We start from the raw sequence: 429,043 nt of genomic DNA, 5'->3' as shown, positions 1-429,043 counted from the left end.
CTGCCTCCCAACCTCACCCCCTTTAGCCTCTGGCAACCCCAGTCTGTTCTCCATTGCTGTAAATTTTCATTTCAAGAATGTTGTATAACATGGACGCACACAATGTAACCTTTTAGGATTGGCCTTTTTCACTTAGCGATTCATCCAGGTTATTGTGTATCAATAGTTCCTTTTTGCTGCTAAGTAGTATTGATGGCGTGGATGAACCTGTTTGTTTAACCATTCACTTAAGGACATCTAAGTAGTGTCCAGTTTTTGTTAACAATAGAGCTGCTATAAACATTTATGTATGGGTCTTTGTGTGAACAGATAATCTTCATTTCTCTGGGATAAAAAAGGTCCAAGAGTGCTTGAGGAGAATTTTTAAGAACAATTTTGCACATGCTCTCCTTTCTCCCCGTCACCCCCACCTTTATGTCATTTTTACTGTATGTACAATGTCTGAGCAAATAGTTCTGACTTTGCTCTCTCCCTCTTAACCCTCAGTTAGCCTTAGTTCTACAAATAAGTGTTTATCTAATGCTCACCACCAGTCCATATGCGGGTGTCTCCTAGTCATTTTGGTTGTCAGAAACTCACTGCCTTGGTGGTGGTGGTGCTGTTTGTGTGTGTGTATATATGTTTTAAAATTAGTTTCTTCTTGCCATCCCTAAACTGCACACCTTAACTTTTAGCCAGTTCTCTGGGTTGAGTACTTCAAGTGAAGTGCTCTTTTGTTGCTTTCAGGACTGAATGAAAATTTCCCAAGGGAGAAATAAAGGTGAGCTTCAAAGATGTTCAAGGTTTAGATTCAACTTGAAGAATGCATGCTGCCCCTGGAAAAATGAGTTTTTCAAGTTTTATATATATGTATATAAAAGGCTGTGAGAAAGAATGTTATATCCTGTTTAGAGCTTTGTGTTTTTTGTAAAACAACCTCCTGAAAGGGATTCAGGAAGTGGAATTGGAAAGACCTCCTCTCTCCCTTTAAATTAAGGGTCAGGATGTGTGAGAACCTGATGCTTCTCTTTCACGCTGTTCAGGGTATTTTCACTCAAATTGAGGAAGAGCCATCAATCCCTGAGACTTCCGTGAACTGGGCTGATTTGGGAGTGAGTGATAGTGGGTAGAATTATTTGGTAGAATTCAAGAGCCTCATTTTGGCTTTCCTCTGGGGGGAGCTTGGAAGACACACTTCCTCAGGAATGTCCAGGTTTCCTAGGTACCCCTTGGTTGTCAGCATTCCCTTCATACCTCACATCAGCTGTCAGTGTGTTTTTCTTAAGGTCAGGTCAGCGTCACAGTACAAAGAAGACACCTGGACTCAAGAGAAGCTGGAAGGAACTCTCTTGGCTCCCCTGCTCTCTCTGTTCCCACAAGGCCTGTGTCTGCTGCAGGGGGATTCTGTTCTCTCTTTTCCTGCCCCAGAACACAACGTCCTGAAGGGCTGCCCCTGCAGGGGTGTGTGGGCTTGCGCAAGTTTCCATTTGGCCTTCACTTGTCCCTTCAGATATTTATCACACTTTAGGGACCCATTGTGTCTGGCAGTGGGAATGGAGGAGGCGGGACATCAGTGTAGTTTCCTGAAACTGATTCTTTAGAGGGAAAGGGAATTTTGTCTTACATAAGCCCAAAGGGACTTTCTCCACAGGGTGGGGCATCCTGCATTCCAGAGTCTGGGCGAGAACCTGGGAGCTTTCTCGGCTGAGGCAAGCCTTGGCTTACAGCGTTTTCCCTGGAGAATCGGCTCAGTTTTCAGTCACCATTTTTGTTTCTCTATCACAGTGAGTTATTTCCAATGTTGCTGTTTTTCAAGCTTTGATTTGGTGAGGGAAGCAGTCTCTCAAGGTTTTAACCTCCATCTTACGAAGTGGTCCCACAGCCTTAGTTAAGATGGCCAGAAAGCGTTTGAACTGGTGTTTGCTGGTATACCGGCCAGCTCTTGTGCTGCTGCCATCTGTTACATGTCTGTCACATTTCTACTTGTCTTTCCTGGGTACATGTGATTTGAATACTTCATCCGGTTTACTCAGCCTCTGCTTTTCTAGGGAAAGAGCCTGGGCTCTGAGCCCAGACTGGTTGGAATCATGGCTCCTTCATCAGCCAGCCAAATAAGTATTCCTTCATCATCTTAGCAAAGAACCTACCAAGGGCCGGCCACTCTGAGAGCAGCCCTGTGGAGCTGTGACTGTGCTATGCTCCTTACATCTGCTTCATCTGAGCCTGGGCCTAATTATCTTAGAAAGCGGATTGAAGAAAGGAGGTGACAAACACTGCACTCCCTAAATCGATTCCTTCTCTCCCGCTGCCAGCAGGAGGCTCTCTGTGTGTTTTTTTTCCAAAGATGATTTTATTAGAGCACTTCACAGGTCAAGAACAGAAAATCTACATCCAAATGGTATAAATAACAGAATTTGTCAGCTCACACAACTAAAACATCTTGAGGTAGGACAAGATGAAGGGTTGATCTGCTTCAGAAATTCTCAGTGGTATCAGGCCTGCAGGTGCTGCATCTGTCTTCTCTCCACCCTGCCCTTTGGCGTCAGGGTGGCTTCCCTCCTGGTTCCATGGCTGCTGGGACCTCCAGGGTCATGTGTTTCCTTCTCTAGGAGGAGGGAGAGGGCTCCTCCCAAGCAGAAACAAAGCCCTGAGTTTCTCTGAATAGATGGGTTTAGGTTTTGTATCCATCCTTGAACCACACCTACTACATGAGAGACCACCTCAGGTAAACAGGGTGCCCTGGTCTATCCAAACCATAGGCCCTTACATAGGAGATGTGGGTGAGATGGGTCCCCAGTGTCCATCACAGCATAAGACCCACAAAACCACGTCAAAGAATAACATCAAGGGCTGGCTTGTGTGAGGGGAGGTTGATGGAGATTACGTGTGAGAGTGGGGGTGCTAAAGCCCCCACCTCCTCTACGGCCCTCAAAGGCTACAAATCTGACATGAAAGTGCTGGCCCAAATGAGGGTTGGGGTTTGAGAATTAGCGGAGGGCGGCTTTTCTGAAACAGCCCCTTTTCCTTTGGAAAGGCAGAAATGGTGGTTCTAGAAGGACCTCCTCTGGGAGTCAGGCTTGAAGCTCTTGGCATGTTGAAGTACATTTGCTAATATGTTCAGGTTGCCCCCGACTGCACGTGCTGATACTGCTCCTAGTTTCCCTCCAGGGTGCTTGTTTGGATGCTCCTGACAAACGGCCAGAGGTGCCCATGTGACTGGGCGGGGGTGCTGAGGCAGGGTCCTGGGGAAGAAGCACGTCGCTTGGGGGAAGAGGGTGCCCCTCTTTAGAAAAGGAGAGCAGGCAGAATGTCTGGCATTCCTCAGTTAGGAGGGGAAAGGATTTAAATTCCATGGCAGACCAGTTTGCAAAGATGAACCTGTCCTTATGTTATCTTTTTAGTTGTGGCATTCGGCATTTACGTCATTTCGCTTTCACAGTTGCCTCTCAGGGAAGCAGCCCAGCGTGGGAATATACCCAGATGGTTCCCCTCGTGACTCAGATCCACCGGAGCTGGGACCAGGGGACGGCCTGTGTTCCACTCCACGGCTGTCCTTAGAGCCCTCGGGGCCCGGCCCAACCATGAGGAGTGCCATTTCTGCACGGGCTGTGACTGGTAGCTGGCATTTGGGGAACTCTTACTGTATGCATCAGATGCCACCGTTAGCACTTAGCGCGGAACTCACCTAACCTCACAATGACCCTGTGAGGTAGACACTTGTGACCAGGGTATTGTTATAGCTGAGACCAGAAATGTCACTGCAGGAAACAGAAGACAGTGAGCCACGCGGGAGCTGTCAGAACCAAGACCACAGCACCTTAGCGTTCGGAAGCTTTGACAAGGTCTGGCGGGCCCCCTAACTGACCTGCCCCCCGTGTCATCCCCATTCAGCTGCATTGTCTTCAGCTGATAACAAGGGTATTTGCCCAAGATCCCACTGGCATCCTGCCTCTATGTAAGTGGGTGTGTGTGTGAACATACCCCGTAGGAAAAGGGAAAGGACCTTTGCTGAGAAAGAAGGAGCACAAGCTGGATCTGAACACGCCAGAACGATTGGTTGGAAAGCCCCAGCCCGTGATTTAGGTATGGGACTCTGAACAACTGGCTTTACCTGTTTTCACCCTTTGTTCTTCTCCAAATGGAATGACTTTACCTTGGTAATCACTACAGCTAATATTGACTATAACTATTGTGCCAGGCAGTGTGCTAAGCACTTGAGTTGTGCTATCTCACCAAATCCTCATAGTAACTCTATGAGGTGATGTTGATTGTCTTTATTGTACAAGGGAGGAAACTAAGGCTGAGAGAGTTAAGCACTTGTGTAAACAACAGCCGGGGATTCGAATTCTGACAGATCTTTCCAGAGGCCACATTCTCAAACTAAACAGTCCACTTGATATCCGGTACCTAGATTCTTTTCCGGCACTTCTCTGTGGCTGAGAAACAATTGTGGAACCAGTGCCAGCCAGCCTGTGCATAAACCATCCCCCGAAGGTGGGCTTTTAGGGGAAGTACTACCGTGACCAATGCCACATGCACTCTATGGCCACACACACCTGGGATCTCCAAGTCACAGCTCTTCACTGACTCCTTGGCCCCATGTTACTCTAGATGTGCAAGCCGCAAGTTTTGCTCTTAAAGGCACGTGCAATGTAATTGGAGGGTGGCCGGTGCCTGACTCAGCCCTACAAATCTAAGCTGCCCAGATCTGGACTTGCCTATGTGCTGAAGTCCTTTTGGGGTCAAATTTAAGATCACAGAGAGCACATGGGACACAATACATATTTGGAAAGAAAGAAGAGAGGAAGGAGGGAGGGAAGGGTGGAAGGATCCACCAAAGAGCTGAGTACTGTAGCTTCAGAAAGGTGGCAAAAGAAATCATAGCTTAGCATAAACCTCATGTCCATGTTAATATAACATAACTAATGTCTGTTTATATAACTTATGAGGTGATCACCTTGATGAATCTAGATATTACCATATTATCGACTATATTCCCTATGTTGTTCTTTACATCCCCATGATTATTTTGTAACTACCAATTTGTATTTCTTAATCCCTTCCCTTTTTTCACCCAGCCCCCTTACCCCTCCTATCTAACACCTTTCTTAAATCTCCTTCATAGCCAAAGGTTGTAAAGAAAAGCTATTGGAACTAATGACCTCCAGCCGGGGTGGGTCAGATTTTCATTGAATCTTCCTGAACTGGCCACTGGGCCCCTTTGTTCTCTGACTTCTGTCCTTTCTTGGCTGATATCTGACTCTCTCCATTGTCGTTCATCTTACTAGTTGGCTGTCCTTCCCACATGCGTAAAATCCTTCCCAGCTGAACACGATTCATGCTTATTTTGTACAGTATTTTCAGTTAAATTTACATCATAAATATTTTGCCATGTAGCTATAGACTTTGTGGTTTTTAAGGGCTATATATCATTTTCCACAGGTTGATGCACCATCAGTTATTAAAACATTCCCCAAATGCTAGGTATTTAGCAATAAGATCACTCCCCAAGTAGGCTTGCGTTCCTAAAATGACAGCTCTGATTTTGGTCCTTCCCAAGGGTAATTCTCTGGGGGCATAAACTCCCTCCAGGTAGGGCCGCCTCACAGACCCTATTCCTTTAATCCCTCACCTAGATTCCCTCCGTGCAGGGTACACACCTGGAAACCACCTCTTTCCACCTTTGTGGAAATGTCCTCTCAGGCAATTCTCAGCCACCCTGCCAGCTTCAGTAACTTTACGTTTCAGGAAACTAGCAATGGGTCTTTAATTCTTTGCTCCCTATCATCTTCCGGGGTCCCAATACAAATTTTGTCATCCCCAGTCCAACAAATTTTAAGGCCATTTCAATCACTTCTTTCTCATACAAACACACAAATAATTAAGTTTCATCTTACACACATCTTGCCACATTTTCTTGGGAATCGCTAAGAACATGTTTACGGACTTTGCTTCATGTTCCTATTACTGCTTTTCAAACAGTCTATCCACTTAGTTACCAGTTGTAAACAACGGTAACAGTCTTCACACACACACACACACACACACACACACACACACACACACACACACCGAATTGCTGTTATTTTCAGTAAGTGTAATAGGGCATTGCAAGCCTGCTTCGGGTTTCTTTGACTACTAGCTAGGGTAGACTTTCTCTCCTGTGTTTGACATTTTTTTCCTTTTGAGAAAATTATTCATACCCGGTTCACCAAGACTTCTGAATCGCAATCCACAAAAACCAACTTTGGCTAATTTAGCAGAAAAGGAACTTACTCAAGCTCCCAGAATTTCCAGGAGGGCCAGAGCACTAGGCTTAGGGATTTTACAGCCGGGATCGGTGCCCAAAGTCCTGCTCCCAGGATGGGCACCTCGAATTCACCACTGGGCATAGACCCCGCAAGCTCCCACTGTCACACCTGACCCTGCCTCGTGTAGGCCCTGCCCTGCTGCCTGGGATAACAGCAGATCCCACACAGGCTCTCCTCCTTCAGGCCATCACCTGGCATTCAAAGTTGTGCAGGTGCGTAAAATTAGGGCTTCAATGGACCCATGCCCTCACTGCAAGGGAGGCTGGAATACGTCATCCTAATTGTCTATAGAGGGAGGGTGCAACCTCAAGAGGTGGTGAATTTTGCAAACATAGGAATGGGTTTAAAAAGCTGGGTGGCTGTATACGATTCCCTTTGGTGCCTTAACACGTTACCAGGGGCTTATGGTTGAAAGCAATACAATTTTATTGTCTTAGAGTTCTGTAAATGAGAAGACGGACATGAGTCTCAGCGGGCTAACATCAAGGCGTCAGCTGGGTGCCTTACTTTATGGAGGCTTTAGGGGAAAATCTGTTTCCCTGCCTTTTCCAGCTTCTAGTGGCAACTGCAGTCCTTGGCTTGTGGATTTCTTCTTCCAACTTCAAAGCCAGCAGCAATGGTGGACGCAAGTCCTCACAGCACATCACTCCAAACATCTGCATCTGCTCCATTTCTAAGGACCCGTGGGATTACATTGCATCTACCTGCATAATCCAGGACAATCATCCTCTTTTAAGGTCAGTTGATTAGCGACCTTAATTCTTCTTTCCATGTAATGTAACATATTCCTAGATATGGGCATTAGGGCCTGGATATTTTGGCACGGGAGGCATTCTGTCCATTACAGTTGTCACAAAAAAAAAAAAAAAAAAAAAGGCAGATATCCACCACAACTTCTTTAGCCCACTTATTTATTGAAGTCTTTATGATTTGGTTATTAATTCAAACATTTTCTCTCGATTTTTACCCTTTATCAGTTCTACAGAATCAAAATATTTCCCCAGTCTGCTCTTTTGGTATGAATTTAAAAATGTTTAAATATTAAGATCCATTCATGTTTTTCCCTTTGTGACTTTATTACTTCAACAGTGAGGACATTCATCTTTCATAATTCTATGAACTTGTTATTTTGTGTTTTTTACACGATGTTTACACTTCAATATATTCTTCTGAAATTTATTTTGATGTTCTTTATAAGGACTGTCTCTAACTTCATTGCTTTCCCTGATTTCTAGCCAGTTATCTCAGAACTACTTAGTAAACATCTTCATGTCCTCTTCCCAATATTAGAATTTTAATGTCTGATTTTTATTGAGCATCTAATATTTAATGAAATGCTAGATACAGTTACCATTAGTTTTCTCTCTTAGCAAAAACACAAGGTGACACCTCCGACCCATGTCTGTTTTGCTAATATTGAATTCCCTGTGTTTGCTAGGTCAGCACATATGGGGAACCCCAAAGACTGCTTGATTAGTTCTTAATTTCATGTTTAGTCAATGTCATCTAGCCCACAGAGAGTCTGCAGAATGGTGGAAGTTGGGGAGTAGATCTTGTGTCCTGTTAAACTTATTTGCAATTTCTATTCACAGCATACGTTACACTTTGGTCTTCAGTATAAATTGCATTTCTTAGAAACTGTAATAAAAATAGTTTACTTTTTCAATTTTTACATTTACCTTAATTTACTTTTTTGATGAAAATATATTCAAATTTTGTATAATTTCAACACAATTATTTTTATTTTCAATCACTTAGATCATTACTCTCAAGAAATTATATGAAAATTTTGATTCTAACATCAAAATTAGGAATTTTACTAAAACACAGGTGAGAAAAATATATTCTGTGGAACAAATACATACCTTATGAGTTATTTATGTTTTAACTTTGTTATTCATATAGCTAGTATGTTAAAAGGCTGTCCAGATATGCAGAATAATACTTAAATTTAGTCATCTGTGATATTTTTGCATGTTTTTGATATTACAAAAAACTAAGGCTTTGTGCATATTTAAAAATGTTTGTCCTTTGGAGCTGTATTTATAAAGGTAGGAGGATAAAGCATATTTTATCTATCAGTTTTCTATGTTGATTTATAACTTTAAAAGTCATTTATACAATATGTGGGCCTCTGATTGTACTCTTGTGTCAAGCCCTGCAAGTGTTAGGGACAGAAATCTTTGTACTGATTAAGATTCACATGTTTTTTTTCCTCCTTAATTTGGTTGAAAATGAATTGGTTCAGTAATAATGTTATTTAGCCAAACTTGCATTCCTAAGTCAAACTAATCATGATGTATTATTTTGTTTGTTTTTACATTGCTAGATTTGGTTTAGAATTTTTGTAGTCATGTTCATGATTGAAACTGGAGTAATTTTCCTTTTTTATGCTGTCCCTTTGTGTTTGTGGTATCAAAGTTTTGGGATAGCTTCATAAAATAAGTCGGGGAGCATTCTATCAGTTTTGCTTTATGCTCTTTCAAACTTCATTATTAAGTCTATATACATTTAGAATTTCTATGTCTTTCTGATGAATAAAAGTTTCTAAATATTATTTATTCACCTTTCTAAAAATGATTTTGCCTTAAACTTTGTTTTGTCTGACATTATATTTATTTCATTTGTCTAGTATAGAAATTTTATTTGGCTAATATTTGCCTTATGTATATTTTTCCATTTCCCCCCAGTCTATTGATTTATGTTTCAGGTGTATCTCTGATAAATATCATATAGCTGGATTCTTAGAAATTTAGACTGATGATCTCTGTTCTTTAATTGAAGAATTTAATCACTTGATGTTTGTTGTAGCTTCTCATATATTGGATTTATTCTTACCATCTTATTGTTTTAGGAAAAAAAAAAAAACTCTCTGTGACTGTATTAGTCTGCTCAGGATGCCATAACAAAATACTACAGACTCAGTGGCTTGAACAATAGAAATTTATTTTCTCAAAGCTCTAGAGGCTAGAAGTCTCAGATCAAGGTGCTGGCAGATTCATTTTCTAGTAAGGACTCTCTTCCTGGTTTGTAAAAGGCCACCATCTCACTGTGTGCTCACATGACCTCTTTGTGTAGGCTAGGGGGGCAGAGAGGTGGAGTACCTCTCTGGGGTTTCTTGTTATAAGGACACTCATTCCATTGGATCAGGACTCCACCTTTAATTAGTTGCACAGAGGCCTCCAAATACAGCCACACTGGGGGTTAGGGCTTCAACGTATGTATTTGGGGATGGTGGGCTAATTCATGCCATAAGTGGCATTCTAGGCTATTTCTCTATGTTCCAAATTTCTAATTCTCTTTTTGGGTGTATGCTCTGTCCTGTGAGTTCTTACATTCTGGTGGAGAAACACAGAAAATTAGTGAGATTTTAAGTAGCATATATAATTATAGCTGATAAATGCTGACACAAAATTAAAGAGGTATATATATTTCGGGGGTGGGTTGCAATATAAATTAGGGGGTCCAGCTATAGGATGACTGAAAATGATGTTTGAGTAAATCTCAAAGATGGTAAAGAAATGAGTCATGCAGATAAGTGGGAGCAATTTTCCAGGAAGAATGTATGTATAGACAGAGCAAAGGCCTTGAGGATGAAATGTGCTTAGTGTGTTTGAGCAACAAAATAAAACCAGTGTGGCTGGAGAGAAGTGAGCAAGGGGCAGGGGAGCAGGAGGTTAGAGAGGTAACAAGCAGCTAGACCACGGGCAAGATAAAATCAGTCTAATCCATCCTTTCCTAATCCAAATCGTGTTTTTTTTATTTCAATAGGCAGTGGTCAGGACTTTGACTTTTACACTGAGGGAGATGGGGAATCTTAAGAGGGTTTTGAACAGAGAAGTAATTTCGTTTTGTTTCACAGCACCGTTTTGGCTGCTAGGTTAGAATATCAACTTGGGAGGAGAGAAGACTGAGAAATGGATCCTGGGGAGTACTAGCATTTTAGTGAGGAGAGTCAAGACAAGCGTTGGCTTTTTTTCTCTTAATCTAGAAGACAGTTCAGTATGTTGATAGGCTGAGAGAGTCATCAGCAGAGAGGCTGCTTAGCTGCCTTAAAGGAGAAATGGAAGGGATGGCTTTTGGAAGGTCAAGGTCTCTGAGGGGTACAATAAATTTAACCTCTTCCCAACTCTGTTGCAAACCACCTGAGAAATAAAACAAGAGATATGAGGAGAAAGACCAAAATATCAACTTTATTACTGAGTCATGGCTAGGTTGGAGGAGGTGGCTTTGTGTTAGGGCAAATGGGTTTCTCGTTGAATCTGAGCATTAGACAGATGTACCTGTCCAATTACAGAAGGTGCTGGACCATCTCGGGCCGCCTCAAGCAAAGGCAGGGCATTTGTTGTTAAGCCTACCGGTTGGCCAGGATCAGGGTGCATGCACTCCATGCAGGCAGGCTGAATTTCCAAGAGGGAAAAGGGGAGGGGCTGAGCCGATCTTAAATTCGGACAGAGAACAAAAACTGCACTAACTTAGCTCCAAGAAGAAGTGGGTGCGTTTCCTCTTAACATTGTCCAACTTTTCATTCTGTTGACCTCTCAGGTTTACCCACTGTTATGCACTCTATAATTTAAGTGTTTCAGCATAGGCTCTGTGTGCTTGCTTTAATCTACACTCAGCTAGAGGGGTCTCAAGGCCTCTGTAGAGTTGAGGCCCTTGTTACAGCTTTGGCTTGGCCATCTCTTCCAGGAATGGAGGTGGTTCCCGAAAGCACTGAACTTGGTTCCCACCAAATTGAGAAAATGAATGAATCTCTAGCCTGGGATCAATTTCTTAGGGGAAAGAAACTATGTTTTTAATGTTGCCAGAGACCACAGAAACTTCCTATCTAAAGCAAGAAAGGTGGAAGAACAAAGTCCCTTCTTCCTCTGCAGTGGACTTCATGTTTGAAACAATGTTCTGAAGGACACGAGGTCCTGGGGAGCAACAGGACCTGGAAAATATAGTATGGCACATGCCCTCATCAGTACATTTACTGTGTGTGCTGGTGCCGTGCTTTGGGAGACAGTGGGGAGCAGGGTAAGCAAAGTCCTATCCTGGGTAGATGGGGCTCGCATCCCCAACTGCAAAGTGATCAGAGTTTCTCATAGTTTGGAAGAAGAACAGATTTGCCAGGACAGGAGTTTGATTTGAATTCATTACTCCCCAAGTACTGGGGAGTGATAGTTTACCCTAATTTTATACCAGAGCAAACCACAAAGACAGCTGCCATGCAGGAGCACCGAAGGAGAGAGCCGTTGGGTCAGAATGCACAAATAGAGAAGCAAGGCAATCAAATACTTGTTTCCTCTTACCTTCCAGACGCTGAGCTGTGTTGGCCTGGGGGAGCTTCTCCTCAGAGAGGTGTCCCACTGTGCACCCTGACTCTGATTTTCAGGGCAGGGGTCTTTGATTGCAGATCTGATCCCACTTTAGTTTTACTTTACTATTGTAAAAAAAAAAAAAAAGAAAAAAAGACCTTTTTCTGTCATCCTCCTGTTGCTTCTCAGGGCACAAGTCATTTTTTCTTAGCTCTTTACTAGCGGTACTGTATCGCTGTGAAATTCCTAGCATTTTCCTGGCATTGCTCAGTGGAACATGTCCCTGCTAATGAGTGTGTACCTCTTGAACATTCGTCCTCTGCTAAATTGCTACTCCATCTTCACTTTTTACTCACCTGTCTTGACTGAGAAATGGGAGTTTCAAATAAATACAGCTGGTCACTTGTTATGGTCCTGTCTCTTCACTTTTGCCTGGAGGGTGGAGATTCCACATTAGGAAATTCCTCCTCAGCTGGAAGGCAGGAAGTTGCAGCCATTATGAGGAATTATCAGACTTTTACATGCTGGAGCAATACCGTGTTTCCCCGAAAATAAGACCTACCTGGACAATCAGCTCTAATGCGTCTTTTGGAGCAAAAATTAATATAAGATCCGGTCTTATATTATATTATATAAGACCTTATTATGTAAGACTCGGTCTTATAGTAAAATAAGATTGGGTCTTATATTAATTTTTGCTCCAAAAGACGCATTAGAGCTGATTGTCCGGCTAGGTCTTATTTTCGGGGAAACACGGTACACAGAGTACAGAGGATGGATTATAACTGTTCTTTATTTTACCCATAAGACACCTGTCAGTCCAAACCAAGACTTTTTCCATTTCTCTCCCTCTTCTCCCCCCTCCTAATAGTCCTCTCAGTGTTTTTATCCCCTGACCTTCCTGCAGGTCTTTGTCATTGGAGTAGAATGCCCTCCTCCTATCTCCCTTCATCCTTACCCTTGAGGGCTTGGGCAAGGTGGTTTCTCCCATCAGAGGCAGCACCGCTGGCCCTATTGGCTCCTGGGTAAAACCAAGAGAACCGGAGCCCATTGCCATGTGTATCTAGAGGAGACTTGCAATGAGGAGGACAAAGAAAAACCTCATTTCTGGGCTGAGATCAGAGGAGGGCAATATGGGTATCTCTGTAGCAGCACTAAGTGATAACTCTCCATGAAGCAAATATCTTTTCAATTCTCTTAGGAATCTTTATCTGTACAAAGGTGGGAAGGTAGAACAAATTATACATGGAATGGACTCAGACACCTGGGCAGATAATTAATTAACCAGCCACTGAGCCCGTCATTCACTGGTTTCTCCAATGTCCTTTCCATTTTAGGATTCTCATTTCTGACCTGTGACTGTCAAAACAAGTGAGAGCTAGCTAGGTGCACTGTTCATATCTAAATCAAGAACTGTTGCTGTGCTTATAATTCATCAGCCTATGTTCAGATTTCTATTTTTACAAGGTTCCATGGTAACATCCCTAAAATACAGGTTGTGTCCACAGAACAGTAAAATAGATGGAAAGTAAACATTCAAATCAACCAGTTGATTGACCATTGTGATATCATTAATGATTTTTTTTCTCCCTGAATTAACAGAATTCCAGGCCAATTTAAGTTTCACAACAAATTGTATTCCCAGAAAACCTAAACTCTAAATCATTTTCCAGTATGATAATAGAGCCATCAAAAAGGCCAGATTCAAAAATATATATACAATCTATCGTATTCTTCAATGTAAGGAATAACTAATTAGAAAAAATAATAAAAAGGGACCCCATTCACAATTGAAATGAAACCTATGAAGTACAAAGGAATACCTTTACTGTGAAATATGTATGACCTGTGAGAAGAAAACCAACCAAATAAACAAACAAACAAACAAACAAAAGTGATGATGAGCTACAAGAAGTCTCGACTAAATGGAAACAAGAACCATGCTCCTTTTGGAAGCAAGAATATTTTAAAGAAACAATTTCTACTCAAATTAATTTATAGGTTTGACAACTTTCCAATTAAAAACATGGAATATTTTTGAAAGATAAAATTATTTGTCTGAAATTGATGAATAACATCAAAGAGATAGCATCAAAGAATATAATAGAAAGTATGATACTGATGTAAATCAGTGGAACATAGTAGCTATTATAGAAATGGACACTATTATACATAAGAACCAAAAATAGTGTAAGGAAGGCCACATGATCAATGGGAAAAGGAAAAATTATTCAATAAATGGTATTAAGGAATTTAAATAACCTTAAAAATATCTATTCAAATCCTCTTTTAACATTGCACAAGGAAATTAATTCTGAATAAATCAAAGAACTATTTTTTGAAAAAAAAATCAAAATGTTTCCATGAGAAGAAAATAGAAGGGAGTCTTTATTAGACCTCTGATGGAAGGGAGCAGTGTCAATCTATTAGATTTTTATGTATGCATATTTATCATAACACTCTAAAATGAAATAAAGCAAAATGCAGAAGAAAGAAGAGAAATATTTCCAAGAAAAGGACAGACAAGATCTAACACTTGCTAATAACTAAAATGTATTTTTTAAAAACCAAAGCAAAATGTCTAAGATCTCAATATGAGCAAAGGACTTGGAAAAAAAAAAAGATTTTGAAGAAGGAATTAAACCGATTAATACAAAAATAGAAAAATGTTTATTAGTTGCAGAAAATGTATAAAGAAAAGTGTAAAGAGATTCAAATTTGGTCTATTAGCAAAGATTTTTTAAAATACCGGTCAATGCTAGTGATAGTTTAATGAACCTAGAATTCTCATAAATTTCTATTGGCAACAATCCTTTTGGAAAACATTTTGACAGTATATATCAGGTTTCTGAAAATGTTTATACCCTTTAAAGAAAAATTTCACTTTTGAGGATCTATCCTACAGATTAAAAAAAATAGTAAAAACAGATTTATTGAATCATATTTATGAAAGGGTACGATAAAAAATACCAACGTGTTCAGCTATAGGGAAATGGTTATGTGAACCATTGGTATATTCAGGTAAAGGATACCAGATTGTATATATTTGTGACTACAAAGCTTGTTCATAGAAAAATAATAATGATAGTTGGATTGAATGGTGGGACTATCAATGGATTTTTTCTTCTTTATTCAATAATTTTTAAATATTGCTTTGTAAATTACATGAAGTTTTTGCAGAAAAAATAGGAAATACAAATGAACAAAAAGAAAAAAATATATGAAATTCTACCCCCTAGAGGCAATCACTGTGAATATTTGAGTTCATTTCTTCCCAAACTTAAACAACTTACTTTATATTTTGTATAGGTAGTGCATTCACATAGTTTAAGAAACAGAAAGTATAAGAAGGTGTATAGTGAAAAGTCTCCTTGTATTGATACCCCAGGTTTTTCAGTTTCCCAACTCTTGTTCTTAGATTTTTAAATATATTACACATACATGCAAATGCTAATATAAATTTCTTGCCCTTTTAACCCAAAGTTTAGCTACCATACACATTGCTCTGAAATTTGCTTTTTTTATTTAATACAGAGGGTGCCAAAAAAATGTATACCCATTTTAAGAAAGGAAAACTGTGTTAAAATTGTAATACTCAATATATACCAATAACAAAAGATGAATACAAGTCACATTTGACTTCTGCAATTACAAGAGGTGCTCAAAGTGGTTACAGTCAACATCCAGACACTTCTGATTACAGTGAACTACTGCTTGAGCAACGTTGACCAAGGTGTTTACTTGTATACATTTTTTTGGCACCCTTTCACCCCACCCCCCGGTATATCCTGGAGCACTTTCTATATCAGTACATAGAGAGTTTGCTCATTTTTTAAATAATTACTCCATTGTGTGGAAATGGTGTTTATTAACTAGTCCACTGTTAATGTTCATTCTTTTTCTATCGATAAACATTTTCTTTATAATTTCATAATTACCTTTAATAAGTTTGCATTTTAATGACAAAGGAAACTATTAAAATTATTAATAAGCTACTAAAACTGCATCAAAATTTGCAGATATTAATTATAATTCAGAGGTATTGAATTTCCAATTTCAAGGATTCGACATAAACATAGAATCATAGACGTGTAATAAGATAAAACGAATCCCTGCAGAAAGCTGCTACCATGAAGGCAACTCAAGATTCAGTGACACAGCATATGACAATATTCTGTAAATCAATCTGTCAGCATTTTTAGAAATAAGACATGCAATGCCTGGGGCGCCAGCCAGCCGGGCTCCATGGTAGAGATGTCACTGAGGACAGACCAGCACTGGGTGACATATGTTTCTAAATAGCTCAGAGGGCAAAGCACACTGCTTGGCGTCAGGCATCCTTTCAACATTTCAGTTAGATGTAAATTTAGAGCTGAATCCTTATCAAAATGAAATGTGTACACAGTAATACTTCCTAAGAGGAGACCTAGGGTAAACACCATGTGTAATTACGTAGATAACTTATTACCATGTGTTTCAGCTATCTATTGCTGTGTAACAAACCACCCCAAAATGAGGTAGCTAAACAACAATGTGTTATTTCTCATGATTCAGTGGGTTGACTCAGCTCGGAAGAGCTTCTGCTCCTTGTTGTGTACCTGAGATCACTCACGCTGTTGCATTCTGTTGGCAGCGTGGTTGAAGCTGGAATGTCCAAATGGCCCCCAGGGTCTCTTTCCACTTGGCCTTTCATTCTTCAGAGGTGTAGCTCCAAGATTAAGCATTCCAAGAGGCCAAGCCCCCGTGGGCAAGTGCTTATTAAGCCTCTGCTTGCACCACACTTGCTAATGTCCCATTGGTCAAAGCAAATCCCACGGTCAAGGCCAGAGTCAAGACATGAATACCAGGAAGTGTGTTTCATTGGGGGCGCCAAAGTAGCAGACTGACACACCATGTTTTTCTCCAGTGTTTTGTTTAAAAGGATGGACTTCCCTCTGACAAAGTCTAGTAGTAAGCAAGCAAAACACTGAAATTGTGCCAGAGATCACACAGGTAAAATTTCTCTAGCTTCAAAAAAAAAAAAATCTCAAAAAGTCTTAGAGTACAATTGAGTAACATTGATTACAAAGGTAAAATGTAGCATAATTTTAGAAAGTATCAGCTTATCCAGCTAATGGAAGACGAGCTTTACTATATTGATGGGTCCTTTTTACTGTCCTTGCCCAGGGTTCTTAGGAGGATCTGTTCTGTGGCCCCAGATTTCTCTTCAATTCCTGCCATCTGACTGAAACAGGAGGACATGAGTGTGGATAGATGGTATGGAACCAACCATCATTGCTACCAAAGGATTTGAGTCTCACTGATATTATGTTGGTGCACAAGCAATCGCAGTTTAAAAGGTTAAAAAAAAATGGCAAAAACTTCAACTATTTTTGCACCAATCTAATAGTAAGTAGACTGAAATGAGAAATGATTCCATCAAAAGCAAAGCATTCAAATTCAAAAGACAACTCTGTGTAGAGGATAAATAATTCATTAGCTAAGGGATGCTAGCAAGAAAATTGGGATTTTGTAGATAAATTGAACTGTTTAGAAGGGAAACAAAACAGACCAACCAAATCAACAAACTGACTCTCAGTCAGTTGGGAGCAGGCACATTGGTTGTTAATATGGAAAATTATTCTGACAATTTCAGAACATTAATGACAGTGGAAAGGATGAATGTTGAAAGAACTGCTTCAACTCTAAGATAATTAACAATATCAAGAAGGAAAGGCAACCGAGGACAGTATTAAAATAAAACAAACATCTGCAAATACAAGCAAATTGAACTTGCTTTTCAAGGTCATGTAATTTGGGAAGTGGTGTTTATTTTTATTGTCTTTCTTCCCCTAATAATTAGAGTAAATGCTGAAATAGAAACATGGATTGGGTTATGTAAAAAATCTATTTCAAAGAAGAAATAGGTTGGCAAAAATGTGGCCCTCTGCATAAATTTGCTTTATGTAATTTTTTAGTTGAAGCAAAAACTAGAAAGATTCTAAATAGCAATTAGAATAGAATGATTCATCAATCAAATTATTTGATTGCATCAAAACAGAAAAAAAAAACCTGAACAATTTGACATTTTAAGCAATGAGTCAAAGATTTTCAAATTATATTATACTGTTTAGCCCTAAAAATATTTTTTCATCTTGCCTGGGATGGCTAATATCAAAGAACCAGGTTTCTTTGGAAAATATAGTGAAGGAAATATTTTGATGAGTCTTCCTAGATGGTGTAGACAAGGCCATTGTGGTGGTTTGATGGTGATTTGTGATTTATTGTTTATTGAATGCGTAGTTGTGCCAGGCACTGTGCTCAATGCTTTACATACTTATTCTCAGTTAATCATCATCTTGACGTTAACAGATGGGGAAACTGAGGCACAGAGATAGGTGTTAAATCACTTGTTGAGATGCACATGTTTAGTAAATGGTGGAGATAGGATTTGAACCCAGCAATCTGATTGCTGCTCCAATATCCCACTGATTTTGGAGCTATATTAAAACAAAGGCTGGGATAAATAAACTTGGGAGTTACCATAGCAACCAAAGAAAGGAACCTGAAGAGTTGTTGACATACTGAATATATAATCTGCTACCCCAATTTTCTTGTTTCTACTCAAATCCTTTTTTTCTATTTGTACTTTTACAAACCAAACAAGCTATCCAAACAGTCCACCCTTTAAACTAACAGGGGACTAGAAAAATCTAGTCCTGTAGATATCATTTATTTACACTTTTCTTTTCCTTATAGATTTAATAAGGAAATAAATTCTGTATTTTCCATTTAATTCAAATAGCACAGGTTGGTCTCACCGGGAACAAGTGAGAGCCCTGCTTTAAAGACACAGTCCTATGTCGCCATCTTGAGGAAGAAACATAAACATCTCCTTTGTCTTATACTTAAGACCATCAATTTTCAGCATCCTCATGATTCAGCCAAAGACTATTATGTATGAAGAGCTAAACACAGAATTAAAAAACAAATTAAAAACGAATTCTGTAGGGCACTTTGTAGTAGCCTACTATTTCAAGAAGATCTAAAATCTAGACTACAGTTTAGGGAAAGAAGAGTAGGTATTATGAAAAGTTGATTCTTATCTTTTTAAGGAAAATTGGGATCTTCATCAAGTTCTTAATGTATTGAATTATTTGTGTGTGTGTATGTGTGTGTGTGTGTTTGTGTAAAATACACCTTTAAGTACAGTTCTTGCTTTCTAAATGTTTGTGTTCAAGGAGGAAAGGACAAACCGCATCTCTTTCTAAGGTTATCTCTGTTGGTGTGGAGCCTCTTTCTGTTCCTTTAGAACATCCTTGGCTCTCTGCTGGCAGGACCTTAGATCTTTCTCAGTCTCTATCCTCAGCAGGCAGCAAGGTTTCTGTCCCATCATAGGCATTCAGTAAACACCTGTCAAGTGAATGTTTTCCTTCTGGTGTTCCATGACTCAACCTTTGCTGTATAACTATGAAATAACCTAAAATAAATCAAAAATTCTTGTCAGGCCTAGACAGCTTGTTTTACCGGTGAGTGAAATTTCTCCAAGGCAAGTCAGCCTCCAGGATTAAAAAAAATAAATGCTCCTTGAGTTTCACAGGGCCTAAAATTCCATTATGAACAACTCACCTTTTTGAGTGTTACCCTTTAAAAAGGTCCTATTAAAATGTTTACATTTCATAGGAAAGTTAACATCTTAAGTGCTGTTAAGCTTGAAGTTTCGCTGGGTCTAGGGCAGCTTTAACCCCTGGGTACTACAGAGATTGAGAAAGGTGATTGATCGATTGAGGTACGGAAAGAAAATATTAGAATTTCTGTTTATGGCATCTTTAAAATGTCTTTGTTTTGTATGCATTATAAGGTACATAATGCATACAGTAGTATGTGTATATATCATTATATGTTTACGCATACATCAGAATATTCACTCAAAATTTTTACTATTAATAAATATGAAGACCACTGGTGAAAACTTGGCTTTGGAGTCAGGCCTAGGCAGGAAGTCCAGCTCTGTCATTTACAGGCTGTGAGAACTTAGACAAATTATTCAACCTCTTTAAGTCTTTATTTCCTCTTTCAAAAAATGGGGATTTTCATATTACTTTTGCAAGGGTATGATGAAAATTGAATGAGTTGTCTACAAAGTGTTCTGCCGTGGGCCCAGAAAATCTTAATAGTTCCATAAATACAGCTGACTTCATGCGTGTGTGACCTGTGCAGTCACACAGGGCCCCACCCTCAGGTGTGGTTTAACGCTGTGCTGTCACTGTCTTGAAATTCTTAACAATTTTTGAACAAGGGCCTTGCCTTTTCCTTTTCTCCTTGGCCTGCAAATTATGGAAGGTAATTCTCGCTGTTGGTCTAGCTAAATTTGCCATCCAAGTTTTCTTAGTTCAGTTATAGAGTTTCATACTCTGGTCCATATCACTGTTGAAGCTTCTTTAGGCCACTGAAGAGAGAAGGAGCAATCTTTCGTTTTTGTTTTTGATTTTTTTTCCCCTTGAGATATCATTTCCATAGCATAAAACTTAACATTTGAAAGTGTACAGTTCCGAGGTGAGGCGTGCCATGAGGGCTCTGGTGTCTCTGCTGCCAACCTTGAGTGAGCTGATGGCGCTCGGGTGGCCTGGCACGGAGCTCCAACTGTAGCTGTGCCCGTGTGTTAGGATGCCGGAGCGTACCGACCTGCCCAGCGGAATCCCCAGTAGTAAAGCGAAATCTCAAGGCCCTCCAGCTCCGTTGACCTTCAGTTTAAGAAAAGCCCTCCTAAGATCCCGTATACTAAGACCATCGGGCTTGCTACAGTGCTGTGTTTGATTGGCGCCTTTCTCATTATCCTATGCTCCCTCCTGCTGGCGGGCTGTATCAGCAAAGGTGGGGTGGCGGCGCACTCCCGGCCGTGCCTGTCCTGGAGTTCCTGCCAGGAGTTTACTACGTGCGCACTGCCTACTATGCATCCAAAGGATCCCCAGGGTTCCTCCTATGATGGCATTCCAGACTTTGAGGACTAGCACCCACCTCAGCCCTGAGAAGAGTCAGGAGGGAGGGATTGAGCCCAACTTTATGACACTGAAACGGAAACTATAGTTAAGGGTTAAGGAATTCAGCAGTTTGCAGATTTTTAATGAAACAATGATCAGGTTCTATGGATCCATCCAAAGATGGTTGGGTGAGCTTACAATTAGCTAATTAGGACACGCTCTGTTTCTCAGCTCCTGGCTCTGGCAAAAGCTCCTGACAGGTTTTTCCATGAACCTGTATCGGGGAAGAATGGCAACGTTAATTAACTGTATGGAAAAGTGGGAAGTGGGAAGTGTTGCTACCATCACCCTTTTTAGAGTTGAGTTTCTTTGAAATAGAAAGAAACTCTTTGAAATAGTTTTCATTGTCAGTTTATTCTTGTGACACATGGAAGAATGCAGTATGTCAAATTTCTTATTACTAAGCAATTTGTTTTGAAAATATCTAAGTATCTTATCCCTTATACTCATTTCTAATTTCATGTGCTAGTGGAAGAGCTTGGCAAAATCAAATATCAGTGTGGGTACATCTGTAATTTTTTCACTTGCTTTCTTATTAATAGCAAGCAGGAATTTTTTAAACCTCAGAGCAAGTTTTCAAAATGTAAACACTTTCTCTGTTCACCAGTCCTTGGCCAGCTGTGATATGGTTCACCAATAGGTTGGCCAACATGTAATTTAGGTCAAGATGTTCTGTACATCATGCCTTTAAGGACTGGACTTTGGGCTGTTTCCTAAGGAAAAATGTAGATAAGTGGTTGTTATTTAGAGTTTATAAGCCTGTTGTTGGCACCTTGTATTATGTCATTCTGCTGAAGATGGTGAGACGTGGCCTGCATCCCTACAGGACTAGACTGCCTTACTTTGATTCTGTTTCCTAGCTTGCAAAACGTGACTTTTGTTCAAAAAAATTAAAATGTCGAAATCTAAAAAAAAAAAGAACTGTACAATTCCATTGTTTTAAGTCTTCCCTCCAGTTTTACTGAGATGTGGTTGACAACATTGTTTTGAGGCTACTCACAAGGTTAGCCCAGTTGTTTTAAAGAGCACTCGGTTGGCATGAAAGGCGCTGATTCTACCTTATTTTCACCACTCTTTCAAGTAGCATCTCCATGAGCTGTGTGGTTGCATTGTACTACTTCCCTGAAATACATATTCCCAGAAAGACACTCGTGCTGTTAATTAACCATAACATTTTAGAGGTGGGCGAGATCCTACAGATTGTTCAGTCTAATCCTTTCATTGTACAGTTGAGTAAAAAAACCAAGCCCTGAAGGGACGGAGTGCCTTGTTCAAATCCACGCAGAGTGATTAGGGCTAGAACCCAGGTCTCGTTTTCATTCCCTATGCCCTTGGCTCGATAATTCTGTCTTCCTCTATTCAGATTGTTCACCTTTCCTCAATGGAATCAAAAACCTCAAGAGTAGGTATTTGTGGGTACCAGCAGTGACATATTAATTTTATTCTTTTTGTCCCCTGGTATATCCTCGGGAATATACTATTGGTCTTCCATGTTTTAAAATCAGTGTAATTTTAATTTGCATTTCTTTTATTTTCAGCATTTCTTTTTTCATATGATTAAGGGCCAATTTTATTTCTTCTTATGTGAACTGTCTGTCCATATTTTTCCGTAAAGTTAGTGGTCTTATTTTTACCAAAAGAAGCTGTATATTAGGGATATTTATCCTTTGTGATATCGATTACAAGCATTTTCCCCAGTTAATCGTTTTCTTTTCACTTTCTCATGCTATTCTCTTCCATGAAAAAGATTTGTGATGTTTTTTGTAATTGAATATATTGATTTTTGCCCATATTCTTACTTTTGTTTGCATCATAGTTATAAATATTTTTTCCAGGTTGTAGGTGAATTAATTCATGTTTCTCTTTCAGTACTCAATGATTTTATTTTTACATTTATATTTTTGACCTGTTTGAAATTTATCCACGTGTCATATGTAAGGAATGAATCAAATTCTTCCTTCTTCAGAGCAGGTTTTAAAATTCAGGACTTTATAAAACAACCAAGAGATCTGTTCAGAACGTCTGGACCCACATTCTGTGGTGGAATCAAAGTAGAATACTGAAAGACAGTAGTGGGGTTCTGCTCTCCACTTCCAGCTGGTCCTTAGAAAGAACTGGTGCTAACACCAGCCCCCAAGGCCATGAGAATAATCCAGGCTCTGGTCCACTCAGGTGTGGCTTCCTCTTCTCCCTGATTTCTGGTCACTCTTTTGTCCTAAGGGCTCTTACCCTCTGCAACTCTGTGCTGGGTGTGTGGCTTCTTTGTTGCAGACTTTCCTGGGGCATTCTTATTCTTCATATTTACAAATGCTGATGCTGAGTTCATGTTTAGTATGGAATCTCTGTCAATTGATCTTTGCTTACCTCCCTGTTATACTCATTCACCTGAAAAGTGGTCTGTCACTTGTGCCTTTAGAAGTCTCTAATCTGAGTGCTTGTTCATCAGTGTTCTCTCTTGACAGGCTGTGTTCTCTCTGGTCAGTGAGGGAAAGGAAAGGTTTTATTTTGCTACCTTTTATGAGAAGAGTCATGTTCTTACAGTAATAACAACAATGGTAGTGGTTAAAATGTATTGAATTCTTACTATGTGCAAGGCTTACCCGGTCACACTCATGGGGACCAGAGAAGAATACTAAAGGAGGCTATTCCATATGTCCACGTATTTAAAAGTTAGATATTGAGGAAATTATCTACTAAATATGTTCTTTCCTCTTACCTTGTCAAATATGCCTTCATAAAAACCTGGCAGGACAGATTCAAATGCAGAGTTTTTAGATTTTCTTGAGTTCCATGTCAGAATGTCACAGTGTGAAGTGAAGTGGCCCCTGCCTCCAGTCTGCCTCCCTTCTCATTCCACCTCTTACTCTCTCCATACTGAGAAGGGCCTTGCACACAAGTTTATGGGCACTCAGCCTGTCCATCCAAGCTCCAGGAACATGCTCTCCCACTCCACAAGTAGCTGTCCCTTCAGGTCATCATATGACCTAGGAGAGTACACCCCAGCAGAGCAGTCTAGAAAGACAACCCTGTAAGTAGGCTCAGGGTCACTTGTGCAGGTAATTCCAGGGTTTCAAGTACCTGGAGTATGGCCTAGAAAGGGAGGTACGGGGATGAGTTCTGGTTGGGTATGTCTCCTTGACCCTGCAAAATCTTTGCTCTATAAGAAAAAGGAAAGTCCATATGGGGCCTTGGGTTTCTTTATATGTATTTAACTCATTCAATGCTTACAACCGTCCTATGAGATAGGTACCATTTGACAGATGAGGAAGCTGAGGCTTAGAGAGATTTAGTAACATGCCCAAGGCCAAAAGACTACTAGATGGCAGAGTTGGATTACAATTTGGGCAGTCTGGCTTCAGAACTTGTGTTCTGAACTGAAAGAATCTCCCACGTTCCATGAGGGCTTTCTGTGCAGCATTATTAACCCCACCTCAGAACAGAACTCAGGAATTTTCTGTTTGACTGTACAAGCACTCAATAAGTTGTTGTTACAGACTTTCTTTATTCTTGGCCATCTCCTGAGCCTCCTTTAGTACTAACATTGAGGTATCTGTAGGATACTTTCCAGCTCTAGAATCCTGTAATTCTTAGGTGGAGATGATTACAATTTCCTAAGTTTGAACAATGTTCTAGAAATTATACCTGAAGGTAACACAATACTGTTACTGGGCATGACGATTTTCCTCCGTTTTTGTCTTCTTGAGAGAAAGAACTCAGTCAAAAGACTAGAGTGAAGCAAGCAGCAGCCAGCAAAGTTTATTTGTAAAGGAAGTACACGACTCCGAGCATGGAGCAAGCTGAACTGAGGGTGGGTAGCAGCCCAGCGTCTCTAGGATCGTGGCCTTTTTTCCTACAGATCTGTTAACCTCCTCTTCCCATTTCCTGGTTTTCTCCTCATTCTGCTTGTCTCCTTCACCCTAGTGTGTCTGTACTAGCCCAAGTCTTTGTTCTGGCTACTGGCTTCAGTGGGTCTGTGACAGGATTTTGAAGACGCCACTGTGTTACCTGTGGGGACCTCCTGGTTCCTCCTTTTCCTGCTCACGTCCACCTTCTTACCTACTCTATCAATATTACTAATAATTAATAGTAACAATTAGTAATAATAATTATTGTTATTATTATCTAGGAAACTACCTACCAGTGAGATTGTTGCACATCTTTAGAGTTCTGAAACACAAATTAGCATCTTCTATGGGAACCTCTCATTGCTCTTATTAGGAAACACTGCAAACATTTTAGAGAGGACACATTAATTTTCCTATAGCGTCCACTTATGTAATGATGTTGGATTGCAGTGATCCAGATCTAACAACTAGATGTTACCCTATTATAATTGACATAAAACATTTAAAATATACTAAAAGTAAAGCATATGTTATTAGCTGTACCACTAATTTTTCATGTTCTCTCTTTGATATTAGAGACCTCATTCAAGTGTTCTAATAGAGGCTTGATTAGAAAGGAGCACCGCGACAGAATTATTACCAGGATCAGAAAAAAAGAATTATCACCAGAGCCAATATTTAGATTAAGAAATATCAGTTGAAGTGCTGATGTTGAAGATGTCCGTACATTGCAAGCTGGTCATCAGGTAAAGTAGACTTTAGAAAGAGTCATAGCCAGTTACATTTGGAAGACAGACTCTCTGTGGGCGTTTAGGAATGCCATTTAAAATGAGTCCTTTTCAAACATGAGTTAAAGAGACCTTTTCTTACTTATCTGACCTGGTTCTTTTATGTTATCTTTATTGAATAGAGAATATAGAGGAACTCTATCTTCAATAAAAAAATCATGGAAACTTTTCATTGATTTGATCTTCTCGTAGACTGTACTGTCTATTACAGCTCAATAGACAGGACCCCTTTAGCTTTTGTTAAAAATGTTTCAAAAGAAATGGGGAGAAAAAGTTTTTTTCTCCACAAATGACTGATAATTGCCCATTTCCTTTAGCCCTAGCACTTTCTATTTTCTAATGTGACTGGTATAGTTTACCCAAAACATGTAACAGTCCTATAAAAACATTAAACTTAGGATGACTTCTGGATGGTAGATTAAAACCATGAAATTTAATTTGAAAATCAATCTTTTCCTTTATGAAGAAGAAATAATTTCTGCTCTAAAATTACTGGCATGTAAAGAATCAAATAGAGAGAAATCATTCGTATGTACAAAATACAGGAAGTCAACATGCAACAGCTAAGTAAAATAAGTCAAACTTTGTTTTTATTTTTAATAGCTTTATTGAGGTACAATTTACATACCTCAGATTCACCCATTTTAAAGCATACAATTCAATGGTTTTTAGCATATTTAGAGTTGTGCAACCATAGTCTAATTTTAGAACATTTTTTTCACTCCCTCCCCCCAAAATCTCATATCCAATAGTAGTAATCCATTTCCCCCATCTAATCATCCTCCACTCTAGAAATCCACTAGTCTACTTTCCGTCTGTATAGTTTTCCTCTTCTGAACATTCTATGTGGAAATGGAATTATATAATATGTGGTCTTTTGTGACTGGCTTCTTTCATCTAGAATAATATTTTCAGGGTTCTATTATAGCTTGTATCAGTACTTCATTTCATATTCCATTATATGGATATACATATTTATTCATCAATTGATGGACATTTGAATTATTTTCACTTTTTGGCTATTATGAGTAATGCAATGAACATTTACATACAAGTTTTTGTGTGGATGTATGTTATTTCTCTTGAGTATGTATCTAGAAGTGGAATTTCTGAGTCACATGGGAACTCTAAGCTTAACTTTTTGAGGGAACTGCCAGATTGTTTTCCAAAGCAGGATGCACTTTACATCCTCACCAGCAATGTACGAGGGTTCCAATTTCACCACATTCTCTCTAATGCTTGTAATTGTCGTTCTGATTATAGCCATTCCATCCTGTGTGAACTGATATCTCATTGTGGTTTTGATTTGCATTTCCATGGTGGCTAATAATGTTGAGCCTCTTTTCATATACTATTTGTAAGTCTTTTACTTGGTAAAAAATGTGGGCTCTAATACCATTTGTTGATAATTTGTGAAATGTCAATTTTTAGTAGTGAGGTGGTGTCTAAGGTGTGACGCTGATGAGAACAAGGCCACAAGGTCTATCTCTAAATAAATTGGTTAGTGTGTATAGAGAAAACAATGGTTAAACAGTTGCACTCATATGCCTAACTGTTCAATGGCTCTTGATCTTGCCTGTTACAGGATGTGGATGGATCAACCAAAGGTATGTCCTAATGACACCAAATATCATTTCAATAAAAATACAATTTATCACCAACAGGTATTTTTTAAGAGCAATGACTTATTGTTTTAATAAAATGCCCATTTCAAACATATTTGAACCATCAGAAAGATACAAATAAGAAAGCAACAAATGGTTCTAAATTTCACTTTTCTAGAAATAACCAGGTTAGATTTTGTTGAACTGTATTACAACATCTCTATGCAGATACAGTTAGATGCACAGACAGATAGATGGTTGAATGAATAGAAGTAATGTCATGAGAGTGGGATCATATTGTACTCACTTTTTAAAAATAAGAAGGTTTCAACTAATTTTACTTGTGTTAATAAAAAAAGGGAAAAAAATACTTAAGTGAAACTGAAGAATGAATAGAGAGAACAGTTTCCTGTTTAATTGATGTAATGCTCACTCCCTTCTTTTTCTTACCATGACTTCTCCGTTTCTGATTCTTTTGTTTATTTCTTGGGTGGCTGAATGTCATTGTCAGGTAGTTTTTCAAAAAGGACTCGAGTATGGTAGCAGAAAGTTCTGGTGAATGCCAATATTACTTTTCCCTTTCTTTCTTAGTAAAATATTTCTGATTTTAAATGTACAAACTGCCCCAAGAAAATATTTCACTTGGCAGTGTTTTAATGCCAAAAAGCTTATTTATACACTAAATGGATGCTTCCACAACATTGCTGAGGTTACAAAAGGCTGGCAGCTGCTGGACCACAAAATCCAACCAGCCAACCCGCAGAATGACCAACATCTGGTAGCGGATGGCCAGGACTGACTAAACACCATTGGATGAAGTCATTGTAGGTATCCTCCTAAAATTATAGAGGGACATATTTTGATTCTTAGTCTTGTCCTCTTATCTTTGGACCAGACACATTTTTTTCCCCAGCCCTTGTTAGCTTCTTGTGTGACCAGCAAGGTGTGGTCCAGATCCTGTTCACAGGGAATCCCTTTGAGCCTTCCGCAGGTGAGGAAGTTGTCCATGATATGGGAGCTTCAGAACACAGGGAAAAATAATTTGCTGAGGATGGACTACAACTGACAGAGACCGTATTTGTACCTTCCACACTTGTGTGTTCATCGGTGTAGGACAACTTCTATCACATTTTCAGAATATTGCCACTTGGGCTCTAAGTTTGCCTTTCATAATAAAATAAATGGTTAAGTGGTATAATGTTAGTGGTCTTAATTTCTCCCTGGAAAGAATGATTTAAAAGACTCGTTCCCCCTCCCCCGCTTTGAGTATTGTGCTTATTCCAGAGCTTTTTTTCTTTGTGAGACCTAAATTTGAAAAATTTATTAAAAACTTAACAGTTGCAGATACAGTGAGATATAATTTTTTAAAAATCTTGTTCATTGTGTGCTTGTTGCCTTTGCACTTAAACAATTTAGCTGGGTGTAATTCTGATGTTACACTTTTCTTCTCTAGCAGAACTTGTAGATACTGTTCCATTTTTTTCTGGCATTGGAGATTGCAGTGCAGAAGGCTGACGCCAGCCTGATTTCCACACCCACCTCCATTTGTAGGCTAGCGTTCTTAGGGAAATAGCTTCCCTTCATCAACTGAGGATAAACTTCAGTTCCTCCAAGAAGACAGAGTAAATGCTTAAATGTTTCCCTTTCATTACTAGTTGATAGAGATGGTGTAATAGTCCTCTCTAAAATTGGCAAATGATTTTGAAATATTTATTCATGAAGTTGATTTTGCTAGGATGTACCTCTATGGAGACTATATGGACACTGGTATACAGTGTACCCCTTTAATCTGCAGATTGAGTTCTTTAATATAGTCCTCTATTTTATTTCTGAATATTTTTTTCTGCTCCCTTTGTTGGCTTCTCTAATTTAGGAATACCAGTGAGCTGTATGTTGGGTTAGCTTTGCTCTCTCAGGTATATCTCTAATGATTTTAATCTTCTTGTCTTTTTCCTCTAATTTCTTGTGATAATTTCCAGTATTTCCTCCATACTGATAATTTGATTTTCCAGTATGTTTTCTATTGTTTCAAATGTACTCATTGGCTCTGAAACTGTTTATATTTGATTATTTCTTTAGCTTGCCTTTTATTTTTAGCTTTAAGTTCTTGATATTTTGAATTCATATTGTAACTAAGTTCTTCTTTGGTAGAGAATCTGCTTCTTTGACATAAATTTTTTTCCAGATGGGGTTCTTTGTCTATCTTTTGCATATAATGTACCTTTCTTTCAGAACTTTGGTTTGCTTTTACTATGCCCTTAATTTTCTTGTTCCTTATGTTTGATGGGACAGCTCTTTTCAAATCATTTATTCTGATACATTATGTATGAATTCTTCCCACCTTACCTGGGAATGAGTTGATCTTCTCAGAGCTGTAATTTGGTGGCTGGGCATTGCTTTTATCTACTTTTATACAGCCTAATAGTGGAAAAGGGAAGAGTAGGGGAAAGGGACTGAGTATAGCCTCTGTCAGGGGACAGAACTTTTCTCTTTCTTGAGATCCTATGACATATATATTCCCAGAGACCATTCCATGCAGCCAAAAGAGTATTTCACTCCTATGTATTTTGGCTCATTGCCTTGACTCTGCACAGTGCTCTGATGATGTCAGGTCCTGGTGAAATTTTCTATTTCCGATGAAGACCCAAGGTAATACAGAGGGTCTTCTTCTCTAAAACCACCCCCTCCCTCACCCCAAAACTATACATTTACCCTCTCATGTCACTTTTATAAATTGAAGTATTTTAGTGAGAATTTTCATGTGTTCAACTTACCTTATATCCTTAACTACTGTTTCTTGAGACCATTTCCCCAGCCTCATTGTCTAAGAAACTTGAGGAGAGAAAAATTATATAATTATGTGTTACTTTGCTGTATTTTCTCATTAATTGTTTAATGATAGATTTAAGTCTTGGTTTGGAAGGTGTATGGGGTAATGGTTAATAATACTAGCTCTGTAGTTGGACAGATCTGTGTTCGAGTTCTGGTTTTGCCATTTATTGTGTAATCTTGATTACATTACTTATTTTCTCTGGGTTTCAATGTCCTCACATTAAAATGGAGATATCTACAATGGGGCCGTTGAAAGGATTAAAAGAGATAAGGAATGTTAAGTGCTCTTTCTCCTTTTCCTGTAGTATAAGAATCTCCTATTTTAACATGCTTGCCCAGAATAAAGACTACTTCCTAGATTTCTTTGCAGCTAGCGATGGCCAGTAACTAAGTTCAAACTAATAGGATATAAACAGAAAAGACTAGGGGGTAGCTTTTCAAAACTTTCTTTTTAAAGGCAGACAATATGTACCTTGTGGCTCTTCTTCTATGAAATGTACTTGGAATGTGCAGATGATGGTTGGCATTGCAGCTTGAACCATGACATCTAGGGACAACAGAGCAAAATGTCGGCATCCTGGCAGGAGCTTGAGTATTCAAGGGTTTCTTTAAGCAGAACCATCATACTAGGCCTGCACTACCTTCAGGTTTTTATAAACAATAAAATTTTTATCAAGTTTAAGTCGCTGCTATTTTGGGTTTATCATTCACAAGCGAACTTAACCTATCATCTAACCAATTTATTTCATAATTCTTAGTGGTTAAGAACAGACTCTGCAGCTAGATTCCCTAAGTTCAAGTGCAGGCTTTGTCACTACTATTGTGTATCCTTGGGAAGTTACTTAAACTTTCTTTACTTTGGTATCCTCATCTCTAGGATGAGGAAATAATAGTATCTACTTCATGGGATAATTATTGGATAAAGAATCTGTTGTTTATTACATGTAAAATACCATTTACAGTTCCTGGAACACAGTAAGTGTTACTTACCGTATTAACATGTTGTTGTGAGTTTTACTCTTGCTTGTCTAGATTTCTTAATCTTCAAAGGGTATTGTCAAGCTTTATTTCACACTTTCTTCCAATAGAAGTTAATATATACTGCCATTTGGTAATAATAATTAACATTTATGTAATGCTTTACAAATTAATTCTTTGAACATGTATATTATTTTGTTTCATTTTCCTAACTATCCTGGTGAGGACTGTTATACATGTACTTTATTATGTGAGTAGACTAAAGATTAGAAGATACAGTGATTTGCCTAAGGTAACACTATAAGTGGCAGACCCAGAACTTATTCCTCCAACTCATTTAACTAACAGTACAGTCTGGTATAGTTATATTAAAGATAACTGAAGAAATGAACATGTTATGTTACATCTATTTCTATTTGTTTATGAAACTCCTTTCAGCATACTTTTGCATTTCCTCAGGAAGATGTCCCTTCCTTTCTGGACCATCGTCACTACCTCTAATGTAGTACCTCAAGCACTACCGCAAGCTTCTAATACCTCATGCTTTGATTACTACTGTTTTTGTTATTCTTCTCTTTAAAAAAAAAACACATTTAAATGGCTCTTTCAATTTATCATTGCTTGTTATATCTACATTTCTTATTTCCTCCATGAAGTCTTTCCTGACATTATAGCTGGTAAAGCTCTTCACTGCTGAATTCTTATACAGAATTTATCGTCTCTATATAACTCATTAGCACTGTTTTACGGTATGGCATTATTGGTCATCTATATTTTTGCTTAGGTCTCAAATCTTTTCCAGGCCATGTTATTTATTTTTAAATTTATTTTTGGTAGTGCCCTTATTGTCTAGCACAGTAACACCTCACATATATGTAGATTCCTGTTTCCTTAAAAAGAACGATGAAACCAGTTAACATCCTCTTCATTGCTGCTGACAGCAATTGCTCATCCATACTCTGGCACTTCTAATCTTCCTGAGGCTTTCCTACCATTCAGAAGGCTGTATTAAAGCTTGAGGTAGTTAAAGAACTGAGTAAATGATTACACTGAAAGAAAGGAAAGGAAAGGGAAACAGAAAAGGAAAAGGAAAAGACATGCTCCTAATGTCCCTTCTTTCATCCTTTTGGCAGCCTTTTCATCACCGGGTTTTTGAAATCTCTTTCCACAGGTCATCTGTGGCCACAATTTGAAAACAGCGTACTTCAGAACACAATGCAATTCACTAACTTTTGGTAGGAGAAACGCCACCGACTTTTGCATCTTAGGGCCAACGATCATTGTTCATGGCTCGAACATGTTTCTATTTCCAAAATCTAGTTTATCCTTAAATATCCAAGTCCTTTAACTTACGATGAGGCTTATATAAGGGAAGGCAGTGGTTTTTAGATAGGGCAAAGTGAGATAAAATCCACAGCATTTTTCTTAAACTTGGCATTCGTGCACTTTAACAGATTAAAATCCATCTGACTAAAAAAGGAAAACTGGAATATGAAACAGATTTGGACTTGAGTCAGCTACAGTAACTTTCACAGACTAGGGCAGAAAAAAACTCTCTAGGTGGGCAAATCCATCGCTCATCTCCATAGATACACACTCAGGCCGGCCTGCGGCCTCTGTCAGTAGGGAACGAAGGGCGCTGGCAAGAAGTCGCCCCGTGTGCGCTTTCTTCTGTTCAGCTGGAGAACTGCAGGCACCGCGGATGCTGGTAGCTGTCACTTGGCGGCCCCCTCTGTGTGTATGGAATCCTGGGACTTGTGGACTGGCTCTGTCTGCTCCCCGCCTGAGCTGGCGTTGAGAGGACTACATTTCCCAGGATGCTTCAGGGGAAGGGGCAACCTAAGCCGGGAAAAAGGAGGGGGCATCCCCAGAGCCCTGGGGCGTAGCCGTTTCTAAGTGCACTGAGTGATCTCGCCTAGTAACCACCCGCCGTTCCCGAAAGCTGCGTTGTGGCCCCGCCCCTTGAGCCCAGGCTGGAGGGAGAACCTGTCTCCGCGCACCCCAGTGACGAAGCCAATCCCTGGGTGCGGGAGGCGGGGAGGGGAAAGCAGGCAGAGGATTTTGTTCACCCGTGACAGATCCGGGACGTGCTGGCGGCTCCCACTCCGAGCAGAGAGGTTAGAGATAGAGAGAGTGGGGATGATCCACGGGCGAGGCTGGATCGGGTGTCCAGGACACCACCACCGCGGCAGTTAGCGCTGGTCAGGGTGTCCCTGGGGGCCGGCATCCCTTGGACCCGCAGCAGTCGGGGTGTGTGTGTGTGTGGGGTGTGTGTGTGGTGTGTGTGTGTGTGTGTGTGTGTGTGTGTGTGTGTGTGGTGGAGGGGCTCACGGTCCTCAGTGGTTGGTTCTGCGGACATCCCTGCCCCACGGCAGGCTAGAGGCGGGACCCTTGAGCCCGCAGGACCCAGTAGCTAGCGCAGACCTGCCTGGGGAGAGGTACACGATTTTTGCCACCTGTTAATTATTTAATTTCTTGTTGACCATGAGCGTCTGTAGGTAACGCTTGCCTGCCTCCAACTGCACTAGTGTCTCATTTCCTCCGATTCAGAAAAATCTTTTATGACGCTTGCAATTGGAGTTGGTGATTAGTGAGAACTGCCAAGTTCTTTATGGTTTTCTCAGCCAAGACTGGGTTCATGGAAGATACGAATTTTAAACACATACACGATAACTAATCGAAACATCTAAAAAAATGACCATTGCATGTTCACCCTGGCTTAATGGGGAAATAGCCAATGTTCTTTCAAATCATATCAGCAACCACCAGTCAGCAGCATTTAGGGCATATTTCATATCCTTAAGGAGGTGGGTCTGGAGGGAGAAAAGGGGAGTAGTTGACAACTGGGAAAAAAAAAAAAGAAAAAAAACTTGGTTTAGTTTGGGGATCATTTTCTTGGACTGGGTGACTTATGCAAAAAATCTGTTTCTTTCTTCCTTGCTCTTGCATCCTGGATATAGACTGTCAGTTTCGGATCCAAGGATGGTGATGGCAAAGCTTAGCCGGGTTCCCTGTCAAATCAAAGCTGTCACAGAATAAACCTCGCTGCCTGCTGCGAAGCCTCCGCGCACTGCAAACTTCAGTGAGCAAACTGGGTAATCAGTGTTTGGATATGCAGATCCCTGATTTAAAAGGCGGGGTGACCCCCACAAGAACCTCTCCCGGGGGCCAAAGCCCGCAGGTGCAGTGAGGCGTGCGCGCAGGTGCTGGCACCCCCGAAGACGCCTGGCCCGCGGAGAGGGAGTCGGGGCACCCGGCGGGATCCGGCGGCCGCGCACCGGCGGCTTGTTCTCCCGTGGCGGCGGCGGCGGCGGATGATGGTGGCGACCGGCGCCCTGGGCTGTGTCTGTGCGTCGCCGCGGAAATCAGCGCCCGGTGCTGCACACTGAGCCCTTGCAGGTCCTCCGCAGCCCGAGCCTTCGCGAGGACAGACCCGGCGCCAAGGGGCAGCGCGGGGGGGCCGGGGGGGCGACTGGGGTAGGTTTATCATGGCGGATCGGACAGCTCCCAGCTGCCAGCTGCGGCTGGAGTGGGTGTACGGGTACCGGGGTCACCAGTGCCGCAACAACCTGTACTACACAGCTGGCAAGGAGGTGGTCTACTTCGTGGCTGGGGTCGGGGTGGTTTACAACACCCGCGAGCACAGCCAGAAATTCTTCTTGGGACACAACGACGACATTATCAGGTAAGGAAGTGGCCTGGGGCGGTGGGGAGGGGTTGAGTGTGGAGGTTGGAAGGCAGAGAATTGGGGGAGAAGGATGGCCAACCAAGCTTTCCTGGGGTCAGATGTGGGAGCCCCACAGAATAAAGGATTCTCTCTGGAGCCGCATGGAATACAGAAGGGCTACTGATTCTGAAGCTAGGGCAGATACAGGGTTGGGGTGCAGGTGGGGAGGGAGAGATTCTCTGTATTCCCCCCGGAAAGCTTTTGAATCTCTAAGGAGTTGAATGTCCTGATGCTTTTTTGGTGTTTATTTCTGTTACAAGTGGAAGGATCCTGGGTAACTATCAAACACTTCTTCCTTCCCTAACTAGGTAAATGTAGGACCAGTAACCTGAACTGTGGGTATCATCTTTGGGAGGCTTCACAGTAGATTCCTCAGCAAGCAAGAGGATTAAAAAAAAAAAATTAAAAAAAAATTTGCTACAGGTAATTTGGAATCTTCATCCCAGTTGCTTTGAAACTGGGAAATTTCTTCTGCAGTGGGTGGGGAGTTTGTTCTCTAATATTTCACTTGGCAGTGTTTTAATGCCAAAAAGCTTATTTATACACTAAATGGATGCTTCCACAACATTGCTGAGGTTACAAAAGGCTGGCAGCTGCTGGACCACAAAATCCAACCAGCCAACCCGCAGAATGACCAACATCTGGTAGCGGATGGCCAGGACTGACTAGAACACCATTGGATGAAGTCATTGTAGGTATCCTCCTAAAATTATAGAGGGACATATTTTGATTCTTAGCCTTGTCCTCTTATCTTTGGACCAGACACATTTTTTTCCCTCAGCCCTTGTTAGCTTCTTGTGTGACCAGCAAGGTGTGGTCCAGATCCTGTTCACAGGGAATCCCTTTGAGCCTTCCGCAGGTGAGGAAGTTGTCCATGATATGGGAGCTTCAGAACACAGGGAAAATTAATTTGCTGAGGATGGACTACAACTGACAGAGTCCATATTTGTACCTTCCACACTTGTGTGTTCATCGGTGTAGGACAACTTCTATCACATTTTCAGAATATTGCCACTTGGGCTCTAAGTTTGCCTTTCATAATAAAATAAATGGTTAAGTGGTATAATGTTAGTGGTCTTAATTTCTCCCTGGGAAGAATGATTTAAAAGACTCGTTCCCCTTCCCTGCCTTTGAGTATTGTGCTTATTCCAGAGCTTTTTTTCTTCGTGAGACCTAAATTTGAAAAATTTAGTAAAAACTTAACAGTTGCAAATACAATGAGATATAATTTTTTAAAATCTTGACTTTTTGAAGATGAAGATTTTGAGTACTAGGAGCTCTACTGTTCTCAAGATTTGGTGGAACTGACATGTAAAACTTTTTTCATGTCGCATGTGACAAAATAGTTCTTCTCTCCCTGATACGGCAATGGTTGTGAATGGAGCATCCTTACCTACTTCTGTCCTGCGATTTTGCTTCTCTCATTGCCTGGCTGATTATTAAAGTCACAGGAGCAAGTGATTAACAGTGAGTTGTGAAAAGGTTAGATATTTAAAGATTTAAACCCATTATGTTTTTGCTCTTTCTTAATGCAGTGCTTTCCATTATACCATGAAAATAAGATCTAGTCCTTTAGGAGAAGAGAGAGAGTGGCGATTCAACAGAAAATTCCCTGGGGGTAAATAATGTTTCTGTGACTGTTCACTTACCTACTCTGAGGATTTGAACTCCTAATCTTAATTTTTTCTCTAATAGGAAAAAAAAATGACATGCACTATTGAAACTGAAGGTGAGAAGAGGGTGGAGTTGCAGTAAACTGCTGTTATGACTGGCGCTGGGCTAGTGGGGATGTGATGATATCTGGCTTAAAGAAACACTCAGATTTGAGGAAAAGATGAAGTGATTTGTATACCTGGGTTTGCAGGGAACCTCACTTGAAAAGCAAAACAAAGACAATTTAGCTTCTGGTCTATTTATTGTGGTTGTTACATATTTACACTGAAAGGTGACATAATAGTAAGCCTGCCACAGAGAAAGAACTTTATTGCTAAATTTTCCATATTTGGTTGGGTCTGAGTATGCATAGGTGAGCAGAGTTCTTTAGTATCCATGTATGTCTTTGCACATAGGAATAAATTAAGTCCAAGAGAATAAAAAAATACAAACCACAGATCATTATGTAATTAGAGCTGTAAAATTAGAATGTTTATACTGTTATTTTGCTTTATCTTATTTTGTAAATATTTTTCCTGGTGAAGGCCATGCACAAACCGTAATTGTTTTTATTCTTAGTATGCGGGACTCTTATGTGTCATTTCTTTCATAATTTTAATCCCAGAAACATTAAATGTTTGAAATTAATATTGTAAAGTGTTGGGAATATTTATGTATTAACTGTGTATAGGAAAATTGTACTCCTTTACCTTTATGAACTTCCAGTCATTTCTGTGTATTGCAGTTTTAGACTACTGATTTTTCACTTAAAATATTGAATTTGTCATTAAAAGAGAAGGACTGTAGCTAAGGTTTTAGTGCAAAAATGTTTTGTTTTCTTGGGGAATCATTACATGCGTATAAAACTTCTAACCCTGACTCCATCAAATGAGATAACGTAAGTAATTGTCCAGTTAGCTTTTGTGTTAGTTTGAAAGATATGTTCACGATGCATACATTTCCTACTGCTTTACTAATTGTGCCACTTTCCCTAGAGTATTAACTAGAAAGCAGCCCAACAAATATTGATATCGCACTCCATTTTAGAAAACCATGTGGTCTCTGAGATCAGGATGAAACTTAATAATAATGTAGGATTAGGCAGAGCTCATTAGAGCTCAGCCTATGTGTCCTCTTGATTTGACAGACTATGTGTTTAGGTCAGATTTTTTTAAAAAAAATGTTGCTATGTGAAGCATAATGTGGTTGATTGGATGTGGAGGCTTAATTTTATTTTCTTGACTGATTACTCTTCAACACAGATAATAGATTTGAGGATGATGCCCTGTTTTAGCCCTGATAACATTGCAACATGACAAGTAAACACCTAAAGCAGTGTTTGCTATTGGGTGAACAACAGGACTCAAATCAGGGTTGGACGGCAAGGACACAGAGATTGGTATAATTGCTAACTTGGTTTCTACTTCAAGTAGCAGAACATGACAGAGAAAAGGAGTAAATAAAAGAAAAGGTCATGAACACATTTGCTGTCTGTCACCTCCCTTCCATTTTCACTGTGACTTAGTTGTGGCGTTCATCTTATTACTCCAGATCCCTATATTGCTTCTGACTAGTTCCCTGGCTCCATTTTCTTTCCTCTCATTTTTCAGCTCTGTTACAGGGAGGTTTTTCTGCAATACTGTTTCAGGGGAAAGGGCACTGACTTTGACCTCACACACACTTAGTATGAACCCCACTCTGCCTTTTACTGAAGGTACCTTCAGTGAGTGGCTTGACCTCTCAGTGCCTTGTTTATTTGTGAAATGGGGGTAACGATTCCTAAGTTGCAGAATTGTAACTATTAGAAATAAGGTATGCAAATGTTTAGCATGGAGCCTGGCCCTTCGTTGAAGCTCAGTAAATGTTCTTAATGTTAGTCGTAGTATTTAATTAAACACACACACATATATAAAAAACAAAACAATGATTCTTTGTTGCCCACAGGCTGAAGTTCAAACACCTTAACTTTCTATTCTTTCTGGCCCTAACCAGCCTTTCTACCCTTCTTTTTCTTTTTCTTTTTTTTTTTAAAAATCATAAATTGTTTGCTTTCCACTTGCCATATAGTAAGATCACTCTGTTCTTTCCTACCTCATTCTAGAATGATTTATTTCACTCTTCTCCCCCTGGTCCCCCTCCTCCCCAATGGTATAGTGGTGGGAGCAAGGGCTTTGGTGTTAGAGAGTCCTGAGTTTGAACCTAGATTTGCCACCAGTTGGGTGACTCAGGCAACTTGCTGAAACTCTGTGAGTCTCAGCTATCATCAGTGCAACAGCGAATCATCTATAAAATGGGTGTTTTAAAGGTCTTGAGCTTGTGGAGACTACATACAAGGTGCCCCACAGTGTTTGCCAAATAGTAAGTGCCCACCACAGGGGGCCTGTTTTATCCATATCCTGCATGGCCCCTTCTGCTTCAGTCTCACCTCTCCCGTGAGACCTTTTGCTCTCCTTAGATGAAGGGGTGCCTCATGCTCCTAAAGTTTTGCATCTTTCATGACCAATGCTGCTCACTTAATGGGTATCACTTAGTACCATTCTTTCATTCTGAATATTTTCAGTTTGTAAGTGTATATAAGATTCTTGAGACTGAGAATGAATTTAATACCCGGAGCCAATTTCCTGCGTGCAGACTCAGTGCTAAATGTGTACACAGATTTATCTCATCCATCCTCTCAACAACCCCATGACATGGTACTATTATTAGCCCCTGTTTACTGGTGAGGAAACCAAGGCACAGGGAGGTTAAGGATCCTGCCCACGGTCTCTATTTAGCAGACTATAGAATGGGAATTGGAACCCAAGTGGGTCAGGTTCCAAATCCCAAAGTCACTCCTTCACTGCTTTACAGACTCTTTCATTTTTCTCAGTCACTGTAGCTCTACCACTGTGCTTGTTTCTAACCAGAACTTAGTAAGCTACTTGCTCCTTGGAACTCTGTTTATCAACTCCATGCTTTAATCAAGAGTATTTGAAGTAGATTGCTAGAACTCAGTCTAGAAATGGAACCGTGTTCAAGTTCACTTGAGAATCACCATTGGCTTTGAAACAATGATCTCCTAGACATGTTTAAAATAAAACTTTTAAATCTCGTTGTGACATGGCTAAAATAATCCGGTGCTGCAAATGAAATTGAACATTTTACGAGAGGATCTCACAGCTATCGTTGGACCAGGAGTATTGGGCAAACAGGTTCACGAGAAGGCCTGGAGATGTGCTGTCATCTTCTTTAGTCCCTTGATGAGTTTGAAATTGTGAAACATGGGGGTAACTATAAGGCGTGAAACCCATATTGAGTTGAGTGCCTGCTTTGTATCAGATGTTATATATCCCGGGGGTGCCAAAAACGTGTCCACAAGCGGACACTTTGGTCAACGTTGCTCAAGCAGCAGTTCACCGTAATCAGAAGTGTCTGGATGCTGATGGTAACCACTTTGAGCACCTCTTGTAATTGCAGAAGTCAAAGGTGACTTGTATTCGTCTTTTGTTATCGGGATATATTGAGTATTACAATTTTAATACAGTTTTCCTTTCTTAAAATGTGTATACATTATTTTGGCACCCTCTGTATATATATTCTTTCTCATTTGCTTATTCGTCAAAAACTCATTTCACGTCTAGAATGTACCAGGTGCAGGGGGTACATCAGGAACATGACTAAGTTCTGCCTTCATTCTGGTGGGGGAGGCCAACAATAAATGAACAAGAACAAAAGGTGAGTATAGATTATGATAAATACTGAGAAGGGAATGGTCATAAAGAGGAACTGGATGAGGTGGGAGTGTGGGAGTGACCTTAGATAAGGTTTCCAGAGCAGCTCTCTAGGGAGATGGCATTTAAGCTGAGACCTAAAGGATGAGAAGGGGAAGATAACTGAAGATGCAATGACAGAGGAGAGGTTACATGCAAATGCACCAGGCTGGGAAAGAGCTTGGTGTGCCCAGAATTCTGTATAGATACCGAGAGAAAGGTCATCGTAATTCTTATCCAGGTCATTAATGCCTCATGGGTTTGGGCACCATATGTCCTAGATTTCCCAGGACAGCCATAAATATTCCATGTAGTTATTGTTATGGGTACTCTTGTTCTGGTCATATCATGGACCTCTATTTTAAATTCAGAATATATGACCATGTTTTTATTTTTAAAATATGGTTACTATAATGGGTTGTACCAAAGCTTGAAAAACACTGCACTGGACATACAATCTTACAAAGAACGATACTAGCTCTACCGCCAACAGTCAGTTTGAGCATAGATTATATTGTGGTAAGTGAAACACTGTTCCATGGCAGCATCTTGAAGCAGGGCTGTCCTAGGGCCTCCCCTACTGACAAGGAGGTGGAACTGAACGCCTCCGCAATGTAGGTGACATGTTTGCCACCAGAAACGAAAAAGGAAGCAGCTGGGAAGGCTGATTTGCTGGCTTTGCTTCCGGAGCTGACTCTTCCTCACTGGAGTGGAGTCACTCAGAAAGCCATCCCTTACCTAGAGGACTACACGTCTTCAGAAGTCAGGCTCCTCTTATAGGCTTAACTGGAGTTTGTCATGTGTGGATTGGTCTTAAATGTAACTAAAGTGCTTAAGAGAAAACAGTTCTTCTCATAATGTCACTGTGAATGGAAGTCAGTAAGGCAGCTGTGAGTCCTGATATTGTGCATTTCTAACCAGCTCCTAAGGGGTGCTGACACTGCTGGTCCCCACGCCACTCTACACAGCAAGAATGTAGGTATGTTTCAGAGCTCAGTAGACCAGTATTTTTTTTTTCAACCCAAAAGATGTTGCCAGCTAGTGAAATAGACTTTTCATTTTAAAGCAGGCACTGGTTGGAACAAGTTAGGGAAATGGTGAGCCTGTCCATGTGATCAGTGGAAGAGCACGTCCGCGGCCTCTGTCGAGACATAATCTCTTGAGTGTATACCCAGGAGTGGAGCTGCTGAATCATATGGTAACTGTAGGTTTAACTTTTTGACGTATTGCCACATTTTTTTCCAAAGCAGCTACACCATTTAACAATCTCATCAGCATTGTATGAGAGTTACAATTCCTGCACATCTATACAAACACTTGTTAGTGTCTGTCTCTTTGAAAGTTATAGCCATCTTACTGGGTATGCGGTGGTATCTCATTGTGGTTTTTATTTGCATTTCCCTAACAACTATTGATCACTTTTCATAAATTTATTAGCCATTTGTATATCTTCTTTGGAGAAAATGTCCTCTCAGATCCTTTGCCCGTTTTAAATTGGTTTATTTGTCTTCTTGAGTTGTAAGAGCTCTTTATGTGTTGTGAATATAAGAACCTTATCTGATATACTATTTGCAAATATTTTCTCCTATTCACTGCGTTGTCTTTTCACTTTCTTGATGGTGTTCTTGGAAGCACAAAAGTTTTAAATTTTTGATGATGTCAATTTATTTTTTTTTCTTTTGTTGCTTATCCTTTTGGTGTTATATCTAAGAAACCATCACCTAATCCAAGGTCATAAAGATTTATTCCTATGTTTTCTTCTAAAGTTTTTATAGTTTCAGCTCTAACATTTAGGCAGATGATCTATTTTGAGTTCTTTATATATTGTTTGAGGTAGGGGGTCCAGCCTCATTCTTTTGCATGTGAATATCCAATTGTCTCAACCCCATTTGTTTAAAAAACTATTCTTTTCCATTGAATTATCTCGGATGTCTGCAGTCTTTGAATTCCCTAGCAGGGGACCCATTCCTCTCACACAGAAGACACTGAACATATGGGGACTCAGGAATAGAAACAATCATTAAAAAGATTAACCTAAAAGGAATAGAAGTGCAAAGCTTTGGTTGCTAGCCCATATTTGTAAAGATGCTGTTAGGTCCTATGAAGGATATATAGATTTTTGTATATTTTAAGAATATAACCATTTATACTTTGAGGAGCGAGTGCAGTATTTAGTAACTGCTGGTTTGAGGGACAGTCTAGATATTGGCTTTATTTACTTCCAAAGATTCTTGTTTTTTAAAAATGAATTTACAGCCTTCAGCCTTGCTGCTGGAGACAGATCTATTGAGGCAGCTGAGGCAGTGAGGCGGTATTGAAAGCCGGGGGAATGATCAGAGAGGGTGTCCCTTGACCTCTACTCCTTTATCAGTTCATTTCTGGATGGCCTCAACCCAGGAGTTGAAGGAATCCAGGATGGCCCACTGGTTCTCTGCAATTCCCTTTTCCTTCAGCACGAAGGAAGGGAATGACACGCCAGCTCTACCTCCCAGAAGAAAGAAGCTTTCTCTGGATTGGTCAGAGATATTAGACTGAAATAGAAATAGGCTGGTCAAAGAATTAGTCTAAGTTATTGAGAATTATTTTAAGGCATGAGGATCATAAGGTGAAGAGAATCTTTTGGAACTCAATTATAGGGAGTATGGCTGGCCTCTCAGGCGCTGCAACATACACAGGCAGCTAGTCCTTTTCTATTTATTTTTCTTGCAAGGACTTACATCTCTATTTCTCTCTGGATAATATATGTTTTGTTTTTCTTTGATTGGAGACTGGCTTCTTAACTTAATGATCCATTTTGCATTATCGTCACCAAAAAAAAAAAAAAAAAAAGTCTGTCTCAGCCCCTCAGCACACATGGCTATGTGGCTTGGTCCTACAAAGCCAACCAAATCAATGTTTTGAGTCTTAATTCCAAATGGATCATTAAGTTAAGAAGTCACAAGCATTTCTTGAGTGTCTGCTATGTGTCATAACACTGTGCTAAGCACTGGGGACCCAACAGTGAACAATATGCATCTCCTGTCCGGGAGCTTACAATCATGAGTGCAATATTCATAAATAAATGAGCAGCTGGATGTGGGGTGTGCAGTTCTATCATAGTTAGCCCAAGGTATTTGAGAGCCCCAGGGCATACAGCTAATGCATTTATGGGAGGCGGGGGTGGTCAGAGAAGGCTTTCTGGAGGAAGGAACATCATTAGATTTAGGCTCTGGGCTGCTCGCCCTGACCGCAGGGTGGATCATGGAGTGTTGGAGAGAAAGTCTGGAGATGCTTGAAGTAATCCACATGTGGATTATGGTAAGCAATGCAAATATTCTGGAGATTCTAGATTCCTGGTGATTGGGTGGATATAGGTGATGGGTAGAAGGAAGGTATACGGTAATGATCAAGTTTCTGGCATAGTCAATGGTGGTCATCATTCACAGAAATAGAATTAGCAATAGGTTCAAGGTCAAAGGGTGATGAGTTCAGCTTTGAACATAGTTAGATTGAGGTGTCTGAGGGACATCCAAGAGATGATTATACACATATATGGCTCTTCTTGCTCAAGAGAGAACTGTGGGAGTTGCAGTGAGTGTGTAAGTGTAAGTGAGATAACCCAGAGAGCATATGCAGCAAAGAGAAGAGGCCAGGGTTAGCGTTTTGAAGAAGACGGACTTTTATGAGATCAGCAGAGAAAGAGGTGCTTGTGAAAGATGGACAAGTCACAGGGGGGTGAAGAAAACCAGAAGAGCTGAGTGCCCCAGAGCAGAGAGTGTTAAGGAGACCCTCAACAGTAAGTCTGGAAAAGGGCCCCGTGGATTTAGCGATGCGAAGGTCACTGATGTGTTGCTTTTACTACATAGACACTGGGAATGATTATTTTTGTCTGGGTTGTACTTTTATCTGGGTTTTAAACTTTCTGTTACAGCAGTTAGAATTCCAAGGGTCATTTCCTCTTAGCTTTACGTTTCTTCTTACAACTCCTTTATATATTTTGCTCATGCTCCAGTGAGTTTTATGCTGCAGTGATAGCAAGCAGTCATCTCAGCTTAATGACTTTTATCCCTAGCAGACTGGAGCTCTTTTTTTTTTTTGGACAATAGGAGACATTGTTATAGAGGTTGCTTCCAGAGGTAAAAAGCCTTCCAGGCCTATTATTCTGCATGCACAGTAGACAGGAACACAATCACTTTGCCCAGACCATGTTTATCTATGTGAGAGCCTGCCCTGCTGCTGACAATGAATTGACAAGCCATCCTTCTTGCCTTGAGGGACATTCAGTTTTTAGTTTATATGATAAAATGAGGAGGAGGTATACATTCTTGAATGCTTCATCTTTATTTTCTTCCCAGAATGTCACTTGGATTTTTATATAATCTATAGGAGAAATGTGAGAAGATGTTCAATGAAATAAACACGTGTCCAGTGCTTACTATGTAAACGACGGCGTGCAGGCAGGCCAGAGTGATGACAGTTATCCAAGAGGAAACCCTGAGAGCCTGTCATGCCTTCCCTCTTGCATCTCCATCACCCAGTCCTTCCCAAGTACCATTGATCATGTCCTCGCTCTCTTGCTGCTCCCTCCCTAGTTTTTTCCTAGGCACCTGTGCTTTGGAGATTAAGCACCCTCGAGATGCCATCTGTTTTCAGTAGGGAGTACTGAATGAAGGTGCAAGTTGAGCAGCTGCTTCTCCTACTCTCACTCAAAGCTATCCTTAATCAAGAGGCATATCTAATGTAGCAACAAATCAGAGGTTTGAAAATCCACTTATTGTGTTCCTAAGGACAGATTTGTGGTTTCAGGTTTTATAATGATTTATTATTTCTTTTCAAGACTAGCACAACATTCTGTTTAAGTGCCTTGGGGGGTGGGGAACAACAGAACAGGAAAAAGAAAGGATAGCGGGTATATTTTTTGTTTGTTAATCTTTATAGACTGTCACACTGCAAAGATTAAATTATAGGCTCAAATTTCTCATAATTCAGAGCTTAGTTTTTTTCTGAGCTAGAGCAGATTTTCTCTTTAAGTGATAATTGTTTTGTTGTTATTTCATAGATGGAAAATGATTATGTGTATATCGGCATCTTTAATTCCGTATGTGTCCCAGTTTCATCTAAGTCTCTCTCGAGTCTCAGAAGCTAATTCAGCAGCTAGTTTTTTCCTTCTGGATGCCACAAAAAGTGGAAATTATATTTCCAGCGATAAATCAGTGAAAGTATTGAGCAGTAGCCTGCCACGAGTGATCATGCAGTGGTGCTATATCAAGGAGGCAATCACTCAGAAGACATTCTAGAAGTGGTTACAGGCTGTTAGTTACTAGATGTCTAAGTTACTTTTCTCCTGTTCCATATGCCTTCAAAGAGACTGTGCATTTTCTACGGTGTATGCTCATTTGAAGTGAATACAAATCCTTGACCTTTTCCCTTAAGCATTCTTAGGAATTTTTTTTTTAATTTATTGGGGTGACAATTGTTAGTAAAATTACATAGATTTCAGGTGTGCAATTCTGTATTACATCATCTATAAATCCCACTGTGTGTTCACCACCCAGAGTCAGTTCTCCTTCCATCACCATATATTTGATCCCCCTTACCCTCATCTCCCACCCCCCACCCCCCTTACCCTCTGGTAACCATGAAACTATTGTCTGTGTCTATGAGTTCTTGTTTCTCATTTGTTTGTCTTGTTCTAGGAGTTTTAAGTATAGGATTCTAAAAAGAGATTTTATTAAATATCAAAGAGATATACAACATTTTGGCAAATATGGGTAAAGTATAAATAATAATTAAAAAGATTGTATTAAATAGCAAAGAGATATACAACATTCTGGGAAATATGGGTAAAGTATAAATAATAATAATTTTAGAATTTTGCCAAATATTTCCACTATGTTGATGGATAAAATGCTTGATTTCTTTTCTTCTTTTTTTTTTTATTAAAATTTATTGGGGTGACCATGGTCAACAAAACTATATAGGTTTCAAGTGTACAATTCTGTATTACATCATCTATATGTTGCATTATGTGTTCACCACCCAGAGTCAGTTCTCCTTCCATCACCATATATTTGACCCCAACTTATTTTCATAATTAGACCACCCTATGCAGTGACTTGAGAATCTAAAGTCTTCACATATTCAAAGCAGGCCATTTCACCTTTCTTAACCCCAAAAGAAACACATCTAGCAAAGGACACCCTTCTTTTCACACCAGGTATGATTTCTGGGTAATAAGGTAAAAGTTCTGTTAGATTGATATTTGGGTGGTAGCAAATGAAAATAGGCAGCTAGGAAAAACAAGACAAGATCCCAGAAATTCAGAACAGTGGAAGTTAATGATGAGATTTTCAAACTGTCTCTATATTTTTAAATTTAGATTAGCCTTGTTTTGGGCTTTCAAAAACCCTCAGATAGGAATTAAATAAATATGTGTGAAATGACAGGAAACAAAATTGTTACCTCTCTATACATTTCTGGTGTAACCTCTCATGTCACTATACGGTGAGAAAACTAGCATGTACGTATGTCTGAAGCCCACATAACAAATGAACTTAATTCTCTCACTTAAGACTAAAATGGCAATAAAAAAAATGGTACTTGTAAGAGGGATTAGAACTTAGTAAATTTATTTCAGGCTCTTTGTTTTGTTTAGGCCCTAAGCAAAAATACTATGTTAATTAGCATAATTGATTTGGTGGATGTTATTTATCCTTGAAATATGTGAAATTATGAAAAAAATGGAAGCATATGTGGAAGACTGTTGAACAGTTCTTGTTTCTATTAGTATCTTGTTTTAATCTTGTTTATTCATAGCTACATTATAGAAATTTATCTAGGATTACTACTTTATATTAATACTTATATTACAGAACTGAACCATTATTATTCATTCTAATTTTGTGTGTGGTTATATGTTTTTATAATTTGTAGGTTAAGAAAATTTCACTTTAATATGTGCAAGGTGTTCCAGTAATTATAGAGGAAACTAATTCCTTTTAGTGCAGTTTATTACAAAAATAAGGGTAAAATTATTTATTGACTTTTGGCAAGCCACCAAGAAGAAATTATAGTTATTTGACAGAAAACTCGAGAAATCAACAGTAAGATGATATAAGAAATTATCAAAACTGTGATTATATGGTGCCAAAGACAAGTTCAATACATTTATTTGCTTTTCATACAAAAGTTTGCCCCAGTGCTTTTGGTGAGCATAATTTTTAAGTGACGCTCAGTTGAAGTTGGTTCTGCTTAAAGCAAAGGCAACAATCTTTTCTCTTGTCTCTTGAGTAAGGCATGTGGTGGGCTCCAGGACTGCCCATGGCTCACTGAGCACCACATCCCCTTAGCCTGGCTGCCCCTCCTGAGACCTTGGTTTAGCTTTAGGATGTGGCCTAGAGAGAACTCAGGTGACGTGCAGATTGATAATCCTCAGCTCCTGGGACTAAATTAACTTTTTAGACCTGGCGTGATGGCTTAGGGAAACATACCATTCAGAGAAGCTCCATGGCCATTTATTCACTAGTCAGTCCATACTCTGAGGTAATTGTTCCTCTGGCAAGCCGTAAGAAACTCGTGAGAGAAGCTGGTGATTGGCATCACCACCGCTGCAGGTTTTTGGTCTTTTAAGACTTTGCTTTCAAGGTAACAGAACCCAACTTAAATTGGCCAGAGGAAACAAAGGAATTCAGTAGTTTATGTCACTGGATAGTTCCAGATTGGTGTTAACCTCAGCGCCTGCAAGGACTCAAATGACTGTCAGTATTCTCTTAGCTTCTCTCTGTTTCCACCACTTGGCTGTGTTTCTCTCTGGTCATTGCTCTTATTCTCTCCTTTTGCAGACAGGTTTCTTTTAAGCTATGGGGGTGGGCATTATAATGAAGCCATGACTATGGATGTATTCAGGTTTCCAACCTCTCAACTAGAGACCTCAGAGGAAAAAGGAAGCTTTCTCAGCACCAGATTATAAAATCACAAGGAAGCACATTCTGATTGGCCTTGCATGGGTCATGTGCTCATTCTTTGGACTTATCACTGCAGCCAAGAATTGGGTATCATGGTTATGAAGCCAATGCAAGGAATTGTGATTGGCAGTCCTCCCAGAGCCACATGGGATGGGGAAAGATTAGTTCCTACAGCAAGGGAGAATTGTTATTACCAGAAGGAGAAAGAAATGTCAGGCTTACTGACATTTCTTTGGAATATTTGGATATTTGGAAAGCCTGACAAATGATAGGGCATTGAGCTTGAAATATCATTTGGAAAATAGTTGAGTCCAGCAAGCAACAGATCCTTTTGAATGGGGTGGTCACCTCCCCATTATCTTCTGTAGGTTGAGACTCAGAGCCATTTTTATGGTGACAAAGATAATTTACTTGGGCCAAAAGCAGAATGACATGTGACATGTTAAATAGCAAATGTGAAACCTACTACTGTGTGGAGGACAGAGATCACTTCCTTGGTTTAATCCTGAGAAACATACAAAGGTATAAGGAGGTTTGGGCATGATCTTGTTCTTAGCTTGGGGGTCTCCAATGGGAGTATAGATAAAATGTAAGATTCTAAACAGGAGATTCCCTTTAGAATACTGACTAGAAGGCTCAGAAGAAACTTTAGTTATTCAAAACACAAGGGAACAGAGAGAATTAAATTAAAGATTCTACTTCTAGAAAAAGAAAAAAAATAGGATTATATTTAAAGAAGGAGAAATTTACAAAACGAAGGGCAAATACTCCGCAACACACAGTAACACCCCCTGCCTCATCTCCCATATTTTTATTAAACTTTAGATTCATTTTTTAAAAAAATCACTGAAGTTATTTTGTGGGCTTATATTTAAATTTATTTTGCAGTTCAGAAAGACTATGTTATTATATGTTATTCTATTTCTAGCCTAAAAATTTTTCTTGTTGATCCTGCAAGGTTTGTTATGCAGCATCTATTGTGCCATTTATTATTACTTTTTGGCGTGTAAGTGCCTTCAATTTACTTCCTGAAAACTAAGGCAGTAAGAGAGTATCAAAAAAAGGATGAAAATTTTGTAATCAAGTTTCAAGAAAAAAGGGCAGTAGAATTTTGGGTTCATAATAATACCTGAAATGCTTTAGAATTTTGTATTGTACATGGTTAACATTTTGAAGGTAAACTTTACCATCCTCTATTTGTAACTTAGGCTTCCAAAACTTTTTTTTTTTCCCCCCACCCTAAGGATGAGTTCATTCCAGGTCAGCATTTTCAGCACGTCTAGCAACCCAATGTTTTTTCAGTTACACTGTGTTTAAATTACACACTGTACTTAGATCTGTTGTGAACCTCACAGAATCTCAGTTCTGCTATTTTTTAAAAGTTGCTCCCCCCACTATAATATGTATATATGCTTATTAAACAAAATTTTGAAAATAAGACTGGAAAGAAAAAATTCTCCATAAGTGAATACCAACTATACATTTTCGTAAGCTTTTAAATTCAAGTATACATATACAAAAAAGCGCACAAATGATCAGTATTCACCTTGATGAAATTTAGCAAGGTGAATACACTTATATAAATACTACATAGATCAAGAAATATAGTATTACTGCTATAGTATTCTATTGTGTGAACAAAATTTACTCTGTTTACCATTGGACATTTGGGCTCCTATAAATAATGCTTCTCTGAACATGCTTATACATGTATTTTGGCAGATGACTGTGTACTTTTATTTTGATATGTACCTAGGTCATAGGGAATACACACGTTTAGCTTTAATAGATATACTACTAAACAGTTTCCCCAAGCGGTTGTACTAATTTATGTACTGGCAATGTTTGAGAGTTCTAGTTCCTACATGGTCTCAACAAAACGGTATTGTCTGTCCTGTTCAGTTTTAGCCATCCTCATAGGTAGTAGAACATTGTATTTTTATTTTTAGTTTTTTCTGATGATCAATAAAATTGAGCATGCTGTAGACAGAATAATGTCCCTCCAAAGATGCCCATGTCCTAATCCCTGGGATCTGTGAATATGTGACCTTAACATAAGAAAAGGGACTTTATAGATGTGATTAAGTTAAGGATCTTAAATGGGAAGATTGTCCTGAATTATCCCAGCAGGCCCTCTGTAATCGTAAAGGTCTTTATAAGTAGAAGGAGGGGGCAGGAGAGTTAGAGAACGAGATGTTATGATGGAAGCGCTGATACAGCGTGAGACTCAACTGGATTAAATTAGAGCTTCTTCCAACCTGGCTTTGAAGATGGAAGGGGCCCAGTAGCCGAAGAATGTGGTGGAGAGCCTCTAGAAGGTGGAAAAAACGAGGGGACAGGTTATCCCCTAGAGCCTTCAGAAAGAACACAGTCCTGCGGATATCTCAGTTTTCGCCCATTGAGATCCATTTTGAACTTCCAGAACTGTAACATAATAAATTTGTGTTGTTTTAAGCCATCGAGTCTGTGGTATTTTTCCTATTACAGCAGCAATAGGAAATTAATACAAGCACCTTTTCATAGGCTTACTCACTATTTGGATCCCTCTCTTGTGAAGTGCCTTTCGACCATTTAAAATAACTGAGTTGTCTTTTTCTTATTGATATATAGGAATTACTTGTATAGTCCGAATTATTTGTATATTATGAGTCCTTTGTCAAATCTATATTGCAAATATCTTCTTTCACCCTGTAGCTTGCATTTTTACTCTTAACGGTGCCTTTTGATGATCAGAAGTTCATGATTTAATGAAGTCCAATTTATCAATCTTGTACTTCATAGTTAATGCTTTCTGTGACCTCTTTCTACAGGTTTGGGTCCTGGTTTTATATTGTTGTATGCAACATAGTGTCCTTAATCATTTCCCTTATAGGTGGACATTATTTTTCTTTTCATAAATGATGCTCTGATGAGCATTTTTATACCAAAATCCTCGTCTGGATTTGGGTTATTTTCTTATAAAGTGGAATTACTCATTTATTTCGGTTGTTGTTATCTGACGCTTCCAAGAACTTCTCTTTATTCCTGGCATTTTGCATTTTAACAATAATGCTGTTGAGCCTCTTCCATTCATTGTTCTAGCCTCTTTTGGGACCTTTCAGTCTGCAAACCCATGAGCCTCAAGTGCTGGAATGTTTTCTTGCATTGTTGCTGTGGTGATGTCTTTCTCTCCATTCCCTCTGCTCTCTGTTTTTCAAAGCCCTTTTAGGAGTTTTGGGGCCTCCTGGGTTGATCTGTAATTATAATCATATTTTCTGTATCATTATTATGTTTCCTTTTTTTCTGATAGATTTTTAAAAATTTCATCTTCTCAACTCTCTATTGAATTTTTTTCTATTATTATATTTTCGATTTGAACAACTCTTAAATTTACTTAATGTCTCTTTTTTATAGCTTCTTGTTCTTGTTTCAATATATTACAATATTTTATCTTATTTCTCTGAGACTATTGTTATTTGTTTTTTCAAATTTTTTTTTTATCCCCTTCTTGTCTCTATTACCTCAGCATTCCTTTTGCCCCCACATATATTTGTACTGGTATTTACCTTTCAGGTTCAAGGCTTTCATCTAATGTTGGGCATTTTGCTTTTAAGAGCAAGACTCTGAAAAGTTGATTAGAAGCTCTGTGTCAGAGGGCAGGGAGTGCTGAGTGGCTTCACAATCTGGTGCTAAGGTGGTGAGCCAGCTTTTTCATTGAAGGATGATAAAATGTCAGAACTGAGAGGTATTATCTCTTGTCTTGGCCACTTTCCCTAAAAAGAAATCCCCGAATCTCTTGCCTGGGGTTGAAATAGGTAGACTCTAAGCCAGGTTTCCAGTAGCCAAGTGGGGAGAGTTTCCATGGTTAAACCGACTCCTGCTTCCCACCCTGAAAAGGCCTCAACTCTCTCAGCTGGGCCGCCTTCCTAGAAAATCAACCTGCAGACTTCCTCTAGGGTGGGAGGAAGATATCTGGGGGACTAACTACTCCTTTATACAAACTCTCAACTAGTCCTTCTACGTCGCCCCACCCTGCACTCCTGCCTTCAGAGCTGTGTCACAGCTAAGCCCTGAGCCTTTCCAGGTTTCTGGCTGTGGCTACGAATGGGTGCTTCTTTCTGCTTGCCCCTCCCCCCTCCCACTCCCACTTAGATGTCAGCTTTCTTGCGGCTCTAAAATCAGTTACCACTTAATCATTTGCTTTCCAGATTCTTTTTGTTTTTCTCTTGCATATTTTTTCCCTTTGTTGTTCTCTTTAAAAGTTTGTCTTTTAAAATACCTCCCTATCATTTGAGTTTGGTTTTGGGGAGAAGCATAGATAAATGCTGTAAAACTAGAAGTCTTGCATTGAATTTTGAATGTCGATGACTATATTTTTTTCTTTTCTACAAATTCTATTTGATTTTCAGTTTTCTTTTGTTTTCTCCTGTATTCTTGCCATGTGATATCTATATCTTCTTTTATTTTTTATTGACTTTAAATATATTTTGAATGTTTCAAATTGTATTGTTTCCAAATCTTTGGCATGTGTGTTTGTGTGTGTGTGTGTGTGTGTGTGTGTGTGTAAGTGTGGGCACTCATTCTCTTGTTTTTGTGTTTCCTGACTCTTCCTTATGGTGGTTTGTTTTCCTTTGTAACAAAACAATATGCAATATTGGTTTTGGTGGGAGTCCTGCCTGCCCTGATTATGGAGACATCCTTACAGAGTAGGCTTAGCCTTTGTGTCTGCTTGGCCTGAATGTGCCTTTACGGTCTCTCTTATTTCTGAGCCTCTATACATGTGGTTTCTGGAATGTTCTCTCATCTCATCTTTGCTTGGCTCTTACTCATCTCTTAGGTCTCAGTTTAGATGTGATTTTCCTGGGACACTTTTCCTGATCTCCCACTCCCTTTATTCTCTCACAGTACCCTATACTTCCTTTATCATGGAATCGATTACTCTGTTATACAGTCATGCACTTACCTCTCTCTCTCTCTCCCTGTTTCCTGTATAACTGGGCTAAATTCTGAGAGGTCAAGATCAGGTTGTCTTATTCACCATTAGGAACTCAGTTTTTACTAACATATCTGTCTGAAACCAAGTGTCAGTAAATACTATTTCTTAAATGAATATGATGCTGTATCTTATTTTAAGAGGTTTTGAAGGGTTGGATTACTGCTTGGTCTGAGAGCACTCTTCTCTGTGCTGGTTTTGCTGCATTCCAGGTGACGCTCCTTCATAGAGCAGTGTAGGGCGGGTTCTGCGGTCCAAGCATAAAATGTGGATTGTTCCTAAGTTGCCTTTTGGAGCTATAGAGGATCTTCCTCTTATCATCTCTTCCACGTACAATATGTAAACAGATTGCATGCTTGGAAACAAAAATTGTCATGGGATGCTTTGCACTCAGCATATGGCACAGCTTCCTATGTGGCTCCCTCTTATACACAATGAAGCAGCTTCCATTAAGTGAGTGTTTTCCATTCCATTTTTATTTGTGAAATGGTAGAACAGCTGTGTAACAATCTGTTGCTTTATCGATAGTGGCCTCTTTTCAGGTAGTAAGAAATGACAAGTTCATATTGGGTAAATAATAAGATGTATATCTGATAATTAGGCCTATGGTTTACAGTGGCTTTGACTGGTATTTCTTATATACCCTCAAACCTTGAGTTTAAAAATACTGTCCAAAGTTTTCGTGTTTTCTTTTCTTTTCTTTTTTTTTTATAGCTATATGAATCTGTGACTTTGGTTTTCTGGAATATTTCTTATGGTAATACTGAAATGAAGAATAATGGTGGTAACTTGTAAAATTGTGGGGAAATGCTGAAAGGATTCACTTATTTTGAAAATAGCAATAATAAAATTCACTAATGTTTATGGAGTGATTGTCATGTGCCAGGCAGTCTTCTAAAAGCTTTACATGTGCCACCTCATTTAAATCCAAAGAAAAGTTGGATTTACATCAGTAAATATTCATCATCAAGCTATTGTGAGATGCTCAGGAGGGAGCCTTCATGAGCCATTTGGAACTGAATACATTTTAATTAGAGCCAAATGTTAGGTTGTGTTAAGGTGATAACTACTGCTATAATTCTTAGACTATTTTTGAATAAACTTACCGTTAAGTTTCCAGTAATACCTAGTAATGACAAACTGTGTAATTTGGGCTCGTGCTCCCAATGAAGACGACTAAAAAAGTTAGATGAAATTTAAAAATAAAATCTTTTAAAAAGCATTAAAAAAGATAGTAATTACTGGGGCTGAGATTTTACAGAAGCTGAGACTGTAGAGAAAGGAGCCATTTTTTCTCTGGGGGTGTTTCTAGGGGAGGCTGAGAACCTGGGGTTTTGGAGGCCTTAAGGGGTTAAGGTGACAAAAATTGGACTCTGTTATGAATCCATGAATCCTGGTATATTCATCCTCTGCTTTGAGCTGCACCCTAGGAATAAAGATGAACTGGGAGCAAAGTTCTCTCATACAGCTTGAGTCCTGTATTCCTGTCATTTACGTAACTGAGGGAAATGTAAGTGAGGAACTTGGCTTGAAAGGGAATCTGGAAGAAGCAAGTAAAAATGCTTTGTGGAGAATAATAGCATCCACGCTTCAAGTTACTTCTACAGATAATTTTTCAAATACAATGTCCAGTGACAGAGTTGACCAGGCATATGAGTAGACAAGACAAAAGGGGAAAAAATCAGCAGAAATATTTAACACATAATCATTTAGTGATTCAAAAGAACAGGAAGAAAGAGAGAGAATGGGGGTGGAAGCAATATTTAAGGATATAATTGCTGAAAATTTTCCAGAACTTATGGAAGCCATCAACCCTTATACTTAAGAGGCCGAAAGACTTCTAATCAGGATAAATGAAAAGATAGTCCCACCTAGACATACAATAGTGAAACTGCAGATAACCAAAAGTGAAGAGAAAATCAGAAGTCTCCAGAGAAAGAAGATAGACTACTTTCACAGGAAAATAGTTGGACTGATAACTCTCTTTTCAAAAGGATAATGGAAGGTAAATGGGAAATAAAGACATTTTCAGACTAAAATCCCTGACAAGATTTCCACCAGCAGCCCTACACTAAAAGAAGAATATTCTTTAGAATTTCTTTTAGTGTGGATCTGTTGGTGGCAAATCCTCTGTTTTAATTCTTTTTTTTTTTTTTTTTAAGGAGGGCAGGCCTCATGGCGGCCCATGTGAGGATCTGAACCGGCAACCTTGGTGCCTGCCAGCACCACGCTCTAACCAACTGAGCTAACCAGCCACCCCTGTTTTAATTCTAAAGGGTGTTTTTTAGGTAGAAGGAAAATGATCCCAGTTGGAAAGTCAGAGATGACAGAAGGACTAATGACAAATATGTGGATAAATGAACACTGAGTATATGAAACAATAGTAATAATAACTTGTTAAGTTTTAAAAATGTGTGTAATATTTAAAAAATGCATAACAACAGCAGCATTTAAGTTGAAAGAGGCTAAATGGAATTAAAGTGTTCCAAATTCTTTCTGGAAAGAGGGTAAAGGTATGGATTAACATTAAGCTTGTAGAGGTCAAGGGTACATGTTGTAATTTCTGGGGTAACCACCAGAAGAATTTACAAACTAATATATGAAATAAATGTAATAATAAACCTCTCACTTTCTATAGAAGATATAAAATTTGCCATCATAGCTAGCCCTCTTGTCTCCTCCTAGAGCTACTTTTAAAAAAATTTTTTGCATTTAAGGAAATAAATTTATACATGTAAGAGAACAGTTTTAAGTTTTACTAATTAGGTTCAGAGCAAGATGCAAGTTAATATGTCTCTCTTCTATCAATGGAAATCATTGAAAAGAAGTGGATGCCTTATCTTGCTAACTGCCTACATGTCCTAAATGTATTTCCCTAGACTTTGGGAGTTGTTTTCATACCCTCTGTTGAAAAAGAGTTGATATTTTCAGCTGTCTAGAGTCTAGCATCCTCAAGGGCTCTGTGGTAGAATATTCTCCTCCCTCCTTGTTTTGTTGTTGTATTTTAAATCAAAGGTTTTCGAGAGAATATTCTGTTGGTATTTCTCTCCCCACCACTCAAATCTTATACATGATTCAAGATTGATGACAAATAAAATTAGATGTAATACTTGGGGAAACTTCCCTTCTTCTCTCCTTTCCTCCCTTTTCTCCAATGGGTTTCTTAAAAATTTTAAGTAGGTTTAAGGAAATATGATAGTTAATTCTATTTAGAAATCAGTAGGATTTATTACATGTAATAAGATCAAGATTCAGATATGATTGTGGGCCATTGTTCTGATGTTAAAAATGTTGGTAATTCAAACTTAGCCTAATTATCAGTATTTCTCAGTTTCTATCATTTTATAAATTGATGTCCGTCTTAAATTTACTTAGTGTTTAACTTGATCTGTTTTTTTACCTTTGAAAATTAATTTTAATTACTTAAGTAATACATGAGTACATGTATTACTTATGAACCTTTAAACTTTAGAACCTTCCCAGTCTCTTTCCATAATATCCAGAGGTTAATCACTATGAGTTTTTAGATCTACCTAAGAATTTGCACAATATTCTTTGTGCATGTGTTTCTTCTCTTCCTAAATAAATTCCCCTGCTGATAGACATTTAGGTTCTGTTGCTTTCCAAACAGTGTTTTGGTAAATACTTGACTATATTTCCTATGCTGTACATTATATCCTCATGACTTATTTGTTTTATACCTGGAAATCTGAACCTCTTATTCTCCTTCACCTTTTTCCCACCCTTTAAAATTTTTCAGTTAGCGTTAACATGCAATATTATGTTAATTTCAGGCGTAGAACATAGTGGTTAGACATTTATATAATTTAAGAAGTTATCCTCTGACTAGTCTAGTGTTTATGTGGCACTATACATAGTTATTACCATATTATTGACTATATTCCCTATGCTTCGCTATACATCCCCATGACTATTTTGTAATTACCAAGTTGTACTTCTTAATCCCTTCATCTTTTCCACTTTGCTCCCCAATCCCCCTCCCATCTATCACCATGATAAATCTAGTACCCATCTGACACCATACATAGTTATTGCAATATCATTGACTGTAGTCGTTATGCTATACCCTACATCCCGATAACTACTTACTTGTACTTCTTAATCCTTTCCCCCTTTACAACCATCTCCCCAATCCCCTCCCATCAAAATGTTCTGTGTATCTATGTTTGTTTCTGTTTCTTTGTTTATTTTGTGCTTTAGAGTCCACATATAAGCGAAATCACATTGCACCTGTCTTTCTCTGTCTCACATTCTCCACTCAGCACAATACTCTCTAGGTCTTTCCATGCTGCCACAGATGGCAAGAACACATTTCCTTCCATAGCTGAGCAATATTCCATTGCATATATGTACCACCTACTCTATTAATTTATCCATCCAGGGACAAGCAGGTTGCCTTCATATCTTGGCCACTGTTAACAATGCTGCAATGAACATATGGATGCACACGTCCCCTCAAAGTAGCATTTTTGGTTTCTTTGGGTAAATACCCAGAAGTGGAATTACTGGGTCCTTCTTTGTCTCTTGTTCTAGCCTTTGTGTTAAAGTCTATTTTGTCCGATATAAGTATTGCTATGACAGCTTTTTGTTTGTTTGCTTACTTCCATTTTCATGAAATAGCTCTTTCATCCCTTTACTTTCTCTTTGTGTGTATCTTTCGATCTGAAGTGAGTCTCTTGTATGTACTATATGTGTCTTGTTTTCTTATTGATTCAGCCATGCTATGTCTTTTGATTGGATCATTTAATGCATTTATATTTAAGTAATATTTAAGTAATTATTGATAAATATGTACTTATTGTCATCTTATTATTCACATTTTTTATCTTTTTTTTTTCTTTTTCTTAAAGAAGTCCCTTTAACATTCTTTGTAACACTGGTTTGGTGGTGATGAAATCCTTTAGCTTTTTCTTGTCTGGGAAGCTGTTTATCTGTCCTTCAATTCTAAATAATAGCTTTCCTGGGTAGAGTAGTTTTGATTGTAGATCCTTGCTTTTCATCACTTTGAATATTTCCTGCCAATCCCTTCTGGTCTGCAAAGTTTCTGTCGAGAAATCAGTTGACAGTTTTATAGGAGCTCCCTTGTAAGTCACTATTTGTCTTTTTCTTGCTGCTTTTAAGATTCTTTCTTTGTCTTTAACCTTTGGCATTTTAATTATTATGTGTTTTGGGTTGAGTCTTTTTGGGTTTATCTTGTTTGGGACTCTGTACTTCCTGGGCTTGTATGCCTATTTCCTTTGCCACGTTCGGGAAGTTTTCTGTCATTATTTCTTCAAATAGGTTTGCAATTCCTTGCTCTCTCTTCTCCTTCTGGTACCCCTATGACACAAATGTTGGTACGCTTGATATTGACCCAGAGGCCCCTTAAACTATCCTAATTTTTTTGGATTCTTTTTTCTTTTTGCTGTTCTGATTGAGTGTTTTAAACTACCTTATCTTCTAAATCACAGATTCAATCCTCTGCCTCTTCTAATCTACTGTTTATTCTCTTTAATGTATTCTTCATTTCAGTTACTGTATTCTTTATTTCTGACTGGTTCAATTTTATGTTTTCTATCTCCATTTTTATGTTTCCTAGCTCTTTGTTGAAGTCCTTCCTGAGGTCATTGAGCATTCGTATAACCAGTGTTTTGAATTCTGCATCTGGTAGATTGCTTGTCTCCATTTTGTTTAGTTCTTTTTCTGCAGCTTTGTTCTGTTCTTTTATTTGGGACATGTTTCTTTGTCTCCCCATTTTGGCTCCTCCCTGTGTTTGTTTCTATGTATTAGGTGGGGATGCTATGCCTCCTGATCTTAGTAGAGGGGCCTTATGTAGTAGGTGTCCTGTGTGGCCCAGTGGCACAGTTTCCCTGATCACCTAAGCCAGGTTCTGTAGGTTGTATGTCCCTCCCACTGCAGTTGAGCCTTGGCTGCTGTTTGCGCATTAATGGGAGGGATGATTCTCAGGCTGATTGGTTGAACCTCCATAGTCAAGATAGCCCTCTAGATTTTTAATGGTCGTACATGGGTGTGGGACCAGTCTGCTCTGCACTTCTGCCCCTCCTACCAGTCTCAAGGTGGCTTTTTCTATATGTCCTTAGAAGTAGGACTTTGGTTCAGCTAGGCCTCAGGCGATTCTCAATGTGGTTGCTGTGTAGGTTAATTTTGATGTGATCGTCAAAATGCTGTGAGGCAAGCACAGCATTTGCCTACTCCACCATCTTGACTGGAAATCTTCCCATTTACTCTTACTACTAAAACTTGTAACTTTACTAATAAGGATATTCTCTTACATAACCATAGTGCAATTATTAAATTAGAAAATGTAATATTGACTAATAATACTATTATCTATCTATAAATACTATAAATTAGTCTGTATTCTAATTTCGTCAACTGTCCCAATAATTGCCTTTAGGGCAATTTTTCTCCTGTACAGGTTTCAATCTAGCTCATGTATTAAACTCAGTTGTCATGTCTCTTTAATCTTCTTTCATCTGGAAAAGTGTTTCAGCCTTTGTTGTGTGTGTGTCTTTTAGGACATAGATATTTTTTAATAATTCAGGTCAGTTATTTTACAGAATGTCCTTCAAGTTACGTTTGTCTGATGTTTCCTCATGATTAGATTCCGGGTATGCATTTTTGGCTGAAGTACCTCAAGAGTGATAGTGTATCCTCCTCAGGGCTTCATATCCAGAGGTACATGATGTCTATTTGCTCAATATTGGTAATGTTAAATTTGATCATGTTAAAGTTGATCATTAAAGGGGCAGCTGGTTAGCTCAGTTGGTTAGAGCACGATGCTCATAACACCAGGGTTACTGGTTCGATCCCCACATGGGCCAGTGTGAGCTGCACCATCCACAACTAGATCGAAACAACTACTTGACTTGTCACTGATGGGTCCTGGAAAAACACACTTAAAATAAATAAAAGTTTTAAAAAAAATTTATCATTAAAGTGTTATCCATTTTCTCCACTGCATAGTTACTATTTTTCCTTTTGCAATTAATAAGTAATTTGTGGGGAAACACCTTAAGACTATATAAATATCTTATTCCTCATCAAACTTCTCCCACCCTCAAATTTAATAACTATTGCTTCCAATGTATGTCTGAATTTATGATTTTTCAAACTATCATTCTTTTTATATTTATCAATCAGCATTCTGCTATAATGAAGTGCTTCCTGCTCTTACTTATTTTGATGCTCAAATTATCCCCAGAGCCAGTAGGAGACTCTTTAAGCTATTTCCTGCATCTTTTTGACATGCTCTTATAATTTTTTGAAACACTTTATTACCTTTTGGAATAATTAGCTGTTCCAGGTCTATCTTGTTCTTTCCCCGCTCCAGCACTGGCATCAACCATTTCTTCAAGAAGCACTGGTTCTTTTAGTGGGGACTGGTGTTTAAAACCCAAGATCTGTGATCATTGCTGTACTAGAATGTCATTGCTTGTCGACCTTTTCAGCAGACAGAGCTTGGAAATAGACATACCTACTTACACCTTTTCATAAATACAGCTAAAAAGATGGAGATATATTTAAAAATCCTGAGTTTATACTGATACTTCCAATTCCAACATAGCACCCCCACCCCAAGTTCTTCCTTGCCTTCCTCCATTCTTTAGTTGAACCTCCCTTCTTCCACAGTGAGAAGCCTGGCTCACAAAAAGTATTAATACATTTAGCCATTTGATCAGCCCTGCAATACACATAAAATAGTTTCAGGATTGCTATAAGCAATGACTGAAACGTGAACCTACTAAGAAGAGTTCAAAATTATTTGCAGTTCTTTTATTTTTCTTTACATTGGGAGTAGGTAAAGTTTTGTGTTCTGAAGTTACTTGGGTTAGTTCTGTTTTGAAAAATTCAGTGTGTTAATGTTATTCACTGGTAAGTATAGTTGGGTTCATTTATTTTCATTTGTATTGCATTTTAGAACCCCCTCATCTTTGTTGATTTAATTTTATTTATGAATATGTAAAACATGATTCGAAAAGTCAGGACTATAAAAACAAAATATACTTAGAACTTCTTTTATTTTTAAGTTAGTAATCTGCTATTAAAGATTATTGATATTTTGAACTCAAACATAGAGTATACCTGGATGTGTCTGTTGTTTTTTGATGGATAAGTGGGTAGAGGATATTGGTGTGGTGACTGTTCTCGAAGGCATAGAAAAAATGTAGAAGTGAGACACCAGGAGCCTAAAAGAGTGAAAGTAGTTTAAAATAACTAAGGTACAGATTAGGAAGAACATTAATTCGTTGGAAAAAGGACTCAGCAGGCTTGGGGGAGCTCAGAAAGGCCATAGTACTGTCCCTACATGACACTAGGGGTGGCTTCAGGCCTCCTCTGCTAGGTGGAGGCTAGTATGTGAGGTTCAAGATCCGCAGCCCTTGGAGGCCTCCCAAGATTATCTTGATGGTTCTGGGCCATCTCTTAGTGTTGTGATCCAGGAATGAGGTAGAAGTTGAGAGATAGGGGCATTCTCAGGCTTCTGGTCTTCTCCAATTTGGTCTTCTTGCCTTTTCAGTCAATGTTTTGTTTTCTTTAGGTTGGCAGAAATGGCTAAGACTTAAGTAATCTATCCAAGGTCATAATTCAATCCCCAGGCTAATTCTTTTCATTGTGTTCTTTAAGAAATGTTGTCAAGAGCAACCGTGTATACTGTGTGTCTGCCTGTAAAATAACATCCAGTCCGTATAATTTCCTAATACAAAACAAACAGGCACAAAGTGGACATGGTGGAAATACTATTAGTCACACATGATGCAATCAGAATATTTAAATGAGAGCCAGTTAAAGTCAATATGGAATTAATGAGATTAGACCAAGAGGAAAAAAGCTGAACTGATAATTAACTCAACATCTGATCCTCCAAAGTAATCATAAATAAATCAAAAATAAATAAACTCATTGTCCCTAGTATTCCTTGTGAAACCTTGGGTCTCTCTACTTGTACAAAGAATCTGAGGTACATTAACTTTAAATTGCATTTGTTTGCCTCTTGTGGCTGGTGTAGGCTTGTTTGCATGCTTACGTTAATGCTTAGTTATTCAATGGCTTAAGTGATATTCTCTGGCTTTAACTTTGGTAGAAACAAAATTAAATTGTGCCAGTTGTGCCCTCATCAGAAAATACAAGAATGAGCTGAAAGGTGAACTTGATTTTTAAGAACATCACTTATCTGTCAGTGACTAGTTAAATAATATTTTGTCCAGGGCAGAATCAAACCCACATTGGGGAAATGGGGCAGCAAAAAAGCTTTTTCAGCTTAACTTCTATTCAGTGTATGAGTATAGGATATACCAGATTCTTCTGTTTAACCTCTTCTGTTTACAAAACTGCTTATGCTAAAATTTATCCATGAGAGCTTTTATTAAAGCTTTTAGTGGATTTTCTTCATCTGAGGTTGTTGACATTTGACTAGTGGGAAATGTGTAAGTCCCATTTATGAATAGTTAGCTGGCAAAATATATGTTTGTTTCTATTTCTCTTTAACTTTTTTCTTTCTCTCTTTTACCATCATTAGAATATTTTCTCTATTTTCTACTTTATTATAATACTTTCTGGATATCTTACTTTGAGTGGAAAAATTACCTGCATTTCAAATCCAAGTGATTGGAGAAGTTTTAAAAATAGCAAATATTTTATTATATTCAGCCTCTAAATTCTGGTGTGTAATTACATACACACATAAGCATATCTACTCTTTTGAACTGTTCTCTGATTACTTTATTAAACCTCTTTCTTCTATAAGTTTAAGGGCAAAACATTTCATACATTCTTCTTACTTTAGTCCCTACAGCCTAGCACTCTCTATCACATAATAGGTACTTAATAGTCAGTTATTATTTTCTTAGTAAATACTTTAACCATTCTTTATGTACATACATTCTACTTTCTTTTTTAGCGTGCTTTTATTTTAAAATAATTTCAGACTTGTAGGAAAGTTGCAAGGATCATACAAAGGATACCTATACACTCTTCACCCAGATTCCCCAAATGTTAATATTTTGCTACATTTGACTTAATAGTCTCTAACTCTCTCCCTTTCACCATCTCCTTTTACCTTTTGCTCCCTTTCCTTTGTTTGTCTCTCTGTTATCTATCTATCTATCTATCTATCTATCTATCTATCTATCTATCTATCTACCTACCTACCTAACCTATCATCTATCCATCCATAATACACACACACACACACACACACACACCACACACACACACATATGCATATACATGTATACAAACATGTATATGTAGATGAGATGTATTTTTTTTCTTGAACCATTTAGAATAAGCTGCAGACTCGATTGATGGCTCTTTCCCCCTGAATACTACACTGTGTAGCTCCTAAAAACCAAGGACACTTTTGTATTACCACAGTACAATTCTCAAAATCACTGACTTAACATTTAAACAATATTATAATATTATCTGATCTACAAATTTGATTACTATTTTGGCAATTGTTCCAATAATGTCCTTTAGAGCAAAAGAAAATCCCAGACCACGTGTTATATTTATATACCAAGTTTCTTTAGTCTTCTTTAATTCAGAACATTTGCTATCTTTTATGACCTTGATGTTTTTGAAGAGTTCAGGCCAGTTATTTTGTAAAATGTCTCTCAATTTGAGTTTGTCTGATTTTCCTTATGATTTTGGTTGTACATTTTTGGCAGACATATCATAGAAGTGATGTTGTGTTTTCCTCTACATATTTTCAAGAAGTACATCATGCTGATTTGTACTATTACTGGTGGTGTTAACTTTGGTCACTTGGCTTTGGTGGCATCTGCCAAATTTCTGTACTGTAAAGTCACTATTTTTCCTTTGTAATTTGTAAATATCTTGTGGGAAGATACTTTGAGACTATGTAAATATATGTTTCTCATCAAACTTTCAACCAGAGGTTTTAGCATCAAATATGATTCATGCTCTAGTCAATCATTACTATGGTGGTCATCAAATGGTGATTTTCTAATTGGATTCTGTTTTCTACTTTGAATATAAATATCCTTTGTTTAGCTTCAGAATTTTCTCAGAGTTCTCTTAGCACTATGCCTGATCGTATTTGTGTAGTACCTGGCGGTTACCACAAATAAATAACTTTATAACCAGTACTTTTTATGATAGTAGGATCATCTGTTCCCCTTTACTTGCAATTACAGCTGAAAGTAGTGCCTAATATATGAAATCTCTAGCAGAATAGCCTGCTTTCACATCATTTTGTCAAAATTACTCTCCTTTAGTAAAGTAATAAAGGTGGTTTGTGAAGAGCATCTGTTTACTGTTGCTCTTTCTTTGAAGCATCTTGAATCCTCTTCTAATACTGTTGTGACAAAGCATGAACTGGTGCAGCACAAACACACTTTACCTCAGTGTTAACGTGACAGCTCAATAATCCCTAATCTGTTCAGGATGCAGTATTAATAAAGAAGAATCAAGAGCTAGAAAGAAGTATAGATCCTCATGGATCAACGCAGAGATAGTTTTGTGATTTTATTATATGGTGATAAAGGAGAGTCTGGATAAAAGTAAATAACATGTATGTAGGTATTTTTATCAAGACTGGGAAGCATATTTTATCTAAAAAAAATCCAAGCTTATACTTTAGTCTGTAATCTAAAAAGACATTTCACATAGAAATTATTTGATTTCTATTGTTTGTATTTCAATTCAGTTGTGTGTAATGCACATTTATTGAGTAGCCTGCCTGGGCCTGTGGAGTAATTAGGTAACGTGAAAATAAGAATACACACACACACACACACACACACACACACGATTGTAATAGCTTTAACTTGGGGGAAAAAAACATGGGAAGAAATACTTTTGATTATATTTTAAGTTCTGCTTACAAACATCTGCACATGATTGCTTTCTGGATAAAGATTCGTAGGCCTTGTAGAGATTGCGGAAATGTGTTCTAGGTAAGTTTTTTACGTTCGTTCAGGAGTAGACCTCTAGAAAGGTAATGTTGTGGATGAGATAATATTCAAAGGCCTCTTTTTGACTGGCGACAACCAGTTTCAGTTCTCATGATAGTTCCTAAACAGGTGAAAAAAAAAAACACAATTTCTTGATGATTCATTGGTCTTGAAGAACAATGAAAACATTTTGTTTAGCTTTTGCTGATCTTAGAGATGCCACTCATTTAGATACTCTTTTTTTGTTACTATAAAGTGTTCGGCAGCTGTCAGAAGAATCAAATTAGTTTAGCAGTGTTGTGGCTTCTTATTGCTAGAGCCTCCTAGGTACTAAGAGACATAGCATCTCAAGGACCTTTTTAAGTTTGTCCCACTGCTATTCTTCCCAATGGCATTCTGAATTGACTGTTTTTTTATTTTATTTTATTTTATTTTTTTTATTATAGCACCTTTATTCATTTTCTATAGTTGCTGTAACAAAGTACTACAAATTAGAAAGCTTAAAGAGCAGAAACTTATTGTCTCACAGTTCTGAAGGCCAGAAGTCCAAGATCAACATATTAGAAAAGATGATTTCTTCTGAGTGCTCTGAGAAAGAATCTGTTCCATTCCTCGGCTTCTGATGGTTTGGTAGCAATCTTCTGTGCTCCTTGGCTGTAGAAACATCACTCCCATCTCTGCCTTCATCTTCATGTGCTATTCTCCCTGCGTGTCTGTCTGTGTCTAAATTTCCTCTTTTATAAGAATATCAGTCATATTGGATTAGGGCCCATCCTAATAACCTAATCTTAACTAATTACATTTGTAATGACCTTATTTCCAAAGAAGGTCACATTCTAAAATACTAGGGGTTAGGACTTCAACATACAAATTGGGGTGGCAGAGGCACAATTCTACCCATAACAGCATCCATAGGAAACTATATACAATATATTGCCTAAAATGTTCCGTTTTCAACAAAAATTATGAGACATGAAAAGAAACATAAAGTGTGACCCTTACACAGGAAATAAATTGGACAACAGAAACTGTTATGGAAAGGTTTCAGTGGTTGGACTTGCAGAGAAAGTTTTCAATGCACCTAGTTTAAATATGTTTTTAAAAACTAAAGGAAATCATGTTTAAAGAAGAATGTATGTTGACAGCATCTTATCAAGTAGAGAATATACACAAAGAGGTAGAAATCGTTTTTGAAAGGAACAAAATGGAAGTTCTGGAGTTGGAAAGTATAATAACCAAAATGAAAAATTCACTGAAGAGGCTCAATTGTAGATCTGAGCTCCCAGAATAAGGACTCAGTGAACTTGAAGGCAGATCTACAAAGATTACGCAATCTGTAAAACAGAGAGAAAAAGGAATGACGAAAAATGAACACAGACATAGGGACATATGGGACATCGTTTAGAAAACCAACAAATACGTAATGGTAGTACCAGAAGGGAAGGAGACAGAAAGTAACAGAAATAAATATTTGAAGAAATAATGGCTGAGAACTAACTCAAATTGACAAAAAGCAATCTACTCATTTCAGAAGCTCAATAAGTCTACATGGGATAAATTCAAACACATTCACACTCAGACACATAGTAAAAATGTTGAAAGATAAACAGAAAATCTTGAAAGCAAAACAGAAAAACAAATCTTTACATACAAGGTAATTCTAATAAAATTAAAACTGAGTTCTCAACAAAAAACAATGGACCCAGACTATTCGAAGGAAAACAAAAAGAAAAAATACCATCAATGAGAAATCCTATACTTGACAAAAGCATCTTTGAAAACTTGAGGTAATAAAAGACATTCCCAGATAAATACACACTGAGAGAATTTATTGCTCTCAGATCTGCTTTACAAGAAATAATAAAGGAAGTTCTTTGGCTAAAAGCAAATGACCCCAGACAGTAATCAGCATCCTCACTCACACACAAAAGTACATCATTAGAGGTAATTATTTACTTTAGGTAATTATAAAAATACAGTGTAATTGCACATTTATTCTCCTTTCTTCTCTTAACTGAATTAAACAGCAATTATATAAAATGATTTGTATGTAATTGTATTGTTGGGCCTATTACATATAGAAATGTAATATATTTGACAATAAAAGTGCGAAGGTAGTTGCAAAACTGTATTGGAACAAAGAAATCACATCAGATGGTAATTTCAATCCACAGGAATTAATGAAGAGAACCAGAAATGGTACATAAGAAGGTTAATACAACAAATCCCATAAATACATACTTCTTTTCATATTTTTCTCTCATCTTCTTAAAAGACATGAAGTTATAAAGATATAAAGTAATAATTATAACAATAAATTTGTGGTTTATAACATATATAGATGTAATATGAATAAGAATTATAGCACAAAAAGGACGAAGAGGAAATAGAACTCCACAGGAGTAACTTTTCTATATGTCACAGCAATTAAGTTAGTAAAATTTTAAAGTACATACTAATAAGTTAAGATGCATATCATAAGCCATAAAGTAACCACTAAGAAAATCACTGGGAAATATAGTGAAAAATAATGAAAAGACTTAAAATATTACACTAAAAAATACTCACTTGATGCTAAAGGAAATAGTAAAGGACGAACAAAGGAACAAAAAAGACATGAGACATATAGAAAACAAAACTAAAATGACAAACATAAATCCAACTATATCAATAATAGCATTAAATATAAATGGATTAAACAATTCAATCAAAAAGCAGTGATTATCAAATTGTTTTAAAAACTGATATGCAATTATATACTATCTACAGGATACACCCTTTTATTTTGAAATAATTTTAGACTCACATAGAAGTTGCAAAAACATTGCAGAATTCTCTTGTACATTTCACCCAATTTTCTGCAATGATAACATCTACGATCCAGTGATCACAGTATGATCAATTCAAACAAAATTTGGTGAAAACCAAAAGGATGGAAAAAGATATCATGCAAACAGCAAACATGACACAGCTGGAGCTGCTATAATACTATTAGACTTTAGAGCAAAAAATGTTACTAGAGATAAAGAAGGATTTTATGATAATAAAAGTCCAATCCATCAGAAAGATATAACAGTTATAAACATTATGTACCTAACAAGAGAGGTAATTATTTAGGTAATTATAAAATACAGTGTAATTGCATTATTTACTCTCCTTTCGTCTCCTAACTGAATTAAAGAGCAATTATATAAAATGATTTTACATGTATTTTGGTAAATACATGAAGCAAAAACGGACAGAATTGAAGGGAGAAATAGATAATCAACGATTATAGTTGGAGACTTCAATATCTCACTTTCAATAATAGAACAAGTAGGCAGAATATCAACAAGGAAACATAAAAGTTGAACATTATAAACCAAGTGGACCTAGCAGACATCCATCCTATAGCAACAGGATACACATTCTTCTCAAGCATGAAAGGAACATTCTCCAGGATAGACCATATCCTAGGATATAAAACAAACTTTGAGAACACCAATGGGACTTAGTTGAATGGAATATACATTTTAAAGTTTTTCCAGAGATTTGTCAATATATAAACATTCAGCAATTTTTGTTTGTTTGCTGTGCTGCTCTAGTAGTATGGGATATAAGGATCTGCAGTTGTCCTGGGACATATTCTGGTGAGGCTGACCTGAAAATCGTTGAGACACCCACTAAGCTGGATGATTGTGTAATCACATCTTTATTGGAGTAATTTTTCTGTTCTTTTTATTCCTTTCACCTTTAACTCTTTTGGAGTCCAGCATATTGTGGCTTAAATATTTATATTAGTTCTGTCCTCTTATCAGCTACTTTGCTAGTTCCAAGTGAGAGGTTTATAGTGCAGGAAGAGGAGTAGACTGAGAAGGAAAGATAAAGACCAAAGTCTCCAACCTGTAAGGCCCCAAAGTATCTGTGGTTGAAACCCTACTGATGTGGGTTAGGAATATTAAGCTGTGTAAAGGCTGTGTGATGATTTTGTGATGTGATTGTGTTTGGAGGAGGAGCTGAACCCAGCTGAGGGTTTGTGTACAGGCTGCAGGTGCCTGGGGAACACTGTGGCTCCACAGCACAGAAATAAACGGCTGAGTCTGTGGTCGGGGAAGAGGAAATATGCAATGAGCTGTTGCGTTCTTTAGGGTCTGTTTTAGCGGTTAATCTTCCATTCACCTTTGTCCCTGAAGTAATGTAAAACAGGTTGATGAGAACGCCCCCAGGATTTTGGCGAAACCACTGCACATAGGTCACAGAGGTGGAAAATTTGCACCGCAGCGTAGAACTGGCTCCCTCCTGGAGACTCAGGGCTGTGGGACTCTGCTCCACCGGCGCCCCTCTCACACAGCAAATCGGGGTGCACAAAAGCGCCAGCACAGTGCCCAGCAGCCTCTTCATGATGCGTCGCTTTGCTGCTCGGGGCATTTTCACCCTCAGGTATATTTAACTATACCCTGCGGTGGTGAGTGGCAGGACTGGGCTCTGGAACTGTTCCTGCTCCTGCGACCCTGAATTGACTGTTTTGAAAAGTTTTCAGGGCGGCAGGCGACACAGTAATGAGAACACTTGTAAACAGTTTATTTACATTAAGTAGATTCTATTTTATCATTCTAGAGTCAACTTGCATAAATCTCTCTGTGGAGTGTTCATGAGAGTTTACTTTGTTTGTGGCAAGGTACATGGTGGAGATGCTGAGTTAGGAGACTCAGATTCTAGTCCAATATCTGCTGTTAACTTTCTGTGTGATCTTGGACATGCCATTATTATCTCCTCTGAATCTGTTTTCTCATTTGTAGAAAGGAAAAAAAAATAGATTAGATCATCTCTAAGGACTCTTACAGCTCTAAAATTTTTCTAGTTCAGTAAGTATTTGTATGTAATTGGTTCTACTCAAAATTATCTCTTTTTTTCCCCCCCAGAAAATGAATGGGATTTTGGCTTCTACACAGATGAAAAGTCACACAAAAAATTCTGAATCCTAATATGTGATTTACTTGTTCCAATTGAAATACTTCATGTTTATATCTACATAATGCCAACACATTCGTGGATATGATAACTTAGAATTTTAGTATGAGTTGGAAAATTATGGGATGGTTTCTGTTGTAAATAGGCTCATGTAGCTGCCCTGGAACTCTGTGCTTCTGCATTGCAGAGCTGGAGTTGGGGCAAACTGATGAGTTCGCGAGAGCTTCAGGGGCTTTGTCTGCCTCAGATATTGGCTATGTGGTTCTTAGCTTTCAGCGAAAAGCTGGGCAGCTATGAATCACTCTAGCCAAGAAGCTGGGAAATGGACTCATTTTAATTAATCAAAATGCAATATACAGATGAACTGGTTGACACACCAGAATCGGATGGGACTTTGTAAATAAACTGTCAAAGGTGCATATGAGCCAGTCTGGCTGCAGTGTACACCTGGTGGGTTGTCAGGAGGCTTTGGTGAATTAGTGGTATTGTCAGGAGACTTCACCATAATTCTATGCTTGAATATTTCTGTAGAGGATGCTGCAGAGGACATCTGGTTTCATTTCAATTTATCTGTCAAAGCCAACAGCGTTGGGGACTAGGGGACCAGGCCTGGAGACAAGGATTTTAATACCGCACACCTTAACCAACATGGATTCTTATTTTTCAGAAATTGTTAGGTGTCGGTTTAAATAAATTCGAGAAATTTAAATTCCAAAAGTCATACATGTTCACTGTAAAAATAAAACGTTGAAAACTACTAAAGTGTATAAAATGAAAAGTAAGTGTTAATACCCGCATCCACCCAAACTCTTACTCCCCCTGGGCAGCCACTATAAACAATTTGACGTGGGTCTTTCTAAGCCTTTTTCTAAGCGTACTACCATTTTTTAAATATACTGCAATTTATAATTTATAATATACTGTTACATTATGTTATTGCAATGTAGTATTCGGTACTTGGCAATATAGATACTTTTACATTCTATGACATGGTATGATGAAACCTTTAATATTTCCCAAGTAAATTGATAGTCTACTGATATACTCAGATATTTGCCCTTGGCTTCTTGCCTGGCACCAGTCTTGGGCAGTTTTCTAACTTAAATAGTGATCTTGCCTTCACCTACGTGAGAGGGCTTGTCCAATGTTGGGAAAGGAGATAGTGAATTATAAATAAGGTAATGATATAGTTTATCATCCAAACCAGGACACCTTGAGAGTTGTTAATAATTACCCTGGGACAATAGGTGTAAACTGGGACTGTCCAGACACATGGTTACTGTAAGGGTGGACGTCAGTGTACTTGGAACCACTGCTCTCCTGTTCTGTTCCATGGTTCCTCGTTCCTGGTGAGTGACATGGCTGTGACCTCCCCTGCATCAGAGCATTAACCCTAAATGAACTGATAATGGATTCCTTTCTTGTCCTTTGGTTTTTCTAATAGGGAATCTGCAGTAATTTTTAGGGGAACCTGTTGGCACTCAGAGCTCAGACTGTAGACTTCTTAATTCTTAATGAGAGAAGAGTCTAGCATCTCACTTCTCACTTCCTGTTTTCAGTCAGCTCCAGCTGGGCTTCTCTGAGCACCGCTCCATCAACCCTGCCTTTGTTAACCTCATGTTCACAAATTCAGGGTAGTCATAGCGCTGTTCTTATTCGATACATTTGATTCTTCCTTCGCTCTTAGAACATGCTCTGCCCCTTATTTCTGTGACCCACACTCTTCTGGCTTCTCCCCTCTTTCCACTGTCATGATCTTAGTATCTTAGGCTAGATGTGTCTCTGCTTGACTCCTAATCTTTGGGCTCTTCCCTACCCACAGTCTCAGTTTTGTTGCAATTATTACTTTCATGTTGATGCCCAGATGGATATCTTTAGTCCTGATCTTTCGAAGAGCTCAAGACTCATGTATCTAACTGCCCACTTGACATCTTCATCTGGAGATATAAACCTGATGTGGTCCAAACAGAGCCTTTGATCCCCTCCCACCTGACCTCACCTTAAATCTAATCCCCTTCTAGTCTTTCCATCTCAGTACATGGCAACTACCATTCACCCACTTGCTCAGACCCAAAAGCCAGGAATCATCTTTGATTCTTTGCCTTCCCACCCTTCCTTTCTTCCCAGCAGGTCCTGTCAACTCTATCTCTAATATCGCTCACTCCATTGCCACCCCTCTAGTGCAAGCCACCGTTATCAGTGGCCTGAACTTTGTCAGTGACCTCCTAACAAATCTCCCGGCATCCTCTTTTCCTGCCCTGCATCCCATTTCCTGCATAATGGCCAGAAATGTTTTTAAAAGTTACTGTCCTGCCCAAAGTCTGCTTATGGCATCATATAGCAGATAGAAAAAAATCCGAACTCCTTATATGACTGTCTGGCTTTCTGCTTAGGCTCTTCTTGTGCTATTCTCTGATTTGCTGGGCGCTGGCAACTCACTGGCTTTGTTGGTCCACAGAACCACCAAGCTCACCCTATGTCATGGCCTTTCCACCTTCTGTTCCTTCTACTTGGGTCTTTGCATGACTGATTCTTCTCGTTTAGGTTTCAGCCCAATTTTATATCCTCAGAGAGACCTTTCCTGACTTTACATAGTAGCAGTTGTCCCCCTCCAAAATTACTGTTTATGCCACTCCTTTATATACTTGCTTTTTAGAGTGTGTATCTATTGTCCTCTCCCTCCTCCTTTGCCTGCTAGAGTATAAACTTCTTACCAGCAGAAATCGTGTCTGTTTCATTTACCTTCATGTCTCAGCACATAGAACGGTGCCTGCTACATGGTAGGCACTCGATGCTTGTTGAATGAGTAGCTAGTGGTCACCACAATCCAGAATAATTTGTGTCTCTGGCAGCTCTTGAACATCATGAGTCACCCGTTTTTATTTCAAACCAACACTGTTTATTGCTCTCTCTCTTCTGTCTCTGGTTCAGCTCCTGCTTCAGACCTTCATAAACTTTGCACATGCTTTTAATTGTTACCAAATCATTACTTTCTCCATGATGTCTACGTGGAGACCACTTGTCAAGAGACCATTCTATGCTGTTTGATAGATTAATCTAAGCATCCAAGTAGTCACTTTGAAAACTGGTATCTTAACTACCCTTACCTGTTCCTAAAGACATCACTTAACTCAGCACTTTGTGGAGATATGAAAGAATTAGTCAAGAAGAACTGAGTCCTGTCACCCAACCTATGTAATTCACTGTGCAGCTAGTCTCGATGGTATGCCACAGACTTTTGCAGTTATAATTACAACGTGAGTTCACCACCTTCTCACCACATCATCCCTAAGGCATTTAACCAAGACTGACTAGGTTAAGTGTCCTTCTGGGTTCTGGTATCCAGCTCTTTCTCACCATGCCCATTCTCTGTCATCCTCTGAGTCACCGTGTCACCTGTAGTGCCCCAAGCAACCATTTCTTACTCATAGCGGAGCAGATGCATTAATTGTAGATATCCCACACCTCATCTGCAGTTATTCAAAAGCCAGTCTTTGAATTATATAGCATTTCTGCCTCAACTAATCTTCATCAACTGTTTATCAGCTGCATTTCTATTGCTAATTGCATATATAAATGCAAATGCACATAATTCTGGATGCAGGATGCCATCTGTGAAAATGAATTCTGTTAATGCCATTTTCAGAATGTCTCTTACAAAATGCCTTCTTTGGAATAGTAGCTATCACATACATGTACGTATATGTGTGCTTGCACATACATAGGCATATACGTAGTTGGGTTGAGGCTGTTTTTTACAGTTGACCAACAATCTGTTGACTGATACAGAGTCCACACAGTTTCCTTGATGTATAAAATGACTGCACACAGGGCAGCAAAACTGCAGCCTATTTTTCTACTCTGATAGTTTCATTTGTGTTACCTCTTCAAGACGAGGATTTAAATTAAATTGACTAGGCAAGCAAAGCTGAAAATTGAATTAATTTCAGATTTGTAATGAAAAATGGGATCTCGCCTACTCAGTGTTAACTAGGACCCTATGGGCTATACAAACTAACTTGACACTCTCTCATTAAAATGATATTTTCTCCAGTGAAATGTACTGGCACTAAATAGTCTCTGAAATGCTTTATGCTCCAAGATCACAGCTGCCATCAGGATTATGGAACTGACATTAGTTTTCATGAAACCTATAGAATCCACGGCACTTAGTAAATTCGGTGCAATTTTGCCACGTGTTTATGGCATTCCTACTCTGTGCCAGGCACTGTGCCAGGCAATTGGGATTAAGGATGAATAGCTCCTGATTCTTGTCATCAAAAGGCTTCCAATGTAATAGAAGAAACAGCTATACATAAAACCAAACTTCAGTGCCTTGGTTAGTGACCTGAGAGAAGCCCTGTGGAAATGTGAATGAAAGAGGAGTGATTCTACCTGGGTGGCCTGGACAAAAGGAAATAGGTGATAGTAGATGCGAACTTTGATGCATTTCACCCGGCACAGGGTAGTCATCCAGGACTGTGGAAATTACAAAATATTTCCTATAAAGTTAAATACTATAGGACCAATTCACTTTTAATATTTACTATGTTGTTTACCTTTAAGGAGATTTGATAACTTCATTCCAAGATACACTTTTCCCTGAACTGAGGCTACTTTTTGTTCATGAGAATGGCAAACATTCATTGACTACCCACCATGTGCTGGATGCCTTATGCATATTCCCTGATAATACTCAACAGCAGCTCTGCAGTGAAGGTGACATTATCAATGTAATTTAGATGGGAGAGGTCAGGAGACTGGCCCATGGTTACACATCTGGGAGGTGGCAGAGCTGGGCTACACACCCAGGTGTGTTCGACTTCAGAGGCCATGCTTTCCCCCCACAAAATACTGTCTCTTTTACACACATCTGTTAACACTATGACTGCTGGTTGATGAAGGTGATGACATCAGCAGAGTCCATGTATTATTATGGATTAATTTAATCAAATATTGCCTTTAGGCAAGTCTTGGAACCAGGTGCTTTCCAATATTTTGTTGGCTCTGAGAGCTCAGGTACTAATGGTTAGGCCCAGAACAGGACAATGCTGGCCTGTTCCACTGTCCTCTTGTCAGAGGGTAACTGATTCATGGAGGATGAGGCCCACGTGCTTAAGAGAGTAAAGATCCTCTCCATGATCTCAGACGTGCTGCCTCAGGAAGAGGGGTCAGCATGTGAGTGACCTTGGTGAGCTAACTGTTCAGCTTGAGGCTGTGGCTCTCTCCTGAGGTACTGACTCTGCAAGCCTCTGGCTATGCTAAGAGAAATCCTTTCTCTCGGGAGGAACCAGAGCGACAGTAAATGACCACAGTCCTCAAGGATCAGAAGGTACCACTTAGCAATGAGGCCCAGTGTGTAGCCCAAAGCTGGGAGTACAAGACCCTTCAGACATGCTTCAGAACTGCTTTCCCTCGCGCTTCTTGTGTGCCCACCTCTCTCTGTTAGCGTTCTCAGCCAGGCTGTCAGGTTGCTTAGCCTAGATCCATGCCCGAGCCTGTCTTCCCCGCCTGGGCCAACAGTTTGGCCGGTATAGCTGGGGATGACCAGTACTCTTCCTTCCCCCAGCCCAGCAGATCATGCCTGAAGGAGTGAGCTTTCTTCCATCCCTCATTACTGCATTACTCATATTTCGAAAGGAATGGCTGGCCTAGAATGAGATTTACGAGCTGATATCTATATCTCTAGGCAAAGTATCACTGGATAATCACTTCCCATTTACATTGTCTAATCTCTCAGATCTCTGTGGAAGGAGCCATATTTCTCTGTTTTCCCTTTAATCTCCTACAATATTTACAACTGGGAACTTCTTTCCTGCAGCTAACTTAAAGTTTTTATTTGAACATCCATCTGTCTTTATTCTGTGCTCAGAAGAGATGGATAATAAAAATCTGCACTTCGAAGCAAAACCATCACTATATTTTCTCCCAGAGGCAGTTCAGTACGGTATAAGAGCATAAACTTTGGAGCTAGATCTGGATTCAAATCTAGTTCTGCTGCGTACCGTCAGTTTGCCTTTGGGCACACTTTTGAACTCTGAGTCTGTTTCTTCATTTGTAAGCTGAGGCAATAGGACCTCCCTCACAGGATTAAGTATAAAATGCCCCGCTGCTGATGACCAACACAGAACCGCCTTTTATCTTGTTGCTCATCTAGCCCCAAGAAGATGGCTGTTCCCACTCCAGCCATCTTGCTTCTTATCTGCATTTCGGACATCAGGAAGGAGAAAGAGGGCACAGGGAAGGGCCTTCTCTCATTCAGAACACTTCCTGGAAATTGCACTATTTCCACGTTCATCCTATAGGCCACAGGTTGTGTGCGTGGCCACACCTGGTTCCAAGGGGAGCTAGGAAGTGTAGTCTTTACTCTTGGCTTTTATTCATGTGCCCCGCTGACGTTTGGATGTTCTATTTCTGAAAAGGAAGGGCAATGTTGTAGGTTGAATTCCCCAGGAAACAGACCCTAAGACAAAGTTTAGCTTGCAAGATATTTATTAAGTGAGCAATAGTGTTGGAAGAAAGGACAGAAAGAAACGTCAAGCTACAATGCAGGCCCAATGATAGCGTCTGCAGACTCCCACAGGTCGTCCGGAAGCTAAGATGGCCAGGACTTTGTATTTCTGTATTGATTAGTCATTAGGTATGGGATGGCCTGGGAATAGGTGTGACCTTGGGCAAGGCAACTCTTGGCAATTGAAGTGACTCCTGAAGAGACCCACAGCTAGAGGCTGTCCGCCAACGGCACTACCAGCAACTCGGCCAACAAATCCTTCATGGAAAGGGATTCTGGGTAACTCATCTTGGCTTCCTTCACAGGGAGAAAGGGAGAGCTAGCATGTCTGTCACAACATCATAGAGTGGTTGGTAGGCTCAAATAATATAAAAATGTAGAGGGCTTTTGTGGAGGACCTGACTGTAGTAAGTACCCAATCAGTCATACGTAGTTGTGATTTTAACATTTCCCAAAGTTTTTTTAATAGGATATTTTTCTCTCAGAGCAACTTGTGGGACTAAAAGTGTTGGCCTTCCCTAGTCTAATGATCAAATTTAGGAAATAAAAGATTGTGTTGCAAAATCTTTAATATCTACTTCATGTTGCTTGATGTTTAGTCAAAGCCTCTTGTAATGAATTGTGTTAGAAGAGATAGTATTGACATTGCCTTTGACTTTGGTTTTCACCAAAGGGGAACTATAGAAAATGTCTAATCAAGCCTGACCAAGTTTTATCTACTTTTATTTCAAAAGCCACTTTTGATTTTATTAAGTCTACTTATTATTGTTGTTGTAGTTGTTTTATTCTCTGTTTCATTGGGGTTTCTTTTTATTCTACCACAGTTGTCAAAGTAAGGACATCTGTACTCTGGGACACAGCTTTGTTGCCTCACACTCTAATCTGCTTCTCCTTGACCTCAACACTTACAGAAGGGATGTCTCCTAGCACTAAAGGTGTTTCCTTTGGTGTATATCTTAAGGTTTAAATGCCCTTTCACTGTGAGCAAGTTATTTGGGGCTGGGGGTGGCAGTTGTGCTTCTGGGTGAAGAGGAGGAGCCTATAATTGTCCAGCTGTCCTGTAGGAGGTCATTTGAATGTCCTCATGACTTGAGACCACTCCTGCTTCTTTCATTTGTTTGACTCTGAGTTTGGACTTTTGTGTCCAATTTTAGGTTGCAGGTTTTTTACTTTGGGTTCCATGTAAATTTGAGCCCCTTGCTTTCTATATTTCAGGTATACATTGAAAGTTTTAGTCTGCTATTAGCACGCTTTCTCAGTATTTAATTTTTAGCAAAACAGGACTCTAGTGTCATCTTGACAGTGCAGGAAAAGCTCTGGAAACCGGAAACATAATAATTATTGTGTTTTGACCTTAATGGACCTCTTTTAACTTCTGTATGTTTTAATTACCCATTCGGGAGAGATGGAGTCATGAGTTCTATCCCTTACTGGAATCCTTTCCTCACCCTGCGAGTGACCACCTACCTAAGTGCAGTCATTCCAGTGACAAGAGGAGCCCTTTCCATGCTTGGACATTTGAAAATGGCATAAAATGTGACATTAACGAAAGTTTGCTTTAAGTACCCACATATTCGTTGATAAAGAAGTGATCCTAAATCTCAGTGAATTATTTTGTAATATGATTCATTTACAGATTTCTATTGCCTTCAAAGTAGACTTTCTGAAATGAATTTAATAAAATTATTGGGAAATATTTAGATGTGAACAAATGCTAGTGGTTCTATCTTTAAATCGAAGCTTGTAGAGAGAAAAAAGATAAAGAAAAATGTTTAAATCAAAAGAAAATCTAGACGTTTATCACCTAAACATTCAAAGATTGGAAATGTCAACTTGACTAGACTTTCTGTTCTCTCCCCATTGTTTGGAGTCTTTAGAAATGTTGGGGTGATAATTCTTCACTATTTCTATGTACCTCGGAATCTCTAAATGTTTGATTTAAGATTATGTCAGAGTGTGCAAATCCAGGGTTAATTCCCGAAGAAAATGAGATGAAATCAGTTTAAGATGACAGGTGAAGGATTTGTATTAGATGCTAACAAGTCTTATTAAGTGCTAAAATTTATTGCTAAAGAAGCCTCTGAACTTTGTGCTAAGTATAGAGAGAGGGAGAACAAGAAGAAGAGCGATGAGAGGGAGGAGAAAGAGAAAAGAGTTTTCTGTCTGTGATGATGAGAAAGTTCTCCACCCCTACCCAAATTGGGGCTGAACCATAATTCTGACACCTAAGAGCTGCTATAATTCCAAATAATGATTATAAGCGTGGTCCGTTTTATAATTCTGCTTGAGATGCTGCATCCATGAACTAAGTCAGGTCCCACACATATTTTTTTTTTTTATTGTGGTAAGATAGAAGACAAAGAACTAAAATATAACTATAAGGTTATTGTAAAGAGTACATTAGTATATATTAAATATATAAAAGGTCCAAATTCATACTCTTTGTGATAGTAAGAAAGGAATAATACTTTATATTTCACCTGAGATATGACAGAGCTTCAGAATTTGATTTCTTTAAGTACAGTTTTAATGAAATCTGAGTAGGTATTCGGAATGACAAAGCCATCAGGAGGGGAAAGCCATTTTAGTCACAGTCCCATGAACTTGTCAGTGGTAGAACTGCAGAAGAAAATCCAAGATTTTTGATATCTGTTTCTCTCGATCCTATCTGACATGGCACTAAATTGTTCTTTTAGAATCTTTACAAAAGTTGAAAAAATAAAATAAGATAGTTGTAAACCCTCCAAATAATAGAGAAATGTATAATGTAAAATGAGACTCCCCCATTCCCTCCATCTCCTCATCCTGCTTTCCAAAGGTCACTGCTGTTTGCAGGTGGGTGTACATCCTTACAGACATTTATCTACGTAGATGCCAACATATATGCAATTTAACCAATTGAGAGACAATTAGTTGTTTACAGTTTTTCACTATTCTAAATATTATACAACTAAGTGCCCTTTGACCTAAATAGTGTAATGTTTATTGAAATGTAACTGGAAATGAATAATTAATTAGATATGATAAATTTAAACAATATACTAGGCTAGATTGTTTAAAATGGTAGTTTTAAAGCTAGAGCTACTTACAAAACTCAAAACCCAGAGCGATTTAATATTTCTTAGCTTTTAGAATACATTGACAAAAATGGTATTTGTAGCTTTAGACTTGTACAAATACAGAGGGTGACAAAAAATGTACACACATTTTAAAAAAGGAAAAAACTGTATTAAAATTGTAATGCTATATACCGATAACAAAAGATGAATACAAGTCACGTTTGACTTCTGCAATTACAAGAGGTGCTCAAAGTGGTTACCATCAGCGTAATTTTAGTACAGTTTTTTCCTTTCTTAAAATGTGTATACATTTTTTTGGCACCCTCTGTAGATAGTTGACCGTCCAGGAAATAATTGACTTGCAAAGTAGAGATGTTCTTTGCATGTGGTTACTTTCCAAAAAGGACTGCACTGGAGTAAATGTTTTAAAAATGTTCTTATTTCTTCCAATATTCTCTATTTTTCCCAGCAATTAAGGAAATTATAATACTGGAAATCTGGAGGAGAATTCAAGGTTAAAAAACAAATACACAGTGATTATGTCATTCTCTAAGATGAGGCACAATAATTATAATTCTTTAGGGAAATTTAACCTTAAATATACTATATAATTTTCCAATGGAATAATTGCAGTGTGGCTGTAAAGATGGAATGGTGAACTGAACAAGGTATTTTTATAGTAATATGGTAAAAGGATGGTGCTTAAGTATAAACTGCGTTATCGCTTATGTGTCACTTGAATAATAATTTGAATTTTGTGAATGCTGGAATTGCTGCAGGAGTATGGTAGATGATTCATTCCTGCCAGTAAGCGTTTGACATGCTACTTAATTATAAAAGTTCAAATCCTATGCTTATTTATAATTTTTCTTTGGGCAGTAGGAAAGGAATTATTAGCTCTCTTATGGGTTTGTATGCAACATTTAAATAGATAATACTAGTATTTGGTTTTCTGTACATGAGGATATACTACTGAATACTAACAATAACAATTTACCTTTATTGAGTACTTACTACTGTGTTTCCCTGAAAATAAGACCTAGCCGGACAGTCAGCTCTAATGTGTGTTTTGGAGCAAAAATTAATATAAGACCTGGTCTTATTTTACTGTAATACAAAACCGGGTCTTTATAATATAATATAATATAATATAATACATGACATAATATAATACCGGTTCTTATTTTACTATAGTATAAGACCAGGTATAATATAATATAATATAATATAATGTAATGTAATGTAATGTAATGTAATGTAATGTAATGTAATGTAATATAATATAATATAATATAATATAATATAATATAATATAATATAATATAATATAATATAATATAAAAGACCTGGTCTTATATTAATTTCTGCTCAAAAAGACGCATTAACCCTGATCGTCCAGCTAGGTCTTATTTTCAGGGAAACACGGTATGTGCCTGCACTGCTCTGAGCCTTGAAACATTGGATGATCCCAATAATCCTACTAGATATACTTATTATTATCCCTACTTCATACATGAGACAGAGAAAGGGTAAGTATCATGCTCAAGGATACACAACTAGTGAGTGGCAGGGCTGGCCTAGGTGTTGAGAGATTTTTCTGGTAGTGATGATAGATTTGCATTCAGCCAGCTATTCATTCACATTTTTGACAGGACACTTCTGTGGCCAATGAATGACAGGAGATTTTGAAAACTGTGCTTTAGGTAAGAAGATGCAACTTGTGGCTGTAGGATGGGAAACATTTTTGCTTTCATATAATTGGCTCACACATAGAAATTAAAAAATTATCACCATGCTTAAACTAAACATCTGAGATACTTGCCCAAATTATGACAGTTTTCCTCTACTGGTGAAAATTTTGAAATATAATTGCATCTAGACAGTACTGATAAATTGCTGAAGTTAGAGAATCCTAAATGTATTTTAAAGCTTATATCTAATACTAAAAAACATACAAGTTGTTATAGTGAAGTACATGTTTAAATTTACAAATATATTTTTAAATTTTAAAAATTGCTACTTTTAATTATAGTATATGTAACAAAAATATTTAGGTATTTTGTGCCAACCAAATTGCATTCTATATTGTATAGAAATTAGGCATAAAATAACAAAACATTTTAAATAAGACTACACTTTCACCAAGTTATATTCTAAATTTCTGTACTACCTGACAAATATCTTTCTGTACTTGTATTAAATTTTACCTCAAATATTAAATTTTCCTTCATTGCTAATCCTACTTGGTGGTTAGGTCCTTTCCCTTGGTATTTCCCTAACAGTAAATAAAATCTATACAAATATTTACAAAATGTCATTTTATTTCATATGAAATATTATTTTGTGTTTTTAAAGTCAAATTTATATACTAGGAAGCATGACTGAAAATTAGATTTTAGAGTCATTGACATATTATTTTGAAATATAAGGAAGATTTCTCAGAGAAATTGAAAACAACAATGTTTTCCTAAATTGGGATTATTTTATTTTTCTTGATCAAATTGAAGGCTTTGCTTGAAGGCCTAGTTCTTCTTGCTTTTAGAGACCAACTAAGAGGTATGAAATGATTATTTGTTAATTACTTTGGTCTTCTGGATACCTTTTTGGCTTTTCAACTGTCTTTGTAACAAGTAAAATGAATGTATCTAATCAAATCATAAAGAGTTATAAATACCTCTACTGGATCAATTTGAATTTTCTTTTTTACAAAGTTCTACCTTCCTGTCCTATTGAATATGCTTCAGTGTTCCTACTTTCATTCATTGTTCATCCTCACCGCCATCTCCCTTTTGTAAACTCCTTACTTCTTGATTAAAGGCCATAACCTCCTCTATGGCCTTTATGGCCGAGAGTATTTACAGGGGATAGTAGGGTGTTCTGATTAATTGAACTTTTCAGTTAGTTGGTGGCTAATTAAAAACAAAATCTTATTGCAACCTATATTTGAAATTGTTCTACAAGACATTTTCACATTCCTCCCCTGGAAGTCTTTATACTGAATATAAGCATAAAAGTTAATAACTGTGGGGTCAGACAATACTGTATTTCAGACCACACCAACACCTGTCTATGGTGTGACCTATATGGTGAGTCCCAGGTATCTCATTAGTAAAGTGGAGATGAGGGTAGCACCTAACTTAGGGTTGTTGGGATGATTAAGTGAAATAATTCGTGCACAGGGTTTAGCATCCTGCCCAGTGCTAATAAAAGCTCAGTAAATTATAGATGTTTTATTGCTGTCAGTGACCATTAGCTTTGTCCCTGTGGATTATTCTACATGATAGGGTAGTTAATATATGTATGCATGCATGCATAATTATGTCAATCATTAAATAACAAGTAATAAAAGTCATATCATACTACATCACATCCTATGTGGAAAAAGTTTTATTACAATGCTTGGGAAAGTTTACTCACTGACCTCTTATCTTGTCTCATGAAACAGGAAATTATTCCTGTTCCGTGGCAATTGATGTATATGCATGTTTCTTTTTTATTGTTGTGGACGTTATGTAAGTATGTAATGAAACACTATGCAAGCAAAAGCCAAGCTTAAGTCTATATTGTTAATTTGTACTTAAAATTTTTCTCTTTGATTAGTTAATGTTTTAAATAATTCTCAGAACATCACAAATAGTTTTCTGTATTACTATATTGTCAGTTTGTACCTAGTGTGTCAAATTCTTTTCCACATCTGGAATAAAATTATATTGATTTTAGGAGTTTAACTAGTTAAGGTGGTAAAATAGAAATGTATACCACTTTTCAGTGTAATTTTTTAAATGTAGTTGAAGGTGGATATCTGGTGTTGCACAAAAGAAATATGCATAATGTTTGCTGCAGCTTATAATGAATTGAGTCTAGTTTGACCCAACTATGACAGAATTACATACCCTGAAAATTTCTGAAGCTTGATTTAAAAAAAAAAAAAAAGATTTTGGGGAGACAAAGGCTTTTAAATATGAGATTAAGATAACTCATTTTCCACTATTCTATAAAATTACTATTTTTCTTTTTGCATAATACTATCTGTAATGGTATATAATGTAGTTGTAATGACACTGTACATGCTGTTTTGTATTCTGCTGTTTTCATTTAATGCTAATTTAAATAAATTCACAGTACAGAATAATTATTACTTTAAATATCTGTGTTCTAATATATTATATTCATGTTCCATAATTTATTAAACTGTTTCCTTAATGTTTAATCTTTATGTAGTTGTAAACTTTCAAATCAATTAGCAAGCAATTCACTCTATTGTGTCTATCTCTTTTATGTTGAGTTAGGATATATACTTTTGAGTAGAATTACCAACTAAAAAAGTATAAATACTAAAAAAGCTTTTGCTACATATTGTCATATTTCTAAAAGTGTTGGGATGTTTTGTGTAGCCACCAATAGTGAATATGTATAAGGTCAGACAATTAAGTTCGCGAACTCATCCTAGAAAAAGTGTTACATATCTCATTGCTGAATATCACTACGGTCACCTTTGAACTCCCCTTGGGAAGCTATGCACTGATGCCAGCGCCTAGTCCACCCTTCAAAGCAATTTTGGAACTCTTTATCTGGATTGGCCATCGGAACTGTCATTGTATTACCCTTGATGTCCTGAATGTCATCAAAATGTCTTCCTTTCAATATTTGCTTTATCTTCAGGTAAAGAAAGAAGTCATTGGGGACCAGATCAGGTGAGTAGGGAGGGTGTTCCAATACAATGATTTGTTTACTGGCTAAAAACTCCCTCACAGACAGTGCCATGTGAGCTGGTGCATTATCATGATGCAAGAGCCATGAATTATCGGCAAAAAATTCAGGTCGTCTAACTTTTTCATGTGGCCTTTTCAGCACTTCCAAATAGTAACCTTGGTTAACTGTTTGTCAAATCCCTCTGATATCAAAAAAGTTTAGCAATATTATTGCAACAAGTTCGCGAACTTAATTGTTAGAACTTGTACAACCTGCTTTGCCAGGATTGGGTGTTATAGTTCTTTGCAATTTAGGAGTACAAAATGACCTTTAAAGATGCTCTAATTTTTTTGATAGAGAATAAAAATGTCTTCAGTTTTCTAACCTCCCTTTGGGTGAAGGTGAGTTTTTTATGCAGCAGCTCTGTCTCCTTCAGAGCTGTCATTTCCTGAGTCCTTTGTCCTGTGCTGGTGTCGTGCTAATGCTCACAGCAGCCCCATGAGCTAGCAGTTCTTATGTCCTCATTTTACATATGAAGAAACTGAGGCTTAAAGAGAAAAAGTACCTTGCTCAAAGTTATGCAGCTAGTAAGTATTCATTAGAGATTTGAAGTCAGGCCATAGCATTCCTGAGTTAAAACTCTAAAATCCTCCTCCATATAGTACATGTAATCAATGTCAAAATATGTACTATATGGAGGAGGAGTTTAGAGTTTTAATGCAAATATTTCCACCAGTCTTTGTCCTTTAAATTTCGATTTTATTCTTATTCTTCTATGTAAAAGTTTAAATGTGTTTAATTTTGAAACTGTGATCTTTTTCTTGGTGTCTGTTGCTTCAAAACTGGGAAAGTTATTCTTGTACATGTCTTATATGCCACATTTTTGCCAGTCTATAATTTAAATTATTGTATTTATTTAAGCTTTTGTGATTCCTTTGTAATTTATTTTGGTGAATAGGTGCTTTTTAACGCTTCACCCCCTGCCCCGCATAATATTTTAAACAATCCTTCCTTATTCTTTGTAGAAAAGTAAAACTTTATCAACGATTAATTTATATGTATATATCTCTAGCTCTATATTTAGGCTATTTCTCAGCTCTCTCTATTTTCCCCCTTGCTCTGAATTTGTCATTTATTTCTTGTTCTGGTGCTTGGTTGTGACTTGAACACATGTCAATTTACTACACAGTCATCATTGCTTTTGGAACTCTCCTGGTGAGTTAGAATCTTGGAGCTTTTGGTTATTTTAGCTCTACGATAGTATTTGTTGAGTCAAATGGAAGATGACAGGATGATTTAGCATCTCATAGACAAAAAATCTATTTCCTCCTTTCCATCAATGATTGCTGCGTTCCTCAACAGGGATGAGGGTTGAAAGACAGGGTAACTGTGACCTGGCACCTCTTACCACATTGTTTTTGCTTGTTCCAAGTAAGGACCAGAGAATAAGATGACACTTAACATGGTGGGCAGGGGGAGAGCTGACCTTTGGGAGAGTACTGCACCAGGGCTAACACACAGATGTTGGGCTTGGTGGAGAAGTTAGTTTGTCTGCAAAAACAATTTCAATTATTAAGTGCCTCATTTTTCATAAAGAGACATAAATGCCATATAATGTTATTTCAGTTCTGTTAAAAAAAGTAACATCATACAGGGATGAGGCATTATAAATTTTTAAGGGCATCTTCTGTGATTTTGTTTTGATTTTACCTCAATTTATGTATCTTGATTTCATTACAATTTAGATGACTAAATTTTTGTGTAGGATGATTGCACATTATTAATTGTGTCATTTGTAAAAAGAAGCTACTGGAGGTGTAAACTGAGAATAGTTGTTGGATGTGAAAACCTGCCTGTCTAAACCTCCTCCCTACTACCACCCTTCCAACACTAAAGCCAGTCTGGAGGCCTCGTAGTACAGTGTAAATCCTGGTTACAACTTTTCTTAAAGAGGTTGCACAGGGCTTGACACAGCATATCATTGAGCAAAATACCCTAAAATTCTAGTTCGTTCATCCATCTGCTCAAAGTCCTTCCCCAGCCTTGTCCCTCTTTGTTCACCATTCATGTTCATTGCTGTCACATTCGTTAATTTCCTCTCTCTCTCCCTCTCTCCCTGTCTCCCTCTCCCTCCCTAACTTCCTCTCTCCCTCCCTCCCTCCATTCCACCTTACTTTTCCCCATTTATTTCTTCTTCCTGGCAACTCTCTCCTGACTCATGAACTCCCTGCTGGTTGCAGCCCTGTGGGAAGTATAGCCTGGTTTCCAGCTTCATCTGCTTTGCTCTTAGGAGAAGCATAGCAAAAATGCTGGTTAATAATCCTCTGTCTCATTAGAAGAGGTAACAAAGAACAATAATGACTATTCAAAGAGTTTTGGCCTTATAAAACAATTAGCCCATGTAAGTCAGTTGCTCCCAGGAAGAGGCCAGGTGGTTTTGACCACGGGCACCAATAGGAGAGCAGAGCTGGTGGGCATGTGTGGCAGGCAGAGGAGAGCTGGGTGTGGTTAGGGGGTGCTGGGGTGCAGTGGCTGTCCTGGGTGCTGCAGTAAAGGAGTACACTGAGGGTATTCATTGTAGGCAGCCTTCTGTTGTCTCTGGTGTAATCAATTTGAGATGTCCCATGGTTGGCAATAGAGAAGATGAGATGGCTGGACTTGTGGCTCTTCAGCTTGTTCCCTGAGAGTCTCCTTTCCGTAGAAGATCTCTCTGCTCTGTCCTTAAGGAGAGCTGCTCCCTCTTCAAGTGTCTAGTTCTAGCTCTCCTTAGCTGCTCTTGTCTTAACCATCCTGGGCAGAAGACAATGCCCTGGGCTGAGGTCTCAGAGTTCTTGGTGGCAAATAGAATGTACTCTAGGTAGTAGAAGCGGAAAAGAAATTTATCCGAGGGTATTGGGATATTCATCTGATCTCTAGGAGAGCCAGAGAGCACACAGCTCAGGACAGTGCCCAGCCACACCAGGGGCTGTGCTCAGGTGTAGTGCTGTGTCCTCAGCGGACACATAGTTAGGGCGCAGGTCAACAGTTTGCACAAGATGAAACCTACAACACACCTCTCAGTCTCGGGATTCCTTTCTCTCCGTTATACTGAGGAGTTTCTGGCAAGCAGTGTAGGTCACCATTGAGTCCAGATTTCAATGACGAAATGGAGCAAACAATTAGAATTACTTCTAGTTGCTTGAGTTTCCATATTAAATCCTGAAACTCTTAAACAGCTGCTCTACAAAGAGTCAGTTGAAATCATGTTCCTCCCTTCTCTCAGAATCCATTCCTACACAAATTCCCTAAGTTTATAATGGCCAAGTGAAGCTTATTAAACTTCCATAAGTTGATAAATTGACAAAATATTACCATCCTTTTGGTGTGTAAATTTTTTTCTCTCAGGTTTGATTTTTTTCTTTGACCCCCAGGGCATCTGGTAGCTGATTCTGATTATGGGTCTGGAAACAATGGGGCAGACAGAGGTGGGGCATGAGAAGAGAGGTTCCTCTTGTAAGATAAGTGCCTTGTGATGAGCTCTTACCTTGTCTCCAGTGGAGGCTGGTACTGCCTAGGGAGACTCAGCAGAGCTCAAGGAGTCAGGGATTATGGATTGGGGAGAGAGGGCTTTGGAGGACACGGTTCAGGGGCTGGTAGTGCTCAAAGTGACTAAATGCTCTCATTTTCTCCTTAGTATACTAATTTTCATATAAAAACTTGGCTCTCCCATAGGCCACGTCAGTAAGAGAGATGCATGAGAGAAATGAAACTTTATTTGTGCCTAGATGTCAGGTTTTTATGAGAATTTCAAGAGTATTTATATTTTAAAAGGGAACCAGTTACCTTTGTGAATTTCCTCAATTCACAATTTCAAATTGAATTATGAAAAGACTTTGAAGTCATACAGGTCTGAATCTGAATCCTGGCTCTGCCACGTCCAGACTGTGTGATCTTGGGCTAGTTCCTTAACCTTTCTGAGTATCTATATACTTGTGTGATGAGGATACTTATCCCATTGGATTGTTCTTGAGGATTAAAAGAGATCATGTGTAAAGTACTCCTTGATCTATAAATAGAGGTAATAGTCATTCAATGATTAATAAATGCTTATGGAATTTAATGTAATCTTTAATAATAAAGTGGAGAGGCTTGCTAAGGGGGAACTTACAGTCATATATATGGAGATGTCTTTTGTCCTGGAGGGCTCTCTTGAGGTCCCCCAATTCAGATTTTATAGGAGAAGGTTTGCTTTATCTGTCTAAGGTAGCTTTTGTGTTTAAAAGGAATTTGTTCAAATGCCCTTGAAATTTAGTAAAATGATCAAACAACACTTTTCACTAAGATAACTGGTTATCTGGTTGGTTTTACTAGTTTGTAGAGTCTAATAGACTGGTGGATCAGTCATGATATTGGAGATTCCCAAAGGCGTTATTTCTGCTCTTATTTAGTTGTGAAGTGAGATGAACATTAATTGGCTTTTTTTTTAAAAAAAAAATAGGACCTAACTTTCTGAAAGATCTATTTCAGAAGGTGAAAATTTACTGAAGCTTTAATAGCCCTACCATTTTTAATATATATCTGTTAATCTCTGTTTTTCATGTAGCCAGTGAAAATGAAAGTCATTTCTGGCTGGCTGGAGTTCCACAGACTTAATGCTAAGTAACTATAACCATACGGTTAGTAATGAACATTGGCTTGCTCCCTCCTTTGCCACTTACCTACATTTTTAAATAAAACTTGGTGGGTTTCCTGTCTTTTTACTCTCTATTCTCCTTCTTATATTTATCATCTGTTATTTTTTCCCATTCATATTTTTCCCATTAATATGTTCCCTTTCTGCTTGATAACTTCAGCATTGTGATTATATTTCAGTAAATAGCTTTTGTAGGATGCTTGCTAAACACAATAGAGCCAAAAAATTCATTTTTAGCAGGTGTTAATGGTGGACTTCAGAATGTGTTTTCAAAATAGACATGAGCTAGCTGTAACTGTCTCTCCCAATATATCTTAATTGCTTGCATTGATTTTTCTTCTTTTACCCTATTATGTGCCAGAGACTGTCTTGGGTGCTTTGCAGGCTATTTCTTATTTAATTCTATCCTCACAACAACCTGAAGCATAGTTAGTATTATTCCCATTTTATAGATGAGCAAACTAACGGTCAGAGACATGGTCCTATAACAAGTAGGAGAGAAGGAATTTAAACCCAGCTATATTTGACTCTGATACACATGCTGTTTTCATTGCCAGAGCTGCTTCTACCTAGATGTTAGGTCAATAAGTACAAAGAGAGCTTTAGAACACAGAATAGCTATGAGTATCAGTTGATTTCTTTGGCTATTGGACACATAAGTTAAAACAAGCTACAGGATGTGTGTGTGTGTGTGTGTGTGTGTGCGTGTGTGTGTGTGTGTGTTTTGTGTGTGTGTGTTTCATCTCATTTTTGCAAAGCTATATACACACTTGTATTAATTTTAAATAATGAAAAATGTACAGGTGACCTGTACATTATTTGTTTGAGAAATAGCTTCCCAAGATACTGAATAGGTAATAATATTAATTCATATATCTTACAACTTGTTAACTGTAATCTTAAATAGTAAAGACTGAATACTGGGCAATTATTTCTAATGAGCCAGTTAAAAACAAATTGGATAATTTGGTGTGTGTACAATGGCAATTCACCCATTTTATAATGTTTTATCTCCCACTGTTTTCCCACACATTATGTATACATAGTTTTCATTGATATATTAGTGAGTTAATTAGGTTAAACATTTTATATTGTGCCCAAGAGAATGTTTTAGATAGTTAACTTCAGATTTGCTGTTGGGAGGAAAAAGCACCTTCACTGTGAGTTGTACTCTGAATAATAGAACAAATTTCCAACAATGCGTGGGAAAAATAAACAGTTATGAGCCATACACTGTATGCACTACTACATACGAAGGTTGGACAATTACATTCGCGGACTTTCGTGGACGTAACTGTCTGACCCCCATATGTTCTTCATTGCCACCACCCATTTCAAAGCTAGATGGTCTACTCTTAATTGTATCATGACATTCAGTTACGAACACCTGGGAGCCAAGGATATAAGTTCTAATAAACTTGGAAGGAAAATCAAATTGGTTACATTTCTAAAATGCCGAACACCAGGCTTTCCCATGGCTGATCAGTTACCTCCATGTCAATATCAGGACCCCATAATGTGTGATGGATGTTTGTAATTTAATTGTAAACTTTAACACATAAACATTAGCTCTAGGCCTAAGTTATAGCATTACCGTGAGCATTTCTTCTGAATAAAGGTTAGAAAAATAAAATAGGTGTAGGGATAAATTCAGAATGGGGTATACAGTTTTCAACTGTATTTCCTGCTTCTCCTGAGTTGTGTTTGGGAACACAGAGGATGTGATGAGTTAATGCCCAAGCAGGACGTGCTACAGACTGAACGGTTTTGTTCCCTGAAAATCCATAGGTTGCAACATAATCCCCAAAGTGTTGGTATTAGGTAGGTGGGGCCTTTGGGAGGTGATCAGGTCATGAGTACTGAGCCATCATGAGTGGGATTAGTGCTTTTATACGAGTCCTCAGACAGTTCCTTTGCCCCTTCCGCCATGTGAGGCCTTGGGAGAGAGAGCTGTCTCTGAATCAGGAAACAGGCCCTTTCCAGACACTGAATTTGCTCGTGCCCTGACCTTGACTTCCCAGCCTCCAGAACTGTAAGAAATAAATGACTGTTGTTCATAAGCTTCCCAGTCTGTGGTGTTCTGTTGTAGCAGCCTGAATAGACCAAGGCAAGACGTTACAGTCTCACCTATTGTCCCACTGGCATGCTCATTCAAGTTGTCTTTTTTTCATCTCCTTTCAAGATAGTTTATCGGGGAGGTACCCCCATTCTGTCCAGGTAGGGATTTCAACAAGATGAGAATAAGTCCTAACTTCTTTTTTTCTTTAACTGACGTCTATGCAATATCATCTCCAGCAATAATTAAAGAAATCCAGCAATATCCTCCCTTTTTGTACTTGTGATACGAGATTATTCATCATTAGTAGAGTTCACTAACAATATAAACCCTGCAGTTGATCAGTTTGTCCCCACTTCTAGTTCCAGTCAGTGCATTCTATAATTAGAAGGAAGAATTGCTGAGGTACTGTAATAAAATATTTACTTTAAACAAACAAAAGGCCACACAGGTATCCCTTTTGTTCCTCTCTATTTGTGTCCCTGGGTAAAGCACACATTATACCTGTGATGTTAGTCTGTGTGCTAGAGACATTAAGCATTGAAGAATTACATAATAGAATCATATTTGAGGTTCAGTAATATCCAGCTCTCTATTTGCTTTCTCTTTGTGAAGTCCAGCTCTGGATTCTACTACAAAGTAGTCTGTACCCTTGGGCAAGTCATTTCTCCTCTCTCGTTTTGGTTTTCTTCTGATCTGTGACTTGAGAAGGTGGGGTTAAATTATATTTGAGTTTCCTTTTAGTTCTGATTCTATGAAGGAGTAATATGTCTTGTTTGACTCAGAAAATCCCAACAGATTTCTTTAAGGTTTATCATAGCATTTATTACAGTGAGTTCTTCTTTAGAAGCTTCCACGTAAGCAGACATCAGAATGCACCAGGATCTGCCAACGTCATCCCTATTCTCTTCAACAATCTTTTTAAAGTTCAGAAGTGTGATTTGTAGGCGGAGTAATAGAAGGAAGTATAAATTACAGCCCCAATGGAAAAACACTTATCTGAAAACTACTGTATATTTGCTATTCCTTTTCAACATCTAATATTTCCTCTTATTTCTGTTGTGTTGGGCACAATGAAAAATAGATCTTGAGACATTCTGTCCCTTCACTTTTAGCCTACTTTGTTAGTGTCCCTCGGGCTGTCTCTTACAGTATTGGTGCCAGTTTCTCTTTTTAGTAAGTTATTATGCAGTTCTTTGGGGATGACTGTCAAAATGCTTAATAAAAACTTGATATCTAAGCTAACTCTTGATTTGGGCCTTTGAATAAGTACCTGGTGCCCCCAGCAATCCTGTTCCTACAGGTGTTTATGACTTAGGTTCACACCAAAACCTATATGCAAATGTTTATAGCAGCTATATCGGTAATTGCCAAATACAGGGGTAGAGGTTGACTAAAAGGGGGCACAGATAGGGCTGGGAGGGATGATGGAACTGTTGTATATCTTGATTGCAGTGGTGGTGGTGACAAGACCACAGGTGTTTGTCAGAACCCATAGAACTATACGCTAAAAAAGATGAATTTTCCTTTATGTAAATTATAGTTCAATTTTTTTAAAAAATGAAAAAAATTACTGTTAAAAGTATCTGGAAAGAAACGAATATTTCAAATATTTATTGAAGTGTTTTTTTATACTTAGTACTCTGCTGGGCATTTTGGGATAAAATAGAAATTTAGACTCAGAAGTATAAGACATTGTTTACAAGGAACTTATAGTTTATTTAAGGAGATCACAATTTAGGATATTTTTAAAAGACATGTTATTAAAACACAATGATTATTGGAAATAGTTATTTCTTTTGTTGCCAGACAACCAAAGTAAATATAGTAGTTGTAAACAGGGAAAAAAAAAATCACTCAAGATATAAACAATTTTTAAAGTGTGGCATCTGGATGTTTTTAAATGTTGGTTTAAATTTTTTTGTCTTTCAACATTTGGGGGACAGGAGAGAAGAGGAGAACCAAGTCATAAAACTAGTCCCGTGTTTCCCTGAAAATAAGACCCTGAAAATAAGAAAATAAATAGCATGAGTTTTCAGGATGCTCGTAATATAAAATAAGCCCTAATGTGTCTTTTGGAGCAAAAATTAATATAAGACCTAGTCTTATTTTCGGGGAAATATAGTAGGGTTTATTTTATATTACGAGCATCCTGAAAAATCATGTTATGGCTTATTTTCTGGTTAGGTCTTATGTTCGGGGAAACATGGTAACAAAACACAGATTAACCTTATTTTCCTGAAAAGGTCTATAGAATAAATATTTATGAATTGATTTTTGGTCCCAGCATAAAACAAAAACTACTTTTGACGATCCTCATTTCAAAGAACATTTCCATTATGAAAGCATATCTACGTAAATTTAATTTTCTTTGCAATTCAGGGGAGATAAATGATTACTGTGAATACTAAATCCTCTTGAAATTCGTCACACACACCCAACACAGGCAATTATCATTTCAAGGACTGTGGGAAAGACTGCAAGTTGTCTACCAAATATCTAATCTCCATTTCCTTAGCAACAGAATCCCGATTTTATTCAGGGCAGCAGCGTGTCACTAAAAAATGACATTTCCCAGCCTTCATTGGAGTCAGATGTGGTTGGGTGACTGCATAAGTCACCCAAGTGTTGCATAAGTGTTGTGTGGATTTCCAGGAAAGCACTTATGACAGGAGCTGGCTCAGCTATGGCGGTGGGGCAATGGGTGTGACCTCTGCCTCTGCCTCTCCCCTTCTGCTGCTGCCTGGAATACAGACATGATAGCTGGAAAGCCAGCCTAGATCTGGTTCTCGCTCCTCCTCAGCCCCCTCAGTCACCCCCCAGGACACAGTTCTACCTCTCCACTGAGAGAAAAGTCGATGGAGCAGGGCTCATCACTGGCTTCCCTTAAACGGCCCTTCGGTCAGCCCTCTTGATTTGCCTGATCCACTAAACATGAAAAAAGCTGACCTTTACTGAGCATTTTCCACTTTCCTGGCTGTGCATCAAGTACCTGCTGTATATCATCTCATAGAAATCGCACATCCCTAGGAAGGAAGTCCTGGTAGTGCCCCCATTTCACACATAAAGGAATGGAAAGGCTAGGATAGGTCACCTAGCTGGCACTACTGCTTGGTCGCACAGTGGAGGAGATGGGATTTTTGCTGAGGCCTCCAGGCTTCTAGACTGCCTTACCCTGTGCTGTGCGTTGTCTTCACACAAACCCTGTTACTATAGATGCATTAAAGGCACCAGGTCAGCATCATGGAGTCCTATCCATCACCCCTCTCTCTGTTCCTGAAGATCATTATCCTATATAATACAAGTTTTTCATAGCAAAAGTCTAAATTTGGCCACTTGCCGACCATGTGATTTCGTTATTAAGACATCAGTTCTCAATCCTCTTTTCTGGCAGGAAAATCTGGGAGTGTGTACTTAAGGAGTGGGAGGAGGGCAAGCGTAAACTCAGTTCCCCTTATTTCAGGCCCCTCCCATTACACCCCTCTGGGCTCCTTACACTGAATGGTCCAGATACCTCATTAAGGATTCTGTTTACCTAATATTTTCCTCATAAAAGCTTCTTAGTGTCCAACAGCCCCTGCGTCAAAGCCCCCTTTTCCTTTATGTAAAGTCTAGGTCATCTATAAATGTTTGGTCAGCCCAGGGATTAACTTTAATAGTAAAAAGGTTCTAAGCATTCTTACTGGACCTGTGTCATATTTGTCGTGTAAACACAAGTAAATGCCTGAAGGAGGGTCATTGGAGATGGATTTTGCAGCTTCATTAGGTTATGGCACGGGAACTGGCCCTGTTGGTAAGATAGCAACTAAACATTTTAGGATGCTGATTCATTTATTTCTTCTTTGACCACACCAGCTCCCACCAACCTACTCTTCTTTAAACCCCTTTCTCATTTATATACTTTACCCCGGAATTTTACCATGTCATTCTACTATTTGACGTTGTTTGTCAACTATTTATCTAGGTTAGTTTTCCTTCTCCAACTAGGTTATAAGCTTCTTACAGTTACAAGATTAGAATAGTGAGTCTCATCAAACACACATTTACCTAATTTTTCCTAGGGGGAGAGAGAGAGAAAGAGAATGGGAATGAAGAGATGAATGTTACTCATTTGGCTTCAGAGGAAGCTGCTTCTGTGGAATTTGCATAATTTCTATTTCATGGACATACTTATCAGCTGGTTACAATTGTTAACATTAAAAAGCCAGCTCCAAAATCTAGTGAGATGCTCTCATTATGCAAATTTATTAAAAACATTGAGTACGAGATAAAATTATATAAATAAATGAAACTATAATCTTTGTATGTGAGAAAGTTTAAGGAGATAAAGATTTGAAAAGATTCTGAAAAAGAAAATGCAAGGATGATACAAAACCCATTTAGTGTATAAATAGAATCTTTAGCGTATCACATATCTATATATGACATCACTATATCTCTATATCTCTAATTTTAACCAAAAGAAATCCCCTTGGGAATCAGTGTGATTAATGGATTCTAAAAAATGACTGATGAGAGGAAAAGTATCTCATCCTGAATTTCCCTATTCAGTCTTTCCTTATTACACTCAAAATAACACAATAGGAGCAGACAGAAGCCAAATGACCTAATTCTTTAGAGAATCTACTTCTTAAAGGACAAATGAAATATTCTCACTTGAGGTAGAATTCACATTTATGAAATTTGTGCCTTTTTGAAGAGCATTTAGTAAATTGAGTGTTTTGTTTTTTGGGGAGTAAATCAAATCCTATTTGAAATATACTTGGAGTGTCTATTTTAAAGGAAGCCTTAACCTTTTGTAATAAAAATTGAATATGTTACACATGTGCAGATACACACACATTTTAAGTGGCTACCATTGGTTTAACACCAAAAGACTTAGCATAATGGATTTCAGCATACTAGGCATCCAATAAAGGTTTTGGGGATCAACACAGGCCCTACTTGGAAGAAAATTTCAGTTCTGTTTGGTGACATGAAGTGACTGTGCAGAACAAACCACTTTAGAGCACTATCAGGCCATAAGTGATTGGGTACAGGCATAAGTGATTCAGACTAGTGCTTTTTGCCTGTAATGCTTCACATCCTCAAGCTTGAGTCACAGGGGCATGTTTTTATTTTATTTAATTTGTTTGTTTATTGATTGATTGCATTATGGAGGGGGGATCTTTTTAAAAGGTAAGCTCTGATCTTGTAGGTCTGAGGTGGGACCTGAGGCTTTGCATGTATGATAAGTCTCACCTATTGTGAATACTACTGGTCTGAGGTCCACAGTTTGAGAAGCAAGGGACTAGTGTAGGACAATAACAACAAAAGAAGTTCAACGAAGGAAGAATTAATGTGGTCTGGTGTAGAGAGTTCTCAGTAACCCTTTTTACCATTAGTGATATGAATAGTCATGTCTTAATTTTTCTGCTTAGGACACACACACACACACACACACACACACAAAACATGCACATTAACATTTTATGTATACATTAACCATGGGTGACAAAAAATGTGTACAAGTGGACACTATGGTCAACGTTGCTCAAGCAGTAGTTTGTGATAATCAGAAGTGTCTGGATGCTGATGGTAACCACTTTGAGCACCTCTTGTAATTGCAGAAGTGAAACATGACTTGTATTCATCTTTTGTTATCGGTATATATTGAATATTACAATTTCAATAGTTTTCCTTTCTTAAAATGCATATACATTTTTTTGGCACCCTCTGAATATGCATTGCATAGTCTCACTTTGTAGGATTTTCTACATAAATAAAAACATCTTTTGTGAATGGAGATAGTTTTACATCTTTTCCAATCTTTATGCCTTTTATTTCTTTATTCTTATTGCACTGATAGGACCTCCAGTCCAAAAAATGAATAGAGGTTATTAAAGACATCTTGCCTTATTCTTCATCTTAAAGGAATGCATTCAGTATTTCAACATTAAATATTTTCGCTAAGGGTGTTTGTAACCTTTTATCAGTTTGGGAATGTCCATTCTATCCTTAACTTGCTGAGAGATTTTTTTTTTTTTAAATCATGAATTGATATTAAATTCTTTTTCTATGTCTATTATATGTTTTTTTCTGCTTTATTTTGTTAATATGGAGATTTACACTGATTTTCAACTGTTAAAACATTGTACTTTTTAGACAAACCTACTTGGTTATACATTTCTGGATTCAATTTGCTAAATTTTTGTTAGGAAATTTTTGCATCTATGTTCATAAGAGATTAGTTTATAATTTTATTTTATTATTAAAAGCCGGCATTTTCTTTTCTCTCTCTCTTTTTTAAACTTTTATTTTATTTTTTAAGTGTATTTTTCCAGGACCCATCAGCTCCAAGTCAAGTAGTTGTTTCAATCTAGTTGTGGAGTGCACAGTTCACACTGGCCTATGCGGGGATCAAACCAACAACCCTGGTGTTAAGAGCATTGCAATCTAACCAACTGAGCTAACTGGCCACCGCTAGTTTATAATTTTATTGTCTTAGATTGTGTTTGTCAAGTTGTGGTGTCAGTTGTGCTGGCCTTATAAAATAAGTTCGTAAGCAATTCCCCCTCTGTTTTCCACAAGATTTTGTATAAGACTGGTATTATCTCAAGATTGTTTTGGCTACTCTATTATCTTTACATTTCCAAAGAAAAGTTTGAAACAGCTTCTTAATTCTATAAAATAGCTTTTTGGAATTTTGATTGGGATCACATTGAATTGGTCAATGTTGGTCAATGTTCACCAATGAAACCATCTGAGTTTAGAGTTTTCTTTGTAGTAAAGTTTTTTTATTATGAATTCAATTTAGTATAAAAAGGGCTATCAGATTTCTCTGTCTCTATTTTTGTCTCTGTCTCTGTCTCTGTCTCTCAGAATTATGGTAATTTGTGTCTTTCAAGAAATTCATCCATTTCATCTGTTATTAAATTTATTGGCATGATATTTTTTAAATATTCCCTTATTATTCTTTTTTTAAGTCTGTACGATCTGCAGTGATATTCCCTCTTTTTTTCTTAATATTAATAATTTCTGTTCTCTGTCTCTTAAGTCAGTATTTCTGGTAGCTTATCATTTTCATTAATCTTTTCAAAGGAACAACTCTTGGCCCTGGTAATTTGCTGTATCACTTTTCAGTTTTCTATTTCATTGATTTCTGCTCTTATCTTTGATACTTCCTTCGCACTTATTTTTGGTATAATTTCCAAAAGCCATTTTAAGGATAATGTATTTCTATATTTTCAATTATTTTTGCCTGCCAGCGTGTAATATTTAGCTAGTTCTGAAAATGTATAGCTTTTGAGAACTCTTTGGTTTTCTGATAGGTTTGTCTACTTCCTGGACACTGCTTAGATAAGAAAGAATAGGCCTTTTTTTTTTCTATTTAAATTAGCAATTCAGATAAAACCCAAGTGATTGAAAAATATTCTGTTTGATAATTATGTAGAACTCTTATTGTTTTTTTTTTTTTTTTTTTTTTTTTTGCAAACGGAATCATTAAAGAGAATGCAGCTTTGGAAGAAGTCCAGTGAATAAGAAACTTGGCCTAATATTAGACTTTACATGTCATGAAAATTCTATATGAATCAGTGTAATAAATGAGTAATCTTTGCCATTAACATTAAATTTTAGATTTAAGTTTAAAAGAATATCTTGTGTTCACTTCTAAATTGAGTTAACTTTAACCTCAATAGTTTAGAAACCATCCTTCTGTGAATTCCTGTCAACCCTTCTTTCCACCAGCCTCTGCAGTACCCATGGCACAGCCCACGTCTAAGTCCACTGCATTCTCTACCTGCAGAGAGGATGTTCTGGCTTAGGTCCTGAGACAACCCTAATGGAGGTAGTTGTAGCCCCTTCCTTGGCTCTCCGAGGCCCCTGTCTATGGGCTTGTGCATTGTTCCTCCACGTCTATGCATGTGAATTGAGGTTGTTACTGTGCACACATTCCATTTTTAAGTTCACTTAAGGCTTTCCAGGGTCTCTGGAGAACTGGGGTTTTGTCATGCTCTTATTAGTTACCTTCCCCAATGTCAGGGCCTTGTTCCTTGTTCCTGTGCCTCATCTAGTGCCTGGGGCCTTGCTCATCCTTCCTCAGCCCTGTCTGCTTGCCTTATTTCTAGAACATCGTGCCTGGCTGTTCTTTGTCTGTCTTTCCACCTGCCAGACCACAGATCCCAGGAAACCTGGGTTTCCTATCCTTTGCCTGTCGGCCTGTTTATCCCCCATCCCCCCAAACCCCACGTGCGCGTGCGCCCACGCACGCACCATGCGCCTCTGCAGCCACGTCTACCCAGCTCCTGGCCCATCCCGGTGAAATCCCAGGCGGGTCCACAGCTTTCTGCCCACAGCCTTCTTCACTTCAAGTAAGTGGCAGTGCTTTGCCACATCCCAAGAAATGATTGTTTCCAAACTGCACAACTTTAGAATTTTGAAGTCTAATAGCATTCTTTGATGGCAAAATTAAAATAATATGTCAAATATTTAAAATTATTTATACTGATTCTGTATAATCTTTTTGTGCACATTAGAACTCTGTGAATTTAATCGGGTGGATAAGCATCATCAGTCTGTTCCCAAAAGAAGTACTCAATAAATATTGTTTATTTTCGTTTTCTTTGTTATATGAGGTAGAAATGTCTCTTTGGGATTTGAAATGGATGATAAATCCCTTTTCAAAAAAAGTTATTTTATGTAGATTTCGTTAAAGTATAATAAAATACTTTCTCTAAGCATTGTCAAAAACTTATATTAGTCTTATCAAATCCACTATTTCAGTCAACACAAGCTCATAACATTTGAGGTAATAATAATATTGAGTTAATAAGAATTGATCAATCCATATATGTTCATTATTTGAGGAAAAAATATATCATTGTCATTTCACAACATATCGTGATCTTCCTAGCTTAATGAGAAAGGACCTGCTCTGGAGCTAGGATGCCTCAGTGTGTGGTGAAAGTGTATGGGTTGAAAGAACAGTGCCCTACCATCTCCTGCAATCAGGAGGAGAGTATTTGATATGGAATAACTCATGAGGATATTTTACCACAAAGGAAAGAAGCAAACCCAGGAATGCTGAGGTCACTGTGAGTGACTGAGTAATAAAAGCAGGTAAGGCCGATGAGAATGAAGACAATGCATGTCCTCAGTTTAACTTCTCTCCAGACACCAGACTGTCATTTACATCCTGTCGCTAGACATATGAAGCTGCCTAAAACTCAATATATCCAAGATGGAAGTATGCATTAATTGAACAGTTACTCGTCAGACCCCACTGTGACTCAGGCGCTGTGAACACAAGAGGCATGGTCCCTGCCCTCACTGAGCCTGTAGTTCACCTTATCTCCCTTTCTCAGTTCCTTTCCAGTCCCACCTGGGAGCTATTCCGCTGCCCCATCAACTCCTCTCGCTATATTGTCAGTTGGCTGATCCCATCTTCTTGGTTGACGTCCCTATTCATCCTCTCCTTTGCATCCCTTCTAACACTGCACTGGGTCAGTGGCTTCCTAATAGCTTTCTTTTGAGAGCATTGTGGTAACACTTAACATGAGATCTACTCCCTTCACAATTTTTTAGTGTACAATACATTATGCAGTTAACACTAGGCACAATGTTGTACAGCAGAACATCTCTAGAACTCATTCATCTGGTGTAACTGAAACTTTGTACCTGTTGAACAACAACTCTCCATATCCTAATAGCTTTCTGAATGGCCCCAGCGTCCCCTCTCTTGCTTCTCTACTCTCCCATGCTTACTATTCAATACATGCATCCCCAAACTCATTGTATTTGCTTGCTTCTCTATGCCCTAAGGACACTTGAAATCACATAAAATTATAGACTATCTTTTTCATCAATATATACCCAGCACCTACCACAGTGGCATTCAGTATATGTTTGTTGAATGAATGAATGAATGAATGAATGAATGAATAAAAAACCAGTCTGAGTCACTTTGAGTAATGTGGTTTAGTAAATATAGTATGAGATTTGAATTCAAGTCCCCATCTTCCCTGTTCAGTGACCTAGGCCTCAATTTCCTTATATTTATAGTGGGTATATCAACACTATACCTTGTAAGGGTTGGTGTGAGGCTTAAATGTAGATAACATCACTCAAAAAAATTATTGAGTTGTTATTAATGTGCAAAACATTTTTTCAGTGGCTGCCTGCTTTCTAAATTGAAATTTGTCAGTGTAGTGTTTATGCTCAGCTTCAGTGATTTTGACTGTTCAGCTTCCCCTTTGTCTTTCATTCCTTCTGGCCTTTCCGCACACTTCCTGGACATTCTGGACAGTCCCTGCAGGTACATGCCTCAGCAGCTTTGCTTACCTCGTTCCTCAGCCTAGATTGTCTTCCTACTGTACAGCCTTCACCAAGTACAAGCCTTCTAGGTGCAGCTCAGGTGCCACTGGCCTGCAAACCCCTGCGTCCCAGTCAGATTGAATCATCCTTTTATTCTCCAGCACCATCATCGTCTTGATTATTTTTCCTTTTATTATACAATAACTGGTTCTTGTGTTGTCACTAAGGTTATTCACAGATATGCTCGTGCTCTCTCCTGTGTGGCACGCAGTGGGCTTGCACCTCCCCACCCACTTAGAGTTCGGTGTGGCCATGTGGCTGGCATTAGCTAATGATATATGAGTACTAGAAGTAACACATGTTGTTTAAGTTTTAGAAGCCAGTGCATACTTCACCATGTTTTGTTTCCTCTGGCATGTTCAAAATAGTAACCCTTCTACCAGCCTGGGTCCCTAAGAAAGCCCACCTGTTGATTCACGATGGCCGTAAGCCACTGAGACTGTGAGGTTTTTGTTTCCTGCAGCATAACCTACCCTATCTTATACAGCTGTTTATATTCCAGTCTTCCTCACTGGATTATAAATGCCTTAATGGCACGTCCTGCATCTAACTCATTTTATAACCGCACTCACTTCTAACCTCCCTGCACCTAGTGGGAGCTCAAAATAATTGTACTTGAATCTTCCTGGAATACTGGAGAAAGGAGATTGATTTAGAGAGAGCCAGGAGTGAATAATATTTTAGATAGACTACGCAGGACATGTTGGAATAAATATCCTATTTGAAAATCCAAGAAGGAAAGAAATTTGGGGAAGAGAGAGGAAGAGCTACAGGGTGTAGCCATAGAGATAGGTTAACTGCCTTGGAATCATGTCACCTCATTGACACTGTCACTGGGGAATGTCAACTTTGTGCCTTTCAGCACTGGCAAACAAGGTCTAGAAAGAAACTTGAAGCTTCACCTTTATCCCCACATATTTTTTATTAAGTTATAAAATATACATACCATATTATATTCTCATGCTTTTTATTTCTAAGTACATTTTTCATTCATAACTCAATCAGTGATTTGCAGTGAGTTTTAAAGTCATTCGTATGAATTAATACAGCATTGTTGTACTGATATCTTTTTCTAGATTTATTAATGAGATGTCTGTTTTAACATTAATTTATAGAGGTAATTTTTTAAAAATAAAGACACGCAAAAGACCTGAGTGATTCTAATTAGATAAATGTACAGTTTTAATAGGGCTAATAGAACTATTTATTTTTCTGACTTGAAAAGAAGCCTGATGGTGTATAGCACTTGACTTTGTCAATCAGTCATAGCTATGATTCACTAATGTACCTTCTGAGCAGCTGAATTTGGGCCTCCATGGCACAGTTCTGTAAGTCCACTTTTCCAGAAGAGAAAATACTTTCAGGGAGAAAAATCTGTTGCCCAACTCCTGCCCCCAGCATTACTCTCCATAGGAATTCACTTAGAGCTTCTCACTCTCTCTCTCTCTCTCACTCTTTCTCTCTCTCTCACTCTCTCTCTCCCTCACTCCTTCCCTCCCTCCGTGAACTGTATGTACATGGATCATATCTGTGATTGATAACTCCCCAGAAGATATGTTCTGTTAAAAATAATTTGGACATTTATTTTTAAACATCAATAGATTCTTAATTAGGAATCCAATTTATATTTTTAGTTAGAAATCTATTGTCTTTATTTCATTTAATTTCACTCCTGTATAGTATTCCATATACCATAATGCCATTATCCATTCTCTTGTAGGTAGACATATTGTATTGTTTTCTTCCTTCCTTCCTTCCTTCCTTCCTTCCTTCCTTCCTTCCTTCCTTCCTTCCTTCCTTTCTTTCTTTCTTCTTTCTTTCTTTCTTTTTTGTTTTTTTCTGGTACAGCTACACCAATTGTGGATGCAATCTCATTATATAATGTTGAGTGAAAGAAAGCAAGTCTTAGAAGAATACATATAATAACACACCATTTAAATAAAGTTCAAACAGAAACCTGCATACATGCATAACAAAACTAAATATTAAAAAGACTAGGTAATGATAAACACAAAATTCAGCATAATGGTGTGTTCATGGGGCAGGAGAAAGAAGTGATTGGAGAGGCACATGCCAGAGCATCATTGTTTGGTAATGTGTTTCTTAAACTCGGTGATGAGCTTATGGGTGTTCATTTTATTTTCCTTATGCCATATCTATATCTATATCTATGTATCATATATATGTATGATATATATATAACATATAATATATATGATATATATATCATATGTATATATGAGTGTATATTTGTATATATATGTTTGAAACATTTTATAATAAAAGAAAAAAGTTATTTTCTTTTGTATGCCATGTGCTCAACATCAAAATCATGGATTTGGTGCTAAAATAATCCTTTGACAAACTAGATTTTTAAGAAGACTTCTTAATTGGCTGTTAGCATTTTGTAGATACCAAAGGAAGGATGGTACAACTCAGGTAGGCAAACAATAGCCCACCGGCCAAGTCCAGTTGACTGCATGTTTTTGTTTGACCCATGAGACAAGAATTGTTTTATATTTTAAAGTTCACTTTAAATGAAAAAAAAATACAAAGAAGTATAATATTTTATGACACATGGCAATTATATGATCTTCAAATTTCAGTGTCCATAAATAAAGTTTTACTGGAACACAGATGTGTTCGTTCATTTATGTATTCTCCATGGCTAGTTTCACACTACCATGGCAGAGTCAAGTAGTTGCAACAGAGATTCTGTGGCCTTCAAAGACTAAAATATTTACTATCTGACCCTTTACAGAAAAAGTTTTCTGATCCCTAGTATAATGGAAAAGAAACTGATGATTAATTAGCTCTAAATTTTCAGAATTAGGCAAACCTCAGTTTGAATCTTTGCTCAACTTCTTACTCAATGGGGCTCTCTGATCCTCAATTGATATAAAAGAATATAAAAGAATATAAAAGAATAGTGAATGTGAAAATGCCTAGCAAACCACTGGCACATGTTAGGGACTTCATTAATTAATTGTTTATTTCCTTTTGAAGTCAAAATTTTGGCTTACATTAGCCCAAAGGATCAGAGCAAGACTTCTCTTTATTCTTTGCAGTTTGTATTAGTCACCCTTGGATAACTTGCATCTATGGACTGAGCTTAGACATTCTGAGCCTCAGTTTCCCCATCTATAAAGTGAGGCTAATAAAAACTCTCTTCCAAGGTTATGCTGAGAATTAGCAGTAACAATCCTTGTTACTGTTACTTGCTCAGATCCCTTGCTCACATCTGGTTATTTATATGGTAACTTTCTCCAGAGAATGTGTTGCTTACTTGAAATCCAGCCTTTTTCAGGCCAGCAGCAGAGCTGATCTAGAGGTCAGAAGCCTGAGTTTTACTAGCTCTGCCACTCACTGGGAAAGTCTGGGCACTTAACTCTTAACTACTCTGTGCCACATTTTTTTCATATTTGAAGAAGGACTGGATAGCTCCCTAGAAGAATTAAATAGCTCAGGACTTAGGTGTTAAAGGTATTACCACTATTCCATTAAAATGAGTCATGGATTAAAGAGTATGCTTTAGCCAGATTTCTTTTTCTTTCTTTTTTCTTTTTTTTGAGTACTTGTTTTAAAAATATGAATATTTCTTTTTTTTTTTTTACATCAAATGTGTCCCAAAGTAATTACTGTTTTCAGAAACCCCCACCACGTGGGTACTTTCATTATTTTTCTTAAAACTAGCGTGAACTGACTTAGAGGCTGGCTCAAGGACATATCTCTGCCCTGCCAGATGGTAACTTCTCTCATGTGTCTCTTGGCTCTTGCCACAGACATGCATTCCTTGCACTCTCACTCCAACCCCTGATTTATTAGCTATTTGGGTTGGTGGATGGGTTGGATAGATGAACCACCATTCTGGACAGAGTACAATGCTTTTGGTCCCCAAGCAGGTTTTTGTTGTTGTTTTTTTTTCCTCAGTAGATGAAAACAGATATGGGGGATGAGAGAGGAAGAAGAGGGTGTTACTTACCTCTACATAGCAGAGGTGTAGGGTCCTCAGCCCCAGCCCAGCTAGACCCTCTTAGGAATTCAGTTTAATCACATATGCAAAGCCTCTAGAACAGGAGCTGGCAAAGAAAGGACTCCCATTGCATTAAAGGTTAAGAGCTGGAATAGTTATCCTTCTTGTACTCAATTTCCTTCAATTTACTGGATTTCTCTGAAAGTTTCTCATTAGAGTTGGAAATCATTTTCTATGACATGTCTGAGAATATGAAGTAATGCAAGTGGCCTAGGTCAGCCTGGGCACTGAAGTGCTACATACATGAATTCTCATCACCAGAGGAATACTGATTTTAAATACTGGGAATTTATTCATACTTGACTGCTCAGGGTGATGTCAGGATTGAAGAGGACCTGACTCCATCCCTCTGCTCTAAGGAAAGCATGCTTGTCTTTTTTGTTTTTGATGGAATAATAGACTATAGATAAAGCTCTTTTGCCCCATGAAACCATTTGTGCTGAACTAAAACACAAAAGAAAATCAGTGACCTTGAATTAGGCTTGTTTGCAATGTTCTTGGCTTTCAAAGACTCTTTGTTTATTTCTGTTTAATATTTTTGCTGTATAAACTATTGTAAGGGATCCAATATGCAGTTTTTAAAACAATATCACAACCATGATTATTTTCTTGTACCTAATTTAGTTAGAAATGTGTGAAGCCCTATGAATTAAAATATTATACCATCATTCTTAGAATGGCATTTCTCAAAATTGGATTTTTTTTTTATTGGGGAACAGTGTGTACTTCCAGGACTTTTTTTCAAGTCAAGTTGTTGTCCTTTCAGTCTTAGTTATGGAGGGCACAGCTCCGCTCCTGGTCCAGTTGCCATTGCTAGTTGCTAGTTGCAGGGGGTGCAGCCCACCATCCCTTGTGGGAGTTGAACCGGCAACCTTTTGACTGAGAAGACACGCTCCAACCAACTGAGCTATCTGGGAGCTCAGTGGCAGCTCAGCTCAAGGTGCCGTGTTCAATCAAGGGGTGGAACCCGCCATCCCTTGCAGGACTCAAGGAATTGAACTGGCAACTTCGTGGCTGAGAGCCCACTGGCCCATGTGGGAATCAAACTGGCAGCCTTCAGAGTTAGGAGCATGGAGCTCTAACCGCCTGAGCCACCGGGCCATCCCTGGAGAATTTTAAATATTTTGAGGGAACTGTCAATATTGAGTACAAATGGCATTATTCATGATCTTTCTTGTCTGCAGAGTTTGTGACAGGAATTATGTGCATGAAAGGTTCCTATATCCTTTCATGTATCCCTTCATCTATCTTACTCTTATTCAAATATTGGGAGCTACGTGTGTGTTTACTTATTTACTCATCCAACAAGTATTTATAAAGTATCCATTAGATGCCATGCACTGTGCAGTTTCAGTGACATTGATGAAAAACTATACTAAAATCCCTATCCTCTTGTAGCTAACATCCTTTAAAAATACTAGTAGAATTAGAACTAATGATCCCAGGAAGAGAAAGAATGAGAAAAAGATAATAATTTCAGTTTTTATTTTCCACATCTAAAAATCAAAGTAACTACCTTATTTGGTATTTACTGTTTTAAATTCAGGTCAGTTGGTAATGAGTAATTTTGGTTGTCATACTGAAGGACCTTGTCACTTATAGCTACTATTTATCGAGTTCTCACTATGTCCCAGATCCTGTGCTAAGTGTATACATTTACCCCATTTGGCAGATGATAAAATTGAGGTCCAGAGACATAACTTTTGACCTTCTTGCAGTCAGTAAATGGTAGAGATGAGATCACAACCAAGTGCAAGTCTATAGGACGCCAAAGTCAGAATTCTTATCCATCACACCTGTTCTCTCTAACCAGGATCACAAATCAGGAGCAGAAACCAGTGAAATTACAAAATGTACTCAGAACAAGATCCCAGATGATGGCCAAATCCAGAAATCACAGAGTTCTCAAAAACAATGATCTAGATATAAGTCAGGCATCAGAAATAAAAGATATGAAAATGAAATTTGATTCAACCAAGCCTGGATTGAGTGTTTCCTGTGCAAGGTGCAGAGCTACTATGCAGTATGTGTGTGGATGAGAGCATGTAAGCCTGTGTGTATGAGGGTAGGTGGATGACTGTGTGTGAAGGGTGAGTGTGCATGTGTAAGTGTCTGTGTGTGTGCTTCTGTGTGTGAGGTGGACGGTGGCATTGTGACATAATAATAAATCAGACTATTTGTTCTTGTAGTGCTCACAACATGAGAGATACATGTTCAAAACAGGCCTGATTATGATTCTAGGTCGTCTTTGATAAATGCAGTAAAGGATTACAGAGTGATTTCTAAACTCTAGGAAGGACCTAAGCCACAGCAGTGGTAGTGGGATTGCAAAGAAGGGACAAACTTCGTATTTTTAGTAGTGTGCAAGATCAGATGTCTTGAACCACTCTCCCCCTGAGAACAATTAAAAATGCTGAATAAAATATTTAAAATATATTTTAAAATTCATTTTTGAGCTGGTAAGTGAAGGAATGCTTAGAGGCCAAAGATGACGTGAAGGTTGAAACCCAGAAAGATTAGTCATGATGAAGATTGTCTTTGCTCTGGGGCATGTGCTGAATTCTGATGTCCTTGAGCTTCCATCTGGATGGCCTCATGGGATGTAGGGGACAGGAGACAAAACAGGGCATCTAATGGTAGATGCTGGTATACTTAGAACCCCCAAAACCTGGACCCACATTGCAATAGTGAACTATGAAAAACAAAACAACTCCCTTGCATACGGGGTTAGTGAGGAAGAGGGAAATAAAATTTCCTTGAAAATTCATGATCACAAGATGGAAAAAGAACTAATTAAATAAACAGCAGATTAATCACTATTGAAGAAAGATAGTGAAATGGAAGATATATCTGAATAAGTTGCCTGAAGCAAAAAGATTTAAGAATATGGACGATAGTGTGAGGAGGAATATTAGAATTTTGTATCTGGTGAGACTCTTTCAAGAACAGGGAAAAAAGGGAAATAAAATTTTTTTCAGACATCCACTAAACGAATGTAAGAGATATACTTCAGGTGATAGAAAAATGATCCCAGATGAAATGTCTGAGAGGCAAGAGAAATGTGAGCAGAGTAACTGGTGAATGTATAGCTAACTAATCTAAACACTGGCTACATGAATTAATAATAATGTCTAATTTGCATGTTTAAAAAAACCAACTAAAGTAATGGTAGCCTTATTGTGTGATCCAGGAAAGATATGAGTTAAAGTGATTTCAAGTTCTTACATAGTTAAGGAGGAAGGTACAGATAATTCTTAACTTCAGATTTTTGTAAGAATGCATATTAACATGTCTAGAGCAATCACTAAAAGAATAGAAAAAGAACCAACAACTTATAAACCAGTAGAATGGAAAAACTAGAATGAGAAAAAAAATCAAAAAAGATTTTTAAAAGGGAAGAACAACTAGAAAAGAACAAAAAGGATAAATAATGCATAAAATAAGTGGTAAAATAAATCCAAACAGTTCATGATTACACCAAATACAAATAGACTGAATGAACTCTCCAGTTAATAGATGCAGATTTTCACTTGGGATTTAAAAAATCTAGCTATATCCTTTTGCAAGAGACACTTCTAAAGGTTCAAAACACAGAAAGGTGGAAAGTAAAAATATAGGAAAGATACACTGGACAAATTCTAGCCAAAAGGAAGTTGCTATAACTCAATACCTCATAAAATAGGATTCAAAACAATCAAATACTAGAGATAAAGAGAGTAACTACATGATGATAAAGTTATTTAAGAGGAAAATAAGAAATTCTAAGCTTATATGTACCTAATAACATAGCCTAAAAAAAAGCAAAGCAAAACTCAGCAGAACCATTTGGCGGAATTGATGCATCTGCAATCAGTGGGAGATATTGGCACTTCTTTCTGTGGTAGATAGGTCAAGCAGTCAAAAAAAATCAGCAAAGGAAGGGACAGATAGCTCAAAAGACATTTCAGAGGTTGGATGTATTTTGAGAGCCCTGTCGTTGGGAAGGTGTTCTTTTCTGGTAGAGCAGAGTCCAAGCTGCAACTAGTTCTTGCCCTGAGAGCCAGGTTTGATAGCACCCTGAGCATCTGGTCTCCTAGGGCAGAGGTGCTGCGCACTTGCTCAGCACTTTCTTCTGGAAATCACCCCTTTCTCACCAGACCCACATGAAAAAGCCAGTCTGCTCCTCCTGGCCTTTTTTTGCCTGGGCCTCTGGGATCACAGAGTCAAGCTTTACTGTAGGACACAGGTGGTTTGAAGATGGATGATCCTGAACCCCATTTTGATCTTTCCAGCTGTTGTCCACAACTGCATAGAAGGTATCTGCAGTGATAAGAAGTAGTGGCTGGGGGCAGGGAGGGGGGATGGGGATCACTGTGCAAACGTCTCTACTTAGTGAAAACATAGCTGCTCTTACACATACGGCATCTTAAAAAGATTTTAATTAGTTATTTAGGCCAAGTTCACCATGGTCGTTCCAGAATGATAGATTCCCAACTGTTTAGAATTGAGGGTGGTGGTCAAGAGTAAAGCATTGACTTCCGGTTCTGGCAACATTTAGGATTGAGGTGACACAAACACCTGCCTTCCCACCCTCCTACCCCCAGTGTAAAGACAGAGAAAACCTTGAAAGGGAAGGAAAGAATGGAAGGAAGAGGAATACAATGAAAACAAAGGAAAGAGGAGGTGCTAGTAACCAAGAGCCAAATACAAAACCAAAGCTCTAAGTACAAGAGTTACTGCAGTGTGTTACCCCTAGTTCCCGGATGCTCGGGGGTTGATTTTGGAAGCAACAGTTTCATCAGTCTATCACAGTCTGACCATAGTCCACAAGTCAGTTCATTAGATATGCAAATCTGACCTTTATTAGGAAAGAGTGTGGCTTCAGCTCAACTTAATGATTACCCTTAGAATATACTTAAGGGGTTGGAGGTTGAGAGTGGCAATAAAATGTTAGGTTCTTTTCTAGGTTCTTTCTTTGCCTCATACCTTCATCAAGCCTCCCAGACCCTCCTTTTGCATCTCCAAGGCCCCAGTTACCATTTACCTTAGACACCAACTGGTGAAGTGATTGTATTAAAGTTGCAGTTGACAATGCTTTGGCGAATACCTTGAATTTTGACCCAGCTGGTTAGAGAATTGGTAAGTCAAAGATTAACTCTGCATAGTCAAAGAATCAAAATAATTTGAAGACTGTCATTTTAAGGCACTCTCACAAAACTGTGAACCTCTGTAATTAAAAAAAAAAATCAACACTGGCTACTTTTCCATTTAGGTGACCATCCCCATGGAGGAAGGACTTCCAGGGTTCTCATCTTGGAGTATTATAATCTCATGGCTGTGAAATATAGATGGTTACCTCTCCCTGTGTTTCTGTCTAGCCACAAATGGAGCACCATCTGAAATGTATGATGTAGAACATTCTGAGGAAACGGAAATGATGAAATCACTTTGAATTCAACAGCAGAGCAACAGGACTTGAAATCTTGTGGCTCAGTTGGCATGGTGTTGCATAATTGTTAGGCTTGGGTTCCATCTTTCAGATCCCTTGAAAACGTAAACTAGCAAACTAAGACTTGCCATGAAAATAATTGCATGCTATTCTACAACAGAGGTGGAATATTCCAAGAGCAGAACAGATAGAGGTAGCAACATTTTGCCATCTGGCAAAGTCACTAGACCAGATGGATTCACTAATGACTTCTCTAAAGTATTTAGTCAGACCTTACTGAAACACATGACTGGCATATTTAATTATCCTAAATTAATGGGACTTCTGCCAAATATAACCCTCAATGCTTGAGTCATGCTCCTTGCTTAAAGAGTAGAATAGAGATGAATAGCTTCAGAAAGCTGGGTTCCACATAGACCCCTTATTAATGAACCTTTTCATTAACAAATTATTGTGTTACAGTCTTCAAGCAGTATTTCTCCTTTTTCAAAGACTGGATTGTAAGAATAGCCATGCTGATTAAATTCATTTATCAGTAGCATTTATACTTAATGAGAACATCTGGGGGTTGATCAATCTGATACATATAGTCAGTTATTAGACATCCCTTCCTACATTCTTCCTATGGAAGACTCCTGAACCACCAGACACGGTCTTTTTGTTTTTGTTGTGTTTTTTTCCCCCTAGTTAATCAATTTTCATTTCTCTTTAACTATTTTTTTGTTTTAATTTTTATATTTGTATCAAAGCAATATTGACACACAAATCAAAAAATCAAATCAAAAATTATAATGAAAAACTGCCCCTGCTCCATCCTTTCCCACCCCCAATTTGCTTTCCAAAGGAACGCTTTTAATTATTATGATTGTTCTTTCTGGTGCTTACCTCCACATCTTGAAACATTATGATTAATTGCTATTTCTTGACTTATCTATTTTAGACATGATTGACTTTCTTTAAAGATACTCATACTTAAGAATGTAGCTTTGCAACTTACACATAACATTCTTACATCCCTTCCCTTTTCTTCCTCAAGGGGGTATTTCATTATTTTTAATTCCTCTAACATCTACCTTTGTAGCTTTACATTATACTTTTATACCTTTATTTTTTGGGTCAACTATAGACAGTGGCTCTTGGATCTCAACTTTCTATGATGAAGATATTAGTGACGTGAGTATTCTACTGAATCTCTTTCACTTACTATATTTTTGAGATTCATCCATGTTGTTGAGTGTATTAGTAATTCTTTCCATTTTATTGCTGAGAAAAATTCCATTGTATGAATATATAATAATTAGTGTATCCATTTATCTGTTGATGGACATTTAAATTATTTCCAGTTTTGGGCTATTATAAATAAAGCTGCTATGAACATTTGTTATAAGTCTTGTTTTAAACATATCCTTTTATTTCTCTTGGGTAAATATCTAGGAGTAGAATTGCTTGGTTATATAGTAGGTGTATGTTTAACTTTATAAGAAACTGCTGAACATCTTTCCATAGTGACTTATTGTTTTACATTCCCTTCAGCAATGTATGTGAATTCCAGTTGCTCCACATCTTCAGCAGCACGTGGTATTGTCAGTCTTTTAAATCTTAGATGTCTTTGACAATGTTAAAGTCTTTTAGCCACATTTTAAGTTGGGTTGTCTTCTTACTATTAAATTGTCAGCATTTAAAAATACATTCAGGGCCGGCCCGGCGGCTCAGGCGGTTAGAGCTCCATGCTCCTAACTCCGAAGGCTGCTGGTTCGATTCCCACACGGGCCAGTGGGCTCTCAACCACAAGGTTGCTGGTTCAACTCCCTGAGTCCCACCAAGGATGGTGGGCAGTGCCCCCTGCAACTAAGATTGAACGCAGCACCTTGAGCTGAGCTGCTGCTGAGCTCCCGGATGGCTCAGTTGGTTGGAGTGCGTCCTCTCAACCACAAGGTTGCCAGTTCTCTTCCTCGACTCCTGCGAGGGATGCTAGGCTGTGCCCCCTGCAACTAGAAAACAGCAACTGGACCTGGAGCTGAGCTGCACCCTCCACAACTAAGACTGAAAGGACAACAACTTGAAGCTGAACGGCACCCTCTACAACTAAGATTGAAAGGACAGCAAAACTTGACTTGGAAAAAAGACCTGGAAGTACACACTGTTCCCCAATAAAAGTCCTGTTACCCTTCCCCAATAAAAAAAAAAAAACTTAAACAAACAAACAAACAAACATTCAGGTACAAGTCCTTCGTGAATTTTTTTTACTAATCTATGGCTTGCTTCTTCATTTTCCTAATGGTGTCTTTGAAAGAGGAGTACTTTTAATTTTGAAGTCCAATTTATCAACTTTTTTTCTCTTATGGCTCATGCTTTTTGTTTCTTCTCTAAGAAACCATTGTCTTTCAAAGGTCACTGAGGTTTTCTCGTGTCATTTCTATCAGTATTTAGTTTTAGCTCTTACATTTAGCTCTCTAGTCATTTGAGATAATTTTTATAACTAAGAGATAAGTGTTGAGGTTCATTTCTTCCCATATGGATGTCCAGTTGTTCCAGCACTATTTGTTGAAAAAACTTTCCTTTCCTTTTGAGTTACCTTAACACCTTTGTTGGAAATCAGTTGACCATATAAATGTGCATCCATTTCTGGACTCAATTCTGTTCCATCAATATATATGTCTATCCTTATACCAATACTCTACTGTCTTAATTCTGACTCCTTTTTATAAAGGTTTCATGCAGAACTTTCCCTTCTATTAACATTTATTCTGATTGATTGATTTCAGTAGTTAACTCCAGATTCTCTCATTGTCAATCATGACGGGGTTAGATTTCCAATCTCTTGTTCTTGCATTGGATTCTTTCTCCTTAGGATGACTTCTTTAGATAACCAATCTCATTTATTTCGTGTGTGTGTGTGCGTGTGTGTGTGTGTGTTTTACCAGTTTAATTCTCAGATGATAGTCTTATTTTTTAATTTGGAGGTTAGTTCACAATAGCTCTTAATGTACATTAGCTTCATGTCAATTCTTTGGGGCGAGGGACAGATTTCACGTATGTTTTTTTGAGCAGATTCTATCACATGGCAATTAATAGATAATAACAATACCACCTATATAGTGTTCACTGTGTTTTAAGCACTATTATTTTAATCAATGCTTTAGAATTTATTAAATCCTGTATAATACCTACCTTCTTTCAGGTAGGTAGTGTTCTTATTCCTATTTTATGGATGAAAAACTGAGGCACACAGAGGTTGAATCATTTGCTAAAGGTGATTTGTGTGAAACTATTATACACCAGTAAGTAGAGGAGATATGCTTCAGTGATATAGTAACTATTTAACAACTAACTCTCCAAAAGGAAAAATGTAGACATATATTAGGTTGGCGGGAAAATACTTGCGGTTTAAAAGTTTAAAAATAATTGTAAAAACTGCAATTACCTTTGCACTAACATAACACATTTATAGTTTGTTACAGATTTTACTGACATAAATTATGTGTAGTACACAATTTACAAATAATAAATTATATAATACTCTTTATTGTAAATTCCACATAGCCAATCAGTTCTCCTAGAAAGCTTTCATTGATTTTTGCTGAACTCTTATATCTGTGGCCAACCTATGGTTGCAATTCAACCATGATTTGACAAAATGAGACGAGGAATGAGTGCTTGATTACTATCTAGTTCAGAAAAGACGTTCCTCACATCATTGATAAATGAGTGTAGTTCTGACATGAATGTTGGTTAATGTTTTCATTTGTATTAATAAGGCAAAAGTGAGACAACAAAGACATATGTCAGAACTGATCACATCACTGGTCAATGATGTGAGTGACTTTGCTGAACTGGATGATACTTTTTGAATACTTCTCAATTTGTTTGTTTTGTTTTCTTTCTTTCTTTCTTTCTTTCTTTCTTTCTTTCTTTCTTTCTTTCTTTCTTTCTTTCTTTCTTTCTTTCTTTCTTTCTTTCTTTCTTTTGTACTATTCACAAAGTAGCAGGTATAGACATGACACACTTTTAAGTTTATACTGCATTAACATTTTACTCTTCTATGTCTTAAGTCTAGACAATCAACAAAACAGTGAATCAAGCCCTGATTTGTAGCATTTGTTGATTTCCATGATGTTAATTCCGCCCCCCCATAGCTGATTTCAAACCAATAATGTGACATCATTGAAAACAGTTGGAAAGAGATGTGCAGTAGCACATCATTCTATAGCATTTCTGTCATACAGATAGGATAGCAATAAATAACCACAAGATGATAGATAATAGTAAAATGTAGTAAAATAATTAGGAAGTGATACATTTTAGTATATATTACCTTTGTTTTTAATATGCTTTATTTAGCTGTAAGTTTATGTAATTTAATTTTTAACCATGGCCATACTTAATAACTGATTCACAAAACTGCTAAAATGTAACAGTGCTTGCTGGTAGTCCAAGCTGGCTCTAGCATGCCATTGCATGCTTTGATCCCAGGCAGCCAAACCACTGTGCTCTTAACCAATCTATTATGTGGTATTAAGGTATTGTCAGAATATAGTTCTGTACCAATACAGGTATGGAAATACTCAGCATGCAAGATATGTTACATTTCTTTATTTTTCTAAATGCCGTTCATTCTCCTTAGATGTACCACTCATCAAGGTTGTTGATGAGGAGCCACTGTTCAGCCATGATTATACAGGTACTCTTGGACTTACACAGTCCAGGAACATGGCAATGGACTCTGGTGGCTGTGCACACGGCCATCACTTCCATACCTCCTGCCCAGGCCCACGTGGAAGGCAGGGCCCTCTTTATGGTGTCAGATGAGATCACAGTCCCCGTGAGGGTACTCCAGTGTCAAGTATAGCTCTGGGGACCAGGGCTGCAACACAGCTATGCCCATCTGAGGCTGCACTACCTCCAGGCCACTGTGTTCAAATAGAGTCTTCCTGTGTGTTTTCTTCCTCACAGGTGAACATCACTGAAGTTAAGCCATTCCCTCTCTAGTCCAGAAAGCAGCAGCCTCCCCCGCTGTCCTCAGACAGTCCAGCCTAATCACGTTGATGCACTTATGCCTCCAACACTGGAAAAGTTCTCTCAGGGTTATCTTCAGGGAAGGGAAGGAGAAGGCTTTCATACTTTCCTGGTATGGCTATTAAAAAAACAACAACAAACTAACAAAAGTTATTACCGAAAAAAGTCACTAAAGCAACCTGAGCAAAATTGAAATGAGGCTTTAAAACATAAAGTCAGAATCATGAACATTTTTTAAATGCTGCAGTTGGAACATGTACTCAAATATAATTTTTGCCTTCAGGAATCAAAAATGATAGTGCTGATTGTTTAACCTCATAAGCAAAGCTACCTCTTACCACGACCCTATGAATTCCCGTCTTCTCCCCACACAACATATTTGGAAATCTTCCTGATCTCATCTAACATCAGAAAGACATGGTTATGCCCTCCTGGCATCCTGGAGAAACAAATCAATTCCTTCTCCCAGACAGGGTGATGAAAGTCCTTTTCTGCAGTGCTTTCTATTGCTATGGTAACAGAAGATGGGATTTCTCCATGGAACTAGATTTTATATATACACAGAGAAAAGCAGTTCTTTAAAAGCTTGATCCCTTTTTTGTTGCCATGTGTACAATACAATCAATGCAATAAACTGAGCACCAAAAGAAAAACCGAATGATACCAAACCTTTATATGTAGGCATGGCATGAGACCTTGTACAGAGACCCTCAGTGAAAAGGAGTCAATTTTAAAAGTTTTATTATCATGACATTGCTGTTGTAACTCTCATAAATTCCAAAATTTGCCCAGTGTAAGTTTTCTTAGAAAAGCAAAGAAGAGATTTAGATTCATGGACTCTCAAATAGCAGATAGACTTGAAATATAAGTGAGAGGTATCAATACTTCCAGTCACAATACTGCCAACACTACGATGTGGGAAAGATGACAGGAAGCCCAGAGTAGAACAGATATTTTGTGTAATGGTGGTACTTCCCACTGTCATAATTTTCTTCAGGGAAGGACACAATAGTTGGTCATTTCTCTTGAAACCTCATCAGAAGCAATTCAAGGGGCATGATTCTTTCCATCATGGCCCCTTAATAAGATAAGGGGACCCATCCTCTTTTAATCTATTGGTTGATTTAAAGGCATTACTGTAGGGTAGCTTCTTAGGCTCAGGATGACTCTGTGAAAGGAGCAAAGAGTAGTTTTGAAGTATTGCAGTAGCAGGTGGATTTGGATTTATATGAAATATATATATATATAGATATATAGATACATATAGATATATATATCTGTCATTTAAATGCTTCTGAGCTAAAATTTCAAAGGATGTTTTGGGATTAGATGAAAGCAGATCTTGCTCAAAATGACTTTTTATGAAATTCTTCAATTCCTAAATGAAGAGATGTGGAGGGAAGGGAATAGATACTTAGATGGTAGCTTCAAACCTGCTTATTAAATAAATAAGTGCTTCTGCAGCTGCCTTATTACCGATCCCTTATATTATGCTCTTGCAAATCCAATGATTCAAGTCTCTACCCCCGCTTATGGGCTTTAAAAAGTGCTGTTGAAATGATCTGACATATTTACAATGAAAGTAAATGCTACTTGGCTATGCTATAGAAGACACACTGATGCTGTCATTCATTCTGTTACCAAGGTGAAAGCACTGAAGTTTCTGGAAAGCTGATGGGAAAGTAACAGTTGGCAAAGTGAATAAAAGGTGTCCTCTGTTTTCCCTATTCTTGACATGGACATGGATATATAGGAACATTGAGTCGTTTTAAGCAATCATGTTACATGCAAGCCAGAGACATGAAGTCAGAAACTCTTAGCTCATAAAAAGAAAAATAGATAATTTGGTTAATGTATTCAGATGGCAAAGGAGGAACCTGGATCAGTGGGGGAGCACGGGCTGGGAAGAGATGATTTAAAGAACAATATAAAGCAACTTCTGGCCAAAAAAAAAAGTCCAATGTGAACTTTTCAATAAATGTGATAAATACATAGACTTTAATATGAATGAAAAGAATAATAACTGGAGTAAAAATACTTCAAATCCTCGATGGGATATTTTTGGGTCACCCTGCTAATTGAGTAATTTAGATAAATTATTTTGAAATCCTCTTTAAGGATTTGTTGAAAATTGTCTATTTCACTTCCCCCCTTCCTTCAACGAACTGAGAAAAGTCAGGAATCATGAAATTATAGTAAGAACAATGGCTTGGAACAGCAATTGTTTTTTTGTGTGGGGTTTTTGTTGTTGTTGTTGGTTTTTTTTTTTTTTTTTTGTTTTTTAGTTTTGGGTGCTTCTGTATCCTAGAAATCTACTCAAGCACTTTTAAATAGAATCTGTGATCATAACAAAACAGGTTCATTATGTCTCTTGAAAGTGTCTCTGACCATCTAGGGGAAATATGCTCATTCCTCTTTATTTTCCAGTCCCTGCAGAGAACGTGTTACCTGTAATAGGGGTGAGAGGCAATATGGCGTCCAGGATTGTTGGCATCATTTGTTACCTCTTTAGGAAGCACCTTGTTAATGCTTCTTCTGCCATATGATGTACCAGGAACTGTGTACAGAGTGATGGAAATAGCCCCCGCCCCCCCTGGAGCATACAGTCTAGTCAAATCCTCTTCTCCATAGCTCTTAGGACTTCAGGCGTGATGCTAAACTGAAGACTCTCCTTGGTTTCCCCAATAAAACTTGGATGAAGTTAAGGCCATTTTCCCCCAGGATCAGGCTCGTAGGCTTCAAACTCTAATGTTGCCAAGCTCTGTGAGTTATAAATCCAGCTACCCAAGTAAAAATTTTCTGCTTTGACATGCTCAAGCTTTTCCTTAGCCTCAAACATCCTATACGTTTCTCTTTCTCTCTCCCTTAACTATCCCTGAACTCATCCTCTCCATCCTCTTTACTAATCTTACCTCACTATCTCTCACCTCGTCCCTAACTAGCCTCCCTGCCTCTTCTCCTAACACCCCTCATCCATTTGGCCTTCCCACTGTGCCTCACTGCTGCTAGGGTTCCCTTCCTAAAATATGAAAGTGCTCATGTTGTATCCTGCTAATAATTGTCATTGGTACCCTAACTTCTTGGCATTAGAAAAAGGTCTTTCGTGGCTGCCCCAGCCTGTTTGACCCATTTCATTTTCTGTAAGACTTTGGACATTGTCTTTTCCCAGGGATGCTCTTTGCACCTTGTCTTTCATATAAACTCATATTTTTTTCTTTTTAAAATATTGGTTTTTATTATTAAATATCAAGCATATCAAAATGTGTGAATGACCATCACTCAGCTTTCACGAACCCAAACCTTTTACAAATTACATTTGTAATTTTTTAATGGAGTAACACATTACAGATACAATTAAATCCTCCTCTGTGTACACCTCAACCTCATTTTCCTCCTACCTCTCAAGAGCTAAACAAGCCAGATTTTGGTTTATCATTCTCCTACATGCCTTTACACTTCTTGTATATGTGTATATATCAGTCTTTGTTTTGCATGTTCTAAAACTACTAACTCTTATCACATAGCATATATCACTTGGCCATTTTAACTCATTTTTGAGATGTAGTCAAGTTAATACACATTGTATTAATTCACTTTAATAGCCAATTAGTACAAATATACCACAATTTATCCATTTTCTAATGGACATCGGGTCCTGATTTTTACAATTAAAAGCAATATTGTAATGAACTTTCTGTACATATCTCCTTGAGTACACATGCCATTTCCTGTAGAATGTAATATTCAGAGACTGGGTTAGTGTATAAACATCTACAAGTAAATTAGTTGTTGCCAAATCGCTCTCCAAAGTATAACTTAAATTTACTGCCACCAGGGAAGGGAGCCCATTGCTCCAGACCCAGCAACATGTGGAAGTGTCAGGTTTTTTTGTTTAGTTTTATTTTGAGTTTTGCCCATCTGACGGCAGTGAAATGGTATCTCAATGTGGCTTTAATGTGTAATTCTTTGATTACTAGTGAGATTAAACATCTTTTCATGTGAATGATTACTCAGAGGTCCTCATCTGTGAATTGTCCATGCATATCCTTTGATCATTTTCTTGATTTATATGGAATCGTTTTCCAGTTACAGGGCATGCAACCATAGTTTGAGTTTTACTGTATACAAATTTATTAATCTTTGCTTTTTGTGCTTTTGTCTACTCCAATGTGATGTTCTTTGCTTTTCTATAGGTTTAAAGTTCTCTCTTTCATTTGTAGATCTTTAATCCACTCTTCCTAACATAAGGAGTCTGTATAAACTGGCAGCACGACTTGTGCTTCTACTTCACTTATCCTATTTCATTACAGGTTATTTTCATCTTTCAAAAATGATAGTTTTACTAGGCAGTTTGATTTTGATCTTGTTTAGATATTCTAAGTACCTATTATTAATAGTTATGAGTATTTATGTACCACATTTCTCTAGAGTTTCAGAGATAGTAATTTTCCCTCCCAGTATCTTTGAGTCTTAGATTGTTAGCATCATCTACTCTAAAACTAATTGAATAGAAGAATCTTAATCTAAATAGGTTTCATATTCTAACAGAAGTTATTATAGTTGCATACCATTTGGTGTAATTTTGGTATAAGCATGAGTATTAAATCTCATTCCAAAACACAGTGAAGTATACCAGACTTCAATATTTGGATATGTATTTAATACCCTTTGCAGGTTAAATATACCCTCATGAATGTAAGTACAATATATTGGGCAAAAATGTCCCTGTCGTTTAATGTAGCCAAAACAACTGAGAATATTTCAACATTAAATATAAAGCAGAAATAATGACATTTTTAATGTGCAATTTAAATCAATGGTAAATATCCAATAAGGTTACAAAATGTTCATAATAAAATATTTCCTATTAAAATCAGTAACCTTTTGTGTGTGGTATCTATTTCTCACATGCATAGGTTGTTTTCACACGCATTCTTTATTGCCTCTTAAAGACCAAGCATTACAATCAGATATTAAGAGTTTTAAGTAGATTCATTGGTATACTGATAGTTTAATGTACCTATATATACATTTGACATTAAAGTCAAAATTTAAGTCCCAGTTATTCCATGTAAATGTCTTGCTGAAATCCCATTAAAATGGTTGCCATTTTCCAGGGATTGAAAAAAAAAATCAATGGAGATTTTCATTCACTTCAAATATTTTTCATTATCTATTCTGGGCCAGGCATAAAAGATAAGGAAGTTATCCTGCTTTTATAGAGTTTACAATGTGGAATCTAAGAATGATAAAATATTTTACTCTTCCTTTTGCTGCCTCTTACATTTTTGCAAGTTGATTCTATAAACCATTTCTGGTGAGAAAAGACAGCTTTCATTTTTAATTTGAAGAACCATCTACCTTCATAAATAAAAGAAAAATGTTGTCATCATCTATTGTATGTCCAGGACTTACAGCACCCAAGAATTCCAAGGTTGGGAAAGAAGTTTCTAGAAAGAAACTCAGATCTGGTTTCAGTCTCCTGAAATTTCATTTCTCTTGTATCAGATGAATACAGCATCTATCTGGGAATGAAGTTCACCTACAGAATCTATCAACTACCTCGCGTTATCTCAGCCCACCACCAACCAGAGAGAGAGTGACCCTATATTTTCTCTAAAGTCCTGGGTAGCTGGTCACTCCATTCTCCATTGTGTATATATGTATGTGTATAGATAGATAGACATTTTGTTATTATTTGTTTACATGTCTACCCTTCCTCTTAAGGAAGTCTTCTTGAAAGAAAGGCAGTGTATTTTTTGTTTATATATCTACGGTGCTGTACCTATAGGTCCTTAAATAAGGGTTTGTTGAATGAATTAATGAATGAGCTGAAATATACCAGTTTGCCACAGAAGGTTTTCACGAGCTGCTTCCGTCCATTCACTTTAACGAAACCAATATCGCACTCCATAATCTACTTATAAATTTCTAGGACATCTAGATACCATCAAATACCAAAAGATTAACTCAGCAAAATTGAGATTGGGAGGGTCCTTTATACCTTAATGGTCATCTCTCACCAAGTCTGAATGTTAAAGTGTTCTACAACTGTAAAAAGTTCTAAAGCCTTTAACATTTACCTGTTGTGAAAAAGCTATGCCTATGTATATGTTACCTTTTTATATTACTCCTTATAAAGATTCCTGAGGATACATTTTCCAGCAAGCATGTGTTAGATGGCTCAGATCCGGAGCACCCTGGTGTTTTTCATCCCAGGACTCCTCTGCCGGCCCTTAGAACTCCTGAGATCCTGAGAGATGGGGCTTCTCCTGGAGAGTGGTCGTGGCAGCCGCACCTGGGGCCTGGCTCACCGTTCTTTGAGCCTCCCCTGATGCTCAGCGAATCCCAGCCTATCCTCTCCCGCCCCTCCATCTGGAGCTGCACCCACTTCCCCCTACACAGCTGAAGCCACAAAGCACCTTGTTTGCCTTCCTGGGAAACCCCACACTCCCCCACACGACCACTCCCTGCCAGGCCCATGTGTGTCCCTGATGGTGTTCACAAGAAGAGAACATTTCCTGATAGAAGGGCTTGGCGAAGAGGCCAGCTAATCCCACGGTGCAGGCAGTTGGACGTGGTCAGAAGGACAGAGGCTGTTCTTGAGGGGAAAGGAACAGGCAGCCATGGTCTCCGGGAACAAGTTCTAGGCACCTCATTGCTTGCTGCTGTTTGGAGGAACAACTGGCTCAGAGGATGTGCAATGAAATGTGCATTCAGGTTGCTGCAGCCTTGGGCCTGAGCAGATGTCCGATTGAGGCCCGTGTGGCAGAACCAGAGGCCCGCATTGCTATCCCAGCACCTTCATCCACCTGGAAGGTGATAGATTTGCAGCCCTAGTGCAGTTCACTCAGGGTTCTGGCCCCTGGCGGTCCCTCCCCTGCACAGCCTTTGGGCCAGAGCCGAGAGCCAGCTTCCCAACACCTAGCAGGCTGGTGGGGCAAAGTGCCCTGCGCTGTGATTCTGACTGGGAGGGGGTAAGACCAGGCATCGAGAAGGATTGGGGTTTGATTGACAGATGGCGTAAGCCAGACTCCTATTGACTAATCAAGGACAAGAGGCCTCTGGCAACTGGGACACCCAGATGTTTCTTAGCCCGGGCCTCCTCTGCTCACTCCTTTAGAACTCCCGAGATCCCATGAGGTGGTGCTTTCTCAGTGGGGCGTGACTGTTGCAGCAGCACCTGGGGCCTGATCCCGCATTCCTTATGACACCCATGATGCTCAGTGCATCCCAAGCCCAGCTTGTTTCTGCCCCTCCATCTGGACCCAAACTCACTAACCGCACACAGCCGAAACCACAAAGCACAACCTGCAGGCTCCAACTGCACCCTTTTGGTCTAAAAAGAAAAGGAAATCCAGTGCAGCACCCAGCATCGACTGGAGAATGCAAGTAGAGGGGACCTTCAGCTTTGGAGGCAGTACGTGGACTGAGGATCTGTGGAGTGGAGTGGGGGCATTGGGAATGCCAGGGAAGCCAAGCTGCGCTTCAGGCACCAGGGTACAAGGGCCTGGGAGGACCCCTTGGTGAGGAGCAGGGCCAGTACTCAGAGGCCCTCTGCAAAAGGTGGCACTAGGTTTGGTGTGAGGCCTAGGTACGGAGCACAGTGGGATGAGGGCCACTGTGAGGCTACTTGGCGTCTGCAGAACTGGGGGACCACATGTGGAGCCAGCAGAGAACCAGAAAGTAGTTTGTTTCTGAATGGCTCCCGGTATCCACAGAGGCATGCATATGTTGGTTGTATTTATCTGATGCCAGTTACACAAATGATGATGATAATGAAACTTGTATTGAACGCTTATTCTGTGCCAGGTCCTGTGCTAAATGCTCTATATTTATATTATCTACTTTTGTATAGTGTCTCCATTTTATAGATGAGGACTTGAGGCAAAAGAGATCAAGTAACACGTCCAAAAGATGAGAGATAGTAAGGGACAGCCAATGTGCAAATCCAGGGGTCTGATTCCAAAGCATATATTCTTATCAAAGTAATGCTGAAATTGGAAAGGAAATAAAAAACCTAGTTTTGCTACTGTATAAACACAGTCATCGGCTAGTTTTTCCATATAGATAATGTGCTCTTTTTGTTTTGTTTGAAATTCCCAATGCCTATTTTTAGAAAGGCAAAACTTCTTTACATAATGAATTTAAAACATTAGAATGATTTCTCTTCTAGGAATGATAACGATAACATTTCTCCGTCTTGACTGCGAAAGACTCCTTGAAATTCTAGTCAGTATTTGAGAAAGTTTTATCTTCATTGGACTACAGAGGAAAAATGCTACATAAATGACAAGCATAGTAACTTGTAGTTCTCTTGGTGTCACAGGGATTTCTGTAAAATAGAAAATTTCATTTAAAATACATAATCTATAGCAGCAGAAACAGCACTTGACTCTGGGACCCCTCCATGCTTTGAAATCTTAACAAGGATGGTAGTCAGAGCTTCTGCAAGCAGGTTTAATTAATTCTGAGCAGTGCACTTTCTCCTTGGAACAGCATTTTGCCTCCAAAAGCTAATTTGAAAGCTGAGTAATATTTTCAAAATCAGTAAGTAAATATCATGACATAAAGCAGTTATAAGATCATGTATAAGATTTTCTAATCATAGAATTATAATCATAATTGTGTCTCATTTTCAAGGTAACCAAGTGGATAAAATCAGATGAAATTGTTCAACAGTGCTAAGCCTCTCTTTGCCAAAGTTGAATGTTCATATTTAGACTAATTGCATAAGGGGGACAGTTCAGACACTTTCTCTTGAGATTATCTTGCTAGATGATTAAAATGAGAAACAAATATGGATAAAAGATGATCAATGTTTTTCTTAAGTTTTTTTTCAATAGGAGGATGTGAAAAGAGGCTTTTTTTCTTTTTCAGCCTTGCCTTACACCCAGATAAAACTCTTGTTGCAACTGGCCAAGTTGGGAAGGAGCCATATATATGTATATGGGATTCCTATAATGTTCAGACTGTGTCTATTCTTAAAGATGTCCATACACATGGAGTCGCCTGCCTGGCTTTCGACTCAGATGGACAGGTGTGTATCATTTTCCATTTCAATTTTCTTTAATAATGTCTCATAAATCACTTAGAATTATTATGCCCATAGCCTACAGACTTAGAAAGTCTATTAACTCTTGGTAGCCTCTTAGAATCTTCACCTGTTTGATCCTTTTCCAAGCTTGTGACACTGACACCCAGCTCTGGATAAGCCCGTTTTGGTTTCCCCAGTCTCACTATCTGGTTAAAACACCCCCAGGAAGGAAGTCATGAACTCATGCTGATCAAGGCTGTCATGACTCAGCAATTTCACTTTTTCTTCCATTGTTAGCCTCCTGTTTGGAATAAGAGTCGGAACAAAGCTTTTTCACTAACCTCAAATGTTGAGCATCACCTTGGTTCCTTTGCTTTTAGAAGATAACATCACCTCCTACTAATTCACTGAGAAGAGTCTCTTTGACCCCTTCTTTTGACCCCTTCTTTGACCCCTTCTCATTTCTAACAACTTGTTCTCCCTCCTTATTCCCCGCAATTAAAGCAGTCACTGATTCATATGTATTTAATAGTTTCTTTACTGTGACTCTGACAGTCATCCTCCCCTTCCCATTTTCTCTGCCACTATTCTTTAAGTTTCTAATTTATGTTATGCCTGACAATTTAAGTAACCTCTTAACTGGTCACAACACAGTAAATGACTTGCTAATATATTTCACCAACTGAAAAGAATGGTCAGAGCATTGTTTAAAAACAAGAAAAGCTTGGAGTACCCATTGAATGAAGTCCACATGTTGTAGCTGGGTATTCTAGGCTAACCAGCTTTTCTAGCCTTATCGTCACTATCCCCTTGGAGTCAAATTGGACAAGTCAAAGAGATTCCTCTGCCAGACCTTGCTCTTTCGCACCTTTAGACCCTTTCTCAGGTTGTCCTCTCTACCTCAAGTGCCCTACTCACCTTTTGGCCCCTTAAAATGACTCATTCTTCCAAGACACTTCAAAGGTCTTCATGAAGCCTTCCCAGTCCCGCCAATAAAGTTTCTCTTTCCTTTGACTTCCAGCAGCACCTGGCAGAAAAAGTTTGTTAGTATGTTATAGATGTCAAGTTTATTTCAATTTAAAAAATGTCATAGGAAAGAGAGTGGAAGCAGGGGATATCCCTGGCTCCCACTACCTTCACCTCTTCTCTGAGCTGTGCCTTCCCTCCCTGGATTTCTCCATGTTCCTCGGCCGCCCTTACTCCGTCTCTTTCACCCTCCATATTTATGCCAGTCAATTCCTTAAATCCAATTTTTGTCAAATTTGAGTGAACTCTGTAACTGTGCTGTGAAGAGACCTGTGAAATTATTTTTAGAGGCTTGACCACACTGAGAGTTTGCGGGAAGTTCAGTGGATTACAGGACTTGATCTGGTTTGAGCCACTGTTTAAACAATTAACATTTAGCCACCTTTTAAAACAATTGAGCCGCTTTCTAAACAATTAACAATAGCAGAATACTTGGTGTATTCTGCTATTTTGAGAAAGTAGTAATCATTCACTACTCATTTTGCTTTCTGGAACTAGATTTAATACAATATAGACCTCTGGTATATATTTTTGATTTTACTACTCTGTAATCTCGTCTAGTTTAGTCAGGATAATGCATACATTCCATTGTAAGTGTGTATCCATGTCTAAAGAAAAATAGATGGATAGTGACATTTGTTCACACTTGCAGTTATTGACTTCCTGACTAAATGAATGTGTCAGAATGCATATGCATGTACAAGTATAAATCTTTGCTTGGATGTGTACTTACATGCATATTCTCTAATCTGATTTTTTTTCCCCCCAAACATTATTTATCAAAATTTATTCTGAAGCATCACAAGAAAAATGTAATGTGACAGAAGGACATCTAGCTTTAACTTGTAATTCTTTGTCCATGTTATTTTGGGTTAGAATCCTAGCGACTCTCTTTTAGGTTCCATTTTGCCAGGTGGGGGTGGTGGGGCTCTACATGGTACGTCACTGTTAAGTTGAGAAAAATAACCTCCTATTTGCTTGGCATGATGGATTTCCTGGCTTATTGATGCTTATTGCTTCAGGTCTGTCTTATTCCCTAGACAGAGTTCACTGGAATCGAGTGGTATTTAGAAAACGACAAAGGGCCTATCACCTCTCAGGCAACAAAAGGCAATATCAGTGCTTCTCAGGTAGCTATGGGGCCTATCATTATAACTGAGCAAAAGAGATTTCTTTTGGCTTTTTCTCAATCAAGAAATGTGGGTTTTACTTTAGTGCCCATGTTTATGTTAACTACTTTTCCTAATTTTTTTTATTTTTTTAAAGAAAAAGAATAAGCTGAATGGAATTTACCCACTTGGAATTTTCTTATATGGATAAAAATACAACCATGTCTTAAAATAATTTCCATTGCTGGAATGCTCAGTAAAAATGATAGCAAAGATCCTTTTTCTTACGGGCACATTTTAAAACCTCCAACGACATATGCTTTATACTAAATATTCCTAATGGAAGCCATCTATAGTGAAGAAACCTGAGCAGTATCTGCCTAACAACACATGTATGCTTAGCCATATGTGGCTGTCTATCATTCCACACATATGCACGTGCATACACACACACACTCATACATACTGGATAAAATGCATAAGCTCAGATACACTTATACTTGGGTAATACTACATTATTAAAACCCTTTGACTTACATTATTTCACTGATTCACACAACAATCCTACTATGTAAACAGAACAAATATTTTACACTTATTTTACAGATAAGAAAACAGATTTAAGGAGGTTAATTAATTTTCCAAGGACTTATATCTAGCTACTCACAAAGTCAAAATAGGAGCCAAATATACTTACTCCCAATCCAGACCCCTATTACAAGGTGCTGTTTCCTTAGAAGTGGTATCCTGCTAGAACTTCTGATTTTGGTATCCCTAATACATGTTTGAATGCTTGATTTTGTATACACTCATGTGTTAAATGCTTTTCCCTTTGAGGACAAGTTCTGATCCAAACCCAAAGAATTTAGACTGGGAGATGAAGTACTGGTTACTTTTACTAAAATCATGTAACTTTCTTTAGTCAACTGAAATGTTTGTGGAAGTTATAAAAATTAAGAACAATGAAAATGTTCATTTATGGGATTTCTCTTGGTGTTTGTCAAACCCTTTAATGTTAACAGTTTGATGAAGCTTTTAGACTACAAAATCCTAGACTCTCTTAAATCTCACATTAAGATCTTAAATGAAAAAATTCAACTCTGACTTCAACTTCTGTTCCTATGATTTCCACTGATTAATCAGAAATTTCATGAATTTTTGCATACGTTTCCTATATCTAAGAAGGACAAATGGTTGTATTTTATAGGTTATTGAAATTTCAGTATATGCTAATAGAAGTAATCTATGATAGCTTTAGTTTTGGATTTCAGATGGACCTTGAAAAATGATTTTTTTCATAAGTTCAATACTCGGCCCATAGGGGGTAATCAGTAAGCATTTGTTGAAAGAAGGCATGGGTATTGGGAAATCTTGCCATCATTTTTAAGTATTGCATTATTGTTCTTATTCTTAGCGTTTAGCCTCTGTGGGATTGGATGCCAAAAACACAGTCTGTATTTGGGACTGGAGGAAGGGAAAACTTCTGGCCTCAGCCACCGGCCACTCCGACCGGGTAAGAACTTGTTGAATCAAATCATTCAGATCGTATAACTGCAGGGGAATTGTGATAGAGCTTCTCAGAGTCGTAATATTTTTAAAAGTGAATTTGCCACATGTAGATTCTTTCCTATATATTCAACTTAAAAACTTGCTGTTTTTAAAAATTAATTTATGACTAATAGCTATGTTGGCATGATCTCTTTTGGTGATTGGATGCTTTATTGAAGTTGCTACTTCTTTTCACAGGCAAACCAAATTTTTGAAACTGGCATTTAGCTTCTTCATAAAATCAAGATAGAATTGAATTTGAAATTATATGTAGAGTTTTAGATGTATTCATTTAGAAATGGAAATAGTTGTTGAAAATAATATTCACAAAATACATTTACAAGAGTATACATTTGAATTTCAGATGAATATAATGACAACTTTGTGATTCTTTGTTACATTTGAAAACCTTGAATGTAAATTGTGGCCTGCTTATCATTCATATTGAATTCAGAGTGATGAGAAATGATAATTCCATGTAGTTATGGCTGGCAAAGTAGGATATGAAGCAGGCATATGCATTAACTGGTAAGAAATCTATTTCTCCAGTGTATTGCATAATTAGAATAATTTGGCTAGTTTACTGTCTTGATTTTCTAATTAAAAAAGAATGGATTTGTATGACTATTTTATATTGAGTCCTAGTTTTGTAATTCCGCACAATATAAGTGTCCATGTAGAATGAGGCCTTAATTAAATATTAAATTCACTGTCTCTTGCTTAAGTGTGAAATCTAAAAATTTTTGTACGAATAGTATAGTCGCCTAGGGAGAATTGTGGTTTTACAGGGACTCCCTAGTTGTTGCTGCACATTTGGGTAAACTGTACTTGAGGATTAAGTCCTCAGAAAGTCCAGGAGTGACCATCAATGGAACTTTAGTGTTGGTAGAGGACGAACGCCCCTCTGGCCCAGTGGTTCACACCCGTGGTGACACATAAGAATCTCCTAGGAGGAAATAAATCCCCTAGGATGATTTTACGGCATAGTGACTCTTGGGTATTGATATTAATTTATTGGTATTTAATTGTTATTAACTTAGTATTTAATGAATAGGTTGAAAATATTTTCAATGCTTACATTTTGGATATTACTATTTCTGCTTATGTTGTGATCCCATCATGTAAAGTAAGTTGAATTGGACTGGACCAATATGTAAATTTCCTATTGCTTTATTAATGTTTTGTATACTTTCCAGTTAGAAGTAGACTGTAAAAAGTGCAATGCTACCCTAGCGAGAACTCTGTAATTTTAAGAGCCTGGAATGGTTTAATGAAATATTGTTCGTTTAGAACACTGTTCTCCCAGATCCCATAATTTGTATCATACATAGTTTTGCTCTTTGTTATTGATGTCGATATGAATTATATTGGCTGCTTAGGGGCAAGTGATTATCTTCAAGACTATTTTAGTGGCTAAAATACTTAATCCCTGGCACTCATTTGTGTGAGTGCTTTGTAGCCTGATTGTACGTACATTATCTTAATTGACTCATAACACAAGTGAAGTGGTGTCATTCATTTTAGAGAAGATGAGATTAAAGTTATAAATACTGAGACTAGCCTGAGCTATGCAGCTAAAGGGGGTCATTGGATCTCATTAGTATTTGGTACTTGGACCAAGTGCTCTTTCTTCAGTGCTCTTTCTGTGGTCCATAATTGCTCCTTTCTACCTACCTGAGGATTACATGTCCTCCTCCTTTCTCTGATGATTAGTCCATATCACTCTTTCCTATGTGATGAAAAGTTAGCAGTCTAAGTTCTTTCTCTGGTCTAGACTCTGGCCCTGACAACTGGTCCTTTTTTCTATTAGAGCTTCACAGAATGTGGTCCGTGGACCACCTGCATCAACATCTCCTGGAGTCTGTTTAAAAATTGCAGGTGCTTGGACCCAGTTTAAGACGCACTAAATCAGAACCCTCAGGTGGGCCAGGGGCATATACATGTTAAACAATTGCCACAGGTGATTTGACCCTCAAGGTTGACAGTGTTCATTGTTTCCAAAATGAAAATAGAATTACCTGCAAACTGTCTGATAGCTTTTCTTAAAAAATGATAAATTAGAGAATATGTTTTCAGTTCCTTGGAGAATGAAAATATAATAGTATTTTGGTTCAGATTAAAATGATGGCCTATTTTAGGTGGGCTAAGTTAGTGCCAATTAAATGCCTCTGTCTTACGTTCAGGAATATTAACTTCTATGATTACTAGAAACTGTTGGCTAGTTGACTATTAAACATTTTCCTTCTTAAAACGAAGCATTTTATAATTCTTTTATGTTTATTGTGAACCTATCTCGAAAGTTTTTTATTAGCATTGTGGAGAGCTGTAGAAAATTTTATCAACAAATTATCCTAAATCATCACAATTTGTTTACCCTGTGTGGACAAAGTTAAATATATGACACCAATTTGTTCTCAGTGATAGTGGTTACTTATTACCTCTCTATTCAGGCCTAAGGTAAGTAGACATTAGGCGATAAAACATGTGTTAGCTATTCCTGACTCATCTCTACAGCCAAAGCCTCCACTGTTCAATCTGTGCAGGTAACATTGTGTTCTAAGTGTTAGGGTAGAGTCTTGGCAATTGGACTGGTATCTGAAAAAGGCAAAAACACATAAATGACCAACATGGCAACTTTTAATATTTTTTTAAACAGATTTTTGATATTTCCTGGGATCCATATCAGCCAAACAGAGTGGTTAGCTGTGGAGTAAAACATATAAAGGTAAAGTAGTTATTTTAAAAAAAATTTTTGGTATCTTGCATGGAATTTCAGGTGTTTATATGTATATAATTTGGTGTCGAGAAACTGCTCAGCTTCATCTTTTTCCCTTAAATTTAGAGCCTTCTTAGCTGCTTCTCTGGTCTTGAAGCAAGCTATAGGCTGATGGGGCTCTCTCTCAGAAATGCAATGTAACCACAGTCAAGTGAAGTGTTCAGCAGGCAGCTGAAAAAGAAACTTTGTTAGTTAAATATAAGTTGAAAAGTCATAATAGTTCTAGAATTGCCTGTATTAAACCAGCTCTGATTTTAATTTTGTGAATTATTTTCACATTACGATTAATGTTCACACATGTTGCACGTCAAAACTTTTTGACATGTTGATATGTCCTCTTAAAAGAAAGGTGCCATGTGGTGTTGGACATAGACATAGAGAGATATACAGTAGACCTACCTGGGCCACTGGTTTTTAAATGCCTCTGTCTTCCTCTGGACTACACAGCCTGAAATTTACTAGTGGCCCAGGACTTGCCTTTGGTTATTTGCCTCTTTCTATTTTGTTGCACAAGTAGTAAAATTAATACCATCAGCATCCTTTGCTTTGATGTGTCAAAAATTCTCCTGGACCCTGGGATATGGCCCAGGATCTTTTTTTTTTTTTTTTTTGGGTGGATTTGTAGATAATGTAAGTTCAAGTCTATAAATGAGAGTGTAAGGATTACTTGCTTGAATAGAGCGTGCATGGATCTCTCCTGGTACCAAAATGGTGCTTTTCTGAATGAACAAAGTGGATATCCAGATTATCTTCCAACTATGTCTTTCTGTTTCCCAGTTCTTTTTTGCTTCTTTTAGTCTAGTTTTTCATGATCATTCCCATTATAACTACTTAATGGTTAGAAAGGGACAGATGACAGAATGCTCACAAATAAATATAACAAGAAACATACAAGACTTACTTAAAGAATATTATAAAACTACAGAGGACTATAAAAAGAAGACTTAAGCAAATGGAGAGACAACATTGATTCTTGAGATGAAATCTAAAAGTTATAAATGTATAATGTCTCTCAAAATTAATTTATATGTAGTACAAGTTCAGTTAATATCTCTGGAAGTTTTGTTGTTATTACTTGACAGCATTTCCCTTTGTATTATTATAAGTTAACATGGAAAAATAAAAGAATGAGAATAATCAAGAACTTTGTGATAAAAAAGAATAGTTAAGAGGAATCTGCATTACTATTGACCAAGCACATTATGAAGTTACAATAAATAGAATGGTGTAAGACAGGGATAAGGATAAATGAATAACAATAAAAAAAAGAAAACTGAGAAATAGGCTTTATTATGTATGACAATTTAGAATATAATAGTATCTCTGACCAGTGGGCACTAGAACAATTTATTTAGGGGGAAAAATTTACATATTATTACTTCATACCATACACTAAAATAATTCTTTATGAATTAAAGAGTTAAATGTTAAAAAAAACAACTGTAAAATAACTAGAGGAATCCATAAGTAAATGTTAAACTGGGCTCAAGTTGGAGAAAGGCCTTTCTAAATGTAAGAGCAAAGAAAGAAATCATAAAGGATAATATTATAGACTCAACTATATAGATATTGAAACATTCTGTCTACCTCCCCACCACCCACAAGAAACAAAAGAAGCAAACCACACATGAGTGAAGTATAAGCAACAAGCATGCATGGTAGATAGAAGGTTGGCTTGTTCTTGAAATGTAAAGACCCCTAGCAAATCCGTAAAGTGGACAGAGCAGAGCATAACACAATTGGCAAACATAGAAACATTGTTGGCTAATAGACATGAAAATGCTAAATCTCATTAATAATTAAAGAATAAAAATTTTAAAATAACAATGTTTTCAATCTATCAAAATTATGATTAAAATGTGCCCAGCAAAGACTTAGTGAATGAATATTCCCAAACCCTGCTGGTGGAGGGATAAATGAGTATGGTCTTTCAGTCCAGAAATTTAGCAATATGTGTCAGTAGCCTTAGACATTTTTTGAGCTAGTAAATTCATTCAAATTTTAATATATGAGCTGCTGAAGTGAACACAGACAATAATTTCATGTCTTGGAATGTATCCCACTGAAACTGTTAGGTGCATGAACCAAGCACTGGTTCATTGCTAAATTACTTAGCCATAGGAATTAAAACCAAACAAAAGAAGACTTAAAACCACCTAACTTCCCCCAGGTGTCTAAATAAAACACAGTATATCCATATGAGGAAATAAATACTGTATAATCATTGTAAGTCAAATTTTAGATAATTATTTAATGTTATTAGGAAATATTCAAGATTTATTTATAGTCTGTTTCTGGATGGAGTAAGCTTGTCACTTTGAATTTCTTTTTACTTTAAAAGTAAAGCATATTTTTCTGTAGGAAATAAAGTGGAAGGAAATAAGATGTTAAAACAGTTACCTCTGAGTCGTGAGTTGATAGATGATTTTTAAAATTTCCCTTTATTTTAAAATTATTTTACGATAACACACTACTTCCAAAATAAGGAAAAAGTAATGAAAAAACGGGACAAAAAGATAAGTCTATAGGTTCCACTGTCCAACACCTGAGGGCTTCATAAACATTTTGTCATCTTTGTGCAGAGACCTGATTTTAACCTGAGAATATTTTTGCTAAAATATAAGCACTTTTTGCTTCAGCAGGAGTTGGAGGATCCTTCTTTATGTTTTAGGCAGTCCACCCGAAAGATTAGAAAACTCATTACATTTGATAAACATTAGTTGAGTTTGTACCAGGTGAAGGAATGAAGACTGAGCAATTTGCTTGAAGCTGAGCAATGAAAACATTAGAACAGAACATTCTGTAAGAGAGGCAAAACTGAAATTCTCGAGGGATTAGGGAAAGTTCCCAACTGGTTAGAGGAATGGTAAGTGTCTCGGGAATGGGATGCTATTTGAGCTGAGCTTTAGTGGATAGGTGAGTTTGGTAGGGAGGGCTTGGCAGGAGCAGAACCCAGTGGAAGGGTTGCCTTCAGTCAGGAGTTAATAGGATGCATTTGGTCTCCCATTGAATCATGGAACTGGGGAGCAGAAACGTCCTTAGTCCTTAACATGTTCAAATAGTGTCAATGTTTTCGTCACTGAAGAACCATCACTGAAGAAAATTTTTTAAATTTTCTTTCCAAGTGAACCAATATTTTGAAAGATGTTGGCCACAAAATATACGTTAGCCATTAAATATTCCCTTAATGATTTTTTTTTATTAATCAAAGATATATATCTGCCAACATGAGTTCAGCCTAACCTGAAAGGTACTGAATGTTCTTTCAGCCACAAACAAATAAATACATGAGCTCATGATGAGCCTGACTTCCCTCAGATGGTGACAGCTCTCGGGGTGTCTGAGACCCTGACCCTGGAGCCATCATCCAACCTGCCTATTGTACAGTGAGGAACCCAAGAGCTAGGAGGTTATTTGACTTTGAATCTTGGATCTATCGCCTTCTACTTGACTCTGGGAAAGATATTTAATCTTCCAGGGATTGAATTTCTTCCTTTCTAGAGACACAACAACAACAACAACAACAACAACAGCAAAACAGGTTAGCGGGGGACACACTACCTCCTGAATTTATTAAGAGTTACGCTAAACAGTGTATGGAACCAGGAGGGGCACAATTATGTTAATTTATTTTCCCATTTCCTGGCACAGATAAGATTTAAATTCAGTCTCTGGCTCCCTGCGTAGGGCACTTCCCACTTAGAAATTACTTCTTTAATAATCTAAGTTGGCTAACTTTCCCCAAAAAAACAGGGTCTTAAAAAATAATAGATTAGCTGATTAATTAATAGAATTCTCCAGCTTACCTATCTTTTTCCATCCTAGGTTAACTCTAACCAGTTAATTCTAAAGGCAATAACATGCAGAACCCTGGGACTTCATTTCAAAACACGAAGAGCTGCTTATCCTGTTAAATCTATTAATTGTGTTTTAGCAGATTTAGGCGATTTTTTTCCTTAAGCAAAAACAAGCATTTTATTTTATCTTTTTACTTCAAATGAAAAAATCTGCAAATGCCCATCCAGTCATTCTTTATTAATTTTGCTTAGAAAGAAAACTACAGCCAATTTCAGCAGACTTCAACAAATTATTTTCACTCTGTATTTTCTCCATCCAATTCTAAGGTCCCCACTTTTACCCCCCAAAACTGCCTAACATCAAATGAATGATTCCAGTCACAAGATGAATGCAAAATCTTTGATGAACTCTGAGGAAATATTTTTAAGTGAAATGTTTGTAGCTAGGGTGAAATCCTTTCTGGTTTTACAAATGGCACACTACAATGATCTGAAATGAATGCTTGGAAAACAGTAGCAGTTGAGCATTGTCTGCTTGGTTGGTTTTATAGCAAATGAGCCTACCAGGTTTGTGGATATTCTTGATCCTTCTCCAGGCTCTAGTCATAGATAGAAGAGACCTTGGGGATTACCTAGGGCCAGATGAACTCCAGGTACTTTTCAGTTCTAACAAAATTTGCATTACAGTCTGTGAATGGAGATTGGAGAAGATAAAAAATATCTCTTCACTTGATATAGGTTTAATGATTGTTGCTACCCAGAATTGTCACTGTTTTCCAAAGAGGAAGTGCTTCTCAAGAAAAGACAACATATCATAGGTTTTCCATTTTCTGCAGAAAATCTCTTAGCTTGTTTCGCATTACATCTATACAGAGAGTGCCAACAAAATGTATACATATTTTAAGAAAGGAAAACTGTATTAAAATTGTAATACTCAATATATACCAATAACAAAAGATGAGTACAAGTCACATTTGACTTCTGCAATTACAAGAGGTGCTCAAAGTGGTTACCATCTGCGTCCAGATACTTATTATTACGGCGAACTACTGCTTGAGCAAAGCTCACCAAAGTGTCCACTTGTATACATTTTTTTGGCACCCCCAGTAGGTGCCTTTTTAGTAGGTGCATTTGATTACTTAGAATCTTATGTTGACATTATACCACTTGACTGGGTGATTTTTATTAGAAAACCTTTGTGTTTGAGGAAAATGGTCTCTATTTTTTGTCGTTGTCCATCTAGAAATATTTCAGTAACTCAGATCAAAGGTGTACATCCCAAGTTAAAGGGAGAATAATGCCAAAATTATTTCAAATAATTCCAAAATTACTCTCCTTTTAATCTTCACTCATGAGGAGATACAGTGAGAAAAAAAAAATGTCTGCCTTAAGTGTCATCACGAGGAGCAAGTTCTTTGGCATGTATATACAACTAGTAATTGTTTATGTCTAATAGTTTGTTCAGGTTCAAAGTTAATATTAAAATGTTAAACGTTTTCCCAAAGTTTATACCTATCTTTTCCCGAGATCTTTTTATTCTTTCCATGTATACTTTCATGTCTCATCATAAAAGTAAAAATACCCAAAGAAATGAATCACCAGAGCTGACACTCTCCTCCTTAATGAGAGAAGAATCCTGTATTGTCTCAAATGGTTGCATGTCTGCCTTTCACCCTCCCTGTGGTCCACCTCCTCCACAGCTGCCTGAGTCCCAGCTCTCCAGGTAGTACAAACATCCCAGAACTACTTCCTGAAATACCCAGCTATTCTGTGAGGGCCACAGTTTTTCTCACCTGCAGGCACAAAATATTAAGGGTTATCACTGATTTTTGCTCACACATTTCTTGTCACCAGAATTTGTCTAATCCTGTTCTCCTGAATCCCAATGCAATTTCTTCCTCACCACTAATCCAAATCCTATTCTTGCTCAGTCAAAGTAATTCATGATGGTTCTTTATCTTTGAATTCCCTTGCCACTTTCATGTAGTCTGAACATGCTGCCTTAAAATCATCTCTTGTTGTTTTATATGTATCTTCTTCATTAGATTTAAAGTTCGCAAGGCAGAGATCAAGATTTCAATATTTTCTCATATATAACCCCCTTTGAACCTTCGGCAAGCCACTTATGCTCTCTTTTCCTCACTTCCAAGTGGGGATAATAATATTTGCCTTAGCCTATTCTCAAGTGTATGGGGAAGATCAAATAACTGAACATATGTAAAGAGCCATTATAAACTATGAGGGGTGATATAGGTATACATGGCAGTAAAGTTGTACCAGTTCATACATTTAAAAACATGATGTCAAAGTGAAAAAATATTTGATTTCCATATAACCATGGGAGTCTCCCTGCTGCCTTCTGTAAAGTAGCTCCAACTTTATGTTAGTCAATTATTTGGCTATCTGGAAATATAGCTTATATTTAAACATATTTTTGAGTAACATTTTTATAGTGAAGATTTACAACATTTTTAGTTAGAAAGAAATTATTTCCAAATATAGTTATATATACCAAAATATGCCTAGAAGATATATCAATAGGTTAACAGGAGGTTGTGGATAATTTCAGTTTTCATCTTTGTACTTTTTTGTATTTCTAAACTTCTCTACAATGAACCTATAACTTGACATGAAATCAAGAATCTAATTCTATAACTTGACATGAAATCAAACAAAAACATGATTCAGCCACTTTATCCCAACTCTGAGAATATTGACTTTTTATATTAAGTTACCATTAAGCAATTAGCAAAGTTTTGGAATTTTGGAACTTTGAACATTTTGAAATATCGTTAAGTTTTTCTTATGCTGCTAGTTGGTTAAAATGTTTTGTGTTTTGCTGTGACAGCAGAGAACTTTTAACATAAGTTAAATTATATGTACCTAGCTCAGCTGTAAAAAAATTATGTAAAATATATTGAAACATAGGAAATAAATACGAATAATGTAATGCATTAGAACACTCTTTTTTTGGATCTGTTTTATCACTTACTTTCTAGTTTTGGACACTATGTGGAAATGCCTTGACTGCAAAAAGGGGGATATTTGGCAAAACAGGGGATCTTCAGACCATCCTTTGCCTTGCCTGTGCCAAAGAAGACATCACCTACTCTGGTGCTTTAAATGGTGACATCTATGTCTGGAAAGGGCTCAATTTAGTCCGCACGATTCAAGGGGCACATAGTGTAAGTATTCCCATGTGGAAATTTGGTTATGATTTATTAAATAAGGTCACAAATCTATTTTTTCCCCATTGCGTTAAGATCAGCTGACTCTGCTGAACACTCCCTAAACATTCATGAGAAGATTTCCGAAATTATTCTTGTTCATCTAAAAAGAAATACTACTTTGAAAGTGTAATAACTTAATTAGCCTTCAATTATTGATTGTTTGATGAGTGTTGTTATTCATCAATAGTAGCTTGACAGAAAATGACAACTATTTCGTCATCAGTTTCATCTTATAGGCCAACACTTCTCACACCTTAGCGTGTCTACAAGTCTCTTGGAGAACTTGTTAAAATGCAGATTTTAACTCAGTGGGTCGGGGATGATGTCACTGCTGCTGGCCTGTGGCCCATTTGTTGAAGGGTAAGGGTGGAGACAGCTATTATTTTTACATTGGTTAGTAAGGTATATTTTCCTCACTCTGAATGAGAGAGCATCACCTCAAAGTTAGCGTCACAAGCTCTTAAAATGCAAACAGAAACCATTGACAAACTCTCTTTTGATGGTCTGCTCTGTAAGAACAACGGCAAACTTTCCTTCGAAAGGTTGCTCAATTTTGACACATATTAAAATTGTTACATTGCTGTATCTACCAATGATAAAACGGGATTGTCCAGAAGAATTCAGGAGATGATGTGAAAGGTAAAGCCTGTCACATGTGATACATGGAAATGTGGTAAAATGTTAGTGGAAACTTGGAGGACCTTTAGTTTATTGCCTACAAATTGAGCCCTTATCACTCCTAGTAGGAAGAAAAGTTTAAGTAACTCTTAGCAAAAGAGCTATGAAATTTTAGATCTTTTATTGTCTTGTATGTTGAAGACCGGTGCTTGGCTTCACTAATTATGCAACAGCTCTTAAAACAATTAAGAGGTCAGTATTTGTCCTCATTCATAAAAGCAGCTGCCTTAGGAACCTAATTTCTCTTTACACTGGATCTTATGTCAACATTATACACTTGTAGCACTTTTAAACAGACCAAATAAAGTAGTTTCATATAGAAAATCATCTTTAAATTATGAAACCATTTCAGATGTGAAGCAGCATTTGCAAATGATGCTTAATAAACTAACCCAAATGTAATTGATGCTTTCCCTTACGCCCAGAGAGTGCCTTCTTGAGCTCATTGAGATGCGTTTCAGGCACCTTTGTACCTGTAGAAGTGTTTATGTTCCTAGCCTGCATATCTTTACTTGATTATTTGGGGCAGCAATTTATATGAAACAGCTCCATCATCATCATCTTACTTTTCTTTATAGCGATCACTTGTCACATAAAGAATGTATGATTTCCATATCTGCTTTAACCAAGGAATTCTGAATAATTTCTTTTATTACAACATGCCATCAGATTATTAATGGCAGAAGAGCACTTGAACTAATTTTCCTTTGATGGTTACTATGATTAATTTTTAATCTAGCTAAAATGAAGTATACTTGTCCTATTGTCAGGATTTCAGTGGAGAAGATTCTTTAATTTTTGTTTTGGTTTTTAATCATCAAAATCCAACTCTAATGACTATTTAGAATGATGGCAGCATTGAGTATTATCTACCTTAATTAACAGGCTGGAATCTTTAGCATGTATGCTTGCGAAGAAGGCTTTGCCACTGGTGGACGAGATGGTTGTATACGATTATGGGATACTGATTTCAAACCAATAACCAAAATTGATCTCAGGGAGACAGAACAAGGATATAAAGGTAACATATGTGTTAATACTTACCCATAACTCTAAGAGTGTTAAATACAAGGTGAAGTTCTGTATTTATTTTTGTTTCTCTGTATCCCATCTTATTCCATAAAGGATTTAAGGCAGTTTGCATAAATATATCAAATACAAGATTAAAAGAATGTTAAAAATAAATGGATACCCCTTTTTTCTAATTTGCATAAAGGTATCTATATGAACTAGCAGTGGTCCTGCTGCAAAGATAAATAACATAATGATGAAAGTACTGAGTGGTATCCCAGGAAATGGGATTTTCACTTACAAAAACGAGGTTCTGGATAAGTTGGTGACCCTAAGTGTGACTGCACCCAGCCTCTGAAAATAAATAAATAAATAAACAAATAAGCAAAATGAAATTATTTAAAAAATGATAGCTATCATAGTAATAGTAGTTAAGAGTATGAGCTCAGAGTCAGGGGGCCCGGGTTTAACTCCAAATTATATTTATGATAGATTTGAGACCTTTGTCAAATTTCTTCACATCTCTGGGCCTCAGTTTCTTTATCTATAAAATTGGAATAATACTAGCACCAACTTCACAGAATTGTATGAGGATTAAATATACTTGCAAAGTCTTAGGATAAGTGATGGTGCATAGTCAGCACTCGATAAATATTAGCTCTTATTATAGTATATTGAGTATTTGTACCAGAGAATACAAAGCAGTTTACACACATTTTTAAAAATTCTCATGATAGGCTTATTATTGCCTTTATGCAGATAAAGAATTTGGGGCTGGGAGAGAGGAAAGTGGCAAATGCAAATAGGAAAGATAAGCTGAAGTCACGTGTGATGTTAGTACACTAGCACACATGGGGAGCTCTGTTCATTTGCTGCAGGGGGGTCCCAGACCCGGCTCTTGGCTCCTGCAACCAGCACTGACGGAGGGGTGCTCAGTACCACGAATCATGGCATTCACGAGATGCAAACTTACTCGTTGTTCAGGTGAAGGGAAATTATTTCCAGTGCTGAGATGAAAGAAAAATTTCCTCAGAATCTTACTAGAGAGGATTTTGTGACATGAGACCCACAGTCCTCAAAAGGTCTGAAGTGAGCTATTATTACTCATCACGTTGTTTTTCCTGAAGCCCCACCCCCCATATGGGCTGATGGCAGAGTCGCCACAGAGGTTCTTCCATAGGCCAAATTGTGTGGCCAGGTTCAGAGCTCTCTGCTGGCCTGGGATAGCTTCCCGAGGTCTGAGAGAAGAATGCGCAGACTACCTGTGCTTCAGGCCATCTGCCTAAAATAATGTTGTTTGTAATCAAATCTTAAAAAATTGAGCAACAGGGAAGTAAGCTGGAAGTTGTACTTCCTGCATGTACTCAGAGTCCCACTGCTTTGAATATATCTGTGAAATACAAAAAGAAAAGTGTATTTATAGTCAGCTCATCTGGAGATTGGGTTGTTATTTTCTTATGGAAACTCAGGATCCTGGTGTGGATACATTTCTGAATATCAGTACAGGGGTCGACATAGAAAGTAGAATTTAGTGTCCACATCAGTGCATTGACAAGGAGATAAGCAAGTTCTCTGTCATAGAGTGTGGGCCAATGTAACTTTTTCCAGAAAAATATTTCAAGCAGATATAAGCAAGCAGGCATCCAGAGAACAATGTAAAAAAACAAAAATGTTAGTAAAGCTGTCAAAAATGGACTGTGAAAGTTCAGTGTAAACTGGAAGCCAAACATATACTGAGATAACTTATTAAATGGGATCTTTGACCATAAACTGGCTAGATTTTGGGGAGCATCAACCAGAAATGATTCCTTTTTGGCAGTCACTTTATCCAGGTCATCCAAAAATTGTATCACCTGAGCCTCCTTATGACCAGGGATTTGTATTGATTGCACGCAGCTAACCCCATGGCCAACTCCTGTCCCCAGGATCAAAAGAAGATAGGGACACCGTCCGTTTTGTATTAACAGACGTGTTAACAGATTCCTCCTCCTACTCCTTGCCAAGATCAGAGCAGATGGGGCAACGCACAGTAGACAGGCAAGCCTGCCTGCACCTCGTAGATGGGGCCTGTAGCACCTGGGCGTACAGTTTATTGGAGGAGGGCTTGGCATGCATTTTTAGATGGATACCAGTGGGACAATAGACTATATTTCAAGGGAATAATGGGTGCTTTTAAAGAATTGGATAGATCATGCTGCAGTTTGAGCCCAGGGGAGTTATGGGAAGGATCTCTGTTCTTCAAATGGCAGCTATTTTCTTGCCACCTTCTTAATTTTTGCAATCATTGCTCACTACCAACGTTCTTATTTCCTTAATGTTTTACTTTAAATTGATGTTAATACCTCTTTCTCTTTTTGCTTCTCCTAAGCAATACTATCTGTGAAATCATGGCTTTAATATGCCATATATATATGTATGATTCATTAAAGTAAGTTCTAACTATTGAAATAATACACTTTGTCCATGTAGCATCTCCCTATCAGTAGTGCCTTTGCCTATCATCCTTTTGGCAACACTGTAACAGAAGTCCATTATGTATTATCAAACTTCCAAAGAAATGTTGGCATTTGTGCCAGCCCTTATTGGAAAAACAGAATAAATGTCTAGAGTCAAAAGAGTGGAAGGCTTCTGGTTGAAGTAACAACCCAAAATTTCGGTAACAACCCAAAACCCGGCCAAAGTTTTTGAGCCTATGGGGCCAAGACCAGGCAGAGGAAACCTGCTGTGATGCTGAGTCACCCTCAGAGGTGCTCTTGTCCCCCAGTCAGGCTGCAAGGCCATCCTCACACTGGAGCAGGGAAGGAGTCCGTTGAGTTCAGAAGCTGCCTTGCACAGCTCAGAACAGTACGCCGTCTCAGACTGGGCCCTATCTGTGGTGGGTCTCTGAGGCCAGCTGCTGGGACCACCCTGTGATAGGAGTGCTCACGATGGGAGGAGTGAGGCCAGAGTGAGAAAGGAGACCCAGCACAAATATGGGGATAAAAATAGTAGAATTTGAGGAGAGGATTAAGTAGTTTTCAGGTCCAGCTTCCCCTTCAACCAGCCAATACCTTACCCTTGGTCCTCTGAGCATTTGCAGAGAGTATAGAGTAAAGAGACGTGAAGGAAAATGGAAGTAAAGTGGGTGGGGAAAGGCTAAAACAGGAGAAAGAAGGCAGAGTGGACAGAAGAAGTTTGGATGTACTTAATTCCACCCCATCCCACCCCCAACAGAAGTCTTGACTTTCTTTTCCACCTTCAGGCTCTTTGCCTCAAAAATGGAAACAGCATATTTGAAAGGAGCAGATTCAAGCAAAGCGATGTTAGGACTTCCTTGCTCTGGACTTGGACATGAATGTATATGTATGAATAGTTTTTTCTTGCAAGAATTTTTTGATATAAATGAGCCTTCTTCCATATTTTTGCTGTTTGTGTAACACTGACTCTTGAATTTATTTCCACGGAAATATAGTGATTTCTCATTTTAGTCAAACAGCAAAACACTTTTCTAAACAAATTTAGCAAGATAATTAATCATGGCCATGTTCCAATTCCATAATATAGCTGGTGCTCTGTGTTCCTTAAATTTAAATATATTAATTAAAATTCAGAAACTGCTACTTATTAGCATTTGGGAATCCAAATCTATTTATAAAGATCAAACTTAGGGGCATACCTTGCTTTATTGGGCTTTGCTTTATTCACAGATTTTTTGTTTTTCACAAATTGAAGGCAAACTCTACACCAGCAAGAAGATTATGACTCACTTTATTGCAATACTTGCTTTATTGTGGGGTTCTGGAACTGAACCCTTAATGTGTCCGAAGTATGTCTGTACTTCATATGCTACCTGTAGAGACCTCTATTGCCCTTCCTGTAGACTTCCAGAAGATCTACAAAATGAATCTGGTAGCTTCCACTTTGTTCATACAAACCTGATGAAGATTGCATCTCCTAATCACTATTTGCATCTTCTAACAACTATTAATTGTTAAACATTAAGACAGAAAACAGTTTTTAGATAAACTAAGATGAACACTAAGTTCAGAAAAAAAAAGGTATTCTAGTTTTATACTAGAAAGAAAGTACTAGTTCTCTTAGATCTTTGTAGTCAAGCTTGAGCTGATTAAGACATTTGACTTCCAGTGAAAACAATTCACCCTGCTTTAGACTGAGGCCAAACCAGTTTGGAGATGGGTCATGCCCACATCAACAAGAATCAGAGCTGATTTTGGGGGAATCAAGTCTCCTCCTCAAGTCTTAGTCAAAGAAAATGGCCTTCTTATGACAGGAGGACCATTCTTCAATGAAGGCAATATTTTATTTACACCACTGACTTGTACATCTTTTGTGAGTGACTAGATTTTTGCCGATTGGTAAGTCTGCAAACAAGTTTTTGCTAACAACACATGATATAAACCGACAACCTAATTTGTCCAGGATCCCTTATCTACAATTCTGAAAGCCAAAATACTCAGAATATCAAACTACTTTTTTTTTTAATGACAGTAACTAACTTTTTAAAATTTTGGTAAAATATACATAATGAAATTTACCATTTTAATCATTTTTAAGTGGACAGATCAGTGGCATTAATTAAGGACATTTACATTGTTGTGCAGCCATCACCAATATCCATTTTCAGAATATTTGTTATCTTCCCAAGTTGAAACTTCATACCCATTAAAAACTAACTCCCATTCTCCTCTTCTCCTGATCCCTGGAAGCCACCATTCTACTTTCTTTCTCTAGGAATTTGCCTATTCCAGGGACCTCATATAAGTGGAATTATACAGTATTTGCTCTTTAGTGATTGACATATTTCTCTTAACATAATGTCTTCAAGTTTCATTCATGTTGTAGCATGTGTTAGAATTTCCTTTGTTCTTAAGGTTGAATAATATACCATCATATATACCACATTTTGTTTATCCATTCATCTGTTGATGGGTATTGGGGTTGCTTCCACCTTTTGACTATTGCAAAAAATGCTGCAATAAATATGGGTGTACAAATATTTCTTTGAGACCCTGCTTTCAATTCCTTTAGATATATATCCAGTAGTGAAATTATTGAATCATTTGGCATTTCTAATTTTTTCAGAAATTGCCATACTGTTTTCCATAGCAGCTGCACCATCTTACATTCCTACTAGCAGTGTGTAAGGGTTGCAATTTCTTTACATGCTCGCCAACACTTTTGATAATAGTCATTCTGGTAGATGTGAAGTGTTACCTCATGGTGGTTGTGATTTGCGTTTCCCTAATGATTAGAGATGTTGAGCATTTTTCATAAGCTTGTTGGCCATTTGTATATCATCTTTGGAGAAATTTCTATTCGAGTCCTTTGCCCATTTTTAAATCAGGTTGTTTATCCTTTTGTTGTTGAGTTGTAACAGTTCTTAATATATTCTTATATATATTATTCTTATAATATATTCTTATATATCCTTATGAGAGATGTGATTTGCAAATATTTTCTCCCATTTCATAGGTTGTCCTCTCACTCTGTTGATGTATCCTGTGATGCAAAAAAAGCTTTAAATTTTGGCGTAGTACAATATATCTATGTATTTCTTTGGTTACCTCTACTTTTAGTATCACATACATGTTATTGTCAAATACAACATCATGAAGCTTTTCCCTGTATTTTCTTATAAGTGTTTCATAGTTTTAGCTCTAACATTTAGGTCCTTGATCCATTTTGAGTTAATTTTTGCAAGGTAAGGGTCCAACTTTATTCTTTTTTCAAAATATTTTTATAATTAATTTACTACAAAACCTGACCTGAACTAATATGAGGCTGTTTATTGTCATCATATGTGTGATTATTCATACACTTCCTTGCAGAACTATTTAACTTTGAGGTATTGCCCCAGACTCCATTGTACATATTACATGAATCCAAATCTAAAATTATCTGAATTCCAAAGAATTCACCTGATCCCAAAGAATTTCAGATATATGGGATGGTGGGCCTCCAATACATTTTTCAGTGAATATCAAATTTTGGAATTTTCAAGCTGGGAGAGACATTGGATGCCAGTATGTGGAGCTCTCTCACCTCTTGGATGAGTAGAATTAGGCACAGGATCATTGGCATCAAGCTAATTGTAGTATTAATCTCAAACCTCACACCAAAATTAATAAGAATGCATTTTTAGTCTGATCATTTTTAAAAACAAATTTATGATCTGGGTAAAATAATGAAGCTTAAATAACTTATAGTGGTGGCAAAAGAAGCCAAAAATAATTCTTAAAGCAAGGCAAGCAAAATGAATTACATCTATGGTGATAAAATACTTTGAATTAATGGCTGTAAATGATTATGTCTAAAGGATACAGTAATTAATCACACAGTATAAGATGTATTATTCATTTATTTATCCATTCCATATACATTTATTAAACATCTATGAAGTGTCCTAGGAGCTGAATAGGCTTTTCTAAAAAAGCATGCTTCGGGCATTTTATTGGAGTCTTTTGCATGTTTATTTTAATTTCCAACACATATTTGTTGAATTGCTGCTGCGTATAATGACTATAAGCTCCAAATCAGGTATCTTGCATTAGGTTAAGCAGCATTCCCACAGCACTGAGCAAGAGTTAGGAGGTCTCCAGGATACAAGATGCCTCTTAGATCTCTCACCATCCCTGCTGCCCACCTGCTGGTCTGAACCACCACTTTCACATAGATTACTGTGGTTGCTTCATAACTTGTGTCCCCGTTTCAACCATTATTCTCCGAATAACAGCTAGAGGGGCTGTTGGAAATTTACATGAGCCAGATCACATCATTCCTTTCCCCAAAGCCCTGCGATGATTCCCAATTTCCTCAGAAAGAGTCTGAGTCTTTAAGATGGTCTAGCAGCCCCTTCCCCTTGTATCAGCCTGTGTCAGCCTGGTTAGCCCCTTAGAACCAGCAATAGGAGTTCATAGAAAGGTTTAGGGAGGCGAGTGTCATGGTCAGATCTCCACCTTAGACAGATCTCTTTGTAGGTGAGAAACCTTGGTATAGAACATTCAAAAGAGCAATTCTCAAATCTGAGTACAGCCTTGTTTCTGATAGAAACGAACGAGCACATCAGATTGTTCTCCTGGTCTTTGGGGTGGCCTCATCACTCGCCTCTATTCCCATCTCCTCTATCACCTCTCTCCACGTCTGCCCACCATCTCCTTTGGGCCATGCCTCCTGCCTCACTGTTGTTCTGAGAAAGCAGGGGGTGGGGCCCGGGGGGCATCAGAAGAACATGTGTGGTGAGGTGTGCCTTGAGGGGATGTGTGTGGTGGTGTTTCTTCAGACTCGGTGGTGTGGAATGTGGGATGAGACAAGCAGAGGCTGACTGTCTGGTTCCTTCTGGTAGTAATTCCCCTGTGAACACTCTTCCCAGGCTGGCCTCATATAAAAGCTAGCCTGGGGGTTCCTGCCTCGGGGTGAGCTGCAATGGGTTTGGAGTTGTGTTTCTATCTTCTGAGGTCCTGTTAGACTGTGTGCTCCTTCAGGGTTCCTGTGACTGTAGCATTTTGGATCCTGTGGATTCTGAAATAGCCCAGGATGTTGTAAAGAATAACATTCTCTACAAGTCGTGGTACAAAATCTCAGGCAGAGAGTCCTTGTCATCAGCATCGCCGGGCCGGGGCCACTACGTGCTGCAGGTGACCTGTAGGCAAGTTTAGGACCAGCCCCTGCCCAGCTTGTGGAGGTGCCCTGGGACTCTCCCGGAGCAGCTCCCTGTACCCAATACCTGCTCTGTGGTGATCTTTGTGTTGAGCACTCTGCACACAGGTGCCCATTTAATCCTTAAACAGCCCTCGGGGTTACCCAGACAGGGCTGGCTTCTGGGGCAGGAGACCTGCGTGGCTGCACAGGGCCTTGCACATAGAAGGGCCCTGACCTTGGTTTAGGCCAGTCCTGTCGTCCAGTCATCTGTGCTCAGGAATCCCCAGGAAGATGCACATCTTCCCTCCCTCTTGTCTCCGTCAGGTTCCCAAACTCTGCCTTTAGCATTACTCTTAGGGCATCAGAACCAAAAGCAAGGTCAGGCGCCCCTGGCCTACCTCCAGAGTTCCTAGGTGGCCTCAGCCAACACCCTCATGAGGGGAGAGACGGGTCAGGGTTCAGGGGTCCCTGCAGTGTTTTTCCGCCCCCTCTGCCAACCTTCCCTCTTTGAGGGAAAACTTTCTTCCTCTCACTTTAAAAAAAAAACAAAAAAAGCCACTTTTATTACCTTTTAACTCTACCATGGTGCTCCTCAGTATTGCTTTTTAATAAAGTTAGGTTAAGAGGAGAAAGATACCACCTTATCTTGTTTACTCTTTGGTACCGTGTCCTGGGTGCACATCCACAGAGAAAGGAAAAAAACTTTGTGGGGAAGAGAGTTTGTTCTAGACTTGTACTGCCTGAATTCTCATTTTATCTCTCTCACTTGCTCACTGTGAGACTTTGGGCAAATAATCTAAACATTCTACGCTATAATTTCCTCGTTATGTGTTTTTGTGGCATTGAATCCGCTCCAGTTCCTGAGGACTCTATGAATGAGTGACGTCTACCATGTCCTGTCCTCACAGCCCTGCTCAGCTCCTGTAGACTCACGCGTTAGGCTTCTTTTATGGAGTCAGTCCACCTCGTACTTGGTCTTCCTCTTTTTCCGCTGCCTTCTATGTTCCCCAGCATTATTGTCTTTTCCAAAGAACTCTGCCTTCTCATGATGTGCCCAAAGTAGGACAGCTTCGGTTTTGTCATTTTTGCCTCCAGCGATGTTTCAGGCTTAATTTGCTCTAGGATCCATGTGTCCATCTTTCTGGTTGGGCAGGATATCCGTAGAGCTCTCCTCCAGCATCATATTTCAAGTGAATAATTTTTTTTCCCCTATCAGTCTTTTTCACTGTCCAACTTTTGCATCTGTACATACTAATTGGGAATGTGAGGGTGTGGATGATCTCAGCCTTGGTGTCTAATGACACATCATTGCTCTCGGTGATCTTTCCTAATTCTACTATTGCTGCCCTGCTGAGTCTCAGCCTTCTATTGATTTGCCGGCTGCCGTCTCCATCTGAATTGACGACTGAAACCACGGTAAGCAAAATCTTTAACAATTTCAGTGTCTTCATTGTCTATATTATTGCTGTATATTTCTTCTGTAGCCATGATTTTGGTCTTCTTGATATTCAAATGCAGTCCTGCTTTGACACTTTCTTCTTTCACTAGAAGTCATTTCAAATCATCGCTACTTTCTTTCAGTAAGATCATATTATCTGTGTATCTTAAGTTATTGATATTTCTTCCACCAATTTTTATGCCTCCTTCCTCTAAATATAGCCCAGTTTTTCATTTATGTCCAGCATAGAAATTAGGCAAATAATGAGACAAAATGCATCCATGTCTGACACCTTTACCTGTAAGAAACCATTTGATCTCTCCACATTTTGTTCTGACAGTAGCTTCCTGTTCACAGTACGGCCTATGCAACAAACAGCACAGTCAAGTGCTGGGGCACATACATTTGTGTGTATATGTTTAGAGCAACCACAGCTTTTCATGATCCAGGCAGCCAAAGGCTTTACTGTAGTCTGTAAAACATAGACTCACCTTCTGGAACTCTTTGGAGCGCTCCAGTGTCCAACAAATGCTCACTATTCGATCTCGAGTGCCTCTTCCTTTTCTGAATCCAGCTTGAACAGCCTGCCTTTTTTGTTCCATCGTCGTGGGCATCACTTTATTTGTGGGGGAAATTAGAGCAGGGGTCCTGTAGTTACTGTACTCATTAGCATCTCCTTTCTTTAAGAGTGGGATGGATAGTGAATGTTTCCAGTCTGCAGGCCATTGTTTTGTTTCCCATATTTGTTGACACATTCTTGTTAGGACTTTGACAGATTCAGTCTCCGTGGCTTGAAATTATTGGTAACCCCGCTACCTCTGGTGGTTTTTCTTCCCAATTCTTTCAGGGTGGCTTTCACTTCACTTTCTAGAATTATAGGCTCTTCCTCACAGGAATCTTCTTCAAAATATCTGTCATCCTTTTGTCTCTCATATAGATTTTTAGTATACTGTTTCCACTCTTGGACTTTGGACAAATAATGTAACTTTCTATGCTGTCATTTCCTCATTTATTCCGCAGATGTTTACTGGCCCCGTCTAGGGCCCTGCGCTGTCCGTGGGGCCTCCTGCGGAGTTGTTATTAGCATTCTTGGGCATATGTGTAAAGCTCTGGGCGCAGGGCTGAGTAATGTTGGTGAGGATGTGCCCGCCCATTTACAGGGCTCGCTTATTTGATCAGCATCAACTTCTCAAAGTTGCACATTCTTCTTGCCATCTGCTCATCAGCCCTTGGGCTTTCTAATCCACCAGGGTGGAGTTTTCCAATGTGTGGCTGAAGAATCACTGCATTAGAATCACCTGGTAGTGCAGCCTGGCAATCAGAGTTTTCAACAATCTGACTGAAATCTGAGAACACACTGCCTGGGAAACAGCTTGGTAGTGGTTTTCACCACGTGGTTCTCAGGCCTGGGGAGCCAAAAACAGCTATGCCTCGCCCTGCTCCAGACCCACTGAGAGGAATCTAGGAGCACTAGATTTAAGAACACTAATAAGTACCAACTGCCTCCCTGTGTCACCGGAGGCTCACAGGGATGTCCACAGAGAGGACTCAACCCAGAGTAGTGGTGACCAGGTGCTTGTCTCCACATGAGAAAGAATTCAAGAGTGAGACAGATGCAGGAAAGCACAGGGAAGTTTATTGAAAGGAAAGTACGCACTTGAGAGGGAAGTGTAGGTGAACTCAGAGAGTGACTCTCGCCCAGGAAGTCCTGGCCAGGAGTATTTCTCTCTCCTGTGGGTGGGAATTGGTAATGTCCCGCTGACGTGGTTCATTCATCTCTTCCCTCTGGGCAGGAATCTTGTTTCCCCATCTTTCTTCCTTATATGGCTTCTCCAGAACCATCATGTGGTCAGATGCATGCTGGGAGTCAGTAGTAACTGCAACGTAAATGAGATTATTATGACATTATTAATCGCTAAAGGTCAGGTCCCAGTCAAGGGGATTAGCCTTGTTGGATAAACTTGATCTTCTCCAACTGCAGGTGCCAGATACAGTCACTTGTGACTTGTGTAACCAGTGAGGTGCCTCACGTTGTATCCTGGAAGGGGATGTCAATTTCCTAGTCTACCTGTCCTGCCTCACCTGCTTCCAATCTTCCCATCTTGGGCCAAATAATTGGGAGCAGAGACCATTTCATTCCCAAAATATTAATAGTTTTTTCTCTCTTTGTCTGTTGGAGCATAGCCTTTCCTTCTGAGAGTCTGCAGTGCTAGTACCCCAAAATGATAACAAACAAGTAAATTGTAACACAAGGAAGGCACGTGGAGCAATTTCTTCATAGCTCCCGTGCTAACTCTTCCCGTTACCAGAATCTGACCACAGTTGTTTTCCATTGAGATGTGAACTTAATACAAGACTCCAACAAAGCACAAAAACCAAGCTGGTTAAAATAACAACAACTTATACTTATTGGTTAATTTCCTAAGTGCCCAATACTGGGTCAAGTTTTTGAATATACTATTACACTGAATCTTTATAACAGTGCTATGAAGTGTGAGTGCTAATATTCTCTCCAGTTTACAGATGAGGAAGCTGAAGATTTGAAAGATTAAATAGCATTCCATGTCACACAGGTGGGAGTGATGGGGCTGATATATAAATCCAGTCCATGTACTTAACCATTCAATGAACTAGTGGGAAAAAGCAATGTTCTTTACGTCTGTGTTAATATTCATGATATTCACGGACTAGATTTCCCCATGCCCAGGGTTCCGGGCTGTGACAGAGAGGAGTAGAAGAGTGCTTGCTAATGCCACTGACAGGTCTGAATGTAAAAACTGGGCAAAGGGCTGGTGACAATTTGGTCTCTGGATTTTTAAGTGGGTGGCTGCTCTCTGCTGCTCTCTGCTGGCAGTCTGGACCAAGCACAGGCCGGAGCCCCACATTTCTCATAGCGGAGTGGCAGAGAAGGCCACAGGGTCCAAAATGTGGATATCTCTCAAATTCAGCAAAATGCCTTTAGTTCAACCTGACAAAAATCTCTGAAACATGCGTTTTTCCAAAAGAAAAGAGGATTTTGGGCTTTTAAATCATTAGGATTGTTCTTCCTGTCTCTCTTTTCACTATTGGTGGATTTCTACCCATATTCCAATTGTTTTTTCTGACTCCCAGAGCAGAAGATAAAGACAGCTTAATTACTTCCCATTGCAATGGCCACCTCAGTCAGCCCGACTAGGAAACCATGATTACGTTACTATTGTCTGAATTTGTGTCAGGGAAGTTAAAACTAAGTCTGGATAGACAGGAGAAGGGGAACACTGTCAGAAGCCTGTCAGGGACGTGCCACTCATCAGGGTCTCTCCAGAGTGTGCCCAGAAGAGACAGTGCAGCTCTCTTCACTACTGTTGCATGCAGAATAGTAATTAGGTTCAGTAATGATGAAAACAGGATGTTTGATAACATCCTGATGGAAACTTGAATACAGTTCTCTACCCACTGAGGTGTCTTCAGGAAGTAATTTCTATTTTGAATGGTGATTTTGCAGTAAGAATGGCCCACTGTTCTATCTATCTTCATAGATAGACTCCTGGGGTTGACTTTTCTGATGTGACAAAATACAGTTTATCTGGTAGAAGAAATGAGTTTGTGAAGAGCCTGAGTTGGCCTCTGAGAGAAAATGTTCACAGTTCATTAAGTTTACCTTGTAAACAATGAAAATGTAATGACTTCTGTTGCATTATCTCTCCTTCTTTCACTCTCCATCCGTATTTAGCCAGAAATAAACCATATCAGTTTAACCTCACTGCCTTTGCCATATGTAAAGCTTCTGCCTTATGTTGTTCAGTGGAACCCTTTTCTCAAATGAAATCTATAAAACACAGATTATGAGGTGCTGAGGGAAACCAGGAGTGGGATCCTCAAACTCTACTTCTTGATTTTTCATTCCCTGGCCCGCCCTCTCCTTGCCAGACCCGTGAGTCTCTTCTGAGGAATGAAGAACTCCCTGGGCTGTCTGAAAACAGCTGGGTGCTGTGTCACTTGACTGGCTCATCAGTCTTGGCCGAATTGGAAGGTTCTTCTTTGTTCCTAAACCTTAAAGACAAAACAAATATTTGAAAAATGTTAACATTTGTCAATTGACTACTTCTATACCTTTCTCAAAACAAGAAGGTAAAAAACAATGAGGGTGGTGGGGAGAATAAATATTTGTACATTGGACCACATACAATGCCAGATCTTTGGGGAAATTTTGGTTTCAAAGACATTTAGCCTTATGTGACTGGACATACAGTGGGAGGCTATGGGAGAATCGGCGTGCTCGTACTCACAGTGGAGCCGTGGATGCCAGGCCGGCCTGGGAGGGGTCAGCGTCTTTAAGACAATCATTGGCACTATAAAGGGATTGTGGTTTGACATTTCTATAACAGTTAAAACATATGACACATTGCTGAGATATATAATGTGCATGTATATACGTGTGTATATGTCTTTTTTATAGATATAATTTTGAGATATAATTGACATATAACAAACATATTAGCTTCAGATGTACAACATGATGTTTTGTTATATGTATATATTACGGAATGGTCACCACAATAAGGCTAACTAACATCCATCACCAGGCATAGTTACAGATATTTTTTCTCACGATGAGAAGTTTTACGATCTACTCTTTTAGCAACTCTCAAATATACAATACAGTATTATTAATAGAGCTGCCGTACTGCACATTACATCCCCAGGACTTATTTATTTTATAACCATAAGTGTGTACCGTTGACCACCTTCACCCATTTTGCCCACCACTCATCCCCACCCCATGCCTCTGGCAACCACTAAACTGTTCTCTGTATCTATGAGTTTGGGTTTTTTATTTTATTTTTTTTAGATTCCACATATGTATATGTGAGATTATGATATTTGTCTTTCTCTATCTGATTTATTTCACTGAGCACAATACCCTCAGACACAATACTATGTTGTCCCAAATGGCAGGATTTCCTTCTTTTTATGTCAGAATAATATTCCACTGTGTGTAGGTATATATGTGTATATATGTATATATATGTATGTACATATACCACATTTTCTTTATCCATTCATCCATCAATGGACACTTAGGTTGTTTCCATGTCTTGACTATTATAAATAATGCTGCAGTGAATGTGGGGGTGCAGATGTCTTTTTGAGTTGGTGTTTCTGTTTTCTTTGGGTAAATATCCAGATGTGGAATTTCTGGATCATATGGTAGTTCTATTTTTAATTTTTGAAGGACCTTCATAGTGTTTTCCGTAGTGACTGCACTAATTTACACTCTCACCAACAGCACACAAGGGTTCCTTTTACTTCAATTCCTTATCAGCACTTGTTAGCTCTTATCTTTTTGGTAATAGCCACTGTAATAAGGGTGTTATCTCATTGTGGTTTTGATTTGCATTTCCCTGATGATTGGTGACATTGAGCACCTTTACCTGTACCTTTTGGTCATCTGTATGTCTTCTTTGGAAAAATGTCTATTCATAATCCTTTGCTCATTTTTCAGTCAGATTGTTCTTTTGCTATTTGGAGTTCTTCATGTATTTTGGATACTAATCTCTTATCAGATACACAATTTGCAAATACTCCCATTCAGTAGGTTGCCTTTTCATTTTGTTATTGGTTTCCTTTGCTGTGCAGAGCTTTTTAGTTTGAGGTAGTCCCATTGTTTACTTTTGTTGCCTTTGCTTTGGGTGTCAAATCAAAAAAAATCATCACCAAGACTGATGTCAAGGAACTTACCACTTATGTATTTTTCTAGTTTTATGTTTCTGGGTCTTAAAGTCTTTAATCTATTTTGAGTTAATTTTTTGTGTGTAGTATAAGATAGTGGTCCAATTTCATTCTTTTATATTTGTCCAGTTTTCCCAAATATTTATTGAAGAGTCTGTCCTTTCCCCATTGTATATTCTTGGCTCTTTTGTCATAAATTAATTGACCATATATGCATGGGTTTATTTCTGTGCTCTTTATTCTGTTCCACTGATCTTATAATATGTCATCTGCAAATAGAAACAATTTTGATTCTTGCATTCTTATTTGTATGCTTTTTATGTCTTTTTCTTGCCTAATTGCTTTGGCTAGGACTTCTGATACTATGTTGGATAAAAGTGGCAAGAATAGTTATTCTCGTCTTGATCCTGATCTTGGAAGAAAAGCTTTCAGCTTTTCACCATTGAGCATTATGTTAGGTGTGAGCTTGTCATATATCGCCTTTATTATGTTGAGGAACATTCCCTTTATATCCACTTTGTTGAGAGTTTCTATCATGAATGGACGTTGAATTTTGACAAATGCGTTTTCTGCATCTGAGATTATCATATGATTTTTATCCTGCATTTGGTTAATGTGGTATATCACATTGATTGATTTGCAAATGTTCAACCATCCTTACATACCTGCAATTAATGCCACTTGATCATGGTGTAAGATCCTTTTAATGTGTTGCTGAATTTGGTTTGCTAATATTTAGTTGAGGATTTTTGCATCTATGTTCATCAGGGATATTGGCCTGTAATTTTCTTTTCTGGTAGTGTCTTTGTCTGGTTTTGGTATCAAGGTAGTGGTAACCTCCTAAAATGAGTTTAGAAGTATCCCCTCCTCTGATATGTTTTGGAAGAGGCTCAGAAGGGTTGATACTAATTCTTCTTCAAATGTTTGGTAGAATTGATCCTGTAGTGGGCTTTTTTTGTTGGAAGGTTTTTGATTACTGATTCAATTTCCTTACTTGTTTTTGTCTGTTCTTATTTTTTATTTCTTTACAATTCAGTCTTGGAAGTTTGTGTGTTTCTAGGAATTTATCCATTTGTTCTAGGTTGTCTAATCTGTGGGTTATAATTGTTCATAGCAGTCTTTTATGATCTTTTGTATTTCTGTGATATTAGTTGTAGCGTCTCCTCTTTTGTTTCTGATGTTACTTATTTGAGTTCTCTCTTTTTTGTCGTTAGTTTAGCTAAAGTTTTGTCTATTTTGCTTACCTTTACAACAAACTGGTTCTTAGTTTCATTGATCTTTTCTATTGTCTCTATTTTAATTATTTATTTATTTGCTGATTTTTATTATTTCCTTCCTTCGTAACTTTGGCCTTAGTATGTTCTTTTTCTAGTTCTTTGAGGTATAAATTTATGTTGTTTATTTGAGATCTTTCTTGTTTGTTAATATAGGCTTTTATTGCTATGAACTTCCCTTGAATGTCTTTTGCTGTATCCCACAAATTTTGATATGTTATATTTCCATTTTTTATTTTTCTCAAGGTATTTTTTTCATTTCTCTTTTGGTTTCTTTTTGACTCATTTGTTGTTTGGTAACATGCTGTTTAATCTCCACATATATATGAATTTTCCAGTTTTCTTATTATAATTGATTTCTAGTTTCACACCATTGTGGTCGGAAAAGATGCCTGATATTTCAGTCTTCTTAAATTTACGGAGACTTGTTTTGTGGCCTAACATATGATCTACTCTGGAGAATGTTCCATATGTGCTTGAGAATAATGTGTATTCTGTTGCTTTTGAATGAACTGTACTGTAAATGTCTGTTAAGTCCATTTGGTATAATGTCTCTTTTAAGAACAATGTTTCCTTATTCATTTTCTGTGTGGATAAATCTATCCATTGATAGAAGTGGGGTTTAAAGTCCCCTCCTATATTGTGTGATGTCTATCTCTCCATTTAGGTCTGTTAATATTTGCTTTATATATTTAGGTGTTCCCATGTTAGGTGCATAAATATTTATAAATATTATATCCTCTTCTTGGATTGACCCTTTATCATTATATAATGACCTACTTTGTCTCTTATTACATTTTTTGTCTTAAAGCATATTTTGTCTGATACAGATATAGCTCCTCTGTTTTATTTTTCTGGTTTTCATTTACATGGAATATCTTTTATGTCCCTTTATTTTTAGTCTCTGTGCATCCTTACATCTGAAGTGAATCTGTTGTAGGCAGCATATAGATGGGCCTTGTGTTTTTGATCCATTAGCCACTGTCCTTTGACAGGAGAACTGAGTCCATTTACATCTAAGATAATTATTGATAGGGATGTACTTATTGACGTTGTAATTGTTTTCTGGCTATTTCTGGATGCCTTTGTTTCTTTTTCTGTTGTTCTCTTCCTTTGTGATTTGATGATTTTCTGTAGTGATACATTAGATTCTTTTTTTAAAAAATCTTTTCTATATCTACTTTATGTTTTTCCTTTGTGGTTACACTTACATAAAACAACTTATATTTGTAACAGACTATTTTAAGTTGATAACAACTTAACTTTGATTGCATTCTAAAGCTCTATATTTTTTCCTCCTCCCAATGTTTTTTGTATCTCTAATGTCAGAATTTAATATTGTTTTATCTTTTGTATCCATTAACAAATTATTATAGTTATTATTTTTACTACTTTTGTCTTTTAACCTTCATACTAGCTTTATAAGTAATTGACCATCGTCTACAGAATTAAATTATTCTGCATTTTACTAGACATTTATCTTTACCAATGAGATTAGCACTTTCCTTTTCATTTCAGCTTAAAGAATTCCCTGTAACACTTCTTGTGAGGCCAGTCTCATGGAGATGAACTCTTTTAGCTTTTGCTTGTCAAGAAAACTCTCTCATTCAATTCTGAAGGACAGCTTTTCTGGATAGAGCATTCTTGGATGGCAGTGATTTTCTTTAGCACTTAAAATATATTGTGCCACTCCCTTCTGGCCTGCAGAGTTTCTGCTGAAAAAAATCTGCTGACATTCTTATGGGAGTTCCTTAGTTCATAACAAATTGTTTTTCTCTTGCTGCTTTTAAGATTCTCTCCTTGTCTTTAACTTTTCATACATTAACTATAATGTGTCTTGGTGTGGGTTTTTTTGGGTAATCTTATTTGGACCTCTCTGGGCTTTCTGGATCTGGAAATCTGTCTCTTTCCTCAGGTTAGGGAAGTTGTCAGCCATTATTTTTTCAAATAAATTTTCTGCTACATTCTCTTTCTTCTTCTGTGATCCCTATAACATTACTGAAACTATCTTCATTTTTTTTTTCCTTTTTTAATTTTTATTGCTCTGATTGGTGAATTTGATTGCCTTGTATTTGAGTTTGCTGATCCTTTCTTCTGCTTCATCTAGTCTGCTATTGAAACTCTCTAGTGTATTACCATGTTCCCCTGAAAATAAGACCTAGTCGGACAATCAGCTCTAATGCGTCTTTTGGAGCAAAAATTAATATAAGACCCAGTCTTATATCATATTATATAAGACCAAGTATTGTATTATAGTAAAATAAGACTGGGTCTTATATTAATTTTTGCTCCAAAAGACGCATTAGAGCTGATTGTCCAGCTAGGTCTTATTTTCAGGGAAACACAGTATTCAGTTCAGTTAATGTGTTCTTCAGCTCTGTGATTTCTGTTTGCTACTTTCTTATATTTTTCGATCTCTTTGTTGAAATTCTCATTTTGTTCATGCGTTATTCTCCTGAGCTCAGTGAACATCTTTATGACCATTAGTTTGAACTCCTTATCAGGTAAATGATTTATTTCCATTTCATTGAGGTATTTTCCTGAGATTTTTTTTTATCTTATTCTTTCATTTGGAACATGTTCTTTTGTTTCTTCATTTTCCTTGACCCTCTTTGTTGGTTTCCATTCGTTAAATGAAACAAGTACCTCTCTCAGTCTTGAAGAGGTGGCCTTATGTAGGAGATGAACTTAATTGTTCAACCCTGCCCTAACTCTTGCTTGTCTCTCAAACCTTTATGATTGTCTAAGCAGCCTACTTTGTTCTTAATGGCTCCCAGTAGTTGAGGGTATGCAAAGAACTGTCTGTGTCCTGAAAGGAAGGATCTTTGTCAGCACCTAGATTCGGACTGATTGAAATCCAGACCCTCAAGCAGCAGCTTTTAAGGTTTGCAAATATACCCTTTTCAGGGGAAGACTGGGAGATGGGCATTTCTGTCTGGTCCCTCTGCACTGAGCCCTGGCATGAAAGCCAGTTAAGAACTGTTACTTTGTTTGCTACCATTGAACCTGTGAACACAAACCCCACAGGCCACCATAGCCAGGCTATCAAGAGGTGACCCCTGGGCAGTAGCGACGAAAACTGGGGTGCCACACATGTGCACAAGCTCCTTTATGAGAGATAGTGGTGAACTGAAGTGAGGCAGATGGAGAGTGCAAAGGTGGCACCCTCTGGCCTCGTCAGGCTTTGGAGAGTACTTCAGTTTGCCCCTAATTGTTAAATTAGATGCCTGCCCTTCAGGCCAAAGCTTTAAGTTAAGCAAATAGGCATTTTTTTACAGAAAGACTGGACATTTCAGTCAGCTGCTTCTGCATGGGGCCCTGGAATATAGCCATGGTGAGTCTGCACATGTGAGGCCTTTAAGAGCTATTTCTCAGTTTGCTATAGCCTCGTAAGGACACAAGCCCCATTGGCTTTCAAGGCTAGATGTTTTGGGGGGCTCATCTCTCAGGAACAGGTGTTAAAAGTTTGGGTGCCAGATGTGGGGTTCAAACTCTTTACTCAGGAAGATGCTCAGAGTTGTGGGTTCCCTCTTGATTGTGGGTTGAATTGCCAGGGGTGCAGTTTACAATTTATGGCGAGATTGTGTCTCAGCCTCGCCTAGGCTATTTTGATGTGGATTTTTTTTTTTTATTGTTCGCCCATTGTGTAGGAATTGGTAAGCTACTTTTGGGGTTTCTTTCAGAGGAAATTGTTCCATATGTAACTATGGATTAGGTGTGTCTACGGGAGGAGGTGAGTTCAGGATCCTCCTATGTTGCCATCTTGAACTGGAATCTCATATCATTTTAGTTGCTTTTCTTGCGTAGATGTCTGCTTATAAATGTCTGGTTTCTCCTTAGAATGTAAACACCATCAGAGCATGAGTCTGGCTTGTTCACTGAGCTCCAATCTTGGACAGGTTGTAGACGCTCAATCAAAATTTTTTGAATGAATGAATATGTCCCTATTTTTAAATGTTCTCATTGAGGATGAGTATGTTATTTTTTCTTGATATCTCCAAGGACTCAAGAAATGTTTGTTATTTTAATGTTTTATTTTATTCATTCAACAATTCTTATTGAGCCTCTGTTACATGCCAGACACAGTGCTGGGCGGTGAGGATGAAGCAATATATAAAACTGAGAAAACTCTTCTCTTCACAGACCTTACAGAGAGAAAATGGACAATAAATATAATAAACAAGTAAATTATTTGATTTTTTTGCTGATGTTGAAATATAATTAATATCCCTCTTTACTTCCTGTTTCCAAAGAATAAAGTGTTATACCCTTTCTGTAATAAAATTTAGGTGATGGAAATCCTGCTGGGGAGACAACAAATTCACTACCCCTCCCAGAGGAGACAATGTCAATTAGTGATTAGTAGCTAAACCTCTGAAAAGGAAAGAGAGAAGGACAAGAAAGGGACAGCAGCAAAAGGATTGTCGATACAAGGCACCGTTTCCTCCCCAGCTGAGCTGCCTACTCTTTCAGCCTGCCATTTTATCTGACTGCTTTCACCACACATCTGTCCTTCCCAACCTTGAAAGCCCATCATGATGTTTACAGTGGAGGATTTTGAGTGACTGACCCTGAACTAGCTGTTGCCAAGATATCCCACTTACCACTCACAGCAGGAATAATAAATCTGTCTGTGTGCTGTCTCCTTCCATTTCAAGACACATAACAATGAATTCAGAACAAGGAGTAAAGAGTTATCTCGTGTAAAAATAGTCTTATGTCTTAAAAATACTTTTTCTTAAATGCATTATCTCATTTGATCCTTTCAGGACCTCAGTTTGTGAGGATAAAGATTATAGTATCCACATACCCCAATTAATCCTTCTGTTGTCTCAGCATCTCATCTGATTTAAGATTTGTTCTGGATTTTTTTTTTTTTTTGGTAATAAACTTAGTGTTGTTAGAGCAGTTAGATTCACAGCAAAATTGAGTGGAATTTATAGATATTTCTCTTATATTCCCTACCTCATACACACAAAGCCTTTCTGACTATCAACATCCCCTACCAGAGTGACATCATTTGTTACAATGATGAACCTACATTTAAAATTTTTTTTTTTGCATAGATGAACCCACAACGACACATCATTGTCACTCAAAGCCTGTAGTTCACATTAGTGTCCATTTTTGGTGTTGTATATTCTATGGATTTTGTCACATGTATAATAGCGTATATCTACCATTGTAGTGTCCTACAGAATAGTTTCATAGCCCGAAAAATCCTGTGTGCTTTGTCTATTCATTCTTTGTCCTAGACTTTTTATTTTGTAATAAAGCCTTATTAGAATTTTTCATTCAAAAGTATTTTTTTTTGCATTTAAAATATTTTTGGTAGGACTATTTAATAGATCTTTTTAGCATTGTAAAACTACTTTATTGGTTACTAAATATTTTAAAAAGTTATGTAAATTTAATTTCAGAATCTCCTTTTGCTTTCAATGGATCCCAGTTTCAACGATAAATTACATGGTTTCCATAATTATAGTCTACATTTTATGGGGGGAAAAACTGGGCTCCCAGGGAAAGGGACTCTTCTTCCTGTGTGTGGCCAATCAGGTGTAGAGCAGGACTAAAGCCCAGGTGCCCTGACTTCTGGTGCTTTCTACGTCAAAGACACAAAGTTCACTGGCGAGGTAACTCAGCTCTTAAAGCTTATCACATCCTTACATTGTTTAAAGTAGTTATGGAAGTAGGATTGCTTCTATGTTTCTAAATCAGACATGAGAAAATTCACTGTGTAAGTAAATAAATAATGAACCCAGTAAGAAACAACAGACTGCAAGAAGTCTGAGAGATCAAAACTCAGGCAGGCAAGTGCCTAGAGAGGATTAAATACTACGGAGGTGGAAGTTAGGATTTAAAAGGAGTATTACGCTTTTAGAGAGGTTCCATAAATTATTTGATGTTTGATGGTATTTTGAGACTGAAATTAGAGTTTCATTTGCATATTTCTGGGACAAAGTCCATCTGTTTATCCAGTAGAATGGGTCTGGATTCTGATCAAATACATATTAATTTTCCCTAATATGATAATTAACCATTCTGTAGTATCCGCCACATATAATTTTAATGCAATGTTAACATCCTAAAGATTGACGTGATTATTAACGTTTCCATAGAAAATCAGAAGGGAATCATTTCAAAGAGGGTTAGATTTTCATAAAGACCAATTTCTCCTCTTATATTAATTTTAAAATGTATTTTTAAAATATATGTGGCTGTAAAACCAGATTGTTATCCTAAGTCAGGCAGAAAAGAGTGATTATTCTTTTGTACAATGAATTACAAGAGATTAGAGGAAACGACCAACACTAGTAAGGAAATGTTAAATAACACAAAATGGCATGTGGACTAGATCCTCCAGTCCCAGAAATTAATTAACTAATTAATTAATTAATTAATTAAATAATTAATTAAATTTACTGGAGTGACGTTGGTTAATAAAATTACATAGGTTTGAAGTGTGCAATTTTATAATTCATCATGTATTGCATTGTGTATTTACTATCCAAAGTCAAATCTCCTTCCATCACCATATATTTGACCCCCTTTAACCTTTTCTACCTATTCCCTCCCCCGTTTCCCTCTGGTAACCACTAAACTGTTGTCTGTGTCTACGAGTTTTTGTTTGTCTTGCTGGTTTGTTGCTTTCAGTTTTATATCCCACGTATGAGTGAAATCATATGTTTTTTTTAAAAAAATGTGTTGCATTAGATGCTATCCTGGTGAAAGGTATTTACTTTAGGTGTTTTATTTGTAAATGGTGTGAAGATATGCTTTTATTTTACTTATTTATTTTTGTCAGGCCTCTCTATCCGGAGTGTGTGCTGGAAAGCCGACCGCCTTCTAGCAGGGACCCAGGATAGTGAAATATTTGAAGTGATTGTGCGAGAACGAGACAAGCCAATGCTGATCCTTCAAGGCCACTGTGAGGGGGAGCTCTGGGCTCTGGCCCTGCACCCCAAGAAGCCACTGGCTGTGACAGGCAGCGACGACCGCTCTGTTAGGTGAGGCCCCAGCAGTGGCTGTTGTCACCCCACTGATTTCCTTGGGATAACAGATTTATTTTGCCCTAATTTGCTTACCTAAGAGAAGGATAAACCACAGTGCAGATCCACACAATTATCACATGGAATGTAAAGACATTTAGCTCAACAGCAGGTGGCTTCTTGGCATTTCATTGTTATCTTTCTTTGGCTCCATCTTAAGTCGTACAAATGATTTTAGAAGTGAAAATACATGCCTACTGGTCAGACTGGCTTCCAGTTCCACTTCTGAGAGCTAAGCATGCCGCTCGTCTGTGGTGAGAGCATATTTCCCGCTCGTACCTTCGGTACTTTGCAAGGGCTGCACTGCGATGTCACAGTATCCTCACAGACACTCGTTCATCACCATCAGAGCTTAAATTCCGATTTGCAAAGTTGTCTTCAGCATGTGAGTAAACAACTATTTCTTTGTAAATTCTCAGATGGAATTTTAAACATTGTCCTCAAATCAAAGGCAAGTTCTAGTTCCTGAGAAAATGGGTGATTTTCTTAGGGCATCAAGGGTTCTTGCTATGGCTCATTTGTTACCTCTGATAGTACAACATTGAGTGAAATCAGCAGTCTGAGTGTGCTTCCAGTATTCTTGTGACTGTTGAAGTTCTGAACATATGATTTAAAAGTGTGAGATGAAGACTAGTACACTGATTTCAGTATTTTTGTATTTATTACTTAGCTTTAATTGTGCTCGAAAACAAAACAGACTGGAAAGAGAGTGAATGACGGTGAGAGGAAGGGATTGATCAATTGATCAATTGATTACTGCTTCTGGGTTTTAATAGTTAAAATAGAACATTGTAAACTAAAGGTTCCTGTTTCCTGCCTGCCCTAATTCTGTATTTGTGTGAATCTAATCAATATACAATTGGTATACTCAATTAGTAAAGTATAAATCCAAAAATAAATCCATTTTTTAGTCTCTACCAAGCAGTAAGCAGCTCCAGTTGTCTTCTCGTATGACATAATTGTATATTTGGCTTGTCTTCACTTAATTCCTCTTCTTTTCCTTTTCCTTCCATTACTCTTAGCTTTCCCCAAACAGGCAAAACAATACCACCAAGTTATTCAAACACCTGTCAAACTCTATTCATACCCATGATCTCAAGAAAGTCTTTAGCTGTTGTATTTTGACAGCTGTCTTGAGTTTCAGAAATGCACGCATCCCCAAGTTGTCCTGACTGCCAGAATTTGTCTTATTCTCCTTAACCATTAATTTGGCTAAATGTAATTTTACACTGAGTGTGGAAATTTAGGAAGGGTGTAAGTCATAATTTCTTGAGAAAGATTAGCTGAGTGACTTTATAAGGATAGTACAATTGACTGAGGTGTGATGTTTTCTTCATGCTAGTAAAGCAAAGCTTGCAATGCTGAAAACAGCATGAGATTATGAATAATGGACAAGGCATTGAAAGACTACCATAAGCTTTAGGCTGAACAATGCAGTCTGACTAAAGGATCAGTGAACTAGTCACTGGGCAACTCTGCATTGTACCAGCGTGCACCCATCCCTTCTGATGGCAGAATGCATTAGAGAAACTGTACCACATGTGACTAATTCTTACCTCTATTGCAGAACTCTAGATTCTTGATCCCCTTAGCAGATATTGTGGCCTGTGTGTTAAGAGAAGACTGTCTTAAAAGCACTAACACAGAGAGGTCAGATTCCACAATTGCAACTCACATGTAAACCCGTATGTGTAGCTTCAGAGATCTCCTTCATGTTCACTCAGTTTGCGGTGCCTGGATTGGGTGTTCCCGGAGCTGCCGAAAACTGTGTGTTAGCAGCATTTGTCCCCCATTTCTCCAGCAGTAGCTGTGCTCATCAGGCAGGGGTACTGTGAAAATCTGCCTGGACCATGAGTGGACCTATGAGCAGGCGGACGCCCAGGGAGCTTATGAGGAATGATAGCATGTGACTATATACAGCTGACTTTGGAACCGTCTTGGGCAGGGGTATCATTCACTCTCCTCCATCTCAGATATGTTTTCTTTGTAAGGAGGCCAACAAATGGAATGTGTATTTCAGTCTATATGTACTTAAATGACACAGTTACTGCAAGGGTATATATATATATATTTTTTTTTTAATTTTTTAATTTTTTTTTTTTTTAGAAAACTAACCATAAAGCATCCAGTACTGCTTCTTATCTTGTGTTATTAACAACCATTGGTATAAGAACAATTTTAAATTTCCAAACAGAAAAATAAGATGTTGTGTGAAGATAGTGTATAAAATTTTCTTTTTCTGTGAATCTCAAAATTTTTGGAAATGTTATCTCATTTTATATTCCTTGCTGGATATTTCACATGGTAAAAATGACCTAACGTTAGACTAAACACCATCCCAGATTCCCCGACATGCCGTGAGGAAGGACACTAGTGTGAAGTTACTGTGTCCTTTCTTGTTGTTATCACAGTGTGGTGAGCAGGCCTTCTTGCCTTGGGTCGGCTGACTATGAGAAGTTGGTTTGGTTTTGTTTTTTCCTTTGTTCTTGTGCTTAGGCTGTGGAGCCTGGCTGACCATGCCTTGATTGCCCGCTGTAACATGGAGGAAGCAGTTCGCAGTGTTGCTTTCAGCCCGGATGGATCCCAGTTGGCCCTGGGCATGAAGGATGGCTCTTTCATTGTTCTCCGAGTCAGGCATGTATTGACATTGAAAATGATATTAAATATTCTCTTTTGTTAAGATTATCCTGATCGTAATGTATGCCAGGACCTTAGGAAAAAACACACTTACTCTTTCACAATCCCTTATCTGTAATTCCAAAACCCGAACACTCTGAATATCCAAAATTCTTCTGTGACTTATTTGGCAGCACAGCCTGACCCAGTGAACTGATTTGAGACTGTTTATAATCTATTAATCTCTTAATAGGAATAATCATGTATCCCGTGATTTGCTGCAAAAATATTAATGTATTAATACAGCATGATGCCCCAGCCCCTACTGGTGATATTACATAATAAATTGTATGCGACTCTTTTAAAAATCTAGCGAATAATGAATTCTCAAGCTCGTCTGGTCCCATGGGTTTTAGATAAGGGATTATGTGCTTGTCGTAAGCCAAGAAAAGAGGAAGACACAATAAAGCTGTCCCCAGTAGCACCATATTTTTAGAGATGAGCTTGAGTGAAAGATATCTTCCACCCACATTTGACAATAAAATAGAATATTTCATACTTATGAACATCCTATAGTATTTTTACAGGATAAAAATTATGGATCTACCCTGTAATTCCTCTGAACGAATTGGTTGTCCTTTTGGCGCATATATTTTGTGATTACAGAAAGGAAATGCAGCCATCAATTAGATATGGCATGTTTTGCACAGAGACAATTCTATATAGCTTTGAAAAATGCGTTTGGCACAGTTTATTACACTAAATTCTCATTACCAGCCACATGTAACTTATTACCAGATTGGTGGGCAGCATTTTCTTTCTCTCCTTAGCGATATGTGACAAGATGGCTAATTACCAGATTTTCTTTTCTTTTTGATGGATTTCCGAAGGAAAAAAAAAATCCCCCCACACCTATTTTATGACATTGTAGTACACTGTAGTGCTATTAATAAATGATAGCAGGTGTGAGGAATTATTATGTGGAAGCAAATATTTGGCATTACTTATGCACTCAATTTGTTTTGGAGTCGATGAAGGCATCATTACTGACTCAGGGAACCTGTCAGTCAGAATCCTATCACATAGTTGTAGAAAAACGCTCAGTGAGCTTCCAAATAAAGGCAGACTTACCAGCATCTGATGAGAAAGGATACAGAATATTCCAGTGATTCAATGTATGCATTATTGAACTTTTTATCCTGAAAGTTAAATAATTACACAACAATAAAAAAGTTATTTTCCTTTTCTGCTTTTTTGGACTTGCTCTTTTTACAGCAATAAGCATTAAGCTTAACAATCATTGGTTTCTTGTTCTTAAAATATAAAAAGGTGGCACATTTTTATGCTAACCTTGATATATGTGCAGTTTTCCAATGACATATTTTAAAACAGTTTTACAAACCCCAATTTTTTTAACAAGAAATTTTAGAGAAAGATAATGTATGATTGAACATGAAAGCAAATATGCACTTTATTAATTTTCTTGGTTTTTACTTTGGCAGACTAAAATATGATTTAAAATGTTTATTATTAAATTTGTTAAATTGGCCATAAACTTTAAATAATATTATATATATTTCCTTAAAAGTTAATTTTTTATTTCCTATAGTTGTTTTTTTCCTTTCAAAACAATTTTTTTCTCTGGCACGTTTTCTTTAAAACGTGACTTGGAGTTCCTATTTGCTCTTTACCACTTTGCTTTTTATTCTTATAGAGATATGACAGAAGTGGTTCATATCAAAGATCGAAAAGAAGTCATTCATGAAATGAAATTTTCTCCAGATGGTTCTTATCTCGCAGTGGGATCCAATGACGGCCCAGTAGACGTCTACGCTGTTGCCCAGAGGTATAAGAAAATTGGAGAATGCAACAAGTCCCTTAGTTTCATTACGCACATTGACTGGTCTTTGGATAGTAAATACTTGCAAACTAATGATGGCGCAGGAGAACGACTGTTCTACAAAATGCCATGTAAGTCATGCAGGCGCTGAATGCTTGTGGAAAGCAAAACTTTGAACTACATGAAGAAAATATGAGAATGTTGTTATGACCTCAGGGCACGGAATGTTTTCTGAAACAAGACCCTCAAATCACAAACTGCCAACGAAAAGATTAATACATTGGCACACATTAAAATTAAAAAATTGCTGAACAAGAGACCTTGAATAAAATGAAAAGACAAGACATCGACTGGGCATAAGTACTTGCATTTGTTATAATGAACAAAGGATATATATAAAGAATACTTAAAGATAAGTGAAAGAAAAAAATCCTAGAAAAAGTACTAAAAATACTAAAGATTTGAGGATCATAGTGTTTATTTACTGTGATTGCTTTAGTCTCAAATCTGTGCTCTTCATAAATGGAAGTCATTGTTTGATTATTTGATAAAGCGTGCTAATTGGGATTTGAAAAACACAATTTCTATTTGTATCGGCACCTCCCACTGTCACTTTCAGAAGAGATTCATCTGACTTATAATACTTAGTTGGTAACATTTAGTTTGTAATACTAAAATGTCATAAATAAAAGATAAATTTATTATAATCTTTGATTATGACTTTTTAATGTAAGAGGAAAAATTTAATATTTGACATAACTGTTGATCTCAAATAATATTTTATCTTAAAATTTTTATTGAAAAATTAATCTTTATCATAAAATGAGTAACATATAAGTTCAACTTTTTAAAGAATCTCTGCCCTATCAGATTCGTCAATGCACTATTACTAGGTGCGTATTTCTTGTCTACTTTATTTGTTTCATGTTTTCTCATATATATTTTTCATATGTGAAAAAGTATGGAACACAAGTTTGCCATTTGCAGAAACAAAATTACATCCTGCTCAGTGATAATATCATAATTTGCTTTCTCATTCTCCTGTTATTGAACAGTTGGGCTTATTTCTACTTTCTTTGCTGGTATAGACATTGCAGCTCCAAATAACTTTGTACAGTTGGGATTTTCTCTTCTGAGTTACTTTCTTGAACTATATTCTTCAAAGCAGGAACCTGGGCCAGAGACTATGTTCCAACTATAAACTCTCTTATTCTATGGTCTTTATAATGAACTTTTATGTAATGCTATGATAGAGTTCAGGATTTCTGGGTACCAACTTGATAGGACGCCAGTAATGTACGAGAGCATCTATTCTCACAGATTCTTAATTTGAAAACATTTGTTTATTTTTGAGGGGGAAAGTATGAGATAATATACTTCATTGTCTTGATTTTGAATTTTAAAATTGTGTATGCCTAAACATTTTCTCAAACACTTCTTTATCCATGTGCTTCTTCCTTTGTGTGTTCCTTGGGGGCATCCCTCACCAGCTGCTGCTGGAAACTGGGTATCGTGGCATACATTTAAGAACATACCTAGCACTATTGCCAAGACTATTTTCCCCAACCAATTACTTTTTTTTTTTTATATCCAGGATTTTTTAAAATTAAGTGATATAAAGCAAAGAAAACAAAATACAAAACCCCACTTTGGGACCTAATCTATTTCAGCTTTCAGTCACAGAAAGCTCCATTTCTCAGTCTTTTATCCTATACTCTCCTTTTTATTTTAATTTTATATTTTTTTACTAGTTTCAGGTGTACAAAACAATGTAATAGTTAGACATTTACACTCCTCACAAAGTGATAACTCTGCTCCCCCAATCTACTACCCCTCTGACATCTTCTATAGCTGTTACAATTCCATTGACTCTATTCCCTATGCTGTACTCCATATCCCATGATGTTATATATATATTAAATTATAGTTGACATTCAGTATTATTCAGCTTTAGCTTCAGGTGTACAGCGCAGTGGTCAGGTATCTACACCGTCCATGAAGTGGTCTCTCTAATAAGACAAATGCCCATCTGATACCCCACAAAATCTTTACATTATTGATTGATTATATTCCCCAAACTATCTTTCATATCCTGATGGCAATATTGTGGCTACCAATTTGTACTTTCTAATACCCTCACCTTCTCCCTCATCCCCATCCCCCTCCCATCTAGCAACCATCAGTTTTTCCTCTGTATCTCTGGGACTATTTCTGTTTAGTTTGCTCATTTATTCTGTTCTTTAGATTCCACATATAAGTGAGATCATATGGTATTTGTCTTTCTTTGACTTATTTCACTTAGCATAATGTTCTCTAGGTGCATCCATATCGTTGCAAATGGTAAGATTTCGTTTTTCTATATGGCTGAGTAATACTCCATTGTATAAATGTACCACAGTTTCTTAATCCAGTTGTCTACTGATGGGCATTTCAGTTGTTTCTATGTCTTGGCTATTGTGAATAGCGCTGCAATAAACATAGGGGTGCATATACTTTTTCAAATTAGTGTTTTGGATTTCTCTGGATAGATACCTAAGAGTAGAATTGCGGGGTCATAAGGTAGTTCCATTTCCAGTTTTTTGAGATACCGCCATGCTGTTTTCCATAGTGGCTGCACCAATCTGCAATCCCACCAACAGTGCATAAGGGTTCCCTTTTCTCCACATCCTCGCCAGCACTTGTAGTTTGTTGATTTATTGATGATAGCCATTTTGGCTGGGTTGAGGTGGTATCTCATTGTGGTTTTTATTTGTATTTCTCTAATGATTAGCGAGGCCAACCAATTACATTTATTTCATTAAAATTTGGTGGGTTTTTTATTGTCTCGCACTTTTAAATTTAAATCATAAAATCCATTAATGGTTTTCATTAATTTATTGAGCCTGAATTTTAAAAAATCACTTCTTTCGTTCCTTGAATTAAGAAAAGTAGAAGTTAAGAATAAACTTTTTAGAAACCTGGCAAAATATTAGTGACTAAATATGATAATGTATAATTTAATAAAAGTAATTTCATCCATAATATGAAGCATACTATCACCAGTATCTATAAAATTAAGGCCAAGTGAATATTAGTAGTTTGAGACATTACAGTTAGTACAATGATCATTTTCTTTCTTCTTATGTCTGAGTTTTGACCATTTGCTTCCTTTAAACCTTCCTGCAAAAAAACAACAACAAAAATATCGCTTGGTTAAAGAGATCAGACTCTATAGTTTTCTTGTTTTATAGAACTTTAAAGGAAAAAGTTTTAAACCTGTGTAAAAGAAGAAAAATGAATAAAGTAAATTAGAATATGCTTTTTGTTTAGCTGTAACTTATTAATATTGATTTTTTTTCAGCTGGCAAGCCTTTAACAAGTAAAGAAGAAGAAATCAAAGGGATTCCCTGGGCCTCCTGGACCTGTGTGAAAGGCCCTGAAGTGAGTGGAATTTGGCCAAAATACACTGACATCACTGACATCAACTCAGTGGATGCAAATTACAACAGCTCAGTGCTGGTGTCTGGAGATGATTTTGGACTGGTTAAATTGTTTAAATTTCCTTGTCTCAAGAAAGGTAAGTGCCAAAGAGATATTTCATTTACATTTATTCTAGAATGTATATGCCATATAAGTAAGGCTTATTTTCTTGGTGTCTATTCCTGGAGATTATTCATTTTATCTTTGTATACAAATTACTCTTCAACACTTTTAAATACAATGTGTTGTTGATGTCATTTACTTTTAACATTCTAAAATATGGGGTTTTGCAAATTTAAGTCAGAATTTGTTAACAAGAGTTTTTACTCAGCATTTTGTGATTCATAAGCCTCATCTTTACATTGTAAACAAGTTATTTATATTTATGTAAATAAACACTCCTAATTTAATTGTGTGTTACTTTAAAATGTAAAATTTGTAATGAATTTTTTTATGCTTCATAGCTAATTGTACTTGTTCATGGCAAAGCAAAGCAAATCCTCTTAGACATATTTAAATAAAATTTGAAAGTTATTGTTCTTTCAGATAATACAATTTACGGACCCCTTGTCATAGCAGTAATTTTGCAAACCAGATTTACATAACTTGTGAGATTTTTGAGAGAGAAACAAGTAGATTCAAAACAACTTTCTCTGCCCTCACATTCTATTGTTTTTTTCCTTCTATTGTTAAAATCTTGTTGCATAACTTTTTGTGGCATTTGCAAGCTTTGTAGAATGTGACTGAATTAACCATGTAATGACTTCATCCTCTTATTTCTTTGCAAGTTTAGGCAAAGTCCATACACAGGTTTGTCTGAGACTCCCTGACTGCTTGTTGAAAACCTTAGGGACATGCTGCTGCTTGCAAACTCTTTCACTTGAACAATTTTTAGATTAAGCAAGGAAAGGGATTGAAAAATGTCATTAGGAAGTCATTTTGCACTAACTGGCAGTTTTAAAGCAATGACAGTTACAATACAGAATTGGATATAAAATACACAGCAAAACCACCATGACTTACACTTGACAAAATGACCATCAGTTAAAGTACTCGAGGCACAAATTTACCTCAATGGGCCAAATTCAAACTTCTCTCTCTCTCTCTAATGGGTCTTTTGAGTAATAGGGCATATCTTGTTAGAGTAACATACTTACAGAAGGTAAATTAGGCAACCAGAAGGCATCTGGGGATTCAGAAGAAATGCCAGTGGGATCAGAAGCAATACTATTGCAAGTGTCAGGATTTGGGAATAGTTAACTCTGCGAATTGGTATCTTCTTTGTATCACCAAACCTTGCAGGGTGAACGTGGGTCAGAAAAATAGCAATGGAAACGTAGATCTTGCGTTAGTTTATGAGAATGGGAGGGTCAGGGTAGGCTAGGGTGAGGTTGTGAGTAGTGCTGTCTGTCAAAATGAGATACCTTTATATATAAACAACCTTGGGGATGATGGCACATGGGGGATGTCTGAATGAATGAGGAGAAGTGGACAGCCAGAGTGATAGAACGGTGAGAGTAATAAGATTCACCTCAGTAATCTGCAGAAGTTTCCATGGCCTCATAGCAAATTGAATTGTTCTACTTTTCATGATTCATGGTTTATAAATCTTGCAATTTGCCTCAGGGACATTTAGGCTTTTGTAGACTTTTTGTGCTAAAACTACTGGCAGGCAAGTTTCTAAAAGACTGTTGTTGAGGGGAATAGTAACAGTTGTTAGGATTTGTCTCCCTATAACCCAGGGTTCCAGTGACAACTCTTCCCCTCAACTTGTGAACCTGTAAGCAGCCAAACATGAGCAGAGGCTGATGACAATGAGACAGTGTGGAGACTGAGCAAACAGGATAGTTTTCTGTTGTGCAGTGCAGGAACAGACAGGTGGGAGTGGCTACAGCGTGGTGAATGAGGGGAGAGTTGTGTAGTGTGAGGGTCGTGGGGACCATGTCATGAAGGGCCTTGTGGCTACTGTTAGAAATTTGGGTCTCAGTCTAAGTGCAATGGAAAATTATTGAGGGTTTAAAATGGAGGAACGACATGATCGATTTGAGTTTTTAAAAGACCGCTTCGATATTGTGTGAGATGGGTTAGGGTTGGGCAGGCTTCAACCAGAGAGATTACTGCAAGAGTCCAGGTGAGAAATGATGTGGCTTGGACGAAGATTTGAGGAACATATGCAAGAAGAGGTAGTTGGAATTAGGAAACAGTTTCAAGGTAGAGCTGAAGATCTTGCCAGTGGATTGGATATGGGGATAGAGGGAAAGAGAGGAATCGAGCATGACTCCTAAGTTGGGGTGGATGGTGGCACCATTCATAGAGATGGGAAAATGAGAAAGGAAGAAGTTTTGTCTGTGTGTATGTTTTATGGGGGTAAAACGGTAGGAGAGGAAAGGGAAGGGGACCTCATCAGTCTGTTTTATCTGTGATAAGTTTGAGGCATCCAAGTAGACACGGCATATGGGCTGTCAGAACTCCAGGGAGAGTTCAGGGCTGGAGAGGAACATTTGACAGTTGTGAGCACATGGACAGTATTTAAAGCCATGGGAGAAAGGTCAACAGAGTGTTGATTGAGAGCTGAGACCTGAGCCACCTTGTGGTTCACAGGAAAAAGAAAGGCCTGGTAAAGTCAGTGTCCTATGGAAGGACGTAGAAGAGGTGGGTGTGGCCTTCATGTATTCAATAAATATTTGTTAAGTGGTGTTCTAGAGGCTGGAGATACATTAGTGAATAAAACCAGCACAAATCCCTGCCCTCATGGAGCTTGTTGTTCTCTTGAGAGGACATAGTCAATAAACAAGAAAAGATAAATATGTCTGATGGTGAGACATGCTATGAAGAAAATAAAGCAAGCAGTGGGAGTAGAGTTCCCAGGTAGGGTCGCATAGTGTTGCTACTTTAAATAGGGTGGTCAAACAAGGATCACTGATAAGGTTTCATTTGACTATAAACCTGAAGGAGATGAGGGAACCAGCCATTCAGATATTCAGGGAAAGAGCATCCCAGGTAGAGGGAACAGCAAATGCAAAGGCCGAAGGCAGAAGAACGCCTGGCAGGCCTGAGGAGTGACCAAGAAGGGTAGGGAAGAAAGGAGGGGGACACAGAGAGAGAAAGAGAGAAGATGCAGGAAAAAAGATCAGAGAGAGGCCTAAATATTAATGACACCTATGCCTTTGCAGGTTCTAGTTCTAGACTACCAAGTGTATATTTGTTATCTATTGTTGCATAAAAACTTCCTCTCTCCACCAAATTTAGCAGCTTAAGTCAACAAACACTTATTATCTTACAGTTTCTGGGGGTGAGGGATTTAGGAGCAGCTTAGCTGGATGATTCCAGCTCAAGGCCTCCTCATGAGGTTGCAGTCGTCTGAAGTTAGACTGAGGCCCGGGGGTCCTCTTCCAAGATGGCTCACTCACGTGGCTCTTAGCAGGAGGCCTCAGATCCTTGCTGTGCAGGCCTCTGTGTAGGCTGCTTGAGTGCTCTTACCACGTGGTATCTAGAGATCCAAGAAAGAGAGCAAGGGGGACTCTGCCTTGCCTTTTATAACCTCCTCTTGGGTGTCACACACCTTCACTTTTACCATGTTCTATTCATTTTGATTTATATCAAAGAATTTGTGGATGCATTTTTTCTTTTTTCTAGCTTTTTTGAGATATAATTGCAAATAACATTGTGCAAGTTTAGGGTGTACAATGATTTCATATACAAATACATTATGAAATGATTACTACTTTAATATTAGTTAACATATCTATCACCTCACTTAGCTACCTTTTCTTTGTGTGTATGCTAAGAACATTTAAGATCTACTCTCTTAGCAACTCTCAAGTATACAACACGGTATTGTTAACTGTAGTCACCATGTTGTACATTAGATTCCCAAAATGTATTCATCTTATAACTGAAAGTGTACCTTTTGACCAACAGCTCTCCATTCCTCCCAATTCCCTAGTAACCACAAATTTGTGTGTTTCTATGAGTTTGACTTTTTCAGAATTGTGGGCATATTTTTAAATCACTGCAAACAGACAGGTTAAATGATCTTTGAGGAGGATGTAAAGGTCCGGGCAGCAAAGGACAGCCCAAGAAGATTTATAGAGATATAAGAAGAATATACTTTACTTCCCAATTATTGACTTAACATCAGCCTGTATTTCCAACTGATCTTAGTTGGAATCTGTTTGAGTTTATTAAATTACCAAAACTGATTTAGGCAACTCTTTGCAAAAGGCAAGGTTGCTTTTGAGACCCAGGGCCTCCCTTCCCCTCTGTGGCATTATTCCCCTAGACTTTTTTGGAGGTTCTAATGTAATAGGACCTCACCTGATCAGAACACGCTCTCAGGAAAAGGGAGGCCTTTATATAAACAATTACCTCTCTAGTAGGAATTTAAATTTTAAACATGTGATAGTTGAATAGATGGCCTTTTAACCCAAAGAGATTTCATTTAGAGGGACTGTAAAAGGTAGAAATGTTTTTGAAGGAGAGACGGGGTGCTGATTGGCCCCCTGAAATCTCCCATAGTCTTTGGAGTACTAGGTCCCCACATGATAAGGTGGACTCTGCTTATTTCCATGAGTATCTTTATGCTACTGTCTACTGATCATACACTGGAGATTTTCTTGCAGTAGTTCAGCCACAAGTATAAGTTCAAATAGTTTTTCTATTGCATTCACTACTTGGGAATGGCGTTTACTGGGTAAAGTCATCAATTTAAGAGAAAATAATTTCATTCTCCCAACCCTACATCTACATGACCCCAAACAATTTGACTTTTATCCCTTGACAGAATTATTTTATTTCCCAATTGCAAAAGACTATCTATTTTATCTTGTATTTAAATAAGAATGTGTGAGATATTCATTTTTTAGAATTTATTTTCAGAATCAGTGAAGTGGTAGGCATTATTTAGAACAGGTAGGTTCGGATGTGTCTTTAGCTACAGGGCTTAAATTGTAAGATCCATTTTTAGCTTAGTCCATGCTGGAATAATTGAGGTACCTTTTGGAGCATTTGTTTATTTGTTATGTAATACTGAAAATCATTTTGTAATATGTTTAAAGACTTTACTTCTGAACATGAATAGCAATGTAATTTTCTAACCAATAATTCTATTTTTTGCATAACTAATCTTCTCAAAAATATCTTTAGGAGCCAAGTTTAGAAAGTATGTGGGCCATTCTGCACATGTCACAAACGTCCGCTGGTCTCATGACTTTCAGTGGGTACTAAGCACAGGAGGGGCTGACCACTCGGTTTTCCAGTGGAGATTTATTCCAGAAGGTGTCAGCAACGGCCTGCTGGAAACTGCACCCCAGGGTAAAACCAGTAATAATTTTTTTCAACATCTGTTTTTTTCAATAAAGTTTCAAAGAATGTTCTAACATCTCTTCTGGAGGTAAAGAGTTAAAACAATTTTGAAAAATTCATTCCTATAGTAAATTTTGAAATTAAAGAAGACCAGAAAAAAACCGTTTGAAACAAATATGGGTCATTTGAATAATTTCCTTCAGTGGATTTTGCTTATACCAAATGCAAGGTGAAGGTCTAAGGTTTACATGAAGAATTAACCTTTGAAGACAACATGAATGCAAATGTTTCAACCTCCTCAGGCCAATTGGAATTGGCGGTGGGTCTGTTCAGTCAGGTTACGGGATGACAGGGTAAACTTTGTAATAGTAGTTGCCTCCAGAATGGGGTTCAAAGGATGGTCTACAATCTGGGCCTATGTGTTCAATGGATGTATAGTCTTTGTATTTATTTTGATGTCGGCAGGAATGATCAGGTAATAAAATGAAAACCTATATGAGGAAGTTTTTATCGGGAGGGCTTCTTCAGTGATTTTTGGCCATGGCAATTACTGGCACTTGGGTATATTAACAGGCTAAAGAGGATTTTTACTCAACTACATGGCTGGATTCCTCAGCCTTCTCCTTGGTAAAACCTACCTTTTCTTTCTTTCTTTCTTTCTTTCTTTCTTTCTTTCTTTCTTTCTTCTTTCTTTCTTTCTTTCTTTCTTTCTTTCTTTCTTTCTTTCTTTCTTTCTTCTCTCTCTCTCTCTCTCTCTCTCTCTCTCTCTCTCTCTCTCTCTCTCTCTCTCTCTTTATCTCATTCTCTCTCTCTCTCTCCCTCCCTCCCTCCCTCCCTCCCTCTCTCCCTCCCTCCCTCCCTCCCTTTCTTCCTTCCTTTCTTCCTTTCTTCACCTTTTCAAAGCAAGATTTAAAACTCAAAGGTCTATGATCTAATAGAAGTGGGGGTTAAGTTGTCCTGGTCCTATCAGAGCTTCTGAAAGGGGAAGAGGGGTGTGCTGAACTTAACCAAAAGATAAAAAATAGAAATGTTTTAAGAATTTAGATTAAATAAAAACTATAGTGTATTTATTTTTATTTGCTTTGATAAGATAGAAGAAAGAAAATATTTTAAATAAAACTTTTAACTATTTAGAGTCTCAGGATTTTTGCTTGTTTCTTATGGGTTGCGTTTCTGCAGAAGGTGGCACAGATTCCTACAGTGAAGAATCCGATTCTGATTTATCCGATGTGCCGGAGTTGGACTCTGATATTGAGCAAGAAACTCAAATCAATTATGATCGCCAGGTCAGTAAGCAGTTAGCCTCTCAAATCCCTTGTCGCCCTGAATCTCCATCTCATTGGATTTGGACATTGACTGTAAATGGCTGGTACTTAGGCAGAAGAGAATCAAGACAAAAATAAGGAAAATTATCTACTTCTTGTCTTTAAATAAAGGTTAAAAATAAGGTATTTACCTGGTCATATCCTTAAATAAATTTTTTAAGTGGAAGGTAGTAGCAAAGTTTCAAAACTGAATGACAGTTGGGGTTTTCTGCCTATTATCACCTAAAATTTTTAAATATTTTTTGCAGGAAAAAAATGTGCAAGTAAGCTACCTGATTTTATATTAAAGCATGTATTTTCTTTACAGAATAAGTAGGCTTGGAGACATGGTAGTTTGCAAGTGAGCTGTTATCTTGGTTTCTCTCTTAACTTATTGAGACTATTATCCATTTAATTAAAGTAAAAGCCTAAATACAATGTACATTATCTCTCTAATCGGAAATCATCTCTAGTAGAAAAGTTGGGCAATTATATCCAAATTGGGTGCTAATTTTTTGAAAGTAGACATTATATCCTAGCACTAAACTGAGTATTAAACAGAGCAATCCTTCAGAGGAATCTGGACACATTGTTGTGGTGATAACTGTAGCGATTCTATTTTCTTGTCATTTGACAAAGGTATGTGAAGCAGATTCTGTACACGAACATGGAGTGAATAAAATTTCAGGTTTCAGGCACAGCAACTGTCAGTATTGACCATGGAGACTTACCATATAGGTCTGTCATACAGACCTACGGCAGCTGCCATGCATGTATCAAGTGTCTCTGTGGGACCAGATCCTATGCTTTATATGCACCAAATCCAACCCCACACTGACCTTGAGAGGTTAAATAATTTGTCTACATCCACATCGCCTGTAATATTAGGGTAAGAATGCAGATCTGGGCTTCTCTCCAAAGCACACATTCCATGTACTACTTCACTTTGCCTCTACATAAACACTGAATTTACTGCTTTTCAGATGATATTTTTTTTTCCAGCCCATAATCATCATTCATCATCATTCATTGATTCAGTGTTTGAAAAATTTTATCAGTAGAAACGAAGTGCAACTTGGGTCAATTTCATGACTAAATCAGTTTGACTGTGTATTGATACAATGTATTATACAGTAAAACTACTAAGGTTAAGGATTTGAAAGAAAATTATTAATGTGGAAATATACAAACACTAAACAATATTATACCTTGATATCAAGGGGAAATAGAATTCAAGCAAAGTGAACATAAAATCTAGGAAGAAAAGGAATTTTCTTTAGTTGGAAAATTTTTATTTCATAAAAAGATGCCAGTAAAAGAATCAAAAGACATGACTGTATTGAAATCCATGCCTAGGATTTGTAAATTCTACCTGACTTCTTACTTTCTAAAGCTTTCACCTATATTATTTAATTTGCATTCACAATATTCTTGAGTTATTCCTGATCAGGGATTTTTATCCTTTTCGACAGATGGGAATTTGAGGCCCACAGAGGTTATGAGACTTCAAATAAGCAATAGAAATGCCAAAGGCTCTAAATTAGTTGATGAGCTGATGAAAGCATCATGAATTCAGATGAATAATTAGATTTTAAATGCTTAGTTCATTGCATCTGTAATAGGCAAAACAGTAATGAGGTATCATATGATTTCCTTTCTTTTTAAAAAGAAAAAGGGTTTTGGACAAATCCTAAACAGAGATTTTATTATAATAATATTTCATGATTTTTTTTTTAGTAATGTAGTTTGATCAAATGGAAACTTTCCTTTATAAAGACGAGAAATTATTAATAAATTGTATTTTCCTTTCAATGTGTTAATTGATATCTCTTGGTAGTAGGGCATAAATATATGGTAGACAAGATTGATTTTTGTGTACATTTAAATAAAATTGTAAGACATGTTCTCTTAGCAGCACATTTTAGGTTCTAAGTTAGACCAAGAGCTTTGCTCTATAGCTCAGAGTGTGATCTGTCCGGATGCATGAGGCCATGGAAGGAAAATAATTCTAAACAGTGATCACCATGATTCATGAGGTACACATTTTGCAAATGTCAGAATCAAGAAATTTCTTGCTTTAGAAGAAATTATAACAGAATACTTTATATTTTATTGATAACTTTAATAATTTCCTTTTTTATTTATTAGAAAATTAATATCATATTTTGTGGATATAAATTACTTAAACATAATAGCAAATCAAGAAAAAAAAGATTCATTTTAAATCCCAATGTTAGTTTGGCTCATTAGAAGAAAGTAAAATTTGATATCATGTCTTATGTTCTCAATTTTATCTTTCAAAGAACCAACTCTTAGTTTTGTTTATTTTTCCTATTATTTTCCTAGTCTCTATTTCATTTATTTCTGCTCTAATTATTATTTCCTTCCTTCTACTAACTTTGCGCTAAGTTTGTTCTTATTCTTCTAGTTCCTTGAGGTATAATGTTAGGTTGTTTATTTGAGATCGTTTCCCTTTTTTTAACGTATACGTTTGTAGCTACAAACTTTCTTTCCTCTTAGGACTGATTTTGCAGCATCCCATAAGTTTTGGTATGTTATGTTTCCATTTTTATTTGTCTCAAGATATTTTTTTTTATTTCCCTTTTGATTTTTTCTTTGCTCCATTGATCGTTCAGCAGTTTGTTGTTTAATTTCCACTTATTTGTGCATTTTCCAGCTTTCCTCCTGTTACAGATTCATAGTTTCATACCATGGTGGTCGGAAATGGCACTTGATATAATTTACATCTTCTTGAATTTGTTGAGACTTGTTTTGTTCCCTAACATAAGATCTATCCTGGAAAATGTTTCGGGTGCACTTGAGAAAAATGTATATTCTACTGCTGTTGTATGGAATGTTCTATATATGTCTGTTAGGTCATTTGATCTATGGTATTCCAATTTCCTGTTTCCTTATTGATTCTCTGTCTGGATGATCTATCCATTGTTGAAAATGGGGTATGACAGCCCCAACTCTTATTGTATTGACGTTTATTTCTCCTTTTAGTTCTATTAGTATGTGCTTTATATATTTAGGTACTTTGATGTTCAGTGCATACATATTTACAATTGTTTTCTTGTAGAATTGTCCCCTTTATCAATATCTAGTGACATTCTTTGTCTCTTGTGACCATTTTTAGCCTCATGTCCTCAAAAACACGATTTCCTGCAATTATAGATTTCCTGAGAATGTGAAGACATTAATGTTTTTGAAACCTGAAGAAAAGAGTTCCAACTAAATGTATTTGTTATGCTTCAAGGTTTACAAAGAAGATCTACCTCAGCTAAAGCAACAAAGTAAAGAGAAAAACCACGCAGTGCCCTTCCTCAAACGAGAAAAGGCTCCTGAGGACAGCTTGAAACTGCAGTTCATACATGGGTGGGTGGCCTGTCACCAGCCTTATCACCAGGCTAAAGAGGTCCCCTTTTCTCTGTACTTTCCCACTTCAGACTGGCTCTTTTTTCCAGTTTGCACTTACCTGTGATTATTCTCTGTCCAGTTTTCTCAGTCGATATACTGTGGCCATCACAGTGTGTCTAGATTTTTCGTACTTCATATACTTCCATGATGCATACTTTTCTGTGGCTCATTTTTATTTCACTTTATTCTTTCCACCATCTCTGTTTCCTTTATTCCCATAACTCCTGCTCTATTTTGCTTGGCTCCAACTAGGACAATATTTTCTTCAAATATTTTTGCTCACATAAGTCCAAAATCATTTTGAATTTTGAAAATTATATACAACCTTTCATGCTTTAAGTTGACATCTAAAACTTTTCAGCAAAAGTATAAACGGTTGTGAAGAACATAATATCTAGTGTTTTATAAATATATCACTCATTTAAATGGAGCCAAGGGAACCTAAATGGCATAGATATTTGATTCCCAATATCATCAATTTAAAAAATATGTGAACAAGTGCTTCTATAAAAGTAGGAAATTTTACATCATTCATATTTCTCCTTGAAGTCATATTTTCATTCTACTTCTCCCACAGAATTTTACTCTAGCATAATGTTTTTATGCTTGAAAGTCTTTTACTGATTACCCAGTCATACCTGCTATTTGTTCAAAAATGTCTGTAGGTTCAATTTAAATTTAATTTCCTTTGACCATTAGAGTCTAACTCTCTGCTGTCCAGTGTGGTGTCCACTTATAGCCACTGAGTACTTGAAATGTGGCTAGTCAGAATTGAGATGTGCTGTATGTGTAAAATGCACACCAGATTTCAAAGATTTAGCATGAAGAAAGAATGTAATATGTCTCATTAAAATATTTTATATAGATTACATGTTGACATGATAATATTTTAGACATATTAGGTTAAATGTTCTTAAAATATGTTTTGTTTTAATTTTTTTAACATGACCATTAGAAAATTTTAAATTGCCTGTGTATCTTACATAATATTTCTATTACCCAGTGCTGCTTTAAATGTTAACAGTTTTTCTAGATGTAATTATTGTTATAACATCAGCAGTACACAGCTGACCAAATCAATCTAAATATAGTACAAATTCTGATACAGTTATTTAAAAAAATTATTTCAATGAGTTCAGATATAGGTATATATATGCATACTTACTATTAGTGTGACAGAATTTAGCATTGAGTCTATTCCCATTTTTCATTTTTTAGTCTATGTAAGCATTGAGAAAGCTTATTCACATAAATCAGTCAGTGAGAATGGAAGTAGTTTTATCATAGCAACATTATTCAATTCTTTAAAATCCTCTTGAGTTATAGGTCAAAAATAACGGGGGTGCCAAAAAAAATGTGTACAAGTGGACACTTTGGTCAATGTTGCTTAAGCATTATGTTCACCATAATCAGAAGTGTCTGGTATCTGGACACTAATGGTAACCACTTTGAGCACCTATTGTAATTACAGAAGTCAAACATGACTTGTATTCATCTTTTGTTACCAGTATATATTGATTATTACAATTTTAATACAGTTTTCTTTTCTTAAAATGTGTATACATTTTTTTGGCACCCTCTGTATATATTGTGATTTTGATATATCACACAAAATGTAGTCTAATGATCTATCAGTTGACAATTCAATTAAATCGCTCTTTAATTTTGTTAATAGCAAAAAATTTGAAATCACTTGACTTGCAAAAGGAATTCTTACCCACTTGTTGGAGTTGTTCACTTTCTAAATCCACACTTGGATTTCGTCCCTTTGTTTTGGTGTCCCTGGAAGTTTCGACATTGCAGGGTAATACACCATAGTAACATTCCAGATGGATGAGAAGAACGATTTCCTAAAGTGGGAAGAAAGCAATTGTGAATGGGGGTGGTAAGAAAGGAAAACCTGCACCTCGCTGCAGGTGTGTTCTCAGGCTGGTTAGTTTTAAGAAAGAGCATATACAATAGCTGAGGATATGAAAACAGATGCCGTTAAAATTATCAGTGCCCATTTACCCCTTCAAAAGTGTCATCACATGCCCTCAGAAGTCCTCATTCCTCCATTGAAGTTAAGCAACTATGAAGACACCTGGGTTTATACTTGTGCATGTCCGTATGTTAGCTTTCCCTTCTGACAACTCCTGCTCTGCTCATTCACTGTTCAAATACTGTGCATTTCTTGGACCTGTGCTTCAGTTATAGAGGCTACGACTGTAGAAACAATCTGTTCTACACACAAGCTGGAGAAGTGGTCTACCACATCGCTGCAGTCGCTGTCGTGTACAACAGGCAGCAGCACTCGCAGAGGTTGTACCTGGGGCATGACGATGACATTCTCAGCCTAACTATCCATCCAGTGAAGGACTACGTGGCCACTGGGCAGGTATATCTTTCCTCTCTGTTGGAGGCCTAGCCAAAGAGACAGAGGATTTAATTTTGAATTCAATTTACATAATCGAAATTCAAGTAATACTTGGTAGTGATAAACCTGAGGCAGGAAGCCGAAGATTCAGTGAATGCTGGATCATTTCATGATGGTAGGAGAATCAACTAGTAGCCTCTGAGAGAGTCTCATCCTAACATGATGTGATTTATGAATAGAACAAACAATGCAAGTTCCATGAATGCACAGTCTTAATATACTTTGCTCATCGCTCTATACCTAGTACTTATTATATCCTAGGTACTCAAAAATGTTTGAATGAATCGACGTTTCATACTAGCATAACATCTGGTGTTAATTTTTTTTTTAAACTTAAATCATATGAATTTTGGCTAATTTATTATTTTCTATTTTTAGCCTTTCAAAAAAACTAAATTTTATCTGAACCATTTTGGAATGCTTAAGTTTTTTATTGAGTCTATAATTGAAAAGCTACTCAAAACAGAGCCCTGTGTTCCATCATTTTGTGTAGGGAAAGGAAAGGAATCGAGTTAACTTAGTGAAGAAAGAATCTGTTAAACTCAGATTTATTACCTTGCTGGTAAAGCAGTAATATTGTCAATAGTATTTTCAATTTTGTCCTCTTTTCTTCCAATGTGTTCAATTTTATCCTGGGTTTTTAAAAATATATTATTCTCCGATAGAGGACATATCAAATATTAAACTGGTAAGAACAGATGCTACACTTGATCTTAGCCAAAAGGCCAAGAAGCAGTATTATCATGGCTTTTTAACGGCAGGTCAACTGATTCTCAACAGTTTCCAAGTGGAAAGCTCCAAGAAAAAATCTTAACATGAGACAACTAATTATTTTTGAGACTTGACATGCAGGTGGTAGAAGTCTTTGAACAGGGTTCATAGGCTGGAATATATGAGATCCATGGATGAAAGAGGCCATGAAGGGAGTCAACCCCAGAAATATGAATTTGGGGAGAAGAATTCATAGTTTTTATTTTATTTGTGGAAGGACTACAATTTTCCAAAAGGAAAGAGACATTAATTGACACACTGGTTTGCTGCCCCTCCAACTGCAAACTAGACCATCTATTATCTATTATACATTGGCTGACATTATTAAGTTTTACAAGTCATTGATCACTACTTTGCCTTTTCACTCACCCCCACCCCCCTTTTTTCTTTCTCATAGACAGATAATTCTTAGTTCATGGTTATTCAATAACCTTCCTTTGAAAGAAAAAACAGATGGGTTCTTTACATAAACCCCTGAGGAAATACTATACGCTGTCATGGGTGGAAGGCCATGTATGACAAACCAGTATGCCAATAGCCCCTCCAGGAGTAACTGGGCCTCCATAGACCAGTGTAGGAGTTGGCAGTATTCTGGTCAGTTATACACGTGGCTTTATGTCCCACTTTTTTCTTCTTTTAGAGTCATCATACCCAAAAGGTTATTTTTTCCTATGTATTGTAAGTGAGAAAAACTACTTTACTGTAATGATTTTCTACATTATTCGGAATTAGTGTGATAGAAGCTTGTATCCCCTCAAGGAGAATCCACCTTAGTGACAGAGTTAAACCATGAAACTGTCATTTCCAGGGGAGAAGCATAGCCAGGCTAGTTGAGGTGGGTAAAGTAATTGACATGGGTTAAGGAACTCTGATGGTAGCACCATGACAACATACACCTGACTCCCTTGACCAAGAAGTGGAATCTTGTGTGGAGCTGAGAAGGTAGGGAAGGGAAAGGTAGAACTAAGTGACAAAAACAAATCACAGTGGACATTGGAATTAGAGTTTTAAAAGTCCCTTAACTTGGAGCCACGTATCAGGTTAGGCTCTGCTGGCACCCAACTTGATGCCAGAACAATCTCCTTAGACTCTTCATGACTCTGTTGCCTCATCTGGAAAATAATGGAGTTGGACCAGATGATTCCTGAGGGTCTTCCTATTTTCCAAATGTGTGTTTTTATTTTTGTTTAATTTCTGAGCAACTTGACTTGAGTCAAGTTTTAGACTTGAGTCTAAAGAACAAAATAATTATTTAATTGATAAGCAGTTAATAACACTCATTCTGTTATTTAAGGTTGGAAGAGATGCTGCTGTTCACGTGTGGGACACACAGACTCTAAAATGTTTGTCGCTATTGAAAGGACAACATCAGAGAGGAGTGTGTGCGCTTGATTTTTCAGGTAAGCCCGTTTTCCACTAGAGTCATTGACAGACGGTTCTACATTTAGGTCAGTTATTTTTTTCTTTCTTTCTTTTTCTAACATCCTCCTATTTAGTTGAGTTCTGTTTGTAACAAGGTGAGCCCTTTGTATGTCAGATACCCAATCTTCGACTGGAAATCAGATATGTTAATATGTACCTCATAAAGAAATGTGGCCTTTAGTTTACACGTCTTTTCCTCATCTTATTTCCTCTCCCCCAAGTCGTCACCCAGAGCTCATACTGTGTTCTGCATTTACTTGAGCGATTTGAAATCCAGAGCAGCTGTTGCTGTTGAAAGACTTAGTTGCAGATGTCTGGCAGTGACTCAGAACATCAATTTCATCTCTCCAAATAAGTGGGAGCACAGCACCTGTGATTTAAAATATAAAGAACTAGAGGAATGGCTGCAAGTTTTCTGCAAAGGGCCACTTTACAACACTGTAAACACTGGTGTTTTGGAAATAAATTTCATATTGCAAAAACAGAATTGAAGGTTTCATCTTCTTAATTTAAAAATGGAACATGGTACTATAAAAATACTAACTGATGGATATAATTTTCTTTAGAGTAAGGCTGTTTCCTTAAGCTAGAATTGGAGACCAAGGACCTATCACAAAAGGTGTTTTTACCTAGAAATTTTCAGTAATCTCAATTGTAGAAATTAGATCAGCAGAAAAAAATTCTTCACTTTTCTACAGAAAACTGATTCTATAATTTCCTTCTTCGAAATTCCATTAAATGTTTAATATGTGCAATATGTATAATATTAGTCATTAAGTTCCATGACTACACAACCCCAAGCTCTCTCATATGTCCCTTACTCTCTTTCTCCTTGTTCAAACTCACTCTTTCTCATCTGTGCCATGGTAGTAATGCTGGTCTCTGATTCTATCTACACTTCCTCCAGTCCATCCTACACACTTCTGGAGTCTTCTGAAGCACAGGTATATTGCCACCACATGGACTCCCGTTTGTTGTCTGACTCAGGGCTGATCACTTGGTTGGACATTCACGGCTTTCTATGATCTGGTCAACCTTCCTTTGCAGTGTTTTCACCCACTAATCCATTCATGCTGCTTTATATCTACCTAACTGTAGAACCTAAATGCACTCCTATCCTTTTTTTTTTTTTGCCTTTGTTCATGCTGCCATTTGTCAGTTCAAGTCCTACCATCCTTTAAGACCAAGTTGAAAGTTTTCTCCATCCTTACAGGGAGAAATAATGTGTTCCTTCTTCTTCATCCATTAGCCCATTTTTGTCATTGATCTGTGGTACCTGTTAGAGTCCACTTGGTACTGTGGCTATTTGTGTCAATATCTCCTGTGCCTATAAACTGCTTGGGCAACAGAACTCATCTTTCTGTTCTCCACTGCACATGTTGTACTGCTATACACACAGAAGCTACTCAAAAAATGTGAATAAATGAATGAACAAATAAGGTATTGCTCAATGCACTTTGTCTTGACATTCACTATTACTATTAGAACTTCGCATTTTCACCATGTTTGGGTGAAAGTTATTTTTATTCTCTAACAACATGGTGCAGTTTTTTGTGGGTTTTTTTGTGACATGCACCTTCTTACATCCTGCAAACTACTGTAAAAATCTGAGTTGTTCAATCATTATTACAAGTTATTCGATACTTTCTGTGGGCATTGAATTAGTTAGAAACGAAGCTAAGCGTTTAATACTATACAATAGTGGGCGTGTGAGGTAGAGAAGGCGTGAGTATCGATGGAGAGAGAACTGGTCGGCATACCACCTGCCAGCTGAAAGTCCAGATAACACACCAAATAACCGTGAATACAAAGTCCCAAACTTCCACAAGTTTGATGGACTTGCAATTTTATAGTAGATGTGCCATGTGGCCTTGATAAAATGGTAAAATCTAAAAGGAAACCATAATTTGAGTTCAACTATGGGTCTAGTCCAAAAATGTGAATAAATTTCTTCTATATTTTTTTCATAGTTCCACTCCTCAATGGCCAAACTGACCTTTTCCTAAAATTAATTTGCTAGCAGATGCATATGTGTATACTTAATATAAAAATTATATTAATAAGTATGCTCTAGAATAGTGGTAAGACACCTTTTAAAGTAACAAAAATAAAAAATAATAAGACCTAAATGTGTATGGTTATAAAGAATCTAATACATTCATGTTTTGGCAGCATTGAAAATTGACTCAATAATTCTAGCAAACAATTTCACAGCATGTAATAAAAGCTATAATTCAAAATGACAAGTATGTGCACTATGTGTATTTCATACACATCTCTATGTCAAGTTACGTAAGAAAAACTAGAGCTCAAAATAGCATCTATTTACTGATTTCATCTAAAAATGTGTGTATGTGTATTAGCATATAAACAGTGGCAGGAAATTTAGAATAATATAAATAGAATTTAATAATCATTAGATTATTTTTCCATAGACTTGATTAATTTTTTTAATTTAGAAGAATCAAAGGAACTAACTCATGTTACTTAAATACCTATATAGAAAAAGGGATTAGAGGAATGTTGATCCAAGGCATTAATTACGAGACGAGTTAATGAGCTGGTACCCAGTAACTTGGTCTCTGAATTTCGGAGAGCTCACATCTCTTCTTCGCTTAGTAGTTTTGTAGAAGAAAGATCAAGAAAGTAAGTGAACTTGGAAATCTGTCCCTTGTAAGGCAGCTGTTCAGATCATTATTGGGGTAGAGAAACGATAGGAAGAGGTTTCCTGTGGTTTCTTAAAGAAACCAACCTCTAGGATGAGTCTGAGAAGCTGATTCTGTCACTGCTTCTAATTCTTATCTTGGGAAAATAAAGAAATCCCTAGATATGAAATATATTCTTCATAAAAAGTGTATTTCAGTTTTAACAATACATTCCCTATTCCTCAGATAACAATCACCGGGGGAGAGCCCAATCATTCAGCAAATGTGTTATTTTTGATTGTGGAAAATTACATTTTTGTCTCCAAGTTAAAGTACAATATTTACGTATAAATGGCAGAAAGGAAGCTAGTTGATAGTTTTAGAATGCGCTGATATTAAGGACTACTAAGAAAGAACTTTCACTAGTATCTCTTGTGTTCGATCCATCACCTTGAATAATTGCATGCAGATGAATTGTGGTGGTTGATTGATCTTTGTGGTGTCTAGGGCACCTCCTGAAGGTGTGAGCCAAGGCCCCTTTGGTTTAATATTTATTGCTAGTATTTTGTGTTATAATGATATAACTTCAGTGTTAAACAGACCCTGCCCCACTTTTCAGGCCACAATAGGAGGCAGAGAGTTTGATGGGATGGCCTGGGGGAAGGCAAATCCAGTGTCAGATCCAGAGCTAGAACCCAGGTCCCCTGGCTGGGATGTCAGGTGGTGGGAGTTGTGTGGGGGAGATCTCCCTCCTCAGTCCTCTTGCCTGTCCCTGCTCCTGCCCTCCACCAGAACCAAGTGAACTTCTGACATGAGAGTCATACCTGGAGCACTCCGTGCTCACCTACTTCCCTGCTCCCTCTGCCCAGGAAGTGTCTCTAGCTGCCCCTCCTATTCTCCAGTATGAATGAGGAGTGGGTATGGTGGTGCAGAGAGGCTGCCACGTGGAAGAGCCCCCCCCATGAGAAGTGACCCCAATCCTGCAACAGCCCTGAGTCACACACACTGAAAAGGAGCAGCTATACCTTCCTCTTGGAAATTGATAGAAAAGTGAGTAGTTTCAGTCAAAAGTTCCCAGAAGACATTATTTAGAGTACCCTGTGAAACCTGTAAACGGGACACCAACATTGGTTATCATCTAGCTGGTGACTGCATGTGTGAGCCTCAGTACTCCCAGATCCACTTATCTCTTACAAGTCAGCTCATTTTGGGAGGTGTTGTGAAAACCTACTGATAGTGCATTTGTCTCTTATTAGAGACAAAAATTGTCATGGAAATACAAAGCAGGCAAATGATGTGAAAAATAGACCCAAAAAAAGCAGTTATACATAGGGATTTAGATTAATCTATTCTTGCCACTGTTCCAAAGCAAACAAAAAAGACATTTTAATCAAAAACATTTCTTAAAACATAATCCACAACTCTATATAAACAAGAGGGAGTTAATTTATATTATCTCACTTAATTGAGCAAGTCTATAACTCGGTGAATTTATCATCACTGACTAGGGAAAAGGAAGCCATCTTTGGTTTTCTGCTTGCAATAAGGAAAAAGCTTCCACATAAATAGAAAATCAGATTAGGAAGAGAAAGTTTCAGCCACATAACTATTTTCTAACCTAAATATCATCCTTATATATTTTTTAAAACCTTCGTCGAATAATACTGATTTCCACAAGGGCACCTCTAAGACTAATTTGATTTCACTGTGTTCCAGTCTGAAAAAAACCTATGCATTTTTTATGAGCCCTGAATATGGGGACCAACCTGTAATTGCCTGAGTAAAATTTTTTTTCTTTTTGATTTGCCCTTTACTGTTCATATTAAGTGCCTCAGAATTATTTCCAGACTTTGTCATGAATTATCCATAATTAATACATACTGTGACTGGAAGGATTTGAAAGGACAGTACCTAGATTCTAAAAATATGGCTGAAAATAAACTCCAACTAACTGGTGAAAGAACAATGGATTTTCAATGGTGAGGTCAAACCTCTGCAAGAGGAAATGATAACTGGGAAAAAACTGAAAGGTAGCAATTATATTTCCAAACTATGTGGTATGCAGAAATAGCCTACTCCTGCAGAATTCAAGAAAAGTCACCATCCTAAAGAAGATATATGGTTCTTAAGGCACCTCTGGATTCGTACTGTTTCTTCCATGACTACTCAGAGTCATGATACTCATAGGGGTAGAAAGGTGGTCTGACTGGGAACACAAGCTGACGGGGCCTTGAAGAAATTTGAACAAAAAGAAGCCATGACAATCAACTTACCCTGAGACCACCTTCAAAAGAGATAAAACTTTAAAAACTATCATGGTAAATGCATGGATGCTTGCATTCTAAGAGGGACATAGTAATATAACTGCAAATTTTAAAAAACAAAACATAGACTTAATGAATGCAAGAAGACACAATATTTGTGCAGTGTTTCTGAAAGGAATGGTAGTCAAAACAATTACACTTTTATAGCTGTTTAACAGTGATTTTCATTCCCTTTGCCTTCATACCATCCCTACGCACATTTCATCTTTATCTTCCTCATCTTCCTCAACGTCACCAGTACCAGTGCCATCAGCATTCTTTGAAAACCAGCTCAGTGTGAGGGTCACAAAAGAAAGGTGATACGATTCCTATAAGCCTTAAAAGAGCTTATAATCTAAAAAGGGAGACAGAAAACTCCAATAAAAATAAAATTGCCAATTACAGAGGCATGTTAATATGGAAACATAACCAGCCATACCAAGAGATGTGGAAAAAGTAATGTTGTTGGTTATGAACAGAAAATCACTCCCAGTCCTTTTTCCCAAATGCATAAAAAACAGACCTTGCCGGATTTAAAGCCTAGTAACATTCAAGCATAAAGACATATCATTAGTTGTGATTCAGAAGACACATTTGTTTAAAATAATCACCTAGTGGTGGTTTAGCCCTTTAGGAAAGGGTTAATGTCTTCATCTAATACTAATATAACCTCGCAGATTGAAAAGGTGAATGTAATTTTCAAATGCCTTTTCCTCATACTTAGTAGTAGTCGAAGATTAGGGAGGATTTGGTTTGTTAAACCAGGCTCTTTCTCTTTCCTTCTTCCTCCAGAAAAAGAGCAGACCACTGTTCCCAGGTGGTTGGAAGGGTGGATCTTTGGCATAAGTAAGGGCACTCACAGGTTGGGCACTGGTTAGAATTTGGAGGAGGGTTGCCAGGTTTAGTGCATAAAAATACAATATTAAATTGGAAATTTAATTTCCAATTAAATTTGAAATTCATATAAACAAATAGTTTGTTTTAGTACACGTATGTCCCATACAATATAAATATGCAGTGTAAATATCAATATTGCATGGGAAATACCTACCCTAAGAAATTATTCGTTGCTTATCTGAAATTTCAATTTAGGCTTCCTTTATTTACCTGGCAATCCTAATTTGGCATCTACATCAGGCCTACCTTTAAAAATAAATTGAGACCCCGAATGGACGGGGAAGAAGCAGTTTATCACAATCTTGTGTTCCTTTACCCTAATGTTGTTGGTCGTCTGTAGTCAGAGAAGACACCCTGCTGAGCTAATGACGCACAGTGAGCTAGGTCACCCATCTGCCAGCCCGCCCACAGCTAGGGTGGAACTGCTGACCCAGAGACGCTTCGCCTGTGCATCTAGCTTTGTGAGGAGGCAGCAAAGGAAAGACTTACTGCCCGTACCTCTTCTTCTAACTGGAAGGGAAAAGGCAAAGTAGCTATTTTTATTTCAAATTTAATTATACATTTATTTTTAAAGTGTTTTTGAAAAACAACCTGAATAACCCAATTACAGTAATCATTGATAATATTATAAATAATATTTAATACTAAGGGAACATGGTCATCCTATAACAAATGAATAAAAAGATTATGTAATAGTATGTTCAGTATGAGCCTGGCTTTGATTTTTTTTTTTAAAGCACATTTATGTAGAGATAAAAACCAGACATGCATCAAATGTAGGCCTAGAAATTTGGATGATTTAAAATTTTCCTTTGTCCATATTTTCTAAATGTCCTATAACAAGCATACTCCCTTTGAAATAGGGACACTTAAGAAATTAAGATTTTTTTTTTAAATTACAAAATCATCTTTTGAAAGAATTTTTGACATTAAATTTCGTTTGTATAATGCTCTTATCTTGGAGCGTTAAACAGAACCCAGATTTTTAGAGCTGAAAATAGGCTGAGTCACAAAGCCAAATGGCTCTTCCAGTAAATGTCATGAGATTTGTCTGTCACAAAATAGACAAGGTTTCTGTGACTTACCTGAGAGACTCCCTGCAGCCTTGTGTCTCAGATTGGAATGTGGGGTCAGCCATGTCATTCTGCAACCAGTTGTTATGCATTAAGAAGCTCAAGTATTACTAGTTACGCATTTCATTCAGTGAGGTCCCTTTCGTATATGGCACTTCTAATGTATTTGAGCCTAATAATATTAAGGTCAATTTCTTGTTCCTGTTTATAGTATATAAAATGTTTTGATTTTTCATTGAAGAAATGAGTCATTTGACATTTGTGTTGTTTTTACACAGCCGATGGAAAATGTCTGGTGTCTGTTGGTTTAGACGATTTTCACAGTATTGTATTTTGGGACTGGAAAAAGGGAGAAAAGATAGCCACAACAAGGTAAGAAGCTACTGAGGTCTGCCGGCATCCTGCTGATTATTACGTTTCAGTATAGGTTAATCGTTTTCTTTTTCTGGTAAGATTTCATCTTCAAAATCAGATGAAATTCATATAGGAAGCTTAACACCCAAGTGAAAACACATGGCAGTGTTTCATGGTGCCAACCTGACCTAGAGCAGTTAACGTTTGTTTCCGGGAATTAGAAAATTCTGAAATCCTTTCCAGAGAGTTATTCATCACTTTGCTTGTAGTTATATCGGCATTATCTGTATCAAAGCTTTTTACGAGCACTAGAAAAGCCGCTTTTCTTAGGTTTGTGCCTGGCCCCTTGTTTTTCCACTGTCTTAGCATCTGGTGAAGGATCGTCAATGTCACTGGAGTCAGAAGTACCATTTGTCATGAGGCTGTGGCATGCTGCAAAGGAGGCCCTTCGAGTGCATCTGCCAGTCGCTTTCAAAGCAGACAAATTGTTTCCCTAATCTCCCCATCTTATAAATAGACTCCTTAAGACCAACTGCTGTTTATAGACCACCTGTCCTCCCTCACCCCAGCCTCCTGCCCTGCTGAATCAGCCTGAAGTCTGAATATTACTTTCCACTACTCCAAGCATTGGGCTGAGCTGTTTGTCAGCCATGGTCAGAGGTCAAAATAGTTGGCAGCCAAGGCCCAGCAATACAATTTGTTGTCCGAAGTGTGTTATTAGTTTACTTCTCTACTAGTTCTCCCCTGCATTAACCAACTTACTTTCTATTTTGCAATATAAAGTCATTTTCAAGTGAATGGTTTTGAACTCCACTATTCACTTTTTAAATTAATATTTCCCTCCACAATATTAAATGGGGGAAAAAGGTGTTTTTTGTGGGTTTTTTTGGACAATTTGATTTAATGAATGAAGATCTATAAATTGCTGAAGACTCAGAGAAGGAGCAGATGGAGACTTGATGACTCCAGCTGACTGTCTTAGGAGGAAAAAAGAAGCTTTTCTGGTGACTACTATTGAGGTGGAATTCTTGGCAGCAAATGGCCGCTCATAAATCCGCCTGCCCAAGTGGTTTTTCTCTTGGTCTCTCTTTCTACTATTCCTCCCTGTTGTATCACTCCCCTCTAGTACTCAGATTCAACTCCTAGTCAGAATTGCTTTCCTCCTAGTAAAATAAACTCACTTTTAGTTTAATATTTCTGATAGCATCCCATCTGCATTAATAGATAATTTCAGGCAAAGCACATGTCTGCATTTCAAAACAACAAAAATGCAATTTTCCTGCTAGAAAACCATCTGCAACTGTAGGTGGCTTACCAGTTTTATGCCAGAAACATTAATGAAATGGAAGAAAGCAATATTTATTAATCTAAAAAAGTACCGTGTTTCCCCGAAAATAAAACCTAGCCGGACCATCAGCTCTAATGCGTCTTTTGGAGCAAAAATTAATATAAGACCGTTAATTTTTGCTCCAAAAGACGTATTAGAGCTGATGGTCCGGCTAGGTCTTATGTTCGGGGAAACCTGTATATATACCTGAGATGCATGGCAGTGTTACATCTATTTAATTTAATTAACACAAATCTACTTAACAGCATTATGTTAATAGCACAATTTATTTTTGGACTTGCTCCCAAGCCTTATGTCACATTCACAAACCAGGACACCTGCAGAAGTGCCCTCAGAGAAAATTTTTGCATTTGTAATATTAGCCAGTGCTCTTTCCAAGAAGGAATGTGTCAAGGATTGTTAAAGTTCTTTGGAAGAATATTAGAAGGTTTAAAAATAATAAATAAATAATGAATGTTTACATAAGTATATAATATTAACAATAATAAATTTTATAATAGTACCCAGAAAAACAAATAAAAATTCTGTTCATAGCTTAAGTTAGAGTGCTTAAGTAGATAAAAACTTTAAAAACAGACATATGAAAGAAGTGACAAAGAAGTAATACTTAACCGATGGTACTTACTGGCTTCCAGGAATCACCGTAGCTTCCAAGAGGACCTAGTTGACTCTCAGAGAGGCTGACTCAGTGATACCCTTTACTTTGCACGTCTGTATCTCAATCATTGCTAGTAGTGTCACCAGCAAGGCTTAATAATCAACCTGCTTCTAACAAGCTGCGTTGTTCGGGAAAGGTGATTTTCTACTACATGCCCATCACACCGGAGGTGAGATTTCCCTGAGTGGGTAGGGGCCGTAATGGCATTCCCAGGCCTGCTGTATGCCCTCTGTTACAGCACTGTACTCTCCAAAGGTGCCCCTCAGTTGTCAAAAATGTTTAAATGAACGTACCTTTTTTCAGCTCGAAGAAGTTAGAGAAATTCAGAATGGGCACGTTGAGATTGTCTTACAAGATCTCTATGAGCCTCGATCCACTCTATTTGAAAAATTTCTTTGTATCTTTGCTAATTTTCATGAACGATTTCAGTCACCTCCATTACAAATGAAATTTTCAGTCTTTTTTTTCTCTTAAAGGTTGTTCAGATTGTAGTCTAATATATAAGTAATCCATTTAAAAACCAAGGCCAAACTCTTATGGGTAGTAGTTAAATGGCTTAATATCAGTATCAAACAGGGCTGAATAATGAGATAATTAGGCATTTCTGTGTCCCTTTTTTTGTATTTTCATTGCACTGGGAACATGACGATGGGGGACAATGACTAATTATTATTGACACGCTTCATATCAGAAGTTTGAACAATAGGGATCCTAGGTAAAAAGGTACAGTAATCGGGCTGCCTAACAAGAATACTTCCAATGTTCATGTGGAATTGTTGTGCTACTAGAAAGCTTAGGGACCAATGTAGGCCCATGGAGAGCAGGTATGGAGAGCTTGAGAGCACGCATTTCTGTATTAGTGTTGTTGTTTGAGCTATTTTAGGTCCCTACCCTTACATACATTTAGTAAATATGATAAAGTTTCCTGCATACCAAATGGGCAACTAACTTTTCTTCTCACTTTTTAAAAATATGTACCTCTTTTTAAAAATAACATTTATTAATCTTCTCTCTGTTTTCAAAATAATACATGATCATTATGAAAAAGTTAAAAAGCATAGAACAGAACCAAGAAGAAAATGACAGCCATCCTTAATTCCACTACCCCCAGATATAGCTATGGCTAACACCTTAGCATATGTTCTTTAGTATACGAGTATATTCTTCTACTCTTTCTATCCATTTTTATTCATATATTTAATATTATACATACTGCTCTGTAACTAGCTTTTCTCCCCACTCACTAATGTATTATCTCACTGTCTTCTAATTTAAGTTACCTGGATTATTTCATATTATTCTAAATAGTAAACCCATTTAAATATATTTTGGAGATGGGGTATAAATCAAACATGCATTCAGTCTTCCTGTTAAAGGCTACCTTCACAAAGAAAGAGAAAACCAAATCAAACACAGGACTGGGCCTCTATGCAAACGGAAGGGATCAGGAACCAACTCACTGTGTCTGCAGCTCGCTGCCCTTTGCTTCTAGAAAAGGCTCATTCCTTCCTTGGTCCCCTGTGCTTGCTGATAGTTTAAAATGTGTGTGGCTCTCTGTGGTGAATTACTTGTGACTCAGGCATGAGGGACTATCCTGTATTAGGGCAGTAGTACAGAGTCTTCTGCATTCTTACTCTCTCAATTTAGGACCTGAAACTTTTTCTTCTTGTTTTTCTTACACACACAGTGGAAGGCAACTTCCCTACAAATTTAACAAGTGACTAAAGGAAAAAGATAACAGAGGAATCCAATGAATGGTGTTCGTTTTGATGTGGCTATTAATTAAACATTTACATGCCATTGTTGATCAGTTAGAACTTGGCCACAATGGAAGCAACACTGGTGTTTGTAGGACACCGAGAAATTAGAGGGAAAGTAAAAAGTGCTCTCAAAACAGATTTTTCTATTTAAATGTTTGACATTGTACAGACACAAGCAAACAAAACAATGCTCTTTTCTATCTAGGAAATATATTTTGTTATATCTGTTCTCAATTTTCATTTTGTTTTCTCTAGCATCTTCTCTCTAAAATGTATATTAATGATTTAGAATCTGTGAGGATTTTCTTCCAAGTAATTTTTTTTATTATTTAAAGAGGATAGTTTATTGATAGCAAAGGGTCAGAGCTCCCGAGAGGGAGGGGGACCCAAATGAGGGTACCCCTCCTCCAAGAAATTCTTGGCTGCTTAATGTCCTTTATGGTTATCTTTCCTCTTTGTGTTAAGCATATTTTCTCTTTGATTTAAGCCATTTTCTCTCTGTCCTAATTGTTCCTGAATCATCCAGTGATGTATCTTGGCCCTAGTGTTCATGCTTTACTTTTGACTTTCAAAAAAACAAATACTGTTCAAAAATCAATTCCTTCTCCTTTCCTGCCTCTCACTATAGTAGGGCACACGTAATGGGTATGGAGATCTCTGCCTGTTCTTTAGTTGTAGCTTTTAATTACGGAAAATTTCCATTACACAAATGTGGAAGAAATAGCATAATAAACTCCCTGTACCCATCACCCAGCTTCACCATCCTACAAATGGTACAAATCTCTCCTCCCTTATTTTTTTCTTTTACTTTCTCTTTTGCTACAGTATTTTAAAGAAAATTCAAGACATCATGTAATTTGGCCTGTATATATTTCACTAGGCATTTCTAACAGAAAAGATACTTTTAAAAAACCACCATTCCATAAAAACATCTAGCTAAAGCAACAGGAATTTCTTCCTTTCATCTATTACCCAAATCGTAATCAAACATTTCTGATTGTTTCAATGATGAGAGTTAGTTTGTTTAAATCTACACCCAAACAAGGCCCATGCATTGCATTTGGTTGTAACGTCCCTTAAGCCTTTTTTTTTTGTAAGAGCCCTCCTCCCACCTTTTCATGCCATGGATGCATTTGAGGAACGAGGTCATGACCTATAAAATGTTTCACATTCTAAATTTGACTGATTCTTCATGGAAGCATTTCAGGCATTCCTCTGCAAATTTCCTATAAATGGTAGTTAGATCCATAGGTTTGATTAGATTTACGTTCAGTTGTTTTGTTTTGTTTTAAACAGTTTTATTGATAAATCACATACCATACAATTCACCCATTTAAAGTATACAGTTCAATGGTTTTTAGCATATTTTACAGAGTTTTGCAATCGTTACCACTGTCTAATTTCAGCACACTTTCACTACCCCAGAAAGAAACCCTATACCCATTAGCACTAATCTATTTTCTGTCTCTATGGATTTTTGTATTCCAGACATTGTATATAAACAACACCATACAATAAAAGGTCCTTTCTGACCTCATGTTCTTCATGTAGCATAATGTTTTAGATTCATCTGTTACATAGCCTGTATCAGTACTTCATTCCCCTTTAATGCTGAATAATATTTCATTCTGTGGATCTGCTACATTTTATCCTTTTATCAGCTGATAGATATTTGCATTGTTTCCACCTTTTGGCTATTACAAATAATGCTGCTATGAACATTTGTGTATAACGTTTTGAGTAGACATGTATTTAATTTATTTTGGGTAAATACCAGGAGTGGAATTGCTGGGGTATTTGGTAACTTTATGTTTAACATTTTGAGGCACTGCCAAAATATTTTTCAAGGTGGCTACCCCATTTTATACTTCCACCAGCAATGAATGAAGTTTCCAATTTCTCCACATAATTGTCAACACTTATTATTTTCTGTCATTTTCATTATAGCCATTCTAGTGGGTGTGAAGTGGTATATCATTATGGTTTTGATTTTCATTTTTTGATGGCTAATGATGTTGAGTATTTTTTCATCTGCTTACTGGCCATTTGTATATCTTCTTTGTAGATATTTCTATTCAGATACTTTGCCCATTTTTAGTAGGGTTATTTGGGTTTTTTTATTTTTGAGTTGTAAGAGTTTTAGTTTTTAAAAAAATATATATTCTGAATACAAATCCCTCATCAGATATGATTGGCAAATATTTTCTCCTATATTCTATTTTTCAGACAAGAGTATTTGATACGTACTTCATTTTTCATCACATTGGAAGAAACATAATCAGTGGCATACTAGAGACTGGGGGCAGTGGGAGTGGTTACTTCCCAGGTGCGAGCAATAGAGCTGTATTAGCTGTAGAAATATTTTTAAAGAATAATAAAATCAACAAAAAACCAATCTGCTTTTTATTATTCCCATGAGCCAATAATTCTAAACAATGTCAGAGATGAAATTCCTTTCCACCAAGACAGATCACTTCTCTAGCACACCCCTGTGTGTACAGCACTATGTAAAATGTCTGGTTGTCCTACTCTTAGTTATACTCAGCCCAGTTGTGGGTTTTAGTAGTATCAGTCTGATCCTTCCATTATAAATCTTACCATCAATGTATTATCTAATAGTTGTGGCATACATTTACAACTGTGGACTGAATTGATTATTTAATCGGGTTAAAATACAGAGGGTGCCAAAAAAATGTATACAAATTTTAAGAAAGGAAAAACCTGTTAAAATCATAATACTCAATATACACTGATAAGAAAAGATGAATACAAGTCATGTGTATACAGTTTTTTGGCACCTCTGGTAGTTTTCTAATTCTATCATTCTTTCTTATATTAGCTAGAATTCTATAAATAAGAATTTCCCCTCGTGAATTATTTGGTTTCTCTAAAACAAAATTCATACAGAAAACGGACCTTTAAATATTAGGGTTATTTGTCCTTTGTCTATAACTTGCAGATATTTTTCCTGGTTTGTCATTTGTCTTTTTTGTTATGGTGGTTTTCATCATGCAAAAGGTTTTTATTTTTTTATGTGGTAAAATTTTTCAATCTTCTTTTAATGCTTCAAGATTTTGAGTAATAGTTAGGAAAGTATTCCCCATTCTCAGGTTAGAAGGAAATCACTCATAATTTTTTCTAATCTGCTGTGGCTTCATCTTTACATCAGATCTCTAAGCATTTGGAATTTATCCTAGTAACTATTACGAGGTAGAGGTCCAGTTTTATCCTTTTTTCGTATGGCTACCAAGGTGTTCCAAACACCATTTTTCTTTTTCCTTTTAAATAGACATTATTTTTAGAAGAGTTTTAGGTTCACAGCAAAATTGAGCAGAAAGTAGAGTTCCTACATACCTCCTACTCCCACATACCCATAGCCTTCTCCATATCCCTATCACAAAAGCAGTACATTCGTTACAATAAAACTACACTGGCATGTCATTATCACATAAAGTCTATAGCTTACATTAGAGTTCATTCTTGGTATTGTATATCGTATGAGGTTTGATAAATGTTTAATGATACGTGTCTACTATTACAGTATCATACAGAATAGTTTCACTGCTCTAAAAATCCTTCATGTTCTGCCTATTCATTTTTTCCCTCCCCTCTATCCTGAAAATGAATAATCTTTTTACTGTATCCATAGCTTTGTCTTTCCAGAATCTCATATAGTTGAAATCATACAGTATGTAGGCTTTTCAAATTCACTTTTTTCACTTAGTAGTATCCACTTAAGATTCCTCCATGCCTTTTCACAGCTTATAGCTCATTTTTAGCACTGAATAATATTCCAGTGTCTGGATATGCCACCATTTCTTTTTATCCATTCACCTACTGAATGAAATCTTGGTTGCTTCTAAGTTTTTGCAATTATGATTGAAGCTGCTGTAAACATCCATGTGCAGATTTTTGTGTGGACATAACTTTTCAACTCCTTTGCATAATTACCAAGGAACATGGTTGCTGGAAACTATGGTAAGAGTATGTTTAGTTTTGTAAGAAACCACCAAACTGTCTTCCAAAGTGGCTGTACCATTTTTCATTCCCTTGAACAATGTATGAGAGTTCCTGTTGTTTCACATCCTCACCAGCATTTGGTGACAAATACCATTTATTTTAAAAGTTCATCTTTTCTCCATTGATTTGAGACCTTGTCTTTACTATATACTACATTTTAATATTGATTTGGGTCTCTTTCTAGATTTTCTACTTTGCCATTGGTATGTCAGTCAATTCGTTCACCAGTGCTACACTGTTTTACAGTATGGTGAAGAATTTATAAATTGTTTTAATATTTAAGAGAGCTAGCCTTTCCACTCTGCTTTTCTTCTTCAGAGTTCACCTGGTCATTCCTGCTGGTTTATTCTTCCATAAGAACTTTAAAATCAAGGTTTCTAACTCTAGATTACATGCAAACAAATACCAAGTGCTCTTTTTATTGGAATAAAGTTTTATTTATAAACAAAGTTAGGGACTATTGACACCTCTATGATTGAGTTTTCCAACCCAAGAGCATAGGGTGTGTTTCCTTATTAAAAGTCAATTTTTCTATCTTACAGACATGTGTGTGTAGGGAGGAGGGTATTGTTTTACTCATTTTATATATTGCACATTTATTATTAAACTTATCCCTTGATACTTATGTTGTTTACAGAGTCCTCTCTCCCATTACATCTTTTAACTGTTATTGTATACATTAAGGTTATTGGTTCTGTATTTAATTTTATATACTGCAAGTTTACTAAATTGTCTTATTTGTAGTTGTTTTACATTATTTCCTTTTGAATTTTCTAGACATATAATGATATCCTCTGCTGATAGAAATAGTTTTGCTTCTTCCATTCCAGCTTCCGTGCCGTTAATTTTTTAAAATCTTGTCTAATTGCATTAGTTAATATATTCGACACAATGCTAAGCGGTAGTGACAGTAGTCTTGTTCCTGACTTTGGGAATGCCCTTAAGTAAGAATCTGACTTTTGAGTTCACACACACACACACACACACACACACACGCCAAACCATGAATAAGCTGCTATTCCAGCACTTTTTGTTCTTAAAGAAAGGGTAATGGCACACAACATTTCCGGAGAGCCCGCCTGTGTATGGTTGGTCTCGAATGAATTGAGGTTTCTCAGTGAGGGTCAAGGAGTGCAGGGAAATAGAAATGTCTAAGAGGTGAAGTTTGATGTATCCATTAATTCCTACTTCATTGAGTGTTGGGTGTTTTTGAATCACAAATGAGTGTTAGATTTTTGTCAAATAGCTTTTCAGCATCTGTGAATATAACAATTGTCCTCCTTGTGTGTTAACATGATGAATTGTGCTGTTTGATTTCTTATAAAGAACCACCCTTGCATTTGGTCATGATGTATTATTTCTAAAGTGTTGTTGGATTCCCTTTGCTAATATTTAAGATTTTTAAATCTATATTCATAAAGGAGATTGGTGAGTCATGTTCTTTTTGTTAACTGCTTTTCTTTTACATAAGGAAATCTATGTCCTAATATCCCAGATATTGGACCATCAGATAGTCCATTAAGGCCAGGAAACCCTTAGATTCTAATGTGGTGACTCTGGACTCAAAAGCAGAGATTTCCCTAGCGCTGTGGAATGCCAGGTCTGCAGCTCCAGGTCTACAATCAGTCCTCACTTTTACATTTGTCCTTCTGCCTCTTGGGTTATAAACCTACATTTCTGAATGCATAGCATCCGAAAGTGCCTTGAATCAATAGACAACAGCCGTTCTCTCTCCATGGATGTAAGCCAGGGGCTTCAATTTCTAGTGAAAACATTTCTAGCTGAAACTCTGTTTAGCCCAAAGTTATGACTCCACGGTAAGGATATTACATTTGAAGCTTCTCATCAATGCTATTGCCATGTCATCTCCCGCCTCCTGTTTGAGACCTTTGTATCCCGAGCATTACACGCAGTCCTGTGGTGGTGGCGTTAATTTTATCTTATGGAGACATCCTAATGCATGTGACATAGGTCATTCATTTGTTTAAAGCACAATTAAGTAGACATTGGGAGCAATATTAGGGTAAGAAGAAAGGGCTCAAACATGCAAAGAAAAGCCAAAGCTCATTATTTTAATGTAGATCCTATGTGTGTTTTCAGTGTTCTTCTAATTTAGTTGTCCCATTACATGTACTTAATGAAATTTAGACCAAGTGCATGCTTTAAATAAAACTATATCATTGCTTCCATCAAAACCAGAGTTGTTTTTTTATTTGTTTCTTACAGAGGGCATAAAGATAAGATATTTGTGGTAAAGTGTAACCCACACCATGTTGACAAACTGGTTACCGTTGGGATAAAGCACATCAAGTTCTGGCAACAAGCAGGTACTGTTGTTTGCATTTATTTTTTATGTGGTTGAGAACTTTAGTCCAGCTGGAGAAAACCATAGCCGCTGCCCAGCCTGTCTCTGCAGTCTAAAATTATTATAAAATGTGTCTAAGAGACAATCTCTCCCAAATTCACTTTGAACTGCTTAATATCTAAGCTGTGAAACTTAGAACACACGAGATGATGCTATGCATATTCATCAATATCTAGAAAGCTTTGGGAAATGTTCTGCTGTGAAAATAATTACATTTAGTCATCTGTTCTGAAAGTAGTAATTATGTCGGACCTGCTGAAGAGGAAGTAAAATAATTGCTTTGGTTGGGTGAAAAGAATTTTCAGTATTGTGAGGCTTCCTATGTTTATCACTGAGTTTAGAAAATGAATTAAATCCTGATACTACACACAGTGGGTGGTCAAAATATTTGTGAATTACAATGTTGATAATAATGATGAGTAAATAAGCATGACAAAATGTGGAACAGTATCTTATTCTTCTCATTACTAAGCCTGTTATTACAATTGCTTCTGAACTCTTAGTCTTGGCTTTAGTGCCAAGCCCAATTTTATACTGGACAAAACATAAATAAGCTACTGTTCAAAGCTTTCTGCTTTTAGAGAAAGGATAATGATACCTAACATGTTTGGAGAGCCAGCCTGGGAAGAGCTGCCAGGAGTGAGTCTGGTTTTCTCAGTGCTAGTCAGGAAGTGCAGGGAAATGTGAACATTTAAGGGACGGATCCGATGTACCTTCGCACAATGATTCATTTTTCTCACCCCAAAGTTGCTGTGATAAAAATTGAGGCAAAACATGTATAACATGTTTACATTTTACATTCACAGCTGGTGCTGTTTCTATTCTCTTCGCTCAGCACTCATGAAGACTTTCCTAGCTCCCCCGGGGCACTTAGTCACTCCTTCCTCTGGTTGGCACAGAACTCATACTGAACCTTGGTTAGACATGTATCATTGGACTGAGATTCATATCGAGTTCTCTCTCCAACCAGACCATAAGTTCCTTGAAAACAGGAACTCTCTTTTCATCTTTATACCCCAGCATTGACTACTGTATTTGCCACAAGTAAGGATTCAGTAAACACTGAATTAATGCATGAGTGAACGAGAAACACTCTTACATAATAATATTTTTGTTTATGATATTATCTGCTGTTTCTCAAACATCTTTGTGTATATGCATAATGTCAACACACTGGGTTTTTCACTGAAGATAGCTATTCTACATGCTCATAGGAGGTGTCACTTTTTTTAAAAAAATTAATAAATACTCTTGGTCCACTCCAGGTGGGGGCTTCACCTCTAAAAGAGGAAGTTTTGGAAATGTCAGAAAATTGGAAACAATGATGTGTGTTTCTTATGGGCGAATGGAAGATCTAGTGTTCTCAGGAGCAGCTACTGGAGATATTTTTATTTGGAAAGATATTCTACTACTGAAGACAGTGAAGGCTCATGACGGGCCTGTGTTCGCTATGTATGCACTGGACAAGGTGTGGTACATTTTTTCAAAATTCGTTCATCAGCTTTCTAAAAGTGTAAGTTAGTCTTAGGAAGATCCACACCAAGAGAATGTGTCTAAAAACAGTACTACCTGAATCAGGAAGTATTTATCATGAACCTCCAGTCCAGAGAAGACAGGAAGGAGAGTACAAATATTTTAAAATGTTCTCTTTCATTTATGATTATTTCTTTTAATATTTAATTTTTCCCCCCTCTTTTTTTCATACTTGTTCTTCCTGGCTCTCACTCCTGCAAGAGCCTTACGGACTAGTGTTGAGATAAACGTAGACACACAGTAGCAGAAGAGTCCTGAGAAATATTTCAGCATTGTCTTCCCCTTCGGTGGCACAATAAGCAGAGACCTGGAAGTGCCAAGTGGTTAGATTGTCGTCCCACCCATCAATTTGACCAAAAGTTATGTTGATAACCAGTTTGCTCAGCTTTAACAAGAGTGTTCCGAGTAAAGTCTTTTCACCAGCTGTAGTAGGGTTCTCCAAAGGAACAGAACCAGTAGGACATCCATATACATACAGTCATGCACCACGCAACGAGGGGGCTGCAGCCTGAGAAATGAGTCATTAAGTGAACTTCATCATTTGAAGTTGTGCGAGCATCATAGAATGTACTTACACAAACCTACGTGGTATAGCCTACTATTGTAATTGTATGTGCTATACCTTTATACAATTGGCAGCACAGTAGGTTTGTTTATACCGGCATCACCACAAGTAAGGGAGTAATGGTTATGCTACTATGTTATGAGTTATGTGCTACCGTGTAACTAGCTGATAGGGATTTTTCAGCTCCTTTATAATCTTACGGGACCACCATTGTCTATGCAGCCTGTCATTGAACAAAATGTCATTATGAGGCGTAGGACTGTATATGAAAAGGAGATTTATTGTGAGGAATTGGCTCGTGCAATTATGGAAGCTGAGAAGTCCTACCTATGCCATGTGCAAGCTGGAGAGCTAAGAAAGCCGGTGGTGTAATTTTAGTCGGAGTCCAAAGGCTTGCGAACCAGGGGATCTAACGGTGTAAATCCTAGTCTGAGAGCTGGAAAAGATGAAATGAGATGTCCCAGCTCAATGAGATGGGGGATAAAGGGATGAATTCCTGCTTCCCATGGCTTATGTTCTACTCAGGCTCCCACATTGGGGACGCCAATCTACTTTACTGAGTCAACCAACTCAAATGCTAATCTCATCAGGAAACACCATTACAGACACACACAGAAATATTTAATCTGAGCACCCCACGGCCAGTCAAATTGACTCATAAAATTAGCCGTCACACTAGCCCTATTTCCATTCAAGCTCGTCTTTGTCCTGGCCTGTCCAGCTACCCACCTATTTTATAGTTTTTCTTTATAAAGACCACACTTTAGTGCTATTAAAACACTTTCTTCAATCAATTTGTCAGAAAATACCAATTTTTCATTCACTGCTAGCTTGCTGGTAGTACCAATTCGTCTGTGCTCTTTGACCTCTGAACAGTTCAAGCCACCCAACGCATCTAAGCATAGCCTCATTTGCATTTACCTGTTCCCAGGTAAATATGCTGATCCCACTACAGAAGTAGATTCTTATGATATGTGCAACTATATGGTTGTTTTAGTAATTAAGCTGTTTTTTTGTTTGTTTGTTTGTTTTACTTTACTGGCAAACTTGTTTTTGGTTAAACTGCAAATGTTAGAAAAGATTAAAGCAAAATGCAAAATTTTTGTAGGCCCAGAGGTTGATGTGCTATAACTTGATTAAGCTTTTCTACTGCTTGGTAAATTAAGCTGACAAATCATGGGAAAAGATAAGGATATCACAGTATCATATACTGCATTTAAATTTTTTTGTTATTATTAGTTTCAGATGTACAAAACAATGTAATAGTTAGACAACTATGCCCTTCGCAAAGTGATAACTCCTCTCCCCCAATCTACTACCCCTCTGACATCGTATATAGCTGTTACAGTTCCACTGACTCTATTCCTTATGCTGTACTCCATGTCCTGTGACTATATATATATATACATATATATATATATATGTATATATATATATAAAATTATAGTTGACATTCATTATTATTCAGCTTCAGCTTCAGTGGTCAGGCACATACACTGTCCATGAAGTGGTCTCCCTAATAAGACACTGCATTTAAATTTATTTTGGGGATTGAATCGCCCTGGGTGCAAAATCTATAGTAAGAATAAGAATATTTAATGTAATAAACTTCAAAATATTAATTGCTTTTACACATCATTAGAATGCAGTAAATTAAAAGTTTCAGAAAAAACAGAATGAATTACACAGTTATTTTTCTTAAAAAAAGAAAGACTTTTCTAAGAACAGTTGGTACATATGATAAGTTGCCAGAAAGGAAAACTAGGAAGACCAAGAAATCATAAGCTTAGAACAAGAATAAAGATTACTGTTCAGTAAAAAATATCCAATGTGTCAAGCTTTTTGCTTTCCACGTTTTATAAAAAATAATCTGGATTTTAGTTATTGTGGAAATTGATGTCTGTTGAACAAATTAGCCGGATGGTTTTGTTATATGAAGTGCCTAATTCACTTTTAATAATAAATAATGAGGTTTCCTTATGGAAGTAATTATTTAGTTTTTAAATATTTAACAATCACTTGCATTGTGATGTTAGTTCTGATTCATTCAGGAGGAGTATATGAGATACCAGAGCTGCCAGGCTTTGAGGCTGGTCCTGTTCCACAGGAACTCATTCGCTAGTCGAGGGACTGGGCACAGAAACAAATGTCCATGGTCCAGTATAGCCAGGGCCAACCAATGGTCTGGGGAAAGTGCAATGAATACACAGTGGGAATGTGTTTAATTCTGCTAGAGAAAAAGGGGAGAGATGCTTCCAGAAAATATTATATTACTAGTATATGTTATCAGATTTTTTCAGTCTCCTATACTTAGGAAGAAAACACACACATGACTGCACCCAAGGGGGAATCCTGTTGAGGCTGGGTGGTAACTGGTTATTTCAATGTGTATATAATTCTTCCTATGTTTGTCTTCACAGGGTTTTGTCACAGGTGGAAAGGATGGAATCGTGGAGCTCTGGGATGATATGTTTGAAAGATGCTTGAAGACTTATGCCATTAAAAGAGCAGCATTGTCAACTAGCTCTAAAGGTGCCACTCCCAAATATGCGATAGAAAGCTTTCTGTTCATAGGGATGGACACAACAGTACTAATGTTCTTGGGAAAACAGGACCAAATCAATTCTCTTTTTCCACCTTCAGAGCTCTAGGCCCATGGTGGAAATGTCAAGGATGATTGCTTAATAGCTAGTACTTTGGAGCTATAAAAACAGAATTTATATAATAGTCAATCCTTTTATTTTTTGTTCTATTAAATACATGTCCCCTGCCCCAGGCTTGCTTTTGGAAGACAACCCTTCAATCCGTGCCATTACTTTGGGACATGGACATATCCTAGTGGGAACGAAAAATGGAGAGATCCTGGAAATTGATAAAAGCGGCCCAATGACTCTGCTTGTTCAGGTACTGTGTTTGTCCATATTCTAACCTATAATTGACATCAGAGCCAGAACAAAGGTGAGACAGAGGGGGTGTGGCACTTAATGTGCAAAATTTAAGGAGGCATTCACTCTCAGGGTCATGCAAATATTAATTACCTATTGCTGTGTAACAAAGTGCCACAAACGTAGTAGCTTAAAACAGCACACATTTATTATCTTGTAGTTTCTCTGGGTGAGGAGTTTGAGCATGGCTTAATTGGGTCTTCTGCTTAAGTTTCCATGAGGCTGCAGTAAGAGCCAGGGCTGCAGTCTCATCTGAGGCTCAGCTGAGGAAGGATCTGCTTCCAAGGTCACTCAGGTTAGCAGAATTTAGTTCCGTGTGGTTGTAGGACAACAAGGAGGGCTTCCATTCCTTGCTGGCTGTTGGTCAGAGGCCACTTCAGCTCCTAGAGGCCACCCACAGTTCCTTGCCATATGGGGTTCTCCAACATAGCCCTTTACTTCCTAAAGCCAGCAAGGGAGAGAGAAAAAATAGGCACTGCAGTCTTATGTAACATAATCGTGTTATCACATACATGTACTCATAACATCCATATTTTGCCATACATATTTTGTTTATTGAAAACAAGCCACAGGCCATGCCACACTCAAAGGGAGGTGATTACATAAAAGTGTGAAAGCTAGGAGGATCATGAGGGTCACCCCAAGAGTCTGCCCATCACAGTCCACCCTCTGGCCACCAGTTGTTTATGGTCCTACTCATTCAAAATTCATTCCCCCCGCCCAAGATTTCCAAGAGTCTTATCCCGTTATAGTATCTGCTCAAAGTCCATAATCTCACCATCTAAGTCAAGTCCAGGTGTGTATAAGTCTCCTTAGATATATTTCCTCTAGGTCTGTCAATCTGTAAAACTAAAAATTTCTCTGCTCCACGCACACCAAACATGTAAGCACCACTTTAGATTTTTGCATTTCACTCTAGCCTCAGCCTTGATTCACATAAACACATTACATACTCCTTACCCTCCCTCTGCTCTCAAGAATTATATTCAGGTAAAATCAGATTAAAATATCAATGAATCCTCAAAGGTCAAAGGAGTAATAAAATCTCACCTGAGGAGGTGGTAGCATGTGGAGGTGAATATGCAGTCTTGCCCAATTTGGTGATGGATAGGCCATATTTATAGATGAAAGAGGTGCGGAAATGGTGAGGGTATATGTTCAGAAACTGGAGTGAAAGACTGGGCCCTGAGTATCTCAGCTTCAGGACTTCTGCTGGTCCGATGGAGGAGCTTCACCTCCTTCCCCTGACCTGACCCATGCCTGTGCGCTTGCTTTGCTGGGGTGATTCCCAAATCCCACTGAAAGGGCCCCTCTGATTGGCTCCATCCGGGAACAGGTCTGCACCCAGATCATGGCTCAGAACATTATGAGGTTTTAGAAATGCCTGTGTTCCAGTCCCACTATGAATATTCTGAAGAAGAATCTGTGTGTGTGTGTGTGTGTGTGTGTGTGTGTGTGTGTATATATATATATATTCAGTGTTAAAAACATATATATAAAATTCGGTGTTAAAAACAAACCTCAAAAGCTCTATAGCTGACTATGGCAGGCAGCCAGAATTGAGAGCTGTGTTGGACATGCATCCTCAGGGTGTGACTTCATCGCTTTCCAGCTGCTCGTGCTTCTGTTGTTTCCTGCCAGACTAATTTCTTTTTCTTTCTGGACATGACTTCTTATTGCACTTTATTGAAAAGTAATTGTTTATTTCAATTTACATAATTTAAAGTCTTTTTAATTCGTTATTGATTTTTTAATCCCCAAATGTTTGAGATTTTAAATTATTTTCATACATGCTATATTGCTAAATATTTTGTAAGGTTTATACCATAATACGATTTAAACAATACTGTAAGATTTAAACTCTATAAGTTTTCTAAGTTTAAACTCTAAATATTATGTTATAGTTGAGCCAGTTGTGTTTAAGTATATTTTAATCTTAACAATAAAGGCTTTTTACTTTTTTGTTCTCAACAGTTCTATTCTTTCTTATATTTGTTTCTGTTGTTCTAATAATAAAAATAACCACAGGTACCATTTATTGAGCACCTACTCAGGGTCAGGCCATACTGTTGTACAAAATTTATCTCTCATCTCCACAACAGATTTGCTCAGTTGAAATTGTTTTATTGATGAGGGACCCAAAGCCTAGTAAGTTGCCCACAGCCACATGCTAAGAGCTGCAGAGATGGAATTCAAACCGAGGTTTGTCAGGTACCAGAGCCCTTCTTTTTCATGACACCAGGCTGTTCTCTGACTGTCTCACTGTGAAGTCTGCAGAAAAGCAGTGCAGAAGGCGTGATCTCCTGAGCTGTGCACGGGTGGTAGAGCTGATGAAAGTTTCTTCTCCCCTTACATATGTACCATTCATTTCCTTTTTTCTCAGCATCTCTCTTTCCTTTTCTGGTCTATCTCTCATTTGCCATTTCCTCCTAGGTAGAATTCAGTAGTTGAATTCAATCAATGTTGGGTTCCTGCTGAGATCTGCCCTGTGCCATGTGCTGTGCACGGTGAAATAGGACTTCCTGTGCTCTCAGGGCTCACAGTCTTGTTCTGGGAAAAGATAGACACTGAGCGAAAGTTAAGGGACAGTAGAGGCAGCATAATTAAGACCAGCAGCTGTCCTGCTGTGGGACGATATCAGAACCACTATTCCAGTTCCAATACCATGACAATCCAGTTTCACTTGGAATAGATTACTTACTTTTAAGAGAAAGAAACCGGGCTTGGGGGAGAAGAGAAGTGACAGGAGGTGAGTTCTGACAGTTTCCATTGTATATACTTTGAATATACTCAACTCAATTATGCAGCTGTTTGTTATCAGCTTTATGGGGGATCAATAAGAAAGATCCTAAGCTTATTTCCTAGTGCCACTCAATATACTTCCTCCAGCCTGTCTTGTTCACTGTCCATTCCTATGTTATACAGGAATTAAGACGATTATATTCTATTAAAGAAATATAACTTTTAAATCAATATAAAAGCAGTGGTTTGAAAGGTTCTCAGAGCCCCACAGCCCTGCTCTCTAGCAAAATGAACAAAGGAATTGGTCTGTAAATGAACTCCAAGCAGCTCCAGTCTGGGGGACATGGGGGTTGACACCTGACCCATCCTCTGTCTGTGACCTTGGAAGTAGGAGGCTTCTGAAGGGAAGAAAACTAGGAATATAAGGTGCTCCAAATCCAATAAATTCAAAAGCAATATCTATACCCTTTAGCCCTTCTCAGATATTTGGATGTCAGCTGTATTTGGGACTTCGTGTCTACTGACTGCCAAATTACCTTTTTGCTCAAACAGCTTCCCAGTTAAACAGGAATCACTCAATTTCTCTTTGGAAAGCCAAATGTTCCCCAAAGCATTCCAACTGCAAACACCTTTCAGATGCCTGCATATGGTTTTCCTTTTTTGCTTTACTAAGCAAAGCCTTTTAATAATTAGGCACTAATTAGCCGAAATTCAGTAAACTGTCTGGTCTGTTTTATTGCTCTGTACACTAATCTATTCTTTACACTGCTTTATTGGGTGATAAATTATAGGAATTAGATTCATTTTCTTCCTAATTGTTCATTTTTCAAATACTATTTTATCTCAGTTATTATTCTAAGCCAATTAAGTGTGTTTTTGATAAGATATAAATGTGTTGAATTGGTCCAATGCCTATTCAGTTTTCCAGTGTTCATTGGATAGATCAATTTGTGAATAAATGCTGAACCCAGGACAGTTGAAATGAAAATTTAGCTCCCTTCATTTCTATTCTGTAAAGTTCTATACATTCACAGAACTCAAATTGAATTGAATTAACAAGAATATTGCTGTTCAATTCTTCTGACAAAGATAGGTGGTGCCTGCACCTTTTAGAATATGGTCTTATTGAAGTGGTTTGTGTCATTGTGATCAAGCTGTTTTACAAGGAGGGACATATGTACTGTATTTATTCGATGTCAGACAACAAGATAAAATGAAGGCACTTCGTTATTTACCCACATGTTTCTACATGAGATGTCAGGCAGCTATAAACAAAATTCATCAGCAATGAATCCATACTTTGCTTTCCAAATGAATGCTGTCGCATCACATAGCCCCAGCTTTAGATTCAAGTTCAAATGAAAAACTTATTCACTGAAATCATTTTGGCTCAAGGAAGCTCAGACTGTGTTTATTCCCATTTGAACCTGGGTGGAATACGCAGCACAAGGCTGCTGAAGGGCAACATGAGAAGCATGAACCAAGTTGATGTTGTCCCATTTTCTCTCCCCAGGGACATATGGAAGGAGAAGTGTGGGGGTTGGCAGCTCACCCTCACCTGCCCGTCTGTGCAACCGTGAGTGATGATACAACACTTCGCATCTGGGAATTATCTGCCCAGCACCGTATGCTGGCAGTACGGAAACTCAAAAAAGGTACCTGACATCACCTTACATGTCTGTAAAAGTATTCACAAACAACAGAATGTGTTGGATACATTTATGTATTCAACTAATATTTACTGAGAGCACCTGTTATGTGATCCAGAATATGCTGGGCAACGGGAATTCAATGTTGGCTGCTACATGGAGATTCAGCACATGGAGAATTATTCCAGGAGGCTGGCCTGATCCATCAGTGCCCAGCTCTGTTATTCACTTGATGTTCCTTGCACTGCACAGACATTTGCCAGCTGGGGGCAATATGCCCTTCCTCTTCTCATTGAGAGCTGTGCAACTCGGTTGAAATACATCAGCTTATAAAGAATGCTGTTTATCTGTATGTCTGACAGTTTCCAGAACTCATTTTATTACTGGAAAACAAAAATCAGCTATACAAAAAAAAAACAAAAAAACTTACTACCAAGAAATGAGTAAATATGCATTGAACACCTATACACACTACGACAAAGAGGTAGACCAAAAAGTATGAATTCAGCAAGTATTTATTGAGTAGCTTCTATGTGTCAGGCACTAGGGATCCCAAGATGAAGGGTACCATCTCTAGTTTCAAAGATGGACAAGATTTGAACAGAGTCCCAGCAACAGATGGTGCATTCAAATTGGGTAATTTGAGGAAAATCTAAAAACGGGACTATTTGTGCAGGGGTGGGTAGGGTGCTGGGGAATGACTAGGGATAGTGCAGCACTCTGAAGGTATTCACAGCCAAGTACCATCAGCCCTGAGCCGGAAGGGGCAGGAGGAGGGGCTGACTGCTGGGACCTTGAAAGTGAGAGCGGTGTGAGACTCAACCACATGCAGTGACCCCGCAGAGAGGCAGTGAGGAGATCCATTCCCCCTCCCTCACTTTCTCCCTTCTCCTGCCCGTGCTTTCCCTTGGCCAAACCCAATCGGAAGCCAGAGGGCAAGGGAGCCCATTGGTTCAGTCCATACAGGCCAGTTCCAGGCACAGAACAGTGTGGAGAGTGAGTGTGGAGAGACAAAACAAAGAAATCTGGCACAAGCAGGCACTCTGGAGGCTCAGAGGAAGGTCTACTGCCAGGGACGCCTTCATCAAGGAAGAAACATGAGAGCTGAGGCCCAAAGCATTTGCAAAAGTTCTTAAGACAGGAAACGATGAGATTGGGGTCTGGTGCTAAATAAAGTATTTGTGCTACGGTAGGTAGTGTTATAAGCAGAGAGACATGGGGACTATATTCTAGGGGGATAAAATGTAGATGTCAAGGTAGTAATAAAAACCAAGGACGATGGCTAACATTGCTGAGCCAGGAACTGTGTTAGCACTTCAAGTTTAGCCTTCGTGGGAACTCAATGAGGAAGGCCGTTGGTGTCAGCACTTACAAATTAGGAAACGGAGGCACAGAGAAAATTCATTTGCCCAAAGTCTCCTAGCTTGTAAGTGATGAAACTGAATTCAAGCCCAGGCAGTGTTGCTTCTGGGGGCACAACTGTGGGCCCTGCATGACTGCCTCCTTCTACCCTATTGCCTCTCTTTACACTGAACTTCTGGGACTTGGTATGTGGTGGAGCCAGGACTCAAATCCAGGTCTGACTCCAAAGCCTATGCTCTTAACTACCACAAAATTGAATCATTTGGCCACTAACTTATATTGGGGAAATGATAGACCAAGTAAGTCCTCATCGCAAGTGACTTAAATGTCAGACGATGGACTTTATTCGCTAGTTAAAAATTAGTTCAAAAGAACAACTACTGAATTATGTTAGATAAGAGGACCATTCAACCCAGTTTACAGCTGTTGTCCGGGTGTAATTTTTAATAGCTCTCCCTTTCATTCTCAGAAGTGTCCTGATTTGTACAATAAATTATATGATTAACCTAATCTTGATGACTCTCCACAAGGACAGGCTTGTCTCACCATGCCTGACTCAACCTAGGTAAATAACTATTTGCTAACTGAATGAAGGGAGGAGGGACGGGAAATGTAAGATGAACCCATTTAAAGTTGCTGCTATGAACACAGCTTTGAGCATACCATGAGCAGGGACTGAGGGATGTGTACGGAAGCTCAGTAGGGAATGCCTTAGTACAAGGTGGCATGACTGTCTCATCGCTGAGGATGTTCTTACCAAAGTCCTCCCAATAGCAATGAGGAGCAGGGCATATTCTTAAATAGGATTGTTATTCAACATACCCTCATGGAGTCCCTATTCCTCTTTCAGAAATGTCTCCTTGTGACCCTACAAAGCAGTGGAAAGCATTGCTCATGTGGCACCGTCAGCCCATCGTTAGTTTTACAGACACCTCTTGAGAGATTGTTGTCCATATTCCATTCTTCTCATGACAGATGAGGCAGGAACAGAATATTTTACCTCTAGAATTATGCATTATGATCCATGGATCAGAGAATTGGAGGGACTAAGAGTAGAACAACAAGGTTCTCTAAAGCAGCTTTCTGTGTAAACATAATGTAAAAAAAATAGTTTCTAGAAATTTTATTACAGAACTCCTTAAGTATCACCTCTTTTCTTGGAGGCAAAGATACTGGTTGTATTAATCCTTTGAAAAATCCCAGGTTTTCAGATGCCAAGAAAAGAATGGAAACCCTCAAAGCATTGTCCCTGGGTTTGGGGAGAAGAGGTGTTTTAAATTATAAAGTTTTAATTCTTCTCACAAATAGTGTTAAAGTGCACATGTCCATGCATAATGCACATATGCAAATTTCTCCAAGTCTTCACTTTGTTTGGTAGTAAAGTTATAGATAATAACAGTATTCTTTGTGATTCTTTTGTAGGTGGAAGATGCTGTGCCTTCTCCCCTGATGGGAAAGCCTTAGCAGTTGGCCTGAATGATGGGAGTTTCCTGGTCGTAAATGCTGACACTGTTGAAGACATGGTCTCCTTCCATCACAGAAAAGAAATGATCTCTGATATTAAATTTTCAAAAGGTAAAGGTGACAGCAAAAACTTTAAAAAAATGTGTTGGGACAAAAGGTACAATAGTGGACTATTTTCGTTATTTCCTTGATCTTTACCCCATTTAAAATGTTAAGTTTCTGAAAGTAACTTGCTGTATAAACTGTTTTGATATTAACTGCACATTTTTTGTTATAGATACAGGAAAATACCTTGCTGTGGCATCCCATGATAACTTTGTGGATATTTACAACGTACTTACAAGCAAAAGGGTTGGCATCTGCAAAGGTGCTTCTAGTTACATTACACATATTGACTGGGATTCTAGAGGTAAAGTATGTTGCGGCTTTTAAAACATAATTTTTGTTTTTAAAAAGTCAATGTCTATTCATATATTGTTCCTAGAGAATGGCAACTGAGTTTTAGAGAAAAGCACATGGGGAAGGGACCCCACAACAAGATAAATGACTGGAATCTTATAACCTAGAGGCAGCTGCTGTTAACATTTTGAGTATTTTTTCCTTATTGTTGTTGTTGTTGTTAATTCAAGCCATTGAGCTTTAAGAAGGTCAGAAACATATATGATCCCTTCTGTTACCCTAACAAGCTCCCACCTTCCCCTTTGAGTTCGGCATGCTGTTTCCCTGCCTTGTATCTCCTCCTTACTGCTGTCCCTTTTCCTAGCAATGCTCCACCTCCTGGCGAACTGCCCAAGAAGTCTCAAGCAATTTTCATCCTCCAGCAGAGGTAGAAATTTACATTCAGCTCACCTAATGCTTCTCTGCTCTCCAAAACTTCTAGCCTACCCTCTGCCTCCTCCACATCATGCTCACAAACACCCTGGGGATATGTCTATTTATTTATTTAACAGATCTAGCTTCTGCCATGTGCAAAGTCTTGAGCCAGAAAATGTGGAAGATCCAGAAATGAGACATGGTTCCTACTCTCCTCAGAGTTTATAATTTAGTGAGGGAGATTTCCTTGTCTGTGAATAATACAGGAGCACCAAGTGGGTGAGGCATGGGAGTAAGACACGATGAGTCACAGCGGAAGTGGTGAGGCAGGGCTCGAATGGGCAAGTCAGCATCAAGCGCGCAGGGGGCAGCATCGGTGCTATAAGGTAGATCACTTTTTTTATTAGTAGTTTCAGGTGTACAAAACGACATAATGAGTCAACATTTGCACCCCTCACAAAGTGATTAATCCCCCCCTCAAGTCTACTATCCCTCTGACATCATATATGCGTAGCTGTTACAATGCCAGTGACAATATTCCCTATTCCGTACTCTGCATCGTGTGACTATATATTTTTTTAAATTACAGTTGGCAATCAATATTATTTTATATTAGTTTCAGGTGTACAGTGTAGTGATTATGCATTTATATAACTTAAGAAGGGATCCCCTGATAAGTCTAGTACCCATCTGACACTATACATAGTTGTTACAATCTTATTGACTGCATTCCCCATCCTGTATACTGCATATCCCGTGACTATTTTGTAACTATCAGGTAGGTCACTTTTAAGTCCTATCCTGGGAACTTGGCTGATGTCCAGGGCAGGTATTTAAGAAAGGGCAGGGCCCCAGCTTTCAGAGAAGTTTAGTTTACTGTGGTGGAAGAGCTCCCAGGGGAATCCATGGAGCCTTCACAAAAGGAGTGACTTTTGAGATGGATCTTAGAGGATGAGCAGAAATTCACCAGATGGTAAAATGTAGGATACACATTCCAGGCTCAAAAGGAACATGGTGTGCCAGGACGTGGAGGTCGGAAGAACAGGGATGATTAAGAAATAGTGAGTAATGATGAGTGGCTGAGGGTTCAAAGGGATCGGGGAATGTGGAGAGACAGTCAGAGACAGAATGTAAAGAAACTTGTATGTCAGGCGAGAAAGTAGAACACTGAACTTTATCCTATCGGCATTGGGTATCTCTAAGGGACTGAGAGTGGGCATTCCCTACCATCTTGGGGAGAGTGCGTGAGCCTGGAGTTGGAAAGCAGCTAAAATAAACCAGGAGAAAGATGATGAGGGCCTCAACCAAACAGAGGTTATTTCTGAGATGCCAAAATATTCTATTTCAAGTATTTCTTGAAGTAGCGGCCATAAAACTGATCCTTCTGCCAAGGCAGGTATTTGGTTGTAATTGTACTCGCTGCACTGGAATTTGGACTTTATCTAAGCTTTACAACCTGCAAGCATTTTATACAGTGCAATCGAGAGGAAGAAAGCATGCCATTTATTGTAAGAGGTGCAAGTCCCAACAAGGGCAAAGGGAGATCAGATAGGTCCCTCTCACTTTCCTGTCAGAGCCGCGCCGGACTCAGTGCCGAGGGCTTAGGCCGGCATGGATGGTCAGGCAGGACACCGGCCACCTGAGAGTCACCTAGGAACCAGTGAAGGCGCGGGGCGGAGATGGAAGCAGCCACTTCTCAACCCTCTTCTTTAATATTCTCTGCTTTATTGTTTGGTTGTTTGTTTTTTAAAGCAGTGATTTCCCCCTATATATCCTCTGGCTAACATCCCTAGATACCCCCTCTTATGAGAAAGATTAAAACAGTCAAGGCCAGCCTTATGCATACATAGAAGAGAGATAGAGTATGGGGAGTTTTATTCAAAATCTAACACACCCACACACAAAATACCTGACACAATATGTGAAATCCCAAGACAACAGTGACCACTGGGAGATTAAAACCAATTTATTATTTACATATTCGAAGGGCCAAGAGAAGACGAGATGTAGGGAGAATAAGTTTTGGTCGGGAAGATTTTTTTAAAATTACTTTTAATTGTGATAAAATACACATGACGTGAAATTTACCATCTTAACCATTTTTAAGTGTATGGTTCAGTGGCATTGAATACATTCACATTATTGTGCAGCCATCACCACCATCCATCTCTAGAACTCTTTTCATCTTGTAAAACTGAAACTCTCAACCCATTAAACAATAATTCCCCATTGTCCCCAGCCCATGGCAACCACCATTCTGCTTGATGTCTCTGTGCATTTGACTACTCTAGGTACTACGTATAAATACAGTACCTGTCTTTTTGTGACTGGCTTATTTCACTTAGCATAGTGTCCTCAAGATTCATGTTGTAACGTGTCAGAATTTCTTTTTGAGGCTGAATGATATTCCATTGTACGGATATACCACATTTTGTTTATCCTTCATCCATCAATGTTTACTTGGGTTGCTTCCACCTTTTGGCTCTCGTGAATAATGCTGCTATGAACATGGGTGTACAGGTCTTTTGAGTATATACCCAGAGGTGGAATTCCTGGATCAAATGATAATTCCTTTTTTTATTTTTTAAGGAACCACCATAATGTCTTCCTCAGTGGCTGTACCATTTTACATTCCCACCAGTAGTGCACAAGGGTTCCACATTCTCCACATCCTTGCCAGCACTTGGTTATTTTCGGGGGTTGGAGGAAGAGTGGTGGTTGTTTTTGTTTTTTAGAGCAACGATCCTAATGGGCGTGAGGCGGTATCTCATTGTAGTTTGATTCGCATTTTGAGAGGATGTTTTATAATTCTGTAAATGTGTACATCCTGTGTTGGATGGAACGAGGAGTAAATCACAGATGGAAAGAATCCGATCTTGGCCAAGATCAGTGGGTTGTGGCCATGGATGGGTCTAGGTGAAGGTCTGTATATAGGCCCTCAGTGTGGAGCCATCACTTTGTGGAGAGAGAGGGAAACCTCATTATTTCCATAATTCTGCCCACAGCTGGCGTCTGTGGTCCAGCTAGCACTCAGGATAATGGCAAAGGCACTGGAGGCCGAAGTCTTTAAAAAGCCACCTCGCCTAAGTGGCCTCCTCAGTCAGATGAGAGGACCAGACCAAATGGTTTCTAGGACTGAGTGGAGAACAGAATATGCTTCATTTGGGGGGAGGAGTTATACCAAATACCATCCGGAGAATAAGAGTAAATATGCCTGTGAATTTTCCCTGGTTCATCTCCAGTGTCATTGCCGTGAGACGTGTCATATTGATATTCTTATGTTCCCGATCTCTGAGTTCCACAAATGCCTGACCTCGCCAATGTGCCAGCTGCCTCAAGACCAGCCTGGCTTTTCACAGCGGGGCCTCGAGGGTCTGCGAAGGGTAGAGGCAGAATTTAGGAGCAGGAATCTGTTTGACCTTGTCAAAAATAGTGAATATGTTTGCCGAGCCAGCTGGCTCATCAGGGGTGGGGAATGGCTCAGCCTTCAGCCTCTGCAGCCTTTCGTGTCCATGGCAACCACAAGTCCTAGGAAAACCAAAAAGTGCATTAGTTCTTTACAGAAACAGTAGCTACCCCTGAATGAAAGCTCCAGCACTGAATGCTTGAGTAAGAAAAACATATGTGGAGAGAGATAAAACATGGAAGGATATTTTCTGGTTGCTTTTAGTTCATTTCTTTTAGAAATAGCAAGACTATAAGATCTTTTAACAATTAGCAGTTTGAGCCATCATAGAACATTTCATTCCCATTTTCACTGTAAGTGGCCTGATGTGTTTGGCCAATTTTAGTACCAATTTAGTACCAATTGGTACATTTAGTACCAATTTTAGAATTGCTCTGAGTAGTAAATTATATAGCTGGGATGATGTGTGTGAATATTTTGTGATCTATAAAGCTCTATGCAACTGCATGATGTGTGACTTACTATACCTGCTTAGAAATGAGGACACCTGTCTCTTTCAATGTCCTTATTCTGTGTGAGTAGACATTTCTAGTGAATAAAAATGTGAGGATTCTGAAAGAATAGGGTTGCTATTATTCAGGGGTAAGTTATACATGGACTATACAGACTTTTTGCTCTTTGTTTCTGCTCCTGTCCTCAAGATATTTCAGAGGTTATATATTACACATAGGCAGGCAGTAGGGGGAGAAAAGGAGTGATGACCTACATATTTCCTCTACGCCTAAAAGAAAAAAAAAGTCTAATAACAGTAGTAAAGAAAATTTGAGTGAGAAAACACACACCCGTAATTCCACCTTTCTAACACTAGAATACTTGATTTTTGTTTTTTTTTTTTAAATTTCACATCCTTGGTTGCAAGGAACAGAAACCTACTCAATCCAACTTAAATTTAAAAATCATAATAAAGGAGGAGTTTATTGGAAAGACATAGGGGTGGATATCTTCTAGAACCCAATAACAGGAAGCAACATCTCCTGAGGAATTGGCTTTAGGAATGAACTGGAAAACGCCCAGAAACCAAGGAGGCAGTTCCTCTCCCCTCCTTTTCTGCTCCGAGGCAGCTTGTTTCAGTTTCCACTGCTCTCCTGGGTCTGGTGTCTGCTTTTGGACCCTGTCTCCTCACAGGCAGGCTTTCACTAATTCATTTGCACATGGCCCACTCACTCTTTGTTGCCCCAAAATGCCAGCGTACTCCCAAAGTCCACATCTAATTCCAGCAAGGCACCCACTGATTCAGCCTCCCAGATTACAATTTCCCAGCAGAGAACATTTGACTTCTCAGCCCAGTCTCTGGCCTGGCTCCTCCTGACTCCTGTGGAGGGCAGTTCTCAAGGGAGGGACATGGGCTAGGTCTGTCCCCACCGGTGTCTATGGCTCTGTGAAGCACTTCTGGTGTTTGTCTCTTGTGTTTAGATTTCCTAATATTTTTACAATCATGAAGTACTTCACAGAGCTATTTTAACAGTTTTTGGTTCGTTTTTCTAAATAAAGCATGATCTTTGAAACTGTGGTATAAAGTGAGTTGTTAGGATTATCTGAGAATTATTATCCTTTGAGATCCATTAGAATCTCGTGGCCAAAAATCTTCTAAAATGAGCCATATTCACAGAATGTTTGCATTGAATCCATTAATCCTTTTCCCACATCCATTGTTATTTGCAATCACTCTTGAGAATCTTAAAAGTATATTTTGTGGATATATTTAGTTCAATTGAAAAAATATTCATCACTCATTTTCTTATAGTGCTAAACAGCCAAAGCTAATTTAACTCCCCTTTTTTTCATTTGTATATGTTCAGTCATAAAGTCAGGAAAATGTGCCCATTTCAGAGAAAACATTTTCAAATTGACTTGCTCGTCACAGCCAAGGCAAAAACCTCTCACCACCTCTCATTATGATTAATGATTTCTCTCATTATGAAATGAGAGAATCTTTTGTTTTGTTTTGTTTTGTTTTTAACATTGTTTTATTAGTTTCGGGTGCACAAAACAACGTAATAGACATTTATCATTTCTATCCCTCACACAGTGACAACCCCCCTTCCCCCACCCACTACACCTCTGACATCACACACAGCCATTACATTTCCACTGGAGAGAATCTTGTTTTTCATTAGTAACTTCAAAACAGACCTGCAATTCCTGAAGGTTAGCCAAGCTAGATTTCACATGTAGGTGGTGCCGTCTTAATCATTAAAGAACATGATATAAATCACAACGTTCTTACTTTAGTATTATTTTTCCAAGAAGGGTATTTCAAGACTACTAGATGTAAATAGTTATGGAAAGAACTACATACACTGAATTATTTGCAGAAGAAATATTAGGATATCTGAGATTTGCTGCAAAATAATCTGGGGTGAGGGAATGAGTGGAAATTCAGGAAATAGGTTTGGCTGTGGGCTAACTGTTGATGCTGGACTTTGGGCACATAGGGGTTCTTTATGCTATTCTTACTTCCATGTGTGTTTGAAATTTTCCATTATTAAAAAAATGCTTTAAAAATACTGGAAAGTGTACCTTTTGAGTCATTTAAATTTCAAGCCATAAAGGATTATTGACGTGGTAGAGGAGAATTAGGAAATCTAATCTTTTTCAACATTAATCAAAATGAAATCAAGATTATAATTTTATGTCAGACAAAAAGACTATTTTTGCTCAACATTTTGTTTTAGGAAAATCTTGTTTTTCTCTATACAAATTTTCAAGTAGGATGGGGAGGTGAGAGGGGAATGAGTATTTATAGTTTGTTTTCTGTGTCATTTTCCTGTTTCTAAACTTTCAAGGGCAAATTTAGAATTTAAACCTGAGTAAATGTGAATGCTTGCGACATGGTTCTCACTTCTAAGGCCATAATTCTTGCCAAAGCAGTTTGCTTTTACTACCTCTCTGTGCTAGGTAGGAGGCAATGGGAGAAAAGAGCAAAAAATAGATTTTGTCAAGCTTTGCAAAAATAGCTGCTTTGAATGCAACAGTGTAAAGTATAGCAAGCTTGATTCTTCTATTCTAGAAGAATGGCCAAGGTCAGATTTTATGAGGTTCATATTAAAAAAAAAAAAAATTATAGCTTTGGAGTTTGTACCATGCCATGTAATAGCTTTTACATGCACTACTGGATAATTCACCATACAGTTAGTCAATCCATGAGAGTTTGTGTAAAATGAATCACAATAATTGCAGCCATGCTTATCACTTTATAATAAAAAGATGCATGCAGAGTTTAATTCTCTCTACTTCATTCTATCATAACAGGAAAATTATTGCAAGTTAATTCGGGTGCCAAAGAACAACTCTTTTTTGAAGCTCCAAGAGGCAAACGGCATATAATAAGACCTTCAGAGGTAACAATCATACACAAAGATTTAAAGATTTAATATTATTTCATGGACATTTAATAGATGCATTTTAATAAAACCTATCAAGTCTTATCCACTAATATGGGTTACATTTAGTATACCTTTAAGCTTGATCATTTCTTAAATCTGGTTGCTTAATCTGATTTTGATTAATCTGAGGATTTGTGGATTTACTATACCACTGATAAAGCAATGTGCAGTTGGCGTTCTAATTTTTCTGTGCCTGGTGACAATGATTAAGCTAACAATTTAGATTTTATATATATATAAATATATATTTTATATATATATATATATAAGATCAGTTTGATAAATTAGGTACAGAATGTATTGCTTATTATTACAAATAGTAAACATATATACATATGTGTGTGTGTGTATATATATATATATATATATATATATATTTTACCATTCAACATGTGGTTTTGTGCAACGCTTCTTATGAACATAAATTTTTGAAACATACTTTTTCAATGTTTACTATTTGTAATAATAAGCAATACATTCTGTACCTAATTTATCAAACTGATCTTTTTCCATGTTTTCCACATGTTCTTACCCACATACATAATCTTTTAATTGTTGAAATCAAAGCCTGGATAACATTTTTGAATCCATGACCTACCGCTTTTCCTGAATGCTCAGCTGCTCAGTGCTTCCATATAATGACCCTGATGGCCAAAAAAGTCATTGCCCGGTTGAGCTCTAAGAATGTCCCTAGAGTCTTGGGAGACAGTGTGACTCATATATTTGAGATGTAACCCTTGATGAAAGAAGAGGAAATATTGCTTCCTTTGAGGAAAAGTGGGTAAGAGTGTGTTGCTGAGCGACAAGCATCTGCCTCTCTCTTCAGTTTACCAGTAATATAAACTACCCCAGTATTGTAAAGTAATCCCAGAGATATTTGGATACGTGAACATTCATAATGTTTTCATTGTTCCTAAAGGAAGTATGTGTGCAGTACTTAGGGAACACAAGTTTTTATAGATGATGGCATTGTATTCGTGGAAATTGTTGACTGATCAATTGATCTCACCCCCCAATTCCAACTTATTTATCTATGATCAGTCCTCATTTTAACTTCTTTCAAATTTATTGAGGTAGCATTGGTTAATAACATTATATAAGTTTCAGGTGTATAACTTTGTAACACATCATCTGTCTAGTCTCCCTCTGCCACCATATGTTTGACTCCTCTTTACCTTCTGCATCCTCCGCCTTTCCCTCTGGTAACCACCATACTGTTGTCTGTGTCTGTGAGTTTGGTTTTTTTGTTCATTTGTTGCTTTTTGTTTTGTATCCCACATATGAGTAAAATCATATGGTTCTTGCCCTTTTCTGTCTGACTTATGTCATTTAGCATGATACTCTCAAGATTCATCCATGTTGTCACATATAGAGAAACATTTATAGCCTTGAATAAGGATATTTTTAATTATTCATTCATTCACTGAACATCTGTTGAATGTGCCGGACATTTCCTATGCCTATATTTTAATTTTCACAACAGCTCTGTGTGATAGTTGTCAATCTCATTTTATATACAGGAGAAAAAAGATTCCAAGAGAGTAAGAGGACCCTGGAACTGTGATCCCAACCTAGAGGGGTCTGTGTGTGACTTTACCTCAATTTCTAAGCATCATTTTACATCTAAGGATCATTTTACATCACTTTACCTGTATTTTCCCATCCTATTCTAATGACCCAAAATAAGTATACTAAAATAAAGTGCAATTTAGCCAAATGATGAAGGGAGGGGGATGAAACCAATTTGAGACAGATGAGTAATTATTACATAAAAGAATATGCATAAGAGGGAAATTTGTGTTATAAGGCTTCCTGAAATGCCAGGCTCTGGCTCCAAAGAGTTAATTGTCACTCTGTGAAGCACATCTGTTGTTCCAGAGGCTCATCTCTGGTGCTGTTGGCTGGGGAAGCCCTCCAGCTGATGTTTCCTTGGCCTGGCCTCCCTGGTATTGCCACGCCTAAGAGCTCCAAGGAGGTAGCTCGTGGTTTCCATCAGCAATATTGTCAGGCCTTTCAAATGAGTATGAAGGATTTTGAAAATCTCCTTTTTAGAAAAGCTTTCTTTTTTTTTTTTTAAGAAACAGATACAGTGAAACTAATACAAAGTCACCCTGAAAATTGTTAAATATGACAAATATTAAAATGTCCACTTAAACCCATCGGATGCAGCACGGTGCAGTTCAAAGCAGCGCTATACTAGGGAGGCCAACCTTTTGGACCTCGACTTCCCCTCTGCTTGCTGAGTGTGCAGTGTCTTCTGTGACTAACCTCTCTGTGGGCTTCCAGGGTTGCCTCCTCTGGAAAACAGTGATCTGGAAAATGACATATCTGCCTGAGGCAATGGGCTGAGGAAGAGAACCCTTGAGGACTCTCCTACCATCTAAGTTCCAGGGGTTTTTTTTAACAAGTTTATTTACCCCTTTTGGGTTTTGTGAGTTAGAGGGATCATTCTTAATGTTCAATTTTTAAATGCAATTTCTGTAGCTTCCAACAAATTAGACATTTGCTTCCCCCATGAGCACAATGTCCAGATTTAAGGGTGTTCTGTTGGGGTGACTGCATGGTGAGCAATACCAGCTCACCCCCCTTTTCTGCCCAGATAATGAGATCAGGAAAGGAGTCACTCCGGGAAGTGGCATTAGAGATGAAGAGGGAGGGTCTCAGCAATAGAATCTGAAACCTGGAAGGGAGCCAGTGGCCAGAAAGCCTGCTTCTTGAACCGGTGGAGGTGGTTCCCTGCTTCTCTTCCTGTGAAGGTCGGTTTAGGATGTCATAAGAGTTGAGGAAACTCTACTTCCCCTCAGGAAACTGAGGTCCGTGAGGGGGAACCACCTCAAGTCCCCTTAGCCTGTGGCACCTCAAGTCACATAGGCCAGCACAGGTTTTTGGGTCCAGTCCTGCGTGCATCCAGAAGCAATACAGAATGTTAAATGAGGAGAAATCTGAATGATTAAAATATGAATAACACCTCCCCTTGTGACTAAAATCCTGGCTGTGTCTTCATCTTATCCTTTCTAACCAGTGGGAGCAAGCAGAAAACAACAGAATTGGAGGTGAGGTGCATTAAGAAAGGGCAAAGCAAAAAAAAAAAAAAAAAGAAAGAAAGAAAGGGCAAAGCAGTTTTCACTTTCAAAGGAAGAGGTCTGGCTTGTAATTTTAGGTACAATTCTCTAATGATTTCTATACTCTTTTACACAGTGCTTTAAAGTACCTATCTAAAAAAAGTTATAATGTCAAGATTTACTAGCAGATCTTAAAAGAGAGTAAATGAGATGAAATCCCCCAGGAAGTTTAATACACAGTGTTGTTGTTATTGTTTTTTGTTGTTATTTTATTTTAAAATGAAAGAAAAACTTCAGTTTTATCAGGATTTAACCAATGCGAATTGTGAATCTTCTGTCCATGAATTTCAGGCAAAACAGTTTCAAAGGATAAAATGTATATTCATGGCAATACCATATGAACAGATCTTCAGATTTTTAAAATAGTCTTTCTAGACCATAAAGGATGTTAAGCTAGTTGCAAAATCTTATTACTCTTTTGTCCAAAGAAGCAATCCCTAAAAAATAAAAAAGTTATGTCTTGGAACTTTTAAAAATAGTTTGCTAAATGATCAGCTCCATTGGTCAGTCTAGCTCAGTGGTTTCCATTAGGAGGTTTGCCCCCTCCTCTGGGGACATTTGGTGATGTCTGGGACCAACTTGGGGAGCGGGTGCTGCTGGAATCCGGTGCGTGGAGGACCAGGATACTGCTGGGCATATTACCACGGTAGGACAGCCCCTGACACCAAAGCCTGAACTGTCAGTAGTGCTGACATTGAAAAACCCTACTCTAGCTTATGGCTTATACAATGATAAACTGTATTCAGGTAAGAACTAAAAAACTTTATTATTGTCAGCTTTCTACAATTCCAAAATGCTCATCTTACCTAGAGAAGAATAGGTGGATATGTGACGGCAGTGCTTGTTTATTAAGACAATGCATACCCCTTTAAAAATGCAACTTAGAACTTGTGCACCTCGGCACCCAACACAAATGCCTGATGTTGGCAAAGTCGTCATTTCAAACTACTCAGCTTCAAATTATTTCATTTAAATAAAACAAAAAGATCTCGAGGTTGAGCAAAACTTTAGTAATTTCCTTTCCTTCTTTTTAAGATTGAGAAGATTGAGTGGGACACGTGGACCTGTGTCCTAGGGCCCACCTGTGAGGGGATCTGGCCAGCACACAGTGATGTGACCGACGTAAATGCTGCCAGTCTTACCAAAGACTGCTCCCTCTTAGCCACTGGAGATGATTTTGGTTTCGTCAAGCTTTTTTCATATCCTGTCAAGGTAATATTGCATGTTTATTACATATACTTGTCCAGTCTCATTGATAACCCCAAATCTATCTATTGTATCTAAGTGGATGTTTAAATTTTGAAGGCATAAGGAATCAGGAATGTTATCTTCAGTATCCTTGTTCTTTATGCTATATAAAGACCTTCATGACATTATGTTTACTAATCTGAGTCAGATTCTCATGGCATGGAATTCCTCATTGAAACGCCCTTAGTAGTCATCAAATCCAACATCTCATAAACTGCAGAGTAAGCCTTTTCTTTATGACACCTTGGACTGGTGTCTTTCAAACATGTACCAGCATATTTCCCGAGATGAAGAACTTCAGTACCTCACGAAGTAGCCCAATTCATTTGTAAATAGCTCTACTTGTTAAAATGTTTTGCTGTATATTGAGTGGAATTTTTTGCCTTCAGCTGAAGTTCTGCCTTCTGAATCATCATGGAATAATTCTAGTCCTCTAAGTCTGTATATAGGAAGATTGTATTTGATTCCCTGGAGTCTCATTCTCTCCAGCTTAAACATTTTAGTTCCTTCAGCCATTCCCCATGGGACATGGTTTTCAGCTGCCCCCTCCCTCTAGGCACACACCATTTTATCAATTCCATTTTAAATGGTCTTATCTAGAACTGAATTCAATGCTTCAGCTGTAATCTGACCAGCTCAGGGTACAGTTGGACTTTTCTTGGTTTAATCTTATATTTGTTTTAAATCAGACTAAAATGGCATCAGCACTTTTGGCTGCCACACTACACAATTGAATCATAGATGTCACTGCCAGAAATGTTCAGGTTATCCCCCATCTTGTACTCATGCAATTGACTTTCTAAACTCTGAGTACAGAAATTTGTATTTGTACCAAATAAGAGTTATCTTGTTTATTTTATCTCCTTTTCCCAACCTGTCAATATCTTTTAAATACTTTTTGAAAGTATTTACTTTTCCTTCCAACATCATGTCATCCTCTGATTTCACAAGTGTGAGTTCTAAGTCATGGAAAGAAAACAAAATATAGACTAGAACAACCAAATATCACCACCAGGAGCCCCCCATTCAATTTGACATTCTGTTTATTAACGTACACATTTAGTTAGAGTTCTTCAGTCAGTGACAGATGTTTACATCTATCTGATTATGCTGCCATGGAGCTCACATTTCCCTCTCTAGTCCAGCCAGACATCGTTAAAAACTTGGCATACATCTCGCTAAAAGCCCGATTGACTGTGTCTCTGCTATCCCTAATCTCTCCTTCTGACAAACCAGTCAGTGCAAGATATGAGGTTAGTTCACAGTGAACCTCTGTTGCTGCCTAGTAATCATCACTTCCTTTTCCACATGCTTATCGACCTCCTGTGTAATAATTCACTCTAGAATTTTCCAGGGATTACATCAACTCACAAATCAATATTTGCCAGAGTCTGCTTGTTTTCCCTTTTGGATACAGGAACCTTTTTATGTGACACCAAAGAGCTCTTTCTCTCTCAGCGCGCGCGCGCGCACACGGCCATGGTGCCCACAGTGAGAAGCTGGTGTCCATAAGCCAGGAAGAGAGCTCTCACCAGGAACCTAATTGGCTGGCATGTTGATCTTAGACTTCCCAGCCTACGGAACTGTGAGAAAATAACTTTCTGTTGTTTAAGCCATCCAGCGTGTCATGTTTTGTTATGGAAGCCCAGCTGGACTGATAGCATCCCATTGCGGTATTCCAGGATTGAGCTCTATGTCATCAAGTCTTGGTGACACTTATGATGCCTTATCACCACACAGCTCTCTCTGTGTCCAAAGTTCAAGTTCCATTTGTTAGACGCTACGATCATGTCTTCCTTTTGGCCCTTTTCTTTCTCCCTTCGCATGAGTTACTAGGCATCTCTTCCAGGCATTTTTCTTTCCATGACAATCAGGGATCCTTATATGGGCAGTTTTACAGTTTAAAATCTTTTCAGTGAGATCCTTAGTCCCCTGACAATCACATTGTTTCCAGTCTCCGTGAGGTAGACTCTCGTTTGCCAGAGCCCACCCATTTTGCTAGTACCTTAAGCCATGGGTGTGTCTGTCCTTTGACACCATCTGTGTTGCTAGCCAATTGCTTCCCATCACCTCCCTTCCCTTCCAAAGCTGTGCCCTTCCACTGCATGGGAGAGGTTAAAGTATCACCATGTCATTTGCATTTTTAAAACCCATGCTTAAGTTCTTAAGTTTCCCTCTCAGAATATCAAAGGCTCAAGAGAATGGTTCTTCAAAGAGGAATCTTGTATGTATGTAAAATTTTACACACAGAGAAAATTTTACACACGTATGTAAAATGTGAATGTGGGGAGAGGGTACATAGCTTTCATCAGAGCCTTAGGAATTTCTCACCTGAAAACGGTTAGCAACCAGCACTCTGGAGACATATTCCAGATTCTCCATTCTTTCAGGAAGAGGAGAGTTGTGATAGCGACTCCTGATGGGTGTAAGAGAAATACACAATTAAGCATGGTGACCCAGAAAGACAGCTCATCCAACTGGCTCTGCCAGGTCTTCAGGAGGTTCCTTCCATGAGCCCTAAGAGAACCACCAAACATCCCTGCCAGCCTCTTCCTCCTGGGGGAGCAGCTGGTTTCCTGGAACTTTCTAATAACTGAATTCTCTTCATCATTCCATAGAGCAGTCATCTTGCTTCCTATTCTGAGAATCTTGAATCACCCTTTGCTAGAACAATCTTGGCTTTGTTAAATAACTTTAGTGACTCAGAATTTTTCCCCTACTCACTCCTTTGTGTCACTCTCTTTTCCTCTGCAAAGAGTTTGATCACCATAGGATCTTTTTACGCCTGAACTTTTCTTTGTGGTTTCTTTCTTCCATCCTGTCTAGAAACCCTGTGCCCCCAACTCTTTTACTTTCTCCTCCTCTCCAGAAACCAGCTTGCATTTGTAGCATCTATAATAGGTTGGTTCCTGCTTCCAGGAGGAAGACCAGCAGGACACATGACTGCAGCCACTATGACTGTCCTTTTTGTTTCCATGCCTTCTGGACCTCACATGGTCACACAGTAGGTTCCCTTCAAAATCCGCATTTGGCTCTGATTATTCGCTTAGCAAGTTAATGGCTCTGGAGGGTTTCCCGGAAATGCTGCCTACCTGTTTGCTTATGCCATCTTTCTACACTCAGTACTTGGGCAGTTCCACTCTGCTATCAGGTAGGGGTCGGCGAAATGCAGAGAGAGCTCTACCAAGAGTATTTTAATGTCACTCTCCTGCACCTGTCTCCTGCTGCATGTCTGTGCCAGTTTCAGATTCCCGAGTGTGCCAATCCAAAACCCTCTGGAAGCCTCTTGTCAATTACTGAATAAAGTTTTCATCTGGGACACTGATGGCCCTCTCATGACCTCAGAAAGTACATGTGGCTTCCCACATTGCTTAAGGTATTCCCTGGGAGTTGCTGAGAGGGTGGAAAAACTCTCCTTCTTCAAATGGCTCCCACCAGAGCTGTTTTTGCCAGGCTGTGGCTCATGAGTCAGAAATGGAAGCTGGCTTCTGGTGCCAGCTTCAGCTCCCCACCACTTGTCAGGACTCATGGGTCCTGTTTATTTGGCTATGTTTGTTAAAAAGGAGCATGTTTTATTTTTAAATCAATTATTTTCTAGTGTTAGAAGTTATTTCCAGTGTCCATGGCAGAAAATGTTGTGTATGTTTTAAATCTTACTAGAGGCCCCAGGTATAAAAAGTACCTTGCCTGTGGATCGTAGTCTGTGCTTTGGTACAAAAACCACAGTGGGACATGACTGGGAGGACATTTCAGATCTGAAATGTCAGCCAGACTCACAATCAGGACTTTACACGAGAGACCTGTGTAGAATGCACATTTGATATCTGAGAGAAACAGAAACAAGCTTTTCATACTTCATTACACTCCCCAGAAATAGTTCCTGTAGTCTAGCATTTTATTCATTCCCTCACAAACTGTTTATTGAGGATCTATGATGAGCCAGTTAACGTTTTAGGGGAAAAGAGACCTAGCCCCTACTGTCATGGAGTTTACATTCTAGAGAAATGTAGGGACATGGCCGCTTAAATGAGCTGTTTCTTTTGTATCCGGTAGGAGCCACTCTAAAGAATAACGTGGGTGAACTAGTACAGAGACAGGAACAATGAGACACCAGATGGGGTAATAGCCAATTTCTGGCTTTACAGGGCCAGCACGCGAGATTCAAGAAGTACGTGGGGCACAGCGCACATGTCACCAACGTGAGATGGCTGCACAACGATTCCGTGCTGCTCACGGTAGGCGGCGCTGACACAGCCTTGATGATCTGGACGAGGGAGTTTGTGGGGACCCAGGAGAGCAAACTAGTGGACAGTGAGGAGTCAGACACTGACGCAGAAGAGGATGGAGGTGAGCCCCAACTGCACCTGCTCCCACACCCTCTCCCGAGCCCCGGCAAACCAACTCCACTCCCCATCTCTTTCTGTTGTTTGAGGCTATGACAGTGACGTTGCCAGAGAAAAGGCAATTGATTACACCACCAAGATCTATGCTGTGAGCATCAGGGAAATGGAGGGCACCAAACCACACCAGCAGATGAAAGAAGTTTCAATGGAAGAAAGGTATGATGTCGCCAGGTTTGTTTATGGTACCTGACAACAGGAAACTCATTTAAACCAGTGTGCATTTTCTTTGCCCTCAAAGTTGCTACTTAAGCTAGCCCTTTATGTGAATGCACAAAGTCTTAACTTGCATACAGGCTTAAGTTGGGGAGAGTTGCCCACCGCCGTCACTAGATGGCGAACGGTGGGTTAGGCTTTGCCAAAGTTGTTTATGGAATATGACTTGAATAGACATGAGATTTATTTGGACTAGGATTCTCTTGCCCAGAGAAGATGTCAGGATAGCCAGAAAGCTATCCTGAATGTGATGGCTGACAGGAAACCATGCTGACTAGAGAGGTAGGAGGGAGGGGAGGCTTCTAAGGTCAGGAAGGAATATTTGTAGGTTGTGAAAAATAGTCTTCCGTTCTAACCAGCATCTCTGTGTTACTCTGTATCACTTGGTGTACATTCTCTTACTGTGTCTTCTCCACCTGCCCAAGTTTGTTCAGGTGTGTTTGGTGATTCTAGGCCTAACCAATTGGATTTTGTTGTTTTGCATCCTCTGTGTAGAAAAAAAGTTGCTGGTATTATTTTAGGCCTTTTGGATGTGCTAGTGAAGTTATTACTGTAATTGACAAGACAAATTGTCAAACACTTTATAACATTTGTAAAAAAAAAAAAACCTCCTAATTACTACTATTAATTTACCATATTCATGCTAGGAAGGATACATAGTGAATAAAAACTCTAAAATCTAAAGTGAATTTCATGGATCTCAAAGATGTTTAAGAATTCCCTGTGGGATCTTCATTCTGACATGGGTTCAGCGATCACAAGTACCCTGGTCCCATGATTCATAATTGTTGAGATTCAAGTTGTTTTTTTGCATTCAGCATAGCTTTCTGCCTAATAAGTATTTAATAAATCTGATCTATCACCTTTTACTATTAGGTGGGACTTTAGATACAAAGAAAGAAATGTCATTTCTCCCTCCTGCTTCAATTCAGTGCCAGATGTTTAAAAAAGCTTGATAAATGGTAGGTGTGCTACAGGCAAGAAGATTGAATCCAATGCAGAAAAATCCTAATTCATTCCTAGCATCTTTGTTACTATGAAGGTTCAGAGTTCTCTTTTGGTTAAAAAAAAAAAAAATAGAGATTTTTCTGTAATAGTCTGTAAATTATAGTTTATTTTGCTTGTAACATGGTTTTTCTAATGGCCTCAAAGAGGAAATAATTTTAAAAGACATAATTCTAAGAATAAAGTAAAAAAGAAGAACCATATGCATGAATAGGCCTCTCAGTTAAATCATCTACTCTAAAAAACATTTGGTCTAAACTAAACATTCATTGGGGAAAAAAAAAATGACCCAACCTTTCTAATTTCACATAACATGTAATGAGTTGACTTGTCTATTATTCCAAAGTTGTTTGTGGCTGATTTCTACAACTAGAGCTTCGTCACGCTGTGATTTAGACTGGCCACCAAGATGTAGAAATCTAAACAAATTCCTAATTCTAAACGCTACATCTGGTTTCTAACCTAAACTGTGGTTCATCTAAACCTCTTTTGGTCCTGGTGTCTCTTTGGGCCGGTCATTAAAAATCTCATACTTGCTCAACTTATAAACATGTGGGTGAGGTGGAGGTAGAGAGGACCCTAAGAAGAATTTTCAATCTTAAAATCCAGAATGTTGAAGCTACCTCCTCATCTTCAACATGCCAGATTAGGGATTTGTCATTCACAGCATACACAGGATTGGCTTTTTTTTTTTAATACAAAAGAAAAAAAGGCTTCAGAATAGTATTTTGAGACATAGAGGGAGTCATTTTAGTACTTCACTGGTATTTTAGAAAATAATTTGCACCAGGGTGTAGTGCAGAAAACAATTTTAAGATAAATATAGGGTCCGGAGGAATAGTCAAACCTTTTCTATAGCTAGCAATGTCTTTGGTAACATAAAGAGCTTTGACAGCATCAGTTCCTGCAAGGGGCTGTAACCGGAGAGCAGGATGCCAGCTGCACACAGCATGCTGGGAGCAAAGCAGGACCACACCAGGAAGGGGTGAGTGGAGACGTAGCAGTAAACGGTATCTGATTTAGCAGCCTTCATGGGTGCAAGTCCTAATCAGAACCGAGAACAAGTGGTCTCCACTCAGTCATTTTAGGGGAACTCGAACCTCACAGACAGGACTATGGACAATTCTGTACTACAGGAGAGACAAATAGGTTCCAGGTAGGGCAGGGCAGGGCCTTCAAAGAATTTGTGAGAAAGCAAGAGTAGAAAGGCAACATGGGACAGGAGCTGTTGCAGCAAGGAGGATTCCTTAGTATAAGTCAGGCAGACAGCCCACCTGAGTCCTCACATAGGGTACAAAACGGATTCCATGGACTCCAGTGTCTTGGGCCTGAGAAAGAGACAGAGACAAAGAAATGCTGGGACATCAGGAGCATGGGGTCAGGTAGCACCCAGGTTCTCCCTGGGAATATTCAGGACTGACAACCATGACACTGGTCTCTGACTTCTTCATGCCCTGCTGATTCAAGAGGCACAGGCTCTCCTTGACCTTCCGTTTATTGTTCCTTCTTGTGTATACCTGCCGATACCTGCCTGTACCTAGGTGCCTTTTCTAAACAACTGGGCCAAGACATGCACCAGTAAGACTAACGGGAGACAAATACACGAGGACCACAAGAGATACGAGTTTGGAACACCCATGCAGTGCAAGAAATTATTTTGCCTCTTACCACTGTTTCAGGCAGTTCTACTTCTGGTTTAAATCCCTCTCCAAGGGAGAAACCGTGAGATAAGTGCAATGTCTATCATACTGAGAACAGCACCTTGAAGGCAGATGCACATTACGCATCAATCACTTTTTTAAGCAACTGAATTCCTAATTCCTAAAATGTAAGACAGACATAGATTATTTCAAACTCAACTTCATTATTTGATTTTAAAAGAGCTGTGAGGCTTTAGATTGTGTTTCTTTGTGCAATTTCTAACACATCGTGAGTTCTTACTCTTTAGAAGTTATCCAATCTCCAGTTTCCATCTTTTTGAGACGTGGGGAAGTTGAGTGAAATTTGTAACGGCTCTTAGAATGCTGAGCTAATCCCACCAACATGTAATCCCTTCCAAGTGTTCTTTGAGATCCTGCTCACCCACTTCCGCTTTGCTCTAGCATAGTGGGGGGCCTTGCCTCCGTGACCCTGATATACTTGTCTAGCCCATCCCCACACCTTGATGAGCCCATAGGCATTCCTGCTGCTCAACTGCCATGTGTGGCATGTGGCTGAGGAAAGTCACTGAAATCTCTTCCAATTTTGAGAATCCATGCTTTCAGACATCATCTAGACACTCAGAGCTGCCCCCACTGTGCTCTCCTTCATCCCCAGCTGACTCCATCTAATCATGTCTAGAGCAACCTTTCCAAATCTTGCCCACCTCTCCAGTTCCCAATTCCAGCCGGACGCTGCCCCTTGCTTTCAACTTTTGACCTCATCTCATACTTTGCCATGTTTTCTCATAATGTGAGAGCTGTTTTGTCCATTTATAAACCTAAATTTATTTAATAAATATTTTAAATGTCAGGAAGCTCCTTTTGAGAAAAGAAAACAAAAATAAGAAAGGGAAAAGCATAGTTTTTCAGAACAATTTGAAGTACAAAATGCTTACCATCATCATAGCACAAGGAATAGTACCAAAATCCTGTATTCTGACTTTGGTTAAAAAAAAAAAAAAAAAAGCAGTTCTTCTCCCAAACTCAAGAGGGGACAAAATCCCTAAAGTTTGCTCAGTACCAGGTTGTTAGAGTTGCCTGTAAAATTATGAAGTTTCTTTTAATACATTATCAAAGTCACACCTCATTTATGTATTGTTTTTTTGATTTATAAAGCATGGCTTTTAGTTTCAAGTGGGTTACCCAAACCAAACTGGCCTAAGCAAAAGGAACCCATTGGCTCACACACCTGAAATTCCAGGCATGGGTGACTTCAGGTATAACTTGATATGGGAACTCAAATCTTGCTGCCAGGACTTTGTTCTCTCTCCATATCTCAGTTCTGCTTCCTCTGGGTTATTGCAGTTTTTCAAGTAGAAAAATAGCTGCAGTACCAGAACCTTACCGTCTCTGTGGTTCAAAACCAGCAGAAGAGAACTGCCGCTGATTCACAAGTCCCCACAAATACCTTAGGATGCGCCATTGGCTCTGGTGGGTCACATGATCACCCTTGAATTGATCACTGTGACTTGGGATTTTTTGATGAGTACATGAGTATATGAGCACATGATGATTCTTACGTAGTCTCCTGCTACCATTGACTAGTAGCACTGTAATCACTTCCACCAGAAGTAAAAATCCATGGCTGTTATCAAAATTAGTGATTTCTAGACCCAAACAGCAAATGTCTATTATACTGCACCCTTTTCTTGTCACATACACACTCTTAAAATGCCCCCAAACTAAACTCTCCCACATATAATTGAAAATGCAGTTACTCCTCCCCAAAGACAGACATTCCAGAGTCTCAACCATTATTGCATCTGGCCCCACATCCAAGATCTCGGGGAGTTGTGAAGTCCTCTCACCAGGTCCACATAAGCTCCTCATAGTCCTGTGGTTAATGGTAATGTTAACCACAAACCACACCAAATACACAGTGGTGCAGAGAAGACAGAGCAAGGATAGTTGTTTTAAACTGCCACTTGGCATGCAGGAGAGAGACATACAATGTGCAGTGGTCACTGGTCCATGCCTATGTCATCCTCATCTGGACAGGACAACCAAGGATTCTTGTTCTCTCCATGTGCATCTTTTGCACAACTGGACAGTGATATGAATGTTGGATGATGCCAACAGATGATGCAAAGGTTTTGTTTATTGTTATAATGATGAAAGATACAGAAACATACGGAAGTGAAAACATAAAGTCAAATAAAGTGATAGCACAATATCGTCTTAGAGGACCAGCTTCCCAAGTCTCCTAAATTCCTATTGGGATGTAAATGATGCCCCTGTAGAGTAAGGCTTCTGCCAGGTGCAGAACGTTTGTTATTCTCATGGGAGAATTTATATCCTCCCATCCTCCTGTGAATTCCTCCCACACTCTTAGAGATACTCTGGCTCTGTGCTTGGCCACTCCGCCAGGTCACCATGACCAGTGCACACAGTAAGATGGGGAGGGGAAGGTCAACTTTTAGGGACATCTCCTCCAGGAGGCCAAGTTTCATGTCAGTCTCAATTCCATTTTTATCAATTAGCCTCTGGCCTAAGACTTGGCATTTCATAGCATCAATTTAGAAGGAAATATATTTTTTATATCTCAGACTGATCACAACTAGATCTAAACTGGAACAAAAAATATTCTTTTTTTAATTTTTTATTTAAGGGTGTGAGTTTATGTTAATTTTTAAACTTAACTCTTTTTTTTTGCCTTGTTTTAATTGTTTTTTGTTTTGTTTTTTGCTGTCTTTGATGGACCATTTTGTATGCCATATTTCTGAAAATTATATTGGGTAGTATTATCTAAAACTTCAGAATTTTTCTCTTTTCTGGTTTTTACTCTTGGCTTAAGCTGCCTAAAGTTGGCTTCAAAGAACACAAAAATATAGGATATCTAGTATCTTAGACTTTCATAATATTGGTAGACAGTGAATGGAATAACCTAACTCTTTCATGTTTGGCCTAAACTCTGTTTCAGCTGCAGCCCCAGGAAGAAAAAGAGAGATACTCTGAAAAGGAAGTAATTTGGGGAGAGCTTAATGAAGGAACTATTAACAAAGGTTTGAGCAGGATTAAGAGAAACACTAGGTATGGGGCAGCACCTTGGGGATAGCAACAGCTGGAAGCCATATGCCGGGGTCTGATAGGGCAAGGGGGAAAAGCTGTCGCCAGATGTGGAGAACACAGCTGTAGAAGTGGACCACCTTATGGGAGCTGAGCCCTGAGGGACAGGGTTGCAGGTAATCACCTGAGTCCCAGCAAGGAGTTATCAGGGGAATAAATGCTCTATTGCATTCTCCCCTCACCCTGTCCTCTGGTGCCTCTCTTGAGCTGCATCCAGCCAGAGGCTGAAGGGCGAAAGTCCATTGATGCAGTCCACAAAGGCCAGCCTGGAGGGCACAGAACAGGAGAAGGGTGGGGAGTAGATATGGGTGGGCACCTGGGAAATATCCAGCTTATTCTCACTTCATGTTTTTTTCTAGTGGAAACTGGTGTTATTATCACAGAAAAGAACGTCAGGCCATTTTAATGTCAAATAGCAGTCGCTATCATTTGTAAATGCTTTTGCATATATACAGGTATGTAATAGTAATATTATGACAGTGTATATACAGGCAATTAAAGTTACAGCAATATTTACGATAGCCAAAATATGGAAGCAACCCAAATGTCCATCAATAGACGATTGGATAAAGAAATTGTGGTACATGTATGTAATAGACTATTATTACTCGCTCATAAAAAAATGAAATCTTACCATTGACAACAACATGGATGGACCTGGAGGATATTATGCGAAGTGAAAGCGGTCAGGCTGAGAAAGACAAAACCATATAATCTCACGTGGAATCTAAAGAACAAAATAAATAAAAAAACAGACTCATAGATACAGAGAACAAACGGATGGTTGCCAGAGGGAAGGGAGGTTGGGGAATTGGGTGAAAAGGGTGAAGGGATTAAGAAATACAAAGTAATAGTTACAAAATAGTCATGAGGATGTAAAATAAAGTACAGCATAGAAAATACAGTCAATAATATTGTAAGAACTATGTATATAGTGCCAGGTGAGTACTAGACTAATCGGGGAGATCACTGCATTAGTTATATAAATGTCTAACCACTATGCTGTACACCTGTAACTAATATAAAATAGTATTGAATGCTAACTGTAACTGAAAAAAAATAATTAAAAAAATAAAAAAATTAACTTAAAAAAAAATAAAGATGCTGGTGAATACAGCCAAATCAATATAAAGAATCATTAGAGACACTTGAAACTTTACCCAGTTGAAGTGGAGGTTTTGATGAGCCATAGCTTATACACCGCTGTCATAAGAATCATATTATAAAAGACACTACTGCACTAAGAATTACGTTTTTAAAATTGAAATCTTATATTTACATTACATGTTGATATTCCCAAATATTTTTTAAAATAATTTTTAAACATTTTTGGCCTGTCTCCAGAGGTTTATACTTTCACATTAATAAAACAAACCCCCCCCAAAAAATTAGAAACTTACGATAGACATGTTTAGTGCCAATATCCAATTTTTTGAATCGATCAAATTACCATGCAACACAAATTTTGCATTCTGTGTTAACTGCATGATCACCACAGAGGTGATTCACAAAGGCATATTTTTAAAATTTTATAGATAGGATCTATAACAATAATGTCTCCAAGTGTGGACTGTAGTCTTTCCTTAAAATCCAAATGAGCTGGCTAGCCATTAGTCTTTCTAGTTGGACTTGGTGTGGCCATGGATCATAATTTATTTTTAAATGTCTCTACTGTTTGACACAGTTGTCTCCCTCACCTCCTCAGTGAACTGCTTAGATTAGCCATCTGCATGGGGAATGCTAATGACATTTTTATTTGATATATTCAGTTAGAACCTGGACCTGGAGCGTGTGTTCAGGCAAAAACCTAAGTTTTTAATGACAAGATACAAAATAAATACAAATGGAACTATTTTTATGGAAATTGCCATATAAATATTCGCTAACTTTTGTTTTTCTAAGTGGATGCAATAGTTAGCTCAAAGATTGTTTACCCGGTGCACCTGAGTCAGCAGTCTATATTTTTTCAAGGTCCTTTATTAACAAGTGCTCAGGCTTGCAGCTTTTGGCTATCTGTCCAGGGATGAATATTAGAATGTGGGTCTTAACCCTTTCTGTTTCTACACCATCTTTATAACATTATTTTACTTATTATAGCATTTTCCACCTTTTACTAAGAGAAGGAGAAGTTCAAACCCACCCCGCCCCCCCCCATCTGCTCACCACAGAAGCTGCATAACTTAGGGCCACAACTCAAAATTCCAAACTGAGCGGATGCACACTTTTCCCTTAGAAAGCCTTTGGTCTTGCTGCTAGCCTCTCCTGCTTATCTCAGATAGGGAAGGTCATCTCTCTCTTAAAAAAAAAAAGTCTGAAGTTGAAAAGTTAGGTTTTAACCCTTAAATTGTATTGTCTTAGCACAAGTTTAGTGTAGTTTGATTATGAATAATCAATAAATGTAGAAATTATAATATTTATAGTTTTAGTCATCAGTTTGTTTATTGGGTATATTTGGTCTAGATATTCAGCAGTTTTACCTGACTATGTAACATGTACACAATCATCTTCTGGAAAGAAGTTTCAAGAAATAATTATTTTATACACTTGTATCAATCAAGCTTTGTGTCTTAATTAAATACTATTTGCTTTCCAACTAGAAAATAATTTTTTGTCTTCTGAATATCATCTTTAATGGTTTTTTCCTAAATGACAGAGTTACAAGGTCCAGCTGCCTGTAAGGGGAAATATTTAGTGCATGTATTTTAAAGCAGAAATCTTCACAGTTAAATTTTTTTATTCAAAATAAGTCTCCATCTTGGCCATTTTTAAAGCAAAGTTTAGTTAGCAATACAGTTTTATACTAACTTTGCTATTATTACCATTACATCCCCAACATTTGAACTCTTTGGCATCTTCAATTCCCTTTCTTTTTTAGTTTTGGAATCTCTGACTTTTACAAAAAGTGTTAGCTCAGTAAGAGTCAAAGGAAAACTCAGCTCCCTTGGATTTTCTCTTTTTTTTTTTTTAATTAAAATTTATTGGGGTGACAATGGTCAACAAAACTGCATAGGTTTCAAGTGTACATTTGTATAATACATCATATATATATTGCATTATGTGTTCACCCAGAGTCAGTTCTCCTTCCATCACCACATATTTGACACCCCACCTTTACCTTCTTCTACCACCCCCACTAAACTGTTGTCTGTGTCTATCAGTTTTTGTTTTTTTGTTTGTCTTGTTTCTTTGTTGCTTTCAGTTTTATATCCCACATATGAGTGAAATCATACGGTTCTCAACTTTTTCTGTCTGACTTATTTCACTTAGCATAATAATCTCAGGATCCATCCATGTTGTTGCAAGTGGCAATATTTAATTTTTTCCTATGGCAGAATAGTATTCCATTATGTATATATACACCGCATTTCCTTTATCCAATCATCTATTGAAGGACACTTCGGTTGTTTCCATGTCTTGGCCACCATAAATAATGCTTCAATGAACTTCGGAGTACATATATCTTTATGGATAAATGTTTTCAGAATTTTTTAGGTAAATACCCAGGAGAGGGATTGCTGGGTCATATGGTAATTCTATTCTTAATTTTTTGAGGACCCTCCTTACTGTTTTCCATAGTGGCTGTACCAATTTGCATTCCCACCAAGAGTGTATGAGGATTTGTTTTTCTCCACAGCCTTTCCAACACTTGTTATTATTTGTCTTGGATTTCCTCTTACACCTAAAACCTCTGTAGGTATCCTATATTTACCTGGACAATGGCTCGGTGCATCTGGCAAGGGTTTGGGGGTGTCCTTGGCATTAATCTCACTTCTAACACCAATCTACTTGGTCATCACAATAGGACAGTGATATGTATGATGGAAAGATGACAGTACAAAAGTTAGACATAGTAACGTTTCTTTAGTATTAGATTATATGGAAAACTATAGATATGGTTACACAGGCGGGAGCTGACAGCATTTCTTCAGGCAGTGTTATGATTTTCTAAATCTCCAGAGTGCCCAAATGAAATGGACAATGGCAGTCCCTTCATGTCTGAATTCACAGGTCCTCACACTAAATTACCTCAAAATTCTACTCTAGCAAGCATTTGCGTTTTCCAAACTTCTTAAATTGTGTTTTATGGCTATACCAGGAAGGCCCTAAAATTTATTTTCTCCTACTATCTCATATCCTTTTTGAATCAATTGGTACAGCTTTTGAACTTAAGCAGAAAGAAAAGTCCTATAAAGAAAACTGTGCACCAAGGGTTTATAAAGAAATGTTATGGGGTTTTGTTTGTTTTTTTGATGGCAGCTCCCAAATTAATAGCCTTCTTCAACACCTTAAGCTGTAATCCTTAAATCTTTCCCCTTGAAAGTGTAGGAAAGGTTTCATATTGGTTCTTTAATATGAGCATCAAGATATTTAAGGTTCCTTAAATATCAGCTTTGTCTGTGAGACTCAGCTCCTTGGGTGTGGCCACTGTGTCTGTCATGGTTACCAATGGTTACCACCACGTGCTTAACACAGTGTCTTGTACAAAGTACATGGTAAACAAATATTTCTGGAATGAATAGATGAATGGGTGGATTTACTTAGCCTGCTTCTCTTAATATTTAAATCAATTAATCTGTCTTCAGAATGGTCTACAAATCCAGTCTTTGTCAACAATTTTTACCTTCATTTTGTTGGCGCCTTTGGTTGGCCTTCTGTTTGTGGGGAATGGTGTGACTCCATGTACAATCTGGTGATGCCCCAACTGACCTTAGGACTACTCTTGGTTAAATGATTTTTAATCTTCATACCATCTGTCCACTGGGAATTAAAGTATTTATTTGGTTTAAATCTATATTTAAATACCCAAGGCAAAAAGACCTAGAACTGAAAAAGAAATTTTGTGTTATTGTAGCCATTGCACTTATTTCTACATACAAAGCTGCTTTGTCCTTTGTTGGCAGGTTTGCAGTGAAACAAAGAACTTGCTCACAAGTGGCAGTGTAAAAATATGGAAAAGGGCTAGATCGCTGTCCCTGAATCGAAACGAACCGCCATCCATACAGCTAATCCCAGTAGTTGTTCTAAATGCTTATGCTAAGTTTAGGGACAGAAATCTGTTGGGAGGACCTGCCCCCAATTTTTTTTAAAAAAAATGCTTTATTTAATCAGTAAATTCACATTTCAAGTTTGCCTGAGGCAGGAGGAGCATGAGGAAGTGAACAACTCTCCCCTCCATGGTGATACTAACGAATGAACGGCCCAGCTCTCCTGGCGCTTTGCTCAGCTCCACAGGCCTGACAGAGACCCCTTGTCGTCACTGATCAATGCTTAGCTGCTTTGTGAGCTCGTATTGTAAGAGTTGCTAGAAACAATCTTACTAGCCGGTGCTGCTGAATTTACCAGACTGAGATCTGTGAAAACCGCTACATCCTATCTTGACACTTGGTCCAGGAAATAGGGAGGAACCTCTCATTCTGCATTTCTATCCCTTTTGTGACGATCGAGTGACCTTATGTAGCCTACGGTTTGGTGCAGAGACGTGCAGTTGCATATGTGTGGTGTATAAGCGAAGCTCGGAGCTCACCCTGGGAGAGGGACTGCACATGCGTGAGAGGAATGAATGAACAAGGCAGAGTGTCCCCGCTCCTCCAGAGCGTTTCTCTCTAGGCTGAATTCTCCTTCCTTGCGCTCCTTGATTCAGTGAGAATTCTACACTCTGAGAATTCTAGCTTCTCTGAGCAGATAGAAGGTAGCAAGTTTTCTGTTCTTTCACAAGATGGAAGGAACTGAAGTTACAATATCTATTAAACCCTGAAACACTGAAATTATTTTAAAGACCTATCTATTGTTTAGCTATGTAAATCCACCGAAAGCTGAATAGTTGGGTTTTTTTAAAATAAAGGCTTTTAATGCTACTATCATAAACACTTTTTTTAAATTCAAATCTCTGGATTTTCTGTATTGTTTGAAGCAAAGTAATGAAGTCTATATAATGGATAATTTTAGGACTGAAACCTGCCATTCATTAGAGAATAGTTTGCTTGCTTTTTATCACAAAGAATGTGCCAGGGCATAAAAATTCAGAGGTAAAGTGGTATAAAATGATTTTTTAAAAGATTAATACACCTAGGAAATCATACTCCTACAGTGTAATCAGGTGACTCATACCCACTCCCCCATGGAGCTCACATCACAGATAGGTAAGTGTTTTTTATCCAAAGGGGACGTCTCTTAGAAGACAGTGGCAGAGTTAAGTCCAATTATTTTCATCAAGTTTCTGAATATCTCTCAGATCTCCATGTGGGGGGAATGGATGCCACCAAGGTCGTTTACCCTGCCTCCTTCTACTGTTGTGTGGTCGTGATGTGGTAACCGAGGCGACATTTGCAGAAACAATTGTTAGGGTGCACGATTTTTGCCCCTTGACAAAATGTTAGTGGGCACAAGTTGTGGTGGATTAGGGCGATTTTGTGGGTGTGTTTAAAGTATACTGGCATGCTTTGTAACCAGCCCCACCTACTCCTTTGAATTTCGTGTCATGCTCTGCCATCTTCTACCCCTCCCTGTTCCTGTCATTGAACAACTTCCTGTCTCTGAGGAATTCAGCTAGTGGCCATAATACGGTCGACTTCAGCTCCTGCCATGCTATGGGTTCCATTGTTACCCGTGGTGCCTCTCTCCCTCTGTGAGGTAACTGTCTCTCCTCTAGATTTCTCATTCTCAGTAAACCTGATTTCCATCCTCAATAAGACACCCAGTGCCTAGACACTGCCATTTTTTCTAGCTCCCTCCTGGCCTCACTATTTTTGCCTGCCTAAGTGTCACTCTTCCAGGCCTCTTGGCTCTTCACCCCTGTATTTCTCCTACAACCCATCTCTCCACATTTCTAATTAGAAAATTCATCAGTGCAGATTGCCCTCACCAGAGTCTGTGTTACTAGCTGCACTTAGGCCCTCTTTGCTGTTCATTCACTTTCATTCTTGTCTTTAGTGGGCTCCCTCTGCCACCCTCTTAGCAGTCAGACAAAATTTTGCCCCCTCCTCGACCTTCTGCCCAAACCGTATCCCCTCTACTCCTGGCAGATGGCTTTTCTAACCTCCTTCCCTGAGAAAACAGAAGCCATTTGGGCATGAACTGTATCTTGGTCCTTCTCTCTCTCCTCTCTCTTGCTTCCCACCCTCTACCTCACATAAACCATTTACATTCTTCCTTCTCTTCTCAGAGGAAGTGAGTCCTTCCTGCTATTCAAGGCTGGTCCCTTAGAAGGTGCTTGGACCTCAGCCTCGTGCTCTCTCATCATCTCTCCTGTATCACTCCCCCTTAGCTGGATCCATGTCTTCAGCCAAGAAATACGTTCCAGTCCTCCCCATCCCCACCCAGCTCTCTTCAAGGAAAAATAATTCTTTGACTTATACACTTACACTCATATTCCCACGCTCACCTACCCTCCCCTTTTCCCTTCTCATCCAGACTTTACCAAGTCTCTCCTTCATTCCCTAGCCCATTCCATCTTGCTTCTGTCCCTGCCATTCTGCTCACATGATAACTTCCTAATTCCCAAATCCAAACCACTCTCCTCTCCATCTTGTTAAAAAGAACTGTTTCTTCTAGAGTAGCATTGTCCAATAGAATATAGTGCAAGCCACATATGTGATTTTTCTAGTAGCCCCACTAAAAAAGTAAAAAGAGATGGTGAATTTAACTTTAATAATGCATTTTGTTTAACCCAATATATTTAAAAATTATTAATGAATTTTTTTATATTCTTTTTAAAATTATTTTTACTAGGTCTTCAAAATCTGGTGTGTATTTTCCACTTGTAGCACAACTTAATTTGGAGTGGCCCAGTGGTCACATGTGGCCAGTGGCTACCATACTGGACAGTGAAGTTACAGACATTCTTCTCTCACTTACCTGTTGGAAATGGTCTCTCCTGGCCCTCCTCCTGCCTCTCCAACCATTTCTTCTCAGTGTCCCATCTCTGCCTCCGCTTCCAGCACCCCCACATGCTGCTCCTCAGGATTTCACCTTTGGCCATCCTCTATTTTTACCCTACACCCTCTCCCCAATTAATTTCATATATTCCACCCACTGGGGATGATTCCCAAGGTTGTATGTCTGAGTCCCACTTCTCAGCTGAACTTCCAACTAGTATAGCCAACCCACAGATAGCCAAAGTTTGACGACATCAAAGCTGAATTCATCATCTTTTGTCTCAGTCAGGGGTGCTACCTACCACCCACCCTGATGCCCAAGTACAAAACGGATTTTCCCCTCGAATCATTCTTCCTCCTTCGTTCACTAGAGCTAATCAATTACAAAGGGCTTGAAGTCTGCTTCACCAGTATTTCACTTGTTTCCTTCTCCACAACCATTGCATTAGTCAAGATCTTCACCATCCCTGCCCTTGGATTATTGCAGTGGCCTCTTCAGTAATCTGCCCACCTCACTCATAGTTCCCTCTACTCCATCCTTTGTGACCTCAATTTTTCACCCCAATAAATTGATATTCACCTAAAATGTCCACGTCAGGAACTATATCTCCCCAACAGGGCTGTGTCATATAGCCTTCAGGCAAGAGCATTTTTAAGGTGGCAGGCCTCTCTCAGGGCATCCCATCCCATAGTTTTCCTGCATAACTCCCTTCCTTCTCCTCCACTTCATCACTGAGCAGCTCTAGAGATGGTTGTGGAATACAATGAACAGAATCCAGTTTCTTTTGTTTTAATTATAGAGAACCCCCAGGACTTTGAAGACTTTACCTAAATCTGGCTTTTCCTAGAGCACATTGGTTCTCTCTCTCTCTCTCTCTCTCTCTCTCTCTCTCTCTCTCTCTCTCTCTCTCTCTCTCTCTCTCTCTCTCTCTTTGAAAATCTGATTAAAGCATGCCTGCTTTCCCCCTGAAAAATGCAAATGTGCAAACACAATTTGGCATGAGTGTCACAGGGTTCTCTGAGTCCATGAGGTGACAGATCTTGTTTGAGGACAATGCTAAAACAGTCTTCAGATCATCTGCTCATCTCACCTAAAACTTGGATCAAGAGTAGCTTGGTTTCCCAAGACATTTTGAAAACTCTTGGAGCATTTAATGGCACGTTTTGGAATCTGCAGAAAGCTGCATTTCCTTCAGGAACACATTGAACATTGTCTGACAACACTAAAAACAATTTCAAACTTGCATTTCTTGGCTAAATGTAGCTGAGTTTCTCCATACCCACACCTTTATAGAAGCTTCTTGGAATGACTTGGTTTCTCACCTGCTTTCCAAGCCTTACTCACCAGTTGACTGTCACACTGAGCTCATCTGGAGTTGTGACTCGTTTTCCTAACCTCAGTAATTTCGGAAGCTTCTGCAAGAGTCTTGACTCTGAACCTTCTATTGCACATCTCAGGTCATTGTGTGCTCTGCTCTACCCCTTACTCTGCCAGCCCAGCACCCCAGAAAAAAAGCAAAGAGGGGCAAATACCTGGGCACTGGCCACCCTTGGGGGCCTTTTTGTGAGGTGAGGGCCTGAGTCAGGGTAACCCTCCACACATCTGCAAGTGAGTCTAAGCTTTCTCTTCAGCAGCCTAGCTGCTGGGCAATGGGATGACAGCAGGGATTGACCTTCCATGGTCCTTCCCTGCCCACAGAATGTGCATGAGGTAGTGACTCTACCCACAGGTGTGGGGAAGGTCTTCAGCAGCCTGCACCCCAGCACTGGGCAAGAATAGTGCTGCCTCGTTACTTAACACCCAGTCACATGCTTGAGTTCACAGGCCTCTCTTTGGGTTTCCTGTCCCCACCCTCTCTTCCTTGGCAAAGCTTCTCTCCTTCTCTCTTCACTCAAGCCTGTCCATCATCCTCTCTCCTGATTATGCAATTTGTGTGCTGTCTTGCCAGGCTCCCTCCTTAAATTTCTTGCCCAATGCAAACTCTCTTGCTCCTTTGTTTCCCTGAGTGTCTTCAAAGCCCCCCTGGCCCCCAGGAAGCCCCTTTGTGTCTCTGCTCCTTCCACCTCTTCACTTCTTCACTTTCCCAGCTCTTAACCTTTCCGAATCTGCCTGCCAACTCCCAGTTCACTCACTAGCGTCTTCGCTCTCCTCCCCTCCTGTGTGCCAGCTGGGATCAACCAGCTATAAAGAGTTTATTGAACTGAAATGTGAGTGAATGTTCTCATGCCCTCTACTCTTTCCCACCTCTGCAAAGTGGATTTAGAGCCACTGAAAAATGCTAAACCGTCAGCGTTTGGCTGTGTTTGAAATGTTTGGCAGTCCCTCCCATGTCTGATGTTACGAACACTGTTTATAGATGCCTGGAAAGAAGCCTTTAATGCTTGTATTGTGTTTTAACTTGCTTTCCTTTGGAGGCAGGGAATTGTCAAGTAAGTATCACAGCACTGTGCAAACACCCAGGTGTGCGATGAGCACCCAGCACGAAGTGTACGTGCAGAATCCACGACTGCGAAGGGTCTAGACTTAACAATTAGCCGAGTATTCCACCATGCAGGTTTCTTCCTTTTACCCCTCTCATCTTCCGTTTTGAAGCAATACAGCTATAAACATATGCTTGTGAAATACGAAAGAAACATTCTGGGATTGCTTTACTTTTCAGTTTTTAACTGAAAATCCAGGTGAAAGAAAACCCATCGATTGCCTCTATGTATATATATATATATATACAATCTCGTATATATATTAATACACAGTGTTTGTGCTTGTATGCATATTCTACATACACTGTATAATATGTGGCATATTATACAACCTGTGTGTAACCTGACAACAAGCCGTGCGTTTAATCTCAAATTCTGCATTCTGAACCATGCTAAGTCGTAGCGTCCCCTTGCTGCCATCTCAGACCTTGGCTTGCTTTTGTCATACACTTAAACATTCTTAGGTGAAAGGAGAAACCCACGGATTTCATCTGAAAGTCCCACTAAAACAGAAGAAAGAGCAGATGTCCTGGGAAGTGATAATTAATGTGAAGGAAGTGTCTAATTGTGAGAACTGGCACCCCCCCCCCCACCTCCCGGTTTTGCTCAATTTGGCAGCGATGACGTCAGCCGGGGGTGTCATTTTGCAGAGATGTGTTCTTTACCCATTCTTCGGTGGTGATTATAATACCATTTGGTCCAATGATCACTTATGATTACATAACATGTTTTGATTGAAGAGTTTCTGAGAAAATAAAGGTACCTTGTTTTAACCCAGCACAAAAATGCAAATCGTTCCAGCAGGCGAGCTGGCCTACCAAGAAACACTGGGAATTATTAGGCTAAATTATGAGTTGAACTCGATTCGGAAACAAAGCATCCATTGTGCATAACGCCCAGCGATATCCAGGAGGATGTGACTGTTTTTCTGACAACAAGTTTCTCCCCAGCACACTCTAAAATAAGCAGAGTCCCCAGGCGCATTTGCAGAGTCTCGGAGAGTGTGTGGGAAGCATTGACAAGGCTTCCTTTTTTCTCCCTATTCTGTAGGCGCTTTAGTGCAGAGTTTGCCCAGAGACGCCAGGGTATGAGCTTTCTGAATTTGTAGACTGGTGCACTCTTTCATTTCTGTTTTAGTTCTTTCTGGCATGCTCGGGAAGCATGGTTTGTGCCATACAGGAATGTCTGTTCACTTGGAAAATGCTTGTGCATGAATGAGGTGCTTGCTAATACGGCTTTAAATGGTACTAAGTTTCTCACTTGGCTTTATTTGCTGCTTACAAGGGGATCCAGGTAATCCTTTCTCTTTGCATAGCCAAGAGCACTAACTAATGGATTTGGAACGTGCAGCAGAGACGGGGGCAGGTCTCCCCTCCCCATCCCCGGTCTCCCCTCCCCATCCCCGGTTTCCTAAACTCACAGAAGTTAAATTAAGGAAACCCCATGTTACCCCAAATTGGCCGTCTCATATAAGAATCTGTGAAGGCTTATCCATTGTAAAAATCTCTTAATTAAATTTCAAGGCCCAGATCTCTCCAACTGAGAAGGCAAAGCAGCCTTCGGTATAATGGCAACAGTTTAACATCGATCATAACCCTGAAGGATAGAGCAGAGTGCAGCGCGGGAGTCCTTTGCTTCCTACTGTCCCTTTTGTGTAGCGAGAATGACCTGAATACATGGCCGTCAGGGCCCGTTCCCAAGCCTGGCTTGTAAGTCCCACTTCCCACCATGGCATAATCTTTCACTACCTAATTCTAAACAATGTTGACAAGCACAGCCTCTTCTTTCTCAGGCTTAGGCTCATCTTTGGTTTGAAAATCAGCCCTTCTGGTTCTTGTGTTCTCCCAGGAGGGAGGAACCGATCCCTGACTACCATGGCTTAGGGATAGGGAAGCCCACCTCAGTGCCTGTGAATCCAGGCCCCATCATGCAGGACAATTAATGTCAGAAGCTCCTTTCTGGCGGGAGGGTAGGAGGGTGAGGGGAGCCGGAGGGGGGGGAGGGGCAGGACAGAACAAACTCAGGTGGAGGGTCCTCTGAGTGGGGAGAAGAGAGAGAGAAACCGGGCCTTAGCTGACTGCACCACACAAGCAAGCTTGCTGACTTTTGTTCAACACTATGCTTCTTTTGGCCACTCTCTGTTCCAGACCACCTGTTAGCAGAGCAGCTCCCCAGCCTGAGAAACTCCAGAAGAACAATGTCACCAAAAAAAAGAAACTGGTTGAGGTGAGGAGGTTAAACTGTTTTGCTTTCTAGCTGACTGATGTCCTTAGACCCAGTGGACATCACCGTCTGCCTGTCCCACAGATACCTTCAAGTGAACCAGCATGGATCCTGTGGCTCCCTCATTCCCTCTCCCTTCTACATGGTATTGTGTCCCCCATCTCAGTGACCAGAACCATATCCACTGGGTCACATTCCTTCCGCCCTGCCACTGGGTCCTATCAGTACTGACTCAGAAATCCCGCGTGTCCCTCAGACCTGGCTCCTTTTTCCTATTCCTAGTACCCCTCAGGGAGAGGAAGGGGGAAGGGGGAGAGCATGGTCTTATTCTCTGTCTCTAATGTTGTTTGAGCACTTACTGTGTGCTGGGTACCATGCTACATACTTCCCATGAAGTATTTCATTCACAGCCTATGAGGTAGGTACTGTTATTGTTTCCATCTTGCAAACGAGGACACTAGCTCAAGGAAGTTAAACGACTTGTTAGGTCCTGTGCCCAAGACCACCAAGCCAGTAAGTGAAGAGGGAGGTAACTTGGTTGTTGAGACTTGAGGATTGCAGCTCTGCGAACCTGCTGTTTTTGTAAAGAGGCCTCCTAGCTGTTCTTCCTACCTTCAGACTTCCCCATCCCTCTCGGATACATGCCTTGCTGCCCAGAGAGTTAGCTCTTTCAATGTAACTCTTCGCGCCTCACCCCAGTGTTAAGACCCAAGATTCCCACCTTGCTGGTGGGATTCAAGGTCATGGTTTCAAAACTTTACCCAAGAGCTACTTTCCAAGCTCATCTCCTGTGATTCTCCACCACAACTCAAATCTCCAACCTCAAACACAGTACTTAATGGTTTCTGAAGTTGCCTGGGACTTTCAAGCCCCTGTGTTTTCATTCCTTTTGATTAGAAGCACCTCCTCTTCCCACACGACACCCTGGTCCTTGCAACCCGTTTTCTAACATCTTCTCTGGGCAGTCGTCCCGGATGCTCTTCACCCTAAATCCTCCTGCACTCTCCCCACAACTTCCTCTCCACAGCCCTTGTCATACGCTTTGCTGCCATTATTTCTTGCTCTTCTGTCTCCCTTCCTAGACTGTGAACTCGCCGAGGCCAGAAAAATCCATCTTCATTTTTTTTTTTTTAATTGAGAAAGGTGGGTTTATTGAGGGAATTTCTCATGGAACACAGCATAGGTCAGGAAATGCAGCTGAGTTTCAGGGAAGACAAGATCCAGGAGCTAAAAAGCCATTATAAGCCAAGATGGTGGCCTTTTTTGCCCAGCGGGGCCTTGTATGTGTCTGCTGCATTCTCCTTTTTTTCTGCGAGCTTTTTGAACTACTTTGGTAGACTATGGTTGTTACCCAGCACCTGAGTTTATATCTCCACTGTTAATCAGACAGCCAGGACTACCATTGTCCCCAGTTCTAAATTCCTAAGAGAAACTACACGATTGGCCCAGCTTGAGTCAGCCGTCCAATAGGACGGGGCGGCGGGGGTGGGGCGGTCACATATTATACACACAGTTTCCGGGAAACACATGAGGGTGAGAGGTGAGGGTGGGGGTGGGGGTGGGGGAAGCCTGATGCGTAGGCAGACACTCAGTACATTGAAAGGAGGAGAAGGGTTTTCCAGGTGAAAGATATTTTTAAAAGCAAAATCATAAAGATAGGGAAATTCATGATATGTGGGCTAAATAAACAAGTCATCTTGACCAAGGGGTATAGGAGACATGTGAATAGAAGCCGATTGTGCCAACTTTAGGAATTTGGGCTTTATCCCGTAGGCAGTGCAAGTCGGTGAAGACTGCTGAGTAAGGAAGTGGTATGGTATTTTAGGAGAATTAATCTGATGTTTACAACTGATGATCTTTGGAGAGAGAAAAGGCTAGAATCAGGGACCCTAGAGGAAAGGGACCCACATCTTTTTAATCTTGACTCCCACCAACCAGCATAGTGCCTAGCACAGAAGTGCTGCCAACAATACATGTGTGTCCGATTGAATTAAGAACTGATCTGATTTGAATCAGCCATTGCTCTTTGTCATGGAAGACAAGACAGGAAGAAGAGAAAGACTATAAACCCAGAACAGTATCTAGTTGTTGCAAAAAATGCAAATTGTTTAGAAACTTTGTAGGGCAAGCACCCAGCAACATAATGAGCATGGCATTTTCCTCAATATTCTGCTCTGCCAGGCCCAGCTGCATTTGTGGGAATCAGAGCAAATCTCCCAGCCACCATTCAGCTCACCTAAAGAGTGTCTGCCAAGGCGCAGACAGAAAACTTCTGGGTAATCTTTATAAAGCATCAAATCCGTAGACTTTGACTCACCGGGGGAGCCGGGAAGCAAATCTAGTTTATTTAGAAAACTCCCTATAATTCTGTGTGTTAGCCTGTCCCCCTAGCATTTCAGGCAACTAAAGAAAGGGCTGCATTTTACCCTCAGTTAGTCAAGAAGCAAAATGTTTTGAGTGAGTGGTTGGTTGTTTCTCCAGCCATGCAGTTCCCCTGAGATGTGTGGCTGTGCCCGAAGTGTGGGTTTGTTCCTCTAAGGGCCACTTTCATCTTCGTGTGGGAATGTAGGAGCTGGCTCTCAACCACGTGTTTGGCTACAGAGGATTCGACTGTCGCAATAACTTGCATTACCTGAATGACGGTGCCGACATCATCTTCCACACGGCAGCGGCTGGCGTCGTTCAGAACCTCTCCACAGGTGACTGGGCCCGGAGAAACCACCATCTGAATACAGGCTTTTGTTTTAGCCCTTTTGTGCCCTTTTCTACTCTTTAGATGCCCCAAAGCTTAAGCATTATATTGCCTTTGGAGCTATTCCTCTTGATTCCAAACTGGTAACACTTAGTCCTAGAAAATGCTCAGGCCCACGTGTAAAGAATCAAAGGTGTCAGGGTCAAGAGAGGTGTCCATGATTCTGTCAGCTCCTCGGAGGCTGAGAGACATGGAGAGAAGCCAGAAAGAGAGTGTGGGGAGTAGAGACATTCCTCACAGCTGGTAACCAAGAACAAAGCACAGAGGAATTCTTCTCATTCGTTTTTAACAGTGTTCAATATTTTAGCCGCTCAGATTTTCACGTTTTATTTGATTATTTAGCCAGATTTACAATGATAATAAGAACAATTAAACAATAAACAAAAATACCTCAAGTGTCCCTTAACTATATGACTCTTAACTTAAAAAGTAGTTCAAAAAGACACACCTCAAGCAAAAAGAAGCATTCCAAAATTAATTTAACAGACATCCGTGTCTTTACCACCAGATTTAAATGTTAATATTTTGCCTTATTCATATCTTAAACTTATTTTTTTTCCTTCCCAATTTATGTAGTTGTTCATGCATAGATTTGTAGACAGTGGATTAATCACTGGGCCCATAATGATTTCTCTCTTGGGGAGAGGAGTGCCTTGAGATTTTCTATACATGTTCTCCATTTTTCTAAGCACATGTTCTCATTTTAGTAGCAATGTGCTTGCTCTTTGTATGCCAATGCCATCACTCACCTCTCGGCTCTCAGGCATTTGGGTGAGTTTACAGTGGCCATTTTCGCAGTCAGCAAACCCATTTGCCACAATAGACGATAAAGTATTTCTTGTCCTTTTTTCTCCTTCCCGTGACATATGTTGAGTTAGGGCTTTAAGGGCTAAAGCCATCACTTATGCCATCCAGACACCCAAGTGGATTGGCACATTGGTAAATAAAGATGATTAAAAGGGATTCCCTAAGTATAGATGCTCCTTGACTTACAGGGGGGTTACGTGCCAATCAAAAGCATCATAAATTAAAAATATCGTCAATCAAAAATGTTAATACACCTAACCTACCGAACCTCGTAGCTTAGCCTCGCCCACCTTAAACCTGCTCCGAACACTTCCATTAGCCTCCAGTTGGGCCGAACCATCTGTTACTAACACACTGAGTACACTGCGGAGTATCAGTTTTTCACCCTCCTGACCGCACACCTGACTGGGAGCTGGGGCTCACCGCTGCTGCCCCAGCATCACCAGAGTATCGTACCCGGGAAAGGACAAAGTTCAGAATTCAAAGTACGGTTTCTACTGAATGCATATTGCCTTCACATATAAAGTCAGAAAACCGTAATTTGAGCCGTCATAAGCCACGGACCTGTCTTCCCTTTCCAATGGGTAAGTGGTGCCATTGTGGTCAGTAAAGCATCATTTACAGGCCCCGCCTCACCCTGCTCAGAGGTAGCCATTGAGAAACCATCAGTCCTGGGCCAAGGGGAGGAAGAAACATTACACATTATCGTTTTGGACTCTGGAAGTTTCTGCACTTGGACTGTGCTCTGCATCCACGCACGACAGCGGGAAGGATTGAATGGAGCGTGTGTGTATTAGATAATGGACACAGCTCTTCTCCCAGACCTAGAGCAGAATATGTAAATGTAAAAAGCGATCCCCTATCTCCCCGAGGATGATTCTGAAGTGAGAATTTGGGGTGTGAGCTCTCGCTTTTATAGGACATTTCCAAAGATTCCACACGAAGCTTTCGGGTTGCCCTGAGATCTTAGGGATCGCTGCTAACCGCCCACGTCTCTCTCCCAGGGAGCCAGAGCTTCTACCTGGAACACACTGACGACATCCTCTGCCTCACGGTGAACCAGCACCCCAAGTACAGAAATGTGGTGGCCACCAGCCAGATAGGTAAGAGGGCCCTGCCACGGCCGAGGTTCTCCCAGCAGAGAGGGGACAATTGACTTCTTAGCAATTATTGGGAGAGGGAGACAGTGGGCCACCGACATCCACCTTTTCTTGCTGATGTGCTGTTGACCTTTTGAGCCCTGAGTGTATCTGTGTTGCTTCAGTTGAGGCATCCGGAGATTGGTAATTCTTAGGAACCATAAAGTCAGACCAGAGCTTACTATTCCAATTCAGTGGATGCCCCCATCTCTGTGAACTTGTGAGAATAATTTTTCAGACCCCAGGTGTCAAATGAAGAGCCTCACGTCTGAAGCCAGGCGGTTATACTTGGCCAGGTAGATTGCGTCATGTCTGCCTGGCTTTTCTCTACCCTAGGAAACTGCCAGTGACAAATGTGAATGGATTCACATTTGTCAAAAGTGTTTTTATTTTTCACTCTGTCATTTCAAAGGCAGTTTTTACAAACATATCTTTCTGCTCGTTTTCATCGACCCCATGTCCATTTTTAAATTTAATTTGGAACTTCCCGATGCTGGTGTTGAGTGCTTCACTATTTGACCCATGACTCAGTTTGGCTGTTGTTTTCCCTTGATGCTTCCTCACTGCCATTACCCACCCAATGCAGGTGATGGTGCGGAGATCCCAGGTAAGGCTGTCCCATCGTGAGTAGTCTGAATCTGCACAGCAAAATCATGTTGATGTATCGTGTTTGCTGATTGTATCTGGCTGAACTGCAGATACAAATCGTCAACCTATGAGTTTCCTTTGTAGAAACTCCTCCATAAGTGTGTGTGTTGGGCATAAATGCCCTTAGTCTCTGTCTCTGAAAGCCCAGCAGATGTTGGCTTTCACCTCTGGCCAGGTCTCTTAGGCCCAGTAATGCTAAGGCCCCTGAACACTCGTCTTAAAAAAGGCTTTTAGATGAACATAAACAGCAACTTGGCTCCATTGTTCTCCCGCCTGAGTTCTTTGTCATACCTCCCACATTCAGGAACAACACCTTCAATCCACGTCTGGGACGCCATGACCAAACACACCCTTTCCATGCTGCGGTGCTCCCACTCAAAAGGGGTGAATTACATCAACTTCAGTGCCACCGGAAAGCTGCTGGTGTCAGTGGGCGTGGACCCTGAGCACACCATCACTGTCTGGCGTTGGCAGGAAGGTAAGTAAAGCTGGCCTTTCTGTCCCTCCGGAAGGCTTGCCTGTGGCATGAGCTGGGCAACCTAGATCTGCCTCCCTGCACAGCCCACCAAGACACTGCTGCTGGGTTAGCAGAAACCAGGGCTCTTGGGGTCCTGGAGAAGCTGCTCATTTGATGTTACTGTAGCTCTGCACCCATGGTCAGGAGCAGGCTGGCCAGGGAAGTCCTGTGCGGGTTATTGGAGGGTCTTCAGGCACTTTGGAAAAGTGCCCCAATGCTGGCAGCCTTCCTCCTCAAACAGAAGGCAGCAGCCTCCTCCATCTCTGTCCTAACAACCTTCCGTCCCAAACTTCCTTGTGCTCAGTGTTCTTCCTGGTGACCCTGGCTCCTGCTGCAGCCTCGTCGTCTTGGTTGTCTTATTACAGGAACTGGGGACAGGGTTTTACCACCATAGTCTCAGAAACATTTCTTTTTACATTTTAACTTTTTTGAAATGGGAATTTATCTTATAATCAAGGATTATATTTAATTTAGCAGGTTTTCTTTCTTGCCTTCAAGACACACACACACACACACACACACACACACACACACACACAGCTACTAAATTTATGGTCATCTTAGAATCAAAGATGTGCAATCTTCTGAGCATATTCTCAGGCTGGCAAAAGCAGATCCAATTAGTTAGGACATTAATGAGGTCTGTCTCCGACCGGGCAGCCTGTATCTGGGGCACGCTAAGCCAGGCACACACAGAGGTGGCACATCTCCAATCCGGGGCTTCTAGAATCCCATTATATCAGCATCTCCCTATGGGAGGGAGCTGTGATGAGATGAGCACAGTGGGAGGAAATTTCCAAACCCTCCTGAGCCTCCATATGAGAAAAAGAGGTTGGGGACCTGCAGACTTTTATGATGAGACTCACTCATCATATTCCAACCGTTTCTTTTTCATTAGTATGTTGTGTCCAAATGGCCCCATCATCTATATCTTGGGGATGCAGGTTCATTGCTGATAATGTCAAGTCGCCAGCGGATTAAATAGACTCAGCCCCAGATGAGAAATTGAGCATCTTAAATGATAGACTCATAGCATCTTCGAGTTGAAAGGACTAGAGAAGTCTTCCTGCCCAGTCGGGATCCATCCCATGGAGAAATTCCTTCAAGTGCATTTCTAACAGGCCGATTTCTTTCCTCTGCTTGAACACTTTGGAGGATGTGGCCCTCATCATTTCACAAGGTGGCCCACTTACTCCTGGAAAGCTCTCCTAAAGCCCTTTCTTCTGTGAGGGCTTCATAATGCCTTTCTTTTACAGTACTAATTCTGCTCTCTTCGGCAGCCAAGACCAAGTGTATTCTTAGTTCCTTGGAAGAGAGTTGTATGGGCCCCGACACAGTCATGTCTGTTTCAATTCAGACTCACTCTCCTCACTTCCCTCATGTGTCCTGAGCTATACCTGCTCTGGACCTGCCCCAGCACAGGCTCTTGCTCACCTGGAGCCCCTTCTGATCTGCTGAGAGAGAATCGGGGGAGTCAGGACTTTTATACAAGCTCCCAGGAAAAAGAGAAGCCTTCTCTTTGGTAACTTTCCTCCATTGTCTTTGTTGGAACCAGTGCTTAAGACTGTACAGAGGGTTCTGAGTCACTGATAACATCTTGATCAATTCTTCTGAGCTGATTGTGTGTGGTTTTTCCTTCTTACAGATAAATAATATGTTTTAGGGAGGTTTATACTCATTTTTGTTATTATTAAAAAGTATGTTATTCATTCCTCATTTGTTAAAGGATTGTTTTGTGGAACTCTTGGGTGTGTGTGTGTGTGTGTGTGTGTGTGTGTAGGTAGGCAGGTAAGAATATACAAAATAAAATGGGGTAAAAAATGAGCTCATTTTATAAAATGCATATTGTCAGGTGCTAGATACTCGTATGAATTTTGTTCTGAGCCAGCCAGACACCAATGCACAGAGGGAGACAAGCATCACCAAAATTAGAAGTGTTCATGAGATTAAAACAAGGAAAACACAGAGGCTTAGAAGAACTGTGCATCTTATTGTTGTTTTATTTTGCATTTCCCCCGTAACTACTGTGATTGATCTTCTTTCCATCTCTTTATAGGCTGCTCATATATTTCTTGTTCTGTAATTCAACTGTTCAAATCCTTTCTTTACTGGGGGTGGGAGGGTTGTTTGTCTTTTACTTAGGACTTACAGTTCTTTACAGATTCTTAATGTTAATTCTTTGTGTCCAAAAGTTTTGCAAATATTTTCTCCGAGTCTGTTGTTTGTCTTTTAACTTAGCTTCTGGTATCCTTGGGGACCATGGGTTTTAAAGTCTCTGAGGCTGAGGTAGTGAGGTATCTGTTACAGTACGTCAAGCATTCCACCTGCAGAGAGAGAATAACTACCTGGGAGGTATCCTGCGGGTCTCCCCAGCCATCCCTGGGAAGGGATTCCAGTAGGGAGGGTCTGCAGGCTGACTGTAGCCCAACCATCACCACTCAGCTAGAGAAGTCATTATAAAAACAAATAAGTAAATGTAAGTGAAGAGGAAAAGGGGAAGAAAAAAATACATATGAGGGAGATGAGATAATTAAGAGGAAATTAGAACTATAACATTAAGAGTAAATTAAAATAAAATGGAAGGAAAAGATAGAAGTTTAAAATAAAAAATGAAAACTCAAGGGCTGATGAGATCAAAGCAGATGACGTTTAAAACACAGGGTAAAAGATTAGAAGCCAAGAAATTTTAAAAGGAGCTAAAAGAGCGATAATAATAATTAACGCTTATAGAACACTCACCAGGCATTGTTCTAAAGAGCTTTACTTATATCAATTCTTTCAATCCTCACAATACTTTAAAAAATGGGAACTATTATTTTCTCCAATTTACAGATGAGAAAACTGAGGCACAGAGAAGTTAAACAATTTGTGCAGTTGTTCTGCAAATAAATGGTGGATTTAGGATTTAAGACAAAAGTTATATAAAACACAGGAGGAAAAAGAAAAACACATAAGTCAAAAACATAAATAAATGGAGTTGAGGAAAAAACTAGTACTTACATATAAAAGGTAAAAAATTTTAACCTAAAGAACATAAAGAAAAGGGAATATTGGGAACTTTTTTTTTTTTTTTTTTTTAAGAAAATAAAAGCAGAGAATCTTGGGGAAAAGTAAAGACTATCTAAAGGAATGTGAGTCTCCAGTGACACGCTAGAGGAGGGTTTGTCTTCTAGGAGAGTAAATATTGTGGTATTGTTGGATGGAGGATGCCCTTAAGCAATTTTGCTCTTTTCTGGAAGCTTCCATCTCCAGGAAAGAACGATTCATTCTTTCCTGCTGTGTTCACAGATGCCTACATGTGGCTTGTGGGAGTTGGGGCAGATGGAGTGGGGGATTATGTTAGCAGCACTTTCTGTTCTGGAAATTTCCCAGACACAGTCTCTCTTTCCCACCTTGGGAGTAGTGTCTGAAGGGGGGAAGGTACTGTTGAAAAAGAAAGAACTCGGAGGTGTACCCTGGGCTTGCTGGGATGGAGGGCCATCCTGGGTTGGAGCTCCCTTCATGTCTGGCCCCTGAGGATTCAGGGGGACAACGTCACTAGACTCTCTCACCCACACAGGTGCCAAGGTTGCCAGCCGAGGGGGTCACCTGGAGCGCATATTTGTGGTGGAATTTCGCCCAGATTCGGACACGCAGTTTGTGTCTGTCGGGGTCAAACATATGAAGTTCTGGACCCTGGCAGGCAGCGCCCTGCTTTACAAGAAAGGGGTCATCGGGTCCATGGAGGCTGCCAAGATGCAGACGATGCTCTCCGTGGCCTTCGGTGCTGTGAGTTTCCGCAGAAACTTCCTGAGAGGGGACCCTAAGCCCCTGGGCATGGATGGGGACTGGGGGTGGGAGGGTGAAGGAGTATGGCTAAGAAGCTGCAAACAGGAATGGCATTTCCACATTATCACTTTTAGTGGCTTATTTGCAGCCACTATTCCCTTTCCTCAGCACAGATGGCTGAGTTGACTATATTTCCCCCTCCCCCCCACTCTCGCCCCTTTTGTACCTCAAAATCTTCATCAGAAAAGGTAGGGCCCCACTCAGGGCAGAAGGTGCATCATTCCAGAGGAGACTGATTTGGAAACCTATTAGGCCTGGATTAGACAGTCACAGAGGACATAGGGATCATTTCGACCACTGGAAAATCTCTTTTCTTCCCAGCCTTTGTGTGCCGCAAATTCCCCCAACTGACGCTTTTAAGTGGGCCATGGGGTGCTGTCAGCCAACGCAAGATCCCTGGGGACATTCTGGAACACAGCCAACTCTTGCTCCTCCAGCTGTGTGGCTTTATCTACCTCCTAGACAAACCCAGGAAAAGTTTCTTCTCAGGATGAAGTCCCACCCTTCCCTGGCTGTCACCTGGGGCTGGCTCCCAGAATGGAAGTTCACTTAAATGCAGAGCTGCATCCAGTGGGGAAGGCAGCCCCACACTAACTCGATATAGTGAATTTCACAGCCAGGTGATTTCTTTATTATATGCTATTTGTGGTTTTCTGCAAATTCTTTTGCCTTTCCTTAGCACGGAAGGTCAATTTGAGTGTGTGTTTACATTCCTCTAGCTCTGGTTCCTTAACAGAGGAGCAGGTGTCTGGGAAGGGACCTTTTCAAGAGCTGTTGTGAGTGCCCTGGTGTGGAAGGTGTCCCTTTGTTTACAGAACAACCTCACTTTCACGGGTGCCATCAATGGAGACGTCTACGTGTGGAAGGACCACTTCCTCATCCGGCTGGTGGCCAAGGCTCACACAGGCCCCGTGTTCACAATGTACACGACCCTTCGGGACGGACTCATAGTGACCGGCGGGAAGGAGCGGCCGTAAGCTGAAGCTCCTCTGGGGGAAAACTGGGCTTTTTTTTTTTTTAATTGTCTTGGGAGAAACTGACAGAAGCATCTACAACTTGGAGAAAATGCAGATTTTCATTCTCCTATCTTTTCTGCATCAGGGGTATCAGTCTGCCAAGAGGGCCATAGGTCAAAACCATCAGAAGTAAGAATCAGGGAAGGAAAGAGGTTATTTCATGGTAGCTTAAAAATCCAAGAGGTGCTTCTTGAATAGATCCCAGTGGCTTTGCTGTTTCTAAAAAGTTACTCTTGGAGGTTCTTTGGGAATGAGAGGAAGAAATGAGAACAGGAGAGAGAAGTTCAGTGGGGAACAGAGAAATTGTGAAAATGAAGCAGAAAAACAAGAGAAACATTGCTCTTGGTTTGACCTAATAAGAAGTTTGATGTTCTAGATTAGAATTCCCTTTCCTTCCACAATCGTGGCATTTGAAGGCATTTTAGGAAATCTGCAAGTTCAAGGGGTTTTGATGGCTCATCAGTAGGGCCTAAGAAAGACACCACCCTGGAGGGTATGTCTTGCTGGTCTCTGGGTGGCTGTGACCTTGATGAGATGACAGGTAGAGAGGGTAGTGGAAGGCCATGAAGAGGTCTGAGGACAACAGCTAACATGCTCAGTTCCTCTTGATCTTTCTTCAGGACCAAAGAAGGAGGTGCTGTAAAGCTGTGGGACCAGGAGATGAAGCGCTGCAGAGCCTTCCAGCTGGAGACGGGGCAGCTGGTGGAGAGCGTGCGCTCCGTGTGCCGTGGCAAAGTGAGCAGTGTTCTGCCTGAGCTGCCCCCTCGGGGCTGGGCTGGGAGCAGGGAAGGGGTCCAAGTGCTAGTGAGTTCAGCATCCTCCAAGTGTTAGCCTAACATTAAGAAGCTGAAATGAGGGGCTACAAGCATTTATTTGGGATCAAAAAAATTGCAGTTCGGGGAGTATAAATTTAGGCAGAACCCCCAATAGTGTCCTGAGTACAGGATGCAAGTAAGGGGTTTTTATGAGAAAAGAAAAGGGACTAATTACACGAGAAGAAGAAAGCATTCCTGTTACAAGCTGAGCTTCTCTTGGCTGTACACGATTGGTTACTGATTCTGTCTTCGGATAGAGAGTTCATAATCACACCCCTTGTGATCAGGATGTCCGCTTTTCTACTGGCTTTACAAATGATTGTTTGTAAAACAATATTGGTTTTAGTCCAGTGCACAGGTCTGGCCCAGTCAAACGATTCAAGGAACCAGACATGCAAGGGAGCTCCTCTGCAATGGCAGGTCAGGCTTCATTTTGAAATGGCTCCATTGATGTCGTTTTTCACACTTATGCCAGGCACTTTCCCTGGGCTGGGTTGTTGAATCCTTAAAACAAGCCTCTAGGTGCTCTGTACACTGTAGTGGGGAGGTAGCTTAGCAGAGTAAGACAGACCCGGGTGCAAACTGTGAAGTGCCCAGTAAACCGGGTCTGTGACCGTGTGTGTGTTATCTGACCTTTGTGTGTCAGGCACACAGTTATTATGAGGATCACATACATTATACTTGGACAGGGCCTCTCATCATGCCTGGCACATGGCTGCATTGAGATGTTAGCTACTATGCCTATGGATTTTATTATTAGCACAGAGATCCTCAATAATTTGCCCACACTCAAGGTTACACAGCCAGTAAGGGGGAGAGTAAAGGCCACCAAATTGACTCAGATCCATTGGTTTTCAAGGCCTACCTTGGCTGAATATCAAAAACAACTGTGGAGTTTTTAGAAACTGGATGTCCTGGCTCCCACCCACAGCGGGCAAATCATAATCTCAGAAGTGGGGCCTTGATGTGTTTTCCTTTTCTTTTTTTTAATTCCCCAGGAGATTCTGGTACACTCGAAAACAAATCTCCGCTTTTTAATATCTCGTGTTTATGTTTTTGAATTGGTATCATTCTGAGAATTTGCTTTCTCGATGCTCTCCATAAAAAGGGCACACCTGACTTGTAGTCCACATAATTTGAAATGGGAAATGTTGTTTTTAAGTAGATAAATGGCAAGCACCTGGAAGGGGACTTAGATGTATGGGAGACGAAGGCAGAACTAGGCCCCGAACCTGGAAAGTCATTGGAGATGGGGTTTTGTTCAGTGTCAGGAAGAACTGAGGAAGAGTGTGAGCTGTCCAAGAACAGAACTTGGCTGCCCCGATCTGAATGTCCAGCAGAGACTGGATGACGAATTGTGTGCTGAAGCTCTCACCCAAGGTGGTGCGTGGAGAAAAGGCAAAGTGAGAAGGTGGAAGGAAGTCGCTTCAGGAGGGACAATTCAGTTGTTAAAAAGAAAACACTTCTCAGCTCTACCTATGTTAATACCAAATGTCAGTGAAGGCATTTTCCCAAATTGTTCTAATAGTGGTTTTTAAAGAAAATTATTTTACATAGTGGCAAAATATAGGTAACATAAAACTACCATTGTTTTTCTTTAAAGTGTATTGGGGTGACAATCGTTAGTAAAGTTACATAGATTTCAGGTGTACAATTCTGTATTACATCATCTGTATCTCACATTGTGTGTTCACCACCCAGAGCTGGTTCTCTTTCCACCACCATATATTAGACCCCATTTACCCTCTTCTAGAGCCCCGCTCTCCTTCCCCCCTTACCCTCTGGTAACCCCTAAACTATTGTCTATGAGTTTTTGTTCTTTCAGTTGTTTGTCTTGTTCTTTTGTTTTTTTCGCTTTATATACCACATGTGAGTGAAATCATATCGTTCTCTACTTTTTCTGTCTGACTTATGTCACTTAGCATTATACTCTCAAGATCCATCCATGTTGTCACAAATGGTCCTATTTCATCTTTTACTACCATGTTAATCATTTTTAAGTATACAATTCCGTGGTATCGGGTACATTCATGTTGTTGTGCAGCCATCACCACCGTCCACTCACAGAACTTTCCTCATCTCGTAGCACTGAAACTCTGTACCTATTAAACACTAACTCCCCTTTCCCACCAGCCCCTGGCAACCACCATTCTGTTCTCCCTATGAATTTGACTACTCTAGGTACTTCATATGAGTGGGATGATACAGTATTTATCCTTCTTCTAATAGAATTTTGATTATAACAGGGAAAAATCTTAGTGGGAACCAAAGATGGAGAAATAATTGAAGTTGGTGAAAAAAATGCAGCTTCCAACATCCTGATTGATGGACACATGGAAGGGGAGATTTGGGGCCTGGCCACACACCCCTCCAAGGATATCTTCATCTCTGCCAGCAATGATGGCACGGCCCGCATCTGGGACCTGACTGACAAGGTGAGGAGCTGACTCTGCCCAAGTTCCGATGCCCAGAAGTGGGCCTCACAGAGTACTGAGGAGAGGTCAGGCCACAGATGGGGGGTGGGGCTGGATGAGAGATCAGCCACAGGTCAGCAATTCAGTTAGGAAGCCTAATAAAAGAAATCCCATTTACACACACCCCGTCTATATGTCTTTTAGTGGTATATCCATCTGTGAATATTTATAGTAGGAATAATCTAATTGAAAATGATTTTTTTTAAAAAAGATTTGTATTAAAATATAATTAACATACAATATTATATAGTTTTAGGTGTACACCATACTTATTCAACATTTATATACCTAAAGAAGAGATCACCATTCAATCATCTGACACTGTACCACGCTATCACAACATTTTTGACTATGCTGTATATTGCATTCCCATGACTTATTTGTCTTATACCTGGAAATTTGAACCTCTTATTTCCCTTCACCTTTTCTCCTTTTTTAATTTTTCACTGACAGTTAACAAGAATGATTATTCTCTTGTCATGAAAGAACCCACAAAACTTTAAAAATAAGAAAATCAATCATGCCTTCCCTGGTCAGGAAGGCTAAAAATGATTTAAAATGTCAAATGTTCCCAAATGAAACATTTCAATCAAAATCCCAACAGGTTTCTCTTAGAGTTTAGAAAAACAATTTGAAAGTTCAGTTCAAAAACTAATTAAAAAAAAAAATTCATCTGGAGTAAAAACCTCAAATAGCAAGGGATCCTATGGGGAAACAAAGATTCATGTTACCAAGCCTTGTCTCATAGTAAAACAAGAACTTAAGTTTTTAATTAAAATACTTGGTTTCCTTACAAAATGGCTAGTAAGTATTTCAGTCATATTTTCAATGTACAAATCAAAGAACAGACATGCAAAAGGCTAAGTGTAGTTACTATACTCGTTAGTGCCTAATTATCATGTTTATTATTAACAGTGAATACCTACTGCATACCAGATGCTTCACGTACACTATCGTAATGCTTACAATAAGCTTGCAAGACCTATGTTAATATCACTTTTTATCAAATGGGAAAACAGAGAAATAACTTGCCCAAACACACCCGGTTAGTGAGAGCCAGGATTCAGGATTGGAACTAACAGATGCCGAAGCTCAAACTCCTTCCCCTGAACAGTAAGTCAGGTCAGCTGGTGGGCTAAGGCCGGCCTGCTGCCTGTTTCTACAGATTGTCACGCTTCTCCGTGTAGGTAGTGTCTGTGGCTGCTTTGGGACGACAATGGCAGAGTTGAGTGGTTCCGAGAGACCATATGGACCCCAAAGCCTAAAATATTTACTTCCAAAACATTTACAAAATATGTTTGCCAACCCCTGCTGTAAAACGTGTTGTGTCTCAAGCTGCTCTAATCAAAGCCTACTGGCCACCTCCGTACTCAGGGGCAGTAAGTGACTGTAAGAAGCAGCAAGTGGTTTGGAGGCCGGTAGTGGCAGCAGAGGCAGCCTGGCTTCTCTGGCCTGGGGGCAGGATTTCCCCTGGAGACCAGCTGAGATGGCCAAGGGCTCAGGTGATATTATTTTGTCAATGTAGAAGCTGCTAAACAAGGTGAACCTGGGCCACGCGGCCAGGTGTGCAGCCTACAGCCCTGACGGGGAGATGGTGGCCATTGGTATGAAGAATGGAGAGTTCGTCATCTTGTTGGTGAACAGCCTGAAAGTTTGGGGGAAAAAACGAGACCGAAAATCTGCTATCCAAGATATCAGGTACATAGCAGGTGGTCTGGGCAGGGAGGAGAAAGGTAGGCCTTCCCAGTGGTTCCCCTTCCAGAAGGGCCATGGCTGGAACTCAGCCATGAAGAACTCAGTTGTGAGAGGGTCCCTTCCAATGAGCCAACCATGAAAGGAGACTCTCTTACAGTCTCAGACACGCCTCTGCTAATGTCCACAAGAGTGGTAAAAACTTCTTGTAAAATACCATTCTACAAACGGCCGTATACATCTATTTCCTTACTTCTTGGGGATTTGATCCAGAGATTCTATGTTGAATTGCATAGAATGTAGGAGAAGCTAACCACATATGGTTCATGAAGGGAACATCTCATTGCCTTTGAGCCTGTGAGGCCCGTCCCAGAGCGGGGCACATGCCTGACCAGCCCCAAACAGCCCTCCTCATGGACCATGCTCTTGGATTGCTTTTTCTAGAATCAGCCCCGACAGCAGATTCTTAGCCGTTGGTTCTTCTGAACACACAGTTGACTTCTATGACCTCACTCAGGGTACAAGCCTGAATCGCATCGGTTACTGCAAAGATATCCCAAGCTTTGTCATTCAGATGGATTTTTCTGCAGATGGCAAATACATCCAGGTATGCTTCGGCTTTACTGATATCTGGGGCAACCAATAATGATAGTAATAATAACAAGGCTTATATTCATTGAGGGCTTACTGTGTGCCAGGCTTCACAGGAACCCTTTAAGTACTGTTACTTTTCCAGTTTTATAAATGAAGAAACAGAGGCTTAGAGAATTTAAGAAAGTTGGAGAAATAGAATTTAAAATAGTAGAGTTATTTTTTATAAGAAAAGCAGGAAACACAAGTTCTAATCATCTATAATCCTCCTCTCACCACCTCTCCTTCAAAGCTTCCTATTTTCTAGTTCTCCGGAGATGCACCGAATCCTGTGTCGCTTCTTACACTAATTCATTTGAATTCCAAATCCTACTGGGTAGTGTGGCCCCTGCACACTTGGGCCCTGCACTCGAGATGGTGGGCTGGGAGTGAGAGAGAGCTCCTCACTGGGTCTGGGGGAACTGACAAGTGGACGGGATAGAGAGATAGAGAGGGGTCCCACTCTTGGGACTTAAGACAGAACAATTTCTTCAGCACTCTGAACAAATATGATGTGTTTGTGAGCTGGCCAAGAGTTGCATATTGCTTGTGAAAGGAGAGAGGACACATTCGTTCATCAAATATTTAATAAACCAGGCACTGTGGTAGGCTTTTGGATGGACAGAATGGTCCTGGTCCCCACTCTCCTGAAGACTGTCCTGTAAGGGAGAAGACACGTATTAAACAGATAACCACAAAATACACATTTAATTACAAATTGTGATTATGTGCTGTCCTGTAAGGGAGAAGACACGTATTAAACAGATAACCACAAAATACACATTTAATTACAAATTGTGATTATGTGCTGCAAAGGAAAAGTACAGGTTGCTGCGGGAGCATTTAATGGGGTCTGAATTTAGATTCATTTCTTCTCTGCATAAGTGGTTACTTCAGCTGAGGTCTGTAAGATGTGTAGGAGTTGGCCAAGCAAAGCGGGGTGGGAACATGGTTCCAGGCCATCTGTGGGAAGGCCCTGAGGTGAGAGAGATCTCAGCTCATTGCATGAATGGCACGATAATCTGGGGAGGCTGGGCTAGAGGTAACCCACAGGGAGAGAGGGGGCTGGAGATGTAGGCGGCTGCAATTTTCTGGAAAATGGTCAGTTTTCCCTAGAAGATGCCCAAAGCAGCAAGGGCCGGGTCCTAAATGCTTCAAAAATCTGTATCAGCTGTTGTCCATGAGAAAACTAGCCTTCCCTCTGTACCAAAGGCCCTTGGTTCTCTGAGAACAGGTTCCCACACGGAGCATCAGAATCACCTGGGGCCAGGTGGCCAGGCCCCCCCTCAGCGGGTTTGGGTAGGTCTGGGGTGGGGCCTAAGCTTGTGCGTTTCTAACAAGTTTCCAGATGATTTTGATGCTGCTGGGAAACCACACTTGGGGAACCACAGCCTCAGGACTTCAGAAAATAGCGAGAAAACGGATGGAAAAATGCCCTGTTCGTGTGAACTTTGCTGTGGGCTGACCACCGGCTTTGCAGCCTGCCGCTGACCTTGGGTTTATTGAACAGTTCTGGGGGTGCCAGTGTACTGGGAAACAGCGCACCAAGAGGAATCCTTTGGGCCGGAAGGTCCACGGACATGATTTCCTTCCACTTTGCAGGTGTCGACAGGAGCCTACAAGCGCCAGGTGCATGAGGTGCCCCTGGGGAAGCAGGTAACCGAAGCCATGGTCATTGAGAAGATTACCTGGGCCTCCTGGACAAGGTGACTGCAGGGAAACACTTCTTGAAGAAAAGGTCACAGGGAGTCTCTTGTCCCAGGCTCACCCTCCAAGTCTGTGTGTAGTTGGGATCTGAAGAAGCTCAGAGATAGAACTATCTTTTCTTTGGGGGTGGCAGCAGGTGGCTTCTTGGTACCAGTTTGGGCCATTGGCTTTGATCTGACCTGGGCTTTTGAAATGCAAAGTCCCTCTTTTTTTGTGTGATCCATCCTACAAATCCCCAACCCACTCCAGCAAGCAAAGGGAAACCACCTCCCAGGTCTTGGCCAACCACCCAGGCGGTGCACTGAGACTTACAATTACCAGGATGGAATGGGAGGGCGGTAACTGCCAGTTAGCCCAATAATAAACAGTGCCTTGCAAATCAAGGGAAAAGAGACCACTAACCTATGAGCTGAAAGGAGTCCCCACTCTTCTCTCAAACATACACATACTCAGAAGGAGTATAGGGAAGAGGGAGAGAATCAAAGATGGAGGTAACTTTTCTTTTTGGGGTGAAAGGGACTGGGGCAGAGAATGGCGAGAGCTGGGGCAAATGTACAGAGGGAAAGGGGACAGATGCTTGCATGTCAGAAGAGTCCTATGACTGTACTGAATTAGGTAAAATACCCCTCTCCTTCGTATCCCTGGGAGAGGATGCCCAACTGCAAAAGCCTCCTTACACAATCTCCTAACATCTCTTGCTGTTCGAATAGCATTCTGGGAGATGAAGTCATTGGCATCTGGCCGCGAAATGCAGACAAGGCTGATGTCAACTGCGCATGTGTGACCCATGCTGGCCTGAATATCGTCACAGGAGATGACTTTGGGCTGGTGAAGCTCTTTGACTTTCCATGCACGGAAAAATTTGTGAGTCTTCCTTCTAGTAACCTCCCTACACCTCCTCCAGGCTGTTCTTCTGCACACTGCAGGAGATAGTGGCCGTCTAGAATAAGAGAAATCTCGTTCCAGCCCTGTGGAGATTTGGCAACCCCTAACCTATTCATCTCACTCTGGACGGAAAGTCCTGAAAGCTGGGGGAAGGGAGGGTGGAGGGTAGAGAAAATGGCCCTAAGTGGGGCAGGAATGAGACAGGAAAGCCAGTGAAAGGCTGGCTAACAGATGTCCAGACCAATGGGGATCTCATGAAGGAAGGAAGGTTCTGGGACTGAGGGATTTGAGTCTTGGAAGGGACGTGGTGTGTGGTTGCTGGGAAGGTAGGATCTCTTACCCGTCTCCATTTACTTTTGATCATAGGCCAAACATAAGCGTTACTTTGGTCACTCGGCTCATGTGACAAACATCCGTTTCTCTCATGATGACAAGTATGTGGTCAGCACTGGAGGGGATGACTGCAGGTACCAACCTTTATAATCTGGCTGATTCCCAGGCCTGGCCTTCCCTCCCTCCCCATTCCCACCTCAGGTGTCCTGTGGGTCAGCGCCGCCCAGGGGCATGGGGAAGATGCTGAGTGGGATAGTAAAAAGGAAATTCAGGGAGTCCCAAGGAAGAAGACGTTCCAAGTGTAAGATATTTAGTGTCTGGTGACTCCCAACCCAGATCTGGATGGGCCTGTGTCTCTACAAGAGCTGTCCTGGGCTTGGTGCAGCTATGGCATGTGCTAGCTACTCTGAGCACTGCTGGGTGGAGGGAGAGGTGGATGAGACCCAAAATGACTGATTTCAGTAGGAACTCTGGGACAGCCCATGGTGTCATTACATATAATCAGGTTAGAATGACCTTGAACCATAGGTCTTTTAACTCAACTTCCACTGGTCACCAGAATTCTTAAGATGGATGATTAATCCACAACCAAGAGAAGTTTAAAAACAGTACCACTGAGCATCAGCCACCTTGAGAAACAAGCAGGGCAAGTGTTACCCAATTTTACACAAGAGATCAGATAGGGGAGTGAAGCCGTTAGGCCCAGTTCTAGTGAGAAGCAGAAGGAAAATTTCACCAGCTGTAATATTTGGATTCCTGAGCCAGGGCTGCTCTTGACCGTCACCGCTGTTAAGTGTAAAATGAGCGTGTTGTTCTACGAGGCGTGACCCATGTCCAGTGTTTTGAAAGCACTCCTACCAGCCTGCTCTAGAGTTGACATCAGCCTCTCCAGCATTTCTAAGAAAGTAGGTTTCTTCCCCTCCACCAACAGCGTTTCCTATTTGGAGTGTGGAGGAACAGGACACTCTGTCATTCTGTCACTCAGCTTCTCCCCATGTGGTGTAGTGGAATGGCTTTATGCGACATGAATACTGGTTTCTGTTCTGCTCAAGCAAAACTCTTGGGGGAGTTGAGTGATGAAAAAATGCACGCATTCCAGATATTTTTTAGTGGTCTGAGTGAAGTTGTGGAGAAGGCACCAGAGAGAATTTCAACCCACTTTCTACCCAAAAGCACTGCGTAGGAAATAGCCCGAGGATGCTTTCTGATGGCCTGCCTGGGAGCACCCATCTCCAGTCTGTGTGCCAACTGCTACTGGCACTTAGAGCCCTTGAGAGAGTACTGACAGCAGCTCCCTGTAGAGAGTAAACACCCATTCAGAGCAGCACCAGCCAAACGGTGAACAAGCCAGCAGTAAGAGTCATAAGTGAATCGTTCACTCTGGTGCAGGAGTACGAGGTGACTTTTGATTACTATAAAAGGCTTAGCAGTGACCTCTAAAATGCTGGGCCCCCAGGCCTTTGTCGCCATGGGAGCATACTGTGATCCTGGCTCTGTGCTGAACACTAGAAAGGGCTCTTCTACTCAAGTGGACTTGATAAAACCTTTTCAATAGTAACAAGGGAGATAGTGTGAAGTCAAATTGCCAAAAGTCCTCGCATTCAGCACGGACACTCAGGCTGCTGAAAGAGCCAAACAAAACAACAGACCTTTTAAGAAGAGCAGATCTTTAATTGGTGGCAAGATCCCTGGTTTGCCTTTTGAAACTGACATCTACATGTTCAGTACATCGCCTGAGCTCGACTTGAGAGCACCTGGCAAGATTGTTTTTTTTTTTGTCATTTGACATAAAAGAGTGTCCCGCCGTGTAAAATGACTGTTTGATCTGCTTTTTCAGTGTATTTGTGTGGCGATGTCTGTAAATGCCAGAAACCTCATACTTTATTGCTGCTGCTGCTCCCACCCAGCAACTGCAGAGGCCGAGACGCGGCGCCTCCTCGTCCCCAGCTGCTGGGAAAGGCCTCCAACGCTGCAGGCCGCACAAGCTCCGCCTGCTAGTGACTTGGTAAGACCGCTCCTGTGCTCGGGAGCCTCCAAAACTGTGATGCCAAGACGGAAGGTCAGCTCTCGAAGGTTAAGACGTGCTTGCCTCTGTTCCTGCGACTAAAAACTATATGTATTAACACCACTGACAAAAAAAAAATCCTATCTGATAATGTAGCCCACTGACAAAATGGAAAGCCTCAGTTACCCTAACCAATATGTAGCTTTTAATTTGCATCGGAGCTTTTACAAAAGGTGTTTTGCTATTATGTTTCTATATACTTTAAAAGTGTTCATTTTTACAAATAAGTTGAACCAGACAGCTTAAGTTAGTGCACCGAAGTACTAGAACTCTTGATAGCCTCTGTTCTCCACATTTAGCTTTCAAAACCAAATGAGCCATGTATAAACAAGTTGAGAAACTTAATTTTTTAAGGTTTCGTTTGCAGAGTTTTATATCCATTAAGTGCCTTTGAAAGTTTCCAGTTGTGTGGGCTGCTGTCTCACCTCCCACAAATTATCTCCTTTCTACATATGGTGCTAAAACTTCAAAACTGAGGAGGGCTACAGGACCCTTAGCAGATTCCTGGTCTGTCACCCACGTCATGTGTTTATGTCAAGGCTTCCTAAATGAAGGATATCACTTACCTGTTTGGGAAGTAGTTGCTATAGGAAGGTGATCAACAAAGAAATTCAGGAGAAAGGGAGTAGAATGGGTTTTCATTATGTTTAGTGCCAAACCCACGAAATCTGAAATAGAATTCAAATAAAAACAAACCTCTACTATAAAACAGAAGTGAAAAAAAAAGCTCAACGCGGTCCAGAAGATGAGCCGATCGGTCTTATTAAATCTAAAATGGTAATAAATGAGCCAACCTCACTGAGGCAGCACTGGGGTTACCACTCCCAGAGTGGGGTTGGCTTGACACCACTGATTTGATTCTGGTGAACTGTATAGGTCAAGTCTAGATAAAAAAAAAATCTCTGCAGAACAAATTCCCAAACCAACCAAGGTAATATGTGATAAATCAAGATTATAAAACAAACTAACGTCATGGAGAAATCCTCCAAGTTGGGTAGGTAATAGAATGTGAGTTGGACGGTATTAACCAGGTCTCTCTAAACCACCTCATCACACTTTACACTTGGCCAACCACTGACTACAGGAGGGGGCAGATGGCACACACCGCAGGTGCGATGGGCTGGTGACTCTGAGTCCTTCCAGTCAGTAAACTAAAATTCTGGATCTTGAGTTACTGGCTATTTGCAGTTGCCCGTTCAAAGAAAAGGTGACATGAAGCATTTTCAATTAAATAGATAACATTTACCACAGAAGTGCTTCAGCATTCTAAATGGATTATTAGATCATTAAGCTATTTTTATATGCCAATTTATTAATGCCTTACATTAATCCACTGCTAGGTTGTTGGGCCCACTGTTAGAATTCCTATGCAGTCCTAATTGTTTTCTGTAACCATGTGACTGGTGATGCTGAGTGATAACCATGTCTGCCTATATATTGTTCCACTGACCTTCCATACTAATTGAATCTTGCATTGAAATAACCATATGGAAGAACAACAAATTGAACACTGATGACATGTACAACTATATTTAAAGAGCAATAGTGTCTGTGTGTCAAGAAAAACGTCTTAAATCTTATTAGTAAACGTTTCTATGGTATGATTTTATGTATGTTCATAAATCCTGCACTGTATTCTATGTTAAAATATTGGTGCATGAATTTTATTTTCCATTATCAAAGTATAAAAAAAATACACAGTTTAAAGACATTTTGGTATGTGTCCAATAAATTTGATTATGTAAACATGTTCTTTTGTCTTCGAAGTCAATACAGCTGCATCACTAGCTGAGACCCTTTCTAACGTACCAGCTACCACTCCCGGTGGGAGGAAGCAGTCTACCTTTGTGTGTACTTTCAATCTGCTGCAGTTTCATGAAGCCAAAATACCAAACGTATTTAAGTCTATAAGCTTTATTGATACTTCGCTTTTACAGTTCACAATGCATTCCACAGATTTAGTTCAGTACAGCTTAAACCACAATTGTATAAATCATTTTATAATATCTTGCATAACAATGTTTGATATTTGCAACATTTTTGGAAGCATTAAATTCAGTCCATAGAGTCAAAGTCTGTGACAAAATTAACTACGGTGAGTCTGTGCGATGAAGTTTATATTTGAGTTCTATGTGGCATGGCATCGTTTCATGTTGAAAATGGATGGTAGTGCTCCTAGAAATATATTTTTTTCTGCTTATGTATTTGAAACTACACACATATAACCAATGACTGAAATATCAAGCACTGTGGGGCAGCTGGAAGGTCAAGGTCTAAGCTTTGTGAAACACCTATATATAGATATATATATGATCTATATTTACTTATATTGGCAATTAATATAACAGTAAAATTCACAATACACCTAGAACATACCAGAAAGGCAAGCTTTTTCACTCCTGCTTTAGTGGTATGATCTCGTCTAAACATTTCATTTCAGAAAATCTGCATCAATCCACACAGACCATACACAGTGCACAAACTGTGAAAAGGGTTATTATTTTTTTCAGCTTCACTTTCTCTGCAATTCCCCCAAATACAGCAAGACTACCTGCAACAAAGTATAATATACAGCTTTCTCAGATCTTTTTTTATTCACCAGTGCCTCATATAGGAAAAACAAATATGATTACGGTTTAAATCCATACATAGCAGCTTACAATACTTAAGGTGATGAACACATGGCAGTCAAGACAGGTAATTTTTCCTCAGACACTGCATTGCTAAAAAATAAAGATCTGTGAAACTGCAATGTCCAGGTTTCATTCTTCCCTGACCCTCCCCCATGTAATCAATGAATATCCCCTTTAAAGATAAATTCCTACTGTTAATTATTTCAGGCTTTTTTTTCATTCAGCTTTGCGTTTCAATCCAGGAATTTTCGCTTGGATTCTACAAATGAAAAGGAGGTGGGAGAAAAGGTCAGTGTAAATATTTTAAAATTTTAAATATTTTGTTTTCTGTTTCTTAAAATGCTGTCCTTAAGAACTACTTGCATATAGCTCAGCTTATACAAGAAGTGAAATCCTAAGGCTATCAAGCCACAAGTTATAATTCTGGTACCAATGGCCTCACAAATTAGATTTAAACAAAGCCTTAAATACACATCATACACGTAGAAATCAATTATCCAAATGTTAGGGAAAAAAGGTCTTTTGACAATTCTGTCACAATGTAGATCTGAGATTTGCTACTCACTATGCCTGAAATATGAAAATACTGCACCGTTTTCAAAGTCCAGTACACCTTACTCTTAGTAAAAAAAAAAAAAAAAAAAAAAAAAAAGTTGCCGATTTTAAATACTTACTTAGCCATTGCATCTTTAACATTCTTATTTGCAAGTCCTAGAAAATGATCTATCTGCGCCTGAAAGAGCGGTATAAAGGAGTTATTAGAAAATTACCGTTGCTGAAGAATCTGTGCTATGATCCAACAAACTACAGGCTTAAGCAACCACCATATTCCTCATTTCTGTAAGACTGAAAACTGGCAGTGACACATTTGTAAGTTCCACATAATAAACTTTGTTATGTATTCTAAAATCTACAGTTAAGGAATTACCTGATGCCGTTCATAAATAACAGGAACGCTGAAGAGTGAAATCAGAGCTGAAAAAGGAAATACACAACCTTTAAAATAGACTGGTACGATTTAGGGAACAAACACTAAAAAGCTATCACACTGGCAACACTCGTGAGCTTGCCAGGCAGTGTTCCTAATGACTAATACATCTCCTGGATGCACGTGCTGGTGGGGAGCCACTCGGAGCAATGAATTAAGCCTGGCTTAAAATCATGTTGCACAGACTTTACAAATGCAGGTATCCCTGGTTAAGTAGATTTATGATTGTACCATAGGATAAGCCCACCCTTGATCTGCTTTATCACTGTTAGCTGGAGAAGTCTTCAGAAACTAAAGTAGCATTTCAGTAAACATCAACAATTTACTTAAAGAGATCACAACCTCAAACATATATCCTATTTTTCCTATAAGGATATTCTCCACTAAAATCTCTAAGTCCCTCGCACACAATTTTTTCCCTGCAATTTTTTCATTCCAATGCTTTTGTCGACTTACCCAAAATCAGTAGTGTCAGACCATTGAACAAGGCACCAACATAGGTAAATACCCACATCAACACTGCAAACTAGAAGAAAATAACGTTAGCCTATTAAAAACAAAATTCACGTTTCTTAATTAAGCTTTCACATAAAAGCATCCCATCTAAATGCCAACCTACTAGAGGTATATTCCTGGGAGACTTGGTAAAGTAATAGGTATTTCACTTCTAACTCACCAGTCTCAACTGAGAATTTCAGAATCCTAATTAAAACAATTAACAGATTTGATTCATTTTCTCCAGACTACCCTACCAAGTAGTTGATTCTGTTTTCTCTGAGATCAGAAAACATGCCCAACATAGTTGTACACCTTGCCCCTCCAGTTCTAATATAGCATTTAGTTTTTTAATGGGAAGACTGAAAAGGTACTATGAGAATTCGCCATTAAAACTGATTTTAAAGAAACAACAAATTAAGTGCTTGAAGATCTACATGAGCTGAATAATTCAAACATTAAAATCTCATACACCTGAATAAGTAACAACGGGGCAGGTAGTATTTATTATCAAGGAGACTAGGTTTCAGGTACCAAAAATGTCACCTCTAGCATTTTATTACAAGTTAGGGGCACTGTTTGCCCAGCAATACATGTTTTAACAGCCACAGTTAACCCTGGGGATGAGGACTCCTTACACTTTTATACCTCTTCATAAAATTGTCCAGTATTCTTCTTTAGCCACTGCCTTCCTGATTTAACAATCACTGATATAGTTCTTAGATATCAGTGACAGGTACTGTTTTGAATGCTTTACAAGTATAAACTCATTTATGCTCTTAACTTTCTGAGGCAGGACTATCATCATTCCCACAGCAGATGCCAATACTGAAGGACAAATAGGTTAATAACTTGCCCCAGGTAAGACTCCACTGTCCCCTCCAGGGGCTGGGGACTGCAGTGAACTCACTAAACTCTCCTCCTTCAGTAATCCTGGCCTCAAAATCTGGGGAAGAATTTTTTTTTTTTAATCATTAAATAAGGTAGTTGGGAAAGACTTTGCTTCTAAAGAGCGATTTCCTTTTGAGAAGTCCTTTATTTCTTCTCCAAACTTTCGTTTATTCATGAATGTCTGGACAAGAGAATTTTCAAGTTTTCTTCCAAGTCTAAAACTTGACATCATCTAGGTCTACGACTCAATGACAGACAGTTCAAAGCAGTCTTGAAGACTTATAAACACAAAGTCAGTCTGGATTTGATTAAACATGCATCATCAGCAATTTGTTGGCTTCCTATTATTAGGTTGGTGCAGTTTAAAAGGTTAAAAACAATTGCACAAACCGCAATTACTTTTCCACTAACCTAATAAAAGCCTTCCTGTGTCTGGCAACCACTCTGCTCTATGTAGCAGGTAACAAGCGTCACCGCGATGCCACCATCCAGGTGATTCTTTAGGTACATGTAACATGGTGCAAATGACGAGAGGAACCGGCACTCCATCATCTATCTAAAGCAGGGATTGGCAAACTTTTTGTAAAGTAAGATAGGTAACAAACATTTCAGGTTTTGGAGGCCACGAGGGCTCTCTGTCACATGTTCTTTGAGTATCACCTTTGACTATTCTTTGAATATTATCCTTTAAAAATGTAAAAACCATTCCTAGTTCCCAGGCTGTACAAAGCAGGCCATGAGCTAAACAGTAGTTTGCTGACCACCCTTGATCTAAAGCATCTTTCCCCATATATTCATTCATTCAACAAAATCTGATTGAATGCCTGACTAAATGCCTACTATGAGCTGGGTATTAGCAGTAATTACGGCGTTCAAACTCTAGTAGGCATGTTTACTACAGGTTAGGAGGACACTTTGGCTTCCTTCACAAATTGTCAGTTCTAGGAACAGTAACATTCTGACTACCCCCACTACTGAATTTAGTGTTCAAGCGGGCGAATGCCAGGCGTTCTTAATTCTTAACACCTGTTAATTGAAAATCAAAAATTAAATGCTGTTTTGGTCTTAGCAACAACTATGGAACTACTGGTAAAGGTTTAAAGCACGACTCCAGTTAGCAAGCCTTTTCCTTCTCACATAGCTTTACAGACTCCTATTGCAGAAGCGAAATATAACTTCTACACTTGAGCAAGTTGACTATAGAGCAACAGAGCTATTTTCATCCATCACCATCCACAAGTCTAAAGGAAAAAGAGTCCACCTCCCACCTTTTAGAAGAAATTGCTTTAGCAAGAAAGATGCCCTCCCAAGATAGAACCCAGATACTAGCACACACAAGCTAAAAGTAAGTCCTAATTTGGTCCTTTAGTCACTGACAAGGTCCCATTGCAAACCATCAAGGAGAGAAGCAGAAGATTTCACACCTAGGCTATCTCAGGGGGCTCCACTGTCACTGGACTTGCCTCTTGGAGAATATTCTTCCTAAAAGCCAGGCTCTCCAGAGGCAAAGAGAGGAACGGGGAAGCCTCCCATGTCTGTGGGGCGAGGCAGGTGACATACGCGTACACGCGTGAAGAAGCCTGGATGAGCACTGAGGCAAACAGATAAATGCACTCCACCTCTCAAGGAGGCACCCACGATCCAGCTCCACAGACCGCTGCCATGCAACTATTACAGGCCAATGCTACCAAATTTCCCCATTTTAAGAGAGAAAACAGACATTCACGTTTTTACATGTTATCACAGAAGTTTTCATTGTTGCAGCTAAGTTTGGAGGAGATTAAACACTTCAGAGGCTCAAAACAAAAATAACGAGTAAGGGTTTCTGGAGAACACACCATCAGAAGAGAAAGGAGTGGTGGTAATAAGAACTAGCATCCAGCAATTGTACAATTACTGTAACTGTTATACAATAACAGCATCAACTACCTTTTTTTTTAACATACATTACATCAGTAATTAATCTCATCATAACCCCTGAAGTTAAGTACTGTTGTTATCCCCACAGAAGAGGAAACCAAGATGCAGAAAGATTAAGCAAGTTGCCAGACCAGAGGTCACAGTGATCTCAGCTTTACCTGGCTCCAGAATCTACCTGCTCTGCTATACTACAGAACCACCTACAGAGTAACCATTATTGAAAATTCATCACAAATGTGCCTGCTATCACAGAGGCAGAAAAAAGGTCACTAAACACTTCTAAAAAAACAAAAAGGCAGTTCTCACTGGGGACCTACAAATTCTATGCTATTCCATGGCAAATATTTTGCAACATTATGGCCAACGCAAATTACCGGGAAAGTCAAAGTTCCCATCTGAGACTGAAGGAGAGAGGTGGTCTCATAAACACCGAAACAGGGGAAAGGGCCATCTCTTGTTTGTCTTCTGTCCAGGGGAATAAGGAATTAAATTTAACTGTGCAGATTTTTGTTAGATGATGTCTCAGTGGGGAGCAGAGGGCATTTTTAAAGAAAATGGAGGAAAGGGTACTTAACAGAATTTCAGAAATTACTTTGGCAATTCTGACATTTTCAAACATTGAAAAATATTTGACCTTTTTTTGACATCTTCAGCTTCATTCATTAATATCACTTTGACTGTCTCTATATTTTTCCCATCCTATTTCCCTTCTAAGTTTTCTTGAGCCAAAGAAACCAGAAAGGAAACTGTCAAAATGTGTATGTTAATAACCTCATAAGCACTTGAGGGCTAGATTTTAACGTTCTTTTGGGTCAGCTATTTCTGGAGTTCAGGCTTTTTTTTTTTTTTTTTGCTCACTTTCAGATTTAAGGCTGTATTCTGGAACATGATGGTTGCCTGATGATCAGGCAACTATAGGTAGAAATTTTCTTACAAACTACTTTAACATACATTTTCACTGAAAGTCACAGAATTACTGTCATACAGAATATAGTCTTTACACCCAAAGCCATGTGACAAAAAAGAACATTTGCCCAAAACACCCGGTCTTGGTGTCATGACGGGTGGCATGCGGGGTCTCAGCTCCCACTCCCCGCACAAGAACGCAGGACATGGTGAGGCCAAAAAGGAACACCAACGGAGCCATACATAGGGGAGTCACCACTATTTTCTCACCAGCAGCTGGGTTGGAGACATACGAAGCAGGAGCCACACTACCTGCAACCTGCCGTCCACTTCCCTCTGCCAAATAACCTCACTTGTTAACTACAATCCGCCTCTCTGCTATCCACAATCCACACTCCGCCTGCCAGCCACCATCCGCTTGCTAGCCCCCATTCCCTGCTAGCGTAGCCACGGCAGTTATATTAGTGGCCAGTGGCTCACTGGTTACAGCTGACAGCCACCCAGCCACAGATGGTGGCCATCCAATCACAGTTGATGGCCATTTACTACCTGAGCCAGCACCTTTCAACGTGAGGCCGAGAGCCTGGAAACTGCACTCCTGGCTCTGTCCCCACACTTGGTATGTACTAACTACAATTTTTAGACTTTTTCTTGGGATTTGAGGTTTCAAAAGACAGGAAGAACCTTTAATAAGGCTCAGAGCCTTATCAAGAAGCCCCAAAGCTGAGCCCAGCAGGCACTGTCATATGCTTTTCTTTATTATAATAGGGAGGGGGGTGGGAGTGGGGAGAAGCAACAGCCCAGATAGCTAAATGCTGCAGCTTTTAAAAAGCGTGATTTCCCCAGAGAAATTAAATCACAGTTTCAGGGGATAAGGGCCCCTCCTCTTCCCCTTCCCAGGTATCAGTAAATTGTATAGCTCCCCAGGTGGTTCCAATGTGCAGCCCATGTGAGAACCACTGTTTTAAAACAAGAGCCCCTATCCAAGATCCCTTACAGAGGTCAGTCACAGAAAGGAATTAAACCTTAACGACGTGGTTTAAATTTACTCAACTGTCATACTAGTTTTCGGTGGTAATGGGTGTTAAACAAGTTGACAAATAATAGGTTAAACAAAGTTATCCAGCCTCTTTCTGACTTCTCAGGTACTAATAAACTGACATTAGACTCTCCGAGAAAAGGATACATACACAGCTTTTGTAACTAAATTTTACTAGAGAACATTCCTCTTTTACTTCCCTTTCATTCATTTTCTTCCCCCAACCTTATGTCTGGCACTCAATTGAACAAACCCACTCTACAAAATGTAGTATTTAAAACAAAGCCTGAGGATTGGTCAAATATTTGGCTGTGGTCAAGTTTTATACTAATGTTTGAAATAAGTTCTACGAAATGGAATTCGGAATATATTGCCAGTAATTTTGCCCATAATATTTGACTAGAATTAATCCTTTGGGAAATGGATAGTTGCTCATCGTATGGATACCTGAAATCTTTTCTAGGGTTTAGATGTAGTTAATTGCAAAAGAGCTAAACAAATGGAATGAGTACACAGAATTTAACAGGACAAATGTGCAGAACACATTTTATTTAAGTCAACCAGCAGAAGGAAACCTAAACCAGGCACAATGATTACCACCATCTCAAATCAGGTCTTTTTCATAAGGCCTAATGAACCTAGGAGTTTGGTTATTTCTTTGATCACATTTGAAAGAATAGGCTTCTCCCACACACTGCTCCCCAAAAGGTAATAAAGAGAAGAAAAAGTTTCACATTTTAGAGCCATTTCAGTGGCTCTAAAATTTTCAATTTCTGAGGAAGAAGGTTTCAAATAGAAGTAGTGGTAATTGTGACCCAGAATCTAGAAATGTAGATTATATAAATTTGAGGGCACCAAACATTTATGAAGACAATGACTTATAGAGGAATCACTTTTAAATTGTTTAAAAGCTATTATTTTTAAATAAGCCACAGAGACTGATATAATGTCTTTCTAAATGATAAAATTGGAGACTAATTCCCACTGCATGAATTCTTGAAATTAGGGAAATTTTCATTTTTTTAGCTATAAATCATACAAAATTAAAGTAATCCCAACCAAAAACTGGTTCCTATAAAATTAAAACTCAGTGTTCCACAAATTCATCTGAAAGGTGGAGAGATTAGGGCTATTAGCAAACTTTCCAGATTTAAAATCTGAATATAAGAAGGCAAATTGATTTTTTCTTTATGTTGAAAAAATAGGGGGGAAAAAAGAATTATTTTAAAAAAATGCTTTTTGCTTACTTTAGAGAGAGAGAATATAGTAAGACTCTCCTACCAGCTGCTGTGGCTAAAAGGCAAAAAGTAATAGAGAAGAAAAAAATCATTCTCTTTTTAAAAATACCACCTATATAGACAAAAACTCTGAGGGGTTAAGATGGCAAATGCTCAAGAAACTCCTTCCAGAAAGGGAACACTTTAAGTCATTTTTATAAAAAGCCAAGAATGTCAAGTTCTTATCAGCTTTTTTCAATAAGAGACGTTTTAAGCAAATATGCTGTGTTCTGTAATACTCTTAATCTGTGAAAACAAACAGAAGGAATCTGTACTACTAATACACAATTACATTCAGAAAAAGTTTAATAAAGTCCCCCCATGTAGCAGAACCACAAGGTTTATCAAGGAAGACCCTTTGTGTATATTATCAGCGTGTACACCTGCATTACCAAGCGTTTTGGACCCAGCACCTTTGCATCTGGAGAAAAGGATCCCTTGCCTTATTCTTTTCCCCGCAACTGGAATTGAGATCTAAATGCAAAGTTCATTCTATGTGTGAACATGTTGAAACAACTGTTTATTTGGAGCCCTGAAAGAATTGCCTTCAGGGGAAGTCACCAAGTAGCTTTCCTTGAGCTCTGGACCTGCCAAAAAACACTCCTCAGGAAAACCATTCATATAAATTTCTCCTTTTTCTTTTCAAAAGTACTGCTAATCCTTAAGGAGAAAGAGTAGTAAATTACCATTTTAATGCAAGCCTTTTTTCCCAATATTAAGAAACAAAGAATGTTTTAAAAATATAAGAAAACTTCATAAAAATAGTGTTCCAGAAAGTAAATCTATCTCATTAGTAACACTTTCTGTTACTTTCAAATTAGCAAAGTTACTCAAGGCAAGAATTTACCAAGTTCAGTTTTCCTCCTTTATGTTAGCTTCCTCATGAGTAGCATAATTGCTTAAAACAAAAAACAAAAAACAAAACAAAAAACAACTAAGGTAATTTTCAAAAAATTAAAAACTGAGATTTAACAGCAAAAAAATTCTTTATCTCATAAAAGTAATTTATTCATAAAATTTCCTCATATCCTACTTTTTTTTTTTTAATTTATTGGGGTGACAATTGTTAGTAAAATTACATAGATTTCAGGTGTACAATTCTGTATCACATCATCTATAAATTACATTGTGTGTTCACCACCCTCATATCCTACTTTTAAACATCTGGGCAAAACAGATTTAAAAGGTTTCTAAAGTATTTAATCAGGCCTCCTCTATTTTCTCACTCCTCTAGCCTTTATTTCCACACCTACATCACTGTCTACATACAAGACTGTGTAATGATGACAGTAAACTCTGAAAGAGTAAGTTTTCTTTTGATTAAAGACAAGTGGAAACTTTAAACTCGAACTTGTAAAAACTGGAATATAATGAACCATTCCCAGATCAATTTTTGTTTTATTTTTAAACAGATTTCTTCCAAGAATGCCTCTTGTCTCAAGAAAAATGTTCAATTATAGGCATATAAAGCTGCCTTCATAGCTATACTATGCAAACATGAAGGATGATTTTTGGTTTATATCTACTGCAATTTTTATTAAGTCTACAAAAACAATGACTCTGCTCTGTCCAGCTTCATGATGCCTTCATTTGAAGTCACCCCAACACCAATTTCTGACTGTTAAATTCAGATGGTCCTTTATTTGAAGCTCTGTATCATTTATAGTGTTTCTTCTCAATCAATTTTCACCTATAAATGCCCTTCATCTTAAATTGCACTAGTACTTTCTCCTCAATAATTCTTCATACATGTTCTACCCCAAGTCAAGCTATATCTAGCAATTATCACTTCAATAGGAACTGGTTTCTTCTGGGACCCATACGTGCAAGATTCTACTTGATTTACTCCAAAATATTTTTGTTTCCTTTTGAAACCAATTAAACCAATTTCATATCACAAATAACCATGGTCTTTTTATTTACAGATTGTCCTCAAAGCACAGAGTAAATCACTAAATGCAAGCACTCTATACAAAAGAGATATAAGAAAACTAAATTATTTACCATTAATGTATTAGTAACTAACTGGAATCCCAAGTCTTAAACTGAGAAAAACACACAGCCTGAAAATAAAGTCCATCTACTGACTTATTAAGGCTAAGATGTTTGTTAAAAAGTTTGGGCATACGGGGTTTGAAAATTAATCTGGGGAACGTAATTTGGTGGTTACCAGAGCGTAAGGGTGTTGGGGGGTGGGGGATGAGGGTGAGGGGGATCAAATGTATGGTGATGGAAGGGGAGCTGACTCTGGGTGGTGAACACACAGTGTGATTTATGGATGATGTGATACAGAATTGCACAATTGAAATCTATGTAATTCTACTAACAATTGTCACCCCAATAAATTAAAAATAAATTTAAAAAAAAAAAAAAAAAAAAAGAAGTTTGGGCATTTAAACCTATTCTGACCAGTTCAGAAATTATTTCACTTGATATAAAGGCCCAATCATCCTATTGCTATGATATCCTTGGTTTGCATGACAAATCGTAAACCAGTGCATTACTCTTGGAAAAGAAACAGTAAGATAATTACTACCATAGTATATTTCTATACAGGCTTAGATTGGAAATGAGTCCGTTTTAAGCAGAATCACAGGCAATAACACAAAAAACACAAATGGCAAGTTCTATGTAAAGGAAAAGCACTGAAGTCCCAAAGACCAAGTGCTTAGGGCTCATGTTACACGACTGGTTAGTGGTTTGAGTCAGTTTGAACTTTGGGAGTTTATTCACAAGGTGAGACTCTAACAGCTGCTATGTAGCAAGATCCAAAAAGTAAAGAAAAACTTCCAACAATTACATACTAAAGATTAGTTGAGGTGTTTCGGAATATTAAAGCTTTATCAGAATAAACATGCTAAGAAAGAGTCCAAGATAGGAAATAGCTTATGTGTGTATATGAATCACACACAAGGTAAGAAATTAAGTGCTAGACTCTGAAAGTCAAACAGATTAAATCACATCTAGTATTAAATCTATTGGATAATCTTTACCCTTGTCAAAATTTCCTTTAATTTTTCTTGCTTTTAATTTTTATGATTTCAAAAAGTATGTATTTATTATAACTTTTTTCCTATAAAAAGAAAAAGTACTTTCCTCTGTCTTAAATATCTGACTGGATTTTTAATTTTGAAACCCAACTTTACTATAACATGATTTCATTACATCTTTATCATTCACTTTAATATAGAAAAATAGAATTTGACACTAACTCTTTCAATATTAAATTCTGGGCATGTAAAAAATGAAAAGTAAATAAACTTACCTTCAGAGAATCAACTAAATCATCAACTAAGAAGAGGCGCCTGAGTTCTTTTATTGTGCAGTTCACATGTCCAAGAGCAGAATTACTGTATTTCTGAACCAACTCCTCAGATATAGCAACTTCGGATTCCAAATATGCCCTAGAAAACAAAACACAACAAAATTGTCACTGATTGGAGTGATTTTCCCTGGATGTCTGTCATTCAGCAATTACATATTTGTAAAAGACATTAATATTTTACTATAAAAGCCTGTTTCCAAATTAAGCACAATGTAAAAATCCACCAAGCAAAGGGTAGGTGTTCACTGATATGTGCTGTCGGCTGAGGAGCGTAGAAAAAAGGACATGCTTTGAAGCCAGATCGATCTGACCTTGACTCTTAAGCTCTGCCACTTAGTTGGCTATGTAACTTTGGAAAGTTAGTCTTCCCTCTAAACTTCAGTTTCCTTTTTTATAAAATGGAGATTATCATAAGGATTCAATGAGTAAAATACGTAACACAATCAGACACAAGACGTACTCGATAAATGGTAGTCATTATGATGGATTTTTTTCCTTCAAGTTGACATTATGCTATCTCATCAAGTTTTCCTAACAAAGATCCTACTCATTTCCAAATACGACACTCTCTCCACCTAATCTTTAGGGAAAACGGCCCAATATGTCAAAACCCAGATTGTGAAATAGCTGTCAAAAGTATAGTGGCAATCCCAGTAAAACGTAATAGTTACTGTCCATTTAGATGCCCTAATCTATACTCAGATAGCTGGAATTGTTAAATATAAGAAGACAACTCTAATGGGGGGCAGGGGGAGTCAACTCTGCAGGAACGAAAAGAACTGCTTCATTAGTTATCGTTTCCAAGAAGCCGTTTTCTTTTGGCAGAGTAGAACCAAATCAGAATTGCTGAGCATTCGCTCGTATCTGTTGGGATTAGCTTCTTAATCAGTCCTTCCTCGTCACTTCCCCATGTCAGTGGATATTCATTACTTACACGAGAAATAACAGTCTTCTTTGATAATGCCATAGTTTTATCTCTGCAACAAGCCCCAAATATGTCTCCTTGTTTCTTTCTATATTCACTATGTAAACACTCTAGTTTAAGTGCTCATTATTTATAAACTGGAACAGTCTATCAGTCTCCAAACAAGTCTCTGGCTCCATCCTAATCCAGTCCCTTCAGCCAATGGCAGATTAATTTTATTTGAGCTCTCCTATACTGCTATTTAGGTTGAACTCAGGTGGGAGGAGTCAGGAGACCTGCTATTACCTAGCTATGTAACCTCGCAAAAGGCATTTAACTTCTCTGGGTCATAGTTCCAACTCTGTAAAATTAGAGAAATAGATCTTCCTAAATTCCATCGGGCTCAAACATTCTGTGATTCTATAGTCCCAACTTTTCAACCAGAGCCCTCCTAAATCTTTCCAACTTTATTTCCCACTACTCACTCTGATGTAGCCAAAAAATGAGCCATTCATCAAACACTTTTTAATCTTACTGACTTAATTGATCCTAATTTTCCCAATCCACCTTTGGTGACAGCATATCCAGTCAGTTGGCCCCATCTCAAATCCCATACATACATGAAGCCTCTTCTCTCTCTTCCCCAAGACCCTACTATATAACTCTAACAATGCTTTCTTAGGTATTATTCTTACACTACTTTCCATATCCAGCCTTGAAATATGGACATGTGTATACCTGTACATTCTTCCTACTAGAGTATAAACTCTTAAGGACCAGGACTATAACTTTACTAGTACAATGATCTAGCATACAGTTTGTTATTATTAACCAACAAATATTAACTTATTATCAAGTTAAAAATGGTCGAAGATTTACAAATTCCCTTAAATCAGCAATAATGTGCTTATGCAGCCTTGAGAAATACAGAAAAGTGGCTGATAAAACTTTGGTGTTCTGCTTTTGTTCTTGCTGAAGATGCCTAGGCACCATGCATGAAGGCAGCACCCTCCATCAATGACATCCTGTGGCTTTTTACATTCATTCAAAGGGCATCTGTGTCATTAATGCACTGCCATCGCTCTTTTCCAATGACCACAGGTATCACATATGAACTGTACAATATCATCTTCACTATAGCACGACTGGAAAACTTGGGAAAACTGTCCAACAGGCTTAAACTAGCATGCTGACTGAATTTACTTTATAATGATTTGTAACGACTTAGCCTTTGAGCTAAGAATAAAGTGTTTTTAAGGAAATAAAGAATAGAGAAATCAATCATTAGTTTTTTCCAAAAGCCTCCTTTAAAATCCAATGATGTGCAAAATTTATGTTGTAGATAATTCAGAAGTTTTGGCTTGACAATGTTTTTAACTATTTCAATATAACTAATTAAAAATCATATTCCTTTATGATTTGTGGCATGATATGGCTCTACCATTTTGAAGCAGTAATTCCAAGTTACTGTATTGCAAGTCTGCTTACTCCTCTGTAAGATGGAGTGATACCATCCATCTCGTAGAGTTGTCAAGAAAATTAAGCCTATACACAAAAGGCCAGACTCATAAGAGCCATTTAATAAATGTTGCTCTCCCACAAACTTATATAACATCATTACTTCATCAGTATGAAGAGACTGCTAAAGAGAAAAAAATTACCAGTCTTTACAATAAGCAAAATAATTTAGTAGGTCTCTTGTAAAGTTCACAAATCAATTTAGGTTTACCCAGTAACATCAACTAGATAATGTTCTAAGTACTTTGCATACTCATTCGTGCCCAAATAGATACTTGTCTTGCCAAAATTGGTTTTAAATGTTCACAACCCCTATTTGAAAAAAATGTCATATACAAAACAATTAGAGAACATTTCAAAGCAATACTTAGTGTAATAGGAAATGAATTCTCAGATCATTTTGAGCCAGGGTTAGTTAGGGAAGCCTATTCAAGAACTAGGTATTGAAAGCAAACAGAATCAAATAAAGCGTATGGTAGATTAGGGCATCTGAGGAGCAGCATGAAAATGGGCACAAAACCCTAGAAGGGGTAAATGAGAGACAAGACAAAGATATCTGGATTTCATCCTATAATGAAGAGAAAGCCCTCTGCCTAAAAATAAGGTGCTATTTGAAAAAAATTAACCTGACAACATCTTTAGGAGTTAAAAGTAATCTGAGGTAACCAGAAGCCAATTTGGTAACAAATGAAGTCCAGCCAGGAGTAGACAAACTTTTTCTGTAGAAAGCTAAATAGTAAGTATTTTAAGCTTTGAATTTCATTATGGTCTCTGTCACAACTACTTAACTCTGTCATGAAAGCGTGTAAGCAGCTAAATAACTGAGTATGGCTGTGTTCCGATAAAACTTTATTTATAAAAGCTGGCAGCAGACTGGATTTGGCCCATGACTGTAGTTTATGGACACCTAGTGTAGACTGAGGAAGCAGGAAAAACAATAAAATTTAGTGTTTTGTTTACATGAGATGGAAATGAACGAAGATAATATCAAAACTAGGAGCCTAAAATTAGGATAATAGTGGTGCTACTGATACAAACTGACACGTTTGAGAAAAATGGTTCACTTAAAAACATGATGAGTGGTTGTCAGGGGCTGGGTAGGGAATGATTGCTAATGGGTACAAAGTATGTTTTTCATCTGATGAAAATGTCTGGAATTAGACGGTGATGGATGTACAATTCTGTGAATATACTAAAAACCACTTTATTTTATAGTATGTAAATTATATTCCAATTTTTAAAAAGGGGAAAAACATGCTGAACATGAAGTGAGGGCAGAAGACTCAAGAGAATGTTTTGAGTCCCCTTAGCAATTAGATACATAACACTAGCGTGTACATGTAAAAATAAGGGCAGAAGATGACAGCTTAGAGACATGGAGATGCTGAAATAAAGGAGCTCTCCAAAGGATAATACAAAAGTAACGCCTTAAGGAATGAGAAGATAAAACTGAGAGATAAGAAATAGTAAGAAAAGATACAGGCATGATAAGAAAGCATAACAGGAAAACAAAAACATACTATTGGAGAGAAAGGTATTTCTAGTATCAGATAGCATGAAATCAAGCAATCAAGAAAATGTAACTCTCATCAACCCTAACCATGTTAAAAAGATATAGCTTCCATTAAACTAAAATTAGATAACCAATACCTTCTTCTAATAAATAAATATTACTAATTAGTATAGTTAGGCTAGTGATATATAAATTCAGGCTTTTCCATCATGAGCTTATGAAACGACTTTTAGGAAATCTCAAAAGCAGATGCTTTCGGTATAGCTTTTTAGCAAAAATTTGCAATTATCTTTAAGCAGTAATAAAATGCCTGTAAAACTCTACAGATAGTAGAATGAAGTCTCAACCCAATCCTATTTACAGTGTTGCCAAAGCGTGCCTTGTTTCCCAGACATCTCACCTGAATGGGTGGCCTTCATCTGATTTCTGGATAGCTTGGATCACACCCTTATACACCCTAAAGCTGATAGTCACAGAGAGCAGGGCCAGGGCAATGTAGGCCGTTACACTCACAATGCTGAATACTGTCAGGGAAAGTAGCAGGAACAAGCTGGCACCAAACACCACTCCAGTCTTCTTAATGTCTCTCCAGTACAGGAGGTCAACAACTAAAAATGTAAAAAGAAGAAATCTGAAATTAGAACATTAGTTTATCCGTTTGGATTCGGCACATGTATATTTTGCTCCACCCACAAAAATAAAAAGATCTCTAGATCAAGTGAAGCCCAAACCTAAAATGTTACAGAAAGACTAACTTGATAAACTACATTTTAAACCCACTCTAAGTTGTATATTAATATAATGCCTGCATCTATTTCTATTTACTATAAAATGCTTTTCATGCAAATCTATTTCCCACATGTCCAAATCAGTCTGGCTACCGTTTCCTCAAAAATAAGACCTAGCCGGACAATCAGCTCTAATGCGTCTTTTGGAGCAAAAATTAATGTAAGATCCGGTCTTATATTACCTAAGACCTGGTATTAAGACCCGGTCTTATATTACCTAAGACCTGGTATTATATATAATATGATACCTGGTCTTTTTTTACTATAAGACCGGGTCTTACATTAATTTTTGCTCCAAAAGACCCATTAGAGCTGTTTGTCCGGCTAGGTCTTATTTTCAGGGAAACACAGTATAAAAGATTATTAAATCTCTCAAGCCCAATTTAGCAGACTTCTAATCCAAGCCAAGAGTTTTCTTAAAAATCATCTTCATACAATGCATGATATATACTCAAATAATAGAAAAAAAACGTTAACACATCACTAAAGGTGAGATACCTCAGGAACACAAAAATATATTTCTCTGCAGAAAAATCACTTAATTCAAAAATGTGTTGAGAAATGTAAACTACTAAAAACTACACATATGCGTTTTACAGCTCTGCTTTTAAGAGGTCTTTCTTTGAGAAAGTCAACATTAATTTGAAACGTAACCTGGCTATCATTAAAACAAAAATTTCCTACAAAGCAAAAGATAAAGAGAAAACCAGCCTTTAGATTACCTGAAAAGCTACTTCCCTCTAGGAGTAGATAAATATAATACCACAAAAATGTAGGTGCCAAAGGAAAGAAGGAAAACCGAATGTGTTACACCGTTATATAATGTCTATTAATAGGACAGAGTCAAAGCCGAACTTAGCAATTTTGCTCTTGGCTTACGGTGGGTCACAGGGCCACTGTGAGGATCAAGTAACCACAGGCCTGTGGTCCCAAGATTGGGTCATGTACAACCCGAGGAGAATCCCGCAGTGTGCCAAAGGGCTCCTGAATTCACAAGCAAAACAAACTCATCTGTCTGTGGATTGTGAATTGAGGGCGGGTCACGCGCGCATTCTTGTAATAAGATAAACGTGGATGTACTCGAGCATAATTTTAAATACCTGTTAATTTTTAAGATAAAGGAGGAGACAAGGAAAAATCCCATTTCTAGGGGCTGCTTTAGTCTTGATCCCCAGGTCCTCTAAGGGACCTGCCTTTCCTTTACTCTTATGGGTACTTCTGTGGGGGACATCATGTGATGTGAAATGTAAAGTGCCGGTCATTACAAGGAAGCCCTGAGTTCCTGTCAGCATATATGTGAATACTGATGAAGGTATTTTAAATGCCTGTCACAATGTCACAGAGCAGGGATTCGACAACATTCATTACGTTTAGGAAACACTTATTCCATTCTCCTATATGTAATTTGATTTGAATGCTATTACTTTAAAATTCTATATAGGATTTAACGCTTTGTTTTCAAACTCTGATTTCAACAATTTATTCAAGTTTTTCCCATCCCAAGTTCATTCCAACCCTGCCTAAGAACATCTGCATCAGCTTGGTTCTCTTCAACTAGCGTCCACTATTGTACCAATACACTAGCACAAGTGCAAACTCACCAGAATTTGAAATAGCATGTCTATGCTGTAAAACTAGCATCATGAATGTCATATTGAATAAAGAGATAATAGCAACGCTAATAGTTTTCTGACATTCAGCAAACATGAGTTGATGCTGTTCAAGAAATTCAACCTAGACTCGATTAGAAAACCTCAACATGGGTACATGGATTTTTCTTCAAGGCCCTGTCCAACTCTAAAACAATAGAGTTGTCCAATTCGAGGAAAACAATAATACATAATAAAGACAATGTCAATAAAATTACAAATTAAATATCGCACTGTTGTGAGAATTCAGAAAAGGGGGGAAAAAAACAGGAGGAAATTTTAGAAGACTGTGAAAGAAAATAAGCTGGGTTTTGAAGAATGGGTAGGATCCAGAAAACCTGAGTACAGGCCTAATTAGAAGTCTGCAAGCAATGGTTCTGATAACTAATGCAGTTTTAAAAAATAGGGTACAGTGAGAGGTTAGGGGAAGCAATGATAAAGACTGCCCCTGGGAACATAATTCTTTCCTGGGAGGCTCCCCAGGTCCCACAGCAATGGCTTATATAAAACAGACACAGCGCTTGGGTGCTGAAGCTGGATCCCCTATATTCAAATACTGGCTCTATAACTTACTAGCTGTGTGACCTCAGGAAGTCACTAAATCCCTTTACACTTCATTTTCTTCATCTATAAAATGTGTATACAAAATAGGAATGATCTTACTGGGATGATGTGGGGATTAAATGAGATAATGAATTAAAATGGTTATTAATACAATGATTAATGTGCTTAATATAGTACATAGCATGTAATCAATTCTTAATAAATGTCAGGGTTGTTATTTGTTATTATTATGAATACCACCACAATGACTATCACCTTTCTTATCCAGGTATTTAAATAGTAAATATGAAAAGAAAAATAAAATTTCAACTTTATGATTAACTTGTAAGTCAATACCGTGCTATATCATAAATATATCACATCATCATCGTGTTATATCATAAACATGTCACTTTATAAACCACATGGGAAAGGATTTTAGAACTTAACCTGAATTTTCACTATTATAGGGCAAATACAAGTTGAGAACCTAGAAGAATCAGCAAACAAGGTACGCCTCAAATCTGTTTTTATTGATTCATAAAATTATAAATCTATAAAAACGTCTGGTTCTCAAAGTGCTTCAAAACATTTATTAACCTTCAAAATCACTACTACTAAGTTAAAATAAATGCAGATATCTTCACTACTCCTTATCATTAAAAACTTAGTAAAACCTGATTATGAAATAAATAACTAGACTTGAAAGGTATGCACAACATAAATTAATGTCTAATCAAATTTCCTAATACAGTTACTGTAGCAACAGTCTCAGTGACTAGATAATAATTACTTATAATTAGCCTACGACTTCTACATAGAGGGATATGGTGGGAGGAAATATCAGTGACTGGGTAGGATTCATGAGACTCACATCTTAGTACTGACACTCTGCAACTGTATGGCTTTGGGTGAGACTCCAACTTCTCTGGACCTCAATTTTATCATCAGTAAGTGGACACGAGATAAACAGATGTTTTAGAAATGTTTTCCAGGTTGCTGATCTATATTCTCCACACCTCCCTTTATTTCTGAGTCAATATTTACTGGGCACTTACATTATGCCAAACACTGTAGACTATACAACATTATCTCTATCAATTATTAAAACCCTATGAGGCAGGCTTTCAGACAAAAAAGTGAGACCCAGCTCTTACATGACTGGACCTAGATCACTTAATAAATGATAGAACATAGATTTTAAACAGGCTTCCTATTGATTAAAAAACTCAGACTCTCCATGTATGATGGCAAATTAAAGGCTCAACATATTCAAGTTCTTCAAAATGTTACTATTTGCACCCATAATGAATAGGCAGAGTGTAGGCAGATAATTACTACATGTGAGATGAATCACAAAGGCCAAGAACAAAGCCTCTCTAAGTAAAATTAACACGATAAGGTTAATTAATAAGGGACATATAAATTTTAATGTGACTATTTCACCTACAGTTAAATCCAAAAAGAAAAGAACTCTATTCCAATATACTTGACAGATATTCTTCCATAGTAGAAAACTATAATTAATCAAGTTGTTGATTTTTATTAATTCTTTTTAAAACCTGATTAAACAAGTTGTCTTTTAAAGATCCTGTGACTCTGATTAAGTAAAATTAGGATATATCTATCCAAAATATTATGGAGCTATTGAAGATAGTGATGTAGCTTTATATTACCATAGAAACATGTCCATAACACATGAAAACAGAATATTACAAAAATATTCAAATAGTATAATCCCACTTAAAAATTATACATGTACTAACTATGAAGTCTTAAAAGATATATACCTAGTAAACAGTTTTTAGCTCTGGATAGTAGGTTATAGATGTGTTTAACTTGCTTATTATTTATTCCCTTCTATGCCATCTGAAATTGTTCTCCTCCAATAAATATCAAGGATTAATTACTATGGTAGAGCTTAGAAAAAAATTCACCCCTTTCTATTCCTGTTTGATACCACTACAGAAATCTTATGAGTATAGTTTCCCCAGTAGGCTTTCCTACTGGGAAGAGAATACACTGTCTGCTAGCTTAATAAATACTTAGAGTCAACTGAAAATTATAATTCTAACAGCATATAACTAAGTTCATAATTCTGGTGCTTTGGGTTGAATCAAGTCAATTTCCCCAAAATTGATGATACCGGAATAGTAATGTATATGATCCAGCATTATTCAGTGATTAAATCCTAAATAAATTTAACTGCATAAAAAGTACAGCAAACCCTAATGTACTACTTCCTTTCCACCTAGCATATGGTTCCTAGGAATCAGATCTTTTCAGTAAATGGAAGAGCTCTGAAAACACATATGCAAGCCCACTATACTGTGTGAAAATATGCAGATAGCTATATGACAATACTCAAAGCAAAACCATTAGAGCCTTGTTGAAACAAGCCCCAAGCATGCCCCTGGTGGAGCCACAGACCGTGCTGCACTGAAGAGGAAAACACGAAGAACAGCCGAGAGACAGGACAACCAGGTATTGATAGTTACACATAGGACAAAATCAATGTACGCTAGAATAGGAAGGTCTGAGGGGTAATCTACAGTTACCAAAGTCACTGTGCAAAGTATTTCTTTTTTTTTTTTTTTTTGCAAAGGACTTTAAGATTGTCAGTGAAGGTGCGAGGATGAAAAAATTAATTTCTAACAGTTTCTGCTGCCTTAATTGACTTTTGCCAATTTTCCTAGTCTCTAACAGATTCCTTAAATTGGTTTTAATGAAAAAGTTTTGGAAGATTAAGTTTATCCAGGACCGTTGATTCTCAATGGGGTTCAGGGGAATCATAGTGTGGTGCTGGTAACACCAAGGCTGCCGGTTCGATCCCTGCATGAGCCCAAATTGTAAGCTGCACTCTCCTTAAAAAAAAAAAAAAAAATTAAAACCCTTTCTGAGAAATATATTCGAATACTATTGCTTCTAATATTCGTCAAGAGATTTATATCCATTAGTTAATTAAGATGTTCAATCCTGATAACCAAAGTCAGGTGAAGACATCACAAGAAAACTACAGACCAATATCCTTTATGAATATTGAAAACAATAATCCTCCACAAAATATCAGCAAACTTAATCTAGCAACACATAAAAAGGATTATACACTATGGCCAAGTGGTATTTATCCAAGGAACACAAAGCTGTTTCAACACATGACCAATCAATATAGCACACTTAGCATTCAGGACAAAAAAACACGTGCGTGATCATCACAACCAACACAGAAAAAGCATATGACAAAATCCAACACCCTTTCATCACAAAAACACTCAACACACTAGGAATAGAAGGAATGTCCTCAAATTCGCAAAGGGTATTTGCAAAAAAAATCCACAGCTAACATCATACTTAATGAAAGACAGACAGCTTTCCTCCTAAGACCAGAAACAAGGGACATAGCTACTCACTGCACTTTTAGTCAACCCTTTTGTGGAAGTACGAGGCAGGGAAGTTAGTCAAGAAAAAAAATAAAAGACATCCAGATTACAAAGGAAGAAATTAAACTATTTCTACTTGCAAATAACAGGATCTTGTATATAGAAAATCCTAAGGAATCCACACACAAAAAAAAGCTACTAGAACGAATAAACGAGTCCAGAATGATTGCAGGATATAAGATCAATATACAAAAACCAATTACAGTTCTATATAGTCACAATGAACAATCTGAAATGGATTAAGAAAATTCCATTTACAATAGTATCAAAAAGAATAAGGAACAAAGTTTTTAACAAGTAGAAGCCTTAGAAACTGAAAACTATAAAATATTATATTGATAGAAATGAAAGAAGACTTAAATGAACAGATATTCCATGTTTATAGATTAGAAGGCATTATTATTAAGATGGCACCATAAGACTCCTCCAGCTGATCTATACTGTAATCTCCATCAAAATCCTAGCTCCTTTGTGGCAGAAATTGACAAGCCAATTGTAGAATTCACATGGAAATGCAAGGGATCCTGAATAGCCAACATAATCTTGAAAAAGAACAAAGTTGAAGAACTCACACTTTCCTTTTTCAAAACTTCCTACAAAGCTATAGTAATCAAGACAGTGCAGCAGTAGTTGCACAGGATGGACAGATAGATCAGTGGAATAAATTTAGAGTCCAAAATAAACCCTTATATTTATAGCCAATTGATTTCAACAAAGGTGCAAAGACAATTCAATGGGAAAAAAATAGATTTTTCAACAAATGGTACCAGGGCAACTGGATATCCAACTGCAGAAGAAAGAAGTTGGACCCTTACTTTACTTATACCATATATAAAAGACCTAAAGAACTTAAACTGTTGGGAGAAAAAAAATAGGCACAAATCTTCATGACTTTGGAATAGGTTTCTTGGATATGACACCAAAAACACAAGCAGTAAAAGAAAAAAAAGATACATTCAACCTCATTAATATTAAAAACTTTTGTGCTTCAATGGACACTATTCAATAAAGTGAAAAGACAACCTACAGTGGAGAAAACATTTACAAATCAAACATCAGATCGGGCACTTGTATTCAGAATATATATATATATATATATATATATCTATCTTACAACTCAAAAATAAAAAGACAAACCAATTAAAAACAGGCAAAGCATTTGAATAGAAATTTCTCCAAAGAATATATACCAATGACCAATAAACAAGAAAAAAATGTCCAATGTCATAAGTCATTAGAAAAGTGCAAACCAAAATCACAATAACTTACCACTTCAGACCAACTAAGATGGCTGAAATAAAAGACAATAACAAAATGTGGGCAAGAAGTGACGAAGATTGAAACCCTCTTAGGTTGCTGATGGGAATGTAAAATTCACCCACTGAGAAAAACAGTTTGGCAATTGTTCAAAAAGTTAAAGAGAGTTACAGTATGACCCAACAATTTCACTTCTAGGAATTTCTACCCGAAAGACTAGAAAACCTATGTCCACACAAAACTTGTTCACAAATGTTTATAGCAGCATTATTTGTAATAACCAAAAAGAAGAAACAATCCAAATGTCCATCAACTGATGAATGGATAAACAAAATATGGTATATCCACACAATGGAATATTACTGGGCCAGGAAAAAGAATGAAGTACTGATTCAGGCATGCTCCAACACGGATGAACCTTGAAAACATTGTGCTAAGTGAAAGAAGCCAGACACAAAAAGTAACACAGCTGTTATGATTCTGTGTATATGAAATGTCTAGAATAGGAAATTCTATAGAGACAGAAAATAGATTAGTATTTGCCAGGGGTTAGGTGGAGTGGAGATATGAGAAGTGACTCCTAATGGGAATGGGGCTTTTTGTGGGGGGTGATGAAAATGTCCTAGAATTAGATAATGGTGATGACTGCACATTTTTTTTAATATACCAAAAATAAAAATAAAAATAAAAAAAATCAATGAATTACACTTAACAAAAAAATAAAAGCGGAAACTAAAAAAAGAAAAAAAAAATACTCATTTTAACATCTATTTCTCTGCTAGGTTGTAAGCTCCATAAAAGAACATTATGTCTTATCATATACCATATTCCTAGAGCTGAGCACAAAGCCTGAACCAACTAAACTTTCAATAAATATTACTGACTGATTAGAATGAACACATACTTTATGTCAGTTTAAGGCATGCACTAATTCTAATTAACTTATTCAAAAATGCTTCTATGCTTTGGATTTAACATTTGTTTTATTTAAACTATCTCCCGATATCTACACTTATTAAATAACAAATAGCAATGCTTTCAGGTCATTTATAAAACAGCAACTATTGTTTTATAAGCTTGTGTCTCCTTAGTAGACCCCAAAGGAACGATGAGTGAGTGCCTTTCATCTTTATTATCTCATTATCTGCTTAAATAATATTTGCTGTCTGAATAGTGGCCAGATTATTCTTAGGAATAGTAGTAACATTTTAATTAAAGACTATAATATTTTCAAATTAAAATAAAGGACATCTTTAAATAAGAACTGTTGGGTCACTAAAATGCTAATTTTGGATTACTCTGTAATCACTCTATTAGTTCTGTTTATGAGTGAAGAGTTTAATGGCCTCTTTATTCTTGAGAAACCAAAATTAAGACAAAGGGTTTGTACATGGGAAGCTTAACCTTTCATGGTTCCTCAAGTCTCTATACTGCAGAATAAAGCATTAATCACGTAGCGTAACCTACTGTGGCCTCAACTATACTCTTATGTAAAATGCTCATGTAATATCCTTTTAAAGATCTGAAATTAATTTACCAGTGCCTTTCCTATTACAACCGTGGGGAGGGTTTATGGATTACTAGAACAATGCTCACCAACTAAACAAATTTTTGTTATTTAGAAAAAAGTGATTGCCCACTTTTGTTTTGAAAATAAAAATGTGGAAAATATTTATCTTGATTTGTGATATGCCGAGCACAGAGCTGGAGCACCTTTATCAAACTAAAATTGTAATTTAAAATAATTCAGTACAATATAATCTTTTCTTCAAAATAAAAACCTCTCGCCCAATAAAGAGTAAGAAAAGTTGCCTACATCTGGTAATCATAAACTGTCATCTATCATAGCTAAAAATAGTGCTAGCACGCATACCTTACATGTAGAAGTCATCCAATTACATTTTGCCTCAAATCAAATTCTTACTGACACTCTCTTCCTTGAATAATAGCCTGAAGTCAGATTTCAATTTTAAAATCTTTTGTCTAGAGGGATAAAAAGTTGAACTAACTGGTTCTAAAAAGAAAAAAAAAAATTGGGAAAACAACGAATAGCTGGCAGGAAAATACCTATTTCCTAAGCCAAAAAATATTAAGTTCTGTTTAATAAAGTCAGGTGAACAATGAGTAAGGCAGACAAATAGGAAATAAACAAATAAATATATGAATATTAAAAACTGAGTTGCTATTTTTAACCATGATCTTTATATTAATAATTATTTATTAGTAATCATAATCTTTAAATCAAATTCTTCCCAATTGCCAGGAGAAAAGCGACTAGAATTCAGAGTTGATCATTTAGCACCCCACCCTAAGCTTTTACTTCCACATAGTAAGCATTCACTTGGCTAATAAATGACAGGGGAGGTCCAGAAAAAGACCAGTACAGACTGGGAACTGAACTCTTTCTGCAAAGACAGAAGAGCGAGTCCTATTTCTTCTATTTACCTTTAATATGACCCTGACTACATCACGTAACCTAGTTTCCCCATGTGTAAAATTAGGAAAATGGTACCCACCTAAAAAATTAGTTGAAACTGAGATTTCATATATGGAAATGACTGGTGAACTAAATACACTAAATAACGGTAATATCTCAAGAGGTAAAGTCAAGTAGGGCAATCAAATATTAAATGCAATGCTTGACTAAGTTATTTTTTTAAAGGTGAATTCAACTAATTCAGCACTGCTAACTTAATTTCAGTTACCAAGTTTCAGGTTGATGGATACTAACATTGTTATGAAGTATCTCAAACACCTGGCAAACCAGCCTCTCTCTCGGTCATTTCCTCTTCCTGTAATTAGGAATTTTTGAAAGATATAGAATTTCAGGTCCTTGTTCCTTTCATCACTAAATCTTTCCTGCCTTACTTCTGACAACATTCCAGTGCACTGGTCAACTTCGACCACCACACATCTAAGGAAAAAACATTTTACGTGAAACTAGCACAAATTCTATACTTGCCTTTTCTATAATAATTAAGTTATCACTGTTCTGAACAAAAAACTGTGCAAGTACTCTGTATACAACATCACTAATCACAACAACTCTATAAAGTAGTATCTGCATTTTATACACACGGCAACTGAGGCTTGGAAGCATTATTAAATTGTGCAGGGTTATAGACTAAAATTCAGGTCTGACCATGAAAGTCTGACTCTTTCCACCATACTACATTTTTGCATTTAAAGGAATGTATCAGATTTCTATCCTACTTGAGGATGACAAATAGTATTTTAACCTCAACTTAAATAATTGAGAAGACAGAAGGAATTTACTAACACTATGAATAGTTATATACACAGACCTTTAAATTCCAGTAACATAGATTCAATGATAGAAGTCATGTTCTGTTGAAATTGCAAATTGTGCTTCCTAGAAGCTACCTAAATTGTCCCTCATTTTGAAAATATTAAATTAAAACTATAACTAAATAGATATAGCTATAGCTGGAGATATATATTCAAATAAAACAACAAAAATCAACCACAATGCAAAAATGCAAAATGCAAAAATGCTTCCTAAGAATGTAGAGTTTTTTAAGTTTAATGTTGTGAGTGATATTTGAGAATTACTCCAACAAAGATCCAATAGGCACTTCAAACAAAGTATCTGACCCCCAAAGATTAAGAGAAGCCACTAGTAAGTCAATAAAACCCTTGGACATTTTTTGTAAAGGGACATTATATATGATCCACTAGGAAATTCAAAAATGAAGTAAAAGATGTCATTTTGTGCTACCAAATAATTTTGTGGTAAAAATTACACACTCCAAAAGTCCAAAAACTTGCTTCATCCTCTGTTCATTCTAAGAACTTATATACAGCTGTGATTACAAACTAAATTTTGTTAAGAGTAAACTAAAATTTATTCTAACTGTTGGTTTAATGTTGCAGGATAAAGTTTTCATAATATTTTTTTCCTTCCATTATTTGGTATAAAATTTGAGTTCACTTTAAGTAGTCTTTTTTCCTATATTATCTTTGAGTAGAAAATGTATTAATACATTGCAGAAAGGTAAAAACTACCTGTGGTTGTTTGTTGTCTCCTAAGGATAATCCAAATTTCTTTGAGATAGAAAACAGTGAGGTTCAATAACCATCACATATGCCTCATTTATAAGTTAATTAAATTCACCAATTTACTAAATTAGGTCATATAGTTTTCAATACTTCCCTTAATCCCACTAATGCTATTTCCAGCTTTATTAGATGAGGACAAAAAATATAGCAGAAAATAATTCTAACTTCCCACTTCCAATTTCAAACCATTAATTTTCCCTTCACAGGAGAATTCATATATGTAGCTAATTCCATTTTCTCTAAGGTAAAGCTAAATATCGTTTCTCTAAGCATGTTATGTATATACATATTCTAAACCAATGGTTCTCCTACAGCATATTATGTATATACATATTCCAAACCAATGATTCTCCCTACCTGCACAAACTTTAGCAATCTTCAGTTGTAAAGGATGTCAAAATAAGGACTTTCCCTTACTTTTATAAAAAGTCTGTATTTCTGATAATTTTGATAAGCATGTATTCATTTTAAATTACCAGAATTGATCAAGACGTAAACAAATAGAAACCTAAAATTAGAGTATACATTGGTTCAATGTGTAATTTACTATTGTTTAAATTTTACTGCTTGTTAGCACCCAAGCATTATAAGAAATAAGCACCAAACCTTAAAAATAGGAAATCACTGCTGAAAATCCCATTTTCTACAAATAAAAACTGAATATTAACAGAAAACACAGTTCTGTAACTCCAGAAACTTGAAAAAATAAACTGGAATGGGAGGAAAACTCAAAGCAAACTACTAATACAAAAAAAAGAGAATAAACTTCATTAGTTAAACTAGTTATATTTATACTTCTATAATCTTATACACCTATTATATACACTCAATATAAATGCTTACTGAATAAATGGCTAACAATACAGATAGAAAAATGAGGGAAAGTACTCACAACATTGATCAGAATAATCTATTTTAAATTATTTTGGATTTAGGTGGAAAAAATTAAAAAAAAATGAATGTATATGACAAAGAACAACTGTAACTCCTCACATTCTTAAGGAAAATCAGAATTTTAGCAAATCTGTAGTCTGAGAGTAGAAAACCTTAAAAGTATTTCAATGCCCAACAATAGACTTTCAATAATATCATTAATATTTGATAGTTTTTTAATCTTTGAGTTGTTTTGAGTTCCTTAAGTAAATGCTATATAGAATAAATATAAGATAATGGTGAAAAGAGTAGTGGAGAGAAAGGAGTATGTTAGTGTTTATCAATATCTTACATAAATGCCTAAGAGGTGATTGGATTAAAATTTTGAAAGCCATGAAGCAGATTTAAATAAATGTATTTATATTTTGTACACACCCTTCTTCCCTACAGAGACACACACCCAGTAACATAAATCAGTATTATCCATGATAAAAGCAGAAAAATAAAATTTGGTCTCAGACTACTGCTCCAAAGGTGCAAACAGAAGGACTGGCTAAATTGAATTTAGTAAGTTTCTTTAGCCTAAATTCTAGCAAGAGATGGGATCAACTGAATAGATAAAAAGGTAATTTAGGGGATACCTACAAGACCAGAATAAGAATTCTAGTCACTGCTTACTTTTCCTATATTCAAGCATATACTACAATCCCTAAGGACGAAGAGAAATTAAACTCCTGGTCCACAGAGTTCCCACCAAATATAACCTTTTGGCAACACTAAACATGTAACACCACCTTTCTTTCATGGCTAGTGTGATAGACTGCTGCCTCTTTTGTTGCAGAGTGAGCACCATACAAAAGAAATATATACCGTGTTCAATAAGATGCCACAGTTAGACTATAAATGAATAAAATATCAAAATATGGGTCATTTCAGCTTTTATATTTTTCAATCTTCGGTTGTTCAAGTAAAATATAAACAGTAAAATAAAAGCAAAGGCCCTATGCCACCTGCCAGCTATGTGATCCTCAACAAATAATCTCCTTAGTTTTCTTGGTTTCTTTACCTGTAAAATTAGAAAGTCAGAAATAAAAATCACTAATAAAATGACTGGTCTGCAGATATAATTTAAAAATCCTGGATTTATAAAAGTTGCTTAAGTTACTTAATTGCTCCTTTAGAAGGATTAAGGGAGGGAATCTCTTCTCTTATTTCTCCCACTTGGAAAAAAACATGTTAAAAATTTCCCCAGAACGTATGTATAGGGTTCAAGGCCAGGAGTAAATCTGGCTTAATTAACATCAAAGCTTTCAGCCTCTTACTTTATTGAGAAGCTGTGCAGAGTCAAAGAGGAGACCCAGTGATGAAGCCACCACTGTTTCCTGACTTCAAGAAATTTATGGGCTGGGAAAACAGCCAAGATATACATATAAATAACTGTAATAGAAGGCACCAAATAAAAACCGAGATGGCAGTTCTGAGGAACATTGGATCACCTCCACCTGAGAGGATTAGTGAAGACCTCAGAGTGCACTGGGTCTTTGGTAAGTGCAACTGGGCAAAATGAAACGGGGCAAAGGGGCATTCTAGACAGACAAAAACACAAGTAAATGCAAAAAAAAAAAAAAAAAGCAAAACCAGGCATGTTTAAGGAACACGTCTTTCAATGTGGCAAGAGACAAAGTAAGAGAGATGGGATTATAAAGGTTGGGGCTAAGCCACGGGTGCCTTTTAGAAGTCCAGAATAGACAGTATAAACTCTATTTGAAAAGTAAAGAAAAAACCCTTAAGTGCTGTGGTTGGAGCCACACAGCAGATTTAGTGGAAAAACCAGTCAGGAGTCCTGGTGAGGAGTTAGGAGTAAACAGACTTGGGTAAATAAAGAAAACGGAGAGGATATTTCCACCATTGCTCCCATGACTTACCCATAAAGCACACTAAACCATATAGAGGAGGAAACATTTGCAAACTTACTCTTTTTAAATATAAACCTGGTTCTCATGAACTAATTTACTTAAAACTGACAAAATCGCTATCTCAGAAAGAGTTAAAACCATTAAAAATGTGTATGTAATATTTAATCTTGGCCAAGGTTTCAGGACAGACGCTCCTATACTGTAGATTGCTCAAGATAATTTGTACAGTCTTCCTGGAGGGCATTTTTTTTTCAACATGAACAAAAACAACAAAAGCCTAAATACTACCACCCAGCAATTTGTTTAGAAATAATCATGGACAAAAAACAAAGGTTTCTATTCCATTGTATTTATTTTAGCATTGTTTATACTTGCAAAAACTTTAGGAATAACTTGAATGTTTAACTATATGGAATTAACGGTACATACTTAGAATACTATAGCCATTAAAACAAAATGGAATATATTTTTTAAATGAAAGGTATTTCCCCATTTAATGGGAGAAAAATTATTACAGAAAACAATGTACTATATTTACCCCCCAACACATACACGCTGTTAAAAACATACATCCGTAGGTGAAAAAAAAACAAACAAAAAAAAAACATACATCCGAACCACTCTGTATGAAGTGATGAATGCCTACACATTGGATTTCAACTAAGTTTAGCATTGAAAGCAGGGGCCTTCCTCCAATCAACAGGTCTCTCCATTGGTTAATGACAAAGTTCCCTTCTCAGACATTTTTTGGCATTCCCGGGATTAAGAAAGGCATTTATTTCAAGCAGCAAGACCTTTGCTCACCTCTACCTGAATGTCATGTGTACACACACCTATACCCACATACTCAGTAACCTTAAGCTTTCAAAGAAACGGAAAGTGGCTTATCAAAAGTAAAGATCAGGGAGCCCTCGAAGAAACTCTGCAAGAACGTATGCTCCAGGAATTGTCCAAAGCCAGTTTGTCTTAAGGCATAGTTAAATTGAACTCTAGTGCTAGAAACATTTCTGTCCCTATCCTACAGAAATTTCTCTCAAAGGTCACCTGCCAAATCCAAGCATGGAAACTGCCAAATCCAAAAAGCACTAATAATAATGGATAGTTACATGCATTCTTAAAATTCAACAGGGTTCACAACCATTTCTCAATCTTCATTTTAAACAGCTTCCCTGTAGTATTCAACCACTCATTTCTCCTTGAAAATTCTCTCCCCCCTTAATATCAGTGAAACTATAACAACCTGCTTCTTTCACTGCTCTGACTATAACTCCCCGTCTTTCCTGGTGCTGTGCATCCCCACAATGTAGGTTTTATGCTTTTCTTCCTTAATCTTGAGTTTTTTATGAAAACACAGTAGTCCGGCCTCATCCGTGGTTTCACTTTCCATGGTTTCAGTGACCTGCAATCAACTGCAGTGCTGGGCCGGACCGCACTAGGCCTATAGGAAGATTTCAGCAAGCGATCCCCAGAACAAGTGACCACATTCACATAACTTTTATTACTACACAGTGTTATAATTGTTCTATTTTATTACTAGCTATTGTTGATCTCTTACTGTGCCTAGTTTGTAAATTAATCATAGGCGTGTATAGGAAAAAATATAGTACTATCTAGGGTTTGGTCCTGTCTACAGTTTTAGACATCCATGGATAAGTGGGGACTACTGTACCCACACAGTACTCATCTGTCTCACTTTGCATTCAATTCCCAATTCTTTATCATCAAACCTGTCATTTCTCTGAGCTGCAGAGATATTCTATCATCTTTTCAAATTTGAAGTTTCTAAACCCGGACTTGGCATCATTTCTATGCGCTTTAGCTCTAGTTCTACGAAAACTAAAGCACTACCGCAGCAATGCCAGGGTTTCACTGACTGCAATTGCATGTCCTCGGAGTCCCTCCTTTACCCTAGTCCCACAAATCTATGTCAAATGTCAAGTCTTCCTTCCTTGAGTTTCTCAAATCTGTCACTTCCTTTTCACTCCTGTTTCATACCAAGTTCAGGCACTATTTGCTTTAAGTCTGGGCACATAGTCATCCTAACTGTTCTGTCTCTAAGGTCTCCAATTTATATTATACAGCACCCCAAAGCAGTCTTTCAAATTGCTATCATTCTATCACTCCCTACTTTAAAACTTCCAAAGGCTCTTTAATTCCTTTATGATAAAATCCAAAACCCAGTGTCATCTGCAATCTGGCCCAGCGTATCTTTATAAAACCAGAGAACATCAAACTGCGAACCCTAGAAATCATGCAAATAAGCAAACTAAAGACCAGAAAGGGTAAGTGTCTTACTCTAGCCAAAATCGAAACATACCAGACCAGAAATTTTAAAACCTAGGTTGATATTTCCTAAATTTGCCTGATTATACTGGGAATTACACCAGGATGCTTAATATACAGATTGCCAGGCTCTACCCCTGTAAATTCTGATTTGAGAGGTCTGAGTAGGATCACAGGAATCTGAATTTTTAAGAAGCACTTAGATGATTCTTATCTTCAGGGAAGTTTGAAGAAACTTGACCTAGATCTCGTAAATCTTTATTTTTTGACACCATACCTATCTTTCAACTGCTTCCTATAAATATTCTGTTCTATCCAGAAAGCTCTACTTAGTGTCTATTACACCTTGTTTAGTGGTTACATCACTGTTCCACCCCACATAAACCCCCAAACCTGCCCATTCCTTATTTTAAGCTCTTCAAAATCTTTTGACTGTCTTAATCAATGCTTTCCATATAACCCCAATAATCAAGTACTATGTTGACTTCATCTGTTATAAAAGTATCTTGTTAAGAACAAAAGAAAATCCAGGATGAAAATATATGTAATAGAATACAAATTATTAATATTGGTCTTACCCTGAAAGATAAAGTCTTAAATACTAGTTAATTGGTTAAAAAAAAAATAAAAACTTTTTAAAATATTGACATGAGAGTATTTCTTACTTCTGTTATACCAGTAGATGACTGAATGTGTTTCAAACATGGCACTTAAGGGTGCAGGGAGAGAAGGAAAAAAACATAGGCCTAAATGTATTTTTAAAACTATACCTAGAGCCTAGATTAGATTATTTCCTCTATCGTCACACACTTTTCATTTTCAAAATGAGGAAAAACTGATTCCATGTCAGCTTCAGCTTCTCAATGATTTCCATTTAAGTTGTAACCTATAATCTACAACATTAAAATTAGTTGCTGATAAAGAAAATACTAAAGTGTAACTTCAGTGAATCAGAAAAATAGGTAAAATTAGTCTTACCAAGTAAAAAAAAGCCAAAGACAAGCACTAAAAGACATTAGGTCATTACACTTACATACAGTGAGGCTCCCCAGAGACATTCAAGAGTAAATCTGATTTTATATTTAGTGCCTGAAAACATCTCTAACATAATATGGACTATACTGGATCTTAATTTCTCTTGTCTCAAAATACACCTTAATTAGTTCAGCAAATAAAGAACTTACCATGTTATTCAATGGTTCACGTTTTAAATTATTAACACAGAGCCTTAATAGTTGAAAACTAGGCCCAGATGCAACATTTCACCTATTTTTAAAGCCTGTATTTATTATATTATCATTACTATCATTTTTACTTATCAAAAACTAGTTTATCAATTCAATTCACCTTTCACTTTATAATGCTAAAGGTCAGAAATCAAAATCCTTCCCTTTATTAAATTCTCAGGTAAAGAAACCATAAAGGTAAAATTCCAAAGTTGTATTGTTTTCTATTCTTTAAGTTATAACTATAAAATCTTTCCAATGGCTTGATATGAACTCAATCTTAAACTCACTTCCCCCCAATTTCTTTATTGAACAAATTTTTAAAAAGATGTTGTGAAAGTTACTGTAGCTAACTCTCCATATTGCTTTTAGAAACATTACCAGTGCTACCAATTCTTCTGTAGAAGGAAAAAATTTTTTTTAATTATAAAACTTGAATGTGGCCAGAAAAAAAAATGGCTTATATGAAATGTCTATTTGGATTACTTAAGAATCGCTCTAATAATTTTTAAGACAATTTATTATAAGTGGTCAGATATACAGCCTACCTACCACCTTCTATTTTTTTTAAATGGCACATTTAACCATCTACATGATACTTTTAAAATATTTATTACAGTCAACATTTTACCACTTAGGGGCTTAAATTCTTACACAATGATCCACTGAGATATGAAAAGATCTGGGCTTTCAAGGGGGAGGAAAGGGGATCAAGATCAGTGATTGGTTATTATAAGGACAAAGGTTAGTGACTTAAATATAGACATGTTTTACCAACAGCTGTGTATACATTTTAACGATTTCAAAATATACAAAAATGTAATCTAATTAAAAGGGGACTGGTAATAACTTTAAAGGTTAAGTAAGATCTCCAAAGAAGAAAACAGGCTTATTGCAAACGCAGTATCTTGCTACCTATAAACCTTTGGATAGAATTTCAACTACACCAAGTCAGCTTTTTAAAAAAACAGTCACAGAAAATACGTCATGGAACACAAAGACAGCTATGTCAATTTATCAAACCAAAGTGACCAACAAATGAAATACGTTAAAGCTATACAGTTAATAATGTGCAAGATTAAAAAATATAACCTAATCAATGATAGGACTGCAAAGACTAAATCGAATGCCAGTGAAACAGAACAGCATGACATTTTCTCATACATAACCACATGTAAAAACACATTTGAAATAGCTGTTTTAATCTTTACTCCTAAACCACAGGTTTCATTTTCAATCCAAAATATACCTAAATTGAAAAACTTATTCATAGAAATATATTATTGGTCACATAAATAAACTGAATAGAAGGTAAAAAACAGATATACCCTTGTCCTTCCAATTTTTCTTCTGACCGTCCATCTCTTGTCACAATCTGCCCTCCGGATGCAATTATCAATTATGCATACCAACAGAAACGCTGTAACTGCAAAAATCTACCCCCCCGAGACATGAAATCTCCGTTTCCAAGCGAAGTCTGCAGTCTCCTCTGCTGCACAACTGCAGCAGGACTGAGGTCACCTGACGCCTTCTGGGTGTGGAGCAGTCTGACGCAGTGCAATCTGTAACTAGGCTACTAATACTCAGGCACTACTGCCTCCCTTCTAGCTGTTTATTGTCCCAGTCTTTTGCTTGTTGCCCATACCAAATGGAGCTACTTTTGCAGGGGGAAGGACAGGCTACCAAAAGAAAGAAAAGAGGGTTGTTCTCTCTTTTAACCACTGAATTAACCACTGAAATGCACTTAAAGTCATGTGCGGTTTGAGGGTTTTTTGTTTTTTTATTTTTGATAGATGGGTGAATTAGGCTGCTTGGTTTTGGGTTTTATTCAAAACTCTAAAATCAGTGGTTACCTGATAAGATAAAAATAGACTGATCCAAAGAAGAGTAATAGCTTAAATTTTAAGCCTGGGAAATCCTGAGTCTCTTCTTACTTTCTCCTGAGTTTTTTAATACTTAAAGCATTCAGCACTTTGCGCCCTTATGAGGGTAAAAGCAGAGAATCACAAAGTCAAATTATTAATGTTTATTGAATACATGCTACTTCAACAGGAAAGTTTTTATTCTGCCTCATTTTTCTAATGCAATGTTATTTTTCCTTCTTTCACTGTTATAGAAAATCAGAGACTTAACAAATATACACTTATTCTTAATCATCACCTGCTCTAATTCAATCTTTCAATAAATATCTATTAGACACCACTGCAGGTACTATTAATAGACTCTTGGCTTGAGGAGAGATATCCATGTGCTAATTATATCATTTGCCTTGGGAAAACGCTATCAAAACCAAACTAAAATTTAACTGATAAATACAAAAACAAATCTATGTACAGAATTTGAGGTTTTTTTTGTTCTACATCATAAAACTGGCATTAATGCCAGTGCAGTGTTTGTATTATGTCTTTACCAATGTCCCACAACTGGTTTAATTGATGCTACCCTTTGACTAAGCAGAAAAGGCAATATATGACACACCACCTAAGATATTTTAAAATGCGTGATATGACAAGTATGATAAGATAGGTAGCCTATATACAACAGTACATACTTCTTAAGACTATACAACTATATTGAAATAGGTATAGTATTTTCTAGAATTTGCTGTAGAACTGTGTGGGCTACAAAACCCTTAAAAAAATCCCGAATATCAGAAGTGGCCTGAATATCAATGACTCAGTTCTTTTCCTACTTGCCTAATTCCAAACATAAATAAAGCAAATTTTTAAAGAGAGTCTGGTATTCTCAGCTCAAGTTAATATTTAACTTTCAACTTTATTCACTGGACCCTTGCATAACATGATATTTGAGAACGCTGTCACCAAGTCATATCATAGTTGAAAATCTTTGGCCTCTCCACGCAATAGTCTGAAATTCCAAACTATTCAATAAGTACAAAATATTTCAAAAATAGTATTTCCTAATAATGAATCCCTTAAAACTGAAGGCTAATAAATACTTTAGCATTAGAATAAAGCATTCAAACACAGCACCCAAACACTGTTTTCAAGTCAGAGATTACTACACTAACAGGAGAGGGAAAAAAAAAGATTTCTTGAGATATGGGTATTTACCACTTACACTATTCAGATCTTCTGGTACTTAACTTGGTTCAACAATTTTAAAAAAAAGATAGTCTGAGAGTACAAGAATGTGTAAGAATACACATTCATCTAAACACTGAATACACTTACTAGATCCACTGAAAGATTAAAAAGTCAAAATAGGAGCCCTGAAAGTTCGACCTTTAATAGTGTTAATCCTTTAATTTTTATGACTTTTGCAATTTAGGCTACTAAAGGTTACAGCTTATATAAATTATATGACATTTTGCCCATTTCTTTCTTAGGAAAGTTTTAAAACTAAAGTTTGGTAAGCTAAGCAAAAAGGTGTTTAAATTTGAAAATTTGATGAGATAAATTTGTTAAAAATATAAAGCCACATGGGTGGGCTATGCTTATTGTGGGGACCAAATGAGTTAGTGTATACAAAAGGCCTTAGGACAGTGCCTACCAAAAAGTTGGCCCTATGTGAGTGCTATTTATTATTATATTTACTATGTTAAAAATAACAAACTACAAGGGGACAAAGCCCTTAAACACATCTAAGAGAGGACATATAATAGGGAATATAGTCAATGGCATAGTAACAGCTATATACGAAGTCAGAGAGGTAATACATTAGGGGGGGTGTTATCACTTTGTGAGGGATGTAAATTTCTTACTATTACATTGCTTTGTATACCTGAAACTAATAAAAAATAATAATAAGTCACATATATTAAGCCATTCAATAAGAGACAATGACCCAATACTTTTCTAAACAGAAGTCCCCCACACAGAGAAATTATTGTGCTTTGCTATATAGTTCTATTATTCTCTAGCTGAGAAAAAATTTACCATATTTTGCCGTGTATAATGTACTCCTGTGTATAATGTGCACTCACGTTTTTGGTCCTAACTTTCAGGGAAAAAAACTTTTAATTTTTTAATTCAAATTTTTATTTGTTTACAGTTAGGCACTTGTTTTTTGCATTATAAAGGAATTTTAGCATTTATTTAACATATTATGGTACAAGAAATTTTATATAATAATTACAAATCACAAAAACAGATACAAGGTACAAGAAATTTTATGTACCAGTAACGAATTTACGATAATTACACATCATAGAAGGCCAAGAACTCTTGTTACAAGTTCGTCGTAAGTGCAACAAAACCTATTATCCTATTCCAGGGTATTTATTTTCCATTCAGATATCGTTATTGATTTCTAGAGTTACACTTTTAACTCATCAGCATAAATGAAAGAATTGAAAACATTTATACAGACACGGAATTAGTACTACCCATGTATAATGTGCATCCTGATTTTTCCCTCACAAATTTGGGCAAAAAAGTGCTGAGTATACAAGGCAAAATATGGTATATATGGGACAGTATATAGGTCCTATTCCACATTAAATCCCAACTTTACAGGAAAATAAATACCTATTACAAACTTAGCATTCGTTTTCCTTCAAGTATTTAACATTTTGTTTAAAAAATGAAAAATTCTTTCAATGACAATTTTCAAATACAGCAGCAGATACATCCCAACTTGCAAACAGCATTTTGATTGTTTAGGAAAGGAACCTATTTCCCCTTAAAAGGACAGGCTTCTAAAGGAGGAGGAGACCATACAACATTCCTTTACTTACAATGCAATCAAATAAACGTGCTGTCTAAATTCTAAGTCCTACTGTATACTGTTGGGAAAGGGGAGGCGAGGGGGAGATACTGCCTTTTCCTAAACTGAAAATGAGCCTTACACAGAACTTTTGAAATAAGCTCAAAGTTCATGTTTGGTAACTTTCCACTCTACAGTGTCCATATCCCAAGTACCGCCCCCCCCCAAGCATGACAAAACCCAATGACGAAAACCTCCTCAAACATACCCCTAACTCCTTTCCAAAGGGCTCCATGCTCTAAAATTACCTACACTCTCTCTGTTCCTCTTCTCCTCGTATCTCAAATCAAAACTCTCATATTCTTAGTGCACTTACCTCATTAGTAGGGAAATTATGTGATTAAATCAATTCCTAAAAATAAAAAAACTCTACAACCCTATCATGAAGTGTGTGTGTGTGTGTGTGTGTGTGTGTGTGTTTGGTTTGTATCTCAGTGGAACGATTTCAGACTATTTTGGAATAGGCAGCAAGCAAATATGTAAACTCTAAGACTGCCCCAGCCAGCTATCCCAAGATCTTTCTCCTTTTCCATTTCTTTCCTTCCTCTACTTCTGAATCCCAGAAAAACTCAACTTTTTGTTTTGCTTGTTTTCTTCACAATGTTTAGTGATAAAGAGAAATGAGGTAGGAAAGAGGCAGTCATTTGGATTGAAAGTATTACACTCGAAGATGAGGATTGGTCGTATAGCTAAAATAATTATTTCTACTTTCTGGCAATAGAGAACAACGTTCTTTTTTTAAATAAGCAATTACAGCTATACAGTAGTTTTAAACTAACTTCAAAATTTAATTATTCTGAGCTATACAAAAGTATGAAACTAAACATACGTTTCATTACTGAAAGGTAATAAACAGCGCTGTTTAATACCATATGCTGTAATATAATGCCCTCTATGGACTAAATTAAAGCACTTCAACATTAACTACTGAATTGAACCTCAAGACATGGAGAAAGACTTTAGTCTAGAAAATGAATGACAATACAAGTTACAACGGCAAAAAATACTGAGCATTTTGTAGTCTATAAAAAATTTCATATAAACTTCTAAAAACGAATACTAAACTCCATAAAGAAATGCAAAGTGTTCAATGAAAACTATATAAAAGCTGACTTCTTATAATCTAAAATAAATATACAGCTATTCCAAAAGATCCAAAGCATTTTAAATTTGAAATTAAAAAATTAATGGTCATTAAGCTCTGAACAAATCTTTTAAAACTTTTCCTTAAAGTGCACAGGTTTGAGGCAATCTTTAAGGTCATTTCACAATGTTTTTAATAGCGTGATTCAAGCATTTGTTTTACTCAGCACCATGCGTCAAACTTCAAAATCCTTTTATAAACTCATTTTTAAAGTCATTTTCAGTGGGAAGCAAAGACCCACAGCTCACTAAATTAATCTTCCCAACTGAATTTATTCTGTACGGTCAATTAGAGAGCATTCCATAGACCTCATTTCCTATCTACGACACTAGATGGCACCAACACCCACATTACAGCTGATGGTCCAACCCAGGGTATGCAATCTGACAAAAACTGTGTTCTCATTCGGTGTTCCCTCGGATTGTTGCCTGGTATTACAGAAGGAGGTCAGAGTATGATATGAATAGGAAAACATCACCACCACCAATCAAAAAGAACATGTGGGATAAAATGATCTATGACCAGAATTCAAAAATCAATTTTAAACATCAGAATTAAATGTAAAAATGAATATAAATAAGTAAATAGTATAGTTAGACGTTCCTATGTGAAAATGTAAAATGTCCACTGAAATATAAAGTAAAATAAAAATTATTTGGAAAACTGTAACATGACAAGAATTTGTCCCTTTTGCATATAAAGAGCTCTCAAAATCAGAAAGAGATGAACATCTAAATTTAAAACTGGGCAAAGGGTATGAACAGGCAATTCACAAAAGAAATACAAATAGCCAATAAATATATGAAACATGTTCACCTTCACTAATAATCAAAGATCAAAACAGCAAGATAACACTTTATCAAACTTATAAAGCGTCTTCTTTTTTTTTTAAATGCTACTTATACAAAGTCTGGAAGGGGAGCACTAGGTGGCTAGCTGAGACAGAAGACTTATTGTCATTGTACTTTTTAAATTTTATATAGTATCATCTACCCCAAAAATCAGTATCAGTTGTTGGGGACAATAGAGAAATGGCTGTTTTCTTACTCTGAAGGGTAAAAAAATAGTACAACTTTTCTGATAGCCAATTTTTTGTCAAAACTTTTAAAAATGCTCATTCATACCCATGTGCCTAGGGTTTTATTTCTAGTAATTTATGGAGAAGAATTCAGATAGATAGATAGATAGATAGATAGATAGATAGATAGATAGATAGATAGATAGACGGACAGATATAAACATACTTAAATGTAAAAAAGTTAGTAACAGAATTATTTATAAATAATAAAGTTGAGAAAAATCTAAGGATCCAAGAATAGTAAACTGACTGGTTAAATTATAATACATCCAATAACAAGGAACACAAGCATTAAAAAATCCTGCAGAAGAATAAGACATGGAAATGTTGGCATTACATACTACTAATTTTTAAAAAAGCTATAAACAAGATGTAAAGTATATCCCAATTTGCTAAGACTTATTTTTCACTGCATTCATAAAGTATCCATGTGCACAGAAAATAGACTAGAAGAATATATTCTAAAATGACGATTATGTCTGGGCAATACAATTGCAAACTTTTTTCATCCCAATGCTTTTTTCTATCTCTCAGACTTGCACAATAAGCATGTTTACTTCAGATTGCTTCACGTACTGTTGCCTCGACTTCACTGATAGTTAGCAGATCCTGGAGAGAAATTCTGACTACTCAAATTACTGAAGCACACATAGATTACGACATTTGCCCAAGGTCATACAGCCAGTAAGTGATAAAGCTGGGATAAGATCAGTTCTATAAAATGCCCAAGATAAACTTCTTTCAACCACATTGTATTTAGCGGTATCTATCTTTTTATGGTACATATTTCATATTTATTTTCAATCTGTATTAAGCCCACAGTAAATACTAAATAAATCCCCACTAATTTGACAATGTTGCACTTAAGTATAATGGATTCCTTTATTAGCAGCAGTTAGTTTCTAATTTAACTACACTGTACATTTACTAACAGCCTTCCAGTTGAAGGTACTGAATAAATTTCTTACTTTTATCAGATTAACTGCTCACTGTCATAATCAAAACCCAACTGATAATTATTAAAGTGCCCTAAATATGCTCACTAAAAATATTTTAACCAAAATACTAAACCTTAATACCTATGATGCTTTAGTGAGAAAGTTCAAAGGCTATATAGTAAATTTTTTAAATTAGTATAAGAAAAATGTTTTAAGTCATAAACATCATGAAAAGAAAGCTCTTATTCATGAACACATTTAAAAAGTATATATAAATTTGCAAAGGATAATTTTTAAGTCTTTGCCTAGATAACAGGCCCCTTTTGAGTTCTTTATTATGGCAATACTACTTAGTTATTCCTAGACATCAGATAATCAACTTGTAGTTGGTTTACGCTTCATTCAGCGATAGTTCCAACAGGTCAGCAAAACACAATCTATATCCTGATTATGAACTGAAAATATCCTGTGCATTAGTGGCAAACCAAACAATCAACAAGCATATGAAACAATCGCTGTCATTAAGTCAAGACCTCTGTGGTTTGGATGGGAGACATTGGCACCTTCCTTTACTGGTGAACCACCAACAACGAAGGCAGTTGCCCACCACAACAGCGTATTCAGTCCCTACATGGAAGCAGAATGTTCCCCTCAATCTGATATCCCCGCATGTGGAAGGCCACGTGAGAAAATGTACATGGTAACCAGCTCTCTTGACTTTTAAAAAAGTGGGTTGCATTGGTTAATGCCCCCAACACAACAGGTGTGTAATGAAAGCAGCAGCACTTTGGTTATTTGCTAAATTTACGACAATCACCACTCATTCCAAAATGCAGAAACTACTGAGAAGGGCACAAAACCTATGATGGAATCCCACTTCTTCACCTGTTGAAAAAAACATCTTCCTTGGGGAACTGTATAAGAATTAACACAAATAAGAAAATTAGCCCAATGTTTGGAACACTGTAGGAGCTCAGAAGTATGCTTACTATATAATTTAAACTATGTAAACTTTCCCAAGCTATGTAAACTTGGGAAAGCTACTTAATTTCCTTAGACTTAAATTTTGTCATCCATGAAATGGTTCCTTCTTTCAGATTATGGTGAAGACTAAATGAGATGAACAGGTGAAAGTGCTTGTGCTTAGATTTCCCATAAATGGCAGTCTCCCTTTTTCAGGTAAAATGAGAATTCAGCTTCTTTGCTCAGACTTTCAAAATTCTCAATTTAAAAACCTCCTAAGCAGAGAGAATGAAAACCTAAAACTGAAAGCAAACTGAAACAAATTAATCTAACTGTATTTCAGCTGGATATTATAACCACACTAAAGGTGGTGGAAGGGAGAAGGAAAAGTGGGGGGGAAAAAACTAACCCAAGTAACTTATATTTGACTATATACATTCAATCTTGGGTAGGGTTGGGAGAGAAAGATTTGCAAAATGATCCTGAATTTTTTTATTATGGTTTTTTATAATATTAGAGAGCATTCTAAAACATTTTAGATGTATTAAACGGTTAAACAAATGAGTAAATGTACTGGGTGGTGTTAGGAGCCAGGGTTCCTGAGGGTTCCCTCTCACTATAAAAGGAACATCCAAACATGAAATGAAGGAAGAAAGAATCCTCTGGGAATGGACTGGAATTGGAGGTATCTGTGTAAACTCATGATTTCCTAAGTAAATGTATGTACTTATGTTTATTTATTTATATGTATGTATATAAGCATGTCTTAGCTCTGTCCACTGAAAAGGCTAAAATGGAAAGACCTACAGTAGCAAGCCGCACAATTAGATCCAACTCTTGATCTCTAATATCATCCCCCAATAACAGAAATCAGGGATGCTTAAAGAAATGGCTGATTCCAGGGCTGGGAAAAGAACAGGCATAAGATGAGCCTACAACATTTTGTTATGCTAGAAAGTAAGAAGTGCTTCCCTCTTCACCGCCGAAAAGGAATAGCTGCATGTCCCTCCAAATTTGGGACAATTTACAACCAAAATAATTACATACAGTAATGAATTATAAACCACTGGCGGAAAACAGGAATCTGTGGTTCCATACTGATAATTAACTAATTCATAGAATAGGAGGGCTCTTGCTAACAGTAAATGCCAAGGATTGATTGATAAATGTAGGAGTGTTAGAATTGAAAAATCATCATTTTGACACCTTAATGGTAAGGAATGAATCAAGCAAGAATCATCAATGGATACTAAATCTAGGGAAGGAATTTTGATGGGGAGCAAGATATTTGCATGGTCTTGAACTGTCACTCCTCAGACTACTTACTAGTTGTAAAAGAGGAAGAAAGACGGCAGTTCAATAAGGAAATCAGGGACCACCTTGACTAGGTGGTCAAAATTCACCTCTCATCAGTGAGGGACTGAAAGATAATGGGTACCTCCAGATATCGTACCATGAGAGGGTCACAACACGTCATCTTCATTTGGCCATGAATCCATAACCTCAGTCTAATCACTAAGAAGTATCAGACCAATGCAAAATGAGGAATGTTCTATTAAAAAGGGAGAGGGGGAAGGGCCTGTGTTCTTCAAACATGTTAATGTCATAAGAGATAAACACAGGAATTGTTTGAGATGAAAGGAGCCAAAAGCAACATGACCACTAAATGCAAAAGTAGGCCCTAGACTGGATCTTGCAGCACAGGACACCATAAAGGTTAGGGCAACTAACACAACTGGAGTACGAATGGTAGATTACAAAAAGGTATTGTGTCAATGTAAATTTATGAAGTTATGTAAGAGAATATTCCCTTTTGAAATATTTAGAAGTGAAACAGAATGTATGTAACTTACTCTCAAATGGTTCAGGGAAAACTAGGATGTATTTTATGTATTCATATCTTTCAATCATAGTTATCTATAGAAAGAAGGACCACAGATGATAAAGCAAATGGGGAAAATGTTAAAAGGTATATTTAGACGAAGAGTGTAAGACATTCTTTGTACTATTTTTATTTCGCAATTTAATTTTGGGAAGAAAGACTGATTTTGTAAAAGGGAAATGAGCAAGATATGATGATGCAGAATTTGATCCCTTGATATTTTTTCATGACAAGTTCTATCCAAAAATATCAATATCCATTTATCTATTATCAAGTGAAAGCTGCATGAGGGCAAGACTTTGTCTTAGCCTTCATCTTTGGTTTACCGTTGGTCTTCATCCACACTATCATCCCCATGCTGCTCCGGGCTTCTCAGACTCTCCTTTTTACTGTTGTCTCCGAAACCATTTTAATGTGCTGTTGAAATCTCCACTGCACCGTGAACCATCTCCCCATTTTCACCCGACTCAACTTTTGCCCGTGACTCATGGCCAAATCCTGGCGCTATAATCAACCTGGAATTCTAAATTCAACATCTAGCACACAAACACACACACAATTCTTTGACTACAGCTTCCTATCACTCTGGTGTTCATATGTATTCCTATTACTCTTGATTCTTAGATCTAATCTCGACATCACGTTCTTTGATCTATTCTCCTGTGAACTCCCTCTACTCCCCTTTACAACCTCTCTTCCCCTCTTTACATTCTTCAACTTAAAGTCCAACACTTCCAACTATTCTCTTGCTATTATCCTCAACTCCTTTCACTATCTTTCCATTGGTCCCATCTAGCAAAATACAACCTTGAATCAATATAAGCATTTGCCTTCTCTTAACCCATCCCCAGGCTACTGGGCACAGTCAAAGAAAAGTCACCTTACCGCTCAGACCACCCGTCAATCTTGACTGGGCTCTTATTGCAATACCTTTGTTTCCCTCCTCAGAAGGTATTTCAGACCTCTTCCATTCAAGCGTGTTCTAGTTTATTCTCAGCAAATGATCTAGCTAACATACTGCTGTAAAGAATAAACATAAACCATCAAACAATCCTTTAGCTACCAGTCACAAAACTCTCGTAGTATTAACGCTCATACTTACCCTTTTGTTCACAACAATCAAAGTCTTTCAAAATCCTTCCTGCCCTGTAAGCTAATTCCTCCACTTGATCTCTCCCATCCCCCTCCTGCCTCTCTATAAGCACCCTTAATTAGACTTGCACTCCTGTCATTTTTCTTAAAGGCCCATCCTCAACCCCATACTCTCCCTCACACTTGCTAACACTCTTTCTCCCCATTCTCAAACTTCTTAAAAATTGTCAACATTTAGTATCTATTTGCTCAAGTCCCATTCACCCCTCAACCCTAGCCCTGTCCACTCAAACCACCTGCCACTGTCAGGCCAACATCTCCCCTCCTTTTTGACAATCCTTATTTTAACTGAGCTAGTATTTGATAATGTTGACCAATCCATCCACCTTTAAATCTTCTTCTCTTGGTTCTCTCCCTAGTTGTTATCTGTGCTTTTAGTACTATCCCTAAGCCCATGGGCAACAGACACACACAGCCAAGCTCTCTCTCAAAAGCTTCTGATGTATAATGTCACCCACTTCTTGGATGACACCTAGATATCTTAATACCAATACACGAAAAACTTGTTCTCTTATCTTCTCTCCTTAAAACCCACTTCACTCTCTCACGTTCCCTAACGCAGCTTCTCACACTGCCATCCACGTATTTGCACATGAGTCAGCTTTAATTCCTCCCCTTATCCTTCAGGTTCCTAACCAATCAAACAGCAAGTCTTACGTCTCCACGTTCACCCCCTGCCTTCCTGTTCACAATCTCCTCTAGCTTATAGCAACGATCTCTACACTGGGCTCCGCGGCGAGTGCCACCCATCTCCAATATATAAGTCTAGTCAGTAAACTACACATAAACACTACGCATTTTTATAGAAAACACAGCTAAATTAGAATGCTAAATAAAAACCACATGTGCAAATCACTTTACACAAATCAGGTAATGGGAAATGTAGAGTCAAAGGGAAAAAACTGAGAATAAGTATTTTCGTAAGAATCCCTAATAGCATACCTTACGTTATACTTTTCAACAAAATGTCTACTACTCAGAATATGTAACTTTGTACCTATTACTGAAAAATACTACATTATATTGAAATATTAGAAGCATTACGGAAATGTTCTTTCATTAAAAATTTAAAATGAATTAATTTCTGGGAAGACAAAAGTAAAATGCATCTGAAAATGTTTTGTTTTAATACCTCTTGCTCTTCTTGCTATCAGGAAACACTGAAGCCAAAGAAAAGAAGTAGACATCGAAGCCAATTCTAACAGAACAATTTGTCTAGTTCCCTAGTGCCATAAAAAATAACCCAAGAGTAACTGTGTAGAAAAGTTAAGAGCGAGGGTGAGTGATGAGTGCAATAGGGGCAGGAAAAGCACTAAAACTTTTAACTGAGACAGAATAGAATTTTTATCAATGTGATATATTAGACACTATGAATGTAATAATATACTACATAAAATGTAGTGGAATGTTCCATAGTAAGGAAACATGAAAGGAAACAAGAAAGCACAAAACAATGTATGGACTGATTACCTGAAGTTTTACTCAGCTCTGCTGAAAATATAGCAGATGGTGATCTGTTCTCTTTTTCTGTACCAGAAGGAAGTTTTTTCTCAGCTTCTTTCACAAGAACTTTGGGTTTAACTATACTGCCTATTTCTGTTTCAGTGGCGAAAGCAGAAACATCTGGAGACAGTAAGGGCACCTTTGAAGTATCAGACCTATCTTTGGAGACTTCATCTGGGACGTGGACTTTATTTTCATCTTTATGTTGTACATTCTTGAAAAAAAGGTCTTGGGGTAATGCAGAGCAAGGCAATGACTCAACTCTATCCTGGACATTAGCAATTTCACTTTTGTGGGCTACTTCTAGATCAGTGTATTCCCTGGCTAACTTAGAAGAATCCGTTCTAGGACTGACCATTGTAGGGAACTCATCTATAATCTCAATTGGAGATGAATCTGAAAATGTTTCACTCTCTCTTATTTTTGCTTCCTTAGCAATAAATAAGCCATCGTTGGAATAAACTGCAGTACTGAACTCCTCCATCTGCAAAGGAATTTTCTCCTTTTGGGTCAATGCTGAAACTTCAGCAGGTGATAAGATATCTTTTGTGGTGTTTAAATTGGGCTGGAAAGATTCCAAATATGGCTTCCCCCCCTTAGGTGGTTGTGAAGCACTGATTTTTTCCTTATTTTCATGTTCTATCATTAACTCAGATGAAGTTTCAATGAGGTTTTCTTTCCCAAGTATCACAGCTTCATCTTGTTTTTGTGGAACTTCAGGTATTGAATCATCACTAAATAAGTCAACTGCTTCAGAATCAGGTGAAGAATCTTCAACTAGCTCAAAATGAGCAGGCACTGGCTGTGCAACTTTTGCTATTTCTGAGTAATTAGAGAAATCTGGAGTTGGTTCGGTAGAGAGCTTTGTTTCTTTAATTAAATCACATGCAATGGATATATAAGGAGCTTCTGTTTCTTGAACAGCTACAATAATACTTTCAGGCTCTAGAATTCCTTCCTTTGTTCCTGATGCTTTTTTTAGTGATACATTCATGGCCTCTTCATACGGTGGTGGATTTTCAGGCTCAAGTTTCATGCTTTCGTAACTAACTGAAAGAGGAGCTTCTGATGGTGCTGAACTGGGCTGCACTGCAGACGCGCCAGCACCAGGAACTACAGAACTTAATGGCGCTTCCATAACAATGTCAGGCAAAACTGGCGAAGGAGTAGCTTCAGATTCTTCAAACGATGGGCAAAGCTGTGCTACAGGGTACAGTGACTCCTGCATAGCTTCTGATGTCTGAACCAAGTCCATTTTTGTTTCAAAAGCAATCTTTGTACCTGTAGCTTCATTCAATTCACTTTCACATGCTTCCTGTACTAAATCTGGGGTTAGACCTTCAGGCATGTTTGCCGCTACTTCCTCAGTCACCTTTGATAAATTATTGGTTGTGACATAATCTGTCTGAGAATTCGGTGTTGCTACAAGGAAAGGGTTTGATGATTTGGTGCTAGTATTCTTCTCTGTTACAATTTGGGCCTTTTTTTCTTCAATTTTTTTCTCGTCCGTCTTATTTTCTGAAGTATGATCTTCCAACAATGGAAAAATATTTGTTGAAATGCTTTCAGTTGCTATTGGGTTAAAGGGAGCACGTGTGATGTATGCTCCTGAACCATCTTTAACAGCTTCTGGTGTACTGGGAAAGGAGGTATCATCATTACTGCTTTCACTATCTCTTTCTTGGTTGCTTTGCTTAATGCTATCTGCAAAACATTTCTTATCCACTTTACTTTCCAACTTGCTCTCTATATTACCTGCAGTAGCCAACATATCACTATCTTGCGTATAAGTATCTTTTACTTCCCATACTCGCTCAAATGGCTTGAAGTCTGCATATTCCTCCCTCATAGGAGCTCCTGCTGTAACTCCCTTTTCATTAAAACTATCCTTTGATTTTTCTGGAGACATAACTTTGTTCTCTTCTTTAATCAATTTAGTAACGGCTACAGGGGACTCTGGCTGACTAACAAGGATGTTATCACTAACTACATCCTCCTGTTCATCTTTCTTCCTCACAATGATTTCTTCCTTAGCGTTTGCTACTGTTATGGCAGATCCTGCTTTTGGAGAGCCACTGAACGATGGGGATCCCATTTCCGAGTATTCCAGTTCTGAAAATGCTGTTAAATCTCTGTCTACAAAAGGATTTTTTGCCTTCTCTGAAAACCCTTTAGAAGCTTCTTCAAGTGTTCCTTTGGTGGGTAATACTGCTGGTAAATTACCAAGGTATTCATGTTCTTTAAAAGAAGCAACTGAGAGAGGAGATAGAGAAGGAAGAGAAGCAGCAGTTTCAAGCAGGACAGATGGGAAATCCTCTTGGCCAGCGGAAACAGTGTTACCTGGCGGCTCCTTCAAGTCCAGAATTTTCTCTGTGACCATGGACAGAAAGGAAAGTTAGAGAGTGCCAGTGTTCTCAGAGTTAATGCAAGTTTTATGACAGGCTCAAAATAGTTTTAGTAAAGACTTACTGTTAACTAAAAGTCAGTAACATTTAATTAATAAATAACAAGTAGACTTGAATCATTGCTAAAAAATTAAAGCTAGTCTCAATAAAATGTGTGTATGACTACAGAGGCAATTACCGTATATGCTATGCAAGGACATAATTCAAGTCTTTGAGAAAATACTCAAGTATAATCACTGAAAAGGCTACTTTTAACTAGTTTTAGAGGAAGAGGGCTTGAGAAGAGTTTGACTGACACTATAGAAAAGAAAGGGCACTGGATAAATTAAATGCCACAGAGTGACATTCATGGACATGAAAGCCTTTCAGCTATAAGCAAGTCCACTTTATTTGGAGAAATGAAATGGTCAATATGTAAATGTAAATCCAGGGTCCAAGAATTCCTTATGTATATTCAATTATTAATCAAGTTCTGCCCATTTCTCCCTTGGACATAGCATATATAATGCAATTTCAATTTTTTCAGTAGACAAACATTCTTGGAACCATGCTAATTTTTAGTAAATTCAAACTACTCTGTACAAAGTTAATACTAGAGAGTATAAAGTTAGAGTACACAGAAGATAAAAGGCTAGCAGAAAGAACTTGCCTGCAGAGGAGCGTATCACAGGCTCAGATGCAGCAGGAAGAGCAAAAAGTGTCTCATCTGAAAAACAAATAGAATATAACCTCAGCAGAAACAAAGACAGAGTTGGAAGGAGACGAAAGTAAGAGTAGCAAGCAAGAGTTCAGTTTTTAATGAGTTAACACCAAATTTCATCCACAGAGAAAAAGCCAAGACGGGAAGGAAAATGTTGTACCATAAGTAGTACCGTTAATTCAGATTAAATTATCATATATATTATAAAGTTGATTAAATGATATCCATAGAGCCTATTTTTCAGGAGGCAATGTTTATGTAAAAGAAACGTCATGAACCAAAATGGCTTTAAGATACTATTCTTGTCTTTTAACATACCTCATCCAGTTTTTACTCACATTTTCAGTTAAATTGTCTTGTCCTAATCAAGCCAAATATTTTAAAGATGCATTTAAATAAAATTAATAACTATACTGGCTTAATCTGTTTTTAGCATATGTTCAATTCAGAAGAATACTTACAGAGTATCACACATTTCCTTATTCCAGATTGTCTATCTTTAAAAAGAAAGATTCTAACGGTCTTGTACACTATTATCTGAAAACATTAGTCCTACACAGCAATGTCCAAATTACAAATAAAATACTAATTATCATTAGGAAGAGCATTATTATGATCAGTATTGTTGTTTAAAAGTAACACTGTGGTCTACTAGTTATCCTAAGTACTCTACATGCAAGAACTCATTTTGCTCCTTACAGCCCTACTGCTACAAGTGTTAATAGTCCCCCATTGAATAGATTTAAAAAAAAAAAAAAATCAAGTGACAGAAGTTAACTAACTCACTCAATACACAACTAGTGAAACTCAGGCAATTCAACTCCAGAACCCATTTTCTTAATCACTATATGCAATGCATTATGGACTGAATGATTGTGTCCTCCCGGATTCTTATGTTGAAGTCCTAATCTCCAACATAATGGTAACTGGAAACAGGGCCTTTGGGCTGGCCTGGTGCCTCAGGCGGTTAGAGTTACATGCTCCTAACTCCGAAGGCTGCCGGTTCAATTCCCACATGGGCCAGTGGGCGCTCAACCACAAGGCTGCCAGTTCAACTCCTCGAGTCCCGCAAGGGATGGTGGGCAGCGCCCCCTGCAACTAAGATTGAACATGGCACCTTGAGCTGAGCTGCCTCCCGGATGGCTCAGTTGGTTGGAGCGAGCGTGTCCTCTCAACCACAAGGTTGCCAGTTCGATTCCTCAAGTACCACAAGGCATGGTGGGCAGCACCCCCTGCAACTAAAATTGAACATGGCACCTTGAGCTGAGCTGCCGCTGAGCTCCCAGATGGCTCAGTTGGTTGGAGTGTGTTCTCTCAACCACAAGGTTGCCAGTTCGACTCCGCAAGGGATGGTGGGCTGCGCCCCCTGCAACTAGAAACAGCAACTGGACCTGGAGCTGAGCTGCGCCCTCCACAACTAAGACTGAAAGGACAACAACTCGAAGCTGAACGGCACCCTCCACAACTAAGATTGAAAGGACAACAACTTGACTTGGAAAAAAAGTCCTGGAAGTACACACTGTTTCCCAATAAAGTACTGTTCCCCTTCCCCAACAAAATCTTTAAAAAAAAAAAAAAAAAGAAACAGGCCCTCTGGGAGGTACTTAGGGTTACATAGGTCATGAGGGTGGGGCCATGGTAGGATAGGATCAGTGCCCTTAAAAGAAGACACACCACAGAGCTTTGCTCGTGCCTGTGTGACAACACCCTTCTCACTCTCCCTCCGTCTCGCCCATTCTTCTGTGTGTCAGCGTGCGCCACACACACGCACACACACTCATACACACAGGTTAGGTGAGCATAGAGTGAGATGGCAGCCACCTATAAGCCAAGAGAAGAGGCCTCAGAATGAAACCTACTTAGCGGGCACCTTGATCTTGGACTCCCCAGCCTGCAGAACTGTGAGATATAAATTTCTGTTGTCTAAGCCACCCAATCCTTGGTATTTTGGGATGGCAGCCTGAGCCAACTAATACACCATACATTGTTCTCCAACAACCTTGCAGTGTCATTTTATACCTGCAGTCGGGAAATCCTGAGCTAAAGATCTTCTGTGGTTTACACTAGAGAAAAGCCTCAAAGAAAACCTAATTTGAAATAGCCTGAGGGCTGACAGGAAGGTATTCCTTTAGTGGACAGAACCTAATAAATGTGGATACGTTAAGCTAGACAAGGCTGGCAACAGAAAAAGTCAGAGATGTGGCTATCATGAACATGGGCTTGTCTTCCAAGACTATTCCCCTTGATGAACAGGAGAGTTCAGTTCACGGTGTCCTATATATTTTAGGTAAGTCCATACTTGGTATAATGTCATAAAGGATTCTTAGATGAGGTAGTGAGGGGAAATCCATGATATCAAAAGTCTCCAATAAACTAGAACCACAGGTTGGATAGACACTCATCCAAACCAGTAAGACATAATGCCTTATAAGATTTTATAAAATGTACACATACGTGTACACACTTTTTAAAGATGACAAAGCTTGTGTTTTTGTGATCTTGGTTATTTTACATAGTTTCTCATTTGTAAAATGAGGGAATTTGAAAATTCCTTTCAGCTAAAATAATGAATGATAATTTTGTAAAAAACTAGGATTTGGGGGGGTCAAAAAGCAGAACCAAATAATTACACAGCTGCTACATCTAAATAAAAGGTAGCAAAATTCTTAACACAGTTGTCTTTTTCATCTAGACTATATAGTTAAAAGCCACTAATTCAGAGGCCAGTCTACTTAGAAAGTGTTAAAACTAAATGAAAAACAAACTGCATCTAAACATGCGCCAATAAATTTAAATTATTTTTAAAAACTATATCCCTGGCACCTATCTAGCCAAGTGAGAGAATTTATAAATTGGTATTTCAAATATTCACAAAATTTCAAAAAAGAAAAAAATAATTTCACATTTTGGAAAATGAGATTTAATCCAAAATTAACCACAAAACAAGTACTGCATTTCTAAAAGCACTTAGAAAACTAAGATCTAGAAAAGGTCCCTATCATTTGGCCTTCAAGAAAAACAGAGTTGCTCACTCCTACTAAAGCAATCATGGATCATTAATTTCTTGGTTTCAAATCCCAGGTTCATCACTTAAAACTGTGTAACCCTGAGAAAGCTATTACTTAAGCATTTCTACACCTCATTTCCTTTGTAAAATAAGGATAATAATAGTATCTATCTCAAAATGTGAGGGAGGGGCATGAGAAAGGAAAACAATACCTTGCCCTAAGTCACAGAGCTAGGAAGCCAGAGCCAGGATTTAAACAGGTTTAACTTCCAAGTTCATGTGCTTTATCTTCCAAAGAATGTGTTTATGCATAAGTGCGACAGGTGTCAATTCTACTTTATCAGCTCCTCAAATTTGATCTCCTGAAACAAGATAAAGTGTTACCCAGCAAACACCCTTTTAATTATCTGAAATATTTGACTAATTGCTTCTTCTTCCCAATATAGTAACATCTATAATAGAGACATTCATGCTAGCCAGGCACATTTAATTCAGATACTCTTGATATTATACTCAAAACCATCCTATCAACAGGTACTACTGTTATCCTCATTTCACGGATGAGGAAACAAGAGGTATAAAAAGGCTAAATAATTTGCCCAGTGTCACAAAACTGAAAGTGATGGATCTGAGATTTGAATCCAGAGAGTTTACAAGTCCATACTCTTTCTTTTAACCGCTGTGGTCTCCCTTTCCTGACTTTACTATATAAATTTAGATTTTAAAAATGACTAATAAAATTAAAAATGTTCAAAGAAAATTTTGATCAACAATAGTTATTATCATAAGCTATCAAATTCTAAGGCTAGAACATCTAAAAATTGAAAAAAATTACTGATTTTAGATTAGTCTTTCCTTTCCTGTAAAAGATCCTGACTTTCACAAGTGAATAAAACTATTCTACAATCAGGGATACTATAGTAAGTAAAAAGCATAACATTCTGAATTACTGACATATGTTGTATGTACATTTACATATTATTGGGCTTAAAAAAAAAGGTAAACAATTCCCCCTTTCTATGATCTACTCATAATGCCAAATTCTAATCACTGAATGAAATTAAAACTGTAATCATCAACCTCATTTACGCTTTTCTGAAAAGATAGCCAGAAAAACATAATAAATATTAAGAATTTAATTATACCAATACTAAGGAAAAACAGTGGCATAGTTCAAAAAAACAGAATAGTTTTTACTAAATAATAGGCAAAAGGGAAGCCAGAACTTTCCTATTAAGTCTCTCTACTGCCATCAAATTAACATTCCTAAAAGAACAATTCTATATATTCTCTTGCTCAAAAACATTTAAAAGCTTCCCGTTATCCACTGAATTATACCTAAAATCTTAGATAAATAAGGCCCGGCGCCACATGGCCCCAACTTAACTGTCTAAACTTATCTCAACAGCTCCTCACAGGTCATTTCTGCTAATCACACATGATTCCTCATAACCAAACCCACGCTTCCCCTTCCTGCATATCTGAATGCTGACATTCAGTAACGCTCAAATTCACCATATTCAGCCTCACTTTCTTTGTAAAACATATTTGTCCGTATCTTATTTTTGTTAATCTTCCACCACATGTCCAGTTACCTAAACTCAGATAATTAAGTAACTTATTCAAAGTCACAAAGCTAATTAATGACAAAGCTAGAAAACTATCATTTATAACTTCTTCACTATAATCAAATATACATTTATTTCCTTATCACCCTCAATAAAATGAGCAGAAACACTAAGCTACTTATAATGACAATATAAAAGACGAACACCATTCACAGAACTTTTCCCATATGATCTATTCCTCATGTGGGCCCTAATGCTAGAGTCATTTCCTCGCCTACACCTAGAATGTAAATTTCGGCTGCCACAGGGCCACATACTCTGGATGCTATTCACTTCCATCACACAACGATCAGTTTCAAAATTAAAGTTCACTAAAGAGATTTACGTAAATCACTTTTTTAAAAAGTGTAAGTCATATGGCAGCTTTTAATTTATTATCAGTCAATTCGAAAAATTACATGCTATCACAAGCTCACCAATGTCCACACACTCTTATAGCTGAGTATTCTCCTTGACATGTTCATTTTTAAAAAGCTGTTTATTAACCAAATGTGTAACTGGTCATTAACATCTTATCTAATTTATAAAACAAGGAAAACAAACAGCATTTTAAAACCTCAGAGAAGAGGTTCTCCCTCTAGTTATGGAAGTAATTACATCAGCGGAACCCTTCCAACATAAACAACAATAAAACTGGGCAAAATATACGAAGCAAATGTCTTGAGACACTGGGCAACAGGCACTCCAGGAAGGAGTGTGACTGTGAGAAGAGGGAAGCACACCAGATGAACGCCCGGGCTTTCTGCCTGAGGGCAGCTAACAACCCAGGGAAGAACCCAAGAATATGCACTCTTGCTGAGCTGAGGAAGCTTCTGAGTTATCCGGAATTTGTGGTTCACCGTAATATGCAAAGGAAAGCTGCACAGAAAAGGAGCTCCAGAAACCTGGATAAGGGTTCCTTTTAAATATTTGGCTTTTTCCTTTAAATACACACAACACAAGGCTCAGCAAGGCCTAGCAGAGAAATCCGTAGTAGACTTGTGAGCTGAATGGGTGTCCTGGAAGTCGGACTGGGCTGGAAGACCTGACCTATAAGTTTTGACCAGAGATCAAAAAGTGGAGAGATCTCACTGAACACTGCAAGTATAAAAGTGAAACTCCAGGAAAGGAACATCTTAACAGTGGAGCTACTCTAACCCTAAAGTAAGGGATACCTTAGACCAAGAGTCAACAAAACATGGCTCGTGAGCCAAATCTGTTTTGGAAGATGGCCATGTCCATTCCTTTATGTTTTGTCTACGGCTACTTTTACATTATAAGGGCAAAGATGAGTAGTTAAGACAGAAACTGTATAAACCCACAAGCCTAAAATATTTACTACTTGACCCTTAATAAAAAAGTCAACCGATCCCTGCTCTAGACCCACCCTAACATTAAAATCAGGCCTTGAAAAGATCAAGATGATTTGCCAGCATATTAACTGCCTAACAGAACAAACACCATACCCATGACAACCAGTATAAAATTAAAAATTACTGGACATAAAAAGAAGCAAAAAATATGAGCATAAATAAGAAAAAACAGTCAATATAAACAAACAGAAATAATGTAGATTTTGGATTAGCAAACACTAAAATAAAAATTAAAATAGCTATTAAAATCTTCCTACGTATGTACAGTAAAAGGTGGACATAATGAGTGAACAGAGAATCTTGGTAGAGAAATACAGACAAGAAACAAAGAACTAAAAAAGATTCTATAACTGAAAATCACATTAAATGAAAGAAAAATTCACCAGATGGGCGTAAGAGCAGTTTGCACAATGCGGAAGAAAGGATCAATAAGCTTCTAGAAAATAACGGAAAGAAACTATCCAAACTGAAGTACAGAAGGGGAAAACAGGCTGGGGGACAAAAAGAATGAACAGAGAACCTCAATGACCTGTGAGTTACAGAGCTGTTGGCCATGAGTTCAATGTTAATGAATCAACAATATATAGTATATAATGCGGCTTTAACCAGAAACACACACAAAATGAAGTTATGTATAGCTCAGTTAACGAAAACGCCACAACTAGAGAAGTTCTCATAGGAAGTAACTAACCCTGTTACTTCCCCTAGGGGCTATAATTCAGTATTTGCTACTTTATTGTCTTCTGTGACTTTATAAAACATAACTACCAGGAATAACAAGATGGACTGCATTCATCAAAAACATCCTTAAAAAATAAAGACAACAGAGATATTATCAGATAAACAAAATATGAAAACAAAAGCTCAAAGAATTATCACCAAGAGACCTGCACTACAAGAAATATTCAATAAAGTTCTTCAGAGTGAGAAAATATACCAGAGAGAAACCTGGATCTTCATGAAGAACAAATAGCAGAATGGTAAATATGTCTAAGTAGACACAAAATATTCTCATTTCTTAATTTCTTTAAAAAAGAGTGGAATTTTGAAGCTCAAATAATTATACAATAATATTTGTAGAAGGAAAATTTATGACAATGAAAGCACAAAGGATGGAGGAATACATGGAAGCATAAAACAACGAAAAGCAGATGGGACAAAGAGAAAACAAGACTTCAATGGCTCCAATTAAAATAAAAGGCAGAGGTTTTCAGACTAGATAAAAACCCTATGTGCCTTTTACAGGACACACTTTAAATACAAAAACACAGGTAGGTTAAAAGTAAAATGCGTAAAAGAATATATCATCCAAGCACTTACCGTACAAAATCTGGAGTCTATATTAATGTTGAGCAAAGATAAAGAGGGGCATTTGATAATGATAAAGGAGTAAACAGACATTACGCTAAATAGATACAACAACACTAAAGGTGTGTGGGAAATACATAAAGCAAAAACTAAAGGGAGACAGACAAATCTGTAAATTTTATTTAAAATTTTTAACACTTAGCTCTCAGTTAATTGACAGACTGCACACACACACAATCAGTAAGTAAGACTAGATGATTTATACAACACTATCAATTAACTAAACTTGACATTTATAGAGCACTACAAACAACAGAATAACGTTCTTCTCAAGTACCCATGGAACATCCACCAGGATAAACCATTTCCTGGTCTATAAAACAAGTCTCAGTAAGTAAACATAAAAAGACTGAAATCAGTATATGTTCTTTGACTACATGAATTAAACTGAAATCAGTAAGACAAAAAATATCTGGAAAATCCCCAAGTGTTTGGAAATTAAACTACAAAATTCTAAATAACCCATAGATCAAAGAATATACCACAGGGGAAATTGAAAAATGTTAAATAAAATAATGGAAATTTGTGGAATACAGCTAAAGCAAACTGAGCAAGAAATTTATAGCTCTAAATGGTTTTAGAAGGGTTGAATTCAAAGAGGTTACACCTTACGAAACCAGAAAAAGAGCAAGTTAAACCCAAATAAGAAGAAAATAAATAAAAAGCAGAGCAGAAACCAATGTTATACAATATAAGCAAACAACAGAGAAAAGTCAATGAAACCCAAAAAAGGTTCCTTGAAGAGATCAATAAAATTGATAATCCTCAAGTCGATCAAGAAAGAGATAAAAACAAGTATTGGAAATAAAAGAGGGACTGTCACTATAGATCCTAAAAACATAAGAAAACATTATGAACAAGTTTATATCATAAATTAGACAACTTAGATGAGTGGACAAATTCCTCGATGTCTATTCATCAAAATAAAATAGAAAAATTCCTTGAAAGGCATACATTTCCAAAAGTGACACAGCATAAATAGAAAATCTGAATAGCCCTATATTACTTAAAGGAAGTATGCTTGTACTAATTTAAAACCATATCGCCACAAAGAAAACTCCAAGCTCACATGGCTTCCCTAGTAAATTCTATAAAATCTAAGGATGCTTATACAAACTCTTTCAACACATAAAGGAAGAGCAAACACTTCCCAAAACGTTTTCAAAACTTACATATTAATACCAAAACCAGACAAGGACATCACAAAAAAGTAAATTTACAGAAAAATATCCCTTACATGTACATGCAAAAATCTTTAACAAAACATTAGCAAAGTCAATCTAGCAATTCATAAAAAGTATATTCATTACCCAAATGGGGCTGAATCCCAGAAATACAAGATTGGTTGAACATTCAAAATCAAACAATGAAATTTACCATATTAACAGCCTAAAAACGAAAAATCGTATGATTGTCTCAATAGATGCCAAAGGCATCTGATAAAATTCAATACCAATTTCATAAAAATTCTCAGCAAACTGGAAATAGGAGGAAACTTTCTCAACCTAATGGTCTGGACATCTGGGAAAAATATGCAGCTAATATCATATGTAACAGTGAAAGATTAAACCCACTTCCTCAAGATGTAAAATAAAGCAAGGAATTTTTTTACATCTTTTATGTACTTGCCTTCTTACTACATTTATAGCAGAAATATCAGAAAGGAAAAGTAAAACTATCTTAAGTTGCAGAGAAGTTAGAAAATCCTAATGGCTTAAAAAAAAAAATCCTACTAAACCCTACTAGAGCTAGTAAGTGAATTTAGGAAGGATGCAGGATAGATATAAGAGGAGTAGTATACAAAAACCATTGTATTTCCATATACTATCAACTAACAAATGGAAAATAAAAGTTTTTAATTATTATCATTTACAATAGCAACCCAAAACATAAAATACTTAGAAATAAATTTAACAACGGAAATACAAAACCTCTACACTGAAAACTACAAAAAGCTGCTGAGAGAAATTGAAGACCTACGCATTACATATATCATGTTCATGGACTGGAAGGCTTTTTTTGTTATCAGATTGGTTCTCAAGAGTTTCTTGTGTTTTTGCACATCTTGCAAGCAGAGGAATATGGGGCACTGGCTGCCTTTGTTTCTGACTATCTTTTCAAAGAAGCTCATATAGTCTTGGAGACAGAGGCAGTGTCTTCCTAGTGGGCGAAAAGCCGGCCTGTGTATTATGTAGTATAAGATTCCATGTCTCTAAGCCCAAGGTTGCTCTACTGTAATACAACCCAAGGCAAGTGCAAGTGTCACTTGGCCCTGCCCATGTTGCCCTATGGGAAATGGGGCTCAGGGGACCTATGTAAGAAAATGCTGAGATGCTGGCTAGTATCACTGCTGTGAGTAATGAAGTCCTTTCTCTCTGAAACAGGCATGAATTCTGAACTTTGTACTTTCCCGGGTACGATACTCTGGTGATGCTGGGGCAGCAGCGGTGAGCCCCAGCTCCAGTCAGGCGTGCGATCAGGAGGGTGAACAACTGATACTCCACAGCATACTCAGTGTGTTAGTAACAGATGGTTCGGCCCAACTGGAGGCTAATGTAAGTGTTCGGAGCAGGTTTAAGGTGGGCGAGGCTAAGCTACGAGGTCTGGTAGGTTACATGTGGTAAATACGTTTTTGACTCAGGATATTTTCAACTTACCCTGGGTTTACAGGATGGAACCCCATCATAAGTTAAGGACCACCTGTATACATAAACAGAGACTTACATGGTCAACTGATTTTCGACAAAGGTACCAAAACAATACAACACAGAAAGAAATTCTGTGTCCCACAAGAAAAATTTTGCTGGGACAAAAAAAAAAAAAAGAAAAAAATTCATGGATATGGATCTGTAACTCTCCCATAAACAAAAACTAATCCAAGATGAAACATAGATTTAAACATAATAGCTAAAACTATAAAGATTCTAGACGAAAACATAGAATGTTTTCACACCTTGGAGCAGGCAAAGGTGTCTCAAACAGCACACTGTAAGCACTAACAATAAAAAAAAAATAAGACTTCTTCAAAATCAGAAAACTATACTCTTCAAAAGAAACTATCAATAACGTTAACAGGTAAGCTACAGATTAGAAGAATATATTCACAATGTGTGTATCTGACAAAAAACTCCTACAAATAAGTAAGAAAAAGACATACAAGCCAATGTAAGACTGAGCAAATTACTTGGACATCTCACCAAAGAAAATACACAAGTAGCCAATAGAAATGTGAAAGTCCTAATTCATTAGTCATCAGGGAGATCTGCATTAAAACCACAATGAGAAACCACTATACATCCATGAAAATGGCTAAAATTGAAGAAAAGACGAATTATACCAAATGTTGGTGAGAATGCGAAGACATCAGAACTCTTACACATTGCTAGGAGATGTGGGAACAGTCTGGCAATTTTTAATAAAGATAAATATATACCTACCCCATGGCCCAGCAATTCTACTTTTACTCAATTCCATTCTCTTTACCCAAGAGAAATAAAAAGATATGTCCACAAAAAGGCCTATACAGAAATGTTCATAGCATTCCATTGTTCGTAATAGTCAGAAACTATAAATAATCCAAACGTCCATCAACAAGTGAATAATTAAATTGTGGTAGAGTGTATCATGGAATATTACTCAGCAGTAAAAAGGAACAAATTACTGATATGGGCAACATCATCACTGATAAATTTCAAAAACATATTGAATCCAAATAACCAGACACAAGAGTACATACTGTATGATCTTATCCATATGATGCTCTATAATAGGCAAAACTATAGTGAAAAATACTGGGGGCTGGGGGAAGGACAGAATAAGAACTGAATTGAATCGAACTGACTGCTAAAGAGAGATCTTTCCGGCCCAAGAGATCTTTCTGGGATAAAGAATATATTCTATATCTTGACAGGAATGTGGGTTAAATGAGTACATGCATTTGTCAAAACTTATAAAATGGCTAAAACTTAAGACGTATGCATTTTATTATATGTAAGCTGTATCTCAAAACATTAAAATGAAAAAAAGTGTATGTGCATTCTTCAACAAATTTCAGAGAGTGCACAAGCAAGCAAAGGAAAACCCACAGATAGAGACTTATGGAACAAACCAATCCATTGTAATATGTGGACCCTATTTGGATTCTGATTTTTGTTTTAATTGTTAAAAAAAAAACAGTTATGACATACACTAAATAATAGGAATTGTAAACACTGGCTACATATTTGATGATACTAATTAATTACTGTTAAATATGTTGGGGAAATATTTGATTAAGAGTATTGTGGTTATGTTTTGCAAAAGACTACTTACAGTTTGCAAGATACATAATAAAACATTTATGAGGGTGTGGGATTGGCAGGATTGGCCATGGGCTGGTTGTTGGGGTTCAGTGACGGGTAAATGAGGTTTCATTCACTATTCTGTCTTCCTTTGTGTTTGAATTTTTCCGTAACACAAAGTAAAAATAATTTTTTAACTCTCTCCAAAAAAGAAATAAGGCAACATAAACATACTAAAATTCAATTATATTGAATTTTAACAGTTTTACCCACAACCCTTTTAACAGACCATTAAAATATATGTTTGATTCTATCAATGCTAATAAACTTAACTACAGCTCCCGCAACATGTTTCATTAAAATTTTAGTAAGAGGGATAACAGAAAGCTTGGTGGAGTAGAGTGGGTAAATGAGAAAGTATGTTCGTAGGTGGTAATTTTTCTGTCCTTGTTCAAAAGTGATGTCTTCTTACAGACCTAACCCTAAGAAAAGATCTGTGTATAGTATAGATGGCCCATAAAATATAACATAATGAAACACCTGAACTTCTCAATTCTGATTTTCCTAATTCACCTTACACAAGCAAAAAGCATATAATAAAGTTTTCATCAAGTTATTTTGTATAAAAATTAAGTTTTATACAAAATTAAAATATCAGAACTTGGTAAAATTAATAAAACTTTCTATACTTTAATAATGATGTTGTTTAGTTAAGACTGAGAAGTTCTAAAGGCTATTTATGAAAGGAATTTATATGGTATTTTAAGCATATTTAATAACCTCCTCGGAAAAAAGAACAGAATTTTAAAAAGCAAATTCTCTTCTGAAATCAAAGACTCTGGTAGCTTAAAAAACTTTTAATGCTTTAGGTCTGCTTCACCCAGGCCTGTCATAACACTGAGATAAATTTAATAATGACACCATCACATTCAGTCAAGTTTGCAAGTCAATTTGTAAAATTGGGGGGAAGAAAAAATGTGCAGGCAGACCTGGAACCCAAGTAAGGTTTTTCCTCTTTTCACAAAAGCTCCTGACAGATAGTAAATATGTGATTGTTTTTAAAGTACAACCAAAGGACTCCTGATTTTAAGACAGCAGAAAATACTTTACATCTAGGCACTTGCGTTTTGCCCTTAATCTGCTACATGTTCCTCACATAAATACAACCCGTTTATCTTTTGATCCCCATACTCAGCCCTACGCCTGGTATTTTTTTTTTTAAGAGTATGTTAACTTTTTCTTAACTAATATTGATCTTCCAAGGGACCACCAATATAACCAGACAAGAGCGAAATCTGTTGGAACAACAAATCTTTATAATTATAAGCCTTCCTCATCTAGGGTAGCAATTCCATTTATGAGAAGAACAAGTCATTAAAGAAATGTTTTTAAAACAAGGAAGACACCTAAGTAAAGGATTCAGAGACTGCTAAAAAGTTAATCTAGTATTTAGCAGCTACAGCTCCCACTGCAGAACTATAGAGAATGTTACTTCCCTTCTTTAAAAAAATATATTTTTAGAAATGAAAAGGCAGCAAGACTTATCTTTCTTTAACAGACTATAATCAACTGAAAAGAGGGGGCCAAATATCTATATAATCCAGTATTGCTAGTGTTTCACACTAGGCAGGCTAGAATACTTAATATTTATGTTTTAAAGCCTACATTTCACATAATTATTAAATTTTTAAAAATACATGTTAAAAACCATGTTGGTAGGAAAAATATATAATGTCAATACTAAAAATGTGTCAATACTTCCTTAATTTAATCCATAAATGCAATGTAACCCACTATAATTCCAACAGAGGGAGAAAGGACTAAAGAAACTTTAAAGATCAGATAGAAAATTATACATGAAGATAACCAGGAAAAATCATTCTGGAAAAGCACTATGAACTCACATTTTATTTAAAAGTTTCAGCAATTAAAACATTTGAGTACTTATGCATGAACAAATAAATGGAACAGAAAATATTTCACCTGTATTACAAGTATATGACAAAAGTGGCATTTCAAAATAGAAAAGAAAATGTTGTTGGGACAAATGGGAAATCATGTTGAAAAATAAAATATCACTACTTCACACTCTAAAACAAAATAAACTGCAGACGGATGGAAGAATTAAATGTTAAGATGAAATCATGGGGTGGCCAGTTAGCTCAGTTGGTTAGAGTGTGGTGCTGATAACACCAAGGTTACCGGGTGGTTACCGGGTCAATCCCCGCATGGGCCACTGTGAGCTGCGCCCACCCTCAAAAAAAAAAAAAAAAAAGAAGATGAAATTATAAAAATACCAGGAGAAAACATGGGAGAAATTTTTACAATCTTAGAGGCCTTTCTAAGAATTACACAAAAAGATCAATGACTGTTATGACTCAAAGTCATAAAAGAAAATAAATCTGACTACATAAAAGTTCCTGCACAAAAAAAGAAAAAAAATACACCAAAGGTCAAAATACAAGTAACAAATCAGGAAAAATGTTTTCAAGACATATGACAGATTAATTTCCTTACAATAGATTAAGTGCTTCTATAAGAACAACAACAACAACAAAAATGAAGAATAAGCAAAAGCTGTGATCAGAAAAATGTACTGGAACCTAATCCTATTAAAAAATAATTGAAATGTAAATTTAAAAACCAATTTGCTAAACCATTTACTAGTTTACCAATGTACTGTGTTGGTAAAGGCAAAAGGAAAAAGGTACTTTAACACATTATTGGTTACAACTTTTTTGTAGTACAATTTGGCATTTTCTATCAACATTTTAAATGCACATACCCTTTCAACCAATAATTCTACTTGCATAAGTTTATCTTACAACACATATAACAGCATGTACTCCCATAGAAGTGTTTATAAGGGTGTTCACAGCAACATTATAACAGAAAGCTGAGAAACAACCTAAATAATCATCAATAAAAGACTGATTAAATGAAATATAGTACACCTTGTATATGTAAATAAACACATGCTTTAACTTGGGATTTTTATTGAGAAAATACTGTAGTAATTCTAGAACTATACAGAATATGAAGATCAGCATTCATCTACAATTTTGTATTCATTCAGCAAATACATGAGTGCCTACACCACATCTCTGTGCTCAGCAAAGGAGATATAATGTCATATAGTCCTTTTTCTCAAGGAGTATATAGTCTGGTAGAGACTAGAGATGAGTAAACATACCATTACCATATATATGGTATGATATACCTATATGATGAAGTAAGAATAGAAATTATTGGAACACATGAGGAAAACAACTTAAAAATTACTAACCACCATGCCAAGACGAAAAAACCTACCAGCTTAAATGTGAAGTTATCGACTGACTCCTCCTTAGGAGTTGAGAAGAATGATGAGGCCATTGGTCCAAGACCTTAGCATCAGTAGAGCTGGGTCTCACCATTTTTCATGCCTATGTCCTACACTAGCCACAAAGGTCACATTCACCCATTTAAATAAACACTGCTGATGAACTATGATTCTGCTCTGGCACTTCCCATCCCTGGTGCTGTCACCCCCAGGGGGACCTTCCAGGGTCTATATTTAGAAACGGGAACAAAAAGTCTCAAAGAATGTACTGCAAGAATAGTGTATCTGCAACATTTACTTCAACTTAATCGGAGGTTCCAAAGAAGAATCAAGAAACACCCATTTGGTTGGAATTTTTATCCTGAGCTAGCAAAGCACCTTTGAAATGTGCCATTTAAATAGGGACCTTGCATTGTATTGTTTCAATTACATTGCTGTTAGGATTATTATGAAATAACTACACATAAAACAGAGCCAATTATTGGACGATCATATGCTCCTTTTTACAAATGTTTTACATACTATAGTAAATCTTTCAAGTTTACAGGGATACAGTGCTAAAATAGCATATTTTCTAAATATTATTCCTAAATAATATTTTCTAAATGTCTAATTCTAAATAACTAGATATTTATCAGAGATTCAATATATATTCATTACTTCATTTTAAATAGGATCTGAGAAAGCTTGCTAGTTACTAAAAAGCACTACAAATTCAACATTGTGCTTCTTAAGAACCAATATTCACCTTATCCATTAGGAGCATAACCATCTATTCCCAACTTTTATTCCTAATCAAAAAGTTAGAAATGGTTTAACAACAACAACAAAATTATTCAGAATCTCTAAATTCATCAGTTCTATTATCATTTTCTCGATAAAAAGGGAAGGAAGATTGGGAATGGGTAGGGCATAACATCTCTTTCTTTAGAGACATCTACTTCTTGAGAGTGTCACATCCCTGTCCTACTTGGACTTTATATTAAGAACTGATACTTAAGTTTTAAGTATAGTAAAAGATTTTATAAAAGACTAATAGTTTTTAATCTCCAAGCCAGAACCCATACTTATGAGCAATATTTAATTCTATACAAATTTCTATCACAGTTAATAACTTTGGACAGTCTACAAATTGATTTAATAAGCACCAACATTCTTTTCTTTGCCATTTATATCCATGGCGTCCAAGTCCTATCAGTTCATCTTTCATAAAGCCCCTTCACGACCTAACTATAAAACTACAGATTCATGAATCAAAGAAATCAACCCTTCTATTCTATTTTCACTGAATGAACTAGGAAAGAACTAGTTCAAGATCTACTCACCTGTCTCAGAACTACTGCAAAAGCTTTTCTAAATAGTTCCAGTTTTTCTTGCCAAACTATTTTGAATACTGTTACCTACCAATTCATTTTTCTAACACTGCTTTCATGCCATGCCTCAGTTCAATAATCTTCAAAGGCTTCCCAATGCCTAACGCAGTAATTCAGGGGAGGGGTGAAAAATAATAAAGTGACTACATTTTGGAAACAACAATAACAAACATTTTATTTTCATAATGTACATTACCAAAAGCAAGAGCAACTGTAGAAGGTAGAGCATAGCATGGATAAAAGCAGGATAATAAAACCCTAATTCCTTATTTGGCATTCAATGCCCTTCACAGACCTACCACACATTTCAATCTTAGTTAACATTGGTTAAAAACACATCCAGAGACCAGCTCAATGTCATCTTGAATGATATTTGCATTTCTCTCAATTTCTATCCAGTTTCCCTTGTATATCCTCAAAGCCTAGGTTAACCAACCACCTTATCAACTTGAAGCCAATTGTTTCTTGGTGAAAAATGGTCACCAAGGCAGAGGCTTCAGTCTCACTTCAGTTACTACACTGCAGTAGGGCTGCTCCAAGCACCACAGTAAACAGCAAAACTACTACTTACTGAGATGGAAATCAGCGTATAAAAGGTCAAGAACACTCAAAAACAGTGTAACTGGCAATGCTGAATACGTAAGTGTCCGGGATCTACCATCTCAGCAACTAAACCCTCTTCCACTCAGCCTGGTCTGTTTCTCTGCACAGTTCTCACCTTCTTTGTCTTTACTCGCACATCAGTCCTCTTGGTTCCTCTAAATCTACAAAACTGTATTTTTGCTTCAAAATCACAATTATTTAAGGAGCTTATTTCTAAAATAAACAATATATTTTTAAAAGCCTATCTTTTTGCCATGGCCTGTTAGAGACCCCAAATGATCTAAGTGTAACCCACCTCTCCACCCTCACATGGCTCTTAGTTTCTCAAACACACAGAGCTCATTCCTGCCTCAAGGCTTTTGCCTCCTAGGAGTTGCCCAAAAATTTTTAATTGCACTTCCTATCTCACCTCCTCAGAAAGGCCTGTCTCAGTGCCTACCCTACCTAGGAAGGCCCGCACACATTCCAGTCATTCTCCATGCCATCATCCTGTTTATTTTCCTTATAACACAATTATTGTAAGGTCCTGATTTATGTCCTTATTATCTGTACTCCCCCATAGGGAGCACATGTGTCTTGCTTATCACTGTACATCATATATATCATAGCCCAACAGTGCATTGTCTCTGCAGACAGTCAATATGCAGTTGAATGAACCAACAAAGTCTTTTAAGAAATCTGGACTCACTGAAATAGCTTAAGTATCCATGACCATAATCAGGATGTTCCTGCATTTACTAAATAAACCAGTTTTCAAATAGGCATTATCAATAAAGAATTAGGAAACTAGATAGAATGGATGGGAAGGCAATATTCTCTCTTCTTTGTCTTCCAAAAGTCAAAATTGAGAATGCTGTCACCTCCCAAATCCCCAATGTTCAAAGAACAGAACTCTTCTCTTTGTTACCATGCAGGAATACAAGAGGACAAATTAGTATGCTTTTGTTAATCATTAAATTTCCCTTCTGCAAATTTCCTATTACTTTATCTTTTTCTACCTCACCTTAGTTTCTCTCAAATGTATTTTTGATTCAGAAAAAGGAAAGTGAGTTATTCCTCATCTTCTAGTATCTTTAGTGTAGTAATTAGTGTTTTGATTAATGCTTTGGAGGATGTCAATATCAAAATGTTATTCAGAAACATCACAATTGGCTTATATTCCAATTGTAGAGGAGTGAATGCAAGAAAAAAAAAAATTCCGTGCTCTCAGACTGATTTTATTTTTCTAGAAAATGAACGATTTCCAAAATCCTACAATGATAGTAAGATTTCTCAGCAAGCAGTAAAACTACCTTATTCTTTACCTTTTACACATAAAGAAAGGTCCTACTGTTAGTGGGACACTTTTTGCTCCAAAATTAACAAGTTACTTGTAAATTAGTTAATAATTTGCCTGATAAAATGAATTCTCAATCTCTAACAAACTTGATTTTTTCTCTTCTAAAATAAACAATTCCCGAGATGAAAAAGGTAATAAAACAATATTCCTAAAAATAAATTGATAATAATGTGTAATCAGGTACTACTCATGTGAATAAAAAGATTTGAAAACTATTTACGGACTATGCAGATTTGTCTGTCGACCTAAAACATAACTTCTAAGAAATAATATTGCTAACCAATAAATGAAAACCTGTCTCAAAACATTTCATAAGTCTCATGGTAAATCTGCCACAAGTTCAATTAGCCTATTCCCAGCAAGGAATCCACAGGTTTTCCTTCTTTAAAGATAGCAACCATTTTGCCTTTTTTTCCCCTCCCTACGAATCAAGCATGATGCAGTAAGAGGCTAAACCTGTTCACACTAACAGCAATTCCACTCACTCCGCAGCTGAGACCCTGGCAGGACTGCGCCCCCTCGAAACACAATGGCCAGATCGCATTTCCCAGGCTCAGTTTAGCTGGTGGGGAGTCGCCACATCACAACCGGGGGTAAACTGGGCGGTGGCAGGACTTCTCCAGAACTCTCTCCTTCCCAATTTTCCACGCGCCACACCACTGGAGGCGCTCTCCCTTCACTGCAGCTGGGCCAATGTGGACGTTTTCCAATGGGCCAGCTCTCAGCCAGGGCAAAAGGAGGGAAAGGGGGCTGAAGCGCAAGGGAGTCACCCAGGCCAGGAAGGGGGTGAGGAGGGAGGCCAGGTCTGAAAGCAGGCAAACAGACTAGGAGCCAAACTGCGCCCTTCCCTAGGAGCAACCCAGACCGGGAGACAAAAGATTACCGCAAGGCCTCTCCATCCTCACCCCAGAACCACGCCAGCCCAATGAATCCACAACCCTAGTTCCTCTATTCACAACCAGCTCCTACTACTAGGAGTGGGTGCCTAACTTCTGGAACGCAGTGGAATGGGGAGCGAGCGGGGTGCACGTGTTCCCCGATACCCAGACAAACAATGAGGAACAAACCCGGGCTTCCTCCGCCGCCCCACCCCGCTCCCCGCGGCTCCCACCCGGGAGACGCCTTCTCCCTGAGGTCCGCAGACAAAGCCCCCTCGGGGCCGAGAGGAGGGCTCGGCCGGAGGCAGCTGAGGCTGCACACAAAGGAGGGAGAGGCGCGTGGGGCGGCGCGAGGCGGGAGGGCTAAGCACTTACCCACTGAGCCTGAGGAGCCCCTGCGCTTGGGCGCGGCCGGGGTTGAGGGGGGCGCGGAGGGGGCCGGGGCGAGAGGGGTCCACCCTGGCTCGGCCTGGGGGCTCACGCTGGCCGGTGGAGGAGGGGGAGGCCGGGCTGGGGACTCGTCGTCCTCGAGGAGCTTGGAGGGCGAGGCTGCAGCAGTGGAAGGTAGGGATGGCGCGGCCACCGCGGACGTCGCGGGGCTCGGGTCCCAAGACGGCTGCCGCTCCGGGGCGGCGGGGGGATCGGCCGGTAGGGGTCCCCGGGGCGCCGGGGGCACGAAGTCATTGCCAAAGTCCAGCAGGGGCGCAGCGGGGGCGGTGGGCACTGGGGCCGCAGACAGCCCGGCGGCGGGCTTCCTCTCCAGTACCTCCAGCTCCTCCAGGTCCTCGTCTTCGTCCTCGTCTTCCTCCTCCTCTTCTTCCTCCTCGTCCTCGGGATCCCTCACGAACTGGTACTTGAACGCGGGCTGAGGCCGGGGCGGGTTGTCCGAGGACGAGGAGACCAGAGGCGACTGGTCCATGTTTTCCATGGCTGCCGGGTCGGAGATGATGCTGCAGCTGCTACGGCCGCGGGGGACGCTTCTTTTCAGAGCCGCGGGCGGTTGTGGGGGGTGGGGAGGACTAAGAGGGGCAGGGCCGAACGAGGGACCTGCAGTGGCGACGGCTCCCGGAACAATGAGACTGCTTCTCCTGCCTCCGCGCCCGTGATGCGCCACCCGCCCAGTCCCCAGTTGCCGCCGCCGCCCAGAAGAGCGAACGAGAGAGGCCAGCCGCCTCTCCGCCCAGTTTGGCGTGATTCACCCTCCCCAGCAGGGAGAGGCAGGGCGGGCGCGGAGGAAGGGAGCCAATCGGCTACGGGTACCGGACGAAGGGCAACTAGCCGGCCCAACGGAAAGGAAAAGAGATGGAAGTGGGTGGGTCTTATTGTTCTTCCTCGCTTACCGGGCTCGATGGGCGGGGTTTGAAACTGGCAGTCCCACCCTCCACTTTCGGTAGTTGAGGGTTAGGGCTGGGGTCTCGGTCTTGCCCGCAGTTGGAGGTCAGTCTGTAGTTAGAGTACTGTGAAACCCAGCCAGCTGCCTGCCCTGAAGGGTCGGAGAAGTGCCTGGCGCGCCACCGGAAGGGCGTTATCCTGGGAGGTTGGGGGTGGAAACTTTCCTCCCAGGAAAGGAAAAACCCAGAGTGGAGAAAGGTACTAACCGGACTATGTAGTACGCCCTAAGGACTGAAATATACGTTAAATTTTTAAAGATTTTGAAATAAAAGATATTTTTTCCAACTTAAATTCCCAGACCACCTCATCACTACTACTATCACCACCTTTAAAGAAAAAAATTTTTGACAGTTTTAAGATCATTCCCAGTCTAATTTGCAAATCCTCAATGAGGTAGGCAAAACAGAGCTGGGCTGGACTACCGTGTTTCCCCGAAAATAAGACCAGGTCTTACATTAATTTTTGCTCCAAAAGACACATTAGGGCTTATGTTCAGGGGATGTCATCCTGAAAAATCATGCTAGGGCTTATTTTCCGGTTAGGTCTTATTTTTGGGAAAACACGGTATCTGGAGTCTGGGGTGGACCATTTGAAAGTCCACTAATTTCCTTCCAGGAAGATTTTGGGATCTACTCAATGCTGGACTCTCACATGGTAGGATGAGTCACTTAGAGGACGATGGGAGACAGGAAAATGGAAATAGAATGATGCCTTGAAAGGCAAATTTGATTCACATTACATTTCATGAACCTTAGGTTCATGAGTCAACATTTCAGATGATTCAGGCTTTCTGGGAGCAGGAAGCCCAATGCTCATTTCTTTGATATGCCAGAATGAGCATGATTCCCATTCCACTTTTTCCAAAACTGGAGAGTTTAAAGAAAGTGGTTGCAGAACATGTAAGTATCAACATCCAGAGATTTAGAGAGCCCTTTTATCTTTCTGATATACCTTTCAAAAGTCTTTGCTGCATGCCTAATGTGGAGGCCCTGGAGAGAGGATAACTTGCTTTAAAGTTGCTGACTGCCCAGGCCTGCACGGTTGGTTCAATACCATAGTCACCGGCTACTTGTGGCTGTTCAGCACTTGAAATGTAACTAGTCTCAGACGAGATGTGCTGTAAGTTTAAAATGCACACTACATTTTGAGAGTTAGTACCAACAAAAGTTAAACATCTCAATTTTTATACTGATTACATATTAGAATTGATACTATTTTGGATATATTGAGATAAGTATATTATGTTAATTTAACTTATTTCTTTTTATTTTTTAAATGAAGCTTCTAGAAAGTTTTAAGTACATATACAGCTCATATATTTCTATTGGACAGTGCTGGTCTAAATTAATGATTAAGAAATTTTGATTGCCGTGGGGAAATCACTGGTTATTTAAGCAAATTCTTAGCTCCAACTAATTAGTATTATCCTACACTTAATTAGAGTACTAAAAGGAAAGGCAGGGGTTGAGGGGGAGGAAGGAGAGATGAATAGGTGAAACACAGGAGACTTTTAGGGCAGTGAAACTATTCTGTATGATACTATGATGAAAGATACATGATGTACATTTGGCAAAACTCATAGAACTATGCAACACAAAGAGTGAACTCTAAATTTTGGGCTTTAGTAAATAGTATGTCAATATGGGTTCATCAGTTACAACAAATGTACTATACCAATGCAAGATGTTAGTAACAGGAAACTGGTCGGGGTTGGGTATGAGAACTCTCATGGGAGGGTATGAGAACTCTCTGTTCTATTTAATTTTTCTGTTAATGTAAAACTAAGAAATAAAGTTCATTAATTTTTTAAAAAAAAAAAAAGGAAAGGTAGAACAAGATTTCCTAGAAATGTTACCAGATCAGGTGAATTATCAACAATACAGTCAAGACCTGGCATATCAATTCCACAAAGATGAACTGGCTTTATTCATACAAAATGGTTGTGAGTTGCTTTGAGTTTTTGTTTGTTTGAAAAGTTGGGAGCATATAGGAAGAGAAAAGTATTAGTATAGAATTTTGGGACAGGAAGTTTAATGCCAAACTGAAAATTTTAAAACAGATTCCTACAATGATAACTAAAATGATGTTTCGAGTATTTGTCAAACATTTGTCAAAAATTATCAAATGCTTTGTAATGATTTTCAACTACGTACATACACATACAAAAATATACTAACAAAATTTTTATAATCTGAGCTTTTTCTGCTAAGTCACAATTATTTATCAGCAGTTCAGTCTTCCCCATACTGTTTTTCTCACTATGATTGTCTGAAACTCCTTAACGGAAAGTTTCATAGGGTTTTCATATATTACTTGCAAGTTGGTTATATGATATTTCTATTTTAATATATCTGTGTACCTGCTACTAAAATAGTCACAAGGAAATATCTGTATTAAGTGTCACCAAAGAATGATTACAGAAAAATTGGTAGATTTGCAACTTTAATAGTAAACCTTAAATACTGAGGCAGTAATATAAGCACTCTCCTTTGACACAGAAGAAAAACAAGAATTTTATATTATTGATCTCAGTGAAATCTAGAAAATTAAGTATCTGATGGATGAATAACGGTAAAGAGTTTACCCAGTGTTCATAGGATGGTCAACAAAGCATAAGGAAAGGAGAATGCTGGTACTATACCAGAATTAAAAGTAGAGTTAATTACACATTAGTGTAAATGAAAATATCATTCTCACTAACAAGAAAATTCTGGTGGGTATTTGACATGATTAAAGGAAGAATATAAACTCTAGATCATAATAATAGTTAGAAAATACTTATTCAATGAATTATCTTCGAAATTTTCATACCAGATGTAGAAGATTAAAGTTTCTAAATACCATGGGTGATAACTGTTCTCTCTTAGTACACTATAAGAGATCCATTCAGTCTGGTGGAGTCATAGAATCTAAGAGTTGGAAGGACTCTGAAAGAGCAGCCTGACCAATTTCCCTCCCTTTATAAGAATTCCCTGCAAAAAAGGTTTTTAAATTTAGTCTGTGGTAGATTGAAAATGGCCACAAATACTGCAATGACTCCCTTTAAGAGTCGGATCAATTTCCCTACCTCTTCTGAGCTTGTGACTGTCTTGACCAATACAATGCCATGGGAATGAGTTCTAAGCCTAACCAGCAGAGATATTACGGCTTCCACTTTCACTGTCTTGAAACGGTGAAGCCCAAGATGACAGACACATGGAGAGAGAGACCTATCTGCCCAGCCATGCAGCGGATGTCCCAGAAATGTGAAACCATCTCAGACTGTCCAACCAACTCACAGAATCATGAGAAAGAATGAATCGTTGTTTTAGACTATTACATTTGGAGATGATTCATTACACAGCAAAAGCTAATTGAAACATCTATATTATGCTTCCATTGTGTGCTTTATTCATTCTTACGTGAAATACTTATTGGCTACTTACTCTGCCACAAGCACTGTTCAAGACTCAGGAATACAGCACTGAACCAATCAGACACAAATGTGCTTGAACATTTTCAGTAAAGGGAGACTCACGACTTAGGGAAATAGCCCATTCAGTCTCTATAGAACTATAGCTTATTGCAGAATGCTTATATTGACACCTAATCTGGTGTACATAGAACAGGTTAATTGTCTTAGCATCATGTATGCCCCTTGAAAGAGTTGAAAGGCATGGGATGGGTATACTCTTGTCCACATACTGCAGGATGTAGACTCAAGAGTGGGTTCAGCAACCATAGGAGAAAGATAAGCAGCAGATTCCTGACAAACCTGTTTCAAGAACTGTGTACCACAGCTTTTTTGCCTACTGAAAATGACTTCCTTCCTTTCAAGAGCACCACTGAATTACATTCAACCTTCGTATTCAAAAAAGACTGAAACATCATTTTGGCACCCTTAAGGGAAAATTAACAGTTTGATACATCATTGTCTTTACCATTTCACTGGGATTTTATATTTCATGAAACGTACCTTTTTGTGAAATGCAGTTCATAGTTCTGGTTAATATTTTGATTTAGTCTAAGTTCATTTTGTAATAAGAATAGAAATATAAATATTATAAGATCAATGTCTTCAGCTATGCTAGCTATGCATTGACAATTAGTGTTGGACCTAAAATTAAATTTTAGGTTTCACACAGAAATCACATAATAGGCAAGGGAAAGTCATAATTAAAATTGAACCTAATCCTTCTTTAACCTTCCCGGGTCCTCTGCATTAATACCGCATTTCCTTAGGCTTGTTCAGTATGCATCATTTCTCTGATGAAATTTATTTTGATCTAGCAGAAAACTATTTTTGATCCAGCAGAAAATTGATTTTTATCTAGCAGTATAAATCCAAGCAAAGAAATGCCTCAACCATCTTAGGCAAATAAAAAAAATCTGTCTCCGTAACAAAAAAGAACCACAGGAAAGAGTTCACAAAATTACCTGAGTTATATATAACTCATTCCAGTATATAACCATTGTTCTTAATACTTAAAGATTTAAGCATAAATTTTATTGTTGTATCATCAATGGAAATAGAAACCAGGTGGTCACTATCTTTAGAATAAACATTATTCATTTATTGAAAATTTATTAAGCACCTAGGCTCCGGTGATAAAAAGTAAATAAAACACATTTCCTGACATCAAGGAACATATAGTCTAGTTTACATAAGAATACATAGGTATATATACATATGTGTGTGTATAGATTAACATATATGTTGTATATGTATGTATGGATTATATATATTGTATGAATATATGTTATATGTGTATATATAGTGAGAGAGAGACAGACATATTTCAGGAGGATTTGGGGAACTCTTCATAAGATGATTTCATACTTAATCTTTTAAGATAGAGAAAGAAGGAAAGGATCTAAGGAAGGGAGAATAGCATCTATAGAGGCAGGGAAAAGTGAAACTTCAATGCAGATTCAAGGCATAGAGAGAAACATCTGGCATACCTAGAGAGGTGGAAAGTGAGGATAAAACCAGAAAAAATAAGCTAAGTACAGACTGTGAAGGGTCTCAAATGTCATGCTGAAGAATGGAGGCATTATTCTCTAAGTGAAGAGTTATTAAAAGTCTTTAAGTTATTAAAGGTCTTTAAGGATGATGAGATGACCTGATTGCCAATTTACAAAAATAACACTGATAGAAGATTATGTGTGCTCTACTAAGGAAAATTAAGACTATTTAAGATGCAATTACAATATTTCAGGTAATCCTTGCCCGATAACTTCATTATAGCTACCATGGTTTAAGTGAAACATAATTACTGCTTGTAGTTCAGGCAAACAGGTGATGAGAACCTAAACTAATAGCATAGAAAATAGGAGAAGATAAATATAAAAACATTTAAGTTGAATTCATAGAATTTAGTGACTAATAGGATGGAGGTACTGATGGAAAAGAAGAAAAACAAGCTCAATCTAAGATTTAAGCTTAGGTGACAGGTAAATTGGTGCTGCCATTGTCAAGGAAAGTCAGGTGAGGAGCACAGAAGGGGTGAGTAATGCTGGGGAGAATATAATGACCTAAGTTTTTAGATACATTAAACTTGAGTTGCCTGCAGAATATTGGAGTAAAAATAGTGAGGCAGCTGGAAAACTGAGGCTGGAGCTTAGATCTAGTCAGGCTGGAGAGCAGGTATCTATTGGTTAGGTTTCATGAGTAAATGTCTGAGGGAAAATGGTGGAGAGGAGACAGACAAGTAGGTTGATGGATACAATCTGCTACCCATGGGAGAAAACGGCCTAGCATAGAGATCCGGGAAACATCAAAATGAAACATCTCTGGACATACTTGAACAATGTTATTTCCACTCACCCCTTACTTTTCAAAATAAAACAAATCAACTTCCTTTAGCTTTTCTTCATAGGTCCAGACCTTTAGTTTTTAAATAGGTGCTCATTTTATCTTCTCTATCTACCTTAAATACTAAATTCAGAACTCAAAATAGGATTCCAGTAAGTGCTCAATATAATCACATTTAGCACTAAATAATCTATAGTAATAGGAACAGCACCAATAATGTAAGCCAGAAGTAATCCTTAAAGTTTCATTAAACTGGGAGCTCCAGGCTCTTAGCCAATAATGAACAGTAGGAACTGGTGAACTTTTGCCTCTTCCTGTAGCTAACTAACCGCCTACCAATGAAGATACTAAAGAGTAAGAAATGGCTGAAAGAAAAGCAATAAGAGATTAAGCAAGCTTCCATTAAATTACAAAACTAACTAGACAATAAATGATTCTTTTGTATACTACTTGTGTTTATCAGGTTTTTTAAATCAACAGATTTATGTTACTCATATTCAACTTGTTTTCTACTTTCTGGAGAACCCGGGAACACATTCATTACCGGAAATGCTATAGTATGTTGTCCTGCCTGCATCTTTTTTGAAACTCATTTTCCTTTTATCACTACAAACTTATTGTGATCTAACATTCTAATGTTATGAGTTTTATTTACTGTCCTGAACAGAAATCTTTCCTGTCAGGTAGTAAAAGAAATGTTGTAAATCATTTATGAATGATAAATGCTATTTACTCTAATGAGTTAAATATGGCATATCGTGTGTTCATTTCCTCTTCATTCCAAAACCCCATTAAAATGTCAGTAAAGCAATAAAAATGGTATTAACCAACAAGGACAAAGAAAGTAAAAGAGGAGACAACAGTGGATAAAATATTTCAACGCATTTTTGGAACACGAAGAGCAGACAGAGGAGCACTTACTGAGTTAGCAGACTGTGGGGAGTGACAACCTAGATACCTCTCAAGGGACACTGTCAAATAGAAGTCACAGACACAAAATGACTTGGGAGGCTCATCCTTTGGAGGTGCCAGGATTGAAAACAAATGGATTTAAGTAAAAGCGAAACCCTTGGTCCTCATATCTTCTCCCTGCTCCCAGAAAGCCTGCAGCAAGGCTTAAACATATCCTGCTGCCCCATTACTGCTCCCCCTACCTCTACTGTCCCTACACCTCATTCTTTCCCAGACAGGAAATCAGAGAATCCCATTGTGGAGAAACAAACTGGTGCCAGGGAAAATTTCCTCGAAGTATTGGCGTTTGGAAATACCCCAGAATAAAGACCTGAATCAACCCCTCCTGCCCCCTTCTCTCCACAGAGCTTCCAGTCCATTTTTTACATACCTCTCTCTTAAAGATAAAACAAAACATGAGAACCAACAGACACTTGACAAAAGCCTTGAATGAAAGCTAAAAATGAAAACAAATAGAAAAACAAACTTGAGGAAACAGAGACACACAGAGAAAAGAAGAAAACATCAAAGAATCTATAATATTTAGAGGGAGATAGAAGATATCACTCCATAAAACAAAACAAAAAAACAGAAACAATAAAAATGAAAATAGCAGAAAAAAAGAAAGAGTTCATAAATTAAAACCAATTGTGTGTTCATAGCAGCATTATTCACAATAGCCAAAAGGTAGAAACAACACAAATGTCTATCAACAGATGAACAGAAATACAAAATGTGGTATATACATACAATGGAATATTATCCAGCCTTAAAAAGGAATGAAATTCTGATATGTGCTACAACAGGATTGAACTTTGAAAACATTATGCTAAGGGAAATAAACCAGACACAAAAAGACAAATACTGTATGATTCCATTTATATAAGGTCCCTAGAATAATCAAATACATAGAAACAGAAAGTAGAACAGTGAGTACCAAGGGCTAGGGGAAGGTGGGAATGGGGAGTTTGTATTTAATGAGTACAGAGTTTCAATATAGGATGCTGAAGAAGTTCTGGAGGTGAATAGTAGTGATTTGTTGCACAACAGTATGAACCTACTTAATGCTACCGAGCTGTGCACTTAAAAATGGTTAAAATGGTAAGTTTCATTTCACGTATTTTTCACCACACTAAAAGTTTATAATTACAATTTTTAAAAATTAATAGACGTGTTGGAAGATATATTTGCAAAACCTCCCAGGTAATAGAAACCAAAAGCCAAAAAGATGTACTAGCAACAAACAAATGGAAACTAAAGTGTTTGTTTTTTTTTTAAGCAACACAATTTATAACAGCATCAGAAAACATGAAATATTTAAGAATGAATTTAGCAAAATATGTCCAAGACCATTATATGGAAGACATTGCTGAAAGAAATTAAAGAAACTAGAAGGACTTCAACTTGATTTCAAGATTTATGATAAAGCTACAATAATTAAGACAGAGTAGCAGTGGCATAAAGATAGGCAAACAGATCAGTGGAACAGACTAGAGAATACAGAAATAGACTGATCACACACAATGAATTTTTGGAAAAGGTGCCAAACTATTTCAATGGGGAAAGGACAGTCTTTTCAACAAATTATGCTGGAACAACTGGACATTCATATGCAAAAAAAAAAAAAAAAAAAGGAACTTTGATCCCTATCACACAGTTTATTCAAAAAAATCAACTCAAAACAAATGATGGGCCTAAATAGAATAGGGAAAACTATAAAATATCTTTAAGAAAACTTGGTAAAATCTTGGTAAGGATATATAATGAATGCTTTTGCAAATGTAAAATGGTACAACCACTTTGGAAAATCCTTTGGTAATTTCTTATAAAGTTAAGCATACCTAATCATATGACCCAGCAATTTCACTCCTAGGGTCTTTATCCAAGAGAAATGAGAACTAGAAACAACCCAGGTGTTCACCAACTTGTGAATGGATAAACATACCGTGGCTTTGGAATCCTACTCAGCAATAAACAGGAACAAACAATTGATATGCACAGCATAGAAGAAACTCAAATGGATAACATTAAGTGCAAGAAGCAAGACCAAAAGCCTACATACTATATGATTCTGTGTACGTGACATTATAAAACAGGCAAAACTGGTAGGAGCAGAGAGAAGGGAAGGGATGACTGCAGAGGGGAAGAGGAAACTTCTTGGAATGACAATGTTGATGGTTATATGATTATATACACTGACATAACTCCCTGAACTGTACAATTAAAACGAGTAAACTTCATCAAATAAAAAGTATATCTCAATAAAGCTGATTTTTTTAAAAGACAAAGATATAATACAGAAGACAAAAGGTAAGAAAGTTACACGATCAATTTGGGAGGCCTATGAATCACTAAAAAGAGATCCAGAAAGAAAGAATAGAAAAACACTAAGTTTCCTGTTCACCTAATTTGCCCTCTAGGAAGGTGAACTTGTAGTATGGTATTTAATGCCACATGACAGAGCATTACTTAAGAGTTTACATTTTAACTTAGCCTTATAAATGTGTGCAGATTTTTTGGGTGTCAAGAAATATTTTAAGACCATTTCTTAAACAATTTTCCTTCTCTAAATCACCCTCTATCTCTATGAAATCGATCGTGCTGCAAGTAAAATTAAGTCAGGCTTAAGTCGTTATTTAGATCTTAAAATTGGGGCTAGTTTCTGCTTTCAGGTGACTGTGTACTGTGTAATATTTTTAAAAAGAAACTATTTATTATTTAAAATGAATGTTTCTTAAGCATATTGTCCTTTCATTGCTGTACCTCTGAAACCCAACTATTCATCTTTTTTTAAACAGCTTTATTAAGATACAATTCACATACCATACAATTCATGCATTTAAAACGTACAATTCAGTGCCAGCCATTCTTCACCTTTTGTACAAGTTTTGAATAAGCTATGGAAGAAAAAACAACGTGATTCAGTAGAGCAAGATTAAATCCAGTTTTGTCATGCCCCAGCTTGGTGACTTTCTAAGCTGTGCCCCTTGTTTATGTCCTCATCGGTAATCAAGAGGTTAAACTAGATGACTGGCCCAATTCTGATCTGCATTCAAGATCATTTTTTATCATTGTTTATTTTTAATTTTTAATTTCTCTTTAGTGCCAACACTACATATTAGGGTAAGCAGCTCAGAAAGATATACTTTGCAGTAAGACAGTTGCAACAATGCTCTGAATTAAAGATGGTGCTGGCAGACTTATTACAGCATTCGGAAGCTTTATAAATGTAATGAGATTCTTCAGAGACTTTTTGGAAAAAAAGATAGTTTCCTTTTATAAATTTTAAAGTAAGAAAACAAAGAGAAAGAGGATGTCATGTAGTGTGTTTAACTTAGATGAGCTTCTCTAACTTTATAGTTCTCATTTCTAAAAGCAAATATGAAAACTATATAGAAAGCTGAATAGACTTGGAAATGTATTGAAGAAAACTATATTAAAGTCAGTGATTCAGCCAACAGCTTAATCAAAAATATAAAAAATATTGCCTGCAGAGCGTTTATTGAAGTAAAAAAAACCCAAAAAAACGAGGAATTCCCAGAAAGGCCTGCATTTGTTTCATTTCTCTATTTCAAATAACAGAGTTGAAGTTAGATTTGGAAATGAATATGACTACATTCCTAAAAAGCTTACATGGGATCTCTTAGTAAGTAATTAGGTATTATGATGAGTTGAATTGTACCCCTCAAAAAGATATGTTACAGTTCTAGCCCCCAGTCTTTCAGAATGACCTTATTTGAAAATAGGGTCAGTGCAGACGTAGTTAGTTAAGATAACATCATGCTGGAGCAGGGTGGGCCCTTACTCTAATATGTCTTGTGTTCTACTAAGAGTAGAACACAGAAACGCGTAGAGAAGTTGGCTATGTGCAACAGAGGCAGAAATTGGAGTAAAATGGCTATAAGCCAGGTGACACCTGGGACTTCCAGAAGCTGGGAGAGGCAAGGAAAGATCCTATGGGCTCTGAGGAAGCATGGCCCTGCCAACACCTTGATTTCCTACATCTAGCCTCCAACATTGTGAAAGAATAAATTTCCATCGTTTGAAACCATCCAATTAGTGATATTTTGTTACAGCAGCCATAAGAAACCAACACACATATATACAGCCAAATCACACACACACACACACACACACACACACACACACACACACTGACAGAGAACCCTCATTTTAGTCAAATTATTGGATTTCTAGAAATCTAATATAATCATCAAATATAAGGATGTAAACTTCAGTAATTAATTATAAGAATGCAAGATGCCTTATAACATTTACACAACCTCTTTAAGATAAGACATGGTATTTCCAATATTTTTGTGGTGTAAAGGAATTAAGCTGAAAAGAAAAGGCATATTTTTCCAAAGGAGAAATAACACAATATCTTTGAAAGATACAAGACAGCTTACTCAAAGAATTAAAACCCCAAAGGAAAACAGCTACAAGATAGCTGTTCTAAATAGTCAGCCAAGTTACAGCATTTGTTATCACTAAACCATTTGAGTCTCAAAATAAGAATTTGACAGCAGTGATAATTTATTTCATAATTTTATGATGAAATCTAGGTAGGAAGTTTTCATAAAACAACTCTAAATATGAAAACACTGAACAAGGATATGATAAGACAATTGTTTTTTCATGCCTATTGATACTAGATTTAGCATATGTTATTTGATTTTTTTGGAGGATAATTTAAAACTTCACTGAAAGGTATTATAGACACTTAAAGATATGAAAAGATAGAAGACTCAGTACCATAAAGGAGGCAAATTGATTAGTCCCAAATTGATTAGCATGGTTAAGAGAGTTCAAATTAAAATCACAAGACTTACATGAAACTTGACAAGGGGCTCCTAAAATTTACATAAAAAAACAAATAGTTGAGACTAGCAAAGACTCTCTCAACTCCCTTCTCCTATCTATTAGAGCTGGACGAAACCACAACCCCAGATCAATCCAACTCTGCTTTCTCTGTTCTTGTGCTATCACAACTGAAGGTTGCTAGAGAAAAACACACAATTATGCTGACCAGTCGGATTTGTATTCATCATCACTAATCTCAGATGCACCCTAATGCTGTCTGTCAATCACACTATGTATATACATATATATGTGTATGATTTTATTGGAAATGTTCTTGAGAACACTTTTAGGAAGCCATGAGCACTGTGGGTCCTGCACATGAAGATTCGAGCATGGCATTGCTGCATGTTGTCTTTACAAGGTCATACAGATTCTTGCAAGCTTCACAAACAGTTCATGCTCACTCTCCATATTTATATCAAAATCTCTGCAACACAATAACCCATCTTCCTCTATTCCATTCTCAACTCTCACACAAGCTTAGTGATCAAGTTTACTTTCATCTCTTTTGCCCCTTCTAAGCAGATCTCTGCTGTTAGATCCAGGATAGATATAACCACCTAGGAGGAAAGGAACATTCTAATGAGCAATACCACTACTAATAATAAAAACTAGAAAGAGAAAAATACTATGTCGATTTAAAGCTAGAATCTTCTTAAAGAATTTTAAATTTATAAATAGGTTCCAAATGTTAAACTTGTAAGAAAGGTGGCATTTACCAAAAACATGACCAGAGAGATAAATGATAACCAGGCCCACCAGACCAGTTCAGACAGTTCAGAAGTAGCTCTGCAGCTTCACAAATGAATTGCATCAGATTTGTCAATCCTGTTAAGCATGCCAGCAGCATATATTCTAAAACATGTTAAGCAATTTGATAATCACTGTTTTGAAGAACAGCCTTCACTGTGAGATAGTAAAGGTAGGGGTTAAAAGTGTAGATTAAACCTAGAGTCAAACTTCTTAGATTTAAATCCTGACACTACTAACTAGGTGTGTGATTTTGAGCAATTATCTTCTCTGTGTGTCATTCCTTATCTGTCAAATGGGGATAATTATAGTAGTCACCTCATAGGGTGGCTCTATGGATTAGTTGAATAATCATAAAATACTTATAAGAGTGCCTGGAACACAGAACTACACTATACAGGTTAGTTTTTATTCATAAACATTATAAAGGATATTTTATGCAGTAAAATAAGAATTTTAGACTGTTTAAGTCCTGGGAAGTTCGGAGAAGGTACTACTATACGAAGAAGGAAGGAAGGAAGGGAGGAAGGAAGGGAGGCTAATATTTGTTCTGTCTGGAAAAATCTCACCTAAAAAGGCATTATCCCTTTTGCTTTCTCAAATAACTTCTACTAACACTAACCTCAGCATACGGCTAAGAAAAGTATTGATACGATATAACATCCATGAAGTTCCTTTAGCACCATCATGTCATGCAAATACGTTAGAGCCATATTCTTTATGTTTTAAATTAAGTATTGTTACTTACATAATACTCGTTTTTCTTAGTTAGCAGCATTCAACCGGCACCGTCTTCAAAGCAGAGTTGGAAGGAAAGATTTGGTATGAGCCATGTATCACTCTACCGTTATTCTTGGTGATTAGTCCTTGTTCCTGAGCAGGCAACATCCAGAAGGTAAGAGGAGGTGATAATATGAGCATCAGTTAGTGTGAGGATAGCTCATAGCAGCCAAGGTGAATTTACACAGAGAAACTTTTAAAAACTTAATAAAAGTGTGTGTGGGGTGGGGAGAGGGGTTGATAAACAGTTTTCCAGGTCCCAGGAAAGTACTCTACTCAAGAAAAGCTGTGGGTCTCTTAAGTCATTTCCTGCCAATAGGAAAAGAGATCATCAGCACTGAGTACCTACCTGGGCCAAAGGTGACCTCAGGACCATGCAAATTAAAAGCTAGTTGACTGTGGTCAGTAAGACCATTTCAGTAGGCACCTTCAGGGACATTAGGCTGGTCCGTACCCCTTGCTCTAAGCGCTTCTCTAGATAGCGCTGAATTCCTAGAATCCATGTTTGCATTGTTTCCCTGCTCCCCTGTCCAGAGCTGATTATCCAAGGATGAACACATGACCCTAGTCAGGTCCAAAAGTGCCTCAATCTCTCTGTCTCTCTCTCTCTCTCTGTCTGTCTGTCTCTCTCTAAGAATTGGCACAGAGAGACAAGAAGCTGGTCTGGCCATGTGCAGGATGGGTATACTCAGGAGCAAGGGGACAAACACACACAAAGGCTGTGTTTGGCCTTTGGAACACCAATGCAACAAATCAGTCTGGAGGGAGGGAGGGAGGGAGGGAGGGAGGAAGAAAGAGAGATGGGCGGGGGGGGGAGAGAGAGAGAGAGAGAGAGAGAGAACTGAAACTAAGAAGCACAGTAAGTTAGGCAAAAATTAGTAGCTCCTGTTCTTGATGGATTCCACATAGATCAATGGAACAGAATAGAGAGTCCCGAAGTCTCAGTTCCAATACTTCCTGAAAGCTGGCTGGACCTTCTGCCTTCTTTGAGCTACTCTAATCTTTAAATAAACATTTTTTTTTGTTGTTTATACTGGTTGGAAATGCATTTCTGTTGCTTGCAACCAAAAGTCGACTAATGAGCTACAGTCATTATTGTATTACCTATGGTATTAAAATATTTTTTGCTGATAGTTACCTATAAGAGGCAGGTAGGAGTGAGACTTCCATGGTTAACATTTTATGTAGCTTTGATCCTCAAATCCTATAACTGTATTACCTATTCAAAAAATATTTAATTTAAAATTATTGTTGAAATAAGTTCTGCATATAGTGATTTTGTTTTCCACATCAAATTCAGGGCACCTCATTCAATACAGAGTAAAACAACAGATCAGGATTTTAAAACTCAGACCCATGCACCTTAGTTAGAAGTTTTTATAATGGAGATTCAGAGGGTATGCAATAAAATATATATTTCATGTGCTTAGGTAGGAGGCTTGACCTAAAAGTATGACTTGGTATCCAGAGAGTAACTCAACTCCCTTCACAAACATTGTTGGGATGCTCTGAAAACTCCTAACTTACAAAAAATGCACAAATGTCGAAACATACCATTTTAAATGGTTCATGCACATTTTGAAGCCCATGTTCAGATACTAATATGTGACAACTTAACTGGAAGTAAATTAACATATATGAAATAACTACATAATCCTACAGTGGTATTAAATATCTTAGTGTGTAGCATAGAAAAGAGTGTTAAAATGTCATATATGGAAAGAGATAATGGGTCTGAATAATTTGAGGGGATTTTTGGAGGAACTGAGGAAATAATTCAGTCTCAAATTATTAGTAGGATTGGGGCAAAAGGAAGATATAAAAAATAGAGCATTGGCATGTATAGAAAAGAGCAGAGCATGTATGAGAACCATAAGGACACGGTCAGGCTGGAACAAGAGTTTGTGTCAATACTATATAGAGAGAACCCTAAAGACTCCACCAAGAAGCTATTAGAGCTGATAGATGAATTTAGTAAAGTAGCAGGATACAAAATTAATATTCAGAAATCAGTTGCATTTGTATACACCAATAATAAAACATCAGAAGGAGAAATTAAAAAAACAATCCCATTTACAATTGCTCTAAAGACTATAAAATACCTGGGAATAAATTTAACCAAAGAAGCAAAAGATCTGTACTCAGAAAATTATAAGACACTGAAGAAAGGAATGAAAGAAGATATAAATAGATGGAAACACATATCATGTTCATGGATAGGAAGAATTAATATAGTTAAAATGTCCATACTGCCTAAGGCAATATACATACTCAACGCAATTCCTATCAAACTACAAACGACGTTTTTCACAGAAATAGAACATATAATCCTAAAATTTATATGGGACCATAAAAGACCCCGTATAGCCTCAGCAATCTTGAGAAATAAGAACAAAGTGGGAGGTATAACAATACCTGACTTCAAATTATACTACAAGGCTACAGTAATCAAAACAGCATGGTACTGGCATAAAAACAGACACATAGATCAATGGAACAGAATAGAGAGTCCCGAAATAAATCCATGCCTATATGGCCATTTAATCTATGACAATGGAAGCAAGAATGTACAATGGGGTAAAGACAGTCTATTCAATAAATGGTGCTGGGAAACCTGGACAGACACGTGCAAAAAAATGAAGCTGGACCACCTCCTTACACCATATACAAAAATAAATTCAAAATGGCTTAAAGACTTAAATGTAAGATCTGAAACCATAAAATACCTAGAAGAAAATATAGGAAGAAACTTCACAGACATTACCCGGAGTAAGATTTTTACTGATATATCCCCTCGCACGAGGGAAGTAAGAGAAAAAATAAACATGTGGGATTATATCAAACTAAAAAGTTTTTTCACAGCAGAGGAAACCATCAATAAAACAAAAAGGGATCCTACTGAATGGGAAAAGATATTTGCCAATGATATATCTGATAAGGGATTAATATCACAAATCTATAAAAAACTCGCTCGACTCAACTCCAAAAAACAAACGACCCAATTAAAAAATGGGCAGAGGACTTGAAGAGACATTTTTCTAAAAAGGACATACAGATGGCAATCAGACATATGAAGAAATGCTCAACCTCACTAACCATCAGAGAAATGCAAATAAAAACCACAATGAGATACCACCTCACCCCAGTCAAAATGGCTATCATAAATAAATCAACAAACAACAAGTGTTGGCATGGATGTGGAGAAAAGGGAACGCTTGTGCACTGTTGGTGGGATTGCAGATTGGTGCAGCCACTATGGAAAACAGTATGGAGATATGTCAAAAATCTGAAAATGGAACTACCCTATGATCCAGTAATTCCACTCCTAGGTATCTATCCAGAGAAATCCAAAACTCCAATTCAAAAATCTTTATGCACTCCTATGTTTATTGCAGCACTATACACAATAGCTAAGACATGGAAACAACCGAAATGCCCATCGGTAGATGACTGGATTAAGAAAATGTGGTACATTTATACAATGGAGTATTACGCAGCCATAAAGAAGAAAGAAATCTTACCATTTGCAACAACATGGATGGACCTAGAGAACATTATGTTAAGTGAAATAAGTCAGACAGAGAAAGATAAGTACCATATGATCTCACTTATATGCGGAATCTAAAGAAAAGAATAAGTGAATGAACTAATCAGAAACAGTTTTGGAGACAAAGAGGAAAAACTGAGGGTTGCTAGATGGGCGGGGGGGTGGTAGGGGGAAGGGGGATGGTGAGGGGATTAGAAAACAATCAGTAACCACAAGATGGCCACGGGGTTTGAAAATTAATCTGGGGAACGTAATTTAGTGGTTACCAGAGGGTAAGGGGGTTGGGGGGTGGGAGATGAGGGTGATCAAATGTATGGTGATGGAAGGAGAACTGACTCTGGGTGGTGAACACACAATAGGATTTATAGATGATGTGATACAGAATTGCACACCTGAAATCTATGTAATTTTACTAACAATGGTCACCCCAATAAATTAAAAAAAAAAACAAAACAGAATCACCAATTAAAAAAAAAAAGAGTTTGTGTTAGCAAATTGAACATGAACAGCATCTCTCACAGAGCCTGGGACTTGAGTACTCAATTAAGAGTAATTGTTATTGTTGTTATTATTACTAGGCGAGCAAGATAAGATTGCATAGGTAAAGTGAGACCATATTCTAGAAGACCTTGAATGTCAGAGCGGTTAAGATTTTACAAGTCGTGGTATGTTTTCGAGCAGGAAAAGAACTTAATTCAGTAAAAATTTTAAAACACAAGAATGACTTGGAGAAAGTGAGGAGAGAATGAGTAGTGAGAGTATTTCATTGGGGTTTTATAGTAGTGATGATAAAGACTTAAACGAGGGTGGTAGAGTGGAAATAAAGAATATATTTGAGGAACTAAAAGAGATGGATAGGCCTCAGGGACTGATTAGTGATGTAAAAGGGATAAAGGAGAGGGAAGAGTCATATAGAATATTTTAAAATCCATTATATTATTATTACTTATTAAATATTACTAAATTAATCTTTTATTTTATAGATTCTACAAGTGTTGCAGTATTGGAATGTTTGTTCTGAATAAAGGATATAAACATTTTTGATGAAGCTGCCCACAGCTCACACCAAAACTAAGCTGAGATGTGACGTAGGAGGGAACCAGGGGTTTCTTTTCAGCCATGAACAGCTTTTAACTGAATGCATAGGTGGTGATAATGTCAAATATATGACACAAAAATCACAGATACCTTTTTACTCAAAAGGAATTTCTATGGCATATATGCCAGCTACCAACCACTTCCAGCCTTGACTATGCTTTTCACGGCTTCTGCTGTGTAGATGGAATTTTAGATAAAATTCTTGTAGTAGAATCCAAAGCACTCTCCTGCCATGTTAAGCTCTATTCATGATAGTTGGAGGTTTTCTTTCTCTTTTGATGATCACATTGGGTCTGCTGCTGCTGGGGCTGAGCAGAGAGAAGAGGGAAAATAAAGTGGTGCTTCTTGGTTGCTAAGAAAAATGGGGGTGGGGGAGAAGTCACAGAAATAACAGAAACTTCTAGAAATCATCTCTACAATCAAGATGTACTTCAGTCAGCCATAGTGTAGCTCTTCGGTTGTCCTTGGTATATTGTAGTGTCAAAAACAATAAAATAACTGGTTTAAATTTTGGTCTTCAGAAGGTAGTGTAATGTGTAAAAAACGGGACAAGGAGTCAGAAAACAGGTTCTGATGCTGAATTTATCCTCCAACTATGGAGACAGAAACAGGGACAATTGTCCTGTAGAATGTCCCAATTTCTCAATTTGGCAGGTTCAAGGAATTAAAAGAAGACCATGTAGCTAGAGCTTCCTGGCACCAGATGGGGTGAAAGAGGTTAGCAGATGACACATCATTCTGTGTTAGCGGGCCATGGTGATGAGTTGAATGTTTTTCAAGTGTAATGGTGAGAATTGGAAGCAGGACAATAACATTGACTTATGTTGTTAAAAATTATTCTGACTGCTGCGTGTGGAATAGCTGAGGGCATCAAAACTGAAAGCACTGTCCCAGAAAGGAGACTATTGTGGAGGTCTGAGCAAGAGAAGATGGTGGCTTGGGTTACGGCGTTTGCACTGGGGAGAGGAAGGAGAGGACAGATGAGAGATGGTTATGAGGGGAAATGACAGAACTTGCTGATGGATGGGATGTAGGAAGAGGGAGGAATCTGAAATAAAGCCTCGGGGATTCTGGCTTAAGCGCCTGGGTGGGTAGGAGTGCCCTTTTCTGAAGTGAAAAAGACTGGGAGAGGAATGGGTGGGAGGTGGGGAGAGGACAACAGCACATCAGATACACGTCAGGAGTTGAGATTGAATTTTAGACATATTGAGTTCAAGATGTTGAGGCAGGGTGTCAAATAGGCGATTTGATGTAAAAACTAACAGCATGAGAGCAATGTATGATTTCAAGTGTTTTAAAAAATTCCCCATCCATAATATACCATAGTTGATACTTTATATATTTTAAAAATATACTGTGGTCACTTTGTACCTAATTAAAAGGAAGAAATTACATTAATAAACTTATTTCTGGTAATATTAAGTTTACTACTAATAATGGTTTCAAGCAATGAATAAACAGAACCATGTTTATGTTTAGAAACAGATGATAATTTCAGAATGTTCTAACTGTTAAGAACATGTTCTGTAGGTTGTTTACAAATTAATCCAAAAAATAATTTGCTGATAATTACTACTGAGTCATTTTGGTAAAATAAAGTGATACAGTACTTTCAAATTTTATTTATTTTACTTATGACATGCTACATGAAATATTAACTAATACTTGATTTAAAAGATCTGAATTAGGTAAAATATTTATTTAAAATAAACCACTAATTAGAACTCTCAAGTATGATAACACGTTAGAAAAAATTTATTTTTAAAAGAAAATTCCAGTCATCCGATATTTATAATACCTCTAGCCGTTTGACAACAATCATTAATATTTAAGATGATGACACAAAAATTCTTTAATCATCAAAGAATAAATTGAATTCCTACAGCAAAATACTCAGAATGGGAAAGTGAGATAATTTACTTAATAAATGCCTATCAGTGAGAAATAAAAAAAATTTTCTGGTTAATCTTTAGTTAACCAGAAATCAAACTAATTATAATATAAAATTCCAGTCAATGAAGATTTTTTCATTTTAAATTACATATTTAACTAAACATATAGATTATTTCCTAATATAATTTTCCTTTGTATAGGAAGAATCTGAAAGTGATTTGATATCAAATTAGATTAATATGACAGATTAACAACTTTAGTGTTTCCATTTATAATATGTATATTATATGAGTTTTTAAATAGTGCACTCAAAATAATCCAGTAAGCATATGACGGAAAGAATGCAAATGAAATCACAGAGATAAGTTTAGCTAGTATACTCTACTCTTATAGAATGTCTTCTTTATCTAGCATTCTATTAGCAGAGTTTCTTCATACCAGAATCTACCATCACACACCCAGCTCACACAAACAGTATTTGACTAGTACATTTATTTTTATTTATACACTTCCTTTACATTTCTATAGCTAAAAGGTTTTCTTACGTCTCACTCATACTTTCTGTATTTCACTTATCTGCTTTCTACCAGTTTGCTAGTGTGATGAGTGTGTTGTACTTCCTCTCTACAGCACTATATGCCTTTATAGGCCCATGCCTTTATAGGCATATTCACAAATTTAAACCAAAATGAAACCAGGTAAGAATATACCAAAGAAAATGAATAGATAGATCCACAAAAACATGTAAAGAATGTTTATGAAAGCTTTATTCATAATATCTGAAACTTTAAAAACCAAACGTACATCAACAGTAAAATGGAAAAATTCATGTAATAGAATACTACACAGCATTAAAAAAGTACACACTCCTGCTACATACAATAATATGGATCAATCTCAGAGAACTGATATTGAGCAAAAGAAACCAGGCACATACACACCAAAAACATGTAGTATGATTCCATTCATATGAAGTCTAAGAATAGGCAAAAGTAATCTATGTTGATAAAAATCAGAACAATGGTTGCTGGGTTGGGGAGGTGTTATAGGCTGGGAAGCAACTCAAAGGAGCCTTCTGTGACGCTGGAAATGTTCTATACTTTAATCTAGATGGTGGTTACATAGGTATACATACATATGCAGAAATCAGTGTGCATGCACTTTTATGTACACATGTAGAAAATAAACCTTAAGATTAGTACGTTTTATTATGGATATTTTAGTTCGATATAATTTTTTAATTCAGTAGTAAATTATGGTACATTCTCTAATAGACTAACAGAACTTTTAAAAAATAATAGAACTATATGAATCAAATGGAATGACATCCAAACATATTAAGCAAAAAAAGCAATTTGCAGTTTGTTTAGCATGATCCCACGTGTGTGTGTGTGTGTGTGTGTGTGTGTATGTGTGTGTGTGTTTTAATAGATATATGTATGATTGTATATGCATGAACAATTTCTGGAAGATTATACAGGAAATTGTTGATAGTTACTTCAAACTACTGGGGTGTAGAACTAAGGGTTGGGATTTTTACAAAGGCTGTTTTTTTGTTTATCATTTTTCATACTTTTAATATAATTTTAACCTAACTTAAAAGGCTTCATTAATTTTTTTCTGTGTTTTTTACAATTTCATTAGGTTGAGCCACAGGAAGTTCTCATGTTTGTAAATCAAAAAATAAAAGAATATTGATAGTTTAATAAAATTCAATTTTTTAATGAACAGATATAAAGATGTTATATAAAAACATTCATTTAGATATTACCAATTCAGAATTTGAAATAATTTGCATGTCAGAATAAAGAGCATAACTCAAACTCAATATGATTTGATTATATATTTGAGTTTAATATTTGCTACCCGAAAGTAACTTAATAAACTCCTTTTTTTATATGGATTACAATTTGAACTGTTCGCATACTAATATCATTTCTAATAGTTTCTAAATCTATATAGTAGTGTTATATAAATATGATGAAATTTGAAACTGGAAAAATCTGGGGTCACATCTCAGTTCTTTCACTGGCTCTCTACCTATGATAAGCTGCTTGATTGTTCTGGACTTCAATGTTCTTTAGTATAAAACATGGAGAAAAATAATGTCTACCCTATAAGGTTGTTCAAAGGATTAACTTGTTAATGGAGGTAAAAGCACTTTGGAAACTACAAGGCCCTATCCAAATGTAATCATTATTGTTTTAAATGAGGAAAGGGAATAGCCAATATTTGCTTTAAAGAGGCCAAGTTTGCAGTACCCATATTGTAATTTATGTTATTCAACATCGGTGGTTCTCAAATCCTTTTTTTTATCACCAGCACCCTCTTTAATAAAAACATGGAAAGTTGTGTGACAGTGAAGGGGGGAGTGAAATATAACCATTTACAACCACACAAAAACCTCTGTATGTGTCTAGCGCCTGCCAGAGGGGAGGGCAGCTGGGCAGCGGTGGGCGAGTCCAGCCCTATTTGTAGAGGATGTGGTAGCGTCAGGACCTGTAGAAAAGGTAGACCTTGAGCTCGGAGCCCTCGGGGAAGATGTGCAAATTGATGGTGCCTCCCTTGCTGATGTATTCTAACAGCCTTTTCAGATAATTATTGATCAGCTGTCTCAAAGCCCAATAAGTGGTAGTCCTTAAAGGTTATTTGCAATCTGAATCTGAAACCAATGAACTTAGTTCATTGTTTTTTTTTTTTGTGAACAAGAAGTTCACATCGATGAACATCTACTCTGCTACACTAAAATCCATTATGTCTATCCTACACTTAGAATGGATCTTTCACTCATCTATGATTTGGTAACATTATTGGTCATATTGGAAATATCAACACATAGACGTATTCAGGTCTTCCCAATGTTGACACATTTCCTAACACAATATTAAAAAGTCACATTAGTTAATATCGTCACTCATCTCCTCACAAAAGTCTTTTAGTACTGGGAAACTGTCAAACGCACAGTGGTGGATTGAAGTTTTCCAAAATTCTGATTTTTGTTTAAAAATTCAAATTTTAACTTCAGAAAATACTGTCGTGTTTTTTTTTCCCCTTGAAATGACAGGTCCACTTCATTAATTTTTCTGAAAAGTTCTGCCAACACCCAAGTTTAGATAACCATAGTTTGTATTTCAGTGGTTCTTTCAAGTAAACATGATGTTCCATGGGGAAAAACCCGGCTAGTGCAGCTTGCCACTCAAACAATTACACAGTGCTCTTCTCCAGACAAGCACTGCACTTCTATACTTCAGTATGCAGCCACAGCGCTTTATGTGTAATTCCCATCTGTTCACCTGGAATATTCAAAATATGGGCAGTCAAGGCTCAAAATTTAACAAAATTCATGATTTTTATTGCTTCAACAAGGACCTTCTGAAGTGGAACTGATTTTTCTTTTTACTGTGAGTGTGCACAGGGGAAGAATACAGTGACAACTAACACAGTTTAGAGCCACTGCTCTGATTTGTGCCAAGGCACCAGCAGTTCTCACTACCGTTTCTTTTGCAACATCAATGCAAAATGAAGGAGGAGAATGACACAGAAAAAAGAAAGGCAAATAACATCTTACCATCGTTATGTAAGAAAAAATGGACCTTTCAGACTCTCTGAAGGAATCTGAGGAGCTCCCAGGCACCTGGAGACCACACTTTGAGAACGGCCGAGCTAGACCATAGCTCAGCTGAAGATGACCGACACATTTTATCTAGCTCAGAGCCAACCCTAATGAAACTGATTAAATAGTCATGGTTAGTCCAATCATGTCCAAGAAATCAATTATTTAAGCTATGTAGTTCTAATCTTTATTACCGAGCTGCACATAATTCTCATTCATGCTTGCATTCTTGTGGAAAATAAAATACCATAATTACTTGACACTCTGTATCTCCTTCCCTGCAAAAAAATCAAAAGTCCTTCTACCACTCTAAGTGCTCCTCTGAATTCATACATTCAATTCGGCCATCGTCTAAGAGCAAGCTGAAAATACCTGCATAGCCAGAGGCTACCTACGCATGGTTCATTAATATTATGCAAACTGAGTTACAATGTGCAGAGGAATATTGAGTATAACTGTTTACCCTCTTCCCAGGAGAAGAGGAGAAGTTTACTTCTAGGAAAATTAGCTTGTGGGTTTTCTTTAAGGTACTCTGGACAGGCTTCTGCCTCCTCTACCCAACCGATCTTCCAAAAATAATAGCACAAGCTCTGACACAGGCGTTCCCGGAGAGGGGCCCAACCAGCATTCCTGGTGGTGCCTCCAGGACCCAGTGCTGCTCTCCTCCCCCAGTCTCTGCGCAGACTCAGCGCTCACTCAGAGAGCAAGGAAGGGGGGCCAAAGTAAAGAGGAACCACGTCAGTTTGATGTCAAAGATGTAAAGTTTGGCAGGAAACATGGGAATATGAGTTAAGCCAGGGAAGGTGGGAAGGACGACAACCAGGGAGCAAGGACTGAGAGGAGGGATGAAGAATTAAGAGGCAGCATCAAATACGGGTAGAAAGGGAATACATTATTGAACTCTTTTTAAAAGTGTTGCCCATCAGTCGTTTATATAATTCCAATGGCAGAGACTGTACATGTGACTAATTGAGAGGATGCCAAGCACCATTAACCCAGGCAGAGAGGTAGAGCACGTTCCTCAAGCTTCTGCACCAGTGACACGAGCCGGGTAGTTCGTCATGGAGGCTGTCCTGTGCAGTGTAGGATATTTAGCAAGATCCCTAGCTGCTACCCTCAAGATGCCAGTAACACTCCCTCCCAGTTGCGACAACCAAAAATACCCCCAGGCATTGCTAGATGTCCCTGGGGAGAGGGAAGAGAGGAGGGGGCAAAATTACCACTGGTTAAAAACCACTGGTCTACATGTATTATTATCTCAGTGTATATATAATACATATAATATATACTTATATACTTACCTATATTATATATAATATATATACACCATATATATTTTATATATATATTATATATATATATATATAATATATATATATTCTTTATTCCTTTCAAAGATAAATAGTTGCTCTGGTATTTTTTTAATGGAACTTCAAAACTATAAGCCCAGGCTGAATTCCTGGGAATAGTTTCAAATTCTGCCTAGCTTCTACAGTAATACTTTACTGGCTATCAGAAGACTCCTGCTTGTGATCTACAAGATAAAAAGTCCAGCTCAGAGTCAGACATCCTGGGTCCTATTACTGACCTACAATTAACTATCTGTGTCTCGGTTTCATCATTTCTCAAATGGGTACAGTAGCACCTCACCTACCTTCTGTATAGTTGATTGTAAGGATACAATGAAAGGAAATGTAAAAGTGCTTTGAAAATTTAAGAGTAAATAGAATCAGATGTAATTAAGTCTTTTATGGTCTTTCCTAACAGAAACCCATTAACAAACAGTCTTAAAGTGTTTGATGCCCTTTTCTACTTTTAACTGCATGATTTTCCTTGCCAGGGTAGGAGTGGGGCTATTTGCCACCAAAAAATGCCAGTCATTTGCTACCACTAGTGCAAAAAACAACTATGACCTGATTCTATGAAAAACACTACAGGCAATCACCGATTTCAGCTTCTTAATTTGTAGATTATCTCTTCTGAGCAAACACTAGCCCAAACCTTTCACCATAGTCCCAGTAATGCTGTCATGGCTGTGGTTGTAAGGAAAACAACAAAAACAAAACAAACCACTTCAGACTCTTTTGTGAGCTTCTGTGGAGTTATCAGTGAAAGGAGGGAAGCAGTTGTAAAAGTCATAAACAGTTTAGGAGACATGCGTCCAAATAATTGTGAAATAAAGGTGTTAAAGTGAGTGAGTAAGCTTGAGGAATTTAAGATTCAAAAGAGAGAAGAGTAGAAAGGGAAGTTGGAATATTGCTAAGATAAACTTCATTTATTTGAGAATTTTCCAGAATACGAGAAAGCAGAAATGTTCACCATCTTCCTACCCCTGCTTCTTCCACTAAATGGCCCCCATCACTATCCTATGTCATTTAGATATATGAGTGTGCACAATTTATGTAAATAATTCCTTGTTGATGGAAATATAAGTTGTTTCTAGGTTTTCTTTCTTTCTTTTTTAAATTTTAAATAAAACTGAGTAGACACTGTCAAAGAAAGTTGTTACATATATCTATATTTCCTTAGGATTTATTCTTGGTTGTGAAGTTTCTGGATTAAAGGGCATACATATTTTTAAAGCTTTATGTTTGGTAATAAAGTTTTTGAAGGATTTCCTCTCTTTAATTATTATGGTGCCGTCTTGCTGTTCTAGGTATATCTGAACCTTTGGCATTTGAGCACGTGCCTAATGATACTTGATATACATTCTAATTTTGAAATTGCCCAAAGGAATATTTACATGACCTTCAAATTCAGAAAATTCTAAATGTAAAGATCACAATTATAACTGTTCTTTGTTCTTTTTCAGGATTACCAGTTGTGCTTTATACTTCCTTAAATGTACCATGTGTATTTCAAACAATCAAAACAGAAATTGTTAAAGTGTTCTTTCTGTAACTCTATCCCCTGAAAACAAGCTGCTTCACTTACTGTGCTTCATCATTTTTTCACCTTGTTCAATTGCCTCTTCCAGTTTCCATCCCACAGTAGAATTATTTTTGCAATTTGATTAGACAACTCTATTAAGAAGCTAGGCTGGACTTTACATATTTTTAAATAAGTTATGCATAAAAGTTTTACTGTACATATTATACAACAAAAAACAACACAATTCTAACTCACCATGTTTCCCACAGAAACCATTTTTAAATGGAGTTTATTGCTGTCTGTAAACATAGATGACTTTTCTCTTTCCTGCTGGGAATAACCTTTAAATCAATCTCATTATTTCTTTCTCTCCATAAATATCAAACAACCAAGAGTATTAATTTCATCACCCAATGTGCATCTTGTCATATTGAACTATTTACAGTAGTGTCTACAAATAACTTTATAGAAAACATAAATATGCAGTAGCATAACATTTGGTTGTGACTATCAAAAGAAACTATAGCAGTAGTTCCATTTTCATTGTTGTGTACAGACGTAAGGGTAGATAGAGAAAAAGGAATTTGGGCAGCAAATTGGTATACTTTAGGGACTAGCTAATGACTGCCCCAATATCTTCCGGGGAGAATTCTGGTAATTACAACAGAATGCTGATATGTGACACCTGCATGAACGTGCAAGAGTTTCAGGGATCCATTCGGTGCCACTTTAAAATACAATCTTTAGAACTCTCATTTTTCTTCAGACTGCTCACATAAATGGCTTTCTGGGAACATTTGCGGATGCTATGTATTGAAAATTATAATCTCACAGCCTGATTCATAGGTATTGAGACCTGAAAAGAACTTGAGAGATAAAGTCCAATTTTCTTCACGTAAAGGCAAAAAAACTGATGAACTTGCCCGGACCACTTCCTGGGAAGTAGCAGTGCCAGGACCCGAGCCTCTTGCTCTGACAGGAGATCTGATACACCACCCCCATTGTCACATTCCTTTAGGGCTGCCTGTCCCAGTCACATCACAGGGTTACTTTAATTGTGGAAGGCTAAGCCAAGTACAGCATGTCCCAAAAGCAACTCACATGCCTAACCCAATCAGTGAAGGTTGGGGGCAACGAGTAAGCACAACCCACCGGTGACATAAATTTCAAGTCTTCTTTCTTACACACTCACGTTCTTGAAGGTAATGTGCTTCAGTAATTCACCTGCTTTGCAGGATGTCGTGGAAGCTGGTACTAACTCTAAAGCTAGCTCACAGGTGAATATCACGAAATAAAGAAACATCCAGGTAGAAATAAGGTTTTACCATATTTTAAAGCTGCATAGTGTAGATTTAGAAATATTTTAGTTATTCTATGTCATACAGGTGAGGAAATAGTAATAAAAAATGAATAATTTCCTATTGCTAAATACTTTTTCGCTTTGTAGGAAACTTGAGCTTCTCTCCCTAACTTTCTTCTTTCAACAAAAATTGAAAACCTACTAAAAATATTTATAAGATACCATTCTGGGAGTTGTGGGAATACAAAACAGGCACACAAAATAATTAAAAATTAACTCTACTTTTAAAAGATCTACTGTCAAGTAGGGACAATATTTGTAAACACAGATCGAAAGTGGTAAGTTCTTTAAAAGAGTACAGGTAAAGTGCTGTGAAATTTAAAGGAGGGAGTAATTATAATACTTCCTGTTGGGATCATGGAAATATTCAGGGAGAAAGTGAAATTTAAGGTGACTGAAAGAAAGGTAAAATCTGAATAAGTGGAAGGAGAGGAAGGAAGAGAATTTTAGATTGAAAGAATGGAATGATCATAGAAGTAGAAAAACTCAGGGCAGGTACTAGAAAAAGAGAGGTTGAGGTTATCTGAGCACTGGGGATAAGGATGATAGATGGAAAATGGAAAATAAAGAAAGATAAACTGGAGCCAGTAGACCTGGTAAGAGGTCACAAATTAGGATGGTCCAGGCAAGGAGAGAGGAGAGCCTGTGTTAAGATGGTATCTTAGTGGTGGGTGTGGGGAATATAGAGGAGATTGTGAGTTTGGCAGTGAATCTAAGATTTGGCAGTTGACTGATCTATTAGTCAAAGACAAGGGAAGAGCCAAAAAGGTTGCCAAGGCTTCAAATCTCAGTACTGGGGGAGATGATGGGGAAACCCAAATCAATCTCTGTCTTTATAGCAGCAAAAAGTTATACCAGTGCTACTTACTGAAAAATTGTGTCTGGGTGGTGGACTCATCATGAAGGAACAAATAGTACTTTTTTTCTACCTCTTGAGAGAGCAGACAGGACTTTGTGTCCTGCAGGGCTAGGCTTTCTTGCCCCAGAGGAGAGGAAAGGGACCTTTGTTTTTTTCAAGTCTGACCTACTGAGTCTGTCAGGTAACCTAGATAAGAAAGGCGTCCAGGGATAAAAACAGGGAGAGCAACTGGAGCACAACTGCCTGTGTAAAGAAGAGGAAGACAATGAGCTCCGGCTTATGGTGGTGTGGCCAGATCTTGTAATTTTTCAATAAAAGCTAGAAATCTTGACTTTTTAATGAAATCTCTATATTTTAAGTATCAATTAATTCAGGGTGTAGAAAGATACTACACTCGTTGAACAAAATATGTCTGCTGTCAGATCTGACCACAGGCCACCAGTTTTCTGACTTTGGGTGTCAAACCATGGAGCAAGAGATCTAGACTCTCCTGCAGAGAGATGGTACCTAGGATTTAAGGGACCAGGAGCCCTGTCCTTATGTGCGTAAACTCTGGAATTAGTATAGTGGTTAAAGAACAGTCTCAAACTGGACTGCCTGGGTCACCCCTTACTAGCCAGGTGATCAAGTGCATGCTGCTCTCTGTACCACAGTTTCTTCAATTTAAAAATGAATATAATAATACTATGACCTAACTCAGAGAGTTATTGTGATAAGACATACAGTAGCAGGCACAGAGTGAGTTCTATGTAAACCTTTGTTAGCACTATTTTTGTTTAATCACAAGGGAAAAGGAATTGGCCCTACAAAATGACTGAGTGAATTTCCAATCATCTTAGTTAGGTGAAGGTGTTGAGCTGATTTTAATTTGATTTAAAAAAATTAAAAAATAAAGAAATGTGACATTCCTTGTATCTAAGAGTCAAAGAACAAATTCCTACCAGTTACCGTGATTCTATGATCATAGTTCATCTCCATAATATTTCTCTCCATATCCTGTGTCAGACTTATAATTTTCATACGCTTTTTAAATGCCTTAGTTCCAACTTCCTCAATGTTACTCATATCACGAGTAGAACTTGTCTCATCTCAAACATGTTTATGCTTCAAACTCCTCTTTGAGAAATTTTCTATGACAAGTCTCTATTGAAAGCAAAAGGAACTGAGGAAAGCACAGGAAAAACTGAGTAGATTGAAACCACCTTTCTTCCAAAAAAAAGTTTTTTGTATCTTCTTTTTAAATATTCTATCTTTCCTAATGTATTGGGCATATGATCCTTCCTCTGTGTTTTATATGTATACAATAAATTGCAGTGTTTTTGCACATTTATACACATAATGTATATCACATATTGTGATATTGATGGTATCTCTTTTGTTAGGCTTAATTGAATTGATTTTAAGAACTTTACACTATGTGGAGAATATGCAACCTTTAACTTTCAAAAATATGTTGGTCCTAAAAAGGAAAAAATTTTCATTTGGAAGGAAGTGACATGATACCTTTTTTTCCTAAATTCAGATCTCTCAAAAGGGTACACTGTCTTCACCCTTTTTTAAACTACTAACCAGGAGAAAATGAACCAAAAACTCACTCTTTGTCTAATTTAAATGGCACATTTGCAGCACAGTATTATATATGTATAAATGCACAGATAAATAACATTTTAAATATTAAACATTCCTGATTATTATACTAATTGCAAACCCAGAGAGTTTATTTCATCCTGGTGATAGAAAAAAGAATGGAATGCCCTCTGCTTTTCTGCTAATTAAGATTGCTAATTCATTTTTATCAAATATGGGGAAAAGGGGGCCTTACCACATTTAAATTCTGCTTTTTTCCTCATGCTGCCTTTAAATACTACAGCCATTTTATTCTTCCCAGTAGATGGGTACTTTACTTGGTAGAAAGCCTAAACTGAATTTTACTCTTGATGTAATCAGTAAACATAACTGTGTAAAACTTTGTATCTCTTGAGATTGCATCTATAATCTCTGAAACTATGGAGACTATTTCTCACTGGCTGTACCATTTCCTGTTTTGGAGCACAGGATCTGGCTGATAGAGCTATATTCAGGGTTCTTGTGAATACAGGAACCTAGATACATTCATCTGATGCCTTGGTCTCCCTTGGCTTTTCATACAAACATAGTAAATCATCACTTCTGTAATTGTTTTGTATACACTCAGGAGTTATGTCACAACTAATATTTTATTGGAGCTACATTTAAGCCCCAAAAGTCAAGGATTCAAGGACTGCCATATCAGGAGCAGCTACCAAAAACCAAACCACCTCACTCCTAAATAAGTTTCAGCAACAGGCCATCCCCTGGTGGGCTACTCCAGCAAGTCGATCTTGGTGACTAGCTCAATTTCACGCACCCCTGGCCAGGTGTTTTTCCCTTTCCTACAGGTCAGGGCAGCTTTGGTGCTAACAGGACACGAGTGGTTATGCTGGCAATTAGGCTATGTCAAAGAGAAGCCATAAAGCGTGTGTGTGTATAGGAAAAAACATTGTATCTACAGGGTTTGGTACTACCTGAGGTTTCAGGCATCCCCTGGGGGTCCTGAAACATATCCCCTGCCGATAAAGGGGGACTGCTGTATGTACTATGCATTTAATATGTGTTTTCTAATTTGGTCATTACAATCTATAAAGTTAAGTAGTATCACCCACATCTCACACTAACATAGTTGAGTAACTTGCCCTAAGGCATACAGCTAAGTACATTTCTGAAACTCAAACCTAGGTCTAAAAGTCTCCAAATTTTGTACTTTATCCCCTAAACCTTGCTGCAATATGACTTAAAACAACTGTAACAACAATCAACATATCAACATTCATCAAAGGTAAACAATAGAGGGATGAATAAATAAATTAATATCAATAGGTTGGATATACAGTCATTAAAATTGATGTCTGTGACAGCTTGCCACAACACAGAAAAATGCTTGTAAATGAATATAACAATAAGAACAGGATGTGGCTTTGTTTATGCAGAATAATCTAAACTATGTTTAAAACACACACACACACAGACAAAGGAAAAATACTAGTATTTTTCTTAATAGGCAAATGTATCCTTTTACTTAAAAAATACAAAATTAAGGGAAATTGTAAGAGGAAATGTTGAATATTCATGTGTCATCCAGAGAAAACCATTCACCAACTCCTACAAAATTCAGTTTTTTTTTTCCCAGAGGCTCAATTTTATTATTATTATTATTATTATTATTATTATTATTATTATTTTACATTCTGTTATTGTCATTGCCTAGAAACCAATACTAGGATCATGTTCAAGGGAGTACAATTTTATGTCTCCTTTTCCACTTAATGCAGAAGGAAGACTGCACTATTTGAATAACACTCAAAATTAACAGCAGCTCATTACAACTTCTGACACTTCCCTCTGGATGGCCCTACAGACAGAGCCACTGCTGGCTCTTTTTTTTTTTTTTTTCTTTTTCTTTTTTTTTTTTTTTAATTTATTGGGGTGACAATTGTTAGTAAAATTACATAGATTTCAGGTGTGCAATTCTGTATCACATCATCCATAAATCACACTGTGTGTTCACCACCCGGAGTCAGCTCCCCTTCCATCACCATACATTTGATCCCCCTCACCCTCATCCCCCACCCCCCAACCCCCTTACCCTCTGGTAACCACCAAATTACATTCCCCAGATTAATTTTCAAACCCGTGGCCATCCTGTGGTCACCGACTGCCCTCCAATCCCCTCACCCTCCCCCCACCCCCCACCCCTCCTGCCCATCTAGCAACCCTCAGTTTTTCCTCATTGTCTCCAAAACTGTTTCTGATTAGTTCATTCACTTATTCTTTTCTTTAGAATCCGCAAATAAGTGAGATCATATGGTACTTATCTTTTCTCTGTCTGACTTATTTCACTTAACATAATGTTCTCTAGATCCATCCATGTTGTTGCAAATGGTAAGATTTCTTTCTTCTTTATGGCTGCATAATACTCCATTGTATAAATGTACCACAGTTTCTTAATCCAGTCATCTACCGATGGGCATTTTGGTTGTTTCCATGTCTTAGCTATTGTGTATAGTGCTGCAATAAACATAGGAGTGCATAAAGATTTTTGAATTGAAGTTTTGGATTTCTCCGGATAGATACCTAGGAGTGGAATTACTGGATCATAGGGTAGTTCCATTTTCAGACAAAATTCAGTTTTTAAAAAGGGCACTAAATCCTCTTTTTCCTAACAGCCGTAAAAAATGTCCTTTCACTCTCCTGTCCTCTTTCCCTCACCTAACCTATATCAGTCAGGGTTCTCTAGAGAAAGAGAATCAATAGGATGTATATATAGAGATATATAGATTTATTAAAGGAAATGGCTCATTTAATTGTGGGGGCTAGCAAGTCTGAAATCTGCAGGACTGGCCAGCAGCCTGGAGACCCAGGGAAGAGTTGATACTGCAATCTTGAGTCCGAAGGCAGTCTAGAGGCAAAATTTCTTCCTCCTGAGAGGATCTCAGTCTTTTCTCTGAATGCCTTCAACTATAGGATAACGTCCACTCACGTAATGAAGGGCAATCTACTTTAGTCAAAGCCTACTGATTTAAATATTAACCATATCTACACAACACCTCACAGCAACATCTAGAGGTCTTTGTCTAATCAACTAGGCACTACAGCCAACCAAGTTGACACACAAAATTAACCATCACATAATCCTTCCCCAATCTACACAGAAAAAAAAGGAATTCGTATTTCAGATCCTGTCCAGGCTCATTCCATCCTTTACCACACATTATCAAAGGCCTCAGCCCCCTTCTAACAGTAGACATTATGAGCCATGAATTTCATCTCACTGTACATTTGTTGTGTCATAACAAACTAAATTTGTAGCTCCTTAAGGTTTTTACAAAATACGTTCACGGATACAGCTTGTGTACTCTTCACAGTAAGACATCATTGTAGTCCCCATTTGACCAAAGTAAGACCAGAGAGAATATTAGCACGTGTCCAAGACTGTAGAACTAATGGATGAGAGAGCCAACAAAAATCAGGTCTTCTGACTTCAAGCTCCTTGCTATCCAATAAGTACCATGGGCAGACATGTCACAGGTCCTCGAGGATAGCAGCTATGTTATCATTTCTCAATTCATCCACAATGAAAACACACAAGGTCAAGGTGCCTGACTTACTCCCCAGGACAGGAATATAAGGCTGTATGTCAAGCTTAGGAACTGATCACTGTCCATAAATAGCAGTTTTTTTGTTTGTCTTTTAAACTTTGATTAAAGTATGGCATGCTATTCAGATTATAAATTTACAGTTCAACAAAATTTTCACAAAGTGACTGTCCCTATATAATTGCTACTGAGATCAAGAAATGGAACATGACCAGTCTCTCAGGCGCCCCTTAGGGACCCCCTCCCAGCCACCACTTTTCCCAGAAAGGTTACCACCAGATGGTTGTCACCGTCTATCAATTTTACCTGGTTTTCAACTTTATATAAATGGAATCCTACTGCGTGTCCTTTTTGTGTCTGGCCTCCTTTGTTCTATATTATGTCTGTGAGATTCATCCACTACTCTGTTCAGTTGTTTTGTTGTTGTGTAGCATCCTATAGTAGAAATGTAACATAATTTGTTCATCCAGTTATCCAGGCAACAATTTGGGTTGTTTTCAGTCTGGGGGTACAGTGAACAGTGCTGCTATGAACATTCTTTACCTAAGTCGTGCTCCATCTATGTATATATGTCCGTTCAATGTATATCTAGAAGTAGAATTTCTGGGTCACACATCTGCATACATGCAAAGTATCAAACAGTTTCTAAAGTGGCTCTACTCATTTACACACCACTAGCAGTCTGTTTAATGAAAGTCGTGTGTGTGTGTGTTTGTGTGTGTGTGTGTGTCTGTGTGTGAGTTCTTGGTAAATGTGAATATTTAAGAATGGGTTGGAGCTGTCTTGCGGGGAAGAGTGGGGTAGGGGTGGAGACACCTTAGTTCCTCTGCCTGGTGTAGTCCAGTAGCTGGGAATGTGAGCTGTAATGAGGCCATAGAAATATCCCTAAATATCCCTCAGGTAGAGTGATCCAAAATATTTTAAAAACAGGGAGGACTAATATTCCATTTAACGTTATTTGTATTATTGTTGCATTTATCCTACACTTTTCCCAAATATGCACACTTACCTCTGTGTCCAGCAAATCTTTAATGTAGTTTCCTGCACACTCAACAGCTTGAGAGAATATGGAAATTATGGAAGTGGCTGAATTCCTTCTCCGGGAAAAGGGTATTACAGAGGAAGAAGAAAGTTCATAAACTGCACTGACTCAGAAGAAGCAGAAGCTGGAACTAGAAGAAACAACAACAAACGCAACCACTTCCTCCATTCTGTCTACCTGGAAATTCCCCCAAACCATCTTGAGGGGGTGGGAGTTCATGAAATGTGGACTAGGACTTTGAGCCCTTTCTAGGGGAGTAAGGAGACTACATCTAACGATTCCCAAAGTCCCTTCTCCAGCCCTGACCTTGGATCCAATTGCCTACTCAATTTCTACTCTTAAATGTCTAATAGACAACTCCAATTTAAAATAACCAAAACCTAACTTGACTCCACTGCCTACACATTCTCCTTTCCTAATCTTCCTCATCTCAGTTAACAGCCCTAGGTATCCATTCAGTTGCTCAAGCCCCAAACTGCATGTCATCCTTGACTCTTCTTTTTCTCATCTTCCATCACCACGCCATCAGCAGCCCCTATCAGCCCCACCTCCAAGACATAAACCAAGTCTGGACATTTCGCACCTTCTCTATACATCTCACACTCATCCCAACCAAATATCAGCTACCAGTCCTCAAATGAACTACCAGTACAAGAATCTCCTCACTAGTCATCCTGCCTCTACTCTGGTCTCCGGTAGCCTTTTCTCTACGTAGCAGTTGCAGCCAGGTGTGTGTATGTATGTATGTATGTAAGTATGTATGTATGTGTGTGTGTCCAAATCAGAGCATATCCCTCCACCCTTTAAAATCATCATGACTTCCCACTGCAGTTCAAACTCATCCCCATGATGTATAGGACCCCAAATGGCCTGGCCCTGCTTACCGCGCTCACCTCATTTCGTTCCATTCTTCCTCTATTCCTGGGATGTCATGCACACTGGCCCCTTTCTACACACACACGATGATCCTTCAGAGCATCAGAGATTTTGTACTTGCTATTTTTCTGCCTAGAATGTTTCTCCCCTAAATATGTGCATAGGTGCCACAATCTCCAAACTTCTGGCCCCTACTCACTCTGTACTCTTTACTTTGTTTTATTTCCTACTAACACTCATGTGTTGTTTGATTCCATATTTTTCATCTTTCTCTTGCCTTTAGAATGTAAGTTCATAAAGGGGGAGATTTTTATCTCCAGCTCCTAGTACAGTAGCTGGCACAGAATAACGCTCAGTAAGAATTTGTGGAATGAATGCATCTGCGTTTCACTTGTCCCCTGCTTTCTTCCCTCACCAAAGGCCCCCCCAAACTGCAGCATCTGGGAGAAACCTCACTCATTAGAGTTTTGTCATTTAACTGTTTCCCCTAAGCCAGGCTCCATGGACCGCATGTATATGTTGGTGGCCTGGGGCTCCCCAGGGAAAAGCAGAGGCCTCCCTAGAGCTGGCAGAGAATCTTGGCAAATTCGCACAAGACGACAGTATCACTCTTTCCAAGTATCCAGTTTTGTCCCTTTTCATAACCTTATTGACATTTTCTGCTCTTGCCATTTTCTTTTCTCTTCAGACCTTTTCCCAAAGGGTAAAACGTTTTTGTTTGACTTGTAGTCACTAGTGACTAAAAAATTCACTTTTTCAGTTATGAATTCAATGTTGGTTACCAAGTACAGATAATTGACCTAAGTAACTGTATGTGTGTGTGTGCGTGTCTATGTGGTGCGTGTCTATGTGGGGTGTGTATGTGGTGTGTGTGTATGTGTGTGGTGTGTGTGTGTGTGTGTGTTTGTGTGTGTGTGTACAGATGGTGAGGGCCTTGCCTTCTTCTAGTTGGTTGAAAATGCTTGTGCTCCATCGCCTGTGATGCACATTCATGAGCCTGCAAATTGCAGTCACAGCTCTTGCAGTGAAGGAATGTTGTACATGTTTTTCTTTATATAACACAGAATTTGTATTTGTCCTTAGTAAATACCTAGTTCAACATATTCTGTGATTGAGTGCTCAGAATACAATTAAAATACCATTGAACTCTAAATGGCTGAAAGCATGTGTACATGTTTGTGCGTGTGTGCATATATATACATATACATATCTTGATTATATATCTTGAATATATATACATATACGTGTGTGTGTGCGTGTGTGTGTGTGTGTGTATGTAATAAATTAAGCAATAACCTCCTTCGACCCCAAGAGAGTGTTCTTCATTCCCCTGGTATGCCAGAAAGATGTTTATTGTGGTTGAGGGAGGTCCTGGCTCCCATAACTCCTAAGTGATCCCCAGCTCAGCTTAGAAGTGATGTTTCTCCCAGAGCGAGCCCCAAGTCATTTCCTGCATTACCCCTGAGATCTGGAGTGCGCAAACATACCACAGCTCTTCCCCCACTAACCGAGGGGAATTAGAAGAGGATTTTAGAAATACAAAAGATGGAAGCAGGGAAAGAAAAATTGATAAGAGAAAAGGGTAAAAGGATAAATGTAGCCAATTCTTCCCTGATTCCAGCCAGATGAAGTCAGTCTGATGGCCTGTCAATTAATTCCCCTTTAAGATCCGCCAAGGAACAAACGTATTTCATTTAGATATCTTCATGGTTTGTTTTGTCTCTGTTATCTTCACGGTTTGTTTTGTCTCAGGAGAAAAAGAATTGTAGATGGAATTATTGAAAATGTTTGCGTTTATTCTTTAAAAAAATGGAATATGAGAGGGACATGGAAACACCACAAACGAGTCCATTTTCCTGCAATCACTAATATTCTACACTAGCATGTCTGGATGGCAGAGGAGATGGAGCCATGATAGATGGAGCTATGATCTTTCTATCTCTCTGCCATGAGAAGACACTGCAAGAAGAAAGCCGTTTGCAAGTCAGGAAGAGAGCTCTTACCAGGAACCAAATCAGCCAGCATCTTGATCTTAGACCTCCCAGCCTTCAGAACTGTGAAAAATAACTGTGTTGTTTAAGCCACTCAGTTGATGGTATTTTGTTATGGCAACCTGAGATGACTAAGAGAGTATTTTATATGAATTCATGCAGCAAATATTTCCTGAGCGTCTCCAGGTACTGTTCCAAGGCCACGGAGAGAAGAGTGATAAAGCAGATGAGGTGCTGCCGTCAAGATGGGACTTTGATTCCAGTGTAGATATCTGACACAGACAATAAACAAGTAAACAAACAAGTACATTTTAGATAGTGATAAGAGCTGTGAAGAAAAAACAACAGGGCAATGCAAGGCAGAGCGACTGGGGAGGGGCTACTTTAGATAGTAGTCAAAGGAGGCTTTCTGGGGAGGGAACATTTGAGCTGAATGATAAGGAAGAGCCAACTAGGAGATAACCTGGTGGGATAATTTTTCAGGCAAAGGGAACCAAGATGTTAGCCAAGGTGCCTGTAAGACCTGACAGTAGTTACCTCTGAGTTATGGCAGGCAAAGAATGAAGCAGACTTGAGTATTAATGAAGTTGGCGTAAGAGATACATAGCAAAAAAATTCATATAAGAAACTTCAGATTTTGAATACCAATGGAATAACAATGGTCTCAGAATGGCCTCCTACTCCACACCAGTCCTCCCCAGTATTTTCTACATCATCATCACCTGTGATCCTATAGCAGGTAACATCCATACAACATCATGATGTTAATCATAGCATCACCCACCTCCACGTCGGTTTTATTACGTCAGTGGGATACATTTATTACAACTAACAAACCAATGTTGGCATGTTATATGAACTAAAGTCAATACTTTATTCAGAGTTCTAATGTCTTTTTTCTGTTCTAGAATCCCATCCAGGGTACCACATTACATCTAGTCATGTCTCAGGCTTCTCTTGGCTACACCAGTTCCTTAGACGTTCCTTGTTTTTGATGACCTAGACAGTTTTGAGGAGTACTGGCCAAGTATTTTACAGAAATGTCTCTCAATTAGGATTTGTTTGATGTTTTTCTCATGATTAGAACGAAGTTACGGGTTATTAGAAGAAAGACCACAGAGATACAGTGCCATATTTACACCATTCAAGGGTCCACATTATCCACAAGGGTACGTCACTATTAATGGTGACCGTGATCCCTTGGCTGAGGTTCCAAGTAATTTTTGATTCCCCTCTCTCTCTCATCCCTGCCATCCTACCAGTTACCAAGTCTCATCTACTATAGGTTCCAGGGGTCTCTCCTCATTATTGTTATTCCTACAGCCTCAGTCCCTTCTCCTACACCACGCTATCAAAGCTGTCTTTCTCGGGGTGGCTGAATGGCTCAGTTGGTTAGAACGCGAGCTCTGAACAACACATTGCTGGTTCGATTCCCACATGAGATGGTGGACTGCATCCCTTGAAACTAAGGATTGAAAACGGCGACGGGACTTGGAGCTGAGCTGCACCCCCCACAACTAGATTGAAGGACAACGACTTGGAGCTGACAGGTCCTGGAGAATATTGGGACAGGTCCTGTTCCCCAATATTCCCCAATAAAAATTTATTTAAAAAAAACAAAAGCTGTCTTTCTTTAACAAAGCTCTGGTCATATCATTTCTCTAGTCAAATAATCTCACGTAGGAACAAACCTTTGCTTCAGTTGGAAGATAAAGTCCAAGTTTTCCAACACTACATTTAGGCCTTTTTCTCAACCTGATCACAAGCTACCGGACCCATTTCATCTCCTTCCCTGAGCTCTAGGCACTGTATTAGCTCCTCTTCAATCACACCCCCGCTCATTCCTTCACTCATGCCACATGGGTTACTGTTCATCGAGCTTCTATTCTGTGACAGTCATCTTTCTAGGCCCTGGAATACAAAAACTGCTGAGAAAGGGTTGCCTACACTCAAGAAGTGTGGTTTAGTTAGAGTGACAAGCACTATAAAAAGATCACTGCAGGGTTGTGAGGCAAGTGCTAGGTGTTAATTTGGGCGTGTACAAATTGCAAAGGGAATATCTAGGCCAAATCCCTACGTGGTGGCTCCAGTACTTTGGGGAGATTACACAAGGGAAGTGGTATCTGAACAAAGACTTGAAGAAAAAGGAATTCACCAGGAGGTCAATAGAAGGTAGAGGCACAGGGCATATCATGCACTGAGTAAGCCATGGTCACGAAGCATTTTAATATGGAAGTGTATTCATGTTTGCAAAACATGAATAAGATCTAGATTGTGGCAAAACAAACTAAGAAACTTCCATTTTAACCCACAGGACAGTGTTTTCAAGCTGCGGATCTTGAAGTCAATTTAGTGAGTCCCTATCATTATTTTATAGAAATACAATGGAGGAGAAAAATAGTTTTGTGAACATTTTGTTTCTGTTACTGCACACATAAATGTTTGCATGTCTTGGTTTGCAATGTAAACTGTATTTCTTTGAAAAGCACCTTTAAATAAAGTTTTGAAAACACTGCTACATGGAGGTCTTACAAGGATATGTAGCAGGGATGTGTGTTCAGACGGTATTTCTCAACCTTCCCTGATAATACTAATTCAGGGCCATTGTTAAAAACACAGATTTCCATGCTGGGCAATGGTACAAAAAATAATAATAAATCTGAGTAGCTATTGTTAAATAAAATGTGAGAGAATCTTGAGCTAGAAAAGAGGAAGACAAAAAAACTAGATAGTACTATGTCAAGGAATATCATCAGCAACAATTTAGAGTAGTTTGGTAGCTATTGTCTGAGTAGATTCACATATAATTTAAACACTAGAACTTTAAGTACAAATTCATGTCAGGGAGAGTGTGGGCCTTGCCGATCTTCCCAACAACCTTATCACACCGGGAGGATGGAGAGTTTGGCCCGGATGATGGTCCCAAGGATGGCAGTGGCTACCTCCTTGGTGCAGGTAACACCCAGACAAACATGTCCATTGTAATCCCCTATGGCGACAAATGCCTTGATCTGGGCCCACTGGCCAGCAAGCATTTTGCACAGGCATAATCTTCAAAACCTCGTTATTGAGGGAGGACCCCAGGGGAAAAAAATCGATGATCTCAGATTCCTTGATGGGCAGGGAGAAGAGACAGATCTCCTCCAGGTACTTCATCTTCACATCTCTGACCAGGCAGCCCTGCTTGGTGACGGGATCCACTCCTTACCCTCAGCTTTGCCTCCCAGAGCTCAACCACCTGGCCCCCGCCTGGCCGGGATCCCTCCCCTGACAACCACTGCACTGTGGCCTCCAACACCCTCTTTTCCTCCTATCTCCAGACCCTGTTGCAGCTCCAGCAACATCTGCCATTTGGTGTTTTCTCGGCAAAGAAGGCCACATTGATTTATTTTTAAAAACGATTGTAAAGTTCCATTTGCAACATTTGTCCCACTAATGTGTAGCTCTAACTGATGTAACACTCACACATATTAGAACATTTCCTATAAAGGAATCCAAATTCAACAAAGCCACTGGCATTCATAACGTCCCCAAGCACCAAGCATACTTCCTGCTTTTGATACTTGTCTGGAAAGGGGTAAATTGGCAGGAGCCTAGCTGGGAGTGGCCCAACTAGGGAGTTAAGTAAGGCCTCACTGTGCACTGGGGTCATTGCCAAACGACATTTGTCTGGTATCCTAGTTAAGCATGGGGAGCTATTAGGGGTGGCCTTCCCAAAGGGACCCTCCAGCTCCCTTTCTAATCAGACTGGTAGAGCTGCAAGCCATGTCCCAGATCCCATAAATCCTAACACTGGTTCTGTCTAGAAGCCTGTCCAAATGATCAAATCTTGATCCATTCAGCCATTTGCAATACAACTCTTTCTACAGGTTTGAGGCATTAAAGGACTTTGGGGCTGCCACCACTGAATGGTTCAGAATAAAGACACTAAACGGGAAGCAGCAGCCCAGGGGGCTGTTTCCTTGGTCGTAAATTAGATCCTCCAGGTCCCTCTCTAAACCTGAAAAATCCTACAGAGCCTTAACATGAACAGTCTCTAAACTGGTTATGTCACGGGTTCTTTAAAACAAAAGACTTTTGTTTGCAATTTTACATACTTGCATCACTGACATATAATTACACTGTCATTGCATCAGCTATGCCAAGTTATCCACAGGGCTCTGGCCAAAAATTCCCAGGATGCACCAAGGTCTAGCTCTACTTAAACAAAAATTTACTCACTTGTTTTACTCTGTTCTCTGTCTCTGTCTGTCTGTCTGTCTGTCTCTCTCTGTCTGTCTCTGTCTCTCTCTCTCTGTGTGTGTTTTGATAGCACTCTTCGGATTTTATTTATTTTTTGAAGTAGCTGTTTGTCATTTAGATGACGTGGCATTTAAATAAATTTAAAAATAATAATTATAATCCAAATGCTTGCCAACAGGGAAGTGGCTGTGGATAAATGATGGTCAATTCATAAAATGGAAAGTATTCAGTCACTAAAAATAATAAAGTAGATTGTTAGGTATCGACATGGAAACATATTTTTGAGAGTACAAAAACAAATTTCAAAACAGTTTGTATAGTACAATCATATTTTAGTAAAACAATTATTATATATTGACATGCATAGAAAAATAAAATCTAAAGAAAGATAGCCAAAGCTGCTAATAGGAATTATGTCCAGAGGTGAAATTATAATTGACTTTATTGTATATTTTTATAGTCCTTAAACTTATGAATAAATATTACTTTTTCAATCAGAAAAAAATACAAATTGTTGAAAGTCAATGTTGTTATAACTTGTTCTGAACAGTGACAGAATATATTATCAATTGTAATAATATTAGAGAGATTTCTCATGGTAGCTTCTCAGCTGAGTAGGATAATATTAGTAAGCTTCTGTGAAAATGGAAGTTATTATTAATATAATACTGAATATTGAAAAACAATATACCTAGCCTTCATTGAATCAAAATTAATCATATATACGTATATGTATATATATACATATATATGGTGCAAAAAAATGTATACACGTGACTTGTATTCATCTTCTGTTATTGGTATATATTGAGTATTACAATTTTAATAGTTTTTCCTTTCTTAAAATGTGTATGCATTTTTTTGGCACTATGTATATATACAGAGGGTGCCAAAACAATGTACACACATTTTAATAAAGGAAAAAAACTGTATTAAAATTGTAATACTCAATATATACCAATAACGAAAGATGAATACAAGTCACCTGTATACATTATTTTGGCACCCCTGGGATGTGTGTGTGTGTGTGTGTGTGTGTGTATCCAAATGGAATGTAAAATTTTGATGTCTTTAGAACAATAAACAAACCACATTCATTTATTAAACATATATTTCCATTAATTGTATGTGCTAGGCAATGTGCTAGGTGTTTAAGTACTGCTAACTATACAGTGGTGAAAAAGATAAATCCAGTTCCTTTCATCATCTTATAATATGAACGAACCAATCCTATTTATACCCTGCAATACATCAACGATTAACTAGAAGAATTACTGCAAATGAATAATAATAAACAAATAAATTAATTGTACTTCTCAAATTTATATTGCTGCAGTGAATTATTTTCCTTTGATAAAGGCTAAGGGACTAAAAATATATATTTCATAAGCATAATCAAATTTCACAAAACTATCACTCACTGTAGGATATATTATCATATATTTTGACACTTCTATATCAAAGATAAAATAAAAAGAACATAAATGAACGAGAAAGCTTTCTTTCCTACTAGTATTTCAGTTTTAGATGTGACATCTGACTTCTAAAGACATAAAAAAAATCTCTTGTCTTATTTTGAATTATAAAATTAACAAGTCAATTTTTAAAAATCATTAACACCAACTTCCTTATAGATGAGATGTTCTTATGTCAAAACCTCTAATCCAAATCATGCCACATATTTTAGTGCTTTCTTTAGAACAGATGATGATTTAGGAGAAAAGGGAAGAGAGGATCAAAATGTCAAGTGAAAAAGAATTGAATTTGTGTTTGTAGAATTGAAATTCCTTGAAGACATCGTATCTACTATTACTCTAGGCTAGAGTCAGCAAACTGTAAATAGCCAGACAGTAAATGTTTTGGGCTTAGTGGGCCATGCAGTCTCTGCTGTGAGAGGTTTGGGACATGCTACCCCGAAATATGGCACCTTAAAATGGTATATTAAATATATTAAGCTGAAGGAATTTTTAAAAACAACAGAAGCAGGAAGGTCACTTGAACTCCCTCCACTTGTACCCCTTCCCTGAAACAGATCATAAAACTCCCACGTGAAAGGTGCCCTCCCTGGACTACAAGGAAAGAAGACATTTTTATCTTATGGCAGGGAATTTAGGGCAGAGAAGGCTGTATAAAACAAACCTTGCTAAACTATCTTCCTTACTATGTACTACCCTTAGCCCAAACCTCTTCGTCTTGACAATTCTTCACAAATGTGCTGTTTTCCTGTCTAAAGCTTCTTACTCTGATCATTTTGAGTCTTAATTCCCTTGTGAAGGCTCCCATGTACATGTAAAAATTCAATAAAATGCGTAAGCTTTTCTCCTGTTAGTCTGTCTTTGTCAGTCTAATTTTCAGACCCAGCCAGGGACACTCAGAGGGTTAAGGAAAATGTTTTCCTTCCCTACTACTGAAATGACTCCACTCTGCTGTGCTTGTAGCACAGAAGCAGCCATAGTCCATACACAACAAATGAGCATGACTACAACTTAAACGCTATATAATTTTCACATATTATAAAATTTCATTCATCTTTTGATTTAATTTAAAAATGTAAACTTCGCTCTTAGCTGGCAGGCCTTACCAAAATTTGGTGGTAGGCAGACTTGACCCATGGTTATTGGTGGCCTGTGTTTTAGGCCAGAGTCTGATGGTGAGAATCTGCTGCTTCTCTTTAGTCCTGGAATTGAGGGGTGGGAAGTAGGGGAAGGAATCCAAGAGATTTGTGAAACAAACTTCACAGTGTGACTTTTCTAAAAAGAAATTGAAGCCTCTGTACTAATCTAAGAAGTTACTCTCATAAAGTATATTTTTAAATCAAGTTTATAAAAACATTTAAAGAAACATTGAGTTTTCAAAAGCAGCTCTGAATGAAAGAGCTGTCTATTTCTCCCTATTTTTCTTGCTGGATGTTAAGGGATAAACATCAAAAAATAAAAACAAAAATCATACTTTGTTTTGAGGTGAGAAATTGCATTTCCTTGTTTTCATTTACATTTCTTTGATTACTACACATGTAGAATTTTTTCATCTTCATAAGCCATTTATATTTCTTTTTATGTGAATTGTTCATTTCTTTTAGCCCATTTTTCTATTAGGACATTTATTTTTCTAATTTATGCACGCTCTTTATGTTGATGTTAACTCTTTATCTGCTATTGTAAATAACCAATATTTACCCATTGTCCCTTGCTCTTGCATTCTATGTAGGATGTTTATGATAGTTTATCTTAGCATAGTCAAAAGCAGTCTTTTCTTTTATATTTTATTTCTTTTCTCTTATGTTTAAAAGGAACTTCCCCATTTTAAGATCACATAAACATCCAATTATATTTTCTACTATTTGGGAGTTGTATTTTTTTTTTTATATTAACCTGCTGGGACTCGGGATTTAGTTTGGTGTGTAAGCTGGGGATCCAAAGTAATATTTTTCTAAATAGCTCACCTATTTCCCTCTGTTCATATCCTGCCTAATCTTCGACCTCAGCTCAAATGCACATGCTCCACGAAGCCTTTCAGGATCCCCCAATTGTGAGAGAGCTCTCCCCTCCTCCCCGTGATTTTTCTTTCTTTCTTGTGTTATAACTATGTGTGCATAGCTCATCTATGGTACCACACTGAAAGCTCCTTGAGATCTGGAACTGAGTTTTATTCATCTTTGTATCTACCCAAAGCCTCATCCCAGGCCTCACACACTTGTGGAAAGAAAGGGTGAGTGATGCCAGCTCCAGGCCCCACCCCCACATCTCTGTTCCCTCTCACAGAGAGGGGGCAAATCACACCCCTCAGCCAGCATGGGACGGCCTGCCTTGAGCATCTGGGGGATTTGTGGTGGCCACCAGTGCAAGGCAGCTTGTATTTAAACAAGGTTGGTATTTATAGAACAAGGTCATGCACTCCGGGCTGAGCAGATACAAAAGTGAGCAGAGATGTCAGTCAGGCTCTGAGTACCAAGATAAAGGACGCTCTGGGCATCCAGAGCCCTCATATACATGAGCTTCAGGAATGTCCATGCCACTCCCTGGACAAACATGGGTCCCAAGACAGGATTTTTCACCCTTGACCAACTATAATTACCAAAACAGAGGCTGTGAGATACTTCTGAGTGACTCAGGAAAGGCTACATGTGGTGCATGTAAATAAATACCCTAGATTCTGGACAACCTCATTATGGCCTCCCCTACCTTCTCAACTGGGCTTTAGCTACGAACCCCACTTTTCCTAGCATGTTAAATTTAGTTAAATTTAGTCTTATTATGTTAAATTTAGTTTTATATGTATAGGGAAGTGTGATTAACATTTTTTAAATATTGGGTTATTTCAGTTGTATTCTCCAAATTCTAAGCTATAAAGCATTTAGTAACTTGAGTGCATATTTCCTGCCAGGGTGGAAGGGGCCAGGAATTCCGTGTGTGTGTGTGTGTGTGTGTGTGTGTGTGTGTGTGTGTGTGTGTGTGTGTGTGTGAGAGAGAGAGAGAGAGAGAGAGAGAGAGAAGGAGGAGAGAGAGAGAGAGAGAAGGAGAAGAGAGAGAGAGAGAGAGAGGAGAGCTGTTGAGAACCAGGGATTTATTAGGGGGCGGGAGTCCCTTGATAGCCATGGGTGAGTGGGTGGTGCACTGTTGTTGTTTTTGCTTGTTTTTACCATATTTTGAGGGCAAGAGGCAACAAGAGTGGCTCCAATAAAGGAATTGGGGAAGTGCTAATAAAAGTTGATCATGCCGGATTTGGAAATTAAAAAAACTGCTAGGCCTGTCTCTATCTTTATCAACCTCTCCTCTCTTATTACTCTGACACCCAAAAGAGATAAATAATGGACCAACTTCTAAGACTAAAATCCCACATAATAGTAAGAATAGAGGATCCACAGGAACTTTCAACAGTTATATTCCTCAGAGAATAGTTTCAGGAGCTCAGTGCTAAACGCATTCCTAAGAAAATGGCAAGGAGAAGGTCAAGGCCGGAAGCTTGTTTCAAGTCCATAGCATTTTCTAGTGATAGCAGGCTCAGCTGGCTACTGCTCCAGGTACCATTTCTGAATTAGGAGAAGTATTGTTTTAAACCTACAGATTGAACTATTGTTTTTAAATACACCCACTTCTGGAATGTTTCTGCCACAATTCTTAAAATATTGATAAATGATAAACTTCTGAAACCTTGAACTTAAAAAAACAAACCTGTTATATAAAAAGGAGTACTAAGTTCCTTTTATAAACGTAGTAAACATCCAATATCATAAGCCATAATGCAAAGTCCAAGAGGTGGACGGATGCCTGCACGGAAGAAAGGCCCTGAACAGCTCGAGCTCTTCAACCATAGATGCAAAGTTAGGGAAATGTCACCACTGACAATACAGTGCTCAAGGTGACCCAAAGACAACTTCTATTCCACTGGGCATTTCTGTATTAACTGTGCTTACCAAAGCACATTTCTCACATTTCTTCCGTGCTATAGAAGGACCAACAGATGCAGTGTCACGTAGCTAGGTGGGCCTCACATGAAAAAGGGATAAATCAGCTTTGATAAGAATGTTGCTCCTGGAATTTCTGCCCTCTGAAATGATTTATTACGAACACACACTTGCTGTTTACCAACCTTTCTGCTGAAATACCTTCTAGACAAGGAAGAACTCGAACAGGATGGATATTTTGCTGGTATGCTCTGGAGCAAGACGGTGTCACTGTGTAGGCACCATGTTAGGGGTTTGCCAGGAAAAAAGCAGCGACAGCTAGTGACTCAGAGCATGTGATGATGACCTCTCTGCAGCACACAGGCTCTCCAGGCAGACTCAGTACCCCTAAATATTTGAAAATGAGAATCACTCAGTCAAGGAAAGAGGAAACTATAGGAGGACCCAAATAAAATCTTAGACCTGTGGAGGGATATTATTTATGCCCTGGGGGAACAACTGCTTGTCTTTTCATTGAAGAGAGAGTCATTTCGCTTACGCTAATAAGCAGTAAGGGAAAAATTTAGGTAAAGAAGAAACAAACTATCAAAGAAAAAATTCTGGAATCTCAATTTCAGAGAGTCTCTTTCATGAATAGAAAGTACAATCATGGCTATAAATGAAGTAGTTAGATAGTCTAGATGACACCTCAGAATCTCTTCTCACCTTCCATTTTCTTATAACAAATATTTACCCAAGGTTACAATAATAGTGAAAGACGCAGAACAATCAAGATTAACTTGTGACATATCAGTGCCAGTAAAAGGCTCGAAAAATTCTTGCTAGTAAAGAAAACTGATGTTCCCAAACAGTATGTCTTGATTAGTTACCAATAATACAGACCAATGTCAATCTATCTTAAGAGCTATATATATATGTCCATCTGGATCCTTTTTATTATTTGTGTCCTTTAAGTAAATGCTAAATGTGTTCACTCCAGAAATAAAAATCAAAAGCCAACCTCAAATCAGGAAAAATATAGATTATAAAAAAAATAACCATCTTTCTTTCTATTTACTTGCCTGCTAACCTTGGGAAATATATTAGTTGCAAAGTTGCTTTTTATTTTCCAATAATTTCTGAGGGAACATTGGAATATCTGCATGAAAAAAACCACTTCACTTTAACCTCACTCTTCCAAGATTTTACAACAGGGAGTAAGTATAGGGACAATGATAAAGCATTTTTTTAGAAGCATTCTCATATCCAAATAGAAGGTGGTATTAACAGAAACAACTAGATATTCATAGCAACTGTGGAAACCAGATCTCATGGCATAGTCCTTATTGCAAGTCACTTCCTTTTATGAAGCCTCACTCAACCTCAGGCAGAAATAAATGCTTTCCATTCTTGGTCCCATAAGCCCACCTTGAATGTGTGTGCAGGGTGGGGGCAGGGGAGTGGAGGATTGTTCCCCCATCCAAGACCACACTAGTGGCTTTCCTTCCACTGTTTACTAGGTGTCAGAGACTCTCCCTGAGGATCCATTCAGGAGGGAATCCCCACTGGGTGGTTTGGGTGGGGCCCAACAAAATCAAAGCCCCATTATAGAGGTCAGGGGGGTGATAAATGTCTAATAAATGTTAACTCCCAGCTACCCTTCCTTCATCCAGATACATTAAACAGAGACATTCACTAAAATCCCCTTGAGAAATATTCAGTACACCGCGGCCATTCGTCTTCCTGCCTGCCGCCCGCCTTTTGTCTTGGTGACTGGCTGGGCAGGCTTGCAGCATGACTCAGCGTGCTGGAGTCTGGTTTTGTAGGCACACACAGCTCTCACAACTGCTTCAACTACCAGAAGCAGCTGATTGCAATGGGCCTCTGGGGATCCTGCACCAATGATGACAATCAAAAGGAAGTGATCGCTCTGGCTGTACCTTCCAATTTAGTGTTACTGAAAACAAGGAAGAGTGTGCCTCAGCCTTGTAAAGAGTGTGGAGGCCAGCTCCGAGAGACTCCCCTAGGGGTGAACTCGCTGAGGACTATACCAGACCCACCTTACCAGCTGACAATATTGGGCTGTGATGATGACGATGACGGCGATGACGACCAATAATATTATACTACAATAAAGGCACTGCTGACTGAACGCATATTATTTGCTAAACACTTGGCATAGGTTGCCTCCTTTGCACTCCCCCCCCACCCCCCTGAGCAATCCTGGAAGGCAGACAGTAAAATCCTCATTTCACAGATGAGAAAAACCAGGGGTCACAGAAGCTAAAGTCAAGTAATGATTAAGCAGGATTTGAGCCCAGACTGGGGGTTAGGACCCCAGGCCCCAACCACTTGAGCACTACTGGCTTTAGAAAAGCTGCACTGTCCACACCAGTATCTTTCGAAAATCTCAGCACGGCCTGGGGAAGGAAGAGGAAGCCCTAAATTGACCTCTGAGCTTTTTATAGGGCAGCATCTCCCCAGGCACTGCCCCTCCAGCTAACTTGGAGCCAGGCTGCCTCAGCTGTGTCTGCAGCAGCACTCAGAGGCTTTTCCGGAACCTGACCCTGCAGCTCCCTTCATCCATGCTGCCACTGGCTCTGGGCCCAGCTTTGCTGTCTTATGAAAACAGACTTCCAAATGGATAAACCATGGAGGTTCAGGGATAGGCCTGCACTTCTATAATTGAGTAAATAGGGGTTGAAGTGGCAAGGAGAGTTATGACAGGTGATCCCCAACTCTCACCTAATGGTAGAATCAAAGTTCTCCTCTACTAGAGAATTCATCAGAGCTGCTCATGACTCTGGCTTCCTTGTTGGATTTCTATGCCAACCCTCAACCCTTATGGAGTAATAAAATACTTAAAAGCCAAAAAGGGGAAGTGGCAAGAGTCTGGTACTTACAAAGATGGGGAAATAGGTTTCTGGAGAACAAACTGTAGAATGAAAAATTGAAGCCAGAACAAGGTGGGCAGCCAGGAGCTCAGTGGATGGTCCACAGATGGCAGGCCCAGCTGCACTGTATGATTCCGGGGCCCACCTAAAAACCCAGGGCTGGCATAGGAGGAAGACGGTGACATGATAGGGAGAGAAAAGCTCTGTCCTGTGCTGTCCCTAGATAAATATAAAGGCTCACCACCAAAAGAGCCCCCTCCTTTCTTCTGGGAGGAGGGGAAGTGGCTTGGGCCAAGGTTCCCTGCAATGGGGGGAGGTGGGAGCCTTGCTCAGCTATAGACGGGGATCCCTCAGGGACCCAGCACTGCGGTGCCTATAGTGTGGGATATAATCAGGCCAGTGTGGAATTAAACTCAAGCCTCGTCAATACTCACCGACAACAGACTAGGATCTCAGGCGAGGCTACTACGGCTACCTTCCTGCTCATTAGCGTCTCTGCCTGCTCAGCAATCCCTGGGAAGCATCTGTCAGTCTGTCTGCAGCAGGAAGAGGAGACTGGGTGGGGGTGGCAGCTGCTTTGAGGGGAGATGGCGCTGCAGTCAGTGGCCTTTGTTGCAGTTGGACAAAATAATGGATCTCCCTTCAGCAGGTGACCTCTCACCCCAACCTGTAGGACCCATGGGCCCCAACATAAGAAAACTGGCTCATCAACCTGTTTTCATCACTCATACTGCCCTATACCCTACCTGAGAGCTGCAGGAGCACTTACTACCCTTGTAGGAAGGTGAAGGAAAGGTAACCTCCAGTCCAAAGTGATTGGGAACCATGGCTGAAGAGTCTAGGATCAGAAGTCCAACGAGCCTCTGGCCTTACAGTCTGGTGTCAAATGTAGGATCTTCTTGGCCCCTGGGAATGTTCTTCGTCACCCCTTCCTGGCCTAAAACAGAAAATCCACTCCTTCTGACCCTGAGTCCTGAGCACACTAAGCTAGGTGGTGAAAGAAACTCTTCTGGGCTTGGCCTATTGACCCCTGAAATGACCTCACAAACTTGCTTTGGGAAACCATCTTTTAATTAAAATTTGATTTCCTTTGTACTTACTGAAATTTTGTTTTCCTTTTAAAATGCTAAGTATACAATTTATAAAAATATATAGCTATGTTCCTTGTTTCCAGTCAGCAATTTGGAATTATCTGCCTTTACATTAATCTATATTAAGACCGGAATACTTAGAACATTTTGTGATGTCACTTCTTTGTTCTGGGACTTGGTGCATCTTTTGCATATGATGAGACTGGTTTGCTCTGCCTCCCTCTTCTGCAGCTGCACTTTGCAGTCTGAGAAGTGACTCAGCACAGGAAGAAAACTCACATCTGTAAGAAGGGGCTGGAAGGAGACAAGGAGGTTCCAAAGTCCAGGTCATGAGTATGCCATGATTGATTAAGATAACCCCAGAGAACCACAGAAAGTTAGCAAACCCACTTAAGCTGCCCTGGAAAAGCCGTCCTACTACGTTTTCCTCTGAAGTGGCTCAGCTGTGGTGATAGCATGAAGAGTAGCAGTCCCCATTCACCTGCCCCTGTCCACCAGACAACACCAGAGGGCACATCAGCTGACAAGTAGCATTAAAGATAGCTTAAGAAATAGAGGTACTTCGCTGTTACCACTGTTTGTGCCACACTAATACACACATCTGGGCTTACAAGTCTCATGAACTTAGGATATAGAAACCAGGGCAGGGAGAGAAAATAAAAAATTCCTCCCTCAAACTATTTGATTTACCAAATAATATTCTTGCCATATGGGTTAAGCTATGTGTGATTAGTTCCTATGGCTTCTATAACAAATTATCATAAACTTGAGTGACTTTAAATAACAAATTTATTATCTTACAGCTCTGTAGGTCAGAAGTCTGACATGGATCTCACTGGGCTAAAATCAAGGTGTTGGTAGGCCTGCATTCTTTTCTGGAAGCTCTAGAGGACAATCCATTTCCTTGTCTTTTCCAGCTTCTAGAGCTGCCCACATTCCCCAACTCATGGCCCTATACCTTCATCTTCAAAGCCGGGATGGCTGACTGAGTCTTCCACACATTGCACCGCCCTAAAACTGACTCTCCTGCCTTCCTCTTCTCTTAGAGGAAGAGAAGAGGAACCCATGTGGGTTCCGCCTATATAAAAAGGTTCCAGGGGTTGGGACGTGGACATCTTTGGGGGACCATGATTCTGCCTATGATACTGTGAAAAACCATTAGAGAGGTGAGAATAAAGATATAATATCCTTATCACAAAATTGTGGGAAACAAAGGGAGGAGGTCCACCCCCGCTACCCCGACCCCATCCTCAAGCTGCCAATCCTATTACCCAAGAAAGCACAGTGTTTCCAATAGCCTCTCAATATTCTACTCCAGGTCACTAAGTCTTTGTCATCAACAGAATAAAAACATTCTATCAAGCTCATCCCTTTCTGTACGTTGATTCTGCTTTTACCACATGTGGGCAGGGGAAACGGTCAATTTTCATATCTTGTTCAAAATTAGTCACTAACTATGCCACTACCAAATTACTGCCAGTTCTTGTGAACCATCCTTTCAGGAACAGTTTCCAACCCTTGAACCATTTTAACTGCTTGCCGCTGTAGAATCCCAATTCACTGAGGCATGAGGCTTTGGGGCAAGCTAGTGCTTTATAAAGTGACACCTAAGACCCTCTGGTATGCATCTCACATGGCTACCATTGTCGTCACCAGCTTCCGTTGTGAGGCGCAACCCCAAAAGAGGATCACATAATAAGACAGTATCATCCTCAAATTCCAAGGCCAGTCTCATTTGTCTCATCGGGCTGATCCAGGACAGGCAGCTGAGAAAACCCCGGCTGTGATAGAACTCACATGAAAGGTTTGAAACAGATGATGGCAAAAACACATCAAGAATACCAAAATCTAGACATAAAATGGTGATAAAAATAGCTAACAGTGACTGAGCCATGCACAGATTGGTTAAGAGCGAGCATTTTAGTGTTCGACTGCCTCCACTACAGATCAGCCATGGGATCCAGGGCAAGTTTCCTGACTTCTCAGTGCCTTAGTGTCCTCATCTGAAGTGGGGAGTAACACGAGAACTAATCATACAGGATTATAGAACCTGGCACTGTGGAAGCACTCACTATTAGCTGGAATTATTATTAGCCAGATGCTATAAGAATTTTTCAAGCATTTCTTAATCATCAAAATAGCCCCATGAGCTACGTACTATTATAATAATCTCCATTTATGAGGCAGACATGAGCTTAAAGTCACATAGCCTAAGGTCAAGTAGCAGAACCAAGACCAGAACCAAGGGTGGTCTGACTCAAAAGGCCATACTATTGCCCTCTGTGGGGAGCAGGAGTCTACAGTGAAAGACTGACAGTAACATGCCTCAGATGTCCCATCACTTCTACATTTTCTAGCACGTGCCATATGCACAACTGTTGTTTGTGTGACGGATCAGAAAATCTGAATGAAACTAACAGGAAGACACACATGTGTTGTCTTGAGATAGCCTTGGATCATCCCGTACCTGATCCAACGCCACATGCTGGTTGAATGTTGGATTTTGAGACCTCTGGGAGCTCATAGCTCTGAGTGTATCTTTTAGCAAGGCACCACCTCCTGCAGGGCCTCCTGACCATATCCTCAGTCCCGTTCCTGACAGAGAAGACACCAGTAGAGCCCTGGAGCAGTAATTCCCAGTCCTCATGTGGCAACACCCTGAGAAATCAAGGAGCACCGTGAACTTCTCATTAACCACATTAATTTTAATGTGCTATAATTTTAAAGGAAAATCTGTGCTTCTCTTAGGTGTGGATCCAAACAAGGAGAGGGCATGGCTGCTTTACAAAGGGCAAGAATTGCTGTGTTGAAAGCTGAATGCAATCTCGCAAACAAAATGTTGAGCAAAAGAAATTAGACACCAAGAAGTATGTATTTTGTGATTTCATTTAGATAAAGGTCAAAAACAGGCAAGACTCTCCTGTGCTACTTAGGGATGCATTTTTAGATGGTAACAATATATAGGAAAGAAAGAAAGTGGTTACCACAGAAAGCAGGACAGTGGTTACCTCTGGGGTGAGGAAGGGGGTTGGAATTCCATTGGTAAGGGGGAGGCCATCCTAAGGTTCTGGCAAGGTTTTATTCCTTGACCTAGGTGGAAATCACACAGTTACTTTTATTGTAATTCACTTAGTTTCACAAGGTTCCCTTTATGTATTTCATCTGTGCACGTTTCTATATATGTCACAATAAGAAAGGTTGGTTTGTTTTGCTTCACTAATGAAGTTTATAGCAACCCCATCTGAGAAGACATAGAAAAAGCTATAGGAACTAAGCGACTTTTGGACTGGAGATACGTTGAGAGATCATCTAGCTCAGTGATTTTTAACCTTTAGCATGAATAAGAGTCACCCAGACAATATGTTAAAACAGATTCCTGGGACCCACCCACCCCCATTTGGGATTTGTTAGGTATGGAGTCTGGGGACCAAGATTCTGAATTTCTAATGAGAAGATGAATTTCTAATCCCAGATGATGCTGATGCTACCACACTTTGAGGAGCACTAGAAGACTAGAAGATCTAGTTTGCTCCCAAAGTTTTGGCCCATTCTTTAAGACACCCAAGGAGACAGTACACGTGATACAGGAAGTAGGATGTGGTTCTCTGCCTGTTTGATAACGCAGCTTCTAGTCTTAACAGATTATTGAATCTAATTAGTATTCTTTTGTGAAATAATTCTCCCTGCCCCCCAATACATCCAATATGTGTGTCAATTTGAATGTTTACAGAACCAGGAGAAAGCTCAGTGGTTTCTGAAGTTGTACAAAAGGAAAAGGACAGAAAGGTTCTACTCATTGGACCCTGACAAGAGACTGCTCTCGTCTAATGCAGACGAGGCACAACCATCCTGGTGTTCCCTGTTCTGCTGACAGTCAGCCTTCAGCCACCAAATATGAGTCCAGGTCAATTTTTCAAGAAGCAAACAGCCTGACTTCTTTCCTGTCTAAATTCTGTTATATTTCGTTGTATGTTACACAAAATGCAAAACAAGCTAAAATTAGAAGCTGAGGTGCTATTGTGTGTGGGGAGAAGTCAGAGAGGAGATGTCATAAGGAAGGATTCAGAGGAGAGCTGCCTGCGGCTCCTTCCTGAGCTGTCACCGACAGCAGCATGGGAAAAAATATAAGGAGAGGGGGATGGAGGCAGGAGGCTGATGGACTGCCCAATTATTGTACCTGCAGAGATCCTTGTGGGATTTTTTTGGTTCCCAAAAAGTGCTCTGACCTACTTTTTTGAAATGTTTCCTTATTCATCAAAATTCATTCTTAGTGAATTACAGTCAAGTTTTCTGCAACTATCCAATATAAAGTTTTAGCTTCTACACTGGGGGCTATCGTCTGTGTCTCCATGCATAATAATAAAATAATCAACAGGCTGATGATGGATATGATGAATTTCTCAAAGTGGCAGGCAAGCTGCAGTTTTCAATGAATCTGTGTGAAAAGCTTTGAGCAAAGCCTTCAGTCTATTTAAGAACAGAGAGCTTATGTGTGATGGCTGGCTGGCTTCAACCCACAGCTAAGGGACACAGCCTTACAAGATGTGAGTATAAAAGCCCTAACGTGGAAGTAAATATAATAATGCCTTGGATTTATAGGCACTTTTTTAAAATAGAATCTCAGGCATTCCTAGTTATAGTGTAATCCTGTATTTTCTGGGCAGAGTAAGCAGGCCAACTCGAAATCTCACTCAACTACAGTGAAAATTATGGAAGTATTACAGAGAGAAAAAAAAGAAGTAGGGAAAGAAGCAAATACGACCTAGCCCAGGGATCTCCCTGGGCAGCCTTGCTCCTAGACAGGTGGAGCCTCACTAAGATCCAGGGCATGTGGTTTCAACAGCTGCTCCCGCCTCCTCATGTGGCAACGCTGTTGAGAAAACGAGATGTAACGCGTGGCCGATCCCCAATTATGCAGAGGCGTAGGAATCAGGCCATTGACTAGTAGGCTTCTCATTTCTCCTCTCAGCTACTCACCAGCCTCAGAAGGGGGAGGCTGTGGGTCCCGTTCTGAGAGTGCCTCTTCATTTGCTTCTCCTGAGCCGGAAAAAAGTGTGGGCGGCTGTACGGGGCAAACTCAGGCCTCAGTGTGAGCGTCGTGAGGCCTGGACTGGCAGTGGTGCTGAGATGCGGGGTGACAGAAGGTTCCCACACCCACTCTGGGCAGCAGCACCTGAGGAGGGCAGAGCAGCGCAGATGCATCTCTGCAGAGCAGTGGCCGAGGCAGAAAGAAAAGAGAAGGTTCTTAGAAGGAAAGCAACTCTTTCTGTCCTTCTTACTTCAGCTCTCTGAGGCTGCCTCTCCCAAAAGGCCTTCCTCCATCCCCGGTTCAGCAGCGTGTGCACATGTCGGAAGAAACTACATTGGGTCCCCCGTGGTCCCAGAGAAACTAGAGCCCAGGCTCCAGGCCTGCCTGGCTAGCCTCCCTCGGGGGGAAGGCCACCTGCCGGGCTTTCCTCAAAGCCTGGACCTGACATCCAGGCCTGTCACTGTTCCTCTGTTCTGCTTGTCCACTTTCCACTGTTCAGCAACCAAAAGATGAGCAGGGAAATCAAAACACCTGAGCCTGAACAAATAAACTTGGAGATGGTTAAATACATGTCCAATGAGGTTTTTGGGTTTCTATACTCCTCTGATTCCCATTCTAAGGCAAGTGAAAAATGTCTATCTGAGTGAAGCCCTCCAGCTCTGGCTAAGAATATAATGTTGTTATTATTAGAGCAACTGGGAGGGAGTCATGCCATCTCGGGGCAAGACTCGGAGGGCTGTGTGGGAGGTGACTGTCAACAGCTGCTGGGAGGAAAGCTTGTTTATTGTCAGCAGCCTTTGTGCAGAGATTAAGACAGGCTTGGTCTCCAGATCACGCCCACGTGGGTGTTCAGCAGCTGCTCCAGACATTGCATTGACCTGCAGGGGTCCCCAGGGTCTCCACTCGGGTGATTCAACCAACGAGGAAACCCAGGAGGCCAACAGGACAGCTGGGAAAATTCCCATTGGGCCACCCCACCAAACACTCCCAGTAGAAAAGTGCAGCGTACAACTTCCCCAACAGACTAAGCACAAGAACCCAGAACCAGCTGAAATTCCACACAATAGCTCCATGTCCTAAGACAGGTTTTCATTCATTCACCACATACTTATTGTTCATCTTCTCTGGCAGATACCGTGAACGGGTTAGAAAGAGAGCAGCAGTGACCGAAATAATCCCAATCCCCTCTCTCATAGAGCTGACAATCTGGGAGAAATCACCCGCAATTAAATTGGTTATTATGAAAAAAAAACACAACTGGTTATTATGGGATGAGTGTTTCAATAGAGGAAGTTCAAGGAGCCAAGAGCACAACAGTAGGGAAATCTAAACTGACCAGAAGGAGTTGCTAGGGAACGTGTCACTAAGAAATACTGTGAAGTTCAAACTATTAGGGTCTCAAGAGATGTCAGCCTAAGGCTGTCACTGCTTTTTCTCTTTCTTCAGCTAATTTAAGATTTAGCTGATATCTACTTGACTGGCACCTGTTCTATTTCATTACCAGTCTCTTGAACATAAAGCTCTGGGAACAAATAATTATAATTGCAGAGCATCTATCAAAGTATCCAGAATTCTCCAGAGGTCATTATAATCAGCATGCTGTTATACTTGCTGTTATTCTTACTCCTCCCCAACAATAATAATGGCCAGGAGCCTTTCTTCCAAGAAGGTCCAGCCCGTTATAGCATCATATAAGCAGCGTTTTATCAACCACAAGCAGAGGATGCATTCGACATCCCCAATCCCAAAGACAGAAAAAGTGAGGTGATGAGAAGTTCCACTGACTTCCCCCAGCAAGCAACCAGGGTGAAATTTTTAAAATGTTCTCTCCTGTTCAAAACCCCCGCAGTGTTCCCCAGCTCACTCAGACTGAAAGCCGAAGTCCTGACAATGGCCCACAAGACCCTACCTAATTCCACTCCTCCTTTCCTGTCTGACTTCCTCTCCTCATTTCTCCTGGCTGACTCTCTGTCAGCCATGTATCTCCTTGCTGGTTTTCTTGAACACACCAAGCACACTTCCTCCTCAGAGCCTTTGTGCTTATCATTCTCTCTGCCTGGAACTTCCTTCCTCCATATATTCACAGCCTCACTCTCTCACTTCCTTCAGCTCTGCTCACATGTCACTTACCAGTCTGTAAGTGATGCCTTCCTTGGCCACCCTATTTATGATAGCAATACCCCTTCTGCTTGCTACCCTTGTCCTACTTCTCTGCTTTATTTTTCTTCGTGAATGATATCACCACTTGGCATACTGCATACTTTGTTGTCTGTTTCCTCCACTAGAATGTATGCTTCTTGAGGACAGAGATTTTTTTTCCCTGGGTCCTTTTTTCTCCCCCACTGTTTTCCAGTGCCTAGAAAAGTGCCTGGCACTAATAGAAGCTCACTAAATATTCATTGAGTGAGTGAATGAATGAATGAATGAATGAATGAATGAAAAATTAGTTGGGAAAGGAAGAATTTCAATAAATGGTGTGGGAATTTTTGGTATTCCAGATAGAAAATAATATAATTAAATTCCTACCTTGCACCACACACCAAAGCAAATTCTAGATGGATCAAATACCTAGATATAAAAAGTGAAACATCAAGACTTTCAAATCATAGCATAGGAGTCTATCTTTATGATTTCAAGATAGGAAAATTTTTCTTAGATAAAAAGTAAAAAAGCACAAACCTTATGGAAAAACATTAGAATTCAGCATATATAAAGAATTCCTACAATAAAAAAAGGGGATAAAATCCCCAGTAGAAAAGGGGATAAAGAAAACAGAAAAGCAATTCATAAAATGAGAAACTTGAAATGGCCAGTAAATTTAGGAAAAGCTGCCCAACCTCACTAGTAAACAGGGAGACATAAATAAAAGCAATGATCCACTCACCTCCATTAGATTGGCAGCAATTGAAAATCTGATAAAATTAAATGTAGATGAAATTTTGGAAAAAATGAGAACCCTTATTTACCACTAGTTGGAGTCTGAATTTGTGTAGCAAATGTGGAGGGGAATTTGGCAGTCAAACTTTAAATACATGCGCCATTCAACTCAGCAATTCCACTTGTTCTGGAGAAACTCCTGCACACATGTATAGAAGGACAGATATGAGAATGTAGCAATTCCTCTTGTAAGAGTGAAACAAACATGGTGACAGGAGACTAGACTTCATGTAGTGGGCACACAGAGTAGACAGATGTTGTATCATAAAGTTGTTCACCTGAAATTTAATGTTATTAACTAATGTTACCCCAATCAGTTTAATTTTTAAAAAAGAATGAAACATTGGAAGCCACCTCAATGCCTATCAGTGGGGAACAGATCGTTATATACTCATACAAACTACTATACAACAGGGCTCAGCAAACTTTTTCTGGGCCAGATAGTAAATGTTTTAGGCTTTATAGATCACCTAATTCTGTACTGAAGATTCCCTTTTTTTTTTTTTTTTTTTTTAATAAACAACCTTTAAAAACGTAAAACCATTCTTAGCCAGATTTGCTCACAGGCTGGATATGTTCGCAGATATAGTTTGCCAACCTCTGCTATAACGGCAATTAATTAAAAATAATAAATTATGTCTATATGTATCACCTTGAATGAGTCTTAAAGACAAACAATGACTGACAAAAACAAATTCCAGAAAAAATATGTACAGTATAGGTAAATCTTTAATTCCTCTTGACATACAAAAACATATGTAGTAAATATATAAAAATGTTTATGTATGGAAAAGATATATATAAATTCATGATAGAAGTTGCTTCTAGAGAAGGAAGAAGGAAAACAGGATTTGAATGGGGTACCAAGGAGCCTTGAACTTTATCAGTAATATTTTATTTCTTTTATGTAAAATAATCTGAGGCAAATATGACAAAATGTAAATACTTATTCATTCAGGGTATGGGACACATGAATGTTGTCATGTTATTCCCCGTACTTTCCTATAGTTAACAATATTTTTCTGAAATACATTCAGAAAAACAAAAGGTTGCTGAAGTGTATGGTAAAATCTTAACAGTCGTTATTTCTACCAGGTGAGATTTCTTATTTTTATTTATCTGTATTTTCTAAATCAACATCTATCTCTAAAAATTGCACTTGATTTTGTACTGAGAATAAAGTATAAAAACTTTCCAAGGTACCAGCTTAATTACTGAACATGTCCTATTTTTGGAATTCTGAATGAAGAGATAAATACTAACTCCATCTTCAGAGAACTCATATGTCATACTGAAGACATAATTGGTAATAGGATCAAAACAAGTACCAGTCATCTCGCCTAGACATAAGGCCAAGCCTGGTTTCCTGCCTCCTGTTTCCTTGTCCAGTGAACATTCTTCTCCTTGGTTGGGCAAGGGCTTAGGATGCTGCCCGCCTCTCTCTAGCACTATCATGGAGGATGAGGGCTGTGGTAATGGTTAAGCCTCAGTGGGAAATCTGCTACCTCAGCACCTGGCAATGGTCACCCCAATGCTCGGCTGACCTCTCACTAGGCCTAAATCACCGGATCTTGGGGAAGGGTTGGGGGGAGTAAGTAATTTGAGTTACTCAGTAATGGTTTCCTCTCTACCCTGGGAAAACAAGTCTTTCAAACTGTTTATCAGTATGGTGCCCCTACTTTACAACTTGGAACGTGATGGGTTTCCATTCTTACAACACAGTCCTGATTTTTATGGGTCCCCTGGCTTGGAGTGCTTTCTGGCTTGCACTACAAAGATGCTACTGCTTCCCCATTGAGGTTTGCACACATGCCCTGAATCAGGCCCAACTCTCAGGTTTGGTTTAATGCTCTGTGGCCACTATCCTGAAAGTCTTAATAATTTTAACTTTGAATTTGTTTTGTAAGCAAAGTCTGATGAGACAACCAAGCATGTGTGTGAGCAGAGGCAACAATGTACACACGCACACACTCGGGCCTGTGGGCACAGCAGGCAGCATGCTGAAGGGACAGCCAGCCTCAGATCTGAGCTCAGACTCGACAGTGGTGGTGGTGGCAGCAGTGGCCACAGCTCGAGACAGTGAGAGCCTCTTCATGGAAGCAGTGCCAGGACAGTAATGGGAGGCCAGTGTGCCCATGGGTCTCCAGAGCCCATCCCTACAGCACCTGTACAAATAATAGCTCTCCAGTGTAAATTACTGTACAATAAAATTGTGTGTAGGGGCATTGCAATAAAACCTATCAGAGAGTTATTAGGATTCTTTAAAGCATTTAGAAGCTCTGGCTTTTAAAACTGTTACAGCACTGCAAAGCAAATAGCCACAGGCTCAGAAATAGAAAGTACATTTAAAGATCATTGCATTCAATGGAAAGGATATTATTTTCAGATGAAACTTCAGATAAGGCAATTATTAACAAGAAAGACAATTTAAAATTAATTTTTCTTATAATGGAAGATAAAGCAATAGAATGCATAAATAAGCATTTTTAATTATATACAAATCACAAAACTGCTTTCAATTTCTCGTCCAACCTCTACAAGTTATAGGAAATGCCAGAAGAAACATTAACATGCCATTGTATACATTTATATTTAAAATTAAATTCAGATGTAAATTAAATACATCTAGAGCTGATGATCAACTTTAAGCATTTAATTTAAAATTAAATTAAATGCTTAAAGCTGCTTATCAGCTCTAGATGTACTAAAATTTCTATTTTGAAATAATTTACCAAAAATTTACCTAATGTTATCCCAGCCTCTAAAATATACCTAACATTTCCAGTAACAGTTCTACCAACAGAAAGATCCTTCCCAAAATTAACAATTATCAAAAAGAACTTGAGATCTTGCATTTGCCAAGAGTGACTAATGTCACTTTCAGTTGTATCAATTAAGAAAATGAAGTTGCTAAAAGTATAACGTTTGATGACCTAATGAATAAATTTGCAAAACAGTGAATCAGAAAAATCTTATGATCAAGATATTACATTAATAAAGTATTATCATTTATTATATTATATATGATACGACAACAAAAGCATTTTTTTTTGCACTTGTAAGTTTCTGCTGTTATTCATGTAACATTACTATGCCTATTATGTTTGTAAGGGAGAAGATCTTTTTAAAAGAAGAAGTTTTATATTTTAGTCCCTTTAATGGCACTTTTCTTTCCTACTCTTTGAACAAGGGCCCTGCAAACAGCCGTACCCTGAACAGTTTTCCAGAGGTGATTGAGCCACCACCACCCTTTGTGAAGGCCAGGCATCTATCTCTTAGGCAGCTGGTCTTGGGAAGTAAAATGGCCCATTCAGAGACAGACTGGAGGTCTTGTGTCCTCACTGCACTAGGCCACAGCTGAGGAAAAGCAGAGTAATGCACAGGAAGGTCACAGGCCTCTTCTTGTCGACCACAGAACTGCCAACCCCCCACGCATAGACGCTGCAGCAAATTATAGCTGAGAGTATCACCCCAACCTCTCTCTCCTTCCTCAATGTCTTTTCCTTCTCTGATGAGCATTTGCATTCCTTTGGGGACATAGCATGAAGCAAGACTGAATTCCCAATGAGGGGACTTAGCATAAGATATATTATTACATTTTTGTTATTCAGAACCCAACAGACAGTTTCTCAGCCTTTCCCTTTGAATCCTATTTGGTGATTCCTGGTCAGACACTCAGAAGCTCTCCTAGGGTTACTTCACCCATGTTGTCAGAGTCTTGGCAAGGAATGAAGTGCTGCAGGCATTTAAGGCTAAAGCTAAGGAGTGAGTAGTCTGGGGACAGACGCTGCCCCAGGTGATGCTCCACTGCCCTTCAAAACAAGGCAGGACAAACAGATTCCACTGACAAGGCAATTTCCTTTGGATTGTTTTACATCTTTTCACACAAAACATATTTGGTCACTTTCATAAAATCACAACCAAAATAGGATTGCACTTGGACTACCTGAACACTGAACGCTTCTCCAGCTTCCACTACCTGAACACTGAACTCTTCTCCAGCTTCCATTACCATACCCCTTGACCTGTCTTGTCCTGTCTTGTCCATTTCCATGCATGCACATCCCAAGTTCCCCAAGGACAGAAACCAAATCTTCGTCTTCATTTGTTCTCCAGACTCCAAGTATAACAACAATACTATAGTTCTTACAGCACTGACAACCCACTTTCCCATTCATTAATTCATCATTCCTCACAGCACAGCACACACCCCTATCCCACAAGCCAGGATAATGCCCATTTTACAGAGGAGGGCATCAAGACCTTGAGAAGGTCACCAGTTTACCCACAGCTCCACAGCTGCTGAAGGGCAAGCTAGGACTCAATCACAGATATTTCAGATTCTCTTCTACTGCACCTCTGTGGAAGGGGCCATCTCTAAAAGGGCAGGCATCATTCTTTTTTGCACGCTACCTAAGCCGGGTGCGTTACAAATGCAGATACTGCAGCAAGCCCTTGTGATGAGAGATATTTACAACTCTGGGACTGCTTTTTCTACTACACGGCAGCACATCCTAGAAAAACCTCCCCTGCCACACTCATCTGTGTTGTTCTGGGCTGCTGAGCACGGCAATGACTTTGGGCAGTAGGGGATGGAACTCTCCAAAATTTGTGTCTGCAAGGTAGCCTCACACTCTCTGCAGCAAGACAGTGGGCAGCCGCAGCAGCTTAAAGCACCCTGTCTAGATTTGCTTCAGGACAGCGGTGACTATCCATAAGCCATGGCTTCTGTTCCCTGCCCTCCTAAGACGAGGAAAATGTGGAGTTGTGGTTGTCCAGAACATGGCCACCCTGCATGGTTTGTCTCCTAAATGTCTAAGATAGAGCAAATTCTGGCCTACAAGACGTCTCAACTCATGGCAACTTTAATAAAAGGTTTTCACATATTTATCACTATGGGGGGTCAGAAAGGCCTATTTAAGGTACAACAATACAGAAGCCACAGTAAGAGAGATTAGGTAGTATAATAATTCAAAATGTGGACTGATAAGAGATATCATAAAGTAAAAAGAGATGACACATTGAAATATCTGCAGCCTGTATAACAGGCAAAGGATTAATACTCAGTATATAAACAACTCCTGCAATTTAATAAGAAAAAGGTGAACCATTTAGTAAAAAGGGGCAAAGACTATAAAGAGGAACTTCATAGTAAAAGAAATAAAAATGGCAAACAGCAAAGAAAAATATGCCAAATCTCACTCTAAACAGAGAAGTTCAATTAATACACTAAAATATAATTGCTTGTTCATCAAATTAGGAAACATTAAAAAGATTAATAATATCCAGTGTTGGACTGTTAGACTTACCAAGAAAAAAAGAGAGAAGACTCAAATAAACAAAATTATAAATGAAAGAGGAGATAATACAGCTAAAACCACAAAGATACAAAAAATCAAAAGAGACTCGTTTTCTGAGTTCGCCCACACTTTCCTCTCAAGTGTATACTTTTATTTTCAATGAATCACTTTCATTTTTCTGCATCTGTCTTGCTTTTGAAGTCTTTCTTGTGCGGAGACAACGACCTGCTCACCGCGGCTCCAGGTTGAGTCCTCTCTTGGACATCCCTGTGAGCCTCCAGCGGCATTTGTAAAAGCATAACGCTGGAAACAACCTAAATGTCCTGTAGGAAGGTCATGGCTTAATAAGCCATGGGACAGTCATAGTAGAGACGTTATGCAACAGTTAGAAAGGACAGGTGGTACACTGAGCAGTAACATGGAAAAGTTTGCAAGACATGGAGTGAAACAGTGCATTGCTTAACAATATGCATAGTGTGATCTATTTATTTTAAATGCCAATCCCCACAAAACCATACCTTTCTATATGTACAGATATATATGCGTAAATGGATGGAAATACATCTGGAAAAATACACACTAAATTGACAATGATCGTTCTCTCTGGGTGGGGATGTGGGCTTTGGGACACAGCAGTGGAGGGACTTGTTCTATATGACTATTCTGTTGATTGACGTTTTTACAAGAGAAATGTACTCATATATCTCACATGCAATTTTTAAATGAAAAGGAAGAAGGAACTACCATAGGCTCAGGGCTGCTCAAGGACAGACCTATAAAATCCATTAGGTCTGCCTCCCCTGTAGGGGGCACAAGTAGCCTGACTGGGGTATGGAGAGTGGGGACAGGGTGGAGAAAAGGAACCACCACCTGCCCGGTGTCAGCTCCACCCAGATGACAGTATGTTTTTCTTCCAGATGTATTTTTCCTGACTTTCTGACACTCCCTTTAAACTAAATCTTTCCTAAAAACCCCTTCCTGTGTCTTCCCTCCCTTTCCTGATTTGATCCCACTGTGTTTATTTGTTTGAGTGAGGCCAGTCTCCCCTCTGAGTTTGTATCCTTAAATTATAATTTTTGTAGATAAGACTTGGAAAGTAATGTGTCAGTTACATGGCATATCAGGATTCCTAGTTCTAATAAATGCTAATAATTGACAGATGTTATTTTATTTCCACTGTGTCACAGGTCAGGTTCCCTGGGAAACAGACTCTGAGATGTGAATGCAAGAGGTTTACTGCGAAGAGCTCTCAGAAACAACATCTCTGGGGGAGAAAAGACAGGATTGAGCAGAGGAAGAAACTGGGCTGAGGCAGTCACAACAAAGGCTTCAGAAGGTCCCAAAAGGAGCTCTAGGGCTGACAGGGCCCTTTGGAGTTATCCAGTGAGGAAAGCAGTCTGGGCCTTTACACCTCGATACAGACTAGTCATTGGATGTCAGCTGCCTCTGGGAAGGAAGTGTAACTTTGGCCAAAACACATCACAGGGCCAGTCCTGGGAGAGACTCAGCTGTGGGTGGCAGCTGTGGGTGGCAGCCCCGGTCCTGAAGGGGAATCTGGGAAGTTCACCATGTCCAGAAGAACCTGGAGCTAAGTAAGCATTCATCTTTGAGGGTGAAAGAAGTGGGGAATGGGGACATACTTTTTATCTCCATTTTACAGAAAAAGAAACAAAGTTCTTTCTAATATGTCCTGAAAATCAGCCAACGACAGAAGTATGGAACTGGATGCCCAGGCAAAGCTTTGCATACCAGGCCTACCTGTGTCACCTCCCTCTTTAGGACTCATGAAGCACAGTTTAAAGGTAAAAATATATATATCTAAATTATTGAGGGGAAAATGCTTTGACCAGAAATAGGGAGGAATGGTTTTAAGTTTAAGTACCCCAGTAATTATCTCATTTCAGCTAACATATCTATAAAGAACTTTCACCGTAAATGAAGTTCATTGCTTGAAAAGTAAAGTGATGAGAACACCGCATTTGTGCTGCTGATAACATCTCAGCTGTCTGGAATTCAGCCCAGTGGCTCTCCCATTCTGATCCTGTCAGCCTGTTTGGTTTAGGCCCGTGTGCATGAAGCCCACGTTCTGTTGAGAGTCAGGGGCTTCCATCATCCTTCAAAGCTGAGCCCAGTAAGGACCCACAGTTATCGGCATAGAAATGTTTATTCCTATGCCATTCCTCTTCACAAAGGAAATACTATTTCCTCACAAGCTGCGAAGAAACCTGTGTAGCCTTATGCTTTTTTTTGGTCAGTTCTAGAACATTGGAGGAGAGGAAGGAAGGGGGTAGTTTGAAAGGACCTGATTCCTTGAAAACTGTCAGGTTGCAAATATGGAAGAATAATTCAGGATATAGTGCTCCAAAAATCTTTGATTTGTTGAATTCTCACTGTGTGGCAGGTTCAGAACTAAGCCCCTAACATGCATTGTCTTCTTTAAACTTTACAACTCTGAGGTGAGTACTAATGTTATCTGTTTTACAAGTACTCATATTAGTTGTTTTACAAATGAGGAAATTGAGGCTCCGAAAGGACAAGTAATTTACGTGAGGTCACAGAGCTACCAAGTACGTAACATAGAAAGATTTCAGTCCAGTTCTGGCTGGTTCCAGAGCTACCAAGAAGGGACCGACTCCAACAGGTCAGCCAGAGCAGAGAAAAATAAGAGCCCCAGTGGGAAGGTATTAAGAAAGTAATTAATGCCATTTTTCTGAATAGTAGGTTAGAACGTAGATGTCCAGAAGCCACACAAAAGTCCAGGGCTCCCTATTTGTCTTCACTGTGTAAAGAAAATCAAGTATTTAATTGCCTACATAGTATATGAAGCTATTTTTAGTAAGTTTCAAAACATGCAAATATTTGCTATTATATGTACAAATATTATTATTTAACATTACTATACATTGTTTTTATTATAAATAAGTAAGTATAAGGACATGCAAGAGAAAGATAAAATCTGTGGGAGGAGACGGAAATGGATAGGTGCCATTTAAGAGGCTTCAATTTATATTTATAGTATAGCAATTATTCAGCTGCATGATGGGTACAACAGTAGCCATTATATTACTATCTCTACAAAAGGTAGAATAATATAATACCTTTTGTATTTTGAAAGAGTTCATAGTAAATTTTGGAAAAAAGGAAAGTATTTACATAAGGAAGCTTATAATAGCTAAGCAGTAGCACATTATTTAAACTTGCACTTGGTGTTCACATTTATTTTGATCCTTACTCTAATTTGAGGCACTGTATGACTTTAGAAAGCAAGCATTAATAAATTTTCAGGTTCTTAGATAAAGACTTATTATAGAAAAATAAACTGGTGCGTGTGTGCAAAGGACAGCCCATGTGCCAAGTTGTTAGTCCATTCTAGTAACAAATGTACCGGTTATCTTCATGTAAGCCCACCTCGATCTTTTATGGAAATAGGATACAAAGTATAAATACTCATGTAATGTGCAGGCAGGATTGTACCTATACTGACCAGGGCTGTTCTTCAGTCCCGCAGGTGTTAACCCTGTCAACCACTGTGCCTCCCCTCCTCTATGTACCCTGATTCACGCCATCCAGCACCCTTTGTTCTATCACAACCTTCCCCCACAAGGGGCACACAACAGTCAGCTACGTATTGCCAACGGTAAGGGCTCCACCGGGCCCCACCATCTGCCCCAGGGCCTCTGCTAGTCCCCAGGACACCCCCAGCTCTCCTGGGCTGTAGATGACACAGATGCCTCCCCCTACAATTTGTTTTCCATAGTGCTTGGGGCCGTATTGCTGCACAAGGGGCAGCTGAGAAGGGAGTACAGGAACCAGAAGTGAAGAGCGCACCCCACACTGCTTTCAGGGAGTAAATGCCCAGTGATGCCTGAATTTCCGAAGTAGTCCATTCCCTTAAGAAACGAGAGGACCCAGGACACCAATTCTCCCTTCTCCACTTCTTGTGACTTCTGGGTTCCTGCCAGGCTCTCCCATGAAGACCTGGCTGGAAAGCACATGGTCCCTGTGTGGCCTCTGGGTCCGCATCCGCTGACTGCCCCCAAGCCTGCACCGGATGAGGCAGGCCCAGGAAATGACCTTCAGACAGCATAGCTCACCGGCCACAGATAGGACATTTTTAAAAAAATATATTAAAAACTACTTTTTAAAGCTCCAAGTATTCTTTTACTGATTCAAACAAAACACTAGTAAAAAGATAGCTTTAAAGCCAATCAGGAAAACTGAACACATTATTTACTACATGTGCTGGGTGTGCTAATGTTACTATTTTGTTAAAAGCCTTTATCTGATAGAGACACCTAACTCAAGTATTTATGGGTGGAATGATGTGACATCAGGAACTTGCTTTAAAAACGACCAACAAGACAAAACTGAGGTGGGAAGAATAGATGAAACCAGAATGGCAGTACGTTAATTGTTGAAGCTGGGGGATGGATACATGGGGATTGATTATACTATGCTTTCTACTTTTGTGTGTATTTGAAACTTTTAAATAAAAAGTTCAAAATAAATATACTGATTACTTTCAGGGTTAGTTTCTCACAGACACACTTTTTTGCTTTTTTAACATTTTTCCCTTTCTCTGCCTTTTTTTTACTTGCAAAAGTAAAAAAAAAAACACATCCTTCTAAAAAATGTCAAACAATGCAGAGGGCTATGAATCCACTTTTCATTAATACAGGTAAGGAATGTGTCATGTGTGTTTCCTGTAACCTCCTTCGGCAGGACACTTCCTGGCCCCAGTACTCAATTCAATGCAGTTAGAATTGAGCTCCTCATGGGGCTGGAAGGGAACTTTCAGGTTGTCAGTTCCTTCATTTTACAGATGATGGGGACACTGAGACCCTGAGAAGAAGGGTAACTCAGTCAGGGTCCCTGAATTGGTCAGTGGCAGAACCGTAAACAGCTTTCACTATCCTTAAGGAAGCCTTTTCTGGGTAACCTCTAAGGGGACCCCACAACCACAGGGCTGGTGAAGGCTGTTTGCCCTGCCAACACCTCCCATTCCCTCCCTCCTTCCTGACACTCTTATCTTGACAGGAGCAGAGAGAATGGGAGGGCAGATCCCAGAGTTGAAGAAGAGCTGTCCAAGATTGCTTAGCTCCAGGATTTTCCCAGGCTGCCAGAACCTGATGCCCACCCAGTGGGTGCCCTCCTTACCTTAGGGAGGCCCACTGCCCACCCCAGAACCAACGTCCTGCACTCAGTCAGTGAAGTGGACTTTGCTTTCTGATACAAAAGGGAAATTAGAAGGTGTTCTCTTAATGCAAATATATATGTAAAGAGAAATGTTCCTTTTTAAGCTTAAACAGAGGAAGAGGAAAAGGCGGGTGGGATGGGAGGTGGGAACTCACACAAAGTTCTAGGTTATAATCTAGACTCTTCAGAACCACCCTCTGACCCGCAGCCCCAGAGGGCCCAAGACTTTCAGGGTCACAGGAAGGGGCTCTCGAGGCAGCTAAAAATCATTCCAAATGAAGATTCGAGGAGTTGTTTGCCCAGGGTTTGCCAATCCCAGGAGAAAACCCCTCTAGATCATGGGAAGGGGTCACTAGAGGGTCTAAATCTGTGCTGTCCAACATGGTAGCTGCTACTCACTTGAAATGTCAGGTCCAAAGTGAAATGTACTGGAAGTGTAAAATGCACACCAGATTTCAAAGACAGTACAAAAAAAAAAGAGTGTAAAAATCTCAATAATTTTTATGTTGATTATGTGTTAAAATTATATTTTGAATAAATGAGGTTAAAATATATTATCAAAATTAATTACTCTGTTTCACTTTACCACTTTATTACAGTAAATTGACATAATAAACTACACGTATTTAAAGGATACAGTTAAATAAGTTTTGACCTATGTATACACCATGAAACCATCATGACAATCAAGGTAAATGAACATGTCCATCACCCCAAAAAAGTTTCTCATGTCCCTTTGTAGTCCCTCCTTCCCGTTCCCCATCCCAAGATAATCACTGATCTGCTGTCTGTCACTACAGAATAGTTTGCACTTTGTAGAATTTTATATAAATAGAATCATATAGTACATTTTTTCTTCTTTCTTTATTTTTACTGCTTTCACTCAGTGTAATTATTGTAAGATTCATTCACGGTGTTGCATATATCAGGTATTCATTCCTTTTTCCTGCTGAGCAGTGCTCTATTGATAACAGGAGAGTTAGCATGTCCCTAGGTAGACAGGGAGGTCCCTAGTGGAATAAAGAAAAGACAGTCACATCCTAAAACTTCAGGTTTTGAAATCACTCCTTTGCTCCAGGACATAATGTAACAAGGCCTTGAGATTAATCATAAAATTCCTTCTGGCCTGACAAATGGAGCAGATCTGATAAAGAGTGGACTACTTTGCTAATTCCTTTAGGATAGGCAAGCAGAACAAACCTGAGAGACGAATTTCATTAGAAGGCGCCAGTTCCCTTCTTCAAACAAGTTCCCTTCTTCAAACAGCTCCCCTTCCCCAAGCAGACAAGGGAAGGTATAAAAGTAAGATCTTTTGCCTCAGTCATGGGGCACCCCCTCATTCGGGACCCCCTCCCGCTCGGGAGTTGCAACCTCTTCTCCTGCCTCTAATAAACTATCTTCTTTTTAAACTTTTTGCCTCTCCCTAGTCCGTGTTTCCATTCTTCGGCTTCACGAGACACGATCCCAGCCCACACTCAGAAACTGCCGGCAGATTCAACATCACCTACATCGCTATGATATGAATATATTGCAGTTTGGGTATCCATTCTCCTTTTGATGCACATTGGGGTTGTTTCCAGTTTGGGGTTATTACACTTGTTTACCTGTATCTTTTTGCTTTCTTTTAAATGTGACAAGAAAATTTTAAATGTGGCTCGCATTACATTTCTATTGGACGCTACACATCTAGATTTTCTTCTAGGCCCACCACTCTCCCCACTCAGGCCAAATGCCTACATAAGTTTAATTCAACAAACTGGTGCCCTGTCCCAGGTGCAGAGTGGAGAGCGGTTGTTACCAATATAAGGGGGCAGGGGAGAGGGGAACATGGGGTACATCTCCCGTCTGTTACCCCCAGACAGGCCTTTTCCAGGGACCATCTCAAGGCACTGCCCCTCTTGGGGGGATGCAGGGGCATAAACAGTGACCTCAAATTCAGCATGAGAAGCCAGAGAGAGATGCATAAAGTCTCTGGTCACGCAGCAGCGGAGGAAGCACTTAGGTCTGTCTGGGGGCTGGGGAAGGTTTCCCCAGGAGACGATATTTGAACTGGGTCTTGGAGGAAGAGTAGACGGTGCAAGAGTACACTGCCTCCCCATCCCCGTGTTCTTTGGGCCTTTGTGCCTTATCACATGGCCCAGCCTGGACTGGATACAAAGCCCTCCCCTTGTAGGCATGGTTGGAGGTGCCTTTTCCAGAAGCTCTCCCTGAGGCCTTCAGACCCACAAGCTCATCCCCCTGTGCCCTAGTACACATTGTGCACCACTGTCTACATCCTTCTTCACACCCACTGAACTGTCATCTCTTGAGGGCAACATCTAAGTCTTTTCATTTTTTGGAACTGGAGATAGATATTGAGAGTAATCTGATGTTGGCAGTAATTGCCTTGGGAAAACTGAGATAAGGAGCCTCAGCAGAGGGACGGGGGCAGAGCCCCAGGGACAATGCTCTGAGCTCACACCTGATTTTCTGACCCAACACAGTGTTGAAAGAAGGTCAGAGATGATCTCTCCAGATAGAATAATTACTCTAGTCTCTACTCTGAAAAGTCCAGGGGAATGCTTATTTTGTCATGGGTGGGGAAAAGCTGTATGGAGATAAGACAAAAATAGCAAGAGGTCTCTGTCCTTAATAATTAAGACGAAGATGACAGATCAAGCATACATAAAAGGACGTCAAAACACTGAATGTCCAATGATTTGTCCAGTGTTTAAAAAAAAAAAAAGCAACAAATAAATGTGACTTACAGGGCAAATCTGCACCAAATTAACCAAGTATTTATTGAGTTCTTACAATGTACTCAGTGTTGTCCTAGAGCTATAAGTGAACCTAAATCCTGTCCTTGTCTTTGGGTGTCATTTCTGATGCTGGGGGAGCAAGATCCACACACGAAGACATTTGGGAATAAATAGATCACTGGGTGGGGAGGACCATTTGACAAAACTCATAGGTGTCTGGAACAGAGATTCTTAAACTTTACTGTGCTCACAAATCACCCAGGGGTCTTATTCAAATGCAGATTCTGATTCAGTAGCTCTGGGAGGGGGCTCAAAATTCTGCACTTCTCACGTGTTCTAGAAGAGGGCATTGCTGCTGGTGTGGGGACCTGGGTCCAGTAGCCAGGACCTTAGTGAATGGAGAGAACCACGTGATCAGGAGCAATCAGGGAAGGCGCCACAAACAAGGAGGGCATGGCTGGGACTTGAAAGCAGGGTGGACTGGACAAGGCAGGAGGGGCGTTCCCGCTGGGGTCATGGCCTGAGCAGTAACCTGGAGCAGAGGCCACTCACAGGTGGGGAGGACCGGCCCAGGAAGTCCGATACGCTGGAACTGAAAATCCTCATTAGCCAGTGGCAGGATCTACAAGGGACTACGTTATGTGGAGTCTGAAATGCCACACTGAGGGAGTTACAATTTATTTCAAAAGAGAATTGTGAGCTGGGATTGGTTCTTGAGTCAAATTTTGCTGACACATCCAGGAAATGTAGACGAAGAGTGAGGAATCTACGTCCACACAGATATAAGGAGAAATGGAGTACAGTTTCCCTCACTTACTTTAAGAGATTCAGTTCGGGTCCTTGAAGCCAGATCCCCACCCTCCCTCTACACCCCCTCGCCTAAATCCAGGCCTTGCTCCTGAGTCCTTGGCTCTCGAAGCCTTTTAACAGGAGGACTAAGTCTCAGATGATCCCTGAACATGAGGAAAGAAACTTTCTTCTGCAGTTCTGTGGAGCCTTTCTTTCTCTCCACGGATGTATGAACAATTCAATAGCACATGATAAAAGGAGGGGGGAACCCACAATAATTTCCTCAAGGCAAATGATAAGCTGGCAGGTTTGGCTTCATGGGAGGAGATAAAAGCTCCAAACATGGTCGAATGACTCGGGATCCGAGCCTGGTACGGATGCAAATTAAAATAAAAACTATATAAACAGCAGCACAATTGCACCATTCAGGGCTCCTTCATTAGCAGCCAGCTCTCCAGTGCCACTACCCACAAAGACAACTTCTCTTTCTTCTCCCCTCTCGCTAATTTCCAAGCTGGTCAACAAAAGGAGGCGAAGGACAAAAGCAGTTCTAATTGACGAGGCTCTGGGAGAGGGTCGTTGGGGAGATTCATTTTATGTGTGCAAATCAAGAAGCAAATGTGATATGTCGGACGGACGAGCTGAGGACAGGCCTCCTGCTGGGGATTCTGGAGGGGCCAAGTTCCTCCTTGCAAAGATCACCACGGCCGGATAACAACCCAACGGTCACGTCACGTCTACCAGCCCAGGCCCCCACGGGCCTGAGAGAGCCAAGTTCCCAAAACACTGCCTTGTAGAAGGGGACCCCATTCTACACCCAGGCCCATGCTGCAGCACTCGCTACCATAGCAACTTCTGCTCTGTACTGCAGAGGACAGAGTTCTCTGGAGCATCGCGAAGCACCGTTATGATGGGCAGGCAGCCATGCGGTGAGGAGACGGTTTCATCCAACGCCACCTGTTACTGATCATTCATGTTCCAGGAGGGGACCGCTGCTCACAAACCACAAGTTTCCCTCCTTTTCTTCCGACTTCGTTGGCACTCCTAATCAGCTATACCACTTCAGGAAGCTCTTGAAATGACAGGGCGTTCCAACTGTCTTTCCCCCACATGCCCTGCTCTCCAGCCAGGCAGATTTCTTCACTGCTCCAGACTCTTTCACACTCATTCCCCAGCCTCCTCGCCTCCGCAACCCTGGGATCCTCTATTATTTCCCTGCTGTCCACCCACATCCTCTTAGTGTCGCAAACCTGTTTTCTCATTTTAAAATGAGACAATAATCCTTGCTCTACTTAGCTCATAGGCTATTGGGAGATTCAAATGAAAGCAACTACAAATGGCATACACACATACTAACAGAAATGTCTTAATTGAGGCTATAGCACTGGGACATTTAGTGACTCTTTTGTGTTAAATAAGAGTATTGTGTTTTTTTCCCCAATAGGACAAATAAAGATGCTTGCACATCAACACCAAAATGAACATCCAAACCAACATTTTAAATGATGGCAGCCAGCATGGCCACAGCGAGCCACCCCCGACCTTGGCCCCGTAGTGGTTCCCCACGGTCTCGCAGGTGCACATGCCTGTTACTCACTCTTTGTTTCACCCGGTTGATGCTTGCATCCACACTGCTCTGACATCAGGAGGAAGGGCTGGTACCTGGCAGAAGGAAAGACCAAAGAGAACAGTGAGGGTGGGAGGATTTCTTTTCTCTAATTTTAGATGTGCTTTACTCTGCCCCTTTAGGGAAGATTTTATCATTTAGAAAATGGACCATGTTTGTAGTCTAACTGGAGGCAGCTACTGTGAGCAGTGGCAAAGGAGGAGCCGAGAGAGGAGACATATGACAGTCCCGTGACCAGGCTGCCCTTCCATCCCTCCCAGCCAGCCAGGTGGCCACTAAGCTGCAGGGCTAGTTTCTCCTGTCTCTAGCTGATAAGGGTAAGGGAGATGTTATCCGCCATGGACAGCCCTCTGGCTTTAGGGGAGTTAAAAGCACATGACCCAGCACTGTTTTCGTCAATACTTCCAAGCTCTGGCTACGTCAGACTGGACAATGCTGGTGAAAATAATGTGGGGTTGATATGCTCAGGTCTTAAGTCTTTTCCAAATGACACTCATATCACCACTTGTATTAGTCTCCTAGGGCTGCCATAACAAATTACCACAAACTGGGTGGCTTAAAACAATGGAAATTTATTCTCTCACACTTGTGGAGTCCAGAAGTCCAAAATCAAGGTGTTGGCAAGATTGACGCTTTCGGGAGGCTCCAAAGGAGAATCCATCCCATGCCATCACCAGGCACAATCTTTGGCATTCCTTGGTTTGTGTCTATATCACTCTAATTCCTGCCTCAGACTTTACATAAGCTTTTCCTTTGTGTCCGTATGTCCTCTCCTCTTATAAAGACACCTGTCCTTGGACCTGGGGCCCTCTACATCCAGGATGATCTCTTCTTAAGATCTTTACAACTGCAAGTGTCTTTTCTTACAAATAAGGTTCCCTTCACAGGTTCCAGGGGTTAGAATGTGGATGCATCTTTTTGAGAGAACCACTATTCAACCCACTATAGCACCCAAACAAAGGGGAAGGGAGAAAATGAGACAACCACTCTGAGTCTCTGTTTAACCCTGTAAGAATTCATGGGACAAGGTAGGGAATGGAGTTATTCAGCCAAATTATGGTAGCAAGGGCCATGGGATACTGAATGGGCCTTTGGCATGGCGGTAGTAAGGAAGAGGGGCAATAGCTTGGGATCTTCCCTCCCCTGAGAGCCACAGAGGGCACTCGGTGGCTGGAATGACCATGTCACAGGGACAGAGCCATGTCATCAATATCTCTCCCCACTCACACCCCCTTCCACCCACCTCACTGATGCCTGCTGGGTAACCTATGGCTAACCCAGAGCTTTTTACCCTCCTGGGGGTGTGAGCAGCCTGGACTGCATCCTGAAAACTCTCCTAGCAGCCTGTCTGTCCAGCACTTTGCCCTCTGCTTTGTGGAAGTCAGCCAACTCTGTTCACTCTGGGATTGTTCAAGTGACTGCCCTTTCAGGATGGTTTGTGAACACACGATTCAGCATTTAACTTTCTTCTGCTTCTGTTAATATTTACAAAAGGAAAAGCCCTCCATACTTAGTCAACAAAGTCTAATCTAAGGATCAGAAAAAGGTGCACCAGGTACAAAAATTCTAAAAGTTCCCTTCTCCAAGGAAGAAAATATTGAATGAATCACCGTTCCCAACTTTCAAAGGAGCTGTTCCTTAAATGATTAATGTTACCTCCCTCCAAGAAATTCCTGCCAGTTATGTAAATAAACAGAGACGATGTGTCCATGACAATTACCAAGAAAACTTCTGAGACCTGAGATTGTAAGCCTTCAGTCAAGCTACCGTCTACACTACATGTCTTGTTTTTCAGGCCTGGGCTCCATTAACAGTTGAAAGTCGAATTTTCCCCCCACAGTGCTAGAAAGAGGAAATCTAGCAAACGTGGTCTGAAAAAGTTCTGTGGATGAGTTAAGGGGCTGAACTTGAGCAGGTATTCATTGAGGGTGAACCTCGTGTTGGTCACTCTGCTGGATGCTAGGAATACAGCCACGAACAGCAATTCAAACACAGCCCTGCCTTCACAGAGAAGGAGAAACAGAGACATTAAGCTATCACACAAATCATTGTAATTGAGCTGAATGCTACAAAGCAAGTGCATGGGTGTCACGAAGGCATAAAACAGGGCACCTTGCTCACCAATAGATGATTTAAATGGAAACAGGACAGAGGTACTTTGCCCCCAGTGATAATGAAATCTCCAGTGGGCCTCCTCTGAAGGGTTTGGATAGCGGAATGGAGGTTCCTGCAACTCCAAGAACTACAAGTATTTGAAGCAAATCTTCAGGCAGGCAGGTGTGCGGGCTGTGTTCCCCGTGAGCCCAGGGGGGATCCTAAAGCCTCAGGGTGGGAGAGAGAGATGTTCTTGGAAAGAGAAATGCAACAAAAGCAGGTCCCCTGGGCAGAGATCAGAAAACAAGACTAACTACCTCATACTTGTTCGAATGGTTTTATCAAAGACGCCAAAGAATAAATGTTGGCAAGGATGTGGAAAACACCATTTTACATTCCCATTGTTGGTGTAAATGTAAATTTGTGTAGCCACTATGGAATCAGAATGGAGGTCCCTCAAAAAATTGAAAATAGAACTATCATATCATCCAGCAATCCAGTTCTGGTTATAGATCCAAAAACATTGAAATCAGGAGCTTAAATAGATATCTGCACTCCTATATCCACTGCAGCAGTATTCATAATAGCCAAGATGTGGAAGCCACCTAAGTGTCCATTAGTGGATGATTGGATAAAGAAAACATGGTACACACATACAACGGAATATTCTCAGCCTTAAAAGAGAAGGAAATCTGACCATATGTGACAACATGGATAAACCTTGAGGACGTTATGCTAAGTGAAATAAACCAGTCACAGAAGGACAAATACTGCATGATTACAATTATATGAGGAATCTAAAATATTAAACTCATAGATGCAGAGAGCAGAATGGTGGTTGCCAGGGACTGGGGGAGGGAACTGCTGTTCAACACGTATAAAATTTCAGTTATGCCAGATGAATAAGTTCTAGACCTCTGCTTAACAACATTGTAACAGTTAACAATACTTCAAAACACTTCAAAATTTGTTAAGGGGGTAGATCTCATGTTAAGTGGTCTTACCACAATAAAGAGAGAGAGAAAATAAGACTTACGGCCAAGGCTCGACAGACTATGGCCTATGGGTCCAATCCAGCACTCTACTTGTTTTTGTAAATAAAGCTTTATTGTAACACAGCCTGGTTTCCTTATGTGTCGTCGGTGGCTGCTGCTTTCACACTACAATAGCAGAGCTTTGTAGTTGTGACAGAGACTATCTGATCCACAAAGCTGAAATTCCCAACTCCCCTGCACAAGGGTGTCAGCTATTCTCCACATTTCTGTGCTTGATTATTTTCCTACTAGAAAACTTAAAACATTTCCCTATTGTCTATCAGTCTGTCACTCAATCCACAGGCTGGGGTTAGCCTTATTTGTCACCATACGAATTCACATGCTCCAAGCTTGCATGTTCAGTAAGGTAGTCACCGGACACAGGTGGCTATTGAAATGTAAATTTGAAGTAATTACATCTGGCCCTTTACAAAAAGAATTTTGCCACACCTTGCTTTAGATTCCTCAGCGCTCTTATCACCACACCAGAATGCCTCAAACATTTTTACATGGACTGCTTTGGAGGGTAGAGGGCAAAACTCCCCAAAAAAGTCTATATGCTAGGGGCATCAGAGTACACTCAAAAGCACCTACTGTGAGTCAGGCTGTTTTGGAAATATCACTGCATTTGGCCCTCACATCAACTTTGTGAGGTAAGAATGACCATTCTCATTTTACACACGAGAAAACAGAGACGAAGAGAGATAAATTGCTGAAATGGCAGAGTCATATTTGAAATTAGATCTGCCAGTCTATGCACTTTATCACTGCATTCAATTTCCTCCTCCGTCTGCTACTTAAATATTTCTACAGAATTACTGGGAAGAATTCCGTAACTCTGGATAAAGCAGAAACTATGGATGATGAGCAGAAAGTATGTCGAGGGAATTCACTCTGCGCAACAGATAGTTTCAGGCTGCCCCCATCGCCCAATGTCACTATGGGTTCCTTGGAGACTTGGAAGGTAGGGGGGTCAGTCACCATTGGGTTCCTTTTTGAAGTCTTGTAGTTGTGTGCTGCAGTAAAGGTGTAGGGAAGCGGGGCACCACTGAGAGGAATGTTTGCCTCGTTATAAGACCATCGAAGACCTAGGTGCTCCCTGCCAGTTTATTATTAGCCCAACAATCCCTTTATAAACATTCATGCTCTTCATCTAGAGGATTGTGAGGTAGTTCCGAAAAACCACATCAACTAAGGACAGTTATAAAACCAGGGGATGTTTAGTTCAGAGAAGACCCGATAGAAGCATGCTAGCTGTGCATTATTTCTTCAGAAAGTCCTGCCATATCTAGAGCAGGCTTCTGTGTGTTCTCTTAGAGTTGAGAATGAAGACCAACAGTTGGAAATAAAATGAAAGTAGATTTGGGCTTAAAATTTGAGAGAATGTTCCAACAGCTAGAAATATCTAACAATGGAATGAGCTGTTGAGATGATAAGCCCACCCACCTCTGAATATGTCCAAGCAAGAGCTAGATGACATCCATCAGGAGTGCTGTGGCATGGATTTCAAAAAGGTGTGAAAAGTTAGACTAGCTCACCTGTACAGTCCCCTCCAAGTCAGTGAGCCCACCATTCTATGAACAAAGAGATCAGCCTGAAGGCCACACTGGGAAAAATCAATGCTTTGAACCAACGTGCTCTTTCAAACTCCTTCCACATTCTAATCACAACATCTCACTAAAAGCTAGTGCCTGTTTTCAACCAAGCCCCAGGCATCTAGGGTCACAATCCAGGACTAACCAAGTATGTGTGACATAACTATAAGAAAATGATTTTTCAGTTTGTCAAGTGAAACTGTAAGGTCTCTAGCTTTGGAGTAGGCCGCAGGAAGTGGGCGATCAAAATAATATTTACTAATATTTACACTAAACTGTGCCATTTATAGGGACCTATGATTCAGTTAATCTTCGAAACAGCTCTGCAAAGGAAGCAACTCATGTTAGTCATTATCATCCATTTGTACAGTAAAAGGTTGCCTGGTTCCCCCCACAATTGCAAACGGCTACAGACCTAATGAGTGACACCTTGAAGATGGTACAGATCATAGTGGTAGGCAGCATTTTGATCAACGCCCTAGGAGACTAGCTGAGACTTTAGTTAAAATTGTTTGCAGTTTTTATAATACAGGTCGTCATTTTGGCACATGACACCTGGCAGAAGTGAATATATTGCTCAGAACATCATGTGCTTACAGTATATACTTTTTATAAGCCTACTAGTGTTTTCCAGTGCTTACCTTTTTAGAATGAGTTTCACATCCTAGAGATGCATTCAACTGGGGATGCTAGGAACTGAAATAGATAGTTATCAAGGCTCATACAATTGAAATATAGGTTGTCATTATTGTTCATTGCTCATATCAGATTTTATATCCTGTTTTCCCATCAGGTCTGGACTGAATCATCTTCTCTTCTGTCACAACACCATCCTTTGCAGGCACCCGGAAGGACAACAATGTGCAAACGTGAGTTTACTTACGTACTGATTAGAGGATGCTTACACACTATCACCTAGAAAAACCCTCCAGTGTTCCTGGGGTTCTGGTAGAGTGATTAATGAGCCTGTAAATCTCTTGAATTGGAGATAGCCATGTTTGCTTCTAAAACTGGAAAACATCCCTCATCAGAAACATCACTACCAGCATTTAAAGTGGCAACGCACTTAGGTAAAGACTAGGATTACTAGACTTATTGTGGTAATCATTTCATTTCATAAGGTATGTAAATGTTGAAATCACTATGTTGTACACCTGACACTAATATAATATTGTATGTCAACTATAATTAAACTTTTTAAATTTTTAAGAAAAAAAAAAAGAACTGGCAGAGGAGCCATTCCAGGCAGAGGAGACATTTGAGTAAAGGCAGGTGAACAGACTCCCACCTAAGCAGTGCATGTTCAGATAGGCAACAAGACATGCAGGGGGAAGGGACCCTGGAGGCCTGAGAACTAGGAAAGTGGGAAGGGCATGTGAAGAAAACTGAAATATTGGGGCGGGAAGAGGGAAACAATGATATGGGAACATGAGATAGGAAAAAAAGAAATCGAGGTGAGAAGGGGCCAAATACTTCTTCTGCCCAGCCTGCAGCTATCTCAGCGGAGAAGACCGGGGCAGAGAAGTGTCATGATGTGGGATACTATACAAATAACTGCTCTTTAAATACAGGTAGGAGGTAAGAAGCTGAGTCACCCAAACATTTAAGACCCTACTGTGGGGATCCTGGTCTTAGCTCTGGTCTCCATCCATCACACTGTCCTCTCTGGATCCCACACGACTCAGAAGTTCTTAACATACTTCACCTTCGGGGTTGCTTTTGCCTCCTTATACAAGAGTATGAACTTGTTCTTGGCAACTGCAAAGTCTCACAAGTTAAAAATCTTTAAATTTTTCAAAGAGAAAAAATTTTATCTACCAGAGGTAGATTTTATCAACTAGAAAAAAATATGCTATTTGAAGTACATCATTCCCTGAGAAGGCTAAAAAGTTGGGGAAGAAAGGATGTTACCCTATCTAAGACCTGGCTCCAAATTTCTGCATTATTGTGCATCCTTACCTAAACAACTAAGTATCAAGGTGGTGATTACAACAAATGGAAAAAAGAAAAAAAGTCTTACATATACAATATTGATGGTGATTGCATAATACAGAAATTTCACAAGTATTCTAGATGTTGTATGCGAAACTCCACTGAAGAGCTAATGATAGACCCTGGGGAATCTGGTCCTGGCAATCACTAACACCAACAGCCATCCTCCAGGTATCAAAGGCTATGATCCTCCCAAAGGGGGTGCTGACAGCCTCTGAAAGAACTACAAAAATCAATACTGATCACTAGACAGTGACATTTAGAGGATGTTGAACACTAGGATGATGTGTCAGGGCGCCATTTGCCAGAGCCAAATGCCTGCATATCCAAATGGCAAACCCTTTTCAGGAGCAGATGTACGACAATGCAGGCCTGGCTGTGCTGAGAGCCATGGAAACTGTTTTGCAAGCTGCTATCATTAAGCAAGTAAAAACTCTCCAGAAGCCAGGTTTAGTGCATACTTAAGACAGGTTTCAACTCCTCACCCACCACACCCGTTGTCTGAAAGCATGCTAAAAGGATAAGTATGCATGCAATATAATGAACTAGGGCAAAGTTAACAGCTTCCAGATAAGCTATGTTGCCAGCAAACTGGGCCTTCTGGAAGCAGCGGGACAGAGGCCCAATCCCCACTGGCCCTTGAGACCACCTCACTTTATCCCTCTGAACAAGGAGTCAGGTGGAGGGTAGGGGACTTGCTGCACCCTCAAAGCGCACGGGAGAGGGACCTGAGTTTACGATGAATCTGCCCCAGACAAATTCTTTCCTTTTCTGAGCTTTTTGATCCAGAAATATAGTCTTCCATACAACAAAAGAGTGGGTTCAGTCTCAGAGGGCACGTCAGCCAAAGGCCAAGACAGGGAATGTGCGTTGTGCCCACCACAAGCAGCCTAAGCACACATCCTTGGGTTGAGTGTTGGGACTAATAAAACGCAGCTTTCATATCTGTTTTAAGAATTCAAGACAATATAATATCCAGCAGAAAGATCGGCAATAGGAGTTGCTCAATAAATAGGAGTTATTATTATTAGTTACTAATACGTTGTCATTTATTAGTAACTAATACTAATGTTCATTACTAGGTGGGAATGACTAAAAGGGGAGTAGGAAGAAAAGAGATATTGGAACAAACAATGAAATGAGCTTTACTTGTAAAGAAAGATTTTTCAAACTGCCGTGTAGCTTCCCCATGGAAAATGTTCATCAGGCCAAAGTCCTGCTTCCCCCAAAGGTATTAAGGGTATGTAAACATACTTCATTCTCTTTAGTAAGTTTCCCACAGCTTTGTGATTGGCAGCAGGCAAGTTTCGTCCTGTTTTTGTGGGTAGGAGAAACTGAGGTACAAAAGATCACCGATTCTCTGAGTGAGTCAGAGCCACCACCCAAAAAAATAAACCCAGGGGCATCACAGTCTCTAATTTTTCTGGACTCAAACTCTTCTAACAAATGATTCATATTGGTAGAAACCCAATTAAAAAAAAAAAAAAAGGTCAGTTCTGCAATGGAGATCCACCCCTATGTTTTTGGCAACCAGGAAGGCGACCTACAGAAGCCCTGGGCTGGTCTTCCACTGCGCATGCTCCGACACCACCCTGTGTGAACCTCTCTTCTCTTTGATGTGTGTGGTTCTCAAAGGAATGAGCAGAAGTACAAACAGACCAAACCCCACAACATACCTTCCTTCCTACGGTCTAATAGACTCAATCCACAGTAGCCACCCTGTCTCACGAGGGACCGTGTCCACTCCAGGCATCTGCGTATCCCTCAGATCCTGGTTCTTGTAGCCCACTCTCCAGTTCTTAGAAACACACCTTCCCACTCGGCGGGCTAATTCAGGTTAGGTTCACAGAGTCTGGATTGAGAACAGGCAGAGTGCCCCTGCTTACGGTGTAAAAAAACCCAGCTTCATCAGAGGTGACCAGTTTCCACCAGTTTGCAGGACTCCACTTTGTTGGATTATTCTCCCACCTCTCTTGGTCTACTGCCTCCTGCATACACACTGCTGGACATGAGTCTTTTCTTCTGAAATTTGGTAACCTCACAAAGTCCTGAGGGGGAGGAGGCTGAAGCTTATGGCCAAATGGCTACCAGAGATCACTGAAGAATTCCCTTCTCTTCACGCCCTTCCTATTAGGTGGACAGTTCGTGTTTCCACTAGAACAGGGGTGTCCAAACTTGTTTCAACGTTTTTTACCAAGGGCCATATGTGGTAAAATACACAAACAGCTGGGCCACTCACTCGAGGTGAAGTACGTATTGCCTCACCTGGTTTATTTAAGTAAACTAAATATATTTTTGGAATTTCCTGCAGGCCAGTTAACAATGGATTGTGGGCCGCAGTTGGCCCGCGGGCTACAGTTTGGACACCCCTGCACTAGAAGAACTCGAACCTGGAATTCCTTGTTCATCTAGTGAAATAGAGTCCTGATTGTGTACATTTATGAGGATAGTACAAGTGAGGATATTATACATAGACGGTTGGTTTTGTGCCTTGCAGAGTTTCTTGAACACAATAGGGACAAAAATATCTACTGAACGAATTAATGAATATTCATTGTATCAGCACTTCTATGCTCTTATTTCATGTCTCGCTACTTTTTAATTGTACCATAAAGGATAATACACCAGCTTTTATAAATGCAAATTCAAATTAAATTCCTTTAGAGAAAACATTAGACTATAGCTATGCTCGGGACATACTCGGGAGACCAAATGCAAGGACCGAAATCATCTATCTCATTAGTAATTTTCCCCTCAGAGGTCTGTCAACTGTTATTTTTATTTCAGGGACCACAGGCATTCATTCCTCTGTATTCAGGGAGAGGAAACCAAAGCAACTGCTTGTGACAAGTTCAAAAACCAAAGAATCTAATAACCTAGAAAGATCTCCCTGGGCCTATAAGACTGCTGCCACCATCAGCAAGACAAGAGCAACATAACAAATGTCAGGAGCGTCAGCCCCTGGCTGGAGAGGTTGTTATAAAACACATTCATGTTAGCCCCTGGTTTCTTTCCTCCTTTGCTGGCTGATTCTACTGCAGCGATTCAGCTCTGCAAGGCGGAACTGCTGCCTGCCTCTCCCCGCACATTCCTTGTGCCAGTCCTCTATGTAAATGTTTGCTTTAAGCTAGTCTGCAGCTTTACTAAGATTACATCCTGAGCAGACATGGTTAGTCCCCCAAATCCCTGTGCTGGGAGAGCTGACACTTTCCTGCGCCCTCAATTCTTATTCCAGCTTTATTCCTTAGATTTCCCTCAGGTCTTTCTGTTCCGATGGGGTCATTGCAGAGTCAGAACCCTACAGAATCTTTGGGTACAAAGATCACTGGTTACCCTTTCTTTGTTGCTTCTATGTGCTTCACACATGGGAGGCACTTGGTAAATATTTTTAGCGAACTTGTCTACTCATTGTTCCCTGAATTCATCAGGCACATTTCCATCTCCGAGCCCTTGCTGAAGCCTTGCCTCCTGCCAAGAATGCACTCCCTGCTCCTTTCCATTTATGCAAATCCTGACTGTCCCTCAAGACCAAAATCAAGCCCTCTGAGATCTTACAGAACGCTGATCTCTTGGCAATTAAAATATTGTTGCTTTAAAAATTGTGTCTAGATCTTGTCTCCGCCATTAATCTGAAGTCCTACATGCTCCATCCGGGCTGAAGCAACGTTCCAGAACCAAAACCAGTAAGCTGGCCAAGGTGAGGAAGGGGTCCAGCCCCAAAGCTTTGCCTCAGGGGTGATGTCAGGGGTCTTCCCAAATCAGACACTGAGATAACAAATGAAAGATGCCCACATAGATGCAGAATACACGTGAATGATTTAGATGCAAAGACAGCAGCAAAGGAACAAAACAGGGGCAGAAGCTG

The 429,043-nt window shown here is 38.5% G+C and overlaps 2 protein-coding genes and 2 pseudogenes across 5 annotated transcripts; 2 read left to right on the top strand and 2 right to left on the bottom strand.

The window, feature by feature from the left end:
• The first annotated feature begins 20,239 nt into the window (after positions 1-20,239).
• On the top strand, positions 20,240-20,583 carry LOC117033402 (transmembrane protein 230-like; annotated as a pseudogene).
• A 12,054-nt stretch (positions 20,584-32,637) lies between these two features.
• Positions 32,638-273,076, top strand: EML6 (EMAP like 6). The gene is made up of 44 exons (XM_033125253.1): positions 32,638-32,777; positions 33,621-34,345; positions 124,294-124,453; positions 128,000-128,098; positions 130,790-130,858; positions 137,706-137,891; positions 139,500-139,635; positions 162,493-162,694; positions 165,233-165,370; positions 167,067-167,323; positions 170,533-170,748; positions 175,797-175,964; positions 177,135-177,241; positions 180,519-180,637; positions 182,870-183,056; positions 185,161-185,266; positions 192,485-192,578; positions 202,573-202,673; positions 203,977-204,179; positions 207,230-207,341; positions 207,586-207,713; positions 212,010-212,151; positions 214,930-215,082; positions 215,249-215,380; positions 222,503-222,591; positions 226,794-226,970; positions 231,152-231,353; positions 231,439-231,565; positions 247,683-247,697; positions 249,033-249,041; positions 249,896-249,974; positions 252,541-252,670; positions 254,535-254,633; positions 255,622-255,795; positions 259,394-259,602; positions 260,478-260,635; positions 261,299-261,413; positions 263,740-263,928; positions 265,493-265,665; positions 266,104-266,266; positions 267,892-267,995; positions 268,707-268,860; positions 269,248-269,348; positions 271,052-273,076. The coding sequence occupies exons 2-44, from the start codon at positions 34,149-34,151 to the stop codon at positions 271,074-271,076; spliced, it is 5,904 nt and encodes a 1,967-aa protein (XP_032981144.1). The 5' UTR covers positions 32,638-32,777; positions 33,621-34,148; the 3' UTR covers positions 271,077-273,076.
• On the bottom strand, positions 183,710-183,832 carry LOC117033499 (uncharacterized; annotated as a pseudogene).
• Positions 273,077-273,177: 101 nt separating the features above from the next.
• On the bottom strand, positions 273,178-343,550 carry RTN4 (reticulon 4). Of its 4 annotated transcripts, XM_033125249.1 has the most exons (9): positions 342,762-343,505; positions 323,186-323,242; positions 320,099-322,501; positions 289,089-289,296; positions 284,694-284,832; positions 275,357-275,426; positions 274,841-274,887; positions 274,587-274,645; positions 273,178-274,171 (listed from the first exon to the last, which is right to left on the bottom strand). In XM_033125249.1, exons 1-9 carry the CDS (start codon positions 343,312-343,314, stop codon positions 274,129-274,131), a joined length of 3,579 nt encoding a protein of 1,192 aa, XP_032981140.1. In that variant the 5' UTR covers positions 343,315-343,505; the 3' UTR covers positions 273,178-274,128. The 4 variants fall into 4 exon arrangements, with proteins under 4 accessions (XP_032981140.1, XP_032981141.1, XP_032981142.1 ...); XM_033125250.1 differs by lacking the exon at positions 320,099-322,501 and having other exon boundaries at positions 342,762-343,550; XM_033125251.1 differs by lacking the exons at positions 320,099-322,501; positions 323,186-323,242 and having other exon boundaries at positions 342,762-343,550.
• Between the last annotated feature and the right edge of the window lie 85,493 nt (positions 343,551-429,043).

The sequence above is a fragment of the Rhinolophus ferrumequinum genome, chromosome 13 (assembly GCF_004115265.2).
Source record: "Rhinolophus ferrumequinum isolate MPI-CBG mRhiFer1 chromosome 13, mRhiFer1_v1.p, whole genome shotgun sequence".
Lineage (NCBI taxonomy): Eukaryota > Metazoa > Chordata > Mammalia > Chiroptera > Rhinolophidae > Rhinolophus > Rhinolophus ferrumequinum.
This window is presented reverse-complemented; position numbering and strand designations above follow the sequence as displayed.

Excerpts from the sequence above, each read along its gene's own strand:
- EML6 (XM_033125253.1), top strand. The coding sequence starts at position 34,149 with ATGGCGGATCGGACAGCTCCCAGCTGCCAGCTGCGGCTGGAGTGGGTG. Across the intron at positions 249,975-252,540 it reads AAAAAAAGAAACTGGTTGAG|GAGCTGGCTCTCAACCACGT; the intron begins GTGAGGAGGTTA and ends GTGGGAATGTAG. Across the intron at positions 259,603-260,477 it reads TCTCCGTGGCCTTCGGTGCT|AACAACCTCACTTTCACGGG; the intron begins GTGAGTTTCCGC and ends CTTTGTTTACAG.
- RTN4 (XM_033125249.1), bottom strand. The coding sequence starts at position 343,314 with ATGGAAAACATGGACCAGTCGCCTCTGGTCTCCTCGTCCTCGGACAAC. Across the intron at positions 274,888-275,356 it reads TCTGACACTACTGATTTTGG|CTCTGATTTCACTCTTCAGC; the intron begins GTAAGTCGACAA and ends TTCCTTTTTCAG. Across the intron at positions 274,646-274,840 it reads TTATTTATGAACGGCATCAG|GCGCAGATAGATCATTTTCT; the intron begins GTAATTCCTTAA and ends CCGCTCTTTCAG.